Here is a 576,716-nt window from a genome sequence, read left to right as displayed (position 1 = left end):
CTTCTGGTTGAATATTCTGCCTCTTGACTGTGGTATTCCTTATTTATTGAAAGTTTCTTGAAGTTAACCGGGAATTGGCCTCGCTGCCTATGATTTGGAAGGCTATGAAGACTGAGTCAACTGAAACACTTCATTATGATGGCATACAATGAGCGTTTCCTTATAAGACAGACATTTTATGAAGCAGGAGAAAGGGCTGGATATATGCTGGTTATGATTATTAAGGTGCAACAGAAAACGCTGTATGTTACTCTAACATACTGGGAGCAGGGAAGGGGATTATTGGTGCCTCATCGGAATCCAGATGAACACAGGTGCCAGGAACAAGTGGCTGGATACCACTCATTAGCAATAGCAAAGGAAGGAAAAAAACTTCCAGCACCAGGTGTCTCTTCGTTAAAATCTTCAATATTTTATTTTCATGTCAAGAATAAAACATCATCTGGCGACGTAGCCCTTAAACGCCTGACGCGTTGTGAACAAAGTTCTTAATTATAGGCATACAAACAATACATAAAAACATCCTTATATACCTATTCTATTAAGTGAAACCTTGTTACAGTACTGAGAGAGTAGAGATGCCTTTTACAAACTTGTTTTCTGTGGACAAAGAGGCTACAACCTATGTAGGCGTCATGATTTTTTGTAGGCTGTCTCATATTTGAATTTGTAATGAAGGTGAATTAATCATGTCAAGTAGCGGGTGTACATGGTTTCACTTCACCCCGAAGCCTGTTTTCAACTTCCTGATCAGGCCATTTTTTTTTCAATTCTGACCACTGTCACTTTGAGGTCATAACTCTGAAACCCTGATCCTGGTGATTCTAAGACTGTTTTCTTGTCACATTGTACTTTGCTAATGGTAAAAATTTCTTCGATTTGACTTGCGTTTATTTTTGAAAAAAATGGAAATTTGGCAAAAATTTTGAAAGTTTAGCAATTTTTAAACTTTTAGTTTTTATGCCCTTTAAATTAGAGAGTCATATCATACAAAATAGTTAATAAATAGCATTACCCACATGTCTGCTTTACATTAGCACAATTTTGGAAACATAATTTTTTTTTGTTAGGAAGTTATAAGGGTTAAAAATTGACCAGTGATTTCTCATTTTTACAACAAAACTTGCAAAACCATTTTTTTAGGGACCACCTCACACTTGAAGTGACTTTGAGGGTTCTATATGACAGAAAATGCCCAAAAGTGACACCATTCTAAAAACTGCACCCCTCAAGGTACTCAAAACCACATTCAAAAAGTTTATTAACCCTTCAGGTGCCTTACAGGAAGTTTTGAAATGTTTAAAAAAAATTAAACATTTTACTTTTTTTCACAAAATCCTCCAAGATCCAATTTGTTTTATTTTACCAAGGGTAACAGGAGAAATTGGGCCACAAAAGTCGTCGTACAATTTGTCCTGAGTACGCCGATACCCCATATGTTGGGGTAAACCACTGTTTGGGTGCATGGCAGAACTCAGAAGGGAAGGAGCGCCATTTGACTTTCTTGTTCGCCTCTCATTGGGGGACACAGGAACCATGGGTGTATGCTGCTGCACACTAGGAGGCTGACACTATGCAAATAAAAAACGTTAGCTCCTCCTCTGCAGTGTACACCCCACCGACTGGCATTATACTCTTCAGTTTAGCTTAGTGTCAGTAGGAGGTGGACACGGGTCTTTCATTAGACCCTTATCTACCTAAATGTGCGTCGTTTCTCTTTCAGGTTTCCCGGAGGGATACTGGGTGAACAGTCACACCAGTAGTCCCACAATACGGACTAGGAGTACAGCGTGTACTGCCACCCCGTATCCTCATAGATCCTTCTGCAGGACCAAGAGCCTAGCACACTAGCGTGCTTAGAAATCCGGTCCTGGCTCCGTCCCCCACCCACTCGCCCTCCAGAGCCTGTCGGTTGTGGAGACGAGGACGTCCATCAGCTCCCTGGATGTCTCATTCCCTTTTCAGGTTAGTATCGGAGTGGGAGGATTGAGGTAAGTATTTCCCCATCCCAGATATTTCAAGGGGGGGGGGTCTTACTAGGGGCTCCCAGATTACCTGGTCGTCGCTTGCGCCCAGATTGCAGCAGCATGACCCGGGTTTGCAGGATATATCGTGCGTGTTTCTTCTTACTGCGGCCCTTCTGCCTTCTATCCGACGCGGGGCCCTTACAGGCTGCCACGCCGCTTCCTTTCTCCGGCGCCGCGGTTCTACGGCCATCTTCTCCAACCGTCCGACGCCTGTGATACAGCCTGCCAGGCTGTCGTGCCGCTTCTCCCTGCGGCGCACTGCTCCGGCGCCGCGGTTTCATGGAGCACTTCCTTCTCCAGCGCGACAGCCCTGACAGGCTGCCGCGCCGCTTCTCCCTGCGGCGCACTGCTCTGGCGCCGGGGGGGTTTTTCACTGCGGCCGCTCTACAGCGGGACAGCCTTGGCAGGCTGCTGCTCCGCTTTTCTTTTGTGGCGCACTATTCCGGCGCCGCGGCTCTTTCCTTTGGCCGCAGGCGACTAAAGCCGGGGCCTACTTCTGGTACCGCGCTCCCCCACTTCCGCTTTCATCGGGCGGGCTTTCTCCCGCCTGACAAACTGTGTCCTGCACTCTCTGCCCACCGGCGCCATCTCGGCTGACTCCGCCCCTTCCTCCACGCCGCTGCTTGGCACACAGGGCAGGAGCTCACACATCGTGCCCCGCACTTTCGCCAAAGAACTCCGCAGAGCGCTCATTTCTGTGGGCACAGCACACCATCTGCGCGGATTGCAGCACCAGAGGCCACAGGGCAGGAGCTCCACTTTTTCTCCGGAGATCCACCGCAAGCGGGACATCTTCCTCCAGGCCTGCAGCAACCTGGTATCCGTTTTCTCGTCTGCCGTGAGTAGCTCTGCACTGCAGACTGGCACCCCCCCTCTGCCCCACTGTCCCCTAACCTGGCATTTTCTTCAGGGACCTCTTCAAAATGTCTAACTCTAAAGGGGGCCGCTCTCGTCCTCCTACTTCTTCTTCTTCTGCCTTAGTCAAGTACTTTGCATGTTCGTCCTGTAACGGCAAACTTCCATCAGGTCAGTCCTCCGCTCTGTCAGGCCTGCAGCAACCCGATTGTTCCCACCGCCCAGGATCCCCCGGCCGATCCGCCCGAGAGTGATACCCCCATCCCAGGCTAGGCTTCCTCTGTCACAATCGGTGGCCGATCTAACACGGGTGTCTCAAACTCTGGTGTCCGTGCTGGACCGATCACCTCTGCAGACCCCCGCAGTGGCCAGCGGGTCGCAGGAGCCTCCGCCCGAGCCCTCCTTGATAAGCCGCAAAAGGTCCAGACAGTCACGTCGGTCTGAGTACTCTTCTCGCTTCATCTCGCCACACGGTCCTCCTCTGCGGTCGGCGTCCTCCCGATCCTCCTCCCCTGAGTCAGGTGAGGCGTTTTCTGATGCGCCCTCGGAGGATATTTCGGAGCTGGATTCTAACCAAATCGCCACCATGAGGGATATGGTCCAGAATCTCATTGGAGCTATAAACCAAACCTGTGGCACCAAGGATCCCTCTACGGAACCCGCAGATCAGGCGGTTTCGTTTAGACAGGCCAAACCACCTTCCAAGTTTTTTTGCTCCTCATCCTGAATTCGAGGAAATCATGACCAGAGAAAGAGAGAACCCGACCAGATGTTTTCAGAGGGAAAAACGCCTTGGTGTGTTATATCCTTTTTCTCCAGAACTTACCGCCAATTGGACGGTCTCTCCCTCGGTGGATCCCCCTGTTTCCAGGCTGTCCACCAACACGGTGCTTCCACTGTCCGGCGGAGCATACTTACATAGATAGTTACATAGTTATTAAGGTTGAAGGAAGACTATAAGTCCATCTAGTTCAACCCCATATAAATCACCAAAGTGTCCCACAATATAGAAATATTGGTACTTCTCAACACGTACAACACCAGAGTGACCACAAAATAAGTGGTCAACTCAATGAAGCTCACCAATCAAAGAATCATTTAAAATATAACATTTATTTAAGAATATATAAAAAAGATCCAAGTAGCCACATATAAAGAATATTAGAACACAAACAATAACCCCATATCAGAGGGGGACATCCACCCACAAGCCAACACACATGTATTAAATAAGACCATCTATAAATGTACTGGCAAAGAAAGCTATCTCATATGATAAACCCAGGCTAAAGCACCTTATTCACATAAGCATACTCTCACTGTGCCCGTAGGAGCTCTATTTACAATGAGTGCAGAAACCGCATCCCAATAACACTGAACCAGCGGGAAACATTACCAGTGCCAGAGAATCGGCATAATGAAGGCCCAGGGTGATATACTGAACAGCCCGTATCTTACCAGGTAAGTGCCCGTATAGTGGATGTCCTCCTCCGGCGCCCCGACGCGCGTTTCGCCCTCAGCTTCTTCCGGGGGCGTAGTTCAACCCATAGCCTAGCCTAACCTAACATGCCCTAACATGTTGATCCAGAGGAAGGCAAAAAAAAACCCATGTGGCAAAGAGTAAGCTCCACCTTGGGGAAAAAAATTCCTTCCCGACTCCACATATGGCAATCAGACAAGTTCCCTGGATCAACGCCCTATCAAGGAATCTAGTGTATATACCCTGTAACATTATACTTTTCCAGAAATGTATCCAGTCCCCTCTTAAATTTAAGTAATGAATCACTCATTAAAACATCATACGGCAGAGAGTTCCATAGTCTCACTGCTCTTACAGTAAAGAATCCACGCCTGTTATGCTTAAAACTTTTTTCCTCCAGACGTAGAGGATGCCCCCTTGTCCCTGTTTCAGGTCTATGATTGAAAAGATCATCAGAAAGGTCTTTGTACTGTCCCCTCATATATTTATACATTACAATAAGATCACCCCTTAGTCTTCGTTTTTCCAAACTAAATAGCCCCAAGTGTAATCTATCTTGGTATTGCAGACCCCCCAGTCCTCTAATAACCTTGATCGCTCTTCTCTGCACCCGCTCCAGTTCAGCTATGTCTTTCTTATACACCGGAGACCCGAACTTCTCTGAAGGATTCTAACGATAGTTATAGAATCCTTTGCAAAGTCAGCCTTTGAAGCGGCTGCAGCTGCTCTATGCCCAGCTTTTGCTTCCACTTGGGTTTCGAAATCCATTTCCAAATGGGCCAAAGAACTCCGTCGAGATATCCTAGACGGGGCGCCACCCGTGCAACTGGCGGACCTTGCCAACCAGATTTTCCACGCTGGTAAATACCTGGTCTCCGCCTCTCTGGATGCCGCGTCTTGTGCTGCTCAGGCGTCTATAGCAATGCTGTTGCCATCCGCTGGACCGTTTGGCTCAAGGCCTGGCAGGCGGACTTATCTTCCAAAAAGTCCCTTACCAGTCTGCCCTTTCAAGGCTCATTTCTCATTGGTTCCAAGCTGGACCATATCATTAAGGACACCACCGGGGGTACAAGTTCTCTTCTCCCCCAGGCTAAGCCTCGTCGGCATGACTCTTGGCAAGACCCCAGCCCACCTCCCAGGTTGGGCGGCTGTCTTCTCTTCTTCAGGGACGTCTGGATCTCCGCAGTAGAGGATGCATGGGTCAGGGAAGTTGTATCCTGGGGATACAAGATAGAGTTCGTTTCATGACCCCGGGATCGTTTCTTCGAATCCCGACCTCCAAGAGATCCCGCTCTAGTTCCGGGTTTCTTCGCAGCCATCGCTTCTCTTCTCGAAGCTGGGTAATCGTTCCCGTCCCAGAAAAAGAACGGTTCACATGTTTCTATTCAAACCTTTTTGTGCTTCCGAAAAAAGACGGCATGGTTCGCCCCATTCTGGACCTCAAATTGCTGAACAAGAGTTCCTCTGAGACACTTCAGGATGGAATCCCTTCGTTCAGTAATTGCTTCCATGGAGGCTCAGGAATTTCTGTGTTCCATAGATATTCAGGACTACCTCCATGTCCGGATATTCCCCGGACATCACCAATTCCTGCGCTTTCCGGTGCTCCAGGAACATTTTAAGTTCGTCGCCCTGCCGTTCGGTCTTGCAACCGCCCCAAAAGTTTTCACGAAGATCATGGCGGCGCTGATGGCCATCTTTAGGGTCAGAGGCCTGGTTCTGTTTCCATACCTCGACGACATCCTCATCAAGGCTCCGTCCTTTTCTCAGGCTCACAAAAGTCTGTCCATCGTTCTCAACACCCTAGCCTGTTTCGGGTGGCTGGTCAACCGGAAGAAGTCCTGCCTTATTCCCTCTCAGCGCATCATCTTTCTGGGCATGCTCTTCAACACTCGTCAGACCAAGGTCTTCCTTCCCAAAGAAAAGAGATCCACTCTTTGTCGGGACATACGCTTGCTCCAGGGTCCTCGGCCTCTGTCCCTCGGATCGGCCATGAAGGTTCTGGGGAGGATGGTAGCAACTTTAGAAGCGATTCCCTTCGCCCAATTTCATTTGCGACCCCCTTCAGCAAGACATTCTGTCTCAGTGGGAGAGGTCTGTCTTCTCCCTGGATCGTCCGATCCGACTCTCTTCTCGGGTCAAACAGTCTCTCAACTGGTGGCTGACGTCACCTCTTATCTCCCAGGGCAGGTCCTTCCTTCCAGTTCACTAGCAGGTGGTGACGACGGACGCCAGCCTCCTCGGCTGGGGTGCGGTTTTTCGCCACCTGACGGTTCAGGGTCATTGGTCGGCGCAGGAGTCAACTCTGCCGATCAATGTCCTTGAGATTCGGGCTATCTTTCTGTCCCTCCGCCACTGGGAAAGGATTCTCAGGGGCCTACCAATCCGGATCCAGACGGACAACGCCACGGCTGTGGCATATGTCAACCATCAGGGGGGAATCGATGCTCCCTGGCCGAAGTATCCAAGATCCTCCTCTGGGCAGAGGCAACGGTTCCGGTGATATCCGCGGTGCATATCCCCGGCATGGACAATTGGGCCGCCGACTTCCTCAGCCGCGAGGGCCTCGCGGTCGGGGAATGGTCCTTACATCAGGAGATCTTCCATCAGATTTGTCTTCGATGGGGGACTCCGGATGTGGACCTCACGGCGTCTCGAATGAGAAGGTACCGCAGTTCGTCTCCAGGTCTCACGATCCTCTTGCAGTGGGCGTCGACGCTCTGGCCATTCCTTGGTCACAGTTCGCGCTACCCTACCTGTTCCCACCCCTTCCAATACTTCCCAAACTGTTGAAAAAGATCAAAGCGGAAGGGGTGCCGGTCATTCTGATCACCCTGGATTGGCCCAGGAGAGCTTGGTTTGCGGAGCTCGTCAACCTCGCAGACGCTCCCTGGCGCCTTCCAGACAGGTCCGATCTGCCACCCGAATTCTCGGTCGCTCAGTTTAACGACGTGGCTGTTGAGACCGCAGTTCTAAGAGCGTCCGGCTTTTCAGACCGGGTGATTCTCACCATGATTCAGGCTTGGAAGCCTTCGTCTTCCAGGATCTACTATCGTACCTGGAAGGCTTACTTCCTTTGGTGCGAGTCCAACCGCGTTTCATCGATGTCCTTTTCCCTGCCTTCCATCTTGGCCTTCCTTCAGGCAAGACTGGATTCGGGCCTTGCTCTGAGTTCCCTAAAGGGCCAGGTTTCTGCGCTTTCCATCCTTTTCTAGAAGACTTTAGCTTCTCGGCCTCCGGTTAAGACCTTCCTTCAAGGAGCAGCCCATGCTGTCCCTCCGTATAGGGCCCCGGTGGATTCATGGGATTTAAACCTTGTACTGGACGTTCTGAGGGTTTCCCCCTTTGAGCCTCTCAGGGAGATTCCCCTTTCAGTTCTATCTTGGAAGGTGGCCTTTCTTGTGGCCATCACGTATATCCGCTGTGTTTCCGAGTTGGCGGCCCTGTCTTGCCGGCCTCCATTCTTGGTCATTCACCAGGACATGGTGGTCCTCAGGCCTCCGCCTTCCTTCCTAAGGTGGTTTCCACCTCAACGAGGACATCGTTCTACCTTTTGTCCAGCTCCGATCGTTGAACAAGCTGGACCTCGTCAGGGCAGTGAGGATCTACCTGGATAGAACGTCCTCTTTCCGGAAGATGGATTCTTTTTTCGTCATTCCTGATGGCATGCGCAGAGGCCAACCGTCTTCTAAGGCGACTATTGCTCGCTGGATCAGAACGGCTATTCTGGAGGCTTACCGGGTCAAAAACAGAGTGCCCCCTCCTGGGATCAAGGCCCACTCTACCCGGGCAGTCGGCGCCTCCTGGGCGGTGCACCACAGGGCTTCCACCCTACAGCTTTGCAAAGCGGCAACTTGGTCTTCCATCCACACGTTTGCCAAATTTTACAAGGTCCATAAGGTCTGACCTGATGGAAGTCTGTTTTTTCCCGCCCTAGGGACTGCTTTGGGACGTCCCATTGTTCCGGTGTCCCCCAATGAGAGGCGATAAAGATGCCAGGATTTTTGGTTGCTTACCGTAAAATCCGTTTCTTGGAGCCTCCATTGGGGGACACAGCACCCTCCCAACGTTTCTCAGTTTCTGTTGTTTTATGTTCTATGACTGTTCTCACGTTTACAGTTCTCAAGTTTGTGGTTATGGTTTTTCAACCTCGTTATTTATCTCTTACTGCTTTCTCACTAACTGAAAAGTATAATGCCAGTCGGTGGGGTGTACACTGCAGAGGAGGAGCTAACGTTTTTATTTGCATAGTGTCAGCAGCATACACCCATGGTTCCTGTGTCCCCCAATGGAGGCTCCAAGAAACAGATTTTACGGTAATCAACCAAAAATCCTGTTTTTCAATGCAAAATTGGCTGGAATTGAGATCGGACACCATGTAGCGTTTGGAGAGCCCCTGATGTGCCTAAACAGTGGAAACCCCCCACAAGTGACCCCATTTTGTGAAGACCCCCTAAGGAACTTATCTAGATGTGTGGTGAGCACTTTGAACCTCCAATTGTTTCACTAAAGTTTAGAATGTAGAGCTGTGAAAATTAAAAAATCATTTTTTCTTTCCACAAAATGATCTTTTAGCCTGCAATTTTTTTCCCAAGGGTAACAGGAGAAATTGGACCCCAAAAGTTGTTGTCCAATTTGTCCGGAGTACGCTGATACTCCATATTTTGGGGTAAACCCCTGTTTGGGCACACGGGAGAGCTTGGAAGGGAAGGAGCACTGTTTTAGTTTTTCTATGCAGAATTTTCTGGAATTGAGATCGGACGCCATGTTGCGTTTGGAGAGCCCCTGATGTGCCTAAACAGTGGAAACCCCCCACTTCTAACTGAAACCCTAACCCAAACACACCCCTAATCCCAACCATAACCCTAACCACACCCCTAACCCTAATTCCAACCCTAATCCCAACCGTAAATGTAATCCAAACCCTAACTTTAGCCCTAACCCCAACCCTAACTTTAGCCCCAACCCTATCCCTAATGGGAAAATGGAAATACATTTTTTTTTTTTTTTTATTATTTTTTCCTAACTAAGGGGGTGATGAAGTGGGGTTTGATTTACTTTTATAGCGTTTTTTTGGCGGATTTTTATGATTGGCAGCTGTCACACACTAAAAGACGCTTTTTATTGCAAAAAATAGTTTTTGCATCACCACATTTTGAGAGCTATAATTTATCCATATTTTGGCCCACAGAGTCATGTGAGGTCTTGTTTTTTGCGGGACGAGTTGACGTTTTTATTGGTACCATTTTCGGGCACATGACATTTTTTGATCGCTTTTTATTCCGACTTTTTTTGGAGTCAGAATGAACAAAAACCAGCAATTTCTGAAATTCTTTTAGGGGGGGCCTTTTATACTGTTCCACGTGTGGTAAAATTGATAAAGCAGCTTTATTCTTCAGGTCAGTACGATTACAGCAATACCTCATTTATATCATTTTTTTGTGTTTTGGCGCTTTTACACAATAAAAACTATTTTGTATAAGAAATGTTTTTGCATCGCTTTATTCTGAGAGCTATAATTTTTTTATTTTTCTGCTATTTTTCATGCAGTACCATGTTTATTTATATCCGTCTTTTTGAACACCTGTTATTCCATTTTTTTGTTCGCCGGTATGATTTAAAAAAGCATTGTTTTTTGCATCGTTTATTTTATTATTATTTTTTGCGGTGTTTACTGAAGGGGTTAACTAGTGGGATAGTTTTATAGAGCGGGTCGTTACGGACGCGGCGATACCAAATATGTGTACTCTTATTGTTTTTTTTATTATTATTATTTACATAAATGGATTTATTGGAAAAAAATTTTTTTTCCTTTTATTTGGGGATTTTTTTTTTTTTTGTACTTTCTAACATTGTCCCAGTGTGGGACATCACTATATTAGATCAGATCGCTGATCTGACACTTTGCATAGCACTGTGTCAGATCAGCGATCTGACAGGCAGTGCAGGAGGCTTTCCGGCGCCTGCTCTGCGCAAGCACCGGCAAGCCACCTCACTTCAGGACCTGGAAGGAGCCCCGCGGCCCTCTTGGATCCGGGGACTCCTTCCGGAACAACGCGATCGCATCGCGGTATTCCGGTGGGAGAGCGCAGGGAGCCCCCGTCCCTGCGCGATGCCCCTCTGTGTCGCTGTCACTACTGACAGTGGCATCAGGGGGGTTAAATGCCCACGATCGGCGCTAGCACCGATTGTGGGCATTGCTGCGGGGTGTCAGCTGTCATATACAGCTGACACTCGCACACAATCGCTGCGGCGCTCAGCGTGAGGCCGTGCGATCGTGCCGCCGTACTAGTACTGCGGTTTGCGGGAACTCTGTTCCCGCAGAGCAGTACTAGTAGGGCGCATGTCAGGAAGGGGTTAATAGAATCTATAATATAACGGTAGGAGTGTCACTCTGTCCGAAGCCTTTATAGACTGCGCAAGCACGACGCTCCTAGTGTTAGATTATAGACAGTGTCCGTATTCAAGAAAAAATAGCACCGGAAAGCGCAGACTGCGCTGGCGCTGAAATCTGTGTCACAATCCCGCCCATATCAGTTACTTTCCTCCCCCACAGTATCCCCACGCCCCCTGATTCCGGCTCATAAATGTCCCCCTGCTCCCGGAATTGGGGGGCGTGGGGACACGGACACAATCCTGCCTTCATGACGTTGCAGCAGATCATGCCACAGCATTACTTACGTCCCCTGATTCCGGCGCATGAATGTCCCCCTGCTCCCGGAATCGGCGCCTGCGCAGTCCGCGCTTTCCGGCGCCATTTTCTTGAATACATGCTACAGTGTGTCTTCCAGAAAATGGCGCCGGAAAGCGCGGATTGCACATGCGCCGATTCCGGAAGCAGGGGGACATTTATGAGCCGGAATCGGGGGCGTGTGGACACGATCCCTCCCTCATGACGTTGTGGCAGTTCATGCCACAGCAATTACTTACTTAGGCCTCCTGATTCCAGGGCATGAATGTCCCCCTGCAGTGTGTCTTCAAGAAAATGGCGCCGGAAAGCGCGGACTGCGCAGGTGCCGATTCAGGGAGCAGGGGGACGTTTATGGGCTGGAATCAGGGGCCGTGGGGACACAGTGGACACGATCCCGCCCTCATGACGTTACTTACATACATCTGAAGAGACACTGCTGCGCGGACTGCGCAGGCGCCGATTACTGCGTCACAATCCCGCCCTATCATGATGTCTTGGCATTTCTGCCCGCATTGATGATTTTACAGATATCAGGAGCATGTGTAAGAATATCTACCCTATACAATACGTCAGCAAAGCTACCAAGTAACTTTCTAAAGAATATATAACAAACGTCTGTGGAGCAAGGCAGCCACTTTCGACTCAATACCGCCACAGTGTCTGTTGCCATCACTAATTAAAACGGGGGCGCAGGATGGGAGCAGCACATGACCGGATGGGGACCATACACCAATATAAATGCTCGCCACCCAGGCGTAGAACGGGTTCAATAGCTAGTAGGTATATAAGGATGTACATAGACTGTGACAATCCCATTCGGGTACAGTTGTTATAACAGAACAAACATTCATGCCTTTGTACCTAAACCACTTGGAATCTACAGCTCTGGCAAACATTAAGAGACCACCACATCAAAACCCTGTCATGGGCGCCCAATCTCCAGACCTGAACCCCACTGAAAACCTCTGGAATGTAATCAAGAGGCTGATGGATAGTCACAAGCCATCAAACAAAGAAGAACTGCTTACAGTTTTGTGCCAGGAGCAGTGTGAAAGACTGCTGGAAAGCATGCCAAGACACATGAAAGCTGTGATTAAAAATCATGGTTATTCCACAAAATATTCATTTCTGAACTCTTCCTGAGAAACATTAGTATTGTTGCTTCTAAATGATTATGAACTTCTTTTCTTTGCATTATTTAAGTTCTGAAAGCACTGGTTTTTTTTTTGTTTTGTTTTGTTTTTACCAGTTCTCCTTTTCAGAAAAAAACAAAACAAAATTTATTGCTTGGAACTTCAGAGACATGTTGCCAGAAGTTTATAGAATAAAAGACCAATTTACATTTTACTTAAATATATACCTATAAAGAGAAAAATCCGACAAACTGAACATTGTGGAGTGGTCTCTTAATTTTTGCCAGAGCTGTACAGCACAGTTTTTCAGCAAATTATTGTCACCGAGGACATGTATTGGCATCAGCGCAGCTTATTTACTTTAATAGGATGTAACTTGGTGACAATATATGCCGCCGCCGACATCTGCTGCATGAACAGGCCGATCATTATAAGCAGAATCGGGGGTATACAGGCACGTGTCTGATACCTTGTCAAGTATTGGTCACTCATCCAAGTTTCTTTTTTTTTTTGTATTTACAGGCTTAAATGAAGGCTGGGAGATATTCTTTGGACAAAAATAAATATGAAATAATTTCTGATATACTACATGTCATTGGAAAATTTTAATTAATATTTGTATAAACCTCACATTATGATGTCTGAGATAAGGGGTGCTACATAGACACTCATAATCTCCTATTTACAATTGCATTGGCCTAACAACTGGGTGACTGACCATGTAGTTTCATGAAAACTAAGGTTTTATGTAAGATGCATTAACAAAGACACAAAACTGTATGAAATGATAATGCCTCAGGTGCTGCAGACCTGCTTTAAAAAAGTAAGGGTAAGGCTAGATTCACAAATGCGTTTTTCACAGTCTTGGCACAGAAGATGATGCAAGGAGCCTATGAGGCTGCTGAATTCTTGTAAGAAGACCATTCTCGGACCGTGGCAATGGCCTAAGGGTGTTTCATATCAAATGGTGGTAGACAAGAAGGAGGTTCTCTAGAAGCTTGGGTGTATAGTTCATGGGATAATTTACTCCTATAATAAACGAGACGTCACCTCAGAGTTTCATGGCCTTTTCTACATATCTTGCAGTCTCGTGCTTTAATATGGTCATCAAATTCCTTTGTGACTTCAGTATATCAATATACGTGCAAGTCACGGTACAATATGTTGGCCCATATGTAATCCTTGAAGTAATACCAGGCCATATAATGCTTGTTCTGACTAGGACAACAGCCCCAAACATGCAGCCAATGTGATTTAGAACTATCTTCAGCTTAAAGGAGAACAAAAGGAGTCCTGGAAGTGATGATATGGCCCTCAGAGAGTCCTGATCTCCACATCATTGAGTCTATTTGAGACTGAAGGATTTGCACAAGCCTACATCCACAGAAGATATGTGGTTAGTTCTCCAAGATGTTTGAAACAACTTTACTGTTGTTCTCCTTCAAAAACTGTGCAAGTGTAGATTAATTGATGCTTGCCACTGAGAAAAATTAAAATCCATAAACATGTCTCCAGAGAGGGGTCAAATCACACTCACATTGAGCATATGGGATTAGTTATAACTGATGAAATTAGAAAGAGCTGACACTTCAGCCTCCATTGAAGTAGGGACCTCCTGCTGTAACAAGGTAATTACAATAGGATATCTGCTCTGAGAGCCAGACACTAAGCTTAGGATTCATGTATTTAGAGGCAGAGTAGTACACTTTCAAAGCAAGAACTTCTTTGTTCAACGCACTGATCACAGAACTTTAGGAGCCATTGGTTAGTGATGAATATTTGGGTTTGCATCGATCCAATATCTATGGGAGACATAGGATTGGCATCATATTGAAGGGACGAACATAATACATCCACTCACCTCACCATAAGGTCATGCTATCCCCAATGGATTATGCTATACATGCCATGTTTCATCCCTATAGAAAGGTGAAATCATGACAGGAAACATTACAATATCTACCGCCTAGGACCTCCAGGGGTGAAGATATTCTGAAAGTTGGGGATCTCATAAACTTTTAAAGACCTAGCATATCCCCTACCAGCCTACATATGAGCTCACCAAGGGGGAGGTACTTGGTTGCAACCTTGATCTGATAAGAATCAGAGTTTGGGTTTCGTTCATGTCAGTCCCGGAAGGTATAGCTTGCTGTACTTCTGTCCATTTTCCTAAGGAATACCTCCCACTGCTAAGCTCTGAGCCATTTCTGTGACACAGGTTTAGAACTTTTTCTTTTTTCTCTTTTATTGTATGTAATTATATACACTGTATTGTTTTATTCCCATTTTGTAACATCTTTGCATATATTTTCCATATTAAAATTTGTACTGAAATTTTAAAGAAATAAAAAAAGAAATAAATAAAACTATAAATGTCCCAACGAATTTAACAATAGGTGCATCAATGAATAAAATGAAAATATGCAAAATGTTCCAGAATAATTTACAATAGACATGTAGGAGGGTGATAAATGTGGAGGGAGAAAAGTGGATAAAGAACAAGGAGAAAAGGAGAGTCCTAGTTGAAAGGTTTGGACTTGAGGACACAGCGAGACTGCAGAATGAATGGTATGGATGATGTAAGAGGATAATTAAAAATAAAATGAATAATGAAAGAGGAGACGGACATGGGAAAAATGCAAAGGATGGTGGCCTCCCTATCTTTCCGGATTAAATGTATAAAATTTAATAGCTCTGTTCCTATTGCTCTGTAAACTGCATACCTGAAGCAATACACTACCCGTAACGGGTGTCCAATTGGCCTGTATAAACGATTGGTGGTGGCAGCTAGAAGGTCCTTCTTTTTTTTTTTATATATTGTGGAGTTGACAGTGACCATGCCTGAGTGTGTATTTATGTGTGTGTGTGTGTGTGTGTGTGTGTATATATATACAGTGGGGCAAAAAAGTATTTAGTCAGTCAGCAATAGTGCAAGTTCCACCACTTAAAAAGATGAGAGGCGTCAGTAATTTACATCATAGGTAGACCTCAACTATGGGAGACAAACTGAGAAAAAAAAATCCAGAAAATCACAGTCTGTTTTTTTTAACATTTTATTTGCATATTATGGTGGAAAATAAGTATTTGGTCAGAAACAAACAATCAAGATTTCTGGCTCTCACAGACCTGTAACTTCTTCTTTAAGAGTCTCCTTTTTCCTCCACTCATTACCTGTAGTAATGGCACCTGTTTAAACTTGTTATCAGTATAAAAAGACACCTGTGCACACCCTCAAACAGTCTGACTCCAAACTCCACTATGGTGAAGACCAAAGAGCTGTCAAAGGACACCAGAAACAAAATTGTAGCCCTGCACCAGGCTGGGAAGACTGAATCTGCAATAGCCAATCAGCTTGGAGTGAAGAAATCAACAGTGGGAGCAATAATTAGAAAATGGAAGACATACAAGACCACTGATAATCTCCCTCGATTTGGGGCTCCACGCAAAATCCCACCCCGTGGGGTCAGAATTATCACAAGAACGGTGAGCAAAAATCCCAGAACCACGCGGGGGGACCTAGTGAATGAACTGCAGAGAGCTGGGACCAATGTAACAAGGCCTACCATAAGTAACACACTACGCCACCATGGACTCAGATCCTGCAGTGCCAGACGTGTCCCACTGCTTAAGCCAATACATGTCCGGGCCCGTCTGAAGTTTGCTAGAGAGCATTTGGATGATCCAGAGGAGTTTTGGGAGAATGTCCTATGGTCTGATGAAACCAAACTGGAACTGTTTGGTAGAAACACAACTTGTCGTGTTTGGAGGAAAAAGAATACTGAGTTGCATCCATCAAACACCATACCTACTGTAAAGCATGGTGGTGGAAACATCATGCTTTGGGGCTGTTTCTCTGCAAAGGGGCCAGGACGACTGATCCGGGTACATGAAAGAATGAATGGGGCCATGTATCGTGAGATTTTGAGTGCAAACCTCCTTCCATCAGCAAGGGCATTGAAGATGAAACGTGGCTGGGTCTTTCAACATGACAATGATCCAAAGCACACCGCCAGGGCAACGAAGGAGTGGCTTCGTAAGAAGCATTTCAAGGTCCTGGAGTGGCCTAGCCAGTCTCCAGATCTCAACCCTATAGAAAACCTTTGGAGGGAGTTGAAAGTCCGTGTTGCCAAGCGAAAAGCCAAAAACATCACTGCTCTAGAGGAGATCTGCATGGAGGAATGGGCCAACATACCAACAACAGTGTGTGGCAACCTTGTGAAGACTTACAGAAAACGTTTGACCTCTGTCATTGCCAACAAAGGATATATTACAAAGTATTGAGATGAAATTTTGTTTCTGACCAAATACTTATTTTCCACCATAATATGCAAATAAAATGTTAAAAAAAACAGACAATGGGATTTTCTGGATTTTTTTTTCTCAGTTTGTCTCCCATAGTTGAGGTCTACCTATGATGTAAATTACAGACGCCTCTCATCTTTTTAAGTGGTGGAACTTGCACTATTGCTGACTGACTAAATACTTTTTTGCCCCACTGTATATATATATATTATATATTCCATGCTTTGGAATCAGAGGTGTATATACCATACGGTCACTGTGAGTTCCCCAATAACTGGCCTAGAAGCCGCCATGGCCTCATCCAGCTCTCTTCAGTCAACCTGTGTAACCTGTGACGATTGTAGGCAGCTGAGAAGCGTCTCCTTGACAATGCTGTTTGTAGTGAAATATGTTAGGTTCACATGTGTAACTTGAAGTGGTTTGGCATCTGCCCTGAATGCTACAGGTCTCACCAAGGTGATAATGTGTTACCTTGAGAAAAGGTAGTTTCTCTGTTCTCAGACCACAGGAGGTCTTCCTGGAAAGACAAAGGGATCGGCTTGTATACATTCAAAAAGGTTCACAGATTGAATGTCAGCCTAGCTGATGTGATCCAGTCCATATTCACCCCCCTCAGGGAGCAGAAGCAGACTACAAGTTAGCTATTTCTGTAAGTTTTGTCCTGTTTATTTTATACTGTTTTGCATATCTGTATGTCTTTATTACCATATTTTTATATCTTTTTCTTTACTGTAAGCACTGTACTTTTTGTATTAAAGCATCCAAGAAGTATCGTTTCTCCTTGTGGAGAGTGACATGATAAGCATTTCGAGGTGAGGAGACTTAAAGCCGCAATGCTCCTCTGGGAAATATGCAAATTGTCTCTTCAGAGAGGAAGAAGGCTAGAACTCTGTTGCCACCTATTGGAAGTAGCAATCCTAACAGTCCATGTCGACCCTTTAACAAGCCTTGTCACATGACTTAGGATAATAGCCAAAACAGAATCAATCCCAGACTCCTGTCAATCAGCCAAACCAGATCTCCACTTTGCACTGATGAGGGGCAGTACCCCGAAACACAGTGTCTGCAAATTGAGATTCTGGTTTGGCTATTATCCTAAGTCATGTGACAAGGCTCATTAAAGGGTCGACATGGACTGTTAGGATTCCTACTTCCAATAGGTGGCACTAGAGTTCTACTCTTCTTCCTCTCTGAATGCTTTAGTCCAGGTCTGGGAGGAGATCCCTCTGGAGACCATCCGCCGCCTCAGCAGGAGCATGCCCAGGTGTTATAGGGAGGTCATACAGGCACGTGGAGGCCACACACACTACTGAGCATCATTTTGTTGTCTTGACGCATTTCCACTGAAGTTGGATCAGCCTGTAACTTTATTTTCTACTTTGATTTTGAGCATCATTCCAACTCCAGACCTCCGTGGGATATTAGTTGTGATTTACATTGATCATTTTTAGGTTTTATTGTTCTCAACACTTTCCACTATGTAATGAATATAGATTTACAACTAGAATATTTCATTCAGTGATATCTAGGATGTGGGATTTTAGTGTTCCCTTTATTTTTTTGAGCAGTGTACATTATCAGTCTTTGCTGAGACTTAGTCTTTAATATTCAATTACCATGAACTTGACTGGGCAGCTTGGAAGAGCTCTCCTTGCTGTAATGAATAATTAAAGCGGTAAATCCTTGCTTCACAATCAGTCTGTTTATGTTGTGGTACAAGCTCAAGAAGATGAAAGGAAGGTCAAATACTATCAGCTTTACAGCACTCTGGGGTGTGGGAAGACATTAAGGGGTCTCTTATTAACCCTGATGTTCTGTTCGGGTCATAGTGACCCGAACAGACTTTTTGCGGCCCTGTAGATTTTTTTTTCTGTAAGTCTCTAAAACTTGAGACTCCTTGACTTTTCCTCATTTGGGGGGACCTACCTATGAGTATTTTATTTTTTTATTTTTTCGTTTACTTTTTGCTACACGCAAAAAGTTACACTTGTTGTGTTCGGGTCATAGTGACCCGACATCGTTTTTTACAGCTGTGAGGCCATAGTTTCAGTGAAATAAAGGAGTTATAACCTCAGTTGGGTCTATTTATTGCATTTACTATTGTATATCAATTGATTTATTTCCTAAATTATTTCAATGAGGTCGTACACGCGCTCTACCGGGGGTATGCATTGAGATCTGCGCACCATAAAAATGGCTTTATATTGATTATTTTTGGTGCGCAGTCTATTCTAAAATGTAGAGTGCATCCGGAGAGATCACTAGGTGTGCACTACACGTGTATATTATGTGCAGAACTGACTGCTCAGAACGCGCTAAGACTTTTTTTTTTTTGTAAAGCTAGTCTGTCTTCCTGGCTTATCTGCTTGTTTTCAGAAGGGTTCTTATCTTCTCTGCTCTTATCAGTACACATATGCTAGCCCAGACATGTTACCTTTCAGTTTCTTTGGAGAGCAGCTGTGTACATACCTCTGTTCCAGGATATCTCTGTTCCAGGCAGTATCTTTGTTTTCTACAGGTATGTTGCTTGTTATGCTTTTACTAATCAATTCTATTGATAGATTGTATATTGTAAAGGAATGCTTTTATTTTATTACATGTAATTAGTGTTATTACTGTGTGATACACTGCTCTACACTTAGCATGATAGATTGCTGGATATTGAGCACTGGTATGCTTTGATGTAGTATAGAAGCTCTTATTGTTTTTGAAGCTGTTTTTTTTCTCAGACTTTATTATTATTGTTTACTTACAAAGGTTTTTTTTAATTACAAAATATGTGTAGTTTTCTATTTTCGTTTTGCTCATTGATCTGTTTTTTCAGAATAAAAACAAACAAAAAAAAGATTTCTAGTTCATTTTTCTTTTTTTTTTTTTACTACCAAACATGTTCACAAACAGTCTAGTAAGCAAAAAGTATTAAAAAAATGGAGTTAGAGTGTCTAAAATCAAGGTTTAATAAGCCGGGTCATAGTGACCCGGAACACTACAAGTGTATAGTAAATGCGAACAAAACAGCAGGGTTAAACTAAGATGGTGCTATGCAGTTAGTATGAAGGTCTTGCTTAGCTGAAGTTCTTCCAGGAATGCTAAAGGTTTTCTAGGATATTGGATTGATAGCCTACCCCTTAGGATTGGCCATGAAGTTCTTCAGCAACTGGGCAAAAGGGAATAACTACTTTCTGGAGTCACAATTGCTGATTAAGTCCTTGAATTTGATTGACATTGATGACTTAGTTGAAAGCATGCCAACTTGGTTCCTAATTTTCAGATGGTGAGCTGCATCCTCTTACGGACTTCTACAGCAGTACTGCAGAAGTGATCTCTAGCGCGTCATGAATATTTATTCTGGCAAAAACTAGGAAAGTATAACTTCTGAAGAAAGTTGTAGCAGAACATATGGGCACCTTTCAGATGACCACTGTTGTGAATTCCGCTCTTGGGCTCCCTCCGGTGGTTGTAAGTGGCACTTTTGTGAGTTCTGCTCTTGGGCTCCCTCTTGTGGTTTCAAGTGGTATGGCTGCTCCTTGGAGTTAGCTGTCATCAGCTGCCTCCACTTATCGTCTCTTCTGCTCGGCTATTTAGCCTTGGCTGTTCCTTCAGCCAGTGCCACTTGTAAATGGTTCCTGGTTGGATTCACATCTCTTTGGATTTCCCTGTTATTCTGACCAGTTCAGCAAAGCTAAGTTTTTGCTTGCGCTTTTCTGTTCACAGATTGTGGACTTATCCGTTCAGTGCTTTCTATGTTTGTCCAGCGTTATCAGTATGAATTAATTCTGTCTTGCTGGAAGCTCTGGGAAGCAGATTTACCCTCCACACCTTTAGTCAGGTGTGGAGATTTTTTTGTAAACTCTGTGTGGATATTTTGTAGTGTTTTATACTGACCGCACAGTATTCCATCCTGTCCTATCTATCAAGCTAGACTGGCCTCCTGTGCTCATCCTGGTTTCATTCTGTGTATGTCTTTTTCCTCTCCACTCACAGTCATTATTTGTGGGGGGCTAATCTATCCTTTGGGGATTTTCTCTGAGGCAAGATAGCTTTCCTGCTTCTTTCTTTAGGGGTAGTTAGCTCTTAGGCTGTGATGAGATGCCTAGGGAGAGTTAGGAGCATTCCACGGCTACTTCTAGTGTTGTGTTGAGCTTAGGGACTGCGGTCAGTACAGTTACCACTTCCCTCAGAGCTCGTTCCATGTTGCTCCTAGACCACCGCATCATAACAGGCCACTATATTAGTACGTTGCTTAAAGGGAACCTGTCACCCCGAAAATCGCGGGTGAGGGAAGCCCACCGGCATTAGGGGCTTATCTACAGCATTCTGTAATGCTGTAGATAAGCCCCCGATGTTACCTGAAAGAGGAGGAAAAGACGTTAGATTATACTCACCCAGGGGCGGTCCCGCTGCTGGTCTGGTCGGATGGGTGTCTCTGGTCCGCTGTGGCGCCTCCCATCTTCATTCCAAGACGTCCTCTTCTGATCTTCATCTCCGGCGCAGGCGTACTTTGTCTACCCTGTTGAGGGCAGAACAAAGTACTGCAGAGCGCAGGCGCCGGAAAGGTCAGAGAGGCCCCGCACCTGCGCACTGCAGTACTTTGTTCTGCCCTCAATAGGGCAGACAAAGTACGCCTGCGCCGGAGCTGTGGCTGAAGATCAGAAGAGGACGTCTTGGAATGAAGATGGGAGGCGCCGCAGCGGACTAGAGACACCCATCCGACCGGACCAGCAGCGGGACCGCCCCTGGGTGAGTATAATCTAACGTCTTTTTCTCCTCTTTCAGGTAACATCGGGGGCTTATCTACAGCATTACAGAATGCTGTAGATAAGCCCCTGATGCCAGTGGGCTTGCCTCACCCGCGATTTTCGGGGTGATGGGTTCCCTTTAATTCAAGCACTTGAAACTATTTTTTTTTCTCTGACCCACGTCTTTAATTTACACTGATTGCCAGTAGTAATTGGAAATAAAAAACCCTTTTATAACCATTACTTACAATCGACATCTACTGTCAATGCTTTACTAATTCTTATGAGATTCTAAATCTTTTCACTACTCCAGCCACCCACTGCTGGGATTTCCTTCTGGTGTTGGCATTTTCTGCCAGGTAAGAATAGCAGAATGGAAGCGAACAGATGGCGAGCACATAAGAGGCAATATGTTTCCTGCTCCAGAACCAGCAGGGAATCATCCCTTGCATTTGTGAGTCAGGCATGGACAGACTGGTATGTTATTAATAATTTACTGCTACAAAAAAGGATCTTGTTGTTCCACTTTTAAGATAATTTCATGTTTTATTACACTTCTGTGAATACAGACCTTGTAAATGGCCCCCAGTACGACCCTGCAATAAGATATTGGTACAACACCAGTGATTCGGTTATGAGAACACTTACTGTTATGCGCTGGTAATTCCTGACACTTTGTATGTAGCTATTCCCTGCAACTTGTAGCAAGAAGATGAAAGTATTTCTCATTTTAGAATAATAAAGAATTCTGAATTCTAAAGTTGTTATTGGGATTTGAGTTGGTCTCCAAAGAGGCAATTGTTGACACTTATTATTGCATGTGTGCGTCAATTCCCAAGACTCCTATTATCACGAAAGTCAATCCTCCTCTGGGAACGCCAACGTTTTCCCGATTCAATCCTGCATAGCAACAGGTTTCTATAGAAAGTCTCCACAGTTGACAAATAAGGTAATTTTCTTGTCTTGATTTTAAAAGCGAATAAGACATTTTAGATTATCCAACTCGTAAAACGTTTTAATCGCTTAAACTGTGGAACTCCTTGCAAATGTTGTTCTTAGTGGGATTTGAACCCAGGACTGTAGAGCAACAGTGCTAACCACTGAGCTACCGTGCTGCCTGGGACGTCAATTTATGTAGCGGATATTGCCATTGATTTTAGCGTTTGCAAAGCAAAAGGTGAAATATTCTGAAACTGCAACTTTTTCTCAATGAAATCTGCATTGTTTTATGCCTCTGCAGACCTTTGTGGACCTCCTGTAGTTGTGAATAGAGATGAGTGGACTGGTCCGTAATGGACACTTAGTGTCCTGTTCTGAACACCGAGCACAGACCTCTCCAGGACGTTTGCTTAAATGAAGAGATAGCGATCCCCATATATTTTAATAGAGTTCGGCTTCAAGTTCGGATAAAGTTCTGGTAACTGAATTTCGGACATAAAGTTTGGTCAGGTACCAGAACCCGAACATCCACGGGTCTTCTCATCCCTAGTTGTGAACATAACTTATCCCAGGTGCATCCAGAAATACCGGTACAAAATCTGCAGAGTGCTCTTTTCACTCTGCATTTGTTGAATTAAATGCTGACATCCGCAGCATTAAGTGTCATGAGTCAGAACTTAACTCTTACAAAACCTAAAAAAAAAACGAAATGAGAATATGCCCTTTAGTAAACAAATAAATAGTTATCGTACATGTGAATAAGATAGGGTACTTAGTTAACATTGTTTTGATTAAAAAAAGTAAAAGCCATCCCACCACAACAAGGTGACCCCAACTGGGACGTTCCTAACCTCTAGTATAAAAACCTTACCATGTGTCAAAAAAATTACCTGAATGTGAATAAGGGCCCAGTATTGGAGACCTTACATCTTGTAAATCTTAAAAACTATTTTGCAATACTGCTAATGTAGCATACAACAGAATTCCCACCTGTAAGTCCACAGCAGGACATTTGCTCCGTATTCACTTATTTAAAGGCCAATATGTTCAGGCTTTCAGGGTCTCTTAACCACTTCAGGTTTCCAAAAATTTAAAGACGTGAGCTGGCCATAATTCAGGCGGTTTACACTTGAAAGATTTTCCTTACTTTACAATATAGGTAAGTGGGAAAGCAAAATAAATCTGGAGGACATCTGCGTTTAGGAATTCTGTTTGTCTCTTCTGTTGTCTCTTCTGTTTGAAGAATAAATGCCATTCATGTCCAAAGCGGATCGGTACATTACTGATGTAAACTGAAGCAGAAAAAAACCTTAATTATTTATTATGGGTTCATCTGGGTTCCATTTTGTCAGTTTTTAGAAAGGGAAAAAAAGCTCTTCATACAGAACTTTTTTCATGAGCAACTGATACGTAACGGAACCCAGATGGACCGCCTATTAATCAAAAGACCGCCTATGCTTTTTTAATCCATTGCATCAGAAACACCAAAGGTGCATTTTCAACATGAATTCTATTTGCTTTTTCATAGCAAGGAACAGTTAAAATTACCAAACATAGGTGAACCCAGCTTAAAATCCACATACATACCTGGTCCCTCTTCTGTAAGATATGTCTACCGTTGTACCGAGTCTAGGCAATGCTGTTATTAGGGCAGTGTTCACATCAGCTGCAAAGATGAGTATGCGTTAGGGCTAGCGGAACGCACCAAATAATATAAGGATGATAATAAGGTGCGTTTGCAGCCTGGGGTCCACCGTACAGAGGTGTAACCTGCTGCTCGGTAATGGCGGACATTATATGGCAGAATAGTAACGAACACACGGGTTAAAGGGAACCTGTCACCCCGTTTTTTTCAGATTGAGATATAAATACTGTTAAATAGGGCCTGCGCTGTGCGTTACAGTAGTGTATCCTGATTCCCCACCTATGCTGCTCAATACATTACCAAAGTCGCCGTTTTCGCCTGTCAATCAGGCTGGTCAGGTCAGGTGGGCGTGGTGACATCGCTCTTTTCTTCCCCAGCTTTCCGTTGGTGGCGTAGTGGTGTGCGCATGTCGCAGTGACGAATCCACTGCGCGCACGTGAAGAAGCAGCGCGCGATCTGCGCTATTACCCCCTGTCATCGGTGGGGGCGGCCATCTTCCTGGGGCCGCGCGTGCGCAGATGGAGTGCTCTGCTGCACTGGGCTTCAGGAAAATGGCCGCGGGATGCCGCACGTGCGCAGAAGAGATCGCGGCGGCCATTTTCCCAAAGCCGAGTTTGCATCTCGACACCTAACAGTATGAAGTCAAGTTCTCCTTGCTGTTCTAGGAATACTTGAGAATCTTTGCTGATCATAGAGGGCTGCCCATGCACAGGCTGATCAGATCTATTAGTAGTTCTAATAGAGGGGATAAATATATACGGACTGGTGTAATAAAACCTTCCTTCAGTAAACAGACTTCCAAGACATAAAATCCACATTCCAAGCACGTTAACTTGAGTAGAATTGTTTGCTATATGGATTTTATGTGTTACCCCATGCTTGTGAATATATGATGTAGATATTTGTAATGGGACAAACGTATTAATCATTAAATTCAGATTTTTAATTCAGTTCCAATACCACAAGTGTATAAAATCCAGCCCCTCACCATGCAGATGTCTCCTTTTAAAGATTCCACTGAATTCTGTAACCCCCCCCCCTAAATGTTCCTCGACCAACTGTGAATAGTTTTGTGGCAAGGTTTGGGAACAACAGCAACCCGACCACAAAGTGGCTAAATGTCTGTAATTCAAGTCTTCATATAAAATTTTATTTTCTGCAATTTGGAGTGCCGAAGTTTATGTTCTATTACAAAGTGGAGTCCACCAAAAATTACAAAGAGAGGGGTCACAAAGTGCTGAGGATCATAGCGCATGAAAGTCGCCAACGCTCTTCTGACTCCATATCCGCAGAGTCCAAACTTCTTCTGACATTAACAACTCCAAATAAATTGTGTACTGGGAACTTCATGGCATGAGTGTCCATGGCAGGGTAGCTGTATCCTTACATCACAAGCCTTACATCACAAAGCACAATGGAAAGGATTGGATGGAGTAGCATGTCTACTCTGGAGTGGAAACCTGTTTTGTGGAGTGGGAAATCACAATTCTCTATCTGGCAGTCTAATGTACAAATCTGGGTTTGGCAAATGCCAGGAGAACATTACCAGTCTGACTGTATTGTGCCAACTGTAAAATGTGGTGGAAAAGGGATAATGCTGAGGGGTCGCTGACCTGTAGTAAATGAAGCACAGCACTCAACACGTTCCGAAATTTTTAAAAGTCCTTTAATCCAGGTGATAGGACATACAAGTGGTGAGCAGGGAGAGAGCGGAAGTGCAAGGATGATTTGATTTCCCTTATAGGATGACTTCCCTTTTAGGTAATTACGTAGTATCTATCTATGATCACACTTTGTGCAAAATATTAAAAACATTAAAAATTTCATAAAAATACCGACATATCCAGTCTAGCATTTAATCCTAACAGTCCTTGGGCTGAGGAGTAAAATCCACTGTGCTTCTGTTTATAACAGTAAACGATTGAAGACTCTGGCCATAGAAGGGTGGATAAGTTTCACATAACCGTGCGAGTGGATGGCGCATGTGCGTGATTACAGTGCCGCAACTGCACATCACAGGTCAGTGTGACATGCATGGAAGGGTGACATTATAATGAAGAGAGGAGGCAGGGATTTCTTCCAGGCAACGCACACCCCGGAGCCTGGAAGAAATCATAAACATTACATTAAAACTGCTTTTCACAACATCTACACTGCAGCTATGAGACATACAGGTAAGACTGAATTAGCAATTCTATTACCTGTATGCCCACAGTAATTGCTTACATACAGATTCCCTTTAAGGCCGGCGTCACACTAGCGAGTTTTACGGACGTATGAGCGCATAAAATGCGTCCGCAAAACACGCCTAACAAACGTCCCAATTATTCTCTATGCCCCTGCTCCTATCTGCCGTATTTTACTGATCAGTATTATACGGCTGTAGAAAATCGCAGCATGCTGCGTTTGTCACCGTATTGCGCAAAAAAGCGCCAATGAAAGTCTATGGAAGCCAGAAAAATACGGATTACACACGGACCAGCAGTGTGACTTGCGAGAAATACGCAGCGGTGTTAGAGAGAAAAGCCGGTAATTCAGTGCGGTGTACAGTAAAATCACACTGACAGCATACAGTAGAATAGGTAGAATAAATGTGTACACCTAGAATAGGTTTATATATGTCAGGGAGACACATATATGTATATCTATTATTACTTCATACAGTAATTCAATTGCCGGCTTTTGCTATCTCCTTCCTAAACCCGACATGATATGAGACATGGTTTACATACAGTAAACCATCTCATATCACCTCTTTTTTTGCATATTCCACACTACTAATGTTAGTAGTGTGTATATGCAAAATTTGGCCGTTCTAGCTATTAAATTAAAGGGTTAAATGGCGGAAAAAATTGGTGTGGGCTCCCGCGCAACTTTCTCCGCCAGAGTAGTAAAGCCAGTGACTGAGGGCAGATATTAATACCCTTCATTACCCCATATCCCACTGCTACACGGGAATGGGAAGAGAGTGGCCAAGTGCCAGAATAGGCGCATCTTCCAGATGTGCCTTTTCTGGGGTGGCTGGGGGCAGATGTTTTTAGTCAGGGGGGGCCAATAACCGTGGACCCTCTCCAGGCTATTAATATCTGCCATCAGTCACTGGCTTTACTACTCTGGCGGTGAAAGTTGAGCGGGAGCCCACGCCAATTTTTTCCGCCATTTAACCCTTTAATTTAATAGCTAGAACGGCCAAATTTTGCATATACACGCTACTAACATTAGTAGTGTGGAATATGCAAAAAAAATGGGGATATGAGATGGTTTACTGTATATAAACCATGTCTCATATCATGTCGGGTTTAGGAAGGAGAGAGCAAAAGCCGGCAATTGAATTACCGGCTTTAAAGCTATCTAGCGCTGTATGAAATATTAATATATATACATATATGTGTCTACTGACATATATATATAGACAGTATATATGGTTTTTTTTTTTTTTACACATGGATCCCTTGTATAGCCGTATGTCGGTTTTGCAAGCCTGTGAGAAAAACACGCAGTACGGATGCCATACGGATTACATACGGAGGATGCCATGCGCAAAATACGCTGATACACCCTGCCTACGGAGGAGCTACGGAACACTATTTTGAGGACTTTTCAGCGTATTATGGCCGTAATATACGGACCGTATTGTCTTACGCTGAGTGTGACTCCAGCCTAATGCTGAGGGGTTGGCCTGGACTCTTTAGTTTGAATTAGGCCATGGTCACACATTCAGTATTTTGTCAGTATTTGTAAGCCAAAATTGGGAGCCGAACAGTCAGAGGAAAAGTATAGTAGAAACACATCACCACTTCTGTATTTATCACCCATTCCTGGTTATGGTTTACAAATACTGATGTAAAATACTGAATGTGAACATGCTCTTAAGCATGCGCCGATGCACTATGTCCCAGAACACAGCTAAATACTTCCGGGACATAGCTTGCCGGCGCATGCACAGTAATGCTTTTCGGCTTTGCCCGCAGTTGGGCAAAGCATACTGCGTGTGCGCAAGGCAAGATTGCATTGCACACGCGCGAACTATGGAGGGCACCTACTCAAATTCACAAAAATATTGCGGACAGCGGGGAAGGATGAGGTGGAGAAAAGAAGACGAAACACCGCCCATCAGACTGGACACAGGGCATTTACATAGCCCGCCAATTTGAGGTGACAGATTCCCTTTAAGGCTTCTGCATGCCGAGACATTTTGGACAATTAGTAGTGTTCAAAATAATAGCAGTCCATTTTAACTAACCAGATTAATCACTGTTTTTGGTATAAATTATATTACCACGACAAACTATTTACCAGTTAGTGCAGTTGATTCTAAGAAAACCAACAGACTTTGCATTCATGGTCTGCAGGTTTTTGAGTCTATGTATTAGAATAATTAATTGAAAAGCGGGTGGGGGGGTGTTCAAAATAACAGTGAGGAATTCAGTTAGTGAAGTCAATCATTCCGTGAATCAGGTGGCCCTTATTTATGGGTGAAGCCAGGACATGTTGTACATGCATTTCTCCTTGAAAGTGTGAAAAATATGGGTCGTTTGAGACGTTGTTCAAAAGAACAGCGTACTTTGATTAAAAAGTTGATTGGAGAGGGTAAATCTTACAAAGAAGTGCAGACAATGATCGGCTGTTCAGCTAAAATTCTCTCCAAAGCATTAAAATGGAAAGCCAAACCAGAGAGACATGGAAGAAAACGGAAGACTACCATTGGAATGGATAGAAGAATAGCCAGAATGGTGAAGGCTCAGCCAATGATCAGCTCCGGGATTATCAGAGACATTCAAGTTACCTATGAGTACTGTGACAGAAGACTCCTGTGTGAAGCTAATCTCTTAGCAAGAAGTCCCCATAAAGTCCCACTGTTAAAACAAAGACATGTACTGAAGCAGATACAATTTGCCTAATCTGGCCTAAAGAGAAATGGAGAAACATTTTGTGGACTGATGCAAGTAAAATTGTTCTTTTTGAGTCCAAGGGCCGCAGGCAGTTCGTCAGACGACCCCCAAACTCTGCATTCAAGCCACAGTACACTCTGAAGACATTGAAGCATGGTGGTGCAAGCATCATGATATGGGCATGTATCTCTTACTATGGTGTCGGACCTATTTGCCACATATCAGGGATCATGGACAAGTTTGCATGTATTACAATACTTGAAGAGGTCATGTTGCCTTACGCTAAAGAGGATATACCCCTGAAATAGGTGTTTCAGCAAGACAATGACACCTAAACACACCAGTAAATGAGCAAAATCTAGGTTCCAGTCGAACAAAATTGAGGTTATTGAGAGGCCAGCTCAATCCTCGAACCTTAATCCGATTGAACACTTGTGGGGTGACATCAAAAATTCTGTTTCTGAGGCAAAGCCAACAAATGCCAAAAAATTGCGGAATGTAGTCCAAGCATCCTGGGTTGCAATAACAGGTGACCGGGGCCAGAAGGTGGTTGACTTAATGCTACATAGATGTGAAGCAGTTCTAAAGAACTGTGGGTAGCAACTAAATATTAGGTTAGTGATTCACAGGAATGCGATATCCTCAAAAAAATTGCATATTGTGAGTTTGTAAAGACAAATGCAGATACTGCTATTTTTATTTTTGAACAGCCCAATGTTCACTTTTTGTTATTTTCTGTAAAGTAGTTAAAATTATATACATTTCTTTTCATGTTTTGAATTAGAAAACAGTGTGTAATGTTCCCAATGCTGGAAATAAAAATTACTATAAAGATTTTGTGATTAACTCATGTTTTTGAACACACGGTCTTAGGTGTCGAGTTCCCACCTCTGCACAGGGGGAATCTCGAACCATCTCTGCTGCGGTCTCCCATTCTTTTCCAGCCGCAGTGGAGTCTGCTCAGCGGAGATGTCAGTCCCAGCGTCTTGCTCAGTCTCACTCTGTGCATAAGGTTACTGCTGCTTTTCCTGCTTCTGCCATTGAAGCCAGTGCTGGGCAGCGGCGAGCAGATGCTTTTGGGACTAAGTCCTGCTTTTTCCCTTCTGAGCATGCCCAGGGTGAGATCTCCCGTTGGAGATGAAGGGTCACATGCTCAGATACTGCAGCGGTTCTCATTGGTCCTCCAGGAAGGTCCTGAAGGTGCTAAACTTCTGTGCAGCTTCCTATTGGTCCTTTATTGGAAGGTCCTATATATGCTGCAGCTATATAAGCTTCGCATGACCGCACGGCCATGTGCTAGTGTACAATTGTAATCGTGTGTGTGTTGATGAGTACAAGTCGTTCCTTAAAAAACCCATCCCTTGTGTGTGACTGTTCGCGTAAGGTGTATGGCTGCAATCTAGCGCCTGGCTGAACTCACAGTGTTAACACACGAAACAGCGCCTACTGCTGTGACCGCCAGTATGGTGCCACGCGCCATTAGAGCGCTTCTTTAACCCAAGTCAGGGTGGTTAGTGGCGTCCGCTAGTACGGCACAGTTCGCACTCTCGTGCTAATTAATTATTAGTTTTGTTACGTGTGGTACTGCTGCCCTGTGATGCAACAGGGTTCGCTTCCTTCACACAGGGTGAAGTTAACCCGTGTGTGTATTCACATTGTACCGCCATATAGTCCGTCATTACTTGGCAGCAGGTTCCATCTCTGCACGGTGGACCCCAGGCTGCGAACGCACCTTATTCTATCTTATTATTTGGTGCGTTCCGCTAGCCCTAACACACTGCTATTATTTTGAACACTACTGTATATGCTTCCAACTTTCTAGGAACAACTTGAGAAAGCCTTTTCTGTGCCTGGATGACTGTGTCCAAGTGCATAGAGCAAGGTCCATAAAGGCAATGTTAGGTAAGGTTAGTATTGAAGAACTTGATTGGCCGTACAGAGTGCTCATCTCAACCCCATCAGAGACCTTTGGGATCAACTAGAATGGAGATTGTCAACAAGGACTTCTCATCCAACATCAATGTCTGACCTCACAAATGCTGCTTTAGATAAATGTGCAAAAATTCACAGAAACACACTCCAGAATCCTCTAGAAAGCCCCATAGCTTGAAAGCGGTAATAGCTGCAAAGGTTGGACTAACTCCATATGAATGCCCTTGGATTTAGAATGGGATGTCTTAAAATCTTATAGAGGAGTAATATACACTGCTCAAAAAAATAAAGGGAACACTAAACTCACACATCTTAGATATCACTTAATGAAATATTCCAATTGTAAATCTTTATTCATTACATGGTGGAATGTGTTGAGAACAATAAAACCTAAAAATTATCAACGTAAATCACAACTAATATCCCACGGAGGTCTGGAGTGGGAATGATGCTCAAAATCAAGGTGTAAAATGAAGTTACAGGGTGATCCAACTTCAGTGGAAATGCCTCAAGACAAGGAAATGATGCTCAGCATTGTGTGTTGCCTCCACGTGCCTCTATAACCTCCCTACAACACTTGGGTATGCTCCTGATGAGGCGGCGGATGGTCTACTGAGGGATCTCCTCCCAGACCTGGACTAAAGCATCTGCCAACTCCTGGACAGTCTGTGGTGCAATGTGATGTTGGTGGATGGTGCGAGAAATGATGTCCCGGATGTGCTCAATCGGATTCAGGTCTGGGGAACGGGCGGGCCAGTCCATAGCTTCAATGCCTTCATCTTGCAGGAACTGCTGACACACTCCAGCCACTTGAGGTCTGGCATTGTCCTGCATTAGAAGGAACCCAGGGCCAACCGCACCAGCATATGGTCTCACAATGGGTCTGAGAATCTCATTTTGGTACCTGATTGCAGTCAGGCTACTTCTGGTGAGCACATGGAGGGCTGTGCGGCCCTTCAAAGAAATGCCACCCCAGACCATTACTGACTCACTGCCAAACCGGTCATGCTGAAGGATGTTGCAGGCAGCAGATCGCTCTCCACGGCGTCTCCAGACTCTGTCATGTCTGTCACATGTGCTCAGTGTGAACCTGCTTTCATCTGTGAAGAGCACAGGGCGCTAGTGGTGAATTTGCCAATCCTGGTGTTCTGTGGAAAATGCCAAGCGTCCTGCATGGTGTTGGGCTGTGAGCACAATCCCCTTCTGTGGACGTCGGGCACTCAGACCATCCTCATGGAGTCAGTTTCTAACCGTTTGTGCAGATACATGCACAATTGTGGCCTGCTGGAGGTCGTTTTGCAGGGCTCAGGCAGTGCTTCTCCTGTTCCTCCATGCACAAAGGCTGAGGTAGCGGTCCTGCTGCTGGGTTGTTGCCCTCTTACGGCCCCCTTCACATCTCCTGTTGTACTGGCCTGTCTCCTGGTAGCGCCTCCAGCCTCTGGACACTATGCTGACAGACACAGCAAACTTTGCCTCAGCTCGCATTGATGTGCCATCCTGGATGAGCTGCCCTACCTGAGCCACTTGTGTGGGTTGTAGAGTCCGTCTCATGCTATCACAAGTCTGAAAGCACAACCAACATTCAAAAGTGACCAAAACATCAGCCAGAAAGCATTGGTACTGAGATGTGGTCTGTGGCCCCACCTGCAGAACCACTCCTTTATTGAGTGTGTCTTGATAATTGCCAATAATTTCCATCTGTTGTCTATTCCATTTGCACAATAGCATGTAAAATTGATTGTTAAACAGTGTTGCTTCCTAAGTGGACAGTTTGATTTCACAGAAGTTTGATTTACTTGGAGTTATATTCTGTTGTTTAAAGGGACTCTGTCACCTGAATTTGGCGGGACTGGTTTTGGGTCATATGGGCGGAGTTTTTGGGTGTTTGATTCACCCTTTCCTTACCCGCTGGCTGCATGCTGGCTGCAATATTGGATTGAAGTTCATTCTCTGTCCTCCATAGTACACGCCTGCGCAAAGCAATCTTGCCTTGCGCAGGTGTGTACTATGGAGGACAGAGAATGAACTTCAATCCAATATTGCAGCCAGCGGGTAAGGAAAGGGTGAATCAAAAACCCCCAAACCCCGCCTCCATGGCTGAAGATTGTTCCCTCCAACTTCAATCCAATATTGCAGCCAGCATGCAGCCAGCGGGTAAGGAAAGGGTGAATCAAACACCCAAAAACTCCGCCCATATGACCCAAAACCAGTCCCGCCAAATTCAGGTGACAGGTTCCCTTTAAGTGTTCCCTTTATTTTTTTTGAGCAGTGTATAAATGTCCCAATAATTTGGTCCATAAGTAGAGTTATTTCACCTTGCCTGTATGTTTTATTCTATTAACTAGTCAAGGTGCTGTTAAATCATTAATCGAACTGTGAGTGGGTGGCCCTCCTTGACCAGCAAGGATTTTCATTTATTCTCGGAACAGCAACAAGGACTTGACTTCATACTTATTTATTCCCCATGGATACTAGTAGAGTGCAACTTGAGTATTATTGCTGTTTGTGATTAATTGAAAATGACAGTGGCTGCACCTGGTTTTAATTCCAGTGTCTGTGGGTGGATTTTCTCACTGTGTTTATTGTCTTGAATTTTCAGTGGAGAAAATAGCACAGGTTATTATTATTATTTATTATTATAGCGCTATTTATTCCATGGCGCTTTACATGTGAGGAGGGCATACATAATAAAAACAAGTACAATAATCTTAAACAATACAAGTCACAACTGGTACAGGAGGAGAGAGGACCCTGCCCGCGAGGGCTCACAATCTACAAGAGATGGGTGAGAATACAGTAGGCGAGGGTAGGTTGTGTACATTTTTCCAGTAAAATAAGGCACACTATTATTGATACCCAAAACACCCAATTATGGTCGACGAGGTCAATCTGACACCATTTTTGTGCATCATATGATGGATTTGACCTCTACATGAAATAGATATTTTAGTTTCTTTGATGTAATTCCTAATGCAGATATCATCATGCAATACCTACAGCAGCAACATATTCTTTTAGGGTCAGAGACTTAGAAATGATTAGCTGAACTTTTCTCCCTTCTGAAAGACATCCAAGAATCTTTCTTGATCACCGCCCAGCATTTCGGAAATACAAGGAAAGCTAATAAACGTATCAGAGCTCCGCATTATTAAAAAAGATGATCTTTGTGCAGGCAAGTTCATTTCAAAGGCTCACTGTCTCCGTTCTCCATGCTAACCCCAAACGTATACAGTATATCCAATGTCGTCAGAAATAAGAGGTTTTGGAGCTACATTGTTTGGTCCATGGAAAATGTAAGTCCTGATAACTGGAATTTTTATTGCAGTGATCCATGAAATGTTCTCAGGTGTAACCTTCATGACAAGTGAACAGCAGCTTTTTAACAAGTAACTTGTGATTGTCTAGTCATTAACTTGTTTTGTCTGAGGATATTGTCTGAACTCCAGTGAGATATTGGCACTAATTTTAATTTTTAAAAACATAATCTCATAAATCTTTGGAAATAACATTCATTCATATATATCACCTCTATAGCTTCTTATTTGGAGACTGTTCTACAAGACAAAACTGCCAACAATATAATAAAGTTTTATGGGCAGTTGAAATAAACCAAAGTCAATTAATCATGACCTTCATCGACATTTCCTCTGTTAGATTCTCAATCCAACCTTCTGGTATTCATGCTACAGCCAGTTAGAAGAGAAGAAATACACTGGCATGTGATTTCCAATGGTCTCCAGGGGTTTCCCAGAATGTTCGTATAATTATGCAGTTCATGTGTATAGGCATTCCATGCATAAATTTGGGCATTTCACACGTAATAATATACAGCTATAAATTTTGAAAAGAGAAAAAAAATCACTCCCTACGTCCAACCAGCTTAATCACACCCACTCATCAGCTTCTTTGTTTTAGTTCTCTCACGAGAACTAACACACCCTAAGGCTATGTTCACACATTGCGTTTTTTATGAAAATTAAAACATTTTTTTTACAGGACTAACAAAACTGAGATTTCTGAAAAAAGTAATGGACACGCGTGTTGTTTTCTCCTGACTGAATTGGAAAACTTTTTAAAAACTGCAGCATGTCACTTCTTTCAGCATTTTTTTCAACATTTTTTTCACCCATAGAAAGCAAAGCATAAGTGCAAAAACGTAGTAAAAAGCGTTGCCATAAATTTTTGCAGCATTTGAAACACTTTTATTTTTGTGATTTTTTCCAAATTTAAATCAAAATATCTTGTTCTCCCCACCTGAGCATGGCTGTTAGTAGGATTTAATTAAATTAGTGTGAAAAATAAACAATGTCTACCATCTCAATGCGCTGCCAATTTCTTACAGTGGCTTGCGAAAATATTCACGACCCCTTGGCTTTTTACCTATTTTCTTACAATAGAACCTGTGTTTAAATATGTTTGTAATACGATTTTTGTGTGATGCATCAGCACTAAATAAATAGTCTAAATGTATTCACCCCTTTTGTTTTTACACCCCTAAAAAATTCTGGTGCAAGCAGTTACCTTCATAAGTCACATACTTAGTGAAAAGAAGTCCCCCTGTGTGCAATCTATCCTGTGTGTCACATGTCTGTTAGGATATACAATTTAACTTTTCTGAAAGGTCACAAGTAAGCAAGAGGCGCCACTAACAAAAAAACACCGTGAAGCCAAAGGAGATCTCCAAACAAGTCAGGGACAACATTAGCAGAAATAAACACTTGAAATAGATCACCCTGTAATGACTCTATCTAGTATATGAGTTTCACTTTTTGTATTGAAGAACTGAAATAAATTAACTTTTTGATAATATTTTAATTACCGTATATACTCGAGTATAAGCCGACCCCCCTACTTTTGCCACAAAAAACTGGGAAAACTTATTGACTCGAGTATAAGCCTAGGGTGGAAATTCAGCAGCTACCGGTGAATTTCAAAAATAAAAATAGATGCTCCATACCGTTCATTATTGCCCCATAAGATGCTCCATATAAAGCTGTGCCACATAAAATGCTGCATACCGTTCATTATTGCCCCATAGATGCTCTGTATAAAGCTGTGCCACATATAATGCTGCATACAGTTCATTATTGCCCCATAGAAGCTCCATATAAAACTGTGCCATACAGTGCTCTGCACCGTTCATTATTGCCCCATAGATGCTCCTTAGGGTATGTTTCCACGTGCAGGAAACGCTGCGTGTCTGACGCTGCATAGAGCCGCAGCGTCAGACACGCAGCGTCCAGATGTTACAGCATAGTGGAGGGGATTTAATGAAATCCCGTCTCCACTATGCGTGGTAACACGCACGCGGCGGCCCTGTGACTCCGGACATGCTGCGCATCTTTTCAGATCGCAGCATGTCCGTATATCTTGCGGCGACGCTGAGTCGCCGCAAGATATAGCACAGGGCCCTATGCGATGGGTGCGATGATGCCACATGTGTGCTATGAACACATCCGGCATCATCGCGTCCCAGAAAGGGGCGGGGCTTACCGCAGAGCGGCAAAGCCTCTCCGACGATACCGCTGGCCATCCTGAAAGTGGACACATACCCTTATAAAGCTCTGCCATATAGTGCTCTGCACCGTTCATTATTGCCCCATAGATGCTCCTTATAAAGCTCTGCCATATAGTGCTCTGCACCGTTCATTTGTGCCCCGTAGATGCTCCTTATAAAGCTCTGCCATATAGTGCTCTGCACCGTTCATTTGTGCCCCATAGATGCTCCTTATAAAGCTCTGCCATATAGTGCTCTGCACCGTTCATTGATGCTCCTTATAAAGCTCTGCCATATAGTGCTCTGCACCGTTCATTTGTGCCCCATAGATGCTCCTTATAAAGCTCTGCCATATAATGCTCTGCACCGTTCATTTGTGCCCCATAGATGCTCCTTATAAAGCTGTGCTACCGGTATATATAATGCTGCAATAAAAAAAATGCCATACTCACCTCTCTTGCTTGCAGCTCCCGGCGTCTCGTCCCGGCGTCTCTCCGCTCTGACTGATCAGGCAGAGGGCGGCGCGCACACTATATGCGTCATTGCGCCCTCTGACCTGCACAGTCAGTCCGAAGAGACGCCAGAAAGATGGAGCGGCGCCCGGCATGTGGAACGGGGATAGGTGAATATGCGATACTTACCTGCTCCCGGCGTCCTTCTCCCGGACAGCTGGTCTCCGGATGCTGCAGCCTCTTCCTCTATCAACGGTCACAGTTACCGCTGATTAGAGAAATGAATATGCGACTCCACCCCTATGGGAGGTGGAGCCGCATATTTATTTCTGTAATGAGCGGTCCCACGTGACCATTGAACAGGGGAAGAGCTGCGGCACCTGGAGACCGTGGGACTGCAGGGACAGCGCCGGGACTAGGTGAGTATGCCTCAGCGCCCCCTCACCCGCCGACCCCACCGCCAACCGTGACTCAAGTATAAGCCGAGAGGGGCACTTTCAGCCCAAAAATGTTGCTGAAAATCTCGGCTTATACTCAAGTATATACGGTATGTGAGAAGCACCTGTATATAGCTGGGTTGTTCTTTTTTTGGGGGGGAGGGGGGGTGAAAAATATAATAATGTTTGATCCTTCGAGTATCACGTGATTTATGTTACTTTTTTGTGGTATATAAGACTCCAAAATGTTGTAAAAAAAAAATCCCTGGGTTAAATTTCTTACCCGTACATTATTCTGTGTTCTGGATTATTTTTGTATTGATATAACATTCCAAAAAAGCATTTAAAAATTTAGCAGGCTTAAATTTGTCACCCATACACTATTATGTGGTCTGGGGTACATTTCTGTGATATTTAACACTACAAAAGCGTTTCAAAATTTTCCTGGGAAAAACTTCTCACCCATACAGTATTATGGACTTTGTGGTACATTTCTGTGGCATATAACACTCCAAAAAAGTGTTGAAACATTTTTCTGGATTGAAATTGATTGTCACCCATACACTTTTGCATTCTTTCTTTTACATTATGGTGGGCTAAACTCCCCAAAACCGGTTTGAATGCTGCATGTGACCATTTTTTTTTCTTATTAAAATTGAACTTGGTTTCAAGAGATCTCGCATTTGCAAAATGTGTAAGGTGTGCGGTAAGGGATGAGGATGTGGAAGTTATGTTGATGGTGCACACAGATGCTGAGGACGTGGGGCGGGTGCGACAATGCTTGTTGCTGGAGCACAAGAAACATGCCCATCCATGACTCATAGGATCCTGTCCCACTTTGCAGGGAAGCACGGGACACCACTTCTGAAGCCAGGACAATGCGAACAGGTGGTTGGTTGGATAGCAGATAATGTGTCCAGCAGGCTTGGCAGCACCACACAGTCACCCACACCATCCAGTCTCACCATCCTACAGTCTGGATCACTTAATCCTCATCCTCCTTCCTCCCACCAGGTTGAGTCCCAGCAGACTAGTGATTCTATACTAAAACACTCCGAGGAGCTCTTTACAACAACATTTCTTGGCTGTGGCCTCTCAACCTGCATGCTCCAAGAGGATATGCATTTTAGTGATGCACAAAACATAGAGCAGCCAGAAGAAGATGACAATGAGGAACTGCAAATTTTGGCTAAGGAGGAAGATGATGAGAAATAGTTCCCACTAAGTCTTTTTGTTAAGTGAAGAGGACCAGGGGGCGGGGGGAAGTGGAAGAGGAGGTGGTGGATTACAAAGTCATCGACCCAACCTGAGAAGCTGGCATGCACATTTTTCTCACTTCAGGTTACCAACTTGTACTATTAGTGCTGATGCATCACACACAATATGTATTATGAAAATATTTAAACACAGGTTGTAATGGCTGAATACTTTCGCAAGCCACCGTACATGCACTTTAGTCTGTAAGTTCAAGTTTAACTGGACTAAAACTTCAAAAATATTTATTTTCTATGCAGTTTCTTAGCTTTATTCTCTGGTTAAGTTACAATTTTTTTTTAAAGTGCTCTTGGTAAGATCCTAAGTGGTATCAGGATGTGTTTTCCTTTAAGCTTAGCAATACTTAGAATAAACTCTCAATTTAGACTGTGAGCTTAGCTTTTCTATCTCCCCAATACTGGACATTTCTGAATGGGTCTCCAACAAAGTGGTCCGTTTGCTTGCCTATATCACCAGTATTGTACTCAAGAAATCCTGAACTCATATCCCAGCATGCCATGTGTTATCATCAGGATCACGCTTCCCAGCACACCATGTGGTTGGACAAGGTATTGCAATAAAAAAATTAAATTGTGCAGGAAAGAAAAAGTAGTACGGCACTAGGTATAGCGGTAAGTGATGGACCGTGAACATTGAATTATGCAGGCTAATACCTCTTCTGACCATTTAGCGGTGGTGGTATCATTTCACGTTGTGGTGCTCAACAGTAAAGCGACATATGACAAAAATTGTAGAAGAAAAAGATGTGGCACCCACCAATTCGTGTTGTTAAAAGTCTTTTTATTCTCCCACTTAATGGGGTGAGGACATTACCTCATGGGCGGCTGGTGTATACTAGGGTGCAGGGAAACAAAAACAGGACGACAGCCGTTTCGTGCCGACTGCGCTTCAACGGGTCCAGGTGTGACACCATATTCTCCATTAAGTGGGAGAATGAAAGGACTTTTAACCACACGATTTGGTGAGTGCCACATCTTTTTCTTCTACAATTTTTTTTTTATTAAATGGTTTAATTCAAAACCTAATCATATGTGTTTTTATGTTGCTTAAATTATATAAAATAAAAAAGTTCTAAATAACACTTTTAATCATACATTCTCTCTATATAAAGCTATTTACAGTCATGGCCAAAAATATTAACACCCCTGCAATTCTGTCAGATAATACTCAGTTTCTTCCTGAAAATGATTGCAAACACAAATTCTTTGTAAGCAACAAAGTGTAGGCAGGCACCACCGCCAGGGATCACCTAAAGCATGCTACAAAAACATAGTACAGCGAACAAGAGAAAAGAGTAGCATGCATAAAAAAGGGATTACCATAGAAATTATAACAAAGTATGACAATTTTATTAAACAACACTAAAGAACACTACAAAAAAAATTAAAAACAATTAAAATTGCACTATAAAGTACAGAACAATGAATACAGGACCCAAAATAAGGTCAAACCACAGTGCCCCCTGCAGGCTACCTGGTGAGTCCATATACAAGAGGTCTGCTAGGGAAACAACAGAACCCCAGTAACAAGGACCCCTATAGAGGATAACTGAACAAGATAGAGCGTCCTATACTACCTGATAGTATAGATCAGGCTTCCAAGGCAGCATTCCTGTCTGTGCCCGGAGCTACCCCCCAACATTGCTTTCCTCTATCTGTCCTGATATATTTTACAGGAATGCTGCCTTGGAAGCCTGATCTATACTATCAGGTGGTATAGGATGCTCTATCTTGTCCGGTTATCCTCTATAGGGGTCCTTGTTACTGGGGTTCTGTTGTTTCCCTAGCAGACCTCTTGTATATGGACTCACCAGGTAGCCTGCAGGGGGGCACTGTGGTTTGACCTTATTTTGGGTCCTGTATTCATTGTTCTGTACTTTATAGGGCAATTTTAATTGTTTTTAATATTTTTTTGTAGTGTTCTTTAGTGTGGTTTAATAAAATTGTCATACTTTGTTATCATTTCTATGGTGATCCCTTTTTTATGCATGCTACTCTTTTCTCTTGTTCGCTAAACACAAATTCTTTGTTACTATTATCTTCATTTAATTTGTCTTAAATGAAAAAACACAAAAAGAATTGTCCTAAAGCCAAATTGGATATAATTCCACACCAAATATAAAAAAGGGGGTGGACAAAAGTATTGGCACCGTTCGAAAAATCATGTGATGCTTCTCTAATGTGTGTAATTAACAGCACCTGTAACTTACCTGTGGCACCTAACAGGTGTTGGCAATAACTAAATCACATTTGCAGCCAGTTAACATGGATTACAGTTGACTCAACCTCTGTCCTGTGTCCTTGTGTGTACCACATTGAGCATGGAGAAAAGAAAGAAGACCAAAGAACTGTCTGAGGACTTCAGAAACCAAATTGTGAGGAAGCATGAGCAATCTCAAGGCTACAAGTCCATCTCCAAAGACATGAATGTTCCTGTGTCTACCGTGCGCAGTGTCATCAAGAAGTTTAAAGCCCATGGCACTGTGGCTAACCTCCCTAGATGTGGACAGAAAAGAAAAATTGACAAGAGATTTCAACGCAAGATTGTGCGGATGTTGGATAAAGAACCTCGACTAACATCCAAACAAGTTCAAGCTGCCCTGCAGTCCGAGGGTACAACAGTGTCAACCCGTACTATCCGTCGGCGTCTGAATGAAAAGGGACTGTATGGTAGGAGACCCAGGAAGACCCCACTTCTTACCCCGAGACATAAAAAAGCCAGGCTGGAGTTTGCCAAAACTTACCTGAAAAAGCCTAAAACATTTTGGAAGAATGTTCTCTGGTCAGATGAGACAAAAGTAGAGCTTTTTGGGCAAAGGCATCAACATAGTTTTTACAGGAGAAAAATAGAGGCATTCAAAGAAAAGAACCCAGTCCCTACAGTCAAACATGGCAGAGGTTCCCTGATGTTTTGGGGTTGCTTTGCTGCCTCTGGCACTAGACTGCTTGACCGTGTGCATGGCATAATGAAGTCTGAAGACTACCAACAAATTTTGCAGCATAATGTAGGGCCCAGTGTGAGAAAGCTGGGTCTGCCTCAGAGGTCATGGGTCTTCCAGCAGGACAATGACCCAAAACACACTTCAAAAAGCACTAGAAAATGGTTTGAGAGAAAGCACTGGAGACTTCTAAGGTGGCCAGCAATGAGTCCAGACCTGAATGCCATAGAACACCTGTGGAGAGATCTAAAAATGGCAGTTTGGAGAAGGCAGCCCTCAAATATCAGGTACCTGGAGCAGTTTGCCAAAGAAGAATGGTCTAAAATTCCAGCAGAGCATTGTAAGAAACTCATTGATGGTTACCGGAAGCGGTTGGTCGCAGTTATTTTGGCTAAAGGTTGTGCAACCAAGTATTAGGCTGAGGGTGCCAATACTTTTGTCTGGCCCATTTTTGGAGATTTGTGTGAAATGATCAATGTTTTGCTTCATTCTCTTTTGTGTTTTTTTATTTAAGACAAATTAAATGAAGATAATAATACCAAAGTATTTGTGATTGCAATCATTTTCAGGAAGAAACTGAATATTATCTGACAGAATTGCAGGGGTGTCAATACTTTTGGCCATGACTGTATATCCCTTTCACTGAGAGTTTTAAGTCTGTTTCTGTATTATGTAACTAAATGTGGAAAACTCCTATTCAGTTAATCATTCCTTACATATGGTGTTGGAGGTGCTGAATGCTGAGGTGACAATGTGGATATATTAATAACTATCCTTAGTGCCATTTAAAAGCCTTTTAAAGACCTTGCTTTCTGTAGAGATAAGAATGTATATTTATATTTATTTTAAAAAAGAGCTAAATACAGCTTTTAAGAAAATAGAACCTACTCTACATCATGTACTTTATTACCATTAATAGGCCGAAAATGCAGTAATGTTATAAATACGAAATTCGATTTTTCAGTATATTTCTCTATTGAGTCCCCAATGGCATTTTTGTGTTTTGCTACCTCACAACCTGGAATATCACTGTTCTTTTTGGGAGTTTTGGAGGGTTTACATCAGTTCATGTAAAGAACATACCTACTACTGTGACATTTGTTTTTCTTTTTATTGTGAAGCAAACAACAAATGGGGAAAAAAAATAAAACTTCAGTGTGCATAGCTATTCACCCCCGTAAAGTCAGTACTTTGTAGAGCCTTCTTTTGTGGCAATTCCAGCTGTAAGTCGCTTTGGATAAAGGTACACTGAACGATTTACCAACGATCACGACCAGCGATACGACCTGGCCGTGATCGTTGGTAAGTCGTTGTGTGGTCGCTGGGGAGCTGTCACACAGACAGCTCTCCAGCGACCAACGATCAGGGGAAAGACTTCGGCATCGTTGAAACTGTCTTCAACGATGCCGAAGTCCCCGGGTAACCAGGGTAAACATCGGGCTGCACTTAGTAACCCGAAATTTACCCTGGTTACCATTGTAAAAGTAAAAAAAACAGTACATACTCACATTCCGATGTCTGTCACGTCCCCCGCCGTCAGCTTCCCTGCACTGTGTCAGTGCCGGCCGTAAAGCAGAGCACAGCGGTGCCCACGATCAGTGCTAGCGCCGATCGCGGGCATTTAACCCCTCTGATGCCGCTGTCAGTAGTGAATGCGGCATAGAGGGGCATCGTGCAGGGATGGGGGCTCCCTGCTCTCTCCCACCGGAACAACACGAAGCGATGTCATATTTAATGCGCTTTATATAAAAAATAATAACACAAATCAGCAAATAATATGAACATATTTGGTGTCCCTGTAATTGTAACGACCAACATAACACGTAAGAATATTTACGGTAAATGGTGTGAAAACAATTTGTGATTGATATTTTTTTCTTTATTAAACTCAGAAAAAGTAATAAAAAATATAATACTGGGGCCGTGTTCACACATAGCATAAGTGCTGTGTTTTTTTCCTACTGCGTTTTTTCTGCACTGTGTGCGCACCACACAACGCAATAACGATCTTTTCTGTTTAATGTGTGTTTGCGGCTTTTCTTTTATGCGTTTTCTCCCTTATTTGATGCATTTTGGTGCAGATCCTTTTTTTTAATATAAAAGCTTTAATTCTGCGCTTAAAAATGTAACAGTGCTTTTTTTCCCCTTGCAATTTTTTTTTTCAGGCTCTATAGATAGAGAAAAAAAAATACAAAGACCGTGCAGTTCAACCACGTCTTTAAACGCACTGAGGGAGCAGTTTTCATGAATTCAACCACTTTGCTTGGAGAAAAAGGTTCCTAACTGCTGTCCTAATCCTTTAACATTTTTCGCCCTGCAGCCTACACCCTGTTACGTTTGTCCCTCTGCTGTGACTGCTCCAGTCTTCTCTGTAATTGTAGTTAAAGGGTCACCCCCAAAATCGAAGGTGAGCTAAGCCCACCAGCATCAGGGGCTTATCCACAGCATTCTGCCTGCGCACTGCAGTACTTTGCTCTGCCCTCAACAGGGCAAAGTAAGCCTGCGCCGGAGCCACGGCCTGAAGACAAGAAGAGGACGTCATCGTAAGAAGATGAGAGGCCCCGGACTGGACCGCGATGCCCATCGGACCGGAACAGAGCTGGGACCGCCCCTGGGTGAGTATAATCTAACCTTTTCTCATCTTTCAGTTTACATCGGGGGCTTATTTACAGCATTCCAGAATGCTGTAGATAAGCCCCTGATGCAGGTGGGCTTAGCTCACCTTTGATTTTGGGGGTAACAGGTTCCCTTTAAAGGGAATTGTCTCATTAAAACAGCTGCTATTTGGCATATGGGTGTGACTGAGGGAAGTCACCCACTTTGGACTGCCTCTATCATCTATTTTCTAACATCTGCATCTATTCTGGCAGACCCAGGCGATCATGTCAGGCCATCCTTCTGGCAGGAGCTGGAACCTTGATGATCACCAAGATGCCATACAAAGATCAGACCATTAATGACACAGTGTATAAATGGCGATCATGCAGTATATTCCCCGATTTCTCATTTACTTTGGCCTTACATCTTGCAATACCTATTGAATTAAAGGGTACAATGGTAACGTTACTATTACATGATAATAATAATAATCACTTTATTGGGGCAATGTTGATTTAGAAAACTAATTTCTGGAGATTAACTCCAAGTTAATGATACAACCTGGTTTCGGTAATCCTACGCAAATGAACTAAGGGCAGTTTTGCATTGCAAATATTTCTGGGTGATGTGTCAGCATCTGCTTATGCGACGCTCGGTAATTTATCCTGTGCGCTTCGTTTTAATGGAATAATTATGCTTGATACAAAAGGCGGAAATATGTTTACTGGTGCAAAAGCAAGTTCACAGCAAAATAAAGCAAATCAGTGTGAAACGAGAGATTAGAAATGCAGCGACGGAAAGAACTCCAAGGGTTTACTTGGTTCAGCATGAAATGTATTTCTTTGTCTTTTGTCTCAGACTATTTCTATAGCATCATCTAGTGTCTGTTAGTTTCGTTCTCTCACTTTGCCTACATTTATGCAGAACTTTACATTTCAGCAGATTTATAGTAAGTGGAGATAAAATACAATACTACAAAGTAACAAGGTAATCGTGTAAGAAGAATAAGGGCCCACTCGCAAAAGCTTACAGCCTAGAGGGAAAGAGCAGATAAACAGCTTGTTCTGCACAATGGTCCGGACATCTTTTATAATAAAAAAATGTATCATCCATAAAGCAGTCACCAGCCAGCATTTACAGTGGGTACGGAAAAGTAGTCAGACCCCTTTACAGTTTTCACTCATTGTTTCATTGCAGCCATTTGGTAAATTAAAAAAAGGTCCTTTTTGTTCTCATTAATGTACACTCTGCACCCCATATTGTCTGAAAAAAAAACAGAAATGTAGAAATTTCACAGTTATTATTAGGACAATAAACATGCGATTATGCTGCAGTGTAGGTGCCATGGCTGTCACCTGTCTGCAGAAGGTTTTTTTTTTTCTTCAATATGTACAGATAGTCATTATGCAAACTAGGGGGCTAGTCAGTGTGGGATCAGTAGAAAAGCCGCGGAGACACCATCACGTGTTTCTCAACGCAAGCAATAAATAGCCAGGTCTTTCACTGGGAAGGAACAACCACGGGAAGGGCAGCATCCAAAAAGGAAAACCACCTATGCCAAAACATGGTATCCATCCACAGACAGCTGTTTCGGGGTATTTGCCCCTCATCAGTGTGGAGTAGAAAACTGGCTATTAGGAGCAGTGCCTAGTAAAAAGGACTATAAACATAAGGATGAATGACCTCAGGGAGATCAAAACATCCAACACCGCGGAGACACCATCACATGTTTCTCAACGCAGTGATCCAGAACACTGCCCCCATCCCTTATGGGAAATATGCAAATGCATGTAGAAAAGCCGCGGAGACACCATCACGTGTTTCTCAACGCAAGCAATAAATAGCCAGGTCTTTCACCGGGAAGGAACAACCACGGGAAGGGCAGCATCCAATAAGGAAAACCACCTATGCCAAAACATGGTATCCATCCACAGACAGCTGTTTCTGGGTATTTGTCCCTCATCAGTGTGGAGTAGAAAACTGGCTATTAGGAGCAGTGCCTTGAGAAACACGTGATGGTGTCTCCGCGGTGTTGGATGTTTTGATCTCCCCGAGGTCATTCATCCTTATGTTTATAGTCCTTTTTACTAGGCACTGCTCCTAATAGCCATGTTTTGGCATAGGTGGTTTTCCTTTTTGGATGCTGCCATTGTGTCATTTGTAAAATTTCAAAATTTATTTTGGGTTTTCTAACTTTACCCTTTACAGCAGATGTCAGGGGATCGGGCTGTCCAGTCTTTTTATTCTCAGGGGAGATAGACCACCACATGTCTGACGATGGCTTAAGCCACCCTTCAAGATGACCATGTAAGTGTACAGGGATTGGGTGAGATAACCTTTTGGTAATGAATAGCCAATATTTATTTTGGTTAAGGAAATGAGCAAAAAGATTCCATCTACTCTTATCCGGGAACAGAGCAGTTTTGTGCACCAGCAATACCCATCCTAGCATCCTGCATCTAGCTTATGAGGCTCCAGTGACATAGTGATGTTGCGGCACGAAGCATGTCATGATATCGCACAAGATTTAGTGACTAGAGTTCTTGTGATGGCATGACATTGCAAAGACTTAGTAAGTGGCTGATATATCCAGGTTGGCTGGTGCAGACGTAAAGACTACCCTGGTTCGGCTGCCATAGAGGACCAAACTTGATGCCAAACAGGGTGAATTGCCTCTTTTTCTCATCTCATGTGTTCATTGGATAGTATTAGTGTAATGCGGCACAAAGCAGTAGCCGCGGGTGAGGCACTCATCTTCAGCGCCCCAACCCGTTACATGAAAGTGTTGGTCCTGGCGAGGTGGGTGGACTTGTACTGTGAGGTCCTTATGCCCATGCAGGCCAAATGTAACCACTGTTGTTGGTTTGCCAGGACCAGATGTACCACACTTAAATGAGGGAGACCACCATTCAAAAATAAAATCTTTACTGAACGGTAACTTGGTACGGGTTATATACAAGGGATAGCATGCTCAAAATCTTATGGACATTTCCTTTACAGTATGAAGCATTTTTCCACACAGTATCCTTTCTCTGTAGTTTACTCCAGGGCTTTCTATGTCCACTGCTTCTCCCACCTTCACCACGTCCCAGCTTTAACACTACAGTGCTGATCTTCAAGTGTCCTTACTTGCTCAGTGGTTTCGCTTTTTTTTCCCACTACTGGTGCCCTGGAACTACCGCTTAGAACCCTCACTAGTCCCCATCTCTCAGTTCTGCTAAGGCCATTACCTTCTGTGTGACAAATTCTAAATTTCGTGACTCGGCGTCCTCTTCTAGGACCCGTCTCTAGAAGGACACTCTGTCTTGGCGGTCACACTATCCCTCACTTTTAGTCTCCTGTCACTATGGATCACCTTTCAGGCAGCTCTGCTCACTTCGCATTCCAAACTTGAACTCCATAACTAACAGAAAGCAGTAACTTGCCCTACCACTAACCCCTCCCACTGTGGGCTAGTCCCAAACATAAACTCTATCTTACCCTATGGAACTACCTATGCTGCATCCCTATACTACCTTTCTAACAACACTATATTATCAGTTATACATCCTATTCTATACAGTACATTACTAACATTGCTTATCTTACTATACACAACATATCACAATATATTACAATTCACGCTACACAATATATACAAAAGACTCATGACATAATACACACACAACACGATTGGTGTCTTCAGGGGTAGGAACGTGATGGCACATTCCGCCATCCTTACAATCAGTAGCAATATATTTTACCTGTTTTCTAAACATTTCATTGCAGCTTTGAATGTAATGTTCTCTCCATTTATCTAATAAATATGTGACCCTCCAATCAATATTTTTAATGCAAGAATTTTGTTGCTAAAATTGCATTGCTCACAACAAAGACTTCAGATGAGTTTTTGCCTTAAGCTATAACACAGATTGTTCTTGATACAATCTGAGATTCAGGACAGACCTTACACGCATGAGATTTCACGCAAGCATTTCCCATCTATAACTATTTATAGTCTAGACAGGAGGCCGTGTAATTCTTGGGAGAAGCCTCATTCTAAATCTAAATCAGTGAACAGTGAATATGTCAGAGAAATCTTCTGATGGCAAGGTCTGAGACAGGAGATGAAAGACAGAATAGCTATGAATAAACAGTAAAACTTCTTCTTTAAGATTATAACTACAATACAAATGTAGATTAACCAACATGTAGGCTAAATTGCCACAGGGAGGGCCAGCGTTATATGTAGATCTGCAGTTCACTGTCTATAGGTAACAGCTTTACAATTGCGGCTCTGACACCTAAACATTTTGGCCCTGATTTGGCCTGTTTTTTTTTTATGCATATTTGCACCTTTGTGTGTGTTTGCACCTTTTTTTTTTTTGTTTGCACCCAATTTGTTTTTTTTCGATTTGCCCCCGTTTTCAAGTCTATTTTATATGTATTCAACTGATGTTATTTTTTTTCCAATTGTGGGCGGAGTTTAACAATTACAGATGTTTTTGACTGATTCATTTGTATCACCCCAGGGTCCTGGTTGTTGCAGTGGCATTGCTTTCCTCATAGGGAAAGTGATGTCACGCTTGGAAGCGAGTGAAGATCTCTTCTATCAGGTAACCACAAACATACATACTATAAAGCAAGAAACTACCGCACTGCAGACCTAAATGGCTGTCACATGATGTGTAGGGATAGCAAGCCGGTTACCGGTAAAGTGTATGTGAGAAATATGTCACTTACTCAGTTGATGAGCGTGGTGCACATCCTGATGGTCTGGTGTTGGGGCACGCTCCGTAAAGTGAATGGTGAGCCTTGGGAGCGTCCTCCCATTGCTAAGGCTCCTCTCCCGTAAGCAGAGGTGCAGGCTGCTGGTGAGCTCCGACCGGAAGCGCCGCTGTGCAGTAGCGAGGTTAATGAGTTGCGTGGTAATGGTGACGTCACCAGTCCTCAGCGACGGGTGCGTGATAGGACTAAAAAAACAATGCATTTTGAAGGATGCAGGCCTTTATCGGGGTAATGGTCCATTCAACTGACCCATCTATGTATGCCCACGCATACCTCCTCTGCAGTGCCTCATTGGTTCACTGGAACCACATGAATAAGGATGGTTGTATGTGTTCCCAAGATCTATTAGAAAAATGTCATTATGGTGGCTGCCTGTATAATGAAAAATAAAGATTAAGGCTATGTTGATAATTAGGCAAGGGGTTATATGCCTTAGTGGGAAGTTCAGAGTGGTTATACATTGGTCCTGATGGGACAACGTCTACCACAGTGGCTACATGTCCTTTGATGTTTTTAATGATGGAACAGTAGTATTTGAGAACAAACAACCACTAGATCCTCAACTCTATGCCCCACTGGTATGTCTGATAGCTATACCTATGTGTGTAATAGACCCCCAAGAAAAAAGAAGAGGATATGATAAAAACAGTTTATTTATTAATGACACTTTAAAAATATAAATATGAAATGATTTATTCTTCCTCTAAAAGACTACCGTATTTTTCGCTTTATAAGACGCTCCGGAATATAAAACGCACCCCAAATTTTGAGGAGAGAAATAGGAAAAATATTTTTTTTTATAAAATGGTGGTGCTTCTTATAATCCATGCATCTTATTGCTTACTGGGGTGGTGGTTGCGGTAAAGCGGGGTCCCACAGTCACTGCTATAGGAGGCAGGAGTGGGGTGAAGCTGCAGGCTGGAATGAGGGGGTGTCCGGCAGTGCTGCGAGTGTCCAGCGATGCTGCCCAGTGCTTTCCAGGTGTCTCCGATGCCCGGCAGCACTGCGGGGGTGTCCGATGCTGCTGCCCGGTCCTCTGCGAGTGTCTCCGGTGCCTGACGGTGCTGCTACGGGTGTCCGGCACTGCTGCCCGGTGCACTGCGGGTGTCTCCGGCGCTGCGGGTGCCCGGCTGGCGCTGCGGTGTTGTCCGGCGGTGCTGCCGCGGGTGTCTCCGGTGCTGCCGGGGCTCTGCCAACATTTTGTGAAAGGCCAGAGCCCCGGCAGTCCCATGGCTTCCTGTGCGGTGGAGTCCAGGAAAATGGCCTACGCGCATTCGCAGCTGGAGATCTTGGGATAAAAAGTTGTATTGTTCATAAAAAATGAGGTAAGGATTCGTGATGGTATCCTCCTTAGTGGTAGGACACATTATTCTTTTGAGTTAATAGATTGCCTCTTTTTGAATGTGTTATAGTGTTTACGTGCATGTGTGCTGCCGTAATAAAAATATTTTGATGTGTATTGAATTAGAAGCATTTCTTCCTTAAACATTTTTTTATCCTCTACTATAAAGCTAAAAAACAAAAGTGCATGTGCATCTGCCACCTTTAAAGGCATATAGCTCTATATCATGGTTCAGGCCCTTAGGGGCCAAGCTGTCCAGTGTAAAAATCCATCTGGATTCAATCCTGGACATTTGTTTTAAAAAATCTCCCACCACCCTTGGATTTCCCCATTCTCATGTTGGAAAAGTGCATGTCTATAAAAGGCACAAAGTGATGTTAGCATCTTCTTTTTCAATAGAGAGCAGGAAATCTGTGAATTCATGATACCATCAATGATATGTAGCTCCCTGACACCGGCAGCACTCATGTAGCCCCACATAAGGACACTACCACCACCATGTTTCACTGTAGGCACCATGCATTTTTCTTTGTACTCCTGACCTTTGCAACACCATACAGTTTTGAAGCCATCAGTTCCTAAAGCATTTATTGTGGTCTCATCAATCCAAAGTGTATAATCCCAATAGTCTTCATATTTTTCTGCAATGGCCCTTTCGAATTTAAGGAGGGCTTTTTTGTGAATAGGCTTTAAGAGAAGTTTCCTTTGTGGACGACACACATACATACCATTCCTCTGCAGTGTATGCTGTATTGTTTCACAGGAAACGCTCAGCCTGGTTTGGCTTTCAACTTATCTGGCTAACTGCAGTGAATGTGCATGTCAATTTTCTTCAACTCATCTCATCAGAAGTTGCTCCTAAGTGTTAACTTCTGTGATAGGCCTGGACGACTGAAATTGTTGCAGTCCCCAAAACATCCATTTCGGAGCTGCTCAAGTCACCTAACTGCTACAGCCAATCACAGGCCTGCTGGTGATGCGATGGGATCTCCTCTATGTGTGTAAGCACAAACCACAAAGTGGCCTGCACTGGATCCAGGTCCAGATGGGTGCCGGTAGGAGAGTATCACTTGTATTATTCTTTCTTATAGATCCAAACCCCTTAGGAATTTTCCTTTGTACCTAGAATACACCTTATAGGGAACCTGTCACTAGAAAAAACACTATTAACCTGCAGGTATGGGGTTAATCTGCAGGTTAATAGCGTTATTAACCTGCCCGGCGCCTGTACAAGTTGAATGCTACGGGAAGCAAATTAACTTTATTCCCCCTATCAGTGGTCTGGTTTCAATCACGTTGGCGGTGCTGGTTCAGTCACTGCTCTGAGTATACTGAGCGGCAGCTGTAAACCGTGCTCCCATCACTGACTTAGGCCTCTTTCACACATCAGTTTTTTGCCATCAGTCGCAATCCGTCGAATTTTGAAAAAAAAAACGGATCCAGCGACTGATGCCGCCGGATCCTTTTTTTTCTCATAGACTTGTATTAGCGACGGATGGCCTCACGTTTCATTTGTCGTTCACCGGATCTGTCAAAAATTGTCTGTCCGGAGGCCAAAGTAACATTTTTTGTCTCCGTCGAAAAAACGGACAGCAACGGATCCGTCGCCGTCCGTTAGAATGGAAGCCTATGGGAGCCGGAGCCGTCAAATGAAGGAATCTGGCGACGGATTCCGTTTTTTTTAACTTAGCATGCTCCAATGTATTTTTTAGGATCCTTCAGCCAGCTTCCCCCCTAGTCGGATCCAGTCTATTCAAAATTCGACGAATTGCGACTGATGGCAAAAAACTGATGTGTGAAAGGGGCCATACACTCCCCCTGCTCTGGTGCCGGCTGTCAGTCAGGGCAGGAGCGCAGTTACAGCTGCCGCTCGGTATACTCAGCGCAGTGACTGAACTGGGAATGCTGCCTGGGGTAATAAAGTTCATTTTCTCCCCAAAGTGTTCAGCTACGTGCAGGCGCCAGGTAGTTTAATAACGCTGTTGACCTTGAGATTAACCCCATATCTGCAGGTTAATAGTGTTTTTTCTGGTGCCAGATTCCCTTTACATTTTTTAACATTTACTGCTACCAGATATATTTATTTTTTTATCTCTAGCAGCCTTTACAATAGAGTATTCATGCACCACTCCTGAAAATGCTCACCAATTCTTGCGATACACACATGCTAGCCACCTTAGGGAGAGACCCAAGTTGGGCTAAATGTAGCGGGACGAAAGAGACCGAAAAGCCCTCTACTTAAAGGAAATACATAGTGGATGCATTCCTAAAACGGAAAGTACTTGCAAGCAGCATAATACAAAGAATAGCAGGTTTACCCAGAATCCTTTGCAGTAGGCGGAGCTATGCAAATCATCTCTTTCCACCCCAGTCTAATCCACAGTGCTTGGAACCGCCAAGCGTGCAATGCTGCGGATTAGTTTCTAAATTTACACAGCCAACCAATTCCTACCTGTGGACACGTGTTTCGGGCTTTAGGCCCTCATCAGCACAGGGCTGGAATTGGTTGGCTGTATGGAGTGGGGCTCGGTGAGCAAGCGATACACACATGCTAGCCACCTTAGGGAGAGACCCAAGTTGGGCTAAATGTAGCGGGACGAAAGAGACCGAAAAGCCCTCTACTTAAAGGAAATACATAGTGGATGCATTCCTAAAACGGAAAGTACTTGCAAGCAGCATAATACAAAGAATAGCAGGTTTACCCAGAATCCTTTGCAGTAGGCGGAGCTATGCAAATCATCTCTTTCCACCCCAGTCTAATCCACAGCGCTTGGAACCGCCAAGCGTGCAATGCTGCGGATTAGTTTCTAAATTTACACAGCCAACCAATTCCTACCTGTGGACACGTGTTTCGGGCTTTAGGCCCTCATCAGCACAGGGCTGGAATTGGTTGGCTGTATGGAGTGGGGCTCGGTGAGCAAGCGATACACACATGCTAGCCACCTTAGGGAGAGACCCAAGTTGGGCTAAATGTAGCGGGACGAAAGAGACCGAAAAGCCCTCTACTTAAAGGAAATACATAGTGGATGCATTCCTAAAACGGAAAGTACTTGCAAGCAGCATAATACAAAGAATAGCAGGTTTACCCAGAATCCTTTGCAGTAGGCGGAGCTATGCAAATCATCTCTTTCCACCCCAGTCTAATCCACAGCGCTTGGAACCGCCAAGCGTGCAATGCTGCGGATTAGTTTCTAAATTTACACAGCCAACCAATTCCTACCTGTGGACACGTGTTTCGGGCTTTAGGCCCTCATCAGCACAGGGCTGGAATTGGTTGGCTGTATGGAGTGGGGCTCGGTGAGCAAGCGATACACACATGCTAGCCACCTTAGGGAGAGACCCAAGTTGGGCTAAATGTAGCGGGACGAAAGAGACCGAAAAGCCCTCTACTTAAAGGAAATACATAGTGGATGCATTCCTAAAACGGAAAGTACTTGCAAGCAGCATAATACAAAGAATAGCAGGTTTACCCAGAATCCTTTGCAGTAGGCGGAGCTATGCAAATCATCTCTTTCCACCCCAGTCTAATCCACAGCGCTTGGAACCGCCAAGCGTGCAATGCTGCGGATTAGTTTCTAAATTTACACAGCCAACCAATTCCTACCTGTGGACACGTGTTTCGGGCTTTAGGCCCTCATCAGCACAGGGCTGGAATTAGTTGGCTGTATGGAGTGGGGCTCGGTGAGCAAGCGATACACACATGCTAGCCACCTTAGGGAGAGACCCAAGTTGGGCTAAATGTAGCGGGACGAAAGAGACCGAAAAGCCCTCTACTTAAAGGAAATACATAGTGGATGCATTCCTAAAACGGAAAGTACTTGCAAGCAGCATAATACAAAGAATAGCAGGTTTACCCAGAATCCTTTGCAGTAGGCGGAGCTATGCAAATCATCTCTTTCCACCCCAGTCTAATCCACAGCGCTTGGAACCGCCAAGCGTGCAATGCTGCGGATTAGTTTCTAAATTTACACAGCCAACCAATTCCTACCTGTGGACACGTGTTTCGGGCTTTAGGCCCTCATCAGCACAGGGCTGGAATTGGTTGGCTGTATGGAGTGGGGCTCGGTGAGCAAGAGATACACACATGCTAGCCACCTTAGGGAGAGACCCAAGTTGGGCTAAATGTAGCGGGACGAAAGAGACCGAAAAGCCCTCTACTTAAAGGAAATACATAGTGGATGCATTCCTAAAACGGAAAGTACTTGCAAGCAGCATAATACAAAGAATAGCAGGTTTACCCAGAATCCTTTGCAGTAGGCGGAGCTATGCAAATCATCTCTTTCCACCCCAGTCTAATCCACAGCGCTTGGAACCTACATTTAGCCCAACTTGGGTCTCTCCCTAAGGTGGCTAGCATGTGTGTATCGCTTGCTCACCGAGCCCCACTCCATACAGCCAACCAATTCCAGCCCTGTGCTGATGAGGGCCTAAAGCCCGAAACACGTGTCCACAGGTAGGAATTGGTTGGCTGTGTAAATTTAGAAACTAATCCGCAGCATTGCACGCTTGGCGGTTCCAAGCGCTGTGGATTAGACTGGGGTGGAAAGAGATGATTTGCATAGCTCCGCCTACTGCAAAGGATTCTGGGTAAACCTGCTATTCTTTGTATTATGCTGCTTGCAAGTACTTTCCGTTTTAGGAATGCATCCACTATGTATTTCCTTTAAGTAGAGGGCTTTTCGGTCTCTTTCGTCCCGCTACATTTAGCCCAACTTGGGTCTCTCCCTAAGGTGGCTAGCATGTGTGTATCGCTTGCTCACCGAGCCCCACTCCATACAGCCAACCAATTCCAGCCCTGTGCTGATGAGGGCCTAAAGCCCGAAACACGTGTCCACAGGTAGGAATTGGTTGGCTGTGTAAATTTAGAAACTAATCCGCAGCATTGCACGCTTGGCGGTTCCAAGCGCTGTGGATTAGACTGGGGTGGAAAGAGATGATTTGCATAGCTCCGCCTACTGCAAAGGATTCTGGGTAAACCTGCTATTCTTTGTATTATGCTGCTTGCAAGTACTTTCCGTTTTAGGAATGCATCCACTATGTATTTCCTTTAAGTAGAGGGCTTTTCGGTCTCTTTCGTCCCGCTACATTTAGCCCAACTTGGGTCTCTCCCTAAGGTGGCTAGCATGTGTGTATCGCTTGCTCACCGAGCCCCACTCCATACAGCCAACCAATTCCAGCCCTGTGCTGATGAGGGCCTAAAGCCCGAAACACGTGTCCACAGGTAGGAATTGGTTGGCTGTGTAAATTTAGAAACTAATCCGCAGCATTGCACGCTTGGCGGTTCCAAGCGCTGTGGATTAGACTGGGGTGGAAAGAGATGATTTGCATAGCTCCGCCTACTGCAAAGGATTCTGGGTAAACCTGCTATTCTTTGTATTATGCTGCTTGCAAGTACTTTCCGTTTTAGGAATGCATCCACCACCAATTCTTGTTGTTTTATAATAAAATATGTTTTTTATAGAGACCTCAAAATACTAGAAGCTGAAAAAAAAAGAATAAAAGCACCGCGGGGTCCTGTGAACACAGATCAGTCTAGTCACTTGCTGAGAAATACAGCATGTAATCAATATTTTATGAAGCAAGAATAGGAAAACCCAGCCACATGATATTATAGATAAAACCCCTGGGGAAGATTTTTTACTTTTTTTGCTAGAACAAGCCCTTCAAAAAAACAATCGCATTGCTCTCTTGTAAACCCACCAAAGCTCCACCGCCGACCTTGTGACCCCTGCTGGTCTTTGCTTTTGTTTTAGGGGAGATGGTGCACCACATTGGCACACGACCACTTCATCAGTGCCAATCCCAGTAAGTATGATCTGTGACCATTGCAATGATCTAATGTAGGATCCCCACAGTAAACAAGGGAACATTTTAACACTTCCAGGCCTTCACTTTTTTACCTTTTTCAGCAGAACATTCCCACTTGTTTCATCTACATTCCTACTTTGTCCCCAGATAAAAATTCATGGAATCATGTCCAGTTTGTACTGAGAACGTCATGGAGCGCATAGTGACCCTATAAACAAGGTGGAAAGCCCAGGTGCTGATTTATTGACATATTTCCAGGAAGAATAATAGAGGAATAGCACAACATATAGTTCTAACAACAACAAAAATGCTATACACAAGTCAGGAGAGCATGAAAAGTTCCCTTCATGGCCGTAGACACAATGGGAAATACACTGCATAGTACAGTGTCTAGAATGAGATTTTACAAAATTTCATACATATATGGTACAGAAAATCATTGAATCATAGAATGTTAGAGTTGGAAGGAACCTCCAGGGTCATCATGTCCAACCCCCTGCTCAAAGCAGGATTCACTAAACCATCTCAGAAACATGTCTGTCCAGCCTCTGTTTGAGGACTTCCATTGAAGGAGAACTCACCTCCTCTCGCGGCAGCCTGTTCCTCTCATTGATCCCCCTCACTGTCAAAAAGTTTTCTCATAATATCTAATCTGTGTCTTCACCCTTTCAGTTTCGTTCCATTGCTTCACGTGTTAACATGTGCAAATGAGAATAAGGGTAATCCCTCTACACTGTGACATCCCTTTATCACAAGCTAAACATTGCCAGATCCTTTAACCGTTCCTTGTAGGACATACCCTGCCGTCCACTCATCATCCTAGTAGCTCTTCTTTGAACTTTCTCCAGTTTTTCAATGTCTTTTTTTAAGATGTGGTGCCCAAAACTGGACACAGTATTCCAGATGAGGCTTCACCAAGGAGAAATAGAGGGGGATAATTACTTTACATGATCTATGCTTCTCATAATACATCCTAGAACTGTGCCTTTTTTGCTGCATCACACTGTTGACTCATGTGCAGCCTTTGCTCTATTATTATCCCCAAGTCTTTTTTCACACGTGCTGTTGCTTAGCTCTATTCCTCCCATTCTGTACTTTTCTTGCCCATATGTAGAATATTGCATTTCTCCCTGTTAAATACCATTCTATCGCTGCCCATTGTACAAGCTTAACTAGATCCTTCTGAATTATTTCTCTGTTTTTTTTCTAGTGTTAGCTAGGCCTCTTAGCTTTGCATTGTCTGAAAATTTGATTAGTTTACCTTCAGTTTCCTTATCTAGATCATTTATAAAAATGTTGTACAACACTGGGGCGAGGACAGAGCCTTGTGGTACACCACTTGAAACACTCTTCTAATTGGATTTGCAACCATTTATCACCACTCTTTGAGTACAATCACTGAGCCAGTTATGAATTTCTCCTAACCATAGCCTTGTCAATCTCATACATGGTTATCTTTTCAATAAGGATAGCATGAGATACTTTATCAAATGCTTTGCTGAAGTCTAGATATATTTATATATCTACCACATTTCCCTGATCTACCCAGTCAGTGATTCCATCATAGAAGGAAATTAGATTAGTCCGGCATGACTTGTTTGTTACAAACCTTTGCTGGCTCTGGTTAATTACTGTATTCTTATCCATGTTCTACAGATTGAAAATTTGCTGCATGTCAAGTTATGCTGCGGATATTACCATAGATTTGATGCAAAATGTGGAATGTGTAAAAGAGAAAATGTTGCAAGATTTCGACATAAGACTGGGGCTATACGGCAACTTTGATGCCAAAAATTGTGCTATGCTGCTTCTATATCACGGCATAATGCAGGTGAATTAGGTCACATTGTGACCCAAAAGATACTGTAACTTCGACATGCAAGGGACAAAAACAAAATCCATCTTGTTCCAATCTTTGCAATTTTCTTACCGTAGTTGCAGCACCCTGAATTGTACTTCGGTGTAGCCGTGGCAAAAGCAATCTTTTGCAGACCAGTCCAGTTTTTGCTGATGCAGATTTAATTGTTTATTTTCATCTCTGGGACGTTCACAGTGGAAAAGTCTCTTGGTAACATACCCTAAATATGTTTTTATAGTATATTCAATATGGATACACATGAACTAAAGGCTTGCTAAAAAAGGGCACCAATAGAGGAAGAAGCTGTTTCAATGGTAACTTTCCTCTTTGATATAGAGTAGGAACTCTGAAAGAAAGGAACTTTTCAGAAGTGTACTGTACATATATGTCAATATTCAGTTGTGGGGGTAATTTATGCAGCCTATGTTGATTGTGCATCATCCAGCTTTACATTTCTTTTAGAGTTGAGAGCGCGGAACAGAAATTCAGAGATGACTCCGTACATGACATCAAATCAGAAAATTCAGTTAATTTCTGAACTCTATTTCTATCTGTCACTTAGAATAATATTCAATCAAAGCCTTTTGTGAATGATAAAAAGAATCTTTATGTGTTGACTGTGATGGGATAAGCTTCGACTAGAAAAGCTTCTTTTATATATGGTAACAGGAGATTGTAATTTCTAGTGGTCTGGCTGCTCAGGCTATTCATGAAGCCTGCCTATAATTTATGGAAAATGTTCCAGATGAATGAAAATGCTTGTACCAGCAATTGCCATCAAATGCCCAACATCCAATATAATGTGTATGATTTTCCTACTACTATTAAAAAAAACTTACAGAAAAATGTCTATTCCTTAACCCTTTAGCAATATGTGTATGGCTGGCTTCAGATTTAGACTGGCCTTTGAATGACGGTATCAGTTTGCCCCTCTTCAATTTTAATTTTTCCTCTTCACATTCCAAGAGCTTATTCTTTAATTTTAGGTTGATAGGGTTGTTTAGAAGCTTATATGTAACATTTTTGAAGGTCCAGGCAACTTTTTTGATCAAGCGATGTTCTTTTTTTTTTTTTTTTTACTTCATTTTGGTTTTTAACGTATAAGATAAGCATGATAGTATTTTATTAGTTTAGTCAGCTATGCGGCGATACTAAATATCTTCATTCTCTTTTCTAGATTCTAATAATGGACCAGGATAAGTAGGGTGCTCAGAAAAAATAAAGAACCTCATACACAACTACCACAAAAGACTTCAAGCTGTCGTTGATGTTAGACGGGGCAATACACGGTAATAAGAAATGGGGTATGTGAACTTCTGATTAGGGTCATTTGGATGTTTTGGGTTGTCATTATGATTTAAAAAGAGAAAACACAGTAGTTTGACAATAAATGGCTTCACCACTAACCATGAGTGTGTAAAAATAATGTTTACTCTTAGCGTGTGTGTATCTGGAGTAGTCCGTGAGCGACGTCATTCATGCACAACATGAAATTGAGCAAAAATTTTGCAACTTTGGTGTTTTCACGTCAGTCCCAGCCAGCTCCGCCAAAGTGGGCAGAGCATGAGTGGAACGGGGTGTGAAAGCACCCACCCGCCAAGTTTATCACTTTAGTTGTGTGAATTACACCAGAAATGTAACTCTAGTCAAAGACTGGAGTAGCATTTCTGGAGAGATGCACGCCAATGAGAAGATTTGGCAAATTCATTAAGTGTTGTGTGCCTCTTTAGTTAATTTGGCTAATTCTGCCCCTCTCAATAAAACTAATGGGTACAATGCCCTCCATCTAAGTTCTTCATAGTGCCTGTAAAGCCAAATGGTGGGCTTAACAAGTCATAGATCATCCTTCTGGGTGCCCATACTTATTCTTTATACCCGACAAAATTTTACATTAACATTGATATGCTCATCACAAATAGTGAACAATAATGTGTAGATTTTTTATGTTTTCCAGGCTTTACACATACACCAGACATATCATTTACCGGTTCACCATGCGTCTCCGTATTACATTACACTGCTTGCTAATATTTCTCCTGGTCGTTTCATAATTGGAAAAAGTATTCGAGCTCCCCTTTATTCTCCTTCTCACAGCTCTAAGCCTCACACAGAAGGAAATAATTACTTCCAAGAACATTTCTGTTTTTGAGAAGGTTTGCTTGTTTTCGCCCATCAGTACTCAGATCACCATGTGACTACTTCATGCTCCACTCCTGATCCATTCAACTTCCCGAGGAATTAAAAGCTTGACTATAACCCAACAGAAAACTTAATTTACCAAAATTATATTTCGCTTATGAACAATTTCACAGTAGTGATAAACCAAAATGTGTCGTATCCTCATTACAGCAACTGCGATTCATGTTTTATTAAGAAGTTTAATTTGTTTCATTTAATTTAATGAATAACTAAACTTCTCAGAGTGAAACTTATTGCCTCAGGTAGGGTCAAAAAGGGGTTTACTGGTTTAAAAAAAAAACCTATCTCGCTCAGTGAGCTTAGCAACTTATGTCCTCTACTCGGGCAGACCCGCTGAGTTCAGTTATTGGCTGCAGCGCTGTCGACAGAGATTCAGTGCTGGACACGGAGGGGGTCAGCAGAAGACAAGTTTGGTTTCTTTAAACAAACTGCAGTCAAGGGTGAATAGTTTTCTGAAACCCGAAAGGCGCCTTTAGGGTGGAGGTTGATGTTCATCAAATAATTTAGGCCACACTCAGATATCAGTAATTTTTCTGGGTACGCAAAGAAAAAAGGTCCAGTTTTCAACAGTATTTCATAAGTGTTTAAGTTTTTACCATCTTTTTACATCAGTGATTTTCTCATATATATATATATATATATATATATATATATATATATATATATATATATATATATATATATATATATATATATATATATATAAATATATATATATGTATATATATATGTATTTATAAAAAAAAATAATAATAATAAGTGCAAAGCTTCTTCTATACATTGCAATGTTAAAAATGCACAGTACATCGCTGGAAATATGTACTGTCAGTGATTTTTCATGAACATCCACATCAAAAAGGGGAATTTTATTAATCCTAACTTGGATTAAAAAAAAAAACAGACGTCTCTGTGATTTTTTTTGCAGACACGTCGTTCACAATAAAAAAACGGACAGCTCCATATACGTTCAAAGTCCATTATATCATGTGAAAGCGCTCACCTTGCTCCTCTGAGTAAGCTCCCATGTTCTCCTTGAACTTGTCAAGATGAGCGTCAAGGATATGGACTTTGAGAGACATTCTGCATCCCATTATGGCGTAATTTTTTATGAGAGTCTGAACCAGCTGCACATAGTTTTTAGCCTTGTGATTACCCAGGAAGCCATGGACTGCAAAGAAACTGTTCCAAGCCGCTTTCTCCGTCCTGTTCAGCAGCTTAGCAAACTCGTCACATTCTATGATCTTCTTGATCTGCGGTCCAACGAAGATATCAGCCTTGACCTTTGCCTCGGACAGCTTTGGAAAGAGATCTTGGAGGTACTTGAAAGCTGCTGACTCCTTGTCAAGAGCCATGACAAATTGCTTGATGAGGCCTAACTTGATGTGCAGTGGTGACATCAGCACCTCCAGAAGTTCTATCAGTGGCTCCCACTTGACATTGCTCTTCCCCACAGAGAACTCGGTCCGCTGTGGCCAGTCCTTTCTGTGACAGTGCACCTTAGTGTCACAGCTATCCCAGACGCAAAGGAAACAAGGAAATTTTGTGAAACCGTCTTGAAGGCCCATCAGGAATGACACCATTTTGAAGTCTCTGATGACCTCCCATCCATATTCATCATACTTCACATCACTCAGCAACATCTTGACACTAGTGTAATCTTCTTTGAGATAAACAGAGTGAGCCATAGGGAGAGACGGGTAGTTGTTTCCGTTGTGAAGCAGCACAGCTTTGAGGCTCCGGGATGAACTGTCTATGAATAGGCGCCATTCACTCAGGTTACAGGTGATACCTATAGCCTCAAAAAGACCGGCCACATTGTTGCAGAAGCACAACCCATTGTAACTTCCCTGCCGGCATCACTGCTTGGCTTCCCATCTCTCCTCTTACTCACCACTCCGGGCCATGCTGTGAGTTCTGTCCTCTGCCGACTCCATGCCCTGGGACTCATGTCCTTGCTTGCTGCCTACTTCTTGGCTGTATGCTTAGGGTGGCGGCCCCAACATTCCCTGTTTCTTATAGAGACTGTGTGTACCTTCCTTAGGTGTCCCTTGTCAATTGCCAAGAGGCATCAGCTACTTAAAGCATCCACACCCCTAGGGGGATGCCTGAGCAACAAACTCTGTTAGTCTGTCTTTGGCTACCGAGTTGCCAGGTCCTGTCCTGCTATTTCTCTTGTCTCTGCCACCCAGGGGGGTTTCATAGCCTGCCCCCCCCCCCCCCGTGCCTGTGTCCTGTGTCTCTAGTTTCTGCCTCCCTGGAGACTGAATTCCCTGGCCTGAATCCTTGATCCTGTACCAGTACCTGATCCTGTCTGAACTGAGTCCTATACCTGTGCCTGTTTGTGTACCTGTCTGTAGCGTTCCCTATCCCGCTGTGTGTTTCCTTCTGCTCTTTGCTCCGCAACCTGCGGTTCTGCTTTTTGCTCCCCAACCTGTGGCTCTGCTCTTTGCTCCACAACCTGTGGCTCTGCTGTTTGCTACGCAACCTGTGGCTCTGCTTTTTGCTCCGCATCCTGCAGCTCTGCCGTTTGCTTCACACCCTGCAGCTCTGCCCTTTATTCTGCACCGTGCGGCTTTGCCCTTTGTTCCGCACCCTGTGACTCTGCCCTTTGCTCCGCACCCTGCAGCTCTGCCCTTTACTCCGCAGCCTGTGGTTCTGCTCTGCTGCGCATCTTGCTGTTCTGTTCTGCTGCGCACCTTGCAGTTCTGCTCTGCTGCACACATTGTGGTTCGGCTCTGCTGTGTACCTTGTGGGTCTGCTCTGCTGTGCACCTTGTGATTCTGCTTTGCTGTGCACCTTGAGGTTCTGCTCTGCTCCCCGAATTCTGTGGCTCTGCTCTACTCCCATCTCGCCTCCTTTGGCTTTGCCCTGCTTTCCGCATCCTATGGCTTTGCTCTGCTCCCGCTCTGCGCCCTGTGTGTCCTTTTCCCTCCAGTCTGAACTGGTTCCTAACAGTTCCCTACTCGTACCTGCCTTTGTTCCTGCCCTACCCGTTACCATCCCGTTTCCTTCAGTGTGTTCCGTGCCCACCTGCCTGCCAGCCGTGCCCGCCTGCTAGAGTGCCAGCCATGCCCGCCTGCCTGCCAGAGTGCCAGCCATGCCCACCTGCCAGAGTGCCAGCCATGCCCACCTGCCAGAGTGCCAGACTTCTCCATCAGAGGCTCCAGTGAACACCAAGGTAGCTGCTTAGTCACGCCCCTTCCAGGGTAGTCTGGTTTGTGGTACAGTGGGGCCACAATCCCACGCTTGCGCCACCCAGTCAGGGCGCGAGCTTGACACCCATCTTCCCAACTGAAGAACTTGGAAAATGTCTGGTGACGCTTTCTCTGATCTGTGACTTGCACTCTTTCATCCAACAAGTTCCACTACTTGAGCCTGGATGTCAGAAGCTCAGCATTGGACTTGGTAAGATGAAGGTCTCTGATCAGATCGTTGACGTCTTTCTGGATAGGAAAGTATGGCCTTCTCTCCTCAACCAAATCTGTGAAAATGTAATCTTAATCTTCAATATCTTTCTTGCTGTCTGGCAGCTTTTTCCTGAATATGGCTGATCCCTCTTCAGGGGAGTTGGAACAGGCATCTCGGGGCAGTATTGTACTGGGGCAATGGAAGAAGGAATGTCTGGATAAACGATTTGAGGCGCATTCTTGCCTGTGTGACATTTGGCAGGATCCACCATGCAGAAGTAGCAGTTACTTGAGTGGTCGGTCGGCTGCCGCCAAATTCGCGGGATATCAAACTTCATGGCTCTCTTTTCTCCCCTGTACCAACCTGTAACATAGAAGAATTAATTATATACATTTAAAAGCAGGAAATTTTACACTTTACCTAATACATATTTTACTATAGTGCATTTACATATGTGAAAAATTTTTCAATTGCAACTCCTTAAACTGTACTGGGTCTAAGGCTGGTTTCACATTTGCGTTTTTTTTTTTTTTTTTGCGTTTTTGCGGTAAAAAACGCAAAAAAAGCATGCGTTTTTTCCCCCTATGCTTAACATTAAAAACACATGCGTTTTTTTGCATGCGTATTGACGCGTTTTTGCAACGCATGCATTTTTTATCTGCATGCATTTTGTTGCAAAGATGCAACATGCAGTAATTTTAGCGGCATTTTTTTTGCCGCGAAAAAACGCATGCGTTTTTTCACGGCAAAAAAACGTATTGATGTCTATGTAAATGCATGCGTTTTTAAGCACATGCGTTTGCATGCGTTTTTATAGAAAAACACAAGAATACACACTTATAAGCCACCCCCCAACCCTAACCCTAACCCTAAAACACAAACTGTAACACAAACTGTAACACAAACTCTAACACAAACTCTAACACAAACCCTAACCCTAACCCTAGGGATCCTAACCCTAACACAAACCCTAACCCTAAAACACAAACTCTAACCCAAACTGTAACACAAACTCTAACACAAACTCTAACCCAAACTGTAACACAAACTGTAACACAAACTCTAACACAAACCCTAACACAAACCCTAACCCTAACCCTAGGGATCCTAACCCTAACACAAACCCTAACCCTAAAACACAAACTCTAACCCAAACTGTAACACAAACTCTAACACAAACTCTAACCCAAACTGTAACACAAACTGTAACACAAACTCTAACACAAACCCTAACACAAACCCTAACACAAACTGTAACACAAACTGTAACACAAACTCTAACACAAACCCTAACACAAACCCTAACACAAACTGTAACACAAACTGTAACACAAACTCTAACACAAACCCTAACACAAACCCTAACACAAACTGTAACACAAACTCTAACACAAACTCTAACACAAACCCTAACCCTAACCCTAGGGATCCTAACCCTAACACAAACCCTAACCCTAAAACACAAACTCTAACCCAAACTGTAACACAAACTCTAACACAAACTCTAACCCAAACTGTAACACAAACTGTAACACAAACTCTAACACAAACCCTAACACAAACCCTAACACAAACTGTAACACAAACTGTAACACAAACTCTAACACAAACCCTAACACAAACCCTAACACAAACTGTAACACAAACTCTAACACAAACTCTAACACAAACCCTAACACAAACCCTAACACAAACTGTAACACAAACTCTAACACAAACTCTAACACAAACCCTAACCCTAACCCTAGGGATCCTAACCCTAACACAAACCCTAACCCTAAAACACAAACTCTAACCCAAACTGTAACACAAACTCTAACACAAACTCTAACCCAAACTGTAACACAAACTGTAACACAAACTCTAACACAAACCCTAACACAAACTGTAACACAAACCCTAACACAAACCCTAACCCTAACCCTAGAGATCCTAACCCTAACACAAACCCTAACCCTAAAACACAAACTCTAACACAAACTGTAACACAAACCCTAACACAAACCCTAACACAAACTGTAACACAAACTGTAACACAAACTGTAACACAAACTGTAACACAAACTCTAACACAAACTGTAACACAAACCCTAACACAAACCCTAACACAAACCGTAACACAAACTGTAACACAAACTGTAACACAAACTCTAACACAAACCCTAACACAAACCCTAACACAAACCCTAACCCTAACCCTAGGGATCCTAACCCTAACACAAACCCTAACCCTAACCCTAAAACACAAACTCTATCCCAAACTGTAACACAAACTCTAACACAAACTCTAACACAAACTCTAACACAAACTAACGCAAACTCTAACACAAACTCTAACACAAACTCTAACACAAACTCTAACACAAACTCTAACACAAACTAACGCAAACTCTAACACAAACTCTAACACAAACTCTAACACAAACTCTAACACAAACCCTAACACAAACCCTAACACAAACCCTAAACCTAACCCTAACCCTAGGGATCCTAACCCTAACACAAACCCTAACCCTAAAACACAAACTCTAACCCAAACTCTAACCCAAACTCTAACACAAACTCTAACACAAACTCTAACACAAACGCTAACACAAACTGTAACACAAACTTTAACACAAACCCTAACACAAACCCTAAACCTAACCATAACCCTATGGATCCTAACCCTAACACAAACCCTAACCCTAAAACACAAACTCTAACCCAAACTGCAACACAAACTCTAACACAAACTGTAACACAAACTCTAACACAAATCCTAACAAAAACCCTAAACCTAACCCTAACCCTAGGGATCCTAACCCTAACACAAACCCTAACCCTAAAACACAAACTCTAACCCAAACTGTAACACAAACTCTAACACAAACTCTAGCACAAACCCTAACCCTAAAACACAAACTCTAACCCAAACTGTAACACAAACTCTAACCCAAACTATAACACAAACCCTAACACAAACCCTAACCCTAGCCCTAACCCTAGGGATCCTAACCCTAACCCTAGGGTTAGGGTTAGGATCCCTTAGAGTTAGGGTTTGTGTTAGGGTTAGGATCCCTAGGGTTAGGGTTAGAGTTTGTGTTAGGGTTAGGGTTAGGATCCCTAGGGTTAGGGTTAGGGTTTGTGTTAGGGTTAGGATCCCTAGGATTAGGGTTAGGGTTTGTGTTAGGTTTAGGATCCCTAGGGTTAGGGTTCGTGTTAGGGTTAGGATCCCTAGGATTAGAGTTAGGGTTAGGGTTAGAGTTTGTGTTAGGGTTTGTGTTAGAGTTTGTTTTACAGTTTGGGATAGAGTTTGGGTTAGGGTTAGAGTTTGTGTTTTAGGGTTAGGGTTAGGGTTAGAGTTTGTGTTAGGGTTAGGGTTAGGATCCCTAGGGTTAGGGTTTGGGTTAGTGTTTGTGTTAGGGTTAGGGTTAGGATCCCTATAGTTAGGGTTAGTGTTTGTATTAGGGTTAGGGTTAGGATCCCTAGGGTTAGGGTTTGTGTTAGGGTTAGGATCCCTATGGTTAGGGTTAGGGTTTTGTGTTAGGGTTAGGATCCCTAGGGTTAGGGTTAGAGTTTGTGTTAGGGTTTGTGTTAGAGTTTGTTTTACAGTTTGGGTTAGGGTTAGAGTTTGTGTTTTAGGGTTAGGGTTAGAGTTTGTGTTAGGGTTGGGGTTAGGATCCCTAGGGTTTGGGTTAGGGTTTGTGTTAGGGTTAGGATCCCTATGGTTAGGGTTAGGGTTATTGTTTGTGTTAGGGTTAGGATCCCTAGGGTTAGGGTTAGGGTTTGTGTTAGGGTTAGGGTTAGGATCCCTATGGCTAGGGTTAGGGTTTGTGTTAGGGTTAGGATCCCTAGGGTTAGGGTTAGAGTTTGGGTTAGGGTTTGTGTTAGGGTTTGTGTTAGTTTGTTTTACAGTTTGGGTTAGAGTTTGGGTTAGGGTTAGAGTTTGTGTTTTAGGGTTAGGGCTAGAGTTTGTGTTAGGGTTAGGGTTAGGATCCCTAGGGTTAGGGTTTGCGTTAGGGTTAGGATCCCTTGGGTTAGGGTTTGTGTTAGGGTTAGGATCCCTAGGGTTAGGGTTTGTGTTAGGGTTAGGATCCCAAGTAACCCTAGGGACCTCACTGTGCTCTTTTGTGTCTTCAAGTTTCTTGGTGATGTGTTAACAGTTTCCTACAGACTTGTTCAATGTGCAAGTAGCCCATGTGTTTCTGGTTCTATAATTGTTCTCTTGTTTCTACAAGACTAGGGAGTCCACCACTCCTTATGGGTCATTTGCATCAAAGCTGTTCCATCCAGCATGTCCACATGGATATTCCCTCTCTGAACCCTGCTTATACAGGTACTATACAGATGATAAGGTTTTTAAATACATCAGATAGGGATTATATACATTAGTTAGGACTGCTCTATATGGGTATACCTCGAGGATTGGTGGAGCAGCTTAGTATACATTTTTTGTCAAAAAACGTATCAACTAAATACCCTGTTTTTTCCATCTTTTGACAAGCACTTGCTTATTACTGTTATTTTTTTTTACAACAGAGTATTTTTGACCTCACTGTGCTCTTTTGTGTCTTCAAGTTTCTAGGTGGTGTGTGAACAGGTTCCTACAGACTTGTTCAATGTGCAAGTAGCCCATGTGTTTCTGGTTCTATAATTGTTCTCTTGTTTCTACAAGACTAGGGAGTCCACCACTCCTTATGGGTCATTTGCATCAAAGCTGTTCCATCCAGCATGTCCACATGGATATTCCCTCTCTGAACCCTGCTTATACAGGTACTATACAGATGATCAGGTTTTTAAATACATCAGATAGGGATTATATACATTAGTTAGGACTGCTCTATATGGGTATACCTTGAGGATTGGTGGAGCAGCTTAGTATACATTTTTTGTCAAAAAACGTATCAACTAAATACCCTGTTTTTTCCATCTTTTGACAAGCACTTGCTTATTACTGTTATTTTTTTTTACAACAGAATATTTTTGACCTCACTGTGCTCTTTTGTGTCTTCAAGTTTCTTGGTGGTGTGTGAACAAGTTCCTACAGACTTGTTCAATGTGCAAGTAGCCCATGTGTTTCTGGTTCTATAATTGTTCTCTTGTTTCTACAAGACTAGGGAGTCCACCACTCCTTATGGGTCATTTGCATCAAAGCTGTTCCATCCAGCATGTCCACATGGATATTCCCTCTCTGAACCCTGCTTATGCAGGTACTATACAGATGATCAGGTTTTTAAATACATCAGATAGGGATTATATACATTAGTTAGGACTGCTCTATATGGGTATACCTTGAGGATTGGTGGAGCAGCTTAGTATACATTTTTTTGCAAAAAAACGTATCAACTAAATACCCTTTTTTTTCCATCTTTTGACTAGCACTTGCTTATTACTGTGATTTTTTTTACAACAGAGTATTTTTTACCTCACTGTGCTCTATTGTGTCTTCAACTCTGAAAAATTGTAGAAACTTCTGCACAATTCTACAGTTCAACAATATTCTAGAAGACTACTCAGTATTGAATACGAATCGAGAATTTTCCCGAACACAGACAAATTTCTAAATTTCATTGCCCTGATCACAGAAGCAAAGTTTTTGTGGAACAACAACTATTTTCTATTTGTTTTAGGCATAAAGGGTTAGAAAAACACACTTTGTACCCAGGAACAAAAAATAAATAAAATTTTGTTACATAGTGAATGGTATGTGTTCTAGATGTTACTAATGGATGTCTGAAGAAGGCATTTGGTGGTGACTTTCCATAGCGCACAATACTATGGGTAAGATGTAGGTTAGACCTATATACTATTGATGTAATCATCTATTTAGGATATTTAATATCCCTATTTTACATGTGATAAGCGCTTGCACTGTTGCCCATGACCTGCTATGTCGTCTTCAGTATTTTTGCCATGTTATTCTATTAAAATAAATAGAATAAAATCTAAAAAAATTTTGGCTTTAAGATTCCCCTTTTATTTTTGTTGAAATAATATTTGGAGTTTCTAGTGATTTCATGAATATAAAAGAGGCTTCCTGTACAATCTCACATATGCTAGCTCCCAATTCTATGATGTGCCTAGTGGGTTGGATATTCCTACTATTAAATGGGGTTATGTAGGAGATACAGTGGGGCAAAAAAGTATTTAGTCAGTCAGCAATAGTGCAAGTTCCACCACTTAAAAAGATGAGAGACGTCTGTAATTTACATCATAGGTAGACCTCAACTATGGGAGACAAACTGAGAAAAAAAAATCCAGAAAATCACATTGTCTGTTTTTTTATCATTTTTTTGCATATTATGGTGGAAAATAAGTATTTGGTCAGAAACAAACAATCAAGATTTCTGGCTCTCACAGACCTGTAACTTCTTCTTTAAGAGTCTCCTCTTTCCTCCACTCATTACCTGTAGTAATGGCACCTGTTTAAACTTGTTATCAGTATAAAAAGACACCTGTGCACACCCTCAAACAGTCTGACTCCAAACTCCACTATGGTGAAGACCAAAGAGCTGTCAAAGGACACCAGAAACAAAATTGTAGCCCTGCACCAGGCTGGGAAGACTGAATCTGCAATAGCCAACCAGCTTGGAGTGAAGAAATCAACAGTGGGAGCAATAATTAGAAAATGGAAGACATACAAGACCACTGATAATCTCCCTCGATCTGGGGCTCCACGCAAAATCCCACCCCGTGGGGTCAGAATGATCACAAGAACGGTGAGCAAAAATCCCAGAACCACGCGGGGGGACCTAGTGAATGAACTGCAGAGAGCTGGGACCAATGTAACAAGGCCTACCATAAGTAACACACTACGCCACCATGGACTCAGATCCTGCAGTGCCAGACGTGTCCCACTGCTTAAGCCAGTACATGTCCGGGCCCGTCTGAAGTTTGCTAGAGAGCATTTGGATGATCCAGAGGAGTTTTGGGAGAATGTCCTATGGTCTGATGAAACCAAACTGGAACTGTTTGGTAGAAACACAACTTGTCGTGTTTGGAGGAAAAAGAATACTGAGTTGCATCCATCAAACACCATACCTACTGTAAAGCATGGTGGTGGAAACATCATGCTTTGGGGCTGTTGCTTTGCAAAGGGGCCAGGACGACTGATCCGGGTACATGAAAGAATGAATGGGGCCATGTATCGTGAGATTTTGAGTGCAAACCTCCTTTCATCAGCAAGGGCATTGAAGATGAAACGTGGCTGGGTCTTTCAACATGACAATGATCCAAAGCACACCGCCAAGGCAACAAAGGAGTGGTTTCGTAAGAAGCATTTCAAAGTCCTGGAGTGGCCTAGCCAGTCTCCAGATCTCAACCCTATAGAAAACCTTTGGAGGGTGTTGAAAGTCCGTGTTGCCAAGCGAAAAGCCAAAAACATCACTGCTCTAGAGGAGATCTGCATGGAGGAATGGGCCAACATACCAACAACAGTGTGTGGCAACCTTGTGAAGACTTACAGAAAACGTTTGACCTCTGTCATTGCCAACAAAGGATATATTACAAAGTATTGAGATGAAATTTTGTTTCTGACCAAATACTTATTTTCCACCATAATATGCAAATAAAATGTTAAAAAAACAATGTGATTTTCTGGATTTTTTTTTCTCAGTTTGTCTCCCATAGTTGAGGTCTACCTATGATGTAAATTACAGACGCCTCTCATCTTTTTAAGTGGCGGAACTTGCACTATTGCTGACTGACTAAATACTTTTTTGCCCCACTGTATATACTGTATATGTGTGTTTGTTTTTTGCAGTTTACTGTTTGCGGTTGTGGCTGCCTCCTTTTTTGACTCTGCACTCCTTCCATAAGCCCAATGGTGCTTTTAATTACTGCTGGTTCCTACCTGCCCATTTAGATGTCCTCTTCTAGCCCAGGAGAGGCATGTTTAATAAGTATTACATTAGGTACCCATTGGAGAAAGGTCACCTTGCCGTGGTTGATGGGCATTCATGAATTGGCCAATATATGTGCTAAAAACCTTCATTTTTTGTAAGTACATTCTATTTAGCAACAATACCTTTAGATCTCATGTATTCAGTGTTTTATATATCTTTGCCCTTACAAAGTGCTGCTGTGTTAATTTTTTTTGGAAGTTGTGGCATCCAGTCCAAAAATCCACCAATTTTGGTGGAGCTGAGAGAAACTGGCATGAAAACGTCAAAAGTCATGAATTTTTTGTACAACTCCACATTGCAGCAACATTTTGTAACTTTTCAAGGCGGTCACAATATTTTTTTTTCGGCGCAAAAGCTTTATTGAATTGGAGCCAGAGCCATTTATTCATAATCAGGTGTCACGGATGCAATGTGAAAATGGCTTAATTTAGTGCCCGGTGTGTGATTTTGCGAAAATAAAATAAGGCAGGTTTTTTCTGGTTTGGGCATGGTCTCAGAAGGTGTCACTTTCAGCAGAACCAGCTGATTCTGATGGATTATTAACCTCTACCCATTGAAAACACATTCAGACTTGGAGGAAATGAGTGTGCAATTGGCTGAACTGGGAGGAAAGTGGCCCGATAATATGATGCAAAACATGTTAGAACATGCCAGATTTCATATGAATCTTTGATTGAAAAAAAAAACCCCAAACCTCTGTGTACCTGAGTACAAAGTCAGAGGCAATAAGGGGTGCGATATGTACCCATAGCAGTCCAGCAAAGCTGTAATACAGATCCATTATCGAAGCATGTAGATGGGCCCTATGTTTTATATACAGTCGTATAAGTACTACTTACAAAATCTGCATTCTTTTAGTTGTCTACAAAAAAGAAAGTAAGAATGTAATTTAGTTGGAGAGTTCTAGCGGAATATCAGTGTTACAGTATTACAGGCATGGACTGGGCATTGAGAAAGCAGTGGAGGACGTGATCCCTTACTGGTGCCCCAATGAGCGGAGCTCAGACTGATTATAATCAACCACATGACTCATTCGAGAACACAATGTCAATAAGTTAACAGATGTCAATTTACAGCTTGGCGTCATGGAAGATGTAGACTCACGAACATCTGGATGCATTCCACATATATGACAAGTAGACCCATGGGCAATGCTACATGAGTGTTTTTATCTGATTTCTAACATAATCCATACAATATCTTCACGTTCTAATCTACATTTTAGACATTTTTTAAAATATTGTATTTGGAAATTGCTATGAGCTGAAATGTGATATTATTGGTTAAGGAAATCTTATTTTCCTAGAAATTTAATTGATTAAATCAATAGATTTAGTTCACATTAGATTTGTATGTACTGTGGTGACTGAAGTACATTGCAGTTGGACAGTTGCAGGGCTGTTGATTTAGCAAGCCAAATCTCCGACTCCTCAATTTCACTGACTCCGACTCCACAATTTCACTGACTCCGACTCCACAATTTCACTGACTCCGACTCCACAGCCCTGCCTCACTACTAATGAGCATGGACATAAAGTGCAGAACAGATTCATTTCCACTAACAGCCAAGATCCTGAGGTCAGGAACAGAACAGACATTTATAGGACATTTCATAACTTTCCCAAATTCTTATGAAGACGTTTACAGCACATCCTGCATTGTACTACTGTACCCAATTTATTATATATTTTAGGACTCTTACTCCACCAAAATGGACCCTGATTAAGGTATCTTTAGTTGCACAGTGCAACATTTTTACTGAACCGTTAAACCAAGGGTCAGGAACCAGAACCTCCACCAGGGGCCGCATCAAGCCATCTTACATCATTCCATCTTACTGTGCTAATTTATGTCTCTGACAGGGGACTCAGTGACCCCAGCATCACATGCAAGAAACTGCCCAGAATTACTGTTCCTGCTTCCAAAAAAAAAAAAAATTATTTTTTTTTTAACTTGTCCCTGACCCGATATATTTTCTCCCCCCCATTAGGCCAATTTCATGTCCCCCAAATTATATTTGCCCTTTTTCTTTAACCCCTTCATGACCCAGCCTATTTTGACCTTAATGACCTGGCCGTTTTTTGCAATTCTGACCAGTGTCCCTTTATGAGGTAATAACTCAGGAACGCTTCAACGGATCCTAGCGGTTCTGAGATTGTTTTTTCGTGACATATTGGGCTTCATGTTAGTGGTAAATTTAGGTCAATAAATTCTGCGTTTATTTGTGATAAAAACGGAAATTTGGCGAAAATTTTGAAAATTTCGCAATTTTCACATTTTGAATTTTTATTCTGTTAAACCAGAGAGTTATGTGACACAAAATAGTTAATAAATAACATTTCCCACATGTCTACTTTACACCAGCACAATTTTGGAAACAAAATTTTTTTTTGCTAGGAAGTTATAAGAGTTAAAATTTGACCAGCGATTTCTCATTTTTACAACGAAATTTACAAAACCATTTTTTTTAGGGACCACCTCACATTTGAAGTCAGTTTGAGGGGTCTATATGGCTGAAAATACCCAAAAGTGACACCATTCTAAAAAATGCACCCCTCAAGGTGCTCAAAACCACATTCAAGAAGTTTTTTAACCCTTCAGGTGCTTCACAGTAGCAGAAGCAACATGGAAGGAAAAAATGAACATTTAACTTTTTAGTCACAAAAATTATCTTTCAGCAACAATTTTTTTATTTTCCCAATGGTACAAGGAGAAACTGAACCACGAAAGTTGTTGTGCAATTTGTCCTGAGTACGCTGATACCTCATATGTGGGGGTAAACCACTGTTTGGGCGCACGGCAGGGCTTGGAAGGGAAGGAGCGCCATTTGATTTTTTGAATGAAAAATTGGCTCCACTCTTTAGCGGACACCATGTCACGTTTGGAGAGCCCCCGTGTGCCTAAAAATTGGAGCTCCCCCACACGTGACCCCATTTTGGAAACTAGACGCCCCAAGGAACTTATCTAGATGCATAGTGAGAACTTTGAACCCCCGGGGGCGTCACAAATTGATCCGTAAAAATGAAAAAGTACTTTTTTTTCACAAAAAAATTCTTTTAGCCTCAATTTTTTTCATTTTCACATGGGCAACAGGATAAAATGGATCCTAAAATTTGTTGGGCAATTTCTCATGAGTACACCGATACCTCACATGTGGGGGTAAACCACTGTTTGGGCACATGGTAAGGTTCGGAAGGGAAGGAGCGCCATTTGACTTTTTGAATGAAAAATTATCTCCATCGTTAGCGGACACCATGTCGTGTTTGGAGAGCCCCCGTGTGCCTAAACATTGGAGCTCCCCCACAAATGACCCCATTTTGGAAACTAGACCCCCCAAGGAACTTATCTAGATGCATATTGAGCACTTTAAACCCTCAGGTGCTTCACAAATTGATCTGTAAAAATGAAAAAGTACTTTTTTTTTCACAAAAAAATTCTTTTCGCCTCAGTTTTCATTTTCACATGGGCAATAGGATAAAATGAATCCTAAAATTTGTTGGGCAATTTCTCCCGAGTACGCCGATACCTCATATGTGGGGGTAAACCACTGTTTGGGCACACGGCAGGGCTCGGAAGGGAAGGCGCGCCATTTGACTTTTTGAATGGAAAATTAGCTCCAATTGTTAGCGGACACCATGTCGCGTTTAGAGAGCCCCTGTGTGCCTATGCATTGGAGCTCCCCCACAAGTGACCCCATTTTGGAAACTAGACCCCCCAAGGAACTTATCTAGATGCATATTGAGCACTTTAAACCCCCAGGTGCTTCACAGAAGTTTATAATGCAGAGCCATGAAAATAAAAAATAATTTTTCTTTCCTCAAAAATGATTTTTAGCCTGGAATTTCCTATTTTGCCAAGGGTAATAGGAGAAATTGGACCGCAAATGTTGTTGTCCAGTTTGTCCTGAGTACGCTGATACCCCATATGTGGGGGTAAACCACTGTTTGGGCACACGGCAGGGCTCGGAAGGGAAGGCGCGCCATTTGACTTTTTGAATGGAAAATTAGCTCCAATTGTTAGCGGACACCATGTCGCGTTTAGAGAGCCCCTGTGTGCCTATGCATTGGAGCTCCCCCACAAGTGACCCCATTTTGGAAACTAGACCCCCCAAGGAACTTATCTAGATGCATATTGAGCACTTTAAACCCCCAGGTGCTTCACAGAAGTTTATAATGCAGAGCCATGAAAATAAAAAATAATTTTTCTTTCCTCAAAAATGATTTTTTAGCCTGGAATTTCCTATTTTGCCAAGGGTAATAGGAGAAATTGGACCGCAAATGTTGTTGTCCAGTTTGTCCTGAGTACGCTGATACCCCATATGTGGGGGTAAACCACTGTTTGGGCGCACGGCAGGGCTCGGAAGGGAAGGCACGCCAATTGGCTTTTTAAATGGAAAATTAGCTCCAATCATTAGCGGACACCATGTCACGTTTGGAGAGCCCCTGTGTGCCTAAACATTGGAGATCCCCCACATATGACCCCATTTTGGAAACTAGACCCCCAAAGGAACTAATCTAGATGTGTGGTGAGGACTTTGAACTTCCAAGTGCTTCACAGAAGTTTATAACGCAGAGCCATGAAAATAAAATAAAAATTTTATTTTCTCTAAAATGATTTTTTAGCCTGCAATTTATTATTTTCCCAAGGGTAAAAGGAGAAATTTGACCCCAAAAGTTGTTGTACAGTTTCTCCTGAGTACGCTGATACCCCATATGTGGGGGTAAACCACAGTTTGGGCACATGTCGGGGCTCGGAAGTCAAGTAGTGACATTTTGAAATGCAGACTTTGATGGAATGCTCTGCGGGCGTTACGTTGCGTTTGCAGAGCCCCTGATGTGGCTAAACAGTAGAAACCCCCCACAAGTGACCCCATTTTAGAAACTAGACCCCGAAAGGAACTTATCTAGATGTGAGGTGAGCACTTTGAACCCCCAAGTGCTTCACAGAAGTTTATAACACAGAGCAGTGAAAATAATAAATACGTTTTCTTTCCTCAAAAATAATTTTTTAGCCCAGAATTTTTTATTTTCCCAAGGGTTACAGGAGAAATTGGACCCCAAAAGTTGTTGTCCAGTTTCTCCTGAGTACGCTGATACCCCATATGTGGGGGTAAACCACTGTTTGGGCACACGTCGGGGCTCAGAAGGGAAGTAGTGACTTTTGAAATGCAGACTTTGATGGAATGGTCTGCGGGCGTCACGTTGCGTTTGCAGAGCCCCTGGTGTGCCTAAACAGTAGAAACCCCCCACAAGTGACCCCATTTTGGAAACTAGACCCCCCAAGGAACTTATCTAGATATGTGGTGAGCACTTTGAACCCCCAAGTGCTTCACAGACGTTTACAACGCAGAGCCGTGAAAATAAAAAATCATTTTTCTTTCCTCAAAAATGATGTTTTAGCAAGCAATTTTTTATTTTCTCAAGGGTAACAGGAGAAATTGGACCCCAGTAATTGTTGCCCAGTTTGTCCTGAGTACGCTGATACCCCATATGTGGGGGTAAACCACTGTTTGGGCACATGTCGGGGCTCGGAAGTCAAGTAGTGACGTTTTGAAATGCAGACTTTGATGGAATGGTCTGCGGGCGTCACGTTGCGTTTGCAGAGCCCCTGGTGTGCCTAAACAGTAGAAACCCCCCACAAGTGACCCCATTTTGGAAACTAGACCCCCCAAGGAACTTATCTAGATATGTGGTGAGCACTTTGAACCCCCAAGTGCTTCACAGACGTTTACAACGCAGAGCCGTGAAAATAAAAAATCATTTTACTTTCCTCAAAAATGATGTTTTAGCAAGCAATTTTTTATTTTCTCAAGGGTAACAGGAGAAATTGGACCCCAGTAATTGTTGCCCAGTTTGTCCTGAGTACACTGATACCCCATATGTGGGGGTAAACCACTGTTTGGGCACACGTCGGGGCTCGGAAGGGAAGGAGCACCATTTGACTTTTTGAATAAAAGATTGGCTGGAATCAATGGTGGCGCCATGTTGCGTTTGGAGACCCCCTGATGTGCCTAAACAGTGGAAACCCCTCAATTCTAACGCCAACACACCCCTTACCCTTATCCCAACTGTAGCCGTAACCCTAATCACACCCCTAACCACAACCCTAACCCCAACACACCCCTAACCCTAACCACAACCCTAATTCCAACCCAACCCTAACCCTAAGGCTATGTACCCACGTTGCGGATTCGTGTGAGATTTTTCCGCACCATTTTTGAAAAATCCGCGGGTAAAAGGCACTGCGTTTTACCTGCGGATTTACTGCGGATTTCACCTGCGGATTCCTATTGAGGAATAGGTGTAAAACGCTGCGGAATCCGCACAAAGAATTGACATGCTGCGGAAAATACAACGCAGCGTTTCCGTGCGGTATTTTCCGCACCATGGGCACAGCGGATTTGGTTTTCCATAGGTTTACATGGTACTGTAAACCTGATGGAACACTGCTGCGGATCCGCAGCGGCCAATCCGCTGCGGATCCGCAGCCAAATCCGCACCGTGTGCACATAGCCTAATTCTAAAGGTATGTGCACACGCTTCGGAAAACGCTGCGGATCCGCAGCAGTTTCCCATGAGTTTACATTTCAATGTAAACCTATGGGAAACAAAAATCGCTGTACACATGCTGCGGAAAAACTGCACGGAAACGCAGCGGTTTACATTCCGCAGCATGTCACTTCTTTCTGCGGATTCCACAGCGGTTTTACAACTGCTCCAATAGAAAATCGCAGTTGTAAAACCGCAGTGAAATGCGCAGAAAAACCGCGGTAAATCTGCCATAAATCCGCAGCGGTTTAGCACTGCGGATTTATCAAATCCGCTGCGGAAAAATCCGCAGAGGACCAGAATACGTGTGCACATACCGAAACCCTAACCCTAACCCTACCCCTAACCCTACCCCTACCCCTACCCCTACCCCTAACCCTAGTTCTAACTCCAACCTTAGTGAAAAAAAAAAAAATTCTTTATTTTATTATTGTCCCTATCTATGGGGGACAAATGGGGGGGGGTCATTTACTGTTTTTTTATTTTGACCACTGTGATAGATTATATCACAGTGATCAAAATTCACATTGGAACGAATCTGCCGGCCGGCAGATTCGGCGGGCGCACTGCGCATGCGCCCGCCATTTTGGAACATGGCGGCGCTCGGGGAAGAAGACGGACGGACCCCGCCAGGATCGGTAAGTATAAGGGGGGGAGATCAGGGCACAGGGGGGGGATATCAGGGCAGGGGGGGGCGTCGGAGCACGGGGGGGGAGGGATCGGAGCATGGGGGAGAGTGATCGGTGTGCGGGCGGGTGGATCGGTGTGCGGGCGGGTGGATCGGTGTGCAGGGGGGGTGGATCGGTGTGCAGGGGGGGTGGTTCGGAGCACGGGGGGGGATCGGAGTGCGGGGGGGTTTGATTGGAGCGCGGGGGGTGTGATTGGAGCACGGGGGGAGCGGACAGGAGGACGGGGGAGCGGAGCACAGGACGGAGGGGAGCGGGCCACAGATCGGGGGGCTGGGGGGGCGATCGGTGGGGTGGGGTGGGGGCACATTAGTATTTCCAGCCATGGCCGATGATATTGCAGCATCGGCCATGGCTGGATTGTAATATTTCACCATTTTTTTAGGTGAAATATTACAAATCGCTCTGATTGGCAGTTTCACTTTCAACAGCCAATCAGAGCGATCGTAGCCACGAGGGGGTGAAGCCACCCCCCCTGGGCTAAACTACCACTCCCCCTGTCCCTGCAGGCCGGGTGAAATGGGAGTTAACCCTTTCACCCGGCCTGCAGGGACGCGATCTTTCTGTGACACAGCATATGCGTCACAGGTCGGATTGGCACCGACTTTCATGACGCATACGCTGTGTCACAGGTCGGGAAGGGGTTAACCCCCACCCCAAAAAAAAGTTTCATTGGTGGCCAATGGATAGTGTCCCGTATTTATTCCCCCCCCCAAAAAAAAAGTTTAATTGGTGGCCAGTGGATAGTGTTCCGTATTTCCCCCCCCCCCTAAAAAAGTATCATTGGTGGCCAGTGGTTACCTGTGAAATTAATTATACATACCTGTCCCCGACGATCACCACCTAAAATAAAAGTTAAAAAAAACAGTACTCACCTACACACCCAGTTCCACAAAGCCCTTATCCAAAAAAAAGTAAAAAAGCAAACCACAATGTATACCTACCCTCCGCAGTATCCAATTAACACTAGAACTACTGATGGAGTCATTTTGACTCCTTTCGTTTTTTATTTCTCTTCTGTGACTACATTTTTCAGAATTCCGGCTTGAAACTCGGTGACTTTTCCTCAAATATGATGTGAAAAAAGATTTTGTGAGAATAAATAATTTTGGTAAAAAATTTGCGCGTTTTTTTCAAAATTTACCAAGAACTACTGAAGGGAGTCATTAAGACTCCCTACTATATTTTGAGGTCCTTTTGTCACTAAATGTTGCTATAAAGTTTTGTGCATAATTTTTTCACTCTGTCTTATTTACCCTGATGTTCATATAGATGTAGTTCAATTTACATGTCAACTTTTCACATTTTCCTTGTGTTTTACCTGCTTGTATTACTGTGTAATGCTGAACAAAATAGCTTGTTTACTCTAGGCTCTTATCTTATGCTAATGAAGGGTGGTGTTTTTCTAAGGTCCTAGCAGGAGACAGTATTCTGGATAGTAACTTTACTTTCAGTTCAGCTGAAGAGACAAAGAGAACAGACGCAGACATACGAGCTCTGAAGACTCATACAGGTATGAATTGTTATGAAATAGTTTAGCTGTCTGTCAACTGATTCAGCCCACCTACTTTTGAAGGTGGCAGAACAGTTATTATTTCTTTTAGTTTTCATTTCATTTCTATTTTTCAGCAGGGAACTATATAGAATTATGGGATTTGTGAGGAATATGGAGAGAAGACGTTTGATAAAGCCTCAGGATATTCTGGCTACTTTGCAATACATACCGGAGGATGAATCGGAATCCGAATTGCAGGAACATGTATTTGATTCTGACAGTGATGAAGATTTCATTCCTCAGAACATATCAAGTGAATCTGAAGACTCAGAAGGAACAAATCCAGAAGGTAAGTAGTTATGTGTATTTATTTGTTCTTCCACACACTGAGTTAGGGCCTGTGCACACTAGCAGAATTCTGGCTGAATAGCCATCTGGATATTCTTGCCGCAATACAGGCCGTACCTGCCCGCTCATGCCTGAAGCTCCGCTCCGAACCCCGGGCTGGAGCCGCTGTCAGGGACAGAGCAGCGCTTGCTTACGCGCGAGCACGGCTCCGTCCCAGACAGCGGCTCCAGCCCGGGGTTCGGAGCGGAGCTTCAGGTATGAAACTCCGCTCTGTACCTGAGCGGGCAGGTACGGGCCGGATTGTGGTGAGAATATCCGGTCGGATATTCCGCCGCTAATCCAGCCAGTGTGCACGGACCCTTACAAAACAAAAATTCTAAATATTCATCAACTTTTTTCCAGATATTCCAAGCACATCAACTGGGGATCGGGCTCATGCAGTTATGTTGCCTCGTGACCATCCTCCTGGTCGTGGACAGAAAAAAATCAGCAAAACGTCCCAGAAATGAAAGAACAACAGATAACGATGGCGGCGAAGGTAATGCAACAACAAACACCAGAGAAGGCGAATCTGAAGGAATACTAGTTTCAGCGGATGGTATTCAATGGAAACCTGTTGAAATTGGACAACACTTGCCTGGTAGGCGTGACAGCCAAAATATTCTTCGAGAAGCACCTGGCCCTACAGGATACGCCAGAAGAAATATCATTATCGATAGTCCTTTGAGCGCATGGCGTTTATTTTTTGATTCATATATATTGACACATATAAAGAACTGTACGCTTGCAGAAGCATGCAGGAACAATAATTTACAGTTTACTCTATCTGATGAGGAGCTAGATGCATTCATTGCGATATTCTATGCTCGTGGAATATCTGGCACGAACCGTCACTCGATTAGCAGTATTTGGTGTAATGACTGGGGAATACCGTTTTGCAAAGCGACAATGTCTAGGGACCGCTTTGTTGAAATTATGAGGTTTCTCAGATTTGATGAGAAATCTACTCGATCGGAGAGACTGCAAACGGACAAGTTTGCTCTATTTTCTACTGTGTGGGACAGGTTTATTGAAAATTGTATTGCGTGTTACAAACCTGGCCCATACATAACGGTGGATGAGCAACTTTTCCCAAGCAAAACTAGGTGTCCATTCACGCAGTACATGCCTTCCAAACCAGATAAATATGGCCACAAATATTGGCTAGCTGTTGATAAGGAGAGCAAATATCTGGCAAATGGCTTCCCTTATCTAGGCAAAGATGACACACGCCGTGCTGAGGACCGTTTAGCTGACCATGTGGTAATGAAGTTATTGGACCCGTTTTTGAAAAAAGGTCGCAATGTTACAACCGATAATTATTTTACTTCATTAAAATTAGCTAAACAGCTAAAAAGCAAAGGAACAACCATCGTGGGAACACTGAATAAGATAAGGCGAGAAGTGCCTAAAGAAATAAAATCCATGAAAGAGGAATTGTACAACACTAAAGTGTTTAGAAATGAAGACAATTTTACACTTACAGTATATCAAGGAAAGTCCAACAAAAATGTTGTCATTTTGAGTTCCGTCCATCCAGATGTTGTTGTTGCGTCCGATTCCGCTAAAAAAACTCCAGAAACGGTAAAGTTTTACAATGAAACAAAATATGGAGTAGATGTAGTGGATCAGATGACACGAAAATATACCACACGAACATCCACAAGGAGATGGCCTGTTCATGCATTTGAAAATGCCTTAGACTTTGCGGGTATAAATGCATGTATAATATTCAAGGAGATTACCCACCAAAAAATGTCACGCAAGGCATTTTTGCAAACGCTTGTGAGAGAGTTGAGTGGTCCTTATGTCACAGATAGGGAAAAGGGTTCCACGTCCCAAGTTTCTACATGTTCAGAAGTGATGGTTCAAACAAAATTTTGCCAGATCAAAGAAAAGTGCAAGAAAAATAGATCTGTCGGCAATTGTAAGACGTGTGGTAAGTCTTTGTGTGGCCAATGTACTGCCATAAATCAAAGGCAATGCCTAAAATGCGAAACACCAAATGTTTAGAAGGTGAATTCTGCGCCATATTTTCATTTTTATGCTCCTCCACCTACATTTTCTCTGCTTTTTGTTCTTCAGTTGTTGTTTATATGTGTGCACTTGAATAAAAAAAAAATGTTTGAAAAACGTCTATTATAATTATTGTTATTTTCTGTAGAAAAATAAGAAAAGCAGAAAAAAAACAATCAAAAGCATTACTGTTGGATCTCACAATAATAATACATTACAAAAAATATAATTATTAATAAATAACCACAAATGAAACTCTAAAAATAAACGAAAACAAGCAAGGAGTCAAAATGACTCCTTTCAGTAGTTCTAGGCGGGGTCACGAGTCCAGTAGTCCTAGTGTTAAACGAGTGTCCCATGATGATCTACAGTTTAGAGCAGCCACATAATATGTGGCTGCTCTAAACCGTGGCCGCCGATACAATGAACGGGATCGTAAAGCTATCCCGTTCACTGTATACCGAGTTCTCCCGAAGGCAGCTCGCGTTGCTCCGGTGAACTCGTTCGGTAGTCACTGTGGCTGCGCGGACTCCTCGGCTGACTGGAGGTGAACTCGGTAGCGTGGGAAAATTTCCCACGCTTATCAGTTCATCTCCGGTCTGCCATGGGAGTGGTTTACAGCGGGGCTGGCTGCATTAGCACAGGTCCCGCTGTAAACTTGTTAACCCTTTGCTTTGATTTGCTGTGCAATAAAAAATGTGGTCAAAAAAGTGGTGTCATTATTTAATTAAAATACATTTTTCATAATGTGTGTGTTTTTATTACTATAGGATTACTATAGGATTAATAATGGATAGGTGTCTTATTGACGCTTCTCTATTATTAAACCGGCTTAATGTCACCTTTCAATAGCAAGGTGACATTAACCTTTTATTACCCTATATCCCACCGCTACACGGGAGTGGGAAGAGAGAGGGTAAGTGCCAGAAAAGGCGCATCTTGCTGATGCGCCTATTCTGGGGTCAGATGTTTTTAGCCGGGGGGGGGGGGGCAATAACCATGGTCCCTCCCTAGGCTATTAATATCTGCCCTCAGTCACTGGCTTTCCCACTCTGACAGAGAAAATTGCGCGGGAGCCCACACCAGTTTTTTTCCGTGATTTAACCCTTTATTTTAACACCTAGAGCTACCAAATTTATGGTTAGGGCTAGGGTTAGGATTAGGGTTGTGGCTAGGGATAGGGCTAAGGTTGCTGCTAGGGTTTGAGTTGGGGCTAGTGTGGTGATTAATGTTAAGGGTATAGTGGGGTTAGGTTTGGATTTAGAATTGGGGGGTTTTGACTGTTCAGGCACTTCATGCTCTCTGCAAATACGAGCTTCTGTCTGATCTCAATTCCAGCCAATTCTGTGTAGAAAAAGTATAACGGCGCTCCTTCCCTTCCCAATTCTTTTGTGCGACCAAACCTAGGTTTACCTCCACACACAGGGAATTGGTGTACTCAGGATAATTGCACAAAACCATTTGGGGTCAAATTGTTACCCATGGGAAATGGGAAAATTCGGTTCAAAATTTAAATTTTTTGATGTCTCAAAACAGCAGCATCAATAGTAAAAAGATCTTTTGTTGAAAATATTAAAAAAACAAAAAACCTGCTATTCTCACCATCCGCCGAGGCGCTTGCGGCTGCCGCCAGCTTCCGTTCCCAGAGATGCATTTCGAAATTACCCAGAAGACTTAGCGTTCTCACGAGACCGCAACGTCATCTGGGTAATTTTGCAATGCATCCTGGGAACAAAAGGTGGCGGCAGCCGCGCGCGCATCGACAGAACTTCGCTGGACGACGGAGGGTGAGTATAGAACTTTTTTTTTTAACAGGGATATGGTGCCCACACGGCTAAATACTACGTGGGCTGTGTTATATACTACGTGGGCTGTATTAACACATCGGGTATTCTACAATATGTCGTAGTGTGTGCTATATACTATGTGGCTGCTATATACATAAATACGTATTCTAGAATACCCGATGCGTTAGAATCGGGCCACTATCTAGTGTATAGATAAAACATTTAGATTTCTTATCCAAATATTAATTTGAAAAAATGTATTGACTGGTGCTCTCTAAAAATTATAGATAGAAAAACACCCGGAGGTCTGGGACTGTGCCAGTGAAGAGTATAAAGCATCCTCTTCAAAATGTGATGCCTGGCCAGCCATTGTCACGGAAATGTATCCTCAGTGGCCTCAACTACCTAAATCGGGGCAAAAAATGATTTGTAAGTATTTTAAATTCGTGTTTTTTTTTAAAGTATTCCTTTATAATTTTTTTTTACTTGTTCCATTTCAGTGGACGATGTAAAAAAAAAAAGGTGGAGATCTGTGACCGACAGGCTGGTGAAAGCACAGAGGACAGAAGGCAGCAGCTCGCCATCAAAGAGGAGGGTGCCGTTCGCAGACCAGCTACAGTTTATTTTAACTAGCAGAAATTTGCGTTGGTAAGTTATCTACTATATAATTGTCTAAGGGTCACTTCCGTCTTTCTATCTGTCTGCCTGTCTTTCTGTCTGTTACGGAAATCCCAAGTCGCTGATTGGTCGCGGCAAAACAGCCACGACCAATCAGTGACGGGCACAGTCCGGCGGCAAAATGGCCGCTCCTTACTCACCGCAGCCAGTGCCCACTCCATACACCCCTCCAGTCAGCGCTCACACAGGGTTAATGGCAGCATTAGTGGACCGCGTGTTAGGGGTCGGGTTCCCGCTTCTGCACAGGGGGAATCTCGAGCCACTTCCGCTGCGGTCTCCCATTCTTGTCCAGCCGCAGTGGAGCCTGCTCAGCAAGGACGTCGGTCCCAGCGTCTTGCTCATTCTCACTCTGTTCTGAGAGTTAGTGCTGCTTCTCCAGTCTCTGCCTTTAAAGTCAGTGCTGGTCAGCAGCGAGCGGACTTCTCTGGGACTAAGTCCTTGTCTGCATGTACTGAGCATGCCCAGCGTAAGGTCTCCCGTTGGAGATCGAGGGTCATGTGCTCAGTCTCTGCAGCACATTCCATTGGTCCTCTTGGCAGGTCCTAGAAGGGCAAAAGTGCTGTGGCCACTTCCTGTGCTGCTGCTATATAAACTGCGCATGACCGCACGGCCATGCGCTAGTATTTTCTTACAATTGCTTATGTGTGTATGTTGTGAGTGCAAGTCGTCCTTGGAAACCCCTACCCTATTGAATGTCTGTTCGCGGAAGGTGTATGGCTGCTACCTAGCGCCCGACTTAGCCTACAGCACTAACACACATCACAGCGTCCTGTAGCTGTGCCTGCCAGTACGGCGCCGTGCGCCTGCCTTGCGCTTTCCATACCCGAGTCTGGGTGGTTAGTGGCGTCCGTTAGTGCGGCATCGCTCGCACTCTTGTGCACATAGATTGCTTAAGGTTCTCTACACACCCAGTTGCGGTGTTACGCCAGCAAGGGTCTAATCGGGCTCCAATCCCTTCTGGGGTTAAGTCCGCTGACCACTTGCTCGCGCACTAGTGCGGTACTGCGGTCCTGTGAATTAACAGGATCGCTTTCTTCACGCTGGGTGAGGTTTAACCCACGCGTGTATACCGCCATATTGTCTGCTAATTGCTAGCAGCAGGTTCTTACCTGCACGGTGGACCCCGGACTGCGAACGCACCTTTATCATCTGTCTTGGTGCGTTCCGCCAGTCCTAACACCGCGTTATGCCGCGGTGTAACGCACTCTGTTAACACAGCTATTAACCCTGTGTGACCAACCTTTTAGTATTGATGCTGCCTATGCAGCATCAATAGTAAATCTAATGTTAAAAATAATTAAAAAAATTAAAAATCGTTATATAGTCACCGTCCGTCGGCCTCTCGGATCCAGCCCAGGCCTTTCCCACTCCTCACGATGCCCCCTGTGACCGCTCCATGCATTGCGGTCTCGCGAGATGATGAAGTAGCGGTCTCGCGAGACCGCTACGTCATCATCTCGCGAGACCGCAATGCACTCTTGAGACCGAAGCGCGCGAGGAGCATGGGTAAATGCTTCACTTAGATCTGGGGGCCAACGGAAGGTGAGTATATAACTATTTTTTATTTAAATTTTTTTTTTACAGGGATATGATGCCCACATTGCTATATACTCCGTGGGCTATGTTATATACTACGTGGGCTGTGCAATATACTACGTGGCTGTGCTATTTACTACGTGGGCTGTGCAATATACTACGTGGGCTGTGCAATATACTACGTGGCTGTGCTATTTACTACGTGGGCTGTTATATACTACGTGGCTGTGCTATATACTATGTGGCCGGCCACGAACAATCAGCGACAGACGCAGTCCTGTGTATTCAATGTATTATTCAAAAATCTTCATACATAAACCACATACATATTCTAGTATACCCGATGCGTTACAATCGGGCTACCATCTAGTATATATATGTTTAGTTTTATCTTCAATGTTTTACAGTACTCATTTATTAAACATGTCTTTTTTATTCCTTGTACAAAACTGATGGCAATGTAAGGGCCCAAACCCCACCAGTCCATGAAGGCAATAGCCCGGAGCATGGTGTTGGAGAGGAGGTGGAGGACTTTCCAATGTGCTCCTCACCAAATTCACCCTTGCCTAGGTCGTCATCCTCTATGTATGCTGCTGTTACGGCTCCCTCCTGTACGGTGACCAGTTCGTCCTCTGCGGTGTACGCGGCGTTGGTGTTTACTACTGTTGCTCCTGCCTCTGGCGCTGCGTCAAGCTCTGCTGGTGGCGGTTCAAGGCCCACTGGGATGGGGGCTGGTTCTGCCCATCCCGTGCCATTGGTAAGGGCAGCACCCAAGAAGGGCAAAAATAAAGGAGACTTCGACTAGTGTCATTGAAGCTCTCACTAATCGAACCCTCAATATCATCGACAATTCTTCAACACAAGATGAGATGGACAAATATGGTTCAGTGATAGCCAGCTGCCTAAGGTCCATGCCATGGGACAGGCAGAGCCTCTGTATGACAGCAGTCAATGCTTTTCTAATGGCTGCTGCTGTCCCATCACCGATACCCCCATCACAAGACATAGTAGTGGCCATTATGAAGGCATTTAATTACCCAAGTGTGCCTCCACCACCACCAGCAGCTGCTTCGCAGCGTTTTTTCCATGCAGCAGCATACAGGCCCGACGCTGCAGAAGCCTACACTTCCAGCCACTCAGCAGTGACTCGTTCAAGTACTGGGCATAATGTCTCCCAAAATACAAGTATTTCATCACAAGAACTGTTTCCGGGGTATGGGTACGAGCCGGAGTACCAGCAGTTTTGAGGATTTCTGTCCCAACCCCCCCCCCCCCGTCCTGTTGACAGGTTTGGATAACGTCCATTGTTGATGCACTTTTTTGTCCTGTTGACAGGTTGTGATAACATTCATTGTTGATGGATTTTTTTGGACAATGTTTGTCCTTGTGTTGTTATATCTACGTCAGTTAACGACATTTGGTTTTCATGTGTAGTACATATTTATTTTTGAATAAAAACTAAATTTGTATTTGAAAAAATGTGTGGTCGGAGTACCAGCAGTTTTGAGGATTTCTGTCCCGAACCCCCCTGTCCTGTTGACAGGTTGTGATAACGTCCATTGTTGATGGACTTTCCTGGACAATGTTTGTCCTTGTGTTGTTATATCTACGACAGTTAACAACATTTGGTTTTTATGTGTAGTACATATTTAATTTTGAATAAAAACTAAATTTGTATTTGAAAAAATGTGTGGTCATTTTTTATTTAAAAAAATGATATGCTTATTTACTGTATGTGAACTGTGGGTAATGGGATCAGTTAAGTGTCAGTCACTAAACAGTCGTGGACACAAGGTTTGAAATTTTAAACAAAGTTTTTTTTATTAATTTCTTTTTGTTTTTGGTTAAATGCTGAAGAACACAAGGGCCTTGATTGCTTGGGGTTAGCCATCCGATCTGCTCTGCTGTACTGCTGAAGAACAGAAGGGCCTTGATTGCTTTGGGGTTAGCCATCCGATCTGCTCTGCTGTACAGGCTGACGACTTGATTGGGGTTAGGTGTCCGATCTTCTCTGCTGTTCAGGCTGCTCAACACCGGTACAGGAGTATTGCCAGTGCACGGCACCTTCAGGACTCATGAAGTAGTCAGTGAAGGTATCTCTCACACGCACACCCGAGCTGGACGGCCTTCCTTGACCCAAGTTGTCCACTGTAATTAATTCAGACAGCTGTGGCTCCTCAACTACCTCTGTGCTGTAGTCACGAACGTAGTTGTGGAGAACACAGCATGCCTTTATTACAGTGTCAACGGTCTCCGTATCTAACTGGATGGCAGTGTGAAAGATCCTCCACTGACTACACATGATCCCAAAGGTGCATTCCACATATTTTCGTGCACGGCTCAGCCTATAGATAAAAATCCTCCGCCGGGCATTCAGTGCCCTTCGTGAGTATGGGCGCAGCAGGCTGGTCTTTAAGGGAAATGCCTCATCCGATACCATCACATAGGGTACTGGATGTGTGGAACCCGACAAAGGTCTTGGGGCTGGGAGCATTCCGCCATCTCGAAGAATTTGAAGTCCAAACTGTGATGATTGCAGCACCCGAGAGTCCCCAGAACTGCCATAAGCACCGACGTCGATGGCAACAAACTTGTAATGGGCATCAGCCACCGCCATCAGGACCACAGAAAAATACTTCTTATAATTAAAGAAGCGTGATCCTGATCAGGGTGGCTTCAGCACTCTCACATGTTTGCCATCGACAGCACCTACGCATTTGGGGAAATTGGCCACAGTTTGAAAGCCTGCTGCAACCTGCAGCCAAGTTTCCTCGGTTGGGGAAGGCATCACGATGGGCTGCAACTTCTGCCAGATGACGGTACATGTGCACCTCACAATTTGAGAGATGGTGGATTTGCCAACCCTAAATTGGAGGTGCAGGGATGTGTAGCTCTCTCCTGTGGCCAAAAACCTGAAAAAAAATTTTTTTTGAATATTTTTAATAACGATAAAAATATGTATGGCAACATAAAAAATACGATTCAGGGGCACTACATCTGTCAACATTGTGGCGCAGTGGCAGCATTATGGGGGCACTGGCAGCATTGTAGCGCAGTGGCAGCATTATGGGGCACTGGCAGCATTGTGGCGCAGTGGCAGCATTATGGGGGCACTGGCAGCATTGTGACGCAGTGGCAGCATTATGGGGGCACTGGCAGCATTGTGGCGCAGTGACAGCATTATGAGGGCACTGGCAGCATTGTGGCGCAGTGACAGCATTATGGGGGCACTGGCAGCATTGTGGTGCAGTGGCAGCATTATGGGGGCAGTGGCAGCATTATGGGGGCACTGGCAGCATTGTGGCACAGTGGCAGCATTATGGGGGCTCTGGCAGCATTGTGGCGCAGTGGCAGCATTATGGGTGCACTGTGGCAGCATTAACTATGGGGGCAGTGTGTCAGGGAGTATGTGTAAAAAAAAAAAAAAAAAAAAAACCATCGGCCTTACCGCAAGGTGATGAGCAGCCTTTCCTCTGCAGAGATTGATCTTCGCATGACCGTGTGTTCATAACTGAGGTGTGGAGCCAGAATTATCAGAAGGCGATCAAATGCCTGAATCGTAAGCTGGCAAAACTGGATAAATTTCTCTGAATAACTGAATTAAAAAAATTAATAAATAAATTATTTAAAACACACAGATATAATGTAACACAACATTGTATTACAGCAAATGTAATGTCTTCTACTCCTTCTCCTCCAAGATTGCTCCTATGGTAGAATATAGTCTTTATTATTACATGGTACTGTACAACGCATGGAAAATCACTGCTAAGGCTATTTTCACACTTCCATCGGTACTGGCCCGTCGCAATACATCGGGCCGATGTACCGATGGACGTTGGGAAATAACTGCACGACGTGGGCAGCGGATGCAGTTTTTCAACGCATCCTTTCCCCATTCTGCAGTCCGGGAAGGAGGGTGTGTATTTTCAGCCACTCATGCGTGGTTGAAAATGGGGGACGTGATGCACAAAAAAAGTTACATGGAAGTTTTTTTGTGCCAATGGTCCGCTAAAACACGACGCATCCGTCGCACGATGGATGCGACGTGTGGCAATCCATCGCTAATACAAGTGTATGGGGAAAAAACGCATCCTGCAAGCACATTTGCAGGATCCGTTTTTTTCCCAAAACGACGGATTGTGACGGAGCTCTAAAGACGGAAGTGTGAAAGTAGCCTAATCCACAGCATCAGAAACGCTGCATAGCCGCAGCCTAATCCGCAAAGTGTGCACATCTAATTACATTATCTTACCTGCTCGCTGTGGTGGTGCAGCAAAAGCAGTGCCGTCAGCAACAAAAGATGGTTTTGTTGTGGGGAAAGGCGCCAATGGGGCTGAATGTGCGGCATGTTGAATGCAACTAGAAGGCAAAATGGAGAAGAGGGGTTGGAACAGGAAATGACCTCATGAGAGACGCTAAAAAAACGCTTAACCCCTTCCCGACCCATGACGCCACGTAGGCGTCATGAAAGTCGGTGCCAATCCGACCCATGACGCCTATATGGCGTCATGGAAAGATCGCGTCCCTGCAGATCGGGTGAAAGGGTTAACTCCCATTTCACCCGATCTGCAGGGACAGGGGGAGTGGTAGTTTAGCCCAGGGGGGGTGGCTTCACCCCCCCGTGGCTACGATCGCTCTGATTGGCTGTTGAAAGTGAAACTGCCAATCAGAGCGATTTGTAATATTTCACCTATTATAACGGGTGAAATATTACAATCCAGCCATGGCCGATGCTGCAATATCATCGGCCATGGCTGGAAACACTAATGTGCCCCCACCCCACCGATCGCCCCCCCAGCCCCCCGATCTGTCGGGTACACTGCTCCGGCTCCCCTCCGTCCTGTGCGCCGCTCCCCCCGTGCTCTTGTCCGCTCCCCCCGAGCTCCAATCACCCTCCCCCGTGCTCCAACCACCCCCCCTGCACTCCGATCCACCCCCCTGCAGTCCGATCCACCCCCCGATGCTCCAATGCACCCCCCGTGCTCCGTTCCACCCCTCCCGCGCTCCGATCCCCCCCCATGCTCCGATCCCCCACCCCCGTGCTCCCCCCCACCCCATCATACTTACCGATCCTGCCGGGGTCCGTCCGTCTTCTCCCTGGGCGCCGCCATCTTCCAAAATGGCGGGCGCATGCGCAGTGCGCCCGCCTAATCTGCCGGCCGGCAGATTCGTTCCAAAGTGCATTTTGATCACTGAGATAGATTATATCTCAGTGATCAAAATAAAAAAAATAATAAATGACCCCCCCCCCTTTGTTACCCCCATAGGTAGGGACAATAAAAAACTAAAGAATTTTTTTTTTCCACTAATGTTAGAATAGGGTTAGGGGTAGGGTTAGGGTTAGGGTTAGGGCTAGGGCTAGGGTTAGGGCTAGGGGTAGGGTTAGGGGTAGGGTTAGGGTTAGGGTTAGGGTTAGGGGTAGGGTTAGGGTTAGGGGTAGGGTTAGGGGTAGGGGTAGGGGTAGGGTTAGGGTTTTGGTGTGTGCACACGTATTCTGGTCCTCTGCGGATTTTTCCGCTGCGGATTTGATAAATCCGCAGTGCTAAACCGCTGCGGATTTATGGCGGATTTACCGCGCTTTTTTCTGCGCATTTCACTGCGGTTTTACAACTGCGATTTTCTATTTGAGCAGTTGTAAAACCGCTGCGGAATCCGCAGAAAGTAGTGACATGCTGCGGAAGGTAAACCGCTGCGTTTCCGTGCAGTTTTTCCGCAGCATGTGTAAAGCGATTTTTGTTTCCCATAGGTTTACATTGAACTGTAAACTCATGGGAAACTGCTGCGGATCCGCAGCGTTTTCCGCAGCGTGTGCACATACCTTTAGAATTAGGCTATGTGCACACGGTGCGGATTTGGCTGCGGATCCGCAGCGGATTGGCCGCTGCGGATTCGCAGCAGTGTTCCATCAGGTTTACAGTACTATGGAAAAACCAAATCAGCTGTGCCCATGGTGCGGAAAATACTGCGCGGAAACGCTGCGTTGTATTTTCCGCAGCATGTCAATTCTTTGTGCGGATTCTGCAGCGTTTTACACCTGTTCCTCAATAGGAATCCGCAGGTGAAATCCGCACAAAAAACACTGGAAATCCACGGAAAATCCGCAGGTAAAACGCAGTGCCTTTTACCCGCGGATTTTTCAAAAATGATGCTGAAAAATCTCACACGAATCCGCAACGTGGGCACATAGCCTTAGGGTTAGGGTTGGAATTAGGGTTGTGGTTAGGGTTGTGATTAGGGTTATGGCTACATTTGGGATTAGGGTTAGGGGTGTGGGGGGGTTAGTGTTGGAGGTAGAATTGAGAGGTTACCACTGTTTAGGCACATCAGGGGTCTCCAAACGCAACATGGCGCCACCATTGATTCCAGCCAATCTCGTATTCAAAAAGTCAAATGGTGCTCCCTCACTTCCGAACCCCGACGTGTGCCCAAACAGTGGTTTACCCCCACATATGGGGTACCAGCATACTCAGGATAAACTGCGCAACAATTACTGGGGTCCAATTTCTCCTGTTACCCTTGTGAAAATAAAAAAATGCTTGCTAAAACATCATTTTTGAGGAAAGAAAAATGATTTTTTATTTTCACGGCTCTGCGTTGTAAACGTCTGTGAAGCACTTGGGGGTTCAAAGTGCTCACCACATATCTAGATAAGTTCCTTGGGGGGTCTAGTTTCTAAAATGGGGTCACTTGTGGGGGGTTTCTACTGTTTAGGCACACCAGGGGCTCTGCAAACGCAACGTGACGCCAGCAGACCATTTCATCAAAGTCTGCATTTCAAAAGTCACTACTTCCCTTCTGAGCCCCGACGTGTGCCCAAACAGTGGTTTATCTCCACACATGGGGTATCAGCGTACTCAGGAGAAACTGGACAACAACTTTTGGGGTCCAATTTCTCCTGTAACCCTTGGGAAAATAAAAAATTCTGGGCTAAATAATTATTTTTGAGGAAAGAAAACGTATTTATTATTTTCATGGTTCTGCATTATAAACTTCTATGAAGCACTCGGGGGTTCAAAGTGCTCACCACACATCTAGATAAGTTCCTTTCGGGGTCTAGTTTCCAAAATGGGGTCACTTGTGGGGGGTTTCTACTGTTTAGCCACATCAGGGGCTCTGCAAACGCAACGTGACGCCCGCAGAGCATTCCATCAAAGTCTGCATTTCAAAACGTCACTACTTCAATTCCGAGCCCCGGCATGTGCCCAAACAGTAGTTTACCCCCACATATGGGGTATCACCGTACTCAGGAGAAACTGGACAACAAATATTGGGGTCAAATTTCTCCTGTTACCCTTGGGAAAATTAAAAATTCTGAGCTAAATAATTATTTTTGAGGAAAGAAAATGTATTTATTATTTTCACGGCTCTGCATTATAAACTTCTGGAAGCACTTGGGGGTTCAAAGTGCTCACCACACATCTAGATAAGTTCCTTTCGGGGTCTAGTTTCCAAAATGGGGTCACTTGTGGGGGGTTTCTACTGTTAAGCCACATCAGGGGCTCTGCAAACGCAACGTGACGCCCACAGAGCATTCCATCAAAGTCTGCATTTCAAAACGTCACTACTTCACTTCCGAGCCCCGGCATGTGCCCAAACAGTGGTTTACCCCCACATATGGGGTATCAGCGTACTCAGGAGCAACTGGACAACAACTTTTGGGGTCAAATTTCTCCTGTTACCCTTGGGAAAACAAAAAATTGCAGGCTAAAAGATCATTTTTGAGAAAATATTTTTTAATTTATTATTTTCATGGCTCTGCGTTATAAACTTCTGTGAAGCACTTGGGGGTTCAAAGTCCTCACTACACATCTAGATTAGTTCCTTTGGGGGTCTAGTTTCCAAAATGGGGTCATTTCTGGGGGATCTCCAATGTTTAGGCACACAGGGGCTCTCCAAACGTGACATGGTGTCCGCTAATGATTGGAGCTAATTTTCCATTTAAAAAGCCAAATGGCGTGCCTTCCCTTCCGAGCCCTGCCGTGCGCCCAAACAGTGGTTTACCCCCACATATGGGGTATCAGCCTACTCAGGACAAACTGGACAACAACATTTGTGGTCCAATTTCTCCTATTACCCTTGGCAAAATAGGAAATTCCAGGCTAAAAAATCATTTTTGAGGAAAGAAAAATTATTTTATTATTTTCATGGCTCTGCGTTATAAACTTCTGTGAAGCACCTGGGGGTTTAAAGTGCTCAATATGCATCTAGATAAGTTCCTTGGGGGGTCTAGTTTCCAAAATGGGGTCACTTGTGGGGAAGCTCCAATGTTTAGGCACACAGGGGCTCTCCAAACGCGACATGGTGTCCGCTAACAATTGGAGCTAATTTTCCATTCAAAAAGTCAAATGGCGCGCCTTCCCTTCCGAGCCCTGCCGAGTGCCCAAACAGTGGTTTACCCCCACATATGAGGTATCGACGTACTCGGGAGAAATTGCCCAACAAATTTAATGATCCATTTTATCCTATTGCCCATGTGAAAATGAAAAAATTGAGGCGAAAATAATTTTTTTGTGAAAAAAAAGTACTTTTTCATTTTTACAGATCAATTTGTGAAGCACCTGAGGGTTAAAAGTGCTCACTAGGCATCTAGATAAGATCCTTTGGGGGTCTAGTTTCCAAAATGGGGTCACTTGTGGGGGAGCTCCAATGTTTAGGCACACAGGGTCTCTCCAAACGCGACATGGTGTCCGCTAACGATGGAGATAATTTTTCATTTAAAAAGTCAAATGGCGCTCCTTCCCTTCCGAGCCTTACCATGTGCCCAAACAGTGGTTTACCCCCACATGTGAGGTATTGGTGTACTCAGGAGAAATTGCCCAACAAATTTTAGGATCCATTTTATCCTGTTGCCCATGTGAAAATGAAAAAATTGAGGCTAAAAGAATTTTTTTGTGAAAAAAAAGTACTTTTTCATTTTTACGGATCAATTTGTGAAGCACCTGGGGGTTCAAAGTGCTCACTATGCATCTAGATAAGTTCCTTGGGGCGTCTAGTTTCCAAAATGCGGTCACTTGTGGGGGAGCTCCAATTTTTAGGCACACGGGGGCTCTCCAAACGTGACATGGTGTCCGCTAAAGAGTGGAAAAAAAGTCAAATGGCGCTCCTTCCCTTCCAAGCCCTGCCGTGCGCCCAAACAGTGGTTTACCCCCACATATGAGGTATCAGCGTACTCAGGACAAATTGGACAACAACTTTCGTGGTTCAGTTTCTCCTTTTACCATTGGGAAAATACAAAAATTGTTGCTGAAAAATCATTTTTGTGACTAAAAAGTTAAATGTTCATTTTTTCCTTCCATGTTGCTTCTGCTGCTGTGAAGCACCTGAAGGGTTAATAAACTTCTTGAATGTGGTTTTGAGTACCTTGAGGGGTGCAGTTTTTAGAATGGTGTCACTTTTGGGTATTTTCAGCCATATAGACCCCTGAAACTGACTTCAAATGTGAGGTGGTCCCTAAAAAAAATGGTTTTGTAAATTTCGTTGTAAAAATGAGAAATCGCTGGTCAAATTTTAACCCTTATAACTTCCTAGCAAAAAAAAATTTTGTTTCCAAAATTGTGCTGATGTAAAGTATACATGTGGGAAATGTTATTTATTAACTATTTTGTGTCACATAACTCTCTGGTTTAACAGAATAAAAATTCAAAATGTGAAAATTGCGAAATTTTCAAAATTTTCGTCAAATTTCCGTTTTTATCACAAATAAACGCAGAATTTATTGACCTAAATTTACCACTAACATGAAGCCCAATATGTCACGAAAAAACAATCTCAGAACCGCTAGGATCCGTTGAAGCGTTCCTGAGTTATTACCTCATAAAGGGACACTGGTCAGAATTGCAAAAAACGGCAAGGTCTTTAAGGTCAAAATAGGCTGGGTCATGAAGGGGTTAAAAACTGCACAAAAAACGCATGCGGATTTCCTGGGAGTGATGTCAGGTTTTTCTCAGGAAAATGTCAGGAAAAATCTGCACACATTCCTGAACGTGTACATAACCTTAGTGATGAGCGAGTATTCGTTTCTCGAGTTTTAGTTTATGTCGACGCAGCTGCATGATTTGCGGCTTGTAGACAGGCTGAATACATGTGGGAATTCCCTAACAAACAGGCAACCCCCACATGTATTCAAGCTGTCTAGCAGCCACAAATTATGCAGCTGTGTAGACCTAAACTAAATCTCCGAGCAGTCACAAATACTTGGAGACCACCCGAGCGTGCTCGGAGAAACTCAAGTAATGAGCATACTCGCTCATCACTAGTAACTATCCAAACTAATAAACAGAAAAAAAGTAGAAAATCGCAGAATTGCCTCTAAAAATGAGTGTAAAAGGGATGGACATATCATTGGTGCAACCTGTGCAGCCGCACTGGGGCACGAGAGATAAGAGGGGGTCACTACCACCCCCAAAGCAAGGGAAATTGTGCATTATGATGAGCTGTTGGACCGCAAAAGGCCCATATACTATAAGTGCACAGGAGCCATTTTCTGCCTGTGTCCGCCATTGGATCCGGAGATGGAGCTGCCCCTGGAGACAATCACACTGGAGCTACAGAGAGGGACACCTCAATGAGCAGTAACAAATAAAAAGTTTTCAAACTGTTTGACTGCAATAAAATGATTGACCTTAGTGTAATTTCAGCTACAGTCTGGGAAAATGCAGACGCATAATGTCTCCCAAAATACAAGTATTTCATCACAAGAACTGTTTCCGGGGTATGGGTACGAGCCGGAGTACCAGCAGTTTTGAGGATTTCTGTCCCAACCCCCCCCCCCCCCCCCCGTCCTGTTGACAGGTTTGGATAACGTCCATTGTTGATGCACTTTTTTGTCCTGTTGACAGGTTGTGATAACATTCATTGTTGATGGATTTTTTTGGACAATGTTTGTCCTTGTGTTGTTATATCTACGTCAGTTAACGACATTTGGTTTTCATGTGTAGTACATATTTATTTTTGAATAAAAACTAAATTTGTATTTGAAAAAATGTGTGGTCGGAGTACCAGCAGTTTTGAGGATTTCTGTCCCGAACCCCCCTGTCCTGTTGACAGGTTGTGATAACGTCCATTGTTGATGGACTTTCCTGGACAATGTTTGTCCTTGTGTTGTTATATCTACGACAGTTAACAACATTTGGTTTTTATGTGTAGTACATATTTAATTTTGAATAAAAACTAAATTTGTATTTGAAAAAATGTGTGGTCATTTTTTATTTAAAAAAATGATATGCTTATTTACTGTATGTGAACTGTGGGTAATGGGATCAGTTAAGTGTCAGTCACTAAACAGTCGTGGACACAAGGTTTGAAATTTTAAACAAAGTTTTTTTTATTAATTTCTTTTTGTTTTTGGTTAAATGCTGAAGAACACAAGGGCCTTGATTGCTTGGGGTTAGCCATCCGATCTGCTCTGCTGTACTGCTGAAGAACAGAAGGGCCTTGATTGCTTTGGGGTTAGCCATCCGATCTGCTCTGCTGTACAGGCTGACGACTTGATTGGGGTTAGGTGTCCGATCTTCTCTGCTGTTCAGGCTGCTCAACACCGGTACAGGAGTATTGCCAGTGCACGGCACCTTCAGGACTCATGAAGTAGTCAGTGAAGGTATCTCTCACACGCACACCCGAGCTGGACGGCCTTCCTTGACCCAAGTTGTCCACTGTAATTAATTCAGACAGCTGTGGCTCCTCAACTACCTCTGTGCTGTAGTCACGAACGTAGTTGTGGAGAACACAGCATGCCTTTATTACAGTGTCAACGGTCTCCGTATCTAACTGGATGGCAGTGTGAAAGATCCTCCACTGACTACACATGATCCCAAAGATGCATTCCACATATTTTCGTGCACGGCTCAGCCTATAGATAAAAATCCTCCGCCGGGCATTCAGTGCCCTTCGTGAGTATGGGCGCAGCAGGCTGGTCTTTAAGGGAAATGCCTCATCCGATACCATCACATAGGGTACTGGATGTGTGGAACCCGACAAAGGTCTTGGGGCTGGGAGCATTCCGCCATCTCGAAGAATTTGAAGTCCAAACTGTGATGATTGCAGCACCCGAGAGTCCCCAGAACTGCCATAAGCACCGACGTCGATGGCAACAAACTTGTAATGGGCATCAGCCACCGCCATCAGGACCACAGAAAAATACTTCTTATAATTAAAGAAGCGTGATCCTGATCAGGGTGGCTTCAGCACTCTCACATGTTTGCCATCGACAGCACCTACGCATTTGGGGAAATTGGCCACAGTTTGAAAGCCTGCTGCAACCTGCAGCCAAGTTTCCTCGGTTGGGGAAGGCATCACGATGGGCTGCAACTTCTGCCAGATGACGGTACATGTGCACCTCACAATTTGAGAGATGGTGGATTTGCCAACCCTAAATTGGAGGTGCAGGGATGTGTAGCTCTCTCCTGTGGCCAAAAACCTGAAAAAAAATTTTTTTTGAATATTTTTAATAACGATAAAAATATGTATGGCAACATAAAAAATACGATTCAGGGGCACTACATCTGTCAACATTGTGGCGCAGTGGCAGCATTATGGGGGCACTGGCAGCATTGTAGCGCAGTGGCAGCATTATGGGGCACTGGCAGCATTGTGGCGCAGTGGCAGCATTATGGGGGCACTGGCAGCATTGTGACGCAGTGGCAGCATTATGGGGGCACTGGCAGCATTGTGGCGCAGTGACAGCATTATGAGGGCACTGGCAGCATTGTGGCGCAGTGACAGCATTATGGGGGCACTGGCAGCATTGTGGTGCAGTGGCAGCATTATGGGGGCAGTGGCAGCATTATGGGGGCACTGGCAGCATTGTGGCACAGTGGCAGCATTATGGGGGCTCTGGCAGCATTGTGGCGCAGTGGCAGCATTATGGGTGCACTGTGGCAGCATTAACTATGGGGGCAGTGTGTCAGGGAGTATGTGTAAAAAAAAAAAAAAAAAAAAAACCATCGGCCTTACCGCAAGGTGATGAGCAGCCTTTCCTCTGCAGAGATTGATCTTCGCATGACCGTGTGTTCATAACTGAGGTGTGGAGCCAGAATTATCAGAAGGCGATCAAATGCCTGAATCGTAAGCTGGCAAAACTGGATAAATTTCTCTGAATAACTGAATTAAAAAAATTAATAAATAAATTATTTAAAACACACAGATATAATGTAACACAACATTGTATTACAGCAAATGTAATGTCTTCTACTCCTTCTCCTCCAAGATTGCTCCTATGGTAGAATATAGTCTTTATTATTACATGGTACTGTACAACGCATGGAAAATCACTGCTAAGGCTATTTTCACACTTCCATCGGTACTGGCCCGTCGCAATACATCGGGCCGATGTACCGATGGACGTTGGGAAATAACTGCACGACGTGGGCAGCGGATGCAGTTTTTCAACGCATCCTTTCCCCATTCTGCAGTCCGGGAAGGAGGGTGTGTATTTTCAGCCACTCATGCGTGGTTGAAAATGGGGGACGTGATGCACAAAAAAAGTTACATGGAAGTTTTTTTGTGCCAATGGTCCGCTAAAACACGACGCATCCGTCGCACGATGGATGCGACGTGTGGCAATCCATCGCTAATACAAGTGTATGGGGAAAAAACGCATCCTGCAAGCACATTTGCAGGATCCGTTTTTTTCCCAAAACGACGGATTGTGACGGAGCTCTAAAGACGGAAGTGTGAAAGTAGCCTAATCCACAGCATCAGAAACGCTGCATAGCCGCAGCCTAATCCGCAAAGTGTGCACATCTAATTACATTATCTTACCTGCTCGCTGTGGTGGTGCAGCAAAAGCAGTGCCGTCAGCAACAAAAGATGGTTTTGTTGTGAGGAAAGGCGCCAATGGGGCTGAATGTGCGGCATGTTGAATGCAACTAGAAGGCAAAATGGAGAAGAGGGGTTGGAACAGGAAATGACCTCATGAGAGACGCTAAAAAAACGCTTAACCCCTTCCCGACCCATGACGCCACGTAGGCGTCATGAAAGTCGGTGCCAATCCGACCCATGACGCCTATATGGCGTCATGGAAAGATCGCGTCCCTGCAGATCGGGTGAAAGGGTTAACTCCCATTTCACCCGATCTGCAGGGACAGGGGGAGTGGTAGTTTAGCCCAGGGGGGGTGGCTTCACCCCCCCGTGGCTACGATCGCTCTGATTGGCTGTTGAAAGTGAAACTGCCAATCAGAGCGATTTGTAATATTTCACCTATTATAACGGGTGAAATATTACAATCCAGCCATGGCCGATGCTGCAATATCATCGGCCATGGCTGGAAACACTAATGTGCCCCCACCCCACCGATCGCCCCCCCAGCCCCCCGATCTGTCGGGTACACTGCTCCGGCTCCCCTCCGTCCTGTGCGCCGCTCCCCCCGTGCTCTTGTCCGCTCCCCCCGAGCTCCAATCACCCTCCCCCGTGCTCCAACCACCCCCCCTGCACTCCGATCCACCCCCCTGCAGTCCGATCCACCCCCCGATGCTCCAATGCACCCCCCGTGCTCCGTTCCACCCCTCCCGCGCTCCGATCCCCCCCCATGCTCCGATCCCCCACCCCCGTGCTCCCCCCCACCCCATCATACTTACCGATCCTGCCGGGGTCCGTCCGTCTTCTCCCTGGGCGCCGCCATCTTCCAAAATGGCGGGCGCATGCGCAGTGCGCCCGCCTAATCTGCCGGCCGGCAGATTCGTTCCAAAGTGCATTTTGATCACTGAGATAGATTATATCTCAGTGATCAAAATAAAAAAAATAATAAATGACCCCCCCCCCTTTGTTACCCCCATAGGTAGGGACAATAAAAAACTAAAGAATTTTTTTTTTCCACTAATGTTAGAATAGGGTTAGGGGTAGGGTTAGGGTTAGGGTTAGGGCTAGGGCTAGGGTTAGGGCTAGGGGTAGGGTTAGGGGTAGGGTTAGGGTTAGGGTTAGGGTTAGGGGTAGGGTTAGGGTTAGGGGTAGGGTTAGGGGTAGGGGTAGGGGTAGGGTTAGGGTTTTGGTGTGTGCACACGTATTCTGGTCCTCTGCGGATTTTTCCGCTGCGGATTTGATAAATCCGCAGTGCTAAACCGCTGCGGATTTATGGCGGATTTACCGCGCTTTTTTCTGCGCATTTCACTGCGGTTTTACAACTGCGATTTTCTATTTGAGCAGTTGTAAAACCGCTGCGGAATCCGCAGAAAGTAGTGACATGCTGCGGAAGGTAAACCGCTGCGTTTCCGTGCAGTTTTTCCGCAGCATGTGTAAAGCGATTTTTGTTTCCCATAGGTTTACATTGAACTGTAAACTCATGGGAAACTGCTGCGGATCCGCAGCGTTTTCCGCAGCGTGTGCACATACCTTTAGAATTAGGCTATGTGCACACGGTGCGGATTTGGCTGCGGATCCGCAGCGGATTGGCCGCTGCGGATTCGCAGCAGTGTTCCATCAGGTTTACAGTACTATGGAAAAACCAAATCAGCTGTGCCCATGGTGCGGAAAATACTGCGCGGAAACGCTGCGTTGTATTTTCCGCAGCATGTCAATTCTTTGTGCGGATTCTGCAGCGTTTTACACCTGTTCCTCAATAGGAATCCGCAGGTGAAATCCGCACAAAAAACACTGGAAATCCACGGAAAATCCGCAGGTAAAACGCAGTGCCTTTTACCCGCGGATTTTTCAAAAATGATGCTGAAAAATCTCACACGAATCCGCAACGTGGGCACATAGCCTTAGGGTTAGGGTTGGAATTAGGGTTGTGGTTAGGGTTGTGATTAGGGTTATGGCTACATTTGGGATTAGGGTTAGGGGTGTGGGGGGGTTAGTGTTGGAGGTAGAATTGAGAGGTTACCACTGTTTAGGCACATCAGGGGTCTCCAAACGCAACATGGCGCCACCATTGATTCCAGCCAATCTCGTATTCAAAAAGTCAAATGGTGCTCCCTCACTTCCGAACCCCGACGTGTGCCCAAACAGTGGTTTACCCCCACATATGGGGTACCAGCATACTCAGGATAAACTGCGCAACAATTACTGGGGTCCAATTTCTCCTGTTACCCTTGTGAAAATAAAAAAATGCTTGCTAAAACATCATTTTTGAGGAAAGAAAAATGATTTTTTATTTTCACGGCTCTGCGTTGTAAACGTCTGTGAAGCACTTGGGGGTTCAAAGTGCTCACCACATATCTAGATAAGTTCCTTGGGGGGTCTAGTTTCTAAAATGGGGTCACTTGTGGGGGGTTTCTACTGTTTAGGCACACCAGGGGCTCTGCAAACGCAACGTGACGCCAGCAGACCATTTCATCAAAGTCTGCATTTCAAAAGTCACTACTTCCCTTCTGAGCCCCGACGTGTGCCCAAACAGTGGTTTATCTCCACACATGGGGTATCAGCGTACTCAGGAGAAACTGGACAACAACTTTTGGGGTCCAATTTCTCCTGTAACCCTTGGGAAAATAAAAAATTCTGGGCTAAATAATTATTTTTGAGGAAAGAAAACGTATTTATTATTTTCATGGTTCTGCATTATAAACTTCTATGAAGCACTCGGGGGTTCAAAGTGCTCACCACACATCTAGATAAGTTCCTTTCGGGGTCTAGTTTCCAAAATGGGGTCACTTGTGGGGGGTTTCTACTGTTTAGCCACATCAGGGGCTCTGCAAACGCAACGTGACGCCCGCAGAGCATTCCATCAAAGTCTGCATTTCAAAACGTCACTACTTCAATTCCGAGCCCCGGCATGTGCCCAAACAGTAGTTTACCCCCACATATGGGGTATCACCGTACTCAGGAGAAACTGGACAACAAATATTGGGGTCAAATTTCTCCTGTTACCCTTGGGAAAATTAAAAATTCTGAGCTAAATAATTATTTTTGAGGAAAGAAAATGTATTTATTATTTTCACGGCTCTGCATTATAAACTTCTGGAAGCACTTGGGGGTTCAAAGTGCTCACCACACATCTAGATAAGTTCCTTTCGGGGTCTAGTTTCCAAAATGGGGTCACTTGTGGGGGGTTTCTACTGTTAAGCCACATCAGGGGCTCTGCAAACGCAACGTGACGCCCACAGAGCATTCCATCAAAGTCTGCATTTCAAAACGTCACTACTTCACTTCCGAGCCCCGGCATGTGCCCAAACAGTGGTTTACCCCCACATATGGGGTATCAACGTACTCAGGAGCAACTGGACAACAACTTTTGGGGTCAAATTTCTCCTGTTACCCTTGGGAAAATAAAAAATTGCAGGCTAAAAGATCATTTTTGAGAAAATATTTTTTAATTTATTATTTTCATGGCTCTGCGTTATAAACTTCTGTGAAGCACTTGGGGGTTCAAAGTCCTCACTACACATCTAGATTAGTTCCTTTGGGGGTCTAGTTTCCAAAATGGGGTCATTTCTGGGGGATCTCCAATGTTTAGGCACACAGGGGCTCTCCAAACGTGACATGGTGTCCGCTAATGATTGGAGCTAATTTTCCATTTAAAAAGCCAAATGGCGTGCCTTCCCTTCCGAGCCCTGCCGTGCGCCCAAACAGTGGTTTACCCCCACATATGGGGTATCAGCCTACTCAGGACAAACTGGACAACAACATTTGTGGTCCAATTTCTCCTATTACCCTTGGCAAAATAGGAAATTCCAGGCTAAAAAATCATTTTTGAGGAAAGAAAAATTATTTTATTATTTTCATGGCTCTGCGTTATAAACTTCTGTGAAGCACCTGGGGGTTTAAAGTGCTCAATATGCATCTAGATAAGTTCCTTGGGGGGTCTAGTTTCCAAAATGGGGTCACTTGTGGGGAAGCTCCAATGTTTAGGCACACAGGGGCTCTCCAAACGCGACATGGTGTCCGCTAACAATTGGAGCTAATTTTCCATTCAAAAAGTCAAATGGCGCGCCTTCCCTTCCGAGCCCTGCCGAGTGCCCAAACAGTGGTTTACCCCCACATATGAGGTATCGACGTACTCGGGAGAAATTGCCCAACAAATTTAATGATCCATTTTATCCTATTGCCCATGTGAAAATGAAAAAATTGAGGCGAAAATAATTTTTTTGTGAAAAAAAAGTACTTTTTCATTTTTACAGATCAATTTGTGAAGCACCTGAGGGTTAAAAGTGCTCACTAGGCATCTAGATAAGATCCTTTGGGGGTCTAGTTTCCAAAATGGGGTCACTTGTGGGGGAGCTCCAATGTTTAGGCACACAGGGTCTCTCCAAACGCGACATGGTGTCCGCTAACGATGGAGATAATTTTTCATTTAAAAAGTCAAATGGCGCTCCTTCCCTTCCGAGCCTTACCATGTGCCCAAACAGTGGTTTACCCCCACATGTGAGGTATTGGTGTACTCAGGAGAAATTGCCCAACAAATTTTAGGATCCATTTTATCCTGTTGCCCATGTGAAAATGAAAAAATTGAGGCTAAAAGAATTTTTTTGTGAAAAAAAAGTACTTTTTCATTTTTACGGATCAATTTGTGAAGCACCTGGGGGTTCAAAGTGCTCACTATGCATCTAGATAAGTTCCTTGGGGCGTCTAGTTTCCAAAATGCGGTCACTTGTGGGGGAGCTCCAATTTTTAGGCACACGGGGGCTCTCCAAACGTGACATGGTGTCCGCTAAAGAGTGGAAAAAAAGTCAAATGGCGCTCCTTCCCTTCCAAGCCCTGCCGTGCGCCCAAACAGTGGTTTACCCCCACATATGAGGTATCAGCGTACTCAGGACAAATTGGACAACAACTTTCGTGGTTCAGTTTCTCCTTTTACCATTGGGAAAATACAAAAATTGTTGCTGAAAAATCATTTTTGTGACTAAAAAGTTAAATGTTCATTTTTTCCTTCCATGTTGCTTCTGCTGCTGTGAAGCACCTGAAGGGTTAATAAACTTCTTGAATGTGGTTTTGAGTACCTTGAGGGGTGCAGTTTTTAGAATGGTGTCACTTTTGGGTATTTTCAGCCATATAGACCCCTGAAACTGACTTCAAATGTGAGGTGGTCCCTAAAAAAAATGGTTTTGTAAATTTCGTTGTAAAAATGAGAAATCGCTGGTCAAATTTTAACCCTTATAACTTCCTAGCAAAAAAAAATTTTGTTTCCAAAATTGTGCTGATGTAAAGTATACATGTGGGAAATGTTATTTATTAACTATTTTGTGTCACATAACTCTCTGGTTTAACAGAATAAAAATTCAAAATGTGAAAATTGCGAAATTTTCAAAATTTTCGTCAAATTTCCGTTTTTATCACAAATAAACGCAGAATTTATTGACCTAAATTTACCACTAACATGAAGCCCAATATGTCACGAAAAAACAATCTCAGAACCGCTAGGATCCGTTGAAGCGTTCCTGAGTTATTACCTCATAAAGGGACACTGGTCAGAATTGCAAAAAACGGCAAGGTCTTTAAGGTCAAAATAGGCTGGGTCATGAAGGGGTTAAAAACTGCACAAAAAACGCATGCGGATTTCCTGGGAGTGATGTCAGGTTTTTCTCAGGAAAATGTCAGGAAAAATCTGCACACATTCCTGAACGTGTACATAACCTTAGTGATGAGCGAGTATTCGTTTCTCGAGTTTTAGTTTATGTCGACGCAGCTGCATGATTTGCGGCTTGTAGACAGGCTGAATACATGTGGGAATTCCCTAACAAACAGGCAACCCCCACATGTATTCAAGCTGTCTAGCAGCCACAAATTATGCAGCTGTGTAGACCTAAACTAAATCTCCGAGCAGTCACAAATACTTGGAGACCACCCGAGCGTGCTCGGAGAAACTCAAGTAATGAGCATACTCGCTCATCACTAGTAACTATCCAAACTAATAAACAGAAAAAAAGTAGAAAATCGCAGAATTGCCTCTAAAAATGAGTGTAAAAGGGATGGACATATCATTGGTGCAACCTGTGCAGCCGCACTGGGGCACGAGAGATAAGAGGGGGTCACTACCACCCCCAAAGCAAGGGAAATTGTGCATTATGATGAGCTGTTGGACCGCAAAAGGCCCATATACTATAAGTGCACAGGAGCCATTTTCTGCCTGTGTCCGCCATTGGATCCGGAGATGGAGCTGCCCCTGGAGACAATCACACTGGAGCTACAGAGAGGGACACCTCAATGAGCAGTAACAAATAAAAAGTTTTCAAACTGTTTGACTGCAATAAAATGATTGACCTTAGTGTAATTTCAGCTACAGTCTGGGAAAATGCAGACGCATAATGTCTCCCAAAATACAAGTATTTCATCACAAGAACTGTTTCCGGGGTATGGGTACGAGCCGGAGTACCAGCAGTTTTGAGGATTTCTGTCCCAACCCCCCCCCCCCCCCCGTCCTGTTGACAGGTTTGGATAACGTCCATTGTTGATGCACTTTTTTGTCCTGTTGACAGGTTGTGATAACATTCATTGTTGATGGATTTTTTTGGACAATGTTTGTCCTTGTGTTGTTATATCTACGTCAGTTAACGACATTTGGTTTTCATGTGTAGTACATATTTATTTTTGAATAAAAACTAAATTTGTATTTGAAAAAATGTGTGGTCGGAGTACCAGCAGTTTTGAGGATTTCTGTCCCGAACCCCCCTGTCCTGTTGACAGGTTGTGATAACGTCCATTGTTGATGGACTTTCCTGGACAATGTTTGTCCTTGTGTTGTTATATCTACGACAGTTAACAACATTTGGTTTTTATGTGTAGTACATATTTAATTTTGAATAAAAACTAAATTTGTATTTGAAAAAATGTGTGGTCATTTTTTATTTAAAAAAATGATATGCTTATTTACTGTATGTGAACTGTGGGTAATGGGATCAGTTAAGTGTCAGTCACTAAACAGTCGTGGACACAAGGTTTGAAATTTTAAACAAAGTTTTTTTTATTAATTTCTTTTTGTTTTTGGTTAAATGCTGAAGAACACAAGGGCCTTGATTGCTTGGGGTTAGCCATCCGATCTGCTCTGCTGTACTGCTGAAGAACAGAAGGGCCTTGATTGCTTTGGGGTTAGCCATCCGATCTGCTCTGCTGTACAGGCTGACGACTTGATTGGGGTTAGGTGTCCGATCTTCTCTGCTGTTCAGGCTGCTCAACACCGGTACAGGAGTATTGCCAGTGCACGGCACCTTCAGGACTCATGAAGTAGTCAGTGAAGGTATCTCTCACACGCACACCCGAGCTGGACGGCCTTCCTTGACCCAAGTTGTCCACTGTAATTAATTCAGACAGCTGTGGCTCCTCAACTACCTCTGTGCTGTAGTCACGAACGTAGTTGTGGAGAACACAGCATGCCTTTATTACAGTGTCAACGGTCTCCGTATCTAACTGGATGGCAGTGTGAAAGATCCTCCACTGACTACACATGATCCCAAAGGTGCATTCCACATATTTTCGTGCACGGCTCAGCCTATAGATAAAAATCCTCCGCCGGGCATTCAGTGCCCTTCGTGAGTATGGGCGCAGCAGGCTGGTCTTTAAGGGAAATGCCTCATCCGATACCATCACATAGGGTACTGGATGTGTGGAACCCGACAAAGGTCTTGGGGCTGGGAGCATTCCGCCATCTCGAAGAATTTGAAGTCCAAACTGTGATGATTGCAGCACCCGAGAGTCCCCAGAACTGCCATAAGCACCGACGTCGATGGCAACAAACTTGTAATGGGCATCAGCCACCGCCATCAGGACCACAGAAAAATACTTCTTATAATTAAAGAAGCGTGATCCTGATCAGGGTGGCTTCAGCACTCTCACATGTTTGCCATCGACAGCACCTACGCATTTGGGGAAATTGGCCACAGTTTGAAAGCCTGCTGCAACCTGCAGCCAAGTTTCCTCGGTTGGGGAAGGCATCACGATGGGCTGCAACTTCTGCCAGATGACGGTACATGTGCACCTCACAATTTGAGAGATGGTGGATTTGCCAACCCTAAATTGGAGGTGCAGGGATGTGTAGCTCTCTCCTGTGGCCAAAAACCTGAAAAAAAATTTTTTTTGAATATTTTTAATAACGATAAAAATATGTATGGCAACATAAAAAATACGATTCAGGGGCACTACATCTGTCAACATTGTGGCGCAGTGGCAGCATTATGGGGGCACTGGCAGCATTGTAGCGCAGTGGCAGCATTATGGGGCACTGGCAGCATTGTGGCGCAGTGGCAGCATTATGGGGGCACTGGCAGCATTGTGACGCAGTGGCAGCATTATGGGGGCACTGGCAGCATTGTGGCGCAGTGACAGCATTATGAGGGCACTGGCAGCATTGTGGCGCAGTGACAGCATTATGGGGGCACTGGCAGCATTGTGGTGCAGTGGCAGCATTATGGGGGCAGTGGCAGCATTATGGGGGCACTGGCAGCATTGTGGCACAGTGGCAGCATTATGGGGGCTCTGGCAGCATTGTGGCGCAGTGGCAGCATTATGGGTGCACTGTGGCAGCATTAACTATGGGGGCAGTGTGTCAGGGAGTATGTGTAAAAAAAAAAAAAAAAAAAACCATCGGCCTTACCGCAAGGTGATGAGCAGCCTTTCCTCTGCAGAGATTGATCTTCGCATGACCGTGTGTTCATAACTGAGGTGTGGAGCCAGAATTATCAGAAGGCGATCAAATGCCTGAATCGTAAGCTGGCAAAACTGGATAAATTTCTCTGAATAACTGAATTAAAAAAATTAATAAATAAATTATTTAAAACACACAGATATAATGTAACACAACATTGTATTACAGCAAATGTAATGTCTTCTACTCCTTCTCCTCCAAGATTGCTCCTATGGTAGAATATAGTCTTTATTATTACATGGTACTGTACAACGCATGGAAAATCACTGCTAAGGCTATTTTCACACTTCCATCGGTACTGGCCCGTCGCAATACATCGGGCCGATGTACCGATGGACGTTGGGAAATAACTGCACGACGTGGGCAGCGGATGCAGTTTTTCAACGCATCCTTTCCCCATTCTGCAGTCCGGGAAGGAGGGTGTGTATTTTCAGCCACTCATGCGTGGTTGAAAATGGGGGACGTGATGCACAAAAAAAGTTACATGGAAGTTTTTTTGTGCCAATGGTCCGCTAAAACACGACGCATCCGTCGCACGATGGATGCGACGTGTGGCAATCCATCGCTAATACAAGTGTATGGGGAAAAAACGCATCCTGCAAGCACATTTGCAGGATCCGTTTTTTTCCCAAAACGACGGATTGTGACGGAGCTCTAAAGACGGAAGTGTGAAAGTAGCCTAATCCACAGCATCAGAAACGCTGCATAGCCGCAGCCTAATCCGCAAAGTGTGCACATCTAATTACATTATCTTACCTGCTCGCTGTGGTGGTGCAGCAAAAGCAGTGCCGTCAGCAACAAAAGATGGTTTTGTTGTGGGGAAAGGCGCCAATGGGGCTGAATGTGCGGCATGTTGAATGCAACTAGAAGGCAAAATGGAGAAGAGGGGTTGGAACAGGAAATGACCTCATGAGAGACGCTAAAAAAACGCTTAACCCCTTCCCGACCCATGACGCCACGTAGGCGTCATGAAAGTCGGTGCCAATCCGACCCATGACGCCTATATGGCGTCATGGAAAGATCGCGTCCCTGCAGATCGGGTGAAAGGGTTAACTCCCATTTCACCCGATCTGCAGGGACAGGGGGAGTGGTAGTTTAGCCCAGGGGGGGTGGCTTCACCCCCCCGTGGCTACGATCGCTCTGATTGGCTGTTGAAAGTGAAACTGCCAATCAGAGCGATTTGTAATATTTCACCTATTATAACGGGTGAAATATTACAATCCAGCCATGGCCGATGCTGCAATATCATCGGCCATGGCTGGAAACACTAATGTGCCCCCACCCCACCGATCGCCCCCCCAGCCCCCCGATCTGTCGGGTACACTGCTCCGGCTCCCCTCCGTCCTGTGCGCCGCTCCCCCCGTGCTCTTGTCCGCTCCCCCCGTGCTCCAATCACCCTCCCCCGTGCTCCAACCACCCCCCCTGCACTCCGATCCACCCCCCTGCAGTCCGATCCACCCCCCGATGCTCCAATGCACCCCCCGTGCTCCGTTCCACCCCTCCCGCGCTCCGATCCCCCCCCATGCTCCGATCCCCCACCCCCGTGCTCCCCCCCACCCCATCATACTTACCGATCCTGCCGGGGTCCGTCCGTCTTCTCCCTGGGCGCCGCCATCTTCCAAAATGGCGGGCGCATGCGCAGTGCGCCCGCCTAATCTGCCGGCCGGCAGATTCGTTCCAAAGTGCATTTTGATCACTGAGATAGATTATATCTCAGTGATCAAAATAAAAAAAATAATAAATGACCCCCCCCCCTTTGTTACCCCCATAGGTAGGGACAATAAAAAACTAAAGAATTTTTTTTTTCCACTAATGTTAGAATAGGGTTAGGGGTAGGGTTAGGGTTAGGGTTAGGGCTAGGGCTAGGGTTAGGGCTAGGGGTAGGGTTAGGGGTAGGGTTAGGGTTAGGGGTAGGGTTAGGGGTAGGGTTAGGGGTAGGGGTAGGGGTAGGGGTAGGGTTAGGGTTTTGGTGTGTGCACACGTATTCTGGTCCTCTGCGGATTTTTCCGCTGCGGATTTGATAAATCCGCAGTGCTAAACCGCTGCGGATTTATGGCGGATTTACCGCGCTTTTTTCTGCGCATTTCACTGCGGTTTTACAACTGCGATTTTCTATTTGAGCAGTTGTAAAACCGCTGCGGAATCCGCAGAAAGTAGTGACATGCTGCGGAAGGTAAACCGCTGCGTTTCCGTGCAGTTTTTCCGCAGCATGTGTAAAGCGATTTTTGTTTCCCATAGGTTTACATTGAACTGTAAACTCATGGGAAACTGCTGCGGATCCGCAGCGTTTTCCGCAGCGTGTGCACATACCTTTAGAATTAGGCTATGTGCACACGGTGCGGATTTGGCTGCGGATCCGCAGCGGATTGGCCGCTGCGGATTCGCAGCAGTGTTCCATCAGGTTTACAGTACTATGGAAAAACCAAATCAGCTGTGCCCATGGTGCGGAAAATACTGCGCGGAAACGCTGCGTTGTATTTTCCGCAGCATGTCAATTCTTTGTGCGGATTCTGCAGCGTTTTACACCTGTTCCTCAATAGGAATCCGCAGGTGAAATCCGCACAAAAAACACTGGAAATCCACGGAAAATCCGCAGGTAAAACGCAGTGCCTTTTACCCGCGGATTTTTCAAAAATGATGCTGAAAAATCTCACACGAATCCGCAACGTGGGCACATAGCCTTAGGGTTAGGGTTGGAATTAGGGTTGTGGTTAGGGTTGTGATTAGGGTTATGGCTACATTTGGGATTAGGGTTAGGGGTGTGGGGGGGTTAGTGTTGGAGGTAGAATTGAGAGGTTACCACTGTTTAGGCACATCAGGGGTCTCCAAACGCAACATGGCGCCACCATTGATTCCAGCCAATCTCGTATTCAAAAAGTCAAATGGTGCTCCCTCACTTCCGAACCCCGACGTGTGCCCAAACAGTGGTTTACCCCCACATATGGGGTACCAGCATACTCAGGATAAACTGCGCAACAATTACTGGGGTCCAATTTCTCCTGTTACCCTTGTGAAAATAAAAAAATGCTTGCTAAAACATCATTTTTGAGGAAAGAAAAATGATTTTTTATTTTCACGGCTCTGCGTTGTAAACGTCTGTGAAGCACTTGGGGGTTCAAAGTGCTCACCACATATCTAGATAAGTTCCTTGGGGGGTCTAGTTTCTAAAATGGGGTCACTTGTGGGGGGTTTCTACTGTTTAGGCACACCAGGGGCTCTGCAAACGCAACGTGACGCCAGCAGACCATTTCATCAAAGTCTGCATTTCAAAAGTCACTACTTCCCTTCTGAGCCCCGACGTGTGCCCAAACAGTGGTTTATCTCCACACATGGGGTATCAGCGTACTCAGGAGAAACTGGACAACAACTTTTGGGGTCCAATTTCTCCTGTAACCCTTGGGAAAATAAAAAATTCTGGGCTAAATAATTATTTTTGAGGAAAGAAAACGTATTTATTATTTTCATGGTTCTGCATTATAAACTTCTATGAAGCACTCGGGGGTTCAAAGTGCTCACCACACATCTAGATAAGTTCCTTTCGGGGTCTAGTTTCCAAAATGGGGTCACTTGTGGGGGGTTTCTACTGTTTAGCCACATCAGGGGCTCTGCAAACGCAACGTGACGCCCGCAGAGCATTCCATCAAAGTCTGCATTTCAAAACGTCACTACTTCAATTCCGAGCCCCGGCATGTGCCCAAACAGTAGTTTACCCCCACATATGGGGTATCACCGTACTCAGGAGAAACTGGACAACAAATATTGGGGTCAAATTTCTCCTGTTACCCTTGGGAAAATTAAAAATTCTGAGCTAAATAATTATTTTTGAGGAAAGAAAATGTATTTATTATTTTCACGGCTCTGCATTATAAACTTCTGGAAGCACTTGGGGGTTCAAAGTGCTCACCACACATCTAGATAAGTTCCTTTCGGGGTCTAGTTTCCAAAATGGGGTCACTTGTGGGGGGTTTCTACTGTTAAGCCACATCAGGGGCTCTGCAAACGCAACGTGACGCCCACAGAGCATTCCATCAAAGTCTGCATTTCAAAACGTCACTACTTCACTTCCGAGCCCCGGCATGTGCCCAAACAGTGGTTTACCCCCACATATGGGGTATCAGCGTACTCAGGAGCAACTGGACAACAACTTTTGGGGTCAAATTTCTCCTGTTACCCTTGGGAAAATAAAAAATTGCAGGCTAAAAGATCATTTTTGAGAAAATATTTTTTAATTTTTTATTTTCATGGCTCTGCGTTATAAACTTCTGTGAAGCACTTGGGGGTTCAAAGTCCTCACTACACATCTAGATTAGTTCCTTTGGGGGTCTAGTTTCCAAAATGGGGTCATTTCTGGGGGATCTCCAATGTTTAGGCACACAGGGGCTCTCCAAACGTGACATGGTGTCCGCTAATGATTGGAGCTAATTTTCCATTTAAAAAGCCAAATGGCGTGCCTTCCCTTCCGAGCCCTGCCGTGCGCCCAAACAGTGGTTTACCCCCACATATGGGGTATCAGCCTACTCAGGACAAACTGGACAACAACATTTGTGGTCCAATTTCTCCTATTACCCTTGGCAAAATAGGAAATTCCAGGCTAAAAAATCATTTTTGAGGAAAGAAAAATTATTTTATTATTTTCATGGCTCTGCGTTATAAACTTCTGTGAAGCACCTGGGGGTTTAAAGTGCTCAATATGCATCTAGATAAGTTCCTTGGGGGGTCTAGTTTCCAAAATGGGGTCACTTGTGGGGAAGCTCCAATGTTTAGGCACACAGGGGCTCTCCAAACGCGACATGGTGTCCGCTAACAATTGGAGCTAATTTTCCATTCAAAAAGTCAAATGGCGCGCCTTCCCTTCCGAGCCCTGCCGAGTGCCCAAACAGTGGTTTACCCCCACATATGAGGTATCGACGTACTCGGGAGAAATTGCCCAACAAATTTAATGATCCATTTTATCCTATTGCCCATGTGAAAATGAAAAAATTGAGGCGAAAATAATTTTTTTGTGAAAAAAAAGTACTTTTTCATTTTTACAGATCAATTTGTGAAGCACCTGAGGGTTAAAAGTGCTCACTAGGCATCTAGATAAGATCCTTTGGGGGTCTAGTTTCCAAAATGGGGTCACTTGTGGGGGAGCTCCAATGTTTAGGCACACAGGGTCTCTCCAAACGCGACATGGTGTCCGCTAACGATGGAGATAATTTTTCATTTAAAAAGTCAAATGGCGCTCCTTCCCTTCCGAGCCTTACCATGTGCCCAAACAGTGGTTTACCCCCACATGTGAGGTATTGGTGTACTCAGGAGAAATTGCCCAACAAATTTTAGGATCCATTTTATCCTGTTGCCCATGTGAAAATGAAAAAATTGAGGCTAAAAGAATTTTTTTGTGAAAAAAAAGTACTTTTTCATTTTTACGGATCAATTTGTGAAGCACCTGGGGGTTCAAAGTGCTCACTATGCATCTAGATAAGTTCCTTGGGGCGTCTAGTTTCCAAAATGCGGTCACTTGTGGGGGAGCTCCAATTTTTAGGCACACGGGGGCTCTCCAAACGTGACATGGTGTCCGCTAAAGAGTGGAAAAAAAGTCAAATGGCGCTCCTTCCCTTCCAAGCCCTGCCGTGCGCCCAAACAGTGGTTTACCCCCACATATGAGGTATCAGCGTACTCAGGACAAATTGGACAACAACTTTCGTGGTTCAGTTTCTCCTTTTACCATTGGGAAAATACAAAAATTGTTGCTGAAAAATCATTTTTGTGACTAAAAAGTTAAATGTTCATTTTTTCCTTCCATGTTGCTTCTGCTGCTGTGAAGCACCTGAAGGGTTAATAAACTTCTTGAATGTGGTTTTGAGTACCTTGAGGGGTGCAGTTTTTAGAATGGTGTCACTTTTGGGTATTTTCAGCCATATAGACCCCTGAAACTGACTTCAAATGTGAGGTGGTCCCTAAAAAAAATGGTTTTGTAAATTTCGTTGTAAAAATGAGAAATCGCTGGTCAAATTTTAACCCTTATAACTTCCTAGCAAAAAAAAATTTTGTTTCCAAAATTGTGCTGATGTAAAGTATACATGTGGGAAATGTTATTTATTAACTATTTTGTGTCACATAACTCTCTGGTTTAACAGAATAAAAATTCAAAATGTGAAAATTGCGAAATTTTCAAAATTTTCGTCAAATTTCCGTTTTTATCACAAATAAACGCAGAATTTATTGACCTAAATTTACCACTAACATGAAGCCCAATATGTCACGAAAAAACAATCTCAGAACCGCTAGGATCCGTTGAAGCGTTCCTGAGTTATTACCTCATAAAGGGACACTGGTCAGAATTGCAAAAAACGGCAAGGTCTTTAAGGTCAAAATAGGCTGGATCATGAAGGGGTTAAAAACTGCACAAAAAACGCATGCGGATTTCCTGGGAGTGATGTCAGGTTTTTCTCAGGAAAATGTCAGGAAAAATCTGCACACATTCCTGAACGTGTACATAACCTTAGTGATGAGCGAGTATTCGTTTCTCGAGTTTTAGTTTATGTCGACGCAGCTGCATGATTTGCGGCTTGTAGACAGGCTGAATACATGTGGGAATTCCCTAACAAACAGGCAACCCCCACATGTATTCAAGCTGTCTAGCAGCCACAAATTATGCAGCTGTGTAGACCTAAACTAAATCTCCGAGCAGTCACAAATACTTGGAGACCACCCGAGCGTGCTCGGAGAAACTCAAGTAATGAGCATACTCGCTCATCACTAGTAACTATCCAAACTAATAAACAGAAAAAAAGTAGAAAATCGCAGAATTGCCTCTAAAAATGAGTGTAAAAGGGATGGACATATCATTGGTGCAACCTGTGCAGCCGCACTGGGGCACGAGAGATAAGAGGGGGTCACTACCACCCCCAAAGCAAGGGAAATTGTGCATTATGATGAGCTGTTGGACCGCAAAAGGCCCATATACTATAAGTGCACAGGAGCCATTTTCTGCCTGTGTCCGCCATTGGATCCGGAGATGGAGCTGCCCCTGGAGACAATCACACTGGAGCTACAGAGAGGGACACCTCAATGAGCAGTAACAAATAAAAAGTTTTCAAACTGTTTGACTGCAATAAAATGATTGACCTTAGTGTAATTTCAGCTACAGTCTGGGAAAATGCAGACGTAGGACAGCTGGATTTGTTATAAAACACGTAGAAGCGGCGTCTTCTGTGTTCCATGAGAACTCCATATGTTTTCCTCCATTCCCAAGAAAAATAACTTTGCTGCAAAAATTTGCCTTTCTAATGCATCTATTTGTCTACCAGGTACATCCATAAGTGCATGATGTCCTTATATTGAGAATGCCTCCGCTGCCCCATGTATCATCATTCAGACCTGACAATGCAGATTGCTGGATGCTCAGCACCTCCATTATCATTCACTACACAGACTTTCTATCCCATAGTTAATTTCCCCAGTGGCTGAGAATCCGCCATGCCTTTCATTATAGGGACGGTAATAGTGCGAGGTGCACTTTAAAACAACAGATCATAATTTCAACTGGGTTGTGCTTTTTTTGTTTTGCCCGCTACATCAATGTTTTTCAAAATGCGGACTAGGCCTCAGTGATGCCCCCAGATTATTTTAAATTAAACATCATTAGATTCATGCTGCCCGAATAATTAGATGCATGGATCATAGAAAGGGACCTATCAACTGGAGCGGGTGCAGCGATAAGCCAGTCAGGGACATTGTTGGGCTAGTGAGGTCTATCTATAGTCCCCGGCCTGATGTTCACCCTGTATGTTTAGTCGTGCAGCCAGGCTCTGATCCATGCTGCCTAAGGTTCGAGCAGAATGAATTTATTTTACGGGGGCTAGAGACAAACACAAATTACATTGAAATATATTGTTAGTTTTGACAAATATGCCCAGGTATCGCCAAGTTCTAGCCTATGAGGTCTCATTGGTAAAAGGCTGAAAATCCCTGCTTAACATAGTCAGATATGCTTTGCTTAAAACATATTGTTGCAAAGAGTTTGAATACTAAGGGCCCGATCTATTAAGACTGGTGTTGCACATGCCCGTCTTAATGATTGAGCCTCTTGAAGTAGGATGTGCCGAATTCATTAATGGCCACTTATTGAATTCTGTCCATTTTCTCAGTCTCCTTGCACCTTATCAGAAATGCTACTCCAATCAGGGAATTGAATAACATTTGCGGTGAAAAAATAATGCCACCACTATTGATGAACATGACGGGTGGACATTGCCACAGCCAACACAGCACCGGACCCTCCCAGATCTGCCCATTTTGGTGGAGCTGTCCAAAAGAGTTGCTACTTTTAACCCCTTAAGCCCCGAGGGTGGTTTGCACGTTAATGACCGGGCCAATTTTTACAATTCTGACCACTGTCCCTTTATGAGGTTATAACTCTGGAACGCTTCAACGGATCTTGGCGATTCTGACATTGTTTTCTCATGACATATTGTACTTCATTTTAGTGGTAACATTTATTCGATATAACTTGCATTTATTTGTGAAAAAAACGGAAATTTGGCGAAAATTTAGAAAATTTCGCAATTTTCCAACTTTAAATTTTTATGCCCTTAAATCACAGAGATATGTCACACAAAATACTTAATAAGTAACATTTCCCACATGTCTACTTTACATCAGCACAATTTTGGAACCAAAATTTTTTTTTGTTAGGGAGTTATAAGGGTTAAAAGTTGACCAGCAATTTCTCATTTTTACAACACCATTATTTTTTAGGGACCACATCTCATTTGAAGTCATTTTGAGGGGTCTATATGATAGAAAATACCCAAGTGTGACACCATTCTAAAAACTGCACCCCTCAAGGTGCTCAAAACCACATTCAAGAAGTTTATTAACCCTTCAGGGGTTTCACAGGAATTTTTGGAATGTTTAAATAAAAATGAATATTTAACTTTTTTTCACACAAAATTTATTTCAGCTCCAATTTGTTTTATTTTACCAAGGGTAACAGGATAAAATGGATGCCAAACGTTGTTGTACAATCTGTACTGAGTACGCTGATACCCCATATGTGGGGGTAAACCACTGTTTGGGCGCATGGCAGAGCTCGGAAGGAAAGGAGCGCCTTTTGACTTTTCAATGCAAAATTGACAGGAATTGAGATGGGACGCCATGTTGCGTTTGGAGAGCCCCTCATGTGCCTAAACATTGAAACCCCCCACAAGTGACACCATTTTGGAAAGTAGACACCCTAAGGAACTTATCTAGATGTGTGGTGACCACTTTGACCCACCAATTGCTTCACAGAAGTTTATAATGCAGAGCCGTAAAAATAAAAAATCATATTTTTTCACAAAAATTATTTTGTCGCCCCCAATTTTTTATTTTCCCAAGAGTAAGAGAAGAAATTGGACCTCAAAAATTGTTGTGCAATTTGTCCTGAGTACGCTGATACCCCATATATGGGTGTAAACCATTGTTTGGGAGTATGGCAGAGCTCGGAAGGGAAGGAGCGCCATTTTACTTTTCAATGCAAAATTGACTGGAATTGAGATGGGATGCCATGTTGCGTTTGGAGAGCCCCTGATGTGCCTAAACATTGAAATCCCCACAAGTGACACCATTATGGAAAGTAGACCCCTTAAGGAACTTATCTAGATGTGTGGTGAGCACTTTGACCCAACAAGTGCTTCACAGAAGTTTATAATGCAGAGCCGTAAAAATAAAAAATCATATTTTTTCACAAAAATGATCTTTTCGCCCCCAATTTTTTATTTTCCCAAGGGTAAGAGAAGAAATTAGACCACAAAAGTTGTTGTGCAATTTGTCCTGAGTGCGACGATACCCCATATGTGGGGGTAAACCACTGTTTGGGCGCATGGCAGAGCTCTGAAGGAAAGGAGCGCCATTAGACTTTTCAATGCAAAATTGACTGGAATTGAGATGGGACGCCATGTTGCGTTTGGAGAGCCTCTGATGTGCCTAAACATTGGAACCCCTCACAAGTGACACCATTTTGAAAAGTAGACCCCTTAAGGAACTTATCTAGATGTGTGGTGAGCACTTTGACCCAACAAGTGCTTCACAGAAGTTTATAATGCAGAGCCGTAAAAATAAAAAATCTTATTTTTTCACAAAAATGATCTTTTCGCCCCCAATTTTTTATTTTCCCAAGGGTAAGAGAAGAAATTAGACCACAAAAGTTGTTGTGCAATTTGTCCTGAGTGCGACGATACCCCATATGTGGGGGTAAACCACTTTTTGGGCGCATAGTAGAGCTCGGAAGGGAACGAGCGCCATTTGACTTTTCAATGCAAAATTGACTGGAATTAAGATGGGACGCCATGTTGGTTTGGAGAGCCCCTGATGTGCCTAAACATTAAAACCCCCCACAAGTGACACCATTTTGGAAACTAGACCCCCTAAGGAACTTATCTAGATGTGTTTTGAGAGCTTTGAACCCCCAAGTGTTTCACTACAGTTTATAACGCAGAGCCGTTAAAATAATTTTTTTTTTTTTTTCGCAAACATTATTTTTTAGCCCCCAGTTTTGTATTTTCACAAGGGTAACAGAATAAATTGGACCCCTAAAGTTGTTGTCCAATTTGTCCTGAGTACGCTGATACCCCATATGTGGGGGGGAACCACTGTTTGGGCGCATGGCAGAGCTCGGAAGGGAAGGAGCACCATTTGGAATGCAGACTTAGATGGATTGCTCTGCAGGAGTCACGTTGCATTTGCAGAGCCCCTGATGTACCCAAACAGTACAAACCCCCCACAAGTGACCCCATATTAGAAACTAGACCTCCCAAGGAACTTATCTAGATGTGTTGTGAGAACTTTGAACCCCTAAGTGTTTCACTACAGTTTATAACGCAGAGCCGTGAAAATAAAAATCCTTTTTTTTTTTCACAAAAATGATTTTTTAGCCCCCAGCTTTGTATTTTTACAAGGGTAACAGAATAAATTGGACCCCAAAAGTTGTTGTCCAATTTGTCCTGAGTACGCTGATACCCCATATGTGGGGGGGAACCACTGTTTGGGCGCATGGCAGAGCTCGGAAGGGAAGGAGCGCCATTTGGAATGCAGACTTAGATGGATTGGTCTGCAGGCATCACGTTGCATTTGCAGAGCCCCTGATGTACCCAAACAGTACAATCCCCCCACAAGTGACCTCATATTGGAAACTAGACCTCCCACGGAACTTATCTAGATGTGTTGTGAAAACTTTGAACCCCCAAGTGTTTCACTACAGTTTACAACGCAGAGCCGTGAAAATAAAAAATCTTTTTTTTTCCCACAAAAATGATTTTTAGCTCCCCAAATTTTTATTTTCCCAAGGATAACAAGAGAACTTGGACCCAAAAAGTTGTTGTCCAATTTGTCTCGAGTACGATGATACCCCATATGTTGGGGTAAACCCCTGTTTGGGCGCACGGGAGAGCTCGGAAGTGAAGGAGCACTGTTTTACTTTTTCAATGCAGAATTGGCTGGAATTGAGATCGGACGCCATGTCGCGTTTGGAGAGCCCCTGATGTGCCTAAAGAGTGGAAACCCCCCAATTATAAATGAAACCCTAATCCAAACGCACCCCAGTAGTGTATAAGCGGGTGGTTTCGTCAAACTCAATCTGACAGGTGCCCCGCCCCTATCAAAGTGTATCAAAGTGTGTAACCCCTCCCCTCCCCTTGTTTGACGGCTGGTATCCAGCTGTCCCTCCTTGTTTGATTTCCCCTTTTGATATAGTTTAATATAGTTTAATTTGTTGTAGTTTTGATATTATTCCCGTATTTTGTGGAATAACACATGTTTATAATTATAGCCTAGTCGTGTATTTATTTTACACGTGGTTTATAACACCTTTCTCATTTGTTTATAATAGATTTTATACGTATCCCCGAGTTTGATTCTGTAAGCTTTTGTTTTATTCACAGTGTATTCATATAGTGGAGAACTTAAAGCTGTTTATATGTGTCTCTACTGAACACTATGGTGAACATTAACTAAATGTTTATTTTCCCAAACAGAGAATCTGCTGTGGGTATTTGCAGTGTATTCATATAGTGGAGAACTTAAAGCTGTCTATTTGTTTTTGTAAATGGTGAACACTAACTAAATGGTGAACATTATCTAAATTAGGTTAACTGCGGTTCAGAGGTTCATAACACCTAGGTCAAGCAATTGTTGTTGTATTTGCGTACCCCATAAATGTTTATTTCCACAAACAGAAAAGTTATTGTGTCCTGAAGATGGCATCTGAGGTTATTTGTTATCTACTGAGGCCATTGCAAGCTGTGTTTATTCACATTGTAGCAGGTTTTATCCTTGTGGCTGCCTTATATACACAGAAGAGATATGCACCAATGTCACAACACAAGTTATAATATGACCCAATGTTACAATACAAGTAAGAAGCGGCGTGTTTTATACGAGTAAAAACCAAAGACACGATATTGTAAAAAAAATTTAAAAGATTTATTTCTCACGATAAAACAGCATCTCAAAGACATTTCAACACTATAAAAAATTCTTACAGAATATAAAAAGTAAAAACATTACAATACAGTAATATGACAGTACAGTAACAGTACAATGATCAATTACACTTCTTACAAAATAATTAATATAGCGTTACAAGGCGTGTACAGCATTTATCCAGTACATTCTTTACATCGTGAGCCACATGGTTTGTAGCAGCGGTAGAGACCTTTTTTTAGGTAGCAAAGTTCCACGTGTGGTACCTAATGACGGGGAATGTAAAGATTGAATTGTACGGGGTGACGCCGCTAACTTCAGCGGTGTAGATACAGAGCGTGTCTCACTGTTGGTAATTTTTAATTCATCTAAAAGCTTCCTAGTAGCGGGGTTACCCACAACTGTAGACGGCATATTTAGCTCTGCCATAGCCTGCATAAATGAATCCCAACCCGGCGGTAAATTTCTACTGTTCAGAGCATGACTCTGCGTTGTACTACGTACCAAATCCAGTAAGTTAGACCCTGGTATTACGGATCCTTTGAAAATAAATTCAGCATTATTATTCCATGCTGTGACATTTTTATTCTGCAGCAGCCTGTTTAGTAAAAATTCAGCATTCTTTTTATATCTTTGGTTTATATGGCCGACAATTTCAGCGATCTCATGATTTTTATCAGAGTCGGTATTTGGCAATTGCTGCTGACCAGGATCAGGAGGGCTAACGAGATTTAAAGCCGTTACTTCTTTTGAGCTGTGCCTCGTATGTACCAAGTAGCGTTGTAGCACAGCGCTATACATTTTAATTTTCACATCATCGGGAATGTCACGACGCTGTAAAATGTCGCTAATCTCACCATCAAGGCGCCGAATAACACTGTCGCGTATGTTATCTGTAGTACCGGGTCTTAGTTTGTCTAGCTCCTGTTTGGGGACTAGATACATTTTCGTTGTATGCTCCATTATCTTCCGGCGATCAGGCTTGTTATTATTGGGATTGCAAAAGCTAAAAGAGGACCGATAAACCCGCCGGCCTGTTTTAGTAGGCGCTTCTTTTTCTTTATGGGCTGAGACCTGTCGCTCAGGGTTCTTATAGCTTTACGCCACTTCTTTAATATACCTTTTTGGCGCTCTTTCAGCGGAATCCTGCCTTTTAAGATATTTAAAGCAATCTCGCCTATGGCTGTAATTAAATCATTGCTTGCATCGCGCAAAATAGACTTTCTGACAGCGGGGGTTGCTTTCACTAGGGTTTTTAAGAGAGCCCAGTTACGCCGGAGCCTCTCAGACATCTTTACATCACAACGACCACAGCGTAGAATGTCTGATACCTGGTAAAATTCACTTTTTAGAAGTTTTTTTCTTCTGAACATAGACAGCGGGCAGCGCGGGTGGAAACAACCCAGTCCTTAAACGCAGATCCTCAGGAGTATTAGCTCTCAAATCTACAAGCAAATACCCGTAAGGCTCCCGCGTGGCATCCTCAAAAGCTTCTAGGAAAAAACGTGTTTTTCCGGGATACATCTGACGAGCTAGAGTTAAAATTTGTAATTTATCTCGGGGGTTGTTAAAAAGCACCATGTACTTTGTGTTTAAATTTATCGTACGGCTTTTCTTGCCCTGACAAAATATGTTTTGCACCAGGTAGAAAATGCTGAGATTTCTGTGGTGCACATACTTGGTAAAGGCTTTTTCTATCTCACAATTCTCACTAGCACTCTCCATGAGATCATCAACAATCGCCAAATTCACCTTCTCCGGTGGGAATAATTCGTCATCTACGAATGTATTCGGCAGACCCTCAACAAATCTGGCGTGGGGAAAAGAGAGAGAGATTTCATCATATAGTTTTTGCCAACACGAATAAAACCATACAATATTATCAGGTTTCTGAGAAAAATTAGCTTCAATATTATATAGCAGCTGTTTTACAAAATAGCTCTTTCCAGAATTAGACGGTCCTGCTAGAATGCACGAGAACGGGTGTTGCAGACGCGTATCCATCACAATACACGACTAATACCCAAAAGGTAATGTTGTGAAATCGTCTAATAGTCGCCGCTTTGTATAAACGCACTTTTGTGTTTTGCGTAATGGCCTTGTTTCAATATCCCAGTACTTTTTATTTCTCACAATGGACGCCTGCTGTACGACAATACGTTTCTGAGTTTCTGCGGCAGAATTGCGCGGGTAGTCCAGAACTAGATCTTTCAGACTGTTGAAATTAATAGATTGAGAGTTACCAACATTTAGTGTTATCCCCTTAACTTTTAAGACAGTTTTACCGGTGTTGAGTTTGTAGCCGTAAGTTTTGGGGCCCGCGGATACAAATTCTGTGATGTGTGTACCATCGGGTATTTCACTGGTCAGCTCCCCCAGGTAATCGCCTAAAGGCGGTTGCCACTCACCATCTCTCTGTACAAAAATAACTGAATCTGTGTCGTGATAAAGGCACCGCTCCTGCAGCCGGTCCAGCAGCGAATAGAGCTCTAGCCGAGCATATGCTGTTGTAAAACACGCTATAAAAATGTTTGTGTTTTTGTTGAGTGTGTGATGGCCTTTTGCATATTTCCAGTTAATGGTTGCGGTGTCATCGTCAAGGAAATGTAACATCGAAATGTCATAGTAAGGCAGGAACAAATACTTAAAAAGCTCATCTGGATCCCTAACAATGCTGGTACATGATAGATTAGATCTCTGAGCAAACTTTCCCCATAAAGAATTTAAGAAAAGCTTGGAGATCTGTCGCTTAGCAGGATTGACAGCTATATTTTCAGGCCGTAATTGGACACCTTCTTTTTCAAGAAAAGAGTCAATGTACTGCCGCTTCTTGGCGTCATCAGTGCACCAGCTAGGATAACCAGAGGCTTCCTGCTTATCCCTAAGATGTAATTTAATGTAAGGCGCAAACAGATCATCAGTGGTTTTAGGAAAATGCCATATTTCATAGATGTGAGCGATCCGATACCCTTTTTCTATAGCCATCTCGAGCTCTATAGTGCACCAGGTGCCTGTCAGCGCCCGTTCTTCATCACTGTGGGCACAAATATCTGCCTGGGAATTTGCAGCGCATGTGTAACAAAGGGGAAACATTAATTTTTTGTTGAGTTTTACCGGTAGAACTGGAAAAAATAAATCTCTCGGCGGGTAGACCTTGACTCTAGCAATGCCAAAGTATTTTTTAATGAATCCAAAATTGTCGTAGATGATGTCTGGATGGCCTACAGGGTATGTTTTAGTTTTGTTTACAAAGGGGTACAGACTGGTGAAATCATAGTAGTGTAAAGTCTCCCCTTCTTCCAGATGGTGATAGAGCTTAATGGCGTTAGTTCGCCCGCCATAAAGCGCATCACGGGGGTCTAAAGGAACGGGGAATTCCATCTGACGAAGAAATGTTTGAAGGTTAGAATCATTTTCAACCATTTCATTCCACTCATGTTCCCACATCAGTCTTACTGTGTACCCGCAACACTGTAAGTAACGCTTTTTAGCTAAAAAGGTGTAATATAACTGACCGTAGGACGTGCTTGTGACCTTATTTGTGTCATTTTCATTATAGCACACGGGACAACCGTGGTAAAAACACCCCTGAAATTCAAAGGCTATGTGCTGGCCGCTAACATAGGCATAGCCATCTAGAAAATACTTCCCGACCTGTTTTTCACCGCCTCTCAAAGCGTGCTGTATGTCGATGTTCTCAGAGTGGGCTACATACATGAGCCACTGTATAGCGGGTGTCGAGTAGCGCTTTTTTGCCTTGTGATAATTATCACCAGGTAAAATGGCGATTGTCTTTTTTGGAAGAAATTTAAACCGGTACATTGTCATACACACCGAGGCCAGGGTGATGAGCTGAAAAGGATCAACACATCTGCGCACTACAATCTTTTGCTTTTGACGCTTACAGTATTTTTTAACATTTTTCTGAGTCATCTGCATAATACGCTCTCTATAGATCTCGCAGGCGCGTCTCAAAATTTCAACATCTTGTTTGCAATAAGATTTTAGCTCGGCCTTGAAGTCAAAAGTTGTATTTACCTGTGTCTCATACCACTCCAGGAACTCTACCTTCTCGCCAGGTGACATGTACTCCACCCCATAATATTTTACATCAGGTATGGGACCTACATAATTTTGGTTTTCTCTGGTATTGAAAAAGTGTGGAAAATGTCCTTTGCCTCCTGAAAAGCCCATGGCCTGTGGTAATTTACTGAGTTTCATGGGGATAAAATTTAGAGAGTCTATGAACCTTATAGACAAATCGGGTAGCGACACACACAAGAGGCGGCCACCTTGGGTTATCAACTGTACTTGTAGTTTTTCAGAAATCAGTTCCTTAACAATAAAGTATGCATCATATCTTCCACCATTGTGGGCAATAAATGTATGATCTGAAAATTTACCGCTTGTAAAGAACTGTACAAAGTCATGTGTACAGGTATCACCCTCAAACTCCCAGGAGGGGTGGCCATACAGCGTTGTAGCATAAATGTAATTCGGGATGTGCGTGCCTGTCTCCTGCATACACTCAAAATCATAAAAGATATAGCAATCTGACTCATCCTGTGCTACATACTTCCGCATGTAACAAAGATGAGCATCGAATTTATTTATATGTCTGCGACATACAGGACAGCGCAAACCATTACATTTATGCTCTGTTTCGCTATTTCTGGGGACAAAAAGGTTGCATTTATCACAAAATGTTTTAAGTCTGCAGAATGCTGGGTCGCCTAATCCAAATTGTTTGTGATAATCTAGGCACACGCTCGAGCGGCAATAAACTCTGCAAACAGTACATCTGGGCTGTTGGTCGGCACCGCTTTCTACGCAATTCTCTCTCTGACAGGCTTTACAAAAATACTGGCAGGAGTGGTTGTTTTTGTGGTGAAACACTGAATTGCAGAGCTCACAAAAGTAATCAGCACCGATAAAACCCTTCATATTTTTGATACCGTAGTAGTGATTATCATGGAACAATATGAATACTGTTTTGCCATTAGCTGTATTACCGCTCTCAAAGTAACGCCAATCGCCCTGACTATAGTACAGTACTTTAATGGTGACCCCCAAATATTTTTCAAATGCAGGGATGTCGCTAAAACTCACTAATTGATCATCAGGGATGCCCAGTGCTGCGTGTATGTTTTTAGAGCGGCTCAGTAAAACACCATCAGTGACATTCGTGTCGTCCATCAGGGCGCACACACTAGCAGCCAAACACAGATTTGTCGTGTAATTGTTAAAATCATACAGCCATTGTCTCTTTTGTTTAATGATCTGACTGCTCGCTATAGATTTCAAGCGCCTTTTTTGTTTTACACCACCGCGTCGGTTTTTAATGATGGTGACGACTAGCTTTAGCGAATTGGATGATATGCATTCACTGTTACTTTGAAGTGCGCGGGCAACAGCATTTAAAAAAGATTCGGAATTAAAATCTTCACGGGTTTGTTTTGTAGTGAAAATAGGGTCTAAAGTATCACCGGCATCAAACCTTAACTGTACAAAGTCGCCAGGTTCAATGTCCCTGATGATTCTATCCAGTAATGCCTGAATGCCCTCATGAACAATATTCAAGCCCTCTTCAAATGATCGTACACGCTCCAAATTTACAAATCTAAAATGATCTGTATGTATATGACCATTGAAATTGCGGAGGGCCCTTTCATGATGATGGATGTGTTGCAAAAATACTGTATGATCGGGGCGCCGCACATTACCAGCAGCGTCTGCGGATTGTGAATTTTGTGTAGATGCCTGTGCGGCAGCTGCAGAGCTGCCTGGACTATGTGAGTGCTGTTCTGACTCTTGTGACGACGTCTGTGGTGACTGTAGAGGCATTGCAGGACACATGTCACCACGGCGCCTCCTAGAGCATAGCGCCCGTCTAGCGCTGACCAACAATTTTAGAGCCCTCTTTATAACTCTAGCCCTATTATACCTGGGTAGTGTTAGTTTAGGTGGTTTATGCATGCCGTAGCCGACCATATCTAGTCATAATGGGGTCGCTGTAGTTGTTATCTCGCCATCCAGCAGCAGGCTCCGAAGTGCGTATAGTTCGGACTTATTAGCCTGTGTTGGGTTTTGTGTTAATAATAATTTTTCAAAAGTATCGCAAAAAAACATTATTTTGGGGACCCAGCGTTTGTAGCGTAAGTAGCGGCCGATGTGTTCCTGAAATACAAGCATTTCAACGGGGTCCCAGCTGCGGGATTCATGCTGCAGATCTATAGCTGGCGCATGAATCCGTGGCTTTTTACACACCTTAAGCTCTTTACACCCCTTAACATCATCCGGCCGCGACCTCTTTGACCGTTTCTTAACATTAACAGAGTTAGATACACAGACATGAGATATGTCACCCAAATTAGAGGGTCCTGAGGGTCCGGCCCCAGAGGCATTAGCAGGACCCGTTACACATGGCGCTGACGGTTGCATAGTGTGGGACATACGTATAATGAGCGGCTCTATGGATGGTTGCTTACCATCAGCGAGCTGATCAATCTCGCGATCATACTCTTCACGACTCATCGTGGCTGTGGCACCCACGGCGCAGGATGCGGTTGGTGGCTCTGTAACATGTTTTGTTTTCCGCTTATGTTTTCGGGGTACCTCGAGCACTTCTGGATATAGTAGCGCGGGGTCATTCACACGGATTGTCGATGGCTGTCCGGTACTTGGATGGGGTATTTCACGATGGTCCGACGGTACAGGGTTTCCTGCGTCCTGCACCACGCAGATCGGTGATAGCGGATATGCTCTAACAGATCCATTAGCCGTCTGTATCGCCGGCCACGCTTGTGCTGCGCCATTCTCGGTGATCTGTAGCGGCTGTAGAGGTGCTGGAGGTGTTTTTCTCATGACTTTGCGCTTAGCTGTAGGAAAGATTATACATGTGTCAGATATGTGCGAGACCGTCGCAGGCCGCTGCGCATAGCTGCAGGAAAGATTATACGTGTGCCAGATATGTGTGAGACCGACGCAGGCCGCTGCGCTTAGCTGCAGGATAGATTATACATGTGTCAGATATGTGGGGGCCATGGATCTCAATGATGAAGCACGTGCATCATTGACTGTACAGAGACTGTGCATGTATACCAAAATATACACTTACGGGATAGCGATGTGTGGTGAATGATTGCCGTGGCGTCTTCTGCAGCTTCTGCGATGCTCTCCATTAGCTCCGGTATATTCTCTTTTGTGAAAATTCTTCTAGGCTTCAGTTTACAAGCTATAAATAAAGATACAGGCCTTAGTAGAGGCGTGGTGGATTTTCGCAGAGCGGCTGTGCAAAAAAACTTTTCATACGATTCTCACCTCTCCCTTTTTTGCCCGCCGGTCCGAGCTGTTTTTTAGGTGCTCTAGAATCAGGGCTGTTTCTCGGCGTGGGGGTCTGGTACATCAGTTCCTCAACAGGCGGCTGATTGTGTTCCGTGGTGGTTGGTTCTGGAAACATGTCGACATCTGTAAAGAATTAATATATATATTTACACGTCTAAATACTTAAAAGCTATATACACACACACACACACACACATACATACACAGCAGTCACACAACGCACCTATGATGCCTTGAGTCAAATCCCACACAGCAGCGACACCTGCATTAGTGTTACTATACTCAGCTCCAGGTGTATCACACTCCAGAGTAGGCACGCTGAAGCCGTTTAAAAAATCATCGCTATAGTTGCTGATAAATTCATCTACAGCATCGGGGGTGTTCCTGGTAAATTCATCTAGATTATCGGGGATGGTCCTGATTAATTCATCTTAAACAAGAAAGAATAAACAATATAAAGATAATATATAAAAACAGCCCTTAGTTAGAATGGGACACTAACAGATACATGTATATAAATCTTGAAACATACCTATTACCGAATCCGCAACTTGACTGGAAAAAGCTGAAAAATGTTGGGATTCCATCTAAAATAAATTATCTGTGTAAATTTTATGCGCAATCTATATTATCCACACACCACTACTCGTCAAACGCAATTATATACCCCAACAAATAAACTGCTCCCCGTGTATAAATATTCTTATACTAAGCAAATCATGGGTAATACGGCTAAGTCTTTCTATATTAATTATGCGCCACAAATATGATTTATGCGGTAAAACTATATTACACAGCCCCACTAAATATACCGCTACTGTATAAATATGACTATAAATATGTCTATGTTAAACAACACACATGTAGTAAGTAAACGCTGCATGCGCTAGTTAGGGCGTATTGACAGTTATTAACTACTGTATTACGTTATAATAGTTGCCCGCGGATAAGTCTTTCTATATTAATTATGTACCACAGAATATGTTTTATGCAGTAAAACTATATTATACAACGATACTAAATATGCAGCTATCCTCCAGTATAAAACTAACTTATTAGACAAATAACACCCTTAATTATGGTTTTAGAGATGCATAGTTAAATATAATTAAGCATTTGCGAATAATAACACAACTGTCTTATATACTTACATTTAGAATAGCTTGCTTTTTTTAGTCTGGTCGGACTTCTGGTGGTTGTCTGATGTACTTTAGTGGGCCAGCCACCTGTATTTATCCTGAGTGTCAGAAACCAGCTCACCTGTTAACACCCAGAAACACACCCAGTTACGCCCCCACCACACGCCTGCTGTTAACACCCAGAACACAACCATACATGCAATTAATGCATGCATTAACTCAGGCATGATATATCCGGATTAAAACAGGAATTTTTATACAGCTGAATTTCTGAAAGAAGCAGGCTGTTGATTAACGAACCACAATCATTTTAATCAATCATGACGTCTAAATCGTATGATGCCATATTAGAAAAACAATATTTTACATGCCGCGCACCCGGCTCATTCTCGGGTATTGACAAATTATTTAGATCTGCAAGAGCACGCGGTATAAAGAAATCTGATGTTATTGCCTGGTTAAATAAGCAAGACACCTACACGCTACACAAGCCTGCTAGAAAACGCTTTTTGACAAATAAAATTTACGTCTCGGCCATTGATGCGCAGTGGCAGGCGGATCTCGTAAGTTTAATTGACTATTCAAGGGAAAATGATAATGTCAAATACATCCTGACGGTGATTGATGTTCTATCGAGATACGCATGGTGCGTAGCCTTGACAAACAAGACAGGCGCTAGTGTCGCCAGATCGTTCGAATTAATATTTCAAAATGATAAGCGCATACCGAAGAAACTGCAGACGGATCGCGGCAAAGAATTTATAAATTCATCACTCAAACAGCTATGTAATACGTACAATATTCATCACTTTTTTACAAACAATGATGTAAAAGCCGCTATGGTCGAGCGTTTTAATCGCACATTAAAAACCCGTATGTGGCGCTATCTTACGCATCATAATACCTTTAGGTATATTGATATTTTACCGGATTTGCTGCATAGCTACAACCATACGTACCACTCAACGATCCGCTGTAGTCCCGCGTCTGTGTCAGAGAGAAACGTGATGCAAATCTGGCGCAATATTTACAGTTCTACTATTACTAATAAACCGATTAAACCGTCTTTAACGGTCGGCTCTCATGTGAGAATATCGCGCTATAAATCGACCTTCTGTAAGGGCTATGAGAAGACGTACAGCGATGAGATTTTTTTAATCACCGGCGTCTCCAATAAATTTCATAAACCCCTTTATAAAATCAGTGATTTAGCCGGTGAGCCTGTAGAGGGGTCATTTTATAAGGAAGAGCTGCAAAAAATACCTATGGATGAGGATCGTGTCTACAGAGTAGAAAAGATTTTGAGAAAAAAACGTGTCAGGGGTGTGAGTCATTGCTTTGTCAAATGGCTGGGCTACCCCGAAAAATTCAATAGTTGGATCCCGGCCTCAGAGTTGACAGATATATAACCATGGAAGCGGGCTCATTTTTCGTGACATTACCCAGTAATTCGTCAATTAAAATCTACCCTGAAAACACAATATCGGAGTACAATACCAAGTTAGCGCGGGCCGTTCATCTTTCGGCAGATTATGAGGTGGCGTTAACGGAAATACAGTACCCCCATACGTGGAACACGTTTGATGCTTTTGAAGGGAGCTTCTACGCGGCTAAACACGGCGAACCTTTAGTACAGTATCACATAAAATCAGGATTTTACTCGTCCATTCCTAAGCTAGTTGGCGCGGTCAATGCCCGAATAGAAGCGCTGTATTTATCTACGCCTGCCTACAGAATACGGTATGATGAGCTACGCCGCGAGGTGATCCTGACCGACCCATCCCCTATACAGTTTACTCTGGGTACTAAGTTAAAATTTATTTTCGGCCTGCAGACCGTCGATGACTCCCCCGTTGCTTTAATGCCGTGGAATCGCCGCTTTTACCCCGATTCAAAGGCTGGTTTTTATTCGCTTTTTGTATACACTGATATAATTCAGCATCAACTTGTAGGTGACAGTTACGTTCAACTGCTACGAACCGTAGAAGTTAGCGGCGATGATAATGATATTGTCACGGTGCGCTACTCACGGCCCGATTACATACCGCTGTGCAAGCAACACTTTGACTCCATAAACATTACAGTCATGTCGGACCAGGGAACGCCGGTTAAATTCAGATACGGCAAGTGTATAGTGCGATTACATTTTAGACCTCGCCAGCATTGACACGATAAAATGCTGTCTCAAAGGGTGTATGGAGATCCTGCTGTTTATGCCCGCTACTATACGGCACAGTCGGGGCACGGTCTAGAGGGATTCCGCGGGAGCGAGTACATGTATGGCTCTGGACTGGCAGGACTATTTAAAGGTTTATTTCGTCGCGCCGTGCCGCTTTTCAGAAAAGGCTTAGAATTAGTAAAACCACACGTTCGGACTGCTGCCCGGAACATCGCTGCAGATGCCGTGACATCCGCATCGACTGCCCTTATGAAAAGGATAAATACGCCAACCCATCAAGACGGCTCTGGGATAATCTATGTCGCTAAAAAAGCCCAAAAAAGAAAGCGTCGCGTTTGCCCTCCTTTACCGCCGATGCTCATGAATAAAACTACATCCAAGAGACGCCCCCGTCAGAAACGAGTAAGACGCTCTGCGGACGACATCTTCTAATCAGTTACCATGGCTTTCCTGCATGACGCTTCTGTAGAGTGCGCAAAATCTGAACTGGATATTTTTGCCGTACCACCGACTCAAACAAGTATCGAGAAATCTCTATTTGTAGAAGTACAGCCGGTTGCTGCTCTGTCAGACAATGGACCGTTGGAGTTTTACATATCTGGTAGTGGTGATTATTATTATGATCTGAACAACACGCTACTGTACATAAGCTGTCGCATCGTGAAGCAGGATAATACGGACATCGCCGATGGTGCGCGTGTGGCGCTCATAAACTACCCTCTAGCCACTCTTTTTAACCAGGTCGATATTACTCTGGGAGACCGACTTATCTCACAATCGGACAATCTCTACAGCTATAGAGCCTACATAGAGACCCTTTTAAATTACAGTTCACAGACGCTGGCATCGCAATTTACAGCCGGTTTGTTCTATAAAGACACTGCGGGGCATCATAATGACAGGCGCCTGGATGGCGCAAATGCGGGATTTATCAAAAGAGCCAGTGCCGCCTCTCGCTCAAAACCCATCGACCTTTTGGGACCCATATTTGGGGATATATTTAACCAGCCAAAGTTAATATTGAACGGCCTTGACCTTAAGGTTAAACTGTCAAGAAATAAGGATACTTTCTGCCTCATGTCCGCAGAAGCCGAGCCGCTGAAGGTACAAATCTCGCAGGCGGCTCTCTATGTGAAAAGAGTGCAGGTATCACCGGCTGTCCGAATCGGCCACAGCCAGGCCCTCCTAGCAGCAACAGCCAAGTACGCTGTTGACCGAACATGCCTGAAAGTGTACAGCATCGCCGCAGGGACACGGATCACGAACCACGAGAACCTCTTCCTAGGACAGATACCAAAAACTGTTATATTGGGGTTTGTAGATAATGAGGGCTTCAGCGGTTCTTATACAAAAAACCCACTGGACTTTCACCACTACCACGTCAATCACGCGGCATTATATCTGGATGGTCAGCAGATACCCGCGAGGCCTTATAATCCTAATTTTAATGCTGATTTAGCCATCAGAGAATATATGGCGCTTGCTCATATATCGGGCAAGCAAAAGGCTGATTGTGCCATGGCGATAGATCGTGAAGAATTTATGGCTGGCTTCACGCTATTTGCTTTTGATTTATCGCCTGATCAAGAGCCTGGAGGCCATTTCTCGCTCATTAAAACAGGTAATCTGCGTGCTGAAGTCCGCTTTGCGATAGCGACACCCCACACGATAAATATGATTGTCTTTGCAGTCAACCACACCATTCTGGAAATTAATAACAGGCGAGAGATCTTGTACGATTTTAATTAAGCAACGATGGACAGTCTGCAGCTCACAGTTGTAGCGCGGACCGATAATTATACAGACCGCATATTCGCCGGTGTGTTTCCGTGTGATTTGCTGCCGGAAGAAAGAGTGACTCAGAGACCCGCGGCATATATTGTGAATACAGACCCGGCGAATCAAGCTGGTCGCCACTGGATATTAATCGTACTCTGCGACGATAAGACGGGCATATTTTTTGACAGTTACGGCTTCCGTGCGGATAATATTATCTTTCCACGCGCTTTTGTGACATTCCTGAACAAGAATTGTTATTCTTATTGTTATCAGAGCGCACAAATTCAAGATTTGTATAGCAGTGTATGCGGTCATTATTGCATATATGTATTATACCATTTAGCGCGAGGCTTTCCATTTAAGAAGATTTTACAAAATTTTACGTCTGACATGCAGAATAATGATCGAGCCGTATCAGATTTTGTGACATCAAGATTTTCAGGCGCCGTTATTTGTTCATCGTGTCGTTATCAGATACAGCAAAGATGCATTTGTCAGCATCATGCTGTTAGCTAACTTAAAATTTGAGCTGTTGTTTTATCGTGAGAAATAAATCTTTTAAATTTTTTTTACAATATCGTGTCTTTGGTTTTTATTCGTATAAAACACGCCGCTTCTTACTTGTATTGTAACATTGGGTCATATTATAACTTGTGTTGTGACATTGGTGCATATCTCTTCTGTGTATATAAGGCATCCACAAGGATAAAACCTGCTACAATGTGAATAAACACAGCTTGCAATGGCCTCAGTAGATAACAAATAACCTCAGATGCCATCTTCAGGACACAATAACTTTTCTGTTTGTGGAAATAAACATTTATGGGGTACGCAAATACAACAACAATTGCTTGACCTAGGTGTTATGAACCTCTGAACCGCAGTTAACCTAATTTAGATAATGTTCACCATTTAGTTAGTGTTCACCATTTACAAAAACAAATAGACAGCTTTAAGTTCTCCACTATATGAATACACTGCAAATACCCACAGCAGATTCTCTGTTTGGGAAAATAAACATTTAGTTAATGTTCACCATAGTGTTCAGTAGAGACACATATAAACAGCTTTAAGTTCTCCACTATATGAATACACTGTGAATAAAACAAAAGCTTACAGAATCAAACTCGGGGATACGTATAAAATCTATTATAAACAAATGAGAAAGGTGTTATAAACCACGTGTAAAATAAATACACGACTAGGCTATAATTATAAACATGTGTTATTCCACAAAATACGGGAATAATATCAAAACTACAACAAATTAAACTATATTAAACTATATCAAAAGGGGAAATCAAACAAGGAGGGACAGCTGGATACCAGCCGTCAAACAAGGGGAGGGGAGGGGTTACACACTTTGATACACTTTGATAGGGGCGGGGCACCTGTCAGATTGAGTTTGACGAAACCACCCGCTTATACACTACTCACCCCTAACCCTAATCCCAACTGTAACCCTAACCACACACCTAACCCTGACACACCCCTAATTCTAATCCCAACCGTAAATGTAATCCAAACCCTAACCCTAGCCCTAACCCTAGCCCTAACCCTAGCCCTAACCCTAGCCCTAACCCTAACCCTAGCCCTAACCCTAGCCCTAACCCTAATGGGAAAATGGAAATAAATACATTTTTTTTTATTTTATTATTTTTCCCTAAGGCTAGGTTCACATTGCGTTAGGGAAATCCGTTTAGCGCTAGCGGATTGCGCTAACGCAATGTCTTTTTAGGTGTCGTGTTTAGTGGTCGCGTTAACGTCCCCGCTCTGGAAGATCCGAGGCGCGCCACAAAAGAACGGCACCTTGCTAGCGCGAGCCGAAAATGGCACGCTCTAGCGATGCGCTACACCCGAAAATCACATTGCTGTCAATGGGTGTGCTAACGGACCCGTTGCACGGCGTTAATTGTGACATTTTCGCCGTGCAACGCTGTCTGTTATCGTTAACCCATTAACGCAATGTGAACCTAGCCTAACTAAGGGGGTGATGAAGGGCGGTTTGATTTACTTTTATAGCGTTTTTTATATCGGATTTTTATGATTGGCAGCTGTCACACACTAAAAGACGCTTTTTATAGCAAAAAAGTTTTTGCGTCTCCACATTTTGAGACCTATAATTTTTCCATATTTTGGTCCACAGAGTCATGTGAGGTCTTGTTTTTTGCGGGACGAGTTGACGTTTAGTGGTTACATTTTCGGACACGTGACAGTTTTTGATCGCTTTTTATCCCGATTTTTTGTGAGGCAGAATGACCAAAAACCAGCTATTCATGAATTTCTTTTGGGGGAGGCGTTTATACCGTTCCGCGTTTGGTAAAATTGATTAAGCAGTTTTATTCTTCGGGTCAGTACGATTACAGCGATACCTCATTTATATCATTTTTTTTATGTTTTGGCGCTTTTATACGATAAAAGCTATTTTATAGAAAAAATAATTATTTTGGCATCGCTTTATTCTGAGGAATATAACTTTTTTATTTTTTTGGTTATGATGCTATATGGCAGCTCGTTTTTTGCGGGACAAGATGACGTTTTTAGAGGTACCATGGTTATTTATATCCGTCTTTTTGATCGCGTGTTATTCCACTTTTTGTTCAGCGTTATGATAATAAAGCGTTTTTTGGCTCGTTTTTTTTTTTTTTCTTACGGTGTTCACTGAAGGGGTTAACTAGTGGGCCAGTTTTATAGGTCGGGTCATTACGGACGTGGCGATACTAAATATGTGTACTTTTATTGTTTTTTTGTTTTTTTTTAGATAAAGAAATGTATTTATGGGAATAATATTTTTTTTTTTCTTCTTTATTTAGGAATTTTTTTTTTATTTTTTTTTTACACGTGTGGAAATTTTTTTTTTTACTTTTTCACTTTGTCCCAGGGGGGGACATCACAGATCACCGATCTGACCGTGTGCACAGCACTCTATCAGATCGGTGATCTGACATACAGCCGGGCAGGATTAGAGCTGCAGCTGCAGCCTGATCCTGACCCGGAAGTGATCCCTGCAGGACCCGGATGCAACCCGGCGGCCATTTTGGATCCGGGGACTGCAGGGAGAAGACGCTCGGTACACGGTGAGTACAACACCGTGTACCGATCGTCTCAGGGAAGCCCGCAGGCAGCCCCCTCCCTGCGCGATGCTTCCCTGCACCGCCGGCACACCGCGATCATCTTTGATCGCGGTGTGCCGGGGGTTAATGTGCCGGGAGCGGTCCGTGACCGCTCCTGGCACATAGTGCCGGATGTCAGCTGCGATAGGCAGCTGACACCCGGCCGCGATAGGCCGCGCTCCCCCCGTGAGCGTGGCCGATCGCATATGACGTACTATCCCGTCACTGGGAATTTTAAGTCCCAGGTCACCTGGACGGGATATGTTATGGCCGGCAATCAGGCAACACAGCGTGCAGTAATCAGCGCACATACAGAGACCTGGCAATAACCAAAAACAATAGGACGAGCTCTGAGACGTGGAATCTCTGTAGACTGCAGTACCTGATCTATCCTCACACAACTATAAGCAGCAGTGGATTGCGCCTATCACTACTTATGCAACTCGGCACTGCCTGAGGAGCTGACTAGCCTGAAGATAGAAATACAAGCCTGACTTACCTCAGAGAAATCCCCCAAAGGAATAGGCAGCCCCCCACATATAATGACTGTTAGCAAGATGAAAAGACAAACGTAGGAATGAAATAGATTCAGCAAAGTGAGGCCCGATATTCTAGACAGAGCGAGGATAGCAAAGAGAACTATGCAGTCTACAAAAAACCCTAAAACGAAAACCACGCAAAGGGGCAAAAAGACCCACCGTGCCGAACTAACAGCACGGCGGTGCACCCCTTTGCTTCTCAGAGCTTCCAGCAAAAGTTAATAGCAAGCTGGACAGAAAAAACAGAAAACAAACTGGAAGCACTTATCTAGCAGAGCAGCAGGCCCAAGGAAAGATGCAGTAGCTCAGATCCAACACTGGAACATTGACAAGGAGCAAGGAAGACAGACTCAGGTGGAGCTAAATAGCAAGGCAGCCAACGAGCTCACCAAAACACCTGAGGGAGGAAGCCCAGAGACTGCAATACCACTTGTGACCACAGAAGTGAACTCAGCCACAGAATTCACAACAGGGATAGTACGTCATATGGGATTAAGGGGTTAAAAGTGTTTTAACCCAGTTTTCTGGCCTGTATTATTTTCCCCCACATGGTCAGTGTCATACATGAGTTTTATTATTTATTGTTGAAAAGTCCTGGATCTAAGAAAAAAGAGAGTTATCTGCCGAAAAATGAGGATTTTCTGTAGAAAAAAAAAAAGTTTTTTTTAGAGTAAGTATTGGAATGCATGGGAAATTTCAATGCCAGTTTCTACATTAAAAGGGTGATCCAGGACCTTAAAAGTCATATATATATATATATATATATATATATATATATATATATATATACATATACTGTATATATATATATATATATACAGTGACCCAGAGTCCTGGTCGTTGCAGTAATGTCGCTCTGCCACTAAAGGGAGTGATGTTATGTCTGATTGCACTAAAGGAGTTCACCTGACCAGGTATCACAAGCACACATTACACTTCACACTCTGGCCACTAGGGGGAGCAAAAGGCACTATGTATTAGGCCACTCCTCACACTGGTAAAACTAGGGGTCGGATAGGAGGTTAGAACAGAATGCAGCCTGGGAGAGCTCCAGGGAGGACCTGTCAGGGGTGGGTTCCTGACAGGGGCCTAGCAGAAAGAATAGAGAGTGACGGAACCGCGCCTGCACTACCTTGCGGCGGTATCCCAAGAAAGGACACGAAGAGAAGGATATTGTGGAAAAGTGAGAAACGAGATCAAAGCACAAAGGAGAGCCAGTAGGAGTCGTGCCCCGAGAACGGCAACATCCTACTGAGGTGCGTAGCCGGTGACCGGAACACCGAGGAAGTAACTGACTCCAAGCACTACTTCAAATACCACAGGACAGTTGATTATAGGTTGGCTGTCTACCATACATCACCTAAGAAGACATAGGGGGCAAGCATGGAGAGGGGCGTCTCTAGGGTCCCAGAATAGCTCCGAGCCTTCCCCTCAAACGGGTGCGTCCTATCCAGATAAACTTGGGGGACGGAGAGAGAGAGAGAGAGAAAGAACGAACACGAGAGTTGTGAGGACTATTGTTGTGAATTCTGTGGCAGAGCTCCCTCCTGTGGTCACAAGTGGTACTTCGGCTGATTCTCTCTGTGAGCTTCTGTTGGTGGAGGGAAGTGGTACTGCGGCTTCTGAGTTTCCTCCCTCAGGTGATCTGGTGAGGTCGTTAGGTGCTTCTCTACTTAACTCCACCTAATGCTTTGATCCTGGCTTCCTGTCAATGTTCCAGTGTTGGACTTGCTTTTCCCTGGATCATTCCTGTGGCCTGCTGCTCAGGACAGGTTGAGTCTTCGGACTGTCCTGGTGTGGATACTGTGGTGGACAGGTTGCAGCAGATTTGGACTCATGTAGTGGACAATTTGACCTTGTCCCAGGAGAAGGCTCAACGTTTCGCTAATCGCAGACGCCGTGTGGGTCCCCGACTTCGTGTTGGGGATCTGGTTTGGTTATCTTCTCGTCATATTCCTATGAAGGTTTCCTCTCCTAAGTTTAAACCTCGTTTCATTGGTCCGTATAGGATTACTGAGGTTCTTAATCCTGTGTCTTTTTGTCTGACCCTTCCAGATTCTTTTTCCATACATAACGTATTCCATAGGTCATTGTTGCGGAGATACGTGGCACCTATGGTTCCATCTGTTGATCCTCCTGCCCCGGTTTTGGTGGAGGGGGAATTGGAGTATATTGTGGAGAAGATTTTGGATTCTCGTGTTTCTAGACGGAAACTCCAGTATCTGGTTAAATGGAAGGGTTATGCTCAGGAAGATAATTCCTGGGTTTTTGCCTCTGATGTCCATGCTCCCGATCTTGTTCGTGCCTTTCATGTGGCTCATCCTGGTCGGCCTGGGGGCTCTGGTGAGGGTTCGGTGACCCCTCCTCAAGGGGGGGGTACTGTTGTGAATTCTGTGGCAGAGCTCCCTCCTGTGGTCACAAGTGGTACTTCGGCTGATTCTCTCTGTGAGCTTCTGTTGGTGGAGGGAAGTGGTACTGCGGCTTCTGAGTTTCCTCCCTCAGGTGATCTGGTGAGGTCGTTAGGTGCTTCTCTACTTAACTCCACCTAATGCTTTGATCCTGGCTTCCTGTCAATGTTCCAGTGTTGGACTTGCTTTTCCCTGGATCATTCCTGTGGCCTGCTGCTCTGCATAGCTAAGTTCTTCTTTGCTATTTGTTTGCTATTTTTTCTGTCCAGCTTGTCTAATTTGTTGCTGGAAGCTCTGGGACGCAAAGGGTGTACCTCCATGCAGTTAGTTCGGTACGGAGGGTCTTTTTGCCCCCTTTGCGTGGTTTTCTTTAGGGTTTTGTGTAGACCGCAAAGTTACCTTTTCTATCCTCGCTCAGTTAAGAAAGTCGGGCCTCACTTTGCTGAATCTATTTCATCTCTACATTTGTCTTTTCATCTTAACTCACAGTCATTATATGTGGGGGGCTGCCTTTTCCTTTGGGGTTTTTCTCTGAGGCAAGGTAGGCTTATTTTCAATCTTCAGGCTAGTTAGTTTCTCAGGCTGTGCCGAGTTGCATAGGCAGAGTTAGACGCAATCCACGGCTGCCTCTAGTGTTGTTTGGAGAGGATTAGGGATTGCGGTCTGCAGAGTTCCCACGTCTCAGAGCTCGTTCTATGATTTTGGGTTATTGTCAGATCACTGTATGTGCTCTGACCGCTATGTCCATTGTGGTACTGAATTGCCTCTTATAACAGTACAGGAAGCCAAAAGTACTAATGATTCTCAATAGAGGGAAAAAAGAAGTTCTGAGACCATTTTTTTTTCTTTGCACTGTGTTTTGCCTTTTTTTCCCCCTAGACATTTGGGTGGTTCAGTACACAGGTGTAGCGATGGACATTAGAAGTCTGTCTTCATTTGTGGATCAGCTCTCGGCAAGAGTACAAAAGATTCAAGACACTATTGATCAGAAATCTATGTTAGAACCAAGAATTCCTATTCCTGATTTGTTTTTTGGAGATAGAACTAAGTTTCTGAGTTTCAAAAATAATTGTAAATTATTTCTGGCCTTGAAACCTCGCTCCTCTGGTGATCCAGTTCAACAGGTTTTGATTATTATTTCTTTTTTGCGCGGCGACCCTCAGGACTGGGCATTTTCTCTTGCGCCAGGAGATCCTGCATTAAGTAATATCGATGCGTTTTTCCTGGCGCTCGGATTGCTGTACGATGAACCTAATTCAGTGGATCAGGCAGAGAAAAATTTGCTGGCTCTTTGTCAGGGTCAGGATGAGATAGAGGTATATTGTCAGAAATTTAGAAAGTGGTCCGTGCTCACTCAATGGAATGAATCTGCGCTGGTAGCTATGTTCAGAAAGGGTCTCTCTGAAGCCCTTAAGGATGTCATGGTGGGATTTCCTATGCCTGCTGGTTTGAATGAGTCTATGTCTTTGGCCATTCAGATCGGTCGATGCTTGCGTGAGCGTAAATCTGTGCACCATTTGGCGGTATTACCTGAGCTTAAACCTGAGCCTATGCAGTGCGATAGGACTTTGACCAGAGTTGAACGGCAAGAACACAGACGTCTGAATAGGCTGTGTTTCTACTGTGGTGATTCCACTCATGCTATCTCTGATTGTCCTAAGCGCACTAAGCGGTTCGCTAGGTCTGCCACCATTGGTACGGTACAGTCAAAATTTCTTCTGTCCGTTACCTTGATCTGTTCTTTGTCATCGTATTCTGTCATGGCATTTGTGGATTCAGGCGCTGCCCTGAATTTGATGGACTTGGAGTATGCTAAGCGTTGTGGGTTTCTCTTAGAGCCCTTGCAGTGTCCTATTCCATTGAGAGGAATTGATGCCACGCCTTTGGCCAAGAATAAGCCTCAATACTGGACCCAGCTGACCATGTGCATGGCTCCTGCACATCAGGAGGTTATTCGCTTTCTGGTGTTGCATGATCTGCATGATGTGGTCGTGTTTGGGTTGCCATGGCTACAAGCCCATAATCCAGTATTAGATTGGAATTCCATGTCGGTGTCCAGCTGGGGTTGTCAGGGGGTACATGGTGATGTTCCATTTCTGTCAATTTCGTCATCCACCCCTTCTGAGGTTCCAGAGTTCTTGTCTGATTACCGGGATGTATTTGATGAGCCCAAGTCCGATACCCTACCTCCGCATAGGGATTGTGATTGTGCTATCAATTTGATTCCTGGTAGTAAATTCCCAAAAGGTCGACTGTTTAATTTATCCGTGCCTGAGCACGCCGCTATGCGCAGTTATGTGAAGGAATCCCTGGAGAAGGGGCATATTCGCCCGTCATCGTCGCCATTAGGAGCAGGGTTCTTTTTTGTAGCCAAAAAGGATGGTTCGCTGAGACCTTGTATAGATTATCGCCTTCATAATAAGATCACGGTTACATTTCAGTACCCCTTGCCATTGTTATCTGATTTGTTTGCTCGGATTAAGGGGGCTAGTTGGTTTACCAAGATAGATCTTCGTGGTGCGTATAATCTGGTGCGAATCAGGCGAGGAGATGAATGGAAAACTGCATTTAATACGCCCGAGGGTCATTTTGAGTATCTAGTGATGCCATTCTGACTTGCCAATGCTCCATCAGTGTTTCAGTCCTTTATGCATGACATCTTCCGAGAGTACCTGGATAAATTCCTGATTGTGTACTTGGATGACATTTTGATCTTCTCGGATGATTGGGAGTCTCATGTGAAGCAGGTCAGAACGGTTTTTCAGGTCCTGCGTGCTAATTCTTTGTTTGTGAAGGGATCAAAGTGTCTCTTTGGTGTGCAGAAGGTTTCATTTTTGGGGTTCATCTTTTCCCCTTCTACTATCGAGATGGATCCTGTTAAGGTCCAAGCCATCCATGATTGGACTCAGCCGACATCTCTGAAAAGTCTGCAAAAGTTCCTGGGCTTTGCTAATTTTTATCGTCGCTTCATCTGCAATTTTTCTAGTATTGCCAAACCATTGACTTATTTGACCAAGAAGGATGCTGATTTGGTCAATTGGTCTTCTGCTGCTGTGGAAGCTTTTCAAGAGTTGAAGCGTCGTTTTTCTTCTGCCCCTGTGTTGTGTCAACCAGATGTTTCTCTTCCGTTCCAGGTCGAGGTTGATGCTTCTGAGATTGGAGCAGGGGCTGTTTTGTCGCAGAAAGGTTCTGATTGCTCAGTGATGAAACCATGCGCTTTTTTTTCCAGGAAGTTTTCGCCTGCTGAGCGAAATTATGATGTGGGCAACCGAGAGTTGCTGGCCATGAAGTGGGCATTCGAGGAGTGGCGTCATTGGCTTGAAGGAGCTAAGCATCGCGTGGTAGTATTGACTGATCATAAGAACTTGACTTATCTTGAGTCTGCTAAGCGGTTGAATCCTAGACAGGCTCGTTGGTCGCTGTTTTTTGCCCGTTTTGACTTTGTGATTTCGTACCTTCCGGGCTCAAAAAATGTGAAGGCGGATGCTCTGTCTAGGAGTTTTGTGCCCGACTCTCCGGGTTTGTCTGAGCCGGCGGGTATCCTCAAGGAAGGAGTAATTGTGTCTGCCATCTCCCCTGATTTGCGGTGGGTGCTGCAAAAATTTCAGGCTAATAAACCTGATCGTTGTCCAGCGGAGAGACTGTTTGTCCCTGATAGGTGGACCAATAAAGTTATCTCTGAGGTTCATTGTTCGGTGTTGGCTGGTCATCCTGGAATCTTTGGTACCAGAGAGTTAGTGGCTAGATCCTTTTGGTGGCCGTCTCTGTTGCGGGATGTGCGTGCTTTTGTGCAGTCCTGTGGGATTTGTGCTCGGGCTAAGCCCTGCTGTTCTCGTGCCAGTGGGTTGCTTTTGCCCTTGCCGGTCCCGAAGAGACCTTGGACACATATCTCTATGGATTTTATTTCTGATCTTCCCGTTTCTCAAAAGATGTCAGTCATTTGGGTGGTCTGTGATCGCTTTTCTAAGATGGTCCATCTGGTACCCTTGTCTAAATTGCCTTCCTCCTCTGATTTGGTGCCATTGTTCTTCCAGCATGTGGTTCGTTTACATGGCATTCCAGAGAATATCATTTCTGACAGAGGTTCCCAGTTTGTTTCAAGGTTTTGGCGAGCCTTTTGTGGTAGGATGGGCATTGACTTGTCTTTTTCCTCGGCTTTCAATCCTCAGACTAATGGCCAGACCGAACGAACCAATCAGACCTTGGAAACATATCTGAGATGCTTTGTTTCTGCCGATCAGGATGACTGGGTGTCCTTTTTGCCTTTGGCTGAGTTCGCCCTTAATAATCGGGCCAGCTCGGCTACCTTGGTTTCGCCATTTTTCTGCAATTCTGGGTTCCATCCTCGTTTCTCTTCAGGACAGGTTGAGTCTTCGGACTGTCCTGGTGTGGATGCTGTGGTGGACAGGTTGCAGCAGATTTGGACTCATGTAGTGGACAATTTGACCTTGTCCCAGGAGAAGGCTCAACGTTTCGCTAATCGCAGACGCCGTGTGGGTCCCCGACTTCGTGTTGGGGATCTGGTTTGGTTATCTTCTCGTCATATTCCTATGAAGGTTTCCTCTCCTAAGTTTAAACCTCGTTTCATTGGTCCGTATAGGATTTCTGAGGTTCTTAATCCTGTGTCTTTTTGTCTGACCCTTCCAGATTCTTTTTCCATACATAACGTATTCCATAGGTCATTGTTGCGGAGATACGTGGCACCTATGGTTCCATCTGTTGATCCTCCTGCCCCGGTTTTGGTGGAGGGGGAATTGGAGTATATTGTGGAGAAGATTTTGGATTCTCGTGTTTCTAGACGGAAACTCCAGTATCTGGTTAAATGGAAGGGTTATGCTCAGGAAGATAATTCCTGGGTTTTTGCCTCTGATGTCCATGCTCCCGATCTTGTTCGTGCCTTTCATGTGGCTCATCCTGGTCGGCCTGGGGGCTCTGGTGAGGGTTCGGTGACCCCTCCTCAAGGGGGGGGTACTGTTGTGAATTCTGTGGCAGAGCTCCCTCCTGTGGTCACAAGTGGTACTTCGGCTGATTCTCTCTGTGAGCTTCTGTTGGTGGAGGGAAGTGGTACTGCGGCTTCTGAGTTTCCTCCCTCAGGTGATCTGGTGAGGTCGTTAGGTGCTTCTCTACTTAACTCCACCTAATGCTTTGATCCTGGCTTCCTGTCAATGTTCCAGTGTTGGACTTGCTTTTCCCTGGATCATTCCTGTGGCCTGCTGCTCTGCATAGCTAAGTTCTTCTTTGCTATTTGTTTGCTATTTTTTCTGTCCAGCTTGTCTAATTTGTTGCTGGAAGCTCTGGGACGCAAAGGGTGTACCTCCGTGCCGTTAGTTCGGTACGGAGGGTCTTTTTTCCCCCTTTGCGTGGTTTTCTTTAGGGTTTTGTGTAGACCGCAAAGTTACCTTTTCTATCCTCGCTCTGTTAAGAAAGTCGGGCCTCACTTTGCTGAATCTATTTCATCTCTACGTTTGTCTTTTCATCTTAACTCACAGTCATTACATGTGGGGGGCTGCCTTTTCCTTTGGGGTATTTCTCTGAGGCAAGGTAGGCTTATTTTCAATCTTCAGGCTAGTTAGTTTCTCAGGCTGTGCCGAGTTGCATAGGCAGAGTTAGGCGCAATCCACGGCTGCCTCTAGTGTTGTTTGGAGAGGATTAGGGATTGCGGTCTGCAAAGTTCCCACGTCTCAGAGCTCGTTCTATGATTTTGGGTTATTGTCAGATCACTGTATGTGCTCTGACCGCTATGTCCATTGTGGTACTGAATTGCCTCTTATAACAGACTATCCCGAATGCTCAGCAGGGAAGAACTACAACACACAGGCGCTAGTGGTAGGCACTGATTTCCACCTGCGAAGGGAACTCTGGATCTGCCTTCGGACCGGCCGGTCTCAGACAGCCCAGTTAGCAGTGCTCTGGATTGAGGATCCCGAAGTCTTCAGTAAAAGGTAAAGAGACTGCAACCCTGTGTTCTCGTTATTAACTGCGCCTCACACCATCCCCACCTACACTACTGGGAAGCCCTGGGGATATACTTCACTTGTGGGAAGGTATACCATCTAGCTGCCATCACATCACCCCAGTGGACCTCAAGCAGCGTCGGTCACCCTGACCGAATACCACAGATGGCGTCACGAAACCTTAGCCGACTTTCATCACCCCTTTTATTGGACGCCCCTTCACAGGGTCACGGACCGGGTCCAGCCACCGTGACAATCCTAGAACTGAGACAGAGAGGACCGGTACCGAGTAACCCGCGGCCCTCCGTCTGCGGGCGCTCCAACTTGGCGTCACGAACAGGATCGTACTTAAGCCTGAAGAATCGGGAAACAGAGAAGCACATTGCTAAGGAGAGTAAAACTAACCCCAAACTGTTCTTCAACTATATCAATAGTAAAAGAATAAAAACTGAAAATGTAGGCCCCTTAAAAAATAGTGAGGAAAGAATGGTTGTAGATGACGAGGAAAAAGCTAACATATTAAACACCTTCTTCTCCACGGTATTCACGGTGGAAAATGAAATGCTAGGTGAAATCCCAAGAAACAATGAAAAGCCTATATTAAGGGTCACCAATCTAACCCAAGAAGAGGTGCGAAACCGGCTAAATAAGATCAAAATAGATAAATCTCCGGGTCCAGATGGCATACACCCATGAGTACTAAGAGAACTAAGTAATGTAATAGATAAACCATTATTTCTTATTTTTAGGGACTCTATAGCGACAGGATCTGTTCCGCAGGACTGGCGCATAGCAAATGTGGTGCCAATATTCAAAAAGGGCTCTAAAAGTGAACCTGGAAATTATAGGCCAGTAAGTCTAACCTCTATTGTTGGTAAAATATTTGAAGGGTTTCTGAGGGATGTTATTCTGGATTATCTCAATGAGAATAACTGTTTAACTCCATATCAGCATGGGTTTATGAGAAATCCCTCCTGTCAAACCAATCTAATCAGTTTTTATGAAGAGGTAAGCTATAGGCTGGACAACGGTGAGTCATTGGACGTGGTATATCTCGATTTTTCCAAAGCGTTTGATACTGTGCCGCACAAGAGGTTGGTACACAAAATGAGAATGCTTGGTCTGGGGGAAAATGTATGTAAATGGGTTAGTAACTGGCTTAGTGATAGAAAGCAGAGGGTGGTTATAAATGGTATAGTCTCTAACTGGGTCGCTGTGACCAGTGGGGTACCGCAAGGGTCGGTATTGGGACCTGTTCTCTTCAACATATTCATTAATGATCTGGTAGAAGGTTTACACAGTAAAATATCGATATTTGCAGATGATACAAAACCATGTAAAGCAGTTAATACAAGAGAAGATAGTATTCTGCTACAGATGGATCTGGATAAGTTGGAAACTTGGGCTGAAAGGTGGCAGATGAGGTTTAACAATGATAAATGTAAGGTTATACACATGGGAAGAAGGAATCAATATCACCATTACACACTGAACGGGAAACCACTGGGTAAATCTGACAGGGAGAAGGACTTGGGGATCCTAGTTAATGATAAACTTACCTGGAGCAGCCAGTGCCAGGCAGCAGCTGCCAAGGCAAACAGGATCATGGGGTGCATTAAAAGAGGTCTGGATACACATGATGAGAGCATTATACTGCCTCTGTACAAATCCCTAGTTAGACCGCACATGGAGTACTGTGTCCAGTTTTGGGCACCGATGCTCAGGAAGGATATAATGGAACTAGAGAGAGTACAAAGGAGGGCAACAACATTAATAAAGGGGATGGGAGAACTACAATACGTAGATAGATTAGCAAAATTAGGATTATTTAGTCTAGAAAAAAGACGACTGAGGGGCGATCTAATAACCATGTATAAGTATATAAGGGGACAATACAAATATCTCGCTGAGGATTTGTTTATACCAAGGAAGGTGACGGGCACAAGGGGGCATTCTTTGCGTCTGGAGGAGAGAAGGTTTTTCCACCAACATAGAAGAGGATTCTTTACTGTTAGGGCAGTGAGAATCTGGAATTGCTTGCCTGAGGAGGTGGTGATGGCGAACTCAGTCGAGGGGTTCAAGAGAGGCCTGGATGTCTTCCTGGAGCAGAACAATATTGTATCATACAATTATTAGGTTCTGTAGAAGGACTTAAATCTGGGGATTTATTATGATGGAATATAGGCTGAACTGGATGGACAAATGTCTTTTTTCGGCCTTACTATGTTACTATGTTACTATGTGTGCCTTGGAATTGTGTTGGAATTGTGCTTGAACTGTGATTTATTGCAAAGACTGTGTATTGCTAATTGCCGCCAAGATTCCCGCCAAAACCACCGCCATTGCCGCGCCACGAGGAGCGCAGGAGAAGGAGGGCATGCCATGGGAGGAGATCGCGAAAGCGGCGCCAAAAGTAGCGACCGCCCCCTCCGACTACGGCTGCAGGATGACGAGCTCAGGAATGCAGGAGCTCAAACCCCAGAAAATGGAGGAGCCGCGTGTGTGTGCCGCCGCAGATCATGGACCAGAGACGGCGACCAGCGGGTGCCAGGATGACGACGGAGTGACACAGGATTGCCCATGCTCATCGGAGGCGAACCAGAGCCTGCCGCTGCTGGAGGCGCCAGACCACCTGACTCCGGATGTGGGGTTGGCAACGGCAAAGAAATGGAGGTCGGAGCTGTGCAAGAAGATCGCAACGGGAGAGCCGTGGTCAGAGCCGCAGCAGACTCCAGTGTCCTCATCAGTGGGACCGACCGACATCGGTGGAACCAGATCAGACGCAGGTACCAGAAACGACCCTGCCCCACCAACTGATCCAGCTCCAGTGACCGCTCCCCATCCCATCTATGACCGGTCTTCCGCTGCCAAGATTGTGGTGGCAGCCCTTTTACGCCATGAAGGGGATATTGCCCCTGCTACCGACATCTATGGGCGAACCGTTAGACGTGAGTCACGAGGGGGTGATCTTTGAATGGGATGCTCCAAGGATCCAACCAGACGGGTCCAGACAGGAGGGCTCTTACGTCATCGGGCTCACCTGGGAACAGTATAGACGATGCTTAATTTCGCAGTGGAAAGACCGAGAACGAACAGAACAGACTGCCCGACCAGAGGTACAGACACCCCTCATCAACTGCTGCCCTGAGAGTTTGGTGAAACAGGGGATAGTGCTGGCTTTCCCCTGCAAAGGGGTTGTGGCTTTATACTGGAGCCAGGGCTGCCGACTGAAGTCTTTGTGACTAGCTGTAACGTGGAGGCTCAGTCCCACAGCGTACCTCCTACCCGAAACCTGTACAGGGGGGACCATGTGACCTACACCCGCCACTGGAGTGAGCGAGGGTGGTATGCCAAGAGAGTCAAACGATGTGCGCTTGTGGTAGCGCCCCCTACTGTCACGACCGAAACTAGTGCCGATACCCCGCCGACTCCCGAACCCACGGAACCCAGTACCACTACTTCTGCGTGTGGCGTTCTGCTTACGGAGTCTGCCACTAGCACTGCCGACCGTACCCAGACTACTAATGACTTGATAATGCCTGAGAGACAATCCAGAGACGTCAATGCAGTAACGGATGAGAGCACAGAGCCAAACCTTCCCCGGCCAGGAAGTGTTCACTACCGGCTGATGTCTTGTCACTTACTATGAGAAGAAACCCTGAACCTGTATATAGTTAACTGTTTCCTGCTCTTTTGTTGTTAAACCCGTCTAGGGTTAATCCTTAAAGGGATCCCTTTGTTGACCCGGGATCCCTATTGTTTTTCGTTTTCCTTGCACAAGTATATCATTGTTTTCAAAGACTGCCGAATCATGGACGGTGAATGATTCACAAACTGGCTTTGTATATAGTTCGCACCTTCTTAAAGGTGCCCTCTACTGGTTTTACAAGGAAAGAAGACTTTGCGAAGAGACGATTCCTGATGACGACGTGGAAGTTTCTTGAGTCTTGCAGTTCCTTAGTGACTTGATGATTGTTTGCACTACCTCAGAGAAGACTGATTTCCCCTCTTAAAGGGAATGTTATTTGTTGCCTTTTGATAATGATGCCTTAAGTAGTAAGATAGTGATAATGTTTGCATAGTAGATGCCATGTAGCTAGAGACCTAGAAAGTGGACCCGTAGGGGTTAGTGAGTCCGAGAACCATAGAGAGATGGTTGCTGTGAACCAAGAAGAAGAGAGGCAGTAGGCCCGGACGAATAGCCAGGCGGTCCTGCATCTGTGTGAAGTTAGAAGAAATAAAGAGAACGTTAGATTTGTACTGTAGCGTTGTATAGTAAGCCTTTAGTGGGTTCAGCTTATACGCCCTTAAAGGAGAAGTTAAATTATTGTTCAAGATTTGCACTTAGTAGAATACCCGGTTGGGTAATAGAAATTATTTATAGTCAGTAGATTAGAATGTTATTTAAAATATTTAAACATGTTTCCGTTTATAACGTTCAAGTGACCTCACCTCCCATAAAGGGAAGCATTGAAACGTTTACTTGTTCAAAGCATTCCAAAATTTTGTATGTCCTTTTCTAATAACTATTGTTGTTCTTCTTTTCTCAGTCCGGGAGTACTGGATTTAACCGGGGGGAGTGCAGCGCCCCAGAGTCCTGGTCGTTGCAGTAATGTCGCTCTGCCACTAAGGGGAGTGATGTTATGTCTGATTTCACTAAAGGAGTTCACCTGACCAGGTATCACAAGCACACATTACACTTCACACTCTGGCCACTAGGGGGAGCAAAAGGCACTATGTATTAGGCCACTCCTCACACTGGTAAAACTAGGGGTCGGATAGGAAGTTAGAACAGAACGCAGCCTGGGAGAGCTCCAGGGAGGACCTGTCAGGGGTGGGTTCCTGACAGGGGCCCAGCAGAAAGAGTAGAGAGTGACGGAACCACGCCTGCACTACCTTGCGGTGGTATCCCAAGAAAGGACACGAAGAGAATGATATTGTGGAAAAGTGAGAAACAAGATCAAAGCACAAAGGAGAGCCAGTAGGAGTCGTGCCCCAAGAACGGCAACATCCTACTGAGGTGCGTAGACGGTGACCGGAACACCGAGGAAGTAACTGACTCCAAGCACTACTTCAAATACCGCAGGACAGTTGATTATAGGTTGGCTGTCTACCATACATCACCTAAGAAGACATAGGGGGCAAGCGTGGAGAGGGGCGTCTCTAGGGTCCCAGAATAGCTCCGAGCCTTCCCGTCAAACGGGTGCATCCTATCCAGATAAACTTGGGGGACTGAGAGAGAGAGAGAGAAAGAACGAACACGAGAGTTGTGAGGACTATCCTGAATGCTCAGCAGGGAAGAACTACAACACACAGGCGCTAGTGGTAGGCACTGATTTCCACCTGCGAAGGGAACTCTGGATCTGCCTTCGGACCGGCCGGTCTCAGACAGCCCAGTTAGCAGTGCTCTGGATTGAGGATCCCAAAGTCTTCAGTAAAAGGTAAAGTGATTGCAACCCTTTGTCCTCGTTATTAACTGCGCCTCACACCATCACCACCTACACTACTGGGAATTCCTGGGGATATACTTCACTTGTGGGAAGGTATACCATCTAGCTGCCATCACATCACCCCAGTGGACCTCAGGCAGCGTCGGTCACCCTGACCGAATGCCACAGGTGGCGTCACGAAAGCTTGGCCGACTTTCATCACCCCTTTTATTGGACGCCCCTTCGCAGGGTAACGGACCGGGTCCAGCCACCGTGACAATCCTAGAACTGAGACAGAGAGAACCGGTACCAAGTAACCCGCAGCCCTGCGTCTGGGGGCGCTCCCACTATATATATATATATATATATATATATATATATATATATATTTACACCCTAAGCACTTTTGAAATAAGTTTTATTACACAATATCCTGCATTTCTCCCTATCCAATCCCTAAATGTTTTTTTTTACTGTACATCCTGTGACATTTTATGTAAGAGAAGTCTCAAAAGGGACATCACAGGAGGCTGGGGCTGCTCTCACTTCTATGCTGCTTCTTTCACCCCTCCTGAAACAGAACATCATAAGGGTGTGGATCTTTAGTTACTTACTAAAGTTTCTTGCATGGCCACCCTCTTAAGATGTCCTGGATCCATGGTGTTGATAGAAGCAGTGGGAGAGATGAACCCAAACAGTGCTCCTTCCTTTCCGAGCCCTGCTGCGTGCTCAAACAAAGGTTTCCCTCCAAATTTGGGGTATCCACGTACTGTGGAGAAATTACACAACAAATTTGGTGGTTCATTTTTTCCCTCTTAGGCCGGCGTCACACTAAGCGTAAGTAAATACGGTCCGTTTTTTACGGCCGTAATACGCATTAATTGTCCCAAAACACTGTTCCGTATTCAATGCGAGGAAGCGATTTTTAAGCACAAATTTATCCGTGTGTCATCCGTATGGCTTCCGTACGGTGATTTTTTCTCGCAGGCTTGCAAAATGGACATATCATGGATCCATCGGCTCAAATAATCTTAAAACATATATACAGTCTATATATATATATATATATATATATATATATGTATATATATATATGTATATATATCTGTCAGTGGGACCCAACAGGATATGAGACATGGTTTACATACAGTAAACCATCTCATATCCCTTTTTTATTACATATTCCTCTTTAGTAATGTAAGAAGTGTCTTTGTGTCAAATTTGGGGGCTCTAGCTATTAAATTAAAGGGTTAAATCCCGGAAAAAATTGGCGTGGGCTCCCACGCAATTTTGTCTGCCAGAGTGGGAAAGCCAGTGCCTGAGGGCAGATATTAATAGCTTGGAAAGGGTCCATGGTTATTGCCCCCTGCCCCCCCCTGGCTAAAAACATCTGCCCCCAGCCACCCCAGAAAAGGCACATCTGGAAGATGCGCCTATTCTGGCACTTGGCCACTCTCTTCCCACTCCTGTGTAGCAGTGGGATATGGGGTAATGAAGGGTTAATGTCACCTTGCTATTGTAAGGTGACATTAAGACAGATTAATAATGAAGAGGCGTCAATTATGACACCTATTCATTATTAATCCAATGGTACGAAATGGTTAATAAAACACACACATTATTAAAAAGTATTTAAATGAAATAAAGACACAGGGTGTTTTAATATTTTATTATACTCTTAATCCACCTGAAGACCCTTGTCACCTGAAACAAAGTTAAAAAAAACAAACAACAATATTCCATACCTTCCGTCATGTATATATATATATATATATATATATATACACCTATACTAGACATTTATTCTACCTATTCTATTCTGTCAGTGTGATTTTCCTGTACACCGCGCTGAATTGCCGGCTTTTCTATAGAACACCGCTGCATATTTCTTGCAAGACACATGTGTCCATGTGTAATCCGTAATTTTCTCGCCCCCATAGACTTTCATTGGCGTATTTTTTGCGTAATACGCTGACAAACGCAGTCTCCTGCGATTTTCTACGCCCGTAACATACCGTATATTACGGATGCGTAATATATACGGCAGATAGGAGCTGCCCCATAGAGAATCATTGAGCCGTGTGCAATGCGTAATTTCTGGACGTATTTTCTGCGCTCATACATCCGTAAAACTCGCTAGTGTGACGCTGGCCTTACTCTTGTGAAAATAAAAAAAATGGGTCTAAAGTAAAATTTTTGTGAAAAAAAGTTCAATGTTCATTTTTTCCTTCCACATTGCTTTAGTTCCTGTGAAGCACCTAAATGGTTAATAAACTTCTTGAATGTGGTTTCGAGCACCTTGAGGTGTGAAGTTTTTAGAATGGTGTCACTTTTGGGTATTTTCTGTCATATAGACCCCTCAAAGTCATTTCAAATGTAATGCGGTCCCTAAAAAAATGGTTTTCTACATTTTGTTTGAATAATGCAAGCAGCCTTGGAGGAGGGGAGTGTTAATAATAATAATAATAATAATAATAATAATCTTATTTTTATATAGCGCTAACATATTCCGCAGCGCTTTACAGTTTGCACACATTATCATTAGTGTTAATGGATTGAAAATATATATAAATAAAAAAAAAAGGAGTTAAATAATAGGTCATTTTCTGATTTTAGACTCCCTTTAAGAATATATGGGGGAAACATTTTACCGAGACTGTAAACTTGTCTTCGCAGCTCTTAACCCCTTCATGACCCAGCCTATTTTGACCTTAAAGACCTTGCCGTTTTTTGCAATTCTGACCAGTGTCCCTTCATGAGGTAATAACTCAGGAACGCTTCAATGGATCCTAGCGGTTCTGAGATTGTTTTTTCGTGACATATTGGGCTTCATGTTAGTGGTAAATTTAGGTCAATAAATTCTGTGTTTATTTGTGATAAAAACGGAAATTTGGCGAAAATTTTGAAAATTTCGCAATTTTCACATTTTGAATTTTTATTCTGTTAAACCAGAGAGTTATGTGACACAAAATAGTTAATAAATAACATTTCCCACATGTCTACTTTACATCAGCACAATTTTGGAAACAAAATTTTTTTTTGCTAGGAAGTTATAAGGGTTAAAATTTGACCAGCGATTTCTAATTTTTACAACGAAATTTACAAAACCATTTTTTTTAGGGACCACCTCACATTTGAAGTCAGTTTGAGGGGTCTATATGGCTGAAAATACCCAAAAGTGACACCATTCTAAAAACTGCACCCCTCAAGGTGCACAAAACCACATTCAAGAAGTTTATTAACCCTTCAGGTGCTTCACAGCAGCAGAAGCAACATGGAAGGAAAAAATGAACATTTAACTTTTTAGTCACAAAAATGATTTTTCAGCAACAATTTTTTTATTTTCCCAATGGTAAAAGGAGAAACTGAACCACGTACGTTGTTGTCCAATTTGTCCTGAGTACGCTGATACCTCATATGTGGGGGTAAACCACTGTTTGGGCGCACGGCAGGGCTTGGAAGGGAAGGAGCGCCATTTGACTTTTTGAATGAAAAATTGGCTGCACTCTTTAGCGGACACCATGTCACATTTGGAGAGCCCCCGTGTGCCTAAAAATTGGAGCTCCCCCACAAGTGACCCCATTTTGGAAACTAGACGCCCCAAGGAACTTATCTAGATGCAGAGTGAGCCCTTTAAACCCCCAGGTGCTTCACAAATTGATCCGTAAAAATGAAAAAGTACTTTTTTTTCACAAAAAAATTCTTTTAGCCTCAATTTTTTCATTTTCACATGGACAACAGGATAAAATGGATCCTAAAATTTGTTTGGCAATTTCTCCTGAGTACACCGATACTTCACATGTGGGGGTAAACCACTGTTTGGGCACATGGTAAGGCTCGGAAGGGAAGGAGCGCCATTTGACTTTTTGAATGAAAAATTATCTCCATCGTTAGCGGACACCATGTCGCGTTTGGAGAGACCCTGTGTGCTTAAACATTGGAGCTCCCCCACAAGTGACCCCATTTTGGAAACTGGACCCCCCAAGGAACTTATCTAGATGCCTAGTGAGCACTTTAAACCCTCAGGTGCTTCACAAATTGATCCGTAAAAATGAAAAAGTACTTTTTTTTCACAAAAAATTTATTTTCGCCTCAATTTTTTCATTTTCACATGGGCAATAGGATAAAATGGATCCTAAAATTTGTTGAGCAATTTCTCCCGAGTACGCCGATACCTCATATGTGGGGGTAAACCACTGTTTGGGCACACGGCAGGGCTCGGAAGGGAAGGCGCGCCTTTTAACTTTTTGAATGGAAAATTAGCTCCAATTGTTAGCGGACACCATGTCGCATTTGGAGAGCCCCTGTGTGCCTATGCAATGGAGCTCCCCCACAAGTGACCCCATTTTGGAAACTAGACCCCCCAAGGAACTTATCTAGATGCATACTGAGCACTTTAAACCCCCAGGTGCTTCACAGAAGTTTATAATGCAGAGCCATGAAAATAAAAAATAATTTTTCTTTTCTCAAAAATGATTTTTTAGCCTGGAATTTCCTATTTTGCCAATGGTAATAGGAGAAATTGGACCACAAATGTTGTTGTCCAGTTTGTCCTGAGTATGCAGATACCCCATATGTGGGGGTAAACCACTGTTTGGGCGCACGGCAGGGCTCAGAAGGGAAGGCACGCCATTTGGCTTTTTAAATGGAAAATTATCTCCAATCATTAGCGGACACCATGTCGCGTTTGGAGAGCCCCTGTGTGCCTAAACATTGGAGATCCCCCACAAATTACCCCATTTTGGAAACTAGACCCCCAAAGGAACTAATCTAGATGTGTAGTGAGCACTTTGAACCCTCAAGTGCTTCACAGAAGTTTATAACGCAGAGCCATGAAAAAAAAAAAAAAAATTATTTTCTCAAAAATGAATTTTAGCCCGCAATTTTTTATTTTCCCAAGGGTAACAGGAGAAATTTGACCCCAAAAGTTGTTGTCCAGTTTCTCCTGAGTACGCTGATACCCCATATGTGGGGGTAAACCACTGTTTAGGCACATGCTGGGGCTCGGAAGTGAAGTAGTGACGTTTTGAAATGCAGACTTTGATGGAATGCTCTGTGGGCGTCACGTTGCGTTTGCAGAGCCCCTGATGTGGCTAAACAGTAGAAACCCCCCACAAGTGTCCCCATTTTGGAAACTAGACCCCGAAAGGAACTTATCTAGATGTGAGGTGAGCACTTTGAACCCCCAAGTGCTTCACAGAAGTTCATAACACAGAGCAGTGAAAATAATAAATACGTTTTCTTTCCTCAAAAATAATTTTTTAGCCCAGAATTTTTTATTTTCCCAAGGGTTACAGGAGAAATTGGACCACAAAAGTTGTTGTCCAGTTTCTCCTGAGTACGCTGATACCCCATGTGTGGGGGTAAACCACTGTTTGGGCACACGTGGGGGCTCAGAAGGGAAGTAGTGACTTTTGAAATGCAGACTTTGATGGAATGGTCTGCGGGCGTCACATTGCGTTTGCAGAGCCCCTGGTGTGCCTAAACAGTAGAAACCCCCCACAAGTGACCCCATTTTGGAAACTAGACCCCCAATGGAACTTATCTAGATGTGTGGTGAGCACTTTCAACCCGCAAGTGCTTTACAGAAGTTTATAACGCAGAGCCGTGAAAATAATAAATACGTTTTCTTTCCTCAAAAATAATTTTTTAGCCCAGAATTTTTTATTTTCCCAAGGGTTACAGGAGAAATTTGACCACAAAAGTTGTTGTCCAGTTTCTCCTGAGTACGCTGATGCCCCATGTGTGGGGGTAAACCACTGTTTGGGCACACGTGGGGGCTCAGAAGGGAAGTAGTGACTTTTGAAATGCAGACTTTGATGGAATGGTCTGCGGGCGTCACGTTGCGTTTGCAGAGCCCCTGGTGTGCCTAAACAGTAGAAACCCCCCACAAGTGACCCCATTTTGGAAACTAGACCCCCCAAGGAACTTATCTAGATATGTGGTGAGCACTTTGAACCCCCAAGTGCTTCACAGACGTTTACAACGCAGAGCCGTGAAAATAAATAATCATTTTTCTTTTCTCAAAAATGATGTTTTAGCAAGCAATTTTTTATTTTCTCAAGGGTAACAGGAGAAATTGGACCCCAGTAATTGTTGCGCAGTTTGTCCTGAGTATGCTGGTACCCCATATGTGGGGGTAAACCACTGTTTGGGCACACGTCGGGGTTCGGAAGTGAGGGAGCACCATTTGAATTTTTGAATACAAGATTGGCTGGAATCAATGGTGGCGCCATGTTGCGTTTGGAGACCCCCTGAAGTGCCTAAACAGTGGAAACCCCTCAATTCTACCTCCAACACACCCCTAACCCTTATCCCAACTGTAGCCGTAACCCTAATCACAACCCTAACCCCAACACACCCCTAACCACAACCCTAACCCCAACACACCCCTAACCCTAACCACAACCCTAATTCCAACCCAACCCTAAGGCTATGTGCCAACGTTGCGGATTCGTATGAGATTTTTCAGCACCATTTTTGAAAAATCCGCGGGTAAAAGGCACTGTGTTTTACCTGTGGATTTACCGTGGATTTCCAGTGTTTTTTGTGCGGATTTCACCTGTGGATTCCTATTGAGGAACAGGTGTAAAACGCTGCGGAATCCGCACAAAGAATTGGCATGCTGCGGAAAATACAACGCAGCGTTCCCGCGCGGTATTTTCTGCACCATGGGCACAGCGGATTTGGTTTTCCATATGTTTACATGGTACTGTAAACCTGATGGAACACTGCTGCGGATCCTCAGCCAAATCCGCACCGTGTGCACATAGCCTAATTCTAAAGGTATGTGCACACGCTGCAGAAAATGCTGCGGATCCGCAGCAGTTTCCCATGAGTTTACAGTTCAATGTGAACCTATGGGAACCAAAAATCGCTGTACACATGCTGCGGAAAAACTGCACGGAAACGCAGCGGTTTACATTCCGCAGCATGTCACTTCTTTCTGCGGATTCCGCAGAGGTTTTACAACTGCTCCAATAGAAAATCGCAGTTGTAAAACCGCAGTGAAATGCGCAGAAAAACCGCGGTAAATCCACGATAAATCGGCAGCGGTTTAGCACTGTGGATTTTTCAAATCCGCTGCGGAAAAATCCGCATAGGACCAGAATACGTGTGCACATACCGAAACCCTAACCCTAGCCCTAACCCTAGCCCTAACCCTACCCCTAACCCTAACCCTACCCCTAACCCTAGCCCTAACCCTAGCCCTAACCCTACCCCTAACCCTAACCCTAGTTCTTACCCCAACCTTAGTGAAAAAAAAAAAAATTCTTTATTTTTTTTATTGTCCCTATCTATGGGGGTGACAAAGGGGGGGGTCATTTACTATTTTTTTTATTTTGATCACTGAGATATAACCTATCTCAGTGATCAAAATTCACCCTGGAACGAATCTGCCTGCCGGCAGATTCGGCGGGCGCACTGCACATGCGCCCGCCATTTTGGAAGATGGCGGCGCCCAGGAAAGAAGACGGACGGACCTCGGGCGGCCAGGTAAGTATAAGGGGGGGGGGAGATCAGGGCACGGGGGGGGGGGGCGTCGGAGCACGGGGGGGTGGATCGGAGCATGGGGGGGGGTGGATCGGAACACGGGAGGGAGGATTGGAGCACGGGGGAGGATTGGAGCACGGGGTGAGGGATCGCTGTGCGGGGGGGGTGGATCGGAGCACGGGGGGGGGGTCGCTGTGTGCGGGGGGGGGATCGGAGTGCGGGGGGGTTTGATTGGAGCGCAGGGGGTGTGATTGGTGCACGGGGGGAGCGGACAGGAGGACGGGGGAGCGGAGCACAGGACGGAGGGGAGCGGACCACAGATCGGGGGGCTGGGGGGGCGATCGGAGGAGTGGAGTGGGTGCACATTAGTGTGTCCAGCCATGGCCGATGATATTGCAGCATCGGCCATGGCTGGATTGTAATATTTCACCAGTTTGTTAGGTGAAATATTACAAATCGCTCTGATTGGCAGTTTCACTTTCAACAGCCAATCAGAGCGATCGTAGCCACGAGGGGGTGAAGCCACCCCCCCCTGGGCTAAACTACCACTCCCCCTGTCCCTGCAGATCGGGTGAAATGGGAGTTAACCCTTTCACCCGGCCTGCAGGGACGCGATCTTTCCATGACGCATATGCTGCGTCATGGGTCGGAATGGCACCGACTTTCATGACGCAGCGTATGCGTCAAAAGTCGGGAAGGGGTTAAAGGAAACAGCACCTACTATGTAACAGAAATCCGATCTCATCCGGATGGAGAATGCTGTTTACATTCGGACTAGGCCAAGGCTAACATCTTGAGAGAATTTATGCAGCAGATATTGTGGAAACCAATTAAAAGGGGATTGCAGTAAACAATGCCAAATAGAAAGGAAATGAAACTAGCTGTTTACTAAATGCCCAAAATAATTTAGAGTGTAATAAATATTGAACAAATGTTGCTAATTATAAATTAATGAGATGAAATACCATGTGTCTCAGCCAGCGCATCTGACAGACAGCCGGGCACAATATCCTGTGTATCATTACGTACATGATATTGAATTAATGTTTCTAATAATTTACTGTTCGGGGGACAGGTATGAATATTTGATTTTGTATTTTGTTGCTTAAAACTATTTAATTTGATTACGTTTTACTGACGAGCGGTAACAACAAAGAAATCACAAAACAGCATCCAAGAATCAATATTTCTTCACTAAGGCTACGTTCACATTAGCGTTCTGCCGGGCTGCGTCGGGCGCAGCCGCGGCGACTCATGCGCCCCTATATTTAACATGGGGGCGCATGGACATGCGTTTGCATGCCTTTTGCGATGCATGCGTCTTTTTTGCCGCAAGCGTTAGGGCGCAGAGGATGCAGCAAGATGCATTTTTTTTGCGTCCAAAATCAGGCAAAAAAAGGACGCATGCGTCGCAAAACTATGCGTTTTGCAAGCGTTCTTGTTTGCGTTGTGCGTTGCGTCGCCGACGCAGCACTACACAACGCAAATGTGAACGTAGCCTTAGCACTTGGATTCTGGAAGACAATGGAGTTTGCTGTTTACCCCTTGACCACCCTGGGTTTGCCCGACAAAGTGGTTTGTGAACAAAGTAGGAGTTAAAAGTGGGAGTTAAAAATGGGAGTTGATGCAGTTGAATGTAAATCTGTGAGCAGTTGAAAGCTACATTTGTTTGTTTTGTTTGTATCATTTAACAAGGTTTTGTGCAGTTTGTGATATAACTACTAATGTAATACCCTTGTTTTCCTGTGTGCTGTAATTAGGGGGAGTTAATTGTTCTCAGATGCTTAAATAAAACCAGAATCCTCAATAAGAAGTTGTTCACTGGACTTGTGAACAAATTAGGAGTTAAAAGACAAGAGTTGAAAGAAGTTTAATACCTGTATGTACTTATTTCTGTCCTTACTTTTTAGTAGTCTTGAATGTTTTTTGTTTGGTTGGAGAATGGATAGCAGAATTGGTGTTTTTCTTCCAGTGCACAGTCTGCCATGTAGAGCAGGAGTTCCTGGGTAAATCTTCAGCTTAGCGAGTGTGAGCTGAGTGTAAGTGTGAATGGCGGTAAGTGTGACTTGTGATTCAGTGACTTTGGATTCAGGAAGTATCCAAGGGAGGAATTACTGAATTGCTGTCTGTGTTTTATTGATACTATGTATTTATTTTTTTTTTACTTTTATGTCTGATGCAATCCCCATTAGGAAATGTGCTCCACTCTTGTTGATGCCATCCAGTTGCACATCTTGCCACATGTATGCAGTCCTTGATCAGCCGGTCGAGGGTGCATACTGCTGTGCGAGATGTGAGCACGTTGTGCATTTGGAAACCCAGATTCTGACTCTAAATGTGCAGCTGGCAACACTGAGATCCATAGACAATATGGAGAGGAATCTTCTGCTCACGGAGCAGACGCTCAATGGGATAGATGAGGGGGGGATGGTAGGATGGAGCTGCAGGATGGTGAAGTAAGAAGCTGGGTGACAGTTAGGAAGCGGGGTAGAGGGAAGAGTGCCAGGGAGGCTAGTCCTGATCTGACACACCCCAATAAGTTTGCTAAGTTGGCAGATGAGGGGAGTGCCAGTACAGGGGTAGCACTGCTGCAGCCAGGCATGTCCTCTGAAAGCCGGAGGAGTGACTGCTCCAGTAAGGAGGGAAATAGGAGAGCAGGGCAGGCCAGACAGGTGCTGGTAGTGGGTGACTCAATTATTAGGGGAACAGATAGGGCAATCTGTCAAAAAGACAGGGATCGTCGAACGGTGTGCTGCCTACCTGGTGCTCGAGTCCGACACATCGCTGATCGGGTGGACAGATTACTGGGAGGGGCTGGTGAGGACCCAGCGGTCATGGTGCACATTGGCACAAATGACAAAGTTAGAGGTAGGTGGAAGGTCCTTAAAAACGATTTCAGGGAAATAGGCCGCAAGCTGAAAGCAAGGACCTCCAACATAGTATTTTCCGAAATACTGCCTGTACCACGTGCCACGCCAGAGAGGCAACGGGAGATTAGGGAGGTTAATAAGTGGCTCAAGAATTGGTGTAGGAAGGAGGGGTTTGGGTTCCTGCAGAACTGGGCTGGGGGAGAAAATGGCTAGAAGGTTGAAGGAGTGTTTAAACTAGGAATTGGGGGGAGGGTATTCAATTTATAGGAGGGGAAGATAGTGCAGATAGAGACCTGGGCACAAATAAGGAATATGGGGGTGGCGGTGGCATGGGGGGTGGGGTTAGAACAGTTAATAATTTAAGAAAGAATAGTGGTACAGAGAGATCCATAAAGTGCATGTATACTAGTGCCAGAAGCCTCGCCATCAAAATGGAGGAATTAGAATTAATGTTGTTGGAGCATAATTATGACATGGTGGGGATATCTGAAACGTGGCTGGATGAGAGCAAAGACTGGTCTGTTAACTTGCAGGGTTATAGTCTGTTCAGAAATTACTGAACAGGTAAGCGACGGGGAGGGGTGTGTCTATATGCAAAATCATCCTTAAAACCCATTCTGCGTGATAATATAGGTGAATTTAATGAAAATATAGAATCCCTGTGGGTGGAGATAAGGGGAGGTGTTGTGAATTCTGTGGCTGAGTTCACTTCTGTGGTCACAAGTGGTATTGCAGTCTCTGGGCTTCCTCCCTCAGGTGTTTTGGTGAGCTCGTTGGCTGCCTTGCTATTTAGCTCCACCTGAGTCTGTCTTCCTTGCTCCTTGTCAATGTTCCAGTGTTGGATCTGAGCTACTGCATCTTTCCTTGGGCCTGCTGCTCTGCTAGATAAGTGCTTCTAGTTTCTTTTCTGTTTTTTCTGTCCAGCTTGTTATTATCTTTTGCTGGAAGCTCTGAGAAGCAAAGGGGTGCACCGCCGTGCTGTTAGTTCGGCACGGTGGGTCTTTTTGCCCCTTTGCGTGGTTTTCGTTTTAGGGTTTTTTGTAGACTGCATAGTTCTCTTTGCTATCCTCGCTCTGTCTAGAATATCGGGCCTCACTTTGCTGAATCTATTTCATTCCTACGTTTGTCTTTTCATCTTGCTAACAGTCATTATATGTGGGGGCTGCCTATTCCTTTGGGGTATTTCTCTGAGGTAAGTCAGGCTTGTATTTCTATCTTCAGGCTAGTCAGCTCCTCAGGCAGTGCCGAGTTGCATAGGTAGTGGATAGGCGCAATCCACTGCTGCTTCCAGTTGTGTGAGGATAGATCAGGTACTGCAGTCTACAGAGATTCCACGTCTCAGAGCTCGTCCTATTGTTTTGGGTTATTGCCAGATCTCTGTATGTGCGCTGATTACTGCACGCTGTGTTGCCTGATTGCCAGCCATAACAGGGAGGGGGAAAATAATAAATTACTGATAGGGGTTTGTTATAAGTCCCCAAAAATAATGGAAGTAACAGAGAATATCTTCATAAAGCAAATAAAGCAAATAGATGAAGCTGCGACTCAAGGAGAAGTCATTATTATGGGGGACTTTAACTACCCTGAAATAGATTGGGGAACAGAAACCTGCAGTTCCAGCAAAGGTAATCGGTTTTTTGACAACTATGAGAGACAATTACCTTTCACAACTAATTCAGGACCCAACAAGAAGGGGGGCACTGCTAGACCTAATATTAACCAACAGGCCAGACCGCAGATCAAATATAAGGGTTGGGGGTCACTTGGGGAATAGTGATCACAAAATAATAAGTTTTCATGTATCCTTTAATAAAATGTGTAGTAGAGGGGTTACACGGACACTAAACTTCAGGAGGGCAAATTTCCAACGGATGAGAGATGATCTTGGTGCAATTAACTGGGACGATATCCTGAGACACAAAAATACACAAAGAAAATGGGAGACATTTATTAGCATCCTGGATAGGACCTGTGCACAGTATATACCGTATGGGAATAAACATACTAGAAATAGGAGGAAACCAATATGGCTAAATAGAGCTGTAAGGGGCGCAATAAGTGACAAAAAGAAAGCATTTAGAGAATTAAAGGAAGTAGGTAGTGAGGAGGCATTAAATAAATACAAAAAATTAAATAAAGTCTGTAAAAAGCAAATCAAGGCAGCAAAGATTGAGACAGAGAGACTCATTGCCAGAGAGAGTAAAAATAATCCCAAAATATTCTTTAACTACATAAATAGTAAGAAACTAAAAAATGATAGTATTGGCCCCCTTAAAAAATAGTCTAGGTGAAATGGCGGATGAGGATGAGGAAAAAGCCAATATGTTAAATTACTTTTTTTCATCAGTATTTACACAACAAAATCCCATGGCAGACAATATGATCAGTGATAACAAAAATTCCCCATTAAATGTCACCTGCTTAAAGGGAATCTGTCACGCCCAAAATCGAAGATGAGCTAATCCCACCGGCATCAGGGGCTTTTCTACAGCATTCTGTAATGCTGTAGCTATGCCCCCTATGTATCCTGAAAGATGAGAAAAAGAAGTTAGATTATACTCACCTGGGTCGCGGTCCGATCCGATATGCTCATGGCCTAAGGCGGGTCTGGAGGGGGGATCTGCATGTGGTGCTCTGACTAGATATTCATAATGCAGACCGCTGACAGGTCACTGATCCCTCAGTGATTTGCCCCTTAGTTTACATAATGAATATCTGTATATACTTAAAAAAAACCTTCAGGCAGGTGCCGGCCGGCATGGTATAATCACATGTTTAGTGTGTCAATAATACATTTTATTCATCCCTTAATGAACCAGGAGCATTCTACTCCAGCATACCTCCTTGTCATGACCAGCGTAAAAAACGACAATCATGATGAATCAGGGCCTATTGGTCTAAGAAAATCATGAAGGGTGCATGGATGGCATCAGTGTAAAATCGATTTGCTGTCTGTGATTAACAATGCAATGTATAGGACAAGTTGTGGAATTTTTTTTTTTACATACGTGAAAATCATTGACACTGATAGACGTAAATAAATGCTTATGTCTGAATGAGACCTAACCTTTCTCATCAAATGCATATTTCAAACTAATTAACCCATTTCTCTTACTCTTGCAACTCATCCCTTTTCCTTAAAGTGCAATATTTCAGATGACATCAGCTGTTCCTGCACTCTAACCAGCGCTTTATCAGCCAAGCAGCACCCATATTACCCCGAATTCCTTACTTGCCCCATTTTTGATAAGTCACACACAACACAATGAATAAATGCGTGATAAATAGTGATGAGCGAGCATGCTCGGATAAGGAGTTGTCTGAGCATGCTCGTGTGCTAACTGAGTGTCTTCGGTGTGCTCAAAAAGTATATTCGAGTCCCCACTACTGCATGTCTTGTGGATTGCCTAACCTGTTTGTTAGGCAATCCCTGCATGTATTGCGACTTTGAAGAGCCATGAGCCATGCAGGCACCAGGACTCTTACATATTATTCGAGTATGCCGAAGAGCAATCGAGCATGCTCGGATAATACCTTAAATAAGCCCATTCGCTCATCACTAGTGATAAACATTTAGTAATGTTTATCCCTCCCTCCTCCCTCTCACAGATTTAAGTTCCTTACACAATGCGGATGATGCTGCCGCTCTATATAACACCACAATAGCTGTAGCTTTGGAATCTGCTGCCCCCTGCAAATACCAAAGCTTGCAAAATCAACAGACAGCCCTGGCACACCAGCCTGACCAAAGAACTGAGGCGAGCTTCCAGGGCTGCTGAGCGCAGATGGAAAAGATCCCACTCCAACGAGCACTTCATCGCATTCAAACAGTAACTCACTACTTTCAAGACCACACTCGCTACAGCTAAACAAACCTACTTCTCATCTCTCATATCCTCCCTGTCTCACAAGCCTAACAGTTATTCAACACCTTCAATTCTCTCCTCCGTCCCCCAGCACCCCCTCCCTCCCCACTTATCTCAGCTGAAGACTTTGCCTAATTTTTCAAGCAGAAGATTGATAACATCAGACACAGTTTTGGTCAACAACCCCCAGAGCCCTTCCTCCCGACTTCCCAGCCCTCCGCCTCCAAAACCAACTTCTCCACCATTACAGAAGATCAACTCTCCACTCTACTCTCAAGATCGCATCTCACCACCTGTGCACTTGACCCGCTCCCATGCCACATAAACCCAAACCTCACCACAGTCTTCATCCCAACCCTATCCCATCTCTTCAACCTATCACTAACAAATTCTCTACTCCCCTCTTATCTCCTCTTCCCACAATCGTATACAAGATTTCTCTCGCGTATCACCCCTACTCTGGAACCCTCTACCACAACACATCAGACTCTTGCCTACCATCGAAACCTTCAAACAGAGCCTGAAGACCCACCTCTTCTGACAAGCCTACAACCTGCAGTAACCACCGATCGACCAAACCGCTGCATGACCAGCTCTATCCTCGCCTACTGTATTCTCACCCATCCCTTGTAGATTGTGAGCCTTCGCGGGCAGGGTCCTCTCTCCTCCTGTACCAGTTATGACTTGTATGGTTTAAGATTATTGCACCTGTTTTTATTATGTATACCCCTCCTCACATGTAAAGCGCCATGGAATAAATGGCGGTATAACAATAAATAATAATAATAATAATGATGACAACTAATGATGAGCGAATATACTCATTACTCGAGATTTCCCGAGCATGCTCGGGGGTCCTCCGAGTACTTTTTAGTGCTCGGAGATTTAGTTTTCATCGCCACAGCTAAATGATTTACATCTGTTAGCCAGAATAAGTACATGTGGGGGTTGCCTGGTTGCTAGGGATTCCCCACATGTAATCAAGCTGGCTAAGAGATGTAAATCATTCAGCTGCGGGGATGAAAACTAAATCTCCGAGCACTAAAAAATACTCGGAGGACCCCCGAGCGTGCTCGGGAGATCTCGAGTAACGAGTATATTCGCTCATCACTAATGACAACACAACTGAATGTGGTGGTACTACCAACAACAAGGCACAATAGCGCTGCTCATAATAATGAAAATAAGGAAACGGTCAACTCCAACAGTGTTTTCTTGCCCGCCGTGTCTTACCTAGAATTCCTTTTGTTAATGGAACAAGAAATGAAAGGCTGAGAAGCCATTACACAGCAGCTTTATCTGACATCTCTAACTGAAATCAGTCACAAATCTCATGTATATGATAATCTGCCTGGTCTTTTATGTGCCACGGTGAGATCCCCCAAGATGTTCTGCAGCTTTGTTCTCTCCATTTGTATAGCTGCCTTTCTGAAGATAACTGATCCACCAAGCAGCAAATCTGCTATCTAATGATGTTACAGAGCTGTGGGCTTACTTCTGACTTCTGTGCTTAGATCAAATGGCAGGGGAGAAATCTCCTGACTTTTTCATTAGAGACAGTCAGCGTGATGCTGCTCCCTCGCTGTTCTCGTAATCCTGGACTGTCTTCTACTCCCCACTTAAATTAAAATATGACGGCGATACCGGGGCTAGCCGTACACAGAATCGTCTGCCTCATGTCTGGGGCTTTGATTTGTTAATGTCTGATCAGTAATTGCAAAAAAAATACAGTTTTCCGAATATTAAAAAATCGTTCAATATAATAAAGTTTCCAAAATAATGTTCATTAAAAACCACAAGCAGTGCTCCATGTTTTCTCCATTACTGGTAAGGATTAGAAATAAAACCGCAAAATTCGACAACTAAAAGGACTGCATCCTTCACTGTATAAAAAAAATTAAAAAAAAATCTGAAAAATGGGAAAGTATTTAATGATTAATGGAATAATTCTTTGAATGGAAATGTGTAAATCCTTATTGAGTAGCTTAGCCCAGTCATTTTAATAAAATATGCGACTTTAGGAGATAGTGTTTTTTTTTCTTTTTTTTCTGGAGTTTGGAGCATGAAGAAAACATAAAGGCATCATTGTTAATGCTATAACTTAATACATTGTTATGGGTATTGAATTTTTTTACTTGTTTTTACACATGAAAGTAATATAATAGGTTTTTTTTTTTTAAATATTTCGTAACCATTTTATTTAGTAATATTAAGCAAAATAAATAGATTTATATTTTAATTCTTGCGTGTAAAAGATTGTTGACCCCCCTTATAATGTCTGTATGCTAAAACATACAATGAGGAAAATAAGTATTTCATACACTGCCAATTTTGCAGGTTTTCCCACCTACAAAGAATAAAGAGATCTGTATTTTTTATCGTAGGTCAACTGTCAGACACCGAATCTTAAAAAACAAAATCCAGAAAATCACATTGTATGATATTTACATAATTAATTTGCATTTTATTGCATTAAATAAGTATTTGATACAATAGATAAACAGAACTTAATATTTGGTACAGAAACCTTTGTTTGCAATTACAGAGGTCAGACTTTTCCTGTATCTCTTGACCATGTTTGCACACAATGCAGCAGGGATTTTGGCCCACTCCTCCATTCAGATCTTCTCCAGATCTTTCAGATTTCGGGGCTGTTGCTGGGCAACCTTGAGTTTCAGCTCCTTCCAAAGATTTTTCTATTCGGATCAAGACTGGAGACTGGCTAGGCCACTGCAGGACCTTGAAATGCTTCTTACGGATCCACTCCTTAGTTGCCTTGGCTGTATGTTTCAGGTAATTGTCATGCTGGAAGACCAAGCCGCGACCCATCTTCAATTCCCTAACTGAGGGAAAGATTTTGTTGGCCAAAATCTCACAATACATGACCCCATCCATCCTCAATTCAATACGGTGCAGTTGTCCTGTCCCCTTTACAGAAAAGCACCCCAAAGTATGATGTTTCTCACACCATGCTTCACTGTTGGGACGGTGTTCTTGAGGTTGTACTTATCCCTCTTCTTTCTCCAAACACGGTGAGTGGAGTTGATACCAAAAAGTTTTATTTTGGTCTCATCTGGCCACATGACCTTTTCCCATGCCTCCTCTGGATTGTCCAGTTAGTCAATGGTGAACTTTAATTGGGCCTGGACATGAACTGGCGTGAGCAGGGGAACCTTGCGTGCCCTGCAGGATTTTAATCCATTGAGGCGTAGTGTGTTACTAATTGTAATGTTTGAGACTTTATTAATTTTCTAATAATTGTGCCAACAGTTGTTGCCTTCTCACCAAGCTGCTTGCCTAATGAGTTCAAACAGGTGCAATTAGTACAGGTAATGAGTGCAGAGTAGGAGGCTTCTTAAAGAAAAACTAACAGCAGGTCTCTGAGAGCCATAATTCTGGCTGGTTGGTAGGTGATCAAATACTTATTTCATGCAATAATATGCAATTTATTTATTTAAAAATTATACAAACTGATTTTCTGCTTTTTTATTTTTAGATACTTTCTCTCGTTGTTGAAGTGTACAAACAATAAAAATTACAGACCTCTCCATTTTTTGTTGATTGGAAAACTTGTAAAATCGGCAGTGTATCAAATACATTTCCCCAATGTATATGAAAACAGGGCCAGCGTCAGCACCCGGACAAGTGTCGGGACCCTGAGCAGGCGGGGGGGCACTCACCATCAGGGACACTGGCGCACTATGAAGGCCTGGTGAGAGCACCCGCGAGTGCTCCCCTTCACCCTCCCTCTCACTTGCTCAGGGCCCTGGCACTGGCAATACTTACCTTTCTCCGTTCCTCCACTGCGACATCTTCCGCGTCTTCTGACTCTGTGATGTTTCAGGTCAGAGGGCACAATGACGGGAATAGCGTGTGCCCTCTTCTCTGAACAGTCACAGTGCAGAAAGTCGGAATATAACGTCGCTGAGGAGTCAGGAGCAGAGCAGCGGCCAGTGATGAGAGGTGAGTATTTCATTTTTTTATTTTTTTTTTAATATTTGGAGCATTAAAGGGGCCCAGCATATATTGCATCATTATATGGGGCTCAGCATATATTGCATCATTATATGGGGCTCAGCATATACTGGAGCATTATTTGGGGCACAGCATATACTGGGGCATTATATGGGACCCATCATTTATTGGAGCATTATAAGGAGACCATCATATACTGTATGGAGCATTATATGGGTGCCATTATATATGGAACAACATATGGGTCCCATCATAAACTGTATGGAGCATTATATGAAGCCCATTATGTAGGAAGCAATATATGGGGCCCATTATGTATGGAGCAATATATGGGGCCCATCATAAACTGTATGGAGCATTACATGGGGCTCATTATGAATGGAAAACTATGTAGGGCCCATTAAATACTGTTTGGAGCATTATATGGGGACCATTATTCTGTATGGAGCAGTATATGCATATCATAATACCGTGTGGAGCAATATATGGGGCTCATTATTCTGTATGGAGCATTATATGGGGTACATTATACTGTTTGGAGCATTATTATGGGTCTCATTATATTGTATGAAGCAATACTGTATACGGGGCTCTCTATTCTGTATGGAGTATTATGTGGTGCCCATTATACTGTATGAAGGACTATACTGTCCAGTTTCTGAACTATTGATATCACTCATGTAATGTAAGAAGTGAAATCTTTGGCATTGTACTATACCTATTTCTCTGCCGTATCTGTGCATCATGAATTGTAGTATGTGTTATATGGGCCCACGAAAACCTGGAGCTGGCCTTGAAAAGGTCAAAGTTATCTTAATGAGACTACCCGTGTAAAGCAAATAAATGTGTTCTTCTTTTCTCACATTGGACATCTAGGGGCCGATTCATTAAGATTGACGCTGCGAACACTAGCCTTAATGAAGTGGCTCACTAGAGTACAATGCACTAAATTCATTTAGCGTCGCACGCCACTTAGTGAACTAGGTGCATCATGTGTTTTCCACAGCCATAAATATATTCCTGTCAGTGGCGCAAGTTATCATGAATTTGATGGGCGGGCATGGCCATGTCCCATTCCACCCATATCCTGCGCATGCTACACCCATATTGCCCTAGGTAGTAAAGACTTGCATGTAAACACCAAATGTTGCAATATTATTGTTCAACTTCCAAGTTGCGCAAAACTTTTGTGAATTATTAAGGAGTTTTGCGCCACAATTCTGGTATAAACACTTTAATGAATTTCCCCCCTAAGCCCTAAGGCGCCTGTTCATCAAAAAGTTTTCACAAGAATTGTGGCATAAAACTTTTTGAAATGTCACAACATTTTTGGCCAACTTATTTGTGCAAACATTTTGAGATTTTCGACATTTTTACGCCAATCCAAACAGACTGACAAATTTTTCATCAAAGTTATCATAATTCATACTACAAAAGTGACATAAATTTGGACAGAAGTCCATGAACACATTTGAGTTCATGGCTGGAGGACATTTCTCGCGGTGGCACAGAGTAGATGAAAGAAGCGCTTCTCCTACTCCAGTTCACTATTCATCAAGTCTGACGGACAAAACGCCAATCTTGATAAATCGGAGTCTAAGTATCAGGGTGCAATGTAATTTACTGACATAGAAAACACAGTTGTCACAAATCTCCTTTTCTATTTCCACCAGATTAATAAAAACGATGCTTAATCGATTTTGTAAGTCTCCCCCATTGTTCACCATGACGGTGGCAGCCGCTGTCACAGGACTTATTAGGCTTTTTGTTTGCTAACACTGAGTATTATTTAGCACATTATTTTCAATGCCCAGTTATTTATATTCCATAATCTCCTAGGAAATGTCACATTTTACACTTGGCTGAAGCGGAGGAATGTTTATCCTACGAGTCGACAAACGTGGTTGTAAGCAGAAGAGAAAACCTTCCTTTCTATCCATTGTCTTGTCAATCTTCTTTGGAAAAAATGCAGAGACAACTTTACTTAGTAGTTCGAGTTCACACATTTGTGTCTCCAGAATTACCCAATTGTGAATTTGTGTTAATTAATTTTATTAATTAAAATCTGTCATTGTGCGTTTTGTTACTCGTTACTCGCACTTGACTGTATTACAGCTCTGTACAATCTCCGAATTGTATGGGGCCACAATTCATCACTTCTACAAGTATTATTATTATTTATTTATATAGCACCATTGAGTCCATGATCCTGTACATGAGAAGGGGTTACATACAAATTACAGATATCCCTTACAGTAAACTAACAATGACGGACTGATACAGAGGGGCGAGGACCCTGCCCTTGTGGCTTACATTCTACAGGATGGTGGGGAAGGAGACAATAGGTTGGAGGGTTGCAGCAGCTCCGGTGTTGGTGAGGCAGTAGGGAACCTGTTAGAAACCTCTACACCCCCAAACCATTGTTATGTTTGTTTAACCCTTTAACCCATTATATACCAATGTCCTTTTTTTGGGACGCCTAATCTTTAGCTTCTAGCAACTAAGATTTTATAATTTTTATAATTAAGTCCAATTTTTTGTGTTGTGTTTGTAAAATGAATGTTTTCAAAATAGGAAATCATGTCATTGTCATTTTTAATTGAACATTGGGACGCCCTTTTCTGAAAAATCTGTACTTGTAAAAATTTTAATTTTGCAAGTAATGGGTTAAAAGATACACAAGTTGATCTCTTTTCAACCCCAAAGTGATGCTTCAGCATGCGAGAAAATGTGTTTTGAAGTTTGGTGTACATGAGCCTGGAAGTCCATTGGGGTGTGATGCACTTACAGCTCCTCCGCCATGCCATGTGTCAAGGAATACAGCGGGAAGCAGAGAAGCTGTAAGTGCATCGCCACAATCTAATGTATTTCCAGACCCATATACAAAATTTTAAAATGTGGTTTATCACTGTTGGAGCAGTGATTAGGGGTCATAAAGAGATACATTTTCTTCTCTTTTAAAGGGCTATGCAATATTATCAATTGTTTTGGCAGTATAATAGCAACACCATGAAACCCAACACCAGTCTCTGCTGCAGCACCAGCCAAATGAATGGCGGTCATGCAATGGTTCTATAGGTTCAATATATTTATCCTACCAAGACCTTATTCAGACATCATTATTAGTCATCTATGTGCCAACCAGATTTTTGACACACGGACATACTATAGTTTATAGCCTATCTACACGTACAAATTCTCACACAGTCTGCAGGAAAAAAATGTCCAAGTCTGATCCGATTTATATGTCAAATTGGCACAATTCAGCACATAGTTGCCTTGGTGCTAGGAAATGCTTGACACCCATCTCTTAGGCCACCCTGTGTGTTTTTTTTAAAGCATGTAAAAAGTAGATCATCCACGGATGGTAAAAAATATGCAAGTAGCCTCTTCAGAGAGGAAAAGGACTTGAATTCCAGTGCTAACTACTGGTTGTACTACTCCTTAAAAGTCATTATTGACGAGCCTTGCCACATGACTGAAAATAAGAAACCAAAGAAGAAACTCCATGTTCAGACACGTGTTTCAGGATGTTTGCTCCTTCTCAGTGCAAAGAAGGAGATCTGATTTGGCTAGGTGAGAGGCCTCTGACTGGGGGCCAAATCTCCTGCTTTGCACTGAGGAGGAGCAAACACCTCAAAACACGTGTGCGTGACTGGAGCTTCTGGTTTGGCTTCTTATCCAAAGTCATGTAGCAAGGCTCATTATAGGGTCAACATAGATTTTTAGGATTGCGGCAGCCAATAGGTGGCACTAATGTTAAAGTTCTCTTCCCCTCTGAAGAGGCAATTTGTATATTTTAATTCCCTGAGTAATATTGCACGGCCTATAATTCATATCTCACAGAAAAGGATACAGCTGCACCAACACTAGGGGATTACCAATGCACTAGCAGGATGCAGTAGACCCTCATGATAAAAGCAGGGGCAGCAAAATTGTCATGGCTCGGTTTCAGGACTCGATCCGGTCACCTTTTGCTACGCTACAGCCCTTTTCATCCCTGTCTAACTGCTGATGGTTCTTTTGTCCTTGCTTTCCTTTTCTTGGTTTGCTTCTCTTCACGTGTTTTCAACTTTCCCTTATGGTTCTGTCCTATCACATTTTGGGATGGTCTTCATATATTAACCTTGCACTGAGCTTCTTTCCTTGCTATATGTCCATGTGGATAGATGTTTGGAGGTCCAGCGCCACAGCTAGGGGCTCATCTTACATGGTGAACCCCAATTGTTTTTCCTGCAGAGAATCTGTGAATTTTTCCCCTCCCCTCACCTCTTTCTTTTCTCTTTGTTTTGGTGTCTTGGAAATTTCAAGTATTCCGTTTGTGTCTTGGTCCTTTATATTTTCCTCCATCTATCCTTTATAAACGTTAGTTTCTCACCCTGGGTTCTCGTGTCTCGGGTCGCGAGCTTGCGTGTTTTGGCCAAATATCGACCAATACCTTGTATTTTATACATAATTTTTTCATCTTTTTATTACACATGTTTTATTTTTTTTAAGAAGGCAGTCAGGCCCTTTAGGGTTGGTTGGGTGAATTTGGGTGTCTGTTCATGTGGGGTGCACTTATATAGTGCTGGATATCCCACCTAACATAACAGTATGGGCTTCATCAATAGACTGTAATCCAGACACTGCACATCACATGTACCTGTGTGACTGGTGCCCTATGCAAGACTCATTTGTGTGCATTTTTAATACTAGGCACCCACCTGCTCCATGAATGGTAGGTTAGTGAGTGGTTGTTTCATCAGTAGTTTGCACCTGTGCTGCCCCCACCTTTATCATGGGGGTCTACTGCATCCTGCTTGTGCGTTGGTAATCTCACCTAGTGTTGGTAAGGCTGTATCCTTTTCTGTGAGAGTTTTCTTGCGTTTATGTCCTATGTGAGCCGTTTATGGCCTATAAGTCTCCTTACACTCTCCACAAGGAGAAACGTTCCCACTTGGTAAGAATCCTATTAAAGATTGCTAAGCTATCTTTCACTTGCTCAGTCAGCGCAGGAAGGTGAGATGATTGTGAAGCTACTTCTCTCACAGAGAATCAATAATCTAATTAATTCTTCTGCTACATAAGTTAATAGGTAAATAATCACTAGTGATCTAAATAAGCCACCTTGTTACAAGGTATCACAATGGTATCCAAGTGATGGAAAGATGCAATGTATCTCATACACTTTGGGGAGTTTTATTCCAGCAAATTAACAAAAAATATGCTTACAACTGTGACATTTAAAGGTTCGTCCATACAGGATCTGAAATACAGAAGAAAAAAAATTAATTTAGGGTTTGGCCATAAGTATTATATGCAGATTTTACTGTGGATTTTCAGTGATTTTAGCTTTCTCTACATTGTATTGAGAGGGGTGAAAATCCAATATTAATTGACGTGCTGCCGATTGTGTGTGTGTGTGTGTATGAGATTACTTTCCTATTACTGTAATATGATGCATATTTTCCGGCTAGACCATGGGCGACATATGTGTCCTGTGTGAACACACCCATATAATAACATTTATCACACGACTCAGCGCAGAAATACATTTACATTTTTTTCTACAATTAGAACGACTTTCACATCTCGTAAAGTGACTATACTTCTTTCTCTTGGTGGTTTCATCTTTAATTCTACGTGGAGAGTAATAGGTTACTATTTTTGGCTTTTCTGATATAAGCTTTGGCAGCAACAATGAAGATTTTAGATGTTTCCATTTATGGGAAAAGTAAAGCCTGAAACTAACCGAAAGCGGAGCGCAGAGAACAGAACGGTTTTACTTTGTGCCCAAAATAATTCATGAATACGTATTGTGGGAAAGAGATGAAGAAAGAAGGAAGAAATGTCTAATATACTGTACTTTATGCAAAGGCATTTGTACAAAAAAAATCTTGCTATTTCTGAATTTTATACCTTTTAATTAAGCAGCCCGTGATCTTCTAAAAAAATTAAAATGTTACTTTGGTCCCAGATTTTTCTTCTTTTTTCTTCTTCTTTGGAGGGAACAAGAGCAATCTGACTTTTTGCCATTTTCAAAACCTCTAAATGCCAGAACAGCATTTTTGAAATTACGCCCCTGTGAATTCTGCAGTGATGTTTTCCAGAAATAAGCATGCAGTTGGTGTTGCAGAGTGAAAGTTACAAATATGCCAGCATAGTACCTATAAATTGTGCCCAACTTGTGCTTCTCGTACATTAAGTGAGCTCTCGCCACCACAGCAATGCCAAACCTGTGGGTGCGAAGTGGTTTAAGCACATTGTGAGGTTCAGAAGGGTAGGGGTGTGCATTTGGATTTGGGAGCACAGATTTTTTTTGGAGGGGAGCCTTATTGCTTTCACAGAGCTTTGTGCTACCAGTTATTTGGAAGTTTCCATTGATAGAAGAAGGACCTGAGTGAGTGTATTGCACGCAGATGGCACACTTGGTTCATGGATCCACTGTGCCATGGGTCGGGCTTGCCTAGGAAGGGCGTAGCTAAGTGGCTGCCTGGTTTTCACTTGAGCTCACTTGTGGAGTAAGATGAGCTGCAGGTAGCCGCCAGGTACCACTCCTAGGTAGTCTCCGGTATTTAAAGTAAATTGGCAAGACAATACAGACTCTGTTAAGACTGCACAGGTTCTGTAGCATTGGGCAGAACGGATACTGACACAGAGTCACACACAGGGCATGGATTCACATCTTGGAACAGGCTCTGAAAGTAGGGATTCTGGAACTCTAACCATGACTGACACAAGTGCAGGGTCTAGTACTGACAGAACGATCACAGGTTGGATACTGCCGGTTTGGCTTCAGGCTTCAGGAACCGCTGGAGCAGCTTGAGGGTTCAAGTTTCGCTGGATGCAGTTTCAGAATTCAGGTTCTACCGCTACAGGTACCAGTCCTTGGTCACAGAAGAAGGCGTTTGGGTCCAGGCTCTGTCCACACAGGAACCAGATTATTCAGGGGCTGGGACCTGGCAACTCACTAGTTGCACAAACTCTAATGGGAGAACGTTGCTCAGGCTGGAGGCATTTTCATGCTACATGCGCTGCCCTGTTAAGAGCAGGGAAGCACGCATGTGCACTAGGTGTGCTGCCGGAAAGTCTGTGCAGCATTTACAAACTGCAGGAAGTATAGAGAAAGGGAGGTGTGCGTCCATGGTGGTGAGTATGTCAACATCCCTGCATTGAGGAGGAAGAGGAACCATTAGAGTTGCAGTGAGAACTTGCTTTTTTGGGGTTAAGTTGAAACTATTATTGGCAACATTTTGGGTTACATAACATTTTGGATCCTTTTTAACCCCTTCAAGTCGCGGCCCTTTTTCATTTTTGCGTTTTCGTTTTTCACTTCCCTCCTTCCCTGAGCCATAACTTTTTTATTTTTCTGTCAATTTGGTCATGTGATGGCTTATTTTTTGCGGGACAAGTTGTACTTTTGAACGACACCATTGGTTTTACCATGTCTTTTACTAGAAAACGGGAAAAAAATTCCAAGTGCGGTGCAATTGCAAATAAAGTGCAATCCCACACTTGTTTTTTTTGTTTGGCTTTTTTGCTAGGTTCACTAAATGCTAACACTAACCTGCCATTATGATTCTCTAGGTCATTTCGAGTTCATAGACACCTAACATGACTAGGTTATTTTTTATCTAAGTGGTGAAAAAAAATTCCAAACTTTGCTAAAAAAAAAAAAAAAAAAAAAAAAAAAGTGCCATTTTCCGATACCCGTAGCATCTCCATTTTTCGTGATCTGGGGTTGGGTGAGGGCTTATTTTTTGTGTGCCGAGCTGATGTTTTTAATGATACCATTTTTGCACAGATACGTTCTTTTGATCACCCGTTATTGCATTTTAATGCAATGTCGTGGCGACCAAAAAAACGTAATTCTGGCGTTTCGGATTTTTTTCTCGCTACGCCGTTTAGCGATCAGGTTAATGCTTTTTTTTAATTGATAGATCGGGCGATTCTGAACACGGCGATACCAAATATGTGTATGTTTGATTTTTTTTTATTGTTTTATTTAGGATGGGGCGAAAGGGGGGTGATTTAAACTTTTATATTTTTTATATTTTTTTCATATTTTTAAAAACATTTTTTTTTTACTTGTGCCATGCTTCAATAGCCTCTATTGGAGGCTAGAAGCTGGCACCACTTGATCGGCTCTGCAACATAGCAGCGATCATCAGATCGCTGCTATGTAGCTGAAATGCAGGTGTGCTGTGAGCGCCGACCACAGGGGGGCGCTCACAGCAGGCCTGCATCAGTAACCATAGAGGTCTCAAGGACCTCTATGGTTACCTTCCTGATGCATTGCCGACCCCCGATCATGTGACGGGGGTCGGCGATGACGTCATTTCCGGCCGCCCGGCCGGATGCGGTAGTTAAATGCCGCTGTCTGTGTTTGACAGCGGCATTTAACAGGTTAATAGCGGCGGGTGAATAGCGATTTCACCCGCCGCTATTGCGCGCACATGTCAGCTGTACAAAACAGCTGACATGTCGCGACTTTGATGTGGGCTCACCGCCGGAGCCCACATCAAAGTGGGTGACACGGCATACGCAGTACTAGTACGGCGCATGTCGTGAAGGGGTTAAGGCTTGGCTCATATTTATCCTTGGCTCTACGCTGAGCGCTTAAATCAGGAATTGTGTCAATGAAATATACTATCCAACAGAACAAATCACTATATTCATGGAGTTGCTCTGAACTCTCTGTATGCCACTCTTCATTTGAAAGGTTCACAAAAGCATGGTCGACGGCAATTTTGTGCATGTCTAAAAAGATGGGACACTCCTTGGGAAAGGCCAGATTAGGTCTAAAGTGACTATGCCTGCCTCATTACAGTAAATGGTTTATATCGGAGGTTTTGTCTGAATCCTATTTTTTTGATAGTTAAATAGAAACCGTGAAGTGCTCAGAGCAGGATAAATGTGAAGCGAGAGGTCATTGCAGAAAAGGAGGCCAGTCAGTACAAAGTGACTCTGTCTGCATAATTAAAGTCAATGGCCCCATTGGGGGTTTGTGCTTGAATCCAGTTTTTCATGGCTTCAGACAGAAGTGCCAGTGACGCAACTGACGTGTGGCAATATGAACATAGCCACTAACAGGAGGCCTGTTGCACCTTGCTTGTGGCATGGCGTAATATGTCACTGTACCTTACAGACCCAAAAGGAATGCTATGATCTGCACAGACCATGACAACCCTCTGTAACCCAGTGATCATTTCACTGGGGGGAACATGGAATGAGCCCCTCCCTCTTATAACAATCTAAATCGCAGCATCTAAAGAGTTAAATAGCCAGAACCGGTGCTGTCGCCAGGCCTGATTTTGCTACTAGAGCTCGGCTGCCAGTCAAGCTGAGCTGCCATGGGGATTGAACTGGGCACGATCACCTAGATGTACCAGTATGTCCATTTGTGGAACAGCTTGTAAAATAAGACATGCTTGTACGTTCAATGTCGGGATGGTTAAAGATCTGTACAACTAAGGCTGGTTTCACACTTGCGTTTTAAAATGCAGCGTTTTAAACGCAAACGCATTTGGTGCAAAAACGCGTTTAAACGCGTTTAAACGCAGCGTTTTATAGACGCATGCATTTTTCCGTTTAAATGCGTTTTGACGCGTTTAAACGCGTTTTTTCCTGCATTTGCGTTTTTGAAAAGCATGATGAGAAGTGTGTGACAGCTGCCAATCATCAAAATCAACTAGAAAACCCACTATAAACATAAATACCTAGGGTTAGGGTTAGGATCCCTAGTAACCCTAGGGATCCCAACCCTAACACAAACCCTAACCCTAGGGATCCTAACCCTAACACAAACCCTAACCCTAGGGATCCTAACCCTAACCCAAACTCTAACCCTAACCCTAGGGATCCTAACCCTAACCCTAACACAAACCCTAACCCTAGGGATCCTAACCCTAACACAAACCCTAACCCTAACCATAGGGATCCTAACCCTAAGGATCCTAACCCTAACACAAACTCTAACCCTAACCCTAAAACACAAACTCTAACCCTAACTCAAACTGTAAAACAAACTCTAACACAAACCCTAACACAAACCCTAACACAAACCCTAACCCAAACTCTAACCCTAACCCTAGGGATCCTAACCCTAACACAAACCCTAACCCTAAGGATCCTAACCCTAACCCTAACACAAACTCTAACCCTAACCCTAAAACACAAACTCTAACCCTAACCCAAACTGTAAAACAAACTCTAACACAAACCCTAACACAAACCCTAACCCAAACTCTAACCCTAACCCTAGGGATCCTAACCCTAACACAAACTCTAACCCTAACCCTAGGAATCCTAACCCTAACCCTAACACAAACCCTAACCCTAGGGATCCTAACCCTAACCCTAGGGATCCTAACCTTAACCCTAGGGATCCTAACCCTAACACAAACCCTAACCGTAACCCTAAGGATCCTATCCCTAACCCTAGGGTTAGGATCCCTAGGGTTAGGGCTAGGGTTAGTGTTAGGGTTTGTGTTATAGTTTGTGTTACAGTTTGGGTTAGAGTTTGTGTTTTAGGGTTAGGGTTTGTGTTATAGTTTGTGTTACAGTTTGGGTTAGAGTTTGTGTTTTAGGGTTAGGGTTTGTGTTAGGGTTTGTGTTAGAGTTTGTGTTACAGTTTGTCTTAGAGTTTGTGTTACAGTTTGGGTTAGAGTTTGTGTTTTAGGGTTAGGGTTTGTGTTAGGGTTAGGATCCATAGGGTTAGGGTTTGTGTTACAGTTTGTGTTAGAGTTTGTGTTACAGTTTGTGTTACAGTTTGGGTTAGAGTTTGTGTTTTAGGGTTAGGGTTTGTGTTAGGGTTAGGCTTAGGATCCCTAGGGTTAGGGTTAGGTTTAGGGTTTGTGTTAGAGTTTGTGTTACAGTTTGTGTTAGAGTTTGTGTTAGAGTTTGTGTTACAGTTTGGGTTAGAGTTTGTGTTTTAGGGTTAGGGTTTGTGTTAGGGTTAGGCTTAGGATCCCTAGGGTTAGGGTTTGTGTTAGAGTTTGTGTTACAGTTTGTGTTAGAGTTTGTCTTAGAGTTCGTGTTACAGTTTGGGTTAGAGTTTGTGTTTTAGGGTTAGGGTTTGTGTTAGGGTTAGGATCCCTAGGGTTAGGGTTAGGGTTTGTGTTAGAGTTTGTGTTAGAGTTCGTGTTAGAGTTTGTGTTAGAGTTCGTGTTACAGTTTGGGTTAGAGTTTGTGTTTTAGGGTTAGGGTTTGTGTTAGGGTTAGGATCCCTAGGGTTAGGGTTTGTGTTAGGGTTTGTGTTAGAGTTTGTGTTAGTTTGTGTTAGAGTTTGTGTTAGAGTTTGTGTTACAGTTTGTGTTAGAGTTTGTGTTAGAGTTTGTGTTAGAGTTTGTGTTACAGTTTGGGTTAGAGTTTGTGTTTTAGGGTTAGGGTTTGTGTTAGGGTTAGGCTTAGGATCCCTAGGGTTAGGGTTTGTGTTAGAGTTTGTGTTACAGTTTGTGTTAGAGTTTGTGTTAGAATTTGTGTTACAGTTTGTGTTAGAGTTTGTCTTAGAGTTCGTGTTACAGTTTGGGTTAGAGTTTGTGTTTTAGGGTTAGGGTTTGTGTTAGGGTTAGGATCCCTAGGGTTAGGGTTAGGGTTTGTGTTAGAGTTTGTGTTAGAGTTCGTGTTAGAGTTTGTGTTAGAGTTCGTGTTACAGTTTGGGTTAGAGTTTGTGTTTTAGGGTTAGGGTTTGTGTTAGGGTTAGGATCCCTAGGGTTAGGGTTTGTGTTAGGGTTTGTGTTAGAGTTTGTGTTAGTTTGTGTTAGAGTTTGTGTTAGAGTTTGTGTTAGAGTTTGTGTTAGAGTTTGTGTTACAGTTTGTGTTAGAGTTTGTGTTAGAGTTTGTGTTAGAGTTTGTGTTACAGTTTGTGTTAGAGTTTGTGTTTTAGGGTTAGGGTTGGGGGGTGGCTCATAAGTGTGTATTCTTGTGTTTTTCTATAAAAACGCATGCAAACGCATGTGCTTAAAACGCATGCGATTACATAGACATCAATACGTTTTTTGCCGCGAAAAAAGCATGTGTTTTTTCGCGGCAAAAAAAACGCCGCTAAAATTACTACATGTTGCATTTCTGCAACCAAACGCATGCAGATAAAAAACGCATGCGTTGCAAAAATGCGTCAAAACGCATGCAAAAAATGCATGCGTTTTTAATGTTAAGCATAGGAAAAAAAACGCATGCGTTTTTTTGCGTTTTTTACCGCAAAAAAAACAACGCAAATGTGAAACCACCCTAACACAAAGAGTACGGCACCCATGCCACACAGCAAGCTCAGCACTGGGGTAACAGCAGTATGGGGACTGCGCTTGCCGGGAATAGATGGATACCGCGCTGGAAACGTGATGGGTCTTTGTTGTAAATTCTGCAAATAATTTGTGGCTGAAAAAAGCCATCTTGGCGGTCTGGTCTAGATGGAAAGGAAGGGAAAAGTGAAGGAGCACATCATAAAGATCATCAGCTGTAAGTCCCTATATATAACTGTACTATAATCTCTTATGTTATGCAGGACTGGAATTGGTCTTGGTATAGTGACTTTTTTTCGATAATAAAATGGTCGTCTCCTGAGGTTCCCCTAAACTGACTATGATTAAGGATGCCCCACAATAGCTATAAATATGGTTATCTAGCTTAGGAGCCAATTTAATTGTGCCTCCACCACCACCACATGTGCTGAACCATCAGCTATAGCTCTGCCTTTCCCTCCAAAGCCCATTTTCATCTTCATCACCAGACCAATTTTTTCAAATCTGATATATGTGACTTTACGTATTAACTCTAGAATGCTTTTCCATATCCCAGTGGTTCTGAGAATATTTTTCAATGACACATTGTACTTTATGTTACTGGTAGATGTAGATCATTGTGATTTGCTATTATTTAGGAAAATAAATAAAATAAAATTGATTTATGTTCCCCTCTTTGTTTATATGGTAAGGCTTTACAGTTGCTATTGGGCAATTTTTTTCTATTTATTCACCATACTGCCTGTATTAAACTCTGTTTGTACAGAAATATTTGTTTTCAACTCCTGGTGTCGGAAGTGATCTGTGCAAAAGGTGATGGTTGACTCTTCATTTCATTAGATGAGCCCATCCCATTCTCCTATTCTCTGCCTTGGCTGATGCATAGACAAAGAAGGGGGCTGACTTAGCCATTAACATGAAATACAGCCAGCCCCTTTTATATACGTCTTTGGTTGGATGCCAACACAAGGAAGAGGAGGAAACTCTCAACTGGGTCAATCCAAAAGCTCTTTTTATCTAGCTTGACAACCCCGTTAATGGCCCATACCATGATTGTTTTTGTCGTATTCATGCAGCAGTTGTGCAATCAAACTCTCGAAATACATGGAAACATATGTAGAAACTTCTGGCTGGTTAATTCAGAATCGATGACGGCAATACACATATTTTTCTGTAGTTTTTCTATAACGACACAATTTGAGCACACGAGGTTCAGGATTCATTTCATTATACATATTTTCAGGAAGATTTTCATTTAACAATCTCTCTATTTCACAACTATTATTTAATGAAGTGATGCAAACATCAGCTATCTCCTGGCAATTAGCCCATCTGCTGCTCCGTAATCTGGAGTTCATCACAACATCAATCTGTTCTCTGCTCATATTGTGCGACAAGAAGCAGAAGAAGGCCTCATTCACAAAGTTTGTTTGTTTTTACTGTATGAAAACAACACATATGAAAATGCCAGAGCTTTTAGATGATACTTTTTTATGGTTTGATGTGAGTTTTTGGTGGAGGTTATTATTTTATGTCATTTTTTACATTTATTTTTAAAGTTCTATCGGAAAATATCAGACAATACAGTATGCCATTGTATACTGCCACAAACCAAAATACTTTGGCTCCTATTCATCAAGCAGTTCTCTTGTGATTTCAGGCATAAATCTGCTTGAAATATTGAACATTTTTGGTGTAACTTATAATTGCCATTTTTATGACAGTCCTGACCAGCTCTTCCAAATTTTTGAAAAGTGTTTGCATCTTCTTTGGCAGAGGCATGGCCGAGCATTGCAGCCAAATTCATCATAATTTGCACCACAAAAATAGCAGAAATTACGACATAAATGTAATCTAGTCACTGATCAGAGCACAGCAGCTGAATAATGAGCAAAATTATTTCCGGGCCGCCAACTATTGAGTTTGGCGCATCGTACTCTAGCGCACTGTTCATCTGGACCTTTGTTCCAGTCACATTTTGTATTTTACTTTATACAAAAAATGAGCCTTGTAAATATGCCCTTAGAAATCATCTTGTTCTATTACGTAAGAGCACATCCCCAAAACAATCATTGATCCTAAAGTTATCTTTCCTTTTAATATTTCACTCTCAATAGCAGCTCTATATTAGCCACACGACAGCAAGTCGCAGAGAAGTCGCACAAATGTTTCTGTTTACCCTACTTGTCTGATCCTTCTGCCAAATGACCAAAATTGCCATATAGCCCGAACCCTGGTCCTCTTCAATGTGAGCAAATTGCACTTCCAAGTTTTTTTTTCTTCTGCATATAGAGGATCACTGAGAGACTGGGACTCGGTGACAGGACTGATGGAGCGTTCTCCCTCACCCCGACGTACGTTTTGCTCTTGCTTCTTCCGGAAGACCCTCTTTACCTATGCTACTGTGGGAAGAGGTGAATATGGCACCCTTAGAACTCTATTTGCTCACACTGTACTGCTATTGTAGAGAGGAATAAGATTCTTTTTCAATGCATTCATATTTTTGTGGTGAAAAAATTCTACAATATGCCGCATTAAGGTATCATCTGATCATCATCAGTTCCATAAAAGTCAATGATGCAAGCACACTGCTGGGAATCATGTTCTCCACCTGCAATTATAGAGGGCTGCCCTAAAGTAGGTAGTAAAGTCGATATTTCTGCCCTAATGTAGGTATGTAGCTGAATCAATGAAAGTCTATGAGATTTTACCCATATACACTGATCACAAAGCACAAAGGGGAGAAATGGATTGGGAGGGATATAGTTACATTAGTGACCAAAAAGGGGAGATCCCCACGATTAAATCCCTCTTTAACAAGTCATAAAACTTAGCATATTGGTTGTAAGGACCACTGACTTTAGTAACGGATGATGACACCCCAAGACTTTTAAGCTGATGGCCTACTCTTAGCATGTGTCATTTGATATTGGATTGGCTGGGTGCGACATCCTGCACCCCTCTGATCAGCTGTATGTCGTGCTGTCTGCAGCTGGATGTGATCAGTTGCGGAACTGCATAGCACAGCTCTGTCACTGGGTACCGCACATCTGCCCCCTAATTGTATTAATAGAGGGTTTGATATGCAGATGACAGTGCTGTGTATTTTCGCTCCACAACTGATCACAACTGGCTGCCACTGGCACCTGGAATTACTGATCAGCAGGGGTCATGGGTGTCGCATCCCAGCCAATCAGACATTAATAACCTATACTTAGAGTTAGTTTATTTTTTTATCAATTTCCAAAATTAAAAGTAAATGAACAAAAAATAATTCGAAATTAAATCAATATTTCGTGTGGCCATCCTTTTGCTTTCAAGACAGCATCAAGAAAGGCCCACAAACAAACAGCAAAAAGGAGGAAACAGCGTCTTGTGATGTCCATGAGTTCAAGACTTCAGGCAGTCATTGCCAACAAAGGGTTTTCAACCAAGTACTAAAAATGAACATTTTTATTTTAAATTATTTAATCTGTCCAATTACTTTTGGGCCCTTTAAGAACAGGGTGGCACATGTTAAGGAGCTGAAACTCCTAAACCCTTCATCCAACTTTAATGTGGATACCCTCAAATGAAAGCTGAAAGTCTGAACTTCAACTGCATCTGAATTGTTTTGTTTAAAATTCATTGTGGTAATGTCTATAACCAAAATTAGAAAAATGTTGTCTCTGTCCAAATATATATTTGTGATGAATTAAACCAAGGGCTCAGAAATATTCTTCTTCCCGCTCATTATATTGTCTCCCTCCTCTATGGTAATACTAGAACATGAAAGAAATGTAAAAGCAAATAACCCGCAATTATATAGAAATTGCTTTCCGTGTTCCCTTTATTTTCCATTAAATATGACCCTTTAGATATTTCATTATGCCGGGATTTCTAATTAATTGAAGCTCGAGATGGAATTTTACAAACAATTAATTTAGTAGGACCCGGGTTTCCTCCTTAGGGAATAATCTGATTACATGACATTATGAGAACTGAATGAAGAGTCTGATTGATTTTTACATGTTCAATCGTTCAACCAGTTCAGGCCTCCAGAACGTCATTTTTATGATCTCCAGTACATAGGTATAAAGTAAATCCATGTATAAAACTATGATTTTATTACTAAGGGATAATTATTATGGTATCGTGTAGTAATTGCTGCTATGGGATATCGGTTTTATTTGGCAGTTTGTAATGGAGGTATTATTCGTACTCTTTCGAATTACTGTGTGAGAATAGGACATAATGATCTCCTACAGACCCATTTATTGCATTAAACGTCTGTAGAGAAGCAGTGAAAATCCGAATACGCTCCATTCATATTCTTCTTGGACATCCTCCCATGACATTTAATGAACAGGGGGTTATTGCTGTGCTGTATTAGTTGGGAGGGGAGGTCTCGATGTGGACTTGCTCCGAGTCACTAAGAAATAGAAGCAATGAGAACATTTTCATTTTAGTAAAAATCAACCTTAAAACATTTCCGATCCTATTATATAAAGAGGAAGGAACGGGGAGCAAGCTCATTTTTTGTACCAAGCTCATAATAAATAATAACCAGCAATTTATCATTAGCTATAACTCTTATTGTTTATTTCTGTTAGTGTTTTTTTGCATTAAAAAAGAAAAGTACGGGATTGTTGTTGTTGCTTTTTTACCCTATCACAATATTTTTCTACTGCTATTTACTACTGGCTTTTAAGTGTTTTTCAAGTTAAATTTATTTTTTTATCACATAGGAACCCAAAAATAGAATTGAGATTTGTATCCGCTATTGTCTAATGATTGGCAAAAATTAAGAGACCATCACATCAAAACCCTGTCATGGGCGCCCAATCTCCAGACCTGAACCTCATTGAAAACCTCTGGAATGTAATCAAGAGGATGATGGATAGTCACAAGCCATCCAACAAAGAAGAACTGGTTAAATGTTTGCACCAGAAGCAGTGTGAAAGACTGGTGGAAAGCATGCCAAGACGCATGAAAGCTGTGATGAAAAATCATGGTTATTCCACTAAATATTGATTTCTGAACTCTTCCTGAGTTAAAACATTAGTATTGTTGTTTCTAAATGATTATGAACTTGTTTTCGTTGCATTATTTGAAGTCTTAAACCACTGTTTTTTTTTTGTATAATTATTGCCTGGATATTCGAGACATGTTGTCAGAAGTTTATAGACTAAATGAACAATTTACATTTTATTGAAAAATATACCTATAAAGAGAAAAATTTGACAACTGGACATTTGCAGTGGTCTCTTAATTTTTGCCAGAGCTGTATATAATGGTCCAGATAGGGGCGTTGCATTAACTGTAAGGCTTTATACAGTGTCAAAAGTGTTGTCCGCTACTGGTATTAATGGGCACAAAGAGATGAACAAATGCAATAATCATCTCCTGGACTGTTATTGTTGCAGTTTATTATTATTAATATTAATGTTTTATTATTTTTTCTACAAACTTGTCCTGTAACTGGAGCATAGTAGCATAATTGACCCATTTGCAGGGACGAGCAGCCCTGAGAATGTGAAAATTGTACTCAGTACGCAAGCCCCATATTCAGTATATGTCAGTAATTTTTCACTTATGCAATAAACGGTCCAAATGTCATCAGTGTTTTACCATGATTGTTTTATGTCTTAATTTCATGTAGAAAGAAAGAAATAAAATGTGAAACTTCTATTGATTGCAATGTTAAAATCGACAGCACGGGGACTGCATAATGGTTCCATCCGTGAAAATTGCGGATAGATCACGTATGTGATGAATAAACTATTTTTTTTTTTTAATTGTCTGACGGCTGAGACAGAGTATGTTTTTCCCTATCGTATTGATGGGGAATAAGTAAAAACCTCTATTTTGCTTTATTTTCAAAAAAGAACAAACTAAACCATCTCCTTATAAATGTAAAATAGTAAAAAAAAAACATAAAGTGGCAGTCTGAATATTGCATGCTTACCAGATGTAAGTAAATGGTTAACAGCAATGGGGTAATAATCCCTTATATTACTTGTTACCACTGGAAAGTAAGTCTTGGTAAAGGACCAGAAATGATTTGTGTAAATGGGTCAAATTGGCACCTCTGATCTCTTCCTGCTGGGTAAAGAACAGGAGCAACAGACCACAAATTTGGATTTGTAGACTCCTCGTCAGTGCTGCAGACACAATATGAAGAAGACTAATGATGCGTCCCCCGACAGGTAATTAAAGTAACATCAGGCATTGCTGAAAACCAAAATAAAATTTTCCCTTCCAGTCTTGTTTCTCCTCTGAGACTTCTGTCTTCCATAGAAAAAACGACACTTTCCCTTAAGACTCCAGACAGATCCAGCACACTTTTAAGGAACCATCTTGTGTCATAAACATCTTCTTTTACAAAGACATCTCACAAGTAAGAGCATTACGTAATGTATTTCAGTATAACAAGTCTGAGGATCACAGTGACTTATTCATTTATTCTGACATTTATATTTTGTATTATTTTATTTTTGTTACCCTCTGCTTGTATTGAGGATCACAATGCATCAATTATAGATTAAAGATTTGTACCGTGTCTGAGCATGCTAAAAAATGTTTAAAAACTACATGGTTTTCACATACAAGTCTACAATGGTTGGAGAACACGCTTGGATGGTTCCGTGTAGCGGTTGAGGTGCATCCACCATGCAGCCATGATGTCAGTCGCAAGAGATGTGAAATGGAGTCAGAAAATCATAATCAATTAATCGTATATTGTTAATGCCCATGAGGTTGTGCAAAAAATGTTCAACCATTAACAATATGCAATCAATTCACACATATTCTCTAATAACCCATTTGAAAGCCACCGCTACTGTCATGTTGTGAGGGACGGCCAGGACAGTAGTCATGGCCACCAGCATCTGCAACAGGGTGCCCTGACCTCCCCTTACATAAACACGCTGCCCATCACACAGCATACCTGCAGCGTCTTCTTCAGCTCCATCAGGGACCTCAGCACGTTTCAGGAGGTCCTCTGGATCCACTTTGGAATAAACAGAGTCACAGTCCATTCCAACTTTAATAAGAACATCTTTAATAGGGCTTGTGCGCAGCATGAGTAGATTCTTCACAGTATCATCATCATCAAGGTATACAGCAATTAACTCCTCTTCTGTCCCTTTCCTTCTCTTTCTACCGCTAATCTCGCTTCTGGGATGGACCGTACCTTTCGATCCTTCAGCGTCCTCTCTGTCCAGATTTCTTGCCTTGTGTGGGGGTTCACTCAACAGCTGCTTCGCCTCAGCTCCGAGGGCGTCAGCCCACGCAATCATCTGCCACATGATGAGCAACCTGCCCGTACTGCTTAGCCTTCTTCCACTAGCAACTACAGACCCACTTAACTGCACTGCCAGCACTGCTGCTGTATTTCTCTACTGAGACAATCCAGGTCCCGAATATCTGCTGGGTTCTGTGTCTTGTTAACCGATGCGTGACACGATGTTGCCCAGGGCTAGCCAGCCCTGCTGAGCTAATGGGTGCCCTCACCCCAACTGACTCCTATCAGGAAGTATACAACTTATCCCACCGTGCCCCTCCTTTGTTATCCATTTCAAACTATGTACTACAATTCTCCCCATCTAAGAGCCCATTTGAGACAATGCTCTCCATCTAGTGACCGACCTGGGGTAATACACTTTCCCTAAATATAACATACATATTATTCACGATAGCAGCAACATTAAATGTTCACATCATAGCAGCATGGCAAACATACTTAAAGGCATTGGGGAAAAGGTGCTACATATATTACAGCCCCTTACAATGTCATGGCCACATTTTGGCTGCCTTGTGGGCACCTGGCAAACACTATACGGGATCCTACGAGAAGAAGCAGAGAATGTTATGGGAGTCCTATGAAATTTATACCCTATAGGATAATACCCCTTTGAGTATGCCAAGGAACACTCTTTGTTTCATCAGATGTCTCAGTGGATGGACTTTATAATATGAAGCGATATGAAGAGGAAATATATAGAGTTTGTCAAAGTAATCAGATGCCCCAATAGGGATAAGGCCATGTGCTCTGTTAGGACTAATAATGAATGATCATGCTCAGATAAGGTGTTATCTGTGCGGGTGCTAACAGAGTGTCTTCGGTGTGCTCAAAAAATATGTTTGAGTCCCTGTGGCTGCATGTAACATGGCTGTTCAAGAGCCACAACACATGCAGGGATTGTCTGTTTGTTAGGTAATCCCTGCATGTGTTGCGACTGTCAAACAGCCAAGAGACATGAAGACGCGGGAACTAGAACCTATTTTTCGAGCACGCAAGACTCTTGATTAGCACATGAGCTTGATTAGCACATGTTCACTTATTGCTAGTCAGGACCTATTCCCAAAATATACTCTATCATTGCCACAGGCCCCATTCACCAGATGAAGGCCAAAGTGCGATCTTCTGGTTTCCATCTGTCAGGTATGCGGGGCAGACGGTGGAGTTTTTAGCACTGCAGCCTTGCAGCGCTGGAGTCCTGGGTTCAAACCCCACCAAGGAAAACATCTGCAGAGAGTTTGTATGATCTCTCCGTGTTTCCGTGGGTTTCCTCCGGGTACTCCGGTTTCCTCCCACATTCCAAAGACATACTGATAGGGAACCTAGATTGTGAACCCCAACGGGGACAGTGATGATAATGTGTGCAACCTGTAAAGCGCTGCGGAATATGTTAGCGCTATATAAAAATAAAGATTATTATTTATGCATCTGCATATTGTTTGTTTTACTGTATAGGTAAGTGCAGCATTCTGCACTTTTCAATACAGACAGCCACTGCAAAGAAATGTGTACTGTTTTCTTTTTTTTTTTTACAATGGGCCTCTATGGTGGACAGATGCCTAGGCATCCATTTTGACTATGGCTACTGTCAGGCACATAGCTCCTGAGCTCATGCAGCCAATAGTGGGCACAAATGCAGTACTTACCTTGCCTAAGACTAGCCATGCACATTGGATACCTGTTGGCCTAAATCTTCTGCAGCTGATAGCAAAGTCTCCGATGCCATCCCTGATACAAATACATGCTCGGCTTACTAGCTGTCTGACACTATTGATGGTGGTTTTTCTCCACTGAGAAGCAAAAGGATCAGGAATGGTGAAATTTAGCATACCCAATCTTTTTTTTTATCAAGGGACAATCTGAGGCCCTTATACATTAGCTGCTTGCTCAGCCCTAAAACAATTTGCATGTTGGGTTGTCATGTAGGGGGCAGCTTAAGATCCCTAGTACATTTAGTATAAATCAGACTGAGATCGGACCACAATGCACATACTGGCCGACTAGTCTCCCCACTCAAGCGTGACAGTTTCATATATTTCTATGAAGCTGTGATGCTTGGGTTCGTCCGACTGTGCTCTTAGAGAAATGTGCTAAATGTTGAGAGAAGAGCCTGTAGGATCCTGGGTGCTTCCATATAGTGCCCTTGTGATGCATCGTTTTCTCATCTACAAGAATCATTTTAATGAACCTCACATTTTGTCCTCCCCAAGGAACTCACATGGATTTTGCAGAATTAGAAAAGAGTAAAAACCTTTGTGCCTTTATATTAACCCCTTTCCGATGTTGTGCATAATAGTACGCCCACGCGGACTCCCCTTGTTTGGTGCGGGTTCCGACTCTGAGCCCGCACCTTTCCGGGCACATGACAGCTGATCTATACAGCTGACATGCAACACCCGCTGATGGAATCACGATCCACTCACGGCTGTTGACTAGTTAAATGCAACTGTCTATCTCTGACAGCGACATTTAACTCACCCTTACTGGAAGCGCGTTGTTAATCCCACCCATTGGTGATCTTGTCGAATGATCACGGGTCACCGATGGGTCAGCATCACAACCAGCGGCCTGCAGCAGATCTGTTTGGTTGTCATTGCCAGATTGATTTGAGCGCAGCATCGTGGTCGGCGCTTATAGCATATGAGCATTTCTCCTACACACAGGTGATCTGATCATTGCCTATGTGTAGCAGAAGCGATCAAAGTATTGCACCTTCTCATCTCCCATGGAGACACAAGCATGCAAAAATAAAAAAAAGTTTTTAAAAATATAAAAAAAATAATAAAAGTTCAAATCACGCCCCTTTCACCTCATTAAAAATAAAATGATTAAAAAAAAAATTGGTATCGCCACGCTCAGAATCGCCCGATCTATCAATATAAAAAAAGAATTAACCTGATCGCTAAAAGGCGTAATGAGAAAAAAATTCAAAATGCCAGAATTGTTTTTTTGGTCGTCGCTACACTGCAATAAAATGCAATAACGAGAGATCAAAAGATCGTATCTACACCAATATGGTATCAATAAAAACGTCAGCTGGGCACGCAAAAAATAAACCATCACCCGGCTCCAGATCCTGAAAAATGGAAACGCTACAGATCTCGGAAAATGGCACCTTTTTTTTTTTTTAACAAATTGTGGAATTATGTTTCACCACTTAAATAAAAAAGACATGTTTGGTGTCTGTGAACTCGTAATGATCTGGAGAATTATAATGGCAGGTCAGCTTTCGCATTTAGTGAAAATGGTAAAAAAAAACAAAACTGTGGAATTGTACTTTTTTGCAATTTCACAACTCTTGGAATTTTTTTCACGTTTTCCAGTACACGATATATTAAAACTAATGTTGTCATTCAAAAGTACAACTTGTCCCGCAAAAAACAAGCCCTCACATGGCCATATTGATCGAAAATTAAAAAAAGTTATCGCTTTGGGAAGAAGGGGAGCAAAAAAACAAATTCAAAAACTGAAATACCCCTTCTTGTTAGGGCTTATAAACCGCGCCAGCATTTCTTGTTTAATTACAGCTCTGGATTGCTCAGTGTGAGAGTAGGGGCAGCAAACTTACAATAGTGGCCCCCCAATGCTGCAGCAAAAAAGCTTGAAATGAAAGGCACAAAAAAGGTAGACTATGGGCCAGATGTTGGATCCACACACTGAATATGGCTTGTCTTTAATAAAACATGTATGGGGTAAATGTTCCGAAATGTGAAAAATATCTATCTACAACTCTAAATGTGTAAAAGCAAAATATAGTTTCCACCTTTTGCAGGTCATTTTAAGAATCTGTTTTGTCCCAAACAGCATTTGCTGCACAGACTTTCTATGATGAGCAGCTAATATTTCCTATATTCATTCGTTTCTATGTGGCCTCACGTCTCGTATTGTAATGATTCATCTTTGGCTCTGAATGATGTTAAGCTGTCAGTACTTGGTGACACCCGCCTGGATAATGGCTACTGCCTCCCCTTATGGAACGCATCGGATGTTGTGCATGTTCCTCTACCCGTTATCTCATTGCTCCCCAACTGTGACTAGTGTAATGGTGAATAATGAATCTATAGCTGTGAGAAATACACCACACCCTACACTTTCATACAATGTCTTAGAGGTGATGTATATTGTAACCTTTTGTCCAGTTTCTTAATTATAACCAACAATTTATTATTACTGTTTGAGGCTTCATTGACTATAGGTATAGATACACCTTTACCATGGAAAAAATGATTTTTACCTGTTAGGCCTCTTTCACACTTCAGTCTTTTGGCGTCAGTCACTACCGACATAGTGACGGATTGACGGATCCGTCACAATTGTTGCGAAAACGGTTCTAACGGATCCGTTTTTTTGACGGATCCGTTACTTGGGGGTTGTCTGGGAGAAGTATCTACTTTTTGGAGCATGCGCAATTGAAAAAACGGATTGGGGCGACGGATCCGCCGAAAAAACGGTTGCGGCGGATCCGTCGCCCATAGGCGCCCATTCTATGGAATGGCGGACGCGACGGATCCGTCGCGATCCGCCATTTCGGCGTTGACAAAAAACGTTCCAATGTCCGTCTATTTTCAGAAAACGTCCGCCAAATGTCGACGGATCCGTCGCATGGCGGATGGAATGGACGACCATCCGTCACAATCCGTCACTAATGCAAGTCTATGGGAAAATAACGGATCCGTCAAAAAAAATGACGGATCCGTTATTTGAGGAAAATGGCGGTTTTAGACTGACGCCAAATAACTGAAGTGTGAAAGAGGCCTTAGGGATTTAAATCTTCATTACTTAATTTATTTTCATACGCAATGATGTGTAGTTTGCAGCCAGATCCATGTTTTTAGATTTTTCTCATGTTGGACTGTCTCTCCCAGTAAGATAGGCTGGATGTCAGCTCAGATATTAGCACAGCTTCTATCCTGCACTTGTTTTTTTTTCTTCATGTGTTTTTCACCTTGTTTGTAGCCTGTGATCTCTGTTCTAAGATACTTTCTCTCCTCTCTCTGCTGTGGAGATCTGTGTATAACCTCCGCCCTGTTGCTGTCTCTAACACTGACTAAAGGGAAAGGTAGCAGGAAGCTGTCAGGGGTCCATGGTAATGGAAACTCCACTAATAGCTCAAAATAATGTTTGAAGAATTGTAGTTTTCATATTAGTTTTCACACAGAGTGGTGTAAGGGGTAATTAAAAAGTCTATAAACCTGTACAGAGTGGAGACTAGGCTCATAGACTTTCTATTGAGCTCGTACACTACTCTGGGTGCGTTCATGCAAGAGCTGAGTGCTTCTGTCTCATATTCTGTGCATAAGTGAGTGGTAGGGGTCTCGGGACATGGGCCCCCCACCAATCAGCAGCACAGGTGAGAAGGTACAATACAGAGGTGGCATACCATTAGTGCAACCGAACAGAGGTCCATGAAGAAAGGGGGCCCACTTCCACCTCGAAAGCAGCTAGTAGCTTGTGTCACAGATACATTTTTGGACTGTAAAGGTTTCATATTCTCTTCTTGCACAAGGGCCCTATTCTCTCTATGTCACTCCTGATATATGTACAATCATGGCCGAAAGTCTTGGCACACTTAAAATAGTTCCAGAAAATGAAGTATTTTGACCTGAAAATTGTGTTCTGTTATACCCATGGTTATTTTTTTGTATGTATTGGAACAACACAAAAAAACAGAGAAAAAAAGACAAAAATTAGACATCATTTCACACATAACCCCAAAAGTGGGCTGGACAAAAATTGTTGTCACCCACAAGTTAGCATTTGGTTGCACACCCTCTCAAATAAATAACTGCAATTGCTTCTTCTAACCATGAACAAGCTTCCTACACCTCTCAACTGGAATTTTGGGCCACTCTTCTTTTGCAAACTCAGGTCTTTCATATTTGAAGGCGCTTTCTCCCAACAGCAATTTTAAGATCTCTCCACAGGTGTTCAATGGGAATTAAATACAGACTCATTTTGCTGGTCATTTCAGAACTCTGCAGCGCTTTGTTTCCATCCATATCTTGGTGCTTCTTAAAGTATGTTTGGGGTCATTGTCCTGCTAGAAAACCCAAGACCTAGGACGCAAAACCAGCTTTCTGGCACTGAGCACTGCATTGCGACCCAAAATCCTTTGGTAATCTTCAGATTTCATGATGCCTAGCACCTAGCCAGAGGCAGCAAAAGACCCCCAAAACATCTTTGAACCTCCACCATATTTCTTTTTTATGTTGTTCCAATACATACAAAGGAAATAAACATGTTTTTAATAAAACATGCAATCATTTTCTGGGGAAATGCTTCATTTTCAGAAACAATTTCAAGGGTGTCAACACTTTCGGCCATCACATTATATAATGAAAAATGATTGCTAAACTTTAAGTAAAAATGATCCACCAATTTATGGGTAAGCACATAATACAAGTGATATTGCCCTAGATCCAAAGACTGTACTGTGTTGCAAAATAGATTTATCATAACATTGTATGGTTTGTGTAATCTAAGATGAAATACCTGCAGGAATGCTGTACTACTGACAGAGCAAACACTTTACTCGGGCAGCAGCAGACAGGTGTTGACAGCATTTGATCTTCATTATTTTAAATTGGGCATCATGTTCTCACCAGGCTGCATGGTAATGACACTTGATGGCAGTCTACTGTCATTGCTATTGCTGTGTGAGTCGATATGTCTTGTAAATCTCAGTACAACAAATGCTTCAGAACTGTCATATTAGAATTCTAATCTTGAAGTTCACGGTAGATGCTTAGATATATTTGAAGGCAGCAGGATTGAGACCACAAATGATAAAATGTTCTGTCTATCTAAAATATTAAGAGTTCATTGTGACTGTAACGATTAATTACCTTAAATTCCGCATCAATATCCATATTATAAATGTTCACCAGATTTAGGTAGATTTAGAATCATTCATTGGAAATCAAAAACGACCCAAGGTCAAGTAGCAGTCATAAGCTTTTCCATTCTTCAATGTCAGGGCCACCTGTCGGTTCGTAACACTTCCAAAACTCAATTAACATTCACATTATACTCACCCTCTGTGAATATTAAGAGACACCTGTCTTTAGAACAGGAACCTTTATATTTATTACATCTGAAAAAAAGACTGAATAATGGTGGGCAGGTTGGGACATAAACCACCCAGTATGCACTTGTTCACTAAGCAAGATGATTTTCAACAAGTCTCGATGTAGAGAAGTTGACTGTTCTTTTAAATGTCCTAGCTTCAACCTCAACACCTTTAAAGGGACACTGTCACCTGAATTTGGAGGGAACAATCTTCAGCCATGGAGGCGGGGTTTTGGGGTTTTTGATTCACCCTTTCCTTACCCGCTGGCTGCATGCTGGCTGCAATATTGGATTGAAGTTCATTCTCTGTCCTCCGTAGTGAATTAGATTGGCCACGGCAGTATTCTGTGGCCACTGGAATGGGAGAGGGAGAACCGTCTCTTACCTGCTGACTACATCAAGCTGTTGTCCTGAAGGGTCTGTAATTCCCACAGCCATGTTTCAAACTTTAAGTCTTTCGAGATAAGTGTAGACGGTTATAGCAGTAAATGGTGGATCACCTCCATATAATGGCCCATAATAACCAAATTATACAAAGAGTAAAAGAGTAGTGATGAGAGAATATACTCGTTACTTGAGATTTCTCGAGCACGCTCGGGGGTCCTCAGAGTATTATTTAGTGCGCAAAGATTTAGTTTTTCTTGCTGCAGCTGAATGCTTTACATGTTAGCCAGCTTGATTACATGTGGGGATTCCCTAGCAACCAGGCAACCCCCACATGTACTTATGCTGGCTAACAGATGTAAATCATTCAGCTGCGGCAAGAAAAACTAAATCTTCGAGCACTAAAAAATACTCGGAGGACACCCGAGCATGCTCGAGAAATCTCAAGTAACGAGTATATTCTCTCATCACTATAAAAGAGGCAATTGCCCAAAGGTCACAACGTTTTCTTAAGTTTCACCCAGGACTGAAAAAAGTTTTAATATATGGCTGAAGGAGTGATGCATCTTGTGCAACTAATATTTATAAAGGTTGATGGAGTTGAGAAATTTTTTTTTTGCAGGCCCATGTTCCAGTGGCCACATCAGTAGTCAATGCCCACTGGACAAAAGCACATTGAGTTTTCTACCTGCCGCTGTCTCTTATGATTAGTAGGCCCCTCAACGTCATTAAGCTGTTGACATGCACATGACGACAAATTCGGAGAGGTGCTCGGGAAGCTGCAGGTCGTAGGAGGTTGGCCGATGATGCTGCTTGACCAGGAGCGTGAAAATTATTTTGCTCAACTCTAAGGCTATATGCACACGTTGCAGATTTGCCTGTGGAATTTTCTGTGCAGATTCTATCCTCTCTTACCAGAAAACGCAGGTGCGGATTAGATGCTTTTTTGATGCGTGATAGATAGATGGATGGATAGATATGGGATAGATATGGGATAGATAGATATGGGATAGATATGAGATAGATAGATATGGGATAAATAGATGAAAAATGAAAAATTGGAGGCAGCACACTGTTTGTAGTGAAAATGAGCTATTTAATCAGCCCAGAAAGCGACGTTTCGGTCCCAACAGGAACCTTTCTCAAGCAGTGAACATGTGAACGTCGCTTTCTGGGCTGATTAAATAGCTCCTTTTCACTACAAAACGGTGTGCTGCCTCCAATTTTTCTTTTTTTATAATTGAGGCTTGGTATTTGCCTGGGGGTCTCTGCACCCGGACTATTTCTTTGTGCTGCTCTAATTTTCTGATAGATAGATAGATAGATAGATACTTTTCCAAAAAAGTTGAGGCAGCACACCAAATCTAAAGCTATAAAGTGCTTTTTAATAGCCCATGTGGCAATGTTTCGTTCCTGGGTACAGACCTTTCTCAAGCTTGAGAAAGGTCTGTACCCAGGACCAAAACGTTGCCACATGGGCTATTAAAAAGCACTTTATAACTTTGGATTTGGTGTGCTGCCTCAACTTTTTTGGAAAAGTATTTAATAGGACTGGTATGTACCTGTGAGGCGTCTGCACCCTACCTCTTAACTGTGCTGTTTTTTCTATTTTTTAGGTAGATAGATAGATATATAGATAGATAGAAGGAATGAGATAGATAGATAGATAGATAGATAGATATATCTATAGATACATCCATAGATAGATATCTCTATCTAGAGATATCTATCTATAGATATACTGTATATATCTGTATCTATCTATCTCTAGTAGGGTTGAGCGACTTTTACTTTTTTAGGGTCGAGTCAGGTTTCGTGAAACCCGACTATCTCTAAAGTCGAGTGAAATCGGCCGATTATGGCGTAAAGTCGGGGATCGACCGAAACACGAAACCCAATGCAAAGTCAATGGGATTATCTTTTTTTTTTTCCCCTCTCTCTCTCCCCTCTCTCTCTCTCTCCCCCCCCCCTCCGTCCCTGAACAGAAAAGCTGGTGTTACACATTTCAAATCGCTACAGCGCACAAGCGACAAGATGACGATAGGCGTCCACGCCCCTAAGACCTATGTCATCACTCTGCCCACGCTCCTTCATTGGCTGAAAAAATGGCGCCAAGCGCGTCATACGAAACGCGACTTTGGCGCAAAAGTCGCGTACCGCATGGCCGACCCCACACAGGGATCACGTCGGGTTTCATGAAACCCGACTTTGCCAAAAGTCGGCGACTTTTGAAAATGAACGATCCGTTTCGCTCAACCCTCAATCTCTAGATCTATCTGTAGATAGATCTGCACAGAAAATTCCACAGTCAAATCTGCAACGTGTGCATATAGCCAAAGATTGAATTTTATTCTCCTTGCTAAGAGCTTTCTTGTCCCTTGCACTACTAGAAAAAAACCATGTTGGCCAAACATGTATTTTAATGGCTAGAAGGAGAGGGTGACATGCTGTAACTTGACACATCAAGTTGTCCTCCTCTCTCAGACGAATGAAGGACTCAATGCTAAACCTTGACTTCCCCAACAGCAGTCATTGAGATGTAGTGGAATAGACCAAGGTGTATTAGACTGTTGTCAAGTCCTGTCGATATTTGAAGGAGCTGTTGACAATTATCCAATGGTTGTTTCCAACATAAGTTAAGCTCACGTTATATCTCATATTAGCAAGGAAGGACTCCAACAAATTCTTTAAGATGAGACCTCCAAAAACAAAATTGGTGGTTAAATTGGAGATTTTTGGTATCTTTTACATATTATGATAGCGTATGCAATATAATAAAAGAAAGAAATTGCCATGACTTATACCTTAGTTCCCCTGGTGCTTCACCACTACAGCTCGAGTCACCGTTGGTCCTATAGCAATTAAGTCTTGTCTATTAGTTACATAATTACAATAATGAACTGGTTTAATCTGTCAAAGTGATCCTGTCACCAGGTTTGGCTGATATGAGTTACGGCCACCGACTTTCAGGGCTGATATACAACATTCTATAATGCTGTATATCTGCCCCAAGCCGACGTGGAAGAACTGAAAAATACATTTTATTATACATTATACTCACCTGCGGGGAGGTCCGGTCCGTGGGGTGTCGCCTCCCATTTTCATGCGATGCCATCCTCCTGCTTGCTTCATGTGGATGATGAGTCCCTGCATCATCCACAAAGTCTCCCTGGCATCTCGGTCCTGTTGAGGGCAGAGCAAAGTACTGCAGTGCGCAGGCTGGGAAAGGTCAGAGAGTCCCAGCGCCTGCGCACTGCAGTACCTTACTCTGCCCTCAACAGGACCGAGATGCCAGGGAGACTGTGGATGATGCAGGGAGAAGTCATCCACATGAACCAAGATGGTAGGACGGTATTGCAAGAAGATGAGAGGCATCAGAACAAGAAGAGCAACACTCCTCAGACCGGACGGCCCTGCAGGTGAGTATAATAAATGTTATTTTTCAGTTCTTCTAGGTCAGGTTGGGGGCAGATATACTGCATTATAGAATGCTGTAGATGAGCCCTGAAAGGTGTTGGCCGTAACTCGTATTGGCCAAACCTGGTGACAGGTTCCCTTTAACTTCACTTGTGCAGCACATGAGAACTGAGGCAGGTGATTGGCTGCAGCGGTCTGGTGAATGATAAATAGGACTACATTCCTGTAGGACCATCAGCACCACTGTAAAGGAGGCACCAATGCAGTTTCTTTATTTGATGATTCCCGACACTATCATAACTTTTTAAAACTCTGAAAAAACCCATAAAGACTTTGTGAATATTTTATAAAGAAACACGCAATAGTTTGCTTTTATATTGTTTAGCTTTCAATACAATTTGCGTGCAATTTGTGTATAGGGAATATCGATAAGATCCTACAATCAATAGTAAATGACCGTCACTGTCACTTTTCACAAGGACGGTAATCATGATTGGGAAAATAATGGCATCATTCAGCCGACCTTCCCCCAAGCAAATATCACAAACTTTAATTAGTAATTAAGTCAACTCTGTGATGTCAGCAAGTAAGCAGTGTTATCTGCAAATAATGGCAGGATATGTGCGCCACATACTATTATAGGGTCAAAAATACAGAAACAAAGTTTACAAGTCTAGTAAACGTGAATAAAAGTAGGTATAAAAAGCACCATCTGTACTTTATTGTATAGTCTACAAAACAATGGTAAGAGAAGCTTGTATATATACAGGGTTTATTTTCTTAAAATACAAACATATTACCTTGTCATTGTTGTTAAAAAATATGATAGTAAACGTTACATAGCTCAAAAAACAACATAGCAACTAAACCACTCATGTGACTCCTATGACATGTAGAACATATGCCGTGTATGCAGGTGAGTATCCGAAAGGAGTATTGAAATGTCACTGATAAAACATGGGGATATTGCATTGCGAGAAACAACAAAAAACTATCATGTTATATAATATTTTTTGGAATATGACAAAACATGTATAATAAAACTAAAACATAATTATCACCTGTGCACATAAAACAGAAGTCGTTATAAAAGGTGATTACTGATCCAATGAATATCATACATAAAGAAAAAGAAAAATAATACTGAACATGAAACGCCTCTGTTTTTCTTTTTCTCGGAGGATATAGTACCACAGAGGAGATTCGGAAAATGGGTTAAAAAAGAGAAGTCTCTCAGGTTTTCATGTTGTTCTTTCACTGACGGGAAGAAGGAGGGAAAATGGCTTTTACCTGATCAACATTTAAGAAAAGCTCTGGGGAAGGGACTATATAGAGGAGAGGAAAGGGCAAGACTTTACCGACAAGAGTTCCTTTCTAAGAGTTATATTTGTTCTGTACAGACCAAAGGGCAAGACTGTGCTGAAAAGGGTTCCTTATAGAGGGTGAGATTTGTGCAAGTTGTGAATTTAGACATATCAAAGGAATGCAAAAAATTTGATTTTTTTTCCTTGAATTTTATAACTGAAGTTATCAAATTTAAAATTTTCCATATAGTGGTAAAAGCATTGATGCAATTGACCAAACTGTATGCTGTCCACAGATGGTGGTCAATTTTACTACCAGAAATCACTGGTCAAATATAGAGGGGGTGAGATTTTGTTGGAGAGGCGTCATGTGAAGGCTTTAAATTATGTAATACCTTTGGGATCGAGGGTAACAAAAGGTTTAATATCAACATATGAGATGGTCTAGCTTAGTTTAGTGGTAATACCAGCTTCCCTGGTATAAATACTCAAGGAGTCTATGCCAAACTCCTGGATGGTCTAGTGTACTGTGGAAGTCAACGCCAAAATCCTTGGTCGTCTAGTATATCGAGAAGGTCAACACCAAAATCCTTGGTGTTCTAGTGCATTTAAGAGGTTAGTGCTGAAGTGACGACTTATTAACGAGATGATTTTTATGAGCCAGTGGTGAAGACTGGAAGGGAACCTGCAGCATGGCTGGTTTCAATGGCACCATTATTAAGGCATTTGTAAGCTCTAGTTTCTGTACCGTAGAAAGTACTGATGAAAGATTTCATGGGAAATGTAGACAAATTGCTTAAGACTTTCCAAGCCACTCCAATATCCTAATCTTCACTAATTGTCCATACCACATTAGGTATATACAGTGCCACTAAATGCTAGATGTCTACTAGAGTACTTGATGGAGTGATTCTCCTAATGCATATTCAGATACAACTTATCTGAGGCCATAATCCACCGCTGATCTACCGTATTTTGCCAGCATAAAGAAAAACATGAGAACAAGAGAGAAATAAGTCCTCCAATGAAATTGTAAGCTATTTTGAAAGATGGAATAATCAAAGGCTGTGGTAAATTAAGCCTTTGTGCTATTCATATATATGTGCTTATTCCAATCATCATCAAGTGTAGACCTGCTCCATCAAAAATTCAAATTGTAGCTTTCAAGTAGCATGGTCATCTGTCCGCAGCATATTGTCCATTCATAGAACCAGATATTTTGTTCTCAAACCTTGAATTTTATAAATTTTTTTAGTTCTTGCCAATGCAGTCATATCACAAATGCATTTCAACCTTTCAGCGGTCATGATAGGCAAGCTCCAATACTAGGTTCAGATATTACAATGCCACTTCTTATCTTCTGGATGCCTTCTAATATGGATATTGCTTTTGCTTTTTACCAGAGAAACATGACAACCATGTACAGATGAGCATTGCGGCAGCCGCTCCTCCTCCGGTGCAGTAATAAGCCCATCCAATCTTGCACATGCCTAGAACATAAAGGAACACAAGTGACATTACAAAGTATAACAGTGCAGTCATCTTCTCAGCTTCAATCTCTCTGGTCATGGAAGTGGTCATTCCATGAGAAACATTTATTACCTAATCACAGGGCGTACATCTATCAATAGAACAAGGTACTGGGACTGATTGAGCTACCCAAGTGCTGTACGTGGCAGTCCTGTCCATTGATTGGTATAGAGCACCAGTGCACATGTATGACCACCACTCCTTTCCAGCACCTCAAAAATGCAAGCCAGATCTCCCGTTTTAGTGATTGGTTGGGGTTCATAGAGGTGGTGACTCCTGCAATCAAACTTATCATCTATCCTATGGGTAGCTGACAAATGTTTTATGTGGGAAAACACCTTTAAAAATACAAAAAAATAACAATGTAAGAACACTGTAACTTCCAAACAGGGAGGACTCTCTCTCTCTCCATGTCCAAGACTTGAAAAAATTATGCACATAGATGAAAGAGGGCCTCATATAAAAAATATAAACCACGCGACCACCCTGGAGCTTGTCTCCATCTAAATAACCCTTGAGCCCGATTTCTTATTTACTGTTCGCTAACACTGTTTTTTTTTCACTCACGGGGTGAGTTCAGCATAGGTTGTTACCACTGAATAGACATGGGAATGGGACTAACCAGGGCTACCACCCTCTTTCCAAAAGGCCCAATAGCAACCACATGCTCTGCTTTCATGATAAACTCTTGGCTGGCAGTATGAATACACCCATTCCACTTTGTAGTCGGTGACACCACCAGATCTACAGAAGACCGTGAAGAAACTCAGAGGAAATGCCAACTAGTATCTTCAGGATGCTATTGCTCTGACAAACAGAAGGGCTAAAAAAGGGGCTAAAAAAAAACCACAGCACCAACACTCTTGTCTATAGGCTGCGTCTGATAAAATATATATATATATATATATACGGTAACACAAATTTGAAGACCATTTTGCACTCTTGAACATTAGATTTGGAATGCTTGGTCAGGGTGTCACAGGTTAATGTAAAATGGATTCATCAGCAGTTCCATTCTCTATATGCTCAATTGGGTGTAACATTTCTGCTGATATTGAAGCTTCAATGATTCTCCAAAGTTCAGAATGTCATTTTACAGTTTTATAGCTGGTTAAGGTGTAAGCATTGATGCGACACTAAATGGGCAGCAAGTTATAAGCTAAATTTAGAGAATGTTAAAGCAAACGTTACTGAAGTACACAGCTACAAACGGTGATTAAAGGTTTATTTCCAAGATCGCCATTGTTTTCTAATTATATAATTATTGTTGAGAGATTGTTGCCGTAGAAAGCTCCGATCCCCGCAGTTTAACCAGTTAGATATTGCGGTTGATAGTCACTGCTGCATCTACAGTTGTTTGATAAAGGTAGTGGGCTCCTTGTCACCTGCCGACCAGATGGGTTACTTTAATAGCTTGGGGCCTAACAAAGGCCTACAGGTTTGCCACCAGCATTCGAGTGTTATGCCATGTCCAAATCCTAAACACTGAAAGGCAACAATGCTTTGGAATATTATGCAGTCCAATGCATTTAACAAGTGATAAAAGGGTCTCCGGTTCAAGTTCCCTGCTGGGACAAAAATAAATAAAAATTATGGTTAATACATTTTCTTGAAAAGTGTCTTCCAAGTCTACTAAAACCTTTATCTGTATTTCTATTCACCTATAGAATAAAGTTAACAACTGAGAGGAGCACTCTGATGATTTTTATTTCTCCCTTTGTTGAACAATCATATTGTTATGCATGATGGTCAGCAGCGCTTTGGTACCACGTGACCGCATTTCTAACCCGCCAGATCACACAGTGATCACACAGTAAGTCTATGAGGCTCAAAACGAGTCATTAAGAAAATGTAAAAAGTGACTTCACCGCCACTCAGAATAGACTGTGTGATTCGGCAGGTCACAAAAATCTATAAATCTTCAGCAGAGCGAGTGTGAGCGAGCCGAGTGTGATCTGAGCATAAGTGGAAACGGCAGTAAGTGTTACTTGTGATTCAGTGACTTTGGAGTCAGGGAGTTTCCAAGGGAGGAAGTACTGAATTGCTGTCTGTTTTTTTTTTTTAATTAATACTTTGTATTTATTTTTTATTTTTTTTATTTAACTTTTCTGTCTGATGCAATCCCCATTAGGAAATGTGCTCCACGATGTTAATGCCATCCAGTGCACATCTTGCCACATGTATGCAGTCCTTGAGCAGCTGATCGAGGGTGCATACTGCTGTGCGAGATGTGAGCACGTTGTGCATTTGGAAACCCAGATTCTGAATCTAAATGTGCAGCTGGCAACACTGAGATCCATAGACAATATGGAGAGGAGTCTTCTGCTCACTGGGCAGATGCTCAATGGGATAGATGAGGGGGGGATGGTAGGATGGAGCTGCAGGACGATGAAATAGCAAGCTGGGTGACAGTTAGGAAGCGGGATAGAGGGAAGAGTGCCAGGGAGGCTAGTCCTGATCTGGAACACCCCAATAAGTTTGCTAAGTTGGCAGATGAGGGGGGTGCCAGTACAGGGGTAGCACTGCTGCAGCCAGGCATGTCCTCTGAAAGCTGGAGGAGTGACTGCTACAGTAAGGAGGGAAATAGGAGAGCAGGGCAGGCCAGACAGGTGTTGGTAGTGGGTGACTCAATTGTTAGGGGAACAGATAGGGCAATCTGTCACAAAGACAGGGATCGTCGAATGGTGTGCTGCCTACCTGGCGCTCGAGTCCGACACACCACTGATCGGGTGGACAGATTACTGGGAGGGGCTGGTGAGGACCCAGCGGTCATGGTGCACATTGGCACAAATGACAAAGTTAGAGGTAGGTGGAAGGTCCTTAAAGATGATTTCAGGGAAATAGGCTGCAAGCTGAAAGCAAGGACCTCCAACGTGGTATTTTCCGAAATACTGCCTGTACCACGTGCCACGCCAGAGAGGCAACGGGAGATTAGGGAGGTTAATAAGTGGCTCAAGAATTGGTGTAGGAAGGAGGGGTTTGGGTTCCTGCAGAACTGGGCCGACTTCTCAGTTGGCTACAGGCTCTACGCTAGGGACAGGCTGCACCTCAATGGGGAGGGTGCAGCTGTGTTGGGGGAGAAAATGGCTAAAAGGTTGGAGGAGTGTTTAAACTAGGAATTGGGGGGAAGGGTATTCATTTTATAGGAGGGGAAGATAGAGCAGATAGAGACCTGGGCACAAATAAGGAAGTTGGGGGTGGCGGTGGCATGGGGGGTGGGGTTAGAACAGTTAATAATTTAAGAAAGAATAGAGGTGCAGAGAGATACATAAAATGTATGTATACTAATGCCAGAAGCCTCGCCAACAAAATGGACGAATTAGAACTAATGTTGTTGGAGCATAATTATGACATGGTGGGGATATCTGAGACATGGCTGGATGAGAGCCATGACTGGGCTGTTAACTTGCAGGGCTATAGCCTGTTCAGAAATGGCTGTACAGATAAGCGAGGGGGTGGGGTGTGTCTATATGTAAAATCATCCTTAAAACCCATCCTGCATGATAATATAGGTGAATTTAATGAAAATGTAGAATCCCTGTGGGTGGAGATAAGGGGAGGGGGAAAAAAATAATAAATTACTGATAGGGGTTTGTTATAAATCTCCAAGAATAATAGAAGCAATGGAGAATATCCTCGTAAAGCAAATAGATGAAGCTGCGACTCAAGGAGAAGTCATTATTATGGGGGACTTCAACTACCCTGAAATAGATTGGGGAACAGAAACCTGCAGTTCCAGCAAAGGTAATCGGTTTTTGACAACTATGAGAGACAATTACCTTTCACAACTGGTTCAGGACTCAACAAGAAGGGGGGCACTGCTAGACCTAATATTGACCAACAGGCCAGACCGCATATCAAATATAAGGGTGGGGGGTCACTTGGGGAATAGCGATCACAAAATAATAAGTTTTTATGTATCCTTTAATAAGATGTGTAGTAGAGGGGTTACAAGGACACTAAACTTCAGGAGGGCAAATTTCCAACGGATGAGAGATGATCTTGGTGCAATTAACTGGGACGATATCCTGAGACACAAAAATACACAAAGAACATGGGAGACATTTATTAGCATCCTGGATAGGACCTGTACACAGTATATACCGTATGGGAATAAACATACTAGAAATAGGAGGAAACCAATATGGCTAAATAGAGCTGTAAGGGGCACAATAAGTGACAAAAAGAAAGCATTTAGAGAATTAAAGGAAGTAGGTAGTGATGAGGCATTAAATAAATACAGAAAATTAAATAAATTCTTCGAGTACTGCAGGAATTAAGTACAGTCATTGATAGACCATTATTTTTAATCTTTAAAGACTCCATAATAACAGGGTATGTACCACAGGACTGGCGTATAGCAAATGTGGTGCCAATATTCAAAAAGGGGACAAAAACTGAACTCGGAAATTATAGGCCAGTAAGCTTAACCTCTACTGTGGGTAAAATCCTGGAGGGAATTCTAAGGGATGCTATACTGGAGTATCTGAAGAGGAATAACCTCATGACCCAGTATCAGCACGGGTTTACTAGGGACCGTTCATGTCAGACTAATTTGATCAGTTTCTATGAGGAGGTAAGTTCCGGATTGGACCAAGGGAACCCAGTGGATGTAGTGTATATATGTAGTGTATATGGACTTTTCAAAAGCTTTTGATACGGTGCCACACAAAAGGTTGATACATAAAATGAGAATAATGGGGATAGGGGAAAATATGTGCAAGTGGGTTGAGAGCTGGCTCAGGGATAGGAAACGAAGGGTGGTTATTAATGGAGTACACTCGGACTGGGTAGCGGTTAGCAGTGGGGTAACACAGGGGTCAGTATTGGGCCCTCTTCTTTTTAACATATTTATTAATGACCTTGTAGGGGGCAAGAAAAAAGATAAACTCGAGCACTCAACTATGATGAAGTCTTATATTTATTAGATGAAATCCACAGCCGATATTTATTACAGAAAGAAACTTTTTCCCAACGTTTCGGCCTATTTATTGGCCTTTTTCAAGGGTATTTTTCTACATCAAAACAAAAAAATTACAATAATTACAAAGCTTGCACAAAAAATTATACAATGAAAACATATAAATCCATCCCATAAACAATGATGACATCATATTATAATGAAAAAAACATTTTTTGAGGAATCAAATCAGCTAGTGGATGCTTGAAAAAACTCCAGAAATCTGTAGCTAAAAACAAGTAATTATTTTTATTTTTAATTACACACTTTTGAAAAAAACAATATGGTGCAGCTGTTTAGGGCAGAAAACACCAGTCTGCAAAGAGTCTCAGAAAAAGAAATAAAGAGGCAAGGCCAACCAGACCCCACATGAGAGGGACACGTCCCAAAAGATCACCAAGGAATGCATGTGATAAATAATAGGAATTACCAAAATAAAACAAAAGAACTATACCTGTAAATCGGCGGGTGAACCGTGCGTTAACTCCGGTGTGGAAGGAGTGTACACCATGCTGGGGAGTGCTCCTTTTATGCGCCGTGAGGGGGCATACAGAGCAGAATTTCAATATTTGCAGATGACACTAAACTCTGCAGGGTAATCAATACAGAGGAGGACAATTTTATATTACAGGATGATTTATGTAAACTAGAAGCTTGGGCTGATAAATGGCAAATGAGCTTTAATGGGGATAAATGTAAGGTCATGCACTTGGGTAGAAGTAATAAGATGTATAATTATGTGCTTAATTCTAAAACTCTGGGCAAAACCGTCAATGAAAAAGACCTGGGTGTATGGGTTGATGACAAACTCATATTCAGTGGCCAGTGTCAGGCAGCTGCTACAAAGGCAAATAAAATAATGGGATGCATTAAAAGAGGCATAGATGCTCATGAGGAGAACATAATTTTACCTCTATACAAGTCACCAGTGCGACCACACTTAGAATACTGTGCACAGTTCTGGTCTCCGGTGTATAAGAAAGACATAGCTGAACTGGAGCGGGTGCAGAGAAGAGCGACCAAGGTTATTAGAGGACTGGGGGGTCTGCAATACCAAGATAGGTTATTACACTTGGGGCTATTTAGTTTGGAAAAACGAAGACTAAGGGGTGATCTTATGTTAATGTATAAATATATGAGGGGACAGTACAAAGACCTTTCTGATGATCTTTTTAATCATAGACCTGAAACCGGGACAAGGGGGCATCCTCTGCGTTTGGAGGAAAAAAGGTTTAAGCATAATAACAGACGTGGGTTCTTTACTGTAAGAGCAGTGAGACTATGGAACTCCCTGCCGTATGATGTTGTAATGAGTGATTCATTACTTAAATTTAAGAGGGGACTGGATACCTTTCTGGAAAAGTATAATGTTACAGGGTATATACACTATATTCCTTGATAGGGCGTTGATCCAGGGAACTAGTCTGATTGCCGTATGTGGAGTCGGGAAGGAATTTTTTTCCCCAATGTGGAGCTTACTCTTTGCCACATGGTTTTTTTTTGCCTTCCTCTGGATCAACATGTTAGGGCATGTTAGGTTAGGCTATGGATTGAACTAGATGGACTTATAGTCTTCCTTCAACCTTAATAACTATGTAACTATGTAACAAATGTCGGAGTGGACCGGAGCGCCGCTGAAAACGACAGAAGACGACAACCGGTGTGTATGGTTCTACACTCATTACAGGTATAGAGTGGTGAAAAAAGTCACATCCTGTGTAGTAAAAAGTCTGATAAAGTTGGAGTACTATATTGAACTCTAAACTTGTTGATGCTTTTTCATTTCGATTTACCGGCATAAAAGTTAGAGAAGGTCAGTAATTTCACAGACTTGAGAACACATCGAGTTGCAGAATTATTGTTTAACAGTCACATAAATCATTGGGAAAGATTATTAACCAGAAAATTGGTTATGCTTTTGTAATAACAAAGCTCCACGTGCGGTAATAAATCCCATGCTGGCACTACTGTTAAGGTCGAATGAGGCGAAAATACTTATCAGCCTTAAGCTCAACAGCAAAAACGTTATCAATACAACTTGTGTGGACAGGCACTAATGATATCTCTATGTACTCAGAAATCAAAAGGTTCAATAACATGTTACAACTGAAAACGATTTGACATAAGTCGCCGCACAAGGCGTGAGGTGAAGGAGGGGTGATATTATTCGATGTCCTTACATAGCTTCCTATTCAATGCAGCGAGAATACCAAAAAATTATAAATACTGCAATCTAATAGAAATATGACATACATATAATTTCAGATGGCGTTATGAGAAAAGAAAAGTTGTTACCGTAAAAGTAAAATATGCTTTTCAACATTTCAAGACTTTAACTGAAAGGTAATTTTAGGAACTCAAAAAGAAAAAAATACAAATTAAGCAAATTAACTGAAATGATATAAAAATATTGTGTAACATACTGTACATGATCCGCCCAAGATTACTTTTAACCCCTTTTTGGCAACAGCCAGCTTTTACTTTTCCGCTTTTATTTTTTTTACTCCCAATCTTCCTAGAGTCATAACTTCTCTATCTTTCTAAGGGCTTGTTTTTCCATGGACTGATTCTACTTTTTATTGACAGCACTTTTCTTGACTTTTTCAACTTTTGTGCATATGACAAAGAGTTCGCTTTGAGCGACAAAAGATATACATGTAATTGTCTTACATTTTTAATTTTGTACAGTAATCATGTAAATTATTCAAGTAAAACTGTTTGAGTCTCAGTTTAGAATGTATAATTGTTCAAATGTTGAGGAAAAGGGGAGAAAAGCGGAGTCACATTGACAATGAAATGGTTATCAATCCCACTGTGGTATCCCCAAGAAAATTTTAGGGGTCAGGAACGGTGTTTAATAGATGAGTCACCCGATTCCACCTCCCACAAGCCTAAAAAATAGAAAAATTATAAAAAAGAAATGGATGAAGAAGTAGAATGATGTCAAAAATTACTCCAAGACTTTTTCGCTACCAGTAGTCAACTGGAATTTTAACGTGTGTTAGTGGCAAGTCAATAAAACTTTCCCTGATTTAAAAAAAATCTTTAGATGTGTGCTTCATTTTTTTTATTTGAAGCCTTGGTCCAATCCATTTTCATAATAAAGGATATATTTTTTAAAGAAATAACTTGAATGATGGGAGAGAATGACTTATTACCGTATGTTGTATATCTGGAGAATCATTTGTGTATATCTGCTTGGTTGGAGATATTTAATTCTGATTTCTAATGCTATCAGAACGGGTGAGAGAAAAGCAAATGTAGCGACAACATGCTGGTGGTCAAGACACAGATGTTCTTTTCTTGACCACCATACATGGTGATGGCAGCATCCCCACCATTGTATGAGGTACCTCTACACAGGTCACTAAAAAAATGCACTGTGTCCTGGGGTACAACAAGAACATGGGGGGAGTTGATCTCTCTGCTGATCAAGTCCTCTAGCTGTACAGTGCTATGAGAAAAGCCAAGGTGTTGTACAAGAAGTTGGCCGTGCACGTCATACTGATGGCAATGTACAATGCTTTCATGATATCACGCTGTGCAGGCCAGACTGGTACGTACCTTCAATTCCAGGAGGTAGTGATCAAGGCCCTAATCTTTGGAAGTTAGAAGGAGCAGAACCCAGTACTTTCGGAACTGAAGGTGCTTGTATTGTATCAGGGCAACATTTACCCAGTGAAATCCCTCAAACTACAAAGAAAGGAAGGTGGCAAAAAAGGTGCAGAATGTGTTACAGAAGCGGGATACGCAAAGACACCACTTATCACCTGCCCCGACAAACCTGGCCTTTGAATAAAAGAATGTTTCAAACTGTACCACACATCCATGAACTACTAAATTAATTTCTGACTCACACAACACATATATGCCTACCTGCTGCACGTTACACAACTCACGTATGCAAACCTGACGTACACTACACAACCCACATATTCCAACTTGACATACACTTCATAACTAGTGATGAGTGAGTATACTCGTTACTCGAGATTTCCCGAGCATGCTCAGGTGGTCTCAGAGTATTTCGGAGTGCTCGGAGATTTAGTTTATGTCGACGCAGCTACATGATTTGCGGCTCCTAGACAGCTTGAATACATGTGGGGATTCCCTAACAAACAGGCAATCCCCACATGTATTCAAGCTGTCTAGCAGCTGCAAATCATGCAGCTGCGTTGACAAACTAAATCTCCGAGAACGTCGAAATACTCAGAGCAACTGAGCATGCTCGGGAAATCTCGAGTAATGAGTATACTTGCTCATCACTATACATAACTCATGTATGCCAACCTGATGCACGCTCCAAAACTCACTTGTCAACTTCATGCCCTGTACAGAACTGACGTATGCCAACTCGATGCACTCTACACAACTGACGCATGCCAACCTGATGCACTGTATGACACTCACGTATACCATCCCAATCCACTCTATGCCTCTCACGTTTATCAACCTACACAACGTACGTATGTTACGAAATTCACATACCAGGAAATACTAGATCAATTACAATACAGGTCCTTCTCAAAAAATTAGCATATAGTGTTAAATTTCATTATTTACCATAATGTAATGATTACAATTAAACTTTCATATATTATAGATTCATTATCCACCAACTGAAATTTGTCAGGTCTTTTATTGTTTTAATACTGATGATTTTGGCATACAACTCCTGATAACCCAAAAAACCTGTCTCAATAAATTAGCATATTTCACCCATCCAATCACATAAAAGTGTTTTTTAATAACAAACAAAAAAAACAACAAATAATAATGTTCAGTTATGCACTCAATACTTGGTCGGGAATCCTTTGGCAGAAATGACTGCTTCAATGCGGCGTGGCATGGAGGCAATCAGCCTGTAACACTGCTGAGATGTTATGGAGGCCCAGGATGCTTCAATAGCGGCCTTAAGCTCATCCAGAGTGTTGGGTCTTGCGTCTCTCAACTTTCTCTTCACAATATCCCACAGATTCTCTATGGGGTTCAGGTCAGGAGAGTTGGCAGGCCAATTGAGCACAGTAATACCATGGTCAGTAAACCATTTACCAGTGGTTTTGGCACTGTGAGCAGGTGCCAGGTCGTGCTGAAAAATGAAATCTTCATCTCCATAAAGCATTTCAGCCGATGGAAGCATGAAGTGCTCCAAAATCTCCTGATAGCTAGCTGCATTGACCCTGCCCTTGATGAAACACAGTGGACCAACACCAGCAGCTGACATGGCACCCCACACCATCACTGACTGCGGGTACTTGACACTGGACTTCAGGCATTTTGGCATTTCCTTCTCCCCAGTCTTCCTCCAGACTCTGGCACCTTGATTTCCGAATGACATGCAAAATTTGCTTTCATCAGAAAAAAGTACTTGGGACCACTTAGCAACAGTCCAGTGCTGCTTCTCTGTAGCCCAGGTCAGGCGCCTCTGCCGCTGTTTATGGTTCAAAAGTGGCTTTACCTGGGGAATGCGGCACCTGTAGCCCATTTCCTGCACACGCCTGTGCACGGTGGCTCTGGATGTTTCCACACCAGACTCAGTCCACTGCTTCCTCAGGTTCCCCAAGGTCTGGAATCGGTCCTTCTCCACAATCTTCCTCAGGGTCCGGTCTCCTCTTCTCGTTGTACAGCGTTTTCTGCCACATTGTTTCCTTCCAACAGACTTACCATTGAGGTGCCTTGATACAGCACTCTGGGAACAGCCTATTTGTTGAGAAATTTCTTTCTGGGTCTTACCCTCTTGCTTGAGGGTGTCAATGATGGCCTTCTTGACATCTGTCAGGTCGCTAGTCTTACCCATGATGGGGGTTTTGAGTAATGAACCAGGCAGGGAGTTTATAAAAGCCTCAGGTATCTTTTGCATGTGTTTAGAGTTAATTAGTTGATTCAGAAGATTAGGGTAATAGGTCGTTTAGAGAACCTTTTCTTGATATGCTAATTTATTGAGACAGGTTTTTTGGGTTATCAGGAGTTGTATGCCAAAATCATCAGTATTAAAACAATAAAAAGACCTGACAAATTTCAGTTGGTGGATAATGAATCTATAATATATGAAAGTTTAATTGTAATCATTACATTATGGTAAATAATGAAATTTAACACTATATGCTAATTTTTTGAGAAGGACCTGTATATGGTCACTTGTGAGGGGTTTCCACTGTTTAGACACATCAGGCACCTCCAAATGGGACAGCAGACCATTCCATCAAATTCTGCATTCCAAATGTAACTCCTTCCCGTTCAAGACCCGCCGAGCACCCAAACTGTAGTTTTTCCCTATATATGTGGTATTGGCATACTGTCGGTAAGAGCACTGCGGGATCATACTGTCAGATGTCAGCATGATCCCACAAGCTGACTGTGACCTGTAGCGGTGACCTGCGGTAAAAAGCTGGTGTGGGCCGTTGAGACTGCTGCTCCCATCGGGCTATGTCTGCTGCCACAGATAACAGTGATAGCAGGTGCCCTGACGGGAGAAGTATCATCTGCCAGCGCCTGTTCTCACAGTTATAAAAAAATTAAAAAAAGTATATTACATACATTTTAACATAAAAATAAAAAAAAATTATACTCACCTTAATGCCCAATGCTCGATGCCCTCGTCTCCTAGAAATAATGTGAAATTATAAACCACCAAATACTCACCTGTCCGCCGTAGTCCATGTAATCCTGAGTGTCCCACGCCGATCTCAAGTGTAGAACAGTCACATGGGGAGATGTGAATGCTCTACTTGGCCCCCAGCGATACACTAACAGGAGGTGATCGCTTCCGCAGTGCACCAATGAGCTGCCATGAGAGTTCACCGGAGTTCATTAGCTCCGATGCTCTCACTTACAGCACCGCTGCGTGAGAACTTTCCCACGAAGCAGTGGTGCCTAAAGGGAGATCATTGGAGCTGATCAGCTGAACTCTCTAACGGCAATTCAGTGATACACTGCGGGAGTGATTAACTCCTGTCAATGTATCGCCGGCTGTCTTTGAGAGCAGTCACATGTGACTGCTCTCAAAGTGATTAGGATTGTCGTGAGACATTATGGATTATCTTCTCTGCGGACAGGTGAGGAAAATTGTGGTTTATTTTTTTACTTTTGTTGCAGGAGACGTTGGCGTTGGTGGAATTAGGCATTCGGTGAGTATGGTTTAATTAAGTTTTTTTTTTTAAATTCGTTTATTAACCACAAAATAAAATTATACAATATACACATTTGTCTTTGTTGTTATTACATGTAGTATAAAGCATACAATGTGAAATAGAAGATAGGGTGCTTACCCTTAATTATATCCAGAGTGGCAATTATAATCTATAGAATTTCCAAAAGAAGGATAACAAATTGTGTATATCGAATCATTTATATCATATAAACCACATAAGTATAAACATGGAACTGTGAATATACAAAGTTCCTAAACTACAACTAGAAATATATCAATAGTAACTACTACTATTCCACCATTTAACACTATACATTTTGTTTTCCTCTGTGCGATGTCTTCAGAACAGGACGCCAATCTCCTTATGTCAATACCAAATCGTCATAGATTTATAGAGTAAGGTGAGAAGAGTTCCACCTATCCCAGATTTTATTGAATTTACCCGGACAACCTCTATTTTGATATAATGTACGTTCATATGGAATAACTGAGTTCACTAATTCGATCCAGGCTCTGAGGGAAAGAGATGAACCCCCCCCCCCATCCATCGTAATGCCAATACCTTCCATGCCATAAAAAGTGTCTCACGCAGAAAAATCCCGACATGATCCCAAGCCTCTTCATCACACACCCCAAACACACAAACCAACGGCTCAAAAGGAACAGGAGTTAACAACAAGGATGTTAATAATGACGTCACCTCTTTCCAATATTGAAGAATGATGGGACACTTCCATATCATATGAGTAAAATCTGCATCTGGTGAGTGACAACGTAAACATTCTGATGATTGAAATCGGCCCATCTTAAAAAGTCGTGTCGGAGTCAAATATGATTGATAGATTAAATATAACTGGGTCATCCTGTTATTAATCGATGGGGATACTTTGAGTGGGGATTCTAGAATTTCCTCCCATTCCTCGTCCTGCACGTCAGGGATAAGTCCCTCCCACTTTCCCGATAGATCTTACAGCAGACCCAGTTCCCACTGATAGCAGATAAGTATACAAAGAGGAGATAAGGCCCTGAGGACCTTGCGAGTTAAGAATACCTATCAGGGGTAGAGACCAGATGGCGTGGCCTGTTCCCATACTTCTCATATATGATTGAAAGGCCGATCTCAATTGTAAATTACGAAAAAATTGAGACCTTGGGATGTTATATCTAGCTTGCAATTGTTCAAATTACATAAACGTCCCCCGGTCATACAAATCACTCACCGAGGAGACACCATAGAAAATCCAAAAATCAGTAGATGGGTGGTTTAATAGCACCGGAAAATAATTATTTTTCCATAAGGGCATTTCAGCTATAATATCTTTAAATCCTACAACCTTTTTAATTTGTCTCCAGGTTGACCGTGCTATTCGAGGCAAGGGTAGCAAACGGGGGACACCAACCTTTTCCGATTCCAGAAGACCCAACAGACAGTCGGCACGGGCAGAGTGAAGCAAATGACTCTCAGAGTTAGGGAGATAATTATTAGGCATCCATTTACTTATTGTCTTAGCTTGTCTGGCCACATAATACAGAAAAAAATCCGGTAGTGCCGCTCCACCCCCCCGTTTGGGTCTCTGCAGAGCAGCCAGCTTAAGTTTAGGCCTAGCTTTTCCCCATATAAACTAGGTAGTTTGAGAATTTAAATTTGTGAAAAAAGATTTAGGTATTGTTACTGTGCTATGTTGAAGACAATAACTGAGTTTAGGGAGCAAAATCATTTTAATTAGGTTGATGTGGCCTGCTACGGATAGTGGGAGTTTGCTCCATGTTGTGAATTTGGATTTGACTAGTTCCAGTAATGGATAAGCATTAAGTTGTAATTTTCGATTCACTGTACTGTGACATATAGATACCCAGATACTTGAAGTTAGATACAATGGGTAACGAGGAAAGGGTATCAAGATTAGACATTGGGGCATGAGAAAGAGGCAATAAAGCAGACTTGTCCCAATTTATATATAGGCCCGAGAATTTACTAAATTTATCTCTAGCAATTACCGGTGGCAGTGTTTCCTCCACTTTATCCATGAATATTACCATGTCGTCAGCATATAGACCAATGGTATCCACACGATCTGCAATATCTATACAGTTAATATTAGGGGAAGATCTTATGCGTATTGCCAATGCCTCTATCGGTAGGGCAAATAGAGCTGTGGAGAGGGGGCAACCCTGATGGGTCCCCCTTTATAATGAGAAGGGCTCGGAAATGGAGTTATTTACAATTAAACGGGCTTTAGGTTTCATGTATAGTGCACTAACCCATTTTAAGAATTTAAATCGGCCCCTGAGGGGCCCTGCCCACCAAATCGGACCCTGAGGGGCCCCGCCCACCAAAGCGGCCCTTGAGGGGCCCCACCCACCAAACCAGTCTCTGAGGGGCCTCGCCCACCAAATCGGCCCCTGAGGGGCCCCGCCCACCAAATCTGACCCAGAGGTGCCCCGCTCACCAAATCTGACCCAGAGGTGCCCCCCCAACAAATCTGACCCAGAGGTGCCCCGCCCACCAAATCTGACCCAGAGGTGCCCCGCCCATCAAATCTGACCCAGAGGTTCCCCGCCCATCAAATCTGACCCAGAGATGCCCAGCCCACCAAATCTGACCCAGAGGTGCCCCGCCCAGTAAATCTGACCCAGAAGTGCCCCGCCCACCAAATCGGACCCCCAGGGGCCCCGCCCACCAAATCCTCAACCCTGAGGGGCTACAACTACCAAATCAGCGCCTGAGGGGCACCCAAGTGTGAAAGTCTTCCAGGGGCAGCCCAGGCACCATTCCAAAGCACTATCTGTAGTTCCTTCAGGAAATACCCATCTAGTTTTTTTTTATAAATCTGTTTATTAAGTTTCTCAACATAAAACAAAACAGTCATATAAAAGTAGTTAATTCAACAGTAACTCCCTTCCCTTAAGCCCACCCATAACCCTCCCACCTAACCTCTGTGTGCGCATCTGTAACCACAAGATTATGGAATTGGTGAATGACCACTTATCCGCTGCAGCAAATACCATTGCGTATTTTCAAATTGGGCTCGTAACCTCTCCCTGATTTCTAGTGGAAGCGAGGGAATAAAAAGAGACCATGTATTCAAAAATTTGCTCGATAGCCTCTCCTTATTAGACTGAGCCTCCAACCACTCCATTTTAAACAAAAAATTGACCTTTGTGTGTATAAGAGAGACCGATGGGGCCATTGGATTCTGCCAATGTTGTAGTATGCTTTTTCTGGTGGCCGAGGCCCAGAACACCAAAGTTGCCTTAATGTGTTTAGGCCAATTCTGATTTGCCTCTCCTATGATGTAAAAGATGGCCTATTGCGGCGTAAGTGTGAAGCTGATCCCACATAGCCTCTGTAGCTCAGAGTGTACATTGACCCATATATCTCGGATCTTTGAGCAGCTCCACAAATGATGGAAGATGTCAGTGTTACGCGCTTTACATTTTGAGCATGAGTATACACCTGAGGGAGACATTCTTGATTGCAAGTAGGGAGTGATATAGGCTCTGTGCAGGATTAGAAGGGCCATGTCAGTGTAGCTGCTGTACGAGATAAATTTCCTTTGTGTCATGGTTGCTTCAAGAAAGTCTCCTGCTTGATGACCTGAAAGATCCCCAGACCACCTTGCGATCCCTGTGGACAAACCTTCCCATGGCCATTTCCTTCTTAATATTGAGTAGATAGAGCTTATTGACGTCGGTTGAGATTTCGTGTTTCTAATAAAGCCGTCTAGACTAGTCCTCCCTCCCTCTGTCCCCCCAATAGGAAGGCATTTTTGAACTAGGCTGCGTGCCTGGAGAAACAAAAAGGGATTGTTGCCAAACGATGAGAATCGGAGCGATGCAGATTCAAAAGAAAATACAGAAAAATTAAGGTCTAGCAGATCTATTGCCAGTCTGCATCCCTGAGTCGCCAATTGAGTATAAATTAAAGGAGCTTTGCCCCCCAAAAATCTTGGGTTCTTAAGGAATGGTTGAAAAGGGGAAGACCCAGCACTCAGTCCACATAGTCTCCTGCATCGTCTCCAAGTCAACACCGTCTGCCATAGCGTCGGGCATTCCTGCATTTCCGCCGGAATCTCCTCCCCCCTCAAATGAAGCAATGCCGCTAGCGAGATATTTGGGCACATTTGTTGTTCCAAACTCACGTTGGCAAAATGAGAGATACCCCTTATCCAATCTGTGGCAAATCTGAAGTTAGCCGCTAGGTTGTATCTGCCTATGTCTGGAAAATTTACTCCTCCATCTATTTTTGTCGCCTGCAGTCTAGCAAGGCCAATACGCGTCCTACCTCCCACCCCCCAAATAAATTTCCGAAACTTGGAGTTAAGTAAGCTAAGGTCTGCCTTGGACAACAGGAGGGGCAGGGTCTGAAAGGCATATAACAGTTTAGGGAACACTATCATTTTAATTAAGTGGCATCTGCCTGAAAATGATAGTGTGAAGTGTTTCCATGAGTGGATGAGATTGATTATTGAAGATATCAGTGGTTTATAATTGGCTGTGTATAAATTAGACATTTCTGCTGTCAACCAAATCCCCAGATATTTAATAGACCCATGACTCCAATGAAACGGGAACTCTGGATCATGCAGCCTCCCAGTTCTAAAAATTGCCAGGGCCTCTGATTTATTATAATTAACTTTAAAACCCGAACACGAACCAAAATCTTTTAGTATTCTCATAATAGCCGGGATTGCACGGGCAGGATTGGCGATAAATAAAAGAATATCATCCGCAAATGCTGAAAGTTTAACAGAGTTTGTTCCCACCCTAATCCCTTCAAAGGACTTTTCATTCTGCAGTGTTTTCAGGAGCGGGTCCAGTGCCAAATTAAATAGCAGAGGGGATAAAGGGCAACCCTGGCGAGTTCCCCGTTGAATTTCGAATGGTTTAGAAAGAATGTTATTCACTGACATCCTAGACATCGGATTTTTATAAATTGTTTTAACTGCTTCACAAAACCAGGGGCCAAAATTACGGATTGCTAGTAGGTCGTATAAGTAGTCCCATGCCACTCTATCAAAAGCCTTATCGGCATCCAGGCTTACCACGATTGATTTGGTGTGTTTTTGTGCTCTACAATAGGATATAGCTCCTATGGCCGTTCTAATATTGTATGTGATAGATTTCCCGTGAATAAATCCTGTTTGTTGTGGTGAGATTAAGTTAGGGATGATCCTTTGAAGTCTGTCGGCCAAAATATTTGTAAATATCTTAAAGTCGGAGTTAAGTAGGGATATTGGCCTGTATCCTTCCACCTGCATATGGTCTTTGCCCGGCTTTGGCAGTACTATAACTACTGCCTCGTTGAATCGGTCTGGGAGACATCCTCCCCTGACCGCTTCATTGTATAGTTCACAAAGGTGGGGTGCCAAACTAGGTCCCAGTATCTTGTAATGTTCGTTGCTAAACCCGTCTGGGCCCGATGCCTTGGAAACCTTGAGATTATTGATAAGCTGCAAGATTTCCGTAGTGGATATGGGGGCGTTGATCGCCTCCCTCTCATCCTCAGTTAACGTTGGTGCTAAATGACTTTCGAGGAAGTTTTCTCCTCCTTCTCTCCCCCCAGAATCTATTTTATATAATTCACTGAAAAAAAGTCTAAATTCTTCCACTATTTCTGCGTCATTAGTTATTTGATGTCCGTTGCGGTGTTGTATTTTGTGTATCTTTGCTCTATTCCTGTACGGCTTTGTAAGTGAAGCTAGTACCCTACCTGGTTTGTTGCCCCACTTGTAAAATTTGTGTTTCTGGTAATCCATGTTTAACATGGCTCTTTCATGCGCCAATGCATCCGCCCCCTCTCTGGCTTCTAAGAACTGTGCTTTTGTTAATGGGTTATTGTTGGATTTAAATGCCTTGTAGGCCTGGGTCAGCGAGATTTGAGCATCTATGGTTCTTTTTGCTAGTTCCTTCTTTTTGTGACTGACATAGGAGATAATCTGACCTCTTATTACTGCTTTCGACGCCATCCAGAATAATTGTGAGTCATTTAAATGAATACGATTATCCTGTTTATAAGCTTCCCAAGACATTTGCAGGTGTTTCTTGAAGTCATCTGATTGATAAAGGTGGGAAGGAAAACGCCACCCCCTCTCCTGATGTACTGGGGATGTCAGTCTAGATTTAAATGTCACTGGAGCATGATCTGAGATGTGGATGTTGAGGATGTCTGTTTGAACTAGTGTGGGGAGTATTGAGGAGTGTAGTAGCCAACAGTCTATCCTTGCGTGGGAGTCGTGCACGTGAGAATAATGGGAATAGTCCCTATCTAGAGGGTGCTGCAGTCTCCAAATATCCACCAGATCTAGATGTTTTGATAGTGATTGAATGTTATTTCCTTGTGTTGATCTATGGGTGGCTGTCGAACTAGATCTGTCCATAGAGGCATCAGCCACCTCATTGAAGTCTCCACCCATGACCACCCTGGATGTATCCCACCCCGCCATACCCTCCAGTATTCTGACTTGGAACTGTGCCTCTGGTGTGTTCGGAGCATATATGTTGATTAGACTATAGTTTATCCCCTCAATTACGATCCTGACTAGAAGAAATCTGCCCTGTGCGTCTTCAAAGGTGTCTACAACCTCGTACTTAAGGTCATTGGAGATTAATATAGCCACTCCACGTTGTTTCTTGGAGTACGAAGCCTCTGCGCAAAGTGTGTACTTCCTGCTAAGCAAAGATGGATGGTTGTTTTTTATCCAGTGTGTTTCTTGTAGAAAGATAATATGAAAGTTTTGTTTGTGTAAAAAATTCAAAACCTTTTTCCTCTTAATTGGAGTGTTCAACCCATTTACATTCCATGAACACCAATTTAGCGAACGGATAGTAGTATCTATAACAATGTCATGACCAGCCATTAGCCCACACCCAAACGATTAAACAATTGACCAATATGTAAAAGCTCAAAATGAGGTCCCCACCCATCCCAGCGAGTAAGCCTGGGACCTCGATTTGCCGATTCTGATTGGATGCGCACACAGAAGTCCCTCCCCCCACCCAAATAACTTTTAGAACTATTATCAGTAAGCATAGCTGCAGAGTGAGTAACATATAGGACAAAGACATGCCACTCAATGGGCAGAGAAGCAGCATCATAAACCCAACATCACCGATAATGAAGGAATCGTGGTAGGTCTCATCGTTCAAGTAGGGCTGGAGTTAGCAGGTGGATGAAACTCTTTATGAAGAAACTCCAGAGCCCTATCAGGGTCATTGAAGACCCAGTTTTTCCCCGCCGAGTTGAATCGCAGAATGGAGGGGTACTGCAAACTGAAACGGATGTTATTTTCCACGAGAATTTTGCAGGCCGGGTTGAAAGCTTTGTGCTTGGCTGCCACAGTTGCCGAGTAATCCTGGAACAAAAGTAGCTTATGATTGTCATATAACAGAGATCGTTGTTTCCTGTACGCTGATAGGATGCGTGTTTTATCTTGAAAGTCCAGAACTTTGAAGATGACTGGTCTTGGTCTTCCTCCGTCTCCATCCCTGAGAGGTCCCAACCTGTGGGCTCTCTCTATGGCCATTGCACCTGATGGTATTGAAATGCCAAGAGATTTCGGGAGCCATTCTGAAGTTAATTTAATCAATTCTGATGAGGAGACAGATTCAGGTATACCTATGAGTCTCAGATTATTGCGACGGGATCTGTTCTCAAGGTCATCCACCTTATCAAGAAGATCTGAAATATCTTTTTCCTTAATGGTCAGTGTGTCCTTGAGAGCCTTGGTGGAATCTTCTAAGTCTGAGATTCTCTGTTCTGCTTCTGTTAAGCGCACTCCATGGGCGTTGACTTGTGACAGAATCGAATCTAAAGAAGACTGGAAAGCCGCCAGGCGGTTATCAATTACAGGCGTCAGCCGGACCAGGATAGCATCTGCTATGGATTGTGTGTTTTCGTTATTGGTCTCAGCTACTTGTGAAGTTGGTGATGCGCCCGCCTGATGACGCGTGGAGCTTCTGCCAGGTTTAGTATTTTTGCCCATGAATTTATCCATAATGAGATGAGATGAGAGTTCGTTATTTTCAATAGAGGAGTCGGTGATGTTTTGATGAGTGCCACTTACATCTGGATGCTAGATCATAGAGTCCTATATATCAATGCTGCCCTCTTTCTCCTCTTCCCTCTTTAGCTGTTCAACGATGTTATGTAGGTTCCGCTTAAACCTAGGTATTAATCAGCCTGTAACCTGTATGTAGGGGCAGTCTTAGGTGTATGAATTCAGGATGCTGTGTCCACCAAAATGGCACAGGATTGACGTGCATATGCCTGGCACGCTGAGCCGCAATGCTGTGCAAAGGGTACTATGTAGGATCCACTTTAGTCCATATAATACTCAGCCCGCTGCCTGTATTTGGAACAGTCTGTGGTGTTTGAAATAAATGGGCTGCGCTGCTAGGATGGCATAAAATTGGTGTGCTGATGACTGGCACACTGAACCGCAGCGCTGCACAGGCGTGTTATGTGGGGTCCCCTCTAATCCAATCCAACAGTCAGCCCACAGCCTATATGAAGTAGCTGTGCTACCGGGAAGGCACAAAACTGGCGTGCCGATGTCCGGCACACCAAACCTCCACACTGTGCGGTGCTCTGGAGCCCACCACGAGGGGTTGTGTAATGGCGCCGGTCTGGCTCCGCCTCCCGCCTTCACTTCTCCCGCGCCGCTCTTACCGCTTGTTTAGCCGAGAGGAGCCCCCGTTCTCATCGGAGCCGTTCCCCGTCGTGCCGCCTCCGTCCGGAGAGCTGGGAGAGAGCTCGGCGGGTAGGTTACAATGGTTCCCACGCCGTCTTGTGTTCCCGCTGTGGCAGTCTCACTGCGTGCGGCTTTCTTTCTTCGGCGCTGCTTGCGCCCTGTACCTCCAGGACCGCCGGAGAGCTGGGTCGACTGTTCCGACCCTTGTCCGGACCTTATCCTGGAGCTTGCTTAGCTGATTAGCGGGGGTTTTAGTTTCAATTAGAGCCCGCAGTCCAGGAGCTCAACTAAAAGGCGACCATTACCAGGCTCCACCTCCCCAGGATTGATGTATTAGCTGGAGGGGGGTTATAAACACACAATATGACATATTCACGAGAGTTAATTAATGCATATACAAAAACAAAACGGCCTTCTGAGTCCCGTCAGGACACATTGGGCCGTATCTCTGGTCAAGTGTGTCTCCACCAAGGCCACAATGTGGGGATGATGGTGTCTAATCTGTGAGAATACATTAATTTTCTTCCAGGGGGATTTAATACCTCGTACATTCCAGGTCATACATATTATTTCAGATCCCATGCTTACTCTTTAAAGTATGGTATACATTGTTACTCATATAAGGGTCAGAGACAGCACACAGAAAACAAAAATATCGTTGGCAGTGGTTTCTACCTAAATACCAAATATAACGAATATAAAAGAAAAAACGGAACAGGAACCAAACAGTATAGGAGCAGAGTCCTGAGCTCCCATCATCAAATAATTATGAGGATACCCCCGCTGGATTCAGCATCCGGTATTGTTGGTAAACTAAACTCCCACAGAGAGAGCTCTTCACTTAAAATCATTAGAATACTGTGTAATCAGGAATATCTCAGGATTCCTTTGCGTTGGACATCACATGGGCCCGAAGCCATTCAGCCGCTTCCGCTGGGTCTGTGAAGAATATAGAGGAACCTTCGTAGACGACTCGGAGGCGAGCTGGATAAATCATTGAATATATAACACTCTTGTCTCCAAGTTGCTTCTTAATTTCCATGAACCCTGCCCGCTGTTTCTGATGTTCCATAGAGAAGTCTGGAAAAATTGAAATTGTAGCATTGTTGAACTTGATGGGGCTCTTTTGCCGTGCCAAACGTAGAATAACATCTCTATCTTTGCAATTAAGAATACGTGCCAGGAAAGGTCTAGGTTGGGCCCCGGGAGGAAGAGATTTTGTAGGAACTCTGTGAGATCTTTCCACAGAGAACGTTGGAGAAAATTCATCTCCCAGAGAAGACATAAGCCAGCCTTCTAGAAATTTTTCAGGTTGCTGACCTTCTGAGCTGTCCGGCAGACCAATGATTTGAATATTATTCCGACGTTGTCTATTCTCTAAGTCGTCTGCTTTTTGCTTCTAAGCATTTATAGAGCCAGCGACTTTTGCCAAATTTTTCCTCCATGGGATTAATGGTATCTTCTATTTTGGACACTCTTGCTTCCACCTCTGTAATGCGTTCCTTCATGGCCTGCATATCTTGCCGAAGACGTCCCACTTCCGTATGTACATCTTCTATTTTTTTGGAGAGGGATGTTCTAGTTAAGGATATGGCCTGCATTAATTGTTCAGACGCCTGCTTAAGAGTCAGATCTTCCTGCTCACTCTCCTCATTACTGTCAGAAAGGCGGTTGAGCTTGTGAGGGATTGTTTCTGAGGGACCTTGCACCATCAGGGGGGTCAACTCTGGCAAATTCTTTTAGTTTGTCAGCTGCTCCTGATCCCCTGGATCGATGCATGGCTTGCAGCTATGTGGTACAGCAAGACAACCAGAGTTATATTTGTAAGAGTTCCACACAATCACAGCAGGGCTATTATAGAGTGTTTATATCATGAAAGGGCAGTTCTGGCAGTTGCCAGGAGATATAGGTGTGACAACCCTGGAATCTCACCAGAGTTTCATGCACAAGGAAGAGCTTGCGGCGTCTGCAGCGGCGGCAGCAGGGAGGGGGTTCCAAGAGCCCTCCAAAGTAATGGTGCAGCTGGGTCAAGTGTCTGATTAATAGGGGAGCGCAGGTCTTAATTCTTCAGAGCACACAACGCGCGTCCCCTCAATGTGTTTAGGATACGTGCTCACCCCCCGAACCGCACTACAATAATAATGGGCAGCGTCGCGTCTCCTACTGTCAGAGCGCACGCTCTGAAAATGGCCGCCGTCTCAAACAGGCACCGCCGTTAGAGCGAGCTCCCCTTGCTCCCGGCGCATCAAAATCCCGCGGCTCTCATCCGCCGATGCCGAGTGTCCTCCGGAGTCCAAGGGGGGGGGACCCAGTCACAGCAGGAGCTGGAGCCGTGCTACCTCCCGGCCCAGCGCTTCTCTGGAAGATGGCCGCCTCCACACATGGAGCTCACCGCCCATCCAGACCTCCTCTGTCCCCGGCACCTCCAGAACTCCACAACGTCCTCCCACAGAAGCCAACAGCCGCCAGGTTCCCAGGGAACCCAGCGTCGGTAAGTCCAGCGTTCTGAAAGGGGGTCTGGAATGCAGGATGGTTACAGGATCCCGGAAGCTCTCTCAAGACGCGTCCCCTCTTCTTCACTACATAGCCATGCCCCCCTTTAATTAAGATTATTAAAGGAGTCTGTGTCATTTCAAATAAAGGACCTTATTCTGGGTGTCTAATAGAGGCCTCTCCATAACTAACCTGTGGTCTTGATGTCACCTGACAATACAAAGGTGACATCAACCCCACAAATATAAACCCCACTTGACACCGCTACAGGGCAAGTGGGAAGAGCAACACTAAGTGCCAGATTTGGCGCATCTTATAGATGCGCCTTTTCTGGAGCGGATGAGAGCTGATGTTTTTAGTCTGTGTGGGGCCTATATCGATGGCCCCTTCAAAGGCTATTAATATTAGCCCACAGCTGTCTGCCCAGCCTTTGCTGGTTATTGAATACAGAGGTACCACACTTCATTTTGGGGGGGGGGTCCCCATTTTAATTGCCAGTAAAGGTTAAGTATACAGCTATGAGCTGATATCAATAGCCTGGGAAGCTCCATGGGTATTACCCCCTTCCCAGGCTATGAACATCTGCCCGCTGCCATTGGCTTTCCCTCTGCTGGTTATTAAAATTACACGGGAGCCCACACAATTTGTTTTCATTTTTTTTTCCTTTAAAATTAACAGTTGCTGTCTGGTTACAGCCTATGTACTTTTGTTCTGTTAATGCTCCTACATAGGCTAGTGACAATGTGTGCTTGTATGTGTATGTTTGCTTGTGTGTTTACTTATCAGCTTAGTAGTGAGGGTGTTGGGCTGACACCTTTTCCTTACTAAGGGTACCGTCACACTATACGATTTAGCTACGATCACGACCAGCGATATGACCTGGCCGTGATCGTAGGTAAATCGTAGTGTGGTCGCTGGGGAGCTGTCACACAGACAGCTCTCCAGCGACCAATGATGCCGAGGTCCCTGGGTAACCAGGGTAAACATCGGGTAACTAAGCGCAGGACCGCGCTTAGTTACCCGATGTTTACCCTGGTTACAAGCGTTAAACTAAAAAAAAACAAACAGCACATACTTACATTCTGGTGTCCGTCAGGTCCCTTGAAGTCTGGTTCCCGCACTCAGTGACTGCCGGCCGTAAAGTGAAAGTGAAAGCACAGCCGCTGTGCTCTGCTTTCACTTTACGGCCGGCAGTCACAGTGCGGGAAGCAGACGGCAAGGGACCTGACGGACACCAGAATGTAAGTATGTGCTGTTTGTTTTTTTTTAGTTTAACGCTTGTAACCAGGGTAAACATCGGGTAACTAAGCGCGGTCCTGCGCTTAGTTACCCGATGTTTACCCTGGTTACAAGCGAACGCATCGCTGGATCGCATCGCTAGATCGCTAGATCGGTGTCACACACACCGATCTAGCGATGACAGCGGGAGATCCAGCGATGAAAGAAAGTTCTAAACGATCTGCTACGACGTACGATTCTCAGCAGGATCCCTGATCGCTGCTGCGTGTCAGACACAGCGATATCGTAACGATATCGCTGGAACGTCACGAATCGTACCGTCGTAGCGATCGAAATGTTATAGTGTGACGGTACCCTAAGCCTAGAGTTAAGTGTCAATGACAGCTGCTGCCCTAATCCCATTACCCTGATGCCACACTGCATCAGCATGAATTGGTGGTGTTGAGACAAGAAATTACATCACAAAACTTTTAAAAAAAAATCTTTATTTAGCTCAAAAAAGCCTTCATTTGTGTACAATAACACATGCAAAAATGCATACAAAAAAGCAGAAAAATGCACCAAATCACGGCAAAAACATACGTTTTTGCCACAGCATTTTTCCTGTCAAGAGATGCAGAAACCTTGCAGAAATTTCTGCAAGCAAATACTCAGCGTGCGCTCAGAGCCTAAAACTCTGCTTCTACCACCCCTCTTCCTCTGCATAAGAGATGGAGGTGACAGGTGCTACTGAGGAGACCCTATATCTGTAATTTGAAAATCTGTCATCACTGAATCCAGATTTTGCCCGTGATTTTGAGAATTTTTAAAATTAAAAATCAGTCCAGAAGGAGAAAGAAGCAGATTTATCTGATTACATACCGTATATACTGGAGTATAAGCAGGCCCGAGTATAAGCTGAGACCCCTAATTTTGCCACAAAAAACTGGGAAAACTTAATGACTCGAGTATAAGCCTAGGGTGGGAAATGCAGCAGCTACTGGTAAATTTCAAAAATAAAAATAGGTACCAATATAAGTAAAATTAACTGAGACATCAGTAGGTTAAGTGTTTTTGAATATCCATATTGAATCGGGAGCCCCATATAATGCTTCATACAGTTCATGATGGGCCCCATAAAATGCTCCATATTAAAATATGCCCCATATAATGCTGCACAAAGGTAATAATTTCCCCATAAGATGCTCCATAGAAACATTTGCCCCATACAATGCTGCATGTTTATTATGGCCCCATAAGATGCTCCATAGATTATGTCCCATACAGTGCTGTATAAAGGTTGATGGCCCCATAAGATGCTCCATAGATTATGCCCCATAAAATGCTCCATAGATTATGCCCCATAAGATGCTCCATAGATTATGCTGTTGTGAATTCCGCTCTTGGGCTCCCTCCGGTGGTTGTAAGTGGCACTTTTGTGAGTTCTGCTCTTGGGCTCCCTCCGGTGGTTTTAAGTGGAATGGCTGCTCCTTGGATTTAGCAGTCAGCAGCTGCTTCCACTGATTGTCTATTCTGCTCGGCTATTTAGCCTGGCTCTTTCCTTCAGCTTGTGCCACTTGTCAATGGTTCCTGGCTGGATTCACATCTCTTTGGATTTCCCTGTTATCCTGACCAGTTCAGCAAAGCTAAGTCCTTGCTTGCTCTTTTCTGTCCACAGGTTGTGGACTTATCCGTTCTGTGCTTTCTATGTTTGTCCAGCTTGTCAGTATGAATTAATTCAGTTAAGCTGGAAGCTCTGGGAAGCAGATTTACCCTCCACACCTTTAGTCAGGTGTGGAGATTTTTGTAAACTCTGTGTGGATATTTTGTAGTGTTTTATACTGACCGCACAGTATTCCATCCTGTCCTATCTATCTAGCTAGACTGGCCTCCTGTGCTACATCCTGGTTTCATTCTACGTATGTCTTTTCCCTCTCCACTCACAGTCATTACTTGTGGGGGGCTATCCTTTGGGGATTTTCTCTGAGGCAAGATAGTTTTCCTGTTTCTATCTTTAGGGGTAGTTAGTTCTCAGGCTGTGACGAGGTGCCTAGGGAGTGTCAGGAGCATCCCACGGCTACTTCTAGTATTGTGTTGAGCTTAGGGACTACGGTCAGTACAGGTACCACTTCCTTCAGAGCTCGTCCCATGTTGCTCCTAAACCACCAGATCATAACAGTACAAGTGGCCCAAGCTGAAGGAAAGAGCCAGGCTAAATAGCCGAGCAGAATAGACAATCAGTGGAAGTAGCTGCTGACTGCTAAATCCAAGGAGCAGCCATTCCACTTAAAACCACCGGAGAGAGCCCAAGAGCAGAACTCACAAAAGTGCCACTTACAACCACCGGAGGGAGCCCAAGAGCGGAATTCACAACATTATGCCCCATATGATGCGATTAAAATAAAAAATCACATACTCACCTCTCGTCGCTCAGGCCCTCGGCACTAGCGATATTCACCTGTCCTTGTTCCACCGCTGTGGGCTGCTCTGTCTTCCGGCTCTCTGACTGATCAGGCAGAGGGCGCACACTAAACACGTCATCGCACCCTCTGACCTGAACAATCACAGGCAGAGGACGCGGAAGACGGAGCGGCGCCCGGCGGTGGAACGGGGTCAGGTGAATATAGCACAATGCTCACCCTCCTCCGCTATGCTCACCCTCCCCTGCTATACTCACCTGCTCCCGGAGCGGTCCCTGGCAGCTTCTCACTGTCAGATGGTCTCCGGGAGCCGGCATCTTCTTCCTATGTTCAGTGGTCACGTATCGCTTATTAAAGTAATGAATATGCATCCATATTCATTACTTTAATGAGCGGTACCACGTGACCGCTGAACACAGGAAGAGCTGCACGGAGACCATCGGACATGCAGGAACCGCGCCAGGAGCAGGTGAGTATGTGACAGCTGCTGTCCCCCGCCGGCCCCCCCGCCAACAATGACTCGAGTATAAGCCGAGAGGGGCACTTTCAGCCTAAAAAAATGGGCTGAAAATCTCGGCTTATACTCGAGTATATGCGGTATATTATAAAATTTCTCATTTTCATGTGTACTATTGATTTAGAATAAAAATTATGACAGTTACTCTTTATGTACAAGGTTTGAGAAATAAAAAATGTGGTTTGAGGACATGTCAGTAAGACATCTAATAAATGGCACTACTAAGGCTACTTTCACACTTTAGTTTTTCAGCTTCCGTCATAATCCCTCGTTTTTTGAGAATGCAGGATCCTGCATTTTCCCATAGACTTGTATTAGCGATGGATTGTGACGGATGGCCATCCGTTGCATCCGTCGTGCACTGGATACGTCGTGTTTTGGCGGACCATCGGCACGAAAAAACGTTCAATGCAATGTTTTTTCATAATTCGGATCCGCCATTTCCTACCGCGCATGCGCGCCCGGAACTTCGCCCCCTCCTCCCCGGGACTTTACGATGGGCAGCGGATGCGTTGCAAAACTGCATCCGCTGCCCACGTTGTGCCAAATTTTCACAACGTGCGTCGGTACTTCGCGCCGACGCTTAGCGACGGACCCGTACCAACGCAAGTGTGAAAGTAGCCTAAGACAACCCCTTTTTAAATGCTGCATTCCACCATGTTAAAAAAAGACAGGTACCTCCTGAACTGGTGATGTAGTACTTTCTACATTGGCGCCATGCCAGTGATGTCGACAGCGGGTCTGCTGGCGCAATATAATTTTAAGCCATGTGAGTGCTGCAGCCCAGCAATAGCTGCTGATGGCCTAAAGCTCTCATTACATTACATTTCTCGGTCATCTGAGGGACGTATGAGCGCTCCAGCCCATTAGCGGCCACTGATTGCTATGTCACATGAGTGCTACAGCCTTACAGTGGCCGCTCATGGGCAGAAATGCTCCCACTTCCTTCAGATGACACTCGGACATCAGAGATATGTGTAAGAGCTGCAGCCCATCAGCAGCTGCTGAGTGACCATGCAGACCCAATACCACATCGCTGGTATGGTTCCAATGTAGAAAGGGAGTATTTTTTTTCTTCTTTTTCATTTTACACAGGGAATACAAATTTAAGAAGAAGTTATCTAAGTAGTGGACAACACAGCAATGCCATATATGTTTTTTCATGTACAGAATGAGAAATGGGGGAGATTTTTGTTTCATGTGGTTATATACACTGCTCAAAAAATAAAGGGAACACTAAAATCCCACATCCTACATATCACTGAATGAAATATTCCAGTTGCAAATCTTTATTTATTACATAGTGGAATAAGAACACTAAAACATAAAAATGCTCAATGTAAATCAAAATTGATATCACATGGGGGTCTAGATTTGGAATGATACTCAAAATCAAAGTGGAAAATCAAATCACAGGCTGATCCAACTTCAGTAGAGTGTGTGGCCTCCACGTGCCTATATGACCTCCTTACAACAACTGGGCATGCTCCCGATGAGACGGCGGATGGTCTCCTGAGGGATCTCCTCCCAGACCTGGATAAACGCATCAGTCAACTCCTGAACAGTCTGTGGTGCAACATGGCGTTGGTGGATGGAACAAGACATCGTGTCCCAGATGTGCTCAATCGGATTCAGGTCTGGGGAACGGGCAGGCCAGTTCATAGCATGAATGCGTTCATCATGCAGGAACAGATTACACACTTTAGCCACATAAGGCCTAGAATTGTCATGCATGAGAAGGAACCCAAGGTCCACTGTACCTGCATATGGTCTCACAATGGGTCTGAGGATCTCATCCCAATACCTTATGGCAGTCACAATACTTCTGGCTAGTACATAGAGGGCTGTGCTGCCCTCCAAAGAAATGCCTCCCCACACCATTACTGACCCACTGCCAAACCAGTCAAGTTGGAGGATGCTGCAGGCCGAAGAACGTTCTCCACTGTTTCTCTAGATTGTGCTGATAGACACAGCTACCCATCTTGAGACAGATCGCATTGATGTGCCATCCTGGATGTGCTGCACTACCTTAGCAACTTCTGTGGGTTGTAGACACCGCCTCATGCTACTGTACAGTTCATCTAGGGTTGAGAGTAATGACAAAATGCAAAAGTGACCAAAACCACAGCCAAAAAGGATGAGGACATAGAAATGGTCTGTGGTCATCCCCTGCAGAACCCCTCCTTTATAAGTAGTTGTCTTGCTATCATTTCTACCTGTTGTCAGTTCTAATTGCACAACAGTATGAGAAATTGATTCAAAATCAGTGTTGCTAAATAACTGGACAGGTTGATTTCACAGAAGTGTGATTGACTTGGAGTTCCATTGTGTCTTTTATGTGTTCCCTTTATTTGTTTAAGCAGTATATATATATATGTTTAAACTTTTTAACTTCGTTTTAGTCCAACAAGGGGACTTAAAAGACTTGATCACTGTTGAAATACATTACAATACTTCTGTATTGAAGCTTACTGTCCTCTGACAAATCTCCTAATAATCTCTGCCTGTTTCCTACAAATACAAAGATGGCGGACCTGGGTGCCTATAATTCTTTATAAACTGCTCAAAAAAAATAAAGGGAACACTAAAATACCACATCCTAGATATCTCTGAATGAAGTATTCCAGCTGCAATTATTTATTCGTTGCATAGTGGGATGTGTTCAGAACAATAAAACATAACAATTACCAATGTAAACCAAAATGAACATCCCATGGAGGTCTGGATTTGGAATGCTACTCAAGATCAAAGTGGAAAATCAAATTACAGGCTGATCTAACAGTGGAAATGCCTCATGACAAGGAAAAGATGCTCAATATTGTGTGTGGCCTCCCTACTGTACAATGCCTGGGCATGCTCCTGATGAGGCGGAGGATGGTCTCCTGAAGGATCTTCTCCCAGACCTGGACTAAAGCATCCTCCAACTCCTGGACAGTCTGTGTGATGTTGGTGGATGGTGCGAGACATGATGTCCCAGATGTGTTCAATCGGATTCAGGTCTGGGGAACGGGTATTCCAGTCCATAGCTTCAATGCCTTCATCTTGCAGTAACTGCTGATACACTCCAGCCACATGAGGTCTGGCATTGCCCTGCATTAGGAGGAACTCAGGGCCAACCGCACCAGCATATGGTCTCACAAGGTGTCTGAGGAGCTCATCTCGGTACCTAATGGCAGTCAGGCTACCTCTGGCGAGCACATGGCTACCTCTGGCGAGCCCTCCAAAGAAATGCCATCTCACACCATTTCTGACCCACTGCCAAGCCGGTCATGCTGAGGGATGTTGCAGGCAGAAGATCGCTCTCCATGGCATCTCCAGACTCTGTCACGTCTGTCACATGTGCTCAGTGTGAACCTGCTTTCATCTGTGAAGAGCACAGGGCGCCAGTGGCGAATTTGTCAATCCTGGTGTTCTGTGGCAAATGCCAAGCGTCCTGCGCGGTGTTGGGCTGTGAACACAACCCTCATCTGTGGACATCGGGCACTCAGACCATCCTCTTGAAGTCGGTTTCTAACCGTTTGTGCAGACAGATGCACATTTGTGGCCTGCTGAAGGTCATTTTGCAGGGCTCTGGCAGTGCTCCTCCTCTTTCTCCTTGCATAAAGGCTGAGGTAGCGGTCCTGCTGCTGGGTTGTTGCCCTCCTACAGTCCCCTCCACGTCTCCTGGTGTACTGGCCAGTCTCCTGGTAGTGACTCCAGCCTCTAGACACTACGCTGACAGACACAGCAAACCTTGCCACAGCTCGCATTGATGTGCCATCCTGGATGAGCTGCACTACCTGAGCCACTTGTGTGGGTTGTAGAGTCCATTTCATGCTACCACGAGTGTGAAACCACAACCAACATTCAAAAGTGACCAAAACATTAGCCAGAAAGCATTGGTACTGAGATGTGGTCCCCACCTGCAGAACCACTCCTGTATTGAGGGTGTCGTGATAATTGCCAATAATTTCCATCTGTTGTCCATTCCATTTGCACAACAGAATGTGAAATTGATGGTCAATCAGTGTTGCTTCCTAAGTGGACAGTTTGATTTCACAGAAGTTTGATTTACTTGGAGTTATCTTCTGTTGTTTAAGTGTTCCCTTTATTTTTTTGAGCAGTGTACATATGAAATCAGACAGACGAAAACCCTATATGACTATATACCAAATCAGATTTGTGGTGCCATAGATTTACTTGGATCGGAAATAAGGCTTTGTGCATGAGCCCTTAACCTGGCGAATATTCATATGCATCTTATGCAGCTTCAAAATACCATATTTTTTAGCCTTGAATATTGGAGTAGCAATTACTTAAATGAACTAATTTCATTTTTTTTAACCAGATGAATTCATTAAAGTCTAGATTAGGCTCCAGGGAGATCATTCAAATCGAAGACTAAAATCAAAGCAAAGTGATTAGCGGGTACGAGGTTCAGTCAAAGTATATACAGGTACGGGAGGCAGCGAGAGCAGTGCTGAGAAGATGTTTTTATGGAAAACTGAGAACATCGCCTCAAGTAGAAACCAATTAAAGAGACAACCATCAGTTCATTAGTAGGAAAACATACCAATAATCTGGCACCTAATACACCAGAGAGATACACTTAGATTTTCCAGCTAATCAGACTGATTTTTAATAAACCTGATAAATAACACTCTCGGACAATCAACAGTAGCATAAAAACGACCTTGTACAAAAGAAAAAAATTCTAACAAATCCTTCCTAACCCCATGGTCATGACAAGGATCACTTATATCTTTACTGAACAGAAACAACATTCATGACGGCTCAGAGCTTTACGTCACTGTCACATCTGCCGCCTTTAAGGGGCGGTCCGTGACCCCCTCTACCAGTTCTGATGGGACCGGTGCTGTCACCTTCAGCTTTGCTACTGGCATGTATCACTGAGTGGGGGAATTTGGATGTATGGATGGGACCAAACCAGGTCTCAATCATTTTCTTGGCTGTCATGACCACATGTCAAGGAGAATTTCTCCATCCTTGCATCTGAATTTTACAGTTTTACAGTCACACTGCATTTCACTAAAATTTTGCATGTTTCATTTATAGGTGAAACTTTATTCAAAAGTTATGTATCTTTACAAATGTTAAAATCTCTGCTGCTGTTATTGCGTGTAAACCTTTTCGTTAAAGCGCTTGCTCCATGCTCCTGCGCCCCTATCCTATAGGAGTACATAACCATCCTAGGTGGAGGGGCTTCTGCCCTGTGAGCCACAACAAAGAGTCGCTCTGGTATTCGGGGACTTCAGCATTTAGAATTTGGGCAGTCATTCATCTAGATTGCCGCTACGTAGTACTATATCTCCTTCCTAAGGCCGGGGTCACCCGAGTGTATATTCTCTCCTACTGCAGAACCGGCTCGATATGGTAATTACACTCTGATCAATCTTGATCAGAGTGGCAGCTTTCTGCTTATGTGACCCGGATAAGAGAATCAACAGGTGTGGAGAAGACGGAGAAGTTCATTTCTCCAAATTGCCTGTGCCCGCGTAAATTGGACGGCACTCGGATAACATCAGAGTGCAATCTGACGTTTCACACACACACAGCCATAGACTTGTATGGGTAAGCATGATCCGATTTGCAGAGCCACTTGCAGCATGCTGCGATTTTTTTTCGACAGCCCCAAAGTATAACATTGGTTTGAGTGCGATCTATTAAAACATTGAATAGTACTCATCAAAGTTATACGCCAGGGGATGAGCGAGCCCTAAGGGCCACTTCTAGGGCAACGGCTTCATCAGGAACATCACTGGCTTCTTTCAAAAAGGGCATGTGTCTGATTAGATGTCCTATTTATTTATCATTAGGGGGATAGAAACTTAATTATGATAAAGCGATATAAATGCACAATTCTAGTACAAAAACCCAATTTATAGGGAACATTTTATCTAAGCATATTAATATTATCTTTTAAGTTCCAATAAATTATAAAAATATACCACCTTGTTATAACCGTTAATTACCTATATTGCCTCCTTAGCTCTGTCTCACTCTTGTCTATATTTACTAATAGTAAAAAAATAATTTTTTAGCAGGCGGATCCTGACTACAAACCGTCTCCTCTGTAGTCAGGTTGATCAGTAGAAGCTACATTCTGAGCCACATATACAGTATATACTTTCTTGATTCTGCAGCTGAATCCTGTTTCTCAAATTTCAGTGACTGAAAAGAACCCTGAGGAAGAGCAGGAAGGAAAGGGTGGACTTAGGACTCAGCTGGACTCAGTGTGCCGTCCCGAGTTTTTTTCTGATCCATAGATTTGCATGGGTGAGTTTGTTCGGTGACCAGGATAAAGAAAAAATAGATAGGTCTCCAATTTATATTTTGGGTGGATATTCATTCCTCAAAAAGAAGGGACATGTGAACAGTTCCATAGACTATAATAGGTACATATTAGATATGTAGCGACCCATCAGTTTTGAGACCACCTTGACATTGGTTGATGGGCAGGCATGAATTGACCAAATTATGTGCTAAGCGTCTCTTTTTATTCCTAATATTCAGAAGCAGTATTGCTAATCATACTTCATATAATTCATACTGACATGCTCTAGCACGATAGAGTGCAACTTTTTTTGTATAATGGGTACATGTTCCATGAAAAACATGGCTAGAACACATACTAGACTATCGGACATGTGCATGGGTCTTCTGTAATTCCTTATGTGTTGCTGTAGCAGTGTCACCTACCTAATTCAAACTGTGCAGAGAGATTCCCACAAGCTTGGCGAACTTCTTCACTGTTCCAGCCCAAAGGATACAAAGCGCAACCAGATCCAATGAGCAACCCTGCAAGGAAACAAGAACACATTACTGTACCAAACTGCAGCGCTTCCTAGCAGTAGGAAAGAGCGACATCAACTTCAGAGGAGACGAGAACCTAGAGCAACATGTACAAATGAAGGCCAAGCTAACACACTGCCTCTATATTACATGTATCTGTAACCGTTCCTAAGTTTATTTACAGTCTACAGGAAATTATACAATCGCTAAATGACAGAAGAGTAGGGAGAAATCTAAATCACACATTAATTAACATCAAGACTTCATACATAAAGAACATTTTTATCAATATTAGTGAAGAGAGAATGTGGTCAGATAAGGCGTTAATTGAGCATGCTCGTGTGCTAACCGAGTGTCTTCGGCGTGCTCGAAAAATATGTTCGCGTCCCCGCGGCTGCATGTCTCATAGCTGTTCGACAGGTGGAACACATGTGGGGATTTCCTGTTTGTTAGGCAATCCCTGCATATGTTGCAGCTGTCAAACAGCCGAGAGACATGCAGGTGCAGGGACTCAAACATGTTGTTGGTTGTGAAGATGAGGTGGCCGAGTGGTTAAGGTGATGGACAGCTAATCCATTGTGCTCTGCATGCATGCATGCATGCATCCCACCCTTGTCCATCTAATCTGCTTCTTTCACGTTGACATGCTTTGTTGAATCGCTTTGGGAACGTTATGAAATGTCCTACAAATGTCTAAAAGGCCCTTCATTGAGATGAATCTGTGATCCATGCCATGTACATGCTCGGTAGTTTGCCCCCTGACGAAGGCAAGGTGCCGAAACGCGCTTTGGGGAGAACGCCATTCAGGAATCAGGGCCTTACTTTGTCACAGTAAATGATTTTACACGTTAATACTGATCCTACTTTAACTACATTTATTCCCCGACTTCTCTGCACAGTTGCTTCACGGCCCCATTTTAGGGTTCACATATAAGTGCTTATATATCCCTTTACTGCGGTTGCTCAAACCTGATAGTGCATCCTGTTGTGCCTTCACTTGCAACCATTTAATTGAGCCTTTGATTAGTTTTTTGTACGCACGCTTTTTGCACTTATACCTAATTCCACTATATGATTGATGTTACACATTGTAATTTATATTGTTTCACTGTCACGTTTTCTTGTGTGGCACTACCATGGATTACTATGGAGTACCTACAGTTTGATTGTGGATTTAACTTAATGTCAGCAGCAGCCTTTTTTTGGGACATTTTTAGACTTTACATATTAGCCGTGACTCTCACTGCTGTCTTGATATTTACATACATTAGTCTCCTGATTGCGTCCTCTTTCAGTATTTATGGGTAAATATACCTGATCTTTGCATTTTATATAGTTTTAATTACCAGTAATTTTCCTGTGTTTACACTTCCTGTATTTTTATGATTGTGACTTAATACATTTGTATTTTTGGACTTTCTGGTCGGTCAGTGGTGCTTTCTTTCTGGTTTTATTGATTTTATCCGGCTGTCCATAGCAGTACACTTCAGTGCTTCACGTGGTGATAGCGTTTATATGTTACTCCTATTCCTATATATGGGCTACAATTATTATTACCGCGTGTACCTGTGCATATTTTTTCTTAATGCTCGGTAGTTTGGCAGTGCTGGGGCAGTCGGAGTCGTGGAGTCAAAGAAATTGAGGAGTCGTAGGTTTGGCTTATCGACTCCACAGCCCTGGATAAAATAATGGTCTCCTATGAAGCCTAGCTTGACCTTTATAAAAGTACCAACATAGCAGCCACAGGGTCCTTCAGCAGAAGAGCCTAGCAGCCGTGGCGACTCATGGGGATCTTGTGATCGTGCTGTGGGTGTAAAGCAAAAGGCGAACAAAACTGCTAGAAATCGATGTCACCATTTATTTGGTTAACAACAGTGACTGATTGCTGCTTTAGAGGTGAATGTTGGTTGTATAACACAGCCAGCATCCACTGCGTCTGGAGCATGTTCACATCCTGAGCCCGCTCCATACACAGGCATATCAGCACACCTATTGGAGTTTCTAGGAGTTGTCTCCTTTTGCCTTTTTTTACCCACAGGCTCAGTCATGTGTAAAATACAAAATTGAGCTTTACTTACACTACCCGGGTCCAGCGCTGCCTCTCTACCACCACTCCATTCTCTGTGTATCGGCTGCAACCAATCACTGAGCTCAGCAGCTGGTGATGTCTGCATAGGCTCAGTCAATGAGCTCAGTGATTGGCTGCAGCACTGTTAATGTGGCACTGCTCTTGTTAAACAGAGAACGGGGATAGGCAGAGGGGTAGCACTGGTTCCGGGGAGGGTAAGTAAAGCTGTTTTTCACATTACTGAGTCTGTGGGCAAAAAAAGAGATGGAAGGTAACAACGCTTTTAATATATAGATTAATGACTATAAATTATCTTTCTTGTGGAGGATAGATTTTCTTTTCTTGTCGCCAATTTATAAAATGACAATTATACATTCAGCCATATCAGGTGCCAGCTTTGAATTAGCATCTCAGTAAACTGTCAATTTGGCTGGTCCTCAGCTTCCGAGAAGATAATCTAACCGTCGTTTTAGTTTTATTTCATAAATGAGTAGCACACAGGAAAACAAGAATCTTTGTAATATATCTTAGCAGAGAAATTGGCTTCTTTCTCCACCAGGACTGATCATTCATTCTCAAAATTCTTAATTTACAGGTAAATTGATGCGAGTTGCAACTGACAAGATTCTATAGAGAGAGTAGGAGTAAGGAGATCCGCCTCTATAGCTCCTCCCTACTCTCTTTAAGTAGCTGATAACAAAGGGTCCACCAATTTACTTGGTCGAAAAAATACAAGTAACCTATTTAAATGGGTTAAGAAATGGTGCAAAAAATCTGCAACATCAAAAACTCACCAAAAGCTCATCATGTGAACGTAGCCTTACAGATGTTGCCCTAAGTGACATTTGTACCCAGGACCCCAGTGCTGCAAGGCTACAGTGCTAACCACTGAGCCACCATGCTGCCCATCACCACAGGTGATGTCACAGCTCCCCATCCCCTTCACAAAGACCTTCTACAGGCTCATTACAAGCTTCAATAAAAATAATAGGGTTAGTCTAAAGTACATGTAGATTTCCTAAAATTACAGAAAGTTAGAGTCTAAAAAAGTGCAAGATTTCTATTTTTAATAAATTGTGATATGGAAATAAAAACATTGGCAAAAATTGTTACAAAAAACTTATTTAGACAAAAGGTCATTTTCTGATGACACTATTTAAAGGGGACAAACAATATTGTTGCACTTCTTGAAGTCACTAACAAATGTAGTAACTACGCAAAAAAAAACCATAATAGCGCCAATGTTATTTGAAATCACAAAGATGTGCAATTAGGCAGACAGATGAGCAAGAAACAATGAACCACCAAGATATTCTCGTCTTTCCTATCCGCATAGGTGGCCAGGACAGTGTAACATGACAATGTGTACAGATGGTGAGAATTACATTTACACGAGTTTGTGACTTGTGTAGCCAACAACATTGGCCAGGAGGAGTGAAGAAAACTGAAGTCACTAATTCAGTTTAACTGAGACGGAATTCTTAAGTTGCCCAGATCATTACTAAGAAATGTGGCACCGGGATCTGTTCTGTGTCATCACCATCAAAATAATGTACTGCAAACACAGAACAAGACCTGATCGTCCCAGTGCTCCAACCAACATAGTGCGGAGGTAGAACTGCCACCAAGAAAATATTGAAGGCAGGAACAGGTTTCTGGAAATATTTTACTTGCAAAAATTAAAGTGATGCCCCACCCGGTCACTGGAAAGTGACGATACACTTATCATATATAGTCCTCCCTGGTGCCCTCCATGCCCCCCATTGACTCTTCCGCCATGACTGGCATTCTAGTCCTCCAGCATCCATGATGGCAGTAGCGCTAAGACTGAACCACACCTCCGCGGCACAGGGGAGGCACTATTCAGAGATCCCGCGGTGCTCCCACTGCAGCTAGCATCTTGGATGCAGGAGGACCGGGATGGCCGTCTCTGCAGAGGAGACCAAGTAGGGTGATAACAAATGACAAATGTGCAGCCACTCTGCGTCTGAAGGATGGAGGTTTGTTATAAACTGATTTAATAGCAGTGAAAATACTTAAAGAGAATGTATAATTGGGTGTTATAATTTATATTTATTGTAACAAAAATGTCCCTAACCCAATATGTGCCGGATAAACCAAAGCCTAATACGAGCTACTGCAATATAACAAATTATTTTGTTACTCCGTTATTATTAACCATAAAATGGTCAATATTGTCCCTTTTTCCCTGTAGTTTTGTGACTATTTTCCCAAAATGTCTGAAGAACTTTAAATGTTCTATTATCAAGAAACAATCACCAGACCCATTTATTAGGCATTTCCAGTTGTTTACAAAGCAACAAAGATTGTGACCATGGAGGCCCCAGGGCAATAATGCTAAACCGCTGAGGCGACGTACGGACCCATTGCTTGGTCTCTGTTATTTGGTCATTGTGACATTCACTTCTTTAGGGATTTAAAACCTGTAATGTGTTGTTCCTTTATAAAAAATAAAAAAAAATCACATGTGAAGAGCTAGAAATTCACATCAGTGTTAGCGAAAACATTATTTGTTTTTTAAAATAAAAGTTATTAAAATGTTATGCTTAAAAACAGGGCTGTGGAGTTAGAGTCTGAGTCGGAGTCAGGGTCCATTTTGGTGGAGTCTGAATAAAATGGACCAACTCAGACTCCAATGATATATAATATACATCAAAAATAGGAGAAATACCTGCCTAATTATATGGCAATGCTCCAAATTGGAATAAACATCAAAGAAGGCAATATAGAAGCAATATAGCCATAAAAAAGTCAAATTTTATTAGAACACATATATACACAAAATATTTAAACGAATAAAAAGTGGGGCAGAAGAATATGCAAATGGGATAACCACCGCTAGGCAAAACATACTGTATAAATGCTAATTATGCCATATGGAAAAAGTAATAAAATAAGTTACCGTAAATACTTTCACTCTAAATATAGTAATTGATGCGCAGTATAGAACAAAAAAAATGGTAAAAGGAGTCACAGAGGACTTCTATAAATAACATACAGGTGTAGTATATATTGCGCATAAATTATAACAGTAGACAGGCATATCATATAGCTCTACTGAATGATATCCTCATAGATCATATAGAGTATAATCAAAACAAGGTGAAGATCCTCCAAAATAGACCATAAAGGGATGAATAAAGCGAAAATAGTTCTGCAACAAACAATGTGTGTGCAAAAAAATACACATGGTACCAATTCCGTGTCTACAAATGACCTAGAGGATACATATAGCTCAGCGGATAAAAAACCTATCTAAATATAAACTCATATATATACAAGCCCATGATATAGTAGGTACGAGGATATCAGTCAGGAGAATTACCTGGCGGTAGTAGCAGCAACCCGACGCGCGTTTCGCGTGTGGCTTCGTCCGGGGATGAATGCATTTTGGTGGAGTCTGAATAAAATGGACCAACTCAGACTCCAATGATATATAATATACATTGGTACAATAGTACAATGCAGGATGTGCTGTAAATGTTTTCATAAGACTTTGGAAAAGTTATGAAATGTCTGTTCTGTTCCTGATCTCAGGATCTCGGCAGTTAGCTGAGATGAATCTGTGCTGCACTTTATGTACATGCTCAGTAGTGAGGCAGGGCTGTGGGCTTGTAGATGAGATGAATCTGTGCTGCACTTTATGTACATGCTCAGTAGTGAGGCAGGGCTGTGGGGTTGTAGATGAGATGAATCTGTGCTGCACTTTATGTACATGCTCAGTAGTGAGGCAGGGCTGTGGGCTTGTAGATGAGATGAATCTGTGCTGCACTTTATGTACATGCACAGTAGTGAGGCAGAGCTGTGGGGTTGTAGATGAGATGAATCTGCGCTGCACTTTATGTACATGCTCAGTAGTGAGGCAGAGCTGTGGGGTTGTAGATGAGATGAATCTGTGCTGCACTTTATGTACATGTCAGTAGTGAGGCAGGGCTATGGGGTTGTAGAGGAGATTAATCTGTGCTGCACTTTATGTACATGCTCAGTAGTGAGGCAGGGCTGTGGGGTTGTAGATGAGATTAATCTGTGCTGCACTTTATGTACATGCTCAGTAGTGAGGCAGGGCTGTGGGGTTGTAGATGAGATTAATCTGTGCTGCACTTTATGTACATGCTCAGTAGTGAGGCAGGGCTGTGAGGTTGTAGATGAGATTAATCTGTGCTGCACTTTATGTACATGCTCAGTAGTGAGGCAGGGCTGTGAGGTTGTAGATGAGATGAATCTGTGCTGCAATTTATGTAGTTGCTCAGTAGTGAGGCAGGGCTGTGGGGTTGTAGATGAGATGAATCTGTGCTGCACTTTATGTACATGCACAGTAGTGAGGCAGAGCTGTGAGGTTGAAGAGGAGATTAATCTGTGCTGCACTTTATGTACATGCTCAGTAGTGAGGCAGGGCTGTGGGGTCGGAGTCGGAAGTCAACTTCTTTTCTTCAGGAGCACACCGCTTCCAGTCCCTGTCTACCTGCTTTACCGAGGGCAGCGAGATCACAAAGATTGACAGTTTTGACTAGCGACTTAGTCACACCACTGGTCCAAACTGAGCGCTCTCCTGGGCTGCTATCACTGACAACATTGCTTCTGCAGCATGGGAGAAAAGCAGGGGCACTCAAGCTGGCCGAATCTGTTAATCCTGCTGGCTTCAAAGCAGTGTGAGAAGGCTCTAAACAATAGAGTGTGCGAGCAGCAAGTGCTACTTATCTATGTGACCACCCACTCGGAGTCTGCAGGGTGGTCCGTAACCTGGGTAATGAGAAGTACTATAAAAATTCTTGAGAATGGGGAGTATTTTTAATAAGAAGGAAACTGTAAAGTTACTTGTCTTTACAAGCATTTTGCAATTCTAGCCACATAAGAACTAGAGACAACCCTTTAAATCCATAATTCAAAAGAAAAAAAACAAACAAAAAAAAAGAGATAGATCTTGTTTTTTTAAAAGTCCATCTTGCTATCAATGTATTTTTTTTTAAATTATAACAGATAAGTAGATTTACTGAAGTTTCAGTTTACCAAGATCTTATGTTGTAGAGAATCCAATTCAGTAAAATGCACATGTGATGTATTGGCTGGGGGTCAGTGAGTAAAAAACAATACTACATGATATTCTGGATGTGACCCCACCGTGCTATAATACAAGTGGTCAATAAAGGAAGAGGACTATAGAGAAAACAAGTCTGACCTCCTACACAGAGACGGATCTGTGCTGTCAGGTACAATATCACAAGATTAAAATCTTCTAGTCTCCAGCAAAATATATCCATTAGGTGTAGTTTTTACAATGCTATTGAGCCTAAAAATACCAAAACACCCCAAGCAAAAATGCATTTTATCTAAAGTGTTTTCGATTGCAATAAAGATTAATATAAAAGAGGTTTTCTGCAGAATTATTAAAGTTATATTCTGCTGTTGTCATTGATGCCCCCACCCTGGGCTGTTTCTGTTCTTGTTCTTTTATTGTTGACTGTCAAGCAATTATTACTTCCTCCCTTTAAAGCAGGGGTGGGGAACCTCCGCTCCCTCCCCCCCAAGTCATTTACGGCCCGCGACAACCTTTTCTCCGGCCCTGGGCAGATTCCTGGGGATCCCAGTGCTTGGGCCAGCAGTGTTTTGATCGCCCCCGGCCTAAAAGTTAACTATCTATTGTAAAATTGCCTATATTTACATGTAATATCTGACACCAGTCAATTATAGATAATGGAGTAACCTTCTACATGGGCTGAAATTTGCCCAGTGTTTGAGACAAGCATACTGCTGTACAGACACAGCCTGACTACACGCACATACCCATATGTCACAATATGGCCGGGGTCACACTTGCGAGTGCAGTGCGAGAAACTCGAACGAGTCCCTCGCATCAGTACCCGTCACTGCCGCCGGCACTTGGGACCGCAGCGTTCAGCTCCATAGAAATACATGCATCCGCATGCTCCGGTCCCGAGTGCCGGCGGCAGTGCCGGGTATTGAGGTGCGAGACTCGTGCGAGCTTCTCGCATTGCACTCGCAGGTGTGACCCCGGCCTATGAGCACGGATCGTGATGCACGGAGCGGCCGTTTCTACCTCCAAAGCAGATGCAATTTTGCATTTTTGGGAGCTCTTGGGCTGCAAAGGGCCCATATAATGTTCTTGCTCAGGGGCCCTTTTCCGTGTGTGTCAGACTCAGCCAGTGCTTATACGCACACCTCTGCACTGTGTGCAGCAGTTTAATATAATAACAATATGACTATAACTGGAATAGTAGAATATTATTCTACGCTCGGTTAAATTGGAGGTCATTAAAGAATATTCCATGTATTTGATAGAGTTGCTCTTTCAATTCCAAGAGATTAAAATAAAATCCATGTCATGAGGATTAAAGCTAATATTCCACATAATTTATGTATCTAAAATCCACTTTTGGAATAAAGTCTTTTGTCATTCATGATACAATTATTTTTTTCCTTTTATGCCTGTCATTTTACATTTTAAATGCAGATACACATTACACTGCATATGCTGCTCATCCCCCCAAAAAAGAAGATTCTTTATGAAGTCCAGTTATGCATACTTAGAATTATATTATTTTATCAGAAAAAATTAAGATTTTAGTTATAGTTTTTTTTTTACTATTCACAATAATTGGCGACTGAGAGAAAAAAAAAAAAGCACGTCTTTGATACATTGAGAAGAATAATTATTAGAAACGGTGTGCATTTAACTGCATTAACCTGCTGCCAAAAATAAAATCTTATCTCATTCCAGGAGCAAAAAAAAACCTGTTTCATCTCTTACGAGCAGACAATACAAATCTAGACAATCTCAGGTCTCAAAGGATTTAAAGCATCTGATCCGCAGACACATTCTTCAGAGGTTTAATAAAATAAGTGTGTAGGTAACGCTGTCAGCGCTGGAGGCATTTCTAAATCACAAGTAGGATATTAGCCCTTAATGCACTAAAATGTATAAGAGAAGTTTAAAGGGAATCTATTCATGCCCTCCCCATTTGATATGTAACCAAATTCACATTTCTTGAACTTTTCGCTAACTGAAATATTCTGTAAAATCCTCACTCTGCTTATTTGAAGAGTTTCGTTAAATTTTGTTACGGCTTTTAGGCACTGCCATGGGCACAGACTTGATGCCGCACCATGCAAGTCTTCGTGGTTTCATATTATGGAACACTGTGCCTCCATAAAACAACTTGCTACTGAGGTGCTCTTCCTGTATAGCAATGATTGCAGTAGTGGAGAATACCTTCATAGTTGGGTATGGAATGAAACATGCCATTTTTTTTATGTTCGACTCACATGGAATTCAACAGAAAACCTTCAGATTAAAAATAGTGTCATATACAGTAGGATGATTTTCATCAAAAGCGGACACAGACAGAAGAGGGTCCCTGTGCCAGAACAATATTTGGGTGGGCCCTTTGACGTCCAATCTTGGGTCCTAGTGTGGCTGCAAAGGTTGCACCAATGCTATATCGGCCCCTTGTTCTTATAGCTACAGTAAAAGCACATAACATGGATTTGGTGCAGATTTTCCATTTGGAGTTGTGTGCGGAAAGTCCGCTTAGTTATTAAATAAAAACATTTTTTTTTAAATCGAATCTACATGTTGAGTAAATTGTCTGCACATTAATTCACCTGCTGTGCTGATTTAGAATTTGAGGCATGTCATTTCCTTGTGCAGATTCATTGCAGACTACACCCTTTACAATTGCTTGGGTGCAATGATAAAATAGGCATGCAACTCAAGGGGATTTGGTTGGAGAAATCCTGCTCACATGCTGTGGACTCTTCGTACCTAAACCATGCAACATGTTCACTTACCCTAAAGTGTATGCTCAATGGAGATTTGGAAGCATATCCTCCTCATAATACTCCATATCAAGTAGTATTCAGAGAAACCGCTCCAAAATCCACATAAACTGTGTGTGCATCCCCCTTTACCTCCTACAGACCTACAAGGGTAGACGATCGCTACAGGTATGTTCATGTATGTAATTTTTTTTTTGCTTTCGTTGTTGTACTGGAGCTTTTTTTTAATGTATTTTTGCAACATACCGAAAAACTCAGAAAGAAAACAAAAAATGCCCGTTTGGCTTCAGACTCTTGCTTCCAGATCTCTAGAAGCTGTAGTGCGTCATGTTCCACAATTGCATGAGACAATGTGTTAAGTTTATCAAAACCCAGTGCAAATAATCAGATTTCAGTTCTCAGAATCTGTGACCAGAAAAATGCCCAAATAATAAAACCCACAGTCATGAATGCCCAAGAGGAAAGTTGCCCCATGGACAAAATAAGTTATCACCTCCACCCACTTACCTGTAATATGTTATATCACTCTGGACCCTGTGTACAGTGTGACCCTGGCTGTACTGATATAATGTTATTATAACCTCCCCTGCCCCCAACCTGTAATATGTTATATCACTCTGGACCCTGTGTACAGCGTGACCCTGGCTGTACTGATATAATGTTATTATAACCTCCCCTGCCCCCAACCTGTAATATGTTATATCACTCTGGACCCTGTGTGAACAGTAAAAAGAAAGCATTTGCACGACTAAAGCAGGATGGCACCATTGAAGCTCTAAAAATCTATAGGGAGAAAAATACTTTATCTAAAAAACTAATTAAAGCTGCCAAAAAGGAAACAGAGAAGCACATTGCTAAGGAGAGTAAAACTAATCCCAAACTGTTCTTCAACTATATCAATAGTAAAAGAATAAAAACTGAAAATGTAGGCCTCTTAAAAAATAGTGAGGAAAGAATGGTTGTAGATGACGAGGAAAAAGCTAACCTATTAAACACCTTCTTCTCCACGGTATTCACGGTGGAAAATGAAATGCTAGGTGAAATCCCAAGAAACAATGAAAACCCTATATTAAGGGTCACCAATCTAACCCAAGAAGAGGTGCGAAACCGGCTAAATAAGATTAAAATAAATAAATCTCCGGGTCCGGATGGCATACACCCACGAGTACTAAGAGAACTAAGTAATGTAATAGATAAACCATTATTTCTTATTTTTAGGGACTCTATAGCGACAGGGTCTGTTCCGCAGGACTGGCGCATAGCAAATGTGGTGCCAATATTCAAAAAGGGCTCTAAAAGTGAACCTGGAAATTATAGGCCAGTAAGTCTAACCTCTATTGTTGGTAAAATATTTGAAGGGTTTCTGAGGGATGTTATTCTGGATTATCTCAATGAGAATAACTGTTTAACTCCATATCAGCATGGGTTTATGAGAAATCGCTCCTGTCAAACCAATCTAATCAGTTTTTATGAAGAGGTAAGCTATAGGCTGGACCACAGTGAGTCATTGGACGTGGTATATCTCGATTTTTCCAAAGCGTTTGATACCGTGCCGCACAAGAGGTTGGTACACAAAATGAGAATGCTTGGTCTGGGGGAAAATGTGTGTAAATGGGTTAGTAACTGGCTTAGTGATAGAAAGCAGAGGGTGGTTATAAATGGTATAGTCTCTAACTGGGTCGCTGTGACCAGTGGGGTACCGCAGGGGTCAGTATTGGGACCTGTTCTCTTCAACATATTCATTAATGATCTGGTAGAAGGTTTACACAGTAAAATATCGATATTTGCAGATGATACAAAACTATGCAAAGCAGTTAATACAAGAGAAGATAGTATTCTGCTACAGATGGATCTGGATAAGTTGGAAACTTGGGCTGAAAGGTGGCAGATGAGGTTTAACAATGATAAATGTAAGGCTATACACATGGGAAGAAGGAATCAATATCACCATTACACACTGAATGGGAAACCACTGGGTAAATCTGACAGGGAAAAGGACTTGGGGATCCTAGTTAATGATAAACTTACCTGGAGCAGCCAGTGCCAGGCAGCAGCTGCCAAGGCAAACAGGATCATGGGGTGCATTAAAAGAGGTCTGGATGCACATGATGAGAGCATTATACTGCCTCTGTACAAATCCCTAGTTAGACCGCACATGGAGTACTGTGTCCAGTTTTGGGCACCGGTGCTCAGGAAGGATATAATGGAACTAGAGAGAGTACAAAGGAGGGCAACAAAATTAATAAAGGGGATGGGAGAACTACAATACCCAGATAGATTAGCGAAATTAGGATTATTTAGTCTAGAAAAAAGACGACTGAGGGGCGATCTAATAACCATGTATAAGTATATAAGGGGACAATACAAATATCTCGCTGAGGATCTGTTTATACCAAGGAAGGTGACGGGCACAAGGGGGCATTCTTTGCGTCTGGAGGAGAGAAGGTTTTTCCACCAACATAGAAGAGGATTCTTTACTGTTAGGGCAGTGAGAATCTGGAATTGCTTGCCTGAGGAGGTGGTGATGGCGAACTCAGTCGAGGGGTTCAAGAGAGGCCTGGATGTCTTCCTGGAGCAGAACAATATTGTATCATACAATTATTAGGTTCTGTAGAAGGACGTAGATCTGGGGATTTATTATGATGGAATATAGGCTGAACTGGATGGACAAATGTCTTTTTTCGGCCTTACTAACTATGTTACTATGTTACTATGTTACTATGTTACAGCGTGACCCTGGCTGTACTGATATAATGTTATTATAACCTCCCCTGCCCCCAACCTGTAATATCTAATATCGCTCCGGACCCTGATTACAGTGTGACCCAGGCCGTACCGATATAACGTTATTATTCTTTCCCCTGACCTGTAATATGTTCTATCACACGGGAACCGGTGTACAGTGCGACCCAGCTCTATCGGTATGTACCTAATTTTCCATCTATGGATACAGCCTAAGCCGTCTTTAATAAATTGTTTTAATAAACTGTTTTTATTTTGACCATGTGGGCAATTTTCTGTGTTGGCAGCTTTCCTGTGGGCATTTTTTATGGAACATCATAATCGATGGCTAATGGCAATTCTGTTGATTCTTTTTGAAAGATATGGTAAATCTCGTCATGCAATGATGTAATGTGGAGACCAAATGGAGATTGTAGATGGCTAAAGCCCAAATAATATGGAAATTGAGACTGGTGTGAGGTCTCTTCTACCTTAGGTTCTGTAGAAGGACGTAGATCTGGGGATTTAATATGATGGAATATAGGCTGAACTGGATGGACAAATGTCTTTTTTCGGCCTTACTTACTAACTATGTTACTATCTCATGGCATTTCACTTCTCATCTCTGAATCCAGAAAATAGATAAGTGACTCGAGAGCAGCAATGTGGCACTAAAGAATGGCACTCGGCTCCCATGGTACAAGTTCTCCTCTTAAAGGATCGATAAATGAATAATGAATAGGCAATGACTAACAGCTGTTTGCCCCCATAAGGTGCCAGACTGGTCATTTTTAAGTGGTACTATTAAGAAATGATAGTTCAGAGGTGACATACAGTATAAAAGCATAAACCTTATGCGGCGTCCAACATTACAAACATACACAGGGCACTGAAAAGTCTATTTTCTCACTCAAGCCTAGTGATTGCCAGGGTTTGAACCCACCAATCAAACGTTGCTGTCATATCCAAGGCATATAGTCTCCATTTATGTCCAAGATAAAAAAAAAGTCAAGGCAAAAAAATAAAATTCAGGAAAACAAAGTTCAGAAGTTCCTGTAAAGTCTTCACTATTACATCAGTGAAAATGTATATGGTCTAGAAGCCAATATACGAGTCGCAGGACTGTACTGATGGTAATATGAAATGTATTAAGTATTTAGCCCCTTCTTTAGACCTCTATTTCCCAGAGCAGATTAACATTTTCTGGAAGAAAGACTCCAAATTTTTCTGTCAGTCTGTAAGAGCCATTGAGCAGCTTGGCCTCCTGTGACACAATTCTTGACCTGTTCGAGACTGGCTATGAGCCCAGCTGTACAAAAGAGATGGCCATTCTCCGAGCCTCATCTGCCAAGTCCTCTCGCCCCTTCACGGCACAGTCTTTGCCTTCTTTGTTCCAGGATACGTCCTTAACCTGCCTCCAGCGCAGTCTGAGCCTCCATTATATCTGGCTGAAATGTGCAGAATATACAAGGCCGAAAACCATAGAAAGCTAGAACGCAAGGTACAAATAATGTCGTAGGGTCGAGCTGGTGCCGGAATGATAACACTGTACTATTTGAACCTAATATGTCAAGATTTATGTCAAAGTAGGCAAAATCCTAGGGCACATCCTTCTCTTCGACCGATTCTTTATGTGGAGACATCCCCGGCAATAACACCATAGAATAACATAGGGTTTGTTCAAAGGCACAATGCATTTATCCTGACATAGTGCTATTGTGTTCTCACATGTTCACGGAGCCCAGAATTACATTATATACACTATTTACAGTATATATACAGTATAAGTATTGTTATTCTGATGTCATTATGACTAGAGTGACATATAGGATGAAACTATAATAATTATACAGATATTATATAAAACTGCAGTCTGTAACGGCTGTATGTGACATCAAACACTTCACAATGTGAATTTTTTTTCTTGGGAGCTGTTCTGAGTTCACCATGCTCTCCCCACTTTGCAAATTATTCAGCCTTGCACATGTGGTCTCATACCTGTGACTACCTAACAATAATTGTTATATTGTTGTCTCAAGAGGAATTCTAGATACCTTGTGTGCTCTCATTGTTACTGCAGTATCAGTGATCATGAAATTATTGATTCGGTTTACTCCTAATATCAAGCCTTGCCACGCGGTGACGTAGAAACCCTTCTCGCTGTGATTTTCATTCTTGCTGGTAAGGCTGTCATTTTTAAAGCAGTAGTTGTATTTTAACTTGTGGTATCAATATTTTGCCCAGAGTATGAGATAACGAATGTAACAGGTTGACCACAAATATAAGGGTACCTATAACTTGTTTCTATATGAAAGAAAGACTCGTTTACACTTTTTTTCCTGCTTGTCCAACTTGTCATCTTTTTCAATACACAACATGTTCCTATAGAAATCAATGGGTTAAATTTAAAGAACACTATGAATTAATGAGAACTACAAGGAACAGCGGAGTGACATTTTGAAACAAAAGCTTTAACCAAGGGCTGTGGGGTCGGCAAGTCAAACCTCCGACTCCTCAATTTCCCTGACTCAGACTCCCGACTCCACAGCATTGGTCACTACTGAGCATGGACACAAAGTGCAGCACAGATTCATCTCCACTAACAGCAGAGATCCTTAGATCGGGAACAGAACAGACAATAGGACATGTCATAACTTTCCAAAATTCTAATGAAGACATTTACAGCACATCCTGCATTGTACTACTGTACCCAATGTATTCTATATTGATCGATCCATTTTATACCGACTCTGACTCCGACTCCAACTCCACAGCCCTGACATTAACCAACTTAAAGGGATCCGGTCACCCCCCCCCCCCCCCCCAGGCATTTGTAACTATGCGCTGCCCGAGATCCCACCCCACAGTGTCTTCTGATTTATGTATTTCCCTTATTAAAGGGAACCTGTCACCTGAATTTGGCGGGACCTGTTTTCGGTCATATGGGCGGAGTTTTCGGGTGTTTGATTCAGATTGCCTTGCGCAGGCGTGTACTACGGAGGACAAAGAATGAACGTCAATCCAATATTGCAGTCAGCATGCAGCCAGCGGGTAAGGAAAGGGTGAATCAAACACCCGAAAACTCCGCCTATATGACCGAAAACTGGTCCCGCCAAATTCAGGTGACAGGTTCCCTTTAAAACATTAGTATTGTTGTTTCTAAATGATTATGAACTTGTTTTTTTTTGCATTATTTGAGGTCTGCAAGCAATGTATTTTTTTGTTATTTTGACCATTTCTCATTTTCAGAAAATAAATACAAAATGTATTGCTTGGAACTTCGGAGTCATGTTGTCAGTAGTTTATAGAATACTAGATGGTGGCCCGATTCTAACGCATCGGGTATTCTAGAATCTGCATGTCCACGTAGTATATTGCACAGCCCACGTAGTATATTGCCCAGTGACGTAGTATATTGCCCAGCCACGTAGTATATTGCACAGTCACGTAGTATATTGCCCAGCCACGTAGTATATTGCCCAGCCACATAGTATATTGCCCAGCCACATAGTATATTGCCCAGTGACGTAGTATATTGCCCAGCCACGTAGTATATTGCCAAACCACGTAGTATATTGCCCAGTCACGTAGTATATTGCCCAGCCACGTAGTATATTGCCAAACCACGTAGTATATTGCCCAGTCACGTAGTATATTGCCCAACCACGTAGTATATTGCCCAGTCACGTAGTATATTGCCCAGCCACGTAGTATATTGCCAAACCACGTAGTATATTGCCCAGTCACGTAGTATATTGCCCAACCACGTAGTATATTGCCCAGTCACGTAGTATATTGCCCAACCACGTAGTATATTGCCCAGTCACGTAGTATATTGCCCAGCCACGTAGTATATTGCCAAACCACGTAGTATATTGCCCAGTCACGTAGTATATTGCCCAACCACGTAGTATATTGCCCAGTCACGTAGTATATTGCCCAACCACGTAGTATATTGCCCAGTCACGTAGTATATTGCCCAGTCACGTAGTATATTGCCCAGTCACGTAGTATATTGCCCAGTCACGTAGTATACAGCACAGAGCCACGTAGTATATTGCCCAGTTACATAGTATATTGCCCAGTGACGTAGTATACAGCACAGAGCCACGTAGTATATTGCATAGCGACGTAGTATACAGCACAAAGCCACGTAGTATATTGGCCAGTTACGTAGTATATTGCCCAGTTACGTAGTATATTGCCCAGTGACGTAGTATATTGGCCAGCCACGTAGTATATTGGCCAGTTACGTAGTATATTGCCCAGTTACGTAGTATATTGCCCAGTGACGTAGTATATTGCCCAGTGACGTAGTATACAGCACAGAGCCACGTAGTATATTGCATAGCGACGTAGTATACAGCACAGAGCCACGTAGTATATTGCCCAGTTACGTAGTGTATTGCCCAGTGACGTAGTATATTGCCCAGTGACGTAGTATATTGCCCAGTGACGTAGTATACAGCACAGAGCCACGTAGTATATTGACCAGTCACGTAGTATATTGCCCAGCTACATTGTATATTGCCCAGCCAGGTTTGTCACAGGTTAAAAAATAAACATATACTCACCTTTCCGAGGGCCCCTTATAGTCCACGGCAGCTTCCGTCTGGTCCCAGGGTTGGTATGAGCGCAGGACCTGTGATGACGTCGCGGTCACATGATTGACGTCATGGCAGGTCCTTCTCCGCCACCAGAACCTGCATCGGAAGATGGCGGCCGACGCGAGCGACTACGGAGGGTGAGTATAGCAGGTTTTTTTTTATTTATTATTATTATTTTTAACATTACATTTTTTACTATTGATGCCGCATAGGCAGCGTCAATAGTAAAAAGTTGGGGACACACAGGGTTAATAGGGCGGTAACAGAGTGCGTTACCCACGGCATAACGCGGTTCATTACCATCGGCATTAACCCTGTGTTAGTGGTGACCGGAGGGGAGTATGCGGGCGACAGGCACTGACTGCGGGGAGTAAGGAACGGCCAATTTCTTCCGGACTGTGCCCGTCGCTGATTGGTCGCGGCAGCCATGAAAGGCAGCTGGGCGAGACCAATCAGCGAATGAATATCCGTGACAGAAAGAAAGAAGGACAGACGGAAGTGACCCTTAGACAATTATATAGTAGATAAGAGCAATTTACATTTTACTGAAAAATATACCTAAAAAGAGAAAAATCAGACAAACGGAAAATTTTGCTGTGGTCTCTTAATTTTTGCCAGAGCTGTATAATGATTCAAGACAATCTGATCACAGTCGGATGACACTCGGATCAAACTCTGACAGAGTTTGAGCCGAGTGTTTGCATAGTCAGCACAAATCGCTCGCGTTGAGAGAATCAACGCCAGTGTGAGTGTACCCTTAAAGGGAATCTATCAGCAAGATTTCACACCCCATACTATTTATATGAGCACATAGCTCTTTGAAGGACAAGTCCAGCAATACATTTACATGGTAAGTCTGTTATTCTGTTTGTGAGAAATCAGCTGCAGATCTGAAGCCTCTGTCACTCCAGCTCTATTCTTTACACAGCACCACCTTTCTAATGCTTGATTGATGGCTCCTTTGCCTGAAGACACACAGCATACAGGCCGTCAGTAAAGCAGGGGAAGGCGGGCATGGAAGGCGACCCCAGGAAGAGGCGTCGCTGGATGTGGAATAGAGCTGGAGTGACAGTGGCTTCAGATCTCCAAATAACTCTTCAGCCCCTTTTGCATATGAATTGAAATGCCGATTTCTCCATAACAGAGGAAAGGACTGGCCATGTAAATATCAATTCACATATAAATATTTTGGGGCAAAATCCTGCTAACAGTTCCACTTAAGGACGATACACAAAATTCCAATAGTACAGCATAGCGTTAAATGGACATATCTTACACATCAGTAGGGTTTGAAAACCAATTCTTCTAAATGAAGATACAGCAGATTTCAAGATTTTAAGACATAAAACACTATGACTAATGGTAGTTGATCTTTAGAGATAGAGGTCTGCTTGAAATCTATTCTATTGGATCATATTTGACGTATAAATGGGCATTTATGTAATGCGGACTCATAACATTGCTCTAATACACAGTGAAAGTCACACTAATTAGAAATGATGAGTTCATTTTCACCCTGTCTCCTTTACTTTCCACAGTAAATCAAGGGCTCCGCAGCCTGCAGAGCCAAATATTCTGTGCAGTGCAGCTACTGAGATCACAAAGACTTTTCAACTTTTTCCAACTTACTGAAAGTTTGTGGACTATTTAGTCCCATTCTGCAAATGGTAAAAGTATTGGGACAAGTAATGTCCCATATTCAACAATATATATATATATATATATCCTTTATGGAATTATGCAGAATTTTGGCAGTCACTAATCCAGACTTGAGCCATTCTTATAATGTGATTAGATTTTGGAATCGATTCTGTACAATTACCCCGATGTGCAGTAGTAACTAGGATTTTCTAGCAAAAAAACATGTAAAAAGTAGGAAATCTAGAATTTAAAAACAAATAGAAATTGTCAAACAATTGCCAAATATCCTTGATATTACTTCCTTCTAAATTCCTGAGAACAGCAAAGGTTCCTTAAGGTTAAAAATAAATTACCGTATCTTTGCAAAAATGTGTTTTTAAAATGTCTTCTGTATCTGCTGAGGATCCAGGAAGCGGCTCATTTATCACTAAAATTTCATATAAACAAGCTGCTACTTGAGATTTAGAAGGTTTTGGAAAATGACATCTTCCCCCAGCAACAGTTGTGTTTAGAGTGTAAAATTCATTCCGAATTGCACATTTTTTTTCTATCTGAAGTTTGTCTTTGTGGCTTTCCAGACAGTGTTGATTTACGGGTCAAGGCTGCCAGGGACATTCCAGCTGCCACCAAGTCCATCACACAGAAATGCTCTCCTGCATTAATAGCATGCAAAAGTTTTCTCAGTTAAGGAAGATATTTTTATTTCTTGTTTCATTTTTTTCTTAAAGGGGTTATCTGGGATTTTTTTTATTATTTTTTGCATATAAGGCGAAGAACTTAATAGGAGGTAGTTGCCAACTGCCTACCTGTTCTGTCATGCGATGATTTCCGCGATTCTATGGCTTCGTTACCATTATATCGACAGAGCAGTGTCTTCTCTTCCGCTCTGCTCAGTGGCGGGGGTTGTCTCTGCCAACGTCATGTTGACGTAATGCCGGAGCAAGGAAATGCCCAGCGTATGGCGCAAACAAGAAGGCAGAAGGGTGTCCTGGAGATAATGAAAGGGGAGAAGGGACACCCCTAAAAACTTACCTGAGACTGCATCCTATGGTCCCTAGATGGGTCCTTCCCCACATGCGCGATCACGTGCCTAAGTCCTGGCTGGCCCGGAGCTAGCCCTACCTAGTGAGCAGGGCACTAAGACACTAGTCTTACTACTAAAGTAAGAAGACACAGGGAGGGAAACAAACAGAGAGAAATCAAACAACAACTAGAACTCAACAACTTATACTGGAACAATTTCTTGAGGGAAAAACTTTTCCAGAGAGGTCAGCATAGAAAACCTATAACCAAAATAAGAGAGAGCTAGGAGGGAGATTAAATAATGAAACAGAGTGGCAGTAAGATGCGGCAACTGAGATTAGAGCTAAATGGAAACCCACCTAGTAGGATCAAAAAGGAAATCTTAACCCCTTCCACATGAAGTGAAAATCAATCTGAAGCAGAATCCAAAGAGGACCTGTGATCTGCCAATCGCTGAGACCATCTGATCCCAAAAACCACAAAGGTCTCAGCAGGAAGAGGCACACTCCTGAAAGCTGATGGCCAGTCAACTCCCTACTGCGGGGAACCGGCTGTCAATCAGCATGATGTCACGCCCCGTCAACAGAGCAGACCGGAAGAGGAAGAGTTGTTCTGTTGAAGAGAGGTGAAAATAAGCTGTGCAATCGCTGGCTGAGTCGCCAGAGAATGTCACCACGCCTGTTAGTTCTTAGGCCCATACGCAAGAAATAATAAAAGTAGTTGATAACCCCCTTAAAGAGTAATTGAACGACAAATATTTTTATATACTATAATGCTATCTTCATGGCCCCAGATCAAAAACTAGACTGGGTAGTGCCCTCTCCCCCATCGAACTACCACAACCGTACGATATGGCAGGGGCACTGGGAAAAACTGCAGAGAACTGGAGCAGAAATTAGAAGGAATATATATATTACAACTATTTTTTTTAATAAGTTTAGGATTCTTTTAACCCTATTATGTGATGTACAACACTTTGCAAAAAGTTAACTTATAAAAGAGTAATAACAATAAATCATATAAATGTTCATTAGTTTTAACGATATTATTTTAATCTTTACTGACAAGCCGGTCTCTTCGTGGTTGCAGACATATTCCTACAGATTTATACTAAATGTTAGTTGGCCATCGAAAAAGTGAGTAATCTGCATCTCATTAATCGTGCACATTATTCTAAGGTCTATTATTTTAGACATCTGCTACTGTGACCCTTACCTCCTCCCCCAATCTCCGGGGAACTAATTATCATGTTTTCCCATATACAGTAGAAGGTGTTCCATCTATGTGCATCATCAAAAATGGAAATTGTTATTTACTGCTGAGTAAAAGAGACGATATTCCCACCAGCGGGAGATTCCTACTGTAATGTGATTACACATCAAACCTCTTTTTTTTTTGCTGTACCATCATTGTGTTGTTGCTACTGTGGTCTATAGAGAGGAAAATATGTTGGCGTTCACTCCATTGTTACATTAAACTCCTACATGGGACATAGCACTGAGAAAATTAACACAACATTCCCAAACACAAGACAGCAACCAGCAAAACAACACTTTCCCAAATTCAAGACCGCATGCCTTAAAACAACACGGCATATCCCAAAAACTAGACCAGATCTATAAAATAATATGGCACCCCCATCCTCAAAACACAGCATCCCAAAATCCCCCCCAAAAAAACAAAACCGTATCCACCAAAATTATAAAACATCCACAAAATAACATCTCCAAACAAGACATCAGACCTAAAACCAACACGGTATCACCAGAAAACAAAACTATATGCTTAAAACAAAGACGGCACCCCCTCATAATAAAACAGCATGCTCAAAAACAGACAAAACAACAAAAGCAAAATATCACAGCATCTCTCAAAAAACAATACACCAATATAATACACTGGCAAAAAAAAGCACAGCATAACACAAAATAACCCTCACTATAGATCCTAACACAAGAGAACACCCCCAAAACTTGCATCAGAGCCAATACTGGTATGTACAGCATGGGACTGCTGAGGACAGTGATTGTCTACAGTGGTTACTTGAATCATGTACGGCATTTAGGAGATATAAAAGGTGAGTTATTGTTATATTATTATGATCTCAGGTTGCCAGCAGTTAATAAAGCACTCCTCTTCCTCCTATCAAAGGTTTTATTCTTTTTTGCAATCATCATATTATAGTACAGTGTACTTACAATTGCTCTTTTTGCCTTTCTACCAGATAATTCTTCTCTTTTCCATTTGGTCTATAACATCTCAGAATTAAAAACCGACTAGCTGAATCCTTATAAACTCTAGCAGAAGCAGGAGGTCAATTTTCCCTGCATGAGTAATCACTGCAAAACTCCCTGGCAGGGAGGAGGTGGGTCAGGAGTTGAAGAGGGGGATGATAAATGTAGGGACAAGAGACTTCCTGCTTCTACATTGAGCAAAGAGAAGAATTATCTGGGTAGAAAGGCAAAATGAGCAATTGTAAGTACACAGTGCTGTATGATATGTTGAGTGCAATATATTAAGAGGATAAAAACTTTGAGGGGAGAAGGAGGGCTTCTTTAAGAAAAATTTCATAACATCCAGTAACACACCTTTAAGGGGCTTTTTTGGACAGATCTTTAAAAAATAAAGTCAGAATATGGAATAAGGATAAGCTAATTTTACAGATATAAGCATATGCTGAAAGCATATGTGAAAATGCATCAAGAGACAAGCAGACATGTGGCCAGTCAATTCATCAGTGATCAGCAATTATTTTGACCAAATCCACACTTTTCCATGTCTTTACCCTGCGCAGTTTGTAGCTCAAGTAATCCCAAAGTGATTTTACAGTGCATGACAGCAGAGGTGTGACTGAACCCGGGGATCCCTCGCTGGGCAGGTCCAGGTGCAGAATAAACGCAGTAGTAATGTGCTGTAAAAGGATTAAACAGAACGAAAACTCACTACATAGTGGGAAATAATATAAGCATTTTGTAGTTAGCAATTACTTGATCATGAATTTTCTACATCCTCAAAGTACCGTAATTCAGATTTCTGCACTGAATACTCCAAAAGGATTAGAGCAGAGGTTGCTGAAAATAGCTGCCACCCCAAGGACATTTTCGACATGCCCTGCTGCTTACAGAATCCTAATGGTGTTTAATAGACACACTGCTAGGATTTGGTTATGTGCCGACTAAATCTCATCTATTTAATAGACTCTGGTGATCGAAGCGGATGAGACTCGTCGGCACGCGACAGCAACTATGCAAATCACATACTTGTGGACTTGTGACAACCTTTGGAACCGGCAAGCAGAGCTGAATACTAGCAGTGTGTACATTACACACAGTTAGGATTCAGCAAGCTGCTGGGTACATGGTAGGGGATGCACTTGTTACAGATTTTGCACTGGAGATTAGTAGTGTCTAGTTTGGTCTTTACGGGAAACAGTGAAGTACTCTGATATTTTAACTCACAAGTCACAATAATACATTGTTCGATGTCCATAATGTTAAGATATTGTAATCTTTAATATTGGAATAGAAGTACAGAACATATTGTACAGGTATGATGTTGTACAGTAAATCTGGTACATGTAAGCAGCAGTACAGCACATGTAGGTCACAGTGCAATTCTTGTGGCACAGCCAGAAAGCATAAAGTGAAAGTAGTTGGAAGTATAGTACATGTCTGAATGGTACAGAATAGTCCATTACATACAGTACGGGCAGAGAGAAATATAGCTAGACAGCAGAGTAGTACAGTACATGGAGTACAGGCTGAAAAGTATATACAGTGCACTTGGAGTGAGGAACAGTACATGCAATACAAGAAGAAAGCAGAACAGGAAATCAGGGACAGGTATAGACCAGTACTGAGCGTGTAGAATAGGAAGAGAGAAGCACAGTACATATAGTATAAGAAGAGAGCAGAACAGAACATCTAGTACAGGTAGAGACTAGTACTGAACATGTAGTACAGGAAGAAAGCAGTACAGTACATATAGTATAAGAAGAGAGCAGAACAGAACATCTAGTACAGGTAGAGACTAGTACTGAACATGTAGTACAGGAAGAAAGCAGTACAGTACATATAGTATAAGAAGAGAGCAGAACAGAACATCTAGTACAGGTAGAGACTAGTACTGAACATGTAGTACAGGAAGAAAGCAGTACAGTACATATAATTCAGGAAGAGCAGTACGTACATGTAGTACAAGAAGAAAGCAGAACAGGACATCTAGGACAGGTATAGACCAATACTGAGCGTGCAGTAGAGGAAGAGAGCAGTACAGTACATGTAGTACAAGAAGAAAGCAGAACAGGACATCTAGGACAGGTATAGACCAATACTGAGCGTGCAGTAGAGGAAGAGAGCAGTACAGTACATGTAGTACAAGAAGAGAGCAGAACAGAACATCTAGTACAGGTATAGACCAGTACTGAGCGTGTAGTAGAGGAAGAGAGCAGTACAGCACATATAGTACAAAAAGGAAGCAGAACAGGAAATCGGAAAGGTAGAAACAAGTACTGAGCATGTAGTACAGGAAGAGAGCAGTACAGCATATATAATTCAGGAAGAGAGCAGTACAGTACATGTAGTACAAGAAGAGAGCAGACCAGGACATCTAGGACAGGTATAGACCAATACTGAGCGTGTAGCACATGAAGAGAGCAGTACAGTACACGTAGTACAAGAAGAAATCAGAACAATACATCTAGGACAGGTAAAGACCAGTACTGAGCACGTAGTACAGTACATATAATGCTGTAAGAAAGCAGTACAGTACATGTAGTAGAAGAAGAGAGCAAAGCAGAAGAAAGAAAATCCTTTTATACTGCTCTCTTAGGTGCTTCCCACCCCAGGAGGCATGCACATATAAGGCTATACAGTCATGGTCAAAAGTATTGACACCCCTGCAATTCTGTCAGATAATACTCAGTTTCTTCCTGAAAATGATTGCAATCACAAATTCTTTGGTATTATTATCTTCATTTAATTTGTCTTAAATGAAAAAACACAAAAGAGAATGAAGCAAAAAGCAAAACATTCATCATTTCACACAAAACTCCAAAAATGGGCCAGACAAAAGTATTGGCACCCTCAGCCTAATACTTGGTTGCACAACCTTTAGCCAAAATAACTGCGACCAACCGCTTCCGGTAACCATCAATGAGTTTCTTACAAAGCTCTGCTGGAATTTTAGATCATTCTTCTTTGGCAAACTGCTCCAGGTCCCTGATATTTGAAGGGTGCCTTCTCCAAACTGCCATTTTTAGATCTCTCCACAGGTGTTCTATGGGATTCAGGTCTGGACTCATTGCTGGCCACCTTAAAATCTCCAGTGCTTTCTCTCAAACCACTTTCTAGTGCTTTTTGAAGTGTGTTTTGGGTCATTGTCCTGCTGGAAGACCCATGACCTCTGAGGGAGACCCAGCTTTCTCACACTGGGCCCTACATTATGCTGCAAAATTTGTTGGTAGTCTTCAGACTTCATAATGCCATGCACACGGTCAAGCAGTCCAGTGCCAGAGGAAGCAAAGCAACCCCAAAACATCAGGGTACCTCCACCATGTTTGACTGTAGGGACCGTGTTCTTTTCTTTGAATGCCTCTTTTTTTCTCCTGTAAACTCTATGTTGATGCCTTTGCTCAAAAAGCTCTACTTTTGTCTCATCTGACCAGAGAACATTGTTCCAAAACGTTTTAGGCTTTTTCAATTAAGTTTTGGCAAACTCCAGCCTGGCTTTTTTATGTCTTGGAGTAAGAATTGGGGTCTTCCTGGGACTCCTACCATACAGTCCCTTTTCATTCAGACGCAGACGGATAGTACGGGTTAACACTGTTGTACCCTCGGACTGCAGGGCAGCTTGAACTTGTTTGGATGTTAGTCGAGGTTCTTTATCCAACATCCGCACAATCTTGTGTTGAAATCTCTTGTCAATTTTTCTTTTCCGTCCACATCTAGGGAGGTTAGCCACAGTGCCATGGGCTTTAAACTTCTTGATTACACTGTGCACGGTAGACACAGGAACATTCAGGTCTTTGGAGATGGACTTGTAGGCTTGAGATTGCTCATGCTTCCTCACAATTTGGTTTCTCAAGTCCTCAGACAGTTCTTTGGTATTCTTTCTTTTTTCCATGCTCAATGTGGTACACACAAGGACACAGGACAGAGGTTGAGTCAACTTTAATCCATGTCAACTGGCTGCAAGTGTGATTTAGTTATTGCCAACAGCTGTTAGGTGCCACAGGCTACAGGTGCTGTTAATTACACAAATTAGAGAAGCATCACATGATTTTTCCAACAGTGCCAATACTTTTGTCCACCCCCTTTTTAATGTTTGGTGCGGAATTATATACAATTTTGCTTTAGGACAATTCTTTTTGTGTTTTTTTCATTTTAAGACAAATTAAATGAAGATAATAATACCAAATAATTTGTGTTTGCAATCATTTTCAGGAAGAAAATGAGTATTATCTGACAGAATTGCAGGGGTGTCAATACTTTTGGCCATGACTGTAGATTCTGTGATCATGTTTACTGCGATATATAGAGGTATATATCTTGAGTCATCTAAAACTGTAAAGAACTGAGGTGAGGCTTTCAGGGTATCAACGCCATTTTGGACATCTTCATTTTTATGCTCCCCTGACACATGTAGTGCAGAGAAGAGTACTCGCCCCAATTATAATGGAATAGTAAGTCAACCTTAGCATTCGTTCACACATACAGATTTGACATGTCAAATCCATGGACCGGCAGCATCCCACGCATGTGATTGCCAATATCCACAACCCCGTTTAGAGGCAGAGATTTTGTATGGAACAGTTCAGCCCAATTAGAGTAGCCCGATTTATAGACAATGGCGCTGATCCTCGTGTGGCTTTACCATCTCAGCTTTATCTTTTAGGCTTTTAAGTCATGGTGTTACCGGATATCCCCTAATGGCTGCAGATCGGCACAACGGTTCTCAGCGCCTATTACACAACTGCTCATGCTCCAGGGATCTCACGCACCTCCACACCGGAGCTTCCTTTCACCGCACCTGGTTGATAAATAGCAGTTGGGCCTTTTCACAGTCCTGATCTTTGGTCCCCGACACTCAGAACACATTTCTGACAACGATCTGTCGTCAGTTTTTTTGCGGAGTGCCGGTATCCAGCCGCTTGTGCTCATCACTTAACAACATCTTCGTAAGATGCCACGCGGGGAGTTTGACTGGTAATTTTCTGGCAGTCCTTCGCTTTCAGGCATTTTTGATCTGCTTTGATAAAGAGCAAAATAGTGGGACTGTCAGACTTTAAAATGCGATGACTTCTCTGAAATGACAGCTATAAAATATTGATGCAATTTGCCTCAGAAGTTAAAATAGAAAAGAGGAATACCTGAGACAGCAGAGGTCCCTGCCGCGTGCAATATTCCCAGAAATCGCTGAATATTGTCACTTACATAAGCCGCTGCTGATCTGACATTTTACACTTCAATGATCACTCACATTTCTACACCATACCTTACTGATGGGAATGTCCTGGATGTAAATGTGAGCGTAAATTCAAAGGGGTCTTCTGTAAATAGCGCTTAAAGGGATTGTCTCAACACGACAAGACCCTTCTGTATTGAAGACAGCCTGCTGACTAGCTGATTGAGGCTTGTCTGGTTTAATAAGACTCCACTAGGGGAAGCTCCAGGTAGCCATACATTAAATACATGCTTGCTCTTTAGCCATAGAGACAGCGCAGAACAGCAGGAGGATACAAGAAGCACCGTTTGTTAACAGGGAAAAGTTTTCCATAAGTATGTGATTTGCATACATGTGGTCACATGCCGACCAGACGTGCGCGGCCTTGCTTAATGCAAGTGCATTGAGGGAGGCTGACCACGTCTAGTTGGAATGTGGTCAGAAGTAAGCAATTTGCATACTTGTGGTCATGTGACCACCGGCTCCTGGTGGCGGGGAATTCTGACAGCGCACACTGTGAGGATTCACAAATCTGCAGTTACAGATTGATTACAGACTTGTAGCCTAAGGCCGGACAACTTCTTTAAGCAAAACATGTGAATAAAAAATAATAGTGATTATTGATGACAATAACACAAAAAGAAAATGAGCAGAAACAAACGATTTGTACTAAGGCTGGAAAAACACAATGATATTCTGGTAATGGTACTATAAAGACAGGACCAATCCTCTGAGGAACTTTGGTGACCAGCAGACCCGTGAAAAATTTAGAGAAGCTACAAGGAAGTAGTGCTAGCGAATCAGAAAAAGCAATTCCCAGGAAATGCTACTCAGCCAATGATTGAGGCGGGTCTCCACAGAAGAAACTGATTGGCTGAGAAGTCCTCTGCTCTCATTTCCTGTGTGTCATGACTGTACCAGGAAGTAGGGACCACAGGGGACAAAATCAGTGTCAGGACAGGAGCTGCAGGGATTTAGTGTCGGGACAGGAGCTGCAGGGCTTCAGTGTCAGGACAGGAGCTGCATGGCTTCAGTGTTAGGACAGGAGCTGCAGGGCTTCAGTGTTAGGACAGGAGCTGCAGGGCTTCAGAGTCTGGACAGGAGCAGCAGGGCTTCAGTGTTAGGACAGGAGCTGCAGGGCTTCAGAGTCTGGACAGGAGCTGCAGGGCTTCAGTGTTAGGACAGGAGCTGCAGCGCTTCAGTGTTAGGACAGGAGCTGCAGGGCTTCAGAGTCTGGACAGGAGCTGCAGGGCTTCAGTGTCAGGACAGGAGCAGCAGGGCTTCAGTGTTAGGACAGGAGCTGCAGGGCTTCAGAGTCTGGACAGGAGCTGCAGGGCTTCAGTGTTAGGACAGGAGCTGCAGCGCTTCAGTGTTAGGACAGGAGCTGCAGGGCTTCAGAGTCTGGACAGGAGCTGCAGCGCTTCAGTGTCAGGACAGGAGCAGCAGGGCTTCAGTGTTAGGACAGGAGCAGCAGGGCTTCAGTGTTAGGACAGGAGCTGCAGGGCTTCAGAGTCTGGACAGGAGCTGCATGGCTTCAGAGTCTGGACAGGAGCTGCATGGCTTCAGAGTCAGGACAGGAGCTGCAGGGCTTCAGAGTCTGGACAGGAGCTGCATGGCTTCAGAGTCTGGACAGGAGCTGCATGGCTTCAGAGTCTGGACAGGAGCTGCAGGGTTTCAGTGTCAGGACAGGAGCAGCAGGGCTTCAGTGTTAGGACAGGAGCTGCAGGGCTTCAGAGTCAGGACAGGAGCTGCAGGGCTTCAGTGTTCGGACAGGAGCTGCAGGGCTTCAGTGTCAGGACAGGAGCTGCAGGGCTTCAGAGTCTGGACAGGAGCTGCATGGCTTCAGAGTCTGGACAGGAGCTGCAGGGCTTCAGAGTCTGGACAGGAGCTGCATGGCTTCAGAGTCAGGACAGGAGCTGCAGGGCTTCAGAGTCTGGACAGGAGCTGCATGGCTTCAGAGTCTGGACAGGAGCTGCATGGCTTCAGAGTCAGGACAGGAGCTGCAGGGCTTCAGAGTCTGGACAGGAGCTGCATGGCTTCAGAGTCTGGACAGGAGCTGCATGGCTTCAGAGTCTGGACAGGAGCTGCAGGGTTTCAGTGTCAGGACAGGAGCAGCAGGGCTTCAGTGTTAGGACAGGAGCTGCAGGGCTTCAGAGTCAGGACAGGAGCTGCAGGGCTTCAGTGTTCGGACAGGAGCTGCAGGGCTTCAGTGTCAGGACAGGAGCTGCAGGGCTTCAGAGTCTGGACAGGAGCTGCATGGCTTCAGAGTCTGGACAGGAGCTGCAGGGCTTCAGAGTCTGGACAGGAGCTGCATGGCTTCAGAGTCTGGACAGGAGCTGCAGGGCTTCAGAGTCTGGACAGGAGCAGCAGGGCTTCAGAGTCAGGACAGGAGCAGCAGGGCTTCAGTGTTAGGACAGGAGCTGCAGGGCTTCAGAGTCTGGACAGGAGCTGCATGGCTTCAGAGTCTGGACAGGAGCTGCAGGGCTTCAGTGTCAGGACAGGAGCTGCAGGGCTTCAGAGTCAGGACAGGAGCTGCAGGGCTTCAGTGTTCGGACAGGAGCTGCAGGGCTTCAGTGTCAGGACAGGAGCTGCAGGGCTTCAGAGTCAGGACAGGAGCTGCAGGGCTTCAGTGTCAGGACAGGAGCTGCAGGGCTTCAGTGTCAGGACAGGAGCTGCAGGGCTTCAGTGTCAGGACAGGAGCTGCAGGGCTTCAGTGTCAGGACAGGAGCTGCAGGGCTTCAGTGTCAGGACAGGAGCTGCAGGGCTTCAGTGTCAGGACAGGAGCTGCAGGGCTTCAGTGTCAGGACAGGAGCTGCAGGGCTTCAGAGTCAGGACAGGAGCTGCAGGGCTTCAGTGTCAGGACAGGAGCTGCAGGGCTTCAGTGTCAGGACAGGAGCTGCAGGGCTTCAGTGTCAGGACAGGAGCTGCAGGGCTTCAGTGTCAGGACAGGAGCTGCAGGGCTTCAGTGTCAGGACAGGAGCTGCAGGGCTTCAGAGTCAGGACAGGAGCTGCAGGGCTTCAGTGTCAGGACAGGAGCTGCAGGGCTTCAGTGTCCGGACAGGAGCTGCAGGGCTTCAGTAAGGGGAAGTTTTACTGCTTTGGTTTTTTTTAACCAGTCTAGGTCCTTGAAGAATAGAAGTGGACGACTCCTTTAAGCCATTTCACAAGATGCCAGCTTATAAAAGGCACATTGCAGTTTGGGTCCCTGATAGCAATGTTTCATTGGGGGCAGAAGTTACAAGTTATGCCTCATTCTATTGCACATATATAACACCATAGGTTTCCTTCGCGCTACAATGACTTCCGTCACATAACAAAAGCCACCAGAAATTTCTACCATGATAATAAAGCTACTTGTATTTAGCTAAGTGAAGCACCGAGACTCCATCAATCTTCCTTTACAGTCCACAGTTCAGCAGCGGTCTGATGCATCACTGTTTCTGCTACAGCTGTCAAATATTCTGTACACAGGAAAACATGAGCACTGAGGTAAGATTTGCTGAAATATGAGCATTTCACCACGGGACTGAACGAATCAGTGAGCTAAACAGTCAATTAAGGAGAACGGGCCTTTTGGGCCATTACTCTTCCGTGCTGTGACTGCTCTGTGTGTGTGGTCTGTGTAAAAGCCTGAAATCAATGCACAGGAACGGCGTGATCAAAAAAAAAAAAATAGCGTAAAAGAAAAATTATAATTTACTTTACACTTGCTTTATAAATCAGTTTATCATTATTATTTTATTATTATTTTATTTATATTTAAAGAATTATTGTAATAAATATGATAATTAAAATCTACAATAAGATAGAGACTAAAGTTTTTTTTTCCACAATAGGAGACAAATTGCAATTGCAGAAGATTCGACCACTTGTACCACCAATCCTGAAAAAGAGGGTCTTAAAGTCCCTTTTATAAATGGAGCACAATAGAGCATGCTCCATCTCACCACCACTCCCTTCTTTGGGAGTTGTTCTGTCAGCGATACAGAAGTGAAAAGATTCATGGTTTAGGATGTGTACAAAAATTACTTCGGGGACTTTGGTGCTCTGTTCTTGGCAAGGCCCCTTTCACACATCAGCTTTTTGCCGTCAGGCACAATCCGTCGAATGTTGAAAAAAACGGATCCATCGCAGATTGTGAAAAACTGATGCGACGGATCCGTTTTTTCGACAGATCCGACTAGCTGATCCAGCTAATTGGATCCCAAAAAAATTGGAGCATCAGTTCAAATAAAACGGAATCCATCATCGGATTCCATCATTTGACAGATCCGGCGCCATAGGGTTCTATTGTAGCAAACGACAGACGGCGACAGATCCGTCGTCGCTGTCTGATTTTTCGACAGACACAAAAAATGTTACCAATTTTTGACGGATCCAGCAAAAAAATGGATGAAACGTGAGACCATCCGTCGCAATCCATCGCTAATACAAGTCTATGAGAAAAAAAACAGATCCGGCGGCAACTTTTGCTGGATCCGTTTTTTTTCAGATTTCGCCAGATTGAGCCTGATGGCAAAAAACTGATGTGTGAAAGCAGCCTAACAGTTGGGGTCCCATCAGTTGCATCCTCATTGATCATATATTTATCATCTATCTACATGATAGATGATGACTGTACAACCACTGGGGGCCCGGCTGCTGGGACACCCATAAGCCACAAGATGGTGGTCTCAGACGTCCACATAGGTGTCGTTCACATATTTGATCACTGCTTCATTTACACAATGGATTTTAGGACCCTCAATCTCCAGATCAGTAGGGGTCACAGCAGTCAGACCCTTAGTGATCATACATTTGTTAGCTAACGTGAGAATGAGTGATTAATTTATTTTGAGACCCCTTTATGAAACAAATTAGTCAAAAATTAGGATTAGCTGGTAATAATAGAAGTCACTTGGATACTGAATACATAAAGGTACAGATCATAAGTGAGTGATGACATATTGCTCGGCTATGCCATCAACGTCTCATCAGTTGGCTGATTGGACCTCCCATCGTTCTCAAATAAAAGGACCATGGTGCAGTGTGCCACCGCCAGTTTGCTTTCTTGCCATATGATATTCATTTTAAAGGTGGGAAAGAACTTTAATACAAGTTTCCAGTTATTATGAGTTAGTGACAAATACCAAGGTCTAGGTAAAGACAACCCAGGAAGATATGTCTTTTCCGGAAACAAGAAAAGCTGGTTTTAATAATAATAATTGCAACCTCTCAATTTTTCCTCCCTTACCCAGAGCCGCAACCTTTCTTATTATTCCATATTTCACACAGCTCAGTGTGCAACAATTGTATGTAGTGTGGGCTATCCCTCCAAAGTACCAGGAGCATTTTATTCAATCTTAGATACGGTATATGTTATTAAGAGTCACTTAGAATAAAGTGGTAATGATAATAATATTCACATTATAGCAAAGGGCTCCCATCACAGAAAGGGCAGCAGAAAACATTATCATCAGGCCTGGCAGACAGCACTTTATATGTTGCTAAGCACCAATGTAGTTACTAGAGCATCCCAGATATTCCATCTAAATGCCACGGCTCGATAAGGTTCCCACACAGTGCCTGCACCGCCAATCTGTCAGCGGGTTACACGGTTCCATCAAAATGGAATTCAGAATAAAACACAAAGTCAAGACACTTAGTAGCATCAGGAATAACTATACGTAGAAATATATCTGAGCAATAAGAAGTACAGATTACTAACAAACTCTTGAGCCTTTGTTTTGTGGTCTGTGGTCGGCTTCTCCGTTGACGGTCTGTGGTGCAGCTTTATATTCTTTCCCCCGTAGGTATTTCCTTCTGGTGATAATTTCATGTGGATGTTCAGCCATTCTGCTGTAGTTTAAAGCCAGTCAGTGAAATTCCAGCTAGTGTTTATCTCTTTGCTGTTTCTGTTCTTTACTCTGCATCTATCTTTTGTTTCCTTTTAGGAAGTAGGCGGCATATCATCTAACAGTACGTACTTTATACCTTATTCTGTATTTCGTGGTTTACTTTACTCACTTTGGGATCTTTCCTTTTTCAGAACATTTTCCCTTTTGTAGGTAATTTACTCATAAAAAAAAACAGATAGTAAGGCAGAGTGTAACGTCGTGAAGCACTCGACGACTTTTCAGGTAACATAGGTCCGAGTTGCCATCTTCTAGTTTGTGGTTAGCGCTATCTCTACTCATGCAGGAACCACTAGGGACTGCGGGTCAGGATCTCTAGTCTGTACAGGAACCGGAAGAGTCAGTTGCACGTTTTACCTTTACCTATTATCCTGAGTGAGTTGCTATACTAGCATAAGTTTCTTTTAGTTGGACAGACAATCTGCCCCTAACAAGCACCAATTCACAATATAGTATACTGATTAGTGTTTGGAAAACTTTTATTTTCATCCGGTGCTCATCTGCATGTGCAAACTTTAAAGTCATTGTTACCAGGATTGTCTGTCTCCATAAAGTTTCAATTTTTTTGGCAGCACATTCCCTGATTACACCAGGTATATGCTGCTAATCAACAAACATTTTTAGACCTCCATAAACTATGCGGTTGGCTGATCACTAGCATGTATGTCCGAGGCAATGATTATAACAAATATTTGATTAATATTCATCAATGGCCCATGTAAAAGAACCTTAGAACAGTGAGTTGCTCTGTTATTGGGTGAATGTGGGAAATTGCTACAAGCATGTATAGGTTTAACAAGATATTGACAAGATATGGATTTTTTCTAATGACTCGGATGCATCGTACTGTTGTACAATAATCTCAGCCTACTGTGCATGGTAATCACCATGGAGGGGAAAGCTCCTGCCAGCCCCGAATATTTCAGGTAAGAATAAAAATTAAATACTCCGTCCAGTCTTTCTGCAGGAAAGATTCCGGGTGCTATGTGGCCACTTTCATACACATTTCACTGGTTTTCCCTAACATCTTCCATGACAATAATGATAGATCAGTTTTCAAGAGGACCTCCGTAAATTCTGAAGGATGCCATTGACTTTACGGAATGGGATCAATGACGTGAACACAGAGTAATATATATGAATGGAAAAAATCAAGATCAGCCACAACCTGACCAACAGCAGATGAATTAAGCAATATCAGACAAATAGGGGACACTGCAGGGTATGGATAGGAAAAGAAATAAACCTGCTGGATCCAACACCAAAAGAAAACCGTTTCCATGGACACTTCAACCACTCAATGATCAGGAAGCCCTTAAAGAGAATTTCCATGTAATTATGTCTAGTCTACGGCAGATCATTCAATTCAATAAGAAGATAATAATGACTTATTCTTTTTAGTCTGCACATTAATAAATACAAAAAAAACTTTTTCGGAGTAATGATTGTTTCCCTTAAGAGGAGAGCTTGATTTCCCATGATAATTGTAATACACAATACGCGATGCAAAATATAATAGTATTTACAAGGCAGTGACTGAAATATTAATGACACATTCGGGATCCTATCATTGGAGACTATAATAATCCACCGACTGGAAGGCCCCCGAGCTTTCTTAAAAAAAAAAGTGTATCACGCAACTTCGAAGTTCTTCAAGGGTATCACTGGAATTGTGCTCCTAACCTAAGTTCACTGCCCTTAGTATGACACCAGCTGCCGTCTTCTGCTCTTCCCAGCGCCTCTCCAGTCCTGCGCCGCCATCTTGTGACCGCTACTTCTGACTGACCGGAAGTCAGAAATAACAGTCACAAACTCTCAGTGAAAGTCTATGAGAGTCTCGTTTTGACCTCCTTCTGTGTCTCAAAGATTTACAGTGAGTTGTCACCTCCGGCTCACCCAGAAAACATTTGGTGAGGCCCAAAAACAGATGAAGATGGGGGCTCGTGAGTATAATACTAGGGGTAGGGAACTTACATTAGAAACACCACTCATACAACACCATCAGGTGAGCATATAAATACATGTTTACCAGCCGGCTTAATATGGATAAGACCCTATTTGTGCTTTTTTGTCCCATCTAGCATAATAAAATAGGATCAACCTCACAGCTAAACTTCTATTATTATACTCTGCATGTAATATATTCCACACAATGATGATGTGATGAAGGGAAGTGACAGTCCCATCATGAAGAATGAAGTGACAGCTTGAAGAATAACATTCCCCTGATAACACCAAGAAGCTGGAAAAAAAAATCTTCTTACAGCCGCCCTGACCAATCACAAAACCTGCTAAACTTTCCACCGACCAAAGGCATCAGAGTCATCCTTCCTACATTACTATATAATCAAAGCAGTAAAGGAGTAAAGACATATATTATTATATATTACACATTACATAAACCATGTTTCATTCCCTATTAGATGTAACATTGACCCTGGAGACCAATGCCAGAGTAAACAAAACACTCAAATTCAGCCAACACCCTCCATCTTTTCCTATTTCCGCCTTAGCATGATCTTATTTTTCAGAGTACAGGGTAAAGGTTTGGTCTGGTCTGTGCAGGTAAGCCAGCGCAGTTTCAAAATTAGAGAAAAGGGCTGTGTAGCCCTGCTAGGCATCATAAGTGATTACCTGAAAGGGAACCTGTCACCCCGTTTTTTCAGTATGAGATAAAAATACCGTTAAATAGGGCCTGAGCTGTGCTTTACAATAGGGTATTTTTTGTCCCCTGATTCCCCACTTATACTGCCGAAATACCTTACAAAAGTCGACGTTTTCGCCTGTCAATCAGGTGTCGGTGTACAGGTAATACAGTGATCACCAGTGATAATATACACAGGAGCTCTGTATATAGTGTGTAGTGTACAGATAATAGAGTGATCACCAGTGACATTATACCCATGAGCTCTGTATATAGTGTCAGTGTACAGGTAATACAGGGATCACCGATTACATTATAAACAGGACCTCTGTATGCAGTGTATAGGTAATTCAGTTATCACAAGTGCCATTATACACAGCAGCTTTTTATAGTGTAAATGTACAGATAATACACTGACTCATAGGTGACTTCTATAGTTATACTTCATCTTTGTTTTTCTTCTTCATCCAGCGCAGACCACCATCACACAAATATCTCAAGGGATGTCACACTGTAGAAGGATCATCTTTATTCTTATTTGCACAAGGAAAGACTAGAAGCAATGGGATGAAACTGAATGGGAGGAGACACAGATTAGATATTAGAAAAAACTTTTTGACAGTTATGGTGATCAATGAGTGGAACAGGCTGCCACTAGAGGTGGTGAGTTCTCCTTCAATGGAAGTCTTCAAACAGAGGCTGTACAGACATCTGTCTAGGATGATTTAGTGAATCCTGCTTTGAGCAGGGGGTTGGACCAGAGATCCCTTCCAACTCTAACATTCTATGATTCCATGATCACTTGTTCCAGCCAGGACTCATCTCTGCAGAAAATAAGTTATCTAGAGCACGGCTTCCAGAACATGTTCCGTACTTTCTCCCCAATTTCTACACTAAGCAGCTGAATACAGACGTGCACCCACCATTAATACATTATTTATTATGCAATCCACCATTAGAAATATAAATTGTAATCCACCACTGTGCCTACAGTATAAATAGCCACTTTCCACACCCAATAAACATATAAATAAATTAGCCCCTGTACTCTTTCCCCAATTACTAGTCACTCTCCTGAATCCTCAACGCCCCCACTCTGTAGTTCCTGCTCACCTGATTCATATTTACATGCTCCCCCGCCACCAGAATTCATTATGTCATGTATTCTCTCTCTCGGCCATCCCCACCCTCTTTTCATTAGCAACTGCTCTCTTCCACCCTCAATTCATCAACTGGTCTCCCCCACCCTCAATACAGCATCATTTACTCTCCCCCGCCCTCAATTTATCATTATTTACTGCCCCACCCCAATTCATCGTCATTTGTTGTCCCTCACCCTACACCCTCAATTCATCATCATTTACTGTCCCCCATCACCCAGTCTGAATACATCATCATTTACGCCTCCCCACCCTCAAGTCATCATTATTTGCGCTTCACCATCTCAATACATAATAATTCACTGTTCCCGTACAGCACGATAAGGAATTCTGTTTTGATGGCCATGTACCACCAGGAAAGCGTCCTGTGCACTTCATTATACCCTGGGGCCGAGTGAGCAGAAGCAAAAGGGGGGGACTGGGTCTGGGCCCCCCTCTTTACTTCTGCTCATCGGGCCTCATACACCAGTAAGAGCAGTAAGGCCCTGATGGCGGCCCCGACTAATAGTATATCTATATATATATATAATTGTCTAAGGGGTACTTCTGTCTGTCTGTCTGTAACGGAAATCCCGCGTCGCTAACTATTCGCGGCCGCCAGGCCGTGACCAATCAGCGACGGGCACAGTCCGGCCAAGAATTAGTCCCTCCCATTTCCGTCCAGTCAGTGCCAGGCGCCCACTCCATACTCCCCTCCAGTCAGCGCTGACACAGGGTTAATGGCAGCGTTAACGGACCGCGTTATGCCGCGAGACCGCTAAGTCATCTGGGTAATTTCGCAATGCATCGCTAGGAACGGAAGCTGGCGGCAGCAGCGCGCGCATCGGGACAGCTTCACTGGATGTCGGCGGGTGAGTATACAGTTAGGGCCAGAAATATTTGGACAGTGACACAATTTTCGCGAGTTGGGCTCTGCATGCCACCACATTGGATTTGAAATGAAACCTCTACAACAGAATTCAAGTGCAGATTGTAACGTTTAATTTGAAGGGTTGAACAAAAATATCTGATAGAAAATGTAGGAATTGTACACATTTCTTTACAAACACTCCACATTTTAGGAGGTCAAAAGTAATTGGACAAATAAACATAACCCAAACAAAATATTTTTATTTTCATTATTTTGTTGCAAATCCTTTGGAGGCAATCACTGCCTTAAGTCTGGAACCCATGGACATCACCAAACGCTGGGTTTCCTCCTTCTTAATGCTTTGCCAGGCCTTTACAGCCGCAGCCTTCAGGTCTTGCTTGTTTGTGGGACTTTCCGTCTTAAGTCTGGATTTGAGCAAGTGAAATGCATGCTCAATTGGGTTTAGATCTGGAGATTGACTTGGCCATTGCAGAATGTTCCACTTTTTGGCACTCATGAACTCCTGGGTAGCTTTGGCTGTATGCTTGGGGTCATTGTCCATCTGTACTATGAAGCGCCGTCCAATCAACTTTGCAGCATTTGGCTGAATCTGGGCTGAAAGTATATCCCGGTACACTTTAGAATTCATCCGGCTACTCTTGTCTGCTCTTATGTCATCAATAAACACAAGTGACCCAGTGCCATTGAAAGCCATGCATGCCCATGCCATCACGTTGCCTCCACCATGTTTTACAGAGGATGTGGTGTGCCTTGGATCATGTGCCGTTCCCTTTCTTCTCCAAACTTTTTTCTTCCCATCATTCTGGTACAGGATGATCTTTGTCTCATCTGTCCATAGAATACTTTTCCAGAACTGAGCTGGCTTCTTGAGGTGTTTTTCTGCAAATTTAACTCTGGCCTGTCTATTTTTGGTATTGATGAATGGTTTGCATCTAGATGTGAACCCTTTGTATTTACGGTCATGGAGTCTTCTCTTTACTGTTGACTTAGAGACAGATACACCTACTTCACTGAGAGTGTTCTGGACTTCAGTTGATGTTGTGAACGGGTTCTTCTTCACCAAATTAAGTATGCGGCGATCATCCACCACTGTTGTCATCCGTGGACGCCCAGGCCTTTTTGAGTTCCCAAGCTCACCAGTCAATTCCTTTTTTCTCAGAATGTACCCAACTGTTGATTTTGCTACTCCAAGCATGTCTGCTATCTCTCTGATGGATTTTTTCTTTTTTTTCAGCCTCAGGATGTTCTGCTTCACCTCAATTGAGAGTTCCTTTGACCGCATGTTGTCTGCTCACAGCAACAGCTTCCAAATGCAAAACCACACACCTGGAATCCACCCCTGACCTTTTAACTACTTCATTGATTACAGGTTAACGAGGGAGACGCCTTCAGAGTTAATTGCAGCCCTTAGAGTCCATTGTCCAATTACTTTTGGTCCCTTGAAAAAGAGGACGCTATGCATTACAGAGCTATGATTCCTAAACCCTTTCTCCGATTTGGATGTGGAAACTATCATATTGCAGCTGGGAGTGTGCACTTTCAGCCCATATTACATATATAATTGTCACAAGAGGTCAGTCGATCGGCACCGAACGAGCTTTCTCACTTTCAGACCTCCACAAATTCTCCTTAGAGACCAGACGAGGTAAGCTTCTTCTGAAGACGGGGCGGTGCATGCACAAGACGCAGCTGAATCACCAATACATGAGGAGATGAATGAAAGCAGCACTCACCCGTGATCTTCAATGATAATATAGTCCTTTATTGACCGTGGCTCAACATTCCCAGCTAGGAACAAGGCAGGTTACAACATGAGGAGGGAGCGGTGAGGGAGGGTGCAGAGTTGTCTGTCTCGTCTCTGCACCCTCCCTCACCGCTCCCTCCTCATGTTGTAACCTGCCTTGTTCCTAGCTGGGAATGTTGAGCCACGGTCAATAAAGGACTATATTATCATTGAAGATCACGGGTGAGTGCTGCTTTCATTCATCTCCTCATGTATTGGACATATATAATTGTATTTCTGAACATGTTTTTGTAAACAGCTAAAATAACAAAACTTGTGTCACTGTCCAAATATTTCTGGCCCTAACTGTATAACTATTTTTTATTTTAATTATTTTTTTTAACAGGGATATGGTGCCCACACTGCTATATACTACGTGGGCTGTGTTATATACTGCGTGGCTGCTATATACTACGTGGCCAGTGTTATATACTGCGTGGGCTGTGTTATATACTATGTGGGCTGTTATATACTGCGTGGGCTGTGCTATATATTACGTGGGCTGTGTTATATACTACGTGGGCAGTGTTATATACTGCGTGGGCTGTGTTACATACTGCATGGCCACTGTTATATACTGCGTGGCCTGTATTATATACTGCGTGGCCTGTGTTATATACTGCATGGCCTGTGTTATATACTGCATGGACTGTGTTATATACTACGTGGGCTGTGTTATATACTACGTGGGCTGTGCTATATATCACGTGGGCTGTGTTATATACTACATGGCTGTGTTATATACTGCGTTTCTGCTATATACTACATGGCTCCTATATACTATGTGGCCTGTGCTATATACTATGTGGCTGCTATATACATACATACATATTCTAGAATACCCGATGCGTTAGAATCGGGCCACCATCTAGTATCCATATAAACATCCAAGTGCATATTATTGCCCTGAGCTGCACTGCAACGCTTTGTAGCAATACTGACTGATTTTACCTTATTAGTTACAGCTGAAGTCCAAAGCAATGCAATGATTTGTTTGCAATTGTCACTGACTAATTAGAATCAGTCTGTAGCACTAAAAAAAAGTTGCTGTGCAGCCCAGGCCTAAAGAAGACACAGGAATGGAGCTAAATATTTTGTAAAAATCCTGAACTCCCCTGATTCTGTCACTGTTTTGAATTTTTTCACATTTGTTGCTTTTGGAGCGCAGTATGCGAAATCTCTGCTTAAGCAACATGCAATTTACCCGTGCCTCCCTGAAACAGCCAATAACATCTAGGCAGCTGATCTAGCAGTCTCAGATGCTGCCAAGCTTTGACTGGCAGCATCTGGGTGGTGTGAGTGAAAGCACATGTCCACAGATAAGACTCTGAAGAAACGCCCACTTGAACCGCAAGCAGAGATTTCACATAGCGTGCTCCAGAAGAAACAAATGTAAATATCTCTGGAATGGAGCGACGCAGCACAAAACTGAAAAAAAAAATTGCAGAATCAAGAGAGCTCAGGGATTTTTCTAGGCATTTTACAATTTTTTTTTCAACAACAGGAGATGCTGTGACCCGATTGTCTAGCAATCACGAATTGGCCCTTTTCGAAGTTGCACAGTTACACTTGCTCATTTTTCCTGCAATCAGCACATCACTTTCAAGAACCAATTAATTACTGCAATTATTATATCCCACACCTCCAAAGGTGTTTTGTCTCGAGTTACTCAATGATTTTGACTTCACCTGTCACTGGTTTTAATGATATGTGTGAGAGAGGTACATACTGTATATTTTTATATATACACTGCTCAAAAAAAAAAAAAAGTGAACACGTAAACAACAGAATATAACTCCAAGTGAATCAAACATCTGTGAAATCAAACTTCACTTAGGAAGAAACACTGTTTGACAATCAATTTCACATGCTGTTGTGCAAATGGAATAGAAAACAGATGAAAATTATTGGCAATTATCAAGACACCCTCAATAAAGGAGTGGTTCTGCAGGTGGGGACCACAGACCACATCTCAGTACCAATGCTTTCTGGCTGATGTTTTGGTCACTTTTGAATGTCGGTTGTGCCTTCACCCTCGTGGTAGCATGAGACAGACTCTACAACCCACACAAGTGGCTCAGGTTATGCAGCTCATCCAGGATGGCACATCAATGCGAGTTGTGGCAAGAAGGTTTGCTGTGTCTGTCAGCATAGGGTCCAGAGGTTGGAGGCGCTACCAGGAGACAGGCCAGTACACCAGGAGACGTGGAGGGGGCTGTAAGAAGGCAACAACCCAGCAGCAGGACCACTACCTTAGCCTTTGTGCAAGGAGGAACAGTAGAAGCACTGCCAGGGCCCCACAAAATGAACTCCAACAGGCCACAAATGTGCATGTGTCTGCAACAAACTGTTAGAAACCGACTCCATGAGGATGGTCTGAGTGCCCGACATCCACAGATGGGGGTTGTGCTCACAATCCAACACTGTGCAGGGTGCTTAGCATTTGCCACAGAAAACCAGGATTGGCAAATTCACCACTGGTGCCCTGTGCTCTTCACAGATGAAAGCAGGTTCACGCTGAGCACGTGACACACGTGACAGAGTCTGGAGATGCCGTGGAGAGCGATCTGCTGCCTGCAACATCCTTCAGCATGAGCCAGTTTGGCAGTGGGTCAGTAATGGTGTGGGGTGGCATTTCTATGAAGGGCCGCACAGCCCTCTGTGCTCGCCAGAGGTAGCCGGACTGCCATTAGGTACCGAGATGAGCTCCTCAGACCCCTTGTGAGACCATATGCTGGTGCGGTTGGCCCTGTTTTCCTTCTAATGCTGGACAATGCCAGATCTCATGTGGCTGGAGTGTGTCAGCAGTTCCTGCAAGATGAAGGCATTGAAGCTATGGACTGGCCCGCCCGTTCCCCAGACCTGAATCCGATTGAACACATCTGGGACATCATGTCTCGCACCATCCACCAACGTCACCTCACACCACAGACTGTTCAGGAGTTAGCGGATGCTTTAGTCCAGGTCTGGGAGGAGAACCTTCAGGAGACCATCTGCAGCCTCATCAGGAGCATGTCCAGGCATTGTAGGGAGGTCATACAGGCAGGTGGAGCCACACACACTACTGAGCATCTTTTCCTTGTCTTGAGGCATTTCCACTGAAGATGGATCAGCCTGTAATTTGATTGTCCACATTGATTTTGAGTATCATTCCAAAGCCAGACCTCCGTGGGATATTCATTCTGATGTACATTGATCATTTGTATGTTTTGCCGTTCTCAACACATTCCACTATGTAAAGAGTAGCTATATCTAGGATGTGTTATTTTAGTGTTCCCTTTATTTTTTTGAGCAGTGTGTGTGTCTATATATATATATATATATATATATATATAAATACACACATATATATATATATATATATATATACACACACACACACACGCACATCCAGACACATATACACAGATACATATAAACAGCTCAACCATAGGAGTAATGAAGGCTTCATATAGGAGATACTTTGGCGTTATCGCCTTCTATCCGGCACATACATCACTGTAACAGGCAGCTCTCATTTGACATAAATAGCGCAGCCACTTAATGGAGTATTGCAATTCATTTACAAAGAGGAATATCAGGTCACGCAGCTTACTAAGTGACATTAAGTGACAGTGACAGGATCCACCGACTGGAAGTCCCCCGAGCGTTCTTAGAAAGCGTATCAAGCAACTTCAAAGCTCTTCAAGGGACACGGGCATTTTCCACATAAGACAGAGCAGCAATCTGTGAACATGAATAAATGCGACCATTTCTATCAACCCACTAATTACTATGAGCGATGGATGTAAAACGTGATGGGCTTTCTATTCAAATTTAATACATACCGGTATATATTTTTTACTTTTTACTGTCATTTATCACCGGTACTGATTATTCATTGTGGTGAATGCATGTTTCAATAATGTATTTCTTTGTACTGTGTATCAGGAGAGGACTTATTCACATCGGATATGTCATGTAAACATGGATAAAGAAATATTCAAATTATTTTCAGTTCCATTGATACCCGACATTCCATTTTAATGCATTTCTTTTTTGGAGGACAGTTTTAAGGATATGTAGCTCTGCAGATGGCAGAAATTATATTTTCTCGCATATTGACTGTTGGATTGTTGACGCTTTTCTTTTGCAATTTTTTTTTTTTTTATTGTACTCAGAGGGGAAAATCTAGGGCATGAATTATCTTGTAGTCAACCCATGAGTGGAACTTTTTAACAATCTTTTTACTAAATAGATTGTCAGATGATTCTTCAGCAGGCAGATCTTGGGGATATTTTAAAAGAAATCTGCCAGCAATATACCCACCTCCCCCAAACTATTTATGTGTGTACGTAACTCTTTCAAAGACGAGTCCAGCAATACCTTTACATGTTCAGTCCGTTCTTCTGTTACAGAGAAATCAGTGTTTGAATTATTATGGAAATGAGGCTGGTAGATCTGAAGCCTCTGTCACTCCAGCTCTATTCCCAGCCCAACAACGCCTCTTCCAGAATCTCCTTTTTAATAAATGCATGTATTTCGGTTAAGTGACTAAGGCTAGTTTCACATTTGCGTTTAAAAACGCAGCGTTTTAAACGCAAACGCAGGTGGTAAAAAAAGCGGCGTTTTGATGCGTTTACATGCGTTTTTTCCTGCGTTTGCGTTTTTGAAACGCATGATGAGAAGTGTGTGACAGCTGCCAATCATCAAAACCCACTATAAACAGAAATAGCTAGGGTTAGGATCCCTAGGGTAAGGGTTAGGATCCCTAGGGTTAGGGTTAGGATCCCTAGGGTTAGGATCCCTAGGGTTAGTATCCCTAGGGTTAGGGTTAGGATCCCGGTTAGGATCCCTAGGGTTAGGTTTAGGATACCTAGGGTTAGGATTAGGGTTAGGATCCCTAGGGTTAGGGTTAGGATCCCTAGGGTTAGGGTTAGGATCCCTTTAGGGTTAGGGTTGGGGGGTGGCTTATCAGTGTGTATTCTTGTGTTTTTCTATAAAAACGCAAGCAAACGCATGTGCTTAAAAACGCATGCGTTTACATAGACAGCAATACGTTTTTTTGCCACAGAAAAACGCATGCATTCTTTTTGCGGCAAAAAAAGCCTCTAGAAATTACATGTTGCATTTCCGCAACAAAACGCAAGCATAGAAACGACACATGCATCGTCAAAACGCGGCAAAACGCATGCAAAAAAACGCATGCGTTTTTAATGTTAAGTATAGAAAAAAAACCGCATGCTTTTTTTGCGCTAAAACGCAGCGGCAAAAAACGCAAATGTGAAACCAGCCTTATAAGTATTTATTTTTTTCTGTTTTAAAATCTTTATAAAGTTTTTAATGCCATTCTGCTCTTCCTGTGAAGTTTCGGGATGCACTGGATAGATGTATTAAATCATTAGTTTCCACTTTTGCATAAAAGTGTTTATCTATGTAAAACAAATTAGAAAAATGCAGTGTGACCTTAAGGCTATGTGCACACCTCAGGATTTTCTTGCAGAAATTTCCTGACAAAATCAGGACATTTCTGCCAGAAATCCGCATGCGTTTTTTGCGCGTTTTTTTGCGTTTTTTTCCGGACACTCCAATTTAATGGGAAATCCGGAAAAAAATCTGCAAAAATAATGAACATGCTACTTCTTTTTGCGGAATGCGTTTTTTTTGCGGAAAAAAACGAAAACATGTGCACAAAACATGCAGAATGCACTCTAAATGATAGGATGCATATTGTTTGCGTTTTTTTAGTGATTTTATGGTGTTTTTATCAGGAAAATCCGCAAAAAAAAAAAAAAATCCTGACGTGTGCACATAGCCTAAGGGGAGGGAGAGGACTATTTTTTTTTTTTTACAGTCATGGACACATCATCTGCCTACACATGATGGCATAAAAAAAATTCTAAACATTTCATCCTTATTTGTTCAATCCGAAATTAGCTAAATTTCTTTCAAATCTTTTCAATCTCCTAAGGCTATATTCACACGTTGCGGTTTTTACCGCGGAACCGCAGCGATTTTGCCGCTGCGGGTCCGCTACAGTTTCCACAGCGTTTACATTTACATGTAAACCTATGGAAACCGCAAACCGCTGCGCACATGCTGCAGAAAAAAACGCGCAGAAACGCAGCGGTTTACATTCCGCAGCATGTCACTTCTTTTTGCGGAACTGCAGCGGTTCTGCACCCATTGACCTCCATTGTGAGGGTCAAACCCGCAGTAATACCCGCAGATGAAAAAATATCTGCGGGTTTTCTGCGGTTTGTGGTGCAGAAACCGCTACAGCAGGAAGTGCGGGGAAGCGGGAGGAAGTGCGTGGGCGGAAGTGCGTGGGCGGAGTGTGGCTGTCATGATGGAGGCATATCGTCGCATGGGGATCGATGTCGGTCACTTGATCGATTTGGTATGTATGTGTATATGTGTGTGAAGTCTGTGTGTATATGTGTGTGTGTGTGTGTGTCCCCATGCAACGATAGTGCCACCCAATTGTGGTAAATCGCCGTATGGGACTACTACTCCCATCCGGTATTAGGATGGGAGAGTTGTCCCTGTGTCCGGCGACTTTAGCACAATTGTAAGTACGGTAAAAACACATCACACACAATACACACACAATAAACGTAACATACATGACACACAGTACATAAAACATAGAGTATATACTCACCAACAGCACACTTGTAGGCGAAGCCCTCGTCCCTAGGAAAAAATCCCCCAAAAATAAACCAAATCCATACTCCCTGTCCGCAGAATCCAAAAACGAGTGTCCCACGCCGATCTCCTGCTCTCCGGTGATACACTGCCAGGAGCGAAGCTCCTAGCAGTGTATCGCGTACTGTTCCGGAGTTCAATGGCGCCGGCTTCTCGGTTAACGGCAGTACAGCTGTGTTGAACTTTGCCACGCAGCACTGCCGTTAAGCGAGAGTACCGGGGTCAATGACCGCCGGTAAACTCGCTCGCGCATGCGCAGTTACACACCGACAGGAGCAATGGCTCCTGTCAGTGTGTTGCTGCAGCCATGGAGAGCAGACACATCTCTGGATGTGTCTGTTCTCCATGGCAGATCTTCGTGGGACCCTCGATGGATTTCTGCGGACAGGGCCAGGGAGTATGAATTTGCTTTATTTTTTTACGTCTTTTTCAGGTCGAGGGTCTTCAGGTGGATTGAGCGTGAAATAAAAGTATGGTCAAAAAGTGTGTGTCTTTATTTCATTAAAATATTTTTTTTTCTAGTGTTTGTGTTTTTTTTAACCCTTTCATAGGATTAATAATGGATAGGCGTCTTATTGACGCCTCTCCATTATTAACCGGGCTTAATGCCACCTTACAATAGCAAGGTGGCATTAACCCCTCATTACCCCATATCCCACCGCTACACGGGAGTGGGAAGAGAGGGGCTAAGTGCCGGAATTGGCGCATCTTTTTGACGCGCCTTTTCCGGGGCGGCTGCGGGCTTATATTTGTAGCCAGGGGGGGAGCAAATATCCATGGCCCCTTTCCTAGGCTATGAATATAAGCCCACGGCTGTCTGCGTAGCCTTTCTGGCCTAAAAATATAGGGGGACCCCAACACTTTTTTTTTTCGGGGCCCCCTATATTTTAGTGCCAGAAAGGCTACGCAGACAGCTGTGGGCTTATATTCATGGCCTGGGAACAGCCAGGGGTATTTTAACCCCTTCCCGGGCCTCAAATATTGGCCCACGGCTGTCTGCCTAGCCTTTCTGGCCTAAAAATATAGGGGGACCCTACGTATTTTTTTTTTTCGGGGCCCCCTATATTTTAGTGCCAGAAAGGCTATGCAGACAGCTGTGGGTTAATATTCATAGCCTGGGAACAGCCATGGGTATTTTAACCCCTTCCCGGGCCTCAAATATTGGCCCACGGCTGTCTGCCTAGCCTTTCTGGCCTAAAAATATAGGGGGACCCTACGTATTTTTTTTTTTCGGGGCCCCCTATATTTTAGTGCCAGAAAGGCTATGCAGACAGCTGTGGGTTAATATTCATAGCCTGGGAACAGCCATGGGTATTTTAACCCCTTCCCGGGCCTCAAATATTGGCCCACGGCTGTCTGCCTAGCCTTTCTGGCCTAAAAATATAGGGGGACCCTATGTCATTTTTTTTGGGTGGGGTCCCATTTGAGGGATCCGTGTGATGTCCGTGTGTCTGCTTTTGTGTCTGTGTCCTTGCATTGCAACAATTTTTTCAATGTTAACACTATGACAGAAAAAATGCACACGGATGGCACACAGACAACATCCGTGTGCGGTACGTGTTTACACGGACCCATTGACTTTAATGGGTCCGTGTAATCCGTGCGCTCCCACAAACACTGACATGTCTCCGTGTTTTGAAAACGGACACACGGTCCTTGAAAACACGCTGACATCTGTAGAGACACATTGATTTTAATGTGTCTACGTGAGTCAGTGTCTCAGGTACGTGATGAAACTGTCACCTCACGTACCGGAGCCACTGATGTGTGAAACTGACATAATTTGGTGTTTGCCTTGTTTGTTTGACTTTGGGTTAGGGTAGGGGTGATGTTAATATATATCCAAATTTTTAAACATTTGTGCTGTAAGGAAACCTCTTAACTCCAACATGGAAGTAGAGCTAAGCCCACCGGCATCAGGGGCTTATCTACCCATTCTGGTATACTGTAGATAAGCCCCCGATGTATCCTCAAAGATGATTAAAAGAGGTTAGATTATACTCACCCAGGGTTGGTACCGGTCCAATGAGCAAGGCGGTCTGGTACAGCCCCTCCCATCTTGTTATGATGACGTCCTCTTGTATTCACGCTGCGGCTTATCTCCCTGGTGAGGGCACAGCAACGTACTGCAGTAATGCAACGTACTGCCCTCAACAGGGCAGACAAAGTACGCCTGCGCTGGAGCCGCAGTGTGAATACAAGAGGACGTCATCACAACAAGATGGGAGACGCTGGACCGGACAGCAACGCCCATCGGTCCGTTACCGCCCCTGTGTCAGTATAATCTAACCTGTTTTGATCATCTTTGAGGAAACATCGAGGGCTTATCTACAGTTCCCATTTTGGGGGTGACAGGTTCCCTTTTAGATTACTTATCATTTGGATATAGTATGTAATGACACTATTCTATTCATTGTAGGTTCGCGATATACCTTGTACATGGGATGCCGCTGATGTGTCCTACAAGGACAAATATTTCCGAGACCATTGCTGGACCAAGATTGTGAGGGACCTCTATCCGGAGTGGGATTCCCTGTCCATTGCAAACCAATTGGAAATTGGTAATTATATTGTTACCGATTATTATTATTATTATTATTATTATTAGAGTTTATGATAAATTTACTTTGACAATATATATATATATATTTTTTTTTTCTTAGAAAAAAATGTCAAGCAGAGATGGAGGTCAGTTCGGGACCGGTTCAACAAATTCATAAATACATGTGACCGGAGTGGATCTTCTCCAAGTCGAATAACCTTTCCATTTTACGAGGAGCTGCAGTTCCTGCTCACAAGCCGGACTTTGCGGAGGTAGGTTATAAACCAATAATATATATGTAGCCTCATCAATGTTGCCATGTGGTGTAGCACAGTTGACTGCGTATTGAACGCTGTGTCCTGCCTCTGCGTTCAATACACAGCATCCAGATGTTATACCATAGTGAAGAGAGCATTTTCCAAAATCCTGTCTGCGCTATCATTCCAAAGATGGAGTTGTGAGAGGTATGGCACTACACCGTGTCTATTTATCTTGTGTTGGCACTTTGACTGCGCAAGATAACTAGCACATTGTTTGGATAGCATGTGGTGATAACGCATGTGTTAAATCAAAACATGCATTATCAGCACACATGCAAAAAAATGAACAGCGTTTTGGAGTAAGCGGCCTTTATGCTGTTCCTAAAATGTTGCTCCTCCGCAGCGGTCATGATTAATAATTTTTTTCCTTTTCTCACACAGGACTGAGGGAAACCTTTCCAACCCGCCTCCTGTGGATGACCACTCCGAAGATGGAGCAGGCACTGATGGAGCAGGCACTTCCTCGGGAGCGGGAGGGACAATTTCTCCATCTCTTACCACAGCTTCTGCTGGTGCCGCATGTCCAGCAGCTGCTGCAGGCACATCAACTGCAGCAGCTGTTGGATCATCTGGTTCGTCAGAAGCTGTGGTAACAGAGAAGAGAGCTCCCTATCCGGTGGCAGGAGAGTCTATTAAAAAAAAAAAAAAAAGAATGAGGATAAAACTGAGAAGATCGCAAGTGACACACTAGATTTACTGAAACAATCCTCAAGTGAGGACCAGTGTGATTTTTTTTGCGTTAACCATTGCCCGAAAGGCACGCTCACTGCCACCGGATAGGCAGTCTCTCTTCATGTCTCTGTGCCAAACATCCCTCACCGCTCTGGAGGACCCTGCTCCAATTGAGTCATATGAGAATGTATTGACGGGGGTTTTCGGACTCTTTCGCCCACGACCGAAACCCAGTGAACCGCACTCTAGAGCGTCTTCCTACACCCAACCGGCACATAATTTTTCTGGAGGAGGAAACACAAGCCTGGGACCATCAGCAAGTCAAACTTTCATCACTGACACAAGTAGCTCCTATGGGTATTCCCAGGAATACACCTACTTGCATTAAGATGCAATTGTTTGTGAAAAAGTTAGTTCAGTTTTTCATATTGAAAAAATTTTCTCAACTGTTTGTAAAAATTTAGTTGCTTGTTTAGTTGCCGTATTTTATGCGAGTTTTACGGACGTAGTTTCTGCGCTCTTACGTCCGTAAAACTCGCTAGTGTGAGGCCGGCCTTATGGAGAATATTACTGCAGACTAGGTGGGCTACTTTTTTCTTCACCTATCTACCATTGCTCAATCTTGGATGTTCTTATCACCTTGCTTACTTGTAGGAGACATAAGTTTAGTGAGACTGTTTCAACAGAGGGTGTTTCCTATAGAGATGATTAATAGATCAAGCTAAATACTTGCTTGACACAAACACGAGGCCAAGAGCCTGATTTCCGCAGAGAGATAGGAAGAGAAAATGACCATAAATAAAGGACATTATTCACTATAAAGTACATTGCTGGTACTAAAATCTGAACACTTTAATATAATGCTGATTTATTGGGCACACTGGAAATCACTTTATTAAATAAATAGTATTTTTTACCCCTGAAAATTCACTCCACTGCATAACTTACTGTCCACTGCCTGTTGCCAAGTGTAATCCTTCTTCAGTATCAAAGGCTTCTTATTTTAGAAAGTGGAGGCGGCTCTTTATTTCTCTGCTCCTGTTTTCCTGTCTGTCACACTGTATACAAGTATAACAGAGAGATGGGCCAGTCAGACCATCCGTTGGACAATAGCAGGGGGAATGGATGCTAAAAAGTGAGAAAAAGGAAGTTCCTGCACTTACAGTATGGCAGAATACTGATCACGAGAAATTGCCTACTCTAAAAACGTGTGGATGGGATTCTGTAAAACATGAGAAGTAAAGATAAGGGAATCACTTTGGAGCAAATTTCGTACACCTCAACTTTCTGAAAAATTTAGATTTGCCAGAATCCATGTTTTTCCTATTGGATTCGCACAAATCCTATAAATTTGAGGCCAGCTGGCTGCCATTTTGCTAGATTCAATAGGGCTAGAAATTAATGAAAAAAGTTTAAAAATCTAATACTCATCTGACCCTCACCTGTATTCTGCAGGCCAATTACCAATTGTACAACTGTTTGTAAAAATTTAGTTGCTTGTTAAATAAATTACTGTTCATCAAATGTCATCTCTGATTTTTATATACTTAGCGGACAGGGCCTCTATGTTGTACGGTGTCATGGCTATATGGGCGCTGGACTATGGGATGGACATAGTGTGATGGCTGTATGCGCACTGGACAATGGGATGGAGAAGAATCATTAGTTAAGAATTTTATATATACAATACTTATTCAATCAAAAAAAAAAACACATTAAAGTAAGAATTTTTTTTATTAACCATAAATAAAAATTACAAATTATTTTATTCCCCAAAAAAATACAGTAAACAAAATTGAATATCGTTGTTGAATTTGATTAATAGGGATCTTGACATCTTCTATCTTTTGGTATAGATCTTCCCATCTTGGTCAGTCAATGTTCTTCCATCCTTCTCTGCTGCTCAGGCTGCCCAACACCAGCACAGGAGTATTGCCAGTGCACGGCACCTTCTGGACTCATGAAGTAGTCAGTGAAGGATTCTCTCACACGCACACCCGAGTTGGACGGCCTTCCCAGACCCACGTTGACCACTGGATTAAATATTGGCTGCTGGTACTCCACATCTACGTCAGTGTTGTACTCACGAGCATAGTTGTGGAGTACACAGCAAGCCTTAATCACAGTGTCAACGGTGTCTGTGTCCAACTGGATGGGTGTGTGAAAGATCCTCCACTGACTAGTCATGATCCCAAAGGTGCATTCCACATATCTGCGTGCACGACTCAGCCGATAATTAAAAATCCTTCGCCGGGCATTCAGTCCCCTTCGTGGGTATGGGCGCAGCAGGGTTGTCGTTAAGGGAAATGCCTCATCCGATACCATCACAAAGGGTACTGGATGTGTGGAACCCGGCAAAGGTCTTGGGGCTGGGAGCGTTCCGCCATCTTGAAGAATTTGCATCCCAATCTGTGACGTTCGCAACACCCGAGAATCCCCAGTACTACCATAGGCACCAACGTCAATGGCAACAAATTTGTAATGTGCATCAGCCACCGCCATCAGGACCACTGAAAAATACTTCTTATAATTAAAGAAGCGTGATCCTGATCGTGGGGGCTGCTGAACCCTTACATGTTTACCATCGACTGCACCTATGCAGTTTGGGAAATTGGCCACAGACTGAAAGCCTGCTGCAACCTGCAGCCAAGTCTCCTCGGTTGGGGAAGGCATCACTATAGGCTGCAACTTCTGCCAGATGACGGTACATGTGCACCTCACAATGTTAGAGATGGTGGATTTACCAACCCTAAATTGGAGGTGCAGGGATGTATAGCTCTCTCCTGTGGCCAAAAATCTGCAAAGAAACAAAAATGAATATTAGAAATGTCACACAAAAATACAATAAAATATGTCAGCAGTTATGGGCGCTATAATGTGTCCAGCCCCTTTCATGTTTTATCTAAAGTATTCTATAATGCTGCCCTTAGTAACACGGCACAACACAAAGGGTATCAATAAATAAACCACCAGTCACATCAGAAGGGACTTGCAGGTCCGTGTCCAGCCACTCCAATGTTTAGCCAACTAAGCCGCCCTCCTGCTTCCTTCAACGCACTAATCCGGCCTGTTGATGGCAGAAGTAAGTCCTGCAGTGAGCAAAGGCAAGAAAAGGAGAGAGGCCCAGCGCATGCACATCTGCGCACTTTGCTCTATCCTCATCAGGACCAGAAAGTACGTCTGCGCAGAAGAGTGGTATCGCAAGAAGGGGGGTGCACGAACTGGACACAGCAAGATGGGATAACATTACAAAACACACACACGGGTATGATGTATCTCCATTGACCCAGGGCCCTAATTATAGAATTCTGTAGATAAGGCATAAAATACAGTGGGCACATCTGGTAGCACACAAAAATGTTTACAGTTTCCTGGCGTGTTATAAACATGATATTTCCGGTACCGTAACACGCAGTAACAGAGATATCCATGTCCATTGTGTGTGTGTGGCCCATGTGCTGAATCCTTCCCACAAGGATGGCTAGCAGGGATAAAAGCAATACAGTAACCGCAGTTAGCGGCGACAGGTGATGAAGACAAATCCCAATCTTCCCTGATGGCGCAGAAATCTTGCAGAGCAAGGAAGAATGATGACAACATCTTCATCACCTGCCGCCAGAGAACAGCGCTTCCTGTAGCACTTCACCTGTGCGATGCGTGTCACACAGAGGACATCAATGTGTGTTCTCCATGTGCACGTGTGCGGGACACTTTGTTGAACATGCAAATGAGAAAAAAGGGCATGCCAGCATGTTTTGCCCGCAGTCATACAGCAGACGTAAAGGCACTGACGTGTGCATAGATGACTGTGTCTAGGGTACCGTCACACATAACGATATCATTAACGATATCGTTGCTTTTTGTGACGTATCAACGATATCGTTAACAAAATCCTTATGTGTGACAGCGACAATTTTACCATTGTATAATTTAAAAAAAAAAAAAAAACATACCTACGTTCCTCAGCGTCAGCTTCCCTGCGTCCCCCAGTGTCAGCGCCAGCCGCCCGTAAAGCTGAGCACAGCGGTGATGTCACCGCTCTGCTTTCCGGCCAGCGCACTTACTGCGGGGAAGCTGACGCTGCGGGACGCGACAGGAATGTAAGTATGTTTTATTTTATTTTTTTTAATTATACAATGGTAACCAGGGTAAACATCGGGTTACTAAGCGCGGCCCTGCGCTTAGTAACCCAATGTTTACCCTGGTTACCCGGGGACTTCGGCGCTCGTTGGTCGCTGGAGAACTGTCTGTGTGACAGCTCTCCAGCGACCAAACAGCGACGCTGCAGCGATCGGCATCGTTGTCTAGATCGCTGCAGCGTCGCTAAATGTGACGGTACCAGTTTGTCAGTGTCTCCAGGACATGTGAAAACTTTCATCACACATACCGGACACACTGACATGTGAAACAGCCCTAATAACATTCAACCCAAAAATTATTTACTTACCGCAAGGTGATGAGCAGCCTTTCCTCAGCAGAGATAGCCTTCCTCATAAAAGTGTCTTGCAGTGTGAGATGGGGGGAAACTATTGCCAGAAGTCGGTCGACCGCCAGGATTGGCAGACGGCAAAATGAAACAAACTTTTCCGGGTATCTGAAAATGCAAAAAGAAAAAAATTGTTACATAACATATCATAACATTTGTGGAAAAACATTACTTTGTATTTTCATGAACTTCTACTTACTTCCGCAAATCATTATAAAGCACATAAAAGTGGCCTTTTTGTGTACGTTCTGCAACAAGCGGGTGCACCCACAGTCTTTTCCGTAACCGTCTTCTCTCCTGCTGCTGCCTCTAAAATAAAATAAAAATACATTTTTTTTACAACACAACACTGTGAAAAATAAGAAAAATCAATAAAAAAAGATGTCGGTAAAGCGCTGTAGAATATGTTTAGCGTTAAAAAAAAAAAAAAAATGCACTTCAGCTTACCTGCTGTCCATGAATATTCAAGATTTGCAGCAGCAACGCCAACATAAGTATCCGGTGCGGCCTGCGGACCTGTATCTGTGGCATGTTTTGGTTACTTGCACTCATGTTTGCACAAAATGGAGGATGAAAGAAGAAGGGGTTGGACAAGGAAATGACATCATTTTTTTTTTTTCTGTCACTGAAGTTTGTCAAGTTTCCAGAGCTTTATTTAGGTAAAAAACGCAGACAATCTGCATAAAAAAACGCACTGAAAACCGCACTGAAAAACGCACCAAAAACGCACCTGCGTTTTCTGCCAAGAGCTGCGGATTTAGTGCAGAAAAAAAAGCTGGAAAATCTGCAATGTGTGAACATAGCCTAAAACTGCTTTGGCCTCCTGTGATGAGTGTTGTTAGATTATCAACTTCAAAAACCATTGTTTCCCCATACTCTGTCATGGGTTGTATCTACTATATAATTGTCTACGGGGGGTACTTCTGTCTTTCTGTCTGTCCTTCTGTCTGTAACTTCCGTCAAGCAAATCCCGCGTCGCTGATTGGTCTCGCCAGCTGCCTGTCCTGGCTGCTGGGACCAATCAGCGACGGGCACAGTCCGTCCGAGAATTAGTCCCTCCCTACTCCCGTCCAGTAGGTGCCCGGCGCCCGCTCCATACTCCCCTCCAGTCAGCGCTCACACAGGGTTAATGACAGCGTTAACGGACCGCATTATGCCACGGGTAACACACTCCGCTAAAGCTGCTATTAAGCTTGTGTGACCAACTTTTTTACTATTGATGCTGCCTATGCAGCATCAATGGTAGAAAGATCTAATGTGAAAAATAATAAAAAAACAAAAAAACTGCTATTCTCACCTTCCGTCGTCCGCCGAGGCGCGCACGGCTGCCGCCAGCTTCCGTTCCCAGAAATGCATTGCAAAATTACCCAGGAGACTTGGCGGTCTCGCGAGTCCGCTACGTCATCTGGGTAATTTAGCAATGCATCCTGGGAACGGAAGCTGGCGGCCGCCGCGCGCGCACCGACGGAGCTTCGCTGGACGACGGAGGGTAAGTATAGAACCATTTTTTATTTTAATTATTTTTTTTAACAGGGATATGGTGCCCACACTGCTGTATACTACGTGGGCTGTGTTATATACTGCGTGGGCTGCGTTATATAGTACATGGCTGCTATATACTACGTGGGCAGTGTTATATACTGCGTGACTGCTATATACTACATGACTGCTATATACTATGTAGGCAGTGTTATATACTACGCGGGCTGCGTTATATACTACATGGCTGCTATATACTATGTGGGCAGTGTTAAATACTGCGTGGCTGCTATATACTACATGACTGCTATACACTACGTAGGCAGTGTTATATACTGCGTGGCTGCTATATACTACATGGCTGCTATATACTACGTGGGCAGTGCTATATACTATGTGAGCTGCGTTATATACTACATGGCTGCTATATACTATGTGGGCTGTGTTATATACTGCGTGGCTGCTATATACTACATGACTGCTATATACTACGTGGGCAGTGTTATATACTACGTGGGCTGCGTTATATACTACATGGCTGCTATATACTATGTGGGCTGTGTTATATATTGCGTGCTGCTATATACTATATGGCTGTGCTATATAGTACATGGCTGCTATATACTATGCGGGCAGTGCTATATACTACGTGGGCTGCGTTATATACTACATGGCTGCTATATACTCTGTGGGCTGTGTTATATACTGCGTGGCTGCTATATACAATATGGCTGTGCTATATACTGCATGGCTGCTATATACTACGTGGGCAGTGTTATATACTATGTGGGCTGTGTTATATACTGCGTGAGCTGTGTTATATACTACATGGCTGCTACATACTACTTGGGCAGTGTTATATACTATGTGGGCTGTGTTATATACTGCGTGAGCTGTGTTATATACTACATGGCTGCTACATACTACTAGGGCAGTGTTATATACTACGTAGCCTCCGTTATATACTACATGGCTGCTATATACTACGTGGGCTGTGTTATATACTACGTTGCCTCCGTTATATACTACATGGCTGCTATATACTACATGGGCAGTGTTATATACTACGTGGGCAGTGTTATATACTATGTGGGCTGTGTTATATACTGCGTGAGCTGTGTTATATACTACATGGCTGCTACATACTACTTGGGCAGTGTTATATACTATGTGGGCTGTGTTATATACTGCGTGAGCTGTGTTATATACTACATGGCTGCTACATACTACTTGGGCAGTGTTATATACTACGTAGCCTCCGTTATATACTACATGGCTGCTATATACTACGTGGGCTGTGTTATATACTACGTTGCCTCCGTTATATACTACATGGCTGCTATATACTACATGGGCAGTGTTATATACTACGTGGGCTTCGTTATATACTACATGGCTGCTATATACTACGTGGGCAGTGTTATATACTACATGGGCTGTGTTATATACTACGTAGCTATGCTATATACTACATGGCTGCTATATACTACATAGCTGTGATATATACTGCATGGCTGCTATATACTACGTGGACTGCGTTATATACTACATGGCTGCTATATACTACGTGGGCAGTGTTATATACTATGTGGGCAATGTTATATACTACATGGGCTGTGTTATATACTACGTGGGCAGTATTATATACTACGTAGCTGTGCTACATACTACATGGCTGCTATATACTACGTGGGCAGTGTTATATACTATGTGGGCTGTGTTATATACTGTGTGGGCTGTGTTATATACTACACGGCTGTTATATACTACGTGGGCTGTGTTATATACTACGTAGCTATGCAATATACCAGGGGTCCCCAACTCCAGTCCTCAAGGCCCACCAACATGTCATGTTTTCAGGATTTCCTTAGTCTTGCCCAGGTAATAATTGCATCACCTGTGCAATGCAAAGGAAATCCTGAAAACATGACCTGTTGGTGGGCCTTGAGGACTGGAGTTGGGGACCCCTGCTATATACTACATGGCTGCTATATACTACATGGGCTGTGTTATATACTACGTAGCTATGCTATATACTATATGGCTGCTATATACTACGTGGGCAGTGTTATATACTATGTGGGCTGTGTTATATACTGCGTGGGCTGCGTTATATACTACATGGCTGCTATATGCTACATGGGTAGTGTTATATACTATGTGGGCAATGTTATATACTACGTGGGCTGTGTTATATACTACATGGGCTGTGTTATATACTTCGTGGGCTGTGTTATATATTGCGTGGCTGCTATATACTACGTGGGCAATGTTATATACCACGTGGCCAGTGTTATATACTACGTGGTCAATGTTATATACTGTTTGGGCTGTGTAATATTCTGCGTGGCCACTGTAATATACTGCGTAGCCTGTATTAACGCATCGGGTATTCTAGAATATGTCATGGCCTGTGCTATATACTATGTGGCTGCTATATACATACTGTACATACATACATATTCTAGAATACCAGATGCGTAAGAATCGGGCCACCATCTAGTATCCATATAAACATCCAAGTGCATATTATTGCCCTGGGCTGCACTGCAACGCTTTGTCTAGTATCCTACATGTATCTACGTGTGGCCACCCAGAGGTTCTACTATGCCGAGCAGCCTGTTAGAATGTTGGGATATAGTGCTCAAATTGTTTTTCTTTTTAATTTTGAGAAATTGCAGTCCTGAACAAAATTCAGGTAAGGAAAATGTCTATGCAGTATGTACCCAATATCTTTTTTAGGGGATCATTATTGTCTACCAAAAAAAAAAAAAAAAAACGCACTCCAAAAAACAAAAATATGTATTACAAAAAATATCAATGTCACATCTATCCATCTGGAAATGAGCCATCATCTTTAACTTCTATCTAACTTTCTCGGATAACGTAATAGTTCAAAATACATTTCTGGCATCTTCCTACAAAATATCTGTTACATTAAGATCACAGGATTTCGCTAAATACTTGATGCCTTCATGAAGGTGAAAAATCCCTTTGCACGTGTTGACTGCCATTGCTTCGAACTGCAGGAAATTTGTGATCTCGAAAAAGTGCACAGCGTCAGCATGACCCAAACATAGCTCCCTCCAGATATAATTTATCACAGGAGTCTACTCTACAGCATGAGAGCCTGTTCAGACATGAAGTCCCGCTAGGAGGAAATCCAATAAATGATTGCCTGCAGGAGGCGGGGAGGGAGCACTGCTGGTGGTCTGTACTATGTGCTGCAGGTGGTCAGGTGTCAACAGCTCCAAGAATATAGTATATGCTGTATGTGACCGCAGCGTGCAGAGCTTAGAAACAACTGCCTATATTATAATCTATGTACGCATAGGCTAACTTTCATCTTCTGCATATGAAGCCGAGAATAAAAAAACTGCGACGTGTCACTTATTCATTAACGAAAAAGGTAAAAATGTCAGCTCCTACTTTCACATTAGCCATATGCTTGTACAGATTTAATTATATAGTAAAAAAAATAAACAAATGTGAATCTAGTATTAACAGGACTTTATACTCAATTATATTTTCAGAATTATCGGACGATCAAAGTACTTTTAAGAGCTAAGAACTAGACAACATGAAACCTATTAATTATAGATGAGCAAAAACATTCCCATCACTGTGGTGTAGTGACCACATCGGTAGTCCGTGGCCACCAGACCAGAACCTTGTGAACTTCCTACTACATGCAACATTCCCAGAACCTTTTCTGATTAGCAGGTTACTCTAACGTTACATTATGGCATCATGGCGACCTACTAATTGGAAAAGGTTCTGGGAATTTTGCAGGTAGTAGGAGATGTGAAATGCTCTGGTCCAGTAGCGACGAACTACCATCATGACCACTAGATCAGGGTCAAGCGGATTTTTTGTCTCAATTCAACGGGCAAGTTGCTGCTGCTTACCTGCCTGTTGCCAATCTTTTCCAGCAAAGAGCAGTCACAAACCGCTCCTGCCAGCGATTCAGCAGCTTCCACCGGTGTCACGTCAACAGAGCAGCAGCTTCTCTACCACTCTGCTCCGTTGACAGTCGTGACTGGCAACGTCATGCTGATTGACAATTAACTGCTTCTTGGTTTTAGGCCCATAGTAAAACAAAATAGTTCTGAATAAACCCATTCCAAATAACTTTTAATGTAAAAAAAAAAAAAACATTTCTAATTAGATTTATGCATCACATTTTGTATCCACTTCTGTGTTTGTAACTTCAATCCAAAATATGTATGTTTCAGGGTTGAAAAGCCAATATCATGTAGATACCCTATATATAAAAACTCTTATTATTAAAACCAAGGCAAACTTTACCACCTGTAGTGACAATGAAAAAAACAAAACCAACAAAAACGTGCTCAAACCACAAATACCAATATTCTAATGGGTGGTACTAGAGATCCCTAGATAAAGCACCTAAGATCTTCCCTTCCTGGCTGCGGAGGTAGACGCCCTAGATAACTAATTATCTGTGAGGCACGGAGCCTATACTCTCTATATGCTGGAATGGAAGCATCATGCGGCTATCCAAGTGGATTTTACACTGGTGGGCGCCGTTTTTTTGTTCGAGATAAGCAAAATCGCCAATGGGTCAGTCACTTTATAATAATTTCTGCGAATGGGCTTCCCCGGCTTTGGGTTCTGCATATTAGTTTTAGCGCATGGCTGCTTTACTTATGTTACGAGCCGGACAGAGCTTGTGGAACGCAGTGCAGCTTGCGGTTCACTTCCGCGGTTGCTAGGTAACCCGGAAACACGTGCGGTCAGGGATGTGCATGTCAGAATATGGCAACCGGGAAGTGCTTCAATGTTGGGTGAGCTAAACCGGAAATGGTCAGCTGAACGCAGCATGAACTAATGGGACGGATGTTGTCCCATGCGTTCCAGGGTGGGCATGCGCACAAAGGGGAGGATGTGGCATCTTGTAGCCACATGTAAAACGCCACAGGTAATGAAGGGGAGTGTCTACGAGCAGGCGTGGATGGCGGTAAATATAAAATGAGGATAATGTCGGCTGGCATTTAGCTATTATGTATCGATTGTGACAAGTTATCGCAGTATCAGGCCTCCTGATGAGCCTAAGCAGGCGAAACGCGTTGAGGCGATAGCATTAGATGGCGAATGGCGAATGACAGATGGTCTGATAATAGATGAGTATCGATGGTTTCCATATGTGACTTTATTTGCTATTATCCACTGTGTACCCTTATTGGGGTGATATGTGTTTATATGAGATACCCTCTGATTTAAAGACACAAGTGAAATGACTATGGAAATCTAGGTGGGTTATATAATACTGGACATACAGGTGTAGGTTGGCTATCTATGTGTAACACCAACCACATTTTTGGAAGAGTATGTTCCAGTATTAACGGATATCAATTATTTATCTAAACACCGCATTTCGCCATGTGTGTTCATGTTTTGTTTTTATACCTTGGGGGTCTAGTCATCCTTAGCACAGTACTACCTATGTCTAGCGACAGGGGTTCCTCTAGGCTGTGGGTAAAGGATCTCACTAGTGGCTGCAGGGTGTATCAGGGCCTTTAGGGTTAGACATCGTGGAGTGGGGGCGCCATAACGTTCCCCCCTAGGGCGTCTACCTCCGCAGCCAGGTAGGGACAATCTTAGGTGCTTTATCTAGGGATCTCTAGTACCACCCATTAGAATATTGGTATTTGTGGTTTGAGCACGTTTTTGTTGGTTTTGTTTTTTTCATTGTCACTACAGGTGGTATAGTTTGCCTTGGTTTTAATAATAAAAGAGTTTTTATATATAGGGTATCTACATGATATTGGCCACTTCTGTGTTTGGTAGAAAAATTTGAATCAAAAACTACATTTGTCATTCCAACTTAAAAAACATATATATAATGTGATAATGAAATTGAGTTTTCCGCTAGACAATCGGTGAAAATAGTGTAAACTAATATGAATGAGATAGTCTGAACTGGTTACTCGTAAGTCATCTATAGAAAATGGTGATGGCGATGCTGGAAGAAAATCCCATACTATTCTCTTACTGCAGGATGTGTTCACCATGCTGGAATGAATTACCCTTCATATTGATTGTAATTTTTCTTGCCAGGTTTTAATTTATTCTCTAACATTCAAATCTAACCATGGAAAGACCCCTAGGGTTCTGCAGCGTTCAGACATGATGCAATGTGGTCAGGGGGTTTTCCATACTTTTCAAAAGATCTTGGCACTGTGACAAATGTTTGAAATCAATATAAAGGAATTTGTCATAAAAAAAAAATCATATTGTAAAAAAATGTTTTTATTTTCTTTTAAACGCATTTTTGGAATAAAAAAATGAAAATATATTTTTTCAATTTTCCTCATCACTATATATATAAAAACACAAAATCTTACAATATTTACCCTGGACATCAAGCCTAATACCAGACTCATACCTGTTCATCAGTCTTATTATCACCACAGCCAGGATTATAACGACAACACCTCTATATACAGTAGGTAACACAGGATCCACCATTCACAGCAAGTGACGGTCACAGCTCACCTCCTCTGCCCGGCACATGCACAGAGAGCCCTGCTGCCGGGAGGAAATTAACTTTGTTCCTCCCCGGTAGCATTCGGGTTTCAGTCATGGGAGCAGTGCCACAGCGGGTTCAGTCACTGCTGTGTGTATAGAGAGCAGTGGCTGTAATCCGGCCCCCCGCCCTGACGGACAGCAGCTCAATATTAGGGCAGGCTGTCAGTCAGTGCCAGGGGTGCAGTTACACAAACGCTACCGGGAGGAATAAAGCTAATTTCCTCCTGGCAGTGGGGCTCTAAGTGCGAGCGCTGGACAGGCTGAGAATGCCATTAACCTGCAGACTAACCCCATATCTGCGGGCTGACAGCATTTTTCATGTGACAGTTTCCCTTTAAAAGGGATATCCAGGATTTGTGTAAAAGAAAATTTGTGCCTAAGCACTAATAGTTAGATAGTTGCTACATACCTACCTGTTGTGCCGAGCGCCAGAACAGAGCGGTAACAGATCGCTCCTGCCGGTGATTCATCTGACCCTGCTGATGACACAATGACAAAGCAGCAGCTTTTTTTTTTCACTCGGCTCTGTTGACAAAAAGGGACTTTGACATCATTCTGACTGACAGCAGGATCCCCTAACTGGGGGAGCCGACTGTTAATCAGAATGGCGTCAGAATAAATGCCCCATCGACAGAGCAGAGCGGAAAAGAATATCCGCCGCTCTGTCAATGCAATGTCAGCAGAGGCAGCTGAATCCCAGGCAGGAGCGGTCCGTGACATTTTTAGGGGTTATCCCAGACTTTTACATAGACGGCCTATCCTTAGGATGGAAAGAAGCATTACTGCCAAATCTAACTCCACAAGGCTTGTTTGTAGCCTGTAACCATGGGAACATACTGGTCTGCTCAGGAGCTGCAAACACAAAACAGTTGGAGTAAAGAAATCTAATCGGTTATAAAGGAGGACATCCTCTATACTTACTCTATGAAGTCTTGACGTGCCATCATAAAATGAGCTGTGTATTACTTCACAATCGCAGACCAAGTGTTACACTATAGAAGAGAGCTTAGATGCCTTCTGGTCCAACACAAGATTTAGAGCCAATTTCTTGAGAGTCAAATGGTACAAGGAAGATAGAACTAAGAAAAGGCGTTTTATAAATTATCGAGTCCTAAAGGGATCAATGCTTTCTCGATGCAATTAAGAAACAACAGGGTTTTCACGGCCACAGCGGGTTTCGGACCAGTCCTGCAAGCATTATGCAGAAGTGAGATAGAAGATATTACTTATCTGGCGGGGTTCATAAAGCCTGTGCTCTGCTGATAGGAATCAGGGCGTTTCATGCTTTGATTTTGTAAATGGCTTTCTTGTTCCTCCGAGCCTCTTACTGTTTGGCCTTTCTCCAAATGAAAGATTAAGAACGTGAAGAGTTCAGAGCGCGTTCTCAGCGTCCACAATCAATAGTACTCCTAGGTTCATGGCCTCCATGATTTGGAGAAAAGCTGAGTACATAAAATCATTTCCTTGTGCCCAGGATTGTGTTGCCAAATGCATTCAATCAATAATCTCTTGGAATGAATAGGCGAATTGGAAAAGCAGCACATGTCGAAAAGTATACAAATTCATCAGAAATGTGCTGAGGAACAAGAACTATTGACAGCCAGACATGAATAATACTAACAATGGATGCTTGGCACGAGGAATAACAGATGGCGGACCCAATCCTTGTGTAATCAACATACCTGCTAATTGAGTCTACAAATTAACATTTTGTAAACAAATATTTTTCGTGTCGTTTATGAATCGAAGGCACGGCAATGGCTCTACATGGCAAGTTGGACAGTAGGTCTTGCAAACTTTGCAACATCCAAAGCCTGTCTTACTATAATATGAGCTCTATAGGAGAAGCTTTGGCTCCCAAATTACTTCAAACGTGGACCAAGAAGCACAGAAAGGATGAAATGATAGTGGGCATTTAAATACTTCAGGTCATTCAAGACCTCAAAGAAAATATCAGCCATTTTAGGCCCTTAATCAACTGATTCAACGACCCTCAGTTTGTAGAACCACCAAACATTTCTCAAAGCGTAAAAAAACCCTGTTTGTTTGGTGCTTTCCTCACGTGGTGGAAACCAGGTCACATGGTGGACACCAGACTTGTAAGTGGTGAGGAAAATGTCTGAGTTATTTATATGTTTCATAAAGATCATGTCAATATTAATTTGCACTGAAACATCTGGTAACTTCCTTACCATCCCCTAGAGTTGAGTAAAAACAGTAGTCCTACCCTTGTCCGGTGTCTAGTGTTATGATTAGGCAATTCAGTACCACAGTGAACATAGAGGTCAGAGCACATACAGTGATCTGACAATAATCCAAAAACATAGAACGAGTTCTGAGACGTGGGAACTCTGTTGACCGCAATCCCTAATCCTATCCAACAACACTAGAGGCAGCCGTGGATTGCGCCTAACGCTACCTATGCAACTCGGCACAGCCTGAGAAACTAGCTAGCCTGAAGATAGAAAATAAGCCTACCTTGCCTCAGAGAAATACCCCAAAGGAAAAGGCAGCCCCCCACATATAATGACTGTGAGTAAGATGAAAAGACAAACGTAGAGATGAAATAGATTAAGCAAAGTGAGGCCCGACTTTCTGAACAGAGCGAGGATAGGAAAGGTAACTTTGCGGTCAACACAAAACCCTAAAAACCACGCAAAGGGGGCAAAAGACCCTCCGTACCGAACTAACGGCACGGAGGTACACCCTCTGCGTCCCAGAGCTTCTAGCAAACAAATAGATAAGCTGGACAGAAGAAAAGCAAACAAAATAGCAAAGGAAAACTTAGCTATGCAGAGCAGCAGGCCACAGGAACGATCCAGGAGGAAAACAAGTCCAATACTGGAACATTGACAGGAAGCCAGGATCAAAGCACTAGGTGGAGTTAAGTAGAGCAGCACCTAACGACCTCACCACATCACCTGAGGGAGGAAACTCAGAAGCCGCAGTAACACTTCCCTCCACTAACGGAAGCTTACAGAGAGAATCAGCCGAAGTACCACTTGTGACCACAGGAGGGAGCTCTGCCACAGAATTCACAACAGTCTAGTCTTGTATTCTGTGGCAGCTGGACAATACCACTTCCTCGTCTGGCACCCTTGGACCGGTATGGACGCCTCTTGAATTTACTAGGTCCTGTGATGATATAAAGTTGCGTAAAGTCTAGTCCCAAAGCCTCGCACAGCGTAATGATGTTAAGGGGCCTTCTACGTGTACGAGGCGCCCAGTATGCTGGCACCAGAAGAGAAGACTGCCCAGGTCCAGCTGCCAGATGTCACAGGGTCTCTAAAGAGCAAGAGGCGCCCAGAATGCTGGTCCTAGTCTGGTTGCCACAGGGGACCGTACTGACACCGGACAAATCTTTTTGCTCAACTCTAGCTTCCACAAAAATTAAAGAATGCCTTCTTGAACATAAATTAAAGGGCATCTTCTGCATCACTATGGTTTTTTTTAGTATTTTTCCCTACTTTTACCATTCCTGTTAAGAGATAAGGCTTTATCCTACATGATCTTTAGGCTGAACCAAGAACTCTGAGCCAAATAGATGTCTTTTGATAATATTCTTCTGTCACAGTTTGCAGTTTCCAACACAGAAAGGCTGCAGCTGCATATCACTAGTCTTTTATTCACTGTTTCAAGACAAATTTATAGGGGACTAATGAGTTTTCTGAAGTTGCAACCATGGTCACATATCTTGAGTATTGCTGTAATTTATCATCCTGCCCATATAAAAGTATTCAGACATTTCCCTGCACTCTCTTCCTTCTCTCCTCCTCACCTCCATCAATCTAAGGAATATTTCCGACATGGTCACGCTCCCCTATATTGTTTTCCCATCTGGATAAGTATACAAAAATGCCAAATGAGTAACTGATGACAACCCATATGTATTCTGAAATATACTAGCAATATAAAATGGTCCTCCTAAGGTTTCCATTCATTTCGATTGAGATTTAAAAGAAAAATAAACTATTTTAATAAACCCCGGGGAAATGGTCACTGTCATTTGAACACATTTTGAATACATCAGTGAAGAAGAAGAAACTTTGTAATATATCTTATAGGAGAAATCTACTTCGTTCTCCATTGATGAGCCACTTCCCCATTCTCCTGCCTCCTGAATTTACCACCTAATCTGAAAATAAAAACGGCTCAAATTCGGCTTGGTAAAAACAAGACAAATTGCCAGGGCAGTGAGGTGTCAGATTACACCTCCTATTACACAGTTTGGAGTAAAGATCACTTAGAACAGTGAGAGAACAGGCAGACCTGAGCAGATCGAGCTGCAGCGCCGGATTCACAGACACACAGTTCAGTACTCCTGTATAATATACTCCATGTTGCTGCTTTTGTATTTGCCCTACAGAGAAAGAAGAGCAGGAATCCATCTCTGTGTGTGCTGCATACAGGAGACATCATAACAGCTGGTTTCCTACCAGCTCAGGGACAACTGATAACTAGAGACAGAGCCTTCAGAGAACAAAACTAGTGAAAATGTGTTCTACAATTCATATAATGGCCAGAATTACTGTTATTCCTCGTTTGCACACGACAACTTATTCTGAACAGTTACCTACAATGACATGTAAGCTATGAGCACAGATGCTCAAATATTTTTTAACAAATCTCTTGAAATGTGATCTGAACAGTCAAAAATTAGACATTCCTAGACCTGACCTAAAACCATCAGATATGTGTGAGAGCTGGTGGAGATATTTGCTGACACTTTGAGTACACAAGTTGGTTCTTGAAAAAAATTGCCGAATTTCATGTGAGATACTAGTTTTTTTTCATATCTGAAGAATGTGACTTTCTTTTCTGTAGTTTTGCTGCAGCTGACATATTGTGTGTCACAGAGAGCGGTGTTACTTTCATCAGTCGGTGAGTGCCTGGTAGAACATATGTTCTCCCGGCTGCTCCTTTCTTTTACAATATGTTCACCTTTGGCAGTCACATCATTGTTATACACTGCGCTGTGTATCCTCACCAACTGATCTACTAGCTCGCGGAGTAATCCAGCAGTCATAGTGTCAGCAGGGCTACTGTAAAATGGCCATTGGACAGTAAGGACAAGTGTCATATTAATATTCAGAAATAGACTTCATGCACTTTTAAGGTTTCCTAGTCTATGTTAGCTTCATTTGTAGCTCAGATCGATCTGACGAGTTAATGCTAAAATTAAATAAACTCAAGACAAAGCATTAAGAAACCCCAAAGACAAAGATATAAGATAAGATGTAGCAAGGAGTAAGAGCACATCAAAGGCGCCCATCGTGGTTCAACTTGATGATCATGGGCCGCAATGCAAAATTTCCAATAGGGCCTCCAATTTTCACAGCTTTTTAATAGTAATAGTTTTTTTTATATGGGTCAAAGGGACCTTTTGGACCCCCTAAGCTCAATGGCCCGGGTGCAAGTGCAAATATTATAGTCACTCCCCTGGCACCCATATACTTTAGATAGTCATCAGGTGAATGCCAGCTCAGGCAACAGCTATCTCCCTGACTCATCTATACACATGCATGCTCAGTTAGGGCAAGCATGCATGTGTTTTTCATCGGGAGGGTGAAGTATGCTGTTACTATTGCTTACCTCCACTGAAACAAAACTGACATGATCTGAATGGAGCAGGGGCTACAGGGAGAAATTGAAGTTTTCTGACCCCCCCACATACAGGTTAGACTAATGTTGGCTGAACTTGCCAATATGGGCGGAATCGGCCAACAGTCTAATGTGTATGGTAGACTCTCGCCTACCATCGAAACCTTCAAAAAGAGCCCGAAGACCTACCAACAAGCTTCCGACAAGCCTATAACCTGCAGTAACCACCGATCGACCAAACCACTGCACGACCAGCTCTATCCTCACCTACTGTATTCTCACCCATCCCTTGTAGATTGTGAGTCCTCGCGGGCAGGGTCCTCACTCCTCCTGTAGCAGCTGTGACTTGTATTGTTTAAGATTATTGTACTTGTTTTTATTATGTATACTCCTCCTTACATGTAAAGCGCCATGGAATAAATGGCGATATAACAATAAACAATAATAATAACAATAATAATAAATGGGGGCTCCGGCCAACTGAAGCTAGGGTGAGATGCCAGTAGGACATGTCCAATTTCGGACTGCCAATCGCATTGTTCTACTTGCAATAAGACTCTAGACAACACGTGTCGGCGGTTTTCTCATAGAGATACACAGGAGCACATAGCCGAATGAACGCGCCAGTATATAGGAGAATCAGCAGAGATGGCTATCAGCTGAACGATCGACAGCAGCATATCTGTCTGACAGCCATCTAATGAGTGTGACCAGCATTTTTCATCTTCCAGTCATCAGGACGGTATAGGAACCAGTAAAATCACTGCTCACTATTTGATTAAAATTTGCAAAAAGTCACTTTAATGTTGAAAAAAAAATAATTTAGGTGTCGAACAAAACCAGCTGCAAGAAACTACATGGTCTATGAGTATATCAAAGAGGGAGCCCCTTAGGTAACAGGGGTGACCCCTGCAGCAGTGGATTCACTCATTTATGGGAATTGGCGCCATGTCTTACTACATTGCATTTGTAATGACTGCTGCAGGGTAACTAAGTGACAGACGGCAGCTTTCCCTGATGATAATGACATATATTACATGTTTTAGACAACTGGCAATTTCCCCACTTTCCTTTCATAATGCTATCAAATTTTTATATATAATTTTTTTATATATAGAATATATACCATATATTTGATGTATATACACTACTCAAAAAATAAAGGGAACACAAACAGAATATAACTCCAAGTAAATCAAACTTCTGTGAAATCAAACTGTCCACTTAGGGAGCAACACTGACAATCAATTTCACATGCTGTTGTGCAAATGGAATAGACAACAGATGGAAATTGTTGGCAATTATCAAGACACGCTCAATAAAGGAGTGGTTCTGCAGGTGGGGACCACAGACCACATCTCAGTACCAATAATTTCTGGCTGATGTTTTGGTCAATTTTGAAAGTTGGTTGTGCCTTCACCCTCGTGGTGGCATGAGACAGACTCTGCAACCCACACAAGTGGCAAAGGTAGTGCAGCTCATCCAGGATGGCACATCAATGTGAGCTGTGGAAAGAAGGTTTGCTGTGTCTGTCAGCGTAGTGTCCAGAGGCTGGAGGCACTACCAGGAAACAGGCCAGTACACCAGGAGATGTGGAGGGGGCCACAGGAGGAAAACAGCCCAGCAGCAGGACCGCTACCTCAGCCTTTGTGCAAGGAGGAGCATTGCTAGAGCCCTGTAAAATGACCTCCAGCAGGCCACAAATGTGCATGTGTCTGCACAAATGGTTAGAAACCGACTCCATGAGGATGGTCTGAGTGCCTGATGTCCACAGATGGGGGTTGGGCTCACAGCCCAACACCGTCCGGGACGCTTGGCATTTGCCACAGAACCCCAGGATTGGCAAATTCGCCACTGACACCCTGTGCTCTTCACAGATGAAAGCAGGTTCACGCTGAGCATGTGAAAGAGTCTAGAGACGCCGTGGAGAGCAATCTGCTGCCTGCAACATCCTTCAGCATGACCGGTTTGACAGGGGGTCAGTAATGGTGTGCAGGACAATGGCAGACATCAAGTGGCTGGAGTGAGTCAACAGTTCCTGCAAGATGAAGGCATTGAAGCCAAGGACTGGCCCGCCCGTTCCCCAAACCTGAATCCGACTGAACACATCTGGGACATGTCTTGCACCATTCACCAACGTCACATTTCACCACAGACTGTCCAGGAGTTCGCAGATGCTTTAGTTCAGGTCTAGAAGGAGCTTAATTAGTAGACCATCCGCAGCCTCATCAGGAGCATGCCCAGGCGTAGTAGGGAGGTCATACAGGCACGTGGTGGCATACAGGCACGTGGTGGCAACACACAATACTGAGCATCATTTCCTTGTCTTGAGGCATTTCCACTGAAGTTGGATCTGCCTGTAACTTCATTTTCCACTTTGATTTTGAGCATCATTCCAACCCCAGACCTCCGTGGGATATTAGTTGTGATTTATGTTGATCATTTTTAGGTTTTATTGTTCTCAACACATTCCACTATGTAATGAATAAAGATTTACAACTGGAATATTTCATTCAGTGATATCTAGGATGTGGGATTTTAGTGTTCCCTTTATTTTTTTCAGCTGTGTATATTCTATATAATACAGTTTTTTTGGACTATATTATTCTAATAAAAATCTTGCATACTATCACATCCAGAGCTCTTTGTATTAGAAAATCCTGGCAGAACCATACAAATCTACCGTAATTGGGGAATACCTGACACCATGTGCTTCAAAGTCTCTATAACAAAAGTTTGCAACGGTATAATTCTCAATATCCTTTTATCTTCACACTTTGTGATGGCTGAAAATAAGATTTATTCAGAAGTTTAAAATAGATAAAAGTTAGAAGAGACATCTATAAATGGTGAGGGTATGAAGCTCGGGCTTTTCATCTTTGGGCCAAGGTCACACATCAAATCTAAGGGGAACAGAAGAGAAAATCTTCACACAATGGCTCATCCTGGGATGCCAGTGTGCGGCGGCAGTATTTCAGCAGCTGGCAATTGGCACAGTGACATCCCTGAATATTTATATACATTCCTCGAAAATCTATACAGAATCCATCGTATAAGAATACACACATACTAAGATGTATGCAAGGAAGCTATTAGCTGTAATTAAATAAAAAATCATTGCAAAATAAAAAGGATTCCATTCTAATATCGGCTGTGGGGCAATTTCCGATTGCAGACAGTGATTTAAATATTACTATATACACTGATGAGAATGAGGGTAACAAGGTTTTGAAGTTTTGACTTTCAGGCTCCATATGTCACCATCTACTACACCATCATTTTACAGACAATTATCTTGGTTATTTTATACACAAATTTGACTTTAAACTATTTAGCATATGATCATTTATGCAGATTATCATCATGTCACTGCATTGTTACTGTTTCGCTCCTAAAAATCTAAAATTTTTACTTTTATTATTTTGAACCCCTTTTCCCCTTGTTTCCTCCAGACCCATTTGCACACATCAGAGCCTAGTCTATTGACTTTTGTCTCCCGTTTCCAGTCTTCTACTGTCGTCCACTTAGCGTAGTTTTTTTGTAAACTCGAGCAGCCGCTTCTTAGTACAATATTGAAGTCAAGTTGTCTTCTCCTTTTTTCGGGCCACCATTCCTGACCTGAGTAACGTGCATCGCACGGTGCTTGCATGGACATCTGTGATCTCACTGTTATGAAGTATACGAGACACCTCCAATGCCATGTTTGTTGCACCAGAACGGATAGACCTTGTGATGAGCCGACTTGCGGTCTCTGATATGTTGCCTGGACGTCCACCTATTGACCTTTGAATGGATGAATGGACTTCATTTAGTTGTCGTCCAGCTGTCATGGCGCTTAAATGATGCAGTTTGGCAATTTTCTTGGCCAAGAGACCGCTATCGATGAGCTTGTTGAGGCTGTTACTCTTTTCTTGGGAAATCGTCTTCACGGCTGCTCCTCGATTCTAACAAATAACCTTTTGTTTACGAATCAACCTAATAATACACTGAGCTGTTAGGGAATGTAAGTAGAGGTTGTAATTTGTAGTATGCGGGAAGAAAAAGATTTTCTACCACCAGGATCAAAACAGTAACAATGCAATGCCACGACAAGGTTCTACATAGTGTAGCGTTTCACCCGCTACGGGTCTAGGGGACACTCGCTTAGGTGCGGCGGATGACACTCAGGAGACACGTTTCTTTAAAAGTTCTCAGGTTTATTGCTCCATAAACCAGCAAGACAGGAACAACAGGTAAACAGTCTTACTTCAGATCGATGTTTCCTCAATGTCCATAATAGAGCTCCGCTCTCTCTCACGTCTGTGGGCACACAGACCGTGCTATGTCCAGCACGTAGGCTCTCCAGCCTAAAGATGGTCTCTATGTGTTGTTCAGGACGTCTGTCCCCACTTGGAACCGTCCAACACACAGGCCACTATGCAGTGTCCAGCCAGGACACATGGAAGTGTGTCCACCCTGGCAGACTTCCAAACACACTCTCTCACCATGTGCTACACATCTCCATTAAGTAGCCTGAAACCACACCCATTGGTGAAGTAACGTCACATGATTAGACATGTGGCTATGACATCACCACAGGTCCTGAAACAAACATAAATAGGCATGGTTATGCCCCTTACCCAGGGGTGAGGTATATGGGTAGCCAGACCCTCCCATCTCTCATAGCTACCCGTAACCCGGACCCAAACATCCTAAACAATTCCTTATTGCCTTATGTGTATTAAACAAAACACTCCGGGTTACATCACAGCGGCAAGCCTTCTCTGTGATACATACCTCCCATCGACTATACAAGCTTTAGCCATGCTACATACCTCCCCCCTCTGCCTAAAGCCGTGGGGCTTGGCACTTGTCCTAAACCGACTAGAGACCCCTCTCAGTCGTCCCTGACAGTCAAACCGTCCGTTTAAGTCAGGGCCTGTCATTGAACCCCTTCGTCGGCATTCGTCATCCCTTTCGGTCAGATCCCTTAATAACGATGACCCCTTGTCATCTCGTCTGCTACAGGATCTCCTGCTTAGGTCACTTAACCCTGAGCTAACTGAGGCATCACTGCTTCCACCCGTTTCATCAGGCCACCTTCTCCCATGGTTTTTATTGCCTGGAGAGCAATCCATCCACTTTTCTCTATGTCCCCTGCTAGCTTCCGCTTGAGGACTTCTGGTCTTACGCAAACTTCTTCGCATCTCTGGCAGCTGTCTATTAACTTGCCATCTCTCAAGTCTCAGCTGCTCTACCTCCCTTAGGTATGCCATGCGATATTCCAGGAGCATGCGGATATTCCTGAGACTCTCTCTGGATCCGACAACCAGGAACGGAACCATCCCATCTTCACCCAAGACCTGGACCTCTTCATCAGCGGGTATCCTCAGTCTCTTCAGACCGGATTTATCCACCATCTCCTGCATCACTCTCCCAAGTTTCCCAATGACTTTCGCCACCAGACCTTTAGGTACTTGGACTGTGTCTTCCACTAAGCCCAGCCGACTAAGAGCTTTCCTTTCACGCTCCAAACGTCGAATGGCTTCATCATTCTTCAAAATGATCTTCTGCTTTGTACGGAGGCAGTGTAGGTGCATATCCCTCAGGACAGCCACCCGCTTCACTGTGACTTCCATAGTCGACAGTATCACCAACTGTTTAGTCTCTGGTGCCCAGTGCACACTACATGCTTCCACCGCTTTTCTAAAGGCCTCATGCACACCTTCACCGGTACAGGCTTCTTGCACATCCTCGGGTACATCTATCACACTCTTGAAGAGCGGGGTCTCACTCTCTTCATGGACGGACGGCTCCGGTTCTTCTTTGGACCTTTCCATTAAGACATCTGCCATGACCGGGTGACTGTCTTGTTCTGCCTTTACCGCGAGCTCTTCCTCAGTTTTACCCTTCTCAACAACCTTTGCCAGGATGGGTATCGGCAGCTCCGCCTTGTTATCACTCGGGGATGACTGCTGTACGTCTCGGACCCGTAACTTCTCCTCTGACAGAAGACTTCTTACTGCTTCTCGGAGCACTACCACATTTTCGCCTAAGGCCTTATTCTCACTGTGCCACACTGTCAGGTGACCTCTGAGCTCAGAGACCTCCTTCTCCATCTCATCCAACCTGTGCTCCGCCATTTGTCTCAGGGCCTTTTCTTGTTTGAGAGACTCTTTGAGCAGCTCTATCTCGCTTCTCCCATCCTCCGGATTGGTGGAGCATGCATCACTTGAGGAGGTATCTAATTCAGGCACCACTTCTTTGGTGGCCACCTCCACTTCTGCACCCTCAGACTTTGCACTGTCAGCGTCAACCCTCTCTGGGGTCTTAGCGGTGACATCCTTAGGTTCGTCCCGTTCCCCTGGGACTTTAAAGTACTCCAGACACTTCAAGTCCTCAGCACCAGATTTTCTGGAGCCTTCACCCTCTTCCGTCACATCTTCACAAGGTGCAACTGGTTCAGCCCCTTTGCCTTTTCTACGTCTCCGGCGACGGGAGGAAGACTTGCCAGCGGAACCTGAGTCAGCCTTACTGCACTCTTTTCCACTGGTGTCATCATCTGAATGGAAGTCACCACCACCCAATTGGTCTTCCTGGAACCGACAGTCCCCACTTAAACAGGTCACAATTTCTGGCATGGCTGTCACTGCCATCCTGTCTTCACCCTGTGGAGCCCTGTCGTTCCCCTGTGTCAGTATTTCTGATACCGGTACATCATACTCAGTTGTAGCACTTGTTACTGGCCTTGTCATGTCACAGTCACCCTTGGAGTCTGTGTCACACCCCACAATAAGGCGACCCCCCAAGTCACACTCTAACTGGGTGTCAGCTCCACTCTGTTTAACCACCACATCCTTATCTACCAGTTCATTACCAGTCACACTGTCGCACACTTCAGGTGACGTCAGGTCAGTAAATTCGGCAGACGCACGGTTTCCTCTGGTCGCCCTTATACCTGACCCATCAGTGTTGGGAGGTGTTTCTGCCAATGTTGTCTCACCAAGTTGGGCCCGTTCACCATTTTCTTTGGGCATGTCCAGCTTAGGTCTGTCCACACTAGGGGGCGCATTCACATTACTACCTCCCATACACATAATTTCCACAAACACTTCACCTTTTTCCCACCAGTCCCACAGTGCTTCCAAATCTTGTCCTATTACCATAGGACACGGCAAGTTCGGGACTACAGCCACCTCATGGTATGTGGAAACATCAGCTGCGACAATGTAGAGAGTGGCTACCTGAAGACCTTTAGCGTCCCCACTTATGCCACTTATTTTCGCCTTTGTCCCAGGTGACACAGAACTTCCTGGAAGGGTCCTCAGCAAAGACGCTTCCCTCCCCGGGTCTAACAACCCCCGCACACGCTCTCCATCCAGCCAAAAAGGACACAGTCGTGACTCGTCACTGATCGGCTCCCCTTTTTTTGGTTCCGCCCCCTTTTGGGCAAGTGCTCTGTTTTTTGACACCACCCCTGTTCGGGTTACAGCCCCCTTTTGGGATTCCACCCCTTTTTGGGCTACTACCCCTATCTGGGTTACCGCCCCTTTTTGGGACTCCACCCCCTTTTGGGCAACCATCCCCGTTTGGGTCCCCGCCCACTTTTAGGGACACTCCCTTCCCTGGGGTACACTCTGTGGACTTCCCCACGGCACTCAGGCCCCAGTTCGCACAGTACACCATGTTAAGGACTGTCACATGACGCTGGGCAAAGGCGGAGGACATAAAGTTACCCTCTGCCCCAGAATCCAAGCAAAGCTCGACCGTAAGAGTGGATGGGCCTATGGTAATTGTCCCCTTGAAGGACAACTTTGAGGCAAACGTCGCCGTGTCTAGTGTACCTCCTCCAACTGCCACTAGACGCTGACGTTTCCCCGACCGCTGAGGACTCTTGGAGACAAGACGTCCTGACTGCTGGCAAACATGACGTACCTTATGTGCACGAGCGGACTGAGACTTAGATCCCGCTCGTGTCACCTCCAAGGTCTCATGTGACTCAGATGCCTGGACTGGGGATTCCAAAGGTTTGGCGAAGGTAGGAGCCAGCTGAAACCTCCGCCTACACTGGGCTCGTTCCAACCTCCGCTCGTTAAAACGGAGGTCTATACGAGTAGAAATAGATATTAACTCCTCCAGTGTGGCAGGAATCTCCCTAGTGGCCAGAGCGTCCTTAATATGGTCAGCCAGGCCCCTCCAGAATATGGGGATAAGGGCTTTGTCCGACCACTCCAGCTCGGAAGCTAAAGTACGGAATCGGACAGAAAAATGGCTGACCAAGGACTCACCCTGAGTTAATGCCAGTAGTTGGAGCGCTGTATCATGGGTGAGTTGAGGTCCTAGAAAGACCTTTTTCAGCGTGCCCAGAAACAACGGAGCACTCTGCACCACATGATCATCACGCTCCCACAGCGGCGTAGCCCACTCCAACGCCCTGTCCGACAACAGCGAGACAATAAATCCCACCTTAGCCCGCTCTGTAGGAAAACGTGCAGCCAGGAGCTCGAGGTGGATAGAGCACTGACTCACGAATCCCCTACAAGTTTTGCAATCTCCAGAAAATTTTTCTGGCAACGGGAGGCGGGATAATGTCGGAACAGGGGTGGCAGTGGACAAGGTTGCTGCCGCCACGCCAGCAGCCTTTACAGCAACTGCGGTAACATCCACAGCTGAGGTTGAGTTCTCGAGAACCTTCAACCTACCCTCCAACTGCTGGATATACCGCAAAGATTGCTGAATGTCCGCCATACTAGCCAGACCTTGGCGCTAGTATTCTGTTAAGGACTGGCGGAACGCACCATGTATAGATGGTAAGAAACTAGGTGCGTTCGCAGTCCGAGGTCCACCGTGCAGGTAAAAGACCCTGCAGCTAGCAAGACGGACAATATGGCGGTACACTAAAGGATACACGCGTGGGTTAAACCTCACCCAGCGTGAAGAAAGCGATCCTGTTAATCCACAGGACCGCAGTACCGCACTAGTGCGCGAGCAAGTGGTCAGCGGACTTAACCCCAGAAGGGATTGGAGCCCGATTAGACCCTTGCTGGCGTAACACCGCAACTGGGTGTGTAGAGAACCTTAAGGAATATAAGTGCACAAGAGTGCGAGCGATGCCGCACTAACGGACGCCACTAACCACCCAGACTCGGGTATGGAAAGCGCAAGACAGGCGCACGGCGCCGTACTGGCAGGCACAGCTACAGGACGCTGAGATGTGTTTTTAGTGCTGTAGGCTAAGTCGGGCGCTAGGTAGCAGCCATACACCTTCCGCGAACAGACATTCAATAGGGAAGGGGTTTCCAAGGACGACTTGCACTCACAACATACACACATCAACAATTGTTTGACAATACTAGCGCATGGCCGTGCGGTCATGCGCAGTTTATATAACAGCAGCACAGGAAGTGGCCACAGCACTTTTGCCCTTCTAGGACCTGCCAAGAGGACCAATGGAATGTGCTGCAGAGCCTGAGCACATGACCCTCGATCTCCAACGGGAGACCTTACGCTGGGCATGCTCAGTACATGCAGACAAGGACTTAGTCCCAGAGAAGTCCGCTCGCTGCTGACCAGCACTGACTTTAATGGCAGAGACTGGAGAAGCAGCACTAACTCTCAGAACAGAGTGAGAATGAGCAAGACGCTGGGACCGACGTCCTTGCTGAGCAGGCTCCACTGCGGCTGGACAAGAATGGGAGACCGCAGCGGAAGTGGCTCGAGATTCCCCCTGTGCAGAAGCGGGAACTCGACCCCTAACACACCACTTAGTCTCTTGGCCTGTACTGGCCCTTTAAGAGTCTGCAAAGAGAAAAAAAAAATGTTTTTTTTTTTTTCAACACTTCACCAGCTCCTGCTGGCACTGCTACAGCCCCTGCTGCAGTCCCAAATCACTGGCACCTCCGGGTGCTGATCACAAACAGCTGCTGCCGCTACTGCAGCTCCTGCTGCTGCGGAACCTCTTGCTGCAACCGCGCTGCACGGCTCAACCACAGACTTCGTGGACCCGCCGATCCACAGCAAGCCGCTTGTCACCTTCGTGGACCCGCCAATCCACAGCAAGCCGCTTGTCACCTTCGTGACCCCACCGAGCCACAGCAAACTTCGTGACCTCACTGAGCCACAGCGAGCTGACTCTCAGGAAAAAAAAACTCAGTCTCTTACTGACCTCTGGTCAGCAAAGCACAGACTCCTGTCTGTTACAAAAAATTATCACTGATCCCGATCAGCACAATACAAGGTTTTCAGACCGTTACGCACCCGGCTTTAACATAGCCCAAAAACAGTTTTTCACTGACCCCGGTCAGCACAATACACGGTTTTCAGACCGTTACCCGTTGGTAACTTCACGGGCTCCTGGACACCCCTCAGCCTCAGAGATGCCCAGACGCACTGTCTCTGTTTTCTTCCAGTCTGACCCCGGTCAGTACACACGGACACCTGTCCGTTACCTGTTGGTGCCCGGCCACACAGTTTCCCGGATCCCTCTTCTCCACAGAGGTATCCCAAAACAACAGTTCTCACTGATCCCGATCAGCACTACTCACGGTTTTCAAGACCGTCCATTCCTCTGGCTCAGACCAGCCAGCGCTGCAACACGTGCTCCTTGGATCGGTGCCCGCATTCTCCACCAATTGTAGCGTTTCACCCGCTACGGGTCTAGGGGACACTCGCTTAGGTGCGGCGGGTGACACTCAGGAGACACGTTTCTTTAAAAGTTCTCAGGTTTATTGCTCCATAAACCAGCAAGACAGGAACAACAGGCAAACAGTCTTACTTCAGATCGATGTTTCCTCAATGTCCATAATAGAGCTCCGCTCTCTCTCACGTCTGTGGGCACACAGACCGTGCTATGTCCAGCACGTAGGCTCTCCAGCCTAAAGATGGTCTCTGTGTGTTGTTCAGGACGTCTGTCCCCACTTGGAACCGTCCAACACACAGGCCACTATGCAGTGTCCAGCCAGGACACATGGAAGTGTGTCCACCCTGGCAGACTTCCAAACACACTCTCTCACCATGTGCTACACATCTCCATTAAGTAGCCTGAAACCACACCCATTGGTGAAGTAACGTCACATGATTAGACACGTGGCTATGACATCACCACAGGTCCTGAAACAAACATAAATAGGCATGGCTATGCCCCTTACCCAGGGGTGAGGTATATGGGTAGCCAGACCCTCCCATCTCTCATAGCTACCCGTAACCCGGACCCAAACATCCTAAACAATTCCTTATTGCCTTATGTGTATTAAACAAAACACTCCGGGTTACATCACAGCGGCAAGCCTTCTCTGTGATACATACCTCCCATCGACTATACAAGCTTTAGCCATGCTACAATAGCTAATCATATGCTAAATAATTGCAAGTCAAATTTGGTAGTATCGTGTTCCAGGCAGTGGTGGATGGTGAGATATGGAGCCTGAAAGTCAAACGTTCAAACACTGTTAGGGTAAGTTCACATTTTGCTGCGTTTTTTTGCTGCTTTTTTATACTAATTTTCAGCTGCTTTTAAGGCCACATTCACACGTTGCTTTTTATTCTGCGGGTTCTCCCGCAGTGGATTTGATAAATCTGCGGGGCAAACCCGCTGCGGTTATCCCTGCAGATTTATCGCGGTTTGTCCTGCGGGTTCCGCTGCGGGTTCCACTGCGGGATTTACCCCTACTATTGATGCTGCATATGCAGCAATATGCAGCATCAATAGTAATGTTAAAAATAATAAAATCATGATGATATACTCTGGTATTGGTCCGGTTCCAAAGATGCTGTGCGACCAGGACCTTCGGTGACGTCACGGTCATGTGACCGCGACATCACCGAAGGTCCTGGTCGCATAGCAAACCTGAGACCGGACGGCCGCGTGCAGCGCTGAGACTTCAGAGGTGAGTATAACATGATTTTTTATTTTTTATTCTTTTTTTTAATACAAATATGGTTCCCGGGGCCTGGAGGAGAGTCTCCTCTCCTCCACCCCGGGTATAACCCGCACATTATCCACATTACTTCCCGCATGGTGGGCACAGCCCCATGCGGGAAGTAAGCGGATCAATGCATTTCTATGTGTGCAGAATCGCTGCGATTCTGCACAAAGAAGTGACATGGTCCTTCTTTTTTTCTGCAGCAATTCTGTGCGTTTTTTTTCGGGTTTTTCCGCATCATGTGCACTGCGGTTTCTGTTTTCCATAGGGTAACATTGTACTGTACCCTACATGGATAACAGCTGCGGACCCGCAGCGGCAAAATCGCCGCGGTTCCGCAGTAAAAACCGCATAGTGTGAACATGGCCTTACAGTACCAGCAAAGCCTATGAGATTTCAGAAATCTCATGCACACACATTGGTTTTTTGTTTGATCAGTATTTTGTGCTTTGCTGCGTTTTTTTTTTTTTTTTTATAGAGCATGTCACTTCTTTCAGAGATCTGATTTTTCACCCATTGACTTGAATGGGTGTTGAAAAAAATGCAGCAAAAATGCAGGTATCATTATTTGCTGGCTTATCTACAGCATTCTATAATGCTGTAGATAAGCCCCGGATGTATCCTGAAAGATGAGAAAAAGAGGTTAGATTATACTCACCCAGGGGTGGTCCCGGTCCGGGGCCTCCCATCTTCATAGGATGATGTCCTCTTCTTGTCTTCACACTGCGGCTCCAGCGCAGGTGTACTTTGTCTGCCCTGTTGAGGGCAGCATAAAGTACTGCAGTGTGCAGGGCCTCTCTGACCTTTCCCGACACCTGTGTACTGCAGTACTTTGCTCTTCCTACGGAGCCGCAGCGTGAATACAAGAAGAGGATGTCATCCTATGAAGATGGGAGGACCCGGACCGGACCGTGATGCCCATCGGATCGGACCGCCCCTGGGTGAGTATAATCTTACCTCTTTTTATCATCTTTCAGGATACATCGGGGGCTTATCTACAGCATTACAGAATGCTGTAGATAAGCCCCTGATGCCAGTGGGCTTAACTCATCTTCGATTCTGGGGGTGACAGGTTCCCTTTAAAGTGAATCTATCAGCAGGTTTTTGACAACTCATCGGAGAGGAGCCTGATGTAGGCAAGGAGAAGCTGAAGCCAAGGATGTATCACTTAGTTTACTGGGTGCACTCAATCGGAGTTTTTAGATAAGCTACTGATGCTAAAACAATCATTGCAAGTGAACAAAACCACCAAGCTCGATAAAAGAGGCATCACTGAAATCTGTGTTTTAACCCCTATATCATGCTGTCTTCAGATTACATAGCAAAAACCTGCTTACAGATTCCCTCTAAGTAGATGTCAGCTACAAAAGAAGTCAGAAAATCTAAGCTTCAACTTTGTACAACTTGTGTAAGAGAATATAGTTTCCAGAGTGTTTGCCAATCCCATGTGAGGCGGTCAGAAAGATAAATGAGAATTAATGGGGGCACTCAATGTCAGGAAGCTGCTGCAACAGCTGATATAATATAGGCATTATAGGTTTTCACATACTTGAAATCATTGTTATACATGATGGAAAATTCTACAATATATATTGATGACACTGCAAACACAAATCCGTCTTACAAACTAATGATGCAAGATACACAAAGACGACTGTACCATACACAAATGTACAGAAACACTCTGTACAGCTGAATCAACATGATCTTAACTGTTCGGCTGCTGCTCCTGCTGTTGATCTCGGGCAAGAAATGTTATTTTTGCTGCTTATTCTTCCTGAAAATTGTGAGCAATCTTTTCACATATTGGGTGTACCGCCACGTACACATTGCTAACGTTTTATCTAAGAGATAGTAGTTACGTAACACATACATCACAGCAATCTAGAAACACCATTATTACCCATCTCCCTGCCACAGAAGATGTCACGCCTCGGCCAGGATGGTCAACGCTTCTAGATTATGTACAGAGTCTGCTAAAAATGTATTTACCCTTTGTGGATATTCTCAATTGTTCTTTGTAATGCGCAAACGTAAAGAGGCAGTTTTGAGACCGATCAACTGAATTTTTGCAGCGTATTTATTACTTTTTTTTTTTTTACTCTCAATATATATTATAAAAAAAATGTCCCCTTATAAAAAAATAATTTTAAAAAAGGTCAGAATGGCCAAAAATAGAAAGAGGCGATCCCTGCTTTTCAGGTCCCTCGCCGGTCTCTACTGCTTGTTCCCTCCCACCGGACACAAGGAAGTGATCCTCAGCCAATCACTGGCTGAAGGGGAGTCATGTCGTCAGGTGATATCTTTGTACATATCTGCTAATATTCCAAGTTAAATTCCAATTAAGTCAACTGTGATAAGTAAATAGTAAATGTACATGTAAATACCATGGGGTACTTAGTTGGAAATATTTTGATCAAAAGAGCATAAAAGCCGTCCCACCACGACAAGGTGTACCCAATCAGGATGGCCCCAACGCTTGTAGCTTTTGTACATACAGGGGCATGGCTCCCCATTTTTGAGCTATGAATTCTGTCTACTGTATATAGTTTTCCATGGGCAGGTGCAAACCAGTCAGGTCAAGGTCCTTATCTGCCCCTGTCCATTTTGAGGACGGCCAACACATATCAAGGTGAACTACAAGAGTTAGGGACAACCCTGAGTGGGTACACCTTGTCGCGGTGGGATGGCTTTTACGCTCTTTTAATCAGGATAGTGTTAACTAAGTACCATGTATTATTAACAAGAACTGTTAATATTGATTTATGTACTTACAAAACAAAACACGTATATGGATTAGTGATGAGTAGGGTTGAGCGAAACGGGTCGTTCATTTTCAAAAGTCGCCGACTTTTGGCAAAGTCGGGTTTCATGAAACCCGATCCGACCCCTGTGCGGGGTCGGCCATGCGGTACGCGACTTTCGCGCCAAAGTCGCGTTTCAATGACGCGAAAAGCGCCATTTCTCAGCCAATGAAGGTAAACGCAGAGTGTGGGCAGCGTGATGACATAGGTCCTGGTCCCCACCATCTTAGAGAAGGGCATTGCAGTGATTGGCTTGCTGTCTGCGGCGTCACAGGGGCTATAAAGGGGAGTTCCCGCCGACCGCCATGTTACTGCTGCTGATCTGAGCTTAGGGAGAGGTTGCTGCCGCTTCGTCAGAAGCAGGGATAGCGTTAGGCAGGGTCTATTAACCACCAAACCGCTTGTGCTGTAGCGATTTGCACTGCCCAACACCACCTTCGGTGTGCAGGGACAGTGGAAGCTACATTTTTTTTTTTTTTCCCCTCAGCGCTGTAGCTCATTGGGCTGCCCTAGAAGGCTCCCTGATAGCTGCATTGCTGTGTGTACGCCGCTGTGCAAACCAACTGCTTTTTTCAAAGCACAAATCCTCTTGTTCCTTCATTTCTGCACAGCTATCTTTTTTGTTTGTCCGCACTTTTTATTTAATTTGTGCATCAGTCCACTCCTTATTGCTGCCTGCCATACCTGGCTGAGATTACTGCAGGGAGATAGTAATTGTTGGACACTCCCTGTTTTTTTTTTGTTTTTTTGTTTTTTTTGTGGGAGATTAAGATTGACATTTCTGCTAGAGTGCCATCTCTGTCTGTGTCATCTCTCACTCAGTGGGCCATAGAAAGCCCTTTTTTTTTTTTTTTTTGCTTTATTTGGGTTCTAAATTCTACCTGAAAAAATCAATAAATCAATCAGTGGGAGATTAATATTGGCCTTTGGGCTTGTGTGCCAGTCCTAAGCGTGCCATCTCTCTCTCTCAGATAGTGGGCCATAGAAAGCCTATTTATTTATTTATTTTTTTATTGGGTTTATAAATTTTCCCTGGAAAAAAAAAAAAGTGGGAGATTAATATTGGCCTCTGGGCTTGTGTGCCAGTCCTGAGCGTGCCATCTCTCTCACAAATAGTGGGCCATAGAAAGCCTATTTATTTATTTTTTTGGGGTTTTATAAATTCTCCCTTAAAAAAAAAAGGGAGATTAATATTGGCCTTTGGGCTTGTGTGCCAGTCCTAAGCGTGCCATCTCTCTCTGTCTCTCAGATAGTGGGCCATAGAAAGCCTATTTATTATTTTTTTTATTGGGTTTATAAATTTTCCCTGGAACAAAAAAAAAAAAGTGGGAGATAAATATTGGCCTCTGGGCTTGTGTGCCACTCCTGACTCCTGTGTGCGTCATCTCTCACTCAGTGGGCCATAGAAAGCCTTTTTTTGTTTTATTTGTTTTCTAAATTCTCCCTGAAAAAATCATTTTATTTTCTTTGGTTTCTAAATTCTTCCTGAAAAAATCATTTTATTCTATTTTTTTTTTCCTAAAGTCTCCCTGAAAAAAAAAAAAAAAACAACAAATCAGTGGGAGATTAATATTGCCCTTTCTGCTTGTGTGCCAGTCTTGACTCCTGGGTGTGCCATCTCTCTCTCTCTCTCCAATTGTGGGCCATAGAAAGCCTATTATTTTTTTTAGCTTGATTTGGGTTCCAAAATCTGCCTGAAAAAATCACTACATCAATCAGTGGGAGATAAATATTGGCCTCTGGGCTTGTGTGCCACTCCTGACTCCTGTGTGCGTCATCTCTCACTCAGTGGGCCATAGAAAGCCTTTTTTTGTTTTATTTGTTTTCTAAATTCTCCCTGAAAAAATCATTTTATTTTATTTGGTTTCAAAATTTTTCCTGAAAAAATCATTTTATTCTATTATTTTTTTTTCCTAAAGTCTCCCTTAAAAAAAAAAAAAATCAAATCAGTGGGAGATTAATATTTACATTTGTGCTTCAGTGACAGTCCTGCATGTGTGGCATCTCTCTCATTTGTTGCCACCAACAACAGAGTGTGTAACATTGTGCCTGATTTTCGTTGTGGTCTCACTCACCTGTAAAGGGGTAGCTAAATCATACTGAAGTTATAGCTCACCGTGTAATTTGTGTGACAGCAACAAATACCGTTAGTTTGTTTACGTTTTTAAAACAATGAGGAAGTATGGTGGAAGAGGTCGTGGCCGGGGGCGTTCATTGTCAGCTGGTAATGAGGGTAGTGGTAGTGGTGGAGCATCAGCTGGTCGTGGGAAAAAAAATATTGCACCCAAGTCTGGAGCTGTGGAGCCAGGTTCGTCGTCTGGCTACACAAGGCCTCGAACGCTCCCTTTTCTGGGAGTAGGAAAACCGCTTTTAAAGCCGGAGCAGCAAGAGCAAGTTTTGGCTTATCTTGCTGACTCAGCCTCTAGCTCTTTTGCCTCCTCTCGTGAAACTGGTAAATGTCAAAGCAGCGCTTCGTTAGTGGATGTTCACGGTCAGGGACAAGTCGCTTCCTTGCACTCTTCAGCAAAAACAACAACAGAGAAGAATGCAGCAGGCGACACAACGGGTTACTCCATGGAGCTCTTTACACATACCGTCCCTGGCTTAGAAAGTGAAGCAGTTAACAGTCCATGCCCATTACAAGTTGAATCTGACATGGAGTGCACTGATGCACAGCCACAGCCAGACTACTATGCTGGTCCTTTGACTCAGACCACAACATTGCCCTCGCAGGGTGCTGATCAAGAATCAGACCCTGATGAGACTATGTTGCCCCATCACGAACGCTATACCACCGACCGACACGGTGACACAGACGAAGTTGCACACGAGCTACAAGAAGAGGTAATAGATGACCCAGTTCTTGACCCCGATTGGCAGCCATTGGGGGAACAGGGTGCAGGCGGCAGCAGTTCTGAAGCGGAGGAGGAGGGGCCGCAGCAGGCATCAACATCGCAACAGGTTCCATCTGCCGGGCCCGTATCTTGCCCAAAACGCGTGGCAAAGCCAAAACCTGTTGGAGGACAGCGTGGCCATCCGGTTAAAGCTCAGTCTGCAATGCCTGAAAAGGTATCCGATGCTAGAAAGAGTGCAGTCTGGCATTTTTTTAAACAACATCCAATTGATCAGCGCAAAGTCATCTGTCAAAAATGTTCAACTACCTTAAGCAGAGGACAGAATCTGAAAAGTCTCAATACAAGTTGCATGCATAGACATTTAACCACCATGCATTTGCAAGCCTGGACTAACTACCAAACGTCCCTTAAGGTTGTAGCACCCTCGGCCAATGAAGCTAGTCAGCAACGCAACATCCCTTCCGGCAGTGTAGGGCCACCATTTTCCGCACCACCTGCAGTATCTGTGCAGGTTTCTTTGCCAGGCCAAAGCAGTCAGGGTCAGGGAATCACCAGTTTCGTAGTAGGAAACACTGCATCTAGGGCACCGGTGGCAACAATACCATCTCCCACCGTCTCTCAGTCTGCCATGTCCATCGGCACCCCCGCTAGTTCCACGATCTCCAGCTCTCCAGTCCAGCTCACCCTACATGAGACTATGGTTAGAAAAAGGAAGTACTTAGCCTCGCATCCGCGTACACAGGGTTTGAACGCACACATAGCTAGACTAATCTCGTTAGAGATGATGCCCTACCGGTTAGTTGAAAGCGAAGCTTTCAAAGCCCTGATGGACTACGCTGTACCACGCTACGAGCTACCCAGTCGACACTTTTTTTTCCAGAAAAGCCATCCCAGCCCTCCACCAGCATGTTAAAGAGCGCATCGTCCATGCACTCAGGCAATCTGTGAGCACAAAGGTGCACCTGACAACAGATGCATGGACCAGTAGGCATGGCCAGGGACGTTACGTGTCCATCACGGCACACTGGGTAAATGTGGTGGATGCAGGGTCCACAGGGGACAGCAAGTTTGGGACAGTTCTGCCTAGCCCACGGTCTAGGAAACAATTGGCTGTAGCCGTTCGCACCCCCTCCTCCTCCTCCTCTTCGTCCTCCTGCAGAAGCGAGAGCTCGTCCACAGACCGCAGTCGCACAACCACTCCATCCGCAGCTGCCACTGTTGCACACCAGGTCTCCCATTATGGGGCAGCTACTGGCAAACGTCAGCAGGCTGTATTGGCTATGAAGTGTTTGGGCGACAACAGACACACCGCGGAAGTTCTGTCCGAGTTCTTGCAGAAAGAAACGCAGTCGTGGCTGGGCACTGTAGATCTTGAGGCAGGCAAGGTAGTGAGTGATAACGGAAGGAATTTCATGGCTGCCATCTCCCTTTCCCAACTGAAACACATTCCTTGCCTGGCTCACACCTTAAACCTGGTGGTGCAGTGCTTCCTGAAAAGTTATCCGGGGTTATCCGACCTGCTCCTCAAAGTGCGTGGACTTTGCTCACATATCCGCCGTTCGCCCGTACACTCCAGCCGTATGCAGACCTATCAGCGTTCTTTGAACCTTCCCCAGCATCGCCTAATCATAGACGTTGCAACAAGGTGGAACTCAACACTGCACATGCTTCAGAGACTGTGTGAACAGAGGCGGGCTGTTATGTTTTTGTGGGAGGATACACATACACGGGCAGGCAGTAGGATGGCAGACATGGAGTTGTCAGGTGTGCAGTGGTCGAAGATTCAAGACATGTGTCAAGTCCTTCAGTGTTTTGAGGAATGCACACGGCTGGTTAGTGCAGACAACGCCATAATAAGCATGAGCATCCCCCTAATGCGTCTGCTGATGCAAAGTTTGACGCACATAAAGGATCAGGCATCTGCAGCTGAGGAAGAAGAAAGCCTTGATGACAGTCAGCCATTGTCTGGCCAGGGCAGTGTACAGGACGAGGTAGCGGGCGAAGAGGAGGAGGAGGACGAGGAGGATGATGGGGATGATTATATTTTTAATGAGGAAGCTTTTCCGGGGCCACTGGAAATTGGTGGCGCGGCAAGGCCAGGTTCTGGTTTTTTGAGGGACACAAGTGACGTGGATTTGCCTGAAACTGCCCCTCAACCAAGCACAACCGCAGATTTGAGAACTGGAACTTTGGCCCACATGGCGGATTATGCCTTACGTATCCTCAAAAGGGACACACGCATAACTAAAATGATGAATGATGACGATTACTGGTTGGCCTGCCTCCTTGATCCTCGCTATAAAGGCAAATTGCAAAATATAATGCCACATGAGAACTTGGAACTAATATTAGCAACCAAACAATCAACTCTTGTTGACCGTTTGCTTCTGGCATTCCCTGCACACAGCGCCCGTGATCGTTCTCACACGAGCTGCAGGGGCCAGCAGACCAGAGGAGTTAGAGGGGCAGAAATCAGAAGTGGCGTTGGCCAGAGGGGTTTTCTGACCAGGTTGTGGAGTGATTTTGCTATGACCGCAGACAGGACAGGTACTGCAGCATCAATTCAAAGTGACAGGAGACAACATTTGTCCAGTATGGTTACAAACTATTTTTCATCCCTTATCGATGTTCTCCCTCAACCGTCATTCCCATTTGATTACTGGGCATCAAAATTAGACACCTGGCCAGAATTGGCAGAATATGCATTGCAGGAGCTTGCTTGCCCGGCAGCTAGTGTCCTATCAGAAAGAGTATTCAGTGCTGCAGGTTCAATACTAACAGAAAAAAGGACTCGTCTGGCTACCCAAAATGTAGATGATCTAACCTTCATTAAAATGAACCACAACTGGATTTCGAAATCTTTTGCCCCACCTTGCCCGGCTGACACCTAGCTTTCCTATGAAAAGGTCTTGCCTGTGGACTATTCTGAATGCCTTTTCCAATCTCGTAATTTTCTGCACCTGATTGTCCAGCATACGACATGTTTACACCTCACAAAATGGCCAAACTCCCCACACGGGGCCGTGGTATCGACACTTGGCGACAGCACCCGTGAGAGTGCAGTTTGTCTGAAGAGGTGGGTGAGCCCGCTTTTGGTCGACGGCACTGCCACTGGGTCCCTCCTAGTACAATAAAGTGTCTCTGGCGGTGGTGGTGCGCACCCAACGTCAGACACACCGTTGTAATATGAGGGGCCCTGGGCCTGTACCGCCGGCCACAAGACAGTTTCCCCCCACCCCAGCTCAAACAGTGCTCTACCACTTGCAAAATTATCTCACAGCTCCACCAATGTTTAGTCTATGCACTGACATCCTTCAATGCCTGCCACTGACAATACCATTGTATTGACATTTTTGTTATGTTAGGCCTTCGATGCCTGTCTGTGGTCACTCCTTCCACTAGGCCTCCACTGACCACACCACTGCTGCCCGTGTACCCCTGTAACCAATTTAAAATTGCCTACAGCCATGTGTTATTATTTTAGGCCTTCGATGCCTGTCTGCGGTGACTCCTTCCACTAGGCCTCCACTGACCACACCACTGCTGCCCGTGTACCCCTGGAACCAAGTTAAAATTGCCTACAGCCATGTGTTATTATTTTAGGCTTTCGATGCCTGTCTGCGGTCACTCCTTCCACTAGGCCTCCACTGACCACACCACTGCTGCCCGTGTACCCCTGGAACCAATTTAAAATTGCCTACAGCCATGTGTTATTATTTTAGGCCTTCGATGCCTGTCTGCGGTGACTCCTTCCACTAGGCCTCCACTGACCACACCACTGCTGCCCGTGTACCCCTGGAACCAATTTAAAATTGCCTACAGCCATGTGTTATTATTTTAGGCCTTCGATGCCTGTCTGCGGTCACTCCTTCCACTAGGCCTCCACTGACCACACCACTGCTGCCCGTGTACCCCTGGAACCAATTTAAAATTGCCTACAGCCATGTGTTATTATTTTAGGCCTTCGATGCCTGTCTGCGGTCACTCCTTCCACTAGGCCTCCACTGACCACACCACTGCTGCCCATGTACCCCTGGAACCAACATCAGAAAATATAAAAATAAGTATTTTGCTTATAAAAAAGAAAATACTGGAGAGATATCAAATGCAGACATTTTAACATTAAAAACAAACACATACAACAAAAATCTGGTACAGTACTAAAAATGGCCACCAGCTACAATAACTTTCTCCTGCAAGTAGTTAACTGAAAGGTTTTTTCAATTTTAAACACAGATATGGCATCCACCGAGTGTTGTCCTGTCGCGTCTTCTTTATATTATTGCCAAGAAGATGCAAAACAATGAAAATAATAAAATCATTATTTACCAAAAAAATAGAGTAAGTCAAAACCACATTGCAAATAAACATTCATTACAAATAAAGAAGCAGGGCGCGTCCGAGGGTGAGTATATACCTAATAAGAATATAATCACCCTCGGACGCGCCCTGCTTCTTTCCGACAGCCTTCCTTCCTAAGAATCAGCCCTTCCGTGGTGTAGAGAGAGGGTTTGTTACACTCCAAGGTGTTCCCCAGGTTGCCTTTCCTGAGCTTCGATCTTCCGGCTCTCGTTTAGTAGTTGTTGGAAACTACGCTGCATTGGGCCTACAAATTGGGTATGGGGTGTAGAGAGATGGTGTGTTCCACTCCAAGGTGTTCCCCAGGTTGCCTTTCCTGAGCTTCGATCTTCCGGCTCTCGTTTAGTAGTTGTTGGAAACTACGCTGCATTAGGCCTACAAATTGGGTATGGGGTGTAGAGAGATGGTGTGTTCCACTGTAGAGAGATGGTGTGTTCCACTCCAAGGTGTTCCCCAGGTTTCCTCGCCAATGCTTCGATCATCATGCTCTCGTTTAGTAGTTGTTGGAAACTACGCTGCATTAGGCCTACAAATTGGGTATGGGGTGTAGAGAGATGGTGTGTTCCACTCCAAGGTGTTCCCCAGGTTTCCTCTCCATTGCTTCGATCTTCATGCTCTCGTTTAGTAGTTGTTGGAAACTACGCTGCATTAGGCCTACAAATTGGGTATGGGGTGTAGAGAGATGGTGTGTTCCACTCCAAGGTGTTCCCCAGGTTTCCTCTCCATTGCTTCGATCTTCCGGCTCTCGTTTAGTAGTTGTTGGAAACTACGCTGCATTAGGCCTACAAATTGGGTATGGGGTGTAGACAGATGGTGTGTTACACTCCAAGGTGTTCCCCAGGTTTCCTCTCCATTGCTTCGATCTTCCGGCTCTCGTTTAGTAGTTGTTGGAAACTACGCTGCATTGGGCCTACAAATTGGGTATGGGGTGTAGAGAGATGGTGTGTTCCACTCCAAGGTGTTCTCCAGGTTGCCTTTCCTGAGCTTCGATCTTCCGGCTCTCGTTTAGTAGTTGTTGGAAACTACGCTGCATTAGGCCTACAAATTGGGTATGGGGTGTAGAGAGATGGTGTGTTCCACTGTAGAGAGATGGTGTGTTCCACTCCAAGGTGTTCCCCAGGTTTCCTCGCCAATGCTTCGATCATCATGCTCTCGTTTAGTAGTTGTTGGAAACTACGCTGCATTAGGCCTACAAATTGGGTATGGGGTGTAGAGAGATGGTGTGTTCCACTCCAAGGTGTTCCCCAGGTTTCCTCGCCAATGCTTCGATCATCATGCTCTCGTTTAGCAGTTGTTGGAAACTACGCTGCATTAGACCTACAAATTGGGTATGGGGTGTAGAGAGATGGTGTGTTCCACTCCAAGGTGTTCTCCAGGTTGCCTTTCCTGAACTTCTATCTTCAGGCTCTCATTAAATTGTGGTTAAACGGAACAACTGCATTTGGCGTACTAGTTGGTTTGGGGCCTACTATCGGTGTCTGCCGCTCCTTGCTGTTCTCCTGGTTTCCTGTCCTGAAATTCCGTTTTCAGGCGCTCGTTAAGTAGTTGTTAATGTTAGACTGCATTTGGCCTACTAGTTGGGTTGGGGCCTACTATCGGTGTCTGCCACTCCTTGCTGTTCTCCTCCACTGAACAAAGCTGTGCCGCCTGTTTACTACTGTTGCCAATTTTGAACTGCATTTGGACTACTTACTGATTTGGGCCTACTCTCTGTGTCAGCCTCTCATTCCAGTTGTCCTCCACTGCAATGCCCCCTGATTAGTCCTGTGTTACCAATTTTGAACTGCATTTAGCCCACTTTATTCTTTGGGCCTATATCTGTGTTTCCTCCTCATCCTGCCCATTGCCCAGCCAGTGATAGATGAGTCTGCTGGTACATTGACCCATAACGCAACATTTCTCGTGCACGCTACACTGCAAGATTGTGACCCTGCTGAAAGTCAGGTCCCCCTTCCCGCATACCATACCACCTTACACGGGGACAAACAGGAAGGTGCAGATGAAAGTGCAGGTTCCTTCATCAGGTGGGGGGAGGAATACTAGTTGGCGACGTCACTGGCACAGGGCCTCTCATGGTACGCAAAAGTGTTGCTGCCGGTGGGAGGCGCCCCCGCCGTGCAAACACACCGCTGTACTTTGAGGGGCCCTGTGCCAGTGCCAATGCCAACGAGTGGGCCCCCCCTGCTTGCTCAGGTTCACAGCACTTGCAAAGTTGAAATACTTACCTCTCCCTGCTCCACTGCCGTGACGTGGTCCAGATTTCCTGGGCCCACTAATTACTTGAACCAGCCCTACCCACCACAACTTTAGCCAAATGACCCCCAATTTCAAATGCCTTCCAATTATTATAAGGTAAATTACGCTTGACAAGCTTCATTAAGAAGAATGGATGGTTTTGACATTAAAATGGGCACTCTAGGTGTTTTCCTGGCCCCCACTCACTGCCGACTATGCTGCCCCATTGACTTGCATTGGGTTTTGTGTTTCGGTCGATCCCGACTTTACGTCATAATCGGCCGATTTCACTCGACCCGACTTTTGAGATAGTCGGGTTTCGCGAAACCCCGCTCGACTCTAAAAAGGTCAAGGTCGCTCAACTCTAGTGATGAGCGAACGTGCTTGGATAACATCTTATCTGAGCATGCTCGGGTGTTATCCGAGCATCTGCGAGTGCTCGTATATTATGTTCAAGTCCCTGCGGCTGTGAGGCAGACACAACACATGGATTGCCTGTTTGTCAGGGAATCCCCACGTATGTTGAGACTAACAGCCACAAATCATGAACCACAGGGACTCGAACAGAACATACGAGCACTCCCAGAAGCTTGGATAATGTATGTTCCCGTCTTATTTAATTTCTAACTTATCTGTAGGCCTCCATTCACCTGACAGAAGCCATAAGAGCTTCCTTTTGGCCCCATCTCAGTTTCCTTTGGTATACAGTATAGACTATGTATTCCCGTCCAGTGGGTCACTGTAAAAAATTGTATACCTAGTGGTGTAGGGGATTTTTTCTCCATAATGGAAATATAATGTAATAATATAAAATAATGTAATATCTTATCGGAGCTTTCCATAGGAGGTATATGCCAAAAAATACTCATGATGTCAACAGCTAATATAAGGTTTAGGAGCGGCAGAGACTAATTGATATGCAATGTTTTATCTGCTACATTTTATCAGCAGCTATGGAAATTGCAGAATAGAAGCAATCATCTACCCACATTCTTGGAGAACAGGTACATAAAAAGGCATTATACAATACATAGCACCTCATCCATAAATATTACATACGAACATGCAAACACACTAGAAATAAAACAAGCACAATACATTCATTTATATTCACATTTAAATTCATTGTACTCTGCAGGCATAAAATATTATGAGTAAGTAATAAGACAAGGAGATTGTGCAAGGCATGAAAAAAAGCTCTAAATGTAAAATAGTTACCACCGTGCTTAGGTTGAATCTCCTGTGCATCTTTCAATGTACTGATTTCCATAGGATATAATGGTGTCCCACAAGATTCTTGTTTCTAGACCTCTATATTATGTACAGAAATACTAAAAATGACTGGTCCAAGCCAGTAAAGTGGCCACATACTGTATGTGCAGTCACCCACCATAAGGCCGGTTTTGCACGTCCCACAATCACAGCCTAAGCATGCGTTAGGCTTCCCTTGTGAGGTGGATTCACGAAGCCTCAGGTCCAGGTGGGCACATGGGCTCAGAGTATGGGTACAGCAATTAGAAAGGTGTAAGAGGAGCGAGGACTTGGCACACAGGAAAGATCGAGATGACACAGTCAATGCGGAAAATCATTCGGAGATGAGCAAAGGGACCACAGAGGTAAAGCACAGCTGAGTGTATGAACAAAGTCCAATATAGTCTGTGTGCTAATGTGGCTGGAGGATGATCTAGGAAATGGCAAACAACAGGTATCTGGCAAAGCCAAAGGAGGCGAGTATAGGCTTTATTATTTTATTGGCGCCAAACATTTTGATCAAGAAGTGGTTGCCCTACTAGTGGACCACCAGAATAACGTCTTACATGCTCCTCTGGGAAATTAAATATGCAAATTGTCTCTTCAGAGAGAAAGAGGAGTTGAACCATAGCACCACCTATTGGAAGAATCAATCCTACAATTCATTATCTACCTTTTAACGAGCCTAGGTGGCACTAGAGTTCAAGTCCTCTCCCTCTCTGAAAAGACAATTTGCAAATTTGACATCTTTTACTTACCGTAATTTCACGGAGGAAGTCTGGGCTGCTGCTAATCCCGGACTTCCTCTTCCTGCTCAATTCGACAGGAGGTAGGAACAGTGATGCCAGCGCTTATTGGGCAATGGCGTCATGTGTTACAACAGCATAAGAGCCCTGTGAGATGGAGTGATGACACAGCGGGAATGGCACCAGCACGGGAGCGGAGTATAGACTTTATTATTTTATCGAGGCCAAGCGAGGGGTATGAGAAGAGTTGTCCAAGTAGTGGACAACTTCTTTAAGTCTCCTCATACTAGCGTGCCAGACCAGGCAAGTCACTCTCCACAAGGAGAAACCTTACTACTTAGATCCCACTAAAAGATGTCAGCAATTTTTGAACCGTGTTAATAATAGCAGTGTGTAGTAGAAGTGACGCAGATAATTTATGTGTCTTATATGAATGATCGAAAACTAGTTAAACGTTGGATTCGTCATTTAACCCAAGTAAAAGGAAAAGAAAACTATTCTCTTGTTGGTTTCATCCACAAAAGCAATTACAGGCCTGATGCGTTTTACTGCTTTTTTTGGTTGAATGGAATCAAAGACGTATCTATATGTACTCACAAAGCAAATATTGGATAAGACAGATATTACTGTTAATAAAAGAGATTAAAGTGCGGCAAAACACATTTATCCCAACTCTTTCTCTTCCTAATTAGCACATGAAAGCCAACAGTCTTCGGAGCGAGCGAGAATACAGAAGTCATCAATTATAAAACAACTAAGGAAGGTCTGGGACCTTGCATTTCCATATTTCTAGACTTATGACAAGCCTCACAAGTCAAGGTAATAAGTCTAGATGTAATTCGGCAATTTCTTTCTTTCTGGAAATAAAAAATGGCTTAAGTGTTTGTATCCAAACAATTTATCAAAATAGTGAAAGCACTAAAAACCCAATCATGATACCACCTCTCCTGCCCCGAAATATACCCTAAAGGAGTGAATGGAACATTATACAATGTTGAATTTGAGGAGGCCACACTCTTTCTATAGCTGTCAGCTGAAAGCTCATATGGCTGACACGTATTCCTCCTGTTATGAACAGGTAATTCAGAACCACAATGGACCTTGAAGTTCAGAGCACACAAAGTGACCTGACAATTACCAAAAACATAGGACGAGCTCTGAGACGTGGGAACTCTGCTGACCGCAATCCCTAATCCTATCACACCACACTAGAGGTAGCCGTGGATTGCGCCTAAAGCTCCCTATGCAACTCGGCACAGCCTGAGAAACTAACTAGCCCTAAAGATAGAAAAATAAGCCTACCTTGCCTCAGAGAAATTCCCCAAAGGAAAAGGCAGCCCCCCACATATAATGACTGTGAGTAAAGATGAAAATACAAACACAGAGATGAAATAGATTTAGCAAAGTGAGGCCCGACTTACTGAATAGACCGAGGATAGGAAAGATAGCTTTGCGGTCAACACAAAAACCTACAAACAACCACGCAGAGGGGCAAAAAGACCCTCCGCACCGACTAACGGTACGGAGGTGCTCCCTCTGCGTCTCAGAGCTTCCAGCAAGCAAGAAAAACCAATATAGCAAGCTGGACAGAAAAGATAGCAAACAAAAATAACACAAGCAGAACTTAGCTTATGCAGGATAGAGAGGCCACAGGAACGATCCAGGAGGAAGCAAGACCAATACTAGAACATTGACTGGAGGCCAGGATCAAAGCACCAGGTGGAGTTAAATAGAGCAGCACCCAACGACTTAACCTCATCACCTGAGGAAGGAAACTCAGAAGCCGCAGTACCACTCTCATCCACCAAAGGAAGCTCATAGACAGAACCAGCCGAAGTACCACTCACGACCACAGGAGGGAGCTTGGCCACAGAATTCACAACATCCTCCCTACTCTCCTAGACATATGCATGCTCAGTTCAGCAGAGCATGCCTGTGTTATGAATGGAGACAAAGAAGTTAGCCACTACCAGTAGACTTATTTGGTGGTCGTTATCGTTCCAGAGAACAAAAGGACTGGAAATTTGGAAATGTTGAAATCCAATTTCCCTATCATTCTCTTCCCAGACGTCTGTCAAGTTATGGCCCCTTCACATTAAGCGACGCTGCAGCGATACCGACAACGATCCGGATCGCTGCAGCGTCGCTGTTTGGTCGCTGGAGAGCTATCACACAGACCGCTCTCCAGCGACCAACGATGCCGGTAACCAGGGTAAACATCGGGTAACTAAGCGCAGGGCCGCGCTTAGTAACCCGATGTTTACCCTGGTTACCATCCTAAAAGTTAAAAAAAAAAAAACGCTACATACTTACCTACCGCTGTCTGTCCCCGGCGCTCTGCTGCTCTGCTCTCCTCCTGTACTGGCTGTGAGCACAGCGGCCGGAAAGCAGAGCGGTGACGTCACCGCTGTGCTTTCCGGCTGACCGACGCTCACAGCCAGTGCAGGAGGAGAGCAGAGCACAGCGCTGGAGGACAGACAGCGGTAGGTAAGTATGTAGCGTTTGTTTTTTTTTACTTTTAGGATGGTAACCAGGGTAAACATCGGGTTACTAAGCGCGGCCCTGCGCTTAGTTACCCGATGTTTACCCTGGTTACCAGTGAAGACATCGCTGGATCGGTGTCACACACGCCGATCCAGCGATGTCAGGAGGAGTCCAGCGACGAAATAAAGTTCTGGACTTTACTCAGCGACCAACGATCTCCCAGCAGGGGCCTGATCGTTGGTCGCTGTCACACATAACGATTTCATTAACGATATCGTTGCTACGTCACAAAAAGCAATGATATCGTTAACAATATCGTTATGTGTGAAGGTACCTTTAGAGTCAGGAAGCCACCATACATATTGCCGATCCTGACGATATTGTCAGATTCTGCCTACATTAATCCAAAATGTATGGTCGCCTTTTGTTCAGTCAACAAAAAAAAAAATTGGAGCATGCTCAGTTTAAAAAACCAGATCAGGCCGCCGGATCCGCCATTTCTTGCATCCGGCACCTTCCGGCTCCCATAGGCTTCCATTCTAGCAAACAGCCGGAAGCGCCGGATCCGGCTCTTCAGGCTTTTTCGCCGGAGACAAAAAACGTTACAGTAGATGTTTTTTTCCAGAATCGAGTTTACGCTGGATCCGGCATCAAACCGGAAGGAACGCTGGGCCATCCGGTGCAATCCGGCGCTAATACAAGTCAATGGGGGAAAAAACGGTTTTTATTTTTTCCGGTTCCGGATTTTCTCCCGAGAGCCGGATTTAGACTGAAACAAAAAACTTGATGTGTGAAAGCAGCCTTAAACGAAGTGTTTTCCAAATGATGTCCAATTTTTTTTTCTCTTTTTTTTGGTGTTGTTCCAATACACATAAAGGAAACAAACATATGTACAGCATGAAATACTTCATTTTCTGAAACAATTTCAAGGGTGCAAACACATTCAGCCATGACCGTGTAATATATATATATATATATATATATATATATATATATATATATCTATCTATCTATCTATCTACTTGTCTAAGGGTCACTTCCATCCTTCTGTCTGTCCTTCTGTTACGGATATTCATTGGTCGCGGCCTCTGTCTGTCATGGAATCCAAGTCGCTAATTGGTCTCGCCAGCTGCCTGTCATGGCTGCTGCGACCAATCAGCGACGGCCACAGTCCGATTAGTCCCTCTCTACTCCCCTGCAGTCAGTGCCCGGCGTCCGCTCCATACTCCCCGCAGTCAGTGCCCGGCGCCCGCTCCATACTCCCCGCAGTCAGTGCCTGCTCCATACTCCCCTGCAGTAAGTGCCCGCTCCATACTCCCCTCCAGTCACCACTCACACGGGGTTAATGCCAGCGGTAACGGACCACGTTATGCCGCGGGTAACTCACTCCGCTACCGCCGCTATTAACCATGTGTGACCAAGTTTTTACTATTGATGCTGCCTATGCAGCATCAATAGTAAAAAGATCTAATGTTAAAAATAAAAAAAAATAAAAAAACCTGCTATTCTCACCTTCCGTCGTCTGACGATGCGCTCCCGCCAGCTTCCGGTCCCAGAGATGCATTGCGAAATTAACCCAGAAGACTTAGCGGTCTCGCGAGACCGCTAAGTGATCTGGGTAATTTTGCAATGCATCCTGGGAATGCAAGATGGCGGCAACCGCGCGCATCGCCAGAGGTTTGCTGGATATACGCTGGATCCCGCCAAGTGAGTATATAACTATTTTTTATTTTAATTATTTTTTTTAACAGGGATATGGTGCCCACACTGCTAAATACTATGTGGGCTGTGTTAGATACCGCGTGGCTGCTATATACTACCTGGCCAGTGTTAGATACTATGTGGGCTGTGTTCTATACTGCGTGGGCTGTGCTATATATTACGTGGCCAGTGTTATATACTGCGTGGGCAGCGTTATATACTACATGGCTGCTATATACTACGTGGGCAGTGTTATATACTATGTGGCTGTGTTCTATACTGCATGCCATATACTATGTGGCCACTGTTAGATACTATGTGGGCTGTGCTATATATTACGTGGGCTGTGTTATATATTACGTGGCCAGTGTTACATACTACGTGGGCTGTGTTATATACTGCGTGGCAGCTATATACTGTGTGGGCTGTGTTATATACTACGTGGGCTGTGTTATTTACTGCGTGGCCTATATTAACGCATTGGGTATTCTACAATATGTATGTATGTATGTATATAGCAGCCACATGGTATATACCACAGGCCACATAGTACTCCTGTATACTACGTGGCCTGTGCTATATACTATGTGGCTGCTATATACATACATATTCTAGAATAGCAGATGCGTTAGAATCGGGCCACCATCATATATTTATATATATATATATATATTTATATATATATAAAAACAATCAGGGTATGTGCCCCCCTGCGGATTGGCCGCTGCAGATTTGCAGCAGTTTTCCCTGAGTTTACAGTACCATGTAAACCTATGGAAAACAAGATCCGCAGTGCACATGCTGTGGAAAAAACAGCGCGGAAACATAGCGTTGTTTATTCTGCAGCATTTCAATTCTTTGTGCGGATTCCGCAGAGGTTTACACCTGCTCCATAATTGGAATCCGCAGGCGTAAAACCGCAGGTGATATCCGCACAAAAATCGCAAAAAAAAACATGGTAAATCTGAGGTAATTCTGCAGTGCGGATTTCCTGCAGCTTTACCAAAATCAGTCCAGAAAAATCCACAAGACTTTCCGCAACGCGTGCAGGTAGCCTCAAACTTCCTTCTCATCCTCAATGAGGGTGGTCTTGTTGTCCTCATTCTTGTGTCCTCTATCAGAGGCCTAGGAGTTGGAGGGTTCTGCGCAGGATATTAATTGTTCACAGCATAGCGCTTTTCTGGACAGAGACCTCAGATGTTGCTCCTGGGATCTGTTGTAGCCATTTTCCCAACTTAGGGGTCACTGCTTCAAGTGCTCCTATCACCACTGGAATCACTGTTGCCTTCACCTTCCACATCTTCTCCAGTTCTACTTCGAGGCCCAGGTATTTCTCCAGCTTCTCATATTTCTTCTTTCTGATGTTGCTGTCACTTGGCACTGCCACATCTATTATCATTGCTGTCTTCTGATCCTTGTCTACTATCACAATGCCAGGTTGGTTAGCCAGCACCTGCTTACCTGTCTGGATCTTCAAGTCCCACAGGATTTAGCCCTTTCATTCTCCAATACATCTATCTATCTATCTATCTATCTATCTATCTATCTATCTATCTATCTATCTATCTATCTAGAGAGCGCTACACCCACACACACGGGCATACACATCCTCTGAGTCCAATAGGGGAGCACAACGGAAATGAGGGTATTCTCCATGTATGATCATGTTGCGATTTGGAATATATGTGGGATGGAACCTTATTCCCAAGCAAAATATGAAACATATAAAACACATAGACTTGCATTGCCAGCTTTGATCTGACAACCAAATCAAAATCGGACAGGTCTATGAATTTTTCTGCGGACCATTCGGAGAGAAGAAAAAAATGCATATGTGCACAGTCCCACAGAAAATCATAGGTACGGAGAGCACTCGTACAAGAAAATGTGTCATGTGCACAAGCCCTTACAGAATTTCTCTAATGTCAGCTGGTTAACATGCTAACAATTAATCTGTATTAAGTTGACCTATTTTCATCCAAAATGCAAATATGCTCAAGTTTATGGAAAGTATAAACAATTTCCACATTAGACGAATACTTGGCATGTAAAATCTTTTTATTAGAGACCCAAATACAGCATCAAATCCTTTGAGAATTTTAGTTCAACCTGAAGGTGAGACTTGAGCAATTCTAATGTAAGTTACCGTATATAGCCACATATGAACAGACATCATTGATCTGCACCATAGCACGTCTAATAACATTAACACAACCAGCGCGAAGACAGCGGCATGGGAGGAAAATGTGTTAGGAAAATTTGAGAGATTTGGTAGATGAAGCTAAGCTGTGTCAGACATCTAATTATATCTTAAGCGTTTCGCATACGTGGCATCTCACATAAAAGGAAGTCAGAATTTAAATGAAGCAGAGCGGTAACAAAGCAAGATAAAATAAAGCAAAAAGCTTCTCAACTAACTAGACCTTACAGCTAAAAATGAACAGGCTTAAAGACAACCTTGTACAGCCATATCATCCATAGGTTACCAGCAGAATCACCATATCTGATGCTGACTTATAACTAGAGTTAGTACAAATTGGACACAAGTCCTAGTCCACTGGTTAGAACAATGGTCTTCGGCAGCTGGATAAGAGTGATAGAGCCTATTCTTGCCTTACGGCATTACCATCTCTGTTCTTGATTAGCTGGCCTCACATGATATCATGGTTGGGTATCGCGAACAAGTGACATCACGCCAGGCGAGCTAATCAAAAGACATGCCAATGTTAGGCAAGTGGCGGTTATCCTACACCCATCTGGCGACCACGGACCACTGTCGTGGCGGTTATTCTACACCCATCTGGCGACCACGGACCACTGTCGTGGCGGTTATCCTACACCCTTCTGGCGACCACGGACCACTGTCGTGGCGGTTATCCTACACCCATCTGGCGACCACGGACCACTGTCGTGGCGGTTATTCTACATCTATCTGGCAGTCACTGACCTCTATCGTGGCTGATGGACTGAGATGTTCAAATCGGTTACTTATAACCAAAAGTTTACCTGCCTGAGATTTCATAAATCTATTAACTAAGGATTATAAATATTCATGATTTTTAGAGTATATCAGTTGATGGCATCCTTTTATAACTATGCATAATGAGTTGTTACCTCGAATGGTCTGCAGCCTATGGTATATTTCTGTAAGGCCCCTTTCACACATCAGTTTTTTGCCATCAGTCGCAATCCGCTGAATTTTGAAAAAAAACGGATCCAGCGACTGATGCCGCCGGATCCGTTTTTTCTCATAGACTTGTATTAGCAACAAATTGTTACGGATGGCTCATGTTTCATGCATCGCTCACTGGATCCGTCCAAAATTGTTTGTCCGGTGGCCGGAGACAATGGACAAAGTAATGTTTTTTGTGTCAGTCGAAAAAACAGACAGTGACGGATCTGTCGCCGTCCATCCTTTGCTAGAATGGAAGCCTAAGGCGTCGGATGCGTCAAATGATCCCGTTTTTTTTAAACTTTGCATGCTCCGATTTTTTTAGGATCCAATTAGCCGGATCAGTTAGTCGGATACGGCGAAAAAATGGATCCGTCACATCAGTTTTTCACAATCTGCGACGGATCCGCTTTTTTCAAAATTCGACGGATTGAGACTGATGGCAAAAAACTGATGTGTGAAAGGGGCCTAAGACTCTGGTACCATATGGATGGAAGCAGAAGTGTAAAGCTCACCAGGTAAGGTGGAACCTTTAAGCCTTAAGTCTGGGTGGCCAAACAGACCTCAGGTGTTGGTTCAACAAGCAGACACGTGGACAGTGAGGACTTGGCACACACAGGAATCTCAGGAGCAGCAAGGTGGATGAAATGGTACCAAGTAGGGATGAATGCCAGTATAAACACAAAAAGCACAGATAGTAGAGCATACCAAACATAGGGACTAGATCTCATTCCAAAGACACGTGTATCTAAATGGGCCTTAAATTAGGTCTAGGGAGGTGATGTCACTCATGGCGAACTTGCAGAACTCAACACGGGGCACAGCAGAGAGCAGCAGACGCAGCTGAAGGAAACGGAAAGGCCAGGATACACAGGGTCAGGTATGCAACAAGAAATCATGGCATGTTCCTATTACAGAGGTATTTGGCAGTACACACACTAACTATACAGTGTATATAAAAAGTCTAAACACCACTGAAGATGGTGCAGACAACAAGGATTTGGATTCCTGGACCACGGTGTGAATTACTGGTATGATGGACTCCTCGCCAGAGACGGACTACACCTCAACAAACCTGGGAAACACACATTCGCCAGAAGACTCGCTACACTCATCAGGAGGGCGTTAAACTAGAAGAAGAGGGGACGGGAAGAAAAACATTAGACTCGAACAAAGACGACCCAGGAAAACATACTCAGAAGGGAGGTAAGAACATTTCTAAAACAATCCACAGTGAGGAGATTGGAACAAAACAAAATCCTCTAAACTGCATGCTCGCAAACGCCAGAAGCCTGACAAACAAGATGGAAGAACTAGAAGCAGAAATATCTACAGGTAACTTTGACATAGTGGGAATAATCGAGACATGGTTAGATGAAAGCTATGACTGGGCAGTTAACTTACAGGGTTACAGTCTGTTTAGAAAGGATCGTAAAAATCGGAGAGGAGGAGGGGTTTGTCTCTATGTAAAGTCTTGTCTAAAGTCCACTTTAAGGGAGGATATTAGCGAAGGGAATGAGGATGTCGAGTCCATATGGGTTGAAATTCATGGAGGGAAAAATGGTAACAAAATTCTCATTGGGGTCTGTTACAAACCCCCAAATATAACAGAAAGCATGGAAAGTCTACTTCTAAAGCAGATAGATGAAGCTGCAACCCATAATGAGGTCCTGGTTATGGGGGACTTTAACTACCCGGATATTAACTGGGAAACAGAAACCTGTGAAACCCATAAAGGCAACAGGTTTCTGCTAATAACCAAGAAAAATTATCTTTCACAATTGGTGCAGAATCCAACCAGAGGAGCAGCACTTTTAGACCTAATACTATCTAATAGACCTGACAGAATAACAAATCTGCAGGTGGTTGGGCATTTAGGAAATAGCGACCACAATATTGTGCAGTTTCACCTGTCTTTCACTAGGGGGACTTGTCAGGGAGTCACAAAAACATTGAACTTTAGGAAGGCAAAGTTTGAACAGCTTAGAGATGCCCTTAATCTGGTAGACTGGGACAATATCCTCAGAAATGAGAATACAGATAATAAATGGGAAATGTTTAAGAACATCCTAAATAGGCAGTGTAAGCGGTTTATACCTTGTGGGAATAAAAGGACTAGAAATAGAAAAAACCCAATGTGGCTAAACAAAGAAGTAAGACAGGCAATTAACAGTAAAAAGAAAGCATTTGCACTACTAAAGCAGGATGGCACCATTGAAGCTCTAAAAAACTATAGGGAGAAAAATACTTTATCTAAAAAACTAATTAAAGCTGCCAAAAAGGAAACAGAGAAGCACATTGCTAAGGAGAGTAAAACTAATCCCAAACTGTTCTTCAACTATATCAATAGTAAAAGAATAAAAACTGAAAATGTAGGCCCCTTAAAAAATAGTGAGGAAAGAATGGTTGTAGATGACGAGGAAAAAGCTAACATATTAAACACCTTCTTCTCCACGGTATTCACGGTGGAAAATGAAATGCTAGGTGAAATCCCAAGAAACAATGAAAACCCTATATTAAGGGTCACCAATCTAACCCAAGAAGAGGTGCGAAACCGGCTAAATAAGATTAAAATAGATAAATCTCCGGGTCCGGATGGCATACACCCACGAGTACTAAGAGAACTAAGTAATGTAATAGATAAACCATTATTTCTTATTTTTAGTGACTCTATAGCGACAGGGTCTGTTCCGCAGGACTGGCGCATAGCAAATGTGGTGCCAATATTCAAAAAGGGCTCTAAAAGTGAACCTGGAAATTATAGGCCAGTAAGTCTAACCTCTATTGTTGGTAAAATATTTGAAGGGTTTCTGAGGGATGTTATTCTGGATTATCTCAATGAGAATAACTGTTTAACTCCATATCAGCATGGGTTTATGAGAAATCGCTCCTGTCAAACCAATCTAATCAGTTTTTATGAAGAGGTAAGCTATAGGCTGGACCACGGTGAGTCATTGGACGTGGTATATCTCGATTTTTCCAAAGCGTTTGATACCGTGCCGCACAAGAGGTTGGTACACAAAATGAGAATGCTTGGTCTGGGGGAAAATGTGTGCAAATGGGTTAGTAACTGGCTTAGTGATAGAAAGCAGAGGGTGGTTATAAATGGTATAGTCTCTAACTGGGTCGCTGTGACCAGTGGGGTACCGCAGGGGTCAGTATTGGGACCTGTTCTCTTCAACATATTCATTAATGATCTGGTGGAAGGTTTACACAGTAAAATATCGATATTTGCAGATGATACAAAACTATGTAAAGCAGTTAATACAAGAGAAGATAGTATTCTGCTACAGATGGATCTGGATAAGTTGGAAACTTGGGCTGAAAGGTGGCAGATGAGGTTTAACAATGATAAATGTAAGGTTATACACATGGGAAGAGGGAATCAATATCACCATTACACACTGAACGGGAAACCACTGGGTAAATCTGACAGGGAGAAGGACTTGGGGATCCTAGTTAATGATAAACTTACCTGGAGCAGCCAGTGCCAGGCAGCAGCTGCCAAGGCAAACAGGATCATGGGGTGCATTAAAAGAGGTCTGGATACACATGATGAGAGCATTATACTGCCTCTGTACAAATCCCTAGTTAGACCGCACATGGAGTACTGTGTCCAGTTTTGGGCACCGGTGCTCAGGAAGGATATAATGGAACTAGAGAGAGTACAAAGGAGGGCAACAAAATTAATAAAGGGGATGGGAGAACTACAATACCCAGATAGATTAGCGAAATTAGGATTATTTAGTCTAGAAAAAAGACGACTGAGGGGCGATCTAATAACCATGTATAAGTATATAAGGGGACAATACAAATATCTCGCTGAGGATCTGTTTATACCAAGGAAGGTGACGGGCACAAGGGGGCATTCTTTGCGTCTGGAGGAGAGAAGGTTTTTCCACCAACATAGAAGAGGATTCTTTACTGTTAGGGCAGTGAGAATCTGGAATTGCTTGCCTGAGGAGGTGGTGATGGCGAACTCAGTCGAGGGGTTCAAGAGAGGCCTGGATGTCTTCCTGGAGCAGAACAATATTGTATCATACAATTATTAGGTTCTGTAGTAGGACGTAGATCTGGGTATTTATTATAATGGAATATAGGCTGAACTGGATGGACAAATGTCTTTTTTCGGCCTTACTAACTATGTTACTATGTTACTATGTTACTGTCAAAATGACAGGTTTTTGTATTGTAAAAAAAAAAAAATCGTACCATGAAGCAGGGTGGATTTGATTTAAATCTAACTGATTTAAATCACGATTTAAATCACGATTTAAATCACTAGTCAGTAAGGCTTGATTTAAATCAGTGATTTAAATCAAAGTTTCTACCTAACTGAATTTGACTCCGCAGAGGTCCCAGCCTCTTCTTCACGGCAAAAATTGTCATCTTCATCACCGCACATGATGTTGCCTCATTCGCGCCACCAGGCCTTGCATCTCTTTGTTGCATCGTTTGCATTTTGCACGCATGCCTGCCTTACCGATAGGCGAAGGAGCTTCATTAAAATATTCCCAAACTGGGTCTCTTTTACGGCCTGCTGCCATTATAAGGAAAGAATGTAATAAACCTCAGATCGTACACACAAACAGATCCAGACTTGTCTGTCTGTGGCTATGCTGCAGTATTGTGCTCAAAGTTTCACTTTCATTTTCTTGTCTGCTTGCCCTTCCTCCTCCTCACACTTAGATTCACATTCTTCTTGTGTTGTGCAGATCTATTCTACTCCAAACAATCAGAAACATATTGTCTAACTTCTTGGACTTGGCACTGAAGGGGTTGATTCTGTATTCATAGGTTTGTAGAACAATAGGATTAAGGTCTTTTTCTCAACTCTGTTCATGTTGTAGCATTTTTGCCGTGAAGAAGAGGCTGGGACCTCTGCGGAGTCAAATTCAGTTTTGAGAACTGCGTAAGTAAAGCGAGCGTCTGTGATAATATAGGAGAGAAACTGCCCACTAATCCTACAGAAACCTCTGGAAGAGCATGGCATTGTGAATGTTACACATATACAGCCTTTATTCTACTGAGTTAAACAACTCCGCTTTATCTCATGATGAAAGAACCTTTGGATGGTAAAATATTTTCCTCAAAAAGCAGTTTATTGAAAAAAATCCGATTTAAATCAAAAAAATCCGATTGAAATAAAAAAAATCCGATTTTTAAAAAAAAAAACATTGATTTTTATCCACCCTGCCATGAAGTATAATTTCACAACTTTTTCCACAAGCTCTCCACCCTCCTGTCAAGCTCACACCTCACCACCTGCATGCTCGACCCGTTCCCGTCCCACCTCATCCCTAACCTTGCCATGGTCTTCATCCCAACCCTAACACACCTCTTCAACCTCTCACTCACAACAGGTGTCTTCTCCTCATCCTTCAAGCATGCCAAGATCACACCCATCCTCAAAAAGCCCTCCCTCAACCCATCCTCTGTGTCTAGCTATCGCCCGATATCTCTTCTCCCTTATGCCTCCAAATTACTGGAACAACATGTCCATCTTGAACTGTCCTCCCATCTCTCCTCCTGCTCCCTCTTTGATCGGTTACAATCTGGCTTCCGACCTCATCACTCAACTGAAACTGCCCTAACTAAAGTCACCAACGACCTACTAACTGCCAAGAGCAAGCAACACTACTCTTTCCTCCTTCTCCTAGACCTGTCTTCTGCCTTTGACACTGTGGACCACTCCCTTCTGCTATAGATCCTCTCATCTCTTGGCATCTCCTTCCCCCACACCACCTCCGCACTTCACCCCTTGTCTTTCGGTGTTCCTCAAGGCTCTGTTCTAGGACCCCTACTCTTCTCCATCTACACTTTTGGCCTGGGACAGCTCACAGAATCCCACGGTATGCAGTCCCATCTCTACGCCGATGACACGCAGATCTACCTATCCGGACCTGACCTCACCTCACCTCCTTACTTACCAAAATCCCACTCTGTCTGTCTGCTATTTCAGCCTTCTTTTCTGCTCGCTTTCTAAAACTGAACATGGACAAAACAGAATTCATCATCTTTCCCCCACCTCACTCTACCCCTCCACCAGACATATCCATCAATGTCAATGGCTGCTCACTTTCTCCAGTCCCACACACCCGGTGCCTCGGGGTGATCCTCAACTCTGCCCTCTTTCAAGCCACATATCCAAGCTCTTGCCTCCTCCTGCCGTCTCAAATTCAAAAATTTTTACCGGATCCACGCATTCCTTGACCGCGACACACAAAAACCACATGACCTTATCTCCCGCCTTGACTACTGCAACCTCCTACTCTCTGATCTCCGCTCTAGCACTCTGGCACCACTCCAATCCATCCTACACTCTGCTGCCCGACTAATCTACCTGTCTCCCCGCTATTCCTCAGCCTCTCCCCTATGCCAAGCCCTTCACTGGCTTCCTATCGCCCGGAGACTCCAGTTCTCGCCTACCATAGAAACCTTCAAAAAGAACCTGAAGACTCAACTCTTCTGACAAGCCTACAGCCTGCAGTGATCCTCAACCTACTGAACCAACGCACAACCAGCTCTACCCTCTCCTAGTGTATCCTCACCCATCCCCTGCAGACTGTGAGCCCTCGCGAGCAGGGTCCTCCCTCTTTATGTACCTGTGTGCCTTGTTTTTTGCTCATGGTTCATGTATTTGGCTACATTTGCCCCTTTTCACATGTAAAGCGCCCTGGAATAAATGGCGCTATAAGAATGTATAATAATAATAGAATTAATATAAATCCATGGAGAACAGTCTTGAATCATTTTAAGGTGAAAATCCAAATAATACAACTAAAACAATGTGATTGCATTAGTGTGAAAACACAAATAGGGATGTGGTTGTTTCAGAATTAGCCAGTTACATTTAAACTCACGTAAATAGTAATCAGTACACAGCTGCCATTGTTTACTGTGATCCTGTAATCCCATATAAAGTTTAGTGGTTCCAGTAGGATTTTCCTGGCAATTTCTTTGTTGCATTTAACAGAAAAAGCCATGATCCGTAAACAGCTACAACACAGCAAAGGGATCTCAGTGTTGAAAGTTATCAGTCAGGAGAAAGATATAATTTTTTTTCAATGGCATTAGATATACCATGGAACACTGTGAAGACTGTGATCAAGACATGTTCCAATTTTGACCCAAGAGTGACATGGTCTAGAATTGAACACCCTTCAAAAATTGATGATGTGGCCAACGAACCAAGAACCTGAATATTGATTTAATCACCTCTAGTTAGTATGTATACCGTGAAGTAAAAAAACACATTGTAGGCAGGGCAATCAGCTCACATCTCTATGGAGCATCTAAAGGACTCCAATATATATATTATGCATGGCTTAGTAAATTAGCCTCAGGTGATTAATAGCGGGATTAATCACTGTGGCCCAGTGGTTAGCACTGCAGCCTTGCAACATCTGCAAGAAGTTTGTATGTTCTCCCCGTGTATGTGTGGGTTTCCTCCGGTTACCTACCTCATTCCAAAGACATACTGATAGGGAATTTAGATTATGAGCCCCAATGGGGACAGTGATGATAATGTGTGCAAACTGTAAAGCATTGCGGGATATGATGGCTATATAAAAATAAAGATTAGGTGAGATTAGGGATTCTGGTGGTTATTAGGATAACCGTAATATAGCTACCACAGCAGAAGGATCCTCCTTCCATTTTTCTTTGCTTCCAATGCCCATGATCACCTATAGCTTCTTAACGATGAGTAAAGGCCCCAATATCTGCATAAAAATTATTCCTTTGGCACAAACTCATTTTAGTGTGAAGTCAAACTTGAAACCTGTGTGTTACCTGAAACCAAATAGAGTCAGAAACATGAACACTGCACATAAGAAGAAAAATGGGGGTCTGAAAACCCTTTCTAAAAAAACTCAGAGAAGTGTGATAAATGTATGGAATGGCCTGTATGAAATAGCACAAGTTTATTTCGTACAGCAAAAAACAAACCCTATTTTAATTTTCCAGAGGGCAAAGGACACTCCACCCCGTCTGATGAATAGAGGTGTACACTGCACACTAATACTTGATTGCGCAGCATATACAGGGTTCCCTATCCCAATAGCAGATTTCAGCTCTCTCTAAAGATTTTCTGTTGGATTGTGATCAATCAATTGCTGAACAGTTAAAATAAAACATTATTTAATTCTTAACCATTCTTGCATACTTATGGATGAGTGTTTTGGGTCATTATCCTGCTGCAGAGCTCATTTTTGTACTCATATTCTTAAACTTGGGAGCACATTTCTCTTCAAAATGTTCTGTTGATCTTGTGATTTCATTGTTGCTATAACAATTTCATGACCTCCAGTCACAGAGTAAGCAAAACAGCCCACACAATGGATCCTCCACCATGTTTCACTGCAGTTGGGTTGCTCTTTTCTTTATAGGCTTAATTTTGTTATCTATAAACATATAACACTAGTATGCATTCCCAAAGAGCTCTAGCTTGGCTTTATCCGACAGAGAACATTTTCCCAGGAAGGACTCTAGTTTGTCTGTGTAACTTATGGTAAAGTTCAGTTTTTAATGTCTTTCTTGAACTCCTCCTTGGCAAATGTCCATACAGCTCTGTTTTGCTCAGTGTGTGGCTTTGATTGTGGATGGAAACCATCATTTCAGATATTTTAAGCTCAGGTGTTTAAATGGGTGTTCTCAAGTTTTAAAGTGGATAGGGAAAAACTTTCTGAACACTGAGGGTCTGACAGCTGTGGTTTTCACCAATCTCCAGAATGGGGAGTCTAAAGAACTCTGGCTGTATAGAGCAGAAGTCGATCACGTGCACTACCGCTACATTCATCCTTAACCCCTTCCCGACCCATGACGCCACGTAGGCGTCATGAAAGTCGGTGCCATTCCGACCCATGACGCCTATGCGGCGTCATGGAAAGATCGCGTCCCTGCAGATCGGGTGAAAGGGTTAACTCCCATTTCACCCGATCTGCAGGGACAGGGGGAGTGGTAGTTTAGCCCAGGGGGGGTGGCTTCACCCCCTCGTGGCTACGATCGCTCTGATTGGCTGTTGAAAGTGAAACTGCCAATCAGAGCGATTTGTAATATTTCACCCATTATAACGGGTGAAATATTACAATCCAGCCATGGCCGATGCTGAAATATCATCGGCCATGGCTGGAAATACTAGTGTGCCCCCACCCCACCCCTCCGATCGCCCCCCCACCCCCCCGATCTGGCCGGTACACTGCTCCGGCTCCCCTCCGTCCAGTGCTCTGCTCCCCCCCGTGCTCGTGTCCGCTCCCCCCGTGCTCCAATCACCCCCCCGTGCTCCAATCACCCCCCCTGCACTCCGATCCACCCCCCGTGCTCCGTTCCACCCCCCCGTGCTCCGTTCCAGCCCCCCGTGCTCCGTTCCACGCCCCCCGCGCTCCGTTCCACCCCTCCCGCGCTCCGATTACCCCCCCGTGCTCCGATCCCCCCCCCGTAGTCCCCCCCCACCCTATCATACTTACCGATCCAGCCGTGGTCCCGTCCGTCTTCTCCCGGGCGCCGCCATCTTCCAAAATGGCGGGCGCATGCGCAGTGCGCCCGCCGAATCTGCCGGCCGGCAGATTCGTTCCAAAGTGCATTTTGATCACTGACATATAATCTATCTCAGTGATCAAAATAAAAAAAATAATAAATGACCCCCCCCCCTTTGTCACCCCCATAGGTAGGGACAATAAAAAAATAAAGAAATTTTTTTTTTCCACTAATGTTAGAATAGGGTTAGGGTTAGGGTTAGGGTTAGGGGTAGGGTTAGGGTTAGGGGTAGGGTTAGGGGTAGGGTTAGGGGTAGGGCTAGGGGTAGGGTTAGGGTTAGGGGTAGGGTTAGGGCTAGGGTTAGGGCTAGGGTTAGGGTTAGGAATGTGCACACGTATTCTGGTCCTCTGCGGATTTTTCCGCTGCGGATTTGATAAATCCGCAGTGCTAAACCGCTGCGGATTTATGGCGGATTTACCGCGTTTTTTTCTGCGCATTTCACTGCGGTTTTACAATTGCGATTTTCTATTGGAGCAGTTGTAAAACCGCTGCGGAATCCGCACAAAGAAGTGACATGCTGCGGAATGTAAACCGCTGCGTTTCCGTGCAGTTTTTCCGCAGCATGTGTACAGCGATTTTTGTTTCCCATAGGTTTACATTGAACTGTACACTCATGGGAAACTGCTGCGGATCCGCAGCGTTTTCCGCAGCGTGTGCACATACCTTTAGAATTAGGCTATGTGCACACGGTGCGGATTTGGCTGCGGATTCGCAGCAGTGTTCCATCAGGTTTACAGTACCATGTAAACATATGAAAAACCAAATCCGCTGTGCCCATGGTGCGGAAAATACCGCGCGGGAACGCTGCGTTGTATTTTCCGCAGCATGTCAATTCTTTGTGCGGATTCCGCAGCGTTTTACACCTGTTCCTCAATAGGAATCCGCAGGTGAAATCCGCACAAAAAACACTGGAAATCCGCGGAAAATCCGCAGGTAAAACACAGTGCCTTTTACCCGCAGATTTTTCAAAAATGGTGCGGAAATATCTCATACGAATCCGCAACGTGGGCACATAGCCTTAGGGTTAGGGTTGGAATTAGGGTTGTGGTTAGGGTTAGGGGTGTGTTGGGGTTAGTGTTGTGGTTAGGGGTGTGTTGGGGTTAGGGTTGTGATTAGGATTATGGCTACAGTTGGGATTAGGGTTAGGGGTGTGTTGGGGTTAGTGTTGGAGTTAGAATTGAGGGGTTACCACTGTTTAGGCACATCAGGGGTCTCCAAACGCAACATGGCGCCACCATTGATTCCAGCCAATCTCGTATTCAAAAAGTCAAATGGTGCTCCCTCACTTCCGAGCCCTGACGTGTGCCCAAACAGTGGTTTACCCCCACATATGGGGTACCAGCATACTCAGGACAAACTGCGCAACAATTACTGGGGTCCAATTTCTCCTGTTACCCTTGTGAATCTAAAAAAATGCTTGCTAAAACATAATTTTTGAGGAAAGAAAAATGATTTTTTATTTTCACGGCTCTGCGTTGTAAACGTCTGTGAAGCACTTGGGGGTTCAAAGTGCTCACCACATATCTAGATAAGTTCCTTGGGGGGTCTAGTTTCTAAAATGGGGTCACTTGTGGGGGGTTTCTACTGTTTAGGCACACCAGGGGCTCTGCAAACGCAACGTGACACCCGCAGACCATTCCATCAAAGTCTGCATTTCAAAAGTCACTACTTCCCTTCTGAGCCCCGACGTGTGCCCAAACAGTGGTTTACCCCCACATATGGGGTATCAGCGTACTCAGGAGAAACTGGACAACAACTTTTGGGGTCCAATTTCTCCTGTAACCCTTGGGAAAATAAAAAATTCTGGGCTAAATAATTATTTTTGAGGAAAGAAAACGTATTTATTATTTTCACGGCTCTGCATTATAAACTTCTATGAAGCACTTGGGGGTTCAAAGTGCTCACCACACATCTAGATAAGTTCCTTTCAGGGTCTAGTTTCCAAAATGGGGTCACTTGTGGGGGGTTTCTACTGTTTAGGCACATCAGGGGCTCTGCAAACGCAACGTGACGCCCGCAGAGCATTCCATCAAAGTCTGCATTTCAAAACGTCACTACTTCAATTCCAAGCCCCGGCATGTGCCCAAACAGTAGTTTACCCCCACATATGGGGTATCACCGTACTCAGGAGAAACTGGACAACAAATATTGGGGTCAAATTTCTCCTGTTACCCTTGGGAAAATTAAAAAATTCTGGGCTAAATAATTATTTTTGAGGAAAGAAAACGTATTTATTATTTTCACGGCTCTGCATTATAAACTTCTATGAAGCACTTGGGGGTTCAAAGTGCTCACCACACATCTAGATAAGTTCCTTTGGGGGTCTAGTTTCCAAAATGGGGTCACTTGTGGGGGGTTTCTACTGTTAAGCCACATCAGGGGCTCTGCAAACGCAACGTGACGCCCGCAGAGCATTCCATCAAAGTCTGCATTTCAAAACGTCACTACTTCAATTCCAAGCCCCGGCATGTGCCCAAACAGTAGTTTACCCCCACATATGGGGTATCACCGTACTCAGGAGAAACTGGACAACAAATATTGGGGTCAAATTTCTCCTGTTACCCTTGGGAAAATTAAAAAATTCTGGGCTAAATAATTATTTTTGAGGAAAGAAAACGTATTTATTATTTTCACGGCTCTGCATTATAAACTTCTATGAAGCACTTGGGGGTTCAAAGTGCTCACCACACATCTAGATAAGTTCCTTTGGGGGTCTAGTTTCCAAAATGGGGTCACTTGTGGGGGGTTTCTACTGTTAAGCCACATCAGGGGCTCTGCAAACGCAACGTGACACCACAGAGCATTCCATCAAAGTCTGCATTTCAAAACGTCACTACTTCACTTCCGAGCCCCGGCATGTGCCCAAACAGTGATTTACCCCCACATATGGGGTATCAGCGTACTCAGGAGAAACTGGACAACAACTTTTGGGGTCAAATTTCTCCTGTTACCCTTGGGAAAATAAAAAATTGCAGGCTAAAAATCATTTTTGAGAAAATAATTTTTTTTTTTATTTTCATGGCTCTGCGTTATAAACTTCTGTGAAGCACTTGGGGGTTCAAAGTCCTCACCACACATCTAGATTAGTTCCTTTGGGGGTCTAGTTTCTAAAATGGTGTCATTTCTGGGGGATCTCCAATGTTTAGGCACACAGGGGCTCTCCAAACGTGACATGGTGTCCGCTAATGATTGGAGCTAATTTTCCATTTAAAAAGCCAAATGGCGTGCCATCCCTTCCGAGCCCTGCCGTGTGCCCAAACAGTGGTTTACCCCCACATATGGGGTATCAGCGTACTCAGGACAAACTGGACAACAATATTTAGGGTCCAATTTCTCCTATTATCCTTGGCAAAATAGGAAATTCCAGGCTAAAAAATCATTTTTGAGGAAAGAAAAATTATTTTTTATTTTCATGGCTCTGCGTTATAAACTTCTGTGAAGCACCTGGGGGTTTAAAGTGCTCAATATGCATCTAGATAAGTTCCTTGGGGGGTCTAGTTTCCAAAATGGGGTCACTTGTGGGGGAGCTCCAATGTTTAGGCACACAGGGGCTCTCCAAACGCGACATGGTGTCCGCTAACAATTGGAGCTAATTTTCCATTCAAAAAGTCAAATGGCGCGCCTTCTCTTCCGAGCCCTGCCGAGTGCCCAAACAGTGGTTTACCCCCACATATGAGGTATCGGCGTACTCGGGAGAAATTGCCCAACAAATTTTATGATCCATTTTATCCTACTGCCCATGTGAAAATGAAAAAATTGAGGCGAGAAGAATTTTTTTGTGAAAAAAAATTACTTTTTCATTTTTACAGATCAATTTGTGAAGCACCTGAGGGTTTAAATTGCTCACTAGGCATCTAAATTAGTTCCTTGGGGGGTCTAGTTTCCAAAATGGGGTCACTTGTGGGGGAGCGCCAATGTTTAGGCACACAGGAGCTATCCAAACGCGACATGGTGTCCGCTAACGATGGAAATAATTTTTCATTCAAAAAGTCAAATGGCGCTCCTTCCCTTCCGAGCCTTACCATGTGCCCAAACAGTGGTTTACCTCCACATGTGAGGTATTGGTGTACTCAGGAGAAATTGCCCAACACATTTTAGGATCCATTTTATCCTGTTGCCCATGTGAAAATGAAAAAATTGAGGCTAAAAGAATTTTTTTGTGAAAAAAAAGTACTTTTTCATTTTTACGGATCAATTTGTGAAGCACCTGGGGGTTCAAAGTGCTCACTATGCATCTAGATAAGTTCCTTGGGGCGTCTAGTTTCCAAAATGGGGTCACTTGTGGGGGAGCTCCAATTTTTAGGCACACGGGGGCTCTCCAAACGTGACATGGTGTCCGCTAAAGAGTGGAGCCAATTTTTGATTCAAAAAGTCAAATGGCGCTCCTTCCCTTCCAAGCCCTGCCGTGCGCCAAAACAGTGGTTTACCCCCACATATGAGGTATCAGCGTACTCAGGACAAATTGGACAACAACGTTCGTGGTTCAGTTTCTCCTTTTACCATTGGGAAAATAAAAAAATTGTTGCTAAAAGATAATTTTTGTGACTAAAAAGTTAAATGTTCATTTTTTCCTTCCATGTTGCTTCTGCTGCTGTGAAGCACCTGAAGGGTTAATAAACTTCTTGAATGTGGTTTTGAGTACCTTGAGGGGTGCAGTTTTTAGAATGGTGTCACTTTTGGGTATTTTCAGCCATATAGACCCCTCAAACTGACTTCAAATGTGAGGTGGTCCCTAAAAAAAATGGTTTTGTAAATTTAGTTGTAAAAATGACAAATCGCTGGTCGAATTTTAACCCTTATAACTTCCTAACAAAAAAAAATTTTGTTTCCAAAATTGTGCTGATGTAAAGTAAACATGTGGGAAATGTTATTTATTAACTATTTTGTGTCACATATCTCTCTGGTTTAACAGAATAAAAATTCAAAATGTGAAAATTGCGAAATTTTCAAAATTTTCGCCAAATTTCCGTGTTTATCACAAATAAATGCAGAATTTATTGACCTAAATTTACCACTAACATGAAGCCCAATATGTCACGAAAAAACAATCTCAGAACCGCTAGGATCCGTTGAAGCTTTCCTGAGTTATTACCTCATAAAGGGACACTGGTCAGAATTGCAAAAAACGGCAAGGTCTTTAAGGTCAAAATAGGCTGGGTCTTGAAGGGGTTAATGGGAGCACCGAAGATTGATGAGTACAGCGCTCGACTGATCTTCAGCACTCCTATTAGAATGAGTGGAGAGGCACTGCGCATGAGCAACCTCCTCTCTATTCAGTCAGGGATCTTTAGAGCCACGGTTCACAGGACAATTGGGGAATTTGGGGCTTGGACGCCCAGTGATCCTTTAGATATAAAATACATTTCAGCCTGGAGAACACCTTTTTAGTAGCTGTATCCTGGTGACTAATATGCCAACTGCAAAATGGTTGCCACAGAGGAGGGATCCAATTTCCATTTTTCTTTGACTTTACAGCTCAGCTGTTATGTTCCTGTCTAGGCTTCCTTCCTTGCTACCCCCACCCTGGTTCACTAAACTCTGTTGTGCTCCACGTTGGGTTTTGCCGATGGCCCGGCATGACACCATGTGATTATCTGCACAGGCCTATATAAGGCTCAACAAGACACACACCTGAGTCTTGATATTAAGGCTTCAGTGTTCCTTTTAGTTTTTCAGTGCACTGCTTCTTTCTGCCTGCGGCTTCCAGTACTCCTGATACCTGTCTGCGGTCTCCAGGATGTCTTCTGTCTACCTGTGGCTTCCAGTAACTCTGCTACCTGTCTGTGGTCTCCAGGACATATTTGATCTGCCTGCAGCTTCCAGTAAGTCTGCTACCTGTCTGCAGTCTTCCGGACATCTCTGGTCAGCCTGTGGCTTCCAGTAAAATTGCTATCTGTCTGCAGTCTTCCGGACATCTCTGGTCTGCCTGTGGCTTCCAGTAATCCTGCTACCTGTCTGCAGTCTCCATGATATCTTCTGTCAACCTGTGGCCACTAGTACCTCTGCTGTTCTGCGTGCCTCACCCGTCTGCTGCACCAACGCCCGTGTGCCCACCCGGACCTTAGGCTTGGAGGATCCACCTCACCAGGTGAGTCTAACATCATGGTACATATGATGCAATGCAAAGGTCTCAATGAATCGTAACGTTCCAATATCATTTCTACCTAGCAATAATTTGTGTGGCACAAATTAATTATTGCGTGAAGTCAAACTCAAAACCACTAGCATCATCAATGGTTCTTTGAGTCTGGTACAGTTTTTTGGTGATTACCACCCCACCAATAATTTTTCAACATTTTTTTCCTACCTCTACTTTTAAAGTCTGAAATGTCAATAAGTAATAAACATGTATATACGGTACATTCTAATAATTTATATACCATTTTTCAATGTCAATGAAAGCTAAACAAGACCCAGATATCATTCATGACAATATATTTCTATTAGCACTTTTCAGAACTGGAGAATTACGAGATTGTCTTGAGTGACTTGTCAGTAATCCCACTAATGTCAGCCTCGGCCCACCTGGAATGGCTGCTCACAGGGAACAATAGACTGGACTGAATGCACAGTGACCGGAGACGAGACAGAGTACAGGATGAATAAAACATTCTCATGGTGGAGCACAGGTAGCCTTGGCTGGTCTTGCTGTAGAGATAATAGTATATATTACATTATATGCACGGACACTGACAGGCTCACAGATCTAAGGAGCATCTAGAAAATCATGGGAAATACAAGACAAAGACTCGAACTGCACAGTACATGTGTCAGATGGAATTTGCAACCTCAAGAGTCTCATATGCTCCACGTTGACCCACTTTTCATGCACATTATAAACCCTTCTGATCTATTCTTCCTTCAGGCTCCGCAGCCGGTTCACTAAGTCAGCTTCAGACCCTACTGAGAAGCTCAAAAGGCTTTTTAACTCTTTGGCCGCTTTAATCAATGCAAGCTACCATTGTCCTGTATAATCAATTTGTTATTTAGTTAATTAGTATGTTCCATTAAGAATTCATGATTCTTGTGCTAATACTACAGCACTGCACAGGGGGGTCAGTTCCCTTGCTATGAACCTTTCTTTCCAAGCCCCGAATTTCAGGCTTAGCACTAATTGCAGAGTCTGCAACACTGTTTCCTTAGTTTTTATTGTTCTTCTTTAAATTCTGATCATTTGAAAGGTTTTTAACTTCAGCGATGAAAGCAGCTACAATGATGTGAAAGCTCGGCACCTGTGCTTGGGTCTTAGTCATATTCTCCAAAGTATTCACATTTTTAAAACCATGGATGATAATATTATATCTGTGTTTATTGAGGGCTGAGATTAAGATCCATACATATTATCTAAGAATTCAGCATGTGGCTGAAATAAAGTTCCATATTGGCTTCAAGCTGTATGGAGATGTTATGTGGTGCCTATAGATGTCTATGGGGTCAAAGTACCTCTATTGTTGTGAATTCTGCTCTTGGGTTCCCTCCGGTGGTTGTAGGTGGGAATGCAGTTGTCTCTGAGTCGCAGTCCTGGCCAGGCATATCTGCTGATTGCTGTTCTGACTGGGATATTTAAGTGTGCAGGATTTATTAGTCCTTGCCAGTTGTCAATGTTCCTTGTGAAGTGTTGGATCACTTTCTGGCTTCTCCTGCTCAGCTGTCAATTCAGCAAAGATAAGTGTCTGGTTTTTGTTTCTGTGGCACACATGCAGTGTGCTTATATTCTGTGCTATTCATTTGTTTTTCTCTTGTCCAGCTTAGTTTCTGTCAGTGTTTTCTCAGTCTTGTTGGATTCTCTGGAGTTGCAGATATACGCTCCACATCTTTAGTTAGATGGTGGAGTTTTTGTATTTTCTGCTGTGGATATTTTGGAAGGATTTTTAATACTGACCGCTTAGTATCCTGTCCTGTCCTTTCCTATTTAGCTAGTTGTGCCTCATTTGCTAAATCCTGTTTCCTGCCTACGTCTGTCTTTTCCTCTACTACTTACAGTCAATATTTGTGGGGGGCTGCCTATCCTTTGGGGTTCTGCTCTGAGTCAAGGTAGAAATTCCTATTTCCATCTATAAGGGTATTTAGTCCTCCGGCTGTGTCGAGGTGTCTAGGTTTTGTTAGGCACACCCCACGGCTACTTCTAGTTGCAGTGATAAGATCAGGGTTTGCGGTCAGTATAGTTACCACCTACTCCAGTGAAAGTTTTCATGCTGCTCTAAGGTCACCTGATCATAACACTCTATGTACTTCCAACTTCATGCAGAGCTTATTTCTGATGGATTCATATGGAATTGGAGATTGGATCCTATATAATTCATTGATCTGTAAAATCATCACTTTTAGGGAAAAACCACTTTGTAATAGAGTATCGTGCATCTAGTATGTATTGGGGCCTCCAAACTCTCCCTCCACAGATGATGTCGAGGAGAAAGATCCAACACTTGGAATTTCAATGGACGATACTTCTTTTTGGCAGAGAGATAAACCTCTACCAGAGGGGTCGGAGAGCAGCTCTCTTGTAAAGAACACGATAGCACAAGGCCAAGCTGAATATTGGGAGTAAGTCAATTGACCGAACAATCCTATGGTCGGCAGCCATCTATTGTGCGTGGTCATCTTTATTTTATGTGCCGCCATTCAGGTTTCACTCGTTCAGCAGATCGCCATCTCTCTTGGTTCACCCTCTCCCCATACACATACATGATTGGCTTGGCCCAGCGGGAAGGAAGGAAAAAGCTGCTGCCACACACATATGGCGATGGCTTATGTCCCCTAAGAACCAATAAAGGGTCAAGGTGGCCTAAATTCAACATGTTAAATCCTTCCTACCTTGGACCTCATCTGGTGACAGTCTGGACACACCTACGGGAAGTCCCTCTTACTTTTCTCTACTGTCTATGGGGACCGTAAGTGAAGCAGTCTACAGTAATCTGTCCATTCTGTCTTAAAGCCGGTATTGATAATGAAATGGAGGACAGACACTGAATGACCGCACTGATTTAATAGCAGTGTGTCCTTCATGCTCAATAACATATTTGTAAATGGAATAAAGTTTTCAAACAGCAGAGACCGGTCAAAACTATAAAAAGCGATCGTCTTACCAATTCACCACAGATCCCATTCCATAGCTTACCCAGTGGATACAGGTCTATACCTTCTGGACTCACCTTGGCCCACAATGAAATTGGCAATAAATTCTGGCGCAGCCAATTGCGGAGGTGGGTTGCAAATGTGGCCAGTGAATGGCTAAGCGAGCTATTCCTGACATTTCCACTGTGTTAAGACAGACTCAAGTAGAAACCAGTGAGAACTGGGTAAGAATCAAATTGGGATCTGCGGGGAAATCAGTGGGGGTATTCTTTTATTTTTTAAAACCATGCTGATGTAACGACTCCCGGGTATTACTGCTGCAGGAAGAGCTGTGCACAGCAGCAAGGGAGCTGAGCAAAGCGCCAGGTGACTAACCAGGTAACAACCAGGACCTGAACCAAGTGACAGAGTAGGAGGTGGTCGGGGGCGGAGCCAGATGCTGGGGTGTAGAGCAGACGAAAAACACAGCAGAGTAGTCAAACAAGCTACAATCAAAGCCAGGAGATCACAAGGTACCAAAGAGGTGAGACAGGGGATTGTCAGGAGAGAAGCCAGAGGTCAGAAATCCAAAAGAACAAACGAGCAGAGTAACGCACAATTGTAAACCGGGCACACACTCCAGGCGTCAGGCACACAGACAAGATGTAAGTATAGTTGACAGGGAATGCTAGTCTGGATTGAGTATAAATACCCCTCCCAGATCCAAAGGGAGACCAGCAAAATTAACCCTGAGAGAACAGGACATTAACCATGTCCTAACCATGACAGTTGAGCTCATCAAAATATAATTTTATTTGTTGGACAATACACTTAACATAGTAAAGTATGATTCTTTATTAATAGTCATTAGGGAAAGCGCTCTGATAATGTTTTATCTGCAATGCTCGTGTGCTAATCGAGTGTCTTCGGCGTGTTCGAAAAATTTGGTTCGAGTCTCCGTGGCTGCATGTCTTGGGTTGTTCATGTAGGGATTGCCTAACAAACATGAAACCTCTGCATGTTTTGCGCCTGTCGAAAAGCCGAGAGATACGCAGCTGTGAGATTCTTAAACATATTTTTCGAGCACACTGAAAACGCTTGGTTAGCACCTGAGTATGTACAGATAAGACCTTATCTAATCACGCTTGCTCATCACTATTTATTATGAATATATTAAAATATAAAAATAGTAAATAGCAACATAAGCTGTATTCTTTTACAGCCAGATACAATTATATCTATGGATATTAAAAAAAAAAAAAAAATAAATAAAAGAAACAAACCACCCGGGGTATCGAGATACAATAACAAAGCTGTCGAGATGAGAAGTAGCAGAGACGTCTCACCCACCCCTCAAATAAAGCAGAGAAGTCTCCCGCTGTGTGTTTTGATGGAGGCCTCCTGCTGTGATGGGTGGAAATTGGAGAACATTGAGAAATGAACGCTAGACCCACTGTGCAGCGCAGTTATTGTAGGAGGAAACTGAGCAATAAATGGCCGTCCATTGGGACAGAGCAGCAGCCATGATCGTCTACTTGTCAGGAATGGCGCATGAATGCTTTGTAGTACCAGACAGAACACTGCTGGGGCTCAGCTTGGAAAAAAGTTATACATTTTTCTTCCACTGCTAAATGGCAAGAACATGATTCAAGAATTCTAAGTATGTCCCACAATCTTCGGGCAAAGTAGAAAATTGAATCCGGAAAGCCTGTAACTTTAACCCTATCTTCAAGGCTTCCATCCTCTACATGTTTTCTTTGTAGGGACACAATAAAGATATGGCGCTGCTACAGCCATCATAATAAGATATCACAGTGAGGGCTTCACAGACAGAGAAGACGGAAACCTCAGTCACTACAGGGTGGCAAAGCCAGCGGCTTCAGAAGGAAGAATGTTCTGTTTGACATCTAACTCCGCTCTCTTGGCTAAACATGCCATAATAATAGTTATGACAAGACATATTCTTCCTCCTTTCCGTGGCTTTGCTGATAGGGTACAAATGGAACGGATACAGTTGATTTAAAGGGAATCCTGTTTTTTTCTACCCCATCTGAAATCAGCGTGATGTAAGGGCAGAGACCCTGATTCCAGTGATGTATGTCACTTACGGGGCTGATTGATGCGGTTTTCATAAAATCACCTTTTTTTATCATCTGTTGGATCTACCCACTGTATAGCTCTGTATAACCCCGCCCCCCACCACTGATTGGCAGGTTTATGTTTGCACTGTGCATAGGCAGAAAGCTGGGGGTTATACAGAGCTCTGAATATGGAGGACTACGTGGCAGCAGGTTTGCCAATCCTATAGTGATAATCTCTTTCTGATACAACAATGATTTTATCAAAACTAAAAGCTAGCAACCTAGTAAGGGGCACATTGCTGGAATCAAGGTCTCTGTCTCTACAAGATGCTGTTCTCAGAATAGGTGGCACATTTATCTTAATAATTAAACTTGACTGGGGAGAGGTGACCCTGCCATAGATACGATTCCAAGGTCTGCCATATCCGATATAAAGTATTTTCCCAATGAAGATCGCATTCTGTCATGTTAATGGGCGTGATCCCCTTACTAGCCGCTACAGCCATCATAAACTTGTTTTGAGGCAATAGCTGACCAAGAGACTGTATGACCACTATGGCCATGGACCCTCTAGCACTTCCCTAATGCCCAACTAGCCAGTCCATCTTAACTACCCAAACAGAACACTATGGCCCCAATTCATCAAAGTTTACACCAGAAAACGCTTTTTAGGGGTATGTGCACACGTATTCTGGAGGACTGCGGATTTTTCCGCAGCGGATTTGGAAAAACCGCAGTGCAAAACCGCTGCGGTTTTCCTGTGGATTTATCGCGGTTTCTACTGCAGATTCCGCTGCGGCTTTACAACCGCAGTTTTCTATTGGAGCAGGTGTAAAACCGCAGCGGAATCCGCACAAACAATTGACATGCTGCGGAAAATAAACCGCTGCCTTTCCGCGCGTTTTTTTTCCGCAGCATGTGCACAGCGGATTTCGTTTCCCATAGGTTAACATGGTACTGTAAACTCATGGGAAACCGCTGCGGATCCGCAGCAAAATCCGGAGCGTGTGCACATACCCTTAAAAGTTTCAAAATGTTTGTGCTATACAGCGCTGATCAAACATTTTGAGACTTTGTGTTTTGGGGCAGCTGCTCAAAAATAGGTGGAACAGTAAAGGAGCTGGGGTGGGACATGGTATGACTACACCCACTTGGCAAATTAATCAAAAGTGGCGTTGATCCTTATACCAGAAATATTACTCCAATCCCTGACTGGAGTAACATTTCTGGCAAGGTGCACACCACTGATGAGATGTGCCGGATTCATTATATGGTGTACGACTTCTTAATGAATCCGAGGCATCGTATTCCTGCATGCCCCTCATAACGACTGGTGTACAAAATGCCAGTCTTAATTCACCGGGGCCTATTTTTCTTCCAGTAGCAATTATCGATTGTATTAGGTTAATATCGGAAATCTGAAGCCAGTTAGTTCAGCCTCCGTTCACATTTTGTATTGTGGCTTCCATTTGTGAAGGATTCGGCCGATCGGCTGCCCAGATGGACACCACAGCACGGTAACCGACTAACTTCTAACAGTATCTGTTTATTTCAGGCACGGCGGCCATAATTGTGAGGAGAAAACGAGCACTGAAGAAATGACAGAAACTGCGATAGACGCTCATGAAGGAGCCTCTGAGGAAAATACCCCCAGAGCCTTCAGGACCACAGGGGTCTTCTCCATGGGGTTTCTATGTCTTTACTCCTAGTTCTTCAATAGATCAGCATTGTATTAGCATTGATATCTCAGGGTCCGAAGCTTGAATCTAACCAATGGCCACATCACCTCAACACAGAATTTAGATGTTCTCCTCAAGTTTACATGGGTTTAGCCAGTTCCTTTTTTCCTTCCATATTCCCAAAATATACCGGATAGTGAGCTTTCCATGAAATTTGCCATTAGCGTGTGAGAAATAAACCGAGTGAATGAAAAATTACCTGATTTTCATAAAAGAAAAAAAAAAATCGACAATTTTCATCCATTTTCCTTACATATGCCATTGGCATGTCCATTTCTGACACACATGCACCTATATAGCATATGGTTTTTTTTTTAACACATCAACAATTAATAATTTATACAAGGCTAATATGGTTTCCTGTGTTAATAATTGCAATTAGCGAAAAACAATGTCATATAGATGATGTCTGCACGACATGCGTTAATTGTATGCAGTAATGGCCAAGTTTGATCCAAATGGATAAAGTAGCGCATCCATGGACGATCACTAGCATTGGTCCGTGTGTGATCCATTTAGTACAAGGGCAGCAAATGGACCCAAAATATGCTCGTCTGAACAGGGAATGCGGCTTATATCTACTTTGAGGGTAGAGAAAGATATTTGTGTGTCACGCTATGGAATATGTTACAGCTATAAGGGCGAGTGCAGATGAGCCGTATGTTTTCTCATCCTAGAAAATCGGGTCGATTATGCAAATCGCACTCTCTCGGATGAGGAGAAATATGAAAAAAAAAAGTCTGCATTGACTGTATATCCTGTCATCTGATAAAATCGGGCTGATTATGCAAATCATACACTGATCAAACTCCAATCAGAGTGCAGTCACAGTGCAGCCAGATTTTTTCGGATGAAAAGATGAGGAATAAAATGTTTCCATCTTCTCTTTTCTGTCAGTCTGTGGAAATTGGACAGTACTCAGATGTCATCCGAGTGCTGTCCGATGTTTTTCCTAGACCCATACACTTGCATGGCCGAGTGCAATATGAATATTGAATCAAACTCAGGTATGCAGTGATTTTTCCCCCGTATTGGCTCTGTCTGAGGGAAAAATTGGACATGTGCACGGCCACATAGCATAGCATTGGTCCAATAATATGGTCGTCTGCACGAGCCCTAAAAGTAGCAAATAAATAAAATGACGATGTTAGTATCAATAGAGGGAAGTACCTGACCTCATCAGCCTTTTCTTTTATAAAAACCATATGAAAAATTACACGTCTGACCGCCATGTATCCCCAGCACGTTGTCAGAGCGAAGTGTGAGCTTTGTGCAGGTGTCGGCCAGTGCAGGTGCCACAATACATTAGCGACGTGGGCTAATTGCACACTTACTCTGAACCAGGCGAGTGTAATGAGCGTGCGCCGCTGGCACGCTGTCAGAGAACTGGCACACAAACAATGCAAACTTCTCTAATGTCCTCCATGACAGAAATCTCCTCAGAACCAAAATGCTATTGTGGTGTTTACCGGGGATAAGACAAAAGCAATCACTCCTCGTGAAGCGGACGCACGCTGCGCGATGCTATACGGCCGCCATTAACTTAATTAAAACCTGTTACAAGATGCATGCACAAGGCAGCTTTATTAGAGGCTCTTTCTACCTGACTGGTCCTGTAGTCAGCACTTTCATGGAATGTTTAATTCCACCCGGAGACGGCAAGAAAATGAATCGGCATGTGGTGCGAGCGCATAGTGTGACCAATATTCAAAGAAATGGCCAAGCTGGTTCTAATTGGACACAAGTGAAACTATTGTACACGGCGAGCAGCCAGAGACACATTTTACTATTAAAGCTCATTACATTATGCAAAAGCAGACATTACAGTACAGCGGAGCGTCGCCGGCTCTGCAGGCTGCGAGCGATGCTTTGTGCTCCGCTCACTACTGTACACACCCTGCTGCCCTCATACTACCACATACTGCTGCCCAGCCCCACGGTGCCACACAAAGTGCAGCAGTTTACTTCATTTATCCAATTACACAAACCAGTCATTTGTAACAATCAATTATTGGTGTATTAGAATCTGACAAGGCTTTCCATGGCCATCGGAATACACAGAAACAGTAGGCCTCATTTACAGTGGGTACGGAAGGTATTCAGACTCAAGTTTTTCACTCTTTGTTTCATTGCAGCCATTTGGTGAATTCAAAAAAGTTCATTTTTTTTTCTCATTAATGTACACTCTGCACCCCATCTTGACTGAAAAAAACTGAAATGTAGAATTATTTGCACCGACTTTCATGACGCATACGCTGTGTCACAGGTCGGGAAGGGGTTAAACTAATACGACTTGATTTGGAAAGGCACACACCTGTCTATATAAGACCTCACAGCTCAGAGTGCATGTCATACCAAATGAGAATCATGAGGTCAAAGGAACTCGCCAAGGAGCTCAGAGACAGAATTGTGGCAAGGCACAGATCTGGCCAAGGTTACAACAGAATTTCTGCAGTACTCAAGGTTCCTAAGAGCACAGTGGCCTCCATAATCCTTAAATGGAAGAAGTTTGGGACCATCAGAAGTCTTCCTAGACCTGGCAGTCTAGCCAAACTGAGCAATCGTGGGTGAGAGAGGTAAAGAAGAACCGCAAGATCACTATGTCTGAGCTCCAGATATGCAGTAGGGAGATGGGAGAAAGTTCCACAAAGTCAACTATCACTGCAGCCTCCACCAGTCGGGCCTTTATGGCAGAGTGGCCCGACGGAAGCCTCTCCTCAGTGCAAGACATATGAAAGCCTGCATAGAGTTTGCTAAGAACACATGAAGGACTCCAAGACTATGAGAAATAAGATTATCTGGTCTGATAAGATGAAGATAGACCTTTTTGGTGATAATTCTAAGCAGTATGTGTGAAGAAAACCAGGCACTGCTCATCACCTGCCCAATACAATCCCAACAGTGAAACATGGTGGCAGCATCATGCTATGGGGGTGTATTTCAGCTGCAGGGACAGGACGACTGGATGCCATTGAAGGAAACATGAATGCGGCCAAGTACAGAGATATCCTGGATGAAAACCTCTTCCAGAGTGCTCTGGACCTCAGACTTGGCTGAAGGTTCACCTTCCAACAAGACAATGACACTAAGCACACAGCTAAAATAACAAAGGAGCGGCTTCAGAACAACTCTGTGACCATTCTTGACTGGCCCAGCCAGAGACATGACCTAAACCCAATTGAGCATCTCTGGAGAGACCTGAAAATGTCTGTCCACCAACGTTCACCATCCAACCTGACGAAACTGGAGGATCTGCAAGGAAGAATGGCAGAGGATCCCCAAATCCAGGGGTGAAAAACTTGCATCATTCCCAAGAAAACTCATAGCTGTACTAGCTCAAAAGGTGCTTCTACTCAATATTGAGCAAAGGGTCTGAATACTTATGACCATGTGATATTTCAGTTTGTCTTTTTAATAAATTTGCAAAAATTACTGTATATACTCGAGTATAAGCTGAAATTTTCAGCCCATTTTTTGGGTTGAAAGGCCCCCTCTCGGCTTATGCTCGAGTCATACCCAGGGGTCAGCAGGGGAGGGGGAGCAGGGGCTGTCTAATAATACTCACCTGCTCCCGACGCGGTCCCTGCAGGTCCCTGCTTCCTGGGCGCCGCAGCTTCTTCCTGTACTGAGCGGTCACATGGTACCGCTCATTACAGTAATGAATGGGGTGGAGTATCTTATGGGGCCATAATCAACGTTTGTACAGCACTATATGGCGCAAATATCTTTATGGAGCATCTTATGGGGCCATAATCAACGTTTCTGCAGCACTATATGGCGCAAATATCTTTATGGAGCATCTTATGGGGCCATAATTAAAGTATGTGGAGCATTATATGGGGCAAGTGTCTGTATGGAGCATCTTATGGGGCCATAATCAACATTTGTGCAGCATTATATTGGGCAAATGTGTCTATGGAGCATCTTATGGGGCCATTATTAACCTTTATGGAGCATTATATGGGGCTCCTGATTTAATATGGATATTCAAAAACACTTAACCTACTGATGTCTCAATTAATTTGACTTTTATTGGTATCTATTTTTAATTTTGACATTTACCGGTAGCTGCTGCATTTTCCACCCTAGGCTTATACTCGAGTCATTAAGTTTTCCCAGCTTTTTTGTAGCAAAATTAGGGGGGTCGGCTTTTACTCAGGTCAGCTTATACTCGAGTATATACGGTACTACATTTCTGTTTTTTTGTTTTTTTCAGACAAGATGGAGTGCAGAGTGTATATTAATGTGAAAAAAATAAAAACTTTTTTGAATTTACCAAATGGCTGCAATGAAACAGAGTGAAAAATGTAAAGTGGTCTGAATACTTTCCGTACCCACTGTACATTTGTGGTCAATGGTCATCATTGTTTGATAACTGGCAGTTGGACCTCCAGGACACCTCCCAATGAGCGCGATAACGAGGTACCCTTCTGTATATAGATGCGGTGGCTTATCCGTATACATGATTTGTGTGCGGCTGAATCTTGTGCTGAATCTTGATTTTATGGAAATTAATTATTTTTTAGGTTTCCAACGTGATATTATCAAGAGTGTTGGTGTCTATAAAAAGAATAAGTACCGTATATACTCGAGTATAAGCCGAGATTTTCAGCCCATTTTTTTGGGCTGAAAGTCCCCCTCTCGGCTTATACTCGAGTCATATACCCGGGTGTCAGCAGGGGAGGGGGAGCGGGGGCTGTGTAATCATACTTACCTGCTGCGGCGCGGTCCCTGCAGTCCCTGCTTCTCCGGCGCTGCAGATTCTTCCTGCACTGAGCGGTCACATGGCACCGCTCATTACAGAAATGAATAGGCAGCTCCACCCCCATAGGGGAGGAGCCGCATATTCATTGCTGTAAATGATCGGTGCCATGTGACCGCTCAATTACAGGAAGAAGCTGCAGCGCCGGAGAAACCAGGGACTGCAGGGACCGCGCCGCAGCAGGTAAGGGGAGCGCAGCGCTATAATTACCTGCTCCTCGCTCCGGCTCCGTCTGCAGCGTCCTCTAGCAATGACGCTCAGGTTAGAGGGCGCTGTGACGTAGTCAGTGCGCGCCCTCTGCTGAGCGTCAGTGCTGGAGACGGAGCCGCACGAGGAGCAGGTAATTATTGAAAGCGCCGGCGTCCTGAGAAGAGAGGGGAGTATGTGATTTTTTTTTTTTTTTATGGCAGCACCAGCAGCATTCTAAGGAGCACCTATGGGGCCATAATCAAAGGTGCAGAGCATATAAGGGGCACAGCATTATAAGGAGCACCTATGGGGCCATAAAGGTGCAGAGCATATATGGGGCACAGCATTATAAGGAGCACCTATGGGGCCATAAAGGTGCAGAGCATATAAGGGGCACAGCATTATAAGGAGCACCTATGGGGCCATAAAGATGCAGAGCATATATGGGGCACAGCATTATAAGGAGCATCTATGGGGCCATAAAGGTGCAGAGCATATAAGGGGCACAGCATTATAAGGAGCACCTATGGGGCCATAAAGGAGCAGAGCATATAAGGGGCACAGCATTATAAGGAGCATCTATGGGGCCATAAAGGTGCAGAGCATATAAGGGGCACAGCATTATAAGGAGCACCTATGGGGCCATAAAGGAGCAGAGCATATAAGGGGCACAGCATTATAAGGAGCACCTATGGGGCCATAAAGATGCAGAGCATATATGGGGCACAGCATTATAAGGAGCATCTATGGGGCCATAAAGGTGCAGAGCATATAAGGGGCACAGCATTATAAGGAGCACCTATGGGGCCATAAAGGTGCAGAGCATATAAGGGGCACAGCATTATAAGGAGCACCTATGGGGCCATAAAGGTGCAGAGCATATAAGGGGCACAGCATTATAAGGAGCACCTATGGGGCCATAAAGGTGCAGAGCATATATGGGGCACAGCATTATAAGGAGCACCTATGGGGCCATAAAGGTGCAGAGCATAAATGGGGCACAGCATTATAAGGAGCACCTATGGGGCCATAAAGGTGCAGAGCATATATGGCACAGCATTATATAAGGAGCACCTATGGGGCCATAAAGGTGCAGAGCATATAAGGGGCACAGCATTATAAGGAGCACCTATGGGGCCATAAAGGTGCAGAGCATATAAGGGGCACAGCATTATAAGGAGCATCTATGGGGCCATAAAGGTGCAGAGCATATATGGGGCACAGCATTATAAGGAGCACCTATGGGGCCATAAAGGTGCAGAGCATTCAAGGGGCACAGCATTATAAGGAGCACCTATGGGGCCATAAAGGTGCAGAGCATTCAAGGGGCACAGCATTATAAGGAGCATCTATGGGGCCATAAAGGTGCAGAGCATATATGGCACAGCATTATATAAGGAGCACCTATGGGGCCATAAAGGTGCAGAGCATATAAGGGGCACAGCATTATAAGGAGCACCTATGGGGCCATAAAGGTGCAGAGCATATAAGGGGCACAGCATTATAAGGAGCATCTATGGGGCCATAAAGGTGCAGAGCATATAAGGGGCACAGCATTATAAGGAGCACCTATGGGGCCATAAAGGTGCAGAGCATATATGGGGCACAGCATTATAAGGAGCACCTATGGGGCCATAAAGGTGCAGAGCATATAAGGGGCACAGCATTATAAGGAGCACCTATGGGGCCATAAAGGTGCAGAGCATATATGGGGCACAGCATTATAAGGAGCACCTATGGGGCCATAAAGGTGCAGAGCATATATGGGGCACAGCATTATAAGGAGCACCTATGGGGCCATAAAGGTGCAGAGCATATATGGGGCACAGCATTATAAGGAGCATCTATGGGGCCATAAAGGTGCAGAGCATATATGGGGCACAGCATTATAAGGAGCACCTATGGGGCCATAAAGGTGCAGAGCATATATGGGGCACAGCATTATAAGGAGCATCTATGGGGCCATAAAGGTGCAGAGCATATATGGGGCACAGCATTATAAGGAGCACCTATGGGGCCATAATCAAAGGTGCAGAGCATATATGGCACAGCATTATAAGGAGCATCTATGGGGCCATAATCAACGGTGCAGAGCATTCTATATAGCACAGTTGTATATGAAGCATCTATGGGGCAATAATGAACGGTATGGAGCATCTATTTTTATTTTTGAAATTCACCGGTAAATGCTGCATTTTCTACCCTAGGCTTATACTCGAGTCAATAAGTTTTCCCAGTTTTTTGTGGCAAAATTAGGGGGGTCGGCTTATACTCGGGTCGGCTTATACTCGAGTATATACGGTAACTAACAAATTAAAACTGTATACCCTACAGTATGCAGACATTGAATATAGGAAATTGGAATTGTATTACACCTGTAGAAAATAAGTTAAAAAATTGAGATACTTAGCACATAAATTGGCCAATTCATGTCTGCCCAAGAGCCAACAACAAGGTTACCCTCTCTGCTGGGACCCTAAACCTAACATGATCCCTCCTCCGGGCTAAAAGCCTACAATCCAATTCCAGTTTCATATATTCAATGTCTTCATACTATAGCGTTTAACAGAGTGCAGCTTTCATTTGTTAGTTTCATACAGAATGGCATTTAGTTGCACCTGTTCACAAGTTTGTAAGTGACAATCAGTCTTTTGATATTTATAAAAAGAATAAGGTGATACAATCAAAATGATTCCATTTTGGCCCTGCCTTTAATCCAAGGATACACAGAGAGAATAGGGAATCTTATAACAATTAGTTGGTCGTCCTAGTTAGCCAGTTGTGAAGGGTGTGAAGTGCGTAGTCACGATGGTGGTTGCCCTGTGCTCAAAAATGCCATGTGTGCAAAATTTAAAAAAAGTAGCAGTGGTATCATTAGGGGCAAAGAAAGATCTAGGGCTGTCCACATGCACTGTACGTCCAGCAGGCTGCTTTAGATCTCTGGGTAAGTGCTACTTTGAACTGGCCTGGCGCCACTTCAGTTTGATCCTGTAGTAGAGCAAAGAGACAAAGGGTCTCGCATCACCACTCTCCATCCTGTGATCCTGCTGTGGAGACAAGAGCTGAAGGGTCCATGTCTCACCTCTCCATCCTCTGTAGTAGAGCAGAGATATAGGCTCTCTGCACCACCATCCTCTAATCCTGTAGAAGAGCAGAGAGCTATAGACTATCTGCCCCACCATCCTCTAATCCTGTAGTATACAGTAGCAGAAAGATATAGGCTCTCTGTCCCACCATCCACTAATCCTGTAGTATATCAGAGAGCTATAGACTCTCTGCCCCACCATCCACTAATCCTGTAGATGATCAGAGCTTTAGACTCTGCCCCACCATCCTCTAATCCAGTAGTAGATAAGAGAGCTATAAACTGCCTTCCTCAACTACCACTCTCAAACCTGTAGTAGAGCAGAGAGCTATAGGCTCCCTTTCCCAACCACCACTCAATTCTGTAGTAAAGCAGAGAGCTATAGGCTCCCTGCCCCAACCACCTCTCAATCCTGTAGAGCAGTGATCTATAGATTCCCTGCGCCAATCACCACTCTCAATCCTGTAGTAGAGGAGCGATCTATAGGCTCCCTACCCCAACCACCACTCAATTCTGTAGTAAAGCAGAGAGCTATAGGCTCCCTGCCCCAATCACCACTCTCAATCCTGTAGAGCAGCGATCTATAGGCTGCCTGCCCCAACCACCACTCTCAATCCTGTCGAGCAGCGATCTATAGGCTCCCTGCCCCAACCACTACTCTCAATCCTGTAGAGCAGCGATCTATAGGCTGCCTGCCCCAACCACCACTCTCAATCCTGTAGTAGAGGAGCGATCTATAGGCTCCCTACCCCAACCACCACTCAATTCTGTAGTAAAGCAGAGAGCTATAGGCTGCCTGCCCCAACCACCACTCTCAATCCTGTAGAGCAGCGATCTATAGGCTCCCTGCCCCAACCACTACTCTCAATCCTGTAGAGCAGCGATCTATAGGCTGCCTGCCCCAACCACCACTCTCAATCCTGTAGAGCAGCGATCTATAGGCTCCCTGCCCCAACCACTACTCTCAATCCTGTAGAGCAGCGATCTATAGGCTGCCTGCCCCAACCACCACTCTCAATCCTGTAGAGCAGCGATCTATAGGCTCCCTGCCCCAACCACCACTCTCAATCCTGTAGAGCAGCGATCTATAGGCTGCCTGCCCCAACCACCACTCTCAATCCTGTAGAGCAGTGATCTATAGGCTGCCTGCCCCAACCACCACTCTCAATCCTGTAGAGCAGTGATCTATAGGCTGCCTGCCCCAACCACCACTCTTAATGCTGTAGAGCAGTGATCTATAGGCTCCCTGCCCCAACCACCACTCTCAATCCTGTAGTAGAGGAGCGATCTATAGGCTCCCTGCCCCAACCACCACTCTCAATCCTGTAGTAGAGCAGAGAGCTATAGGTTCCCTGCCCCGACCACCACTCAATACTGTAGTAGAGCAGAGAGCTATAGGTTCCCTGCCCCAAACACAACTCTCAATCCTGTAGACTAAAGGCTGCTGTAGATCCAAGTCCTATAAGACTCCAACATTCCATCTGTGCTGGAAAGGGTGTATGAGGGTATGTGCCCACAATCTGGAGTTGCTGCTGCGGGTTGGGCATTGTGTACTTTTGCTGTGTCAAACTGACAGTGGCCAAATGTTACAGCATAGTGGATGGGATTTCAAGAAATCCCATCTCCACTATGCGTCCACAGACGCCGCGGAGACTGACATTCAGCACGTCTTTCCAGACCACAGCATGACAATTTCTCTTGCCGAGATGCTTGTCTCTGCAAGAGAAACTTCACCAACAGAATGTATTGGACGCGGTGAATCCACACGGTTCAGTGATCACAAGCAGTTTTACCTGCGTTCAATAGATGGCAGCGTTTGGACGTAGCGAACATACGCTGCTAGTGCCGAATCGTGGGTGTCTGGCCTGAGGCGTTATTACTTTTTAAGGGAGCCAGCAATAGGTGCGAGTGGAATCGCGATCCACCTGCACCTATTAACTAGGTAAATGCTGCTGTTAAACTGACAGTGGCAGTTAACAAGAGCTTCTGGCCATACAGCTGGAAAAGCACGCACCGGTGACCCCCGTCACATGATTGAGGGTCATCGGCGCGTCGGCATGACAACCAGAGGTCTCCTTGAGACCTCTATGGTTGTTGATGCTGGATTGCTGTGAGCGCCACCCTGTGGTCGGAGCTCATGGCAACTCTGCAATTCAGCTACATAGAGGCGATCTGAGCATCGCCTCTATGTAGCTGAGTCGATCAAGTTGTGCCAGCTTCTAGCCTCCCATGGAGGCTATTGAAGTACGGCAAAAGTAAAAAAAAATGTTTTTAAAATATGAACAAAATAAAAAATATAAAAGTTCACATCACCCCCCCATTCTCCCCATTCAAAATAAAACAATAAAAACCAAAAAATCAAACCTAAACATATTTGGTATCGCCGTGTTCAGAATCGCCCGATCTAGCAATAAAAAAAGGATTAACCTGATCGCTAAATGGCGTAGCGATAAAAAAAGTCAGAACACCAGAATTACATTTTTTTGGTCGCCGCGACATTGCATTAAAATGTAATAACGGGCGATCAAAAGAACGTATCTGCACCAAAATGGTATAATTAAAAATGTCAGCTTGGCACGCAAAAAATAAGCCCTCATCCGACCCCAGATCACGAAAAATGGAGACGCTACAGGTATTGGAAAATTGCACAATTTTTTTCTTTTTTTTTTAGCAAACTTTGGAATTTTTTTTATGTTTGGCGTCTATGAATTCGTAATGACCTGGAGAATCATAATGGCAGGTCAGTTTTAGCATTTAACACGCATGGGATTGCACTTTTTTTTGCAATTTCACCGCACTTGGAATTTTTTCCCGTTTTCTAATACACGACATGTAAAACCAATGGTGTCGTTCAAAAGTAAAATTAGTCCCAAACAAAAAACAAGCCCTCACATGGCCATACTGACGGAAAAATAAAAAAGTTGTTGCTCTGGGAAGGGGAGGAGTGAAAAACGAAAACTGAAAAAAGCTCCGGGGGGTTTAGGGAGTCCTGAAGCGGCATTATGACTTTTTAAAGAAGTAACTCTGGGGCATTCGTTATTTTATGGGGCCAATTGCAGGGGTGAGTATTAATTTTTTGGGTGGGTGTAATACTTGTCTTGCCCCAGGATCTAGTGTGCCACTAGTTAAGGCCCAGCTTTTGTTTATTTTTTAATAAGACAGCTTCTCTTTAAAGCACGGTATATGTTATGAAGACACTCATTTTCTATATGAACTTGAACAGTTTTTCTTGGAACTTGAAAAAAATCCCATTTCTCTGTTGACTTGTTCTAGTTCTTTCAGGTAAGACGTAATCTAATGGATAAATTCAGTCCATGGCATCCAGCAAGAAGATGACAAAGCCAAATAGGCATGGGATAGGAATAGATGAGAAGAATGGCATTTCGGACAGGAATCCTGGTGTTAGGTAGAAGGAGGCTGCACCACTCATCCTCCAAGGTACAATTAGGAGATAATCTGTGTCCTAGGGGAGAGCTCTTACATCTTCTCTATATTCCTGCTTGTCTTCTTACCGTTTCAAATGTATGATCAGGTCATAATGACCAGTAATCCAGATATCAAAGAAAAGTGTCCTACTGGGTGACCAGACATGAAACAAACATGAGACCTCCGGTCTTCTGACTTCTGCCCCAGGCCCATCACACTTCAATCTTGTATTCCAATGTTATAGAAAAAAAATCAATGGCGGCGACACGACAGGTCAGTGGATTGGGAACTTTTAACGACCCATATCCGGAAAGCAGACAGCACCGCCAGTTATATTGAAACACAGCCCGACAGGTACATTACAAACAGTTAAGACATTCATACATTATTTGGTTATTTGTCATTATTTTATTTAACAGAACTTGGTCGCCTTAAGTACAGAATTTCCAGGCTTCCAAAAATTCAGAAACTTCGAAAAAGCATGTTTCTGTACAAAACCTGCTAATGAAGAATCGAGTCAGCAATATAGTTACATCGGTAGCATTTTTTGTGATAAGAGTCCCTATGGACCTATACGTTACTCCCCCATCTGGTGCAGCCATTCGGGATGGTATTCTTTCACATAAGCACTGCTTTCCAGGGGAGAATACTTCTGGAATACAGCGTGTGATGGAACACTGCACAATTGTTGTTTTTGTAGTTTGTTATAAATGATCCGTAATAAGAAAGCTTTGAGTGACCATCTAAAATCAGAAGTATCACCGAGGTACAGAAGGGGTTTATAAAAATGTATAATCCTTCTGTTAGGGATCCTTACTCATGATTGGTTTCTTGTGATCAATTGTATAGTGTAACCCTGGCCAAAATAGGTGCGTGACTTTTACCAAAACTCTTTGTCCCATGTCTTTTAAATTAGGGACAATTAAAACTTATTTTTTCAGGTATCTTTTCAGAATAGGATGTTGTGTGTGTACACAAGGAATACTACTGTTTCAACACATTACTTAACTTGTGTCCTGCATTTTTCACCAGTTTCCGCTCTTTAGGCTCCATCTCTAAATGTAGTTTTCCTCTAAGCTAGTGAGTGGAGACTAGCTGCTAGGATGTCTCCCGTACACAGCGCACACAGAGAGATTGATTCCTGCTCTTTTTTTTTCTGTAGCATACGGACAGAACTAGCAGCACGGAAGACAATGTAAAACAGCACTGAGCTGTGTAGCTGTGAATTCAGCTCTGGGGTCGGTTAAATCAGGTGTTTGAAGCTCCAACCCCATCTACCTGGGTCTGTCTGGTCTCTAACTGTGCCCCTACCCACTGACCTTTCCATTGACTTTAATATGCTCCATATACATATTATGATTTTTTTTTATAGTAAAAGATGAGTTCGGGAGGCAGGGTAAGGGGTTGCTCATAATTTGATAACGAATCAACTTTCTTTATATGATTGATTGCTAAATTTCTTATTTGTGTATGTCTTATTTTTTAATGCAGTTTGTTGATGCGACAGTGACTACAGTGACTATTAATTGGAATAAACAATAATAATATGACGTGGCACTGCGACCATTTCTTTTCAGACAACCAGATGTAGAGAATACATCACCTGGAAGCCTAATAATGGATCATCTATTTAGTTCAAATTTTGACAGCCTACAAGAGTAAAAAGGGTAGCTTTCTAAGGAACTGAATGCTCAGCTTTGTAGAGATGTGCAACGACTGTTTACACTGTGAAGTCATACTTTCCCGAGTTCACACAATATTGAAATCTCTGTGGTTCTCCACAGTTTTCTTTTTTTCCTGTATAACTTAGATGCTGTTATTATGAAGACCTATTATGCTGCCATACTGTATATAAAGAATGTTAGCCCACTAGGTTTCCTCATCTAACATGTGTTAAGGACCCGACCACATTACACTGTAGTCAGATGACTATAGGGGAGGGGCTGATCATCTGATGTGCACGCAGACCTCCCAATTCCCCTCCGATAGATGACAGAGGATTAGGTAATTCGAATTCAAGCGAACCATCCTTTTTGTTCTCCAGACACCTTTATCAGCGGGTTTTCCCGTTGTTACGTCAGTCAGACGACACAGACTCCCAACGACTACCTGAGACAGACTTGGCGCAAGCCATTTTGTCTTGCAGATTCCAGAGGAACATTGGCCTTCACCCTTTAACCCCTGTACAGGGATCTAGACTTGAAACGGGGTCCACTGGATTGCTTCCACGGAACAGCTAACCAGAGAATAGTCTGATAGCCGCGTAATAATCAGGACGGTGTAGGGACAAAACCATAAAGAATGAAAATAGTCAAAAAGAAAGCCGAGGTCAAATGTCAGGACTGTCGAAAGGGAGAAAGACAAGGCAGAATTTATACAGACGCAGGTAAGATTAGAACTGGCAGTGCTCAGCAGTATTTCAGGAGCTTAAATAGCTTGCAGCCTCATCCAAACCACACACGTTAACTCTATGTCCCCAGTATGGACACAAAACTAGAACGGTCGCCCCGTGCCACCAGCAACGACCTGCCAACAGAAGCAGTGGCAAGAAGGGTAGGCACTGATACAGATGAAACACCAGCTTTCCCCATTATAAAAAACATGAATACTCAACTAAGCCGAATATTTTCATATACTGGGGCACTGGGAGCGATAACTATCAACAGAATACGGACAATAAGTGTATGGATGGAGAACAAAAATGGAGGTATGCTCATCTATGCCTTTATGACAGCTTTACCGCCAGGTGGGTTGTTATAAGCCATCAATACAGCTGGTGAGTAGAGTCTTCATCATCCATTTGTGCTAATTAATCATGTACTGGGAACACCAAGTAAAGAGCAATCTGGAAATCTCAGAACGACGGAATCATGCGTTACACTTTAAAGAAATAAATTATTAGTTATTTATCACCTTTTGAAATCACTGTTTTTGTCCAAAACCTCAAAATTTCTCCATGGGTGTTCCTGTAGTATAGAAATACAAGGAAAGTAAATGTAGAGCTCTTACGGTTCACCTCGAGACTCAGCATTCATATTTTATGGCCCATTTCTGGGATATGCGCTCGAGACTCTCACAGAGGAAGAAAACACAAAGTTAACAGGATGCATTAAAGGTGATTAATAATTTAGAACATATCTTCATAATGAAAAAAAGATTTTCGATATTCATTTCCAGACCTTTTATGAACCTAGGATACTAAATTATGGAATATTTACACATATTGTAACCATGAAAATATATTTAGCATGCCATCTGGCATCAATTGGCCGGTTAGGATGCTGAAAAGTGGGCAGGGAGCCCTCAGACGGTTTCATATGTCTATAAAGAATATTTGGTTTTAACTATCTTGTTGGCTAGCTGCGTATTTTTTCTTCTCAGGATAATTTTCCATTATTTTGTAAGGTTTTTTTTCTCTCTTTCCATTCTGTAAATATAACAACTAAATGTTTGATAACGGTGAGGAGATAAAGTTGAATACACACTACTGTTTTGTTTTTGGCACTTGTTTTTTTATTGGTCGAAATCTGATTCAATTTTCTATATCTTAAACAGAACAATGCTATAATTAGTGGAAATTCATAATTTAGTGCATTTATAAAGGTGGCCACATACCTTTGATAGCTGTTGGACGAACGCATGTTCGGTAGAGATGAGTGGATGGATCCGCAGAGGATCAAGTACAAGTTGAATTCCCTGAAATTTACGGTTGCATGCAATCTTGAACACTTTGAGATTCGATTCACAGTTTGTAAAAAAGTAAAACAAAAATATTCTCGACACCGTTCCCAACACTGCTGATGTGTCAGAGAGTGGGTTAATGTGGTTTTTGTGTGGGCTTCTCTATGACCTCCGACAGCTATTACATTATCATATCTTGTACAGTGGTGGTCAGCACTTGGGCCATCACAGATCAGCAGTTCCCAGTGGAGCACAGTCTGTATGGCAGAATTGTTTTCCATCTCCAGAGTCGCTGGGTAAGTCTCTCTCTATGACCAGAGGGGTCCTTTCTCTCTCTTGCCTATAGAATGTAAGCTCTTATGGTCAGCAGGGTCATCTCTCTCCTATAGAGAGTAAGCAAGGTCATCTCTCTCCTATAGAGTAAGCAGGGTCATCTCTCTCCTATAGAGAGTAAGCAGGGTCATCTCTCTCCTATAGAGAGTAAGCAGGGTCATCTCTCTCCTATAGAGAGTAAGCAGGGTCATCTCTCTCCTATAGAGAGTAAGCAGGGTCATCTCTCTCCTATAGAGAGTAAGCAGGGTCATCTCTCTCCTATAGAGAGTAAGCAGGGTCATCTCTCTCCTATAGAGAGTAAGCAGGGTCATCTCTCTCCTATAGAGAGTAAGCAGGGTCATCTCTTTCCTATAGAGAGTAAGCAGGGTCATCTCTCTCCTATAGAGAGTAAGCAGGGTCATCTCTGCTCTCTCCTGTACTTACATTTTCCGAGCAATTACAAGTAGGGTTGAGCGACTTTTACTTTTTTAGGGTCGAGTCAGGTTTCACGAAACCCGACTATCTCTAAAGTCGAGTCGAGTGAAATCGGCCGATTATGGCGAAAAGTCGGGGATCTCCTCCTCCTCCTTCTTCTTCTTTCTCCTTCTTTCTCCTTCTTTCTCTCTCTCTCTCTGAAAAAATGGCGCCAAGCGCGTCATACGAAACGCGACTTTGGCGCGAAAGTCGCGTACCGCATGGCCGACCCCACACAGGGATCGGGTCGGGTTTCATGAAACCCGACTTTTACTTTTTTAGGGTCGAGTCAGGTTTCGCGAAACCCTACTATCTCTAAAGTCGAGTCGAGTGAAATCGGCCGATTATGGCGAAAAGTCGGGGATCTCCTCCTCCTCCTCCTTCTTCTTCTTTCTCCTTCTTTCTCTCTCTGAAAAAATGGCGCCAAGTGCGTCATACGAAAAGCGACTTTGGCGCGAAAGTCGCGTACCGCATGGCCGACCCCACACAGGGATCGGGTCGGGTTTCATGAAACCCGACTTTGCCAAAAGTCGGTGACTTTGGAAAATGAACGATCCGTTTCGCTCAACCCTAATTACAAGCTTTCCAGCATTTAGATTCATGCAAATTTGGGGTGGAAAATTTATAGGAGCCGGTTAATTCGAATATCGAAAGATCTGCTCATCTCAGATGCTAGTACAAGAGCTAATCATTCTGAATCTCCCATTCACATGCACACGTTTTGGCAGTGTTCTAACTAGAGATGAGCGAATTTGATCCCGGATACCTGGAGTGTGTCGGCTGAACACACAGGCTCTCCATGCATGTGTCGTACCTGACACACAGCCGCGACACTTGCAGCTGCAGAGCCGAACAGCAGATCAGCCGGAGCACTTCATGTGTCCGGGTTCCCGCTGTAGCTTTTTCGGTAAGCGCTATAGCTTGCCGAACAAGCAGGGACACAATCAACTTCGCTTATCTCTAGTTATAATGTTGAGCTTCTGTGCCCAAAAAATTTTCAACAGGGCCCCCAACCATCATGAGCCTGGATCAACTGCAACTCCAATATAAGTAAAAAGCAAAAGTGCATTTAAATAACACAGGGTTCTTAGTAATACGGTTTTTGATCAAAAATAACATAAAAGCCATCCCACCGTCGACAAGCCATCCCACCTTATAGACTGTGGGATGGCTTTTATGCTATTTTTGATCAAAAACAGTATTACTAAAAACTCTGTTATTTAAATGCACTTTAGCTTTTTACTTAGTTACAGCTGCGTTTTTACTCATTTTGTTTCTTGTAGGTTTTGCATGCTTTATGGCCAATGTGAACATGCGTTTATGCATGCATACCAACTTAAACCAAGCTCAATTTTTGTGTTTATACTTCTAAAACAAATACCATAGTCTTATTTTGTTTCTGCAAACTATGTAAAAATATTCATTTACATTTGTCAAAGCATGTATATTAAGCATGTCTTCTGATGAGCATCCTGTGACGTGTCACAAAGCAGGAGGAAAAGTTCAGAAACTAAGAACATGTCTAAAAGAAAACGGAATGGGTGTCGGAGCTTAGATTCCAGAAGACATGAAGGCACATATGTAGCCACCTGTCTACTGAAATAAAAAAAGAAACCTGAGATTGCTTTGGCTACCAGCCCCCTACCATGACTCTTCTGACATACAAGTGGTTCACAGAAAAATCCCTATACAGAAAAAAAACAATGAAACATACCCACCAACATTTGCAAATTTGAAACAGGAACAGCAAGGATAGACTTAAGAAAAATCATCTAACGTGTATGGAGGCTTCCTGCTTTGCAGGAATTTTTAGCATATACCCTGCTCCTTTTGTTACCCCTTTATATAAGAGCTGTCAGAGGCTTCCTTTCCTTCTATCATGCATTTGCTTTGGCTCGGCCTGGCTTCATCACCTTCCCCATATGGCTGCTGCCCTCTGCTGTGCTCCACACAAAGTTTAACAAGTAGACCGGCGTTCTCCCTTCCGATCATCTGTACAGGACTACGTACATAAGGGCCACCAAGACACACGCCTCGGTCTTGGTATTAAGACTCTGGGTTCTGTTTTACTGTGCACCCCTGCTGGCTTTCCTGTGCCTCATCTGCCTGCGGCCTCCAAGGCTTTAAGTCCTTGCTCCATACCTGCGTTCCTGAGTTTTATCTGACTGTGGCCTCTAGTGCTTCACATCCTCGCTCTATACATGCTTTTCATCCAGGATCCAGGAAACTAACCAGACCTGGGCTTAGAGAATCCACCTCACAAGGCGAGTCCTTTTAATACCTTCCCTATTGAAAACACATGCATGTTTGTTGTAGAAGAACATCTTTCATGTTTATGGGGAGGTTTTCGGCTGACCAAGAATTGAACCTATAGCGATCTAAGGTGTGTGTCCATCATAGGTCTCATTCATACGTCCATGATTTTTTTCACCTGCACAAAAAATGGTTTAAAAGGGAAGGTCTGCGTTTGTAGATCATTAATAAATCAATGTAATATAGCATGACATGCTATTATAACCAAGTTTTGAATGCATTTGAAACATATTTCATGTGCTATATGAGATTAAAGAAGGCACTGGGGGCTGACATCTTGCTTTCAGAGTAGCAGCACGACACTATCAGTGTCATAATATGCCACCCATGGTCATAGGAAATAACAGTCGGACTCCGCCCCTATCTACTGTAATAGAACTGTCACTGCTGTGCACTGGGCATGCTTCTGTGGGCTGCACAATTCACAGTAGTGGAAGTGTTCTGCTGCCATATTCATGGAGCCCTTGGATCTGCTAACATAAGCAGTACTGCTTCCAGCAGAACAGATCCTAGATTGAGGCTGAGAGGAGTAAAATGCAGGAGAAAAGTAGGGATAGAATAGCAGAGACCTCAAGAGGAACAGTGTACCATTAGCATTATCAGAACAGGAGCTGTCAGCTGCTCAGCAGGAGCTGTGACTCATCCCTGAGTAAGATAAGATAAGGAGCTGCAGGTCTGCAGTGAATGGCCAGACATTGTGGAGGGGGTGAGAGAATCATGTAATCTGGGTGAGAGAGACTGATGGGAGAGAGACAGTAAATGCTGGTGCTAGCAGATCACAGGGCAGTCACCCACAAAGTGACACTACTCTTCATTCTGCCCCAGGGATACTAGAACATCCAAAAGGGGAGGGAAATTGTGCTGTCAGCAGTTACTGCCCCAATTTTGCTGCTAACAGTAAAGCTGGTAAGTCTTACTATAGCTGCTTGAGGTCTAAAATGGAAAATGCTCCCCCTAGTGGTAAATATATATATTTGTAAGAAAACATAATATTTTTCATATAGAAATGTTTGCAAACATTGCATTAATACATCTTAAGTACTATTTTAAGCTTAATTTCACACAAAAAAACTACAAGAAAACTGGCACCTTCCCTTTAAATATAATTAATGTTTTGGCTCATTTTTTTTTTTAAATTAGTCAGTGTCGGTTTTTACCATCAGTGTTTTATTAGTGATTTTCTTGTATGAAAAAATAAATAGCAAATGTTTTCCTATCCATTGCAATGTTAATCATGGACAGTATATGTTCATGACAAAACATGAACATGAGAAAAACACCACATACTTTAATGGGTACGTGTTCTGAAATCATGGATAGAACACAAACGTAATTCACCGACGTTTGTCCCCAATGTTGTGCAGCAACTAAGTTAGCGAAACTGGAGTCCAATGATGCTGAATGGCCAAGAAGTCCTCAATTTGAAAATGCACATACCATACACAGAATCCCTAAAGAAGAACCATTTGGTGGGTGAAAGCATCAATGCTTGGGATATGTTCACATGTGTGATCCAGTTTTTGTCTAGAGTCTCTAGACGATAAAAAAAAACAAGACAGAAGAACAATCAAATACTTCAAAATGTGACGCTGGAGAAGGATGTTATCAATACCATGGATGGCAAAGAACAAGAAAAAAAAATCAATCTTGGAACAAATCAATCCAGACATGTAACTCTAAGGCTACGTTCACAAGAAAATCAACATGTGTTAGGAGGGAACGTCAAAACGACGCACGCGGACGCATCCGCATACAACGCATGTCCCTGCGTACCCAATGTTAAAGGTAGGTACGCAGGACACATGCGGTAGTAGGCAGAGCTAAGAAAATTAATAGTCCCATAATCCAAAATTAAATAGGCAAAAAATGCCACTTCAATCATAGATACTTACATAAATTACCTAGTAAAGGTAGGAAGTGACGAGAGAGAAAATAGGTAAAAATTTATTCTTTCAATGAAACAATGTTTAAAACAACATGTATTATATAAAAAGACAGGAAGATGAAAAAATTGGGACCTCCAAAAAAGTCAGGGAGTGACATATAAAGATGGTAAATTTTATAATCTATCTGCACTTTGGCAAGTATTCCCCTAGAGGGATCATGTAGACTTGCTGGAATGGGTGGACAAAAAATGTCTCGTGAATACCCTTTGCAGTCCTTACCCAAGAGAAATATACTTGACCAGAATTAAAAGTGATAATCCCCCCACAACACCAAGGTAAAAATGTTGAAAACAGCCCCCTTTGTTGAAGAAGCTGTAAAGCGAAACGGACCTCGTCGGGCGCAGGCTGGAGTTCGAGCTAAAAGCTGTTAATATAATAATAACAACAATTTGAAAGCCAAAACCACCAGCGGGTGATAAATACAGAAGTGGTGACGTGATTCTATTACACTTTTCCTATGATTGTTCCTCTCCTGGTTTTGGCTACAAATACTGATGTAAAATACTGACCAAATACTGAACATGTGAATGTAGTCTGACAAGTACGGTTAAAGTTGAAATCATTTTTTTGTTTAGCTAGACAAAAAAAATTGTGTCTGCACATCACTCTTGTGAACAGATTGGATTGCTGCTGGACCTGTTTCAACCGGATGATTATTGTACATGTGAACTTAAGGTACCGTCACACTAAGCGACGCTGCAGCGATACCGACAACGATCCGGATTGCTGCAGTGTCGCTGTTTGGTCGCTGGAGAGCTGTCACACAGACCGCTCTCCAGCGACCAACGATGCCGGTAACCAGGGTAAACATCGGGTTACTAAGCGCGGCCCAGCCAGAGCAGAGAAGCCCAGCGCCGGGGACAGACAGCGGTAGGTAAGTATGTAGTGTTTGTTTTTTTTACTTTAACGATGGTAACCAGGGTAAACATCGGGTTACTAAGCGCGGCCCTGCGCTTAGTAACCCGATGTTTACCCTGGTTACCAGCGAAGACATCGCTGAATCGGCGTCACACACGCCGATTCAGCGATGTCAGCGGGAGCGCCAGCGACGAAATAAAGTTCTGGCCTTTCTGCCCCGACCAGCGATATCACAGCAGGGGCCTGATCGCTGCTGCCTGTCACACTGGACGATATCGCTAGCCAGGACACTGCAACGTCACGGATCGCTAGCGATATCGTCTAGTGTGACGGTACCTTTAGCCTAAATAACTTAATTAAAATTCCTTAAAAGTATCCTAAAAGGGACAGGTTTACCTTGTGATAACCTAAGTTAATTTGCCATGGGCTAGAAATAATGAGTGTTTGGATTCGCTTTTAGTTGAATATCCAAGATTACATTTTTTTTTATTTTTACTTAAAACGATGAATTCCAATTTTGAGACATAAACCAGATAAATCCAAAACGTGGATGACATCTGGAAAAAATATTAATGTTCTTCTGATTAAAAATGTTGACGGAATCAAAATGTGAACTCATCTGTAGGGAATGCGTTGCTTACTTCTTATGTTATTTTTTTTCATAAAAAAAAGTTATAAATATGGAACATATTACAGAATCAGACAATTTGTGATTGCAAGTGCAATATATTTCCAACTGGCAATAAATCAGAGTAATAAGAATTTCTACAATATCAATTTTACAGCTTTTTGGATATTGAGATATTTCCAGATGCTATTTGTTTGAAAAGTTACCGTACTTTTAAAAAGTTATTCAAGGATGCACCCACAGCCGCAGCTGCAATCTATCCAGGTTTACTAACCCCTTAAGGACCAAGCCCATATTCGCATAAGGAGTGTGGATTTTCTGCTTATTTCTCTTCCTTGCATTACATCAGCCTTAATTTTTTTTATTCAGTGTAGTTAGTGTTTATTGTACAGTATATTTTTAACGAGTCTAATACATAAACTAAGCATGTGTGCTAATTTTTATGTATTAGTTTTACCTCATTCACTAGTCTCTATAAATAATAGAACCTTAATTCCAAAAAAGTTAGGACGCGGTGTAAAATGTAAAGAAATAGTCACATTTTATACACAGCAGAACACAGATCAGAAGGTGAATGTTAGATATGTTTATATTTCTTTTGAAATTATTACTATACCATATTTTTCGGACTAGAAGACGCACCCCCGGGGTTAGAGTACTAAACTGATGGCAGCAACACATCTGAAAAAAGTCAGGACAGGGCCATGTCTAAGGCTACGTTCACATTTGCGTTGTGTGGTGCTGCGTCGGCGACGCAACGCACAACGCAAACCAAAACGCATGCAAAACGCATTGTTTTGTGACGCATGCGTCCTTTTTTGGCATGATTTTGGACGCAAAAAAATGCAACTTGCTGCGTCCTCTGCGCTCTGACGCGTGCGCCAAAAAAGACGCATGCGTCACAAAACGCAATGCAACGCATGTCCATGCGCCCCCATGTTAAATATAGGGGCGCAAGACGCATGCGTCGCCGTGGCTGCGCCCGACGCAGCCCGGCAGAACGCAAATGTGAACGTAGCCTAACAATGTGCTTCTTTTTCCAGTCTGTAAATGTCTGAGAAATGAGAAGACCAATTGCTAGGGTTTCGGGAGAGGAACTTGACTGATGTAGGAACAGTCCTGGTGCTTTTTTGCCAGATTTTGTATTTCACAATGAATCAAATGTTTTCTATTGGAGAAAGGTCTGGACTTCAGGTGGCCAGATCATCACCACAACTCTTCTGCGAAGCCATGCTGTTGTGCTGTGATGGATGCAATATTTGGATTAGCAATGTCTTGCAAATAAAATACAAGGTCTTCCCTGGAAGAGGTTGTCTTGTAATGTAATGTAAGCCTATACTGTCAGAGAAGAAGAACTGTGCCCTGATAAGATGGGTGGTCCCCTCTTTCTTGAGTTTTTTTTACCACACGGCATTGGAGGTTTTCATAAAGGTCTTAAAATTTGTATTCATCTGACCACAGTACAGTTTTCTGTTTGGTCTTGTCTCCATCCATTTTTTTAAAAGCTTTGGCCTAGAGAAAGTGGCAACATTTCTGGATTGTGTTAATCTATGGCTTCTTCTTTGCATTTGTATTTGTGGTTTGCACAGTGAGCGGTGTTCACATACACTAATTTCTCAAAATATTCCTGGGCCCACAAAGTGATTTGCACAACCGATTCATGCCTGTTTTTAATGCAGTGCCGTCCAAGGTCTCTTAGATCACAAGAATCTTATATTGACCATCAGCTTAATCCCTTGTGCACGTGGAAAAAATAGAGGATGTACATACTGAGGTGGGGCGTCTTCGGCAAGATATGCAGGCCATGAAGGGGCGTATTACAGAGGTGGAGACAAGAGTGTCTCAAATAGAAGACGCCATTAAACCCATGGAGGCAAAATTGACAAATGTCGCTGGCTCTATAAACGCTTGGAAACAAAAAGCGAACGATCTAGAGAATAGACTACGTCAGAATAATATTCGAGTCATTTGACTGCCAGAATGCTCAGAAGGTCAGCAACCTGAGAAATTTCTAAAGGACTGGTTTAGGTCTTCTCTGGGAGACGGATTTTCTCCGACGTTCTCTGTGGAAAAAGCTCATAGAGTTCCCACTAGGCCTCTCCCTCCCGGGGCCCCACCTAGACCTTTCCTGGCACGTATCCTTAATTGTAAGGACAGAAATGTTATTCTACGTCTGGCACGGCAAAAGAACCCCATCAAGTGCAACAATGCCACAATCTCGATTTTTCCAGATTTCTCTATGGAACTTAAGAAACAACGGGCACGGTTCATGGAGATTAAGAAGCAACTCAGAGACAAGAATGTCATATATTCAATGATTTATCCAGCTCGACTCCGAGTTGTTTACGAAGGTTCTTCTAGATTTTTCACAGATTCAGCGGAGGCAGCTGAATGGCTGCGGTCCCATGGGATGTCCAGTGCAAAGGAATCCTAATATGATTAAGCAATATTCTTCTAATGATGATATATAGAGCTCTCTCTCTCTCTGCGCATTCAGTTTACCAACAATACCGGACACTGAATTCAGCGGGGGTATCCCCTTACTTGCTTGACAATAGGAGTATAGGACTCTGCTCCTACACTGTTTGGTTCTTGTTCCGTTTTTTCTCTTACATTGGTTTTATTTGTTATTTAGATAGAAACTGCCGCCAACTGTATTCTCACTCTCTTTGTGCTGTCTTTGAATTTTATTTGAGTAATAATGCATATCATACTTTGTTGAGTAAGTATGGGATCTGAAATAATATGTATGACCTGGAATGTATGGGGTATTAAATCCCCCCAGAAGAAAATTAAGGTATTTTCACAGATCAGATGCCATCATCCCCACATCGTGGCCTTGGTGGAGACACATCTGACCAGGGACACGGCCCAGTGCATACAGAAACCATGGGTACAATGGTATATCCATGCGTTCCATACTAGCTATTCGAGAGGGGTCTCGTTGTTAATACACAGAGATGTTAGATGGGAGGCTCGAGAGGCCCAGCGGGATTCTGAGGGTCGCTTTGTTTTTGTACACGCGCTAATCAACTCTCGTGAATATGTTATACTATGTGTCTATAACCCTCCCCCAGCTAATACATCAGTCCTTCGGATGGCAATGAGTTTTGCCTTAAATTATCCAGATGCACACGTCATTTGTATGGGAGACTTTAATTTAGTCATGGATAATTGTCTTGATAGGCTAAGACTGGGAGATTAGATATCTGGGGAGCCCCCATCTCCATCTCAGTCTCCGACTTCGTCTTAATTAGCATTATTTATGGAGAGTAGCGGGTGGTTGAATCTGTGGAGGATGCGTCACCCTAGGACAAAAGGTTATACTTGCCACTCGTCCACTAAATGTTCTCTGTCCCGCATAGATAACATATTTGGATCCAGTGGATTAGCAATGTGGGTAGACAGCATCGTACATGGTAATAGAGGAATCTCAGATCATAGCCCGATTGTACTCAAACTTAAATATGGGCAATGAAATAATGGTATTGTTTGGAAACGGAATCCCTTTTGGTTAAAATTAATAGATTCTAATGACAGAACGGCAGACCAGTTGGATTGCTTCATTTTGTCCCACCCAAAACCTGAGAACATTAATTTATTTTGGGATACCTTTAAGGCATATTTAAGGGGATGTTTGTCTTCTACAATCTCCTAAGTTAAAAGGGTGACATTGAAAGAGGATGATGAGATGGAGCGACGATTGAAAGATACTGAGGCCGCATATATATCCAACCAAACTAATGGTAATAGAATTGAGTGGCTGACCTCACAAAGGTTATACACTCAGCATATAGACACTAAGTCTAAACGTAAATCGTTCATCACACGTCAATCCTATTTTGAATTGGGAAACCAAGCAAGTACATTTTTGGCTTTTCTGGTACGTCAACATAACACGTCCAATATGGTACTACAGATTCGTACACCTGACGTTCATTGGCATCCACAACTGAAGAAATACTTCAGTGCTTTCATGACTATTACAAATTGTTATATCAGTCTAAGAGTGGCCTCGATACTTTAGAATGTCTAGATTACCTATCAGATGTAACATTTCCCACATTAAGTCCTACCCAGCGGGCCTTTATGGATGCCGAGTTCACTTTGGAGGAGATAGAATATGCTATAGCGGACATGGCCACTGGGAAGGCTCCTGGGCCGGATGGATTTCCCATTGAGTTATATAAAAAAAATATCAAGATATATTACCCACTCTTACTGAAGGTATTTCGGGGTGTATGGGGGGGTGGATGTATGACCGACACCTTTTAAGAGGCAAATATTATCATACTCAGAAAGGAGGGAAAAGACCCTTTAGAATGCAGATATTATCGCCCCATATTGTTGGTAAACGTAGACTACAAAATTTTTACTAAAGTCTTGGCCATCAGACTGAATTCAATTATATTGGATCTTGTTCATCCAGGTCAAACTGGTTTCATGCCCGGTAAGAGCACGTCTATTAACATCAGACGAGTCCAATCGATAATTCAATATAGTTCTTTAATTTCGGATAATAAGTGGGCATTAGCATCGCTAGATGCAGCTAAGGCGTTTGACTTTCTTGAGTGGCCCTTTCTGGCGGCATGTTTGCAAAGATATGGTTTTGGGGATAAATTCTTAAAATGGGTCAATACACTATACATGAAGCCTAAGGCCCGTATAATTGTAAATGGCTCCATTTCTGAGCCCTTTTCATTATATAGAGGGACCCATCAGGGATGCCCCCTCTCTCCGGCTCTCTTTGCCCTTGCGATAGAGGCACTGGCAATACGTATAAGATCTTCCCCTGACATTAAGGGTATAGATATAGCGGATCGTGTGGATACCATTGGTTTATATGCTGATGACATGGTAATATTCATGGATAGGGTGGAAGAAACACTGCCACTGGTGATTGCCACTATAAATAAATTTAGTCAATTTTCGGGCCTATACATAAATTGGGACAAATCTGCTCTATTACCTCTTTCTCATGCCCCAATATCTAATCTTGATACTCTTTCCTTGTTACCCATTGTTTCTAATTTTAAGTATCTAGGTATTTACATGTCTCAATATAGCGATTCGGATTTACAACTTAATGTACCCACTATTGGAATTAGTCAAACAAATTCTCATCTTGGAGCAAACTCCCACTATCCGTCGCAGGCCGCATTAATTTAATTAAAATGATATTACTCCCAAAGCTCAGCTATTGTCTTCACCACAGTGCAGTAATAATACCTAAATACTTCTTTACAAACTTAAATTCCCAAATCACCTCTTTTATATGGGGGAAAACTAGGCCTAAGCTTAAGCTATCTGCTCTGCAGAGACCTAAATAGGGGGGTGGAGCGGAATTACCGGATTTCTTTCTGTACTATCTGGCCGGACAGGCTAAAGCAATAAGTAAATGCATTATCCTTCAATATTGGAAAGAGATGACGTCATTATTAACATCCTTGCTACCTGCCCCTGTTCCTCTTGAGCCGTTGGTTTGTTTGTTTGGGATGAGGAGGCTTGGGATCATTATGTAGGGATTTTTTTACGGGAGACGTTCTTTATGGCACGGAAGGTACTGGCATTACGGTGGATGGGGGGCATGTCCCTCCCTTAGAACCTGGATTGAGTTGGTGAACTCAGTTATCCCATATGAACGCACATTGTATCAAAACTGAGGATGTCCGGGTAAATTTGGTAAAATCTGGGATAGGTGGAATTCCGCTCACCTTACTCTATAAAATTCATAATGATCTGGTATTACTGCAAGGGGTTTGGTTTCCTGTTTCTGAGGGAATCGCACGGAGAAGAAAATCTAAAATATGAAACATAGTGTTAAATGGTGGAATAGTGGTAGTTACTATATAATTTTAGTTGTAGTTTAGGAACTTTATATATTTATAGTTCCATGTTTCCATTTATATGGTTCACGTGATAAAAATGATCTGATATACACAGTCGTTAACCCTTTTTTTTTCCTTTCTGTTTGTAAATTTCATAGACTATAAATGTCATTCTGGATATGAATAGGGGCGAGCACCCTACTTTACATATAACAATGTATGCTTTGTATTATATGCAATAATAACGAGTACAACTGTGTATATTGTATTACTATTTTTTGGGGGTTAATAAACGAATTTAAAAACAAAAAAAGTGCAATTTTTAGATGCAGTTGTTCACAGATTAGTGAACCTCCGACCATCTTTGCTTCTGAGAGACTCTGCCTCTCTAACATGCTTTTTATACACAGTCGTGTGACTTAGCTGAAATGTAACCCTCCAGCTGCTTTTCATTAGTATTACTTACTTCTCCAGCCTTTAACTGACCCCATGGCAACTTTTTTGAAACGTCTTTCTGCCATTAATTTGTAATGACGTTATTTTTTTATTTTATTTTTATTTTTTTTCAAATAAAATGGAAACATTTGTAACTTTCACCTCCAATCCGTATTCTACGTTGTTTTGTTAATAAAATATGGTTGTAAGACATTTCTTATTAATTGCATTCTTGTTTTCTTTACATTTTATACTGCTTCCCAACCATTTTGGAATTGGAGGTTGTAGGATAGATTGCCTCCATTCATATGGGGTTAGGAAATATACACATTTATTTAATTTTAAGGACACATGACTGCAGTCACAGACATAGAATGGCGAGGTGACAAATATTTTTCAAAGGGAACCCGCTCTCTTGAGTTGAGTGACCAGGATCTCCGTTATCACAGTGGTCGCGAGAAAGTAGCTGTCAATCACAGCCAATTTTCTATGGGTGTGCTTGTGGGCACAGCTCCTGTGTCCGCAAGCCCAAAATCATGAAAATGTATGATGATGCAGCAATATACCCCTTTTACTTATATTCATGCATGTGGTTAAGAGAAATAACCAATTTTTATTTTACTTTTCCTAAAAAAACAGCTTCAAATAATTTAAAATACCTTTTCTCCGACATTCACGATTTTTTTTTTTTAAACAATTAGCATATGATGATCACATGCCATACTAGTCATTATGGCTCCCATCCGGCTCCATCCCATCCCTAATACCAGGACCTCTTTGGAAGCGACGAGAAGTACCATGGATGGTCCAAGGATGCTTTTAACGCCGGGAGGAGCACAACCAGTGATGAGAAACATCGTTGTAGTTCCGATATGCATGCCATGTACTGCGGCTCAATTGCAATCAATTGAATAAGACTAAGGTGCAGTAAAGTGCAGTACCGGGCACAGCCACGACTGTTTGTGTGGCGCTACGACTGGGAAAACTTTGAAAAAGACAAGGGCCTTCCAGGGCCTCTTCATTGAACCGATTCATGAGTCAACAAGTTGTGGAAAACCCATTTACGGTAATTATAATTGTCATTTTGACGTCCCGAAAAAGGCAGCATGTCACTATGTCCCCTAATATTACTCCAATAGTTTCATGTCACTAAGGAACAGTTCTGCCCGACACAACCTCAGATCTCCACATGGTACAGACAAATTATACGTTTTGGTAGAGTAAACCACCATGTGTCAATAAGATTACTTCATCTAAATGCTAGGGAAGGTTATATCCTCCAGATTAGCAGCTCATTCCAGGCACGCGGTTTTCTATCAGCCGCCAGCAGCAACGTACTGCAGTGGCCACACTGCTGATAAGATGAATATTGGGAGCAAGGGAAAATAATTTCATCCTATAAGCCTCCAGAATGCTTCAATAGGTTGGAATTTGTTAAGTTGTCCCCATAAATCAAACATTTACTCAACAATGAGCTTTATCGGTGGGAAATGGCATGGAAGTGTCTTCAAATAATAAAGCAATTTTCGCATAGTGATAGAATTGGAAGTGGTCAGCAAATTTCCAGATGGCCCCTCATAAGTGTGAATAGTACGAGACAGAAAATTAGTTTATAGAGAAGGAAAAGAGGGAGATTGCCATGTATATAACATATGCGTGTGTGTAAGGAGTTCACAAATATCGCTATACAAGGCCATATTACGCTGCTATTTCCATTACTAGAGGCTGCTTGTAGTTAGAGGATTCTACATGATCAATACATAGAACTCTTCAGAGACCTTAATCGCTCATCTAAACCCCTTTGGGTCTACAATCTGCATACGTCGGCTGATTGATGGTTGACTGATTTTATTAGCACGTTGCAATTCCCCGGACCAGGTGACAACTTGATCCTACTGATATTTCGCTAAGACCATGTTCCCACAGAGTAAATGAGGCAATTTTCCAGCTGCAATTTTATGCAAACCCATAATCGATGTAAAGTTTTTATGGGATTTTTCCAAATAGGCATGTATAAAAAAAAAACTGTATATAAAAACCACAATTGCACTTTTTATGTGCAGAATTCCAGTATTTCTGCACTAAAAGTACATTTAAAAAACGTTGCATTAAGTCTGCACCAAAAACCTTTAAAGAGGAGAAAACATAGCCAAAAAATTAGCAAAAATGCCATAATCAGAGCCGACCGCTACTGTCCACTTTGGTGCAGACAACTGCAGGAAAAACACGATTTTAGCACATTGGAACATGGCTGTAGTGAGTAGCAATAATAACCATGCGTACTATATGCAATTTATCAAAATTCAGAAATTTCTTTCCTAAAAATTAGGAAATAAAAAGACCCTGAGAAACAAGAATCACCTTTTAGTCCTTGCACATATTTTTCATGCTCTTTCTATAATGCCGCTGCTACCCTATCACACAGTATGTCAAAACCACTACCTGAGATACTCAGTCTCTTCTTAAAGGGAACCTGTCAGGTCCCCCGTGCCCCCAGAACCACCTGCATACATAGACCCACTGCCTCATAGTCTCTTTATTACATTACATACATAAACAGATCTTTAGAAAAAGTATATTCAAAGTCCGTTTATGATATGTAAATGAGGGTCTTGACTAGTTGAGGGGGCGTTAGTGTCCTCAGGCTGGTCGGCCAACTACGCAGGTTATCATGGGCGTGATAACATAACTTCTAAGCGCTGGCGACATCACAAGCGCCACACCTTGCGCATGCGCGCAGCTTCTTCTCATCATTGATCCTCTGCAGCAGGGTGTACATGTGCCGGTTTCAGAGAGTCGCACTGCGTATGATCAGGAGTGCAGAGACTTCCGACCATGCGCCTCTCTGAAGCTGGCACATGTACACCCCGCTTCAGAGGATCAATGATGAGCGGGGAAGAAGCCGTGAGCATTAGTGAGGCAAGTGTGGCGCTTGCAATGTCACCGGCACTTAGACTAGTCAAAGCCCTCATTTATAATTCATAAACAGACTTTAGAAATATTTTTAGGCAGGGTGTCTACATATGCAGACAACTGCTGGTGGTTTTGGGGGCACAAGGAACCTGACTGGTTCCCTTTAAGAAGAGACGTATGCTCCCTTTAAGAAGAGACGTATGCTGAAAATATTATTCTAATATAAATTATTTATTGAAAATTCATATATTAAAAATTAATACATTAAAAATAAGCAATGATTACCCTATTGTAGTGTAGAGATATCACACGGAGATGTAAAAAATATACTAAATAAGTCGCTGAAAAAGTGCACATATATAGATTTAAGTGCAGAAACATCAATGAAAGTTAGGTTACAGTGCAAGTGCCAATGTAAACCAAAGAATATTTCTGCAGCGTAAAACGGATTGTAATCAGTAATCACCACCGAAGAAACCAACAAGATCCATTTGATCATGGTTAAAGTGCAGTGTGATTTTACATACAGCTATGCACTGTAGTCTGTAGAAAGATAAAGTCTCCATGTCCTGAAGACACAGTTTCGCCAGCCACGCTTCTTCCAGGGGGGTGGTAGACATTATGATCCGTTTCCAATAGAGTTTAAAGAGGACCAGTCACTTGCTCCAAAAAAAAAAAAAATACACAATATTCACATTTGCTTCTTCTGGAGTGCACAATGTGAAATCTCTGCTTTTCAGCCCAATTTCAGAGTTTTCTCTGTGGCGTGAGCTTTCACTCCTCCCACCCAGACACAGTGAATGACAGTTTGGCAGCATCTGAGACTGATCGGCTGTTAGACCAGAGCCGAGCTGTGATTGGCAGCATTTGGGTGAGAGAGATGAAAGCGCACGCCCACCCATAGAAGACTCTGAAGAAACACCCAGTTGGCCTGCAAGCAGAGATTTCACATATTGTAGTTAAAAAAATATAACTGAATATTTAGGAAATGGAGCAACACAGCGCAAAATGTTCTATTTAATGTAAAAAAAAGTGTCCAATCTATGTTTTTGGGCCGCACAAAAAGTTGTACAGACCATATTTTTTTGGCCATTTAAAAACCAATAGCAGATGGAAAGCATGCAAACTGAAGACCTTTTAAGAAAAATAAAATCCATTGAGATGGATGAGCCTTGTAACTGAATGGATGAGTTTTGTAACTGAACATTTCTTTTCTATTTTTCTTTATCCTCAAACAGGATCATGAAATAGAAACAAAAACCGACAAATTCAGTTTAAAACAATAATAAAAAAAAAAGTTTTACCTGACTGCTAAAAAAAAAAATGTAAGGATGTTCGTTCTGGGCTTTAATTATTACGTCAGGTAACAATAGCCAATACTTTTGTAAATTAGAACAAACATTGCCTTTCAGGAAGAATCATTCCCAAACCTCATCATATATCGACGTCTCTTGAGTAAGCAATCATGTACTGTATGGATCTCCATAAATTAACCCCCCGTCCATATATATTGGAGATCTCAACACACATTGCCATGTACTTAATCAGCTGCGACCTATAAATTGATCAAAGTGACCTCCTGTTGCTAAACACAATCCAACGTAGCACGTCCCGCCATACCAATATATACTGTATATTACTGGCAAACTTGCCTACAGGCCCAAGAAGTGTGCTAACGTTAATGTGACTGTCCAAAATTAGTTTAAAAAAAAAAAAGACTTGCTTCTATTCCAGATTAAGCGCTATTGTAACATAGTTATATTATTATTATTTATATAGCACCATAGATTCCATGATGCTGTACATGAGAATTACAATTAATAAATACAATTTATAGGTATCACTTACAGTAAGCAAACTAACAATGACAGACTGATACAGAGGGGCGAGGACCCTGCCCTTGCGGGCTTACATTCTACAGGATTATGGGGAAGGAGACAGTAGGTTGGGGGTTGCAGGAGCTCCGGTGTTGGTGAGGCGGTAGCTGCGGTAGTGATGAGGAGGCAGCGGGGTCAGTGCAGGCTGTAGGCTTTACTGAAGAGATGAGTTTTCAGGTTCCGTCTGAAGGATCTGAATGTGGTTGATAGTCAGATGTGTTGGGGCAAAGAATTCCAGGGGATGGGGGATATTCGGGAGAAGTATTGGAGGCGGTTGGGTGGGGAGCGGATAAGGAGGTCTTGGGAGGACTGGAGATTACGTGAGGGAAAATATTGGGAGATTAGTTCAGAGATATATGGAGGAGACAGGCTATTAATGGCTTTGTAGGTCAGTATTAGTAATTTGAACTGGATACGCTGAGGGAATGGGAGCCAGTGAAGAGATTTGCAGAGGGGGGAAGCGGAGGAGTAGCGAGGAGAGAGAAGAATTATTCAGGCAGCAGAGTTAAAGGGTCACTGTCACCTGAATTTGGAGGGCACAATCTTCAGCCATGGAGGCGGGGTTTTTTATTCACCCTTTACTTACCCGCTGGCTGCATGCAGGCTGCAATATTGGATTGAAGTTCATTCTCTGTCCTCCATAGTACACGCCTGCGCAAGGCAAGATTTCCTTGTGCAGGCGTGTACTACGGAGGACAGAGAATGAACTTCAATCCAATATTGCAGCCAGCATGCAGCCAGCGGGTAAGGAAAGGGTGAATCAAAAACCCAAAAACTCCGCCTCCATGGCTGAAGATTGTTCCCTCCAAATTCAGGTGACAGTGTCCCTTTAAGGATGGACTGGAGAGGTGCAAGGTGTTAGCAGGGAGGCCACAGAAAAGGATGTTGCAGTAGCCAAGGTGGGAGATGATGAGGGCATGCACAAGCATTTCATTAGATTGACAGTTAAGGAAAGGATGCGTTCTGGAGATATTTTTGAGCTGGAGATACAGTATATATATATATATATATATATATATATATATCAAGTTCATCCTTTCTCCACCTTTCCTCTATACATAATGAGTGCCCCATGGTCCTTAGCAAGGTGTTTGGATGGAATAAGTCTTATGCCAGTCCTATGTATTTACCACACATGTACAGTATTTTTACTTATAATTGAGATCTCCTCTGTGTCATCTTTTTTTCTCAGTTAACCAAGCCCAAATTTTCCACCCTCTTATCCATCCCAAGTACTGACCTAGTTGCTGTCTTAGAACTGACTTTAACTTCCAACTGTGTTTTTTAAAAATGCGTAGCACAAACTGGATCCCTAATTCTACGGGAGTGATTTATAGAGGGACAAGAATATATCTCCTTCTCAGGATTTTTGCTCTCTTTTTATACACCCAAAAATCTTGCTTGCTTTTGCAGCTGCTACCTGACATTGAGTACTGCTACTCAGCTTACTTGTAACCGGAATACCCAAGTCCTTCTCCTGTTCTGTAGTCCCGAGTATACGTCCATTTAATGTATATGCAGAAATAGGGTTACCCCAGCCTGTACCTGGAATTATATCTAATCCCTATGGAAGGGAAAGAGGTCGAGTAGCATTATCAGACAGAGACTATGAACCAGAGAGCTGCCATTTCTGAGTAAAAAAAAAAAAGCAGACCCTTTCTTCTAGTCCCATAAATCCCTTTAAATTAGTATCTTCTACACTTCTTCAGTTCCTCTGTCATCTCTATGTAAAGTATGTCTATGCAAACTGCTTTGACCAACTCACCTTTCGTGACATTGTTAGGGAATATCCCTAGGCAAGAATCCACTTTTATATAATGGTGCTGAACCGTGTTGGTCAATTTTACTCAAGTTCCAAGATGTTTTAGAGACAGTGCTGAGCTATCAATATAAGAAGATAGATAATAAGTGACTGGCACACTCCGGACGTGTTGTGATGCAAAATTGGGGTTTATTATACATACAGTAACACAAACGTTTCGGTCATAACTGGACCTTCATCAGTGTGCTAGATAACTAGTATGTTGAAGGAGCCCCAATAATTGAAACTACATTGCATCAGAAAAAAGCCTGGAGCTATATGAAATTCAGGTGATAGTATCAGTCCATGGACACAGGGGAATATGGCCCAGATGGTGCTATCAGAAAAGAAACCTGAAGGTATATAGATCCCAGCAGGTGAGAACAATCTGCAGATGCAGGGTGGTGTATCACAGGTAACGCTATCCCCCAGTAGATATGAAACCATGCGGAGTCACCGCTGCTGTGAGCTAAGAGGGAGGTATGCGCTGTCAGCCTGATGAGTGGAGGGAGCACGCGGTTTTCATATAGCTCCAGGCTTTTTTCTGATGCAATGTAGTTTCAATTATTGGGGCTCCTTCAACATACTAGTTATCTAGCACACTGATGAAGGTCCAGTTATGACCGAAACGTTTGTGTTACTGTATGTATAATAAACCCCAATTTTGCATCACAACACGTCCGGAGTGTGCCAGTCACTTATTATCTATATATTGAGGCTTGGGAACCTATGACCGTGCACCTCCTTCCTTCGGCTGTGCTGAACATTCTCTATATTATCAATATAAGAAGAGGCCTACTGTGCTACATAATAGAGGAACTGTGTCCGTGCAACAGATCAGAGCTTTACGAGCCCCACAACGGCTGCCACAAAGGAAGAAAATGGCCTAATGAGTAAAGCACCTGTGCGCCCGCGTCCTTGTAACCCTCTCATGAGGAATGCTGTCTGCGATGTCTGGACTGCACAATGCTTTATGGTGACATATGGATCTCTAGGGCTCTCCAGTAGTCAGAGAAGAAAACATATCCAATGTATAACAACATGGAGGACGATCAGCTAAAAATATACATGCTGGGGTACGAGAGGCATGCCGAACATCAGGAACAGGACAGTATCATATTTACCCAATTATTACACAGTTTAAGTCAGGGTTGAAGAGTTGGCTAGCCAAACCACCAACTCCGGCTCCTCAATTTGCCTGACTTACGACTTCGACTTCATGACTTTGACTCCACAGCGCTGCCTCATTACTGAGCATGTACATAAAGTGCAGCACTGCCTCCATAACGGAGCATGTACATAAAGTGCAGCATTGCCTCACAACTGAGTATGTACAGTACATAAAGTGCAGCACTGCCTTACTACTGAGCATGTACATAAAGTGCAGCACTGCCTCACTGCTGAGCATGTACATAAAGTGCAGCACTGCCTCACTGCTGAGCATGCATATCAAGTGCAGCACTGCCTCACTGCTGAGCATGTACATAAAGTGCAGCACTGCCTCACTACTGAGCATGTACATAAAGTGCAGCACTGCCTCACTGCTGAGCATGCATATCAAGTGCAGCACTGCCTCACTACTGAGCATGTACATAAAGTGCAGCACTGCCTCACTGCTGAGCATATATACAGTACAGACCAAAAGTTTGGACACACCTTCTCATTTAAAGATTTTTCTGTATTTTCATGACTATGAAATATACATGATTATATATACATGGGAAATATACATGGGATTATATACTTAACAAAAAAGTGGGAAACAACTGAAATTATATCTTATATTCTAGGTTCTTCAAAGTAGCCACCTTTTGCTTTGATGACTGCTTTGCATTCTCTTGATGAGCTTCAAGAGGTAGTCACCGGGAATGGTCTTCCAACAATCTTGAAGGAATTGCCAGAGATGCTTAGCACTTGTTGGCCCTTTTGCCTTCACTCTGCGGTCCAGCTCACCTCAAACCATCTCGATTGGGTTTAGGTCTGGTGGTCACCTGGTGTAGCACCCAATCACTCTCCTTCTTGGTCAAATAGCCCTTACACTGCCTGGAGATGTGTTTGGGGTCATTGTCCTGTTGAAAAATAAATGATGTTTCAACTAAACGCAAATCGGATGGAATAGCATGCCACTGCAAGATGCTGTGGTAGCCATGCTGGTTCAGTATGCCTTCAATTTTGAATAAATCACCAACAGTGTCATCAGCAAAGCACCCCCACACCATCACACTTCCTCCTCCATGCTTCACGGTGGGAACCAGGCATGTAGAGTCCATCCGTTCACCTTTTCTGCGTCACACAAAGACACGGTGGTAGGAAGCAAAGATCTCAAATTTGGACTCATCAGACCAAAGCACAGATTTCCACTGGTCTAATGTCCATTCCTTGTGTTCTTTAGCCCAAACAAGTCTCTTCTGCTTGTTGCCTGTCCTTAGCAGTGGTTTCCTAGCAGCTATTTTACCATGAAGGCCTGCTGCACAAAGTCTCTTCTGAACAGTTGTTGTAGAGATGTGTCTGCTGCTAGAACTCTGTGTGGCATTGACCTGGTCTCTAATCTGAGCTGCTGTTAACCTGCAATTTCTGAGGCTGGTGACTCGGATAAACTTATCCTCAGAAGCAGAGGTGACTCTTGGTCTTCCTTTACAGGGGCGGTCCTCATGTGAGCCAGTTTCTTTGTAGCGCTTGATGGTTTTTGCCACTGCACTTGGGGACACTTTCAAAGTTTGCCCAATTTTTCGGACTGACTGACCTTTATTTCTTAAAGTAATGATGGCCACTCGTTTTTCTTTACTTAGATGCTTTTTTCTTGCCATAATACAAATTCTAACAGTCTATTCAGTAGGACTATCAGCTGTGTATCCACCAGACTTCTGCACAATACAACTGATGGCCCCAACCCCATTTATAAGGCAAGAAATCCCACTTATTAAACCTGACAGGGCACACCTGTGAAGTGAAAACCATTCCCAATGACTACATCTTGAACTTCATCAAGAGAATAACAAGAGTTTGCAAAGCAGTCATCAAAGCAAAAGGTGGCTACTTTGAAGAACCTAGAATATGAGACATAATTTCAGTTGTTTCACACTTTTTTGTTAAGTATATAATTCCACATGTGTTAATTCATAGTTTTGATTAATTTAGTGTGAATGTACAATTTTCATAGGCATGAAAATACAGAAGAATCTTTAAATGAGAAGATGTGTCCAAACTTTTGGTCTGTACTGTGTATATATATATATATATATATATATATATATATATATATATATATATATATACTAGCTATTGAACCCGTTCTACGCCCGGGTGGCGAGCATTTATATTGGTATATGGTCTCCATCCTGGTATGTGCTGCTCCATCCTGCGCCCCCATCCTGTCATGTGCTGCTCCCATCCTGCGCCCCCGTTCTGTCATGTGCTGCTCCCATCCTGCGCCTCCATTCTGTCATTTGCTGCTCCCATCCTGCGCCTCCATTCTGTCATGTGCTGCTCCCATCCTGCGCCCGTTCTGTCATTGGCTGCTCCCATCCTGCGCCCGTTCTGTCATTTGCTGCTCCCATCCTGCGTCCCCGTTCTGTCATGTGCTGCTGCCATCCTGCGCCCGTTCTGTCATGTGCTGCTGCCATCCTGCGCCCGTTCTGTCATGTGCTGCTGCCATCCTGCGCCCGTTCTGTCATGTGCTGCTGCCATCCTGCGCCCGTTCTGTCATGTGCTGCTGCCATCCTGCGCCCGTTCTGTCATGTGCTGCTGCCATCCTGCGCCCGTTCTGTCATGTGCTGCTGCCATCCTGCGCCCGTTCTGTCATGTGCTGCTGCCATCCTGCGCCCGTTCTGTCATGTGCTGCTGCCATCCTGCGCCCGTTCTGTCATGTGCTGCTGCCATCCTGCGCCCGTTCTGTCATGTGCTGCGGCCATCCTGCGCCCGTTCTGTCATGTGCTGCTGCCATCCTGCGCCCGTTCTGTCATGTGCTGCTGCCATCCTGCGCCCGTTCTGTCATGTGCTGCTGCCATCCTGCGCCCGTTCTGTCATGTGCTGCTGCCATCCTGCGCCCGTTCTGTCATGTGCTGCTGCCATCCTGCGCCCGTTCTGTCATGTGCTGCTGCCATCCTGCGCCCGTTCTGTCATGTGCTGCTGCCATCCTGCGCCCGTTCTGTCATGTGCTGCTGCCATCCTGCGCCCGTTCTGTCATGTGCTGCTGCCATCCTGCGCCCGTTCTGTCATGTGCTGCTGCCATCCTGCGCCCGTTCTGTCATGTGCTGCTGCCATCCTGCGCCCGTTCTGTCATGTGCTGCGGCCATCCTGCGCCCGTTCTGTCATGTGCTGCTGCCATCCTGCGCCCGTTCTGTCATGTGCTGCTGCCATCCTGCGCCCGTTCTGTCATGTGCTGCGGCCATCCTGCGCCCGTTCTGTCATGTGCTGCGGCCATCCTGCGCCCGTTCTGTCATGTGCTGCTGCCATCCTGCGCCCCTGTTCTGTCATGTGCTGCTGCCATCCTGCGCCCGTTCTGTCATGTGCTGCTGCCATCCTGCGCCCGTTCTGTCATGTGCTGCTGCCATCCTGCGCCCGTTCTGTCATGTGCTGCTGCCATCCTGCGCCCGTTCTGTCATGTGCTGCTGCCATCCTGCGCCCGTTCTGTCATGTGCTGCGGCCATCCTGCGCCCGTTCTGTCATGTGCTGCGGCCATCCTGCGCCCGTTCTGTCATGTGCTGCGGCCATCCTGCGCCCGTTCTGTCATGTGCTGCTGCCATCCTGCGCCCGTTCTGTCATGTGCTGCTGCCATCCTGCGCCCGTTCTGTCATGTGCTGCTGCCATCCTGCGCCCGTTCTGTCATGTGCTGCGGCCATCCTGCGCCCGTTCTGTCATGTGCTGCGGCCATCCTGCGCCCGTTCTGTCATGTGCTGCGGCCATCCTGCGCCCGTTCTGTCATGTGCTGCGGCCATCCTGCGCCCGTTCTGTCATGTGCTGCTGCCATCCTGCGCCACCATTGTATTATATGCCCCCCGCTCCAGTGTGTATGCCCCCGAATGCTGCTGCCATATAAAAAAAAAAAAAAATACCATACTCACCTATCGTCCGGCTCCACTGCAGGTATGTCTTCAAGAAAATGGCGCCGGAAAGCGGGGACTGCGCAGGCGCCGATTCCGGCAGCAGGAATCGGCGCCTGCGCAGTCCGCGCTTTCCGGCGCCATTTTCTTGAATACACACCTGCAGTGGAGCCGGAGTGTGTCTTCAAGAAAATGGCGCCGGAAAGCGCGGACTGCGCCGTCGCCGAATCCGGCAGCAGGGAGCAGAGGAGCCGGGAGACGGAGCCGCAAGCAGCGCTGGAACCGGGAAAGGTGAGTATACTTACCCTCCCTCCTGGCGGTCCCTGACTCTCCGGTGGAGATCGCGGTATGCGTTCAGTGCTTACGCATACCGCGATCTCCCGGGAGCGTCGCTCTGTGAGGCCCAGACTGCGCCGGCGCTTGCGCTTGCGCAGTCTATAGAGGCTTCGGACAGAGTGACGCTCCCAGCGTTATATTATAGATATATATATATATATATATATATATATAAATAAATAAAGTGCAGCACCTGACACTACTAAGCATGTACATAAAGTGCAGCACTGCCTCACTGCTGAGCATGTATATAAAGTGCAGCACTGCCTCACTGCTGAGCATGTATATAAAGTGCAGCACTGCCTCACTACTGAGCATGCATATCAAGTGCAGCGCAGATACATCTCAGCTAAAAGCCGAGATCCTTAACCCCTCTGTGACCTTAGACGTACTATCCCGTCGAGGTGCCCTGGGCTTATCTGACCCTGGACGGGATAGTACGTCATAGCCGATCGGCCGCGCTCACGGGGGGAGCGCGGCCGATCGCGGCCGGGTGTCAGCTGCTTATCGCAGCTGACATCCGGCACTATGTGCCAGGAGCGGTCACGGACCGCCCCCGGCACATTAACCCCTGGCACACCGCGATCAAAGATGATCGCGATGTGCCGGCGGTGCAGGGAAGCACCGCGCAGGGAGCGGGCTCCCTGCGGGCTTCCCTGAGCCCCCCGCAGCAACGCGATGTGATCGCGTTGCTGCGAGGGTCTCCTCACCTCCCTCCCTGCTCGAGCCCCGGATCCAAGATGGCCGCGGATCCGGGTCCTGCAGGGAGGGAGGTGGCTTCACAGAGCCTGCTTAGAGCAGGCACTGTGAAGGCTGCAGCGCTGCATGTCAGATCAGTGATCTGACAGAGTGCTGTGCAAACTGTCAGATTACTGATCTGTGATGTCCCCCCCTGGGACAAAGTAAAAAAGTAAAAAAAATTTTTTCCAAATGTGTAAAAAAAATAAAAAAAAATATTCCAAAATAATGAAAAAAAAAAAATATATATTATTCCCATAAATACATTTCTTCATCTAAATAAAAAAACAAAACAATAAAAGTACACATATTTAGTATCGCCGCGTCTGTAACGACCCGACCTATAAAACTGTCCCACTAGTTAACCCCTTCAGTAAACACCGTAAGAAAAAAAAAAAAAAAAACGAGGCAAAAAACAACGCTTTATTATCATACCGCCGAACAAAAAGTGGAATAACACGCGATCAAAAGGACAGATATAAATAACCATGGTACCGCTGAAAGCGTCATATTGTCCCGCAAAAAAGAGCCGCCATACAGCATCATCAGCAAAAAAATAAAAAAGTTATAGTCCTGAGAATAAAGCGATGCAAAAATAATTATTTTTTCTGTAAAATCGTTTTTATCGTATAAAAGCACCAAACCATAAAAAAATGATATAAATGAGGTATCGCTGTAATCGTACTGACCCGAAGTATAAAACTGATTTATCAATTTTACCAAACGCAGAACGGTATAAACGCCTCCCCCAATAGAAATTCATGAATAGCTGGCTTTTGGTCATTCTTCCTCACAAAAATCGGAATAAAAAGCGATAAAAAAATGTCACGTGCCCAAAAATGTTTTCAATAAAAACGTCAACTCGTCCCGCAAAAAACAAGACCTCACATGACTCTGTGGACCAAAATATGGAAAAATTATAGCTCTCAAAATGTGGTATTGCAAAAAATATTTTTTGCAATAAAAAGGGTCTTTCAGTGTGTGACGGCTGCCAATCATAAAAATCCGCTAAAAAACCCGCTATAAAAGTAAATCAAACCCCCCTTCATCACCCCCTTAGTTAGGGAAAAATAAAAAAAAATGTATTTATTTCCATTTTCCCATTAGGGCTAGGGTTAGGGCTAGGATTAGGGTTAGGGCTAGGGTTAGGGCTAGGGTTAGGGCTAGGGTTAGGGCTAGGGTTAGGGCTAGGGTTAGGGTTAGGGCTAGGGCTAGGGCTAGGGTTAGGGCTAGGGCTAGGGTTAGGGCTAGGGCTAGGGTTAGGGCTAGGGTTAGGGCTAGGGTTAGGGCTAGGGTTAGGGCTAGGGTTAGGGATAGGGTTAGGGATAGGGTTAGGGCTAGGGTTAGGGCTAGGGTTAGGGTTAGGGCTAGGGTTAGGGCTAGGGTTAGGGCTAGGGTTAGGGCTAGGGTTAGGGTTAGGGTTGGGGCTACAGTTAGGGTTGGGGCTAAAGTTAGGGTTAGGGTTTAGATTACATTTACAGTTGGGAATAGGGTTGGCATTAGGGTTAGGGGTGTGTCAGGGTTAGAGGTGTGGTTAGGGTTACCGTTTGAATTAGGGTTAGGGGTGTGTTTAGATTAGGGTTTCAGTTATAATTGGGGGGTTTCCACTGTTTCGGCACATCAGGGGCTCTCCAAACACGACATGGCGTCCGATCTCAATTCCAGCCAATTCTGCGTTGAAAAAGTAAAACAGTGCTCCTTCCCTTCCGAGCTCTCCTGTGTGCCCAAACAGGGGTTTACCCCAACATATGGGGTATCAGCGTACTCAGGACAAATTGGACAACAACTTTTGTGGACCAATTTCTCCTGTTACCCATGGGAAAATACAAAACTGGGGGCTAAAAAATAATTTTTGTGGGAAAACAAAAAGATTTTTTATTTTCACGGCTCTGCGTTATAAACTGTAGTGAAACACTTGGGGGTTCAAAGTTCTCACAACACATCTAGATAAGTTCATTGAGGGGTCTAGTTTCCAATATGGGGTCACTTGTGGGGGGTTTCTACAGTTTAGGTACATTAGGGGCTCTGCAAACGCAATGTGACGCCTGCAGACCAATCCATCTAAGTCTGCATTCCAAATGATGCTCCTTCCCTTCCGAGCCCTCCCATGCGCCCAAACGGTGGTTCCCCCCCACATATCGGGTATCAGCGTACTCAGGACAAATTGGACAACAACATTTAGGGTCCAATTTCTCCTGCTAACCTTGGAAAAATACAAAACTGGGGGCTAAAATATAATTTTTGTGGAAAAAAAAATATTTTTTATTTGCACGGCTCTGCGTTATAAACTGTAGTGAAATACTTGGGGGTTCAAAGCTCTCACAACACATCAAGATGAGTTCCTTAGGGGGTCTACTTTCCAAAATGGTGTCACTTGTGGGGGGTTTCTACTGTTTAGGTACATTAGGGGCTCTGCAAACGCAATGTGACGCCTGCAAACCATTCCATCTAAGTCTGCATTCCAAATGGCGCTCCTTCCTTTCCGAACCCTCCCATGCGCCCAAACGGTGGTTCCCCCCCCACATATGGGGTATCAGCGTACTCAGGACAAATTGGACAACAACTTTTGGGGTCCAATTTCTCCTGTTACCCTAGGGAAAATACAAAACTGGGGGCTAAAAAATAATTTTTGTGGGAAAAAAATTTTGTTTTATTTTTATGGCTCTGCATTATAAACTTCTGTGAAGCCCTTGGTGGGTCAAAGTGCTCACCACACCTCTAGATAAGTTCCTTAGGGGGTCTACTTTCCAAAATGGTGTCACTTGTGGGGGGTTTCAATGTTTAGGCACATCAGTGGCTCTCCAAACGCAACATGGCGTCCCATCTCAATTCCTGTCAATTTTGCATTGAAAAGTCAAACGGCGCTCCTTCCCTTCCGAGCTCTCCCATGCGCCCAAACAGTGGTTTACTGCCACATATGGGGTATCAGCGTACTCGGGACAAATTGGACAACAACTTTTGAGGTCCAATTTCTTCTCTTACCCTTGGAAAAATAAAAAATTGGGGGCAAAAATATAATTTTTGTGAAAAAATATGATTTTTTATTTTTACGGTTCTGCATTATAAACTTCTGTGAAGCACTTGGTGGGTCAAAGTGCTCACCACACATCCAGATAAGTTCCTTAGGGGGTCTACTTTCCAAAATGGTGTCACTTGTGGGGGGTTTCAATGTTTAGGCACATCAGTGGCTCTCCAAACGCAACATGGCGTCCCATCTCAATTCCTGTCAATTTTGCATTGAAAAGTCAAATAGCGCTCCTTCCCTTCCGAGCTCTCCCATGCGCCCAAACAGTGGTTTACTGCCACATATGGGGTATCAGCGTACTCAGGACAAATTGGACAACAACTTTTTGGGTCCAATTTCTCCTGTTACCCTTGGTAAAATAAAACAAATTGGAGCTGAAGTAAATTTTTTGTGTAAAAAAGTTAAATGTTCATTTTTATTTAAACATTCCAAAAATTCCTATTAAACACCTGAAGGGTTAATAAACTTCTTGAATGTGGTTTTGAGCACCTTAAGGGGTGCAGTTTTTAGAATGGTGTCACACTTGGGCATTTTCTATCATATAGACCCCTCAAAATGACTTCAAATGAGACGTGGTCCCTAAAAAAAAATGGTGTTATAAAAATGAGAAATTGCTGGTCAACTTTTAACCCTTATAACTCCCTAACAAAAAAAAAAATTGGTTCCAAAATTATGCTGATGTAAAGGAGACATGTGGGAAATGTTACTTATTAAGTATTTTGTGTGACATATCTCTGTGATTTAATTGCATAAAAATTCAAAGTTTGAAAATTGCGAAATTTTCAAAATTTTCGCCAAATTTCCGTTTTTTTCACAAATAAACGCAGGTGCTATCAAAGAAATTTTACCACTATCATGAAGTACAATATGTCACGAGAAAACAATGTCAGAATCACCAGGATCCGTTGAAGCGTTTCGGAGTTATAACCTCATAAAGGGACAGTGGTCAGAATTGTAAAAATTGGCCTGGTCATTAACGTGCAAACCACCCTTGGGGGTAAAGGGGTTAAATCAGGAACAGAACAGACATTTTATGACATTTCAGAACTTTCCCAAATTATGAAAACATTTCCAGCACATCCTTCATTGTACTACTGTACCCAATGTATTAAATATTTTAGGAGTTGGAGTCGGTCCATTTTATACCAACTCTACCAAAATGGTCACCGACTCCACAACTCCAGCTCCACAGACCTAGTTTAAGTCACTCTATACAGGCAGTCCCGGGGTTACCAATATGATAGCTTCTGTAGGTTTGTTCTTACGTTGCATTTGTATGTAAGTTGGAAAAGGTACATTTTTTTGCAGCCCGAAATTTTTGGGGTGTTCTGGATAGGATTTAGAAGGATTACTACTAGAGATGGGCAAATGTACTCAAATAGAATTGAATTCTACTAAGATTAACAAAAATCTGCATTCTCCAAAATACGACTGTTTCGTAATTCACTTTTCAGCAAAATGGTGGCCAGCTGGAGGGCCGCAATTGATTTTAAAAAAATCCACTAATCTTAACTTCGTCAATCACCTTTCCTGCCACATATTGCCTCCCATCCGGGCCTCTTCTTTTTTCTGCTGTTGCACACCACATCTCTTACCTCGTTAATATCGGCCAGGGCTCAGAAACCTGAAACTGGGCTCTAAACAGTCCCATATGGAACAAAACGCTTGGCCCTTTCTAGAAGGCCCATGGCCAATTAACGGAGGGTGGATGAGCATGTGCGCCAAGATGCAAGGCAAATCCACATAACTAATGTAGAGTTCATATGCGGATTCCATCTCCAGAATTAGTCACAAATCTGCAGCAAATCCAAACTGTGGATCCTCTGGTTATTCCACCCCTGCTGTCCTACAAGAGGTAAAATCCAGTGTAAAAACCCCACTACAGAAATTGACAAGCTGCAAAGTTCAGAAACTTGAGCTGTAGATCTGTTATACTATTGGATATATCTATTCAAACGATATTTTCTAAGCACACATTTAAGAAATAGGAAAGAGGTTCTGACTCTAAAGCCAAGAGACAATGATGAATCAAAGTAAACCACAAAGTACAGATGTTACACCTCATTCTCCCTGCAGGGGCGCTGCACACAGCTAAAGATTCTATTTTTCATTGGATTTCTGGACACAATACTTTGCATAGTTACTGGACATATGGAATATATAATCCTCTCATGGGTAATGGAAGGAATATTTGGACAGTTCTGTTTTGTGCTTTTGAGATCTCAGAACTTGTGCTCAGTGATGTCCCCAGGAACGAAAAGAGAAATCCCACATCTAAATTGGAAAAGCCTGACAACTGACACACGGGTGAGCGGGTACCAGCAGGTACGGTCACAGCCCTGGCTGCCAGCCATGCTTCGTGCGGACACTTGTCAAGCTCAAGATTTTTCAGTCAATTGATCTAGAGTTTGTTTCCTGAGCTGCCATCCAATTCATAGAATATTAAGAATATTACGTTTTTTTGCAACCTCCAAGCATTCAATTTTCTACGTTTTATCAAATATCTTCTTACATTCCCAGTTTCTAACCTTGGAAAATACCGTAATTTCTTCAATAAGGCAAAAAAAAAACTAGTTATTGACCGACAGACCACTATCTCCACCCCTTCCGTGTCTCACACTTATGCAGGGCTCCATGTTGTGTGGGAACCACAATAGGATGAAGTTTTCCTTTAAATCAGGGCAGATTCACTGCTAGTTCTGCTCCAGAGCCCGCCGACGTGCGCGCTGATAAGTAGCTCTCCCCACTTACAGTCACTCACCGGCGCCTGCGCAGAAGAAGCCAATGCTCATAGAAGTGCGGAAAAGTGATGTGTAATTGCGCTATTGCAGGGCCCAGGCGCGAGATTATGGGGCCACCACTACACATCGCTGAGGAGAGGTGGGGTATGATAATGAAGACCGGAGGCAGAGTTTTCTTCCAGGCATCGCCCACCCCATTGCCCGCAATAAATCATTAACAAATCATACAATATAACAACATATGTACATTTCAATAATAAATGCCCCACAAGCATGACCTCCCATTTCCCGCACTTTTCTTTTTACACCTCCCTTTTACTGTCCCCTCCCACTCCTTCATGATCCAATCCCATTGCCCCCATTAAAACTTTATTTGCCTCTCCTGGACCAATCACAGTCATGTACGGCTCCGGCCCCTTCTTGATGAGCGTCTGCAGAGCCCCGCTCTTAGGGTTTCGGAGCCCCAGTCTCAGGATCGCTGACGGTCTTAGCAGTCAGCAGCAATCAGTTCATTACCCCCCATCTTGTTGATAAGGAATAACTTGCGATTTTTGGAAGATACCTGTAAGATCTACCAACTTGTAACAGATATGCATCTGTGATCTGAGTGACTTAGGCTACTTTCACATTAGCGTCATTTTGAATACGTCACAATGCGTCATTTAGGGGAAAAAACGCATCCTGCAAAGTTGTCTGCAGGATGCTTTTTTTTCCCCATAAACTAACATTAGTGTGACGGTTGCGTCATGTTGTGGCGGACCGCCGGCAGCAAAAAACATTACATGTAACGTTTTTTGCTGCGCTGTGTCCGCCATTTCCGACCGTGCATGCGCGGCCGGAACTCCGCCCCCACTTCCCCGCACCTCACCATGGGGCAGCGGATGCGCTGGAAAAATGCATCCGTTGCCCCCGTTGTGCGGCACTTTCACTGCTTGCGTCGGTGCGCCGCAACGTCGCATAGCAACGTGCAGTGCACGACGCAAGTGTGAAAGTAGCCTTACTGTAATGTCTAACAGCAGACAACCCATCTAACCCCTTTCTCACACTGCTCAGAGGTTTCGGTCATTGACACAACATACTGATCCCCGCAGCCAATCAGCACCGGCTTCACTATCCCCGTCTTTGGACAAATCACTTACACGTGGAGGATGGGAGCGCTGCTGCGGGGAGAGTAAAGCCAGCACTGATTGTCTACAGGGATCCCCATGAGTGCCAGTGCTGGATCTGGGTTGGCATTGGCGGTGAGTGCAAGTGTTACTTTTTACAAGGGGAAACATAAGGGTTCAAAATGGGTTGTCTGAGTAGTGGACAAAACCTTTAAGCAAGCTAAACCAAGTAAGCACTTTCCCCATCACAAATGATGCAAAGACAGAGAAGGGGCTGGCTTAGATATTGAAATAAGACAGGTAGCCAGCCCCCTTTTCACACACCATCCTTTTCATACAAAGACAGAAAAAGCTGCGCTGTATCCAGAATGGAGCTAACAAGGACCTGGGACTTCAAATCGGTCACCTTTCTTACAAGGAAGTCTGATAGTACAAAATGACTGTTCAAACCAAGCACATGCACTCTTGACATGGCAAATCAGTTTAGCACTTTTTCCCAATTATTATTTTGTATCTATCTCTGACTTTGTCTGCCTGCTGTAAAGCTAGGACGGTCAATTAGGGAAGACGGGGCGGAGATAGATGGAAAAGAAGTAGGAGGGAAGATGCACTAAACTGCTCCGCCACGCCAAGGGTGCATCAAGACACTGTGCTTGGTTTGAACAGTCATTGTGTGTCGATTTAAATACAATAATTTTAGTAAGTTGAATACATTTATTATGACATCTAAAAGGTTTTTTTTTTTCCTAGTGGTGAACCCATTTAATAAATTCTGTACGTCGGAGATGGACTGAGATCGTCTCACAAGACGCTAAAAAAGAATATCCATTTAAGAGAGTTTATGGTACAGATTCTGCGTAACGGTTTATTTCTGCTCTTGCGTTTTTCCCTGTATTGGTTATTTAACCAAGTCTCTACCATGACTAAATTATCAGGAAATTACCAGTTAGAAAACCAACTGGTAAGTGGACAGCAATGTTATTATTGCATAATAATTCCACACAAAGCACAATTGTCTACGATTATGGCGGAGTTAAATGTAGATAAAAAGGTATCCACACGGGCAATAGAAACTAACTGCTGTGAAATTTAATGAAACCTGCCGAGTGCCAAGGGCAGAGAAAGCCAAATTGAATTTAAGAACGTGTCTTGCAGGGGCGCGGGCTCTCCGCATAGTCACTGATGTTGAGGAACTAAGCAGGGCGACTTTCCCTAATCCTTCGCACTGCGAGAATTTACTGCCTGACAGGAAGAACTAAAATATTTATCCTGCGCAAGTTGTTAAATCTCCATCACAAACGCTCAAGACCTTAGCGAATAGTCCTGATTTTTAATAGTTATCTCCTGCCGCCTTTATTGCTTGCCCACCATCCCGAAAATAAAATGCTACCATTTAATTAAAATAGCGTGGATTATAATACGGTACATGCACAAAAATGTATTTATTTTTAAATTGGATTGGCATATTATAAAAAAACAAATCATTATTGGAGACGTATGAAATCTGACTGGAAGATTCAGGTCTGACAATCACAGGGTCCTTAATATAAAGTCCTGATTTCATTCCAGATTCAGCTACAATATCACTGTAATGGCCCAGTATGGCAATATTCAGGTTGGCTACATACTAGGGAACTGTACTGTTTGACAGCACTGCCATACAGGCTCAGCGTTAAAGTCCGTATTCCTAGAATTGTAAGTTACCCATAAATTAGAGGATTACTTGCCCATTACTATAAGTCTGAGCATTGGGATATGGACATAACATGGTCACACTAGCTCCGTGATCAGAATAGTGGACAACCCCTTTAATATACTGAGCTAGGGGATACTAAGTTAATAGAAAACATTCAAAAGTCCAACTCGAGGCAAAGAATGGCTACAAAGAAGTTCTCTAGATCTGGACATCAAGGAAACTACATAAATTACCCAATAAGCTTGTTATTGTCAAAAGTATAACGGGTTCCGCTCTCATCTCCTGGGTCCACTGCCCTCTGTTGTGCTCCACGTCAGGTTTGGCAGGTTGCCCTGCGTGGATCAATGACATCATCTCCCTAGACTTATTTAAGGCCTATTGACACACACCTTTGTCTTTGGGATTGAGACTCTAGTGTTCCTTGGTTGGTATGCTCCATTATCTGTACTACTGTGCTTCAACTTGCATCCATCCCTGCAGAGTTCCACTCCATCTGTCCGTCTGCTCCTGAGTTTCCAGGTAGTGTTAGTCCCCATGATTTCACATGTCCTGTGGGAGCTGCACCAACGCCTTATGTCCATGTGCCCACCTGGACCAGAAGCTTAGCAGATCCACCTCACTTAGTCAACTATTAAAAAGCCACTGTACAATACTGAATTTCCCCTATGGTGATGTTGGAGGAATATTAACCACCCGCTGCTGGATTTCTCCTACGGAATAGAGCTAATTTCTTCAGGTCCCAGAATCAAGACCTCCTGTGATCAACTCATTATTGATTGACTCTTCAAACAAGCGGTATTCAAAGCAAGTAGCTCATAATACATCTATAAAATTGCCTTGGATCTATTGCACATTATTTACGTGATTTATTCTTTTATTCTTATGAATACACGGGCAGAGTACTAGCACAAAGATACTTCTAATGACTAAATACTCCTTTCTTTACGAGTAGAGAAGAATACCTTCGGGCTACTCTCCAACAAGAAGGGCAATCTTCTCAAAGAACCGAAACAAAGCTTAATTATTGTCTTGACAACTAGATACTTCTCCCTGCGGCGAGTGCATGCAAGCTACAATCCAGAATTTTTTCACACAACACTGATTATTTTTCACCTCAAAACAAAATTATATTTATTGTAACAGCAGAGGCTTGGAAAAATGCTAATTCAGTTGCTGAACTACATGCAGTCCTTCCCTATACTGGAATAAAATGCATACAGAGCTACCTACTTCCAGATAGCAAAGCCTCTACATTTTCAAAAAATGCTAAATATCTAAAAAAATAAAAATAAAATAAAAATAATAAAAATATGTAAACCCCTATTAAAGAGTCAGGAAAAAATTATTTTTAAAATCCAAAGCCATGACTCTGACTAAATACCTTCACTTCTTGCATAGGAAGGTTCTCTCATCATCTCTACAAGAAAAAAATGCACATGTCCCATGTAGTCAAAGCAGATTATTTTATCATAATTAGGACTTCTATAGAAGATACAAGATAAATAACAATTGTCCTCATAGTCACCCATAGTGAGGTAGTCAATGTTCTGAAGGTGTCCATCTCTTCAGTCCATGATCCAGGTATAAGACACACGGACCAGAGTAATCTGCACAAATGTGCTTTGAATATAAAAGGAAAAATCTTTGGGCCATGAAAAAAGTCTTAAAGAGGTTATAAATCCCTTTAAATCTACTGGATTATTAGATCATTAGAGATCTTACTCTTGGCACCCTGACCGATCATCTGTGTGAAGGTTGGCAAAGCTCGGACAAGCCATGCAGTCTTTTATGTTCACATTTGGTTGTAAGCTTTTCGTACTTTCCTGCCGCATACTTCTAGTAGTATCCTACGAATAGAGCATCCAATTTTGAAAAGTTTGGATAACTCCTTTAATAAACAATTAGGAGTAAGGTTCATTAGGGCACAAAAGTAAAATAATAGACAAAACCACCAACAAAGATTTTCCAAAATATCTTGACTTTTAGTAAAATCGATTTTTCACATTTTGAGCTGATGAGCGGATCAAGCAAAATTTAAAATTTGCCTGTTCACATATTTTTTCCCTGTAAATTCAATTGGTGGAGATTTTAATGGGGGCGACCCCAGAGAATAAATGTAATTCGTAGAAGAAAAAAAATCCTTATGCTCACCTTATACCTCACTGCCACCCATTTGGTAAGCACTGCAACTTCTGCTCCCCCGACGTTTGGACTCTAATCCCCAGGCCTCTCATGCTGACTCAAGACGCCTGGGTCACAGCGTCACGAAGCGTGCCACAACCTTCCCCGCTCATTTTTTTTGCTTACATATTACATTTATGTCCTCGAGTCTTCTTCTTCCATGAATTTAGTGTCAGTTATTATGCTCTGGAGTCTTGACAGATTTCTTAAAAGGTATGCGTATAGGCAGAGAAGTGTCAATCCAGATCAGCAGGCTGGGAAGGGAGACCCACTTGTCCGACTTGTTTCCAGTGCTGCTTGGTCCACGACGGCTATTACAGTAGGCTTTTCTCTGGAACGCAGCATCGTTTAAGAGTCAAATATACCTGGCTGGGTTTATTCAGCCAGTACCTGATACAACTTGCCTGTGGATCAGGCAGCATATATCCGCTATCAAGTTCACTTTTGCGAAAAATTTAAATGGGTAGGGGAAAATATGTTTCTTTTTTATTTTTCCCCCTTTTCCACCACGTCAGTGACACAGGGATAGAGAAAGCTATTGATCACATAAGAGAAATGAAAGATGCATCTCCTATATAATGGCAAACACCGATACTAAAGCTGTAGGCAATGCAGATGAAGAAAGCTCCATCAGTCACAAACCTATGATACTTATGACCAAATACATACACCCCGAGAACCAGCGATTTGTGAAACGGTGACTTCCATCTAAAAAAAAAATGATTTACGAACTGAAGGAATTACAATGGAAAGAAATATTCGATCTAGAAGAAAGAAATATAAAAAAACATAATACAGCTCATTTAACACGTACAGCAAATTTCCAGAAGCAGCTACAGTACAAAGAAATAACTATATTGTCAGCCTTATTGAAACAGCAAATTCCGCCTCCCCCGGTGAAATCTAAGCCTGGGGTGTAGGATTTGTACAAGTCTGCCAGCATTGTGCTCTGTGCATATGTGAGCGGGATATTCCACAGAGGAATGCTTATGTTATGAATACAGTCCAGGGATTTTCGGAGCAGATCTCCTATAACACTCAAGCTTCGCTGTTTAGATTATGTTCTCTCTGGACAGTGTTGATCTGTATCACAAGAATGGAATCTGGTGACTCAATGGAGGCCACTAATGGGCAACGTGACATAACACTTAGGTCTTATTCACACTGGCGTATAACTCGGATCCGATGTGTTATCGGATGTTATACTATGGGGCAGTGCTGACCAGTGTATTTTTCTGATGCCAAGTTGGCATCAGAATAAATGGGCGATTTTCTGCACAAATCGGATCACGTGTACCCATTCAGGTCTGTGGAAAACATCGGACTGCACTCGGAAGTCCAATTTCAGTGACCTCACACAAAAGAGAAGATGGAGAAATTTTGTTCTCCATTTTCTCCATACCTGTAATACGATACTCTCATCCGAGAGAATCAGAACACATTGAGAGGACACTCTGATCCTAGTTTCATTACCTTCGATCTGAATCTCTGGCCTGAGAGAACCTACGCTCATGTGATCCCGGCCTAAGAATAAACGGTTCTATAGTGATCAAAAATTTCAACCCAAAGTTTTCTCTTGCAAAGACTGCGGCAGCCTTGGTGTTCTGTACACCATTATCTCATGCCTGAGGCCTCAGCTCCAAACAGATGCCTAAGTCAATGGAATATTCATTCACCTTGCCTTGGGATATACTCTGTAGAAGACTTTGCGATCGACTAATGCTGTAACACAAGGGACGGTTCTTTTGCATCTAATCCTCTACATACATTGCTTCTGGGCGATAATACTGAGCCATGTAGAGACACCATATGGTAGCACATGGAGTGCCTATGGGTCCATATTCAGCTTTGTGGCACTTCAAACTAACCGACGGTGATTCCGCTTTCTCATTTGACACCATTTTACCTTATCTGTATTATGAATTATTTTGCTCATTTACACTGCAGAACTTTACATTGTTGTCATACACTAAGTCTTTTGAGATTGGGTCCTCCAGTTTTGTCCCAAAAGAAACCTACGAAAAACACAAAAAGAACAAAAACTATTCAGCCAGTCTCGGAAGGATTGGAACCCAGGATCACAGAACAACAAAATAACAGAGCCAAGCAATGAGCTATCATGCCACCCATGGGCTCAATAAGCCACCCTTGTGATGCCCTCTACAAGCATGTCCTCATGGATCTGGTAGCACGTTTTCTTTGTTGGTAGAGGATAGTACACAAGTCACCACATTCATAATTCTCATAATCCTAATGATAAACCAAACTGTCACGATACCCGGGTATAAATGCTGCAGGGGAAACTGCACCCAGTAGCAACAGAGCTGAACCAGAAACCGGGTAACTAACATGAACACCAACGGGACCTTTCACATGAGACAGAGTGACCAGGTAAAGCAGAAGGACCTACGATCATGTGACAGTGTGGGAGGCGGTCAGGGGGCGGAGCCAGATGCCGGAGAAACAGAAAAGGAACAAGCATAAAAGAATAGTTAAACAAGCCGAGGTCATAGCCACGAGATTACAAGATACCAACAGGGAGAGTCAGAGAATAGTCAGAAGCCAAGCCAGGGGTCAGTAATCCAGGAAATCGAATAAAGCACATGACAGCAAGACACAAAGCAAGCCAGCACACACTACAGAGGTCAAGCATACAGACTGCAGAAAACCTATAGCTGACAAGGATACCAGGTTAGGAGCGAGTATAAATAGCCCTCCCATCTTGAAAGAGAGGCTAAGAACATTAACCCTTGAGAGAACAAGGCATAACCTTGTCCTAACCATGACACACTCAGTGAAAAGGACGCTGATCGTGTTTAAAATGCCCAGTCATCCCAGGGGACTGTCCCTGCAATGTTGGGACTGATGGCATATTGAGCCATTGCCCTATGTTTCAGACCCCATTCTAAATTATTGTGAGATTTTATTCCTTATCATAGGATGGATGCTGGTAAACATTCTCATTATGTTTCCCAACATTCTGGGTCTGATTCCAAAATAAAATTTCAATCTTAGAAACAAGCATGTCTGGAAATCTTCGATACCAAATTAGGCTCATTGCCGCAGCCTCTGTGATTCGCTTCAGACGGCAGATCAAATAAAAATATAACACTTGGGAGTTTTGGAAATCTCATCATGGAACATTACCTTTACAAATAGGGTTTTAATAGAACATAAAAATGTATTACGGAGGCATCTGACAAATATTTGTGATGGGGACTCGAGAAAAATCTATCAACTGAAGCATAAAACCTCTTGTTAAACAAGATCATGAGACAAGGCAAATTCAATAAAAAAAAAAATATTTCTCATTTTTATTTTTTTTTTTCATATGAATTATGCCAAAGTTAGCAGAAATAAAAAAGGAGACAATTATTAGTAAGGTATAAATCATTCCAATACATTAAAGATCAATAACTCTTATCTTCTACTTATTGTGGAAAATATTCCAAAACTCATATCATGAAATGTTATATCCCTGGAAATTATACTCCGCTCTACAGAACAATCAGACCTGCTTAGTTTGCCTACAGCTCCCCCACAGGAGAAATTAAGTATAACACAGTGACTATTGAATTCAATGAACTGAAAATAATGCACAGAATTAATTGGGTCCCAGAAGAAAGAGATGCTTCTTGTCAGCTCTCTTCAAAATGGATGTCCCAAAACTGAGATTTTATTCTATAATAGAATATTTCAAAATAGGTTTTGTAAACCAAACAACCTCTAATTAAAGAATATATTGTTCTTGTGGTGGTGTAGCTCAACACTATATGTCTGATTACCAATTCAAGATGTAAAATACGGTACATATTTATATTGATTACATTTTATGAAATACTCATTAGTAAATTACACAAAACAACACCAGACACATTTACAATAACGAAAAAGTGGGCAACCCTTTTAATGAAATCAGTAGTAAATGAAGTTTTATGGGCAATGCTCCAAGCATGCAATAAAGAGAACTATGTTGTTAGTGGCAGCCTTCGGAGGGAGCTATCCTGTGAGTCAATAACATGTGGTGTATTGTGTAACCCTAAGCAATAGGCGGCTGGGTACTGGAAGGCGACAGACCGTAATGGCCGAGAATAATGATACCATAAGTCAAGGTTCTCCATCACCTGTCATAAATGTGAGGATGGCCATTATAGGAATTAAGCATGGCTCATTAGAAGGAGCATTTATTTATTTGGTCTTGCTTTTCTCAAATTTTTTAAAAGTTTTCGTATTCTTATAACTTAAATGCCCACGAGACAGAAATTACAACACAGGCAATATATAAGGACGGTATTTAAAGTTTATTTCCGGGATTAATTATCTTTCTTACTATTGGCCTAAGTATAACAAGCAGGTAATTGCTACCTACCGGCCTGTTGTGCCGAGTGCGGATTTCTGTTGTTCCTGAGAGGTCACAGACCGCTCCTGTCGGAGATTCAGCAGGCTTTGCAGACATCACATTGACAGAGCAGTGGATTCTATTCCGCTCTGTTCTGTTCAGTGGGCGTGATTGCTGACATCATGCTGATAGTTGGCTTTCTGCTACCTAACTTCGGGGAGCCGGGTGCCAATCAGCATGACATTGACAAACACGCCCTGTCACAGAGCAACCTGGAAGAGAAAGAGCTGCTCTATTGGGATATAGCAGCTGAATCGCCGGCAGGAGCTGTCATTGACTGCTCTTTGCCGGCGTGGGCAGAACAGGCAGGTAGTTAGCAACCACCTGTTTTGTTTTTTTTTTGTTTTAACTACAGGCCTAAAAAACGTAGTCCTGGATACACCCGTTAAGATTTTGGATGTAGAACATCGTTCCCATCATCTCAACTGCCATTCATTACCATATTCATGGAGAAATAGCTTTCACTGTGTATGCGCCCCACTTCGCTATACGAAAGCGAATATGACCAGCGTGACATATTGAAAAATACTACAAACGCTGATAGCAATAAATTATAAAAGACTAGAAAAACAGGCTTGGCTGAATATATGCTCAGTCCCACAGTGACAGGAGACCAGCAGAGCATTGATCTGCCATTAGGAAGGTCAATCGTTTGCACCAAGTCATTTTATGTCACTGCTCTACTTGGGTTGATTGATGGAGCAGAGAACCAGCCATCCTCAGCGGTTTGCAGATATTCACCGACAACAATCCAAGCACAGAATGTAAGCGCATAGTAAACGTGCTGTACGGTACTGATACTTATAGGAAGTCAGCTTTTATTAAAGGGGCTTAGAAAATGAAAAGAACAGGAAATATCAAATAAAAACGTGACGTGCCATATTTGCTATTTTTACAGTGACAGCTTCCATGGCTACTATTTTGACCGACTAATGAAAAGTAGAACTTGGGATGCGGTCAGGCAAGAGGTGATCTTAGGGATCCCGTCCAACAACCACAGATTACAGATTTGGCCAGTGGACTCAGTCCTGCGAATCAATTCACACCAATTCTAGCTCTTTCCCTTTGATTTGAAGAAGAATCTACGATAAAGTATATACGGTATATAGTTCTGATCCTTACATGTATGGATTAAAAAACTGCCACGTGGAAAAGACTGAACTCATGTAAAGCCAGATCAGGTACCATAGCACAGATTAATTGAAAATTAATTGGTTCGGATCACACTCGGACCAATGTTATTCTATGGGGCCGTGCACATGTCCGATTTTTTTTTTCTTTGGACTAAGATGAGCTGAAGAAAAAAAAAATCGCTGCATGCTCGAGTTCGATTTGACATTCAGATCGTACTTGGCCATGCAAGTCAATGAGTGCGTGGAATACATGAGACTGCACTCGGATGATATCTGAGTGTAGTCCGATTTCCACGGACTTGCAGAATGGATAAGCTGGAGAAATGTTATTCTCCATCTTCTCCTCATACGATAAAATCGGACCACACTCTGACCACACTGAATTTATCAGATTAGAGGATATACAGTGGTCTCTACCTGCCCTGTAGCTTTCCCGATGATTTTTTTTCTGACCAAAAAAATCCAATGTGAAAGCATGCCATTGGGGTCCAGTCCCCATTTCCACAAAACATGTACATGTCAACAGCATCATGTCATGTGTTATTATGGCACCCAGGGGGGAAAGCATCAATCAGGTCTCATAGATATTCTGGAAATTTACCCCCAAGAATAGACCTTAATGGTAAGTGATTGCCTCCAACGGCAGCTCCTAATGTAGTCTAGGAGTAGAGTATATGTCTTCGTCAGGAAGAAGTCGGCCATGTTGCCGATGCTGCTGGATCTTCATGTACTCCTCGGGACTCGGGTCACCGTTTCCCGTACAGACTACTTTGATGATATTTTTCTTGTTTTGCGGGCAGGGTACATTGAGATCTCAGAGCCTCTTGATACATATTCATTCAAGTTCTGGTCGCCTGACTTTTGTTTTTCCCAGCTAACAAATTGGTATTATTTTTACAATCGGATTTAAATCTTGCAATTGTGTGTGGGAGAAAATGCGTCTCCTGATTTTAAGTGAACGGAGAAGTAACAGCTTGTGATGTAATGTAGACAAAGCGTTCAGTTCACGTCTCATGAAAGATTATGGATAACAACATGAGTGGGAGAAATCCTCTGGCTATCTAGGAAAAAGCAGACTTCTAAGTGGGTAGAAAAAAGTCCACATTTCCATCTTATTTTTTTATTGCTAGATTTACGGCGTGCTGCCTCCACTGTAATCTTTATAAGTTTGAAGCTCTTCATCTTAGGTTATTACACAACAGTCTCCTATAAGTTAACAGGTTAACTACCAGATACAGAATGTAATTTATCCAGAATAGTTTTATGTGCAAGTAAATCTTCTAAGCTGCCGGCTCCTATAGAAGATTAAAGTGCATCAAAAAAGGGAAAGTTTGTTTCTGCCACAGTTATAGCTGATCTCCTGCTTGTTTCACCTTTGACACCCTTAGAACTTTCTAGTTGACTCAAGTGATGTTCTCTCCATTTTCTATTTAAAAAAAAAACAACTGAATACTTGATCCTCTAATTCCATGGGGGTATTGAGAGAAGGAAGCCTCCTTTGGTCAGAATAGCAATTAAAAAAAATAGTCACCAATCTTTTGCCATTCTAATCAAACGCTATCTTGATTGACCTGTCGACCCATCATCAGTGACCCACCTCGGTCAGTGGTTAGTTGCAGCTGGTCACATGAATGTGTTGGGAAGCCATTGCTTGAAAAAGACGAAGGAGATACACCCACAAACTCTGGCAACCCCAAAACTTTAATTATACAATCAAAGAAAATTGAAAAGGAAAAATCAAATTAAAGACATCTAAAAAAGGAAAGAAAGCCAAGAAGTTTCCATTTTTTCACTCATTACTACAATTTAAATCTTCGATAACATCTCATTTTTTTGTGGTTGGCATCTGTTGATTCCTTCCCTGCTTCAATCCCTTTTGGCAAACGTTGACTCCATGGGCTGAGGACTCAGAAGGTGCATCTAAGTAAGTCATCAAGACACCAAAAAGTAATGAAAATAATATACTATAGATAGTGACAAGACCAGTCATACAAAAGTCATCGGTGAAGGAAACTCCTTATGCCAAAGAAGAGATAATAATAAAGCTAACAGTTCAAAATTAGTCAAATACATTTTTTTTCATTTTAGACACAATAAGTGCAGCTATTCTTCTGTATAGGTGGATAGACTTTTTTATTTTCCTATCTTTGACATTCAGTTGCCACCTAACCACAATGTTAGTCTAAATAATTGCATCAACCTGGAATCACAAATATTGCAAACTTGCAAAAGCTAGATAAAACCAAGACGAGCATGCAGATGTGTCAGCAGCCGCCATCAGTCACATGTCATCATAGCACAATCCATACAATCATGCATGGCACGTTTGACTTTAAAGGGCATTTATGTACTAAGGAGTTAGCCCCTGCTATATTAATGTGGAGGTCAAACCAATTCAGGGTCAGAAAAATGAACTAAATTGCTTATTTTTTTTTTTTTTTCGGATTACCTTCCCCTCTACTTGGGATGGGGCTGTTGTCAAGGAGACTGTCGGATGTTTCCGTAGAAATAGTCAATAGTAATTTCTATGTCTCCGAGGAAAAAGTGAGCCATTATATAAAGGTCATTCCATCGTCAGAACGCACTCCTTGCACAATCGCCGTGTATTGATCTTTCCAATTTATCAATTATTTCACTGAAAAAAAATTGGTACAATCCAACACAAGTGTCTTCTAAGTATTTGTACAATATGGTGAACACAGTAAGATATGGAAGAAGAGAATTGATTCTCAATGGCTCATTTCTGCAATGTATTAGTAGGTAATCTACCCTGGGAACCGTCAGTGACCTGATTAGGTGACCTCTGGATTTGGTCTCAACTGGACGATGTCAACATGGCCAAATTGGACAGAAATCCACATTATAGTCGTACGTTATAAGCAATTTAAGATTTTAGATAGAAGAACGTAATGGTGGTGCCCACATTGTATTTAAAAGGCTTTTCTACAGGGACAAAAAAAATAGCAATTTTATTTTTACCCAATTTAGTTTCACATTTGTGTTTAAAAACGCAGTGTTTTAAACGCAAACGCATGTGGTGAAAAAAACGCATGTAAACGCAGTAAAACGCCGCGTTTTTTAGATGCATGCGTTTTTGCATGTTTTATTACAAACGCTCTTAATGACACTCTTAATGCAGGAATGAATGTGTCACATGGATTTACATGGATTCACCGAGCCCCACTCCATACAGCCAACCAATTCCAGCCCTGTGCTGATGAAGGCCTAAAGCCCGAAACACGTGTCCACAGGTAGGAATTGGTTGGCTGTGTAAATTTAGAAACTAATCCGCAGCATTGCAGGCTTGGCGATTCCAAGCGCTGTGGATTAGACTGGGGTGGAAAGAGATGATTTGCATAGCTCCGCCTACTGCAAAGGATTCTGGGTAAACCTGCTATTCTTTGTATTATGCTGCTTGCAAGTACTTTCCGTTTCAGGAAAGCATCCACTATGTATCACATGGATTTATGTCTTTTTACATCAACTAAGGAACTTGCCCCTCAGACCATGAAGGGTCATTACAACAGAGACCCTAATCACAGGACAATAAAACAATCCTTATCTAAGAATTGGCCCAATATTTATGGACGTAACTGTTTATCACCTATTTTTTCCCTATACTATGTTGTGCATAAATATGTGATTCTTCAGAATTTGTTTTAGTCTTTGCCTGATGAAGAGACCTGTGTAGTCTCGAAAGCTTGCAATTTGTTACCATCTTTTCAGTTAGCCATTAAAAGGTATCAACCACTGAGGACTCTCAATTCTAAATATTTTTATTACAAATGCGGCGTTTTGACGCGTTTACATGCGTTTATTCATGCGTTTGCGTTTTTTAAAAGCATGATGAGAAGTGTGTGACAGCTGCCAATCATCAAAATCAACAAGAAAACCCACTATAAACAGAAATAGCTAGGGTTAGGGTTTGGATCCCTAGTAACCCTAGGGATCCTAACCCTAACCCTTACCCTAACTTAAGGGATCTTAACCCTAACCCTACCCCTACCCATAACCCTACCCTTAACCCTAACGGATCTTAACCCTAACCCTACCCCTAACCATAAGGGATCTTAACCCTAACCCTACCCCTAAGGGATCCTAACCCTAACCTTACCCCTAACCCTAAGGGATCCTAACCTTAAACCTAACCCTTAGGGTTAGGATCCCAAGGGTTAGGGGTAGGGTTAGGGGTAGGGTTAGGATCCCTTTATCAATTTTATGGTGTGGGGTGGCTTATCAGTGTGTTTTCTTGGTTTTTTTATAAAAACGCATGCGTTTTTTAATGCAACCAAACGCATGTGCTTAAAAACGTATGCGTTTACATAGACAGCAATACGTTTTTTGCGGCAAAAAAACACATGCGCTTTTTGCGGCAAAAACGTTGCTAAAAATTACTACATGTTGCATTTCTGCAACACAGCGCATGCATACAAAAGACGCATGCGGCGGCAAAACGCGGCAAAACGCATGCAAAAAAACGCATGCGTTTTTAATGTTAAGTATAGAAAAAAACGCATGCGTTTTTGCGCTAAAACGCAGCGGCAAAAAACGCAAATGTGAAACCAGCCTTAAAATAAAAAAATAAAATAATCAATATAATTTCATTCTGAATACTTCCCAGAAGTCCTGATTCCAAACCTTGTCGTTTTTTTTTTTTTTCACACAGCAGAATGCTTCCTCTCCTGCTCTGTGTTAGTTATGTGATGAAAGAGGTAAAGTGAGCCCCTTCACCACTATGGCTGATTAAGGAACAGAAAACCTAGAGATAGTGACAAGCAGGGCTGTGGAGCCAGAGTCCATTTTGGAGGAGTCGGAGTCAGAGTCGGTATAAAATGGACCGACTCCTAAAATACAGGTGCGTCTCACAAAATTAGAAAATCATCAAAAAGTTAACTTCAGTTGTTCAATACAAAAAGTGAAAATCATATATTATATAGATACATACATGCTAGCCACCTTAGGGAGAGACCCAAGTTGGGCTAAATGTAGCGGGACGAAAGAGACCGAAAAGCCCTCTACTTAAAGGAAATACATAGTGGATGCTTTCCTGAAACGCAAGTACTTTCCGTTTCAGGAAAGCATCCACTATATATTATATAGAGTCATTACAAACAGAGTGATCTATTTCAAGTGTTTATTTCTGTTAAAGATGAAGATTATGAAAACCCAAAAGTCATTACCTCAGTAAATTAGAATGCTTTATAACACTCACCTCTTTCAACAAGCCTACAGCCTGCAATGATCCTCAACCTACTGAACCGCCGCACAACCAGCTCTACCCTCTCCTAGTGTATCCTCACCCACCCCCTGCAGACTGTGAGCCCTCGCGGGCAGGGTCCTCCCTCCTTATGTACATGTGTGCCTTGTATTTATTTTGCTCATGTTTAATGTACTTGTCTATATTTGCCCCCTATTCATATGTAAAGTGCCATGGAATAAATGGCGCTGTATAAATGTATAATAATAATAACAATAATAACACCAGCTTGAAAAATTATTTTAAAATCCGAAATGTTGGCCTACTGAAATGTTTGTTCAGTAAATGCACTCAATACTTGGTCGGGGCTCCTTTTGCATCAATTACTGCATCAATGCGGCATGGCATGGAGGCGATCAGCCTGTGGCACTGCTGAGGGGTTATGGAAGCCCAGGATGCTTTGATAGCAGCCTTCAACTAGTCTGCATTGTTGGGTTTGGTGTCTTTCATCTTCCTCTTGACAATACCCCATAGTTTCTCTATGGGGTAAAGGTCAGGCGAGTTTTCTGGCCAATCAAGAACAGTGACACTGTTGTTCTTAAACCGGGTATTGGTACTTTTGGCAGTGTGGACAGGTGCCAAGTCCTGCTGGAGAATGAAACTTCCATCTCCAAAAAGCTTGTCAGCAGAGGGAAGCATGAAGTGCTCTAAAATTTCCTGGTAGACGGCTACGTTGACTTTGGTCTTGATAAAACCCAGTGGACCTACACCAGCAGATGACATGGCTCCCCAAACCATCACTGACTGTGGAAACTTCACACTAGACCTCAAGCAGCTTGGATTGTGGTCTCTCCACTCTTCCTCCAGACTCTGGGATCTTGATTTCCAAATGAAATGCAAAATTTACTTTAATCTGAAAACAACACCTTGGACCACTGAGCAAGGGTATGTGCACACGTTGCAGATTTCCTGCGGATCCGCAGCGCTCTTTTCTGCGCAGAAACGCTGCAGAACTGCAAGTGATTTACAGTACAATGTAAATCAGTGGGAAAATAAAAATGCTGTACTAATGGTGTGGAAAATTCCGCACGGAATCCCGGTTTAAAAAAAGGAGCATGTCAATTCTTTGTACGTTTCTGCACCCATCCCATTATAGGAAAACGCAGAGGTAAAAAGGCATGACATCCGCACAGAATACGCAGTAAAAACGTACAAAATCCGCATAAAAAAGCGCAGATTTTGACCTGCGTTTTCTGCCAAGAGAAGCAGAATCGGCACTGAAAACTCCACAGTCTAATCCGCAACGTGTGCACATAGCCCCAATACTCCAGGTCTTTTTCTTCTTGGCCCAGGTAAGACGCTTCTGGCATTGTCTATTGGTCATGAATGGTTGACACAAGGAATGTGACACTTGTAGCTCATGTCCTGGATACGTCTGTGTGTGGTGGCTCTTGAAGCAATGACTCCAGCAACAGTCCACTCCTTAGGAATCTCCTCCAAATTTTTGAATGGTCTTTTTTCAACAATCCTATCAAGGATGCAGTTATCTCGGTTGCCTGTGCACCTTTTTCAACCACACTTTTTCCCTTCTACTCAACTTTCCATTAATATGCTTGGATACAGCATTCTGTGAACAGACAGCTTCTTTAGCAATGATCTTTTGTGGCTTACCCTCCTTGTGGATTGTGTCAGTGACTGCCTTCTGGACATCTGTCAAGTCAGCAGTCTTCCCCATGATTGTGGAGCCTACTGAAACAGAATAAGGGACCCTTTTAAATGCTTAGGATGCCTTTGAAGGAGTTTTTTCTTAATTATTCTTATTTACTGAGAGAATGACTTTGGGGTTTTCTTCGGCTGTAAACCATAATAGATCACTCTGTGAGTAATTACTTTATAGAATATATAAATTTCACTTTTTGTGTTGAAGAACTGAAATACAGTATATAAACTTTTTGAGGATATTCTAATTTTGTGAGAAGCACCTGTATATAATAAATTGGGTACTATATTGGGTACAGTAGTTCCATACAGAATATGCTGTAAATGTTTTCATAAGAATTTAGGAAAGTTTTGAAATGTCCTATAAATGTGTTCAGTTGCTGATGTAAAGATCTCTCCCAGCTATATTCCTACTATCCCTGAGAATTGACCAATTGTGAGTTTAGAATATTGCAACTACGGCTGATTTTGACTTCTGCTCAAAACTGCTCAATAATTGTCCAATCATTCCGAAAGATTTGCAGCATATTTTGGTGTCAATTATCAAATTTCAGGATACAGGAACATTAAAATCAACCCACTAAGAACACTGACACCAAGGAAAAACCTGCACAAATTGTAACAATAAGTGTGTATAAATGTAAGTACCACGGCCCTTTAGTGTGTAGCGTAGATACAGACACAAAAGCCTGAGGGTGCGCTCCTAGGAAATAGAAGTCAGATTTCAGTGAAGTGTAAGGTTCACAAAAGCATTAACATATATTTAAAGTTGAATAATTATTTAGTAAAAAATCATAATGTCTCATCAGAGGGGGGCCGAACATGATCAGATTGATTGTCCGGCTCTGGTAATGTCATCAGGAGTGGACTGCACCTGCGCCACCCCATCCGATGAGACAAACCAGGGAAATGAGGGCGCCTATACAAAATCTCAGACGGCAGGTCAATGGGAGAAGAGTCAGACATCGGAGGCCAAGAAAATATGGATTTACGACAAACTTCAAGGCTGGATTTCTCTACAATTTCCAAACACTAAAACAAAGTATGGATTCATCAAGCAGTAATGGGCCTTTACACACATGCCCTTAGTTAGGAGCCCAATATCCTGATGTCAGGTGCCTTTTAAAAGGAGTGTCCATGGTACTAGAGATCAATACTGTCTACATCTCACTGAGCCCTTAAGGATCGGGCTATAAACTGACGATTTCACCTATCCATAATGCTACAGAAACACTGATGGAGACTGCGTGGTTACACGAAGCAGGGTGACCACCAGACACTAGAAGCCCCGGGTGTACTCGTGCCAGGAAATGACTCTGACTTAGAGTAAAGTGAGCAGCTGGGCTTACACATCCTTGCCTGAAAGTCATTAGTATACTAAACATACACATGAAACGAAATGGTCCAGAGGGCAAGAACGCCAGACAGGTGCACGGGCCCCGAATCCAGAGCAATCAGTATGAAGATGAATCAGCAGAATCTGGACGGATGGACGGTAACACCTAATGATGAGAGACAAGGTGACGGCAGGACACCGAATGCCGCTGAGCTGCTACACAGGACGCTGGAAAAGAGAAATATGGAGTATAAAAAGGACCTGTCCCCAGGCCAAAAATGACCGTGCTAGCTCGTATTTTATTTGTGCTGCTCCCCAGAGTATTATTTTATTATTTTTTTGGTCTGCTATACTATTCTATAGATATGGGCATTTTTATTTTGTGCTAAATCTTATGAACTCTACTGAGGGGCGATGCGCACAGAATACCCTGGACACGTGTGCTTAGGCTGCTCTGCATCATTAGCCTGTGAGCATCGTCCCCTTGCAAAAACCATAAAAAGTAGCACCAAACAAATGCAGTTTCTATACCATCATGTTCTTATTAGGCTCGTGCATGCGACCTTATAAATCGGACAAGTGCCAGACGGACCGCACCTGTACCCATGTTATTCCATGGGGCTGTGCAACATGACAATTTTTTCCCTCATGTCTAGTGGTCCAAGGGGAGGGAAATAAAAATTGCAGCATGTAGGATTAGTCTATGTCACTCGCCCATTCATATCTAAAAAATACAAGTGGTCCGATATTTCATGGACTGATTGCATGGAAAGGGTGGAGATACTTTTTATTTTCTCTCCACCTCTGAGAAAATCGGATCCTTCTCTGATCAGAGTCTGATTAGTGTAGTTGGACAGATTTTCTCAGATGGAGGGAGAACAGTCCTTAGCCTCATCCAGATTAATTTAACTCTCTTCTATTGAGAGAAGTGACAAGTGACAAGACTAGTCAGCCTGTGACTGCAAGTATACAAATGGCATACATGAGGTGATGACAGCGCACGTCCGGAATGTGGAATCATGACGAAGAGCGCATCGCACACAATCAGGGATCGGCAGTCTGCGGTTACATAGAGTGACTGCGGATTTTTATTTCCTAGACCAGAAAATCCCTTTAGCGCAAAAAAAAAAAATAAATTAGAAATATTTCTATTTGTTCTGATCAAGTTATTTTTTTTCTATTCTTTTCTTTATCCCCCCCTAAACCTAATGGGCCCTGGCATTTCCCCAGGTGTTACCCGGTGCGGACTCCAGCCATGAGCAGAAGGTCCATCACTGGTGCTTTTGCCCATCCCTAGCCATGGACCCTAGATTTCACTGAATCACAAAGCAGTGACACGTGAAAGAGCGAGTCAGCCAGACCTTCAGCTAAAGAGGTTGCTCTAGGCCTGGGGCTTCTTCCTGTAGCTGTCACAGCTCCATTTCTGCAAGGGTTTCGGGAGGATTTTCTGCGCCTGGCTACATAAACGGAAATATAAAGCGGAGAACATCTTCAAAGAGTATCTTACAATAGACAGGTTGTTCATTTTATTGGAATATGTGTAATGCGTTATTTCCCCTGTAGAGGCGCTGCAAGGGAAATGAACACGTGCTGTAGGATTCCCCTACAGATTGATTGCTAATGGGGGCCCAGGCCCAGGTAGCTTTTTTTAACAGGTTGGAGTCTTTTATTAAATTTGCCGCATCGTGACAAAACCTAGAGAAATTCTTCAATAACTGAAGATAAAATTTCTTACTTTAAAGGCGCCTTTTTCCGCATTTTGCACACCTCTGGTACTCCTGCATAAGAATAATAAAATCCACATGCTCTCACCCTCCCCTTATTATTCACTGCATCTCCACTGCTGTTCCAGCAAAAAACACTTTTTCGGAAAATGTTGCATCTCCATAGCTGTTCCAGGAAAATAGGGATGATATATAAAATAATGAAAATATGTGGTAAATAACTAGGTAAAAACTTGTCAATAAAAATGGAGTTAGGCTATGTGCACACGTAGGAAATGTGGTGCAGAATTTTCTGCACTAAATCTGCATCTCCTGGCAGAATCCGCAGGTGTGTTTTTTATGTGCTTTTTATGCGTTTTTATGCGTTTTTTTGTGCAGTTTTTGTGCAGATTTTACCACTGTGGATTTCTATAATGGAAGGGTGCAGAAACGCTGCGGAACTGCACAAAAGAAGTGACATGCACTTCTTTGAAATCTGCAGCGTTTCTGCGCAGATTTTCCTGCACCATGTGCACAGCTTTTTTTTTCACATTGATTTACATTGTACTGTAGCGTTTCTGCTGCAGAAAAATCTGCGGCAGTTCTGCACTAAGGCTGTGTGCACACGATGCTGTTTTTTCACTTTTTTTGCATTTTATCCTGATAAAAACGCTATAAAACCCGCAAAAAAAACGCATACAATAAGCATCCCATCATTTAGAATGAATTCCACATGTTTTGTGCACATGATGCGTTTTTTTTCGCAAAACAAACGCATCGCAGTAAAAAACGCAGCATGTTTATTAATTTTGCGGGGTTTTTTGCGGATTTCCCACTACAAAATGCATTGGGAAATGTCCGGAAAAAAACGCATCAAAAACGCACCAAAAACGCATGCAGATTTCTTGCGGATTTCTTGCAGAAATTTCAGGTTTTTCTCAGGAATTTTTTGCGAGAAATCCTGAACGTGTGCACAATAGCCTAAATCTGCACTAAATCTGCATCATAGGCACATACCCAAAAGGTACCATCACATTAAAGGGAACCTGTCACCCCGAAAATCGCGGGTGAGGTAAGCCCACCGGCATCAGGGGCTTATCTACAGCATTCTGTAATGCTGTAGATAAGCCCCCGATGTTACCTGAAAGAGGAGAAAAAGACGTTATATTATACTCATCCAGGGGCGGTCCCGCTGCTGGTCCGGTCAAACGGGTGTCTCTGGTCTGCTGCGGCACCTCCCATCTTCATTACAAGACGTCCTCTTCTGAACTTCAGCCACGGCTCCGGCGCAGGCGTACTTTGCTCTGCCCTGTTGAGGGCAGAGGATAGTACTGCAGTGCGCAGGCGCCGGAAAGGTCAGAGAGGCCCGGCGCCTGCGCACTACAGTACTTTACTCTGCCCTCAACAGGGCAAATCAGCACGCCTGCGCCGGAGCCGTGGCTGAAGATCAGAAGAGGACGTCTTGTAATGAAGATGGGAGGCGCCGGGGCGTGTCCTAGCTGGCCATGTGAGTGGAAGCAGGGAAGAGTGCTCCTGCTGCCATAAGGACAAAAATCCTGCTTTAACCCCGATTTTCGGGTAAACTCACCTAAATCCGGCTGGCTGAAGGTCCGGAGAGTGCAGCGGTGCGGAGCAGCAGGTCCGGAGTCGGCAGCGATGACCAGGAGGCGGCAGAAAGACGCTGGCACCAGCGATGCAGGAGCCAGCCAAGATGGCTCCGATGCTAGGGAGGACGCCGAGAAGGAGAACGCCGCATGTCAGCGGTGCATGGAGGTGGCCGCAAAGCTGCAGCAGTATGCCAGAGTGGAGGCTGCTGAGGAGGCAGAACCAGGATCCAGAGCTCGAGCTGACCAGGAGGAGGAGGAAGCAAGCACAGCCGAGCAGCATGAGGTACAGAGGGGGAAGGAGAGAGGCAGCATGGCTGGGGCTAGTGGGGGACCTGAAGCCATATCACAGGGAGAGGAGCCGACTCTTAGAGATGTTATCACACTGATCTCTTCATGTCAGCAATCCCTGAACTCCTTGGCCCAGCAGATGCAGGAAGTTAAAGGGGACACGGCACAGATTAATGCGGCTCTGCAGAAAATGGACAAACGTATAGGAGTGGTGGAGGAGAGGGTGAGCACGGCAGAAGATCACATAGTTAAGCTACAAAAAGCTGAAAAGAAGTTCGCCCAAGCAATAGCCGAGCTCGCTGCCAAAAATGAGGATCTGGAAAATAGATCCAGAAGAAATAATATACGTATAGTGGGGCTGCCTGAAAAGACTGAGGGGAGAAATCCCACTGAGTTTGTGGAGAACTGGCTGCTGGAGAAGATTGGGAGCACAGTGTTGACAAAAGTCTTTGCTGTTGAACGGGCTCATAGGGTCCCGCCGCAGCCCCCTGCCCCAGGAGCAAATCCCCGTACCATGCTTGCTAAAATACTGAACTACAGGGACAGAGACATTATCCTCAGGAAGGCTAGAGAGATGGAGGATCTGACGGCTGGAGGTCAGAAAATCGCCATTTATCCGGATTATTCCGCTGCGGTTCAGAAACAGCGGATGAAGTTTACTGGAGTCAAGCGGCGACTGAGGGAGCTGGGAGTGCAGTACTCAGTGATGTTTCCCGCCAAGCTGAGACTGGTGGCTTTTAATAAGACCCACTTTTTCTTGACACCGGAGGACGCTACCCAGTGGCTTGATACTCATGAGAAAAAACTTAAGGGAATGGGCGACTGACATTTCGGCGAGATCCAGTTGGGATTTGTTTTCTCTGTCGATAGAGGAGAGTTCTGCGCTCGTTAGCAATGGTTAAAGAGTTGAGCAACTGTTGGGGGTTTTGCTGGGCCATATTGAAGGAATGGCCGGAGGGGACAGTACCAACTACTAAGTACGGGGGAGGAGGGTTATGCTGGGTACTGTGAACTGGTTTGGTACTTTTTCTATATGTTAATATAAGTTGAAATGTTAAGATACAATAAAGTGAAAGTTGGGGGGGAAATTGTGATTGCTATGGCAGCGGGACACGAATGGAGAGGGTTAAGTAAGGGAGAGTGTTCGCAGTGGGCAGTGGAGCCCCACTCTTGATGAGAGGAAGAATGCGTTATATTGGGGGGGTTAGGGGGGTAAGTTGGGAGGGGGCAGGGGGGGTGGGAGGGTTGGGGCAGCTCATACTTGGGAAATTGGATACTTTAAGAAATGATGAGCCACATGATGGGAGATTGTATTAAAATATTGAGTTGGAATGTGAGAGGTCTGGCGGATAAAACACGGCGGGCGGCAAGTCTGCAGTATGTCCGAGAACAGAAAGTCTCAATGATATGCCTGCTGGAGACACATTTAGTGCGGGAGAGGGTGAACATATTGAATAGGTGCTGGATACAGAGGGCGTATCATTCTACTTTCTCGACGTATTCTAGGGGTGTGTCTGTGTTAATACTTGCGGGGGTGCAGTATGAGGAGGTAATGGTAAAAGAGGATGTCGATGGTCAGTATGTGGTGGTGAAATGTAAAATGAATGGAGTATTGGTATGTATAGTGGCAATGTATATTCCGCCCCCATACTCAAGCAAGAAGATAAGAGAGGTGCTGGAGAGGGTAGAGCGTTGGGGACCGTTACCATTACTAATTATCGGCGACCTTAATAATATATGTGATGACTTTTGGGATAAGAACAAAAACCCCCAGAATAGGACGGCGGGACATATCACTACGTTTGGGACTTATGTCGGGGAAGTGGGCATGGTTGATTTATGGAGAGTTAGGCATATTGGGGAAAGGGCGTATTCATGCTACTCACCAGCTCATGGTACGCTGTCTAGGATTGATCTGGCACTGGGTAACCGATTACTAGATACGATGGTAAGGGACGTGAGATATTTACCTAGGGCTCTCTCAGACCATAGTCCAGTTGAAGTGGAATTTCGATCAGTGGGGACACGGAACGGGAGCAGAAGGGAGTGGAAAATTCACCCTAATTGGCTACACAGTATAGACTTGGAGAAGATTAAGAAGGAATTGGTGGAATTTTTTGAACCGGGTATTGGTACTTTTGGCAGTGTGGACAGGTGCCAAGTCCTGCTGGAGAATGAAACTTCCATCTCCAAAAAGCTTGTCAGCAGAGGGAAGCATGAAGTGCTCTAAAATTTCCTGGTAGACGGCTACGTTGACTTTGGTCTTGATAAAACCCAGTGGACCTACACCAGCAGATGACATGGCTCCCCAAACCATCACTGACTGTGGAAACTTCACACTAGACCTCAAGCAGCTTGGATTGTGGTCTCTCCACTCTTCCTCCAGACTCTGGGATCTTGATTTCCAAATGAAATGCAAAATTTACTTTAATCTGAAAACAACACCTTGGACCACTGAGCAAGGGTATGTGCACACGTTGCAGATTTCCTGCGGATCCGCAGCGCTCTTTTCTGCGCAGAAACGCTGCAGAACCGCAAGTGATTTACAGTACAATGTAAATCAGTGGGAAAATAAAAATGCTGTACTAATGGTGTGGAAAATTCCGCACGGAATCCCGGTTTAAAAAAAGGAGCATGTCAATTCTTTGTACGTTTCTGCACCCATCCCATTATAGGAAAACGCAGAGGTAAAAAGGCATGACATCCGCACAGAATACGCAGTAAAAACGTACAAAATCCGCATAAAAAAGCGCAGATTTTGACCTGCGTTTTCTGCCAAGAGAAGCAGAATCGGCACTGAAAACTCCACAGTCTAATCCGCAACGTGTGCACATAGCCCCAATACTCCAGGTCTTTTTCTTCTTGGCCCAGGTAAGACGCTTCTGGCATTGTCTATTGGTCATGAATGGTTGACACAAGGAATGCGACGCTTGTAGCTCATGTCCTGGATACGTCTGTGTGTGGTGGCTCTTGAAGCAATGACTCCAGCAACAGTCCACTCCTTAGGAATCTCCTCCAAATTTTTGAATGGTCTTTTTTCAACAATCCTATCAAGGATGCAGTTATCTCGGTTGCCTGTGCACCTTTTTCAACCACACTTTTTCCCTTCTACTCAACTTTCCATTAATATGCTTGGATACAGCATTCTGTGAACAGACAGCTTCTTTAGCAATGATCTTTTGTGGCTTACCCTCCTTGTGGATTGTGTCAGTGACTGCCTTCTGGACATCTGTCAAGTCAGCAGTCTTCCCCATGATTGTGGAGCCTACTGAAACAGAATAAGGGACCCTTTTAAATGCTTAGGATGCCTTTGAAGGAGTTTTTTCTTAATTATTCTTATTTAATGAGAGAATGACTTTGGGGTTTTCTTCGGCTGTAAACCATAATAGATCACTCTGTGAGTAATTACTTTATAGAATATATAAATTTCACTTTTTGTGTTGAAGAACTGAAATACAGTATATAAACTTTTTGAGGATATTCTAATTTTGTGAGAAGCACCTGTATATAATAAATTGGGTACTATATTGGGTACAGTAGTTCCATACAGAATATGCTGTAAATGTTTTCATAAGAATTTAGGAAAGTTTTGAAATGTCCTATAAATGTGTTCAGTTCCTGATGTAAAGATCTCTCCCAGCTATATTCCTACTATCCCTGAGAATTGACCAATTGTGAGTTTAGAATATTGCAACTACGGCTGATTTTGACTTCTGCTCAAAACTGCTCAATAATTGTCCAATCATTCCGAAAGATTTGCAGCATATTTTGGTGTCAATTATCAAATTTCAGGATACAGGAACATTAAAATCAACCCACTAAGAACACTGACACCAAGGAAAAACCTGCACAAATTGTAACAATAAGTGTGTATAAATGTAAGTACCACGGCCCTTTAGTGTGTAGCGTAGATACAGACACAAAAGCCTGAGGGTGCGCTCCTAGGAAATAGAAGTCAGATTTCAGTGAAGTGTAAGGTTCACAAAAGCATTAACATATATTTAAAGTTGAATAATTATTTAGTAAAAAATCATAATGTCTCATCAGAGGGGGGCCGAACATGATCAGATTGATTGTCCGGCTCTGGTAATGTCATCAGGAGTGGACTGCACCTGCGCCACCCCATCCGATGAGACAAACCAGGGAAATGAGGGCGCCTATACAAAATCTCAGACGGCAGGTCAATGGGAGAAGAGTCAGACATCGGAGGCCAAGAAAATATGGATTTACGACAAACTTCAAGGCTGGATTTCTCTACAATTTCCAAACACTAAAACAAAGTATGGATTCATTAAGCAGTAATGGGCCTTTACACACATGCCCTTAGTTAGGAGCCCAATATCCTGATGTCAGGTGCCTTTTAAAAGGAGTGTCCATGGTACTAGAGATCAATACTGTCTACATCTCACTGAGCCCTTAAGGATCGGGCTATAAACTGACGATTTCACCTATCCATAATGCTACAGAAACACTGATGGAGACTGCGTGGTTACACGAAGCAGGGTGACCACCAGACACTAGAAGCCCCGGGTGTACTCGTGCCAGGAAATGACTCTGACTTAGAGTAAAGTGAGCAGCTGGGCTTACACATCCTTGCCTGAAAGTCATTAGTATACTAAACATACACATGAAACGAAATGGTCCAGAGGGCAAGAACGCCAGACAGGTGCACGGGCCCCGAATCCAGAGCAATCAGTATGAAGATGAATCAGCAGAATCTGGACGGATGGACGGTAACACCTAATGATGAGAGACAAGGTGACGGCAGGACACCGAATGCCGCTGAGCTGCTACACAGGACGCTGGAAAAGAGAAATATGGAGTATAAAAAGGACCTGTCCCCAGGCCAAAAATGACCGTGCTAGCTCGTATTTTATTTGTGCTGCTCCCCAGAGTATTATTTTTTATATTTTTGGTCTGCTATACTATTCTATAGATATGGGCATTTTTATTTAGTGCTAAATCTTATGAACTCTACTGAGGGGCGATGCGCACAGAATACCCTGGACACGTGTGCTTAGGATGCTCTGCATCATTAGCCTGTGAGCATCGTCCCCTTGCAAAAACCATAAAAAGTAGCACCAAACAAATGCAGTTTCTATACCATCATGTTCTTATTAGGCTCGTGCATGCGACCTTATAAATCGGACAAGTGCCAGACGGACCGCACCTGTACCCATGTTATTCCATGGGGCTGTGCAACATGACAATTTTTTCCCTCATGTCTAGTGGTCCAAGGGGAGGGAAATAAAAATTGCAGCATGTAGGATTAGTCTATGTCACTCGCCCATTCATATCTAAAAAATACAAGTGGTCCGATATTTCATGGACTGATTGCATGGAAAGGGTAGAGATACTTTTTATTTTCTCTCCACCTCTGAGAAAATCGGATCCTTCTCTGATCAGAGTCTGATTAGTGTAGTTGGACAGATTTTCTCAGATGGAGGGAGAACAGTCCTTAGCCTCATCCAGATTAATTTAACTCTCTTCTATTGAGAGAAGTGACAAGTGACAAGACTAGTCAGCCTGTGACTGCAAGTATACAAATGGCATACATGAGGTGATGACAGCGCACGTCCGGAATGTGGAATCATGACGAAGAGCGCATCGCACACAATCAGGGATCGGCAGTCTGCGGTTACATAGAGTGACTGCGGATTTTTATTTCCTAGACCAGAAAATCCCTTTAGCGCAAAAAAAAAAAAAAAAAATTAAAAATATTTCTATTTGTTCTGATCAAGTTATTTTTTTTCTATTCTTTTCTTTATCCCCCCCTAAACCTAATGGGCCCTGGCATTTCCCCAGGTGTTACCCGGTGCGGACTCCAGCCATGAGCAGAAGGTCCATCACTGGTGCTTTTGCCCATCCCTAGCCATGGACCCTAGATTTCACTGAATCACAAAGCAGTGACACGTGAAAGAGCGAGTCAGCCAGACCTTCAGCTAAAGAGGTTGCTCTAGGCCTGGGGCTTCTTCCTGTAGCTGTCACAGCTCCATTTCTGCAAGGGTTTCGGGAGGTTTTCTGCGCCTGGCTACATAAACGGAAATATAAAGCGGAGAACATCTTCAAAGAGTATCTTACAATAGACAGGTTGTTCATTTTATTGGAATATGTGTAATGCGTTATTTCCCCTGTAGAGGCGCTGCAAGGGAAATGAACACGTGCTGTAGGATTCCCCTACAGATTGATTGCTAATGGGGGCCCAGGCAGCTTTTATTAACAGGTTGGAGTCTTTTATTAAATTTGCCGCATCGTGACAAAACCTAGAGAAATTCTTCAATAACTGAAGATAAAATTTCTTACTTTAAAGGCGCCTTTTTCCGCATTTTGCACACCTCTGGTACTCCTGCATAAGAATAATAAAATCCACATGCTCTCACCCTCCCCTTATTATTCACTGCATCTCCACTGCTGTTCCAGCAAAAAACACTTTTTCGGAAAATGTTGCATCTCCATAGCTGTTCCAGGAAAATAGGGATGATATATAAAATAATGAAAATATGTGGTAAATAACTAGGTAAAAACTTGTCAATAAAAATGGAGTTAGGCTATGTGCACACGTAGGAAATGTGGTGCAGAATTTTCTGCACTAAATCTGCATCTCCTGGCAGAATCCGCAGGTGTGTTTTTTATGTGCTTTTTATGCATTTTTATGCGTTTTTTTGTGCAGTTTTTGTGCAGATTTTACCACTGTGGATTTCTATAATGGAAGGGTGCAGAAACGCTGCGGAACTGCACAAAAGAAGTGACATGCACTTCTTTGAAATCTGCAGCGTTTCTGCGCAGATTTTCCTGCACCATGTGCACAGCTTTTTTTTTCACATTGATTTACATTGTACTGTAGCGTTTCTGCTGCAGAAAAATCTGCGGCAGTTCTGCACTAAGGCTGTGTGCACACGATGCTGTTTTTTCACTTTTTTTGCATTTTATCCTGATAAAAACGCTATAAAACCCGCAAAAAAAACGCATACAATAAGCATCCCATCATTTAGAATGAATTCCACATGTTTTGTGCACATGATGCGTTTTTTTTCGCAAAACAAACGCATCGCAGTAAAAAACGCAGCATGTTTATTAATTTTGCGGGGTTTTTTGCGGATTTCCCACTACAAAATGCATTGGGAAATGTCCGGAAAAAAACGCATCAAAAACGCATGCAGATTTCTTGCGGATTTCTTGCAGAAATTTCAGGTTTTTCTCAGGAATTTTTTGCGAGAAATCCTGAACGTGTGCACAATAGCCTAAATCTGCACTAAATCTGCATCATAGGCACATACCCAAAAGGTACCATCACATTAAAGGGAACCTGTCACCCCGAAAATCGCAGGTGAGGTAAGCCCACCGGCATCAGGGGCTTATCTACAGCATTCTGTAATGCTGTAGATAAGCCCCCGATGTTACCTGAAAGAGGAGAAAAAGACGTTATATTATACTCATCCAGGGGCGGTCCCGCTGCTGGTCCGGTCAAACGGGTGTCTCTGGTCTGCTGCGGCACCTCCCATCTTCATTACAAGACGTCCTCTTCTGATCTTCAGCCACGGCTCCGGCGCAGGCGTACTTTGCTCTGCCCTGTTGAGGGCAGAGGATAGTACTGCAGTGCGCAGGCGCCGGAAAGGTCAGAGAGGCCCGGCGCCTGCGCACTACAGTACTTTACTCTGCCCTCAACAGGGCAAATCAGCACGCCTGCGCTGGAGCCGTGGCTGAAGATCAGAAGAGGACGTCTTGTAATGAAGATGGGAGGCGCCGGGGCGTGTCCTAGCTGGCCATGTGAGTGGAAGCAGGGAAGAGTGCTCCTGCTGCCATAAGGACAAAAATCCTGCTTTAACCCCGATTTTCGGGTAAACTCACCTAAATCCGGCTGGCTGAAGGTCCGGAGAGTGCAGCGGTGCGGAGCAGCAGGTCCGGAGTCGGCAGCGATGACCAGGAGGCGGCAGAAAGACGCTGGCACCAGCGATGCAGGAGCCAGCCAAGATGGCTCCGATGCTAGGGAGGACGCCGAGAAGGAGAACGCCGCATGTCAGCGGTGCATGGAGGTGGCCGCAAAGCTGCAGCAGTATGCCAGAGTGGAGGCTGCTGAGGAGGCAGAACCAGGATCTGGAGCTGGAGCTGACCAGGAGGAGGAGGAAGCAAGCACGGCTGAGCAGCATGAGGTACAGAGGGGGAAGGAGAGAGGCAGCATGGCTGGGGCTAGTGGGGGACCTGGAGGCATATCACAGGGAGAGGAGCCGACTCTTAGAGATGTTATCACACTGATCTCTTCATGTCAGCAATCCCTGAACTCCTTGGCCCAGCAGATGCAGGAAGTTAAAGGGGACACGGCACAGATTAATGCGGCTCTGCAGAAAATGGACAAACGTATAGGAGTGGTGGAGGAGAGGGTGAGCACGGCAGAAGATCACATAGTTAAGCTACAAAAAGCTGAAAAGAAGTTCGCCCAAGCAATAGCCGAGCTCGCTGCCAAAAATGAGGATCTGGAAAATAGATCCAGAAGAAATAATATACGTATAGTGGGGCTGCCTGAAAAGACTGAGGGGAGAAATCCCACTGAGTTTGTGGAGAACTGGCTGCTGGAGAAGATTGGGAGCACAGTGTTGACAAAAGTCTTTGCTGTTGAACGGGCTCATAGGGTCCCGCCGCAGCCCCCTGCCCCAGGAGCAAATCCCCGTACCATGCTTGCTAAAATACTGAACTACAGGGACAGAGACATTATCCTCAGGAAGGCTAGAGAGATGGAGGATCTGACGGCTGGAGGTCAGAAAATCGCCATTTATCCGGATTATTCCGCTGCGGTTCAGAAACAGCGGATGAAGTTTACTGGAGTCAAGCGGCGACTGAGGGAGCTGGGAGTGCAGTACTCAGTGATGTTTCCCGCCAAGCTGAGACTGGTGGCTTTTAATAAGACCCACTTTTTCTTGACACCGGAGGACGCTACCCAGTGGCTTGATACTCATGAGAAAAAACTTAAGGGAATGGGCGACTGACATTTCGGCAAGATCCAGTTGGGATTTGTTTTCTCTGTCGATAGAGGAGAGTTCTGCGCTCGTTAGCAATGGTTAAAGAGTTGAGCAACTGTTGGGGGTTTTGCTGGGCCATATTGAAGGAATGGCCGGAGGTGACAGTACCAACTACTAAGTACGGGGGAGGAGGGTTATGCTGGGTACTGTGAACTGGTTTGGTACTTTTTCTATATGTTAATATAAGTTGAAATGTTAAGATACAATAAAGTGAAAGTTGGGGGGGAAATTGTGATTGCTATGGCAGCGGGACACGAATGGAGAGGGTTAAGTAAGGGAGGGTGTTCGCAGTGGGCAGTGGAGCCCCACTCTTGATGAGAGGAAGAATGCGTTATATTGGGGGGGTTAGGGGGGGTAAGTTGGGAGGGGGCAGGGGGGGTGGGAGGGTTGGGGCAGCTCATACTTGGGAAATTGGATACTTTAACCCCTTCATGACCCAGCCTATTTTGACCTTAAAGACCTTGCCGTTTTTTGCAATTCTGACCAGTGTCCCTTTCTGAGGTAATAACTCAGGAACGCTTCAACGGATCCTAGCGGTTCTGAGATTGTTTTTTCGTGACATATTGGGCTTCATGTTATTGGTAAATTTAGGTCAATAAATTCTGCGTTTATTTGTGATAAAAACGGAAATTTGGCGAAAATTTTGAAAATTTCGCAATTTTCACATTTTGAATTTTTATTCTGTTAAACCAGAGAGATATGTGACACAAAATAGTTAATAAATAACATTTCCCACATGTTTACTTTACATCAGCACAATTTTGGAAACAAAATTTTTTTTTGTTAGGAAGTTATAAGGGTTAAAATTTGACCAGCGATTTGTCATTTTTACAACGAAATTTACAAAACCATTTTTTTTAGGGACCACCTCACATTTGAAGTCAGTTTGAGGGGTCTATATGGCTGAAAATACCCAAAAGTGACACCATTCTAAAAACTGCACCCCTCAAGGTACTCAAAACCACATTCAAGAAGTTTATTAACCCTTCAGGTGCTTCACAGCAGCAGTAGCAACATGGAAGGAAAAAATGAACATTTAACTTTTTAGTCACAAAAATTATCTTTTAGCAACAATTTTTTTATTTTCCCAATGGTAAAAGGAGAAACTGAACCACGAAAGTTGTTGTCCAATTTGTCCTGAGTACGCTGATACCTCATATGTGGGGGTAAACCACTGTTTGGGCGCACGGCAGGGCTTGGAAGGGAAGGAGCGCCATTTGACTTTTTGAATCAAAAATTGGCTCCACTCTTTAGCGGACACCATGTCACGTTTGGAGAGCCCCCGTGTGCCTAAAATTTGGAGCTCCCCCACAAGTGACCCCATTTTGGAAACTAGACGCCCCAAGGAACTTATCTAGATGCATAGTGAGCACTTTGAACCCCCAGGTGCTTCACAAATTAATCCGTAAAAATGAAAAAGTACTTTTTTTTCACAAAAAAATTCTTTTAGCCTCAATTTTTTCATTTTCACATGGGCAACAGGATAAAATGGATCCTAAAATGTGTTGGGCAATTTCTCCTGAGTACACCAATACCTCACATTTGGGGGTAAACCACTGTTTGGGCACATGGTAAGGCTCGGAAGGGAAGGAGCGCCATTTGACTTTTTGAATGAAAAATTATTTCCATCGTTAGCGGACACCATGTCGCGTTTGGAGAGCTCCTGTGTGCCTAAACATTGGCGCTCCCCCATAAGTGACCCCATTTTGGAAACTAGACCCCCCAAGGAACTTATTTAGATGCCTAGTGAGCACTTTAAACCCTCAGGTGCTTCACAAATTGATCTGTAAAAATGAAAAAGTACTTTTTTTTCACAAAAAAATTCTTTTCGCCTCAATTTTTTCATTTTCACATGGGCAGTATGGTAAAATGGATCATAAAATTTGTTGGGCAATTTCTCCCGAGTACGTCGATACCTCATATGTGGGGGTAAACCACTGTTTGGGCACTCGGCAGGGCTCGGAAGGGAAGGCGCGCCATTTGACTTTTTGAATGGAAAATTAGCTCCAATTGTTAGCGGACACCATGTCGCGTTTGGAGAGCCCCTGTGTGCCTAAACATTGGAGCTCCCCCACAAGTGACCCCATTTTGGAAACTAGACCCCCCAAGGAACTTATCTAGATGCATATTGAGCACTTTAAACCCCCAGGTGCTTCACAGAAGTTTATAACGCAGAGCCATGAAAATAAAAAATAATTTTTCTTTCCTCAAAAATGATTTTTTAGCCTGGAATTTCCTATTTTGCCAAGGATAATAGGAGAAATTGGACCCCAAATATTGTTGTCCTGTTTGTCCTGAGTACGCAGATACCCAATATGTGGGGGTAAACCACTGTTTGGGCGCACGGCAGGGCTCGGAAGGGATGGCACGCCATTTGGCTTTTTAAATGGAAAATTAGCTCCAATCATTAGCGGACACCATGTCACGTTTGGAGAGCCCCTGTGTGCCTAAACATTGGAGATCCCCCAGAAATGACACCATTTTGGAAACTAGACCCCCAAAGGAACTAATCTAGATGTGTGGTGAGGACTTTGAACCCCCAAGTGCTTCACAGAAGTTTATAACGCAGAGCCATGAAAAAAAATATATATATATTTTCTCAAAAATGATCTTTTAGCCTGCAATTTTTTATTTTCCCAAGGGTAACAGGAGAAATTTGACCCCAAAAGTTGTTGTCCAGTTTCTCCTGAGTACGCTGATACCCCATATGTGGGGGTAAATCACTGTTTGGGCACATGCCGCGGCTCGGAAGTGAAGTAGTGACGTTTTGAAATGCAGACTTTGATGGAATGCTCTGTGGGCGTCACGTTGCGTTTGCAGAGCCCCTAATGTGGCTTAACAGTAGAAACCCCCCACAAGTGACCCCATTTTGGAAACTAGACCCCCAAAGGAAGTTATCTAGATGTGTGGTGAGCACTTTGAACCCCCAAGTGCTTCATAGAAGTTTATAATGCAGAGCCGTGAAAATAATAAATACGTTTTCTTTCCTCAAAAATAATTATTTAGCCCAGAATTTTTTATTTTCCCAAGGGTTACAGGAGAAATTGGACCCCAAAAGTTGTTGTCCAGTTTCTCCTGAGTACGCTGATACCCCATGAGTGGGGGTAAACCACTGTTTGGGCACACGTCGGGGCTCAGAAGGGAAGTAGTGACTTTTGAAATTCAGACTTTGATGGAATGGTCTGCGGGTGTCACGTTGCGTTTGCAGAGCCCCTGGTGTGCCTAAACAGTAGAAACCCCCACAAGTGACCCCATTTTAGAAATTAGACCCCCCAAGGAACTTATCTAGATATGTGGTGAGCACTTTGAACCCCCAAGTGCTTCACAGACGTTTACAACGCAGAGCCGTGAAAATAAAAAATCATTTTTCTTTCCTCAAAAATTATGTTTTAGCAAGCATTTTTTTTGATTCACAAGGGTAACAGGAGAAATTGGACCCCAGTAATTGTTGCGCAGTTTGTCCTGAGTATGCTGGTACCCCATATGTGGGGGTAAACCACTGTTTGGGCACACGTCAGGGCTCGGAAGTGAGGGAGCACCATTTGACTTTTTGAATACGAGATTGGCTGGAATCAATGGTGGCGCCATGTTGCGTTTGGAGACCCCTGATGTGCCTAAACAGTGGTAACCCCTCAATTCTACCTCCAACACTCACCCCAACACACCTCTAACCCTAATCCCAACTGTAGCCATAACCCTAAACACAACCCTAACCGCAACACACCCCTAACCACAACCCTAACCCCAACACACCCCTAACCATAACCACAACCCTAATTCCAACCCTAACCCTAAGGCTATGTGCCCACGTTGCGGATTCGTGTGAGATATTTTCGCACCATTTTTGAAAAATCCGCGGGTAAAAGGCACTGCGTTTTACCTGCGGATTTTCCGCGGATTTCCAGTGTTTTTTGTGCGGATTTCACCTGCGGATTCCTATTGAGGAACAGGTGTAAAACGCTGCGGAATCCGCACAAAGAATTGACATGCTGCGGAAAATACAACGCAGCGTTTCCGCGTGGTATTTTCTGCACCATAGGCACAGCGGATTTGGTTTCCATATGTTTACATGGTACTGTAAACCTGATGGAACACTGCTGCGAATCCGCAGCCAAATCCGCACCGTGTGCACATAGCCTAATTCTAAAGGTATGTGCACACGCTGCGGAAAACGCTGCGGATCCGCAGCAGTTTCCCATGAGTTTACAGTTCAATGTAAACCTACGGGAAACAAAAATCGCTGTGCCCATGCTGCGGAAAAACTGCACGGAAACGCAGCGGTTTACATTCCGCAGCATGTCACTTCTTTGTGCGGATTCCGCAGCGGTTTTACAACTGCTCAAATAGAAAATCGCAGTTGTAAAACCGCAGTGAAATGCGCAGAAAAACCGCGGTAAATCCGCCATAAATCCGCAGCGGTTTAGCACTGCGGATTTATCAAATCCGCAGCGGAAAAATCCGCAGAGGACCAGAATACGTGTGCACATACCGAAACCCTAACCCTAGCCCTAACCCTAGCCCTAACCCTAACCCTAACCCTAGCCCTAACCCTACCCCTAACCCTACCCCTAACCCTAACCCTAACCCTATTCTAACATTAGTGGAAAAAAAAAAATTTCTTTATTTTTTTATTGTCCCTACCTATGGGGGTGAAAAAGGGGGGGGGGGTCATTTATTATTTTTTTTATTTTGATCACTGAGATAGATTATATCTCAGTGATCAAAATGCACTTTGGAACGAATCTGCCGGCCGGCAGATTCGGCGGGCGCACTGCGCATGCGCCCGCCATTTTGGAAGATGGCGGCGCCCAGGGAGAAGACGGACGGGACCCCGGCTGGATCAGTAAGTATGATGGGGTGGGGGGGACCACGGGGGGGGGATCGGAGCACGGGGGGGGGAATCGGAGCGCGGGAGGGGTGAAACGGAGCACGGGGGCGTGGAACGGAGCACGGGGGGGCTGGAATGGAGCATGGGGGGGTGAAACGGAGCACCGGGGGGGGTGGATCGGAGTGCAGGGGGGGTGATTGGAGCACGGGGGGGTGATTGGAGCACGGGGGGAGCGGACAAGAGCACGGGGGGGAGCGGAGCACTGGACGGAGGGGAGCCTGAGCAGTGTACCGGCCAGATCGGAGGGCTGGGGGGGGCGATCGGAGGGGTGGGGTGGGGGCACACTAGTATTTCCAGCCATGGCCGATGATATTTCAGCATCGGCCATGGCTGGATTGTAATATTTCACCCGTTATAATGGGTGAAATATTACAAATCGCTCTGATTGGCAGTTTCACTTTCAACAGCCAATCAGAGCGATCGTAGCCACGAGGGGGTGAAGCCACCCCCCCTGGGCTAAACTACCACTCCCCCTGTCCCTGCAGATCGGGTGAAATGGGAGTTAACCCTTTCACCCGATCTGCAGGGACGCGATCTTTCCATGACGCCGCATAGGCGTCATGGGTCGGAATGGCACCGACTTTCATGACGCCTACGTGGCGTCAAAGGTCGGGAAGGGGTTAAGAAATGATGAGCCACATGATGGGAGATTGTATTAAAATATTGAGTTGGAATGTGAGAGGTCTGGCGGATAAAACACGGCGGGCGGCAAGTCTGCAGTATGTCCGAGAACAGAAAGTCTCAATGATATGCCTGCTGGAGACACATTTAGTGCGGGAGAGGGTGAACATATTGAATAGGCGCTGGATACAGAGGGCGTATCATTCTACTTTCTCGACGTATTCTAGGGGTGTGTCTGTGTTAATACCTGCGGGGGTGCAGTATGAGGAGGTAATGGTAAAAGAGGATGTCGATGGTCAGTATGTGGTGGTGAAATGTAAAATGAATGGAGTATTGATGTGTATAGTGGCAATGTATATTCCGCCCCCATACTCAAGCAAGAAGATAAGAGAGGTGCTGGAGAGGGTAGAGCGTTGGGGACCGTTACCATTACTAATTATCGGCGACCTTAATAATATATGTGATGACTTTTGGGATAAGAACAAAAACCCCCAGAATAGGACGGCGGGACATACCACTACGTTTGGGCCTTATGTCGGGGAAGTGGGCATGGTTGATTTATGGAGAGTTAGGCATATCGGGGAAAGGGCGTATTCATGCTACTCACCAGCTCATGGTACGCTGTCTAGGATTGATCTGGCACTGGGTAACCGATTACTAGATACGATGGTAAGGGACGTGAGATATTTACCTAGGGCTCTCTCAGACCATAGTCCAGTTGAAGTGGAATTTCGATCAGTGGGGACACGGAACGGGAGCAGAAGGGAGTGGAAAATTCACCCTAATTGGCTACACAGTATAGACTTGGAGAAGATTAAGAAGGAATTGGTGGAATTTTTTGAGATAAATGAGGGTAGCGTAGATGTGCTTACTGTGTGGGAAACCATGAAAGCGTACTTGAGAGGGCTGTTGTTTAGGGATATTAGCAGGTGTAAGCGGAAATCGAGAGAGGCAGAGAGGCTGGCGATAGATGGGCTGAGGGTGGCTGAAGATGAGATGGTAATAATGGGTACTTTGGAGGCTGGGAGGAGGTTAAAGGCAGCTCAAAGCCAGCTAGAGGCGGTCTTGCTGAGTAAGGCTGAAAGGAAGAGGGAATTCATGAATTTGGCCTATTACCAGGAGGGTGAATCAGTGGGTCATTTGCTGTCGCTGGTGGCATCTGCCCAGAGAAATACTTCCTTTGTTCACTCTTTGGTGACTGGGAGTGGTGTTGCTGTTTCTGAGACTTCAGAGATTTTGGAGACTTTTGCAGATTTTTACGCAGACTTATACTCCTCTCGGGTAGATGGGTCAATGGAGGACACGGTGGCGTTCCTTGAGGAGTTGGAGCTCCCAAGGCTGAGTGACACAGCTAGGGAGGATTTGGAGGCTCCCATTACGGAGGAGGAACTGGGACGGGCATTGCAGTCGATGGCTAATGGGAAGGCGCCTGGAGTAGACGGATTTCCTGCCGAAATTTATAAAAGCTTGGGGGAAGTGTTGATCCCTAAATTGAAGGCGGTCTTGGAAGAGGCTACGAATGGTGGAAGGCTACCGGCATCTATGCGGGAGGCCACAATAGTGGTGATTCCAAAGGAGGGGAAAGACCCGACACAGCCGGATTCATATCGGCCAATTTCTTTGCTTACTATCGACGTTAAACTCCTGGCTAAGGTGTTGGCGATGAGGTTGACAAGTGTTATTTCTGGCCTGATACACTCAGACCAGTCTGGCTTTATGCCTGATAGGTCAACTGCGATTAATCTACGAAGGCTGTATATGAACTTGCAACTCAAAGCCGATAACTGTGGCCAGAGAGTTATTGCATCTTTAGACGCTCACAAGGCGTTCGATAGTGTGGAGTGGGGGTATCTCTGGCAGGTGTTGCGAAGAATGGGGTTTGGACCGCAGTTCATATCATGGATTCAATTAATGTACTCGATGCCGATGGCCAGGGTTAGGGTAAACGGGGAGTTGTCACGGACCATACAATTGGCTAGAGGGACGAGACAGGGGTGTCCGCTTTCCCCCCTTTTGTTTGCTCTGGCGGTGGAACCACTGGCCGCTACGCTTCGACAGTCTGATGAGATGACGGGGTTTAAATATGGGGTGATTGAAGAAAGGGTGGCGTTGTATGCGGATGATATTTTGTTGTTTCTGGCTGACCCGGTTGCATCCTTGGAGGGAGCCATTGGGATTATTGAACGATTCGGATCAGTGTCGGGACTTAGGATAAATTGGAGTAAGTCTATCTTGTTTAAGGTGGACGATGTGGATGGGGAGCCATTGGAGGACGGGCGACTGGAGGTGACGAGTAAATTTAAGTACCTGGGAATATGGGTATTTATGCCGGTCACTGACTATATACATGAGAATCTGACTCCAATCTTGGGTGCCCTCAAGGCAAAAGCGGATGCATGGCTTAAGCTACATTTGTCTGTGGTAGGCAGGGTGAATCTTATCAAAATGATTCTGATGCCGAAAATATTGTATATTCTTCACAATGCGCCGGTTTGGATACCACGTGGGAAATTTAGACAGATCAACTCTCTGTTTAGGAATCTGATTTGGGGGAGGCAGCATCCGCGTATCAAACTGGAGACACTTCAGCGACCCAAGGATGATGGGGGTCTGGCATTGCCTAACCCTGAGTTGTACTTTCTTGCAGCCCAGAGTCAGCATTTAAGGGGCTGGGCGCATGAAGGGTCATCTGGGGCAGTACAGCGGTTGATGGAGGTGGTGACAAAAAGAAGGCCAGTGGTGCAATGTTTGGAGGATGGATCCTTGGAGAGTTTGGGGAAGCTATATCCGACTTTGCTGTTGATACGCAAGCTGTGGAGTAGATTGAGGCACATACGTGGGATCACGGACTTGACTAGATACTCGCCGCTATGGCATAATAACAATCTGAAAGAATTTGAAGCATTGGGGGTACTGATAGAGTGGTTGGGCAAAGGGATTCAGTATGTGTATCAAATAATTGAACAAGGTGAACTGAAATCATTTTCCCAATTGCAGGCGGAATTTGGTCTTGGGTCTGCAGGGGAGTATCAATATTTGCGGGTGAGGCATGCCTTTGGAGCTCAGAGTAGGAACGGAGGTATTAGGATTCAAAGGGATATAGTACTGGAGTATGTGTGTAATGATGGGACGACTGGAGGAGTCATATCCACTCTGTACAGGGATCTGTTGCACACTTTTCTATTGGGGTTTCCAATAATGGCAAGAGCTAAATGGGAAAGGGATTTGGGCCCAATAGATAACGAGACTTGGGAGTCGGTGTTGGAATGGATCCCAAGACTGTCGCTGAGTGAACCGTATAGACTGTCACAGCTCTATGTGATACACAGAGTTTATAGGTCTCCGATGGTGCTATATAAGGCAGGATTGCGTAATGACTCTGAATGTCCGAGGTGTAAGTCTACGGATGCAGACATTTTCCATATGATGTGGACATGTCCGAGGTTGGCTGCCTTCTGGGTGGTAGTTTTGAGTCGTATGGAAGGTGTGTATGGATGCACGGTGCCAAGGGATCCAGTTGTCTGTTTGTTGGGATGCGTGGATGAGATTGGAGTGGATAAACACCTAAAGATAGCTATAGCCAGATTGTTGTATGTGGCTAGGAAGGTGATAGCTAGAAACTGGATTAGGGAAGAGCCGCCATCAAGAGGAGAGTTCCTCCAGTATGTGAAACAGGGCCTGACACTGGAAAAGGGGATTTATAGGAAGAGAGGGAAAACTGAAACGTTCAATAAAATGTGGTCTCCGTGGATTGCTATGGGATAGTAATGTGAAGTGTGGCTTATACGAATGGTTGAGGGATTAGATACTCTATTGTTTTAATGATGGTAGTAATTAACAAGATGAGCTGCTTTGTGGGGTGGGGGTGGGAGGCTTTGGGATCGAAGGGGGCTGTTTGAAGGGGGAGGGAGGGAAATACTCTATATTGAAAATGTAAATGTAACATGTTAATTGCCTTGTTATTCTTAATAAAAATTTATTTGAATAAAAAAAAAAGAAGATGGGAGGCGCCACAGCGGACCAGAGACACCCATCCGACCGGACCAGCAGCGGGACCGCCCCTGGGTGAGTATAATATAACGTCTTTTTCTCCTCTTTCAGGTAACATCGGGGGCTTATCTACAGCATTACAGAATGCTGCAGATAAGCCCCTGATGCCGGTGGGCTTACCTCACCTGCGATTTTCGGGGTGACAGGTTCCCTTTAACCCCTTCGCGCCATGCGCCGTACTAGTACTGCGCTGCCGGCACTGCATTAGTGCCAGCAGCAGTACTAGTACGGCGCATCGATCACCGCGGTCTCGCGCTGAGCGCCTCGGTGATCGGGTGCGGGTGTCAGCTGTATATGACAGCTGACACCCCGCAGCAATGCCCACGATCGGCGCTATCGCCGATCGCGGGCATTTAACCCCTCTGATGCCGCTGTCAGTAGTGACAGCGGCATAGAGGGGGATCGCGCAGGGACGGGGGCTCCCTGCGCTCTCCCACCGGAGCAACGCAATGAGATCGCGTTGCTCCGGTGACCCGGAAGGAGTCCCCGGATCCAAGATGGCCGCCGGACTCCTTCCGGGTCATGAAGTGACCTAACTAGCCGGCGCCTGCTGAGAGCAGGCGCTGGAAGCCAGCTAAGCTGCCTGTCAGATCGTTGATCTGACAGTGTGCTATGCACAGTGTCAGATCAACGATCTGATCTAATACAGAGATGTCCCACCCTGGGACAATGTTAGAAAGTAAAAAAAAAAAAAAAATCCCCAAATAAAAAAAAAAAAAACATTTCCCAATAAATCCATTTATTTATGTAAAACAAAAAAAACAATAAATGTACACATATTTGGTATCGCCGCGTCCGTAACGACCCGCTCTATAAAACTATCCCACTAGTTAACCCCTTCAGTGAACACCGCAAAAAAAAAAAAAACAAGGCAAAAAACAACGCTTTATTATCATACAGGCGAACAAAAAGTGGAATAACACGCGATCAAAACGACGGATATAAATAACCATGGTACCGCTGAAAACGTCATCTTGTCCCGCAAAAAAAAAGCCGCCATACAGCATCATCAGCAGAAAAATAAAAAAGTTATAGCTCTCAGAATAATGCGATGCAAAAAACAATTATTTTTTTATATAAAATAGTTTTTATTGTGTAAAAGCGCCAAAACATAAAAAAATTACATAAATGAGGTATCGCTGTAATCGTACTGACCCGAAGAATAAAACTGCTTTATCCATTTTACCACACGTGGAACGGTATAAACGCCCCCCCTAAAAGAAATTCAGGAATTGCTGGTTTTTGTTCATTCCGCCTCCCAAAAATCGGAATAAAAAGCGATCAAAAAATGTCATCTGCCTGAAAATGTTACCAATAAAAACGTCAACTCATCCCGCAAAAAACAAGATCTCACATGACTCTGTGGGCCAAAATATGGATAAATTATAGCTCTCAAAATGTGGTGATGCAAAAACTATTTTTTGCAATAAAAAGCGTCTTTTAGTGTGTGACGGCTGCCAATCATAAAAATCCGCCAAAAAAACGCTATAAAAGTAAATCAAACCCCCCTTCATCACCCCCTTAGTTAGGGAAAAATAATAAAATGTAAAAAAATGTATTTATTTCCATTTTCCCATTAGTGCTAGGGTTAGTGCTAGGGTTAGGGCTAGGGTTAGGGTTAGGGCTAGGGTTAGGGCTAGGGTTAGGGTTGGGGTTAGGGTTTCAGTTATAATTGGGGGTTTCCACTGTTTAGGCACATCAGGGGCTCTCCAAACGCGACATGGCGTCCGATCTCAATTCCAGCCAATTCTGCTTTGAAAAAGTAAAACAGGGCTCCTTCCCTTCCGAGTTCTCCTGTGTGCCCAAACAGTGGTTCCCCCCAACATATGGGGTATCAGCGTTCTCAGGACAAGTTGGACAACAACTTTTGGGGTCCAATTTGTCCTGTTACCCTTGGGAAAATAAAAACATAGGGGATAAAATATCATTTTCGTGGAAAAAAAAAATATTTTTTATTTTCACGGCTCTGCGTTATAAACTGTAGTGAAACACTTGTTGGTTCGAAGCTCTCACAACACATCTAGATAAGTTCCTTTGGGGGTCTAGTTTCCAATATGGGGTCACTTGTGGGGGGTTTCTACTGTTTAGGTACATCAGGGGCTCTGCAAATGCAACATGACGCCTGCAGACCAATCCATCTAAGTCTGCATTTCAAATGGCGCTCCTTCCCTTTCGAGCTCTGCCGTGCACCCAAACAGTGGTTCCCCCCAACATATGGGGTATCAGCGTTCTCAGGACAAGTTGGACAACAACTTTTGGGGTCCAATTTGTCCTGTTACCCTTGGGAAAATAAAAACATAGGGGATAAAATATCATTTTCGTGGAAAAAAAAATATTTTTTATTTTCACGGCTCTGCGTTATAAACTGTAGTGAAGCACTTGTTGGTTCAAAGCTCTCACAACACATCTAGATAAGTTCCTTGGGGGGTCTAGTTTCCAATATGGGGTTACTTGTGGTGGGTTTCTACTGTTTAGGTACATCAGGGGCTCTGCAAATGCAACATGACACCTGCAGTCCATTCCATCTAAGTCTGCATTTCAAACGGTGCTCCTTCCCTTCCGAGCTCTGCCATGCACTCAAACGGTGGTTCCCCCCCACATGTGGGGTATCATCGTACTCAGGACAAATTGGACAATAACATTTGTGGTCCAATTTCTCCAGTTACCCTTGGGAAAAAAAAAATTGCGGGCTAAAACATCATTTTGTGGAAAGAAAAAATGATTTTTTAATTTTCACAATGCTACATTCTAAACTTTAGTGAAACAATTGGGGGTTAAAAGTGCTCACCACACATCTAGATAAGTTCATTAGGGGGTCTTCTTTCCAAAATGGGGTCACTTGTGGGGGGTTTCCACTGTTAAGGCACGTCAGGGGCTCTCCAAATGCGACATGGCATCCGATCTCAATTCCAGCCAATTTTGCATTGAAAAGTCAAATGGCACTCCTTCCCTTCCGAGCTCTGCCATGCGCTCAAACAGTGGTTTATCCCCATATATGAAGTATCGACGTACTCAGGACAAATTGCACAACAACTTTTGGGGTACAATTTATCCTTTTACCCTTGGGAAAATAAAAAATTTGGGGCAAAAAGATCATTTTTTGTGAAAATTAATAAAAAAATTTTTTTTTACGGCTCTACATTATAAACTTCTGTGAAGCACTTGGAGGTTCAAAGTGCTCACCACACATCTAGATTAGTTCCTTAGGGGGTCTACTTTCCAAAATGGTGTCACCTGTTGGGGTTTCCACTGTTTAGGCACATCAGGGGCTCTCCAATCGTGACATGGGCTCCGATCTCAATTCCAGCAAATCTTGCATTGAAAAGTCAAATAGCGCTCCTTCCCTTCCGAGCTCTGCCATGTGCCCAAACAGTGGTTTACCCCCACATATGGGGTATCGGCGTACTCAGGACAAATTGTACAACGACTTTTGTGGTCCAATTTCTCCTGTTACCCTTGGTAAAATGAAACAAATTGGACCTGAAGTAAAAATTTTGTGAAAAAAAAGTTAAATGTTCAATTTTTTTAAACATTCAAAAAATTCCTGTGAAGCACCTGAAGGGTTAATAAACTTTTTGAATGTGGTTTTGAGTACCTTGAGGGGTGCAGTTTTTAGAATGGTGTCACTTTTGGGCATTTTCTGTCATATAGACCCCTCAAAGTCACTTCAAGTGTGAGGTGGTCCGTAAAAAAATGGTTTTGCAAATTTTGTTGCAAAAATGAGAAATCGCTGGTCAACTTTTAACCCTTATAACGTCCTAACAAAAAAAAATTATGTTTCCAAAATTGTGCTGATGTAAAGCAGACATGTGGGAAATGTTGTTTATTAACTATATTATGTGATATAACTCTCTAATTTAAGGGCATAAAAACTAAGAGTTTGAAAATTGCTAAATTTTCATAATTTCCGACAAATTTTTGTTTTTTTCACAAATAAATGCAAGTCATATCGAAGAAGTTTTACCACTATCATGAAGTACAATATGTCACGAGAAAACAATGTCAGAATCACCAGGATCCGTTGAAGCGTTTCAGAGTTATAACCTCATAAAGTGACAGTGGTCAGAATTGTAAAAATTGGCCCTGTCACTTAGGTGAAAACAGGCTTTGGGGTGAAGGGGTTAAGCGACGCTGCAGCGATATAGACAACGATGCCGATCGCTGCAGCGTCGCTGTTTAGTCGTTGTGTGGTTGCTGGAGAGCTGTCACACAGACAGCTCTCCAGCGACCAACGATGTCGAAGTCCCCGGGTAACCAGGGTAAATATCGGGTTACTAAGCGCAGGGCCGCGCTTAGTAACCCGATTTTTACCCTGGTTACCACTGTAAATGTAAAAAAAAAACACATACTCACATTCCGGTGCCTGTCGCGTTCCCCGGCGTCAGCTTCCCTGCACTGTGTTAGCGCCGGCCGTAAAGCAGAGCGGTGATGTCACCGCTGTAATCTGCTTTACGGCCGGCCGGCGCTGACACAGTGCAAGGAAGCTGACGCCGGGGGACGCGACAGACACTGGAATGTAAGTATGTAGTGTTTTTTTTGTTTTTTTTACATTTACAATGGTAACCAGGGTAAATATCGGGTTACTAAGCGCGGCCCTGCGCTTAGTAACCCGATGTTTACCCTGGTTACAAGTTAAGACATCGCTGGATCGGCGTCACACACGCCGATTCAGCGATGTCAGCGGGTGATCCAGCGACGAAATAAAGTTCTGGCCTTCTAGCTCCGACCAACGATGTCACAGCAGGATCCAGATCGCTGCTGCGTGTCAAACACAACGATATCGCTATCCAGGACGCTGCAACTTCACGGATCACTATCGTTATCGTTCTAAAGTTGCTCAGTGTGAAGGTACCTTTAGACTTTATCTTGTAAAGTAAGATTTCTTTGTGAGTAAATCCATCGTCAACACACTCTGCAGTCATGCCCTGGTTACCTTTCTGGAGTGAAGTTTACCACCTAATCCTTTCTTTCTCTTTACGCTAGCTTTGATTTTAAGTGTTTTTTTACAGTATAATAAATGTTGAGGCTTTTGCAGCATTCACAACCCTGAAGCCGCTGTTCACTGTGATTGATGGTTACCACAAACAAGGAAATCCACATCACTTTCAGCTGACTTGTGATGTAATATACGTGGAATCTGATTCCTCTGGGAGGAAAGTCAGAACATTGTCTTCAAGAAACGGTAATTGGTGAATTGTAAACTTATATATTATACAGTAAAGTTACTATCCACTAATCAAAGTATCTGGAGAGACCTCAGAAGTCACACACAATCCATAATCAGTAGTGTTTTGGTTAAGATATAGGATTATTATTGGCTTGTAACCTACAATCAGCAAAACCAGACTTCGAAATTTGCAGGACTGTGTCTAGGTCTAATGAGCCTCAGGCATTGTAAGTTCCTACATCCCAGATTAGCGATGTTGATCCTTACAAGTCCATGCACCTCTATCCCACCCATCTACCTCCATTATGTCACTGGTACAACAGGAGGCTTACAGGCATGTCACTATAGAGGGTGGCGATTTTGCAGCCTTGTGTATACCTTGATGTCTCATTGGGGCGAAGACCATTCTGCCACATAGAATCATAGGATGTTAGAGTTGGAAGGGACCTCCAAGTAACCAAATTGATGATGGATTATACAGTATGTAGTGTAATTGAGATACTAGACCCTATAAAACAATCCCCATTGCATCTCTTAAAAACCACATTATACAATCACAAGGGAAACATTCCCTTATTTTTCTGTATTTATAAAGCCGGCCATACAAATTAGAAGGCTGTCAGATGAACGATGCTTCGTTTACCGGTCGGGTTAACAGTCGTCTCAGCCAAGTCTCGTCATACACAGGAGCATTTGTTCAGCCAAGCACTCCTGTGTTTTCTATACGATAGCGGCCAGGTCACATGTCTGCCGGCGGCTTATCTTCATCAGCAGTCCGAAATCAGGCATGCTTGATCGATATCTCCACCGACTGTCATTTGGCCAGCACCCCATATACAATACATTAGACCGCTGATATCAAGGGGTTCAACCAGCAAGTTCAGCTGACAGTTGTCTAATAAGCGTGGGAGGCATAGGCCTTCAAATATGAGGTTAATAGCGTTCTAAAGCCGTGTAGCCACCGCACTGAGAGCCCCGCCAACGGGAGGAAATAAATGTTATTCACCTTGACCACCTCCAGCTTCTAGTCATAGAGGCACAGCTTCAGGCACTGCTCAGTACATAGTGGCAGGTGTAAGATCGGCACTGACTGACAGCCAGCTCTGTACTTATGCAATGCTGAGCCGGCTATCAGTCAGTGCTGGGGTGTGGTTACAACCGCTGCTCACTATGTACGGAGCAGTGACTGAAGCCGCTCTGGCCGTGCCTCTATGACTGAAAGCCAGAGTCCGCCGGTTGGAATAAATCTAATTTCCTCTTAATAGCCGGGATTTCAGTGTGGCGTCGCATGGCTGTAGAAAACTACTGGTCTGCAAATTGACATCATATCTGCAGGTTATCATGTTTTGGGACATTACATGTTCCCTTTAAAGTAAATGTCTACCTTTTTAAACACCGTGCTGATCTTTACCTCCAGAATATTATTTTAGTACATTTCTTCAAGGGTGAGTGGGGGAATTTTCTTCTTAAGGAGCCCATAGGCATTAAATAGTGGCTAAGCATAACCTTGTTTGGCCGACAGCTATCCCTCCAGGTCCCCACATAGACATTTCATTTGTTGAGCATGCATGTCTTTTCAAAAGGGAAGAGAAAGGTAAGCCAGTGTAGGGTAACTCAAGTGTTGGCTTATCTCCTGCAGAAACAAAATTAGGCATGGTAATTTCACATGGCCAAATTCTTTCCTCCAACAGATGACGTAGAGGCGGACACTGATCTAGTAATGTATGGTGAACTTCAGTCACTTTTGGCAAAGCCTCAAATATCAGGAGCACGAGGGTTCACTGCTCCTTGTTTGCAGATTCCTGGTCACCATTTTCTCCATACTATTCAATTGATTGAAGTCTATTGAACTTATGGGAAGAACTATTGTTGAGCTCTTTTTCTTCCATGATAGCAGACTAAACTAATATTCCTACTGTTCATACAGATCATTGAAAACTGAAAAACCTAAACCATGATGCAGCAATACGATGCCATCACGGCACTGCCACTTAAGAGTTGGAGACATAGCTGGCAACACAAGCATCCTAAGTATACTTCACTCAGGGTTTAGTGGCTTTTCCGGCACGTGTCTGCTATTTCAGAAAACCTTCCATTTCCGCTGCATTTATCGGAGAGCCCTGTGAGCAAAAATACACTGACTCCGAGACAGAAGTGCACACGCGGTGACATTTTCATGCCTGTCCTGCCAGTCTGCCGAATGGTTTAAACAGCTACCAACCGCAGCATCTAAATTATAACCCTCATCGTTTTGCCATATTATTTTATTTCTACTAAAATAAGAGCTTGGAGTTTTGCCCAATCCATCCACGTACAGTCCTATAGTCTGCAAATAGTATTGTATTCAATGAATGGCTATAATTTGCATTTACATATTTTGAGTTCCTTCACCATTCGTACAAGTCAATGATATTTTGGCACCGACCAGATCAATGTCGATAGTATTGCTATTAGGCTATACTATTATGTGATCTGTGCATTTCCACATGTGCGGCTAATCTTCCGGAGTCGGAAAGAAAGGGCCACTTTCTCTTTTTGTTCTACGCGTCCCAAAATATTTGTTTTATGAGATATTTTTAGGAACTAATATATTGGAAATGTTAAGATTTAGTGTGGACCCTGTGTTTGCCTCTTGTGATTTTTTTTGTAGAATATATTATAAAAATGTATCTTATTACCTGTATTAGGTTTTTTGTAGGTTTTAGAATTAGCATGTAGCCACCAGCTACCACTAATCTGTCCTGCAAAATGATCCTCTCAGCTGTAGTCATAAATCATCGATACCAGTTCAAGGAAAAAAAAAAAACAGGAACATATCAAAATGTAGTGGGGGGAGGGAAGGTATCCTTACAGACTGACCAGATATTTCTGGACAGTTGGCACTTATGTTCCACAGAAGGGGACTAAAATACCTCGATATGGGTTTCGCAAGCTTCATCAGGAGTACAGCTCCTTCCCATCTACAGAGGTCAGCAGCACTGTGGAGTGGAATTATAGACCACTCCTGGCCCAAGGAGCAAAATAAAACTATAAATATTTTACTAAGGGAGTGAAAATTCATCCCTCATTATGTTTCCTATAGAAATGGTTAAATATGTTTTTATAGATTCCACGCTTCACAGAATAAAATAGGTTGCCTAACCATAGACATTGGTGACACATAGTTGTAGGATGCCAATAATGTGTTATCAGTGACAAGCCAGGTGGTTTCCTAGGAAAAGCAAAGATGAGCCAATAGTAAATATATGGCAGTGCTCCTTCGTGGTGCCGTTGTCACACTGAATTCAAGGGGTCAGAGTGCTGGATTTTTCCAATTGGACATTGGGGCATATACTAATAATATATGCTTGTGATAAGCCAAGCAAGGTTCTGAAATGTAATGTCTAAACAGTGGATGAAGGAGTAACCACCCTGAGAAGCTCTGGATATTGTGAGCCTCACAGATGTTGTATGGGAGAATCAAGCATGACATAGATGGATGACTCTCATATTGCTGGGGAATATGAAGAACTTAATACAGGCCTTTCAGGAATAAAATTCCCTGCTGCTTTAGGGCATGAGACAATGCAAATGCCAGGAATAAGAACACCTAGTTCCCTAAAATGTAGATTGATGAACATCAAAAACAAAACTGAAGCAACATCTCCTTCAGAACAGGGTGTTCGATGGGTGTCATGGAAGAAGTATTTGCTACAGATGATTTTCCTGGTTCCAATATGACATTATTATTAATTAACAGGAGAACAGTCTCAGATTTAGAAGCTGATTCTCACCTTAAAAAATCTATTATTTTGAATTGGTTTTCATTATGAGCCCCGAGAAGGTGGAGGACACAAGGGTGATAGTTATACCTTACATTTCAACTAAATTACAAGTGTCCTTCAATTCTATAAACATCACTGAAATATTTGTTTTCCTGAAGATAAACCAGCAAAAATGATCAATACTGGCTTCTTGGTTGCGAACTTCAGGAGAAATGTAGAGCTATATGTCATCCATTCCAACGCATGGGCAAACATACAACGCATGACTGCACCAAGCCCTCCAAAATGGGAGGCCACATCAGTAATCTGTGGTTGCCGAACCTGATCACTGCAAATGTCCTACTCCCTTTGGCATTCCATGGTACTCTTCTGATTAGCAGGCCCCTACGATGTCATGTGTGTGGCACGCTGCAATTCGAGATGAGCAGAAACTATACGTTGTCAAATTTTCCCAAAAAGTTAGACTTGCAGCCAATAAATTTGCGTGAATCTCAATACTGGAAAGCTTGTAATTACTCAAAAAGTACACATGGGAGGTGGTGAGAAACAGAGAGGACCCCTCTGACCATAACAACTTATACTCGACAGGAGCCAAAGAAAAAAAGAACTGGAAAGACCCAAAGTGCAAATAGGGTCTTATCTGGGTAACAATGTTAAAAGAACTGCATCATGGTGCTCCCCACTATATGCGGATTGGCATCGTTCTTCTTTCCCATACAGTCCAGAATTAACCCATCTGTTTCTTCATTACCTCAACTCTACAGGAGATAGACTTACTCGGTGACTCTGGAGATGGAAAAACTACTCTGCCGAACAAACTATGCTCCACTGGGAACCGCTGATCTGTGATGGCCCAGTACCGACCCCATATACAAGGTGTGATAATCTGCTAGAGGTCATAGCTGCAGGGCATTAAGGGGAAGCCCGAGTGGCCACACAAAATGACGGTTTGCCTACTCTCTTACGCCTCAGCTGTTTGAGAAATGGGTGAGGTTTTTTTTTCCTTTCGCAAACCGCGCATCGAATTTCGAAACGTTCAAATTTGTATGACACTGCAAATTTTAGGAAATTTAACTCAAACTAGATCCTCTGCAGATCGGATCGCTCATCTCTAGCTGCAATGTGACAGAATAACGGCCTAGTAGAAAAGGCGTCGCGGATGCAATCATGGAAAGCATCGCCAAACCAGGGATTCAAGCTTGAGGAGGCTAATTTGCATATTCCAGGTGCCTTCTGGGAAAAGCGAAGTCTCCCTAAGCTAGAAGATCGTTGGGTACAGCCGGGACCAGCTGCTTGGAAAGCATCGCCAAACCGCGCGCCGAATTTTTGCCTGTAGTATATTATTGCAAGAGAGCTTGGCTGAGTAGATTACACAAGAAGGAAAACACACAGCAAGTCAGCAGGATCTAGGAGCAACATGGCAGATGTGACAACCTACATGGTGAGCTGCAGCATGTGCTACATGTTCACAGACCGACCAGAAGAAGAATCAAATTTCACCTGTCAGAAGTGTAGACTAGTGGCCCTTTTAGAAGAAAAGGTGCGGGGTCTGGAAGAAAGAATAGCAACTTTGAAACTCATCAAAGAGAATGAAGACTTTCTAGACAGAACAGAAGCATCTCTACTGGTCACAGAAGGTGAAAAAAGTGTCAGAGAACCTCCAAAAGCAGATGAGTGGAAGCATGTGACCAAAAGAAGCAAGAAGACCATGGAGAAATCACCAACCACACAACTGAAGAACCGATATCAAATCTTTGTAGAGGATGAAGATGGCACACCTAAGGATGAAGCAATACCAGCAAGCAAAAAAGAAAAGGGCACACAGCAACAAGTGACAGCAAAAAGTACAGCCAAGAAGCAACGAAGAGTGGTGGTGGTGGGAGACTCACTACTGAGAGGCACAGAAGCAGCCATCTGCAGACCGGACATAACTGCAAGAGAAGTATGCTGCCTTCCAGGTGCGATGATCAAGGATGTGACCGATAGGATACCAAAGCTCTTCAGCTCCAAGGACGTCCACCCATTTCTTCTGATACATGTTGGCACCAATGACACGGCAAGGAAAGACCTACCGACAATCTGCAAAGACTTTGAAGAGTTGGGGAAGAAAGTAAAGGAACTGGATGCACAGGTAGTGTTTTCTTCTATCCTTCCAGTAGACGGGCATGGCACCAGGAGATGGAACAGGATCCTTGATGCAAACAACTGGCTAAGACGATGGTGCAGACAACAAGGATTCGGATTCCTGGACCACGGTGTGAATTACTGGTACGATGGACTCCTCGCCAGAGATGGACTACACCTCAACAAACCTGGGAAACACACATTCGCCAGAAGACTCGCTACACTCATCAGGAGGGCGTTAAACTAGAAGAAGAGGGGACGGGAAGAAAAACATTAGACTTGAACAAAGAAGACCCAGGAAAACATACTCAGATGGGAGGTAAGAACATTTCTAAAGCAATCCACAGCGAGGAGATTGGAACAAAACAAAATCCTCTAAACTGCATGCTCGCAAACGCCAGAAGCCTGACAAACAAGATGGAAGAACTAGAAGCAGAAATATCTACAGGTAACTTTGACATAGTGGGAATAATCGAGACATGGTTAGATGAAAGCTATGACTGGGCAGTTAACTTACAGGGTTACAGTCTGTTTAGAAAGGATCGTAAAAATCGGAGAGGAGGAGGGGTTTGTCTCTATGTAAAGTCTTGTCTAAAGTCCACTTTAAGGGAGGATATTAGCGAAGGAAATGAGGATGTCGAGTCCATATGGGTCGAAATTCATGGAGGGAAAAATGGTAACAAAATTCTCATTGGGGTCTGTTACAAACCCCCAAATATAACAGAAACCATGGAAAGTCTACTTCTAAAGCAGATAGATGAAGCTGCAACCCATAATGATGTCCTGGTTATGGGGGACTTTAACTACCCGGATATTAACTGGGAAAGTGAAACCTGTGAAACCCATAAAGGCAACAGGTTTCTGCTAATAACCAAGAAAAATTATCTTTCACAATTGGTGCAGAATCCAACCAGAGGAGCAGCACTTTTAGACCTAATACTATCTAATAGACCTGACAGAATAACAAATCTGCAGGTGGTTGGGCATCTAGGAAATAGCGACCACAATATTGTACAGTTTCACCTGTCTTTCACTAGGGGCACTTGTCAGGGAGTCACAAAAACACTGAACTTTAGGAAGGCAAAGTTTGACCAGCTTAGAGATGCCCTTAATCTGGTAGACTGGGACAATATCCTCAGAAAAAAGATTACAGATAATAAATGGGAAATGTTTAAGAACATCCTAAATAGGCAGTGTAAGCGGTTTATACCTTGTGGGAATAAAAGGACTAGAAATAGGAAAAACCCAATGTGGCTAAACAAAGAAGTAAGACAGGCAATTAACAGTAAAAAGAAAGCATTTGCACTACTAAAGCAGGATGGCACCATTGAAGCTCTAAAAAACTATAGGGAGAAAAATACTTTATCTAAAAAACTAATTAAAGCTGCCAAAAAGGAAACAGAGAAGCACATTGCTAAGGAGAGTAAAACTAATCCCAAACTGTTCTTCAACTATATCAATAGTAAAAGAATAAAAACTGAAAATGTAGGCCCCTTAAAAAATAGTGAGGAAAGAATGGTTGTAGATGACGAGGAAAAAGCTAACATATTAAACACCTTCTTCTCCACGGTATTCACGGTGGAAAATGAAATGCTAGGTGAAATCCCAAGAAACAATGAAAACCCTATATTAAGGGTCACCAATCTAACCCAAGAAGAGGTGCGAAACCGGCTAAATAAGATTAAAATAGATAAATCTCCGGGTCCGGATGGCATACACCCACGAGTACTAAGGGAACTAAGTAATGTAATAGATAAACCATTATTTCTTATTTTTAGGGACTCTATAGCGACAGGATCTGTTCCGCAGGACTGGCGCATAGCAAATGTGGTGCCAATATTCAAAAAGGGCTCTAAAAGTGAACCTGGAAATTATAGGCCAGTAAGTCTAACCTCTATTGTTGGTAAAATATTTGAAGGGTTTCTGAGGGATATTATTCTGGATTATCTCAATGAGAATAACTGTTTAACTCCATATCAGCATGGGTTTATGAGAAATCGCTCCTGTCAAACCAATCTAATCAGTTTTTATGAAGAGGTAAGCTATAGGCTGGACCACGGTGAGTCATTGGACGTGGTATATCTCGATTTTTCCAAAGCGTTTGATACCGTGCCGCACAAGAGGTTGGTACACAAAATGAGAATGCTTGGTCTGGGGGAAAATGTGTGTAAATGGGTTAGTAACTGGCTTAGTGATAGAAAGCAGAGGGTGGTTATAAATGGTATAGTCTCTAACTGGGTCGCTGTGACCAGTGGGGTACCGCAGGGGTCAGTATTGGGACCTGTTCTCTTCAACATATTCATTAATGATCTGGTAGAAGGTTTACACAGTAAAATATCGATATTTGCAGATGATACAAAACTATGTAAAGCAGTTAATACAAGAGAAGATAGTATTCTGCTACAGATGGATCTGGATAAGTTGGAAACTTGGGCTGAAAGGTGGCAGATGAGGTTTAACAATTATAAATGTAAGGTTATACACATGGGAAGAAGGAATCAATATCACCATTACACACTGAATGGGAAACCACTGGGTAAATCTGACAGGGAGAAGGACTTGGGGATCCTAGTTAATGATAAACTTACCTGGAGCAGCCAGTGCCAGGCAGCAGCTGCCAAGGCAAACAGGATCATGGGGTGCACTAAAAGAGGTCTGGATACACATGATGAGAGCATTATACTGCCTCTGTACAAATCCCTAGTTAGACCGCACATGGAGTACTGTGTCCAGTTTTGGGCACCGGTGCTCATGAAGGATATAATGGAACTAGAGAGAGTACAAAGGAGGGCAACAAAATTAATAAAGGGGATGGGAGAACTACAATACCCAGATAGATTAGCGAAATTAGGATTATTTAGTCTAGAAAAAAGACGACTGAGGGGCGATCTAATAACCATGTATAAGTATATAAGGGGACAATACAAATATCTCGCTGAGGATCTGTTTATACCAAGGAAGGTGACGGGCACAAGGGGGCATTCTTTGCGTCTGGAGGAGAGAAGGTTTTTCCACCAACATAGAAGAGGATTCTTTACTGTTAGGGCAGTGAGAATCTGGAATTGCTTGCCTGAGGAGGTGGTGATGGCGAACTCAGTCGAGGGGTTCAAGAGAGGCCTGGATGTCTTCCTGGAGCAGAACAATATTGTATCATACAATTATTAGGTTCTGTAGAAGGACGTAGATCTGGGGATTTATTATGATGGAATATAGGCTGAACTAGATGGACAAATGTCTTTTTTCGGCCTTACTAACTATGTTACTATGTTACTATGTAGAAGGTTGCAGAATCCGGATCCTGGTGACTTCCAGCAGGTCAATGACCCCAAACAAAACTTCCAAGAAGCAATTAGAAATGGATGGAAACAAAGTGCTGGAGAGTTCTGAAGTGGCCAGCAATTATCTAAATCCCACTGAACACCTGTGGAAAGATCTTAAAATTGCTGTTGGGAGAAAGGACCCTTCACATGAGAGACCTGGAGCAGTTTACAAGAGAAGAGTGGCCCAAAATTCCAGTTGAGAGGTGTAAGAAGCTTCTTAATTGTTATAAGAAGAGATTGATTGCAGTATTTACTCCAACAGATGTGCAACCAAATATTAAGTTGAGGGTGCAAACATTTTTGGCTGGCTCATTTGAGGTTTTGTGTGAAATTATGTCCAATTTGCCCTTTTTCCTAATAAATAGGAGTATTTATCCACCACATTACTCAGACTGCATTTTATATGATTAATTGGCTTTTCTTATAGATTTATGACCAATACCAAAGAAATGAGCCGGAGCACAAGTTTGTATACATGCAACATATACCTGCATGTAAGTAAACAGTGTTCACCAAGTACCCTGTGTTATTTATATGTACATTTACTATTTACTTATAGCAGGGTATATGCTCATTTTGTTTCTATCTTTGCATTTGTCTGTTATATAGCTACAGTATGAACATGATCTTATACAATGCATTTATAGCAACTTGTGATCCGGCTCATTTTTTTGGTTTTGCTGTACTTTTTTTTGTACTTTGTACAAACAGGGGTGTGGCCCCCTTTTTGAGACAGGCATTTAATTTATATAGCTTCCCATGGCCAATACCTGACCTGTCAGACCCCGGTCCTGCTCTGCCTCCATCTACATTGAGGTTGTCTGACACAAGGTGAGGTTCGAATACAAAAGGATAGGACCATCGCGATTGTGGTACACCTTGTCATGGTGGTATGGCTTTTACACTTTTTTTTAATGAAAAACAGTGTTTAGTAAGTACCCCATGTTATTTATATGCACTATTGGTTTTTTTACCTATTGTAAGCAGGGTATATGCTCATTTTGTTTGTATCTTAGGATGTTAGGTTTTGTTTTATATATTTATGAGCCTCAATATTTGCGTTTTCCAAGGATGTGTGGGAAAAAAAGTCATACAATATACATAAAGATAAAAGCACAATGTAAAAACAAGTAAAAAGTTGGTTACATGATACTACATATAGCTAACCTTGTGTAGGTAGATTGATCTTAAGGAAACGTCTCAGATAGCAGAGTTATATTGCTGCCTACACAAAACAGATGGCATTAATATATTAGTTATTTCCTGCAACTGTTTGGATGATTAGTGTGTCTTTTGGTGTAGGCTCTTCCAAGATTAATCACTGTATTTGACAAGAACTTTCCATATCTTCTTATTTCATAAATCACGTCATCCTCTGCAATATTCAGTGGCTTATAAAGCATCTTGAACAGGGGGTTTCCTAATTACAGAACAGTATCACCCTGATATTGAATTTCCATTTTAGGTAACCTTCAGTTAATGGAAAAGTGGAAACTCTCAACTGTAAATCAATTCCAAAACTTACTTCAGAGCAGAAAAGTATTTGTCGGAATCAGAATCTTGCTTTCTGGTACATGATAGGAATGTGTTTACGTGGAGTTGATTTGTGGAATAAGATGCATATGTGGCACGATTATAATCTGCTGGAGCAAAAGGCAAAAAAAAAAAAGGCCTATTCGTCACGCCGATAACACTGTACAGAGACGGAAACAGCAGAACTTAACTCATTTTGTGGTGCAGAAAAAGAATACGGGGCTTAAATCTGCTGATCAGCTCTAATTGTCAAGATCCAGAGGTGATTAAATGACTTATGACGTCTTTATTATGTCTTCATCACTATTGCATTGTAAGTAGTTCGTCCATTACATCATCTATCTTGTCTATTGACTATCATCTTAGTCCACTACTAGGATTACGTCATTGAGTTGGCATTTTTTGATTGGTCTTAAAAAGGGTTACCCACTACAAGGACAACCCCTTCTTGAATTAAATGTTTGGCCCTGCTAAAATAAAAAAAAAACAAAACCTCTATACTCCCCTCCCGGGCTGGCACCATTCTCGCGGTGTTGGCACTTGCGGTCCCGGAGCGCTCGTGTTGTGCTGTGACACGTGGTGCCCGGAGCCCAATCAGCGCGGGCATCACTGACCCCACCTTCATGCGGATTGAACATGAAGAGGCAGTCAGGGTTGCAGCCGATCTTCATGTTCAATCCGTACGAAGGCGGGGGTCAGTGACGCCAGCGCTGATTGGGCACCACGTGTCACAGAACAGCATGAGAGCCCTGGGGAGAGTGAGCGCCGACACTGCGGGAACGGCACTGGCACGGGAGTATAGGTTTTTTTTATTTTATTGGGGCCAAACATTCAGTTCAAGAAGAGGTTGTCCTAGCAGTGGACAATCCCTTTAAGATCAATCAATAAATGACAACTAAGCTGCAATGACGTAATTCTAGTAATTGACAGAAAGCTTGTGTTACACACCAGTACCGGGTCCAGGCTATGCTCCCCTCACCTTGGTCTGCTGGCCTTCCTTGTGATTCACGCCCGGTTTTTGCCCATCAGGACACACACCTGTATCTTTGGATTGTTAGTCAAGACTCTAGTATAGTAGTCTCCAGCTCCTCTGCACTCCATGCTAACCTGCTTCGATCCCTGCTGCCTAGCAGACCTTTCTTCATATTTCCAGTTGTTCTCGGGACTCCTGTGTGGGACACATCCATGCTGCCCATGTGCCATTGCCAGCTGCAAGAACGCCCGTGGCTTGTGTAACCACCCAGGCCTGGCGCTTAGCGGGTCCACGTCACAGGGTGAGCTGTCCAGCTTATTTGCCAATTATCGACTTTTATAAACATACCAACAACCACTAAACTGCTCATTGCTCTGGCGAATGAGGGGAGACTCAATGTAGCCCTAATGTATGAATGCCCATGTGCAGTAATCGTTAATTGTTCATGCCGGCAATAAAATCATCATTCTCGGTAGCACATCATCCTGTGTATACCGGAAATGTGTTGCCGAGAACAAAAAAAGCAATGGTATTAATGATAATTCTGTGCGCATAACATTCAGGTGGACCTTTTGTATACAGGCCTGTACATGACTGTCCATCAGCTTGTACGTCACCTACCGGCGGTCATTTTCTGGGTAATGTAAAGAGTCTGGGAGCCTAAAGAGTCTGGGATGTAAACACATAGCTAACAATTGTCCAAGCTCAGCAATTTTGAAGGTATTGCTGAGCATCTTATGTGCATCGGTCCTCCGTCTCTCAGGGGAAAAAAAAGTCGTATATGACCCTTATACTTCAGAGTGTTGCCGAGCAATCAGGTAATTGTCCATCAGTCACAATAACTATCACAATAAACCCAGGATCCATGAGGACGTCTACCAAGTAATGAAGTTGTTATGTATCGTGGGTCACCTGGGGGAGCAGAAGTCAGTGCTTTCTTTTGTTGCCTTGGATGAAGTATTATATGACCTCATACCAGACTACAGGTTTTCTAAGGTCTAGAAATCCACAGCAGCCCCCTAATGACGAGTTCCAAGGATTTCAGACGCAGCGACACACGTCAGGCAGAACTATCTGACTGGAGGAATTTCCATGGATGGCTGATGTCTGAGCAGTCGGTGCACAGGAGCAGTAAAGTATGCACAATCATTCCTTATTAAGAAGTTAATGGAACAATGCTGGCACCGCTTATCTGGAGTTCAAAGGGACTCGCGCTTTGTACTCGGGATGTTTGGTTTGGTGTGTTCACTACGTTATTAAAAATAGAGTGCGGTATGAATGATGATCCATTCTACAATGCTGTCACCACGCACGGCATTACACTGCCTACCGCTGTATATTGCACCCAGAGGGGCAGATTTATTACCCATGGTGGTGTTATTCCATACGCCAAACTTAAAGAAGCCCTCCCATTAACTGGTTTCACCTAAATCTGTGTGTGTAGTATGAGTGTTTGAATATACTCACCTACCGCCGCCTTCTCCGATGCCCAGCGCCGGTCTTCTCCTCTTCTCAGTGACGTCACCGTTCTTCAGACTCTCCGGATCACGCTATGCTCTGTGCGACCGGGAAGTGGCTTTTATAGTGAAAGTCTATGGACCGTCAGAACGAGACTCCATATATTGTAAAAAAGACATCCGGCTCACACAGAGATCGCAGCATAACCCGGAGAGTCTGAAGAACGGTGACGCCACTGAGAAGAGGAGAAGACCAGCACATTAATACAAATTTAGGATGAAAAAAAAAAAAAAGTTCACGGTTGTGTACTGAAGTACATAAGAATAAAAAAGTGGCAAATTTATTAAGGCGCAAACCAGGAAATCTAATATTTAAAAAATAATTTACCGTGATATGAGAAAGAGTAAATGAGTCCAATTTTGTATGCCAATTTCTGACTAAAATCATGATAAATATATTATAGAAATACCAGCCATGCCCTCACTTGAGAACAGACACAAATTATAGTCGATGGATTTTTTACACCATGGTATAAATGCAATGATCATTTCCGACACTTGCAATAGTATACAAAGTATTACATCAAAAACATAAATAAATAGTATATATATATATATATATATATATATATATATATATATATATATATATATATATATATAATTATTGGAGAGTGTCAGTGTGTAGGGAAATGCCCCATTGACAAGGAGGATTTATGGCAACCGACTGGATAATTCATTCAGATATTTCCAGGAGGAATAACCGAGGCAAAGACTAAGTTATAAGAAAAGATGCTCCAGAATGGTTATAAGACAGGCCCGTCAGAAGAGATATGGAGACATAAAGGAGAATTAGGGGGAGTGCACGCAAGCAAGAGCAGAAGATGCAAATCTCATGGAGACTGCCATGGGAAAGCAAACCACAAAACAATTGTAATATACAACGTCTGGTTCATCTCAGCTCAAACAGATACCGTATATCTACCCAAAGAGTTAAAAGGAATCCGTCAGCAGGTTTTTGCTTCTTCTGAGAGCAGCGTAATGGAGGCGAGGGGAGGATGGAGATGATCACGCTGAGATCACTGATGAATCCATCGCAATGATTGCAAACCAATGGGTGCCGTACCTGCTGCTGATTGAAGCCAACGTGGAGAAGATGAGGGTAATTTCCACCATGACAAACTTGGTAAAAATTCAAATTTTATTAAATCAACTTAAAATATCTTATGACTAAGGGCGTCCTAGTGCGCCACAAACGCGTCAGCTCTGAGGTTTCAGCTTTTAATGACTTTTTTACTTGATTTAATAAAGTTTGAATTTTTACCAAGTCGATCGTGGTGGAAATTACCTTGGTCTCTTCTGCCATGGATATATGATGTAAGAACGAAGAAAGACCGACACAAAGTCCAAAATTAGGGTATATTATAACAATATTTATTAATTAAAAATTAGTGGTGCAGTGAGAAGATACCATTAAACGGCACACCAGGGACATAAATATGGCGAAAGGACAATTACAATAAAACCACAATGGGAATTTTTTGATATACGTGCATGCTAGCATATATATACGCCATACATTCATAAATGGCGGGATACCAGGAAAAAACAGTGAAGTGCTTGTGCAAAAGTGGCTGAAGCATAAAGTGCTAAGGCAAAAGTGGCTGAAGCGTAATAGGACAAATGGATGGGGCGAAAAAAAGGGGGAAAATATATATATATGGAACTAATTAATATGTGCTATGACACAAAGTGTAAGACCCCTATGATAATAGGCACTATGTGAGCCAGATAATTGATAAATGTGCCAAAAACTATTTGTAAAATGAAGAAAGAGAGCCACCTGGTATTACCTGCTTATTGTAGTATAGGTCCCTGGGATGTGCCGAGCCCCGACGCGCGTTTCGGCATCAGCCTTCGTCAGGGGACCAGGTGGCTCTCTTTCTTCATTTTACAAATAGTTTTTGGCACATTTATCAATTATCTGGCTCACATAGTGCCTATTATCATAGGGGTCTTACACTTTGTGTCATAGCACATATTAATTAGTTCCATATATATATATTTTTCCCCCTTTTTTTTCGCCCCCTCCATTTGTCCTATTACGCTTCAGCCACTTTTGCCTTAGCACTTTATGCTTCAGCCACTTTTGCACAAGCACTTTACTTGTTTTTTCCTGGTATCCTGCCATTTATGAATGTATGGCGTATATATATGCTAGCATGCACGTATATCAAAAAATTCCCATTGTGGTTTTATTGTAATTGTTCTTTCGCCATATTTATGTCCCTGGTGTGCCGTTTAATGGTATCTTCTCACTGCACCACTAATTTTTAATTAATAAATATTGTTATAATATACCCTAATTTTGGACTTTGTCTCGGTCTTTCTCGTTCTTATTTCTTGTTTTCCGATTGTCCAGTACAATCCCTATTGGTGCACAACGGGGGTGATGGTTTCTTCCCTTATAGAAGTATCAGTGTGCACTGTGCCTTGAGTTTTCTATATTTAACCATGGATATATGATGACATGGTAAAAAGCTATAAGTAAAGGGGTTACCCTTATACAAATACAATTCTACGGCCAAAAGATATCGACCTCGCTAGTTTGGCCATGTCACGGACCCTTGCTTCCCGTTTGCTGTCAATGCTACATGACAACATGTAATCCGTAGTTACAGTATAACACATCACATATGTCCGGGTAACAGTTTATTCCTATAGACTGCCATTTTCAAAGGTCAGCCTTTCTTAGAGACTCTAGTCCTATTAAATCATGTTATCAAGTTTGGCATTATGGTCACATTCCATAGTACAACCACTCTTATTGTAAAGAACCCTATGCGAGTAAGTTACCAGGTTTATTACAGTATTAGTTTTCTCCCATAGACTGCTATTTTCACACAACAGCTTTCTAAGACAATTTAGTCTTATCAAAATGTATTATCAAGTTTAGCATTACGATCTCATTCCGCAGTACGACCACTCTTACTGTAAAGAACACTGTGTGACTATATTACCAGGATTATAATTGCTCACAAGGACTGCTACTTTCATAGGTAAGATTATCTAGACCTATTAAATACTGTTCTCAAGCTTGACATTATGATCACATTGCACAGTACAACCACTCTTACTGTAAAGAACCCTGTTTGAATATATTACCAGGTTTATTATAATAGTTTATGCCTTATTTTCATTCAGCATTTCTAAGACAGTCTAGTCCTATTCAACGTAGTTAGCAAGTTTGACATTACGGCCTTATTCCATAATACGACCACTCTTACTGTAAAGAACCCTTTCATATATGGAGGATGGAAATGCCTACGTTCTGTGATGAATAGGTTTATATCAATGCCTAATACTATGATCATCTCTAAGTTGTATATTTCCAAGCAGAACCGTTCTGCCGATGAGTAGTAAAGACCTTATTACACTAATGGTCGCTTCCGTACAAGCGCTTAGTCAGAGATCCCAAGTAATGGAATCCGCAATCGACAAATGGTTCCAGGCACGTTACCAAGCCCGGTGCCCTAAGGAATCGTCAGAAGATAACTACAAAGATTCTTTAACAAGTCTTCCTATAGCGTGACAATATTACGAGCACCCGAAGTAACCTTATTTCATCACGACCTCTACAAAAGGTTCTTGGCCTGAGGCATCTTACTTTCATATAGTCCAAGTGGTCCTGAGTGGCTTATTATATCCTATAATGTCCAGTGAGGGACGCATTATCCCATATATAATCCTACTCAGTTACCTAAAAGTGCTGCTTAAGGAGGTTTGTTAATCAATGCGATTTTCGGATGGCAGAAATAAATGTTTTACACTGGTGGTAATCTGCCGGGGAGCACAAGCCTTACATTGTAGGTATGACAACTGAAACTGAAGTGATTAATAGAGGAAGGATATAAGAACATGGCACAAGCGGAGATACGCCCCAACACAACGCATGTTCTCAGACGACACTCATGAATAATTCAAGCTTTCCAGGCCATTTTTGGAGCATTGGTTAGAAACCGCAGCCATTCATCACTGTCTTGTTCCAGGGCTGTAGTGTGTAACATGAATCAACATTCCCTGATCTAAAGATCATCCATTATCCTGATCCGGCAATTATCAAGTCTGAACTGTCACCAACATCGCGTCCATTTGTTCCCAATTACAGAGAATAGACTTGGGGGAATTCACAGTTATTTGGAATGCAAAGTCCATCCGGCTTTGTAGAGAAGCTCTGACCTGTCAGCGTTCACACGTCCCCTCACTACTACCTGAGAGAAAATATTCATCAGCCCAACAAGCCGACAATCGGCACGTTCCCCATCCGACCTTACAGTAATGTATGACCCGATCCCAGGAATCCAGTAACGACATCGGTGGCCTAGTGTGGGGGCCATGGAGGCCATTGCATTGGGTACAAAAATTTACCACCCCAAAAAGTGAAGAAAGTAGCCATGGTGCCACTGCGCTGAAGATCAGGGACAGTGTACATACCCCTAGGCTTCTCACCGGGTACCTCAGACCTCTGGGCAATGTAGAAGATGGCGTGCACACAGCTAGAGGAAAAGGTGGCGGTGGAAGGGAGTGGCAAATTCATGGATCATATAGTAGATAAATTGTTTCATGACACACTCGAGTTTTCATGCAAATAATCTTTCATGATTGTTCAACACAAGTGCAAGTGGCGGACAAAGTGAAGGCGGCATATACACAGAAGCGACTCCAACGTTTTGACCTGCTCGGGTCTTGATCACAAAGGCGCTCACAGGAGGTGCGGGAGCACCCTGACACCCTTACCAAGGAACTTGTTATATATCGGTCCCTACTGGGATCTTCATGCGGCATTTGGACCTCTTTTCCTTATAAAAGAGACTTTGTGATCAAGGCCCGAGCGGGTCAAAATGTTAGAGTCGCTTCTTTGTAAATGCCTTCACTTTGTCTTGAGTGTGCAGTGAAACAATTTATCAACTAACTGAATCTCTGGGCAAGCGGCACTGTGAACGCTATCGGCACCAACATGACACCAATAGAGTGGGATCTCGGGGTACAGTTTGCAGCCTGTGTCGGCCAACTCTGTTTGGAAGAAGAGGACTTGGTCCTTCGTATTAGGGGAGTCTAAACATTTTTGCATGGGGTGGCATTATTACTTTTGGAGAGGGTACTGAGGGGGCAACAATACGTGTAAGAGGGCACTCAGGATGACATTATGGAGTGGAGTACTGACTTTTCCAACTGCATATCATGTTAACTGTATAGTTTCCAGAAGATGTGAACAAGAAATGGTTGCAATATAGAATATAATTTATTAAAAGGGAACATGTTATTATCAGATGTGCCCCATATAAAGTGCGGCCACCACCATTAAGGCTTCTTTGATAGCATACTAGAACATTGTAAATTAGTCCACAATCCCCTCTACAGATCCCTGAAAAGACCTTTTATTATGCTCACAGGTGGAGCGGTCCGATGGACATCTCTGGTCTTGTTCCAGCTCCTCCTCTCTTCCTACAATCACCGTCCTCCTTCGCGTTTATGACGCGTCCTACATCATTCCCACTGTGTCCTCCATCGTTCTCCTGCGCAGGTGCTCTTCTCTCTGCCCTGCCGAGCTCAGAGCACAGTACTGTAATGCGCATGCGCTGGGAAAAGCTAAAGAGCAGCAGAAGTAAAGCCGATGCATGCGCACTACAGGATGGTGCTCCGGCCTCAGCCGGGCAGAGAGAAGTGCGCCTGCGCAGGAGCACGATTGAGGACACCGCGGGGATGACGTAGGACACACCATCCTCACAAAACAGGGAAGGAGGACAGCGATTGAAGGAAGAGAGGCAGCGCCGGATTAAGACAAGCAACGCCCATTAGACTGGACCTGCACCGTCTGGCTATAATAAAAGGTCTTTTTTTGGGATCTGTAGAGGGGATTGGGACATTTTTTTTATAGCATTCTAGAATGCTGTACTAGACCCTTAATGGTGATGGTCGTACTTTATATGGGGAAAAGCTGGTGACACGTTCCCTTTAAAAGGACATTTATCAAGGCTTTTGTGGCATTTTACATTTTTATCATGTCTCTCTTGCAACTTTTCACATAATGATGGTTAAGTGGGTTTGGTTAATATGCAGGTAAGTTTGAACCAGATTTATAAATTGTGAATATTTTTTTTTAAAAATGGCAATTGTCACTCCAGAAGAGGGGTGGCACGCAAATGTGCAGAAAGATCTCTAGGCAGAAGTGTTAGAATTAAAATATAAATTTATCAAACATGGTGCAAAAAGTTTGGCTCAAGTTTGGTGCAAAACAAAAAAAATAAAAACAGCAAGAAAGCCACACAGAAAAACGGACTTCGAGCTAATCTCATGATACATGTGTTTAGTGACCGGCTTATAGTGCTACATTATCATAGAAAAATGTGCCAGCAGCAAATATGTAAGTGCACCGGCTACTTGTAATTTGTACATTGCTTGTACGAGCAGAAAGGGCGAGTAATACCTGACACAAATCCCCGTCCTTATGTCTTCATGTCCCCAAGGGCGCTTCTTTTCGGGTTGCTTTCAGATTCTTTAGTAATTATAGCCTAAAACTTGACCTCATCTCTCCTGCGTGTGAAATCTCTTATCCGTTTTGATAAGCCCTCTTACTAGCTAGGTGTCTCCAGCTTAGCTTTAAAAGGGTTGTCCATGGACATAAAAAGGTCTCGAAATGGTCTGCAGAAAGCTCCACATCCGCATTCGGTCCGACACAAGCATTGAGCCTCTTCCCCTTCTCTGTCTGTGATGTGCTTGAAGGGGAATGAAAAGTCTGACTCAGCGTCATAGCTAAGCCATCCCCCTTGTCAATGTCAAAAGGGGGCTGGCTTGGCTAATAAAATCACATATTGAGCCTCCTAAATACATAGCAACTTGCTTGTCATGGCTGCAATACCCAATGCAACTCCATTCACCTACAATATGCTGCAGTGTTGCAGAAGAATATTATTTTTTGGCCACACAATACAGATCTTTGGCCAAAGTCGTCATTTAGCACAGTCTAAAATTAAAATTCAATATTAAACCATGATCACACAATGCGCATTTTTCTTACGCAATTTTCCAAATGTGCAGAACAATCTCCATGTTTTTAACACTTTTTTGGAAAAATTACAGCACAAAAAGGCATCTCAAGCCCATTGAGCGAGCCCAGGCTCAATATATATGCCTAGCTGCCATCAGTCAGTATGTGGACATTGATGAGGATAGAGATTTACGGTACATTCCTTATGATATAGAGGGCAAACAGTAGAAAGACAATATTTGCAGTGCAGTCAGTGAGTGTGTTTTTCATGTGTACAATGCATTTACCGTATTGAGTAAAAAAAAAGAAAAAAAAAGACGTGGGTCACCCCTATTTTCAATATCCAGCAAAGGCTATACAGACGGCTGCGGGCTGATATAAATAACCTAGGAAGGGTCCATGGATGTTAGCCCCCTCCCAGATGAAGAACTTCAGGCCTCAGCCACCCTAGAAATGGCGCAAACCTTAAATGCGCCAATTCTGGCTCTAAGCATCCGCTCTTCCCACTTGCCCCAGTGTGGTGGCAAGTGGGGTAATAGTTGTGGGGCTGATGTCAGCTGTTTTATAGCCACAGACATCAAGCTCAGGGGTTATTAGAGAAGCGTCTATAAGATACCCCCACTACTAACACAGTCAGATTTAGTAAGACACAGCCCAACTCTGTGGTGGCATGATGCGACTGCTCAGCCATGAATCCAGGAGACCCTGAGCCAAGCCTGAGAACTCAGCTTCAGCGCCAAGCAGTGACATCAATAAGACGAGCGGAGTTTATAGCCCATGAACTCCGGTGACCTCACTGACATCAGTGCTCGTGAAAAAGTTCTAACACAGCGAGTGCTAACATCAGTGAGGTGACTAGAGTTCATCGACTATGAACTCAACTCACCTTACTGATGTCACCGCTTGGGGCTGAAGCAGAGTTCTGAGGCTCAGCTCAGTGTCTCCTGGATTAACGGCTGAGCGGTCGCATCATGCCACCGCTGAGCTATGCAATCCATGTGTAGCAGAGTTGGAGCATGTCGTGGGACATATCGTCGGACAGCTAAGGAATAGGGCGTTTTATTATTTTTAATTTTACAGTAACAAATAGGTGAGGAGTGCTTCTTTCAAATAAAGGACTTTACTCTGTGTGTGTTTTAAATTACATTTACTGGGTTATTAATGGGGGTGTCTTTTAGACGCCTCTCCATTACTAACCTGTGGGCTTGAGGTGAGCTGACATCAACCCCACAAATATTACCCCACTTGCCACTGCACCAGGGTAAGTCGGAAGAGCAAGCCACGCACCAGAATTGGCTTATCTAATAGATGAGCCTTTCCTGGGGCAGCTTCGGGCTGTTATTTTTAGGCTGGGAAGGGGCCAATATCTACAGCTTCTTCCCAGTCTTGAGAATACCAGTCCACATCGGTCTGTTTCAACTTGGCTGGTTGTCAAAAATGGGTGACACCCAACACAGTTTTTTTTTATTATTTACTTGAATAAAAAAAAAAAAAAAAAAACGGGTTGGGGACCCCTTTTTAATAACCAGCCAATATAAAGCGGACAACATCGGCCACTCACAGCCATGCCAATACTTACCATGGCTGTGATTGAACCGAAAGTGCCCACACTGGCAAAGCTTGGTGATTGGCAACTGCAGCCTTTCAACAAACTTTAATTGGGCTGCCGAACTTGAACCAGTAGCACGGACTTCCTGGAGAAGTCAGTGTTCAGGGTCCATGCACGGACACTAAGCGTTCGGTACGGACCCCAAACTATACTGTTTGGGTTTGCCCATCCTTAGTGGACATCAAAGTCCAGTTTAGTGGCCAGTGTCAGGAAGCTGCTGCCAAGGCTAAGGGATGCATTAAAATAGGCATTGATGGTCATGACGAGAACATAGTCTTGCCTCTATACAAGTCACTAGTGCGACCATACTTAGCCCTGACTGACGCTCGCTCTGCATTGGGGTCGGCTGTCAGTCAGGGCTGGAGGTATGGTTACAGCTGCTGCGCTGTATACTCAGAGCAGTGACCGAACCAGCAGCAGCGCTGCCACCGTGACTGAAACCGAATGATCCCGGGGAGAATAATAGAATTAGGCTTATCGGTAATTCGGTTTCTAGGAACCTTCCACGACAGCCACTTCGGAGGTTGTCTTCCCCACCCTGATAGGGAACAGGAACACAAAAAGGTTAAATACCCTCCCCTTCCTGCAACCACCAGTGTTTTCCTGGACACACTAGCACATATAGTTACCACAAAAGTGCAGGAATCATCCAATAAGAACATCAGATAGGGAGGGAAATTAGTCCTGTCGTGGAAGGTTCCTAGAAACCGAATTACCAGTAAGCCTAAGGCTTCTTTCACACTAGCGTCGGAATCTCCCCGTCGCAATGCGTCGGGGAGAGATTCCGACGCTAGCGTTTAGCGCATTGCACAATGGAGGCAGCAGATGCATTTCTCCGGCGCATCCGCTGCCCCATTGTAAGGTGCGGGGAGGTGGGGGCGAAGTTCCGGCCGCGCATGCGCGGTCGGAAAAAGCGGTCCGTCAGGAGCAAAAAACGTTACATGTAGCGTTTTTTGCTCCCGACGGTCCGCAGAAGCACGACGCATCCGTCGCTCGACGGATGCGACGTGTGGAAATCCGTCGCAAATGCGTCGTCAATACAAGTCTATGGGGAAAAAACGCATCCTGCAAGCACTTTTGCAGGATGCGTTTTTTCTGCAAAACGACGCATTGTGACGGATTGCAGAAAACGCTAGTGTGAAAGTAGCCTAATTCTTTTTTCTCTAGTCACCTTCTAAGACAGCAGTATTGGAGTGATACCAAAGCTAATTTCTTTAGGGAGGGACAACAGCCTGCAGAACACGTCTGCCAAACGATAGGTCCCTATTGAAATTTAGCCTGTAATGTCTGGTGAACGTGTGGATGGACGATCAGGTGGCAGCTCTGCATATCTGCTCTAATGAAACATTCCCCCTCTCAGCCCATGATGCTGCCATTGCCCGGGTAGAGTGCGCCTTCAGTAAAGCAGGTGGATCAAATCCCTGTGATGAATAAGCCAGGCAAACAGACTGTTTGATCCAATTTGTGATAGTGTTTTTTGCTGCCTTCTTGCCTTTGTTTCGACCTGAGAACTGGATGAATAAATTTTGATCAGGCTTCAGTCTGTTGTAGGTAAAATAGGACCACCCTGCGAACATCAAGGGTGTGGAAAGTCTCTTCCTTAGGGTTGGAGGGGTTTGGGCAAAATGAGGGCAGTACAATGTCCTGATTCCTGTGCAAATCTGAGACCACTTTAGGTAGAAAGGACTGATCTAGTTTTAGTATAAAGGTACCGTCACACTAGACGATATCGCTAGCGATCCGTGACGTTGCAGGGTCCTCGCTAGCGATATCGTCCAGTGTGACAGGCGGCAGCGATCAGGCCCCTGCTGTGATATCGCTGGTCGGGGAAGAAAGTCCAGAACTTTGTTTCGTCGCTGGATCTCCCGCTGACATCGCTGAATCGGCGTGTGTGACGCCGATTCAGCGATGTCTTCGCTGGTAACCAGGGTAAACATCGGGTTACTAAGCGCAGGGCCACGCTTAGTAACCCGATGTTTACCCTGGTTACCATCATTAAAGTAAAAAAAACAACCACTACATACTTACCTACCGCTGTCTGTCCCCGGCGCTCTGCTTCTCTGCACTCCTCCTGTACTGGCTGTGAGCACAGCGGCCGGAAAGCAGAGCGGTGACGTCACTGCTCTGCTTTCCGGCTGACCGGCGCTCACAGCCAGAGCAGAGAAGCAGAGCGCCGGGGACAGACAGCGGAAGGTAAGTATGTAGTGGTTGTTTTTTTACTTTAACGATGGTAACCAGGGTAAACATCGGGTTACTAAGCGCGGCCCTGCGCTTAGTAACCCGATGTTTACCCTGGTTACCCGGGGACTTCAGGATCGTTGGTCGCTGGAGAGCGGTCTGTGTGACAGCTCTCCAGCGACCAAACAGCGACGCTGCAGCGATCCGGATCGTTGTCGGTATCGCTGCAGCGTCGCTTAGTGTGACGGTACCTTAATGCTATCCGCAGTGAACATCAGATAAGGTTCTGTATCGACAGGGCCTGCAACTCTCCAATACGTCTAGCCGTAGTGATTGTGACTAAAAAAACTGTGTTAAGAGTTAGGTTTTTTATGTTCATAGATTCCAGGGGTTCACATGGATCTTGGGTTAGGCTGTTAAGCACAGTATTGAGGTCCCAAGAAGGCACCCTACTACGGAGTCTAGGACGAATTCTGGATGCTGCTGTCATGAAGCGCTTGATCCAGTGGTGGCTGGCTAAATTTATATAAAAAAAAGGTGCTAAGGGCCGATACTTGCACTTTGAGTGTGCTAGGGGTAAGACCCATTTCTAAACCTTTTTGTAAAAAATTTGCGCTACATTGGGATTGAAGGGGTCTGGAGTTTCTGGGGGGCACAAGGACGTAAACTTTTTTCAGTCCTTAGCATAGATGGCATTAGTTACTGGCTTCCTGGTTTTTTGGAGGGTCTGGATCACTTCATCCGAGAGTCCTTTGGCTCTTAAAATTCTGGCTTCAGTAGCCATGCCGCCAGGTTCAATCTGCGAAGGTCTGGATGCACTAGGGGACCTTGGTGAAGGAGGTCGACTTTTTGAGATAGTAGGGACCTTCCAGAGCCATGTCTATCAGGAGCCCTCATTTTCCCAAACATCCTCCGAACCAGAGTATTGAATCTCTCCTGAGTCTGAGTCGAATTCTACTTGGGCCTTTTTCCTCTTTTTAGGAGGAGGTGGTTGAGGCACCAGCATCTGGGAGAAGGTAGCCATGGAAGAGTGGACCTCTTCTTTAATGAGGGATCTGATGCTATCCATAAGAGAGGGCAGCTCAGAGCGTAGAATCTCATCTGTACAGGATTGGCAGAGTTTCTTCCCATATGTAGATGGGAGTCTGGCTGCACACACTTTACATTTGTGGCTTAGCCTTCTAGGGTCAGAGACCTTTTCTCCCTATAAGAGAGAGAAAGGGTTTAAGCCACTTAGGTATATTAATATAAAGGATAGCTGGGCCCAACACCTGCTACTTACGGTAGGAGGGGGTACGCTGAGTTCTGCAGATGTAGAAGAAAAAGGGGGTTTGTCCCCGTCCGTCACAGTAAATGTCAGACAGGCTTACCTTGCCACCCGGAACTTTGAAATAGGATCGTGGGCCAGCGTCATTGTGCTCCTCCCCGCCTCGCCCGATTGAGGGGATCCCTCCGGAACGCCCCGGTATTGCTGCCTTAGCGGGCCGGCCGACGCTCCACGAGGAACCGCCAGAGCGCGCGTGCGCTCCACTGTGGAACGCACTTGGACGCCCCGGAAGTGATGCGCCACCTCCGACGTGCAGCAGGGGTGGAGGAAACCGGGGGGCTGCAGGAGGCCCTTGGTATGCACGTCACCACCCCGCATTACCCCCAGAGGAGGCGCAGGATGGGCGGGAAGGTCCCGAGTCCCTACGAAGTGAGGAGACGGGAGCAGCGTCCGAGGGGAGTCCGACCTCAGCTGTCCGTCTTGTTCAGGTATGTGTGGAGCTCTGATCGCCGGCCATGGCAGCCCCTTCAGATCCTCTTCATGCCCCATAGGGGACAGGAAAACACTGGTGGTTGCAGGAAGGGGAGGGGTATTTAACCTCTTTGTGTTCCTGTCCCCTATTAGGCCGGGGAAGACAACCTCCGAAGTGGCTGTCGTGGAAGGTGACTAGAGAAAAATTTCATTTTCTCCCCGCAGTGTTCAGCTACATGCAGGCGCCGTGCAGGTTAGTAACATTGTTAACCTGCAAACTGACCCCATATGCCTTTAATCAGAATCACAATCGCAGGTTCTTTACTGTAAGAGCAGTGAGACTATGGAACTTCCTGCCATGAAGTTGTAAAGATCGGTTCACTACAAAAGTAAGTGGAGGGCCTGGATGACTTTTTAGAAAAATATAATATTAAAAGGTTATGGGCATTAGATTCTGGGATGGGACCTTGATCCAGGAAACCAGTCAGATTGTCATATGTGGAGCCAGGAAAGAATTTTCCCCTAATATGGAGCTATTGGCATCTGCCCCGTGGGGTTCTTACCTTCCACTGGATCAACATGTTAATCTATAGGTTGAACTCGATGGAATAAAGTCTACCTTCAATCTTAAAAACCTATGAAACTATATTACACACACACACATATATGTTCAGTATACCTTTGCATCTCTTTCCTTTATATTCTAGACTTACATATTGTAATATCCACTTGTTGTCTACAAAACCCAAGTCGTGCATGTAGTGACTATGCAGTAGATAAGACTTCTGGCACCAAAGAAAAACAGGAAAAATATCATTTTTATGTAAGCTCGGGTCAGACTCCATTCTGCCACGCTCGTAGGCAGATGCACATTCCACCTCAGTTACATCATTGTTACTATCAAACCAGCTGCTAAACATTAACAAGAAATAAAACTTTTGTAGGTGATCCAGTAACTCCGCTGCTTTCGGCACTAAACATTCAGCCGCCGGGTTTGACTGTCTTCCCTATTCCTAGATACCTATTATCCAATCTCCCGCCCGCAGCTACCCAAAAAAAAATAAACTCACCAACCAGATACATTAGGTCGTCTATACACACAACTGATCATTGGGTACAATACTACAGAGGGGGTATGCTCTTGGATTGCAGATGTGCAGATGGATGCCACGCTGTCCAGGATATCCACAAGCATGGAACAGAAAAATCAACAAGGAAAGACACCAGACGCAACTCGGCATGTGAACTGGCCGCTTCAGAGGGGCTTCGTGGTCCATTCAGGGTTATTATGTTATCATGGAAAGACCCCAGACATGGTAAATATATGCAGACAGACCCCTACCATAGGCAAACCTCAACATTTCCGAGAGGAAGATGAACTCCTAGATGTCCTGATTCCACTTGTCATCTCCAGAAGACCAGAGTCAAAAATCAGGAACATTCTGTCACGGTTCAACCTCACAAGATCAGAACGCTATTTATCTCATGAGTACGAGTTATTAATCCTCAGGGGTATGTTCACACTATGTTTTTTTTTCAGTGATCAAAAAATTGTAAATGATTTAGGAATCGCCGCTTTTTTCAAGAATTTTTCAACATTTTTTTTCCCGCTGTGTTTCTTTGGGGGTCATTTCCTAAAACAAACATTTTTTTCCACCTGCTTTTTTTTCTTAAGCTATTTTTTGGCCTTCTTTTGACTGACGTTTTTAGAAACCCATTAAGCAATTAATAAAATGTGAAAATGCTTAAAACATGCTCTAAGAAGCGCCCTGTTGTCCTCCGGGCATTTTTTTTTAGGCTTCATACTCATAAAGGTTTTCAGTGGGAACATACCCTCACAGCTGTAAAGTTTCGAGCAAACTGGTTTTGCAGAACTTCAGTATGGACGGCAGGGGCAGACTGGACATACTGCCATGAGGGATGTGTCCAGAGTTGGTTCAAAGACTTTTAGCTACCGATAGTTACCATTCCAATCGAAAAAAAACCCCACCTTGTTAGTGGTTTACAAATACAATTTATTTAACCAAAACCAATTGTATCATGGTAAGTGAGGAACTCCTTCATTTTACTGCCAAGAAGGCAAAAATGATTCCCAGACATGTTAAGAATCTACAACAGCTGCAGGCTTATGCTGTCAAGGACTCAGCAAATTCAGAAATAAGTTTATATAATAAAACTAAATGATAAAAGTCTCTTTATTTAATTAAAGGTCTAGTCCCATCTGTAGACGTTAATCAACCACTCATAGGACACCACTGATTAAAAACACAGGGCTCTGAAATGTGCTGTGTGAATGGAGGTGTGCCAAGTACAGTACTAGAAATACCCTAGTACTCGAAATACCCTAGTATAGTACTAGAAATACCCTAGTTTAGTACTAGAAATACCCTAGTATAGTACTAGAAATACCCTAGTTTAGTACTAGAAATACCCTAGTTTAGTACTAGAAATACCGTAGCACAGTGCTAGAGCTAGAAATACCCCAGTATAGTACTAGAAATACCCTAGCACGGTGCTAGAGCTAGAAATGCCCCAGTATAGTACTAGAAATACCCTAGCACGGTGCTAGAGCTAGAAATGCCCCAGTATAGTACTAGAAATACCCTTGCACAGTGCTAGAGCTAGAAATACCCCAGTATAGTACTAGAAATACCCTTGCACAGTGCTAGAGCTAGAAATACCCCAGTATAGTACTGGAAATACCCTAGCACAGGGCTAGAGCTAGAAATACCCCAGTATAGTACTAGAGATACCCTAGCACAGTGCTAGAGCTAGAAATACCCCAGTATAGTACTAGAAATACCCTAGCAGAGTGCTACAGCTAGAAATAGCCCAGTATAGTACTAGAAATACCCTAGTATAGTACTGGAAATACCCCAGTATAGTACTAGAAATACCCTAGCAGAGTGCTACAGCTAGAAATACCCTAGTATAGTACTGGAAATACCCTAGCACAGTGCTAGAGCTAGAAATACCCTAGTATAGTACTGGAAATACCCTAGCACAGTGCTAGAGATAGGAATACCCTAGTATAGTACTGGAAATACCCTAGCAGAGTGCTACAGCTAGAAATACCCCATTATAGTACTAGAAATACCCTAGCACAGTGCTAGAGCTAGAAATACCCTAGTATAGTACTGGAAATACCCTAGCACAGTGCTAGAGATAGGAATACCCTAGTATAGTACTGGAAATACCCTAGCAGAGTGCTACAGCTAGAAATACCCCAGTATAGTACTAGAAATACCCTAGCACAGTGCTAGAGCTAGAAATACCCTAGTATAGTACTGGAAATACCCTAGCACAATGCTAGAGCTAGAAATACCCCATTATAGTACTAGAAATACCCTAGCACAGTGCTAGAGCTAGAAATACCCCATTATAGTACTAGAAATACCCTAGCACAGTGCTAGAGCTAGAAATACCCTAGTATAGTACTAGAAATACTGTAGCACAGTGCTAGAGCTAGAAATACCCCAGTATAGTACTGGAAATACCCTAGCACAGTGCTAGAGCTAGAAATACCCCAGTATAGTACTAGAAATACCCTAGCACAGTGCTAGAGCTAGAAATACCCTAGTATAGTACTGGAAATACCCTAGCACAGTGCTAGAGCTAGAAATACCCTAGTATAGTACTGGAAATACCCTAGCACAGTGCTAGAGCTAGAAATACCCTAGTATAGTACTGGAAATACCCTAGCACAGTGCTAGAGCTAGAAATACCCCAGTATAGTACTGGAAATACCCTAGCACAGTGCTAGAGCTAGAAATACCCTAGTATAGTACTGGAAATACCCTAGCACAATGCTCGCCTTTTTCTGGCAGCTTCATAGGGAATGAATGGAGGGGCGATGTGAATGCCACCACTACTCCATTTAAATTGGACCCTGCAGATCCTTGTTCTCAGGAACATTGATGGTCCAGTGGTCACACCACTACCAATCAGAAAATTATCACCTATCTCTTTGATAGGTGGTATTTTCTAAAGATGGAAATAAGCTTTACTAACAAATGAAGAAAATCAGACAAGAAAACAGACAGCAAGGTGAAAATTGTGAACAAAAAATGAAAGTGTAATTACGAAAGATTAAGGTCGCAAATATCCATCAAAGTCATCAGAATGTATGAAAGATAAGTCACAAATCATTTAACTCACCACCAAGAAACTGTATCCCACCAGCCACTCTTCCAACAGTCCTGGAGATAAGCTCAGAGACACAACATCCCATGATAGCGGTCAAGGCCACCAGGAGGAGAAGACCACATCCAAGTCCAGTAACCACCGTACAGATTCTCCACTCGGGGCTTGGAATGGCTTGGAAAGAGGCATAGCGACCACACTGTTCCACCATGACTGTGGTCTGCAGACTCTCATCTCGTACAGGGTAAGAACATCTCCGAAAAGTACCAAAAGACACCGGTTTATCCAACTGAGAGCCCAAAAGCCAATAAGGCATAAAAAAACCCACGCAAGATGCTCCAGCACACAGGAAGGAGAGCAGTGCCCAGATCACCCCGGTACACGTCAAGCTCGATGCCATGATGCCCCGCCAACAAGGTAAACTTCATCAAAGGTTGAACAGAGTTAAAACAAACAAGGTTATCCAAGGGAAAATTAGGCGTTGAGTAATTCCCAAATACAACGTAATCCTGCACGGTTCAATTTCCAGAGGCTGAAGTCAATACTTTTTCCGCTAAGGGATTCCTGAGGAAGGAGGAAAACAAATATAATTATTAGTAGGAAAGCAAATAAAACCAGACCCAGATGATAAGAAAAAAAAAATATTCTTTTCATGTCTAGTCAATGTTTATCCATGGTGAGAAAGGAAGTGCAGGAATGGATCACTCCATGTCATAGAATAAGCACATTATCGAGTTAACATACGGACTATAAACCAGCACGGTGCTGCAGAGGGGAAACCAACGCCGGGACTCTCCTCGTTCAATCAGGAAATTTAATTTAGTGACACAAATGAGTGGTCGCCTTGGGATATACAGCCGCAGCACAAAACCCGGACAAGCATCCCAGAAAGAATGCAGAGACCTTTAATAGACTCTTTGTTGGAAAGGGTTCATCCGCATGACAAATAATCAAAGGCAAAAAGTGGGCAAAAAAAATAAAAAGTCGGTGCTATCCGTAAATTCAAGGATTAGGAAAGAATGCTAAGTAATCAATTCTAGCAAGTAACACGTTTGATTGGAAATCGCTGATTTATTAACAAGTCCGCCCACATTCAGGATACAATAAGAGCCTTCCTTATATACGTGTAATGATCATTCAGGAACTCGTGATATCATGCTACTAATCAACGTGATCCACGTATGTATGTAGAACCAAATGGACAACATATAATATACTTACCTTTAGGCTATGTGCACACCTTCAGGAAAGCTTGCAGAATTTTACTGAGTAAATCCGGATTTTTTCGGAGGTTCCCAATGCAATAATATAGCGGCAAATCTGCGAAAAATCCGCAAAATTAATGAACATGCTGCGCTTTTTCCCCGATGCGTTTTTTTTTCGCAGAAAAAAAAACACAACATTGGCGCAAAAATTGCGGAATGCATTAAAATTGATGGGATGCTTAATGTAAGTGTTTTCTTAGCGTTTTTGCAGCGGACAACTGCAGAAAAAAAAAGTGAAAAATCCGGAACGTGTGCACATAGCCTGAATGTACACACACAAAAAAATCCCAGAAATTCCTTGTTTCATCTCCTTCTCTTATTTGATCCCATCCTGGCTGCTTCCACGATAGATAGATAGATAGATAGATAGATAGATAGATAGATAGATAGATAGATAGATAGATAGATAGATAGATAGATAGATAGATAGATAGATAGATAGATAGATAGATAGATAGATAGATATTGTCCAGAAAGATGAAGGCACCACTCCAGTAGAAAAAATAAGAGTATTTTATTGGCCCATGTGCCAATAAAATCCTCTTATTTTTTCTACTGGAGTGGTGCCTTCATCTTTCTGGACAATAGCATGAGGTTTGGTATATACCTGGAAGGATTTTTTGCACCCTCTGTCTTCTTTTGGTGCTGCTTTTTGTTTTCTTTTTCTAGATAGATAGATAGATAGATAGATAGATAGATAGATAGATAGATAGATACGGTAGATATTTCTTCTACAGTACAATGTAAATCAATGGCAAAAAAAATGCTGTGCTGATGGTGCGGAAAAATCTGCACGGAAAACGCAGCAGATTCAAAAAAGGACCATGTGAATTCTTTTTGCAGATCTGCTGCGTTTCTGCACCTATTCCATAATAGAAATCTGCAGAGGTAAAAAAAAAGGAAGAAATCTGCACAAAAATCTGCAACGTGTGCACAGACCAAAAAAAGGCGCAGATTCTGACCTACGTTTTCTGCCAAGAAATTCAGAATCTGCACAGAAAATTCCACAGGCACATCTGCAAGGTGTGCACATATCCTAACTGTAAGGCTGTGTGCACACGTTGCTGATTTTTCGCGTTGATTTTCGCGTTTTTCGCTATAAAAACGCTATAAAACTGCAAAAAACAGCATACATTAAGCATCCCATCATTTAGAATGAATTCCGCAATTTTTGTGCACATGTTGCGGTAAAATCTTTATCTTTGGAATTTGCAGTAAAAAACGCAGCATGTTCATTATATTTTGCGGATTTTTTGCGGATTTCCCAATATATAATGCATTGGGAAATGTCTGAAAAAAATCTGCCAAAAAAACGCACCAAAAACGCATGCAGATTCCTTGCAGAAAATTTCAAGTTTTTCTCAGGAAATTTCTGCAAGAAATCCTGAACGTGTGCACATAGCCTAAGGGAACCAGCTGCAGAAGGAGCCTCCCCCCACTGCCCTGTCTGCAGAAGGAGCATCCCCCCACTGCCCTGTCTGCAGAAGGAGCCTCCCCCACTGGCCCTGTCTGCAGAAGGAGACACAGTAAGCCTCTCCCCCTTGGCCAAGTTCTACCTCTTGGATACTAACTAGCAGAAATAGGAGTGACAAGTACACAATTAATTCTGTTTGTATTTGGAAATTCAGAAAACTTGGCAATTTCATAAACAGCGAGGTCGGGTGTATCTTTTGGACATTAAAGGGGTTATCCGGGACTTTAACACTGATGGCCTATCCTTAGGATATGGAGGAAGGGTCCATGAGGACTGGGCTCTGGCACCAGTGGGACAATGTTAAATTAGAGCTTTGTTATGTTTTAACATTTTCCCATTAGTGCGGAGGCTGGTCCTCATGGACCCTTCTTCCATTTCTGACCCGGATACCAGTCTGGCGAGTTCCAACACTCCTGGACCGGACCAAACAAGGTCCACAAGGGTTCCTTTGTGAATACTAGTGGTCGTCACACTGAATTTTCCTCCCTGGAGGGTGAGCTGATTAATTTCACCCAATTCCTTAGGACAGGTCATCATTGTCTGATCGGTGGGGGTGTGACAACCGGCACCCCGCCAATCAGCTGCTCAAGTGTAAGCGGAGGCCGGAACTGCACAGCTCCATCAGCAGAATAGTGGCCGCGGCTGGGTACTGCACATCCAGCCCTTATTGATTTGAATAGGTGGCGGATGTGCAGTACCCAGCCGTGGCCACTATATAGTCGACGGAGCTGTGGAACTCCATATGGGAACAGCTGATTGGCGGAGGTACCGGGTGTCACACCCCCACAGATCCTAAGGATATGACATCAATGTTAAAGTCCAGGAGAACCCCTGTAATCATGAGTTTTAGGTCTAGTGCTTCTTTAAAGTCATTGCCATTTTTGGGATACCAATCACAAGGATCTCCGGATGCTTCCGATTATCAATGCACAGCAATGACACGTTGCTCAACAGCATGTGATGGTGGCTGTCAGATACGCCAAATTTAAAGAAAAGTACATGTCAGGTGTTGTGTGCTGCTGGGGAGGATCCACACGGAAATTGTTATGATCCGGTGACCTTGGAGCAGCATAAAAACTTTCACTGGAGTAGGTGGTAACTATACTGACCGCAATTCCTGATCTGACACCGCAACTTGAAGTAGCCGTGGGGTGTGCCTAACAAACCCTAGACACCTCGTCACAGCCGGAGGACTAAATACCCCTATAGACGGAAATAGGAATACTACCTTGCCTCAGAGCAGAACCCCAAAGGATAGGCAGCCCCCCACAAATATTGGCTGTGAGTAGGAGAGGAAAGACACACACAGGCAGAAAACAGGATTTAGCACAAGAGGCCACTTTAGCTAAAATAGGAAAGGATAGGACAGAGTTCTGTGCGGTCAGTATTAAAACCCTTCCAAAAATATCCACAGCAGATTATACAAAAAATTCCTCCATCTAACTAAAGACGTGGAACGTATATCTGCAACTCCAGAGACTCCTACACTCAGAGCAGGAATACAATCAAAAAACAAGCACACAGCTTGTGTGCCATAGAAAAAGAAACAGACACTTATGTTTGCTGAATTGGCAGCTAAGCAGGAGAAGCCAGACAGGGATCCAACACTTCCCAAGAAACATTTGACAACTGGCAAGGACTAATGAGTCCTGCAAACCTAAATACCCCAGTCAGAATTGCAATCAGCAGATACACCTGTCCAGGACTGCAGGCCAGGGACAACTGCATTACCACCTACAACCACCGGAGGGAGCCCAAAAGCAGAATTCACAACAGGAAATACAATGAGGCACAAATAGTAACAATTCGGTTGATTTACAAAGTGTTTTGAAGTCATCCAACTTTTTCATTGTGGTATCCAAAGCAAAAGAGCAGCTGAGTGATGAGATGACGAGGGGAAGGACAAAAGCAGGGACAAGAGTCTTCATGTTTATACATAGGGCAGAGAAAAGAGAAGAATTATCTAGGTAGAAAGGTAAAATGAGCAATTGTAAGTACACAGTGCTGTATAATATGATGATTGAAATATTTTAAGGGGATAAAACCTTTGGTGGGAAGAGGAGGATGAGGAGGAGGTGGGTGAGGAGGATGAGGAGGACGAGGAGGATGAGGGCTTCTATAATCAGTGACTGTAGCTGCAGGCAGCGTGTCATGGAGCAACATGGATAATATTTGAAAAAATTAAGCATAAACTGTAATTGACAGAACCCTTTGACGCGGCTCGGAGATTGCTGGAAATCTTACGATGTTTTACACTGATCTGAACGGACCTTTTCTTGGGGTATCCTCGGCCTAGGACCGTCAGCCTTCCTTGTATATAGGCTGCTGATTGCTCGCTGACGGTGTATACTGCGTCGGCTTTATAACAATTACCTTCAAGGCTGTCATTATGTAAAGCAGTGTCTGTCATACGCAGGGTGGAGGTCCGACAGCTGTCAGTCACTAAGAGCCTGGTATGTTGTTACTTCTGCAAAGTTTTCCCACTTCACTTCCAACAGTTAACCCTGAAAATGCCAAGCGTCAGTAGACCACGTGCACACGGTCAGTATTTGGTCAGTATTTCTCATCAGTATTTATAAGCCAAAACCAGGAGTGGGTGATAAATACAGAAGTGGTGCATATGTTTCTATTATACTTTTCCTCTAATTGTTCCTCTCCTGGTTTTGGCTACAAATACTGATGTAAAATACTGACCAAATACTGAAAGGGAACCTGTCACCCCGTTTTTTCAGATTGAGATATAAATACTGTTAAATAGGGCCTGCGCTGTGCGTTACTATAGTGTATGTAGTGTACCCTGATTCCCCACCTATGCTGAGAAATACATTACCAAAGTCGCCGTTTTCGCCTGTCAATCAGGCTGGTCAGGTCAGGTGGGCGTTTGCATCTCGGCTTTGGGAAAATGGCCGCTGCGATCTCTTCTGCGCACGCGTGGCATCCTGCGGCCATTTTCCTGAAGCCCCGTGCAGCAGAGCACTCCATCTGCGCACGCACGGCCCCAGGAAGATGGCCGCCCCCACCGATGACAGGGGGTAATAGCGCAGATCGCGTGCTGCTTCTTCACGTGCGCGCAGTGGATTCGTCACTGCGACATGCGCACACCACTACGCCACCAACGGAAAGCTGGGGAAGAAAAGAGTGATGTCACCACGCCCACCCGACCTGACCAGCCTGATTGACAGGCGAAAACGGCGACTTTGGTAATGTATTTCTCAGCATAGGTGGGGAATCAGGGTGCACTACATACACTATAGTAACACACAGCGCAGGCCCTATTTAACAGTATTTATATCTCAATCTGAAAAAACGGGGTGACAGGTTCCCTTGAAGGTGTGAGCGCGGCCTAAGTGACTATTTTACTTTTTTAGTATTATAGAACCGTTAATTACTGGAGCAGAAAACACATAATGTAGGGCATTCTGTAAACGAAGAACATGAGGAGTGATGCGTGTGAAGCCCACCCAGGCCTGCGGCCCCCCGTGTGTCACTACTGAGGTGCATGGAATCTCCGCACCTGGAGGAGCCACATCAGATCACATAATAATAATAATAATAGACACATAACCCGATAATATGGGAACCCTGTATCCACCCTCCCGTCCCCCGCTCTCCTCTCTCAGGTGCGGCTCCTGTGCGGAGGATCAGTCACTTGGGATCCAAGCGGAGAATCAGTAAGAAGCCCCCGGTCCGGGCTCACACCGCAGTAACCCCGTGCATGCTGGAAGATGTCAGTGCACCCTTATGGGGCTCAGAGCCTTACTATCCAATGCCGCTGGGCACAAGTTACATCTACAACACACCCCTCTGTATACCGTGTACACGGGGTCCGCAGTGGGCAGAGAAAAGTACAAGACCACTGGAAACTAACAGCACCGCTCCCCAGGACCACCCCACATTGTCCGGAGGGTGGGAGGATCTGGGAGCTGAATGCATAGACTAGGAAGATATAGATAAATAGATAGATAGATAGATAGATAGATAGATAGATATGTAGATATATATAGATAGATATATAGAGAGAGAGAGATAGATATAGATAGATATAGATATATACACACACAGATATTATGTATTATACATATATATATACACATGCATACACATACACACTGTATATATTATACACACACACAATTATATTTATATGCAAAGATATTATACATACATGTACACACACATATACATATGTATTTATACAGATACATATATACACATTCTATATACATATACACACTGTATATATTTATACACACAGATATTATACATACATGTACACACACATATACATATGTATTTATACAGATACATATATACACATTCTATATACATATACACACTGTATATATTTATACACACAGATATTATACATACATGTACACACACATATACATATGTATTTATACAGATACATATATACACACATGTATACACATTCTATATACATATACACACTGTATATATTTATACACACAGATATTATACATACATGTACACACACATATACATATGTATTTATACAGATACATATATACACACATGTATACACATTCTATATACATATACACACTGTATATATTTATACACACAGATATTATACATACATGTACACACACAAATACACATACATATATATACCCACATGTATACACATTCTATATACACATCCACACTGTATATATTTATACACAGATACTACATATTACACATACACACACTACACATGTCAGCACTGTGGTCCATCTCCGGCTGGGGGGCACAGGCGGATGTTGGGGGCTTCTCCCTCCTGCACAGTCTGTAGCGCGGGTCTGTCACAGTTGTGAAGCGCTGACACGGTCCGGTCCGGTCCCATCCAGGACAATGCCCTTAAGATCTCCTGGAGCTGACAGATGGGAGACACCTGGGGAAGTGACCGGAGCTCCGAGTATCAGAAGAGTCAGAAAACTTTCCCGTCCAGTGACAGTCACTCACCCCAGAGATGCTGCATGTCCCTCCTCCTCCTCCAGGACGGAGCGCGCTGGAGATCGTCTCCGGAGCAGCGATCCGCGCCGCACACACCGGCAGCAGCAGCCCGTGCAGTGTGAGAGCCCCGGAGCCCAGGCCGAGCACACGCCGCTCTCCCCGCCGTCCGCACACTCAGCGCCGTACACCGCACATCTCATCACTACATTCCTGGAGACCGGGGCAGGGGGCGGGGCGGCCAGAGTCACTCTCACAGGGGAGCCGTCAGTCACCGGAGACCCCGCCCACGCCCCGCCCACCAGGCTGAAGAGGGAGCAGCAGCGGACACCGCGGGGCCCGGGCTCTGTGTATATAGCTATGTATATATATCTATAGAACGGGAGGGTGGCTCTGCACCGTGTGCTCTACCGTATACTGTGTGTATAGCTATGTATATATATCTATAGAACGGGAGGGTGGCTCTGCACCGTGTGCTCTACCGTATACTGTGTATATAGCTATGTATATATATCTATAGAACGGGAGGGTGGCTCTGCACCGTGTGCTCTACCGTATACTGTGTGTATAGCTATGTATATATATCTATAGAACGGGAGGGTGGCTCTGCACCGTGTGCTCTACCGTATACTGTGTGTATAGCTATGTATATATATATCTATAGAACGGGAGGGTGGCTCTGCACCGTGTGCTCTACCGTATACTGTGTATATAGCTATGTATATATATCTATAGAACGGGAGGGTGGCTCTGCACCGTGTGCTCTACCGTATACTGTGTATATAGCTATGTATATATATCTATAGAACGGGAGGGTGGCTCTGCACCGTGTGCTCTACCGTATACTGTGTGTATAGCTATGTATATATATCTATAGAACGGGAGGGTGGCTCTGCACCGTGTGCTCTACCGTATACTGTGTGTATAGCTATGTATATATATCTATAGAACGGGAGGGTGGCTCTGCACCGTGTGCTCTACCGTATACTGTGTGTATAGCTATGTATATATATATCTATAGAACGGGAGGGTGGCTCTGCACCGTGTGCTCTACCGTATACTGTGTATATAGCTATGTATATATATCTATAGAACGGGAGGGTGGCTCTGCACCGTGTGCTCTACCGTATACTGTGTATATAGCTATGTATATATATCTATAGAACGGGAGGGTGGCTCTGCACCGTGTGCTCTACCGTATACTGTGTGTATAGCTATGTATATATATCTATAGAACGGGAGGGTGGCTCTGCACCGTGTGCTCTACCGTATACTGTGTGTATAGCTATGTATATATATCTATAGAACGGGAGGGTGGCTCTGCACCGTGTGCTCTACCGTATACTGTGTGTATAGCTATGTATATATATCTATAGAACGGGAGGGTGGCTCTGCACCGTGTGCTCTACCGTATACTGTGTGTATAGCTATGTATATATATCTATAGAACGGGAGGGTGGCTCTGCACCGTGTGCTCTACCGTATACTGTGTGTATAGCTATGTATATATATCTATAGAACGGGAGGGTGGCTCTGCACCGTGTGCTCTACCGTATACTGTGTGTATAGCTATGTATATATATCTATAGAACGGGAGGGTGGCTCTGCACCGTGTGCTCTACCGTATACTGTGTGTATAGCTATGTATATATATCTATAGAACGGGAGGGTGGCTCTGCACCGTGTGCTCTACCGTATACTGTGTGTATAGCTATAGCACGGGAGGGTGGCTCTGCACCGTGTGCTCTACCGTATACTGTGTGTATAGCTATAGCACGGGAGGATGGCTGTGTGCCGTGTGCTGTACCGTATACTGTGTGTATAGCTATGTATATATATCTATAGAACGGGAGGGTGGCTGTGTGCATATGTATGTTATGTGCTGTATGTGTGTATGGCTATATATTATGTACTGTATGTATGTGTATATATAGTGTATTGTATATGTGTGTGTGTATGTATATATATTATGTACTGTATATATAGTGTATTGTATACCTGTGTGTATGTATATATTATTATTATTATTATTATTTATTATTATAGCGCCATTTATTCCATGGCGCTTTACATGTGAGGAGGGGTATACATAATAAAACAAGTACAATAATCTTGAAAAATACAAGTCATAACTGGTACAGGAGGAGAGAGGACCCTGCCCGCGAGGGCTCACAATCTACAAGGGATGGGTGAGAATACAGTAGGTGAGGGTAGAGATGGTCATGCAGCGGTTTGGTCGATCGGTGGTTACTGCAGGTTGTAGGCTTGTCGGAAGAGGTGGGTCTTCAGGTTCTTTTTGAAGGTTTCGATGGTAGGCGAGAGTCTGATGTGTTGTGGTAGAGGGTTCCAGAGTAGGGGTGAGGTGCGAGAGAAATCTTGTATGCGATAGTGGGAAGTGGAGATAATAGGGGAGTAGAGAAGGAGATCTTGTGAGGATCGGAGGTTGCGTGCAGGAAAGTACCGGGAGACGAGGTCACAGATGTATGGAGGAGACAGGTTGTGGATGGCTTTATATGTCATGGTTAGGCTTTTGTACTGGAGTCTCTGGGTGATGGGGAGCCAGTGCAGGGATTGACAGAGGGGAGAGGCCGGGGAATAGCGGGGGGACAGGTGGATTAGTCGGGCAGCAGAGTTTAGAATAGATTGGAGGGGTGCAAGAGTGTTAGAGGGGAGGCCACAGAGCAGGAGGTTACAGTAGTCAAGGCGGGAGATGATGAGGGCATGGACTAGGGTTTTTGCAGATTCTTGGTTTAGGAATGTGCGGATCCGTGAAATATTTTTGAGTTGGAGGCGGCAGGAAGTGGAAAGGGTTTGGATATGTGGTTTAAAGGAGAGATCAGTGTCAAGGATTACCCCAAGACAGCGGGCTTGTGGGACTGGGGAGAGTGGGCAGCCGTTTACTGTAATGGATAGGTTCGTTGGGGAGATCGCGTGAGATGGGGGAAAGATGATGAATTCTGTTTTGTCCATGTTACGTTTCAGAAATCTAGCGGAGAAGTATGAAATAGTGGACAGACATTGAGGGATTCTGGTTAGTAGGGAGGTGATATCTGGTCCAGAGATGTAGATCTGTGTGTCGTCAGCATAGAGATGATACTGAAAGCCGTGAGATTCTATGAGCTGTCCCAGGCCAAAGGTGTAGATGGAGAAGAGCAGGGGTCCTAGAACTGAACCTTGCGGGACTCCGACAGATAGGGGGCGAGGTGAGGAGGTGGTGTGTGAGTGGGAGACACTGAATGTACGGTCAGTTAGGTATGATGAGATCCAGGATAGGGCCAATTCTGTGATTCCAAGGGATGAGAGGGTCTGCAGCAGCAGGGAATGGTCCATTGTGTCAAAGGCAGCCGACAGGTCCAGGAGGAGGAGGACAGAGTAGTGTCGCTTGCTCTTGGCGGTTAATAGGTCATTGGTGACCTTAGTTAGGGCAGTTTCAGTGGAGTGGTGTGACCGGAAGCCTGATTGAAAGCGGTCGAAGAAGGAGCAGGAAGATAGATGGGAGGACAGTTCAATATGGACATGTTGTTCCAGTAGTTTTGAGGCAAAGGGGAGAAGTGATATAGGGCGATAGCTAGATACAGAGGATGGGTCAAGAGAGGGCTTTTTGAGGATAGGTGTGATTGTGGCATGTTTAAAGCTTGAGGGGAAAATGCCAGTTGTTAGTGATAGGTTAAAGAGATGGGTTAGGGTTGGGATGAAGACTGTGGTGAGGTTTGGGATGAAGTGGGATGGGAGTGGGTCAAGTGCACAGGTGGTGAGATGCGATCTTGAGAGTAGAGTGGAGAGTCCGTGTTCTGTAATGGTGGAGAAGTTGGTTTTGGAGGTGGAGGGCTGGGTAGTTGGGAGGAAGGGTTCTGGGGGTTGTTTACTAAAATTGTCTCTGATGTTCTCAATTTTCTGCTTGAAAAATGAGGCGAAGTCTTCAGCTGAGATGAGTGGGGAGGGAGGAGGTGCTGGGGGACGGAGGAGAGAGTTGAAGGTGTTGAATAACTGTTTGGGGTTGTGAGACAGGGAGGATATGAGAGATGAGAAGTAGGTTTGTTTTGCTGTGGCGAGCATGGTTTTGAAAGCAGTGAGGGACTGTTTGAATGCGATGAAGTGCTCGATGGAGTGGGATCTTTTCCATCTGCGCTCAGCAGCTCTGGAAGCTCGCCTCAGTTCTTTTGTCATGCTGGTGTGCCATATATATATTATATACTGTGTATATATAGTGTATTGTGTATGTATATATTATGTACTGTATGTGTACGTATATATATTATATACTGTGTATATATAGTGTATTGTGTATGTATATATTATGTACTGTATGTGCACGTATATATATTATATACTGTGTATATATAGTGTATTGTGTATGTATATATTATGTACTGTATGTGTACGTATATATATTATGTACTGTGTATATATAGTGTATTGTGTATGTATATATTATGTACTGTATGTGCACGTATATATATTATGTACTGTGTATATATAGTGTATTGTATACGTGTGTGTATAAATACATATTTACATATATATTTTGTACTGAATGTTTGTGTATACCTTATTATATATTATACACTATATTATAATACTAGCCGTAGAAGTACTATATACTTTATGTACATATATACTGTATGTATGGTTAGATGATACTTTATGCACCTATACTATATTCTAATCCTGAATGTACGTATATATATTGTATATATAAAATGCTTTCAAATATAGAAGTGTTAATAGTTTATTTCTATCAATTAGCAAAGTGAATGAACAAAGAGAGATCCCAGTGAGTATTTGGTGTGACCCCTCTTCTAGCACGCCTGCACAGAGTCGGGGGTTATAGGTGTTTTAGTAACCAATTCACCTAAACAGGTAAAGACCCTCATATTCCTATGTTGGGTGAAACACATTTATTCACTTAGTCCGCTGTGTAGAGGGTATCGATTCCATACACCAGGGGGAAATCCTGCATTTTCATTTGATGTTTCCCTTTTCTCTGGCATATTCATGTACCTGAGCCTATTGGATTATTATTATTATTATCCCCACTTGGTTTAAACAACTCCCATAGACGTCTTATATGTTTACAACCTCTCACTATTGCCCCAGTGTACTGTATCCCGTGCTTCTCCTGGGCTTCCCACTGCTGACTGATGTTCCTCCGTTATGTCTTTCCCTCCTTACTAGACCATGATGCTGTACATGTGTTGCCATTTGTAATATGTCCTAATACAAGTCCTTTGTTCAGATAGTTCATAGGAATACTGCGCCTTCTATTTCTCCTCACGTGTAGGGGAACTTTTTACTCTGGTTACGTTCCTAGCCTGGTTACATCTTATGTGCTATATGAACACTCTGTAAGTTATACACTGGATTATTGCCTAGATTCATGTGCTAATACTATATACTGTATCATATACTAAATATATGTACATATCATACAGGAAGTTCTACATATTTATAGATCACACATTCAATATATTGAATATGGGTGTTCATATACTATATACTGTATTACATACTAAAAATAGAAAAAATAATATCAGTGGCTCAGTGGTTAGCACTGTAGTATTACAGCACTGGGGCCCTGCAAAGCAACCACCAAACCCCGCCAAGGACAACATCTGCAAGGAGTTTGTATGTTCTCCCCGTGTTTGCTTGGGTTTCCTCCGGTTTCCTCCTTCATTCCAAAGACATACTGATAGGGAATCTAGATTGTGTGCTTTCTCTTTCTTTTTCTCTTTCTTTTTTTTCTCTTTCTTTCTTTCTTTCTTTCTTTCTTTCTTTCTTTCATTTTCTTTCTTTCTCTCTTTCTCTCTTTCTTTCTTTCTTTCTTTCTTTCTCTTTCTTTCTTTCTCTTTCTCGCTTTCTTTCTCTCTTTCTTTCTTTCTTTCTTTCTTTCTTTCTTTCTTTCTTTCTTTCTTTCTTTCTCTCTTTCTTTCTTTCTCTCTTTCTTTCTCTCTTTCTTTCTTTCTTTCTCTCTTTCTTTCTTTCTCTCTTTCTTTCTTTCTTTCTCTCTTTCTTTCTTTCTCTCTTTCTTTCTTTTCTTTTCTTTTTCCTTCCTTCCCTCCCTCCTTTTATTTTCTTTGTTTTTGTATCATCTGCATTGATTTCCATCCATACCATTGTCAGTCTGAAGTAACCTTGACTATAAATACTCATTTCTTCTTGCCCACTAAAACCTAAAGCTCTTTTATAGCTTCACAGGTCATAACTTCGCTACAGATGTCATTGAAACTCCATACAGGCAGACAATAATTACCATTTGCGTCTACAAGTGCAGGGTCAAGACCTTACGTTTCACAGCAATCATGCAGTGCCACCCTCTATGTAGGCTTGTCTAGTGCTGGTTAAAGGGAACCTGCCAGTTCCCAGAATTCTATTAACCTACAGATCTAGGGATAATCTGCAGGTTAATATGTTTGTGGAGATGCTCGTCTGCAGTACGGAAAGTGTGGCACCTGGGAGATAATGAACTTTATTCTTCCTGGGAGGCACCGGCTTTCAGTCATGCACATGTGCCCTGAGCAATTACAGTCATCCTTCACAGCAATGAAAGTGTAGGCTGTAAGCAGGTCCCGGCAGCGACTGACAGCCGGCTCAGCAGTACATCAGTACAGAGCAAGCTGTCAGTCAGTGTTGGGCCATGCTTTCAGCTGCCGGTATCAGTGCTTTGAAGGATGGCTGTTATTGCTCCAGGCACGCCTGCATGACTGAAAGCGGTGGCTCCCGGGAGAAATAAAATTAACTTTCTCCCAGGTGTCACATTTTCAGTACTGCGGACGGGCACCTCCACAACCATATTAACCTGCAGATGATTTCTTGCTGGGTGTTCTAAGTATTCCATGGTTAATGCCAAAAGTTTTTGTCCATAATAAAAGTGCTGCAACAAATGGCAACTGGTGCCAGAGTTTACTTTCACGCTTTGGTCAACCCTTTGGTTGATGGGGTATTGTTCAGTTTCACTCCTTGGTCAGCCAGTGTTTACTTTTAACATTTCACTAATTGAGTTAAACTGTCCTAATCCTAATTGCCATTCTCAGGCGAGGAGACCAAGACATTATGGTTTAAACTTGGTAAATATCACAAAAATAAATGGGTTTCACATACTACTGCGTTTACGCTCTCACTGCTTTGTATGGCTGAACAAATGCTGCAAAAACACTGAAAGAAGTGTCATTCTGCAGTTTTCAAAAACGCAGCAGTTTTCAATTCAGTCAAGAAAAAAACAATGTGTGTACATGAGATTTCTGAAATCTCATAGCTTCATAATGCAGCAAAAACACAACATGTGAACATAGCCTTAATGTTGCTCTTGTTCATTCTTGTCTAAATAATAATAATAATTTTTATTTATATAGCGCCAACATATTCCGCAGCACTTTACAATTAAGCAGGGACATGTACAGACAATAAATTCAATACAAGTTAAGACAATTTAAACAGTGACATTAGGGGTGAGGTCCCTGCTCGCAAGCTTACAATCTACAAGGAAATGGGGGGACACAATAGGTGAAAAGTGCTTGTTATATCAGGTCTGGCAATTATAATAATAGTAGTCTTGACTACTCAACAATCGGTCTCCATCTTACTAAACACCACACTCTCCAATCTATCCTGAATGCAGCAACCAAGATCATATTTCTGTCCAGTCACTACACCAATGCCTCCACTCTGTGCCAGTCATTACACTTGTTGACCATCCACTACAGCAGGGGTGGGGAATCTTTTTCCTGCCAAGAGCCATTTGAATATTTATACCATCCTTCGGGGGCTGTACAAATTGCGTTATCTCCGCCCACAAAGTTTGTCCTGACACTGGTGGCAGGATGTGATCTTTCATTGCACGAGCCTCAGCATTTAGTAGTGAGCACAATGTGCGCTTGATCACACAGCAAGAAGAAATTAATGGGCTGGCAGCCATCAAGATAAAACTGCCGGCCCAAGCAGTACGGTCCCCAAGAATCTGTCCAGGGGCCGGAAAAGGTCATTGAGGGCTGTAATCGGTTCACGGTCCTGAGGTTTCCCACCCCTGCACTACAGAGTCCAATATAAACTTATTATTTTCACCCACAAAGTACCCCACAATTTTGCAACACCCCAAATCTTCTTCATTTCTGTCTGCCCGCCTTCTCATACTCCGATTCTCCTAATGACCAATGACTAATATCCTCCGTAATCCAAATCTCACCACCTGTGCCAGTTCTCTGGAATGCACTAGCTCAGACAATCCAGGTTAATTCTGAGTATCCACAGTTTTAAGTCTCCTAAAATCACATTTCCTTTTCACTGGCCTATGGTCTCCCTTACTAAATTTTCCACAGAATCTGGTCCAGCCTATCATCTTTTTTTCAGCTTATATGCGTTCAAAACACTTTGTATCTGTATTTATACAGATATTGACTGCAGCCTTAAGCCTTTACTTACTATGTGGTCCAGTCCCTACTTTTGTAGCATAAAATGATGAAAATGTTTAATGCTGTCTTTGAAATAAAGATTACACAGAGGATAATTGCAACTTGCTGTGAATGAGGCTGCGTATCTGCAAAGCAGTCAGTGTGCCGGTGCTGATCTCTGTCTACAGCCAAAAGTGCATACAATAGACACATGAGCATCTGGACTACGGAATAATGGAAATAGTGCGTCACTATCCTGGGGAGAAGAGGGATCACCAGGATACATTATGGGAAGAAGGCAAACAGCGTGATGCTCTGGACAATCAGTAATGAGCACGTTGCTGTAAGTGACAGAGTCCCTTTAAACATGAACATTAAGGCTATGTGCCCATGTTGCGTTTTTTATGCGTTTTTGCCGCAGCGGAAACGCATAAAAACGCTTACAAAACGCATTCCCATGCAATCCTATGGGATTCCGCAGTTGCTGTGCCCATGCTGCGGAATCACATAGCAGTAAAATCCGCAACATGTTCATTATTTCTGCGGAATCGCGGCGATTCCGCAGCCATAGGATTGCATTGAAACACTCACTTTACACATGTGGCTATGCCCACTATGCGTAAAGTAAGCGCTTCATGTGCGGATGGTACCCAGGGTCTGGATGAGAGGAGACTCTCCTCCAGGCCCTTGGGAACCGAATTTCTGTAAAAAAAGAGAATTAAAATAAAAATAGTAATATACTCACCTTCTGATGGCCCCCGGAGTCCTCCCGCCTCTCAGCGGTGCACGCGGCGTCTTCAGTTCCCAGGGATGTATTGCGTGAAGGACCTGGGATGACGTCACAAAGTTCCTTCGCACAAAGCATCCCTGGGAACGGAACATACCGGGAGTGCCGCTGAGGAGATCGGGGGCCGTCGGAAGATGAGAATAACCATTTTTTTAATTTTTTTTATTAGTTTTAACGTTTGATCTTTTACTATTGATGCTGCATAAGCAGCATCAATAGTAAAAAGTTGGTCACACTTGTCAAGCACTATGCTTGAAAGAGTGTGACCAACCTGTCAATCACTTTTCCAAGCGATGCTTCAAATCACTTGGAAAACGCTAGCATTCTGCAAGCTAAAAACGCTTGTGTTTTGCTGGAAAACGCATGCAAATTCCGCATGCATTTTACCCACGGCAGGGAAGTGCGGAAATGCTGAGGACATTTCCGCAGCATTTCTGCAACATGGGCACAAAGCCTTTCTGCATGCATTTTCCTGTCTGTCAGATAATTTTTGTTCACAACTCCTTGAAAGGGAGATACAATTTTTTTCTGTAATGCCCATATTTAGCAGTGAACAGCTACAGCTGAGCAGCAGGTCCTAACCTGCACATAAAACAAGTCACACTGCTCTTTCCCAGTTTCATCAGTGAAAAATGACTTTGGAATGAGAAGAACAAATATAGTGGTTTTACTGGAGGGTCTGTTGTTGAGATACAAGAATATAGTTAAAATGCTTGCCCTTACACCTAGAGAAGACACATACACATTGTTAGAGTTACGCACCTGCCCTTACACCTAGAAAACACACATTGTTAGAGCTATGCACTTGCCCTTACACCTAGAAAACACACACATATTGTTAGAGCTGCGCACCTGCCCTTACACCTAGAAAACACACATTGTTAGAGCTACGCACCTGCCCTTACACCTAGAAAACACACACACATTGTTAGAGCTACGCACTTGCCCTTACACCTAGAGAAGACACATTGTTAGAGTTACGCACCTGCCCTTACACCTAGAGAAGACACATACACATTGTTAGAGTTACGCACCTGCCCTTACACCTAGAAAACACACATATTGTTAGAGCTGCGCACTTGCCCTTACACCTAGAAAACACACATTGTTAGAGCTATGCACCTGCCCTTACACCTAGAAAACACACACACATTGTTAGAGCTACGCACTTGCCCTTACACCTAGAGAAGACACATTGTTAGAGTTACGCACCTGCCCTTACACCTAGAGAAGACACATACACATTGTTAGAGTTACGCACCTGCCCTTACACCTAGAAAACACACACATATTGTTAGAGCTGCGCACTTGCCCTTACACCTAGAAAACACACATTGTTAGAGCTACGCACCTGCCCTTACACCTAGAAAACACACATTGTTAGAGTTACACACCTGCCCTTACACCTAGAAAACACACACACATTGTTAGAGCTGTGCACTTGCCCTTACACCTAGAAAACACACATTGTTAGAGCTACGCACCTGCCCTTACACCTAGAAAACACACACACATTGTTAGAGCTACGTACCTGCCCTTACACCTAGAAAATACATACACATTGTTAGAGCTGCGCACTTGCCCTTACACCTAGAGAACACACAAACATTGTTAGAGCTACGCACCTGCCCTTACACCTAGAGAACACACACACATTGTTAGAGCTACACACCTGCCCTTACACCTAGAAAACACATACACATTGTTAGAGCTGCGCACTTGCCCTTACACCTAGAGAACACACACATTGTTAGAGCTACGCACATGCCCATACACCTAGAGAACACACACACATTGTTAAGAGCTGCGCACTTGCCCTTACACCTAGAAAACACACATTGTTAGAGCTACGCACCTGCCCATACACCTAGAGAACACACACATTGTTAGAGCTGCGCACTTGCCCTTACACCTAGAAAACACACACATTGTTAGAGCTACGCACCTGCCCTTACACCAAGAAAACACACACACATTGTTAGAGCTACACACCTGCCCTTACACCTAGAGAACACACACACATTGTTAGAGCTACACACCTGCCCTTACACCTAGAGAACACACACATTGTTAGAGCTGCGCACTTGCCCTTACACATAGAGATCACACACACATTGTTAGAGCTACACACCTGCCTTTACACCTAGAGAACACACACATTGTTAGAGCTATGCACATGCCCATACACCTAGAGAACACACACACATTGTTAGAGCTACACACCTGCCCTTACACCTAGAAAACACATACACATTGTTAGAGCTGCGCACTTGCTCTTACACCTATAGAACACACACACATTGTTAGAGCTACGCACTTGCCCATACACCTAGAGAACACACACACATTGTTAGAGCTACGCACTTGCCCTTACACCTAGAGATCACACACACCTTGTTAGAGCTACACACCTGCCCTTACACCTAGTAAACATACACATTGTTAGAGCTGTGCACTTGCCCTTACACCTAGAGAACACACACATTGTTAGAGCTACACACCTGCCCTTACACCTAGAAAACACATACACATTGTTAGAGCTTCGCACTTGCCCTTACACCTAGAAAACACACACACATTGTTAGAGCTACGCACATGCCCATACACCTAGAGAGCACACACATATTGTTAGAGCTACGCACTTGCCCTTACACCTAGAGAACACACACATTGTTAGAGCTACACACCTGCCCTTACACCCAGAGAACACTCACATTGTTAGAGCTATGCACTTGCCCTTACACCTAGAGAGCACACATATTGTTAGAGCTACGCGCTTGCCCTTACACCTAGAGAACACACACATTGTTAGAGCTACGCACTTGCCCTTACACCTAGAGAACACACACATTGTTAGAGCTATGCACCTGCCCTTACACCTAGAGAACACACATATTGTTAGAGCTACACAGAGATATTGTTCAAGTGGCACCATCACCATTGCTTTATGCTGTTTATCGATCAAAATGCTGTTGGTTATTCCTTGTTAGGCCTCATTTTTGCACAGAACCAATAGCGTAGTTATCAGGAAGCAGCCCCCTGCAGTCGCTTAGGACCCACACACCCAGGCCCTACTCACCCGGGTAAAAGCACAGCCTGAGTGACCAACACTTATGACTGTATTGGCATACACAACACACCGATACAGTTAATCTCTGCAGTAGAGTAGAGAGCCATGGCCTCCCTCTACTACCCTCCATTTTGTAGGTCGCATTAGACCTGCAGCCCATAGAGCGGCAGGAGTATGCACAAGATTTCAGACTCCTGCACTAGCGCTTCATGTTGACACCACGGCGTCACATCATTCTGCCTTCACCAGTCACTAACTGTGCCAGCAGCCTCATTTAGATTCTGGGGTTAGGTGAGTATATATGATTTCTTTTATTTTAATTTTTGCTGCATTACAACTTTATTTGTGTGGGAACTCAATGGGCCTTATTATTATACTTTATATGGGGGGATAAGGAGATATATACATATTGTATTATTATTACTACAGTTGAAACTAGAAGTTTACATACACTATATAAAAAGACACATGCATGCTTTTCTCAATATCTAACATGAAATTAGAATAAACCTTTCCCGTTTTAGGTCAATTAGGATTACCATAATTACTAATATTTGTCAAATGCCAGAATAATGAGAGAGAGAGTATGTTTTAAGGCCTTGTTATTACTTACTGCAAAGTCAAAAGTTTGCATACACTAAGATTACTATGCCTTTAAACAATTCTGGACTGCCCATATGATGATATCGTGTTTGGAAGCTTTTTATAGTTTTTTTTTTTTGCAACATCTGAGTTAATTAGTGACACACCAGTGGATGTATTTTTATGCACAGCCTAAACACATTGCTTCTTCGTGTAGCATCATGGGAAAGTCTAAAGAAATCAGCCAAGATATCAGGAAGAGAATTGTGGACTTGCACAAGTCTGGCTCATTCTTGGGTACAATTTCAAGATACCTGAAGGTGCCTTATTCATCTGTACAAACAATTATATGCAAGTACAAACAACATGGGAATGCCCAGCCATCATACTGCTCAGGAAGGAGATGGGTTCTGTGTCCCAGAGATGAACGTGCTTTGGTTCGACATGTGCATATCAACCCAAAGATAAAAGCAATGAAGCGAGTAATGTATCAACATGGGCTGAAAGGCCACTCTGCCAGAAAGAAGCCATTACACCAAAAGAAACATAAAAAAGCCAGATTTATGTTTGCAAATGCACAAATGACAAAATACCTTAATTTTTGGAGACATAATCTGTGGTCTGATGAAAATAAAATTGAACTTTTTTGGGTATAATGATCATCATTACGTTTGGAGGGAAAAGGGAGAAGCTTGGAAGCCTAAGAACACCATCTCAACTGTGAAACATGGAGGTTGCAGCATCATGTGGGGTTGTTTTGCTGCAGAAGAGAGGGTACAGAGGATATAATGGAACTAGAGAGAGTACAAAGGAGGGCAACAAAATTAATAAAGGGGATGGGAGAACTACAATACCCAGATAGATTAGCGAAATTAGGATTATTTAGTCTAGAAAAAAGACGACTGAGGGGCGATCTAATAACCATGTATAAGTATATAAGGGGACAATACAAATATCTCGCTGAGGATCTGTTTATACCAAGGAAGGTGACGGGCACAAGGGGGCATTCTTTGCGTCTGGAGGAGAGAAGGTTTTTCCACCAACATAGAAGAGGATTCTTTACTGTTAGGGCAGTGAGAATCTGGAATTGCTTGCCTGAGGAGGTGGTGATGGCGAACTCAGTCGAGGGGTTCAAGAGAGGCCTGGATGTCTTCCTGGAGCAGAACAATATTGTATCATACAATTATTAGGTTCTGTAGATGGACGTAGATCTGGGTATTTATTATGATGGAATATAGGCTGAACTGGATGGACAAATGTCTTTTTTCGGCCTTACTAACTATGTTACTATGTTACTATGTTACTATGAGACTGGTGCACTTCTCAAATTAGATGGTATCATGAGAAAAGAAGATTATGTGGCAATACTAAAGCAACATCTCAAGACATCAGCCAGGAAGTTAAAGCTTGGGCGCAAATGGGTCTTCCAAATGCATAATGACCCGAAGCATACTGCCAAAATGGTAATAGTTTTGTCAGGAGGATTGGGCCCAAATTCCGACCTACTATCGTGAGAAGCTTGTGGAAGGATATCCCAAATGTATGACCCAAGTCTTTCAGTTTAAGGGCACTGATACCAAATACTAATGAAATATATGTAAACTTTTGACTTTGCAGTAAGTAATAAAAATGCCTTAAAACATTCTCTCTCATTATTCTGGCATTTGGCAAATATTAATAATTATGGTAATCCTAATTGACTTAAACGTTTTCCTCCCAAATTTTTTTAAAAATGTGCCTCTTATAATAAAATATATGCAGTATATGGAGGGGATCAGGGGCTATTATTACTAAGTGTATGAGGGGATCAGGGGCTGTAAATACTATAAAGGGAAATCAGAGGCTCGTATGATATGTGGGGAACTCAGGGCAAAAATTACTTTTGGTAAGACACTCGGGAATTACTGGAAAGGGGAGTTCAGGGAATATAATTTTTTGTGCTTCACAGAAGGGTCAATATTACTTTTTACATTATTATTAAGAGGACACTCAAGGGGGCACTGGAGGCATTATTTATTTTTTAGGGTGCTCACAAAGGGGATTCATAATTTATGGGGCACTATCGCTATGAAGGGGCAAGCATGGCAGCAGGCTCAGCGTTAAGATAACCGTAGGATAAGGAGGTTGTGTAGGTTGGGAATAAATGGGGACAGTGCTGAAAATGTGAGAAGTCAAATGTGTCTTTGCTGTAAATACTGCTGATGGATTATAGCTGGAAAATGTCATAATGGAGGTCTGAACCAGATGGAAAATATAGAAAAAGCGAACGACGCCATCAGAAAGAACGTCACCTGTAAGTTACTGTATATAAGTGTATTGTAATCATACATGGGCGGACATACCGCCGGTTCAACCGGTGCAGCTGCACCGGGGCCCGGAGGCTCTGGGGGGCCCCTGCAGGGTGGCTAATATAGAGGGCAATCTGGCCAGTCTATCCGGCCCCGAGGCTCCGGGGGCCCCCTGGCCAGATTGCCCTCATGTGCGGCAGGCATGGAGCAATCCCTGCAGCTCCGCTGCCTGCAAGAGAAAATGGCAACGGATCTGCAGGGAATGGATACTTCCTGCTTCCTTTCTCACACAGACAGCAGCGGCTCAGCTGAATGACATCATCATTCGGCGCCGCGGCTGTGCGAGACAGGAAGCTGCCGGCGTGCAGCTTCAGAATAGGATCCGTGCGCAGAGGCGAGACATCTCCTGTCTTCTTCACGGCTGCTCCTCCTCCCGGCTCGTCCTGTCTGGCACCTTCTCCCTGCACACACTTCCAGCCTGTGCAGAACGGCGTCTGCAAACTCATGGCTGGAAGGAAGCTGCAGCTGTGTAGGACCTCAATCACCCCCTGAACAGGAGGTAAAGAACGGCCTGAATGTGACGGATTGTTTGCAGAGTACAGAGAGGAGGCAGGGGCTGCAGTCAGAGACTAGAAGCAGAGATTTACTGACTGTGACCCCCGGAGCTTTGTGTTCTCTGGTCAGTGCAGGATTTTCATCCACACACAGCAGGGACCAGAGAGCTCAGGAACACAGTCACTAAATCACTGGGTTTATTCTCTGACGGGACTCCAGTCATCACTGCAGTATCAGATCCAGGCTGGGACTGACCCCTGAGCCCATCCCCCAGTGAAGACTTTATTCACATATACTGTATCTGTTGCATTAAACACACAGGTACAATACATAGACACATATAAGGGTATGTTTCCACTGTCAGTAAACTCTGCGGATTGGACGCTGTGAACATCCGCAGCATCCAGTCCGCAGCGTCCTGATGTTACAGCATAGTGCATGAGATTTCAAGGAATCCATTGTCCACTGTGTATGCAGCGGCACCCGCAGCTTCCCTGCAGAGACGGACATGCAGCACATCTTTCTAGACCGTAGCATGTCTATATATCTTGCGGAGACGCTCAGTCTCCACAAGATAAATATCACAGTCCAATGTATAGGATGCGGTGATTCCGCATGTGTTCAATGAACACATGCGGAAGCATCACTCGTACAAAAGCCGGCAGCGCTTTGGACCGAGCGGACATGTGCTGCATCCAAAGCGCTGCCGATTCCTGACCGTGGAACCATACCCTTATACATTAATGTATACTATGTCACATATGCAGTAGACACAGGTGTTTATTATACATGGGCATATTCTACAGTATGTATATATATATATAATGTAGCTTTGTCGCCTTTAAAGAAGGGGGGCCCAGACACATTTCCTGCACAGGGGCCCCAAGCTGTCTGTGTCCGCCCCTGTAATCATATGTGTGTTCTTAAAGGGAACCTGTCACCTGAATTTGGCGGGACCGGTTTTCGGTCATATGGGCGGAGTTTTCAGGTGTTTGATTCACCCTTTCCTTACCCGCTGGCTGCATGCTGGCCGCAATATTGGATTGAAGTTCATTCTCTGTCCTCCATAGTACACGCCTGCACAAGGCAATGCACGCCTTGTGCAGGCGTGTACTACGGAGGACAGAGAATGAACTTCAATCCAATATTGCGGCCAGCATGCAGCCAGCGGGTAAGGAAAGGGTGAATCAAACACCTGAAAACTCCGCCCATATGACCGAAAACCGGTCCCGCCAAATTCAGGTGACAGGTTCCCTTTAACTACTGGTATCTACCACTATATGGTCACTGTATAGGGAATTTACTCAGTAACAGTATGATTATCTGCTTCTGTTGCCATTACACCCACTATGATTGGGTAGCGCCTCAGTATTGGTTATTTAGGATTGGGGCTTAGTCGGATGTGACTTGTGCCCCATCTGTTGAACACTTAGCTCCTACCTGCACCTCTGTGTAGAACCATATTAAGGCTACCATTCAAGTGCGCGAGGCTCCCACTGTACCCCTGTATGCTTTTGACACCATACCAGAACCTGGCAGACCCTATAAGTCTATAGGATGCATTTCGCTCTTTTTTTTGGTTTCCTTTATAAACAGAATTCTCAAAATGAAGCAAACCTGACATGTATAAAGCATATGATCTTGGGTCCAAATCCAAGTGAGGCACTTTTCCATTTTCGGGTCTACCAGCGTTTGTTTGTGTTTCTTTTCAGGTAAAGCCTCCATACACATTAGATCTAAATAATCTGAACCTAACAATATCAGTAGGATCAGCCGACCATCCCTACTCTCTACTTATAGATGATGGTGCCAACACCAGAGAACATGGAGTACAAAGAAAATCAGTAGGAGATGGTCACTTCCGGTGTGTGCTCTTCGATGCACGTGCGCCGCATTTGTCGGCAATTGGGGGCATTAGTATTTAAACCCTGGGGACACAACACACGCTATTCCCCTTCTTGAAGAAGCACCTACGCGAAACGTGCGTCAAGGGGTCACAGCGGGAGGACCTAATTTACATCTACTACTATGAGTGAGTTGTAGCCTACCCTCGGGACATGTAGGGGTTTTGGGGACTTGCCTTTTTGGTAGTGCCTATGGGATCTATGCATAGTACCTATACTTTTTACCCATTTGGGTTTCATTACCCCCATGTACCCTGCTTGATTAGGGCCTGCTAGATTCACCCTTATTTACTTTATCTGCACTGCTGGTCGCTCTCTCCTGCTGTGCCAGCAGGTTCCCTCTATTTATTCCCTTCTTTTGTGTTTAGCCTCATGATTTGGCTGTTATTGTTTGCCCTGCAGATTTATCAAATCCGCTGTGGGAGAACCCGCAGGGACCCGACGCTATGTGTGAACATAGCCTTACACTATCCGACATATTTTGTTGCATATATGCATTTACGCAGGGAGCAGGGCTATTGCCTTTCTCGGCCTTGGTATTTTTCTGTATTTGTTTTGATTTTTGTGTTAAAATTATTATAGATGATGGTGGAATAACGGCTGTGCGATGAAAGCTGACCCCTTTACTCTCCGTAAGATAAGTTTCCAAAGCTGTCTGGTATTGTCTTTCTCTCCTCTCTCCACTGAAAACACATGAATGTTCGGTCGACTTGAAGTTTCATGTGTGGTGGGAGTCTGGTGAGAAAGCTTTTGGGCAAAAAAATCTTTTGAACCGCAGCTATCGTTTATGGTCAGGTTTACTCCTGGTCTTTTCCCAAGCTTCCATAACATGGGAATGGCTTCCTATGAAATCTATCTTAGTATATGTGTCTTAGGTTAGGTAAACATTTTAGGCCCCATTTTGGACAGAGACCAAATGGTGACAATATTTGTGCAGTCATTAATATGTTTCTATATTCAAACAGCTGAAGATAAATCTGTTCCGAGTTACTTTTCAATGTCCTTACGTGGATAGCATCATTCCTTCCTCCTCAATGAATATATTTATTAGACGTGTTATGTAGTTGTACATAAGGAAATAATATGGAATAAATACCTTTATGTGATCCTATAAGACAATATAATTTTCTTTATTACTGTATATATAATTCTGTTTTTCTTCAATTCTGTTACTTTGAAAGTAGTCAGTCACCAAGAGGCAGCAGCTGAAGACAAGGAGGAGGAGGATGGGTGAGGAGCTGGAAAGCCTTTTGCCAAGGTCTGATTTAATTGACCTCATTCATTTCAGCCTTAGGCACTGATGGAGTTAACGGGATCAAACAGACAGAAACAAGTCAAAGGAGAGAGTGGAAATCAGGGAAGGTTTTCCATGTCATCTTGCAGAAATCCCACTTGATGAAGCCTTTCAAGAAAGTATTTATTCCCCTTTTAAAGCCTCACATGACATGAAGAAAAATCTAGGGCTGTGGCTGCCACTGAATCCGAGGACAGAGCTGCATTCCTCAACTGGTCTTGTCATTTTCAAACTTTCGAAACGCCAAGAGAAATAGAAGCCAGCGATGGCAGAATCACTATTGTTACTCCATAACCAAATCTTTAGTGTTAAAAATTGCAAACTATATAATACACAAATAAAGTAGCATATTTGTCTAATATTCTAATCAGACGTCATAAACGTCCAGGAAGGGAGTATATGCCATGTGACAGTGGAGAGGAAGTTACCGTTCAAAAGTTTAGGGTCACTTAGAAATTTCCTTATTTTTGAAAGAAAAGAGCAGTTTTTTCCAGTGAAGCTAACATTAAATGATTCAGAAATACACTCTATACATTGTTAATGTGTTAAATGACTATTCTAGATACAAACGTCTGGTTTGTAATGCAATATCTTCATAGGTGTATAGAGGCCCATTTCCAGCAACCATCACTCCAGTGTTCTTATGGTACTTTGTGCTGGCTAACTGTGTAAGAAGGCTAATGGATGGTTAGTATACACTTTAAAACCCTTCTGCAAGTATGTTAGCACAGCTGAAAACAGTTTGGCTGATTAGAGAACCTATAAACCCGACCTTCCTTTGAGCTAGTTGAGAATCTGGAACATTACATTTGTTGGTTCCATTAAACTCTCAAAATGGCCAGAAAAAAAGAACTTTCATGTGAAACTTGACAGTCTATTCTTGTTCTTAGAAATGAGGGCTATTCCATGTGAGAAATTGCCCGGAAACTGAAGATTTCCTACAGCAGTGTGTACTACTCCCTTCAGAGGAGAGCACAAACAAACTCTAACCAGAGTAGAAAAGAAGTGGGAGGCCCCGCTGCACAACTGAGCAACAAAACAAGTACATTAGAGTCTGTAGTTTTAGAAATCGACGCCTCACAGGTCCTCAACCTGGCAGCTTCATTAAATAGTACACGCAAAACACCAGTGTCAACGTCTACAGTGAAGAGGTGACTCCAGGATGCTGGCCTTTAGGGCAGAGTTACAAAGAAAAAGCCATATCTGAGACTGGCTAATAAAAGGAAAAGATTAATATGGGCAAAAGAACGCAGACATTGGACAGAGGAAGATTGGAAAAAAGTGATATGGGCAGACGAATCCAAGTTTGAGGTGTTTAGATCACACAGAAGATCCTTTGTGAGACGCAAAACAACTGAAAAGATGCTGGAAGAGTGCCTGACGCCATCTGTCAAGCATGGTGGAGGTAAGGTGATGGTCTGGGTTGCTTTGGTGCTGGTGAAGTGGGAGATTTGTACAAGGTAAAAGGGATTTTGAATAAGGAAGGCTATCACTCTATTTTGCAGCGCCATTCCATACCCTGTGGACAGCGCTTGATTGGAGCCAATTTCATCCTACAACAGGACAATGACCCAAAGCATACCTCCAAATTAGGCTGGGTTCACACTGCATTGTGTGAACCCGTTTAACGGACTACGTTACACCGCAGCATAACACGGTGTAACGTAGTCCGTTAACCCCGCCATTACTGGCAATGGCGAACGCATCACTAGCGCACGCCCACAATGGGCATGCGCTAGCGATGTGCCATCATTGAGTGACGGACCCGAGACGCGGGCTGCAGCATTTCCGGGTCCGTCACTGCTAGCGCACTGCTAGCGCACTGCTAGCGCAGATGGAGCTAGCAGATGATCCATCTGCGCTAGCGCAGTGCCAAAGTTGGCACTTGCGTTAGTGCAGTCCGTTTAACGGATTTGTGTGAACCTAGCCTTATGCAAGAACTATTTAGGGAAGAAGCCGGCAGCTGGTATCTATCTGTAATGGAGTGGCCAGCGCAGTCACCAGATCTCAGCCCCATTGAGCTGTTGTGGGAGTAGCTTGACCGTATGGTGCAAAAAGTGACCATCAAGCCAAACCAACATGTGGGAGGGGCTTAAAATAAAAATCTTTTTTTTTCGAACCTTGTCAATGTCTGGACTAGATTTTCAATTAATTTGGCAATTCATTTGATTAATAAAAGTATGGGTTTTCATGGAAAACACAAAATTGTCTGGGTGACCCTAAACTTTTGAACGGTAGTGTATATCAGCACAGTTCTCCATCTGCAATAATTGTATAAAGGTAAGCTAGAAGAAAAGGGTTCACAGAGCATGTACTATATAAATGTAACAGTAAAAGTCTGTGTATGAAATCTGAAACGTGAGATCTAATATCATCCAAAAATCCTGCGGGGGTGTCCATGTATAACTTAGAACATAGTATGATACATATGTCTCATTATGAGCAATAATCCCATTGTGCAGCTGCCGCAAGCGGCAAACAACCCTACTCACCTGTGGCCACCAATGAATGCATGAATTTACAGTGGCTTACAAAGTACATACCCACTTTGGCATTTTTCGTGCTTTGCTACCTCACAACCTGAAATTTCACTGTTTTTTTATTATTAAAGGTTACATCAGTTCGTATAAAGAACATGCCTACAACTGTGAACATTTGATTGTCTTTTAATTGTGAAGCAAATAACAAATAGGACAAAATAACTGAAAACATCAGTGTGCATAACTACACTGCTCAAAAAAATAAAGCGAACACTTAAACAACAGAAAATAACTGCAAGTAAATCAAACTTCTGTGAAATCAAACTGTCCACTTAGGAAGCAACTGTTACGGATCTGCAACACAGGACTAAGCAAACAAACCAAGGAACAAAACAGCAGTCATAGAGCCCATAAATAGTAACAGAGTCTAAATCTTTATTAGTAACATTGAAACAGGAAAAAGGGACTAGTGAGACTAAACACGAGTAAAATCATGTTAACAGCATCCAGAAGGAACGCTAAGGGCAGGCATGTCACAGGCACAGGATATATATAGCAGCGGTACAAATGCAGAATCCATAGTAAAATACAATCCAAGGACAATAACGCATATTAGTAAATACAAATACCTCAAAGGATTGTAGTAACAAAGATGCTGTGGCACGCCCATCCACCCCGACGCGCGTTTCGGTCAAAGAGACTTTCCTCAAGGGGCGTAAAGCATGAGTTAACAGCACTGGATTAAATATAGATGAGCCGGAAATGAAGCCCAAGGGGAGGCACCATGTTACTCCAGCCGCCACCACAGCCACCGGACCACGCATAACGCAGCACCCGAAACCCGCAAGGTATAGAAAGGCATGCTGTAAAAGGGATGATGTCTAGCGATGCGCTAGAGATCCGTTAGCACATTGCCGTCAATGGGTGCGCTAACGGATCCGTTGCATGGCGTTAATTGCGACAATTTCGCCATGTAACGGAGTCCACTAGCGTTAACCCATTAACGTAATGTGAACCTAGCCTTATCAATCGCCACTACAGGAAAAGGGCATGATAAAGGTACAGAATCAAACTTATACTTGTCTAGATATTGTTGATCAATCAAACTAAGTGCAGAACCACAGTCCACCATCACTTGAAAATCAATCGAATGACCACGACAGGTAGAACTACCAGAAAAAGAAACTCCTGCCGACCGTAAAAATGCAATGCGAAAGGAAGGGTTATTCTGATTGACCTTTTTTTTCTCTTTTCCTTGTTTATACACCCTTCACATTGCTTAATAAAGTGGTCAGTAACCCTGTCATTCAAACCTGCTAAAAACTGACTCTTGAGTGCTGGATGGTTCCAGCTGACTTCTGCAGACCATCGTCTGAACTAGGTACAATATCTCTCAGCGTCGCCAGAACCCTGTTCTGCCTCGGCTGAGGCAATCAGGATCATCATATAATACCACCATAGCAAAAAAAACCGCTTCTACTGACATCAAACAAGGGTCATCCGGACGCAATGAAAATGTCCAAACTTGGGGCTCACCTCGCAATAAAGACATAATAATCCTCACACGCTGTAATTCAGCCCATGAAGACCTGGGTCTAACCCGAAAATAAAGTAAACATGCATTTTTAAACTAAAAAAATTGCTACCATTTACCAGAAAAACATTCAGGCAAACTCACCTTAGTTTCTTCAGAGCGGATTCAAGGGCAATTACCCCACGTGCTGTTGTAGGCTGGAAACACCCAACGTTAAACCTTGCAGACTCTGAGCAAGATCTTGAACGCTGTTCATGTTGCAGAAATCCGGGAGGGTTTTTTTTTTTGTTTTTTTATACTTCTCTCTGGCTGGACAAACTGTTATAGATCTGCAACACAGGACTAAGATAGAAAGGGGGAAAACTGACTCTGCACTATGACTAGGCTGAAACCCTACGATGGAGTGGGCTACCCATTCCTTGCGAATAGACCCACCGACGATCCTAGGTTTATCTCAAGCGAAGACCTATAGATAAGGGGAAGGGGTTCCCTAAAAGAACTAAGGACTGGATACAAAAACGGGTCACCTCCTATTAGAAAACACAGAGAAGGCTGCAGAAACCAATAGAAAACAGAAACTAAGGCTAGCAGAACCAGAGTTACCAGCACTGCCCAAATAACACACACAGAAGACAAAGCAAGGCACCAAGCTAGAGCTCAAGCAGATAAACACTGTTGTCCAGCAAGGACTGGGAGGCAGGTGCTGGTTAATAAAGAGTGATACAAACACCTGACCCAAGACAAACCCAGCACCAGAGGAAAAAGACCAGCAGCCAGAACTCCACAAGAAAATGACGGATAATCACAAACTAAACAGATTCTAACAGCAACAGTGATTGACAATCAATTTCACATGCTGTTGTGCAAATGGAATAGACAACAGATGGAAATTATTGGCAATTATCAAGACACAATAAAGGAGTGGTTCTGCAGGTGGGGACCACAGACCCAGCTCAGTACCAACGATTTCTGGCTGATGTTTTGGTCACTTTTGAATGTTTGTTGTGCTTTCACACTAGTGGTAGCATGAGACGGACTCTACAACCCACACAAGTGGCTCAGGTAGTGCAGCTCATCTAGGATGGCACATCAATGCGAGCTGTGGCAAGAAGGTTTGCTGTGTCTGTCAGCGTAGTGTCCAGAGGCTGGAGTCGCTACAAGGAGACAGGCCAGTACACCAGGAGATGTGGAGGGGGCCGTGGTATGGGCAACAACCCAGCAGCAGGACCGCTACCTCAGCCTTTGTGCAAGGAGAAACAGGAGGAGCCCTGCCAGAGCCCTGCAAAATGACCTCCAGCAGGCTACAAATGTGTCTGCACAAACGGTTAGAAACCGACTCCATGAGGATGGTCTGATGTCCACAGATGGGGGTTGTGCTCACAGCCCAACACCATGCAGGACGATTGGCATTTGCCACAGAACACCAGGATTGGCAAATTCGCCACTGGCGCCCTGTGCTCTTCACAGATGAAAGCCGATTCACACTGTGCACGTGACAGAGTCTGGAGACACTGTGGAGAGTGATCTGCTTTCCGCAACATCCTTCAGTATGACCGGTTTCGCAGTGGGTCAGTAATGGTGTGGGGTAGCATTTCATTGGAGGGCCGCACAGCCCTCCATGTGCTCGCCAGAGGTAGCCTGACTGCCATTAGATACCGCAATGAGATCCTCAGACCCCTTGTGAGACCATATGCTGGTGAAGTTGGCCCTGGGTTCCTTCTAATGCAGGACAATGCCAGACCTTATTGTTCTGGAGTGTGTCAGCAGTTCCTGCAAGATGAAGGCATTGAAACTATGGACTGGCCCGCCCGTTCCCCACACCTGAATCCGATTGACCACATCTGGGACATCATGTCTCGCACCATCCACCAACGTCATGTTGCACCACAGAGTGTCCAGGAGTTGGCGGATGCTTTAGTCCAGGTCTGGGAGGAGATCCCTCAGGAGACCATCCGCCACCTCATCAGGAACATGCCCAGGCATTGTAGGGAGGTCATACAGGCACATGGAGGCAACACACACACAACTGAACATAATTTCTTTGTCTTAAGGCATTTCCACTGAAGTTTTATCAGCCTGTAATTTGATTTTCCACTTTGATTTTGAGTATCATTCCAAATCCAGACCTCCATGGGATATTCATTTTGATTTACATTGATCATTTTTATGTTTTATTGTTCTCAACACATTCCACTATGTAATGAGAAAGATTTGCAACTGAAATATTTCATTCAGTTATATCTAGAATGTGGTATTTTAGTGTGCCCTTTATTTTTTTGAGCAGTGTATTTACCCTCTAAAGTCAGTACTTTACAGAGCCTCCTTTAGCAGCAATTACAGCTGCAAGTTGCATTGGATAAGTCTCTATGAGCTTTCCACATCTTGACACTGGGATTTTTGCCAAATTTCTCAAGGCAAAATTACTCCAGCTCCTTCAAGGTAGATGGTTTGCTCTGGTGAACCGCAAGTCTGACCACATGTCTTCAATTGGATTAAGATAAGGCGCTATATAATTATAGAACATTCTCTTTCAGCTTAATCTCTATATGGCCACTCAAAACTACTAATTGGTAGGTACTCTGATGCTAGCCACTATATCTTGCACAGCTCACTGTATACTTATCATGACAGCAATACCTTCCACCTTTTATTTAGACGCAGTTCATTACCATTGGGTTCAATATACTAAACTTATTCATCTATTAGTACGGTATGCCCTTCTTTCTTCTTGTCTCCCTTCTTGTCTCCCTCACAAAGACCTCCCACTTCTTGCCTTGATACTCTCATGCTCTGCTCTGCAGAATGACAACCTTGTTTTTCTCTTATGACCGTCATGTCACATATTGACATTTGCTTTGTATATACTTTATTTATTTATTCTTTTTGTCTTTATTTAGTTTTTTTATGATATTCTGGCATTTATTTATTTATGATTTTTGTTCACTCTGTAGTAACTGATGAAGGTCCTGAATTAGGAACGAAACGTTTTTGGTACTACAATAAATCTCTCACAGCATTAGGTTGAGTGCCAGGTTTTTTTAATATGTGTCAAACAGAAATCACATGGTGAGGGAACCTACCTGGGCACCATCAATAGTAGTGCACACATCTTCACCTCTCATCTGAATTGGATTAAGGTCTGGGCTTTGACTAAGCCACCCCAAAACATTTACATGTTTCCCCTTAAACCACTCGAGTGTTGCTTTAGCAGTATGCTTTGTGACAGTCTTGTTGGAAGGTGAACCTCCGTCCCAGACTCAAATCACTGACAAACTGAAAAAGGTTTTGCTCGAGAATATCCCTGTATTTTGCACCATACATCTGCTGCTCGACTCAGACTATTTTCCCTGTCCCTGCTGAAGAAAAACATATCCACAGCATGATGCTGGAACCACCATGTTTCACTGTGGGGATGGTATTCTTGAGTTGATGAGCTGTGTTGGTTTGGCGCCAGACATACAGTTTACCTTGGTGGCCAAAAAGTAAAATATTGGTCTCATCTGACTACAGCATCTTTTGGGGATTCTTGTTGTGAATTCCGCTCTTGGGCTCCGTCCGGTGGTTGTAAGTGGCACTTTTGTGAGTTCTGCTCTTGGGCTCCCTCTTGTGGTTTCTAGTGGTATGGCTGCTCCTTGGAGTTTGCTGTCATCAGCTGCCTCCACTTATCGTCTCTTCTGCTCGGCTATTTAAGTCTGGCTCTTTCTTCAGCCAGTGCCACTTGTAAATTGTTCCTGGTTGGATTCACATCTCTTTGGAGTTCCCTGTTATCCTGACCAGTTCAGCTAAGCTAAGTTTTTGCTTGCCCTTTTCTGTCCATAGATCGTGGACTTATCCATTCTGTGCTTTCTATGTTTGTCCAGCTTATCAGTGTGAATTTATTCTGTCTTGCTGGAAGCTCTGGGAGGCAGATTTGCCCTCCACACCTTTAGTCAGGTGTGGAGATTTTTTGTAAACTCTGCGTGGATTTTTGTAGTGTTTTATACTGACCGCACAGTATTCCATCCTGTCCTATCTATCTAGTTAGACTGGCCTCCTGTGCTCATCCTGGTTTCATTCTGTGTATGTCTTTTCCCTCTCCACTCACAGTCATTATTTGTGGGGGGCTAATCTATCCTTTGGGGATTTTCTCTGAGGCAAGATAGTTTTCCTGCTTCTTTCTTTAGTGGTAGTTAGCTCTTAGGCTGTGACGAGATGCCTAGGGAGAGTTAGGAGCATTCCACGGCTACTTCTAGTGTTGTGTTGAGCTTAGGGACTGCGGTCAGTACAGTTACCACTTCCTTCAGAGCTCGTTCCATGTTGCTCCTGGACCACCGTATCATAACAGTACAAGTGGCCAAAAATGAATTAAATGCATCTCAAAAGAAGGAAAAGAAAGTTCTGAACCATTTTATTTTCTGTGCTCTGGTTTGTCTTTTTTTTTTCCTCTTGATATCTGGGTGGTTCAGGATATATGCTTTGGCATGGATGTTCAGGGTTTGTTTTCTCGTGTGGATCAACTTGCTGCAAGAGTACAGAGTATCCAGGACTATGTTGTCCAGACTCCGGCTTTAGAGCCCAGAATTCCTACTCCTGATTTGTTTTTTGGGGGACAGATCCAAGTTTTTGAACTTTAAAAATAACTGCAAATTGTTTTTTGCTTTGAAACCCCGTTCTCCTGGTGATCCCATTCAGCAAGTAAAAATCATCATATCCTTGCTGCGTGGTGACCCTCAAGACTGGGCTTTTTCTCTTGAAACAGGGGATCCGGCATTATTGAATGTAGATGCATTTTTTCAAGCGCTCGGATTATTGTATGACGAACCTAATTCTGTGGATCATGCAGAAAAAACCCTGTTGGCCTTGTGTCAAGGTCAGGAAGCGGCAGAGTTATACTGCCAGAAATTTAGAAAATGGTCTGTGCTCACTAAATGGAATGAAGAGGCTCTGGCTGCTATTTTCAGAAAAGGTCTTTCTGAAACCCTTAAAGATGTTATGGTGGGCTTTCCTACGCCTGCCGGTTTGAGCGAATCTATGTCTCTAGCCATTCAGATTGATCGGCGTCTGCGCGAGCGCAAAGCTGTGCACCATATGGCAGTATCCTCTGAGCAAAGTCCTGAACCTATGCAATGTGATAGGATTTTGACTAGAATAGAACGGCAGGAATTCAGACGTCAGAATAGGCTGTGTTTTTACTGTGGTGATTCGGCTCATGTTATCTCTGATTGCCCTAAGCGTACTAAGAGAGTCGCTAGGTCTGTTACCATTAGTACTATACAGCCTAAATTTCTCTTATCTGTGACCCTGATTTGCTCATTGTCGTCGTTTTCTGTCATGGCATTTGTGGATTCAGGCGCTGCCCTGAACTTAATGGACTTAGAATTCGCCAGGCGCTGTGGTTTTTCCTTGCAGCCTTTGCAGAGCCCTATTTCCTTGAGGGGCATTGATGCTACACCCTTGGCCAAGGATAAACCTCAGTACTGGACACAGATGACTATGTACATGGCTCCTGCACATCAGGAAGATTGCCGTTTTCTGGTGTTGCATAACCTGCATGATGTTGTTGTACTTGGATTTCCATGGTTACAGGAACATAATCCGGTGCTGGATTGGGAAACTATGTTGGTGACTAGTTGGGGTTGTCAAGGGGTACATAGTGACGTTCCTTTGATGTCAATTTCCTCTTCCCCCTCTTCTGAGGTCCCTGAGTTTTTGTCGGATTTCCAGGATGAATTTGATGAGCCCAAGTCCAGTTCCCTTCCTCCGCACAGGGACTGTGATTGTGCTATTAACTTGATTCCTGGTTGTAAGTTCCCTAAGGGCCGACTTTTCAATCTGTCTGTGCCAGAGCATGCCGCCATGCGGAGCTATGTTAAGGAATCTTTGGAGAAAGGGCATATTCGGCCCTCTTCGTCACCATTGGGAGTGGGTTTCTTTTTTGTTGCTAAGAAGGATGGCTCCTTGAGACCCTGTATTGATTATCGTCTTCTTAATAAGATCACGGTCAAATTCCAATACCCCTTGCCTTTGCTTACTGATTTGTTTGCTCAGATTAAGGGGGCTAGTTGGTTTACTAAGATTGACCTCCGAGGGGCATATAATCTTGTTCGTATTAAACAGGGTGACGAATGGAAAACTGCATTTAATACGCCCGAAGGCCATTTTGAATACCTTGTGATGCCATTTGGGCTCTCTAATGCTCCATCTGTGTTCCAGTCTTTCGTGCATGATATTTTCCGCAATTATCTTGATAAATTCATGGTCGTATATTTGGATGATATTTTGATTTTTTCCGATGATTGGGAGTCTCATGTGAAGCAGGTCAGGATGGTGTTCCAGATCCTTCGGGATAATGCTTTATTTGTGAAGGGGTCTAAGTGCCTATTCAGAGTTCAGAAGGTCTCTTTTTTGGGTTTTATTTTTTCTCCCTCATCTATAGAAATGGATCCTGTTAATGTCCAAGCTATTCATGACTGGATCCAACCCACATCTGTGAAGGGTCTTCAAAAATTTTTGGGTTTTGCTAATTTCTATCGCCGTTTCATTGCCAACTTTTCCAGTGTGGTTAAGCCCCTTACTGATTTGACGAAGAAAGGCGCTGATGTGACGAATTGGTCCTCTGAGGCTGTTGAGGCCTTTCAGGAGCTTAAACGCCGATTTACTTCTGCCCCTGTGTTGCGTCAACCGGATGTTTCTCTTCCTTTTCAGGTTGAGGTCGACGCTTCTGAGATTGGGGCAGGGGCCATTTTGTCTCAGAGGGAGTCTGATGGTTCTTTGATGAAACCGTGTGCTTTTTTTTCCAGAAAGTTTTCGCCTGCGGAACGCAATTATGATTTCGGCAATCGGGAGTTGTTGGCTATGAAGTGGGCGTTTGAGGAGTGGCGACATTGGCTTGAGGGAGCTAAACACCGTGTTGTGGTCCTGACCGATCATAAGAATCTGATTTACCTCGAGTCGGCCAAGCGGCTGAATCCTAGACAGGCTCGATGGTCCCTGTTTTTCTCCCGTTTTGATTTTGTGGTCTCGTATCTTCCGGGATCTAAGGATGTTAAGGCTGATGCCCTCTCTAGGAGTTTTTCGCCTGATTCTTCTGGAGTCCTTGAGCCGGTTGGCATTCTTAAGGAGGGGGTGATTCTTTCTGCTATCTCCCCTGATTTGCGGCGGGTGCTTCGGGAATTTCAGGCTGATAAGCCTGACCGCTGTCCAGTGGGGAAGCTGTTTGTTCCTGATAGATGGACAAGTAAGGTAATTTCTGAGGTTCATTCTTCAGTGTTGGCTGGGCATCCTGGGATTTTTGGTACCAGAGATTTGGTTGCTAGGTCCTTTTGGTGGCCTTCCTTGTCGCGCGATGTGCGTGCTTTTGTGCAGTCCTGTGGGACTTGCGCCCGGGCCAAGCCTTGCTGTTCCCGAGGTAGTGGGTTGCTTTTGCCTTTGCCGGTTCCTGTAAACTCTGCGTGGATTTTTGTAGTGTTTTATACTGACCGCACAGTATTCCATCCTGTCCTATCTATTTAGTTAGACTGGCCTCCTGTGCTCATCCTGGTTTCATTCTGTGTATGTCTTTTCCCTCTCCACTCACAGTCATTATTTGTGGGGGGCTAATCTATCATTTGGGGATTTTCTCTGAGGCAAGATAGTTTTCCTGCTTCTTTCTTTAGGGGTAGTTAGCTCTTATGCTGTGACGAGATGCCTAGGGAGAGTTAGGAGCATTCCACGGCTACTTCTAGTGATGTGTTGAGCTTAGGGACTGCGGTCAGTACAGTTACCACTTCCTTCAGAGCTCGTTCCATGTTGCTCCTGGACCACCGTATCATAACAGATTCTCTTAAGATTCTATGAAGAGGCAATGGGGAGGAAAAGCTGGAGGCAGACAAAGACATTATGCTGCAAGTTGTCCTGGAACAACAATTACATTTTAAGGCTTGTCATGAAAATTAGATGCATATTGACTGAACCTGCTGATTTTGGGGTCTGGCAGCAACTTACAACACTCTCCCCATACAGGACACATGCATACACAACCACCAAGCATGCACGTGTATGGGGGAGTCTCAAAAAATAAACATGTCAGTCAAAAGGGTTTTTGGCCAACAACAATCTAATGTGGACAGCTTTAAAGGTTTTTTTAGAGGACTTCAGCAGACTTTAAAGATAATCTGTCACCTCCTACTACCTGTAGATAATTGTAGTCAGCAGATAAAAAGCTTGTAAATCCTACCTGGGTGCCTTAATGGAGCAGCGGCTAAAAGGAGAAAATACATTTTTATTTTTCCTGCGAATAAGCCGCCTGACCTTGAAAAGCCAGAGCTGGTATGTGACTCTCCATAAGGAGAAATGATACCCCTCAGACCCCAGTCCAGAGCCTCTCATCTAGCCAAATTAGTTCTCATGCTTCGCATTCACGAGGGCCAACAGCCGAAACACCGTGTCTGTGAATTGAGATACTGATTTGGCTTTTATCCTAAGTCATATTGCACGACTCGTTAAAGGGTTGATTGTGACTTGTAGGATCGCTACTTCCAACAGGTAGCGCTATAGAGTTTAATTCTCTTTTTCTCTGAAGAGGCAGTTTGCATATTATTCCTGCAGACACTCGCTTCCAGTCATAGAGGTAGTACAAGGAGCAGTTATAGTTACCTCTGACTACTCAGTGAGCGATCCGTAATCAGGCCTGCACTTTGATTCACGTCTTGCTCCACAATGTGTCTGTGCAGAGCCGAATATCCATTGTTGTGCAGGGGGGTGATTATACTGCTCATTGTATATTGATCAGTGACTGCATTCCCTCTCTGCATCGGCTCGATGATTGAAAGCAAGAAGATACAGAGAAATAAATCTTCATTTTCTTCAACTAGATGCTCCTCCAATAAGCCAGGCATGTTTTATATACTATGTGCACGCAGATTACTGCTACAGGTAGATATAATTTCTGAAGTGAGCGTTTTCCATTAATTTGATATGTAAACGGGGACTTTAAACTCTACAGTTGTGCTCAAAAGTTTACATACCCGGCAGAATTTTTGCTTTCTTGGCCTTTTTTCAGAGAATATGAAAGATAACACCAAAACGTTTTATCCTCTCATGGTTAGTGGTTGGGTGAAGCCATTTACTGTCAAACTACTGTGTTTTCTCTTTTCAAATCATAATGACAACCCAAAACATCCAAATGACCCTGATCAAAGTTTACATACCCCATTTCTTAATACCGTGTATTGTCCCCTCTAACATCAATGACAGCTTGAAGTCTTTTGTGGTAATTGTGGATGACGTTATTTATTTTTCACATTGTAAAGCTGCCCATTCTTCTTGGCAAAAAGCCTCCAGTTCCTGTAAATTCCTGGGCTGTCTAGCATGAACTGCCGCTTGAGATCTCCCCAGATTGGCTCAATGATATTGAGGTCAGGAGACTGAGATGGCCACTCCAGAACCTTCACTTTGTTCTGCGGTTGCCAATGAAAGGTTGACTTGGCCTTATGTTTTGGATCATTGTCATGTTGGAACGTCCAAGTACATCCCATGAGCACTTTCCGGGCTGATGAGTGCAAATTTTCCTCTAGTATTTGCTGATAACATGCTGCATTCATCTTTCCTTAAACTTTGGCCAAGTTTTCTGTGCCTTTGTAGCTCATTCATCCCCAAAACATCAGTGATCCACCTCCACGCTTTACAGTAGGAATGGTGTTCCTTTCATCATAGGTCTTGTTTAAATGTAACATTTATGGGTGTGGCCAAAAAGTTAATTTTTGGTCTCATCACTCCAAATTACCTTGTTCCAGAAGTTTTGAAGCTTGTATCTGTGCTGTTTTGCATATTGCAGGTGAGATACTTTGTGGCATTTGCACAGTAATGGCTTTCTTCTGGCGACTCGACCATGCAGCCCATTTTTCTTCAAGTGTCTCCTTATTATGCATCTTGAAACAGCCACACCGCTAGTTTTCAGAGAGTCCTGTATTTCAGCTGATGTTATTTGTGGGTTTTACTTTGCATCCTGAACAGTTGTGGATGACATGTTTGTTGGTCTACCTAACCGTGGTTTTGTTTTTACAGAGCCCCTGATTTTCTATTTGTTAATCACGGTTTGAACACTGCTGACTGCTATTATCAATTACTTGGATATCATTTTGGTATCCCTTTCCTGTTTTATACAGTTCAATTACCTTTTCCCATAGATCCGTGTAAATTATTTTCCTTTCCCCATGACTCACAATCCAGAAACGTCAGTGGCTGGATGAAAGATCAAGAGTCTGTCTGGATCCCAGAAACTCACTCAGTTTTTATGCACACACACTGATTACAAGCAAACAGATCACAGGTAAGTAAGTTACCTTTAGTAGCCATTCAAACCCATTTGTCAACTTCTGTGCTTGTTATCAGGCCAAAATCTCCAGGGTATATGAACTTATGATCAGGGTCATTTGGATGTTTTGGGTTGTCATTATGATTTAAAAAGAGAAAACACAGTAGTTTGACAATAAATGGCTTCACCCAACCACCAACCATGAGTGGAGAAAAAGTTTTGGTCTTATCTTTCATATTCTCTGAAAAAAGGCCAAGAAAGCAAAAATTCTGCTGGGGTATGCAAACTTTTGAGCACAACTGTATTCATGTAATAGTAATCCAAACATAATACTATCTAGATAATCACAAAAAAATATCAATCTTATAGGGCTAAAATCAGAAAAAACTTGGCACTCAAGAAGAATTTTGGTGTAAAGAAGAAGATCCTTGTTGTGAATTCTGTGGCTGAATTCACTCCTGTGGTCACAAGTGGTACTGCAGCTTCTGAGCTTCCTCCCTCAAGTGTTCTGGTGAGCTCGTTGGCTGCTTTGTTATTTAACTCCGCCTGATTCTGTCTTCCTTGCTCCTTGTCAATGTTCCGGTGTTGGATCTGAGCTTTGGATCTTTCCTGTGGCCTGCTGCTCTGCTTAGATAAGTGATTCTTTGCTTTTGTTGCTACTTTTTCTGTCCAGCTTGTCAATTCGTTTTGCTGGAAGCTCTGAGACGCAAAGGGTGTACTGCCGTGCCGTTAGTTCGGCACGGTGGGTCTTTTTGCCCCCTTTGCGTGGTTTTTTGCTTTAGGGTTTTTTGTAGACTGCAAAGTTCTCTTTGCTATCCTCGCTCTATCTAGAATATCGGGCCTCACTTTGCTGAATCTATTTCATCCCTACGTTTTGTCTTTTCATCTTGCTAACAGTCATTATGTGTGGGGGGCTGCCTTTTCCTTTGGGGTATTTCTCTGAGGCAAGTCAGGCTTGTATTTCTATCTTCAGGCTAGTCAGTTCCTCAGGCTGTGCCGAGTTGCATAGGTATTGTCAGGCGCAATCCACAGCTGCCTTTAGTTGTGTTTAGGATAGGTTCAGGTATTGCGGTCTACAGAGATTCCACGTCTCAGAGCTCGTTCTATTATTTTTGGGTTATTGTCAGATCACTGTATGTGCTCTGATTGCTGGCACACTGTGTCACTGGATTGCCTACATAACAGTACAAGGAGCCAACCTAATGATTCTCAATAGAGGGAAAAAAGAAGTTCTGACATCATTTTTTTTTTCTCAGCTCTGTGTTCAGTCTTTTTTTTCCCCTAGACATTTGGGTGTTTCAGGACACAGGTGTGGACATGGATATTCAGGGTCTGTGCTCTTCAATGGATAATCTCGTTACAAATGTACAAAGGATTCAAGATACTATTGATCAGAAATCTATGTTAGAACCAAGAATTCCTATTCCTGATTTGTTTTTTGGTGATAGAACTAAGTTTCTTAATTTCAAAAATAATTGTAAGCTATTTCTGGCCTTGAAACCTCATTCTTCTGGTAATCCTATTCAACAGGTTTTGATTATTATTTCTTTTTTGCGCGGCGACCCTCAGGACTGGGCATTTTCTCTTGCGCCAGGAGACCCTGCATTGAGTAATGTCAATGCGTTTTTCCTGGCGCTCGGATTACTTTACGATGAGCCTAATTCAGTGGATCAGGCTGAGAAAAATTTGCTGGCTTTGTGCCAGGGTCAGGATGATATAGAAGTATATTGTCAGAAATTTAGGAAGTGGTCAATACTCACTCTGTGGAATGAATCTGCGCTGGCAGCTTTGTTCAGAAAGGGTCTCTCTGAGGCTCTTAAGGATGTCATGGTGGGTTTTCCTATGCCTGCTGGTTTGAATGAGTCTATGTCTTTGGCCATTCAGATCGGTCGACGCTTGCGCGAGCGTAAATCTGTGCACCATTTGGCGGTATTGTCTAAGATTAAACCTGAGCCTATGCAGTGCGATAGGACTATGACCAGAGTTGAACGGCAAGAACACAGACGTCTGAATGGTCTGTGTTTCTACTGTGGTGATTCCACTCATGCTATTTCTGATTGTCCTAAGCGCACTAAGCGGTTCGATAGGTCTGCCGTCATTGGTACTGTACAATCCAAATTCCTTCTGTCCATTACCTTGATATGCTCTTTGTCATCGTATTCTGTCATGGCGTTTGTGGATTCAGGCGCTGCCCTGAATCTGATGGATTTGGATTATGCTAAACGTTGTGGGTTTTTCTTGGAGCCTTTGCGGTGTCCTATTCCGTTGAGAGGAATTGATGCTACACCTTTGGCCAAGAACAAACCTCAGTACTGGACCCAGCTGACCATGTGCATGGCTCCTGCACATCAGGAAGTTATTCGCTTTCTGGTGCTATATAATATGCATGATGTGGTCGTGTTGGGGTTGCCATGGCTGCAAACCCATAATCCAGTATTGCATTGGAACTCTATGTCGGTATCCAGCTGGGGTTGTCAGGGGGTACATGGTGATGTTCCATTTTTGTCTATTTCGTCATCCACTCCTTCTGAGGTCCCAGAGTTCTTGTCTGATTATCAGGATGTATTTGAAGAGCCCAAGTCCGATGCCCTACCTCCGCATAGGGATTGTGATTGTGCTATCAATTTGATTCCTGGTAGTAAATTTCCTAAAGGTCGATTATTTAATTTATCCGTGCCTGAACACGCCGCTATGCGCAGTTATGTGAAGGAATCCCTGGAGAAGGGACATATTCGCCCATCGTCATCACCACTGGGAGCAGGGTTCTTTTTTGTAGCCAAGAAGGATGGTTCGCTGAGACCGTGTATTGATTACCGCCTTCTTAATAAGATCACTGTTAAATTTCAGTATCCCTTGCCATTGTTATCTGACTTGTTTGCTCGGATTAAGGGGGCTAGTTGGTTCACTAAGATAGATCTTCGTGGTGCGTATAATCTGTTGAGAATCAGGCAAGGAGATGAATGGAAAACTGCATTTAATACGCCCGAGGGTCATTTTGAGTATCTAGTGATGCCGTTCGGACTTGCCAATGCTCCATCTGTGTTTCAGTCTTTTATGCATGACATCTTCCGTGAGTATCTGGATAAATTCCTGATTGTTTACTTGGATGACATTTTGATCTTCTCAGATGATTGGGACTCTCATGTGAAGCAGGTCAGAATGGTTTTCCAGGTCCTGCGTGCTAATTCCTTGTTTGTGAAGGGATCAAAGTGTCTCTTCGGTGTGCAGAAAGTTTCATTTTTGGGGTTCATCTTTTCCCCTTCTACTATCGAGATGGATCCGGTTAAGGTCCAACCCATCCAGGATTGGACTCAGCCGACATCTCTGAAAAGTCTGCAAAAATTCCTGGGCTTTGCTAATTTTTATCGTCGCTTCATCTGTAATTTTTCTAGCATTGCCAAACCATTGACCGATTTGACCAAGAAGGGTGCTGATTTGGTTAATTGGTCTTCTGCTGCTGTGGAAGCTTTTCAGGAGTTGAAGCATCGTTTTTGTTCTGCCCCTGTGTTGTGTCAACCAGATGTTTCTCTTCCGTTCCAGGTCGAGGTTGATGCTTCTGAGATTGGAGCAGGGGCGGTTTTGTCACAGAGAGGTTCTGGTTGCTCAGTGTTGAAACCATGTGCTTTCTTTTCCAGGAAGTTTTCGGCTGCTGAGCGTAATTATGATGTGGGCAACCGAGAGTTGCTGGCCATGAAGTGGGCATTCGAGGAATGGCGTCATTGGCTTGAAGGAGCTAAGCATCGCGTGGTGGTATTGACTGATCATAAGAACCTTACTTATCTCGAGTCTGCCAAGCGCTTGAATCCTAGACAGGCCCGTTGGTCGTTATTTTTTGCCCGCTTCGATTTTGTGATTTCGTACCTTCCGGGCTCAAAAAATGTGAAGGCGGATGCTCTGTCTAGGAGTTTTGTGCCCGACTCTCCAGGTTCATCTGAGCCGGCGAGTATCCTCAAGGAAGGAGTCATTGTGTCTGCCATCTCCCCTGATTTGCGGCGAGTGTTACAAAAATTTCAGGCGAATAAACCTGATCGTTGTCCGGCGGAGAAACTGTTCGTCCCTGATAGGTGGACTAGTAAAGTTATCTCTGAACTTCATTGTTCGGTGTTGGCTGGTCATCCTGGAATCTTTGGTACCAGAGAGTTAGTGGCTAGATCCTTCTGGTGGCCATCTCTGTCACGGGATGTACGTACTTTTGTGCAGTCCTGTGGGATTTGTGCTAGGGCTAAGCCCTGCTGTTCACGTGCCAGTGGGTTGCTTTTGCCCTTGCCGGTCCCAAAGAGGCCTTGGACACATATTTCGATGGATTTCATTTCTGACCTTCCCGTTTCTCAAAAGATGTCAGTCATTTGGGTGGTCTGTGATCGCTTTTCTAAAATGGTCCATCAGGTGCCCTTGGTTAAATTGCCTTCCTCCTCTGATTTGGTGCCTTTGTTCTTCCAGCATGTGGTTCGTTTGCATGGCATTCCTGAGAATATTGTTTCTGACAGAGGTTCCCAGTTTGTTTCAAGGTTTTGGCGAGCCTTTTGTGGTAGGATGGGCATTGACCTATCTTTTTCCTCGGCTTTCCATTCTCAGACTAATGGCCAGACCGAACGAACCAATCAGACCTTGGAAACATATCTGAGATGTTTTGTTTCTGCAGACCAGGATGATTGGGTGTCCTTTTTGCCGTTGGCTGAGTTCGCCCTTAATAATCGGGCCAGCTCGGCTACCTTGGTCTCTCCATTTTTCTGCAATTCTGGGTTCCATCCTCGTTTCTCTTCAGGACAGGTTGAGTCTTCGGACTGTCCTGGTGTGGATTCTGTGGTGGACAGGTTGCAGCAGATCTGGACTCAGGTAGTGGACAATTTGACCTTGTCCCAGGAGAAGGCTCAACTTTTCGCTAATCGCAGACACCGTGTGGGTCCCCGACTTCGTGTTGGGGATCTGGTTTGGTTATCTTCTCGTCATATTCCTATGAAGGTTTCCTCTCCTAAATTTAAACCTCGTTTTATTGGTCCGTATAGGATTTCTGAGATTCTCAATCCTGTGTCTTTTCGTCTGACCCTCCCAGACTCCTTTTCCATACATAATGTATTCCATAGGTCGTTGTTGCGGAGATACGTGGCACCTATGGTTCCATCTGTTGAGCCTCCTGCCCCGGTTTTGGTGGAGGGGGAATTGGAGTATATTGTGGAGAAAATTTTGGATTCTCGTGTTTCTAGACGGAAACTCCAGTATCTGGTTAAATGGAAGGGTTATGCTCAGGAAGATAATTCCTGGGGTTTTGCCTCTGATGTCCATGCTCCAGATCTTGTTCGTGCCTTTCATGTGGCTCATCCTGGTCGGCCTGGGGGCTCTGGTGAGGGTTCGGTGACCCCTCCTCAAGGGGGGGGTACTGTTGTGAATTCTGTGGCTGAATTCACTCCTGTGGTCACAAGTGGTACTGCAGCTTCTGAGCTTCCTCCCTCAGGTGTTCTGGTGAGCTCGTTGGCTGCTTTGTTATTTAACTCCGCCTGATTCTGTCTTCCTTGCTCCTTGTCAATGTTCCAGTGTTGGATCTGAGCTTTGGATCTTTCCTGTGGCCTGCTGCTCTGCTTAGATAAGTGCTTCTTTGCTTTTGTTGCTACTTTTTCTGTCCAGCTTGTCAATTCGTTTTGCTGGAAGCTCTGAGACGCAAAGGGTGTACCGCCGTGCCGTTAGTTCGGCACGGTGGGTCTTTTTGCCCCCTTTGCGTGGTTTTTTGCTTTAGGGTTTTTTGTAGACTGCAAAGTTCTCTTTGCTATCCTCGCTCTATCTAGAATATCGGGCCTCACTTTGCTGAATCTATTTCATCCCTACGTTTTGTCTTTTCATCTTGCTAACAGTCATTATGTGTGGGGGGCTGCCTTTTCCTCTGGGGTATTTCTCTGAGGCAAGTCAGGCTTGTATTTCTATCTTCAGGCTAGTGAGTTCCTCAGGCTGTGCCGAGTTGCATAGGTATTGTCAGGCGCAATCCACAGCTGCCTTTAGTTGTGTTTAGGATAGGTTCAGGTATTGCGGTCTACAGAGATTCCACGTCTCAGAGCTCGTTCTATTATTTTTGGGTTATTGTCAGATCACTGTATGTGCTCTGATTGCTGGCACACTGTGTCACTGGATTGCCTACATAACAGATCCTTTAATGTGAATCCACAAAGATATAAGTTTGAACGTTTTCGGTCCACACTCTGAGCGGCTTCCGCCACATTCCACGTGTGCTGACATCCACAGGATCTCCCATTGCATTCAGGCCAGTTGAATAATCCAGTTGGAACCAACACTGACCCCATACACGCTTTACCTACTATACCAGTAAAACTGTTCTGATGAAGGCCCGGATGTGGACTGAAAACGTTCAAACGTTTATATATATATCTTTGTGGATGCACATTAAAGGATCTTCTTCTTTACACCAAAATTCTTCTTGAGTGCCAAGTTTTTTTTTTCTGATTTTGGATTCCTGGGCTGGATACCCTACTTGAGCACCTATACTGATTATTAGTACGAGTGCCGTGTTGTTTTTTTTTTCAATCTTATAGGGCTAGTTCATCACCAAAGCATTTACCATAATCAATCGGCAGGTGCAGACCACTGTATTTTCGGTCGTAGTGTGATCTGATAAAACATCAGATTGCACTTGGATCAATGTTAATTTATGAGGCCGTATACATGTCAGATGTTTTTGGCCGGACATAAGATATATATGATGAAACAGATAAGGCAGCACTCTGTAGCGCTATAGCATGCAATCATAAAATATGAAAATTGAATTGCATTACTGCACTAGAAATAAGAAAAATTGAGAATGCTTATCGCATAAATTGGCCAATTCATATGTACCTGGCAGCCACATTAAGGCGATTCTCGTTGCCAGGACCTAATGCCAATCCTGTCTTAGACAGTCTACATCTTTCTGGGAACTTAATGTGAATACTCTCATTGATATTTTTGATATAAGCGATATATGGGTGGAACACAGCAGTCCTGCACATTTCTTAGTAGATGAGCACTGAGCTTTATTTCCCACTGAAGTGAATGTACTGCAGTATTCAGCCAGCAACCACTAGTCAATGTACGGGGTTGCTGTGTATAGATGATACATCGCTTAGACTAGGTGCACTGTAGATGTATACTGTAATGCCACCATGGCCAACTATGCTCAGTATACACACTAAAAGTCATGCCGTCATGCTTTTATGTAACTGCATAAGAAGTGCAGCAGATCGATCTTTTCTGCAATATACGTCTCTTTATAGTGGCTCCCCATGGTGGCCGGATGTTTTGGAATCCATCCTGACAGTGTATACTGATGGGCGCATACCTTCCTAACATATGCACCCAACAGAGTCCACAAGCGCAGTGAGGACCTAGCCTTAGTTTGGGTCTCTGCCTGAGCAGTTTCAACTGACTGTGTCAGACCCCCAACAATCTTATGTTGAGATGAGTCATCAATTGTTAGTTCCTGGACAACCCTATTAACAATCAATGAGGCACATGTCTCCAGAAGCACAAGCCGGGCACTATGTATTGGGACCTAAAATGGCATACTTGCAATTTTCACTGTGTAACATCTATTGTGCACTAATTTCTGGAGAACGCCAGTGGGGTCAAAATAGACACTACACCCCTAGATGATTTCCCTGAGTGTAATTTGCAAAATGGGGTAACTTGGGGGAATTTCTTCTATTTTGCACCCTTAGGGGCTCTGCAAATGGTGCCCACAAAGTACTCCAGGAAACTCTGCTCCCTAAAAGCCAAATATCTCTCTCTTCTCAGCCCAGCCATAAGCCCAAACAAAAGTGTATGAATATTCAAAAAATATTGCTTTATACATGTTTGTGTCCTTTCCCCCTATTATTAATTATTAAAATTTAAAATTTAGAGCTAAAACAACATTTTCATGTAAAAAAAACCCATAATTTTTCCTTTTCTCGTCCCACTTTTATAAACTTCTTTGAAGCACCTGTGGGTTTAATGTGCTCACCACACCCCTAAGGCAGTCGTCACACTAGCAGTATTTGGTCAGTATTTTACATCATTATCTGTAAGCCAAAACCAGGAGTGGAACAAATAGAGGAAAAGTATAATAGAATCATGTCACCACTTCTGTATTTATCAACCACTCCTGGTTTTCGCTTACAGATACTGATGTAAAATACTTACCAAATAATGCTAGTGTGATGGCACCCTAAATCACAGTTTTCCAAACTCCAGTCCTCATGGACCTCAACAGATCATATTTTCAGTATTTCCTTAGATTGCAAGGTGATGGAATTATTATCAAGGCATCAGAAATTTCCAAAACTTCTCTCATGCGTGCAATACTAAGGGAACCCTGAAAACGTGATCTGTTGGAGGCATTGAGGACTGAAGGATGGGAAACACTGCCATACATGAATAAATTAATTCCTTGAAGGGTGTAGTTTCCAAAATGGGGTCATTTGTGGGGGATTTCTGCTCTGGCAGTAAAAGGGCTCTACAAATGTGGCATAGTGTTCCCAAACCTTGGAAGCAAAGTCTGCTTCCCAAAACGGCACAGCTTTCTTTTAGAGCTTTCCTGTGTACCCAAAGAGTTGTTTTTCCCAACATATGGGGCACAGGCTTACTCATGAGAAATTACACAACAAACTTGGTGGTCCATTTTACCTAGTTGACCTTATGAAAATGAAGAATGTGGGGATAAGGCAACATGTGTTTTTTTTTTAAAGCTTAATTTTTAATTTTTACTGTCCAAAGTTTTAAAATTCTGTGATATACACCTCTGTGTTCAAGATTTCCAAGAGGAAAAAAATCCTAGAGGGGTGTAGTTTCCATAATGGGGTCACTTCTGGAGGGTTTCTATTATGTAAATACATCAGGAGCTTTGCAAATGTGACGCGGTGTCTGCTAATTATTGCTCTCAATTTTGCTCTCCAAACTCAAATGGTGCTCCTTCCCCTCAAAGCTCTGCTATGCGCCCAAGCAGTAGTTTGCGCAACAAATTGTAGGGTAAATTTTCTCATGTTATTATTTTATTATTATTATTATTATATATTTTTATAGCGCCATTTATTCCATGGCACTTTACATGTGAATACGAGGCAAATATAGACAAATACATTAAACATGAGCAGATAACAGGCACACGGGTACATAAGGAGGGAGGACCCTGCCCATGAGGGCTCACAGTCTGCAGGGGATGGGTGATGAAACACTAGGACAGGGTAGGGCAGGTTGCGCGGTGGTTCAGTAACTTCAGGATCACTGCAGGCTGTAGGCTTGTCGGAAGAGGTGGGTCTTCAGGTTCTTTTTGAAGGTTTCTATGGTAGGCGAGAGTCTGATGTGTTGGGGTAGAGAGTTCCAGAGTATGGGGCAAGCACGGGAGAAGTCTTGGATGCGGTTGTGGGAAGAAGAGATGAGAGGGGAGTAGAGAAGGAGGTCTTGAGAGGATCGGAGGTTGCGTGTAGGTAGGTACCGCGAGACCATGTCACAGATGTATGGAGGAGACAGGTTGTGGATGGCTTTGTATGTCATTGTGAGGGTTTTGAACTGGAGTCTCTGGGTGATAGGAAGCCAGTGAAGGGCTTGACATAGGGGAGAGGCTGGGGAATAGCGGGGAGACAGGTAGATTAGTTGGGCAGCAGAGTGTAGGATGGATTGGAGCGGTGCCAAAGTGCTAGAGGGGAGTCCAGAGAGTAGGAGGTTGCAGTAGTCGAGGCGGGAGATGATAAGGGCATGCACTAGCGTTTTTGCAGTGTTGCGGTAAAGGAAAGCACGGATCCGGGAAATATTTTTGAGTTTGAGACGGCAGGAGGAGGCAAGGGCTTGGATATGTGGCTTGAAAGAGAGGGCAGAGTCGAGGATCACCCCGAGGCACCGGGCGTGTGGGACTGGGGAAAGTGAGCAGCCATTGACATTGATGGATAAATCTGGTGGAGGGGTAGAGTGAGATGGGGGAAAGATGATGAATTCTGTTTTGTCCATGTTCAGTTGTAGAAAGCGAGCAGAAAAGAAGGCTGAAATAGCCGACAGACAGTGCGGGATTTTGGTAAGTAAGGAGGTGAGGTCAGGTCCGGATAGGTAGATCCGCGTGTCATCAGCGTAGAGATGGTACTGCATACCGTGGGATTCTATGAGCTGTCCCAGGCCGAAAGTGTAGATGGAGAAGAGTAGGGGTCCTAGAACAGAGCCTTGAGGAACACCGACTGACAAGGGGCGAAGTGAAGATTCTTGTAGACTTGAAAAATGTAGGTGCTGAAGCAACATTTTTGTGGGTAAAATGTATTTTTTCACTTTCACAAATCAACGTTATAAAATTCTGTCAAGCACCTGTGGGTTCAAGGTGCTCAGCACAGCTCTATATAACTTGAAGGGTGTAGTTTTGAAAATATTGTCACTTGTGGGGGTTTACAATGTTTAGGTACATCAGGGGCTCTTAAAACACAGCATGGCATCCGCTATCTATTCCAGCCATTTTTTAACACATCCAGATGTGGAACAATATTTTTATTCCAAGATCTATTGATCAAAATTTACTTCATTTGGTATCACAACATAGCTGTCGAGTGACCTGGGACCAGGGGTTCCTTTCCTGGCCCTAACACTAGGGCGTGCCCTAGCTCGCCCTTTTCCCCGAGATACTTCAGATGGCAAAGATGCCGGGGCCTCCGCCCTTGCCTTATCTCCTAAGTTAGCCCTTTGTCTGTCCCCTTCCCCCACCCAGGAAAGAGGGGGCGCTACTGTGTACCTCAGTACACCTACCCAACAAACAGGCCAACAAAGTCAAGGGGAAAACTGAAAACTCCACACACTCAAAATATTCACTCACATATAACAGAGGAATCCACCAGGGTGTGCAGGAATGGGGAGAAAGCAAAACAGTGAGGGATAAGGGATTATCAAGCGTAAAACCAAGCAACAGTTGCTTATAACTCCTCCAGCTCTCCTTCTCATACCAACTTCTCTCCCTCCTTTTGTCATGCAGCAAGAACTAACTCTGACAAGGACTTGGTAATAGAGCCCAGATTTTATAGGGAAAAGGAGTGGCTAACCGAGCACAGCTGGACACAAGGATTTCCAACATGGCCGATTAACCCCTGTTCTGCTGGAAGAAATAAACATGTTTAATAAGTCGGAGAAGTGCTTCTTCTCAGCACCGGAGTAGGAGCAACCAGACGCTGCGGTCTTCTGGCTCCACACTGTTGCGGTAGCCCTGTGACAGTTAGTGGGAAAACTCCTTTAAGACACGGGTCAAAACCGACCCGTTAACATAAGAAAGAGTAACAGAAAGCTACCACTAGAGGAAGGTTAAGCAGTCATGTTTTTCTAATCCTGTACAACTTAATGGTAAAAGAAGAAATGAAAGCATCTCTCCTTATGCATTGCAGGTTGCCATATGGCTGCCACCATTGCTCGCAAGCAGTACATTTTAATTAAGATTTATTCGTATGTCTTGAGAAATTGAGCCGGTTTCATACCCACCAGCTTATTTGAAAAACCTAACAGCATATTGCAATTCAGCAGAAAGGACATATATACATCTCAAGCGTGACTTACTCTAGGGACTTGATACACAAGTCCTACCATCTCATTAGAAGTTAGAAATTTATGACTGAATCACATTAATTAATTTTATAGCTGATTGTTATCCTACCATGCTAATTTTCCAGTTGCTGATTTATTATCATATGCTATTATATGGGATGTTCAAATCAACTAATGATTGCGGGAATCACGCTGCCATGACAACGGGATGGATGTGATAGCTACGGCAGACAGCCATTATCATTTGTATCTATCCCTGTTATAAAGTTGTGGTGCACGCTTCATAAATTTACTTTCAAAACTGGAGAAGATAAAAGTTAGTGAAGACCACTTGACCAATACTGTAAGATGGTGGTGCCTCATGAGCAGAGTCATATAATTCATGAACAACCTGTTCTGGCCTTAAAGGGTTGTTCCCAACTTGGCAAGTTATCACTGGCACATGCACCCATCCCAAAAATGAGGCTTTGATATGTCCTATTGGGATGAAGCTCTGGCGATGCACAGACGTCATGGCTCCTTGATTGACTATGAGAAAGATAAGCAGTGTACTTACTATCCCTTCTAGTCTCATAGACAAAGAATGGTGGCACGTATACATTCCAAACCTCCTCAGCCATTAACATCAGCACAAGAACTGTGTGCCAGGAGCCTGGCATAGGTTTCCATATCTGAGCAGCTGCATATAAGCCTTACATCTCCAAGCACAATACCAACCATCAGATGGAGTGGTGTAAAGGTGCCACCACTGGACTCTGGAGCAATAGACACATATTCTATGGGGTGACGGATCACACTTCTCTATCTGGCATCTGATGAGTAAGTAGAAGATATTTGTAGTAACCACCTCACCTGATTGGCTGTCAGCATGCAGAGATCTGAGAAGATCTGATAAGCAAGTCTAGGTTTGGTGAATGCCAGGAGAATGTTACCTGGTTGACTAGATTGGGCCAACTATATAGTTGGATGGAGGAGGAGTAATAATACTATGGGGCAGTGATTTAGTAGTTCGACAAAACCCCTTAGTTCCATTTAACAGAAATTCTAATACTTTGGCACAGCAAGACACTTTGAACAATTGTATGTTTCCAACTTTGTGGGAACAGTTTGAAGAAGGCCCTTTTCTGCTCCAGCATGACTGTGCCCCAGGGTACAAAACAAGGTCCATAAAAGCATGGTCGGTTGAGTTTGATGTGGAAGAGCCTGCCTAACCTACACAGAAGCTGTTTTTTTTTTAATCCAAAGGACAACCAACTCTGTATATTAATGTCTACTGATTTAGACTGATTTACACTTAGAACAGCAATGAATGTGCCGCATTGGATTTATGTCTTTCTACATCAATTAAGAGATCGAAGGGGTAACATTAATCCTTCTAGAGAGAGACATGTCACGTATGCTATGCAAAGGTGACGAGACTTTTAAGCCTTGCAATTCTCCTCTGGGATTATACATATGCTGATTGTCTCTTCAGAGAGGAAGAGGACAAGAACTCTAGTGCCACCTATTGCAAAGCTTAAAAGTCTCCTCACTGTTATGATCTGGTGGTTTAGGAACAACATGAGACAAGCTCTGAAGGAGGTGGTATCTGTACTGACCGCAAACCCTGAACCTAGCAGCGCAACTAAAAATAGCCGTGGGGGGTACCTGACGCTCCCTAGACCCCTCGGCACAGCCTAAGATCTAACTTCCCCTAAAGATGGAAACAGGAAACCTATCTTGCCTCAGAGAAAATCCCCAATGGAAAGATAGCCCCCCACAAATATTGACGGTGAGAGGAGGGGAAAATAACATACGCAGACATGAAATCAGATTTTAGCATAGGAGGCCAGTCTAGCTTGATAGATAGGACAGGAAAGGATACTGTGCGGTCAGTATAAAAACTACAAAACAATCCACACAGAGTTTACAAAATCTCCACAGCTGACTAAAGGTGTGGAGGGTAAATCTGCTTCCCAGAGCTTCCAGCTAACAGGAAAAATCCATACTGACAAGCTGGACAAATATAGAATGCACAGAACAATAAGTCCACAACATGTGGACTGAAATGAGCAAAGCCAGAACTTATCTTTGCAGAACTGGTCAGGAAACCAGGAGAATCCAAGCAGAGATGTGAATCCAGCCAGGAAACATTGACAAGTGGCACAGGCTGAAGAAAGAGCCAGACTTAAATAGCGGACAATAAGTGGAGACAGCTGATGACAGCTAACTCCAAGAAGCAGCCATACCACTAGAAACCACAAGAGGGAGCCCAAGAGCAGAACTCACAAAAGTGCCACTTACAACCACCGGAGGGAGCCCAAGAGCGGAATTCACAACACCTCACCTTGGAATTGCAGGCTTGACATATCACTCTCCACAAAAAGAAATGTTAACCCTTGGATCTTGGTCAGACGCCTCTCACTCAGCCAAACCAGATCTCACATTTTGCACTGACGAGGGGCAGTACCCTGACATACAGTGTCTGCAAGAGATTATTGTTTGACTTTTATCCAAAGTTATGTGACAAGGCTCACTAAAGGGTCGATATTGACTTTTATAATTGCTATTTCCAATAGGTGGCACTAGAGTTCTAATCCTCTTCCTCTCTGAAGACACAATTTGCATACATCAATTAAGGAATGTGCTCCTTAAACCTCTGGGGGTATGTTTTCATGGTCACGAAACGCTGCGGGTTTGACGCTGCGTACAGCCACAGCGTCAAACCCGCAGCGTCCAGATGTTACAGCGTAGTGGAGGGGATTTCATGAAATCCCATCTTCACTATGCATTCGGAGATGCAGGTGGCAGACCTGCGTTTCCGGACATGCGGCACGTCTGTATAGACCGCTGCATGTCTATTTACGATGCAGAGAAGCTCCGTCCCCGCAGCGTAAGTTTCAGATAGACTAAGTAACCAAGGACTACGTTGGAACAGGGAGTATTTGTGATGGTTTATTATTTAATTTTTTTGCAGGAGATCGAGGGATTTCGGGGAATTAGCAGTACAATGGTGTTTTATTTAAATAAAAGACTTTATTCTGGCTGTGTCTTTATTTAACCTGTAACACTATAGGATTAGTAATGGAGAGCACATAGGAAAGAAAATATGCGGCACTCACCCCAATTCAGCAGTGAAAAGCGTGAATTTTAATGGAAAACATAGACCGGTAAAAATCCGTTACAACATCAGGTAAGCAGGAGGGTGCAGTGTATGGAGCTTGGACGACGGCCGTTTCGCAAGCTCGCCGTCTTAGAGATGCACCATTTCTGGGGCGGCTGTGAGCTGGTGTTTGTAGCCGGGTGGGGGGACAATATCCATGGTTCCTTCCTAACCTATTAATATCAGCCCAAAGCTGTCTACCTAGCCTTTGCTGTTTATTAATTATAGGGGGACCGCAAGTCATTTTTGGGCGGTCCTCCTATTTTAATAGCCAGTAAAGGCTAAGTATACAACTGCGGGCTGAAATTCATATCCTGGGAAGATCCATGGTATTAACCCTTTCCCAGGCTATCAACATCGGTCCCCAGTCGGTGGCTTTCCCTCTGCTGGTTTGGAAAATTGCGCAGGAGCCCACGCCATTTAAAAAAAAAAAATCTAGTAAAAAAAGAAGGAAAGAACATTACATATTCCTGTGTGGCCGGTGTCACATTTGCGAGTGTGATGTGAGAAACTTGCGCGAGTCTCTCGCACTCACACCCGGCACTCGGACCGGAGTGTGCGACTGCATGTATTTGTTTGCAGCCAAATCCAAGAAGCAGCCATACCACTCAAAACCACAGGAGGGAGCCAAAGATCAGAACTCACAAAAATGCTACTTACAACCACCGGAGGGAGCCCAAGAGCGGAATTCACAACAGTACCCCCCCCCCTTGAGGAGGGGTCATGGAACCCTCACCAGAGCCCCCAGGCCGATCAGGACGAGCCAAGTGAAAAGCACGAACCAAATCGGTAGCATGGACATCGGAGGCAACAACCCAAGAATTATCCTCCTGGCCATAACCCTTCCACTTGACAAGATACTGAAGCCTCTGCCTCGAAAAACGAGAATCCAAAATCTTCTCAACCTCATATTCCAACTCTCCCTCAACCAACACCAGGGCAGGAAGGTCAACCGAGGGAACAACGGGCACTACATATCTCCGCAACAAAGATCTATGGAAAACATCATGAATGGCAAAAGAGGCAGGAAGAGCCAAACGAAAAGACACCGGATTAATAATTTCAGAAATTTTATAAGGACCAATAAACCGAGGCTTAAACTTAGGAGAAGAAAACTTCATAGGAACATGACGAGAAGATAACCAAACCAAATCCCCCACACGAAGCCGGGGACCAACACGCCGATGGCGGTTAGCAAAACGTTGAGCCCTTTCCTGAGACAATGTCAAATTGTCCACCACATGAGTCCAAATCTGCTGCAGCCTGTCCACCACAGAATTAACACCAGGACAATCAGAAGGCTCAACCTGCCCAGAAGAAAAACGAGGATGAAAACCAAAATTACAAAAGAAAGGTGAAACCAAAGTAGCCGAACTAGCCCGATTATTAAGGGCAAACTCGGCCAACGGCAAGAAAGTCACCCAATCATCCTGATCAGCAGACACAAAGCATCTCAAATAGGTCTCCAAGGTCTGATTAGTTCGCTCAGTTTGGCCATTAGTCTGAGGATGAAACGCCGAAGAAAAGCATAAATCAATGTTCATCCTAACAAAAAAGGCCCACCAAAATCTAGAGACAAACTGAGAACCTCTGTCAGACACAATATTCTCTGGAATGTCATGCAAACGAACCACATGCTGAAAAAACAATGGAACCAGATCTGAGGAGGAAGGCAACTTAGGCAAAGGTACCAGATGGACCATTTTAGAGAACCGGTCACAAACAACCCAGATAACAGACATCTTCTGGGAAACAGGAAGATCCGAAATAAAATCCATGGAAATATGCGTCCAGGGCCTCTCAGGGACCGGCAAAGGCAAAAGCAACCCACTAGTGCGGGAACAGCAAGGCTTGGCCCGGGCGCAAGTCCCACAGGACTGCACAAAAGCACGCACATCGCGAGACAATGAAGGCCACCAAAATGACCTAGCAACCAAATCTCTGGTACCAAAAATCCCAGGATGACCAGCCAACACTGAAGAATGAACCTCAGAAATTACCTTACTTGTCCATCTATCAGGAACAAACAGCTTCCCCACTGGACAGCGGTCAGGCCTATCAGCCTGAAATTCCTGAAGCACCCGCCGCAAATCAGGGGAGATAGCAGAAAGAATCACCCCCTCCTTAAGAATGCCAACCGGCTCCAGGACTCCAGGAGAATCAGGTGAAAAACTCCTAGAGAGGGCATCAGCCTTAACATTCTTAGATCCCGGAAGATATGAGACCACAAAATCAAAACGGGAGAAAAACAGGGACCATCGAGCCTGTCTAGGATTCAGCCGCTTGGCCGACTCGAGGTAAATCAGATTCTTATGATCGGTCAGGACCACAACATGGTGTTTAGCTCCCTCAAGCCAATGTCGCCACTCCTCAAACGCCCACTTCATAGCCAACAACTCCCGATTGCCGACATCATAATTGCGTTCCGCAGGCGAAAACTTTCTGGAAAAAAAAGCACACGGTTTCATCAAAGAACCATCAGACTCCCTCTGAGACAAAATGGCCCCTGCCCCAATCTCAGAAGCGTCGACCTCAACCTGAAAAGGAAGAGAAACATCCGGTTGACGCAACACAGGGGCAGAAGTAAATCGGCGTTTAAGCTCCTGAAAGGCCTCAACAGCCTCAGAGGACCAATTCGTCACATCAGCGCCTTTCTTCGTCAAATCAGTAAGGGGCTTAACCACACTGGAAAAGTTGGCAATGAAACGGCGATAGAAATTAGCAAAGCCCAAAAATTTTTGAAGTCCCTTCACAGATGTGGGTTGGATCCAGTTCTATAGACGAGGGAGAAAAAATAAAACCCAAAAAAGAGACCTTCTGAACTCTGAATAGGCACTTAGACCCCTTCACAAATAAAGCATTATCACGAAGGATCTGGAACACCATCCTGACCTGCTTCACATGAGACTCCCAATCATTGGAAAAAATCAAAATATCATCCAAATATACGACCATGAATTTATCAAGATAATTGCGGAAAATATCATGCACGAAAGACTGGAACACAGATGGAGCATTAGAGAGCCCAAATGGCATCACAAGGTATTCAAAATGGCCTTTGGGCGTATTAAATGCAGTTTTCCATTCGTCACCTTGTTTAATACGAACAAGATTATATGCCCCTCGGAGGTCAATCTTAGTAAACCAACTAGCCCCCTTAATCTGAGCAAACAAATCAGTAAGCAAAGGCAAGGGGTATTGGAATTTGACCGTGATCTTATTAAGAAGACGATAATCAATACAGGGTCTCAAGGAGCCATCCTTCTTAGCAACAAAAAAGAAACCCGCTCCCAATGGTGACGAAGAGGGCCGAATATGCCCTTTCTCCAAAGATTCCTTAACATAGCTCCGCATGGCGGCATGCTCTGGCACAGACAGATTGAAAAGTCGGCGTTTAGGCCGGAACTTTGGACTTACAACCAGGAATCAAGTTAATAGCACAATCACAGTCCCTATGTGGAGGAAGGGAACTGGACTTGGGCTTATCAAATACATCCTGGAAATCCGACAAAAACTCAGGGACCTCAGAAGAGGGGGAAGAGGAAATTGACATCAAAGGAACGTCACTATGTACTCCTCGACAACCCCAACTAGTCACTGACATAGTTTTCCAATCCAGCACCGGATTATGTTCCTGTAACCATGGAAATCCCAGCACAACAACATCATGCAGGTTATGCAACACCAGAAAACGGCAATCTTCCTGATGTGCAGTAGCCATGTACATAGTCATCTGTGTCCAGTACTGAGGTTTATCCTTGGCCAAGGGTTTAGCATCAATGCCCCTCAAAGGAATAGGGCTCTGCAAAGGCTGCAAGGAAAAACCACAGCGCCTGGCGAATTCTAAGTCCATTAAGTTCAGGGCAGCGCCTGAATCCACAAATGCCATGACAGAAAAGGACGACAATGAGCAAATCAGGGTCACAGATAAGAGAAATTTAGGCTGTATAGTACTAATGGTAACAGACCTAGCGACTCTCTTAGTACGCTTAGGGCAATCAGAGATAACATGAGCCGAATCACCACAGTAAAAACACAGCCTATTCTGACGTCTGAATTCCTGCCGTTCTATTCTAGTCAAAATCCTATCACATTGCATAGGTTCAGGACTATGCTCAGAGGATACTACCATATGGTGCACAGCTTTGCGCTCGCGCAGACGCCGATCAATCTGAATGGCTAGAGACATAGATTCGCTCAAACCGGCAGGCGTAGGAAAGCCCACCATAACATCTTTAAGGGTTTCAGAAAGACCTTTTCTGAAAATAGCAGCCAGAGCCTCTTCATTCCATTTAGTGAGCACAGACCATTTTCTAAATTTCTGGCAGTATAACTCTGCCGCTTCCTGACCTTGACACAAGGCCAACAGGGTTTTTTCTGCATGATCCACAGAATTAGGTTCGTCATACAATTATCCGAGCACTTGAAAAAATGCATCTACATTCAATAATGCCGGATCCCCTGTTTCAAAAGAAAAAGCCCAGTCTTGAGGGTCACCACGCAGCAAGGATATGATGATTTTCACCTGCTGAATGGGATCACCAGAAGAATGGGGTTTCAAAGCAAAAAACAATTTGCAGTTATTTTTAAAGTTCAAAAACTTGGATCTGTACCCAAAAAACAAATCAGGAGTAGGAATTCTGGGCTCTAAAGCCGGAGTCTGGACAACATAGTCCTGGATATTCTGTACTCTTGCAGCAAGTTGATCCACACGAGAAAACAAACCCTGAACATCCATGCCAGAGCATATATCCTGAACCACCCAGATATCAAGAGGAAAAAAAAAAAACAAACCAAAGCACAGAAAAAAAAATGGTTCAGAACTTTCTTTTCCTTCTTTTGAGATACATTTAATTCATTTTTGGCCACTTGTACTGTTATGATCTGGTGGTTTAGGAACAACATGAGACAAGCTCTCAAGGAGGTGGTATCTGTACTGACCGCAAACCCTGAACCTAGCAGCGCAACTAAAAATAGCCGTGGGGGGTACCTGACGCTCCCTAGACCCCTCAGCACAGCCTAAGATCTAACTTCCCCTAAAGATGGAATCAGGAAACCTATCTTACCTCAGAGAAAATCCCCAAAGGAAAGATAGCCCCCCACAAATATTGACGGTGAGAGGAGGGGAAAATAACATACGCAGAAATGAAATCAGATTTTAGCATAGGAGGCCAGTCTAGCTTGATAGATAGGAAAGGAAAGGATACTGTGCGGTCAGTATAAAAACTACAAAACAATCCACACAGAGTTTACAAAATCTCCACACCTGACTAAAGGTGTGGAGGGTAAATCTGCTTCCCAGAGCTTCCAGCTAACAGGAAAAATCCATACTGACAAGCTGGACAAATATAGAATGCACAGAACAATAAGTCCACAACATGTGGACTGAAATGAGCAAAGCCAGAACTTATCTTTGCAGAACTGGTCAGGAAACCAGGAGAATCCAAGCAGAGATGTGAATCCAGCCAGGAAACATTGACAAGTGGCACAGGCTGAAGAAAGAGCCAGACTTAAATAGCGGACGATAAGTGGAGGCAGCTGATGACAGCTAACTCCAAGAAGCAGCCATACCACTAGAAACCACAAGAGGGAGCCCAAGAGCAGAACTCACAAAAGTGCCACTTGCAACCACCGGAGGGAGCCCAAGAGTGGAATTCACAACACCTCACCTTGGAATTGCAGGCTTGACATGTCACTCACCACAAAAAGAAATGTTAACCCTTGGATCCTGGTCAGACGCCTCTCACTCAGCCAAACCAGATCTCACATTTTGCACTGACGAGGGGCAGTACCCTGACATACAGTGTCTGCAAGAGATTATTGTTTGACTTTTATCCAAAGTTATGTGACAAGGCTCACTAAAGGGTCGATATTGACTTTTATAATTGCTATTTCCAATAGGTGGCACTAGAGTTCTAATCCTCTTCCTCTCTGAAGACACAATTTGCATACATCAATTAAGGAATGTGCTCCTTAAACCTCTGGGGGTATGTTTTCATGGTCACGAAACGCTGCGGGTTTGACGCTGCGTACAGCCACAGCGTCAAACCCGCAGCGTCCAGATGTTACAGCGTAGTGGAGGGGATTTCATGAAATCCCATCTTCACTATGCATTCGGAGATGCAGGTGGCAGACCTGCGTTTCCGGACATGCGGCACGTCTGTATAGACCGCTGCATGTCTATTTACGATGCAGAGAAGCTCCGTCCCCGCAGCGTAAGTTTCAGATAGACTAAGTAACCAAGGACTACGTTGGAACAGGGAGTATTTGTGATGGTTTATTATTTAATTTTTTTTGCAGGAGATCGAGGGATTTCGGGGAATTAGCAGTACAATGGTGTTTTATTTAAATAAAAGACTTTTTTCTGGCTGTGTCTTTATTTAACCTGTAACACTATAGGATTAGTAATGGAGAGCACATAGGAAAGAAAATATGCGGCACTCACCCCAATTCAGCAGTGAAAAGCGTGAATTTTAATGGAAAACATAGACCGGTAAAAATCCGTTACAACATCAGGTAAGCAGGAGGGTGCGGTGTATGGAGCTTGGACGACGGCCGTTTCGCAAGCTCGCCGTCTTAGAGATGCACCATTTCTGGGGCGGCTGTGAGCTGGTGTTTGTAGCCGGGTGGGGGGACAATATCCATGGTTCCTTCCTAACCTATTAATATCAGCCCAAAGCTGTCTACCTAGCCTTTGCTGTTTATTAATTATAGGGGGACCGCAAGTCATTTTTGGGCGGTCCTCCTATTTTAATAGCCAGTAAAGGCTAAGTATACAACTGCGGGCTGAAATTCATATCCTGGGAAGATCCATGGTATTAACCCTTTCCCAGGCTACCAACATCGGTCCCCAGTCGGTGGCTTTCCCTCTGCTGGTTTGGAAAATTGCGCAGGAGCCCACGCCATTTAAAAAAAAAAATCTAGTAAAAAAAGAAGGAAAGAACATTACATATTCCTGTGTGGCCGGTGTCACATTTGCGAGTGTGATGTGAGAAACTTGCGCGAGTCTCTCGCACTCACACCCAGCACTCGGACCGGAGTGTGCGACTGCATGTATTTGTTTGCAGCCGCACAAGTCGGTCTAAGTGCCATCGGCAGCGCCAGATGTTGATGTGAGACACTCACACGAGTTTCCCACATCACACTCGCAAGTGTGACATTGCACAGTTACGTACTTCCGGATGTGACTAAAGATTCAACATATGTAAATTAGTACATGTGGCACCCCAGGAGTCTGGATGCAACAATGGTATTGCTTTCCTCACGGGGGAGGTGAAGTCATGCCTGAAAACAAGGAGGGATCCCTTAATCAGGTAATACTGACATGCAACACCGTCCTGACTCCAGACCAGAAGGGGGCTCTAACCCGGTTTTCAGGGGAACTTCCCTAAAAATTTTGGTCTGGGGTAGGGGTTAGAGAGTCTGTTAGTCAGTCGGTCTGAGGGACAGTGAGAGAAGAGGAGGCATAGGACAGGAGCCTGGGGTCTGGAGCAGCGAGTGGGCTCACCCCAGAAGAAAGTGGCAAGAAACCGGACACCGGGGTCCGTGGTGGTATGGGAATTGCAGACCCATCCACTGAACCCGGAGGGCAGGAGATTGCAAGTCTCCTGCCATCCAACATCTGCAGGTACCACAGCAAGTTAGAAGCCTGAGGCTGCCGGAGGAAGGACAGTGCCCATGAAAGATTCAAGCTGTCAGCCATACAGGTTGAGAATACAGACACTGAGAGGACTCGTGCAGAGCATCAGGCAAGGGTCAGATATACAGCACAGAGGGAAGGCTTCTGAACCCACCTGGATAAGTGGATCCCAAGTTGTTTCCAGGCTGCCCAGACCCCACCATCACCTATTACCTGTACCCTGGACTGGACCTGAATTCTACCATTAAAAGGTAAAGGAAACTGCTATCCCTGAGTCTTGCAATTAATTCCTGCACCCTCAGTCCTGCACCCCACTGCCAATCATCCCTCTTACCAACTACACCGGGAGCCCTGGGGGACCATGCTCTACCTGTGGAGAGCTATACCATCTAAGCTGCCAAACCATCAGCCCCAGAGGACCCCTTTAACCCCTTAACCCCCAAGGGTGGTTTGCATGTTAATGACCGGGCCAATTTTTACAATTCTGACCACTGTCCCTTTATGAGGTTATAACTCTGGAATACTTGCATGGATCCTGGTGATTCTGACAATGTTTTCTCGTGACATATTATACTTCATGATAGTGGTAAAATTTCCTCGACATTACTTGCGTTTATTTGTGAAAAAAATGGAAATTTGCCGAAAATTTTGAAAATTTCGCAATTTTCCAACTTTGAATTTTCATGCCCTTAAATCACAGAGATATGTCACACAAAATACTTAATAAGTAACATTTCCCACATGTCTACTTTATATCAGCACAATTTTAGAACCAAATTTTTTTTTTGTAAGGGAGTCATAAGGGTTAAAATTGACAAGCAATTTCTCATTTTTACACCATTTTTTTTAGGGACCACATCACTTTGAGGGGTCTATATGATAGAAAATACCCACGTGTGAAACCATTCTAAAAACTGCACCCCTCAAGGTGCTCAAAACCACATTCAAGAAGTTTATTAACACTTCAGGTGTTTCACAGGAATTTTCGGAATGTTTAAAAAAAAATGAACATTTAACTTTTTTTCACAAAACATTTAAATCAGATCCAATTTGTATTATTTTTCCAAGGGTAACAGAAGAAATTGGACGCCAAACGTTGTTGTCCAAATTGTCCTGAGTACCCTGATACCCCATATGTGGGGGGAACCACCGTTTTGGCGCATGGCAGAGCTTGGAAGGGAAGGAGCGCCGTTTGGAATGCAGACTTAGATGGAATGGTCTGCAGGCGTCACGTTGCGTTTGCATAACCCCTGATGTACCTAAACAGTAGAAACCCCCCACAAGTGACCCCATATTGGAAACTAGACCCCCCAAAGGAACTTATCTAGATGTGTTATGAGAACTTTGAACTCCAAGTGTTTCACTGCAGTTTGTAATGCAGAGCCGTGAAAAAAAACCTTTTATTTTCAACAAAAATTATATTTTAACCCCCACTTTTTTGTATTTTCCCTAGGGTAACAGGAGAATTTGGACCATAAAAGTTGTTGACCAATTTGTCCTGAGTACACTGATACCCCATATGTTGGGGTAAACCCCTGTTTGGGCGTACGGGAGAGCTCGGAAGGGAAGGAGCACTGTTTTACTTTTTCAACGCAGAATTGGCTGGAATTGAGATCCGGCGCCATGTCGCGTTTAGAGAGCCCCTGATGTGCCTAAACAGTGGAAACCCCCCAATTCTAACTTCAACCCTGACCCGAACACACCCCCTAACCCTAATTCCAACCCTAACCACTCCCATAACCTCAACACACCCTTAACCCTAATCCCAACCCTAACCACACCCCTAACTCCAACACACCCCTAACCCTAATCCCAACCATAACCCTAACCACACCCCTAACCCTAATCCCAACCGTAAATGTAATCCAAACCCTAACCCTAACTTTAGCCTCAAATCTAACTGTAGACCCAACTTTAGCCCTAACCTAACCCTAATGGGAAAATAGAAATAAATGCATTTTTTTTTATTTTATTGTTTTCCCTAACTAAGGGGGTGATGAAGGGGGGTTTGATTTACTTTTATAGCGTTTTTTTAGCGGGTTTTTATGTTTGACAGCTGTCACACACCAAAAGACGCTTTTTATTGCAAAAAATAGTTTTTGCGTCATCACATTTTGAGAGCTATAATTTTTCCATATTTTGGTCCACAGAGTCATGTGAGGTCTGGTTTTTTTTGGGACGAGTTAACGTTTTTATTGGTAACATTTTCGGGCATGTGACATTTTTTTAACCGCTTTTTATTCAGATTTTTGTGAGGCAGAATGAGCAAAAACCAGCTATTCATGAATTTCTTTTGGAGTGGCGTTTATACCGTTCCGCGTTTGGTAAAATTGATAAAGCAGTTTTATTCTTCGGGTCAGTACGTTTACAGCGATATCACATTTATATTTTTTATCTTTTGGCGCTTTTATACAATAAAAACTATTTTATATAGTAACATAGTAACATAGTTAGTAAGGCCGAAAAAAGACATTTGTCCATCCAGTTCAGCCTATATTCCATCATAATAAATATATAAAAAATAATTATTTTTGCATTGCTTTATTCTGAGGGCTATAACTTTTTTTTTTTTTGCTGATGACCCTGTGTGGTGGCTCGTTTTTTGCGGGACAAGATTACGTTTTCAGCGGTATCATGTTTATTTATATCCGTATTTTTGATCGTGTGTTATTCCACTTTTTGTGAGGCGGTACGATGATAACGCAGTTTTTTGCCTCGTTTTTTTTTTTACGGTGTCCACTAAAGGGGTTAACTAATGGGACAGTTTTATAGGTCGGGTCATTACGGACGCAGTGATACTAAATATGTGTACTTTTATTGTGTTTTTTTATTTATATAAAGAAATGTATTTATTGCAACAATATTTTTTTTTCTTTATTTAGGATTTTTAAAAAAATATTTTTACACAGTGTAATTTTTTTTTCCTTTTTTTTCCTTTGTTCCAGGGTGGGACATCGCTGCATAGTGTCAGATCGCTGATCTGACACGTTGCATAGCACTGTGTCAGATCAGCGATCTGACAGGCAGGGCAGGAGGCTTGCCGGCGCCTGCTCTTAGCAGGTGCTTGCAATCCACCTCCAGCAGGGAGGAGGACGGAGGAGACGCTCGGAACAACGTAATCACATCGCGTTGTTCCAATGGTCTCAGGGAAGCACGCAGGGAGCCCCCTCCCTACGCGATTTCTTCACTATGCCACTGGAACGCTGCAATCATGTTTGATCACGCAGTGCTCCGAGGGGTTAATGTGCCGGGAGCGGTCCGTGACTGACACCTGGCCGCGATCGGCCGTGCTTCCCCGTGAGCTCGGCTGATCGCCTATGACGTACTTTCCCATCCATGGGAATTAAGTCCCAGGTCAAATGGACGTCATGAAATCCCATCCACTGTGCTGTAACATCTGGCCACTGTGGGTTGGACGCTGCAGATGTGCGCAGCATCCAACCTGCAGCGTTTACTGACTGTGCACGTACCCTATCTTCAAACAGGAAATCACTTTTTTTTCCTTCCCAAAAGCCAGCTTTCAATAAGCTTTATTTCAAGTGACAAAAAACGCATGTAATGAAAAAGCGCATGTGGAAAAAACGCATCCAAAAATATTACACGTATGTATGTATTGTGGTAGATCGACTTGCTTGGCTGCTTAACGAGGTAGTCACAGGAATGCTTCTCGTTTAAATTTTCCATTAGTTTTACACAAACAGGCTTCATAAACAAGTCCAAACAAAAGAAATAGACATATTCAGTATTATTCACATAAACAAACCAGCACTCATTATAATCCTTATAACTCTGGGGTTCCCCAGCTGAGGAAACAGGATTCAGCTCTGTTTACCAAGAGCCCAGCTCTCGAGGTCAGCTCCCCTCCAGAGTACACAGAACAATCATTAAAGAGAACCTGTCACCCCCAAAATCGATGGTGAGGTAAGCTCACCGTCATCAGGGGCTTATCTACAGCATTCTGTAATGCTGTAGATAAGCCCCCGATGTATCCTGAAAGAGGAGAAAAAGACGTTAGATTATACTCACCCAGGGGCGATCTCGCTGTGGTCCGGTCAAATGGGTGTCTCAGGTTCGCTCCGGCACCTCCCATCTTCATTCCATGACGTCCTCTTCTGGTCTTCACGCCGCGGCCCCGGCGTACTTTGTCTGCCCTGCTGAGCTTTCCGGCGCCTGCGCACTGCAGTACTTTGCTCTGCCCTCAACAGGGCAGACAAAGTACGCCTGCGCCAGAGCCGCGGCGTGAAGACCAGAAGACGACGTCATGGAATGAAGATGGGAGGCGCTGTCCCTGACCTGAGACACCCATCGGAGCAGGACCGCCCCTGGGTGAGTATAATCTAACCTTTTTCTCATCTTTCAGGATACATTTGGGGCTTATCTACAGCATTACAGAATGCTGTAGATAAGTCCCTGATGACGGTGAGCTTACCTCACCATCGATTTTGGGGGTGACAGGTTCCCTTTAAGTCCAAAGGCTTCACTTTCACCTCTTGGACCACTCCCTAGTGTGTAGATATACTGTCCCGCCCACTCTTCAGCTGTTTATAATAGACCTGCCATGGCCAATTAACCCCTCTCAGCACATAACATGCTGGAGCAAAACTTCCAGGTTTATATCACTGAAGCTAATAACCTCAGTGAAACATATCTCCCCTCCATCACATTACCAGTAACCCTATTACAATATAAACATATATACAAACAGACATATATAGTATTACTTAACTACATATTTTTTTTATTATTATTTAGTATAATTTATTTAGCAATTTAATAAGAGGCTTGGCCTAAGGAACCTAGAATTCTGTGCATATAGACTCCTGCCATGTCAATCCAGTATTTGTTCTATGCGGTACACAGCAACATCACATTCACTTGTGAACTATATACATTTGCTCAGATGTATACAGTTTTTACACATGTTATATTAGGTCATTATTATTTCAGATGATGTTTATTGCTACTGGAAGCCGTACTTGCTGTAAGCCAGTGTCCACACTATTACTGTTACGGACCAATGTGCTGTACTATGTAACAAGCAGCTCTGCAGACTGAAAGCCGTCCTCTTATTACTTTATTTCTATTTGTATTGATTCCTGTAGGAAGTGGAAGCCTGAGTGCAATTTTATTTCAATAGGTAAGAATTCCTTCCTGAGAGCCGGTAGATGACACAATGTTATGATGATCAATATTCCACTCACACTTTATCCTTCCCATGTGTAACACTAAGCTATTTAAGTTACTCTTTCTTAACCTTTTCATTCCCTATTAAGCCAGAATAGATTGACTGTCTCCAATTTATTTCATATTATAGAGGCCGGAGGCTGGAGACCACCACATTTGGGGGATGGGGTTTAAACTGTTTCTTTTTACCTCTGTATATGGCCATGTTTCCCAATGTAGAATAGAAAAATCAAAAGGAACCTAAAACCTATGTATACAGGCATGATATAAGAGCTAGCCACTGTCAATAAAAGAAGCAGACAGAATGATTTGCATTTTGATCTCCATCGTGTTCAGAATTATTAGATAATTTGTGGTTTTTGATGATTAATTTTAGTATTGAACAACTACAATGCTGTCGGTCAGTCCAAAGGGTGAACAAAGCTGAATATTTCCAAAATTAAATGTGCAGTTTTGTCTTTCTTACGTGAATATTTTGGTGTGCAGAATTATCTAGCAAGTAAATGAAAAATGTAAATTTTCCCATCTCTATTATTTTTATCTGTTAAACCTTTTATGACCTTGGACTTATAAGTTGTTTGATGTAGGCTCCAGCAATGAGCCTGCCACTTTTCCAGCACATGTCAGCTGATTTCATGAGCTGAAGTATAACGTGGCACAGCTGTGTCGGTGCTCAAGAGAGGTTTCCCACACCAGTAAATATAGTAAATAAATAACTTGGCACTCAACTTGGTGGATAGTGGTAGTCAAGAAAATCAAAATTTATTACTTAGAGTAGCAGTCCAGCAAAATAAACGTTTCGGTCAAACATTAAGACCTTCTTCAGTAAACCGACTGCTGTTATGTTGAAGTGTAAACGGCACTTTTATGTACATAGGTAAGGAGGTATCAGTAGAGATACACAGAAGAAAAATGGGAGCAGGAGTATTCTATGTTATAAAGTATTCAGGGGTAATTCCATATAGCGATACTGGTATCATACAGCTCCGAAATGACGTGGACCGAAGGAGAACATCAACGCGGTATCCTCCTTACCTATGTTATCCTTTGGACACCATCATTTTTCCATGTGTGTGACATTACTCTCGTAGCCACACATCTCTCCAGATATCTCAACTCCTTCTCCCAAGTTAACCTTTCCTTATATTTCCTGTGGAAGAGAACTGATATCATCTTGTTCGGCTATATGCCGCCATCTTTCAGGTCCTACTGGATTTAAACATAGGACCCCTCAGTCATACACATATAAGTGCCGTTTACACTTCAACATAACAGCAGTCGGTTTACTGAAGAAGGTCTTAATGTTTGACCGAAACGTTTATTTTGCTGGACTGTTACTCTAAGTAATAAATTTTGATTTTCTTGACTACCACTATCCACCAAGTTGAGTGCCAAGTTATTTATTTACTAGATTTCATGAGCTGACATGTGCCCCTAAGGCTGGGTTCACACTGCGTCTGTGGCGTCCGTTAGATGGACTACGTTACACCACAGTCCATTAACGCCGCCATTATGCCCTATGTCGGACGCATCGCTAGCGCACGCCCACAATGGGCGATGTGCCGTCATTGAGTGACGGACCCTGGGACGCGGGCTGCAGCGTTTCCGGGTCCGTCACTGCAAGCGCAGATAGAGCATCTGCTAGCTAACGCATGTGTTGAACGGGCTGCTGTTAACGCAATGTGAACCTAGCCTAACAGCCGCGGGTGGAATCGCGACCCATCCACAGCTGTTAACATGTTAAATGCCGCTGTCAATCTCTAACAGCGGCATTTGACATGATCGTGCCGGAAGCACATCACAAACCCCGCACATCAGTACCCATGTCACATGACCGTGGGTTGCTGAGCAGCCGGCGTACATAGCACATGAACATTTTAGCTACACATGGCAGGGCTGAAGCTCTGCTATGTGTAGCACAAGCGATCAGAAGATTGCAGCTTCTACTCTCCCTTGAGGACTATTGAAGCCAGTAAAATAAAAATACATTTTAAAATGTAGAAATCATTTAAAAAATATAAAAGTTAAAATAACCCCCTTTAAAACAATTAAATAATTATAAAAAACACACATATTTGTTATTGCTGAGTTCCGAATCGCCCGATCTATCAATATATAAAAATAATTAATCTAATCGCTAAACGTCGCAATGAGAAAAAAATCAAAACGTCAGAATTAAGTTTTTGTGTTGCCACGACATTGCATTAAAATGCAATAACAGGCGATTGTATCAACACCAACATGTTATCAATAAAAATGTCAGCTCGGCACGCAAACAATAAGCCCTCACCCAAACCCAGATCACAAAAAATAGAGACGCTACAGGTATCGGAAAATGGTGACTTTTTTTTTGCAAACTTTGGATTTTTTTTCACCACTTAAATAAAAAAGAACCTATACATATCTGCAAACTGGTAATGACCTGGAGAATCATACATAATGGCAGGTCAATTTTACCATTTAATGAATATGTAAAAAAAAAAACCTGTTGTGGGATTGCACTTTTTTTGCAATTTCACCGCACTTTGGATTTTTTCCAGTATTTCAGTACACTATATTGTAAAACCAATGGTGTTGTTCGAAAGCACAACTCATTCTGTAAATAAACAACGAGCCCTCACATGGCCATATTGACGGAAAAATTAAAAAAATTATGGCTCTGGGAAGAAAGTGAGCAAAAAATACGAATACTCAAAAACAGAAAAACCCAAGGTGGTAAAGGCATTAAAGTGAAAATCATATCCAAACTACTCAAAATGTACAAAAACACATTTCTGACATTTAAAAAATATATATCAGTGACAAATATAGCCGCCCTTCTTTCAAGAACAGTCATAAGTTTCATCCATTGAGTCTGTCTGTTTCTTCATATGTTGATGATCAACTTTTTGAACAGCACCAACCCAGTCAATTATCAGAGAGGTCACTGTTTCTCTTCACTGTAAAGGAAAAGACCCTCCTAATTCTCTATAGAGAATTAGTCAGGTGAATAAGGGTCCATGTCATTATTTTTTCATCTATAAGGCCTCTACTGGCAGCCAAGCAGTGGCTGTGCTTGATTGGCCAGCAAACTCGCCTGACCGTAACCCCATAGAGAATGTATGAGGCATCATCAAGAGGAAGATGAGAGACACCAGACCCAACAATGCAGACGAGCTGAAGGCTGCTATCAAAGCATCCTGGGCTTCCATAACCCCTCAGCAGCGCCACAGGCTGATCGCCTCCATGCCACACTGCATTGATGCAGTAATTGATGCAAAAGGAGCCCCGACCAAGTATTCAGTGCATTTACTAAACATACAATTCAGTAGGCCAACATTTTGGACTTTAAAATGATTTTTTGCAAGCTGCTGTTATAAAGTATTCTAATTTACTGAGATAATGACTTTTGGGCTTTCATTGGCTGTAAGCCATAATCATCAACATTAACAGAAATAAACACTTGAAATAGATCACTCTGTTTGTAATTACTCTATATAATATATGAGTTTTACTTTTTGAAATGAAAAAATGAAAAAAATTAACTTTTTGATGATATTCTAATTTGGTGAGATGCACCTGTATTTCTTTATATCTTCCGTGATACATAAGAGGAATAGTGTCCCCTTAGTTTTTTCAGGCTGAAAGGATGACAAGGGCCAGTACAAGTGTATGGGTCCGTGAAAAATACGTACAGCACTCGGATGTCATCAGGGTACTGTATGTGTTTCACACTGTAAAGTATAAGAGAAGCTTTGTAATTTAATTCTTGCTTTAACCCCTTCGCGCCATGCGCCGTACTAGTACTGCGCTGCCGGCACTGCATAAGTGCCAGCCACAGTACTAGTACGGCGCCGCCATTTTCCGGTCACCGCGTGGCATCGCGCGGTGATCGGGTTCCGGTGTCTGCTGTCCCTGACAGCAGACCATCCCTGCACGCAGCCCCGGGTGCCTGCACACCCCCCCCCCGCATCAGCGATCGCTGTGATTGGCTGGTCAATTCTGACCAGCCAATCACAGCGACGTGACAATAAAGTTTAAAAAAAAAAAAAAAAAAGCATGTGACAGGCTGTGATTGATGCTGTGTGACGTCGCACCAATCACAGCCGTCACAGTAGGTGGGGTGATTCACACGTCACCTCACCTGATTAACCCCTATGGCGCTGATTGGCTGAACAATAGCTTCTAGCCAATCAGCGCCAAAGGGGTTAATGTAAAATACCGATCACCGCCCTGCACGCCATCTTTCCCTCAGATTTGGCGTGCAGAGCGGTGGTCTAAGCCCCTCTGTGTCACCTTAGTGAAGGAATCCATTGGTGGCCAGTGCGATCCTCCCTGGGATCTCCTGCCTCCAGCTTGTGCTCCTGCTTCAGCTTGTGCGCCAGTGCTGTGTGCTCTCTGCTGCCATCTGCCTGCTGTGTGACTCCTGTGATCACAGCAGCAGCAGCACCTCCCCCACCCCTTTCCCATCCCCCCATCCCTGTTCCAGTACCCCCTCCCTCCCCCACCCTCCAATTGAAATTTTTTGCGCACTTTTTTGCGCTTTTTTTCCTGTGCGCGGCGTCCCGCGCAGAGCATTCGTGCTCTTCCTGTGTCCGCAGCGCTCTGATCAGTATCGCTGCTGATCAGAGACTGCGCCACAGGACTTTTTTTTTTAGTTAGTTAGTGTAGCGGACATTGCAGTCTAAGCGACGTCCGTTTTTTTTTTTTTAGAAAAAAAATTGTAGTTAGTACAGTGTAGTTTTAGACGTAACAAGGTAGCGTAGCCGGCGTCAGTGTTTGGTGACGTCCCTCCATCCCTGTTCAAGTACCCCCCTCCAATTAAATTTTTTGCGCACTTTTTTGCGCTTTTTTTCCTGTGCGCGGCGTCCCGCGCAGAGCATTCGTGCTCTTCCTGTGTCTGCAGCGCTCTGATCAGTATCGCTGCTGATCAGAGACTGCGCCAAAGGACTTTTTTTTTTTAGTTAGTGTAGCGGACATTGCAGTCTAAGCGACGTCCGATTTTTTTTTTCTTTTACAAAAATATAATAGTAGTTAGTACAGTGTAGTCTTAGACGTAGATTAGCTGGTGTCACAGCGTTCGTGACGACCGGTCTTTTTTTTTTTAGAGAAAAAAAAAATTGCACAGAGTAGTTTAGTGGTAGCGTGTTAGTGTAGCCAGCGTCACAGCGTTAGTGACGACCGATCATCTTTTAGAAAAAAAAAATCGTACTGAGTTTTATAGGTAGGGAGGTAGCGTCTTGTGCATAAAAAAAATCTGCTATCGCCGGATAATCTCTAGTGCATTAGGGGAGCGTACGTCACACTGTTAATGGCGTTCGCTTTTCTTTTGTAAAAAAAATATTTAGTTGCGTAGGGTAAATTTATACTTTTTTTTATACAAACTTATTTTTTTACATTGATTTTTCTTTTCATCTTTTTTTCTTTTTTCTTCTACATTTTTTCTCACTACTTGTTTTTCCTCTCTGTTTTGTTATAATAAAGAGTACCCTATACACAAGCCCCACACATTACACGTGTAAAAGCACCACTTACACACACAGGGTTTGGGGAAAAAAAATGGCCCATTCGTCAACAAGGTGCTATTCACCAGAGGAGGCTTACGCCATCCTTGCGTCCGACACGGATTCAGCCAGTGAGGAAGATCCCACATTCCTCTATTCCTCCTCCTCCTCCTCATCCTCCTCCTCATCTGGTGAGGAAAGACCCCTAACAAGGCGCCGTAGGACCCAGGCAACTCCTGCAGCAATTGATCCCGTATGGATTGCACCCCCGGAAAATTTTCAGCCCGTCATTCCGGATTTCAGCAGCAGCTCAGGAATCCAGTTTGACACGACTGGCCTCACTGAAATTGACTTCTTCAAATTCTTTTTCAGTGAGGAAATAATAAATATTATGGTGGCCCAGACGAACCTGTATGCCCAACAATTTTTCACCCAAAATCCCACATCATCTTATGCCAGATGGACCCCCGTAAATGCAGCAGAGATGATGACATTTTGGGGAATTGTGCTGCATATGGGCCTAATCAAAAAGCCAAAGCTTCGGCAATACTGGAGTACTGACATTCTCTACAGTACACCGGTATTCCGCATGGCCATGAAAAGGACACGATTTGAAGCGATCCAAAAATTTTTGCATTTCATTGATAATGCGCAGTGTCCTCCCCGAGACGATCCAAACTTTGATCGTCTATATAAAATTCGTCCAGTGGTTGAACACTTCAGCAGAAAATTTGCTGAGGCGTACACACCCCAGAGGGACATCGCTATTGATGAATCTCTCGTTCATTTCAAAGGGAGGCTAAAATTCCGACAGTACCTGCCCAGTAAGAGGTCCAGGTACGGAATAAAGCTGTACAAACTGTGCGAGAGTACCTCAGGGTACACCCACAGATTTAGGGTCTACGAGGGTAAGGACACCCAGATTAACCCCCCTGAATGCCCCCCCATCCTGGGGGTGAGTGGGAAAATTGTGTGGGAATTGCTGCACCCACTGCTGGATAAGGGTTATCACCTTTATATTGACAACTTTTACACCAGCATCCCACTCTTCAAGGCCCTCTCTGCCAGAGGTACAGCTGCATGTGGCACCGTGCAAAAAAATCAGCGAGGCCTCCCTAAGCCGCTAATTGGGCAAACGCTGAGAAAAGGGGAAAGCAGAGCCCAATGCAGCGACAACATGCTGGTGGTCAAGTATAAGGACAAAAGGGATGTCCTTTCCTGACCACCATACACCGTGACAACAGCACCCTTGTCACTGTTCGTGGGACCACAACACAAGTCCCAAAGCCAGATTGTATCCTGGATTACAATCGGTACATGGGGGGGTGTGGATCTCTCAGATCAGGTCCTCCAACCATACAGTGCCATGCGAAAAGCTTACGTATGGTACAAAAAATTGGCCGTGCACATTGTACAGATGGCACTGTACAATGCTTTTGTGCTGTCCCGATCTGCAGGCAATGCGGGGACCTTCCTTCAGTTTCAGGAGGTAGTCATCAAGGCCCTAATGTTTGGCACTCAGGGAGGTGAGGGTCCCAGTACTTCTGAATCTGATAGTGCCCGTATTGTCCAAGGTCAACATTTCCCAGGACAGGTTCCCCAAACAGCGAGGACAGGACGATCACAAAAACGGTGCAGAGTATGTTCCAAGAGGGGAATCCGAAAGGACACAATTTACCATTGTGAAACCTGCCCTGAGAAACCTGGCCTTTGCATTAAGGATTGCTTCAAAGCATACCACACATCCACAAATTAATAAAAATTAGTTTATACCCTGTTGACACAACACACTGTGTAGTTTCCAACATGGGGTCACTTGTGGAGTGAGGCACTTGGAGGTTTACGGTGCTCACCACATATCTAAATAAATTCCTTGGGAGGTCCAGTTTTCAAAATGGGGTCACTTGTGGAGTGAGGCACTTGGAGGTTTACGGTGCTCACCACATATCGAAATAAATTCCTTGGGAGGTCCAGTTTTCAAAATGGTGTCACTTGTGGAGTGAGGCACTTGGAGGTTTACGGTGCTCACCACATATCTAAATAAATTCCTTGGGAGGTCCAGTTTTCAAAATGGGGTCACTTGTGGAGTGAGGCACTTGGAGGTTTACGGTGCTCACCACATATCGAAATAAATTCCTTGGGAGGTCCAGTTTTCAAAATGGTGTCACTTGTGGAGTGAGGCACTTGGAGGTTTACGGTGCTCACCACATATCTAAATAAATTCCTTGGGAGGTCCAGTTTTCAAAATGGTGTCACTTGTGGAGTGAGGCACTTGGAGGTTTACGGTGCTCACCAGATATCTAAATAAATTCCTTGGGAGGTCCAGTTTTCAAAATGGGGTCACTTGTGGAGTGAGGCACTTGGAGGTTTACGGTGCTCACCACATATCTAAATAAATTCCTTGGGAGGTCCAGTTTTCAAAATGGGGTCACTTGTGGAGGATTTCCACTGTTTAGGTACATCAGGGGCTCTGCAAATGCAACTTGACGCCTGCAGACCAATCCATCTAAGTCTGCATTCCAAATGGTGCTCCTTCCCTTCCGAGCTCTGCCATGCGCACAAACAGTGGTTTTTCCCCACATATGGGGTATCGGCGTACTCGTGAAAAATTGCACAACATTTTTTCTTTCTATTTTGTCCTATAACCCTTGGGAAAACAAAAAAAAACCTTGCTAAAGATCATTTTTGTGGAAAAAATGTGTTCTATTTTTTTTTACGACTCATCGTTATAATTTTTGGTGAGGCATTTGGAGGTTCACGGTGCTCATCACATAGCTAGATAAGTTCCTTGAAGGGTCTAGTTTCCAAAATGGGGCACATCAGGGGCTCTCCAAACGGGACATGGTGTCCGATCTCAATTCCAGCCAATTTTGGTTTGTAAAAGTCAAATGGCGCTCCTTCCCTTCCGAGCCCTGCCGTGTGCCCAAACAGTGGTTTTCCCCCACATATGGGGTATCAGTGTATTCAGGATAAATTGGTCAACAACTGTAGCGGTCCATTTTCTCCTTTTACACTTGTGAAGATAAAAAAATTGTTGTTAAAAGATCATTTTTGGGGAAAAAATGTGAATTTTTATTTTCACGCCTCTACGTTCTAAACTTCTGTGAAGCACCTGGGGGTTCAATGTGCTCACCACATAGCTAGATAAGTTCCTTGAAGGGTCTAGTTTCCAAAATGGGGTCAATTGTGGCGGTTTTCCACTGTTTAGGCACATCAGGGGCTCTCCAAACGGGACATGGTGTCCGATCTCAATTCCAGCCAATTTTGGTTTGTAAAAGTCAAATGGCGCTCCTTCCCTTCCGAGCCCTGCCGTGTGCCCAAACAGTGGTTTTCCCCCACATATGGGGTATCAGTGTATTCAGGATAAATTGGTCAACAACTTTAGTGGTCCATTTTCTCCTTTTACACTTGTGAAGATAAAAAAATTGTTGTTAAAAGATCATTTTTGGGGAAAAAATGTGAATTTTTATTTTCACGCCTCTACGTTCTAAACTTCTGTGAAGCACCTGGGGGTTCAATGTGCTCACCACATAGCTAGATAAGTTCCTTGAAGGGTCTAGTTTCCAAAATGGGGTTACTTGTGGCAGTTTTCCACTGTTTAGGTACATCAGGGGCTCTCCAAATGGGACATGGTGTCCGATCTCAATTCCAGCCAATTTTGGTTTGAAATAGTCAAACGGCGCTCCTTCCCTTCCGAGCCCTGCCGTGTGCCCAAACAGTGGTTTTCCCCCACATATGGGGTATCAGTGTATTCAGGATAAATTGGTCAACAACTTTAGTGGTCCATTTTCTCCTTTTACACTTGTGAAGATAAAAAAATTGTTGTTAAAAGATCATTTTTGGGGAAAAAATTTGAATTTTTATTTTCACGCCTCTACGTTCTAAACTTCTGTGAAGCACCTGGGGGTTCAATGTGCTCACCACATAGCTAGATAAGTTCCTTGAAGGGTCTAGTTTCCAAAATGGGGTCACTTGTGGCGGTTTTCCACTGTTTAGGCACATCAGGGGCTCTCCAAACAGGACATGGTGTCCGATCTCAATTCCAGCCAATTTTGGTTTGTAAAAGTCAAATGGCGCTCCTTCCCTTCCGAGCCCTGCCGTGTGCCCAAACAGTGGTTTTCCCCCACATATGGGGTATCAGTGTATTCAGTATAAATTGGTCAACAACTTTAGTGGTCCATTTTCTCCTTTTACACTTGTGAAGATAAAAAAAATTGTTGCTAAAAGATCATTTTTGGGGAAAAAATGTAATTTTTTATTTTCACGCCTCTACGTTCTAAACTTCTGTGAAGCACCTTGGGGTTCAAAGTGCTCACCACATAGCTAGATAAGTTCCTTGAAGGGTCTAGTTTCCAAAATGGGGTCACTTGTGGTGGTTTTCCACTGTTTAGGCACATCAGGGGCTCTCCAAACGGGACATGGTGTCCGATCTCAATTCCAGCCAATTTTGGTTTGTAAAAGTCAAATGGCGCTCCTTCCCTTCCGAGCCCTGTCGTGTGCCCAAACAGTGGTTTTCCCCCACATATGGGGTATCAGTGTATTCAGGATAAATTGGTCAACAACTTTAGTGGTCCATTTTCTCCTTTTACACTTGTGAAGATAAAAAAATTGTTGTTAAAAGATCATTTTTGGGGAAAAAATGTGAATTTTTATTTTCACGCCTCTACGTTCTAAACTTCTGTGAAGCACCTGGGGGTTCAATGTGCTCACCACATAGCTAGATAAGTTCCTTGAAGGGTCTAGTTTCCAAAATGGGGTCAATTGTGGCGGTTTTCCACTGTTTAGGCACATCAGGGGCTCTCCAAACGGGACATGGTGTCCGATCTCAATTCCAGCCAATTTTGGTTTGTAAAAGTCAAATGGCGCTCCTTCCCTTCCGAGCCCTGCCGTGTGCCCAAACAGTGGTTTTCCCCCACATATGGGGTATCAGTGTATTCAGGATAAATTGGTCAACAACTTTAGTGGTCCATTTTCTCCTTTTACACTTGTGAAGATAAAAAAATTGTTGTTAAAAGATCATTTTTGGGGAAAAAATGTGAATTTTTATTTTCACGCCTCTACGTTCTAAACTTCTGTGAAGCACCTGGGGGTTCAATGTGCTCACCACATAGCTAGATAAGTTCCTTGAAGGGTCTAGTTTCCAAAATGGGGTCACTTGTGGCAGTTTTCCACTGTTTAGGTACATCAGGGGCTCTCCAAATGGGACATGGTGTCCGATCTCAATTCCAGCCAATTTTGGTTTGAAATAGTCAAACGGCGCTCCTTCCCTTCCGAGCCCTGCCGTGTGCCCAAACAGTGGTTTTCCCCCACATATGGGGTATCAGTGTATTCAGGATAAATTGGTCAACAACTTTAGTGGTCCATTTTCTCCTTTTACACTTGTGAAGATAAAAAAATTGTTGTTAAAAGATCATTTTTGGGGAAAAAATTTGAATTTTTATTTTCACGCCTCTACGTTCTAAACTTCTGTGAAGCACCTGGGGGTTCAATGTGCTCACCACATAGCTAGATAAGTTCCTTGAAGGGTCTAGTTTCCAAAATGGGGTCACTTGTGGCGGTTTTCCACTGTTTAGGCACATCAGGGGCTCTCCAAACAGGACATGGTGTCTGATCTCAATTCCAGCCAATTTTGGTTTGTAAAAGTCAAATGGCGCTCCTTCCCTTCCGAGCCCTGCCGTGTGCCCAAACAGTGGTTTTCCCCCACATATGGGGTATCAGTGTATTCAGTATAAATTGGTCAACAACTTTAGTGGTCCATTTTCTCCTTTTACACTTGTGAAGATAAAAAAAATTGTTGCTAAAAGATCATTTTTGGGGAAAAAATGTAATTTTTTATTTTCACGCCTCTACGTTCTAAACTTCTGTGAAGCACCTTGGGGTTCAAAGTGCTCACCACATAGCTAGATAAGTTCCTTGAAGGGTCTAGTTTCCAAAATGGGGTCACTTGTGGTGGTTTTCCACTGTTTAGGCACATCAGGGGCTCTCCAAACGGGACATGGTGTCCGATCTCAATTCCAGCCAATTTTGGTTTGTAAAAGTCAAATGGCGCTCCTTCCCTTCCGAGCCCTGTCGTGTGCCCAAACAGTGGTTTTCCCCCACATATGGGGTATCAGTGTATTCAGGATAAATTGGTCAACAACTTTAGTGGTCCATTTTCTCCTTTTACACTTGTGAAGATAAAAAAATTGTTGTTAAAAGATCATTTTTGGGGAAAAAATGTGAATTTTTATTTTCACGCCTCTACGTTCTAAACTTCTGTGAAGCACCTGGGGGTTCAATGTGCTCACCACATAGCTAGATAAGTTCCTTGAAGGGTCTAGTTTCCAAAATGGGGTCACTTGTGGCAGTTTTCCACTGTTTAGGTACATCAGGGGCTCTCCAAACGAAACATGGTGTCCAATCTCAATTCCAGCCAATTTTGGTTTGAAATAGTCAAACGGCGCTCCTTTCCTTCCGAGCCCTGCCGTGCTCCCAGACAGTGGTTTTATCCCACATATGGGGTATCAGTGTATTCAGAAGGAATTGCACAACAACTTTCGTGGTCCATTTTCTTCTTTTACCCTTGTGAAAATAAAAAAAATGTTGCTAAAAGATCATTATGTGGAAAAAAAAGTTAAATGTTATTTTTTTCCTTCTACATTCTGTTAATTCCTGTGAAGCACCTGAAGGGTTAATAAACTTCTTGAATGTGGTTTTGAGTACCTCGGGGGGTGTAGTTTTTAGAATGGTGTCACTTTTGGGTATTTTAAATCATATAAGCCTCTCAAAGTGACTTCAAATATGATGTGGTCCCTACAAAAAATGGTTTTATAAAAGTTGTTGAAAAAATGAGAAATCGCTGTTTAACTTTTAACCCTTATAACTCCCTAACGAAAAAAAAATTGGTTCCAAAATGTTGCTGATGTAAAGTAGACATGTGGGAAATGTTATTTATTAACTAATTTGTGCGATATGAGTCTCTAATGCAAGGGTATAAAAATTCAAAGTTTGAAAATTGCAAAATTTTCAAAATTTTCGCCAAATTTCCGTTTTTTTCACAAATAAACGAAGGTAATATCAAATAAATTTTATCACTATCATGAAGTACAATATGTCCCGAGAAAACAATGTCAGAATCGCCAGGATCCGTTGAAGCGTTTCAGAGTTATTACCTCATAAAGTGACAGTGGTCAGAATTGTAAAAATTGGCCCTGTCACTTAGGTGAAAACAGGCTTCGGGGTGAAGGGGTTAACCATACCAGGAAAACACTGATGACACTGATGGAAAACACTGATGACAGCAGTACCGCTCTTTCATATACCTGTTTAATACGGACATGTGAGGGAGACCTAAGACTTCATAAAGAGCTTTTCCCTCCCAGCACAGTGTTGTATTGTGTAATAGCTCAGAATATCACATCTAATAAGTCCTAGTTTGGGGAGTAGAGTAAATAGGTGAATAATATTTGGCTCGGTCCTCTGTTCTGGCTTACAGGCACATAATAAAAAAAACTGGAATTTCACTGTACTGATAAACTTTGCATTTGTGCCAAGACTATGGCTTATTTTTGGAACAAGACTTGTTTTCTATAGATAAACCTTTTAATTACATTTGTGTATTTTTAGATTAAAGACTCCATTCTTCAGTAGTGTTAACGGATTTATTTATTCAGTCAGCATTGAATAAAGCATGTGGGGAAAGTCGCCAACAACTTGTCAGCCGATCCTGGGAGAAAAGCCGAAAGAATATTATATCAACAAACAAGCAGATTACTATAACATCTTCTGCTATGTGACAGGACTGATAAGTCTGCAGTATTCAGTCAAGGTGTGTCTATGGGGTGGGACTGAAGAGGTCATTAAAGGGGTTGTCCACTAATCAGACAGCCCCTTCTCATTCCCCATCTTCACCATGCTCCCCCTTGCAAAATAATGACATCTATGGTCATCACTAGTGTCCAAGGTGGTAGCCGTGGGAGAGCAGCTGCTTCTCTACATCTTGGCATCCCGCAAACAAACAGTGTTGCAGCCCATATGAAGTTTGCTTTGCACTCACTTGTAGGCTGGAGGCCTCTGCTGCTTCCATGTTCTTGGTTCCAGGATCATCCACACTCACATCAGGAGACACCTGAGTTCGTTTTAACAAGATCAACTTTACTGGACAGTTCAGATACATCAGTCTTTAACGCGCAGTATTGGGCACCCTACAGTTCTAGTTCCATCAATACAGTACATTTCAAGCCTCTGCTTACATTCAGCTGGGACTATCCCTACGCTTGATCCTCTTGTCAGCCTCAGGGTTTCCCATTTGGCCCCACAACATTACATCTCCAGCAGCTGCAGCCAGGATCATATTAATAATAATAATAATAATTTTTATTTATAAAGCGCCAACATATTCCGCAGCACTTTACAATTATTCCTCACCAACCGTTACACCGATGACTCTACCCTGTGCCAGTCATTACACTGGTTAACCATCCACTCCAGAGTTCAATATAAACTTGCAGTAAAGGAAGAGAGAAAAAAAAAAAAAAAGAAACGGAAAAGAGGTGCACACTGAGCCACAGTACTAATCAATAACAAATCTTTATTGAGACCAACAGACAGTGCTATGTCATGATCCCAATGGCAGGGGATCACAAAAGGACAAGCACAAAAAACAAAACAAGCTCTAGGGTGATGGAAACTGAGCTGACCGCGATCCTGATCCTCAACACACAACTAGCTGTAGCCGGGGAACGTGCCTACGATGATTCCTAGACGTCTCGCGCCAGCCGAAGAACTAACTTTCCCTATTAGAAGAAACACAGACCTCTCTTGCCTCCAGAGAAACACCCCACAGAAATAGCAGCCCCCCACATGTAATGACGGTGAAATGAGAGGAAAGCACATACGTAGTTATGAAAACAGATTCAGCAAAATGAGGCCCGCTAAAACTAGATAGCAGAGGATACAAAAGTGAACTGCGCGGTCAGCGAAAAACCCTACAAAAAACCATCCTGAAATTACTTGAACTCATGTTCCAACTCATGGAACATGAGGAGTAATATCAGCCCACTAGAGTAACCAGCAAAAAGGAATCACATATCTGCAAGCTGGACTAAGACAAAAATTAAGCAAAACGTGGAACAGGAAAATCAAAAACTTAGCTTGTCCTGAAGAATACAGAAGCGGGAAGCAGAGGTAACAAGACACACTGATTACATTGATAGCCGGCGAGGAAATGACAAGAAAGCCAGGTTAAATAGGAAACTCCCATATCCTGATAGAACAGGTGGACACCAGAGACCGCAGAGAACACAAGTCACCCAGTACCATCTGTAACCACCAGAGGGAGCCCAAAAACAGAATCCACAACAGTACCCCCCCCTTGAGGAGGGGTCACCGAACCCTCACGAGAACCACCAGGGCGACCAGGATGAGCCCTATGAAATGCACGGACCAAATCAGCAGCATGAACATCAGAGGCAACCACCCAAGAATTATCCTCCTGACCATAACCCTTCCACTTGACCAAATATTGGAGTTTCCGTCTGGAAACACGAGAATCCAAGATCTTCTCCACAACATACTCCAATTCTCCCTCCACCAGCACCGGAGCAGGAGGCTCAAGCGAAGGAACAACAGGTACCTCATACTTCCACAACAACGACCGATGGAACACATTATGAATAGCAAACGATGCCGGGAGATCCAAACGAAACGACACAGGGTTAAGAATTTCCAAGATCCTATAGGGACCGATGAACCGAGGCTTGAACTTAGGAGAAGAGACCTTCATAGGAACAAAACGAGAAGACAACCACACTAAGTCCCCAACACGAAGTCGAGGACCCACGCGGCGACGGCGATTAGCAAACTGCTGAGCCCTCTCCTGGGACAACTTCAAATTGTCCACCACATGACTCCAAATCTGATGCAACCTATCCACCACCATGTCCACTCCAGGACAATCAGAAGGCTCCACCTGACCAGAGGAAAAACGAGGATGAAACCCCAAATTACAAAAGAAAGGAGAAACCAAGGTAGCAGAACTAGCCCGACTATTAAGGGCAAATTCGGCAAGCGGCAAAAAGGTAACCCAGTCATCTTGATCAGCAGAAACAAAACACCTTAAATAAGTTTCCAAGGTCTGATTAGTTCGTTCCGTCTGGCCATTCGTCTGAGGATGGAATGCAGACGAAAAGGACAAATCAATGCCCATCTTAGCACAGAACGTCCGCCAAAATCTAGACACAAACTGGGATCCCCTGTCAGAAACGATGTTCTCCGGAATCCCATGCAAACGAACCACATTCTGAAAAAACAGAGGGACCAACTCAGAGGAGGAAGGTAACTTAGGCAAGGGTACCAGATGAACCATCTTAGAAAAGCGGTCACACACAACCCAGATGACGGACATTTTTTGAGAGACAGGGAGATCCGAAATAAAGTCCGTGGAAATGTGCGTCCAAGGCCTCTTCGGGATAGGCAAAGGTGACAACAAACCACTGGCCCGAGAACAGCAAGGCTTAGCCCGAGCGCAAACTTCACAAGACTGCACAAAAGAACGCACATCCCTCGACAAGGAAGGCCACCAAAAAGACCTGGCCACCAAGTCTCTAGTACCAAATATTCCAGGATGACCTGCCAACGCAGAAGAATGGACCTCGGAGATGACTCTACTGGTCCAATTATCCGGAACAAACAGTCTTTCAGGCGGACAACGATCAGGTTTATCCGCCTGAAACTCCTGCAAAGCACGTCGCAAGTCTGGGGAGACAGCCGACAAAATCACCCCATCCCTAAGGATACCAGTGGGCTCAGAATTTCCAGGGGAGTCAGGCACAAAACTCCTAGAAAGAGCATCCGCCTTCACATTCTTTGAACCTGGCAGGTATGAAACCACAAAATCGAAACGGGAGAAAAACAGTGACCAACGAGCCTGTCTAGGATTCAGACGCTTGGCAGACTCAAGGTAAATCAGATTTTTGTGATCAGTCAAGACCACCACACGATGTCTAGCACCCTCAAGCCAATGACGCCACTCCTCAAATGCCCACTTCATGGCCAAAAGCTCCCGATTACCAACATCATAATTCCGCTCAGTGGGCGAAAACTTTCTAGAAAAGAACGCACATGGCTTCATCACTGAGCAATCGGAGCTTCTCTGTGACAAAACCGCCCCCGCTCCAATCTCGGAAGCATCAACCTCAACCTGAAAAGGAAGCGAAACATCTGGCTGACGCAACACAGGAGCAGAAGAAAACCGGCGCTTAAGTTCCTGAAAGGCCTCCACAGCCGCAGGAGACCAATCAGCAACATCAGCACCCTTCTTAGTCAAATCCGTCAAAGGCTTAACAACACTAGAAAAATTAGTTATGAAACGACGATAAAAATTAGCAAAGCCCAAGAACTTCTGTAGACCCTTAAGAGATGTAGGCTGCGTCCAGTCACAAATAGCCTGAACCTTGACGGGATCCATCTCAATAGTAGAAGGGGAAAAAATATACCCCAAAAAAGAAATCTTCTGGACTCCAAAGAGACACTTTGAACCTTTTACAAACAAAGAATTGGCCCGCAGGACCTGAAACACCTTCCTGACCTGCTGAACATGGGACTCCCAGTCATCCGAAAAAACCAAAACATCATCCAAATACACAATCATAAATTTATCCAGATATTCACGGAAAATATCGTGCATAAAGGACTGGAAGACAGAAGGAGCATTAGAAAGTCCAAAAGGCATCACCAAATACTCAAAATGGCCCTCAGGCGTATTAAATGCGGTTTTCCACTCATCACCCTGCTTTATCCGCACAAGATTATACGCACCCCGAAGATCAATCTTAGTGAACCATTTAGCCCCCTTAATGCGAGCGAACAAATCAGTCAACAATGGCAAAGGATACTGATATTTAACTGTAATCTTATTCAAAAGACGGTAATCTATACAAGGCCTCAAGGAACCATCTTTTTTGGCCACAAAAAAAAAACCTGCTCCCAAAGGGGACGAAGATGGACGGATATGTCCCTTTTCCAAGGACTCCTTAACATAATCCCACATAGCAGTATGCTCTGGCACTGACAGATTGAACAAACGACCTTTAGGAAATTTACTGCCAGGAATTAAATCTATAGCACAATCGCAATCCCTGTGAGGAGGAAGCGAATTGAGCTTAGGCTCCTCAAAAACATCCCGATAATCAGACAAAAATACCGGAACCTCAGAAGGAGTAGATGAAGCGATAGAAATCGGAGGTGCATCATCATGAACCCCCTGACATCCCCAGCTTAACACAGACATCGTTTTCCAGTCCAAGACTGGGTTATGAGTTTGTAACCATGGCAGACCAAGCACTAAGACATCATGTAAATTATACAGTACCAGGAAGCGAATCACCTCCTGATGAACGGGAGTCATACGCATGGTCACTTGTGTCCAGTACTGAGGTTTATTCATAGCCAAAGGTGTAGAGTCAATTCCTTTCAAATGAATAGGGACTTCCAGAGGCTCCAGACTAAACCCACAGCGGTTGGCAAATGACCAATCCATAAGACTCAGGGCAGCGCCTGAATCCACATAGGCATCGACGGAAATGGCTGATAATGAACAAATCAGAGTCACAGACAGAATGAACTTAGACTGTAAAGTACTAATGGCAACAGACTTATCAACCTTTTTTGTGCGTTTAGAGCATGCTGATATAACATGAGCTGAATCACCACAATAAAAACACAACCCATTTTTCCGCCTATAGTTTTGCCGTTCACTTCTGGACTGAATTCTATCACATTGCATTATCTCAGGTGCCTGTTCAGAAGACACCGCCAAATGGTGCACAGGTTTGCGCTCCCGTAAACGCCGATCAATCTGAATAGCCATAGTCATAGACTCATTCAGACCTGTAGGCGCAGGGAACCCCACCATAACATCTTTAATGGCCTCAGAAAGGCCATCTCTGAATCTTGCAGCCAGGGCGCACTCATTCCACTGAGTAAGCACCGACCATTTCCGAAATTTCTGACAATATATTTCTGCTTCATCTTGCCCCTGAGAGAGAGCCAATAAAGCTTTTTCAGCCTGAACCTCTAGGTTAGGTTCCTCATAGAGCAAACCCAATGCCAGAAAAAACGCATCCACATTGAGCAACGCAGGATCCCCTGGTGCCAATGCAAATGCCCAATTCTGAGGGTCACCCCGCAGGAAAGATATAACAATCTTAACTTGCTGAGCAGGGTCTCCAGAAGAGCGAGATTTCAAAGAAAGAAACAACTTGCAATTGTTCCTAAAATTCAGAAAACTAGATCTATCTCCAGAAAAAAACTCTGGGATAGGAATTCTAGGTTCAGACATAGGAGCATGTACAACAAAATCTTGTATATTTTGAACCTTAGCAGCAAGATTATTCAGGCTGGAAGCCAAACTCTGGACGTCCATGATAAACAGCTGAGGTCAGAGCCATTCAAGGATTAAGAGGAGGTAAGACGCAGCCAGGCTGCAATTAAGGCTATGCAGCAAACTCTGAGAGGGGGAAAAAAAAAAAAAAAAAAACTTCCTCAGACTACTTTTCCTCCTACTTCAGCCAATACGATTACCACTTTTTGGCCGGCTATACTGTCATGATCCCAATGGAAGGGGATCACAAAAGGACAAGCACAAAAAACAAAACAAGCTCTAGGGTGATGGAAACTGAGCTGACCGCGATCCTGAACCTCAACACACAACTAGCTGTAGCCGGGGAACGTGCCTACGATGATTCCTAGACGTCTCGCGCCAGCCGAAGAACTAACTTTCCCTATTAGAAGAAACACAGACCTCTCTTGCCTCCAGAGAAACACCCCACAGAAATAGCAGCCCCCCACATGTAATGACGGTGAAATGAGAGGAAAGCACATACGTAGTTATGAAAACAGATTCAGCAAAATGAGGCCCGCTAAAACTAGATAGCAGAGGATACAAAAGTGAACTGCGCGGTCAGCGAAAAACCCTACAAAAAACCATCCTGAAATTACTTGAACTCATGTTCCAACTCATGGAACATGAGGAGTAATATCAGCCCACTAGAGCAACCAGCAAAAAGGAATCACATATCTGCAAGCTGGACTAAGACAAAAATTAAGCAAAACGTGGAACAGGAAAATCAAAAACTTAGCTTGTCCTGAAGAATACAGAAGCGGGAAGCAGAGGTAACAAGACACACTGATTACATTGATAGCCGGCGAGGAAATGACAAGAAAGCCAGGTTAAATAGGAAACTCCCATATCCTGATAGAACAGGTGGACACCAGAGACCGCAGAGAACACAAGTCACCCAGTGCCATCTGTAACCACCAGAGGGAGCCCAAAAACAGAATCCACAACAGTACCCCCCCCTTGAGGAGGGGTCACCGAACCCTCACGAGAACCACCAGGGCGACCAGGATGAGCCCTATGAAATGCACGGACCAAATCAGCAGCATGAACATCAGAGGCAACCACCCAAGAATTATCCTCCTGACCATAACCCTTCCACTTGACCAAATATTGGAGTTTCCGTCTGGAAACACGAGAATCCAAGATCTTCTCCACAACATACTCCAATTCTCCCTCCACCAGCACCGGAGCAGGAGGCTCAAGCGAAGGAACAACAGGTACCTCATACTTCCGCAACAACGACCGATGGAACACATTATGAATAGCAAACGATGCCGGGAGATCCAAACGAAACGACACAGGGTTAAGAATTTCCAAGATCCTATAGGGACCGATGAACCGAGGCTTGAACTTAGGAGAAGAGACCTTCATAGGAACAAAACGAGAAGACAACCACACTAAGTCCCCAACACGAAGTCGAGGACCCACGCGGCGACGGCGATTAGCAAACTGCTGAGCCCTCTCCTGGGACAACTTCAAATTGTCCACCACATGACTCCAAATCTGATGCAACCTATCCACCACCATGTCCACTCCAGGATAATCAGAAGGCTCCACCTGACCAGAGGAAAAACGAGGATGAAACCCCGAATTACAAAAAAAAGGAGAAACCAAGGTAGCAGAACTAGCCCGACTATTAAGGGCAAATTCGGCAAGCGGCAAAAAGGTAACCCAGTCATCTTGATCAGCAGAAACAAAACACCTTAAATAAGTTTCCAAGGTCTGATTAGTTCGTTCCGTCTGGCCATTCGTCTGAGGATGGAATGCAGACGAAAAGGACAAATCAATGCCCATCTTAGCACAGAACGTCCGCCAAAATCTAGACACAAACTGGGATCCCCTGTCAGAAACGATGTTCTCCGGAATCCCATGCAAACGAACCACGTTCTGAAAAAACAGAGGGACCAACTCAGAGGAGGAAGGTAACTTAGGCAAGGGTACCAGATGAACCATCTTAGAAAAGCGGTCACACACAACCCAGATGACGGACATTTTTTGAGAGACAGGGAGATCCGAAATAAAGTCCATGGAAATGTGCGTCCAAGGCCTCTTCGGGATAGGCAAAGGTGACAACAAACCACTGGCCCGAGAACAGCAAGGCTTAGCCCGAGCGCAAACTTCACAAGACTGCACAAAAGAACGCACATCCCTCGACAAGGAAGGCCACCAAAAAGACCTGGCCACCAAGTCTCTAGTACCAAATATTCCAGGATGACCTGCCAACGCAGAAGAATGGACCTCGGAGATGACTCTACTGGTCCAATTATCCGGAACAAACAGTCTTTCAGGCGGACAACGATCAGGTTTATCCGCCTGAAACTCCTGCAAAGCACGTCGCAAGTCTGGGGAGACAGCCGACAAAATCACCCCATCCCTAAGGATACCAGTGGGCTCAGAATTTCCAGGGGAGTCAGGCACAAAACTCCTAGAAAGAGCATCCGCCTTCACATTCTTTGAACCTGGCAGGTATGAAACCACAAAATCGAAACGGGAGAAAAACAGTGACCAACGAGCCTGTCTAGGATTCAGACGCTTGGCAGACTCAAGGTAAATCAGATTTTTGTGATCAGTCAAGACCACCACACGATGTCTAGCACCCTCAAGCCAATGACGCCACTCCTCAAATGCCCACTTCATGGCCAAAAGCTCCCGATTACCAACATCATAATTCCGCTCAGTGGGCGAAAACTTTCTAGAAAAGAACGCACATGGCTTCATCACTGAGCAATCGGAGCTTCTCTGTGACAAAACCGCCCCCGCTCCAATCTCGGAAGCATCAACTTCAACCTGAAAAGGAAGCGAAACATCTGGCTGATGCAACACAGGAGCAGAAGAAGACCGGCGCTTAAGTTCCTGAAAGGCCTCCACAGCCGCAGGAGACCAATCAGCAACATCAGCACCCTTCTTAGTCAAATCCGTCAAAGGCTTAACAACACTAGAAAAATTAGTTATGAAACGACGATAAAAATTAGCAAAGCCCAAGAACTTCTGTAGACTCTTAAGAGATGTAGGCTGCGTCCAGTCACAAATAGCCTGAACCTTGACGGGATCCATCTCAATAGTAGAAGGGGAAAAAATATACCCCAAAAAAGAAATCTTCTGGACTCCAAAGAGACACTTTGAACCCTTTACAAACAAAGAATTGGCCCGCAGGACCTGAAACACCTTCCTGACCTGCTGAACATGGGACTCCCAGTCATCCGAAAAAACCAAAACATCATCCAAATACACAATCATAAATTTATCCAGATATTCACGGAAAATATCGTGCATAAAGGACTGGAAGACAGAAGGAGCATTAGAAAGTCCAAAAGGCATCACCAAATACTCAAAATGGCCCTCAGGCGTATTAAATGCGGTTTTCCACTCATCACCCTGCTTTATCCGCACAAGATTATACGCACCCCGAAGATCAATCTTAGTGAACCATTTAGCCCCCTTAATGCGAGCGAACAAATCAGTCAACAATGGCAAAGGATACTGATATTTAACTGCAATCTTATTCAAAAGACGGTAATCTATACAAGGCCTCAAGGAACCATCTTTTTTGGCCACAAAAAAAAAACCTGCTCCCAAAGGGGACGAAGATGGACGGATATGTCCCTTTTCCAAGGACTCCTTAACATAATCCCACATAGCAGTATGCTCTGGCACTGACAGATTGAACAAACGACCTTTAGGAAATTTACTGCCAGGAATTAAATCTATAGCACAATCGCAATCCCTGTGAGGAGGAAGCGAATTGAGCTTAGGCTCCTCAAAAACATCCCGATAATCAGACAAAAATACCGGAACCTCAGAAGGAGTAGATGAAGCGATAGAAATCGGAGGTGCATCATCATGAACCCCCTGACATCCCCAGCTTAACACAGACATCGTTTTCCAGTCCAAGACTGGGTTATGAGTTTGTAACCATGGCAGACCAAGCACTAAGACATCATGTAAATTATACAGTACCAGGAAGCGAATCACCTCCTGATGAACGGGAGTCATACGCATGGTCACTTGTGTCCAGTACTGAGGTTTATTCATAGCCAAAGGTGTAGAGTCAATTCCTTTCAAATGAATAGGGACTTCCAGAGGCTCCAGACTAAACCCACAGCGGTTGGCAAATGACCAATCCATAAGACTCAGGGCAGCGCCTGAATCCACATAGGCATCGACGGAAATGGCTGATAATGAACAAATCAGAGTCACAGACAGAATGAACTTAGACTGTAAAGTACTAATGGCAACAGACTTATCAACCTTTTTTGTGCGTTTAGAGCATGCTGATATAACATGAGCTGAATCACCACAATAAAAACACAACCCATTTTTCCGCCTATAGTTTTGCCGTTCACTTCTGGACTGAATTCTATCACATTGCATTATCTCAGGTGCCTGTTCAGAAGACACCGCCAAATGGTGCACAGGTTTGCGCTCCCGTAAACGCCGATCAATCTGAATAGCCATAGTCATAGACTCATTCAGACCTGTAGGCGCAGGGAACCCCACCATAACATCTTTAATGGCCTCAGAAAGGCCATCTCTGAATCTTGCAGCCAGGGCGCACTCATTCCACTGAGTAAGCACCGACCATTTCCGAAATTTCTGACAATATATTTCTGCTTCATCTTGCCCCTGAGAGAGAGCCAATAAAGCTTTTTCAGCCTGAACCTCTAGGTTAGGTTCCTCATAGAGCAAACCCAATGCCAGAAAAAACGCATCCACATTGAGCAACGCAGGATCCCCTGGTGCCAATGCAAATGCCCAATTCTGAGGGTCACCCCGCAGGAAAGATATAACAATCTTAACTTGCTGAGCAGGGTCTCCAGAAGAGCGAGATTTCAAAGAAAGAAACAACTTGCAATTGTTCCTAAAATTCAGAAAACTAGATCTATCTCCAGAAAAAAACTCTGGGATAGGAATTCTAGGTTCAGACATAGGAGCATGTACAACAAAATCTTGTATATTTTGAACCTTAGCAGCAAGATTATTCAGGCTGGAAGCCAAACTCTGGACGTCCATGATAAACAGCTGAGGTCAGAGCCATTCAAGGATTAAGAGGAGGTAAGACGCAGCCAGGCTGCAATTAAGGCTATGCAGCAAACTCTGAGAGGGGAAAAAAAAAAAAAAAAAAAAACTTCCTCAGACTACTTTTCCTCCTACTTCAGCCAATACGATTACCACTTTTTGGCCGGCTATACTGTCATGATCCCAATGGCAGGGGATCACAAAAGGACAAGCACAAAAAACAAAACAAGCTCTAGGGTGATGAAAACTGAGCTGACCGCGATCCTGAACCTCAACACACAACTAGCTGTAGCCGGGGAACGTGCCTACGATGATTCCTAGACGTCTCGCGCCAGCCGAAGAACTAACTTTCCCTATTAGAAGAAACACAGACCTCTCTTGCCTCCAGAGAAACACCCCACAGAAATAGCAGCCCCCCACATGTAATGACGGTGAAATGAGAGGAAAGCACATACGTAGTTATGAAAACAGATTCAGCAAAATGAGGCCCGCTAAAACTAGATAGCAGAGGATACAAAAGTGAACTGCGCGGTCAGCGAAAAACCCTACAAAAAACCATCCTGAAATTACTTGAACTCATGTTCCAACTCATGGAACATGAGGAGTAATATCAGCCCACTAGAGCAACCAGCAAAAAGGAATCACATATATGCAAGCTGGACTAAGACAAAAATTAAGCAAAACGTGGAACAGGAAAATCAAAAACTTAGCTTGTCCTGAAGAATACAGAAGCGGGAAGCAGAGGTAACAAGACACACTGATTACATTGATAGCCGGCGAGGAAATGACAAGAAAGCCAGGTTAAATTGGAAACTCCCATATCCTGATAGAACAGGTGGACACCAGAGACCGCAGAGAACACAAGTCACCCAGTACCATCTGTAACCACCAGAGGGAGCCCAAAAACAGAATCCACAACAGTGCTAGACATTAAAAACATACATTAAAAACAGCATAAAACATATGCCTACACACACTAAGTCAATGTCCTCTGGATATGGAAATGGTAGAATGTACTGAAGTACCTATACTGGGCAGTGGATTTATAGCATAGTATATAGTATATACACATACATTGGATATTTGGCTAATTTTAGTTTTTTACTTACGGTATATTAATACAAAGCATTTCTTTACTCATATTTATATTCATTGTACAACTATATTTATATCTACATATATAATAGCTTTTGGATACCATTTCCTTATATCATTACATAAACGCCGGGACCTGGCTAACAGGCACTCACCTGTATTGGATAAGGTCTTATCTTGCATGCTACTCACGGAGATACACTGTAGGATTATTTTTCCTTAGGGGTCTGGTTTCTATCATGTCCTCATATCCAGAGGACATTGACTTAGTGTGTGTAGGCATATGTTTTATGCTGTTATTAATGTATGTTTTTAATGTCTAGCACTGTCTGTTGGTCTCAATAAAGATTTGT

At 43.6% G+C, this 576,716-nt stretch overlaps 3 protein-coding genes, 2 long non-coding RNA genes and 1 pseudogene across 7 annotated transcripts; 2 read left to right on the top strand and 4 right to left on the bottom strand.

The window, feature by feature from the left end:
- Positions 1-107,236: 107,236 nt before the first annotated feature.
- On the bottom strand, positions 107,237-115,482 carry LOC138671754 (uncharacterized; annotated as a pseudogene).
- An 11,702-nt stretch (positions 115,483-127,184) lies between these two features.
- On the bottom strand, positions 127,185-129,206 carry LOC138671050 (uncharacterized). The gene is made up of 5 exons (XM_069758919.1): positions 129,064-129,206; positions 128,755-128,961; positions 128,508-128,654; positions 128,305-128,421; positions 127,185-128,065 (listed from the first exon to the last, which is right to left on the bottom strand). The coding sequence occupies exons 1-5, from the start codon at positions 129,116-129,118 to the stop codon at positions 127,185-127,187; spliced, it is 1,407 nt and encodes a 468-aa protein (XP_069615020.1). The 5' UTR covers positions 129,119-129,206.
- A 71,138-nt stretch (positions 129,207-200,344) lies between these two features.
- LHFPL6 (LHFPL tetraspan subfamily member 6) lies at positions 200,345-490,974 on the bottom strand. 2 transcript variants are annotated; one of them, XM_069758917.1, is made up of 4 exons: positions 490,765-490,974; positions 483,073-483,621; positions 236,636-236,734; positions 200,345-202,445 (listed from the first exon to the last, which is right to left on the bottom strand). In XM_069758917.1, exons 2-4 carry the CDS (start codon positions 483,455-483,457, stop codon positions 202,327-202,329), a joined length of 603 nt encoding a protein of 200 aa, XP_069615018.1. In that variant the 5' UTR covers positions 483,458-483,621; positions 490,765-490,974; the 3' UTR covers positions 200,345-202,326. The 2 variants fall into 2 exon arrangements, with proteins under 2 accessions (XP_069615018.1, XP_069615019.1); XM_069758918.1 differs by lacking the exon at positions 490,765-490,974 and adding an exon at positions 484,279-484,402.
- Positions 276,508-288,143, top strand: LOC138671048 (uncharacterized). Its single transcript, XR_011319416.1, has 4 exons — positions 276,508-276,581; positions 285,505-285,646; positions 285,749-285,899; positions 286,329-288,143. It is a non-coding gene; the product is annotated as an uncharacterized lncRNA (long non-coding RNA).
- Positions 288,339-292,164, bottom strand: LOC138671047 (uncharacterized). Of its 2 annotated transcripts, none has more exons than XM_069758915.1 (3): positions 291,305-292,164; positions 291,067-291,213; positions 288,339-289,416 (listed from the first exon to the last, which is right to left on the bottom strand). In XM_069758915.1, exons 2-3 carry the CDS (start codon positions 291,111-291,113, stop codon positions 288,495-288,497), a joined length of 969 nt encoding a protein of 322 aa, XP_069615016.1. In that variant the 5' UTR covers positions 291,114-291,213; positions 291,305-292,164; the 3' UTR covers positions 288,339-288,494. The 2 variants fall into 2 exon arrangements, with proteins under 2 accessions (XP_069615016.1, XP_069615017.1); XM_069758916.1 differs by having other exon boundaries at positions 288,397-289,416; positions 291,067-291,200.
- Positions 331,583-353,896, top strand: LOC138672338 (uncharacterized). The gene is made up of 3 exons (XR_011319718.1): positions 331,583-331,706; positions 353,450-353,603; positions 353,685-353,896. It is a non-coding gene; the product is annotated as an uncharacterized lncRNA (long non-coding RNA).
- Positions 490,975-576,716: the final 85,742 nt, after the last annotated feature.

This window comes from Ranitomeya imitator, chromosome 3 (assembly GCF_032444005.1).
Source record: "Ranitomeya imitator isolate aRanImi1 chromosome 3, aRanImi1.pri, whole genome shotgun sequence".
NCBI classification, from domain to species: domain Eukaryota; kingdom Metazoa; phylum Chordata; class Amphibia; order Anura; family Dendrobatidae; genus Ranitomeya; species Ranitomeya imitator.
The sequence above is the reverse complement of the archived record's forward strand: the minus strand, read 5'-3'. Positions and strand labels throughout refer to the sequence as shown.

Bases quoted from the DNA above. Each gene is read 5' to 3' on its own strand.
- LHFPL6 (XM_069758917.1), bottom strand. From the start codon at position 483,457: ATGGCATCGAGCTTGACGTGTACCGGGGTGATCTGGGCACTGCTCTCC. The intron at 236,735-483,072 runs GTGAGTTAAATG...GTTTCCTTGCAG, and splicing joins TGGGATACAGTTTCTTGGTG to GGTTGCTCATTGGATCTGGT. The intron at 202,446-236,635 runs GTAGGTGACACT...TTTATGTTCTAG, and splicing joins CTCTGCACAGTTTGAATTAG to GCATGTGCAAGATTGGATGG.
- LOC138671050 (XM_069758919.1), bottom strand. From the start codon at position 129,118: ATGGAATCCCAACATTTTTCAGCTTTTTCCAGTCAAGTTGCGGATTCG. The intron at 128,422-128,507 runs GTGAGAATCGTA...CTTTATTTATAG, and splicing joins GGCGGGCAAAAAAGGGAGAG to CTTGTAAACTGAAGCCTAGA. The intron at 128,066-128,304 runs GTAAGTGTATAT...TCTTTCCTACAG, and splicing joins TCACCACACATCGCTATCCC to CTAAGCGCAAAGTCATGAGA.
- LOC138671047 (XM_069758915.1), bottom strand. From the start codon at position 291,113: ATGAGGAAGGCTATCTCTGCTGAGGAAAGGCTGCTCATCACCTTGCG. The intron at 289,417-291,066 runs GTAAGTAAATAA...GTTTCTTTGCAG, and splicing joins AGGCTGCTCATCACCTTGCG to ATTTTTGGCCACAGGAGAGA.